Source organism: Ambystoma mexicanum, chromosome 1p (assembly GCF_040938575.1).
Source record: "Ambystoma mexicanum isolate Mex_15411 chromosome 1p, UKY_AmexF1_1, whole genome shotgun sequence".
Classification (NCBI taxonomy): Eukaryota; Metazoa; Chordata; class Amphibia; order Caudata; family Ambystomatidae; genus Ambystoma; species Ambystoma mexicanum.
In genome coordinates this window covers 123,874,588-124,284,904 of record NC_090921.1, presented here as the reverse complement: position 1 = coordinate 124,284,904, position 410,317 = coordinate 123,874,588, and the positions used below count along the sequence as shown (strand labels likewise).

Sequence of the window (410,317 nt, the reverse complement as noted above, 5' to 3'; positions counted from 1 at the left end):
CTGGCATTAATGGTGGCTTTGTTACATCGTGATGACAGTGGTGGTTGTTGCTGTTGTTACAGTGTTTGCTGTGCCATGTCTGGTGACGGTTGCTGTGGCATTTGGCACTCCTCATCAGGCCCGTTTCTTGGCCCAGGCGAGGCAGGCGACTGCCCTCGGCGCAATCTGCTTGGGGCTGCAATCGCAACCCTGGTACAGTTCGAATTGCCCGGTGGGCTCATTTACCTTGGGGTTGGCGTCATTGCATTGGGCTGTGAGCGATTACTGAGTAGCTGCAGCAGGTGACGCTGCCTCTGATGTGCTCACGTCAGCAGTAGAAGCTGGCGCTGCCTCTGATGTGCTCACGTCAGCAGTAGAAGCTGACGCTGCCTCTGATGTGCTCACGTCAGCAGTAGAAGCTGGCACTGCCTCTGATTTGCTCATGTTACGTACGTGCCACAGGCCACCATTTTCTCAGGTTTCGCGCTACTGCTTGGGGGCACAAAAGGGAGCAAGATGTTGGTGTTGGCTTTTGGATGCCGAGACTCCTCCAGCAGCAGCAGCAAAGCCATGACCGCTTTTAGAAGCCAGCCCAGCCAGCCGTGAGCCGTCCAGCAGAAGGAACAAAGGACTGAAGAAGGCACCTGCTGCATATAACTGGTCAACTTTGAAAAAGGTCTGTCAAACGTGATGGGAATGCAAAATTGAGATCTGGAGACCTGTGCAGTGTCAATTTGTTGAGATACACACAGCACACAGGAGCATTGAAGAAAAAGTCAATGACCCAACATTGTTGTCAGAAGCAAAGTTCTTTTCTTTACACTTGGAAGATTTCAGTTTTATTTGTAATTTGTTGTGTGGGTTGACTTTCTATTACAGGTGAACATTGTAAGCAAATCCATGCAGTCTAAAGAAATTGATTTGCCGGCCTGCAATGACCTACATGAGAACAGCATTACATTTGTCAAAAGTTGTGGGAGTGTTGGTTTTGAGTCTACCGTAATGACAGCAAAAGAATGTTGACCCACCTTTTAAGGCAGCTAAATGGCATAGGGAAAAAAAGAATGTTTGCGCATGAGACTCAAGTTGAGACTCCTGAAACTGAAGATCTTTTTAAAGTAACTATATTTTATCCCCTGATTGACACCATAACTACTTCGCTTGAAGGTCTCATAGGATGAGAACATGGGGGGAAATTTGGGAATTGAAAATGTGATGTACTCTTTCTGCATGACAATATGGAACAGGTACTGCAAACTGCCATGTTTAAACAACTGTTTCTTGCTTGTGCAAGGCAGGGATTTAGACTGTACTGCACATTTCTTTGTAATGAAGGCTGTTCGCATAGCGGGTAGCTATGCTCGCCTTCACAATTGTCGCTTCTGACGCGTTTCCTTTTTGGCATATGAAAGCGCATTTTAGGCTCCAGCTATTTTAGAACATTAGCAGATGGAAGTCATCATATTAAAATCATTTTAGCCTGTCTCAAGGCGTGTGTGAAGCTTTGAGGAGTATATTCACCTTCACTAATTGGATTACGTTATGCTTCCCGCCCTGATAACACTAACTTACATGAAAGAGCGCAACTGGTATTGTTTCAGTTCGATACCTTGCCATGCCTGGACCACCCCTTTCAGTGAAATGCATGTGTTGTGTATACAAGAACGGTGCTGGGAGGGGGTTGATATTTGTGCCGAAGTCTCATTCTGTCATTGGTTTTGTTCCTGTTATTGCTTTTTAACTAATAAATAGTTCACCAATAGTGATTTGTCATTTTTTCCACTGCAGTGCTATTTTAACCAATTATATACTTTGACTGACCACTTGGTTTCCATTTAATCAATTACAAAACTCAAGGTTGATGGCTTAATCATAACCTCTGCCCATCCCCCAGACCATTGTTTTTCAGCCTGTCATACCATTACAGAAGGGAAAAGACCATATGCAAAACAGGCTTTGCCCCCACTCCAATGGACTGCTAGGTCACCTGCCTTCTGGACGAGCCCAAAAACAGCCCTAGAATACTTTCAGCCTCATTGGGCATCGTTAATAAGGTATTGCTTGGGTTTCTAAGCCCAGCAGGCTCGAGACCGATTTCGGGGATACCTGTCCCACTCTGGCAGTAATTTGCATATCTGATGGTGGATAACTGGAATGTTTTTACTTAAGTCTCTGGCATTGCTTTGGGCAATATATTAGCTGGCCGCTAGGTTTCACTGCTGACCATGACTTACTTTGACTGTTGTAGAGGAGGAGCCAAGTACCTCTACTGGAAGTCCCGCCCCTTTTTTGCGTATATGTTGGCAGCTGGAAATTGCGACATGCGCAAAGCCAAAATTTTATACCGATACAGCAAAAAATCCTTGAAACAAGGTATCCATTGAGAAAACCCTACATAATGTATCCGCAGAGAAATTACAATCTCCTGAAGGAGGTCCTGGAAGAACTGTGAAGAGAGTGAAAGAGAAGTCTGGTGACGTCATATGAAGCAGAAATGACGTATACAGAAGAGATGCTGAAGAAGAAAGTATATAGACCTTATAGAATCTGATGGCAAAGTAGAGCATCAAGCAACATTTTGGGAGCATAATGAAGATTGGACGTGCAGAGAAGTACTGAAGAAAATGCAAAGCCGTCTCATAAATGTACAGATGCAGTAACTCAAGTAGACAAAGTAATCATAAGGCTGGCTATACGTAGTGAATGGACTTCAGGCGGTGCCGCCAATATAGATATGTGTGTATAGAATCTGGATGTTCCACAACGCATTTTAGCAAACTTGGACCCCGTGAATGGAAGTGCTGGAAGTGTGGTGCAATAGGATAAAACAGCTGACGACGAAGGAAGATTCGAGAAAGCTTGCCTTGCCCAGTCTCTATAGATGAAGCTGCCAAGAACCTGGTTATCTTCTCGAGGAGACACAATGAACGTGAGAAGCGAGCCGAGCTCCTGTTTGAGGTGTAATGGTAAAACACAAGACGTGCCAGGTTTTCTTCATTCAATAGTATTAAATGCAACGAAGGAGCTCAAAACATGGTCTCCAGTCACATGGTCAGATGAAAATAAACTTTGGGGCGAGCTACACTGAAACCAGAAGATAAGGCCATGCTCTCACTCCCTTTTATTCTCAGGCACAGTGAGCCTTTGCAAGGCCGAGTTCAAAGACATTTATCGAATGGCAGACAGTAGGAGTGATGATGGATGTTGGGCTAATTGGGTGGAGAGGCATGACCAGGCCAACCCCACAGCACCTGGGGTACCAGCTTGGGTGCTGCTAGTAAGTGGAATATTCCAGAAGGGTAAAAGCGTGCTAACCAATCATAGAGGGCCACGTAGCAAAGAGCCCTGTAGTTTGTGAAGCCAATAGAAAGTTGTGTATTAGTCTAACACGGAAGATGACTTGCACTAGGGGTGGGTATAGCTGACCCCCTACCTGACCCTAGAGATCCAATCACGATCCGTTACTCATAGAAAGTATACTTAGATGTCCTCCTTAAGCCTATCACAAACCCCGTGGGTTTTCTTATTTTGCCACGTAGTATGACGTCAGTGATGACAAATGTTTAGTATAAAGTTGTGTTTTATTTATGTGATGCATTCAAACTCTTGAGAGAATACTTGTGCAGCGTCCGTTGATGTCCGTTGTACTCCCTGTTTCAACAAACTGCAATTAAAACAATCGTGTTTTTGCCCTCTTCCTGAATCTGTCTGATTATTGATGTATGAGTAAGAGCTGCATCCCATCCATCTAAGATACAGTTACCTCGGCTTAAAGGGCCTACGGGTTCACTGTCTTTGGAGCTGGTGCAATACTCTTACTGCCCACAATGTGCAACTATTGGCAATCATGTTCGAATCCCTCAGAGTGCTAAAACACGTGTAAAAATTAATGGCTTAATACCTTTGCGCTTGTTTTAGTACTCAAGGCACTTTTCAACTTTCTGGGAGGCAGTGCTGTGACACGGAATGATACTCGTATTCCTGTTACTCCCTCTGCCCCGCTTGCCAAGATCAAAGATATTCCTGCAAGCATGTGACTTACACGCAGGCCTAAATCGAGCAGATTCCTATGAAATCAGCCAGCTGTTAGCGCCTGCTACAAGCTGGGGAATTACATGAGAAGCCACCTCAAATGCACCATTGCAAACATTATGTACTTCAACCTGGGTGAGCCCACGTGTATGTGCACTCGTAGTGCACGTAACGAAGATGTCACTAGGGAACGGCAGTGAATGCAAGTGCACGCTCTAGTGTTCTCTTTCCAGCAGTGCCAGTGCAATAGTCTCATACCTGTCAACTCACCCGCTTTTGGCAGGATCGTCACTTCCCTCCCACACTAATCCCCTTGCCGGCCAATAGGTGTCAACCGGGAGGATAGCTCAGCGGCAACGTGCTCCCCTTGGAATCAAGAGGACATGGAGCAACATGGGTTCGTACCCCGGGTCCACACTAGAAACCTCTGGTTATAAGACAGTTATAAATAACCTATCATATCATATCAATGGACACCCGCAAAGCGAATATCTTCTCGTTTCACCCGCCTTTTCATTTCTAAAGACAGCCAGGTATGTCATATAATTACCCGTTATGGAGACATACCGGGCAATTACATGTCCACATACCGCTAATCCACAGAGGAAACCTAGGTAGGTGGGGTCCCAACACAGGATGGGCATGGAGGGATCAGAATCCTCTAACCTAAACCTCGTCAACCCCAGGGTGGGGGAATACCCCAGCATACCACTAGAGTAACACAGAGGTATACTGCCACTCCTCAACAGGCCTGCCAACTAGGCGGACAAACTACAATACCAAACACACAGGATAATCATAGATGTTGAGCACAGAAACGCAAAGACAAAGAGGTAAGGAAAACCCGCTAACCCAATTCTCAACTTTCCACATACACTTCTCATACAGAAACTCACACAACCACCTCTCGGCACAGCAATCTGCATGCACTTCACCACATTGCAACAACAGACTAATAACACATAACCCGGCACAACTGCACATGGGAATTTCCTCTGACCCGAAAACAGCACTGGAGCTCAGCGAACGGTTCAAACCGAACTGAAGCTGCCAACAGGACATCACAACTCTCACATTCCTATTTCCACTACACCCTACTAACCCGCCCACCCCCCTTTCTTCACACTCTGCTTTCCAGAACCGCCAGAGCGCCTGGTGCCCACTTGGTGGTGACGGTGCACGGTACAAATACCTCTAACATTAACATTAACTCACTACATCTGATTTCAACTCCCATAGGCCAATGCACTCCATTGCAGCCAATGACAACTCGCCAACCGTTGTCAATGTAACTGTGCACTGCCTTCACATCATCCACCAGATGTCGCCACAGTCAATGATTTACATTGAAAATTAGTAGTTGTCTCTATAGCTGCATTCGTATTTTGACAGATCAATTAGTGTAACTGCAGTCACTGGGCATACTTTGATTGGCCACCAGCTGCCACTACAGACACTGGCTATACCTTCTCAAAATGTCGCCAGCTACCTGACACCTTCAAATCCTCCGGACGCACCATTGCAAAGCCACAATCCACCACTACCATGCCCCCTCCTGAAACAGCCGTGCCGCAGGGAGGCAGCGGGCCTCATTGTATCTCTCGCACTTTGAACTCTCTCTCAGCACGCGACACGGTAATATTTACTTGGCCGACTGCCCCACGTGGCCTCTGTAGACACAGGCTGAAAACCAAAGGATGTCGGGAATTAGCGTGTGGGGCATTCCACAATCCTACCTCCTCTTGTGAGTAAACACAGACATTGCCGTTTCAACCTGGAACCAGGAGCACCAGGGACACAGAGAGGGGTGGATTAGCCACGGTGAAGTTTTCTTGCCAAAAACATGCAACCAATGTCCCCTTCCCCAACAGAACCAAGCATACACAGGGCATTGCCACGTCACGTCACTTCTTTTGCTTCGTTCATCTTGTGCGACTGAATCGCCCTCAGAAAGTCAAGCAGGCGACCACACACTCCAGCTCCTAATCTTGCAGCATTTGACCACACACTACAGCTCCTAATCATGCAGCATTTGACCACCCACTCCAGCCTCTAATCATGCGGCATTTGACCACACACAATCCAGCTCCTAATCATGCATTTGACCACACACTCCAGCTCCTAATCATGCAGCATTTGACCACACACAATCCAGCTCCTAATCATGCATTTGACCACACACTCCAGCTCCTAATCATGCAGCATTTGACCACACACACTCCAGCTCCTAATCATGCAGCATTTGAGTTGGACGTTGCATGCCTTATAATTTGGTGGTAAAAACAGTTTACATTTTAAATCTCTCCTATTTCTGCTGCTACCGCAAAATGTTCAGCGACAGCCTTAGAGGCACCTCATTTACCCTTTGGAGGGGAAGGGGTGTGCCCAACAGTTTGCAGAACACTTTCCCAGCACTTTACACTACACCCATAAACTCCACAAAGATGGCTGCCTCGTACCTACTCATTAACATATTCACACAAATCCGAACCGCAGCTAATCTCTCCTCTTTAGCCCTATCACACTCTCCGACATCCAAAGCTTACCAGACTCAGAGTGCTGTAGTCTACCGGATCTTGGCTTCTTCCCTAGAGATAACGTTTCTCCGCCAAACCCATAGAAAGCAGATTGACACACAGGAATGGGGTACTTCCGGCCTGCACCCATCAACACCATAGGCTTCACATCTGCCTTTCCGCCAAATAATCCGAAGACTCCTCCTTTTTACTCACAGAGCCACGCGCAGCGAGGCCACCAATAGTGGCGAAAGGGCGCTATACAAGACCACGTACATTACATTGTGTTAAACTCCACCAGATATGCCGCCTTATACAGCATGAAATAATTTATACCAGGGGTACTGCCAGCCATGGGCTTGGGATGGCGTATGCCCTCACAAAACTTTGACAAACGTATTGTAAAGTAGCCCCAGGCCGAGCTATCATAAGATGTCCCAAGACTCTCCGTCCGGCAGCGTCCACTCGTGCTGGGAACAGTAACTGTCTTCCACACACCGTCTTTATTTTGCAAGGGACGAGGTATCCCGTCCTTGGGATTACCTTCCTGTTGCCAAGGACGAGATACCTCGTCCCTGGCACTTAAGGGGTTAATGAAGGAGAAAACGTTAGAAGGCATTGAATGGCGAAATACCAAAATCACCAAAAAAGACCTTGGCACTGGGGTGTGAGGAGGGAAACCCATGGCAGTTAAAAGGTTAAGCAGTGACTTTTAAATACAAGGCTGCCACAGCAGACACTTCAATCAGTGATGCACAAAACTTGGAAGCGACTCTACGTCCTGACCAATTGCCACTTCTATTGCGCTGGGTACCTGGTCATTCAAGCGCCACGGCTCAAACTCTCTAATTGGCTCCAACCAGTATAGTTAGGGTTGTGGACAGTTGTGAATGGATTGGATATTTAAAATACACTTAACCTAATTAAATCTGATAACCAATACATTCGGGGGGTTAGCGGTTACTGCGATTACTGAACATTGGGAAATAATTGAAAACCACCAGAAAATTATTGGAATCAGCTGGAAAACGAAAACTGGAAATTTGACACGTGACATTGTTTTTTTCCGTGCCTAATGCCACCCTGCCTACTCATTTGGTGGTGACCAGAATGCCATGAGGATCTGCCTTGAGGATCTGCCGTGTGGATGGGAATGAAGCTAACTGAATAAATTCAACTGATTTTTATGTATTATTATTATTATTCTTGTTCCGTGAGGAGCAGAGAGGGGGAGTCAGACTCTGGATGCCCCCTGAGCAGTCGAGCGTTCCCTGCTCTCTTGGCAATTGTAGCCAGCTTTATTGAACTCTTTTCTGGACAACTGTGTACATTAATTTTAATCCTGATACCTCTTATTGTGATATTTTTCTATTAGGTCTCAGAGGATTTTATGAAGCCCCAAGCAGGCCTTTTTTTTTACTAAACTGCATTTATTATTTTTAAATTTCACTTTTTTAACTGTGGAAGTGTTGTATTCTGTACTAGGTGTATTTTGCCCCACCTGTTTTGCATACTGATTTTTGCACTTCCGTGTTTGCACTTGCGTGTTTGCACGTGCATCTTTGCACCCTGCATTTTGCAGCAGCAGCAGCAGCATTATTTTGTTTCTGCTACATTATATTTTGGATCTCTTCATAGACTGCTAGACCTGTGTATATTTGTATATCTTGTGTATTTAGTGACAGTTCCCCACCCCCTGCTATTGTGGGAGGAACTGGCTTCGTGGTAGCGTGAGTCTGAGGCTCAGGTTCAGTATCGGCGTAGTTAATAAGGTGGCAAAACGTAAGCCAATCTCTAACATTTTGCCCAGAATTGAACGTAAAAGGATTTATTAGCTCTTTGAGCCAATTAATGAAGTCAATGTTTTGATAACAGAAATTGAAGGCTTTTTGTCTGACATTGACCTGGCCAAAACTTGACAAGTCTAACTGTACCGTCATGGACGCTGGTGTAAGTGCAATAGATGGAGCGGAGACAGAGGAGACGGGTACAGTGCCCTCTAGTAACCCCAGTGGTTAGCATGCTATAAGCTCCAGGAGGCCGGGTGACAAGGACCCGTTAGATCAGTTTTTGGTGGCAAACCCTTTTGGTCAAGACGAGGTGAAAAATGATTGTATCCCGGTTCATAGCTTGAAATCTATTGGGTCCCCCTCAGCTCAATATGGTTAACGTCTATGGTGAACATGCTAGGGCCCGGGAAAACGCAACCCATCTGCCACCATCGGCCAATTTGGTAGATCTAACCTCCTGTATTACTGAGGGGGAATCACTAGCGGGCACGGCTGCCGATCGAGTAAGCTTGACAAAGTCGAAAGTTATCGATGGTCAACATGGATTAGCTTTTATTACATCGGACATTCCCCTGCAAAACAGGTGTTTGCCATTACTGGCTGAGGATCCAGGAGAGTGAGAACTCTGTTGTATTGTTCCCTCTGGATTATGTGAGGGGTGCAAGATGTATTGGGGAGACTCCTCATGGGAGGTCCAACCCCCCACAGAAAAGCCCCAAGTGACCAGTGCAGGATTTCAAACCATGGGGCAAGCATTGAGGAACAGCTGAATTTGACTCCTGGTTTGAGGGAACGCCCTCCTGGCTGTGGATGTGAATGTCCTATTGGAATTGATCTGAAGGGTCTGATGTGTGAAGTAGAGAAGCTTAGGGAACTGGTAATTCACCTGACTAATATAACCATCACTCAGGGGAACAACTATCCAGGTTGCACAGTGCATGTGTTCCCTTACCTACCCTCCCAATTATATATCAGCTTGGTCGGGCGTGCCATGCATCCAGTAGGGGTTGTGAAAGCTCCCTTGGCTTGTCATCAATCCAAGGTAACTGGCACTTTTGGGGAAGGAGTGCAGAGTGAGGTTGGGCCCAGGGAAGGGAGGAATGTAGCTGATTGGGTTAAACCCATAACTGTTATCATCCATAGGAATGAGTTCAATCACGCCCCTATACGCATTGGCAATGGTAGATGAAATCAACCCGCACATGCAAATCAATTCATCCCCTCAGGGTCTAATCTAGGGGGACTAGACAGGGGAATCTCTATTTATATGCGTAACATCCCAAAATTAAGATCTGGGACATATGAAACCAGGGAGACGCTAACCAATAAGAGCATTCACTGGGTGTGCCACGTTAGAGGGTCCGCCTCCGTGATATCTGTGATATCATTATGTGTAAAAGAAGGTCCATTCCTAATGGTCTGAATGATCACGTCCAGTTGACATTTAAAAACAGGCGATTGGTAGGGGGCATTTTGCCCATTGAAGCAAGATCTCATCCTTCCCTCTGCCTCCTTTCTACGATTTCTTTGTCATCCTCTCCCAATAGCGAAAGTTGTTCTGGACACCTGAATCTGAGTGTGACCCCCTGTCTGTGGGTGTTGAGATCGAGAAGGTTGATTCTTCCCCTAGTTCCCTGATCCTGGTTAAACCTAAGGTAGCGAAGGTTCTGTCATGGAATGTCGCTGGGGTTGACAGGCATATGAAGGATCCGGACTGGTTGGATTTTATCTCCACCAGCACGATTGCCTGTATTCAGGAAACTTGGGCCCTATCAATTGAGGTCCCAGGATTTAAGGAATTCAATACCTTGACAAAAAAGGGCACTAGCGGAAGACCATAGGGTGCGGGGAGTGGTTATTAACTCTAATTGCTAAAGATTCTGGCTGGATTACTGAGTTAAGTGACCATTGTAGTTCAGATCTGCAATTGGTTATTGGTAAAAACAGGGACGGGCACACTTTGCTCCTGTTCAACCTGTACAATAGGCTGTATGGCCCTCACCCTCTAGGAACCCTGATTCTTTTGCGGGATTTCATCTCTAGCCATGTACTTTCAATTAATGGCCCGTTGCACGTTATTGTTGGGGCGAATTTAACCTGCAGTTTGAACCCTTAAAGGAACTGAAGGGTTTATGGGATGAATTTGACCAGGCATGGGATATCCCTAGTCTCCGCAGATCACCCAATAAGGGCACATAAACATACCATAGATTCTGCACGCCTCCTGTCTGGGCTTAATCTCAGGGCCTGTAATGGGAGATGTGGCTGGGTTCGCCCATTGTTTGGGCCCTATAAGCCCCCAAGGATTGATTTTGTCCTCTTGGTGGTTGGCGTTTGGGAATTGGTTGAGGAGTTTTCCATTACTGAACAAAGGGACAGTGACCATACACCACCACTCAGGGAATTGAGATTAAGCGATGGGAATTGCAATAGAATGGTACCTAGTGTTCCGTTGACAATCACTGGGAATGCTAGACATACCGTTAAATGGAATAACATTGAGGAAGCTGGAATGAAGCCCACTGTTTATCTTGGAGCACTGTCTGGTATTGAGAACATCTGTGGAGGGGATTGAGTAATGGCGAGGTATGACCGTATGCTTGCTAGCATTGGCCCTATATTTACCAAACCGGCAAAACAATTAAGGCAAACAATGGCAGCCAGGAATCCCTGTTTTGATGAGGAGTGCCGAGTGGCTAAAAGGGAAGTACTAGCTTGTCTCCAGGCGGCGGGTACTGCGAACAAAGAGAAAATACGTCACTGTAGGTTAAAGTATAAGAGTATCACCCGTGCCAAAAGGGAGGAAAACCAGAAGCTCGAGTGGGAAAAACTCCTTGAGGCGGCCTTGCGGAAAGGCGTTAAGTCTTTTTGGGCTTTGGTTGCAGGTAGAAAAAGGACTAACGACAATGGGAGTCATTGTCTTAACCCCCTGAGGACTGGGTTGATCATTTTCACGGGATATATGAGGATTTGGAGGGAGGAGAATGTGCACATATTAATGGTTCTGTGTTGGTTGAATGCATCAGCCCTCCAATGATTATTACACTCCTGGAAATTAGAGGAGCAATTTTGCACTCTAAATCCCAGAAAGCACCTGGTCCAGATAGGATTCCTGCTGACCTGTTAAAGGATGAGCTAGACGTGTGGTCACCTGTTTTCCAATCTGTTGTTCAACTTAACAAAGTCCCCGACTCCTGGAGGATTGCTGAAATAGACCCGGTATATAAGAAAGGGGCAGCGAGAAACTGGGTAATTACAGGCCTATCTTCCTGCTCGATGCTACCAGATTCTTTTTTGCCAAAGTGGTTGTTAAGCAGTTGCAGGACTGCGTGAAGTCGGGGAATCTCATTTCTCATCTCCGGGCGGGGTTTCAAAATGGGATCAGTATCATAGACCAATGCTTTTGTTTGTCCCTGATTTTATACAAATAGATATAGCTTCATTACGACCCAGGCGGTAAGGGGTTAACTGCGCTGTAAAAGGTGTCGGCGCCGTTAAACCCTTACCGCCTAAATACGAGGTCCCTTTGCGGGTCCCGACCTTAACGGCTGGTTTTACCAGCCGTTAAGGAAGGAACTTGCAAAGGGACTTTCGAGGTAATTACGTTACCGCAATTTGCGGTAACGTAATTACCGCCTTCCCCATTCCCATTGAGGCCTATGGGGGCAAAAATGGGAATGGGGAAGGGCCAATGGTGAATGGGGAATTACCCCCCGCCAACCTTGGAAAGGGGTGGTAATTCCGCCATTCACCAATGCGGAGTTGGTAAAATACCGGCGTCAACCATGGCGCTAATAGCGCCATGGTTAACGTCAGGGTCGTAATGAGGCCCATAGTGTTGAAAGTGTAATAATAATAATAATAATAATGTAGTAATGTGTACGCAGTCTTTGTTGACCGTCAGACCGCTTTTGATTCTGTATCCAAAGATCAATTGCAGCGGGTCTTATCTGAGCGGAGTGGGGGTGGTTCCAGCAAAATTGGTTAGACTAATGAGAGAACAGTACTCAAGCAATTCTGCGGTTGTAAGATGGAAACATGGAGGTGAAACCACGAGCAGAATTCTGGGTGGACAGTGCCGCGAGACATGGCTGTGTCCTTGCTCCGCTCCTGTTCTGCTTGCATATCAATGAGATAATCATAGAGTTGCTGATGAGATGTCAAGTGGATAGGTTTGATCCCCCGAAGATGGGCTGCGATGTGTATCAGGCTTTATTTTTCACCGATGATGCTGTTCTGTTAGCCACATCTCCCATGGGGATCCGGCTCTCCCTGGAGTGTTTAATTTATCAGTGTACGGGACTAGGGTTGACTTTAAATAAGAGCCAAGCAAAGGTGATGGTTTTCAGGCCAAGGTGATCCAGGGATTGTGCAATCTCTTTGAAGGTTGATGGCTCATACCTTGAACAGGTTTGTTATTACAATTATCTCGGCGTTAGATTTACTGACACCGCGACATGGCTTGCCCAGTTAGGTAAAGCACAGGTTATCCTGGGGAAAAACAGTGGTGGGTTAAGGACGTTTTTCCTGGACCATGATGAAAGGGCAGTGTCTGCTGAGATCAGCATCTATCGAATGCAGTCGGTTTCTGCAGCTCTCTATGGGGCTGAACTATGAAGGGGGTGTAAAGACTGGAGGGGGTGTCTGTACTTCGGGCTGTCTGAGTCATTGTGTCAACCACCAGATACTAGACACCCACAACACAGAATGCGTATTCGTCACACACTCCATTCACCCAGGTTCCACCCACATGGTGTACCCACAACATACAGTCACTGGGAAGGCTCCAGCCAGTCTGGCCTGGACTTCACAACAACACCATATATGGAACTTCCACCCAACAGCCGGTCAGGGGGAAGGGACAGAGTCAGGGCTTCCCAGGACCTTGGGAAAACAAGGTAACAGGCAATAGAAAGCAAGAGGCCACAGGGGCCACCTTGTTTCCTATCAGGAATCAACTGATTCCAATGGCAGGGCCTGGGTACCCCAAAATGGAGGATACTCAGAGCACCTGTCAAATTCAGCATGGAGCTGCCACCGGCCCATACCCTGCTCTGTGGGCCACACAGAGGTGCCCAGAAACATACACTAGGGGCACAGGGTTGTACCCCCATCCATGGGTGCCATAAGGGTATCCCATGGGTCTGTACACCAAACCAAAAGAGAGAGCTGCACCGCCAGGAGTCCCACATGAACTCCTGCGCAGAAAACACGACAGAACACACGATAAAAAGGATTAAAGGACAAGGATACGGAGGCCCTGTCCCTCCAATGCATTTCCTGCATCACAGGGGGCACGCTAGTTGTTAGAAATTGGGGGCCACAGGGACTATGTTTATAGAAATGCTCTTGAGACTCCCACAAGGCTTCCCTAATGCCCGTTTGTTGATGAAATGAGGCCTCGAGACAATAGTCTCATGAGTACGCTGGAAACCGGCATTTTACTGGATCTGGTTACGGGTAGTGCCGGAGCTTGTAAAGTTTTGTTGGGCCTTCCTAAATGTATTAAATGGTCCTGGAGGCCCTTCATTCCCCTGCGTACATCATGTAAAGGGGCAGTTAGAAGCTCTTTCTGTTGGTAGAAAGTTGCAGAGCCCTGTGGATCTACCACCCGCACTAAGGAGAAGGTGAAATCCACAGTTAAACAATTTTAGTATGAGTCACTTAGTAACTGTACAAGTTTGACAAATGGGCCTGATTTTTTGCATATGACAGTGGCACAAGGTACAGGAGAGTTCTTGGACTTGATCTTGCCACCATATGCACGTACTCCTTTAATGAAGGTTCAGAACAGGCACCCTTAGAACAGCAAATTTACCTGTGGCTGGAAACCAGGGAACTCGGAACTATGGGCCTCATTACGAGTCCGGTGGTAGCCATGCCTGTAAAACCTGCCGCCGGACTCATGAGTTTGTCCGGCGCCTGGCTTGCCGGTAACAGCTGGGGATTCTAACCCCACCGGTCCGGGAAGTCAGGCGCCAGTAAAATGGTATTCCCCATTCCAATTCGAGTCCCATGGGACTCAATGGGAATAGGGAACACAGAGGCACTGGCACCCTAAATAACGGTACCAGTGCTACCATGAAAGACTGCGAGCAGCTGCCGCTCCACCCGCCAGGTCAGACCTGGTAGGCAGGACGGCAGCCGCACGCATACTAGTAGTGTGCAAGGTTTGGTAAGACGGGTGCTGGTAGCCTTACCGGCAACGTTGTTAAGGAACCGGCATGCTCGTAATGAGGCCCTATGTCTGCTCCGTGGTGCACGAAGTGAGAGTGTGGCTATTTTTTTGTTTTTTTGTGAAGCATATAAAGCTCTGAGGAGAGTGTATCTAGTGCCAGGTGTATCTAAAGGAGGCGCCACCCACGTCATGGATGCCATAGTGCTATGTAAATCAACTGCACTGGTTAATGATGTATATTTAGTGGCAAAATTCATCCATCGAGCCTGGTAACGTAGGAATTTTTTAACTAAACTATTGTACACTGCCTGATCTGTTTTGGTGTTTTCTTTTCTTTTAGTCCCTATTTTTAAAGATTTTATGGGTTGGGTTTTCATCATATAAATTGGAAGTTGTGTACTGTGTTCTGTTTATCTTGTGCTAATTGTGTAATGCCAAATAAAGCAAGTGACTCACTTTACAGTACTCTCAAATTGTCCCATATCGAATGTGAAATAATCTACCAGTGCTTATGATATGATATTTTATTTATATCGCGCTCATACACCGGTGTTTCAGAGCGCGACCAGGCAAAGGGAGGGGAACAGGGGAGAGAACAAAAACAACGATCTTACTAGGCCCAGTGACATTGAGAACGGACAAGGGCATGGGGAAGGGAAAAGGGGGAAAAGTGCATGGGAGGGGGGAGAAATTGGAAAGTGCAGAGCATAAGAGAGGACAAGATAAATAATAAGTAAATAAATAAATAAATACGGTGATCCAAACAGTGGTAGTGCAGCCTGTGAGGGCCAAGTGCAAGGTTAGTCAGATAGGGAGTATCTGCAGACAAAGAGTGGGGGGCGGGCGGGTATTTGAAGTCCTGCATTTACAATGAGAACAAACTACAAGCACTATACCAAAATGCAGAATGACGTGTTTGAAAAAAGCTAGGACTGCGGAGTATCTCGTGTAATATTTTCTGCAAGGCGATTTGTCACCATCCGCTTTCCTTCAGTGATGTTAAGTGAGAAAGGTGGCCAGGAGTTTGTTGGTATTTGTAGTGTTTGTGGACTTTTGAATTTGTATACTCAGAAGTTATGTTATGCTGCTTCACATGCAGATTACTGTTGTGCATCAAAAGAAGGATATATTAAGGTGTGTCGCCAGCATGTATGGCGTTTCCCTTACATGCTGGTACATGGCAACGCGGAACGTTACAGGTAGTGTGAAATATAAGGGGCATTTTGCAATCACTTGGAAAATCCTTTTAAATTGTACTATAAACACCCAAAATCTGCAGGCGTACACAATCCTGCCTGAACAGAGTGGGCCTCATTACGACCCAGGCGGTAAGTTACCGCCTGGGCCGTGACTTTACCACCATGGCGTAAACTACGTTTACGCCATGGTGGTTGGCGGACTTACCGCCCCATTCCGAGGTCGGCGGGGCGGTAAGTCCCCAATCCCCATTTACCCTTCCCCATTCCCATTTTTGCCCCATAGGGCATAATGGGAGTGGGGAAGGCGTTAATTACGCCACCGTAAATTACGGTGGCGTAATTAACATCAAGTTCCCTTACCGCCATGGTTTTTTACACCCGCTAGAAGCAGGTGTAAAATCCGCCATGGCGGAAAGGGAACTCGTGATTGGCGGTAAGGGGTCGGCGCAGCTAACGCTGGCGCTAACCCCTTACCGCCAGGGTCGTAATGAGGCCCAGTCTGTCTAATCTTTGCACACACCATCATTTTATCTCCTCACTTCTTCAGAAACTGCCCTTTATCCTGTTCAATTTTCTAGGTGCGTTTTTATTGCAGCTGGGTGTAGTGCCCCACTCCTCTTCTCCTGGCATGAACGTCGAAAATACCACAGTAATGAAAAGCCATTTTGTATAAAATGGACAATGCAGCCACATTCGAGTGAATGGAAAGTATCAGGGAAGACATGAAGCCTGTAAATGGAGCAGGTTTGCTGAATTAGCTAAAACCACAGATCCAAGCAACACAGAAGATAACTGCACAACCCCTGCCAAGGTTACAGTTGGTAGGGGATGCTTGGGCGGGCACCGAGGAGCACGGAAGGTGATAATTACCTGGGGCAAAGCATATTTCTCTCGTTGAATACCAGGTGCTCCTTAGTTAAGGCACGATATTGTAGAAAAGTAGCTCGAACAAGTCTCTAGAGGGCAAAAAGAGTAGACACCCGTAGTCAAATACCCTAAAAGCCCAGTAAAAGATGTGCAGAATAATACAAAACGTGGTCTCGTTACACGTGACCTAGGGTTGGAAACAGTGCCTATTCATTAAAGCTAGTCACAGATATGCACCTGCAAGCAACTTCTTAAAAGTTCTTAGAACAACGACGCAAGACAACGTTAAGTTCAAAGGTAGAAGCCTTGGCTTGTGGCCTAGAGAATCAGAAATGGAAAGTTATAATTGGGAAACAGCCTCTCGATGTCACTCCGCCTACCAGTATAGTTACTCATGTGTTGATGACCTGCCAAGTAATCGAGGTTGGCGAAGTCAATGCCAACCAATCTCCATCCTCAATAAACGCTATTTTATAATTGGTGTACCTGCCAATCCAGTGGTAGGGAAATGACGTGTAGTCAAGGATAACAATTAAGAGGTGGTTCTAGGTGGAGCCATCAGATATGGCATAGCCAATAAGGGTATTAACCCCTATACATTGTATTCCCCTAACCAATCCCCTACACTCATAGGTTTTTGTAACTACGTTTGTCATACCATGCTAATGATGATGTGTTTGCCACTGATGACCTGTTGCCTGCATTGAAGAATTCGAGAGCTCCGGGAATCCATTGCATATTGCTGTCCCTGTTTTACGAGTTGATAATAAAACAGGTCTTTGTCATTTACCTTGACTCTTCCGTTTTTGGGCTCGGGATTTCCCGGCCTATCTTGTCTGTTGAGGGCCTGGACTGCCATCCCTCCCATAACAATTCCATTAATTTGCATGCAGCAAGGGGGCCCATTGGGATCTGAATCGAGCACTGGAAGGCCCAGCCAGCCCCTTCATAAGCCCCCACCACTGTGGCTCGGGAGCTTGCTGGAGCTGAGGCAGCCGAGCACCATTTGATTCTGCAAGCCTGTACAAATCAACTCTGGTGTCAGGGAATAGAACGCTTTAGATATTGCCCATCACCTGAGCTCAGCCTCTGCATCAGCTCCGTGTAACTGTTAGCAGCCAGCATGGAGTGGTGCAAGACCAACCACAAACCAGAAACGTCCAAGTGCAGTGCTTTGTAGCAGCCCCAGGTTTACACATGAAACACTTTTAATCACATGTTTTAGTGGCCCATCCTCTCCGTCATTCTCATGTCAATGTGGGCTGCCGATATCAAAGACCAGGAAAGGCCTTCACCCTAAATCCACAGAACATCAACAAGACCGGCCAACAATGAACACCAGGAAACCATCCTACAGTCTCTACCCTAAGCTCAAAGATAGCCACCTGCCCTTGATATGATATGATATGATCGATATGATATGATTGTTTATTTATATAGCGCATATACACAATGTGTTTCAAAGCGCTTCAAGGCAAGGGAGGGAACAAGGGAAAATACAACCACATTCTTACAGGCCATGAACAGTAAGGATGTGAAATTAACTATTCGACTCGGCCTGACGACATTTCAGATAGTGCAAGAGCTAAGACATAGATAAGGAAGGGAGGGGGAGAGTGGGAAGGAAATGGAAACAGACAGGCGACTACCGTACTAGGCCTGACGACATTTCTGGTAGAGCCAGAGAAAAACAAAAGGTGAAGGAGAGGGGTGCAGAAAGGGGGAGGAGGAACAAAACAAGCGACTATCATACTAGGCCTGATGACATTTCAGATAGTGCTGGAGGGATGGTGGGGAGGAAAAAAACAGTAATGGGAGGATGGAGGAAACAGACGAGGTTCCTATCATATTAGGTCCAGGGACAATTCTGATAGAGTAAGTGTATAGAAGAAAGTAAGGGGAGGAGATAGGAAAAGGGAGAAGGGAAAGGAGGAGAGAAAAGAGAGTAAGCAGTCAAAAAGAGTGGAGAAGCAAGAGTGGAGAGTGAATACAATTGCAGAAGTCAGTAGTAACACATAATGTTGCAAGCCAGGATACAAGATGAAGATGGGAACAGCATGATTCAGGGCCACCATGAGTACAAGATGCAAAGGAAGTCCAGCATGGGAGTTGAGAAAGAGTGACACACCGTGAATGAATGAAGTCCATAAAAGTCAAATCCAGCATTGGCCACAAGACAGTGATGGTGAAGGAAGGCACCGGGTGGGCGGGGCTTGCTAAGTGGTGAAAAAGAGCAACAGGCAGGAAGGTAACAGGTGGGCGGGGCTTAGGCCAGGTGACCTAAATCCACTTGCACCTGCTCCCCATCTGCAAAGGAAAAGAAGCTGGAGGGCTCCTTAAGTAGGGAAACAGAGAGGCAAGCAGGAAGGTGCCAGGTGGGCGTGGCTTGCTAAGTGGTGAAAAAGAGCGGGAAGCAGGAAGGCACCAGGTGGGCGGGGCTTGCTAAGTGGTGAAAAAGAGCGGCAAGCAGGAAGGCACCAGTGGGTGGGGCTTGCTAAGTGGTAAAAAAGAGTGGCAGGCAGGAAGTCACCAGGTGGGTGGGGTTTAGGCCAGGTGACCTAGATCCACTTGCACCTGCTCCCCATCTTCCATTGGTCATGCCTTACGAGACTGCCACTGGTGTGCTCCAACCAATCACACACTCGCATACCAAGGTCAGGTCAATCAAACTCCCTTTCCTCTAAAAATTCTGACGTTCTGATCAGCTATCCGCAGATGTCTCCTGTCATCGGCACTCCACCCCCACCCGAAACACCAATTTACCTTTACCAAAAGATCCTCTTGAAAAGCATATCTGCTGCGACCTGCATCCGAACACGACCTATACGACACAGTGACGTACAACGAATCCTACTAAATGGAAGATCTGTGTTTGAAGTCCAATTCAATGTCTTTTATCTTCTAGATGCAACAACCAGACATCCCATGGTCCCACATGGCCAGTTCCATGCAACATGAACAGGAAGCGGTGAGCACCCTTCCTGCTTCCTTGTTTCTGCAGATGTGTTCAGGAGCCAGAGCATGACCTGAAAAACGCCCCAAGAGCTATGTATGTGCAGGGAGGCACAGGCGCAACCCCTTGTATTTTCAGTGCTGAAGTAACCCATCAGACATCCCGAATGGGCCATGCAAGACTGGGGAAACAAAAGGTCCCATGTTTGCATGGCCCATTGGGCATGTGCGCAGGGGGGCGAACAAGAAGCCAGCCCAGGATCGCTCGATAAGTTGCTTGCTGTAGCTGAGCGAATGCTCAGTGTTTTTACTGGGCTAGCTTGGCGTGCACTTATCCAAAATGGGTGGGTCGATGACCAAACCCCCACTATGGATGAGCTGCCCTTGGCAATAACACCTAAATACTTTGTAAAATGACATGCAGAGGTGTTAGGGAGAATTCTCATAAATGTGCTAATTCCCTTCACCTTAGAGACCCCCAGCAACTTTGCTGGATTTTGTGGACTTGATTTTTTTACCTGGAAAGAGTGTGAGCCTTTTTTTCCTACACTTTCATGTATTTTGATGTGTGTTTTACTCTTCTGTTCTTTGATTATGGAGTTTTAGATAACTCCATAGGCATCATCTTTTAGTAGTAGACCATGCTACCAGGTTTCCTGAAGCTATACCTATGAGGACTGATACATCTGAGGCTGTGGCTAAGGCCCTACTTGGTATTTTTACCAGGGTAGGTTTTCCTAAGGAAGTCATCTCTGACAGGGGGTCCCCAGTTATGTCCCACTACATGCAGGCCATGTGGAAAAACTGTTGAGTGACTTACAAGTTCTCAACTGCCTACCATTCCCAGACGAATGGGTTGGTAGAGAGGTTTAACCGTACTATGAAGAGCATGATAGGTGCTTTTGAAGAACCCCTTAGATGAGAGTGGGACCTTCTACTGCCATGCCTTCTCTTTGCTTATAGAAAAGTCCCACAGGAGGGAGTTGGATTTAGTCCCTATGAGCTTCTCTATGGTTATCCAGTTAGAGGTCCATTGGCCCTAATTAATGAGGGGTTGGAGAGTGCTCCTTCTCCCAAGCCAGTGAGAGTCACTGCTTTGTCTCTGGAGGAGAATGACACACATGATGACAGAAGCATCTGATAACTTAAAAGCAGGTCAGGCTCTGGTGAAGCATTGGCATGACCAGAAGCCAACATGGTTGAGTTTACTCAAGAACAGCAAGTTTTAGTTATGGTACCTACAAGGCAGAGGGCCTTACAGGAGAAATGGATTGGACCCTTCAAGGTTGTGGGAAAACTTAGAGAGGTCAATTATCTGGTGGACTTGGGCAATCCTGAGGAGGCCCACAGGGTCTTTCACACCAACCGTCTAAACGCCTATGTCTCAAGACCAGTAGTGGGAGCTTTGCTTCTAGCTTCAGCTCAAGAGGAGGAAGAGAGTGAACCTCAAACTGATCTCCTCAGGGGACAACCTTTAGATGAGAAAATAGGAGTTAATCTCTCTTCTAATCTGACACTGGAACAACATGAGGAGTGCAAGTTTCTCTTAAATCAGTTTGCCTCCCTGTATTCACTATCACCAGGCTTGACCCCTTGGGGCCTGCATGATACTCTCACTGGTGACTGCTTACCTGTTAAAAGCAGAGGTTACAGGATGTCAGATCATGTAAGAACCCACATAAAGGAAGAGGTCAACAAGATGCTTGATCTCGGGGTAACAGAACTCTCTACCAGTCCATGGTCTAGTCCAGTTGTACTAATGCCAAAAGCAGGATCCAAGGAGTTGAGATTCTGTGTGGACTATAGACCTCTAAATGCAGTCACTAAGGCTGATGCCCATCCTTTACATAGGACAGATGAGCTGGTGGACAAACTTGGTTCAGCCAAGTACCTCAGTACATTTGACCTAAAGTCAGGCTATTGGCAAATAGCTCTGACAGACCATGCCAAGGAGAAAACTGCATTTTCGACCCAGCTGGCCTCTACCAGCTTAAGGTAATGACTTTTGGATTGAAGAATGCAACTGCAACATTCCAAAGGATGGTTAATCAAGTCCTGAATGGGATGGAGGACTTCTGCATGGCATACTTGGATGACATTGCAGTGTTCAGCCCTAATTGGAAAGAACATGTTGACCACTTAGGATATGTTTTGCAGGCTCCTGAGCAGGCCCACCTGACCATAAAGGCAAGTAAATGTCTAATTGGTCAGAGCAAAGTGGTCTACCTTGGACATGAGGTAGGAGGAGGTGAAATAAGGCCACTGCCTAGCAAAGTACAAGAATGGGCCACCACTACTACTCAAACCCAAGTGAGAGCCTTCTTAGGTCTCACTGGCTATTATAGGAACTTCATAGAGAATTTTGGGTCTATAGCTTCTCCCTTGAATGTGGTCTCCTCACCCAAATTTCCTAAAAAGGTCAGGTGGAATGAGGAGTGTACCAAGGCATTTGAAGGACTTTAGAAAGCCCTTTGTCAAACTCCAGTCTTAAGAGTTCCTGACTATAGCCAAACCTTCATTGTGCAAACAGATGCTTCCAATACAGGTATAGGTGCAGTTCAGAGTCAGCTGGATGAGAAAGGTAGGGAGTACCCCATATGCTTCATCAGCAGAAAGCTGAAGGAACCAGAAACAAGGTGGGCAACCATTGAAAGAGAATGTTTTGTTATTGTGTGGTCACTGAAGAAGTTTAGACCATACATGTATGGATCTACTTTTGTGATTCAGACTGACCACCAACCCTTGAGATGGTTAATGCAGGTGAAGGGGGAACATCCTAAATTGTTAAGATGGTCAATCAGCTTACAGTGGTTTGATTTTACCATTGCATACAGGGCAGGATTGAAGAATGCAACTGCAACATTCCAAAGGATGGTTAATCACCAAAATGCTGATGGTCTCTCCAGAATGTTTGACCGACTGGAGTAAGGAGATTCATCCAAGGGTGAATTAAATCCTCCTGTCCCTTAATCTGTGTGGGACGAGTGTTAGGGAGAATTCTCATAAATGTGCTAATTCCCTTCACCTTAGAGACCCCCAGCAACTTAGCTGGATTTTGAGGACTTTATCTGGAAAGAGTGTGAGCCTTTTTTCTCACTCTTTCATGTATTTTGATGTGTGTTTTAATCTTGTATTATTTGATTATGGAGTTTTAGATAACTCCATAGGTATCATCTTTTCATGTGTGCTACATAGCCCCTTCAGTGCAGTGACACAGGGATGTCTTTTAGACTTCCAAACGGTTTAAATACCTTCTCTGGGATAAACTACTGTTTCCCAGAGAATGTAAGGTTAAATTGACTTTACTAGTCTTTTTAAATTCCTATACCCAGCACACACTATCTTCCTATAGAGTGCAGGAGGGGTTACCTAGTATCCCCAGTGTCTAGAAACTCATGTAGCAGTCAAATGCTACCCTTTTCTATCGAAATAGCTGCTGGCAGTGGTTTTACAACAAACTACCATGATTTTTCCGGACCACAAACACCGGTAGCTAAAAATCACAGGAGCCATGTTTTTCAAGAAGGCGCCTTAAGCCCCTTTGTTTAAACAAGGCCCGCTCTTCTTTTTTCGCCATTTCTTTCTGGAAAGGTCCTTCTAGAGTTTGTCTCTGCGCGCCAAACCCGGTTTGGTCTCTTTGTTTTTACGCCTTTGCAGGCTTTAGGACTGAAGACTGCCTCTGGCGCCTGAGTGTCTGGGGTGGGCAGGAAGTGAGGGAGGTGCCCAAAACTCTCTGTGCTTAGTCTCCTAGGAGACCCAAATGCAGTCTGGCGTGATTGGCTGGCTGACTGTCCGGCAAGGACAGCCACCTGCTGGGGGAGAGACAGCTAGGCTGGAATGAAAGGGAGAACATTTTTAAAAGGCGAGTCTCTTGGACTGAAAGGCAGAGTCGGCCACTGGAACAAAAGAACCGAAGACGAGCTGGAAGAGGACGGCTGATGCAACTCCTGGATCGTTGGTTTGCTGCAGGTCCGAATTGCCAAGTTCCTCTCAACAGAGAAGCCCCTTCAATGATGACTTCTTCCTTTGAGTTGGTGGGACCAATCAATGCAGTAGCCACCTGGATACCATTCTTGGAGCTGGATAGGTTTAACCAGGGGGAAGGACACCAGCTTGTGTGCTTGACTACAACTTCTCGAACCAAAGATCTTCCATTTGCCAGCTTGTTTGACAGTCCCCGTGCAGTGTAGGAGTCCCCCCGACATCCTCCCCATTGTCCCCACGACTGGGGTTCAGGAACGGTGAGATCTGCAGGAACTGCTAGGAACCAACGTCTTCAGCTGCATCTTTTCTTCATATTAAGGTACTGTGCCAACCCGATTGAGAGAACTTACCTCTCGCAGTGAAAGTTTGTGAAACTTTCCCAACTTACAGGCCTAAAAATTCCTGTGACCCAACAAATGATTCTTTTTCATACAAACTACTTCTGAGAACTTTTGCAAAGACTTTACCGTTTACTACAAGAACTGCTCTTTCCTATCCAAGACACTAGCCCATTGACTTTGGCCTAGGCCTATTGAACTGAATCGAGTCCTCTAGTGAACTAAACCTAGTTGCACTGCCTAAGAAAGTATTTGTGATCTATTTTATAAACTTGTGCCTTTGTACTCCTATTTAAAGTGACTGAAATGCCATTTTGCTCCTATTTCGGGGGAGCCTACTTTACTCAGAAGCCTATTGGTTTGGTATTGAAGTGTGTTTGTGTATGATATTAAGTTGTCTCCTTCTAGTGAATGTTTTCTAAATGACTGTGAAATAAACTATAATGAGTGTTTTACCAAGAAACCTTGAGTGTAAGTGTCTACTTGAACCACTATGATTGTAAGACCTCTGTGTAACATCCTTGTACTGCTCACATTCCCTCTTGAGATAAGCCTGGCTGCTCAGCTCGCTACCAAAAACTGTGTAGTACAGACTTATACCAAAGGTTGGTTTTGCTTACACTATAGTGCTACTTGTATGTGGTGGTCCCAGAGGGTACTGCATGCAACTCTGCCTAACAAGAGGCTTCCAAAATGACTTCTGCCTGCCAACTTTCTACAAAGCCTCAGCTAGCACCGTGCTTAACCTCTTTAAAATGGGAGGAGACACAACCAGAGAGGACATGAGGTTCTTGTCATGATGCCATCATCACTCCTTTGCTTAAAAAACCTCACATGACTCCAAAGAATTGGGAAACCCCAGACCAATATCCAGCCTCCCATAATTACCACAGGCCAGAAGGGTATTTCCATCCTCCAACAGGCTGCCTGCCACAGGAAACATGTAATCTATCCTAAATGGAAACAAACTTCTGTATCCCACGCAAGCAGGGTGGCTGAAGTACCGACTCGGACTGCGGATCCAGGTCTGGGTGGGCAGGTCTGCTGAAATGACATAGACAGAACGCTTGCAGTCAAGACACTAGCCCATTGACTTTGGCCTTGGCCTATTGAACTGAATCGAGTGAGTCCTCTAGTGAACTAAACCTATTTGTACTGCCTAGGAAAGTATTTGTGATCTATTTTGTTAAGTTGTGCCTTTGTACTCCTATTTAAAGTGACTGAAATGCCATTTTGCTCCTATTTCAGGGGAGCCTACTTTACTCAGAAACCTATTGGTTTGGTATTGAAGTGTGTTTGTGTATGATATTAAGTTGTCTCCTTCTAGTGAATGTTTTCTAAATGACTGTGAAATAAACTATAATGAGTGTTTTACCAAGAAACCTTGAGTGTAAGTGTCTACTTGAACCACTATGATTGTAAGACCTCTGTGTAACATCCTTGTACTGCTCACATTCCCTCTTGAGATAAGCCTGGCTGCTCAGCTCGCTCCAAAAAACTGTGTAGTACAGACTTCTACCAAAGGTTGGTTTTGCTTACACCTATAGTCCTACTTGTATGTGGTGGTCCCAGAGGGTACTGCATGCAATTCTGCCTAACAAGAGGCTCCCAAAATGACTTCTGCCTGCCAACTTTCTACAAAGCCTCAGCTAGCACCGTGCTTAACCACTTTAAAATGGGAGGAGACACTACCAGAGAGGACATGAGGTTCTTGTCATGATGCCATCATCACTCCTTTGCTTATAAAAACCTCACATGACTCCAAAGAATTGGGAAACCCCAGACCAATATCCGGCCTCCCATAATTACCACAGGTCAGAAGGGTATTTCCATCCTCCAACAGGCTGCCTGCCACAGGAAACATGTAATCTATCCTAAATGGAAACAAACTCCTCTATCCCACGCAAGCAGGGTGGCTGAAGTACCGACTCGAGCTGCGGATCCAGGGCTGGGTGGGCAGGTTTGCTGAAATGACATAGACAGCACGCATGCAGTCAAATGAACCAATCCCTGAAACGCACACAAAATCACATTCACTTGGGAAGAGGGAGTCGAGGTCAGTGTCCGGGTGCGGAGCAAGCGCCTTGTATAGAGGTTAGGGGTGTTCAGAGGAATCTGGCAGACTGGGAATGCAGAGGTCTGGTAAAAAGCCTGTGGGAGGAGAGAGGAGCAGAGAGGAGGAGTCAGATTTGGCCAAGGCTTGAGAGGAGCCGAGGAAAGCTTGGAAGTCAGGAGGACACAGTGGTCTGGAAGAGAGGGAAGGAGGTAATAGAGAGCAGAAGGAGGAGGTTGGAAACAACAGAGGATGGTGGATGTGGCAACGGAGTGGTGGGGAGGTGGAGACACATCAGGAGGAGGTGGAGAAGCATCAGGAGGAAGTGGACAAGCATCAGGGGGAGGTGGACAAGCATCAGGGGGAGGTGGACAAGCATCAGGAGGAGGTGGACAAGCATAAGGAGAAAGTGGACAAGCATCATGAGAAAATGGACAAGCATCATGAGAAAATGGACAAGCATCAGGAGGAAGTGGACAAGCATCAGGAGGAAGTGGACAAGCATCATGAGAAAATGGACAAGCATCAGGAGGAAGTGGACAAGCATCAGGAGGAAGTGGACAAGCATCAGGAGAAAGTGGACAAGCATCATGAGAAAATGGACAAGCATCATGAGAAAATGGACAAGCATCAGGAGGAAGTGGACAAGCATCAGGTGGAAGTGGACAAGCATCAGGAGGAAGTGGACAAGCATCAGGAGGAAGTGTACAAGCATCAGGAGGAAATGGACAAGCATCAGGAGGAAGTGGACAAGCATCAGGAGGAAGTGGTGAGAAACCAGGAGGAGGGAATAGAGAACAGGGCGAGGCGGTGAAAGCATAGTCAGAGGTAGGGAGCCAAAAGGAGAAGGTGGTAAACCAACAGAAAGAGTGATTGAGTTAACTAGAGAAGCTGGTGAATGATCAGGATGAGGAAGTGAACCAATTTCAGGAGGCAGAGTGAGAACAGGAGGTAGTGGTATTTCATCAAGAGGACGTGGTGACAGAACAAGAAGTGATGGAGCCGGTGGTGGTAAAGGAACAGGAGGAGCCGTAGAGAGCAGAGGAGGCGGCAAGAGAACAAGAGGAGAAAGTGAAAAAATGAGAGGTGGTGATACAACAAGATAACGCCGTAATAGGACAGGGAGAGATGGTGGCACAGCCAGATTAGGCAGTGAGAAAACAGGAGGAAGAAGAGAAAGAAGCAGTGGAGGCAGCGTGAGCCCAAGAATGGGTGATGAGAGAACAAGAGTGGCAAGTGATAGACCAAAGGGTGATCAAAATAATGAGCTAGCTGGCAATGAGAGTGTCGGTCCTGCGAAGACTGAGACATGGTGGCAGAGTCTTGTCAATCACCGGCTTGACTAATGTGGGGTTGGGTGGAGGTGCAAGCACATGGCCAAGTGACTAGGGGACACCATGAGCTCAGAGTAGAGGATGGTGTAGTCCTGGAGGTACAAGTGAATAGAGGAGGGTTCCCTACGAGCAAGATTGTTACAGAGATACAAGTATCCAGAAGGGGGATGCGGGTGTTCCCCATATCACGGCTAGAATAATTCCTCGCCACCTCAGTCAAGCAGCTAGCAACAAGCAGGATATCTTGGGGAGTAAGCTTAATGACCTCTAGCCTCATCCCCATCATTGCCCAGATCCTCGACGTGGACAGCAACTGACTCCTGGAATCGAACGCTCTCCACACGATGATGTGATATGGCATTTGTAACTCGCCTATACAAAAGTGTTTCAAGACGTGACGAGGCAAGGGAGGGGGAAAGACGGAGACAACGATCTTATCGTGGAAGTGCAGGGGCTGGGGGGAGTCAAAAGTGCAGGGTATTACAGGGAGGGGCAGTGCAGTACATAGGATAACAGTAAAATAAATAAATAAAGACAATAAATAAAAAGTGCGCCCAGCTGGTGGCAGGTGCAAGGTGGTGGCAAGTGCAAGGGTAAGTGCAGACATCAGGTGTCAAGTGCTGGTAGAGGGCTGCAGTGATACAGAAAACAGATGAAAGAAAAGAATACATTAACTTTCGGATCTTTGGGAAAAGAACACCCCAAGCAGTGAACGACTAAAACCCCACAAGGATTGGCAGGGGAGGAGGTCCTGACTCTTGAAGCCATGTCATTCTGGAATCATCCTTTGACTTGTATTGGATGGATCTGGAAAGAAGATCTTTCTTTCTTGTGACTTGCTGAGACGAGACGGCAACGAGAAGCTATCCTGAATATGTCTCACCCTCAAATTTCTCAGCGCATTTAAAATGTCGTCCATCTAAATTTAAGGAATCCCCAGATAAAATAACCCAAAGAGACCATAAGAATTGTGTCTGGCTCATGTTTGAGCCATGTCCTATTCATAATACCAGACAAACTCCATTGGAGCCAGCCATTTATGACTGTCCCAAACTATGTGAAACTCAGTCCGAATAAAGTCAAAATCTCATTATCATCAGCCCTGGCTCATTTCTCCGCTCACAAACCAATCATGCTCCCGCGCACTGTTGCACCCGATCACGAAATGGATTGTTTCAAGAGCTCCCCATCATTCAATATATGATTTGGAAAATATGCTTTCATCAGTGTGCGGCCCGCCACTAAACACATACCAAGACTTACTTTTCATCCAGTCTGGTGATGATTGACTTTGCAGGAATTTCTGTGATGTGGATACTTTAAAAACAAGACATTGGGCTCTGACCCACCAATCTTCTTCTCAACAGCCCTCTCAGTTAGGCTACAGGACAGCTAGCAAATGACAACAGATGATGGTACAGGCTTTCAAGCAGAAACATACCTAGGCGGTCAGATAGCACAGCGAGTAGAGTGCTCATTTTCATCTTCGGGCAGAACCTGCCGACGCCGGATCGCAACCCAGCAGGGCCAAACGCAGCCGTCATCCTTCCGAGGTCGATAAATGAGCACCACCCACTGTGGGTAATATTAAGCAGCGCTCAGATGCCTCAGGGTTCATAGTGCTCTATAAATCCTAAGGTGACCCTGTATCATGTTTGACACGTGTTAGCAAGAGCTGCTTCTGAAAGACTAGAGATAGTTGAAGGTACCACATGATATGAGGCAGAAGCGGGGGCGCTTAGCATAGATCATAGTTTCTAGATTGTACAGGATGAAACAGAGGGCCAGTTTATTTAAATAAACACATTGTTTAATTAAAGTGCATTGACAGATTTTTCAATTTACAAGCAATTATGCAGTAATTACAATCTTACGCAACCCTTGCGTCACATATAAAGCAACTATAAGTTAATGGAGTTTAAGACAATTTGCTGTGCCGCTAATCGCGCTCAGCCTGTTGAATTGTGCAGTTCTGTTAGCACTTATTACCAATCATTCACTAATCGCCGTAGAGCAGGTCAGATTCCTTTCATTTAACTGACGGCCGACACGTGTTTCGACCTAGAGGTCGTCCTGAGGAACACTTCTGGAATCCCCCCGGGGAACAGACGATAGCATTGGAACTTACGGGAGGAGCGCGCCTTTATTTATATGTGACTGACTTCGCAGATTGAGATACCAAAGCAGCAGAGCCTTGAGGACAACCTAGGTGATTAGTGAATGATTTATGAACAATGCTAACAGAACTGCACAATTCAACAGGCTGAGCGCGATTAGCGGCACACTAAATTGTCGTCTTAAACTTCAGATTGGGGTAGTTGAGGGTATACCATTCTGTGACCACAACGCAGCTAGCCTTCTGGATCAGATTTTGGGGTGGATCGCACTAACCTTCAAGTCCCTAAACCCTCACCATCAGTTTGAATAAGTTAATGGAGTTTTGTCGATTGGCTTACATGTGTTCCGCGGAGCACAGCATTTATTCACTTACACGTGCCCTAATGGCCTGTAGAAAAACCGGTAGATTATTGAAAAAGGCCATTGCAGGACTGGGAAGGGGCCAGGTAAGTCAGGCCCACTTGTGTAGGTCATAAAGTGCTTTGATTAGAGTTTGTGAAGGTTGCGCTGTGTCCTTATGTCTCCTAAAGTATGTTCGGGTTCTTGTTCTTTCTCTGAAAGGCTCAGGCAGCAGTGATATTCCTCAGTTTAAACAGATCAGGCCTGAGACAGCAGAGCTATCCTCAGGTGACGCAGACCATAGAGTCTCTAGCAGCAGAGACAGCCCACAGGTTACACGGATCTTAAAGGCGTAGGCACTGAAAAGTACAACCATCCCTGGAGGTGCAGATCCTCTGGGCCTGGGCATTGCACAGCAGAGCTATTCCTTTGGTTGCACGCTGGAGAGCTACCAGTCTTAAACAGAGCGCTGTATGTGAAGTGCTTTGAATAGTGTGTGGAGGTCTGCTATCATGATGATCGGTTACCCGTGTTGAGAGTCCCATGTACTGTGCTTGTGTGCTCAGTGACAAATATTGAATGGTCGTACTTCTTTGCAGCAGCGGTTGAGTCGTAACCCTTTGCAGCATATGTTGAGTCGTAGTTCTTTGCAGCAGGGGTTGAGTCGTAGTTCTTTGCAGCTCTGGTTGAGTCATAGCTCATTGAAGCACAGGTTGAGTCAGATCTTTATAGCACAGGCTGAGTTATAGCTCTTTATAGCACAGGTTGAGTTATAGCTCGTTGAACCACAGGTTGAGTCGTAGCTCTTTGCAGCTCAGATTGAGTCCTAGCTCTTTATAGCACAGGTTGATTCATAGCTCGTGGAAGCAGAGGTTAAGTCGTAGCTCTTTGCAGCAAAGGTTGAGTCGTAGCTCTTTGCAGCATAAGTTAAGTCATAGCTCTTTGCAGCAGAGGATGAGTCGTAGATCTTTGCAGCAGAGGTTAAGTCATAGCTCTTTGCAGCTCAGATTGAGTCGTAGCTCTTTGTAGCAAAGGTTGAGTCGTAGCTCTTTGCTGCAGAGGTGGAGTCGTACCTCTTTGCAGCAGAGGTGGAGTTGTTGCTCTTTGCTTGTGTTGGAGTGCTCTGCAGCAGAGCTTGAGTCCAAGTCCACAGAAGTGAGGGTTGAGCTGGACTGCTCAGCAGCAGGGGTTGGGTCAGAGTGCCCTGAAGCAGAGGGTGAGACAAAGTGCTCAGCACCATATGTTGACTATTGCTTCTGAGTCAGGTTGCTTAGAAGAGCAGAGATTGAGTAGTGCTCAGCAGCAAATGTTGAGTCTAGGTGCTCAGCAGCAGAGGAAATGCAGTATTCTGGAGCAGAGATTGAGCATGAGGGCCTTGTGGCAGAAGCTCAGCTGGAATGCACAGCAGCAGAAGTTGAGCGAGAGTGTTTTGCAAAAGGCGAGTCGGAGTGCTTTGCAGCAGAGGCTCTGCCAGAATTCTCTGGCACAGTTTAAGTCAGAGTGCTCTGTGGCAGAGGTGAGGTTGCGCTCTCGAGCGGGTGTTGATTCAGACTGCTCAGAAGCAGAGAATGAGTAGTGCTCAGCAGCATTCGTGAAATCAAAGTGCTCAGCAGCAGAGATTTAGCTGTGTCCCGGAGCAGAGATTGAGTTGGAGTGCTCTGCAGCAGAGATTGAGCTGCAGTGCCAGCAGCAGAGTGTTAAGTATGGGTGCTCTGTGGCAGAGGCTGAGTGGGTCTGTACAACAGCAGAGGGTAAGTCTGAGTGCACTGAGGCAAAAGTTGAGTCAGAGTGCTTTGCAGCAGGTGCTCAGTCAGAGTTCTCTGGTGCAGGGGCTCAGTTGGAGGCTCTCTAGCAGAGGTGGGGGCGTGCTCTGGAGCAGGTGTTGAGTCATATTGCACCGAAGGAGCGGTTGAGTGGTGGCCAGCAGCAAATTGTGAGTCTGCGTGTTCAGCAGCAGGGGTCCAGCTGCCTTCTGGAGCAGAGATTGAGTGTGAATGCTCTGTGGACGAGGTTGGAGTGGGAGTACTCCATGGCAGAGTTTGAGTTGGACTGCTCTGTGGCAGAGGCTGAGTTAATATTCACAGAATTCTCTAGAGCAGTGCTCACTGGCAGGGACTGGATAGTGCTCTGGAGCAGAGGTAGTGTACAAGTGCTTAGTATCAGGACAGGTTTCTGGGATGAGGTCCTTCTTTCCTCCTTTCAGACTCATGCACAGATGTGGCGCGGCTGCTCTCAAAACCGAGTAAGTTTCACAGATGTGCGGCTCTCAGTCTCAGAAATGCCTGGAAGAAAGAGAGAGAGGACTGTAAGCTTCATAGAACTGATAATTCGAACAGAACCAACCGGTTAGGGATGGAAAATGGCTACAGCCATAGAGATAGAGAAGAGACCATAAGGCTAATGGTGGAAAGTGATCATTAAGATAGAGGTGGGACGTATTCACAGTGTTTGGGGTAATAAGACAACCCAGGTTCAGAGATAATCAGAGAGAAACTACCTGGCTAAGGAACATTGAGTCTAGCCAATGCGTGGAGGTGGCCAAGGATGGTCCCTTTTATTAAGAGGAATTCATGATGCGCACACTATATTGATGATGGGGGTGGCAGCAAAACTAGGGCAAAGTTGCTAATCCATATGTATCAAGTGGAGTCAATTATGGATTGGATATGGTACTTTTAGTGTTACAATCATTTGGAGTTTATACATATTAGCTCTTTGCACACATAGAAAGATACAATATTAAAACTGCAAATGCAACACAAACACAAAGCTACACAATGGGGTGCTTCTTTCCACGGTTAGCTGTTACACATGCATCCTAAATAGAAGCGACATTCTTGAGGCAAAGGAGAATGAGTTACCTAGTAGGAAGGTCGTACAACAGGGTCAAGTTTACAGTCCTTGCAAGGGAACAGATGTTATCTTGTCCTTTGTTTTTAAATCTATAGAGGGGGCTAGTCATTTGTTTACTGATAATAAACATGAGGCCCGAGGCCAGGGTATTTTTTTCGTGGGCATAAGAGGCTGTATGTAGCTGCATAACTTAGAAGGTCTTTTAGATGCGACAGGTGTCTGTGGAATTGAGATCGCAATCTATGGTTCAAGGAAAATCCTGTTTATGCAGACCTTCCTCTATTTGCTAAAATATGTCAGCGAGACCATGTGCAATCATACTTAAAGTTAAAGGTCTTAGGCCAGTTATTGCTAGCAATGAATTAGGTTTTCTATACCAATGTTTAACCATGTACTGACATCAGGACCTACGCCAACAAATCCCATGAAGAGGTGTGTTTTGAATATGATCTGCAGATAATAATGAAGACAAGCCTGACCAATGAAAATGGAAGAATTGGGGAAAGATGGGATTTCTTTGAAGAGGGTTTGTCCAATACTATTTGGGGGGCTGGATGGTAATAAAGTACCTGGGAATGTTTTGAAATTGTTCAAAGTGTATTTAAACTGCCAACTAATGTTGAATTGTTGAGACTTAGGTTAGTTGTAGTACAAAACATCTGGAGAGCCAAAGGACCACCTCGGCGTGTTGAATCATGCTAACTGTGTTTACCACACAGACCAGCCATTGTGCAGTCAATGATTTTATTCGGTTTTGCTTTGCTCTACGCCACTTTCCATTGAATTCCTCTCCCTGTCTCTATATTCATTTCTTGCTTATATCCTGGGGTTTTAGATCCATTTCAAAATCCCATGTTAATGTGCCTGAAAAACAGCCTGAAGAAGCACCATTGTTATGGGTAATTATAAAGACTGAAACATGGACAGCCTATTTACTCATCCTAAGAAAGATGACAGTATGGGCAGGAGGAATTTAGAGAGAATCCTAACATGTGAATGACAGAAGGCTCAGCTAATGGGAAGTACACCCCTGAACTGTTCTCTCTTACAGCCAATGTACCATGGGGATTGTAGTCCATGTTTGTAACGGTGGAAACCCACAACACATGCTGTTGTGGGATGACACAACCATAAGTGAATGAGAAGCGGGGCCCACTTTTTTCAATATGTTGGGACAAGCATGGACTAGCTAGAGACGGGTATTGGAGGAGACATAACAATGATCAAGATATATCAGAAAAAATGCTGACATTGGTAAAACAAAATAGGGTGCGTCCCTCAAACATTGTGACAAATGGTAACTCTAATTCTTGTCCATCTTATTGCTGCTTGGAAAGTGTTTTAATTAAAACCTCAGAAAGTTTCATTACTTACTGTCTTCCTGGTCCGAGCTGTGCAGCATCTCTTTGTCCACACTCCAAATTTTCTTGCTGTTGAAGAAAAAAGTGGTGAAAATAATCCTTTGCAGCACTCAGAGCAAAATAAAAAAAGACATAACACCAGAAGGCTAGACACTATGGGCGGTACAGAAGGAGGAACATTGCGGCCAAAGAATGCGGGCGGAAGCAGAATATTACAGATAGGAGAACAACGTTTTCTTTATTTTTCAAGCGGAACGGCCACTCACAACCTCTGCTTAAACGATAACAAAACTGAGCACCTGGTTGTTGGCTCCCCCCATCGGCCCAAAAACCTTGACAGTTTGCACACCACCTTCTGCATTGATGGTTCCATCATGCCAGTTCTGAAACAGGTCAAAACGCTGGGTGTCCATCTTGAAGCTCAGCTAAACATGAGCAGGCACATAAATGCCTTAGCGTCTGCCACTGCCTAGACGTCCAGATACATTTTTCTGAGCAGGCAATTCCTTCCACCGAGCAACCTCATCACGCTTGCGCTTATCCTTACGAAACTGGACTACTGCTCAACGTTTTATGTGTGAGCACCTCGGGTCCATATATGGCCAAAGTAGAACTTTTGCAGAACAAAGCCATGCAAGCCGCTTTGGGCTGACAATGATCTGACCACATTTCTGCTACCAGAAGGGAGACCCACTGGTTAACCCATTAAACCTCGTATTGACTTTAAAACTCTATTGCCCACCGTTGCATATACAATGATGCTCCCCTGTACCTCAACAGCAGCGTTACCCAGAAACATCCAGTGCGCCCATTAAGCTCCAGCATCTCACTGCTCACTAACACGCTTTAAGAAAAAAGGAGCAGGAGGCGTCAGCTTTTGTGTGACCGGACCCACTCTCTGGAAGTCTCTCCCCGCCGTCATCCGAAATGAACAATCATACTCTGCCTTCAAAAGGCTTGTAAAAACGTGGCTTTTTGACAAATACGCCTACAACTCTGTATCTAATGTATCTTTTAAACGCTGTTAATTGTACCAAACGCTGTGATACCCTAGGGTCTGGGCGTCACATAAATGCTTATGTGTATCACTTCTTATGAAGCAGGGACGTGCTTGCAGGTCACATATAAATCCGCTGAGGGTATCCAGGCTAGAGAAAAATTGTGGTAGACTAGTAATGATTCCACCCCAGGATGGCGCTCTCCCCAGTCTGATAGGTTTGGGACTGAATATCAGGCCTTTTGAAAAGTCTTGGATAAGGGACTCTAAGCAGCCAAACGATTTATCGAAGGAACAGCGTGCCCCTACGTAATGTTAGACCAGAAACGACCCGATATTATGTATAGTATGTTGGCCAGAAACCAACAGCATCATGTGACAAACATCGCAATCCCAGAATCATCAATGTAACCAGAGGGCGTCCATTTTCTGAAATGTCAGCCATTTGCTTTTTTCTTTTCTGTCAAAACGCTTTGCAAAATGTTTTCTATGCTTCAAACTCACACACGGTGCAAGGCCACGGCCTGAATGCTGAAAGACTAGCACAGACAGGAATGTAGAACGATACAGAAATACATTGTTTTGCTCCCTCATGAAGTCCTTGAAGGCGAGCAGAAGCCGCATCCAGTCAGCAGACCAGGTGCCGGCCCGTCTTGCAAACGCTGTAGTAAAAGGCAGTTAAAGCATGAATTATATTTTTTTAGCGGTACTCCTTCGCGGAGACTGGTATTTTCTGCTTCAGAACTGTCTGACCCTTAGTTCAAGAATCGAAACACATAGATAATGTGCTAAGGAATGTTTCTCTCCTACGAACATGATTTCCTTGCCGAACTAAAAGCTCTATGTTCCCCATAACAGAAAGCGGTCTCTGCTACTATTGCTAGAATAACTATATTTAGACTGAATAGAGATTTGTCATAACGTGTCATAATTTTCATGATTGTCAAACACTGAGCCCTAGCCTGAACGATACATTTATGGGCGGATTGAATTGCCTTCAAAAGATTGCATGTCATGTATATATATTGTTGCCTGAGTGTTGCTCGCTCTCTTGTGTCTCACAAGGTCTGGGAACACACGTTGGGAGACGTAGGGACCCAGTCGGCCGACTGAGAATACTTTGAAATAAACCAGACTTGTTTGGAAATCGAACCATGTGTCTGTCGTGCCATTAGAGTATATGGTTATTGTGCCTTAGTTTCCATATGTGGTCTTTGTGGCCAGCAGTAATTCCCCTACGTAATCAGTAGGCACACGCAAATCCCATCAATTGTTAAGGCCCATATGTGGACTTTGAAGTCTCAGCCACACACATTTCTGCCAGAGTAAATTTTCCCGACAGGTGTATCGCCACCTTGGCACTGGTGGAATGTGGCATAGAATGGCTGGCAAAGGCCAATCTGACTTATGGTAACACAACCTCAGCGAGGATCCACACACTGGACAGACCCTTGCTTTGATGTGACTCGTCATTTGATATCTGCTCCATACATCTCAGCAAGGCTCCACACACAGGGCGGAGCCTTGCTTTGATGTGATTCGTCATTTGATATCTGCTCCATACATCTCAGCAAGGCTCCACACAAAGGGCGGAGTCTTGCCTTGATGTGGCTCGTCATTTGATATCTGCTCCATACATCTCAGCAAGGCTCCACACACCCAACTGAGCCTTGCCTTGATGTGACTCGTTATTTGATATCTGCTCCATACATCTCAGCAAGGCTCCACACACCCAACTGAGCCTTGCCTTGATGTGACCCGTCCTTTGATATCTGCTCCATACATCTCAGCAAGGCCCCACACACCGGACGGAGTCTTGCCTTGATTTCTCATTCTACAAAAAAAACCTCAATTGCATGCAGTGTGAAGGGGCGTTGACAAACATAAATGCAGTTATGATATGATGTTTTATTTGTATCGCGCCCATACACCAGTGATTCAGAGCGCGGCGAGGCAAGGGAGGGGAAACAAGAGAGGACAAAACCGTGATCTTACTAGGCCCAGAGGCATTGAGAACGTGTAAGTGCAGGGGAGAATCTGTGAACTTGAATGTATGTAAGAGCTTAGCCGAGGAACCCATGCACTTAATATACCAAATGCGAGATGGTTTACAAACTAGTGAATGTCTGCATTTCAGACGGTAAGAAACTGTACTATCCTGCGTGCTGAGCTACACTCGTGGGTTGCCCAATGGAACGCAGGACCCAGGGATCTGTGCATTCTGGGAGTGACCTTCAGGGCGGGGCTTATACTGGATGCACGTACATGCCTTGCTCTCCTGCCTACCACCTATAGCTGTAAACCCTAACATAATCAAGAACACTCCTTTTGTACTCACCTAGTCCTTTGTGGTCCCTGCTTCCTTCCTGCCTCACGGAAACCCATATATCCCACTCACTATAGAGGGGATTACATAGACAAGGGTTCCACTAAAGATTAGCAGTCGTTTTTGTCATCCACTATTCCCTTCTCTTCATTGTGGTGGCCAATTATGGTCTATGTAATCATTTGTGTTCTTATATAGCGCTGCATGCCAGATTCCTCCTGCTTCTAAGCCAGTGGTCGAAGTCAGCGGGAGCGGTCGAGAGCGGTGCTCCTCTACTTTTTAAAATTACGTTTTACAGCTCTGATACTTTTATTTTTAAAAAGAAACTGTTCCGGAATGGTTTTGTTTTAAAATAAAAGTGTAGGAAGACGTTGCAGCTTGCACTTTCAGTGCACTGCACTGAACGTTCCCTTAAACAGCAGGTGCAAGTGTTTGGGGGTTTGGATTGTGCGTGGGAGGAGGTGTGGTGACGGGGTTTGTGGGGAGTGGGTGCAGGCCAGCAGGGAACATAGATCCACTGCTTCTTTTCGTACACTTCGACCACTGTTCTAAGCACTTTAAAACAGGTGTTATTATTAGCCAATTTATCGACCTGGGAAGAATGAAAAGCCACGCTGTGAGATTCGAACTTGCCAAATGCAGACTGGTGCCTCTGTCAGAGACCAGCGCGTAACTCGAAAAGCTATTCACCCAGACATAATAAATCCTTTACCTATCTGTTACTTTCTGAAATGCTATCTATTTACAGGATATTTTGATTTATAAACATTAATAAGATAAAAGCAGACAGGCTAACACCACACAGGAATATTTTTTTAAAAAACTTTCAAGGATATGACTAGTTTTTTCATATTAGTACCCGGTGAGGGGGTGGTGCGGCCTCCCAGCCAATGGGGACGCTCAGAACGCAGGCATTACTAGATGGTAATCCTGCCCTCTGAGCTTCCTAAGGGGAGCGGCTGCCACCTCCCCATGCTGTGGAATGAGCTAAGTGGCTCCGCCTCCCCCACCCCTTTAACTAATTTTTCACTCCCTCACCCCGTCCCACTTACCTTAATCCATTCCTGATGTGGTGCGAACGTGCAGGGTACACTTTTGTCCCAGGCACGTCCCCTCCCGATCGGCTGCACACTGCCATGGAAAGGCAGAAGGGACTACATGTATTCCCTTTTCTCTTTTCCATGGCGCCCATTTTTTTCGTTTACCTTTTTCTATGTATTTTTTAATGGCCACAATAGAACGCGAGAAGGGACTATTTGCAGTCCCTTCTCTCATTCAATGGTGGCCATTTTTTGTGTTTACTTTTTTTTTACTAATTCCAATGGCCGCCATGGAAAGGGAGAACAGACTACGTTCTCCCTTCCTTAGCAGCCATATTTCTTACTTTTTACAGGCTGAGGTACTAATAGCAATACACCCCAAGCAGGGGCGCATTACCCCTTCAAGTAATGCCCCGGGGCTTTTGTTAAGGCCATTGCTTCGCTCGGGCCTGTAACTATGGGCCCCCGGGCATTACCTGAAGTGCTCTGAGCTTATTGCTTAAGTAAACCAGACTTCAGTCTGTGTAATTGGTTCGGTGTGACGAGGCAAAACATGGGCGGGCAGTCTCCAGACATTTTTTTCAGAGGGCAAACGCTGCCCCTCTGTGTGTTTTTGATCAATTTTATAGCTAGTCAGCAATGCTATAGGAACATCCGTTCTCTTGGTTTGTTAAAGGCAACTGCTTATTTGTCTTGTGCGATTTCTTCCTTTGAGAATGACAAATTGAAATAAATGTGCATATTTCACATTAGACCTGTTCACTTCCTGTGACTTCACTTCCCATCGCGTATGTCAGAGGCCCACGCTTATTTTTAGGACTTGAACATCACGTGCCCCGCTTGACCTGGAAAGGTATGAAGGCTTTTGGGAGGAGAGAGGCGGATGCAGAAAACTGTGTCTCTGGAGAATCGTAGCTTGGAGCAAGGCACCTGTGTGAGCTTCCACAACGTGAGGAGGGCGTTTTATGCGCAAGCGTCTCCAGAAGTGAAGACATGTACCTCTCCTGTCAAACACATATTCTTCCACATGGTACAAAATGGATGCCAGTCAGTAACACAGATGGACGTCCAGCCGTGTCTCACACAGACTGCCTGTGACGCGCATGTCCGGCCAATCACAAAACATTTTTACAGCCGCAAAGGTATTCGCATCCAGAAAAATGATCAAACTGCGGCTGACATAAATTTTGCCCGCTTCTTAAACAATCGGGGCATTTGGGAGTTCGTTTTTGGGAATCTGGGATGTGAAACCCTTAGGACATGCGCTGGGTGTTGTGCTTAGTCTGGAGCATGAGCTCTCCAATAGTAATTAAACAATTAATGGTTGAGTCTGTGCAATCTATAGTTATTGATTTAGCCGACACGTGTTTCGACCCTCTTGCATAATTTTCAAGGCAATTTGTATTTGGAAGGTTGCTCAGTGAGCAGATTACGTAGGTGTGCGTAACTTGAGGTCACGTTCCTTAGGAGTAGACATCCGGAGCCACCAGTGGTGGCTGGAGGGATGTTCTGGAAGGACAGTCCAACGGATGTGCGTGGAGCTGGAGATAACCCGAAAAGCCGGGTTAGACTCAGTCGGCTATGCGGCTTGCAATGTCATTGCGAGTTAGTACATAGAACTATGCATGTGAAGAGATCAGCGCACACAGATGGTTGCTGCATATGCAAAATGGGTGTGTCTGGAGGAGTGGCAATGGGCAGGCCATGCAAATGAGGGACACACCTGCAAATACAGGTGGTGAATCCTTGCTCACCAAATAATAGCAAGGCACTTGCTCCTGTACTAATCTGCCCCTGTCCCAACCTGCTGTGTTCTTCGCCTTCCCATGATAAGTTGAACTTCAATAGCATTCAGGCCTGGTGATTTGCTGTTTATTTTAACAAAAGTTCCATTTGCTCATGGCGCAAACTGAGCCCGGTATGTATGGTATGACAAATGTCATATCATATCATATGAGAATCTTTGTGAATCACCATGCATGTGCAATTTGCGTGTGATCTGCAAAATGCACCTACGGCACTTTGCATATCAGGCCCATGGACTGCAGCTTGTCGCACACATACAGGCCCCCAAGCAGCGACACACACAGACTCATGTTTTCTACACACTGCCCTCTTCCTTTCCCACAATCAGAGCCCTTCCTGTGTCACACATACCCAGGCCCGTGTTCCCCTTCATTACATGTACGGAGATAGTACCTGACTCGCCGCCTGTACACGCAGACCCCAATGATAGCGATGAGAATGACCGCGATTGGTACCAGCACGCCAATCAGGATGACCATCAGGTTATCTGCAAGGAGAACACATGAGATTCTGAGTTCCACACACCTGTAATGACTTCTGGTACTTGTATTCACATTCCAGACCCAAATGTACTCCAGGGCACGCAGACCTCAACAGATTTCACTCCTAATGCCGTCTGTGGATTCCAGCACTGGGTGGATTCGGTTTACGGTCATTGCATCGAATTCCTTGCATCGACATGCACTTGCATCAATTTATTCCATCTACAAAATATGCAACACCCCCCCACCAAACGTTTTTTACCCTTTAAAATGCACCTGAAGAAAAATTAACCCTTTACCCACAAAAAATATGCATTCGATGGGCATTTTTTAGATGGAAACATTTCGATGGAATGGCATTGGATGCAATGACCAGATACTGGCGGATTCCTTAGTGAGGTTGGTGGTTCCATCTGTCATTAATCAGGGAGTGTGGATTCTACATTTTCCCACACCTGGTCTATAATCCACAAAAGGCAGGGGAAGTTGGAGTAGCCAAAATAAAAAAGTATCTCCATAAGTGGAAAAACAACTATGCTGGTTGGGGCTGATGGGAGTTGTAGTCATTAACACCTGGAGAGCGAAAGGTTGCAGATGCAGACCACTGATCTGGGGATTGGAATTACTACAGCCTGGTGCACATTGTTGCCACAACTCTTTGAATGCCACTCTGATTAGTGTCTCCAAAGATCTGTGGAAGAAAGACTGGGGCAGTCCATTAAAAAAGGCCTCTACACTAGTGATCCCAATGTCTACATTCTTTAGTGGGCTGAAGCACTGCAGAGAACACACACAACCTCCCTTCCAAGGGTTGTAAAGGATTACGAACGAGAAAAAAGATTGTGATTTCAATCTTGCGCTGGTAGATACATTTGTGAATACAGAACAAAATGACACAGTAGACTTTTTCTTGAAGACTTTTGGTCAAGCAGTTGTTGTACAAGTAAATAAATTCAAACACGTGCACATATATTATCTTGGATAGTCCTTGCTGCTGCACAAGTACTTCATACTCCTGTTGTACACATATGATCGGTTTTCCTTGACACAAGTTTCGGTGGATTACCGGCTTCATCAGGGTGAAATTGCATTGTTTATGGGTTCAATTTACGTTGGGCCACATAGGGTCGAATGATCATACCGCAAAGCAAGGATTAGGGGATAAAAAGCTTCAACATCTAAATTCCATCAAAAAAAGATTGTTGTGTTATTTTGTACTACATTCACAAATGGGGCAACCAGCTCATAATGTAAAATACATTTCTCTAAACCCTCTAGAACAGGTGGCCGCCTGACGCGATATGAAAAAAAGCATTGGACTACAACTCTCCTCAACCCTCGCCGGCATAGTCAATGTTGAGGCACCATTCAGTCCCTTGCGGTCTTGCATAGGCTGTAGGCCATTTCATTTTTGTTAGTGCATTATGGGGATTGCGGTCCTGTGTCTGTTTCAGGTTTTATATATTTGGGGCATGCAGCTCTGGGCTTAATGCCTAACTTCTCCATTCTGGGTCAGTACCTCATGTCTATGCTCATCTCATGAAGCAGTCTAGGAAATGTAGTCCTATGATTATGTCTCATCCCTCAACGTACAGCTAAGGATCATAGACTGTGCTCAACCAACATACTAAGGCATTGTGGGACTTGTAGGTCGATGATTTTGAATATTTTGTGACATCTTTGGAACAGCTTTAGTTCAACATTTATCCTTTATGGATCGGCATATTTGTACTTTTGGAAGTACATGCTGGATGGAAACCATGTGCCATATGGTGTTCCGTGCACCAACTCTGCCTCTGAATGGCACGCAGATAGCCCTGATCACAGAAGCAAAGCGTGAATGGCTTATGCCTTCCATTTTATTTATTTATTTATTTTGGCATTTGTAAAGCGCGCCTAACCCTAGGGCATCTGGGCGCTTTGGTTTTACGATCCATATTTTAGAAAATGACCCTGTGTGTCTTAATGGCTCTCTCAACCATTTTGATGAACTTCGACCCAGTTTCTGATTTAAAACACCCAGGAAAACCACAACCACAGCAGAGGAAAAGGCTTACCTGTGGGTGCAGGAGGGGGGACATGAGAGGGCCCCGGTGATGGCTCTGGTGAAGGGTCAACAACATCATTCTCACACGTGGCTCCAGTGAATCCTTGGTCACATGTACAGGAAAAGGCTCCTGACGGAGTTTCCAGGCACGTCCCTCCATTCAAGCAGGGGTTGGTCAAGCAGGGGGAAGCTGTAGAAAAGCAGAAACATACCAATAACAGTTGTGAGGGGAATAGGCTGTGGGGCGGCCATGACAGAAGGCCAAGCAGTACAGTGGAAAACAATGACAGAAGGCCAAGTGACAAAGAGGAACCAATAACATCCGGCCGTGGAGGCAGAGGGAAACCAATGACAGAAGGCCAAGTGACAAAGGAGAACCAATAACATCCTGCCGTGGAGGCAGAGGGAAACCAATGACGGAAGGCCAAGTGACAAAGGAGAACCAATAACATCCTGCCGTGGAGGCAGAGGGAAACCAGTGACAGAAGGCCAAGTGACAAAGGGGAAGCAATAACATCCTGCCGTGGAGGCAGAGGGAAACCAATGACAGAAGGCCAAGTGACAAAGGAGGACCAGTAACATCAGCCCGTGGAGCCAGAGCAAAACCAGTGACAGAAGGCCAAGTGACAAAGGGGAACCAGTAACATCTGCCCGTGGAGGCAGAGGGAAACCAATGACAGAAGGCCAAGTGAGAAAGGAGGACCAGTAACATCAGCCCGTGGAGCCAGAGCAAAACCAGTGACAGAAGGCCAAGTGACAAAGGAAAACCAGTAACATCCGCCCGTGGAGGCAGAGGGAAACCAATGACAGAAGGCCAAGTGACAAAGGAGAACCAATAACATCCTGCCGTGGAGGCAGAGGGAAACCAATGACAGAAGGCCAAGTGACAAAGGAGGACCAGTAACATCCTGCCGTGGAGGCAGAGGGAAACCAATGACAGAAGGCCAAGTGACAAAGGGGAAGCAATAACATCCTGCCGTGGAGGCAGAAGGAAACCAATGACAGATGGCCAAGTGTCAAAGGAGAACCAGTAACATAGCCCGTGGAGCCAGAGCAAAACCAGTGACAGAAGGTCAAGAGACAAAGGGGAACCAGTAACACCCGGCCGTGGAGGCAGAGGGAAACCAGTGACTGAAAGCCAAGTGACAAAGGGGAAGCAATAACATCCTGCCGTGGAGGCAGAGGGAAACCAATGACAGAAGGCCAAGTGACAAAGGGGAAGCAATAACATCCTGCCGTGGAGGCAGAGGGAAACCAATGACAGAAGGCCAAGTGACAAAGGAGAACCAGTAACAACAGCCCGTGGAGCCAGAGCAAAACCAGTGACAGAAGGCCAAGTGACAAAGGGGAACCAGTAACATCCGCCCGTGGAGGCAGAGGGAAACCAATGACAGAAGGCCAAGTGACAAAGGAGGACCAGTAACATCCTGCCGTGGAGGCAGAGGGAAACCAATGACAGAAGGCCAAGTGACAAAGGGGAAGCAATAACATCCTGCCGTGAAGGCAGAGGGAAACCAATGACAGAAGGCCAAGTGACAAAGGAGAACCAGTAACATCAGCCCGTGGAGCCAGAGCAAAACCAGTGACAGAAGGCCAAGTGACAAAGGGGAACCAGTAACATCCGCCCGTGGAGGCAGAGGGAAACCAATGACAGAAGGCCAAGTGACAAAGGAGGACCAGTAACATCAGCCCGTGGAGCCAGAGCAAAACCAGTGACAGAAGGCCAAGTGACAAAGGGGAACCAGTAACATCTGCCCGTGGAGGCAGAGGGAAACCAATGACAGAAGGCCAAGTGACAAAGGGGAACCAATAACATCCGCCCGTGGAGGAAGAGGGAAACCAGTGACAGAAGGCTATGGAGGAGAAGGGGAACGTATCATGCCAAAGGAGGGAGAAGGAAACCAAGAACAGAAGGCCAAGTGACAAAGGAGGAACAGTAACATCCGCCCGTTGAGGCAGAGGGAAACCAGCGGCAGAAGGCCAAGTGACAAAGGGGAACCAATAACTTCCGGCCGTGGAGGCAGAGGGAAACCAGTGACTGAAGGCCAACTGACAAAGGGGGACCAGTAACATCTGGCCGTGAGGCAGAGGGAAACCAGTGACAGAAGGCTAAGGAGGAGAAGGGGAACAATACTATAAGGCCAAGGGGCAGAGGGACACCAACCACAGAAGGTCAAAGAGGAATAGGGGCACCAATAGCAAAAGGCCCTGGAGGAAGAAAGTGAGTGAGACTATCACAGAAGGTCAAGGCGGCAGAGGGAATCCAATAACATGCCAGAGGAGATGGCGGGAAACCAAAATTAAGTGTCCAAGGAGGTGGTGGGCGCAATACCAGAAGGCCACGGAGGCAAAGGAGATAAAGGAAAACCAATAACCGGAGATCATGGAGGAAAACTATAGAGAAAAGCTAATGACAGAAAGCCAACTGGGCTGAGTAGAACCAATCGCATATCTGAGAGGAAGGAAACCGAAACAACCCAATAACAGGCACCCTAGACGGACAGACCGAATGAACACAGTACCACCTGTCTGACGAGAAGGCCCAGTTTTGAATGGATTTTGGTCCAGGAAAGCCTTGTTAACAGCATGATTTGGTTTAAGGTTGGGTGGCATCTCTCTCCAATGGCTTTCTTGCTCACTGGTCAATGGGATAGCAGGATTTCCATTGGGGAGAAGGGTCAAGGGTGAGCGAGGTTGGGTTACACTTACTTCTATAGCAGCCAAGGACGAGGTTGTAGACGGTGCAGACCTCATTCGTCGCGCACGTGTTTGGGGCACAGGACACCACCCCGGTGTTGGTGCAAGTGCAGCGACTTGTACAGCCTGTGTCATAGAAGGTTTCATTTATCTGAGGAGAGACAAACAAAGTGGGTAATACAGGTAAAGGTGTCCTAGCAAGGGAGCTGGCAGAAGTGGGGCATGTGAAGAGGGACACAATGCGGGAAGAGAAGGTGGGGGGCAAAGAGACTGAATAAAACGCAAATTATAATTTATAATGGAAGGGCCTCCCCATGATCCTTGCCTACTCCTGGCACCAAATGCTGCTCTGCCTCAGAGCAAAAGTTTGAGTCCTGAGGATGGTGTAAATTCATTAGTTCAAAAAACACTGCCATGTGTTTCTCATTTTACACACAGCCTCTAGAATCCCTAGGGGGTCGGTGTCTGCCCTCTGAAAAAAGTGGGTGGACATCACCCACCCGCCTGTACCCTTGACTTTAGCCCTGGATAGCGCAGTGTGTTAAGCCCTCCCTTCCTGCCACCTGCAGACATTGGTCCTAATCTATCAAATCGGCCAACTCAGCATTTCATCCTTCAGAGTTTGATACTCTGAGTACCGCTGTGATGGGTAATAGCAGTCCCTATTATTACAGCAGTTAGAAGTAGGAGGAATCTGATGCGAAGCGCAAAGTAGAAATGTGATGTTAATATTCACCTCTGGTACACTAGAGGACCTGCATAACTGACCCCCTCCAGCATTAGCACCCAGAGAATAAGGTGCCATCTTGAGAGGTGGGCAGGCTGAGGGCTGTGCCAAATACCAAGGAGGGTTTCGGACCCGCATCCCTTTTCTGGGCTCTATGCAGTGGCATTCAAACTTGTATACCACGACTCCCCCCCCATTGAGTGAAATATTGGTCCTGGGTCTCCCCAAAAGCTATGGCTGCTTATATTTTCTATTAAATGATTATATTTTCAACTAAAAGCAGCCACTGTAATCCCTTTTTAAAGAGCCCCACGCCCCCCAGGTCACCCTTTGGGCCCCCATAAGGGGGGCAGACCCACAGTTTGAAGACCAGAGTGGTTGCCAAGCAGATGCAGTGCCCTACAGCAGAGGGGTGACTATTATTTATTTATTTTATTTATTACATTTATTATACGCCCAGACCCTGAGGTATCACGGTGTAGTTACAGACATGGGAAAACATACAATCTCAGTAATGAACACATCGTTTAGACAGAGGATACAATCTTAGTAATGAACACATCGTTTAGACAGAGGATACAGGCTACATTGATCACATTATATACATAGAAGAAGACATTAATATACAGTGGATGGGGGAGTAAGCCAAGGATGTGCTAAGCACGGGAGTAACTAAAACTGGTTGAATAGCCATGTTTTGAGTAGTTTTTTGAAGAGTGGGAAAGACGTTTCTTTCTTGATATTTATAGGTAGGGCATTCCAGTGCTTGCTCCCAACATCAATTCTTGAATGTTGCCACGGCACAAGGTGTGCCACGCTGGGAAACATACCGGGTAATACTTGCTATTGAAGAGCGCGCCGCACTGGCTGAAGGGTACGCAGTCCGGGCCGCTCAGCACGTATCCTTTCTCACACTCGCAGCCCTCCACGCACGGATCGCTGCACTCGGACGGGGCGGCCAGGTTGGCACAGGTGGGCGGGCATGCTGACATGCAAGGCTTGTAGGTGCTGTGGGGTGGGCACACCAGACCTAAAGAAAAGCGATAGACACTGTTTACTAAAGGGAAACTTTGTCTCTCAGCAGCAACTCAGGTTTCACACAAGAGTCCCAGCGAAAACAAAAGTACCTTGTGATATGAGGGTTGACACCTTCAGGGCACACTCATAAAGGCTCACATATTTCAGGAAATGCTTTTTTTTGTAACCTTTTGGGACCTGTAGTCCTAGCCATATAATGAAATAGGAAAAGCAGAACTACAAGAACCAGAATGCAAAGAGAAAAGGGGTCTGTGCAATAATGTCTTGATTGGAATGACACATGTTGGTATACATGCATGGGAGACAAGCAGATAGATGTACACTGAAAGGTAACAGGTGGAAAACAATCTGAAAATCATAACCTGAAAGGGGCAGAAACATAAGACACACACACACACACACACACACACGCACACACACACACACGCACACACACGACAAAAACAAGTACAGCCACAGATTGAGAAAATACAAGGACGCATAGCATAGAACAAGTACACTAACACTGTATTCACTGATCAACACAGGCATATGCATATACTGAGAGAGTGGCACAGGTAGAAATGGGATATGGAAAATATAAACACAAGTAGAGACATATACAATCACACAGTCCAGCACAGACTGCACAGACATTAATTTACTACTGGGCTCTTCTTAATCTGAAGATGTGTTGGGACTAGTGAGGGCCCATTTCAAAATGATGTTTGGGGCCCCCTGCCTACAGCTGGGATAACCAACTGTGGGGCGCATTGATTGTAGCGATAAAGGAATGCAGCGGGTGGTTAATAGCTGCAGATTGTCACAGGACATGCAGGCAGCAGGGAGCTGAAACACTGAACATCCTCTGAAAAGCTATTCATCTTTTTGCCAGAAAGATGCTAATGTATTCAACCCGGATTACAATGGCAATGAGGTGATGAGAGCACTGCTGGATACTGCAAGAAAGATTAGCAGTGTGTAATAAAAGTATCACCACCTTTGAAAAACATTGGGTCATAATGCTTTGTTTTGCTTTAATTAATCATGGCGTAATCCCGGGCCTGTAAAATGGCGGGAACAGCAAACGCTATGAGGAAAAGGGCCCAGAAATGATGGCGGCTTATTCCCTTACACTGATGTACAAAGCCTAAAACTAGAGGCCACGCTGTGATGCTCCAGCACAAATGAGATTCACAGAGTTGTGTGGGTGTCGAGCCCCTCAGGGATATTGCTGCCATCTCCGACGACCCCTGAAGCATGAGCAATGTTTCTCACCACAGCCAGTGTCACCCCTCCAGGCCCTGAGGGGCACGGCCTCCTCCTGGCAGGCCTCCACGTACGCCTCGTAGCTTTGGCACTTCAGCTCCGTGTCATTGAACAGGGCGCACAGGTCATACACGCAGTTCCTGGGAAGAGGGGAACGGAAAAAGGAGTTAACCCATGTCTCAGACCTTAAATCCCACTTACCGCGTGCACCTGCATCTGCACGCCACTTCACACTGCGGAACCACACAGTTCAGGAGCATGACGCCATTCTCTCGGGCTTCCATGTGATAATGTCACCTGGGAAAAGTCAGCACACCGAAAATCCTTCCCCCATATATTCTAGGACAGCCAGGTATAATTTGCTATATATACCCCAGTCGTATAATATTTGGGGAAAGTGCTGATTTTCTTTAAAGTGTATTTTTAGGGAAAGGGCGCCAGCTGGCGGCCATTTCCCAGGCGACTTTATCACTAGGTACACAGGCTAGTTTATCACTAGGTACGCCTCTGGGGTAGAGCCAACTTCCTCGGGGTTGACATGTTTCTGCAGAACCAGACTTCTTCTGGTCGTTCTCCTTCTGTGCACCTTCCTGAACTCGCTGGTATATGCAGTGTGCAAGGAAGAAGCTGGCAGAAGGCGACAGGGGTGACGCGCACAACATTTGTGGTCCATTAGCTTTTACTAGAGGTGTGTTCAGTCTCAAACCTACTGTCACCTTCCTGCCATGTGATGTTATATGGGAAGGGGCTTCCCAGGTGGTGTTCTCTGGGCCTAGTGATGCCCCCTTACGGGTCCAGGCTTACCTGATGCTCTCCTTACCTGGGATATGTAACCTCCACCGGCAACCAACGCTAGGGCCTGCTCCATGCAATGCAATGCTGTAGATGAGTGGTACTGACGTTCACTTGACTCTGCCCCAGCCCTCCCAGTCCTTCAAAGGCACAAGCCTGCCTGCAGATCTCCCACTTCCCCCATCCTGTGCACCACCCACACACACACATACACACACGCACTTGCAGGCTTCACAGATACTCACTCCTGGAAGATGCTGGGCGACACCTTGGCATGGCATTCCCGGAAGGGCCCCTGGGGGTCTGAGATGGCCCCACAGAGGTGTGTCCCGTTCATAGCCTTCAGCTGCTCCTCTGTGCACTCACCGGTCTCGAAGCCGGATTCGGGGTCGATCACCTCCCGTCTAAAGCGAAGAAAGCAGGATTTGCATTCATTGTATTGCCCTTTAGTGGATGTAATATGTTACAGTAAGACAGCTCAGTGTGTTCAGCGTTCACTGCAGAGAGCTGAGTGATATGCATGTCAGAGGCTTGAATCTCTGCAAGGTCGACTGAATCTTTCATCCTTCCAAGGTCGATAAAATGAGTACCAATTTCGATTGGTTAATAATAATTGTTTTTATTTTTAAAACATCGTTAAATAAAAGCACTGCATTCTTTACAGCGGATTATACTTTATATGACCCTGTATGCCCCCAAAACAGGTTTGTGCATCTGGAAAAACAAAGGAAAATCCCCACCAAGGGGTCAAGGCAGTTCCTGCATTTTTCACTGGTCAGCAAAAAGCAAAAACAATTCACCATTCCGTGCCTTTGGAATAAATAGTTACATTCTGTTAACAGGTTCGAAAATAGTCAACACGAAGTGCTGTGAAACTAATTTAACAGAATAGGGAGGAGTAGAATAGGAATGAAGGGAGGATAGCTCTGTGGCAATGCGCAGGTGTTGGAAGCAAGGCCACGCTGTTAAACACAGGTTTGATTAAAAACACAGGATTATGAAAAACTTGTGCGATATGAATAACTTGCGCGATCTGAATGTACAAGGCCTATTAGGGTCATTCAACCTCACCCCTCCTTTGTTTTGTTGCGCCTTGAGACGTACACGTGTACAGGTGCATAATAAATTACCATGGCAAGCAGCGCTCACAATTAAAAGTAAACGCTGTCCAGCATATGAGCATCTCAGGCAGCGTTTACTCACTTTGCACGGCAGCGTAAACACGCTGTCTTTTGCCCTGCACTTTTGCACTTCGCCGCCATACAACTTACCAAAATTTGGTTGTGGGGAGCTGCCTACGTGTATGTCAACACATAACAGCCTACGCTGCCAAATTACACATTTGAAGATATGAGCTCCTTGGAATTCTCTGGCTGGGCTGAAGCTGGATTGCACGGACGTGGACTTACTTTAGAGTGGTGTGCATGTGTACTTTCTATCATCTCTATCCAGTTTACAATCCTAGGTGGGTTTCGAGATGTGCAAAAAGTGGGCCTTGTAATGTTATGTAATAGGGATTTAAACTGCACCCATTAACACCGTAAGCGTCTGAGGCGCTGCAGATTGCCCGAGTGGATGCAGTGCTTTGTGCCCGCACCCGGGTTGCCGGACACTGGGCTGTGGTGGGAATCCAGGGTAACGCTTTATGCTGTCTAGGTATGCCAAGGTGTGTCCAGAGATGCGGGGCCTGATAAGAAGGGGGTGCCTGTTCGCTGTGATTGTGTCAGAGGGTGGGAACGGCGGCTGGTGAAGAGCCTTGTTGTCTGAGGCCTTCAGTCTGTCCATTTGGTAAAACAGGGGACAGAAACGTAGCACCGGTGCAAGTGGAAAGTTGCACGGTATTAGCACCAGGGCAAAGTTTGCCCTATTTCTAATAACAACGGGACATATTAGAAAACCATTGCACCACGACAAGTGCATTTTGACATGGTATAAGAAACCGGGCAAAAAAGACACATTTTCGATGCATTTTTGCACCAGGCCAAGTTTCCTCTGGTGCAAAAAGGCAGTGAAAATGTATCTTTTTTGCACTAGGGTAATTTTTGCTCTGTTCCTTATACCATGCCAAACTGCACATGTCATGCTGCAATGGTTTTCTAATATGTCCCAGTATTTTTAGAAATAGGGCAAACTTTGCCGTAGTGCAAATACAGTGCAATTTTGCACCTGTACCGGTGCAAAGCTTCTGTAAATCGGGGCCCATATATATTGTCTAGGGCGCATTGTGCTTAAGCACTGGACCATAGAGCGGCACGTGATGGGGTGTTTAGGTGGCCCGCCCCTCGCTCTCAAAGATTCCCATGCCAAGTATGGGTAGCATACCCACTCCTGATATGATAGGATAGTATATAATATGATGGTTTATTTATATTGCATTCTGGTACTTGAAGTCCTGGTTTAAATGCAAATGCAAAACTATGACCAAGCACTGGATTCACTACTCACAACTCGCGGGACAGGATGGGATCCCTGCTACGAGTGAAGTCTTTTGCAATAGCTGTGTTTTGCGAAGCTCGGTACCTGGACCCCTGTGACTAGGAAGTGTAATGTTTTGGGGATCTGAGGCGTGTATGTTCATGGGATTCACCTATTCCGGCCTCTATAAGGAAGAATGGTGTCACCTAGGCATGACAGGCTCCAGGCATGACAGGTCGCTCTGGTACACCTCAGGCGAATTCATCAGATGTCTACATGCCCCGCTGTGCTGTTGGTGGTGTTGTAGCTGAAAGGACGCTACCTTCGGAATGCCTAGTCTAGGGTGGGTACTTATGAGCGGGTGTACCAGAGCCTGAATTAATAATGGCCTCCCTGTTTCGGGTGGGTGGGACAGAAGACAATGACAGGCCTACTCCATGTTCAGAGATACTACTGTTCCGTGCCCTGGAAGGCGAAACACGAGACGGGAAAGGTAAACAGGCGCGCGCTTCACAAGTTATGAATGAGCTTTCAGAAGTAGACCCCCTACTGCAGAGGGCTGGGCGAGAAGACAAAGCTTTTCACAAGTGTGATGGGATAAGCACACTTCCCCCTCTGTGACTGCCTGGGCTCGTGGTACCTCCATTTGTATGGGGGGCCGTTTGGGAGCTAATTCAAGATTCATAAATGTATATACTGAACAATGAAATGTATGCATAACATACTGAGATGTATATCTCGTATACTGAGATACGGGCATTAGATACTGAAACATACACACTGTACACTGAGATACATACATTGCATTATATATTGAAATAGACACACTGTACGATGAGATACATTAATCGTATACTCAGACACTGTCGACCACCCCATCCTGTTATCCCGTCTTGCCCAGATGGGCATTTCTGGCCAAGTACTCGCATGGTTCACATCGTTCCTGTCGAATCGTACTCAGACCCTCTCTATACCAGAATTTTTGTCCACCCCCTGCCCTCTAAGCTGTGGAGAGCCGCAGGGTTCATCCTTGTCCCTGATCCTTTTTAACATGTATATCTTGGCACTTGTCTGTCTCATCCACTCCTTCGGCGTCAGGTGTTATTCGTATGCCGACGACACTCAGATCCTGATACGTTTAGATCTGGAACGGGCTGAGAGGCTTTGTGCCTGAGAAGATGCCTGTCAGCCGTCGGTAAGTGGATGAACAACAACTGGCTCAAGTTGAACAGAGACAAGACAGAGTTGTTGGTGGTAGGGTGCCCCCGTGATCCTTCACTTTGGGTGTCTTCTTTCTGGCCTGTCTTCTTTGGTAATCTTCCCATTCCTACTGGGAAGGTGAAAAACGTACGTATAACTATATCGGCATCGCTCTCTATGGAGAGTCAGATCACTTCTGTATGCCAAGCAGCCCACTTTCAGTTCAGAATGCTGAAGAAAGTACTCCCGCTGATCCCTGAGCCGCTTCGCCCTCTGGTGGTTGCAGCCCTTATACTATCACGCCTAGACTACTGTAACTCTCTCTATCTGGCTCAGGGGCTGATACAGAGATTACATCGACTACAAAATCTGGCGGCAAGGATGGCCACAGGCACCCTGTATGGAGCTCATATCTCTCCCATTCTAGGCCCCCTCTACTGGCTACCTGTGAGACAACGTATCAGGTTTAAAGCCATGTGTATTGTTCACCGGTTTGTGCACAATTTGGGAGTAGAGTTCTTGCAAGCTAAATTTACACGCTATGTCCCGACTCGCAAGCTCTGCTCTGCCACAGCGGACCTACTTGTTGTACCAGTCTACCGTCGAGTACGCATAGGAGGCAGGGCCTTTTCGTGGCTGCAGCAATTGCATGGAATGAACTTCCATTGTATATAAAAGAACTGCCCAATCATCTTGCCTTCAGGAAGGCAACAAAAACTCATCTCTTTAAATAGGACACTCCTACTTCTATTTCTCTCCTCCTGTCATCTCATTGTATGGTCTCCCTCTCAACGCCAAGATGCCCTTGGGCGAACGTTTGTGCTCTAGAAATCTTATTAACATAACATAACTCAGAGGTATATACTGTATAGTGAAACTCATATATGATATATTGAAGTATGTATGCATATGCAATGTACACAGAGGTACTTACATTGTGTACTGAGGTGTATATATGGTAGTTTGAGATGAATACATTATATGTTGAAATATATGCACTGTATACTGAGATGCATACATTATATACCAAGATATATACACTGTATCCTGAGATGCACACAGTGTATATTGAACATATACACTGTACAATGAGATTTATTAATTGTACAGTGAGATGCGTATACTGTATATTGTGCTACCTATTGAAATGCATATGCAGTATATTGAGATTCATCCATTTTATATTGAACTGCAAAATAGTGCAGATTGAAATGCATACATTGCAAAGCAACCAATGTATAATATATAGTGAGATGTGCACGCTACATTCTAATGACTCATATACACAACGTGCTGAAATATATATATACTAAATGTTGAACGATTTACATGAAATATTGAGAATCTTGATACATGTAGTGAGAAGCTTGCATATAGCATGGTGAAACTGCTTACACATGAACTCTTTTACACACCCACACCCCCCACACACACACACACACACACCCACACACCCACACCTACACACACCCACACCCACACACACACACACACACACACACACACACACACACACACACACACACCTGAAAATGTCACATGGTTTACAGTCCTGCCCACTGGAGGGGGTGGCTTGTTCTTCTCTTGCTAGTTTCACTTTCCACAGGATGTTCAGGGGAGTTGCCAGGACTTCAGACACTGGAGACATTTGCAAATCTATGCCCTGCCTGAAAGTTTGACTCTTAGTGGTGAGTGCCTGTGTATAATTTCTGTCGGTCTTGGGGATAGGAGAAACGGTTGCCAGCACAGCAGAATGTTACTGTAAATATTCAGAATATTCAGCAGTGCACACAAGGCTTAGGGTATATTGATCTGTAGGATCAGCGTGCCGGTTTATTTGTCATTAGAATCCAGCGTGGCACAAAAAATAAAGTCACTATTGGTCCATTTCCGAGCCTTACCTGCTGGTAATCCCGCTCATGTCGCATCCCTCACGCCAGTCCATGCCTTTCTTCCATGTTTCTTCAGGCTGCCATGGAAAGGGAGATGGGAGGAAACGTAGTCCCTTCTCCCTTTCCATGATGGCCATTTTTATTGTTTACCTTTTTTTTTACATGTGAGTCAATGGCCGCCATGGAAGGGGAGAAGGGACTATGTGTAGTCCCTCCTTCCATGGTGGCCATTTTCTTTGTTTACTATGGCTGCCACTGAAAGGGAAAATAGACTATGTTTTTATGTCCGTGGTGCACATTTATTTAAAAACATTTTCCTTTTTTTCCCTTTCCGACTGCAAAATGCAACACATCTCACAGCTGGAAAAAAACCTCCATTAATACCCCGGTCTAAAGGGGTACTAATGGAAATAAAGCCCTCGACTGCGGGCCATTATGCTCGGGCCTGTAACTATTGACCCCAGGGGTATTACGTAATGCGGTAATAGCCCACAGTCTCTGGGCTTATTACCTAATTATTACTGTTGTTTCTCAGCAGACAATGGGCCTTACAAGGCACATATTTAAACCATGGAAATAATAATATTGCAGTCCATTCACAACATTTATATTTTTTAATTAAAATGGTCCTGGGTGATAGTAAATAAAAGAAGACAAGGCACACATTTGCCATATATGATGTTTTTTGGGTGCAAGATTTCTTTTTTGTATACATGCATAGCTTTATTCAAAAGAAAGCTAATGTAACATTTTAAATAAAAAAATGTAATATTACCAAGTATGAATAATTCTTATGCATTTAACACCATTTAACACCAGAAGCAGCTGGTTTGATCCTGCAGGATTTAAATTCAGCATACCCTGTTTTAAACATGTTGCTATACATCTGAGTATATATGTGAGTCATTTGCATAATAGACTTCTCCTTATTTCTGTCTCGAAATCCCTGAAACACTCTAGATCATATTTATACATCTGCACATATGATCCCAAAACATACATGTTATGCTTTTGTTGGAGACTATTGCACACACATGAGTGACCATCAGAAGGTTTAGCTATGCTCCTGCGAACCTGAGATTCGACTCTAGTCTCTGTGGTTTACGCCCGAGCAAGCGCTTGCAGCTTCCACGAAGGCCCTGGGAGTTTGGTGGCATGCCGTCTGGGGGCCCTGGTGTTAAGCTGTGCGTCTCTAGGGCGCTGCGTACCTGGGGTTTCGGTTCCTGGTCTCACTGGTGACGCCAGACTGGTAGTCTCCAAACCGAATGTAGATATTGCAACGCTAGGAAGCGACCCCGACCCAACCCTAATGGAACAGGGATGGATTGGAATCACCTCCCAACGCCACTGGCTCACCTCCCTGTGGATTACAGTGACGTCGGGACAGTGCAAGCACTGACAGGGAGGTGACTAGGTTGAGCTGGTGCGGTCCGGTAGAAAGCCACAACTGGAGGACGAGAGGTCTTCAGCACGATCCACCAAGGCAGTTGATAATCCGGAGGGCTGGCACCCAGAGCCACAGTGACAAAAGGTTCAAGGCAAACAAGGAGGTCAGGAAGAGAGAATGGACCCAGGAACAGGGAGACCCAAAGAGAGGGAGAAGGCCAAGATGGAATCCCCCCCAACCTCCTAAGAGCCACGGAGCCAAGGGAGCTAATCCCAAAGGAATTGGACCCAGGGAAGGGAAAGGAACTGGCGGGTAGCAGAAGTGAGGCAGCCCGAAGCCGGGAAAAGGAAACAGGAACCAAGGAGCAGGGAACTGAATGCGGGCACCAAGCAACGGTAAGTGGGGACAAACCGCGTTAAGACGCGAACAGTAGAGGGCTGGACGCTATTTACAGCGTCCAGCACGAAAGCGAGGCGTGGACCGCTGGCGGGACAGCGCATGCGCGATGGCCGAGCGGGCACCGGAACGAGGCTTGGAACACAAGCTTGCCTGCCCGTTCCTGGTTACCCGCGGGGCCTGCGTACGCAAGCGAGCGCCAACCCGCTGCCCACAGCCACGCTTCCCAAGCTGGTAACAGGGGTAGAACCGCCACGTCCGGGAACGGATGCGGCGAGAAGGCCAGGTAAGTGTCCTAACACCTGGCTTGCTGAAGTCAATAGGCATGAACGTGTCCATTTCAGTGTTTGCAAAACAACCAGCTAAGAGCACACGTTAACCCCTTATTTTCCACAACCAAAGGAAGCTTACAGTAAGGGATAGTGGTTATTGCACCCTGCACGCCAATTTCAGAGCACTCTTCCAATTTGGTTCAGAAGGATAACGTGCTTAGTCGTCTCTGAGTGGATTTGAACAATGTTAGCTATCATATATGTATGTATTTGTAATTATTAAACAAGAAGGCATCAGGGAGTGCTTTGATAAGAAATGCTTTTCATAGGGACAGAAACATGGCATCTTAATTTCGTTTTGGAAAGGCTAAAGAAGTCTCTTTTGGGCCTTGAGTTAATGTGACCTGATAACGCTTGCATCCGAAACAGACTCGTTGGTTTCCAATGCCTATGCCAGAAGAGAGACTAAGATGCAGGGATGAACCACTGCTCTCTTTTGTTCAAAGGAGGTTCCTATATTACCTTACATGAGTCTTTTCCTTTGTCGGTTTTAACACTTGCCTTAGAAAAATTGCATTGGTGATGTAACGCCAATAAAAACAGCATAGGATACTTGCACTAATGTAGTGAGGAGTAGGTGACTCAGTGTGATTCAAGGATCACACTATCCAAGATTCCCTAACGGGTATTGAGCAGGCTCTGTAGCTTCCCAGTCATCTCAGAGATCTAGCACACAGTTCATGGCTTGATTTTGCCCTCAGCGCTTAATCCCCCGCCCCTTGCATTTGGTAATGGTATCCGGTTCAGGTGTTACCCTCTCTTCCCAGGTTGCCGCCCTGCATTCCTGACCATATTATTCACACACAGACACATATAAGGAAGCATTTCTTCCTCCTTGCGTGGGGAGTTTTTCAGACTGCGCTGTTGCAACCCAACAGCCAGTGGCGTACATTTGGGCTCTCTATGAGCCATGCTGAGGGACTCCCCTAAGCCACTTAACCAGGCAGGGGTCGCGCCACACTCTGGATCCGCCCAGACCACCACGCATGCTCAATGCCCATGATGTTCATGTTGCTGCAGGGGCATGCCGCACACTGCACTCGGCGAAAGATGTTAGTATGTTTTTAATCAAAGCTTACATCTTTCACCTAGCATAAAAACAAGGGGGTGGTGCCTGTCCCCTGGAACCAATATGTCATTTTTTTATTGGATTGGTGCAAATATCTGCCACAAATATACCAGAGGAACTGAGCAGACAGAATGTATTTGCTTATGTGGCATGCCAGGTGCCGGGTGGCCCAGGGGACATGCATGGCATATTCTACTGGGCATCTTTTATAGCCCATGTCTGCTTGCCCCATGAGCCACCTACCACTTCACACGCACACATAATTACATTAACGTCAAGAAGTTATCCCTGCTTGATACTTTTCAATCAGGATTCCACCCGCTTCATGGCACACAGTCTGCTCTGGCGGTCTTGTGGGATGAGACACTTAAAATTGCGTAAGAAGGGGAACTTACACGGTTGGTCATGCTTTACCTCTCTGTGGTGTTTGACACAGCCGACCCTAACATCCTGCTGTCCAGCCTGTCCACGGTAGCCGGAGTCGCCACACATGCATTGTCCTGGTTTAAATCTTTTTTAGCTAACCGTCCTTAATGTGTAAGAATGGCAGGGTACACTTCGAACATGATTCTCCTGAAATGTGAGGTCCCCCAGGGATTGCCACTGTCACTCCTTCTGTTCAATACATATTCAGAACCAGCGATGGGTATTTTTAGGAAATATGATCTGGGTTATCATTCTTTTGCAGATGATCCCCAGATCTATATGAGAGCGAGCAAGACTTCAGAATCACTGCTTAAAATGGTGCAGTGCATTGCAACGGGGCAGTGGATAACCGCTAATGGACTCCAACTGAACCCAAATAAAAATGAGTTGATCTTATCGGCCAAAATATCGGATGGAGGATCGGTCTTTTGTCCCCGCCACCACATATTTAAGGACTACCTATGTCCTTTGGTGCTAAGGTAAAAAACCTGGGATGCTTGTGGCAGTCTTTTCTTGGCAGTGACAGACAGACAGAAGTAAAGACACAATCTATATTTTTCGCCCTCTGTGTGTTACGTCAAGCCCCCTGTTTATCCATCAGAAAGACCACACAGTTGTGGCAGGAAAGGTAAATTCCAAAGTGGACTATAGAGGTGGTCTTTGTATGGGGATACCTGACAAACAAAACATTTGACTTTAAAGAGCACAAAATGCGGTGGTTCGTCTGATGTTCAGAGTAACCACATTGACGCATAACTCACCACTGCACCGATCTTTACACTGGCTTCCAGTCAAAAAAAGAATGGAGTTCAAAACGTTACGTTTAAGTACCTGAATAATTTAGCCCCTATCTATGTATCCAGAAAGTTGGTTGCTTATAAGCCCACATGCCATTTACAACCCCTGGGTAAGCAACTATTGCGGATTCCACCCTCCAGATTTCTCGATAGGTGTTTCTCTATGTATGGCCTTAAATTGTGGAACCTGTTGCCACTACTTATTCGAAGCATCACGCCTTTTACCTTGTTCCAAAAAGATTCAAAGGCCCATCTGTTTAATGAATCGCTGATGTTTGGTCCGCTGGCAATGGACACTAAAATGGCTGCTGTTTGACACTCATTTGTTTACATCTTTGCTCAGATGCAGTTTATCCTGTTGGAAGCACTACACGGTATATACCTCTGAGTATACAATGAATGTATCGCAGCATAATGTATCTATTTCAATATAGAATGCATGTTTCTCAATATAAAGTATATACCCCTCACTATACAATGTATGTACCTCAGTGTACACTGCATATGCATAAATGCTTCAATATATCATATATGAATTTCACTGCACAGTATATACCTCTGAGTATACAATGAATGTATCTCAGTATACAGCGTGTCTATTTCAATATATAATGCATATATCTCAATATACTGTATATACACATCTCAGTGTACAATGTATGTATCTCAGCTTGCAGTGTGTATATTTTAGTATCTAATGTACGCATCTCAATATATGATATATAGCTCAGTATTTAATGTATGCATTTCAGTGTTCAGTATACACATTTAAGAATCTTGAATTATGTGCCAAATGACCCCCATACATTTATAATCAGTTTAGACAAAGCAATATTTGGGAACATTCTGAAAATATGGAGTGGAATTTGCTCTTCAAAACTAAACGCCGGGAGCCCTGGCTTATGGCAAATGGATAGAGGGCCAGTCACCTCTAGGATGCCCTCAGTGGATTGGGCCAGGAGCTCGAGAAATGGATGCCCTCAGGGGATTGGGCCAGGATCTCGAGCTGTGGATGCTCTCAGGAGATTGGCCCAGGGCCTCGGGCAATGGCCCAGGACATCTAGGAATGGACGGCCTCTATGAATTGGGACAAGGCTTCGGAGCTAGTTGATTCCTGTCCTGAGTAGGGCAGAGGCTTGTTTCTCGCTCCCTCTCACCTGTGGATGCGGTGCTCCTCTGTCTCCATCCTCATCTCTGGTGACCGGCTCTTATCCTTCACCCTCCAGCTGTTCCCGAAGGCACTAAGACTGGTTACTACCGTCCCATCCGGCTGCATGTAGTCGTTGTTGTTATTCCCATCATAGTTGCCACATAGGCCTCGCACTTGCGTGCGGTACATGCTTGGGAGGACGATCTCTGGCAGGTAAGAAGAAAAGAGACAGGAGACAAGACTTCAATATGCAGGCAGAAAACTGGGGCTTTTAGTCTGGCTGCAGACCTGTACAACAAAACAAATAAACGAAAGAAAAAAAGGAGGAAAAGAGTGTGAGAGGAGGGTGAAGAGAGGGAATGAAATAAGGGAAGGAAGAGAGGAAAGAAATAAGAAAGGCCCGGAAACATGAAAGAAAGGTTTATGGTCATTGTATTTGTATTTGTATTTATTGATTTATAAAGCGCCTTACTCCAAAGCGCTGTACAAAGGACAACAAGATACATAAAACATGAACGATAAACTGTTGAAGCATAACAATATGAATCCATCAAACAACAAAACAATGGAAAGAGCAATTAACTGAAAGGGGGATGGGGGAAAGGGAGAAGGGACAGGTTGGGGGTGGAGTAAAGGAGGAGGAGGGCAAGAGGGGGAAAGGGAGGGAGGAAAAGAGGGGTAGAGGAGGGTAGGGTGAGAGTCAGGGAAAGAGAGAAGAAGGGGGAAGTAGAAGAGGGTAGGGGATTCAAGGAGGAGGATGGAGAAGAAGAGATTTCAGGGAAGTGCGGAAGACGATTGAATGCCTTACCATAGAAATAAATGCATCGAAAAAAAGCATCAAATGCAATGACTAGATACCAAAAGAATATGAAAGAAGCAAAAGTATATGCCCAAGAGCTAGAGATGTACGAAAGCAGGCTCTGGAGGGAAGCGTTCAGAGGGGACTGGAGAGGCTTTGGTAAGAGTGCTGGTAGCGTGAGAGAGCCAGCGGGTAAGGCTTTGCTGAGAGGGAGAGGACATTGCAGAGAGACAGGTAAGACTGCTGGACTGTTGATAGCCTGAGAGGAAGACTTAGGGGCTGGGCTGAGGCTGGCAGGAGAGAGTATTGGAGCGAATATTATTGAATGCCGTGGAGGCAAGTGTGCAACAGTGGATGGCAGAGGGCTGAGGGGTGAGTGTTGGATAAGCGTGCCGGCCAGCCAGACTCGGGTGAGAATGGCAGAAATCAATGGGTAAGACCACATATCCCATACCTGCATAATCTTTCCCATCAAACCCGATGGAGAGCCCAAAGCTGGTCTCCAAGTAAATCTTCTTGGCTCTCTGGTACAGGCGCAAGCCTTCTTTGGGTTCGAAGGGTGGTGTGACCCGCTGACCGTTCACCTGTTTACGAGGCATCGAAGAGAGACAAGAACATGTTTACCTTATGAAGGGGGCGCAGGCCATTGACTGACCTTTTAACACAGGCACATTCTCTTAGCAGCAGGGAAATAGTCACTTTCCCACTCTGCAGTGTGTTGGACAATACACTTAAATTATAGAGACCGATAATTATTGGTGGCAGGAGCCAGCGCCTCAGTATTGCATCCGCATAATTGCCGATTTTATCAAAACTTTGTCAGGTTTTAATTTAAAAGACCAAAAAACACATATGTTATCAGTCACAATCATGTATGTTTGCTACAACATGTTCAGTCCATATAATATCCCATTATTTCAACTGCTGTAATAATACAAAAATAAACAAAGTAAGAATTCAAAAATAAACAAATAATAATAATACAAAAATAGACAAAGTCAGGGTAATAAAATGTTATTATATGCATTGAAATTTTAATCAGTAAATTAGGATTAGTGCAAAGTATTGTATCAATATATGCAATACTAACAGAACTACCTGGCGTTGCGCGGTCAGTATCTGACATGTATGTAGGGGGTCTGCTATAGCCTTGTGTATGATTTATTGTGTCATAACTTCCTATTTTTACAAAATGCAAGCCCTGTGCAGGGCGCATGGGTGGGGTTGGTCAGATTTCACTATCGCCAGTACACCCCAGACTGGTGTGCTGACCGTGTGTCCTAACTTCCTATTATTGTAAAAGTCGCAATATCGCCAATCCCCCGAATTTGCCTATAACGATAACACAGTTCTGGACCCCGCCCTGTGCAGGGCGAATGCGTGGGGTTGGTCAGATTTCACTATCGCCAGTACACCCCAGACTGGTGTGCTGACCGTGTGTCCTAACTTCCTATTATTGTAAAAGTCGCAATATCGCCAGTCCCCTGAAATTGCCTATAACGATAACACAGTGCTGGACCCCGCCCTGTGCAGGGCGAATGCGTGGGGTTGGTCAGATTTCACTATCGTCAGTAGACCCCAGACTGGTATGCCGACCGTGTGTCCTAACTTCCTATTATTAGAAAAGTCAGAATATCGCCAGTCCCCTGAAATTGCCTATAACGATAACACAGTGCTGGACCCGGCCCTGTGCAGGGTGAATGGGTGGGTTTGGTCAGATTTCACTATCATCCGTACACCCCAGACTGGTATGCCGACCGTGTGTCCTAACTTCCTATTATTGTAAAAGTTGCAGTATCGCCAATCCCCTGAAATTGCCTATAACGATAACACAGCGCTGGACCCCGCCCTGTGCAGGGTGAATGGGTGGGGCTGGTCAGATTTCACTATCGCCAGTACACCCCACACTGGTATGCCAACATTGGGCCAACATTTCAGCCCACCAACTGTTATGGTGCTAGAGCCAACCCCCGAACATACAAACAAACATTCACAAACTTTCAGTCGTCACCAAAAGTTAAGTTGAGTTGATTTATTTTTTATTTTCCCTTAAAGAAAAATAAATCCTGCCATCAAACGTCAAGTTCATGCAATCTTACATTTCACATTTAATAACTTTTCGCCACGTCTTCCTGTTGATATGTCATAAAGTCCTATTTAAAAACAAAACAATTTTCTTTAAATCTATTCTACTTTCCTCTTCGACTAAATCTATCACTGTAGATAATTGCCAATGTTAATGATTTATCATTTATCATAGTGTGACTTTATTAAATATTATAGTTGCTACAATGAAAACATTGGTGATATATGTCTTCTTGAAATGATTAGCATCCATCCTAGTGCAGTTCTTGGGTGACACTGGGGGTATTTACACCAATGATAGTGTATTTCTTGGAAGACATTTGGAGATAAAAATCCGTAAAAATGTAGTTCTTGGATGGCATTGGTAAATAGGAAATATCCCATGCAAAGTCAATCTGCTGACATAATAACGTCTCAAGTACAGGTTTATCAATCCTTTAATATAAGTTCCTTTACGTGGCCATCGGTGCGATCGTTGGTGTAGACCCATGCTGATTGATCTGCAATCTTGATTGTGTGCCTCATCATGCCCGACATTTTCCTTGCCTTGTGAGATAACAACAACGTGTATACTGCAGCCTTTGTGTGCAGATTCCCGATGACAAATTAAAATTCTGAGAGGCTGTTTTCTCTTGTGTGAAACATCACATAGCTTTGCTGTGTTTGGTTCTCATATGGCAAACCCAAAGTCGTGTATGGAGATAGATGTAAACTGATTGTTGGGAAGTCGCTTTCCTTGTCCTAAGAAACGCTTATACATGCACATGTTTGATGGATGAGTTATAGGTTCCACTGACTACAAAGCAGGCGGCGAGTGACGCCCCGAGCGTTTTAGCCATGGGTCATGACTTCTACTGGTCCTGAGGAAGGCGGGACTGCCTACTCCGCCGAAACGTAGATTACTTGTACTCTTTGTTTTCTATAAGTGCAAGTACGACACCCCCTAGATCCTCTCTGGTGTCACAGATAGACCCCGAGTTAGTCAGCAAATTAGTTATGCCCCCTGTTGAACTGAGAATTTAAAAATTCAGCCACACATGGTTTCAACTCGTTTGAGGGGCTGAATTATGATTTTCAAAATGCACATCGTGCTCATCTGTCCGATGTTTGTAATTTCTTCAAAACGAATTTGAACAATTGTATTTTGATTTAAAAATCTGTGTACATCAATGTATATATGTGTTTTCTTTTTTTATTTGTATATTTTGTGCTGGTTTTGAAATTAATTTTTCTTTATTAAATTGTGCTTGGTTATTTATAGACCTTGCTGATGAGTAATAACAAAATAATAATTAAAAAGATATTTTTGTAAAAATCTAAAACAAAACTGTGAAATGGTGGTTTTGAAAGATAATCTTTATGAAGACTTAGGTGGACATGTTAATCACACAAATATACCTAGGAGCTGCTTCAGATGTTTAAAGTTATATTTTTGATATAGAGGAGACTACTATAAATTGAATTTATATGTATGTCTAGTGAACCTGTCAGGACATTTTTCTGTTTTTCTGTTTCTTTGATATCCCAGTCCTAGACAGAGTAGGGTAATACCCTCGAGTATATTTTCATCATGCCCGATTAGCATGGCTCAGGGGTTATTGATACACACGAGGCCCTTCTCTTTCCCACGCCCCTGTCTCCTGTGTGAATTTATCCGTTTCACCAGACTTTGCTCCCATGGACCCTTTTATCATTTAGCATCTGAATTAGTGTGAATCCCTCATGTGTCCTCTTAATTTGCACTCTTGCTTTTGCATTACTGAGTTTGAACTCCAATCGCTGTTCTTGGCCCTCTTACTTCTCCTACCTGTGAGGCTAAAAACATTGGGGTCATCTTCGACTCCACTCTCTCCTTCTCTCCTCACATCTCTGACGTCTATAAGAAGTCACACTACCAGCTGCACCTTCTCAGAGGTATTCTTCCTTTCCTCTCCTTCCCCCAGAAGCTCACTGTCTCTAGACCTCTGGTTCTCTCTAGGGTGGATTACTGCAACAGCCTCTTTCTAAATCTGTCTGCTTCTACTCTCCGCCCTCTACAACTCATCCAGAAAAGGACCGCAAGACTTGTCCTTGGCCTGAAGCCCAGGGATCACATCTCTCCAGGACTGTAATCTCTGCACTGGCTCCCAGTGGCTGCAAAGATTAATTTAAAAAACCCTCTGCATTGTCTACAAGGCCTCTGGGGCCTGGATCCTCAATACCTTCAACTCTCTCTTCCTAAATATCTTCCTTCTCGGGCTCTTCGATCATCCACCTCCAACTCCCTCAGGGTCAGTCGCTTATCCAAGCAACGAGTTGGTGGTAGATCTCTCTCTTCGGCTTGGACTTCCCTCTAGAACAGCCTCTCTGCCTCCCTGAAACTGGAGGAGAACCATCTTCCGTTCTGGAATCACCTCAAGACCTTCCTCTTTGCTTCTGCTTTCTCTCCCCCTCTCCCCTGCTGAACTCCTTACTGAAACTGCATTGGTCTGATCTCGGGCCCAGGTCCCCTCCCCCACCAGCTGCAAACCTGCACTGCCTCCCGAGCAACCCCTGCACTTGGGGACTGTTTCTGTACCCCTACAGCCCCCACCAGTTCTTGACACTTGTCTGCACTTACCCTTGCACTTGCCACTAGCTGGCCGCACTTTACTTATTGTTTTATTTATTTATTCTTACTGTTGATCCTATGTATTGCACTGCCCCCTCCCCTCTTGCCCCCCCATACTTACACTCTCCCTCTCCTCTGCACTGGCGCGATCTCAATGCCACCTGGCCTAGTATGATCATTGTCTCTATCTTCCCTCTGTTCCCCCTCCCTTGGCTCGTCGCGCCTTGAAACACTTGTGTATAGGCACGTTATAAATGCCATATCATATCAGTATGCTAACCCTAGGTTTACCCTTCGGACTCTATCTTATCCTCACTCATTCTGTCTGTACTCCCAATCTTAGTCCCTTATCTTTCCTCTCTTTTGTAACGGTTTTCTCTCCAGTAGTATGTATACTCTCTCTTTTGAGAATTCTACCTCTCCCTTTCTTAGAAAAACCTTTTGACCCATCCCTTTCGACCCAAAGCTGTTGACCCATCCTGCAACCTTTGCCCAATCCATTTAATCTCTAAACTTCCTGAGCCCGCGGCCTGTAAACCCCCTTTTAAGTCTGGTTTCCTTCAGGATGCCAACGCTGTTGCTTCTTCTCGTCATACTAAACCACCTTCCCGCCTGATTACTCTTGAGCCTCTGTGTTTGTTAGCGCTCGTCCTTTATTATTTACCTCTCTGTGCTCTTCGCATCTCAATTCTCTCTCTTGGGAGTATAGCTCAAGGACAACGCACTCGTCTTGGAAGTTAGATGACGTGGAGCAACACAGGTTCGATCCCCGGGTCCGCGCTTAGAAACCTCTGGGTATTAAATGCCTTATAAATAACCAATGTACAACCTTATCGGCTTCCTGCCTATCATTCTGGCCAGTCCTACCCAGTCGCCTGGGCAGAGAACACCTCTAACTTACAGTGCGCCGCTGGACTCTTTCCAGGGCCCACCTCTTTTCTCCCTTAATCCCAGTTAGTTCCTTACTATCATTTCATCCTTTGGCATGAATTGATGTTTCTATGTTGTTGATTTTCCCCTCTTTTCTGTCTTTCTCTTCTTTCACTAACCAGTTAACTCCTCCATCTCTAATTGTCTTCATGCAATCAAAAAACTGAAAGCTTTCACGCTCCCTTTTTCTTAACACATCCAGGACTGACATTCGATTCTTCCCTGCGCCTTCTCCTTATTAAACCCCCTGCCTCTTGGCTATCCTTTCCCCTACCTGGCGGGGCCCTACATGTTCCTTAAAGTATTGTGGAGCTTGACAAAGACTTAAAGTTTAAACTATACATGTGCTCTGTAATATGCCATCACAGAGGGCTAAAAATAGATGGTGCAGCCTGGTGACATTTTGGAGTTTTTGTTAAAGGGAGAACACCTCATGTGCGGTTCTTCATGAAACACCTCTTTAAAAATGTCTTTACTGACTTTAAAAACATACTGCATTGAAACAACCCGACTATTCTTGGAGTTAGCTCGTGCTTTTTGTAATGTACGTTAAGCACACACAGGTGTATGGGTCTTTGTAGCTCATGTGGGGAAGGGGCAGATGAAGGCCACCTATTTTGTATATAGCCGAACAAGCCGACACACACACACACACACACACACACACACACACACACACACACACACACACACACACACACACACACACACACACACACACACACACACACACACACACACACACACACACACACACACACACACACACACACACACACACACACACACACACACACACACACACACACACACACACACACACACACACACACACACACACACACACACACACACACACACACACACACACACACACACACACACACACACACACACACACACACACACACACACACACACACACACACACACACACACACACACTCTCTCTCTCTCTCTCTCTCTCTCTCTCTCTCTCTCTCTCTCTCTCTCTCTCTCTCTCTCTCTCTAACCAACACCCCCTACCACTTTTGAGGATTTGGTTTACATACGATGACCAAAGGCTACAACTCAGTAACCCAGAGTGTTTATTGTCATTATAAATCACAGTCCCTGCCCCTAATTGAGGTGGGAAGAAACTGAGTGTATCGCATAAGGGTGAATGAAAGAAAAACAGTGAGTACACTGCTCTATGGCCTGAGACCCTCAGCCCTAGGGCTGTCCCTCACTGATGTCTGTGTGTGTATGTTTGTGTGTGTTTGAAGGGGGGTTTGGTATTGTCACCCTGGCTCCTCAAGGCTAGGACTCTAACCCTGTGTTTCCACTGGGTCTCCTGACTCCTTGACCTTCCCTCACTGACATTATTGGAAAGTATAGTGATGGAACTTCAACCTGGACGCTCAGGGTTTCTTTCAATGACCTCATCCTCTTACGTTTGGGGGCGACGGAGGGGGCTCAGGTGGACTCCAGAAGTCTCTGACTGCCAGCACCGCGTCCTAGGTGCATGTCGGCCTTTTGATTTCACTCCTCCAAAACCCATTGCTCTTGTGTATTGGGCAGTGAACTCCAAAAACAATGACTGCACCCCTACCAGTCACATGACATTTCATAACCCGCACCCTAATGCGTTGAACCTGTGACCACCACTGGGGTCAGGAGGGAAACACTCACCACCAGCTTCCGGTCTTGACGCAATTCTACGTTGAAACCGAGCACCTCGACGTGGAGATCACGCAGCAAGGAGACCCGGCTGTTCAGCAAGGGGTACTTGTTCCTGCCTTCGATGTTCAGTGGCGACAGCGTGCCGGGCTGCTCGACGGTCTTCACCAGGGTGTAGGTATACTTGCCCTGGTAGTGGTGGACGAAGTTGTCGAAGGTGCGGTAATGGGGGTCTCCAGAAATGATGCACTTGTCGAATCCTGCGGAAGAGGCGACAGGAGAGCGTCACTTACATTTTGGTGGAAGCCATAAACTTGGTTGCCTAAATATGGAAAAGTCATTCCACTTTTTGATCAAGTAAAGAAAGATGTTGAAGGTTGTAACGGGTACATGTGGAAATTTTCAGTGCCTCATTCAGAGGTACAAAGAAGTGAGGGGTCACATAAAGAGACTAGAACTGTAATCCAGCCTACCGAGGACTTTCAGACGGGGTTGGTAGCCATGTCAAATTTATCTGCATTCAAATTCCTTCTTCTTGTATTTAAATGCAGGCATCAGGATAGCCCTTTGGGCCTGGCTCACTCTGTCTCCCAACACTCGTCCCCTCACACACTGCATTGGCAAGCTCTCTTCAGCCTAACCATCTCCCGCCATCCATTGCTGACTCCTGGTTTTGGCCATTGACCCCCTCCCCCTGGCTTCTCATCACTGGACCTCCCTGGGACCCGAAGTTAATCACATTCCAACAGTGGTTGGCTTCAAGATTGACTTTAAGCCCCCCCCCATTCATCACAGGTGGGAACCCCAGGGTTTTAGCGTGCTATCATTCCAACCCTCCAATCATACCAACCACCTTCTCCCCTGGATTGCATCTCTGTAAACATTCATATTTCCGAAGAGGGGTTTAATGTTTTCCCTGTGCTTTCCCCACTTACTGTCCTGCTCCAGCCTCAGATCTATGAAATACTAGATCAGGGCTTTGCAAACCCAGGTGTTTGGTACTAGAATTCCCATCATACCGAGCCGGCATAGTCAATGCTGAGGGATCATAGGAGTTGTAGTCAAAACCTCTAGCGAGCCGAAGGTTGTAGAACCCTGTACTAGATCATGACTTCATGAAGGTTTGTCAAGCACCGAGCAATGGGACTCTTCCAGTCTTCAATATGCCCTTCGCCCAGTGCTTATAAGTAAGACATTATCACATATAGGACAGGGTGCCCCCATGCTTAAGGCGTGTCGTATCTAGCTTGGAAGGTGTCCCCCACCTTTGGGAGCCCTGCAGACCACATAACAAGGTGCCAGCAACAGCTGTGTGACTTACTGATTTCACCTACATGTACTTGCATAACATGCCCCATCCACGCATACTCACGCTCTGGTTTACACATGCGGATCCCGTAGGGGTTCACGGAACATCCAGAGTAAGGTGGGCACTGGAACGGGTTGCAGTAGCGCCCATCTGCCCGGCAGGTACAGCTCGCAGTGCAGTTCACAGTCAGCCAGCTCTCGCCCACCTGTAAAGCCAGCGAGGATAAGGTTACATGTAGAGTCCGCTACACTGGCTTCGATGCTTGTCCAGTGGAACCCATTAGAAGACACATTAGCACAACATGTATTGTTTTGACTTCGTTCATTGAACAGATCATTCAGAAATTACCTTTAGCAAAGCAGTGACACAGCTGGCACAGTAACGTTTATTTTATTATTTTCAATTAGTTTCAGATAACATATTTATTTGTTTATTTATATAACGCACCTAACCCAAAGGTATCTGGGTGCAAATGTTGTTTTTGATGTTGAACATTTCAATAATGCACTTTATGGGTCACCATCTCTAGGCATTGCTTTGCCCATGACTCTTTCTGGGTTCCGGCTTTCAAATTCAACCTTTAAACCCTGGTCCCAAATAGGGGTGATTTTGGGTGTTTTGTCAAGCATCTATGATTTCCTTCTAACTTTAAGTCCCAGGGCATTTGCTTTCAAAACCTGGGTCCTTATGTGCTCAATTGGCACAATTCCTAAAAATCTGCTGAAACCCTGGGACATTAAGATGATACAGTAGGAATAAGCCGTTCCCTGTAGTGGTATCTCTCCCCTTCCCTCCATACTCATGGGACAACCGAGCCTTTAGCCTCGGGCAATCCCAGGAGCAAGGGGCAAAAGGGCCAGGATGCAGTTTACCTGTATAGTAGAGAAACCACACCAAGAGTAAAAGCCTGCTGGGGCCGCCGTGTTCCATCTTCCAAATCATGTACTCGGGAGGATAGCTCAGCAGCTACGTGCTCGCCTTGGAAGCAAGACGACACTGAGCAACACAGGTTCGATCCCCGGGTCCGTGCTTAGAAACCTCTGGGTATTAAGTGTGTTATAAATAACCTATCATATCATACAGTTTTTGAGTTGAATGTCTCTGAACTGTGAGTTCTTAAAGAAGAGGTCATGAGAAAAGCAAGCTGAGCAGGGGCAAGAAGAGGAGGCCTCAACTGTGCAGATCTAAAGGTTCACCCTGTCCTCAGGTAGTGATTCATCCATCGACACAGAGATAACAAATTGCCACTTGGGCATAAAACGTATTTCCTAATGTTGCGATCTTTAAAGATTCAATATGCTTCAGGTTCCCCTTTGCAGATTCTGGTAAATGGTTTGGAAACTCTGTGAATAGTAAAACTTTAAGCGGGACGAGAGGTATCAAAGGAAGGCAAGCAAAATCCCTGTTGCATGTGCAGCGGGTTAAACACTCACATGGAAGGCTTCATGCCACTCTTTCAGATACCCTCTAATTGCACTAAAAAAACCGATTCCTCTGATAATGCTAGCAAATTGATTGCCAAATTGTCACAACAGGGATATCCCCTATATCTTCTTAAAAAAACAATCATAAGAGTGTGGTTTACGGACAAAGGGCCTCAACAGGAGTAGAGCGGTAGCCCTTATATGCAGTTGTAACGCATTACATGGAACGTGAGTGCACGGGACGGGAGTGTCCATGAAGTATGGACACACTGTTGCTTTCTAATTTATGCATTGACTTTTGATGCCAGAGTCATAGATTTCTTGCACCCTTAACACATCCTAAATTGTTCCTAACCTAGGATTTAGCTTCATAGACTGTGAAAGTATTAATTTGAAAAACCTTACATTTGGTGTGCTTAACCACTACTCTATCTTGTCTAGGCCGTGACAGTGAGTAATGAAAGGTGATACGATTGAAGCACATCATTGGGCTTAATGCAATCCGGCTCGTCTGGGGTATCACACCTAATCCAAAAGGTCTCTCAGAATTAGCTCATTGGAATAGCTAAGGGATTTGGAGCCAAGAAAAAGCTCATAGATTTACAAGAGCCAATGCGGCATGGAGGACGATAGCAAAGAACTAGCCGGTGGGAGCCGTTGGGTGAGATTGAAAGAGCACAAGCAAACACTTGAGATATCTCATCCCAGTTCAGAGAATGAAAATTGAATAATGCCAAAGATGACTTGGCAATAATGGCCATCACTCACTTTCTGGTGTTCCGGGTTAAGCCGTTTAATTTGAAAGTCGGAGTGATAGCTTAGATTGAACTCAGAGAAGATATTTAACAGTGACCGAATGTAGATATTGAACAACAGGGTGAAAAGATAGGACCCTTGGGGAACCCCACAAGGAACAGAGTCAGAGAGATAAGTTCGAATTTTACTTGTGGGGTGCAATCGGTTATAGAAAAGAGGCCAACCATTTCAGAGATTGCCGGGAACAAGCAGGTGGAAACGTGCAGCAGAAGCGGTAGTGAACCAGGTTTCGGTTATAAAAATCAGATCTAAGTTTGCAGACAGAATCAGATCTTGAAGTGCCGTTGCATTTTCTACTGCTGGTCTAGCGTTAATCAATGCGGCACGAAGAGGAAGATTAAGATCATGTGAGAGAATAGCGTGTGAGGGGTGTGGGGTTTCGTTTGTCCAGGGTCTCTAATTTTGTAAAGCGGCCAAAGATTAAAACCACATCTGTTATTTAGAGCTGGAAGAGTTTCCCTGGTGTACTGAGACGTGGCTTCTAACTAAGGTAGATCGGCGCGTAAAGGCACAGCGCGACTCAAGAACAAGGTCGGGATATATGTCTTGTTTTGTTCTCTCTGAACCTTGCCAGAGGATCATGGTCAATCACTTGTTACCAGAGAAAGATTCAGCGCATGGTGGACTTGCTACAAAGGAAGGCATGAACATAAAAGACAATCCTGGCATGGCACCAATGCCCATCAGGTACCAAGGTCAGGATCCTGGGCCCCTGCTGCCCATCCTTACATTGTGATAGTTGTTGGGACCATCCAGGCAGCCGCAGTCCTTCATTTCCACACATTGGTCGTCGCTCAGCACAAAGCCACGGTTGCACTCGCAGCCCTCCACGCAGGAGTTTGGCCGATCGCAGCTGGCAGAGGCATACAGGTTGGTGCACGTGGCCGGGCAAGGAGGTGCGCAGTCTGAGTAGTGGCTGTTGGGCGGGCATGGCAGGGCTGCGGGGAAGAAGAGGCGGAGCAGTGAAGGCCTTGGCAAGGAGAAGCCCTTCGTAAATATCAGTCCCAAACCAGGAAAAAGGAGGTACACATGTCCCACAAATAAATGCATTCCTGTTCCGGGGACCCTTAAAATCTCTCCTCCACTTCCAATTAGGTTTGTAGAACTATGTCTAAAACTAAAACTGGATTGCCTATCCCCACCTAGCAGGATGCTAGCCCCAGGGTAGGCTTTTAAATGTTTCGTATTTGGATGCAGCCTGTAGTTCATGCTCCCCATTGCATGACATTACATATTTCGGTATCTAGTCAATTCATCTAAAACCATTCCATCCAATACCATTCCACTGAAATGTTTCCTTCTAAAACATTTCCATCTAATGCATAAAAAAGTGTTAATTTTTGTTCAGGTGTATTTTAAAGGGTAACAAATGGGTGTTTGGGGGGCTAACCCCCCATCCCAAAAAAGAAAAGAAAATGCATTAGATTGACATTTTTTAGATGGAAAAATGTCGATGGAATGGCATTAGATGCAATGTTTTTAAATGAAATTACCATAAACCCATATTTCACTGGTACGGCCCAACCCCACTACTTCGCCAGGTATCTCCTAGACCCATCTGACCCACAACAAGAATCACCACTTACCCACATTGGCATTGGTTGTAACTCTACCTGGGCACAAGCTGCTACCAATGGTGCTTGTCATTCTCACAACTTGCTGCCGCCCCTACCCCCCCATCCCACATCTGGGACAATGTAACATCAGACACGGTGCAACAAACCCCCCTGAATGTTCCTGCAACAACCATGATTTACAGTGGTGCTCAGAGCTGCTGCATCAGTCCTAGAAATCAAGGGAGATTTGTACCACTTCTCTCCATGCTGCTGCATCAGGCCTCATCTACAGGGAGCCTGCAACTGCCGCATCAGTCATGGAAATCAATGGACATTTCCTACACTTCTCTCCATGCTGCTGCACCAGCTCTCACCCACAGGGAGCCAGCAGCTGCTGCATCAGTTACGGAAATCAAGGGAGATTTCTAACGCTTCTCTCTATGCTGCTGCATCAGGCCTCATCTACAGGGAGCCTGCAACTGCCGCATCAGTCATGGAAATCAATGGAGATTTGTATCGCTTCTCTCCACGCTGCTGCTCCAGGCTTCCCCTACAGGGATCCTGGAGCTGCTGCATCAGCCATGGAAATCAAGGGAGATTTGTAACACTGCTCTCCATGCTGCTGCATCAGCCCTCACCTACAGGGAGCCAGAAGCTGCTGCATCAATCATGGAAATCAAGGGAGATTTCCTACACTTCTCTCCATGCTGCTGCAACAGCTCTCACCCACAGGGAGCCAGCAGCTGCTGCATCAGTCACGGAAATCAAGGGAGATTTCTAACGCTTCTCTCCATGCTGCTGCATCAGGCCTCATCTACAGGGAGCCTGCAACTGCTGCATCAGTCATGGAAATCAATGGAGATTTGTATCACTTCTCTCCACGCTGCTGCACCAGGCTTCCCCTACAGGGATCCTGGAGCTGCTGCATCAGCCATGGAAATCAAGGGAGATTTGTAACAATGCTCTCCATGCTGCTGCATCAGCCCTCACCTACAGGGAGCCAGAAGCTGCTGCATCAATCATGGAAATCAATAGAGATTTGTATCACTTCTCTCCACGCTGCTGTGCCAGGCTTCCCCTACAGGGATCCAGGAGCTGCTGCATCAGCCATGGAAATCAAGGGAGATTTGTAACACTGATCTCCATGCTGCTGCATCAGCCCTCACCTACAGAGAGCCAGCAGCTGCTGCATCAGTAATGAAAATTAAGGGAGATTTGTAACACTGCTCTCCATGCTGCTGCACCAGCTCTCACCCACAGGGAGCCAGCAGCTGCTGCATCAGCTATGGAAATCAAGGGAGATTGGTAACACATCTCTCCATGCATGCTGCTGCATCAGCCCTCACCTACAGGGAGGCAGCAGCTGCTGCATCAGTCATGGAAATCAATGGAGATTTGTATTACTTCTCTCCACGCTGCTGCGCCAGGCTTCCCCTACAGGGATCCTGGAGCTGCTGCATCAGCCATGGAAACCAAGGGAGATTTGTAACACTGCTCTCCATGCTGCTGCATCAGCGCTCAACTACAGGGAGCCAGAAGCTGCTGCATCAATCATGGAAATCAAGGGAGATTTCCTACACTTCTCTCCATGCTGCTGCCCCAGCTCTCACCCACAGGGAGCCAGCAGCTGCTGCATCAGTCACGGAAATCAAGGGAGATTTCTAACGCTTCTCTCCATGCTGCTGCATCAGGCCTCATCTACAGGGAGCCTGCAACTGCCGCATCAGTCATGGAAATCAATGGAGATTTGTATCACTTCTCTCCACGCTGCTGCGCCAGGCTTCCCCTACAGGGATCCAGGAGCTGCTGCATCAGCCATGGAAATCAAGGGAGATTTGTAACACTGCTCTCCATGCTGCTGCATCAGCCCTCACCTACAGAGAGCCAGCAGCTGCTGCATCAGTAATGAAAATTAAGGGAGATTTGTAACACTGCTCTCCATGCTGCTGCATCAGCCCTCACCTACAGGGAGCCATAAGCTGCTGCATCAATCATGGAAATCAAGGGAGATTTGAGAATACTTCTCTCCATGCTGCTGCACCAGCTCTCACCCACAGGTAGCCAGCAGCTGCTGCATCAGCTATGGAAATCAAGGGAGATTGGTAAAACATCTCTCCATGCATGCTGCTGAATCCGCCCTCGCCTACAGGGAGGCAGCAGCTGCTGCATCAGTAATGGAAATCAAGAGAAATTGGTAACACATCTCTCCATGCTACTGCATCAGCCCTCACCTACAGGGAGCCATAAGCTGCTGCATCAATCATGGAAATCAAGGGAGATTTGAGAATACTTCTCTCCATGCTGCTGCACCAGCTCTCACCCACAGGGAGCCAGCAGCTGCTGCATCAGCTATGGAAATCAAGGGAGATTGGTAACACATCTCTCCATGCTGCTGCTGCATCAGCCCTCACCTACAGGGAGCCGGCAGCTGCTGCGTGATCAATGGTAAAAAAAGCTAGATATGTAACCATCCTCTACAATGCCAGCAGTTTAGAGTAAAGGGTCAATTAAGAGTGCAGTGTACACTCAATAAATTAGTAAACATAAACAATGATGTGTCTAACCCCTACACTGAAGGTACTGATTCAAGAATAGTACGGGCGGTTCTTTCCTTTTCACTTCATGCCTCCTCTGTGACTATTGGGCTTAGCTTTCTAACATTTCAGTGCTTCCTAAGGACCGCTAGGGCTGAGGCAGGCAAACTCACACTATACCGAGTTAACTGGCTCTAGGGAAACTTGTCTGTGAAGACGCTTCATTCGTTTCCTGTGCGCTAGGCTACGTCTACTGACCCCTTTCCAATGCCAATGTGGGTGCTGTTAAAAACCCTACCTTCTACACTCCCTGAACAATAGGGACTGTATACACAACCCTGCCTTCTGCCCTGTTACTAAATGGACCGGGACCAGGCAGATTTGGGAACCTAGTCATGCCACTTACGGCAGAAAGTGCTGTTTCTCCACTGGATCTCCACCCCTTGGCTCCGGCAGGCCTCCACGTAGGACTGGACGTTGTCACAGAGGGTGGATATCATGCCCTGGTACTCGCACATGTCATAGACGCAGTTCTGTATGAAGGAACCTGGGTCTATCGTCTTGTGGCACGGCTGGTAGTTGGCTGATAGCATCTCACTGCACAGACCCTTCATGCGCGCCATCTCCTCCTCTGTGCAGGATGGCCCCAGATCCTCTCTTGTGTCAGGCTGGCAGCTGATGGGCAATAAGCAAGCAGAAGAGAGTTATGCTGGAGGCATATAAACCATATAGTGTAATCAGGATTATACAATTACTGCGCCCGTTTACTGCGAACCCTGAAAGTGAAAAGGGATCAAACTAAAGAAAAGTCAGCATTTTCAGGAGTCGCCATAAACAGGGCACAGTAATCACATAGAGCTGTGTAATCTAGTCATATATGTCTTCTCATTCTACCCCTTAGCTTTGAAAACCCCTTACATGTGGTTTCTTAAACATCTGCATGCCTTAATCCTTCAAAGTGTCATCCATTTTAAGAGTATTTCCTCAGATGTTGAGCAAGCTGAACAATAGTGCGTACAACGACATTGCCAGTTTGCCCGAAACAGTCTGCAAATACTTCTCTGATCAGCATTGACTCAAACCATACTTATTAGCATACAAGTTACTAACCTGTAACAGTAGTTTTTCAGCTTGTGATCTGCTATACCTGCTGTTTGAAAGCGATACGATCCCTGCTATGTCACAGTTTTATAATCTTTCTTCAAACTGCTGTTTGACAAGGGACGCCATTTTGAATGGCCCAGGTGTGCATGAAACAGAACACCCATTACGCCTGCTACTCTTCCTTCTTTGTATCTCTGCTTGGATCTTCTCTCTTGAGTTATCGATCGTTGGAGGTAATGATAAAAGGGCCCCGTTTATACCCACCGGGTTCCATTTACTTTGTAGACTGTGATCTGACAGCAAGATGAAGGAAGACGGGAAGCTGAATCAATGGGCGATTCACAAAGCTGCCTCTAAAGGCTGTTCATGCATTCTGTGCTTGTGCATGCCTGCCAACTGCATACGCATGCTGATTCATGAAGAATCGCAAGCAAACAGTGAGCTGTTTGCATCTGTCACAACATATGGCTACCATAGTGCTGACAGCCGAATGTGTTTGGAAAATAGTGAGGGAAGAGAAATGCTTCTTTTTTTTTAAGTTTGAAGAAAAGGGAAACTAGTCCCTCTGGATTTGCCTTACTTATGAAACGTTGGAATGAGAGCAAGTTGAGACCTGAATCATCACGCTCGATATGTAGCTTTGTCCCCCATTTGCATGGCCTGTTCAATGTCATTTATTCTGTTCCTCCCAAATTGTGGAAACAAGGGGTAACTGGAGGTCCATGCACTGCCTGGACAATTAATTGCACATTCATGCTAATACACACACTAATGCACACAAATCCACGCACACAAATACACACACACACCGTATACCCTTTTGTGAGCACTTGCAAACTGCCCCTTATTGTGAGTGCAAATGCATTTACACTAGCAAAAAACAAGTGATTCACGGAACATGCCCCCATCTCCATACCTAACCCAACAAAAGACTTAAAAACATGCCTTACCCAGGGTCACTGTCTCCATCTGCCTTCCAGCTGTTGCCAAACTGGGTGACGTTAGTGGCTTGCTGTCCGCTGGGCATCATCAGCTCATCTGAACTGTTGGCGTTATAGTTTCCGCACATTCCACAGACCTGGTAGTCAGAAGGAATGACCCAAAAGGCAGGTTAGAGGTGGCTCAGGGGGGAGCTGAAAGGAATGGTGCAAGATTTGAAGGATCTGTCTCATAAGGAGACGTGAAGGAGCTCAACTCTCAATAACATAGAGGGGAGGAAAGAGACTTAAATCCCTGAGGGCTACAGACACCATACAGGATAGCCCATATTCCAGAGGCTCTCCATCACGTGGTCATGAGATAAGACTTGTCAGAGGAAGCTCAGGAGTAACGCAATGAAGTTGATCTTCACAGAAAGCCTGGCATATGTATCAAGCCCACTAAATCCTCAATATGGACCTTCGTCCCTTTGCCTAATAATTATTGTTATTAGAATTCAATGGCTGCTTTGCTGTGGTCATCAGGTGGAGATGAAAATCTAGAAGACACCTTATGAAATCTTGCATCAAACCCATGGTTGCATTCTTGCACAGTCCTAGTGGGAAAAATCAGAAGGTTCCTCCTGGATCAGACTGACCTTCACTCACTGCCCTGGCGAAGCTGATCTCTCAATAGATGTTCCTGCCATGCCTTGTGCATCAACAGCTCAGATCCTACAAGTGGCCATTCGTGTCTAGGTCCTTATATTCAACCAACTGCTGGGCACAGCAGCTTCTCGACCAATGCCCTTCTAAGGTCCTGGTAGCTTCTCGTGGAACCTTCATTAACTGGAAGGAATACTTTGGTGTACTGTGTTAAACTATTTATCGCTAGCTCAGGAGTGTCTCTATGCCACTATGCTCCTATTGCAAGTAATAGGCTGAGATTTCAGGTGCAGTCTACAAAAATGCCCCCTGGTACATATTGTGGCAGAATGGTAAATAGAGCATCCTACAGCCAATCACATATCAGGTAGAGGAACCAATTGGAGGTCTGCACAAATTTGAAATCCCCACTGTTGGGCACCTATGTTTATCTCCACAAAGTGGTTATGTTATGTTAATTTATACCACGCACTGCCCATTTGCATGGTCTCCAGGCGCTCGGTTCAGAGTACATTTGTCTGGCAGCAACCCCCATGTAATTCTGCTTCAACCACATTCTCCAGCAATACTGCATTCATGCATGTGTGCGGCAGTGAGAACCACTATCCAACCAAATTAAGAGTTGCCCTAAATTAAGGCAGCTTTCACAGGAGATGGGGCTGGGCTGAACCCCCTTGCCTTGCTTTGTGATCTCATTTCTGCCCAGTTCTTCAGCCGAGTGCCCAGCAGACATAACATTACTGAGCAGGAGGTTGGGCTGCTCAGTCAAACAAAGAAATGTTGGACCATATATTTGGAGCAATTTATTTTCAGTTATCAAATATAGTTTCAAAATGTCTCAAAATGTCTCACATGTCTCACATGAGCTCAACCTTGTCCCCAGTATGTTACTTCTACATGCATTCTAACGTTTCCAGATGCACTCCATTTTTATTGACATCATAAAAAGGGACAGAGTGGTTCTTTCCAGTGGCAGGATTCTTTACACACGCTTCTCGTCCATCTCATTACATTGTACCTTTCTGGTCCAGGCCTTCTTTCCTCCCTCTTTGCGTCCACCTATTAGCACCTAGCCTTTATGTCGTGGGGATCCTTACCAGCGGCACTCATTTACACCTCATGACTCTCTTGACCGGGAGTCCCATGCCTTTCCCATTTCCACCCACCTCCTTGCACATGGGTCACCTTACCAGCGAGGTCACTTTTCCTGCCCATCCATCTCCATGCTCAGGACTGTCTTTACCCAGGGGTCTCATACCTGCCACTGCTGAGCTACCTCTTTCGGGCCATTAACTCTTGATCAAGTGGTCCCTCCCTTCCCATTCCTGCCCGCATCTGGCCCTTCGCCCTCTTGAAGATTGATTACACTACCTTCCCATAATAGGATCCAGGGATCTGAATCTCAAGATGGTGATTTCCATCAAACTTGACCACCAGTCCGAAGTTTGTTTCCACCACTGTGTAGATTCCGCTGGCAGCAATGGAGACCCCCGGGATCTGGTCATTGGCTGGGATCCTCACTCTTTCATCGTTAATCTGGGTAGAGGCAGAGAAAACGTGTTTATAGGTGCAGCCCCGTTGGAAGCCAAGACAAGAAGGTGAAAAAACTAAGGAGAGCGGGGACAGTTGGGAAAGGGGAGGAGTAGATGAACGTGTCCTACAGAGAGGAGTCAAAAATGGTTAGAGAAGATGAACCTTATAATGGCTGAGGACAGAGAGGCAGACAGAGAACACGCAAGGGGAGCAGGAACTGGTCAGGTGAGGATGGGAGAGAGGGGACAGAACTATTGGTGAAGAGAGAGTGGGCAGATAGGAAAGGATAGTCTCGGGAGGATAACTCAGGGCCAACGTGCTTGTCTTCGAAACAAGACGACACAGAGCAACACAGGTTCAATCCCCAGGTCCGCGCTTAGAAACCTCTGGGTATTAAGCGCGTTATAAATAACCTATCATATCATATCAAAGAGCCAGGATGGCTGAGATGAGAGCCGGCAGATAGGGAAATACATGGACAGCAGTGGAGGAGGAGAGAAAAAAGAGGCAGAGAGGGGAAATGCAGGGCGAGCAGGACATTCTAAGTGGGGAAAGAGAAAAGACAGAAGCGAAAGAAGAGAGATGTTGAAGACAACAGGAAATACATGAACTACTAAAATCAAAGCAGCACAGACTGTATCAGAACAAAGAGCCCCAGAGAAAGAGATCTCCAGTTGACCAATATAAGGTGTGGTGTGAGTAGCTCTAGTTCTAGTTTCCCATTGTATGTTGGGACTTTCAATTCAGTTCAAGTACCAGAATGCAAAACGTGTGAGATTCAAAACTAGAAATAGATGGGCTAGCAGCACCGAACAAAGTATATGTTGGGAGAGAGAAGTAAATCCTGCACACACTGCTCCGAAAGCTTGATCCCAGCACTCACCAGCACCCTCTTACTCTTCATCAGTGTAATCCGGCTGCCGTAGACATCGATGTGGGCCAAGCGTAGGTAGGAGAGCAGGGGCTCGCCGCGCTCCTCGTTCTTGGCCACGATAGTGAATGGGGTCACCTGGTCAGGCTTGCAGACCTCCACAAGGGTGTAGGTGCAGGTGCCCATGAACGTGTGCATGAAGCTGTCGAAGGTGAAGTAGTGCGGGTCACCGGCCACATGGCACGCTGCCACACCTGTGCAGAAACACACAACGAGAGGGCGTGAGGTCAACACGCAACATTCAGTGCAGAAATAAGAGCGGAGAAGACAGAGAAGCAATAATCAGAGGAGATGCCTTCTGAATATTGAAATGCCCGTCTGCTCATCTACATTTGCAGACTCAACTGTTTTCCATACAGTTGGATTACATGTTCCAAAACTAATTTGAAATCATAGTTACCCATTCAGAATTCCAGATCTAAATTTCAAATTTTGAGCTTCAATTCAGTTTCATATATCAGGTAAGTAGCTCTGCACATACAATAGAGAAGGCCATATGCAGGTGCAATTCAATTTGGAATTGAATAGTTCAAGCTCCAATTCTGTATATCAATCAGTAATGTTCAGATGCAGCTAGTATCTTCCATGGCAGGGGGCCACTTCGCAGTGTTGCCCATTAGCTTTGGAGCCTCAAAGTTATCAGCCATCACTCAGCGGAAAAGTGGCTGGAAGCAAGATATGGCTGTCATTTTCCTGGGATGCATTAATCTCATTCTTCCTATTAAAACTCGTCCTAAATTTACTGCCCTCTCTAATTTCCTTAGCCCTCACCTTTAATATTCGAACATGCGCCTTCGTGGGAAAAGCTACTGGGTCGGAAAAGTGCCTGTGCATTAATTTTCATTAAAAAGGATTTCACATATAAAAGCCACCAAGTTAAGAATTTCCCTAATAGAAAATTGGGTTAAAAGCGCTTTGGGATTGGACCAGATTCGAAGCCGGTGTAGAAGGGGTGCCAAACGCCATTCATCCGCAGTAAAAACTAGCCCCCTACTCTTCATGAACTGCAAAATTTGCAGCAGCATTTGGTAGAGCTAATAGGGACCTGAGTAATTTATTTTCGGCACCTGCAAACCTGAAACATTTTCAAAGCCCCACAATGCCGAAACATAATTTGTTGCCACTAGACACTAAGGGACTGATTCATGGAAGTTTTGCGCTGAAAAACAGGGATTTGGGCACCATTCTGGCTGCAAATCCCCATTTGTTAAACAGGGATTTGCGGGCAGAATGGCGCACAAATCTCAGTTTTTCAGCGCAAATAATTCCATGAATCAGCCCCTAGGTGCTATAAACGCTAACAATCAAATCTAGCGGTTTACCCATACACATACCCATGAAGCAGAAGATGCCACCCAGCCTTTGACTGAATCGAGTTTTCTGACTCATGGTATGGGCGGTGCCCGACAAAGACTTTGAAAACAGCACTCCCAAATAATGAAAGTCTGTCACCCTTGGTATTACCACCGCTGGCATAGCATATTTCCCATCTTCACTCCTTATTCACATGCCATGACTGCAGAATTAACTATGACACGCATTTTGTGTATGGTATAATTAACTGTGGAACTGTTGAAGTGCCCGTGGAGTGCGAGCAATCAAAACAGTATCGTCCACATATGCCAGGACTGGGATTCCGTGATTACCAATACTTGGGTGGTCAGCCTTTGTATCCAACAAAGCCTTCTCCAAACCATTAATATAAAGTGTAAACAGCACAGGTGCCAATACACAACCTTGGCGTACACCCCTAGTGCTGGGTACATTGGCCTTGCTCACTAAATTGGATGCATGCTCTGTTATTACTATGGATTGCCTCCAACAAGGCAATTAGACCCCCCCCAGACAATTCAAGGACCTGAGTACCCCCCACAACCTTGGCCTTAAGACCTTGTCAAAGGCTGTACTCAGGTCCATGCAGGCCACGTATATGGGTTCTGCATAAACAAATTCCCAGTATGGAAGTGGCATTTTGTATTCTACTTTAGTATCTTTCATTTTAATTCATTCTTTCAACTTTCAATCTGTAGTTTGTAACACATTCAGTATACATTGTTTTACATGACTTGCATCAGAAAAACTTGTTTAAGCATCACACTTTTATATTTATATTCCAATCCCCCTATATCAACTTAGAATGTATTCCACCAATTGATCATTTTGTATTCCATTTAGGGTTTTCTGATATCAATTCAAAATTGATAGACCAATTTACAATTCTTTCTGTCAATTCATATTTTGAAATTTCCATTCTGACATGTACAATTCATCTAGAATGCTTAATTCCCAATTGGAATGTAATAATTTGATTAGTGCTAGATACCCAAGCATTTCATCTTTACCTCAACACCATCACACCTTCCCAATTTGTTAGTTCTGTGCCTTACTATGGTAAATTAGAGTGACTTTAGGAAACGCCAGGGTCTTCTTAGGTGGCACCCGTTTAACCTAATCTTCCTTATTACAGTTTGGAAGTGGCCCCTTTTCTTCACCTCCTTACCCATTCCTTTTTTCCACATGCCCTTCCCTTCTCCCTCTGGAAGAATGAGCGGCGTATGGAAGTACCATATAAGTAAAATTAACAGATGCATAAAGATGTTTTTCTCGGCTTGGTTACATTTCCAATTGATGTTGCTAATGGTGAGAGGCTTTTTTAACAAATTAAAACTGATATAAAACATACGCACGCGCTCCAGCGGCTGAAGAGAGGTTACTGGATTATTACGCACTTTCCGTAGAGAACGAAACGATTGGAAAGACCGGTTTTAGTAGTCTACTAGTAATATGCCTGAATGACAACAGGCCACATTCCATTTTGGAGATGGGAGTCTCGTCCTGTTTTTTCTTTGGTCTCTAGGGTCATTGTAACGTTGCCATTGTGGGAAGAATGACAGTAAAGGTGCTGGTAATTCCGGCACTGCCACTTTGCCGGTGGTGGCACTGATTTACCACCAGAACTGAGCTGTAGTTAAATCAGGTGCCCATCGGCAAAAAAAAAATTATGCAATTGGTAAGTGTGGCAAGCCCCTCCATGGAGACTGGGAATTACCGGGATATCCGACACCAGTAACGGTAGGGCAGTTTCCCAGTATCCCACCGGAATTAATGGCGGCATATCGAAAAACTTGTAATGAGGCCCCTACGACTTGAAACCCTGTATTTTCCCATTATAAATCCAGTCCTAGAAGTTGCAAAATAAAAAAAAATAAAAAAGGAATGGACTTTCATGCCCCAAATGGAAGGGGGCACCTATGATTTAACATTGTTATCTACTTGTTGGTTTTAAGTGCACATTAATAAAATTGTATTTATAGTGCAATGAGTTAATGTTGTCGCACCAGCGTTGCAGTGCAGGATTTGCTGTATGGGGCGAGACGTCGAGAGGGGGCGCATGCCATTGTTTCATACCGAGCGCCATATTGTCTAGAATCTCCCCTGCCGTTGGGCGCTCAGATCGCTCAAGATGGCAGGAGCAGATGATGAGCGATACCTGCCTGGCCTCGGGTTTAGCCCGGAGACTCTGGGTTTTTACTCTCTTCTCCGGATCCCCAGGGAAGAGCATGGAGTCGGCAGGTTTTCTGGCTGTTCAGGACACCACTATGAGCTGCATCACAGCGACATTGCCATCGCTGCGCTTACAGTAAACATGAACATACAACGCAGTCTAGGGCTGTGGCCAGACCGCCTCCAGCAGTGCCCGTGCGAAGGCGGGAACAGTCCGGGTCTGGGGATTCTTCTCTATACAGCCCCATTTAGAGCTCTTTGTTACCGGTTGATGCGCTTTGCCTTAACATGCACGCGCCGTCTCCACCAGAAGGACGTGGCATTGTCAGTATAATCTTCTTATCAGTGTAAATTAGCAACCACAAACTCTTGTTTAGCAACTGGCCCATGAAAAATAACTATTAAAATAAATCCCCCACAGGTTGGTGAAATCGGAATGTCTAGTCCCACCACCCCGGCTGGGTGGTGGGACTAGACATACCAGACCTGTGCGGATTCACTGCCCCTTGTCACTTCTGTATATTTGCTGGGTTTGCTACGCTCCTAATTATCACTAGGGCAAAACACGTTTGCACCAAGGCAAATACTGCCTCAGTGCTAACGTGGTGTGGTGTTAGCACTAGGTCAAACTTTCCCCGGGCGAAGAAATGTATTGAGAGCGTCTGTTTTCCTGCATTAGGCTGCCTGAGCTCCAGCACTATGCAAAAATGCATGCTTCTGCAACCTTTCTCGTGGTATTTTGCGTTGACCGTTACACCAGCGGCGGCCCAGACATTTTTCATAGGGGTGGTCTGATGAGGTTCTTGGGATGGCACATTCATTGACTCTAAGAGGCAAGTGGGGGATGGGGGAGGGCAGTGTTTTTAGAAGGGTGGCCGTGGTTCCCCTTCGCGGCGCCTCTGCGTTACACAACTGTCTCTGAAAAGCCAGTGGTCTCATTGTCAAGTTATTTAATTTATATTAACAATGAAGGTCTGCAAGAGTGCTTGGGCATGTCAGCCGAGTGCGGAAAATTGTGTATTTATTTATTTATTTACAGCACACATAACCCATAGGTATCTAGGTGCTAGTTTCATTGCAGGTTGTTTATAACGCGCTCTTTTGTTTTTTTTTTCTTTCTTCAAGCGCGGGTCTGGGATTTGAACCCGTTTGCTCAGCGTGGTTGTGCTTCCAAGACCCACGCGTTGCCACAGAGCTATCCTCCTGGTATAAAGTTACATTCCCTTTTCAAAGACAAAGCAAAGCATTGTGGAATCAGGCGAGGAAGAAAACAAAAGAGGACCCATTAACCAGGTTTTCCTGTTTCTATTGCAACTGTTAGCTTGGGGAAAAACTGCCCTGTTTCCTTCTTTATGTTTCTTGGTAGTAGTGTTTTTTTAATCAATATGTGGGCGGTGGGCGGAGCTTTGTTGAGTCGTGGGCGTGGCACGGGTGACGCCATTCTCCGGATTTTTGTTTATCTAATGCAGGCAGCTATGTGATCAACCCACCTGTGGTGAGGCATCCCAAGAGTCCATCCTGCAGGCCGCACTTCTCCACGGGGCTGCACTGCCACGCCTGGCACGTGATGTTGCTGGAGGTGGAGCAGGTGCAGCGCTCGGTGCAGTTGCTGTTTGTGAACCAGCTCTCGCCGGTCTGGGGACGAGAAATACAGAGAGAGACGATGAGAACTGGACTGACTCCCTCCCGCTTACAACCTGAAGGAAGCCTGCGGCACAGCGGCGTGTGTGTCAACATGCCCTGTCGCGTTCAGGTAGGGTGACCAGATTTTGAAGACAAAAAAAACAGGACAGCCGACAACATAAAAGAATGACTCGCCCCCCAAAGAGGACCCCCCCCATTCCTACAGTATATGCATACAAATTGTGCGGCTTTGAGTGTTGCAAAAAGCACACAAATACCAAATATGATACTGATTGAATTATGTATTTTAATGTTATATTTGTACAATGAACTTGATGGTTATTGGTATTTAGTGTCAAAATGTTGAGCATCTCAACTATAACACACACAGAAAAAAGTAAATATTAATAAAAAAGGTGATTTTGCTCTGTTTGGCATCACATATCTTGCTATGCACTTTCCTCTCAGCCTGTGTCTGTGGTGCAAGCAGTTAATGCCTTGTACCTGGAACGTTGGGGGTTCGAACCCATCCTACGATGACAACATTCTTAACATCTAATACTGTTTATATAGTTGGTAATTGTTTGTGATAAAAAAAAAAACTAAAAAAAACGGGACTGTCACTCTCCCCTTCCCCAAAAGCGGGACAGGGTTTTTAAAACATAAAAACTCTTGGGACGGGGGACAGAGGTCCCAATCTCGGGACAGTCCCGGCAAAACTGGGACACCTGGTCACCTACATTCAGGGATGTTAGTTCAGTTCTGGTTTTCTCTTTGCATCTTGGGGCCTACAGTCCTGAATGTTCGCATTATAAATCTGGAACTACAGGTTCCTGAACGAAGAACAAAACTCCCACAAAACCGGTATTGCTAAGCATTCATAAGGACGCAATTTCACATGGACATCATTACAGTGCAGATACTGGTGCTATGGGAGCAGCAGCAGCCTTGGAAGGGAGTACACATAGCCTTTGCCACTGTTCTAAAAGCCAGGAGAAGGAGCTGTGCTGGCGAGCATCACGGCGGAGTTTGCTGGATTGTTTAGTAAAAATAACGGTATCCAGTAAGTATACCTAATAAAGAATGCATTTATAACGAATAAAAAAGAATGATCAAAACACCGAATTAAAAAAATATATATATGTGGGGGTGGGGTAAGGGGTTAAAACATGGGGAAATAGGGGGTTTGGAGGGGACCCCATGGCCCCATAAAAATAATTCGATATTTTTTCATTATTTTGGGTTCGTTAAAATGTAATTCTTTATTTTTTGAGTTCGTTAAAATCAAATTGCACCGAAAAAACGCTGCTCAGTAACTATTACCTTTGCCGCAAGTATTTCTGCCAATCAGCTCTCTCCAGAGTTTCCCCATGTCAGTAGTTGCAGTTATGGGATACCGCAGCTGGAAATTCAGCAATACCACTGCCAACAGCGATAACCCCGGAGGTAGAATTTTATATTCGTTACCTGTACAGGGGTGGACTGGGAACCAAAAGAGGCCCTGGAAATAATGTTCAAAGTGGCCCCAAATTACACATTTTCAGCAAGCCCAACCCCTTTCCTATGTGAAAATGTGGAAATAGCACACAAAAGAGGCCCAGGGTGCAGAGGCCTACCAGGAAATCTCTAGAATTCTTTATAGGTGAGTCCAGGCCTGTTCCTGTACATTTCCACGTTCAATGTGATGGTGGAAATTGATAATGTACATTCGTCGTTCCCACCCCTACTCTACATTTATTTTAATTTAAAAAGTGGCTATAATGACCCTTTTGTGCATTACATGCGTATGGTGGTGAAGGGGGCATCTGAGATGTCCCTCCCTGCCCTCTTACAGTTTTGAAGTGAAACGCCTTCTGTACAGTTACAAATGTTGTCAATACCTCAGAGGCCCTTTTTACCTCCACCGTTGCGATGGAGCTAAAAAATAGATGGATTTTCGGCTGAAATCTCCTGGCGGACTGCACCGCTGGCCAGATTCCTTTCCAATATCACTGGAGGTAATGATGTCACACCTTGACCACAGCCGATGGTGATTGCACTGGTACATTGGAATAACAGAACGGCATCAGTGCTTAATTTGTAAGAAAAGAAGTGCCAATGCCCAAGCATTTTCTATGCGGGCGGGCAGTTCCCTACCATTGCTGCCACAACCCATAGCTGATCCCCGCAGCGTCGGCACATTTGGCGTTGAACTATAGCTTGCACCTGCTTATTGGGGTTCATGGATGTTCTGGCTATCCTTACTTCATAATCAATATGAGTCTGAGACAATAAGTGCCAGGGCTGAGCCCTGGCAAACACCCCCACAAATTAAGCACTGAGCGGCATGCCAGAAGGAGCGGCAGTGAATGGGCCCTGGAACAACCTAACAGTGACACAAACCGGTTCGGATTCACGATATACCTTTCTGAACGGGACAATCTCCCAAGGTGCTCCAGGCAGTAGCAGAGGGGCTCTCACGTTGCTCTGTGTCAACAGAGCATTTAAATGTGAGCCATTAGGCACTGATGGGAGTGAGGGAGGACTATTAGTTGTGACTTGTGTTCCTTTAGAAATGTGCATGGGAGGGAGTGATCAGCAGTGAGAAGGAAAGGGTGCATAATGCTAGACTTTTTGAAATAATGACTATGGTTTTACCCAAGGGGATGTGTTAGGCTCACATTAATCTGCATGATGCTTTTGTAAATTTGCATGCAGGATGGGGAGAATAAAACTAAAGCCATACTCTTACTGCTCAACATATTTCTATGATGATGTATATAGTGTAAAGTTAATTATGAAAGGATAGTTTATTATGTCTCGGGAGGATAGCTCAGGTGCAACGTGCTCGCCTTGAAAACAAGACGACACAGCGCAACAAAACAAAAAACCTATGGGTATTAAGCACGTTATAAATTATGTAATGTGCTTTGCTTCCAAGCATTGCTACAAATAAAGTATTATTTAAGCACATGAAATGCAAAGGGAAACCTTAATAAATATCTATATCAACTGAAGATGTGCTCAGTTGCTCAAATTGTCAATTTCCAGCTTTCACCATTTAACCAACGTGTGTGATCCTGGGCAGATTATTTAATCACACTTGTCTTATCTGCACCTCTGTAAGTGATTGACTTCAGAGCTTATGTTAATATATCATACTGTCATTTAAAAGAAAAGCCTGACTATAGAGTTGCTCCATATATAACAATAGTGCAATTTAGCTATTTTGCACCACCACGTTATTTGCCACTTGGCTTACTTATGGCAACTTATTCTAAAGTCACTTTCATGGTGCCTCCAAGTATCAAAGACTGATGCGATCTCCTTTTCTGTGAAGTCACTTCCGTTGGTGAAATCCATATGCAAATTAGGAGGCTTGCATGTATTTTGCCCCAGAGCGCCTGGACAGAGCTCTAATTGCTGAGTTCCCGGCATCTGTAATTATTTGCAGTTTTATTTTTTTTGTTATGTGTTAAAATGCTCTCTGACACTAATGTTGCCAAAAAGGTAGATCGGGGTAGGGGTGGACAATTTTTGGGTGCAAATGAGACCATATGGAATTGCGTGCACTGCATTTGGGGGGCAAGTAGCAGGACTTTTTTTGTGGCTCGCACCCCCCCCCCTAGGCTGCAGTGAGGGCCTCGTCACCATCTGGGGTAGTGTGGGTTTCACATGTTGTGCACCAGGGGGCTACCCATCGGTAGGAGGCAGAGGGGCGACAGCCGGCAGGACCAATGGCAAACTGAAGGTTTCACAGGAGGAGGTGACTGGAGATTGCAGTCAGCAGACTAGGTTCTGGTTAGGGAAGATTGTAACATATGTTCCAGGATAAGGGCTGTGCCATTGATCCAGGCCCTGGTGCTGCTGTCCCCCAGGCAGGGCAGGATCCCCCAACATACAGATACAGAATCGCAGGATCGTGGGGCTCACAAGCCACTGCAGTAAGCCACACAAGGGGGAAGACTACTTCTAGGCTATCCAAGGTAGCGGCCCATGTTGGCCTTTGGTGCTACGCAGTGTTGGTTGGGGTCAGGGGGTAATGACCTGACAGACTGACTGGTAGGAGCACACATGTGGAAATGTATGTTCTAATTAGAAGGTGTGGGCCCTACAGCTTCATGACTCCTCAACCCATGTGTGTGAATTTCTAGTCAGGGAGTAAGGGTTTTATAACTCCCATACTTCGAAAAAGTCTGGTTTACTTTGGTCAAGAATTGTGAGTTCATCCATTCTGCACCATGCAGTGGCTATTACAAGCAATTCTATCTGGGAGTAAAATAATAAGGGGTTGCGTGGGATCCCAAGAAGTGCTTGGCATCCCAGGAAGAGCTTGGCATCCCAGCAAGTACTTGGCATTCCAGGAAGTCATAGGCATCCCAGGAAGTGCTTGGGATCCCAGGAAGTGCTTGGGATCCCAGGAAGTACTTGGCATCCCAGGAAGTACTTGGCATTCCAGGAAGTGCTTGGGATCCCAGGAAGTGCTTGGCATCCCAGGAAGTACTTGGCATCCCAGGAAGTGCTTGGGATCCCAGGAAGTGCTTGGCATCCCAGGAAGTGCTTGGGATCCCAGAAAGTGCTTGGCATCCCAGGAAGTGCTTGGGATCCTAGGAAGTGCTTGGCATCCCAGAAAGTGCTTGGGATCCCAGAAAGTGCTTGACATCCCAGGAAGGGCGTAACCAGTTTTCTCTTATTCGCTTATGCACCCATGTCAGCGGCATGGCTTTAGGCACTGTACTCTCTTGAGAACAAGATGAGCTCTTGTTCATGTATTAATCCATTGCAGTGTTTTTAGCACATTAATACGGTGGTATGTATTGATATGCAGAATAGTGTGAGTATATGGCTCTGAGTTTCTGTCATCACGTAGTGTTACCATGTGATTTTACAGCTGTGAGGGGCAGTGGCGGTCACATTAGGGTCTCCTTTGTGGGGCTGCCACGGTACCTCCACCCCTCCTTAGGTAGGTGGGGGCACTCTCTAATATGACTCTCAGGCGGGTTGCTTATTCATGAGCATGCCACTATAGAATATCAGGTGACTTATGCCACATCATCTCCTGTTGCCCATGGGTAGCGCCAAATCCCTCATCTCCCGGGACAGGTTTAATGGAGAGTTCATTGTATGAAGGGGTTTCTCCAGCATGGAAATTGATGTTGGTCTAAAGGCCAGGACTGAAAAAAGGAACCTTTATGTTTTGGGGTAATTTGGAAGTCATGGGGCTTGCCCCGTCCGTCTTCCCTCCCTGCCCTGGCACCCTGTGGTCAATGGATTGGGTAAGAGTGTTAAAGAAGGGAATACCACCTGTTTTTTGGCTTGCAGAACATACCTGAGGCCTTTCCAGACATTCCAGGAGTAAAGATTTACAGTGTAATATACCCATCATTCCTAGAGACAGACTCCTTCCATTTGCCAACACAACTTCCACAAACCAAGTGACAACCAGGCCAATTCACATTGAATACCCACCATGTGGTAGTTCTTGTCTTCATCTGTGCAGCCACACTGGCCAAAGGGGACACACTTGTCGCCGCTGAGGACCAGGCCCTCGTCGCAGAAGCAGCCCTCGACGCAGGGAAGGCTGCAGGAGTTGGGTGCAGTCCGGTCAGTGCAGGTGGCGGGGCAGGCCGTGCCACAGGAGGAGTACATGCTTCCCAGAGGACAGTTCAGGGCTGCAGAGAGGGGGAAAAAAGGAAACACGCGTATAAGACAGGCAGAATGACCTGGAGTAGTTCTCTTCAGGTTGAAATAAACCGTAACACAACCAATTGGATTTCCAGCAACATCAGTTCTCTGGATATACGTATCTTTCATAGATTTGTCTGTTTAAAGAATCTGCCGCTAGCATCTGGTTGATCCCAGAATTCTAACAGCAGCAAAGATGTGTGAAAGGTTAGGAGGGAACAAACGGATGACAATGTCAAACTAATTAGATTAATGGTAAGGTACGTAACCTGAGTGGCAAGGTGCACCAGATTGCACCAATAACCAGAAGAGCATTGGAAGAAGAGACTTGGGACATGCAATGGTCTCTTCCCTGTCTGCTCCAGGAGACACGCAAAACCGCAGTCAAACGAGAGGTAGTACTGGGCTAGGACGGGGAGAAGACCCCCAGATAAGGAGAGATTCATCAACTGTTAGTGTTGAGGTGGTTGGAGAGGGAACGCCCAAGGTTGGCTAAGGTGAATGCCCGGAGCGAGATAGGCATTATAAGGCCTCTTGGCGAAGAGCAGAACCCAAACCACAGACAATACAAGAGGAGCAGATCCAGTCTCCAGAGGGAGCCGTCAGGGGAGTGGTCATCTAGGCTGAACATGCAAGAAAAATATCCATGAGGTGACTGAGACAGTTTTCTGGAGATGCAGAAAGTCCAGAAGACCCATCCATGCATTGGCTTAGTGGAGATGAACTGAACCGTGGAGTTATCTCCAAAGCTAGAGTTGGGGCCGATGAGACCGGCGGCTTGCATGCAGCAGTTATTCCCAACAGAAGATGTGCAAGAGAGGGCTTGCAAACCTTAGCTATGCGGAAGGTCTCTATGGAAGCCAGAAACAAGTATCAGCCCCCAAACCAGAGGAGTGACAGATGTGACACTGGGGAATAGCCCACATGGCAAGGCAATCTATCCAGCCCGTGCAAAAGCGAGAGTGCCACCTGGTAAAACCAGAGGTGGGGGACCAGAGAGAGGCAATCCAGAAGGTAATCAGGAAAGAGAATCCCACTCCTGAAACCCTTGGAGAGCCAAGTGCGAACATTTTGAGCTGCTGTTCTTTGGTGGAAAGGAAGAGCCCAGTGGGAGAAGACCACGGAGAAAGACGCTGCAGCCTAGGATATAGAGGCAAACTAAGTATCAGCCAATGAGAAGAATGAGCGTTGATGCCCTATTACATGCCAGAAAGAAAGCATCCTTGGAAGAAGAATACAAGTTCAGGGATATCAGCCGGTAGAGCCCACAGATTAACTTTGAAACCCTGTACATTGGTGAGGAGATGGAGTGTAGGGGGAGAGAATCCCAGACTAAAACCAAAGAGTGCAACAAAGAGTTAAGTTAGATGGAGAGCCGTAAAGCATTATTAAGAATTGATGTAAATGAGTTTTCCTGGTAGTATTTCTGCTGCACTCATGAAGTGTTTGCTTTTGCATTAGGTAATTATATGTCCTGATGAAGACGAGGCCTTGATTAATTGGATGTATGTCGAAACCAGTTGAGAAGGAAGGACTAAACGGAGGGACAAATTACTTACCTCTCTGTAATGTTCTTTCCGATGGATGTTCCTCCCACAGATTCCTCATCTTTGATAATGCTATCCCAGTGCAGCTGTTCTTTGGAAAAGGTTCTGCTGCCCCAATACTGTCCTCATGGCCATGGACCTGCCCACACAGTCATCGGTGCCTAGACGGACTATAAAAACTGTCGGGAAGCCTCCCTGCCATCAGCCACCATGGCCTGGAAACCATCCCACATCTCTCCCTCAAGGATGTGTTCAGCCACATCTGCCACCGCAGACCACAGTCCGAAAAAAGAACTGAGCAAGGGTGTGAGTTTCGTTCACCGCACACAAGGCTATGTTGCCTTATGCGTACATTTTCTTGATCGAAGCGTCAAGTCTCTTGCTCTCCCTGTCTGGAAGGAGGGAATGGAAAGTGAATATTTTTAATTTTGCCGTGGCCGCCTGAACCACAAGGAAGTCACTCCCTTGTCTATTTAGTTGGAGGCCGTGAGGGTGATGAAGTAGGCAGTCCGGGTGCAGGACCCAATTAAGTGGGGCAGGCATGGGCACATGAGGGGGCTGGTAGGTCAGACACAGGGGGTAGGTGGAGTTGCAAGAGTGGGGCAAGGGCAACAAGGAGTAGGGCTACAAGGGATGCTGTAGGAGAAAGGGCAAAAACAACATAGCCGGCCTGGGCGGAGAGGCATCAGAGGCTGGGGAGAATCCGTCTCTGTCTCCGTTCCTTGCACTTGATTGGCTGATGACTTTCTAATGGGTACTAATTAACCAGTATTCATCATTATTAATATACCTTTATTACATGATCATGTAATACAATGTTTAACAGGCAATAAAGTACCCCCCTTACCAACCCAATATAAACAATAAGTGACAAGTGAAACATTACTTCCAGTGTTTTGCTTGTGCAAACGCCTAGTTATGTTTAAAAACAACAACAAACCTCCTGCAAAGAGTAATTATACCTGACACAGACTATGGAGAGAAGAAAAGGTTGCGCAACTATGAGCCGTTGCAACTCTACCATCAATGTACATTCTTATTCAGGCAGGCATCAAATCCGGGGGATAGTTAAGAAAAAAGGAAAGCATGCCACGTTGAGTGGGGCGGGGGCCCCCACCACGCTTACTCCTGATTCTACGAATATTTTCCGCAGTAGACCCCTTGCACAGCTCCTTAACCCACAGGATAAAGGCAGGAGCAGAGGAGACCTTCCGTCATTGCACTCAGAGGTAAAAGTAGTGGAAGTAGGAAGGAAGGGAGCGACGCGCAACACAATTTTTGCAGTCATGCTGTTTGACAGCCAATTGGGTTGAAACGGATTTCAGTTTAGATGTAACTGTTATCCGATGACGGAGAGGTGGAGAAGAGTGCTTTAACTTCACAAAGAACAGTTCCGGAATGGTGAACATGGTTTCCAAAAGTAGTGGAGCTGTTAACAGTAAAAAATCAAAGTAGTGGAATGCGGCTCCCGACCGTTCCTGCTCACTTCGACCGCTGGCTGCACAGTGAGTCATCTCAATAGGACCATATCCAAAGTTAAAAATGTTGTTGATTTGCTCCTTTTACGAGTTAGTATCCTCCCCTGCCAGCACAATTTGGGGGACGGCTCTATAGCCCAACCGTCACCTCAGCAAGATATTGCAGCACCCTGAACCATAAGTTACATATAGAGGGACAATCCCGAATCATGACTATGAAATCAACGTTAGGGTGAGTACACCTGTGGCATGTCGCTGCTCTGCCCGGCGTGAACGCATGTATGGCCGTAGGAGGTAAACACATTCTATGTAGAAGCTTGAAATGTGTGAGTCTGAAATGAGCATTCATAGACACCTGTGAGAAACCTGAAGGTGTCTCACCCGCTAGTCCCCAGGGATCTGCCATCCAGGTGGCCAGGACACAGCCCTTGCTATTGGATCCAGTTCCAGGGGGTGGACCAGTGAGGGAGGATCACCTGGATGTGGGGTCTTCTGGGAGTGGGAGTGGGGCACCGACGGGTGAAACGCAGTGTTAGGGAAAATTCTCTGTTAAGGCTAATTTCCCAAACCTAGTGAGTCCCCCAGCAGCTTTGCTGGATTTTTGGGGTTTATTTTTTTCTCCTGCTAAGAGTGAGACTCTTTTTCTCCCACTCTTAGGCATGATTTGAGATATCCTTTGACTTTGTAATGTGTTTTATGGGCTATGGGGTCTTTTACTCCATAGGGATTCATGTGTTTTTGGTATGTGTGTTACACAGCACCCTCAGTGCAGTAACAACGGGGTGTCATAGTGACCCCCAAACATAGACGCCATACCCTGGGACTGACTACTGTCTCCCAGGGCATGTAAAGTCACCATTGGCTTTACTAGTCTCAAATTGTGAACAGAACCAGTACAAACCATCATATTGTGGAAGTACTGGTAGGGGTAATTCGATTGCCACTGGGTCTGTTTTCCAAGGGGGCACTGTCCAGTCCCCCCTTGTCGAGTTTCTGGCTGGTGGCAGTGGATACCACGCAAAATATTCCACCGGAATATTTCCTATGGGATTTTCCCATTCATTTTAAACGCACCACTTTTTGGTGCAACGTTAAAGATACTGCCGGGTTATTTATTTAATATTTATTCTCCGGTTGGGTCTTTTTGCCAGGACTCGGTTTTAAAATGGCGTTTGTGTTCGACCTCTGAAACTCTAACCCAAGTCGAGCCCTTTGTTCCACTTTTTGGCGGGCTTCTCCACAGAAGCCCTCCAAATGTTGCCATTCTGTCTGGGGTCAACAGGATGTGTGGGAGGGGGATTAGGCACCCTGGACTGAGTTGCCTTGGCAACTCAAGTCGGACTCTTGTGTGATTGGCCCAGTAGTGAGCCGCCCGGCTCACCACTTAGCATGTTTGAGTGACAGCTAGTCTGATGAATGGGGTTTTGCTGCATAAAAGCAGGGCTTTGGGGAATGGAACTTCAGAAGTCTCCACAGGACCTAAAGAATCCAAAGAATCCAAAGAGCTGAGCCATCTACAACGCCGACACCACCGGTGGAGCCCTGCTGTACGAACTCACCACTTCCCCGACGACAGAGGAGATCTTCTTCCAGGAGAGTCTTCTTCCCTTTGAGCTGGTGGGACCAACCAGTTCACCTTTTTCACCTTCCTGGATCGTCTCGTGGTCGACTCGCCCGTGCCAAGCACTCCGGCGGCCGGATAGCCACGCTTCACTACTACCGCAAATAAAAGGGTAGTACCTTTTAACCGGGAAACTCCGCGGCTGGTTTCTTCCCTGGCAGTGCAACGACCTCCAGCTTTCCTCCACGTCGAGATCATCTCTTCCTCTGGACGAAGCTCCAACTTGCACCCGCTGCCAGGAACAACTGCCCCCGCTGGAGGTTTCTCACCATTTCAGGTACTGTGTCCGCCTGGTCTCCCTTGCAACAGATTGTCCAAGGTGTCCCGTAAATCCTTGGCTCTCTATCCTGGGGTGACCTCGGACCTGCTAACTTTACCTTTCTGAACTGATCCAACCTCTTTTGACTTTTCTGCAAAGACTTTGAGTGCATTTCCACTGTGTGATCTTGGGCACATTCCGCCTTGCTCTCTCCAAGATTGGGCCTGGTCTATGAACTTTTTGGTATACAGTAGACCCTGCCTTTCTTGACTTGCTGTGGTTTCTTAAAAAAGTTGGTACTGTGTTATTCTCCTATTCTGCCTTTTCTCTCCCTTTTTAAACAAATTATTGGAGTGCCATCTACAGTTATGCGCTCACCTCTGTTTTGCTAAATAAGTGGTGTCTTAACCTAGACTTGGCGAATAATTAACTAGGGAGGTGTATATACTTATAGTGACTGTGTTTGAACTTGCTTGACATATTAGTGCCAGTGTATTTTTACAAGTGTGTTTTTAAATACATAATTATATACTTTTATACCAAAGCTCTGGTCAGTGTTTGCTTGTGCTACTGTGTTTTTTAGCCCTATTGTGTATACTCTATATACTGCCTAACTCTTCTTGAGAGAGGTCTGACTGCCCAGCCACAGCTACCAGGTAAATCTGGGTGGTGCAGACGGCTACCAATTGGGTTTACTGCTTACTCCTGTGGTCTTAAACTTTTTTCAGTGGTCCCTAAGGGAACTGCACAGGTTTCTGCCTAACACGCAGTATCTCCCGTCCTTCAATAACTCTTCCCCATCCTACCATGTAGGACATTTGAAAACATTACCCCTGCCCCCTTTCCTAACACAAACACTTTTGCACAATGTACTAACACCAGAGTCGTTTACCTGACATGTCCCACTACAACGGTCAGGCAAAGTCAGGCAATTCATGAGAATCACAAACACCTGAAGGCCCGCTCCCTTCCCCACAGGGATAAAAGGTGGAGCAAGAGAGCACAGTACGAGCAAGGCAGGCCGCACGCTGAGACAGCTATCCAGACCCGGTAGTTCAAGAGGAGGAGAAAGATGGCAAACATCAAGAGGCTGACGAGGAGAGACACGACCTTGCCCTTTTCGACAAAACCTGGAAAACCCCCGGTTGAAAGAAACGTGGGACTGAGAAAAGTAGCCCAACCGTGCTGCAGCAGATGTCAACGGTACACGGAGCATACCGGAGTGAGGGAGACTCCTGCTTCAGTGGTACGGGCATTGACTCTAGTAAAGAGGAACGCCAATCGATTCATCACAGCCTGTAAGTCGAGGGTAGAGCCGATAAGAACCGGGCTGTGGTGAATGAAAGACGCAAAGTGGCAAAGTGAGAGAAGTTTAAAAGAACTGGTAACATTGTGAAGGGGAGATCAGCTGCAAAAGAGGACCGGTACCACTTGGGTCGAAAGCCTTTGACCTAAGAACTATAAAGAAAGCAAGCAAAGTGAATCCCGCCAACAATGAAAGTGAAGTTGGCACGAGTGAACCTGCAAGAGTGATGCTAATGAGAAGGGGACAAGTCTAAAGTACCAAGGAACAGTGTGTTGACAAGAGTTAACCCGGCCGAGGGATGTCCACTGGAGCTGTTTAAAATGACATTAATTTGTCAACGAAGGAAAAGCCATAGTGAACCCAGTAGAGGGAGGCTGAAAGCAGAGAGGGAGTCGGCACCCAGAAGAGGGGGACCCAGGGGTGAAGCCATCACCTGAGAAATACGTAAAATAGAACTTTGTGTTTGTTAATTCGCTTTTGTAGGCCCTCAGGACCAGGAATCCACAACTAGCAAAGGCCTTGATCTTGTAGGGAACTTACCTTACTTTGCTCTGCATACTAATGTTGTAACTTTTTACTGTAATGTGTAACTAAGAAACCTACTGTTGGGCCACTCTCAATGTAACCCTGTACCAAGCCTACTTACAATCACCTGTAACAGCACCACGATGACTCTGTGCTGTAGCGCACTTCACAAATACAAATAAATAAATAAATATTGAAAGGAACCGTTTTAGGATCCAAGTCCAGAAGATCCATGGGGTGAAAAGCAATCGCCCAACACCACGAGGAACAGGGGTCAATGCCCGGAAGAGTGGGACCCTGGGGTGAAGAGCCCTCACTCTAAGTAAGACCAGGAAACAAACTTTTATTTTTATTTGAAGGAACTTTTGTTTAGTTATTGGAACACTTCAGGCCCTCGAAGGCAAGAGACTTTCAAGGGAAACGAGACTTGGCCATCGAGGCAACTGATAAAATGGAACAGAACAGTCGGCTCGTGCTGAGGAAGCTCGAGTGTGTGCTCTGCTCCATGATCCCACCTTACCTCGTGCCCAAAACGTGGGGAAGGGAGACCCAGGCTACCACATCCTGACATATTATTTGTGAACACTTCTCTCTTTTCTTGAAAACTATCCCACACCCTTTTGTATTAGGTGTAAGGTTTGGCAATAGGTTTCTTAGTATAGCCCTATTTTTTATTTGACACAACGCCACTAGGACTGCCTTATTTTTCATTTGAAGGTGGATGCGTTGCTCCCATCTTAGATTTAGGTTTAAGTTAAGGCGTTTTTCCAACCTGCATATAGTTTAACAAACACCCTTGGATTGTGAGCACTTGTGTTCTGTCTTAACTGTTGCCACCATGAGTTCCTTACACACCTCTGAACCGTGTCGACAGATGCCAGCACATTTAGCATCAGTCAGGTCCTTACCCAAGACCCTATTCCATTTGCCCCAACTTTTCAAGTGTTTCTCCCAGGAAATTGGAGTGAAGGCCCGGTACAGTGCCCTGATCCACGTTACCCCTTCGACTAACTTTCTATTGGCTACGATCTCCTCATGCTTGGTGGCATTGCTGGGTATATGGGCCTGGCTTTACAAACTACAGCCAGTGTTGAGGTGCATTCTAAAATTGCCCCGCTATGATTGTATCGCTAAATTCTCAGACAGCCAACAACTTCCTATCTACCTATAGAGAGCCAATGCCTTGTAACCCCAGTATGACCCAGGAGAGGCTTCCTGTTTCCGGCTACGAGCCTTTACATCTACAATGGCTCCACAGTGGGATATCTGGTGAAAACATAAAGATGTAACAGGCCTGGGAGCAAGAGTTGCCCGAAGTCCATGCAAGGTCTCTATGCATCCAGGCAACATCTCTGGTAGTCCGCAATGACGTCATTAGTGTAGATGGTTGCCTGATATTGCAAGTATTTCTTCCATATAATTTGTTGAACTTCATCCCACCGGGGAATCACATGTTAAAGCCGAGCCGAACGATCAAAGTTAAAACGGACAGGCACCCTAATGCCGCTGAGCTCATAAGGAAGCTTTAGTATAGAGAGCAATACGCCGGGGGTGCCAGCCCTCCTGAAAAACCAGAGTAATAGTCCATCTAACGCCTTAATGAAAGTCATAAGGATAATGGTCAGAGTAACTGGGAACAAGCACAGGAGAACGAACCATCTATGCCATTGACATCTTTCCCATTAGAGGCAGGGGAGTTCAGGACCAGAAATTGACCACTCTGGACTGCTTAGCAAAGAAGGTATGAACTTCCTCGTGGTAGCCCTAACCAAAGCCATTATTAATCAATACATGCAAAGACTTGAAGGAATGTGTTCGTTATCCAACTAATCCCATAGTGGCACACCCTGCCAATGGCTAGACTACAGATTCTGCAAGTACATTTTAGAGCAGGTAATCACACCAAACTCTCTGACTGTTCCAGTATTCATTTTTATGACTTTGAAATAATCGTCAAAAGCCCTGAGCAGTTACCTGGTCGTGTGGTAGTAATTGTGGGCTCCAGTTTCCCGTACCTCGTTGCCGTACACTGGAACACCCTCCCTAGCTCCCTGCGCTCTGAACCCTCACTGACCGCCTTTCGGAAAACCCTGAAAACGACCCTGTTCATCTAACAATTACATGGCCTAGCCCTCATAATTGTATTGTATGATGTATTATGTGATATATCTGATCACAGGTCACTGCCTTACTGTAACCCAAGGCACAACCTGCTCACATTGTAACTAAGTCTTCCTTGCAAGTAACAGTGCCACAATGCCCCTGGGCTGCCTGCGCGCTATATAAATTTAATAAATAAATAAATAAATTGTGATGTGACAAGCTACAACGATTCTAAGAATTGCATCAGAATTGCGTCATTTGAGAGTGTAGCCACAGGGTTGTCCAACTCCAGACCTCGAGGACTGGGATCCAGACGGGTTTTCAGGATATCCCTTATTAATATTCATGATGAAAACTGTGCATACATTTAGAATCATTGTATGCAAATGTGTCTCATGAATATTAATGAGGGGTATCCTGACAACCCGTCAGGATCTCAGTCCTCGAGGCCTGGAGTTGGACAACCCTGTAACGCAACTAGCCAAAGTCTGTACTATGTGCTGTCATCAGCTTCATCTACAATGGTATTAGTTATGCCACTTACCAGGGGAATTGTGCGGCTTGTGTTGTGCTTATTTGGGAACATTAGGAACCCTGAGGTCACTAGCTACTCATTGTGCATACTGTGATGTATCTGCTGACACAGAGTGATAAATTCAAGGCTGAAATCTGGGATTACCATGAATTGACTGAAATATATACCTACTGAGAAATTACTGAATGTATTTTGGTCTAATTGTTTTTTAATAATGTGGGTGAAGACACCCTACCCCCCCCACTCCCACCTACCTTCACCTATACCCTTATCCCACCCCACATCTTTATATTATTTAAAATGTACAAAAATACTAATAAATTCGGCCATTTTTCATTAGGTATTTTTGGATTCGATTATTTCTGCGGATAACAAAATCAGCTTTAGGCCAAACAAAAAAGGCAGATGTGGTACTTACGGCAGAAGGAGCTGTTTCGCCAGGCAATGTTCGTCACCCCTTTTCGGGCACAGAGATCAGCATAGGACTGCAGGGAGTAGCAGAGGGCCACTGTATCGCCATTAGTGCCGCAAAGGTCGTAAACACAGTTGGTAAAATAGTCCCCTGGTGGTAGCTTCTCATGGCACGCCTTAAAGGGACCTACAATACAAAGAGATCAGAAGGTTAGAGACGGAGGGAAGATGTAGACAGTAGCAGAGAGGACCATTGAGAAGAGTGACTGAGTCACCCCACCAGCAGTGGTCATATTTAAAAAGTGGCCAACTATCCTAAAACACAAAAATCAAACAAACACATGAACTACACTGATTTATGGAACACAGGCCACAATGTTTGCAAGGTCCTTTCCTTTGTATAGGTCTCCTCTGTACGTGGGCCACTCAGATGCATGGGTCTCTTGAGTGTGTGGGGCTCTCCGGCCAATTGATCATACCTGGTGATTAGTCCTCTCCTCTCTGGTCAATTGACCATACCTGGTGAATAGTCCTCTCCTCTCTAGACGATTGATCATACCTGGTGATTAGTCCCCTCCTCTCTGGTCAATTGACCATACCTGGTGAATAGTCCTCCCCTGTCTGGACGATTGATCATACCTGGTGATTAGTCCTCTCCTCTCTGGTCAATTGACCATACCTGGTGAATAGTCCTCTCCTCTTTGGACAATTTACCATACCTGGTGAATAGTCCTCTCCTCTTTGGACAATTGACCATACCTGGTGAATAGTCCTCTCCTCTCTGGACAATTGACCATACCTGATGATTAGTCCTCTCCTCTCTGGTCAATTGACCATACCTGGTGAATAGTCCGCCCCTGTCTGGACGATTGATCATACCTGGTGATTAGTCCTCTCCTCTCTGGTCAATTGACCATACCTGATGATTAGTCCTCTCCTCTTTGGACAATTGACCATACCTGGTGAATAGTCCTCTCCTCTTTGGACAATTGACCATACCTGGTGAATAGTCCTCTCCTCTCTGGACAATGGACCAGACCTGGTGAATAGTCCTCTCCTCTCTGGTCAATTGACCATACCTGGTAATTGGTCCTCTCCTCTCTGGTCAATTGACCATATCTGCTGGATGGTCCTCTCCTCTCTGCTCAATTGACCATAACTGGTGATTGGTCCTCTCCTCTCTGGTCAATTGACCATACCTGATGATTAGTCCTCTCCTCTCTGGTCAATTGACCATACCTGGTGAACAGTCCTCTCCTCTCTGGTCAATTGACCATACCTGGTGAATAGTCCTCTCCTCTTTGGACAATTGACCATACCTGGTGAATAGTCCTCTCCTCTCTGGACAATGGACCAGACCTGGTGAATAGTCCTCTCCTCTCTGGTCAATTGACCATACCTGGTAATTGGTCCTCTCCTCTCTGGTCAATTGACCATATCTGCTGGATGGTCCTCTCCTCTCTGCTCAATTGACCATAACTGGTGATTGGTCCTCTCCTCTCTGGTTAATTGACCATACCTGGTGAAAAGTCTACTCCTCTCTGGTAATTTGACCATATCTGGTGACTAGTTCTCTCCTCTCTGGTGAATAGTCCTCTCCTTTCTGTTAAACTGACCATACCTGCTGAATAGTCCACTCTTCTCTGTTAAACTGATCATACCTGCTGAGTAGTTGTCTCCTCTCTGGCCAATCACCATGCCTGGAGAATAGTCCTCTCCAGTTTATGGAGCTCTTAGATGCACTTGCCACTCTTCTACATGGGTCAGAGTTTGTGGATGGGCAAACGTCCATATGTGTGTCAATGTCAGGGCTCTCCAGAACATAGGCAACTCTGTAATATGGGCCTCATACGTGTCTGGGTCTCTCCAGCATGTAGGCCATTGTAATATGGGCTGGACCAGTGCATGGGCCTCTCTGGTGCATAGCACAGTGTCTAATATGGTCCACACCAAAGCAGGTGACGCTGCAGTGCATGGAGCACTCAATGAAATGAGCTACTCCAACACATGAGCAACTCTAACGATGGGCAGTCAAGCGCAAGGGGTGTTGCTGTAACACAGGACACTGGACATGATCATTGACCTGTCACCTCTTGCACCATGCCGCGTGTGATTTGTTATTAAAACATGTATTTATGTGATAGGAACATACAAGCAGTAAAGGGTCATAGAGACAAATTATTATTGTATCCCTGCAGAGGGCGGTGCCTTTCAGTACACACCTCTCATCACTGGGGTGTACCCATATGCGCTACGTTGACCGATGGGCACAACCCTACTCTAGACCCATGCATTTCCACTGGGCCGTTGGGGGTCTTTACTTCTGTAAGTATGAGACGTCTTCCTTCATTGTTTCCATTCCTCCTTTCACTTTTTTTGTGAATCTGATGTTTTTAATTGAGCTGTAAAAATGTCCATCTACACAGAAGCAAGTAATCCCGTCAGTATCGCGTCAATATCAAGACATGTCCCGATATCCACATTTTAAAGGGCACTTAAAGTGACCCGATCATTGCCATCTTATTTTGAAAGGTTATGTGTCTTATTTTAAAGTCCTACTCAGCCTGATCTATTCCACTCGTTAGCACCTCAAAGCAGCATTATGACAGCGACCAGAGCTATGTAATGAGTTCCTTTCACTCACTCGCTCACTCACTCACTCACTCACTTGCTTGCTATTCCCCTGCTGGGCTTGGAGCACTCCCTTCCAGTGGCAGGCTCCCAGAACAGATATTGTCGCCTTGCAATCTTACCTTCCACTTTGTAAAGACCAGACTTCCTGCTTTACTGCCCATCAGCTGACACCCTGTCATCATTTCTCTACCTTGTCTCCTCCTAGTTTCTGAGGATAGAGTGCAAGGTGCGCACCGGCCTATCTTTTTCCGTTGCTCCTTACTGTCTTATGCTCCTCTTAGACGGCGAGGAGCAGAGCTTGACCTGAGTTCCCTTTTTGAGGCTGTTACCTGATGCCTTCAATCTGTGGCCTCTCTGTATTTTCAGGGGTTCAGGGAGATCTTCTGGTTGAAGTTCCACTGGAACATTGGAATCATGGCGATTCCTCCAGAAAAGCTCTGCGGTCGGAACCCTCAATGTTGTCTCTCCCTGATCATGCTTTCCTTCAGTTTATTCCATGTGCTCTAAGGTGCCTCTGTCAGAAGTGTAGTTTGGTGGGGGTGCTGTCAGGTGGCAGCATTTGGCAGATGCGGCAGTCCATCTTTGCAATATTTACCGCCCTTGGCCATTAAAGATCCTTGAATGACGGACGGCTTTGTGCAATTGCACACACTGCAGAAAGTGCAGAAGATGCAGAATCTTTCTGGTGACCCCCAGTGGCAGGCACCAGTCTTAACCCTGCATGCAGTTTAGTGTGTGCAATGACTGCTTATCCATCAGCGCGACTCCTATGTAGTCAACTTCATCTAACCACTGTTGGCAACACCTCAGAAGGCGGGCCAAACGTACAAGAGGTTTAGCTGCAAGCTGTTTACCCCACCCAAGATCCCCGCCATACCATACCCCCCCTGGCGCGGATATCTGTTTTTAAGGTTAGTGATCAGTGACGTTCTGATCAGCAATTTCTTCTGAGCCAAAATGACTGTCCTCCTGAAGAGTTCAGGTCTGTAGCATGCAATTAAAACCTTACCTTGTGGATCTTTAATGAGTCCGCAACTGGTTGATTTATCAGCCTCAGTTAGGATCTGGGGGTCACATGACTCGTTGAGTCCTCCACTGTGTGTGCACCTTAAATGAGAACATAGCATAGAGGGCAGTGAGAAGCGGATATTGCAGCGTGGTGGATAATCGTGATCTTAAAGTGCAACATGGAGGACAGCGGGGGCTAGAGAATGCGACCAAGTGGAAGATGGTGACCCTAGGATGCTATGTGGTGGCCAATGCATCCCTGAGGATGAAATATGGAGGACAACGAAGGACCGCAAACACCTCATGGTGGCCAATGGTGATGTGAAAAGGCATCGTGGTGGCCAATAGTGATGTGAAAATGCATCATGGTGGCCAATAGTGATGTGAAAAGGCATCATTGTGGTCAATAGTGATGTGAAAATGCATCATAGTGGCCAACAGTGATATGAAAATGCATCATGATGGACAATAGTGATGTGAAATGCATCATGGTGGTCAATAGTGATGTGAAAAGGCATCATGGTGGTCAATAGTGATGTGAAAACGTATCGTGGTGGCCAATAGTGATGTGAAAATGCATCATGGTGGTCAATAGTGATGTGAAAAGGCATCATGGTGGCCAACAGTGATGTGAAAAGGCATCATGGTGGCCAATAGTGATGTGAAAAGGCATCATGGAGGCCAATGACACCCTAAGAAGGTAACATGGAGAACAATTGTGACGTGATAATGCAAGGTGCTGAAAATATTGCTGGGAGCACAATCATGATGAAAACGATGCCCCTCGGGATAAAACAGAGGACAATGTTTAAAGGACCTGAGAATCCGAAAAATGGAATACAACAGTGACTTATGAATGCCACATGGTGGGACATGGTGAAATGAGAATGCAACATAGTGAATAAAGGTTGCATGAATGTAGCATGGAAGCCAATGTGGACCTGAGAATGTAACCTTGTGGAAATGTCCCGGAGGACAATACACACATAGCATGGTGGACAGCAGTGATCCCAGAATACAACATGGAGTAACATGGTGACCTGGGAATACTGCACGATAGACAGTGGTGACCTGCATGCAAGATGACCCGGCAATATTACACAGTGGACACTGGTGCCCTGATGAGCAAGGTGGTCTGAGAATGCAACATAGGTGACATTGGACGTTAGCAAAGGAAATGAATAGCACAGGCTAAAGCTGAGCAGAGCTGCAGGGAAATTGGGAGAGGGGATTTACTGCCAGGCTAGTAAACCTGGCTAGAGCCATTTATTAGTTTGGGCTATTAGGTGACCAAACTATTGCATTGGGGTACAGATAGGGAGGAATGCCATATGAGGAGGGACGGTATCAGGTAATATTATCCCCATATATATGGTCGCCGTACATAATTTCGCCGGGAAAAGGTTGTGGCGATATTATATGGGTGACCATATATATGGGGATAGGGGCAGCCAAAAAAAATAAAAAAAGAAGGGTTTGGGGGTTGCAGGGGTGTCCCCCTGCATGTTCCATGCAATAATGTCCCCACAAAAAACTGGCATTTTTCGGCGATATTTCTGCATGGCGATATTTTTGTGGGGACATTATTACATGGAACCGGAGGGACACAGATTCTGTAGGTGTTGTCTGGTTATGTGCCCACCAATTGCCTGCCCATGGCCATGCTAATCCTTATGGCCATTCCCACCCAGTCCTGCCTCCGCCCGCCCAAAACACCTCCTTCTGGGAGCTCTTTGAGCTCCCTTTAATGAAGCCTTACCATCAGGCTTTGCATTCAAAGTGTTGGCCGGTGTTTTTTGCAAGCAGTCATCTGAGAGTTAATGACTTCATTGGAGTTGTAAATCTGCTACTGGTGTCCTAAACATTTCTTACCAGGCCTGTCTTGGGCCTGTCTTTGGCCTGTCTTCAGCCAGTCGATGTATAAACACTCTGTGTGTCCTTCACGGAAGTCTTGTTGAAAACAAGCATTGGCAAAGCCACTGAAGTCCTGTTTAAAACAAGCATTGGCAAAGCCAACATTTTTGGCTTGTGCATATATGTTTTAAGCTTTTGCCAGGCACTGCTATTAGATGCCCAGGTACTCGCACCATTTTGCACCTGCTACCGACAATGGGCAGTTAGTTAATACCCCCACGGCTGTGGCAACTAAGTGTCTTTGCCATGCCTCACAAAGGGCCAAACTGTTGGCATCGGCAATGCTTGTTTGTCATGTGACTGGTTCTGCCATGCCATTGCCTGTGTTTTGGAAGCATTATTTACTGGCAAATCTATGACAGACAATTTGTAGCACAGATGTGTTAGGATGGAGACCGCTTTACCCCATGTTACATACACATGCGCACAAACACACACTCTGTGCTGTTGCATGTCTATCTCGCTATACTCTTTCTCATTGTTTGGCAATTGATGCCACCAACATTGGGAATTTACGATGCTTGGGCAAGATCCATGAAAGTCAATATTGGGAATGGCTGATTATGCTGCACTTGGCATACTGGGGTTGTTATCTGTGGTTGCTAGTCATTGCCTGATGTTTTCTGTGGCTTGTGTGTGGCAGAACACGTACCCAGGGGTTTCGTCAACCACCCAGCTCCGTCCCAGTTCGGTCACGTTCCCTGCCACACTGCCATCAGGCTTCAGGTTGTCGTCTGTGCTGTTCCCATTGTAGTTACCTGAATGTAGATGGGTGGAAGAAAATTAGTACTTTGCATCAGGGAAGAGGGGATACACAGGAAAGCTGAGAAGTAGTACGCACCCCCAAAAACTCCTACAGACCTCCAATTACCAAGAAACCATGTGACTAATAGGTAACACACATCCACCATATTTTGTGATTGCCCTCCTCCCGCAAATCATAAGGAAGAGTTCATAAGAGCCACATCACAAAAATACCTCATTCTCCCTTCTTACTTTGATCTAATCACACATCACTTGAGTCCAATGATTTCTAACACCCCTCAAGAAGCCACATCGCCGACATCCTATCTTACATTCCAGTGCTCCTGGTGATATTTATCAATCAATCAATCAATTCGTTTTTAATTGGAGAAAAGAAAACATCTCCATAAAACTACATGTACATACACTTCATAAATCTTACAACAGAAACAATACATAATAGCCAAACATGAGAAATGTCCAAGTTTATAGAATCTTAATAATAATATAAAAACATACACACTTAAATAATTTTTTTGTGGGAGTTGTATGTCAATATAAAAAATATTTTAAAATTTCTGAAGATTGATGTAATAACACACATGCCTAAATATTCTTGGAAGATATAATCTGTAATGCTTTAAGAAATAATCCTACATAAACACTCCATTTCCATAGAAATATGTAGGATCTTAAGCATTTTGCGTTTTAAAATTTGCCCCAAAATGATGACAAATTAATTAGACAACATTATCACAAATTTAAAAACATTCCCAAATCATCCAGGCTCTACCTATATATGAAGAGAGTGCCCAGGCTATTTGGGGACACCACATTTAACAGATAATAAAAAGCGGGCGATATTGCACAAATCTCTTATTTTCAAAAGCCGGAAACAATAATCTTGTTCTTAAATGTGTGTGTGCTGGGCAGAAAAATAGAAAATGTGCCAAATCCCCTGCTTCTGCGTACCACATGTGGCAATGAGCCTCCACACCCCGTGATATTTTGTATTAAAAAGATATAAACATAAAACTATAGTTTATAATCAACCACCACTTTTGATAAAGGGGAAGTTTAAATGAAGTGTCTGAGCCCTCAACAAAAGACTACCATTGAGCCATAACTGCTTGTAAAACTAAGAGTGTATCAGAAAAGCACCCAAAACTGAAAGGAAATAGCAAATGAAAAGTAAATGCCAAGTCCTGTCACGCCAATCCCACATCTGACACCAATCTGCATCCATCCTCTTCAAAAGGTATTTCTGGAATGATCCAGGAACAATGGACGTAAAGTGGAGGGACTTACCCCCGAGTCCACAGACCAGGCCGGCATAGGATGATGGCACTGAAGCATCCGCATGGTGGTTGCCGTCATAACGCACCCAGAGGCCGAAGTCTGTCTCAAGCAGGACGTAGGTTCCACTTAGGCGGATGGTTAATTGTTCTCCAACTAGAACTGGCAAGTTCACTCTTCTGTCATTAAGCTGTTGAGAAGAAGAATCAGTCTGGTTAACAAAAGTAGTTTAAGAGGGATGGTCTAATGGTTAAAGCATGGGATGTGAAATCTGGAGTTCCTTTTCTCTGAGAATGACATTTTATTTCCATCTAAACGGTACCTCTGTGCTACCATTAACTATGAAGATTAGGTTTGGAGAGTATTCCATTGAGTCAATAAACAAGGGCCCACCTAGTGGAGTGATTGCACAGAGTTGTGTTCAAAGACATTAACAAGATGATAAAACAAATTGCCTGGAATGAAAGCTACATTGTCACAACGTTGGCGAACAAACCAGGTACACACAGGCTGATATTGAACAGAGACAGGTATTACAAGAGGGAAGATCACAAAATGTATAGCCTCATGTAGTGACTAGCCAGTACATGGACTGAAGGTGGGATAGTATTTGGGAAATTGTTTTTAAAGTGATGTTTCCCCAAAGTCAAGATGCCAACCAGTCTTGCTAAACCATTACAATATAGCAAGTGTGTAGCACATGAAGTGCAACTGTTACACATAGACATTGGAATATCATTGTGCAACCTTGTCTAGTGTAAGCAATGTTTCCATCATAAAGGCTTTCTGGAGTTCACTTCTCCACAGGGATTAATTTCGGTCACCCATCCATTGATCACAGGGTGTATCTCAAAACAAAAGCCTAAAAAAGTGGGTTGTCTTGTTAACGCTTGAAAATGTGGTATACTCAGGGGAAGTTAAAGAAAATAAACACTCTGGTGCCTTCATGACTTCTGCCAACACAAGCAACTTACCGTAGGTCAGGGTTGCCCAACTCTGGGCCTCAACGGCCGGAATCTTGCCTCAAGGTCCGAAGATATAAGCTCAAGAAGGGGGCAACGGCTTTCCCGTTATGCCGGCACAGCTTTGGAACTCCCTGCCTACATCCTTCAAATCTGATCCCTCTTCATCAGCTCCAGAAAAAAAAAAAAAGCTGGCTCTTTTCTCAGGATCTTTAATCGGTCTTTAGGAATTTTCATGCTCCCAGATACATCATCATGCCTGTCTGTAAATGTCTGTAAATAATTTTGCTATCACTTTGAATTGTTAAGTAACCGTACATACATTATCTTATGTGATTGTCTTAACTATATTTTGAACTATGTATGACTTTGTAATCTGATTTTGTAATCTCACTTTGTAATCTGATTTTGCAATCTGTAACTAAATAAACAAACAATATTAATAAGGGGTGTCCTGAAATCCTGGCATGGATCTGGCCTTCGAGGCCTGGAGTTGGACAATCATGTGGCGTAGGCCTATTATGCAGAGTCCTAAGAAGAATCTGTGAAGAATGCAAGAAGGGAGGTGTACCCTAGTCACTGAGGGAACCGCATTGCAGAGGGACTGAGGGACTAGAATGCTGTGGCTTATATTTAAAATGAAAAATGAGCAAAGGAACAGCTATAGAGACAAGGAAGCCAATATGAGCAAGGCATCCACAAGTTATTTAACTATTCTCAAAGCATTAAAGCATCTGTGAAAAAGTAATAAACGACCAAAATAGGGGGCAAATGGGTTTCAGAACTCCTGGTCTCCAGGGAGGCAGTGGCCATCTTCTAGACATTGACAAATTCATGTCTTCTGTGGAGCCCGGCAAGCATGCCTCATTCGGCAGAGCAGGAGCGCTTCCTTGACAACGTCAAAACCTCCACATCCCATATCACTCCCCCCTCACAGCAGGAGGACGGCGACACCCATTTTATGTATCAAAGGAACTGGCAGCCATCTTGCCCATCCAGAGGTGAACAGATGTCCAAGTTTCTGTTAGCCTTGTTTCCAGGCCTTTGTGTGTATGTGACTTGGGTGCCGGTGGTGCTCTAGCCGTTCTGGTGCTGCAGGGCCTCTTGGAGTCATGTGATATAATGGGAAACTGAGGTGATTTTTCACAGGTTGTATTGTAGGGGCTAGAATGGTCATGTCTTCTGTTCAAGACGAATAAGCAAGTCTGTAGGTCACCCTAGGTTTCGATGCTCTCCCTGCCCCTTTCTACCAGAAGACTCTACCCAACATCTAAAGTGCCACGGCCTGAACTAACACACCTATGCCACTGTCACGTACCGTAAAAGGGGACCTCACATAGCTCCCTTTCAGACGTTTCTAAATGACTAACTTGACGTTGAGACTTTAACTGATGGATGGCGTTCAGCCGGCGTTCACTGGATGGGAACATAATAGAGATGCGCCAATCGACACCCAATTATTCCCTTCTAATCTTTGAGGCTCTGACCCCCAGCGTCAAGACTTTGGCTAGCAGACTAATTTGGACATCATTTATCTGCACTCACATCACCTGCGAAATTCCTGATCCCCCAACATATCCTCCCCAAAGAAATCCTTCACAACATAATCCTTATAGACCAACAATGTGTGATCAATGTCAAGGTGCAACCACTGAAATATCTATTGCTGAGGATGCCCTACTGTTGCATAAAGCGGTCACTGATTAACAGATCGATAATAAATGAGGGCCTTATTAGGCGATAACATACCTCTGGCCAAATACCTCTTCTGGTGCATTCAGGGCCATGCATTCAGGCAAGGGGGGTATGCTGTCAGCCAATGATCTCAACCTATGCCCAGTCCATCAATATTTGTACACCAGGCTACTCCATTAGGCTATCACCAATGGAATCTCATTGTTGGATGTACTATGTGTCATTGAAAATCCAGACATTCTAGAATTATGGCTAAGAGATTTCAATAGGATATTAGTCATTCTAGGATTTTTTAAACGTTCATAGATGTCTTGTATCGTAGGCGTCATAGACGTCTTGTATCGTAGGCGTCATAGACGTCTTGTATCGAAGATGTCATAGACGTCTTGTATCATAGGCGTCATAGACGTCTTGTATCGAAGGTGGCATAGACGTCTTGTATCGAAGGCGTGATAGACGTCTTGTATCGAAGATGCCATAGACATCTTGTATTGTAGGCGTCATAGACGTCTTGTATCGAAGGCGGCATAGACGTCTTGTATCGAAGGCGTGATAGACGTCTTGTATCGAAGATGTCATAGACGTCTTGTATCGTAGGCGTCATAGACGTCTTTTATCGTAGGCGTTCTTGAAGAATTCCAAAGATGTCCTGTCTCTCAGACATTCTACAGTTCTTGCACTATTCCACAGATGTTGAGCCTGTTGTGAAGTCACGTGGGTTCAGATGTAACTATGCTTACTTATCAATGGCGGAGGACAACCTCATATGCTCACCTATGCAGACCCCACAGGCCCCTCCCCACATTCCCTCCTATTGACTGAGGGATGTTGCCCGAGCCTTGCTCTCAGGAATATAATTCATCGAATTAATAAAGTAAGTGCAGCGCTCATTAAACCAGCGCAAACCAATTCCCGAGCCTTGGTACAAGGAGAAGCATTGCAAGTCTCTCTATTAGTGATCAACGGGGAACCCCGGCTTAATGCGGGGGTGTCGATACGCACATGAGGAGCAACGAAGGGGGCGATTACGCACATGCAGAGTCCATTAGAGCGGTTTTCCAAAAGATCAACATTCGAAACAGAACTTTGCATTTGTAGAGCGCTCTTCTTCTGTGCTACTAGAGGCAGCGGTCAGGGCTATAGCAGGCATGGATGCATTCTGAATGAGATTTAGTTTTCAATTGCTCCTCATAGGTACCAGCATATTTAATGATCTGATGATCACCCAGACACAATCAATAATATGAAATTCAGAAAATCACTTTGCCTGCTGTGTCACAGCTTGCTTTGCATTCTGCAGGAAAGTGTCTAAGATGGATGCCACAAGAAACAATGCCACATTTACTGAGGACCAAGCTCTGTTGCAACCTGGTAATGGCCTGAGGACGGGGGAATTCTTGCTAGATTATTCCACCTAATCAGGGGAGTATGTTCTGTTTAAAACAAGCCAAAGAAAAGAAGCTTTTAAAGATCGACAGCATATGATGCTTCAGGACCTGGTGCTTGAATGAGAGAGGTGGCAGAGGCAGGAAGAAGCAATGTGAGGTTGGATACTTACAATCACTCTGCGGCTCTTCATGAGGGTGACCCGGTGTCCATACACCTGCACATGGACCGCTTTGACGTAGGACACAAACTTGTTGTTTCCGCGGTGCTCGTTGGCGGTATCGACACTGAAGAAGGGCAGCCCGTCGGAGGAGATGCACACCTTGGTCAAGGTGTATGTACAGGTGCCCATGAAATGGAAATTGGCCCCGTCAAAGGTTGTGTAGTGAGGGTCGCCGGAGGCCGAACAGCTCTCTCGATCTGAGGGGGATATGAAGATAGAAGACAGACACATAAAGCTTGGCCTGGCTCATGCCATTGGGGAAAAAAGACTCCTTTATGGTGGACGTAATGAGTACATGAATACACTAATTAACAACAACATGCAGATAACTTTTTTCACACTTAAGTAGTGAGCGGCCTGCAGACAATCCCTGTTAAGGATCCAGTGTTAAACGAGACGTCCTCAAAAGAGGAGTCACATGATACATTAGCGCAGCCTGGGTTCTGACTTCCTGTCAAATATTGCCTGAAGAAGGCAACTATGTCACGAAACAATACATCATGAACCTAATAAAAGTATGTTTCATTCAGTATTGCCTACTGCTTGTTTTCTAAAGAATGACAACTAGCCAACAATGTTGATATGGCCGTGCCAACTACAAATATACAGGGTATCAGGTAATATTATCCCCACCAAAAATATTGCCGTACATATGGTTGTCGGGCACGGCCATAGGCAATATTTTTAGTGGGGATAACATTTGGGGTTATTGGGAGCGGTGGACACGGGGGTGTCCCCCGCTCCCTTTAAAATAATATGGGAGTTGCGGGGGTGTCCCCCGCAGGTTCCATGCCTTACAATCGCCGGAAAAATACGGCGATATTTTTGTATGGCGATATTTTTGCGGGGATATTAACACATGAAACCATATAGAGGTGGTGATTTGGCATAGGTGAGCTCACGGCACCATGAAAGCGACTGATTTATAGATGGTAAATCTATTTACAGCGCCGGCTCAAGGTGCACCCAGATGGTGTGGCTGCACAAGGCCCCCCCTTACCCCCAGCGCAGCTAATAAAGGGCACCTTGCCTCCAGCTCAGCGTCATGTGTACACTTCAGTATTGGTCTGGCCCAGAACCTATTAAAGAATCACACTGCGCCGGAACAGCAGCGGGCTCAGTTCTGTTGTACGGATGATACCTGTTCTTGATAGGCCTTTGAGGCACATATTTGGGAGGTAAGTGGGGTTGTGTGGGGCGTTTATTTGTGCATATGGTCAGATTGCACAGCGATTTGAGTGCTTGTTCTGACATCTGTGCGTAGCTTGCTGATGCAGGTTCAAATCCCAGCAGGGCCAACTCAGCCTTTCATCCATCCGAGGTCGATGAATTGAGTACCATAGCGCAGTGGGATGATAATAATAACAACTGTTATTTCTGCGCTCAGATACCGGCAGGTTTGTAATGCTAGATATTATTATTAAATGTCCCATCGCAGTTCTAAGTGTCTACATTCATAACAATGGGCTGCTGAAGAGTGAGATAGGTTTAACAAAGGTAATCATCAGATGCTTTGTTTAGGTGCCTAGTCGGAGAGGCAAAAAGTCTGACCCCCATTTTTCCACAGATATATATGTGGGGGGTAAAGTTAATAAAAATGTATAGGGGTAAGGTATGGGGTTTATGGGGGGTCTCCCCCCACAATTATATTTGCGGGAAAATGAAGAAAGAAAAAAAAGAAGGTTGGACTTTTGAATTTGGTCATTTCACGCAGATCCAGTCGGAGAGGAGTCTCGGGCAGGGTTCCGCGAGCCCCCGACGGGTGCAACCCGGCGGTGATTGGGCACATGCGTGAGGACAAGCAGAATAAAGACCTATCCGAGGACCAGAATAGGGTGAAAGCAAACATTCCCAGTCATTCTGCGTGTTAAGACTGCCATGCCTGTGATCATATGATCATATGAGGAAGATTACAGGCTCTAGGATTTAGTTAATTTTCTTTTCCTTTGAAAATATTGTCCCACACAAATGGCGACATTGTTGCGGGGACATTATCACATGGAACCCTAGAATCTGGGTGTCATCAGCACAGGCGTAACATCTGAAGCCGCGAGAGCGGATGAGAGCAACCAGCGGCTGAACATAGATGTTAAGCAGCATTGAGAACAAGACGGAGCCTTGAGGAACTCCACAAGCCAGTGAGTAAGAGTTAGAGAGAAAAGGTGGTCGAGAGAGTAATTGGGCCCGATCGGACAGAAAGGAGGAAAAACAGTCCCGGACGGTTCCTTAGAGGCCAGCTGCCGCCAGGTGAGCAAGAAGGATGGCGTGGTCGACCGTGTTGAATGCCACCGATAGGCCAAGCAGTATCAGGGCTCCTACCCCATCTGGATTGACCAGCTTGGTAAGGTCATCAAGGACCGACACCAGGACACTTTCTGTACCTCGCCACGGCCGGAAGCCTGACTGGAAAGGATCGAGGCCAGAAGATTGTTCAAGAAAAGATGAGAGCAGGAGATAACTGCAGGTAGAATCTCCTGAAGCACCACCACCGGAATGGGGTCCGAAGGGGTGGCGGCTTTTAGGTGGCCAATCGCCCTAGCCAGCTCCATGGTGGAGAATTCCGGGAAGCAGGAACAGGAGTGCTGGGCCTGGATTTATTAAAAGGAAACCTTTCACATTGCTTCATTTTACAACATAAAAATATGGGCGCCCTGAGACCTCTCGGTTAGAGGCGCGTTAGAAAAATTAAAATAAATAAATAAAATTTAAAAAACAAGTTCTCAAAAATAAAAAAGAAATATCCGCATTCATACATACATTCTGCGATTCATTATTCAGATTTAAATCTTGCCATAACCTACGTAATTTCTTCCAATCCCCTGTGTGTCTCTACCAAAGGCCATATAAGGCAATTATAAGTGAGACACTATGACCCCACATCAATCGTGCCCAGAAGGACTCACCCATATCACTTGAATGAGTGAGTGCTACTGAGCTAAACTATTTAGTGTCAGGCGCCATATTGTCTAAAATCTCTCCTGGTGGGGCAGACTGGCAGTGCCCCCAACCTCCCGTAACGGCGCTCACCTAAGGGATGGCAGCCATACACCCCGTCCTTCAGGCCGCATTTCTCTTGATCCCGGCAGGTGTGGTTCACGCATCGGATGATGCCCAGGCCCTGGCAGGTGCACTTCTCCCCGCACCCGGTCTCGTACCACACATCCCCCACCTAATGGATTAAGCACAAGAAAGGCATAACTCACACAGACAACATCAATGCAGCAATGGAGCAGCACAGTGGACCCACCGCAGGCAGTGGGAATGATGGTGGGGATTGTGCGGCGCAGCTAAGCACATGCTGGTCATGCGCACCGGTGAAACACAGGTGCACCTGTAGCCTCTCCGTTATGGATCTGCCACGATTCTTCTAACGTCTTCCACGATGGCTTGTGAGGTAGTGAGGTGGTACACTGTGAAGTAGGTGCGGGGCACTAGAATTGTTACATCACTGCGCTTGATCTTAGGCCTCGATGAAACGCCCTGCGACTGGCGATGGGGGTGCAATAAGAAAGTGCCCTTCTTCCTCCACAGGGCATGCGGCTGAGACTTGTACACCTGAGCGCCGGGGTGCAGATTTATGCAGTATGTAGATATTGACGAAATGAAAGGATTCAAACTAACTTATTGGTGCTATATTTATTGCAAGACGTCAGCCTGAACTTCTCGCAATAAATATAGAAATATAGAAATCCTTGAATTGCATCAATAGATACATAGTATCGTAGACTCTCCTTCTATGATGTATGCATTTACCATACTCTGACCATCCAGTCCTAACATTGTACCTTTAGCGCTGCGATACCTCTGGGTCAGGGCGCTACCAACAAATACAATAAATAAATAAAATAGTGATGTGGTGAACTTACTGTAGATCAATAACAAGGATGTGACGGCGCTAGGACTGAAAAGGGCAATCCTTGCCAGTGTGTGTAAGGACAGCATGTTTGGTCCTCTGAGGGCATACCCACTAACAGCGCATTGAGGCTATAATAATGGTAAAAGGCGCTGTATAAAAGACAAGTACAATACAATACAATATGGTTTGGCCACCAGGGGATGGCCATCTTTCTCGGCTCACCCAATCACCTCCTCTCCTGGCATGTCCAAGCCTCGCCCCCTCGTTTCTTGCACCTCACCTTCTCTTCCCCTACCTCCTGGAATGCGTACTCATTTCCCTGCAGGATGTCTTCTGTACCCACCCTCCTGGTGGCATTCCAAGTCGCTTACCCTCCCTCCTTGCATACCCTCACTGCCTGTCCGATATTCTCCTTCAATCGTTGCATGCCCAACCTGCCTGGCACCCACGCTATCATTCTGCCCAACCCTCCAGGCCCAACGCTCTGCATTCCCAGCCAGGCATGCCACAACACACAACAAGCACTAGAGCATCCCAGTGTGGCGCCTCTGGCGCTGGCGGCAGGGTCCACTTCTGACAGTTCATGGCGAGCTGGCGCCCTGACATGACTGCCAGTTCCCTCCAGCTGTCAGCTCCCAGGACCTGATTCTGAGCTGCATGCAAAGTTAGAAAAGTGTCCTACCCTAGACGAATGTCACTTTTCTAGATAGCACCCCATTCATTTTAAATCAAAAAGTGACGGTTTATATTCTAATCCGCCACTTTCAGCCAACGTGTGAGTGCCGTGCTTTACTGCGTGGCAACTTCCTTTCCAACTGCCTTATATGCATGTAAGTGGCTGCATTTACTCCCCTTTAGCGCTGCTATAAAGGTTTCCTAAAGGCCGGCACATGGGAGGTGTCGCTAGGGCAAAAAAAGAGCGGGTCTCATCCCGAATCGGATATTATCTGTTAAGAGACAGAGCTTTACTGTTTGTATGGCTTGAGAATACATTCAGAAATTGGCCAGCAGATGGCGACATAAGCCGTGTGAAGCAGATGCCTTTCCGCGCTCCGTGCTAATACACTCACATGCGATGAATGAATTCTCCTGCACCAACCAGGCACAGTACAATATAGGGAACGCCCAGTGAATCATTCATGTACTGGATGGTATTGTGGCACCCTGTCCTAACAACCACGTGTCCTTTTTATGCGGGCGCCACATTAATACTTGACCGAATCGTTGCACAGTGGGCGATAGTCTTGCTAATGTAGAAAGGTGCCTTGGAAGTCTGCATTTGGGCTAGAGGCGCTTTGCTCGCGGTATCGCTGCGGCGCCTCTTCTGCACGCATTTTACATGTGTGTTTCATGCCTGCTACGCATCATCCCTCCTCCGCTCCTCCCATCACCCACAGAGGGAAGGTGGTGGGATTTGGGGGCTGGGCGGGGGGGGGGGAGGGGCATGTCGTGTTTCTACGCGGGATCTAGGGCACGACCTCAGAATCGGAAAACGTGATCAATCCCGGGCCGAGAGCCGAGGATCACCTCCCGCCAAATCTTTTCACCTTCATTCTGAGGGTCAGGGGGATAACGGAGGGGAGTCCTGGCAGCTGCTGCCCAGGAAATTCCTGGAAGCAGGAGCAGCGCTGCAGGTGTCCCGAGCGCGGAGCACATCACCTGGTGCCATTAAAGGTGCATTCTTCGATAATGAACACATGTGACAAACTACTCAAGAAACATGGTTATACCGAAGTTTGAGCTACACTAACAATTATGTTTAAAATGTCTGTTTCTTTTTCATTTAATACTATACTGCCATCTTGTGGCCTCAGTGAGAAATAGTTTTGGGGAGAATATAGCTCACTTCTTTGTTGATTAGCAGGCAACGGAGGTTGCTATATTCCATAACGACACTTCTAGGGTGTCTTACTTTAGGACTTATTTTTAAGGTGCAGATGTGGGACTAGACGAGCAGAATGAACATGGCCAGATTAGGGGCAGGCTAAATTTAGAGGTATGTGTCAGGACCAGTTTTTCATTCAGGGAAATCAAACAAGAAGCAAAGAACAACCCACACTTGAAGAATTCATCTGTGCCTTAAGTGTGACTAGCGACTATCTAGTTACAGCAGATAGTACCAACTTTGCTCATGAAATGCAGGGGGCAGCCGAAACACGTGTCTGGGGATGCTGTTGGTACTCTTGTTCATTAGAGAATTGCCTAGCATTTCGGTGCTGGACTGCCCCAGGGCAGGACAAAGACTGATATGTTTGGGATATTTCTTCTCTGTGAAAGATAGTGAGCTAAAGACTCTGGGTAAGTCTCTCGCAACCAGGACTAATGTCTGGCAGAGGTACTCCCAGGACCCCCTTGTTAATTTGCATATTCAAGTAACTTTGGGTCTCACTCTAAGTTACTAGGGGAATCCAGACGTGGACCCCTTGCTCACTATTCTTAGAGAGGCACATCTCTTCCCTACTGATGAGGTCCAACCAGACCGAAACACGTGTCTGGGGATGCTGTTGGTACTCTTGTTCAGAGGAGAATTGCCTAGCATTTCAGTGCTGGACTGCCCCAGGGCAGGACAAAGACTAATATGTTTGGGATATTTCTTCTCAGTGAAAGATAGTGAGCTAAAGTATCTGGGTAAGGCTCTGGAAACCAGGACACCCTGGTACAGGTACAGCATGTGCAAGGCATACATGGGTACAAGTATAGCATAAGCAGGACCAATGCAAGCTTCCCTCACACCCTGGTACACACCCTGGTACAGGTAAAGCATGTGCAAGGCCTACATGGGTCTATGCATAGCACACGCAGGACCAATGCAAGCTTCCCTCACACCCTGGTACAGATACAGCATGTGCAAGGCCTACATGGGTCCATGTATAGCACACACAGGACCAATGCAAGCTTCCCTCACACCCTGGTACAGGTAAAGCATGTGCAAGGCATACATGGGTACATATATAGCACAAGCAGGACCAATACAAGCTTCCCTCACACCCTGGTACAGGTACAGCATGTGCAAGGCATACATGGGTACAGGTATAGCACACACAGGACCAATGCAAGCTTCCCTCACACCCTGGTACAGGTAAAGCATGTGCAAGGCATACATGGGTATATGTATAGCACAAGCAGGACCAATGCAAACTTCCCTCACACTCTGGTACACACCCTGGTACAGGTAAAGCATGTGCAAGGCATACATGGGTACATGTAAACCACAAGCAGGACCAATGCAAGCTTCCCTCACACACTGGTACAGGTACAGCATGTGCAAGGAATGCATGGGTACAGGTATAGCACACACATGACCAATGCAAGCTTCCCTCACACCCTGGTACAGGTACAGCATGTGCAAGGCATACATGGGTACAGGTATAGCACACACAGGACCAATGCAAGCTTCCCTCTCACCCTGGTACAGGTACAGCATATGCAAGGCATACATGGGTACAGGCATAGCACACACAGGACCAATGCAAGCTTCCCTCACACCCTGGTATAGGTGCAGCATGGGCAAGGCATACATGGGTACAAGTATAGCATAAGCAGGGCCAATGCAAGCTTCCCTCACACCCTGGTACACACCCTGGTACAGGTACAGAACGTGCAAGGCATACATGGGTACAGGTATAGCACACGCAGGACCAATGCAAGCTTCCCTCACACCCTGGTACAGGTACAGCATGTGCAAGGCATACATGGGTACAGGCATAGCACACACAGGACCAATGCACGCTTCCCTCACACCCTGGTACAGGTAAAGCATGGGCAAGGCATACATGGGTCCATGTATAGCATAAGCAGGGCCATTGCAAGCTTTCCTCACACCCTGGTATAGGTGCAGCACGGGCAAGGCATACATGGGTACAAGTATAGCATAAGCAGGGCCAATGCAAGCTTCCCTCACACCCTGGTACACACCCTGGTACAGGTACAACATGTGCAAGGCATACATGGGTACAAGTATAGCATAAGCAGGGCCAATGCAAGCTTCCCTCACACCCTGGTACAGGTACAGCATGTGCAAGGCATACATGGGTACAGGTATAGCACACACAGGACCAATGCACGCTTCCCTCACACCCTGGTACAGGTACAGCATGTGCAAGGCATACAAGGGTACAAGTATAGCATAAGCAGGGCCAATGCAAGCTTCCCTCACACCCTGGTACAGGTACAGCATGTGCAAGGCATACATGGGTACAGGTATAGCACACACAGGACCAATGCACGCTTCCCACACACCCTGATACACACCCTGGTACAGGTACAGCATGTGCAAGGCATACATGGGTACAGGTATAGCACACACAGGACCAATGCAAGCTTCCCTCACACCCTGATACACACCCTGGTACAGGTACAGCATGTGCAAGGCATACATGGGTCTATGCATAGCACACGCAGGATCAATGCACGCTTCCCTCACACCCTGGTACACACCCTGGTACAGGTACAGCATGTGCAAGGCATACATGGGTCTATGCATAGCACACGCAGGACCAATGCAAGCTTCCCTCACACCCTGGTACAGGTACAGCATGTGCAAGGCATACATGGGTACAGGTATAGCACACACAGGACCAATGCACGCTTCCCTCACACCCTGGTACAGGTACAGCATGTGCAAGGCATACATGGGTCCATGTATAGCATAAGCAGGGCCAATGCAAGCTCCCCTCACACCCTGGTACACACCCTGGTACAGGTACAGCATGTGCAAAGCATACATGGGGACAAGTATAGCATAAGCAGGGCCAATGCAAGCTTCCCTCACACCCTGGTACACACCCCTGTACAGGTACAGCATGTGCAAGGCATACATGGGTACAAGTATAGCATAAGCAGGGCCAATGCAAGCTTCCCTCACACCCTGGTACAGGTACAGCATGTGCAAGGCATACATTGGTCCATGTATAGCATAAGCAGGGCCAATGCAAGCTTCCCTCACACCCTGGTACACACCCTGGTGCAGGTACAGCATGTGCAAAGCATACATGGGGACAAGTATAGCATAAGCAGGGCCAATGCAAGCTTCCCTCACACCCTGGTACACACCCTTGTACAGGTACAGCATGTGCAAGGCATACATGGGTACAAGTATAGCATAAGCAGGGCCAATGCAAGCTTCCCTCACACCCTGGTACAGGTACAGCATGTGCAAGGCCTACATGGGTCTATGCATAGCACACACAGGGCCAATGCACGCTTCCCTCACACCCTGGTACACACCCTGGTACAGGTACAGAACGTGCAAGGCATACATGGGTACAAGTATAACACAAGCAGGACCAATGCAAGCTTCCCTCACACCCTGGTACAGGTACAGCATGTGCAAGGAATGCATGGGTACAGGTATAGCACACACAGGACCAATGCAAGCTTCCCTCACACCCTGGTACAGGTACAGCATGTGCAAGGCATACATGGTTCCATGCATATCACAAGCAGGACCATTGCATGCTTCCCTCAAACCCTGGTACACACCCTGGTACAGGTACAGCATGTGCAAGGCATACATGGGTCTATGCATAGCACACACAGGGCCAATGCACGCATCCCTCACACCCTGGTACACACCCTGGTACAGGTACAGCATGTGCAAGGCATACATGGGTCTATGCATAGCACACGCAGGGCCAATGCACGCATCCCTCACACCCTGGTACACACCCTGGTACAGGTACAGCATGTGCAAGGCATACATGGGTCTATGCATAGCACACGCAGGGCCAATGCACGCATCCCTCACACCCTGGTACACACCCTGGTACAGGTACAGCATGTGCAAGGCATACATGGGTCTATGCATAGCACACGCAGGACCAATGCACGCTTCCCTCACACCCTGGTACACACCCTGGTACAGGTACAGCATGTGCAAGGCATACATGGTTCCATGCATATCACAAGCAGGACCAATGCATGCTTCCCTCAAACCCTGGTACACACCCTGGTACAGGTACAGCATGTGCAAGGCATACATGGGTCTATGCATAGCACACGCAGGACCAATGCACGCTTTCCTCACACCCTGGTACACACTCTGGTACTGATACAGCATGGGCAAGGTTCCCTTATAAATGGTTACAGGTACAGCTTTGTCATGCCATTGCAAACACGCTTATAAATTAGTGCATGTACACCCTGGCGAGCACAAGGCCAAGCTCCCCTCAGAGACACAACCTGCAGAATAAGTAGAGGATCATTTCCAAACAGTTGTGCGCCATGCTTCAAGCAGCCAGACACACACCATGCACACACAGCTCTCTGCTTTCAGGTGTCGCTGTCCCCTCCAACCCCCCCCCCCCCCCACTCAGCAGCTCTTCCCAGAAGCTGGCGGGGGAGAGAGGAGTTGTACAAACATGCCAGCTTTCTGCACTCTGCCTCAGCAATATCTTCCTGCCAGAAGTGGAAAGGTGAGGTGAGGAAAATGGGGTGGTGTGTGTAGACGTTGGTAGAGACAGATAGACACACACACACACACACACACACGCACACACACAAACACGTCTTACTAACCTGCTCACTTGATAGCAGCAGCTGTGGCCATTGTGAAACGCATGAAGCTGGCAATGCCCAGTATGCCCCTTATGCCAAGTCCTGGCTGTCCTAGTAGAGGGTGGGCTGGGGTGGAATTCCTGAGATCGTAATACAGCGTGACGTGGCAGGAGCATATGTGGCCTTTTGGAGTACGTGGCTGGAGCATAAGTGGCCTTTTGGTGTACTTGGCTGGAGCATAAGTGGCCTTTTGGAGTAAGTGGCTGGAGCATAAGTGGCCTTTTGGAGTACATGGCTGGAGCATAAGTGGCCTTTTGGTGTACTTGGCTGGAGCATAAGTGGCCTTTTGGAGTAAGTGGCTGGAGCATAAGTGGCCTTTTGGAGTACATGGCTGGAGCATAAGTGGCCTTTTGGAGTACGTAGCTGGAGCATAAATGGCCTTTTGGAGTACGTGGCTGGAGCATAAGTGGCCTTTTGGAGTAATTGGCTGGAGCATAAGTGGCCTTTTGGAGTACGTGGTTGGAGCATAAGTGGCCTTTTGGAGTAGATAGCTGGAGCATAAGTGGCCTTTTGGAGTACGTGGTTGGAGCATAAGTGGCCTTTTGGAGTAGATAGCTGGAGCATAAGTGGCCTTATGGAGTACCTGGCTGGAGGATAAGTGGCCTTTTGGAGTACCTGGCTGGAGCATAAGTGGCCTTTTGGAGTACCTGGCTGGAGCATACGTGGCATTTTGGAGTACGTGGCTGGAGCATAAGTGCCCTTTTGGAGTACGTGGCTGGAGCATAAGTGGCCTTTTGGAGTACGTGGCTGGAGCATAAGTGGCCTTTTGGAGTACTTGGCTGGAGCATAAGTGGCCTTTTGGAGTACTTGGCTGGAGCATAAGTGGCCTTTTGGAGTTTGTGGCTGGAACATAAGTGGCCTTTTGGAGTAGATGGCTGGAGCATAAATGGCCTTTTGGAGTACGTGGCTGGAGCATAAGTGGCCTTTTGGAGTATGTGGCTGGAGCATAAGTGGCCTTTTGGAGTACCTGGCTGGAGGATAAGTGGCCTTTTGGAGTACCTTGCTGGAGCATAAGTGGCCTTTTGGAGTACGTGGTTTGAGCATAAGTGGCCTTTTGGAGTACCTGGCTGGAGCATACGTGGCATTTTGGAGTACGTGCTTCGAGCATAAGTGCCCTTTTGGAGTACCTGGCTGGAGCATAAGTGGCCTTTTAGAGTGCAAGTGCACTTCAGGAAAAACGCCATCATTGTCCTCTGTATTCGTTGCCAGCCCTGTTTTTAAGGGACCCCATTTTCGTTGGTTAATCTTTTTCTAGCATGAACTGACCAGTACTCTGCACTGACCCTCAAAAATGTTTCAGTGGTGCAATGCTTTCCGCTATGAGCTCAATGTGACATCAGTCAACCCACATTCATCTTTGAAGGGTTGAGCACTTTGCATTTACAGCCAAGAGGCATTTTTTCTCAGACAGCATGTTTATCTCGCTTTTCTAACCTGCCTGATATAACCATACACTGGCATACACAGGCAAGCCTTGGCCACTGTGGTTCAGTATTGCTTGGGGGCATACACTGGCATACACAGGCAAGCCTTGGCCACTGTGGTTCAGTATTGCTTGGGGGCATACACTGGCATACACAGGCAAGCCTTGGCCACTGTGGTTCAGTATTGCTTGGGGCATACACTGGCATACACAGGCAAGCCTTGGCCACTGTGGTTCAGTGTTGCTTGGGGGCATACACTGGCATACACAGGCAAGCCTTGGCCACTGTGGTTCAGTATTGCTTGGGGGCATACACTGGCATACACAGGCAAGCCTTGGCCACTGTGGTTCAGTATTGCTTGGGGGCATACACTGGCATACACAGGCAAGCCTTGGCCACTGTGGTTCAGTATTGCTTGGGGGCATACACTGGCATACACAGGCAAGCCTTGGCCACTGTGGTTCAGTATTGCTTGGGGGCATACACTGGCATACACAGGCAAGCCTTGGCCACTGTGGTTCAGTATTGCTTGGGGGCATACACTGGCATACACAGGCAAGCCTTGGCCACTGTGGTTCAGTATTGCTTGGGGGCATACCCGATACAATTGCAAGCACTGGGCACTGCTTGTTTACTAACTTTCCAATTAATGTGTGATAATGCTTGCAGCTATGAATTCCCCAACATACAAAGTAAGGCAACTTGCAAGTAGTGCGTATGCCCAGAATGAGGTGCATTTATTTAGGCCGTAGTTTTAATGTTGCAGGGAGGGGCGGATAGCTCAGGGGCAACGCGCTCGCCTTGGAAGCAAGACGACACAGAGCAACACAGGTTCGATCCCGGGTCCGCGCTTAGAAACCTCTGGGTATTAAGCGCATTATAAATAACCAATTACAATGGATAAATATACCAGAGCTCTACAGCAAATGAAATCAATCAGGGGGGAGACTCTCCCGAAGAAAAAAAAAAGAAACTATTCCCCCCCCCCCCGGATAAACCCTGGGGTGCAAATGGCTTTCACCTCTGTAGTGGAGGGTGGACATAACGGCCCACCTCTCTGAGGCGACATGGCCTTTAACGGCCCATAGCCATCTCTGAGGCCATCGCTTCGCTCGGGCCTACATGGACTCAGTATGGCGGGCCTTTAAAGGCCATGTCCGTCCTCCACTGACGGGGGAAAGCCATATTCAAATCGGTTACATGTCTTTATATCGAAAGTCATTTATAACGAATACCTATATATCGAATCTTTCATCCTGAAAACATTCAGAGTGAATGCATTTTTTGGGGGGTTTCCCTCCCCCATACCTAGTTTCTCAACGCTAAAAACCCATCCCGACCTTTTCCCCAAAAAATGTAACCCTCTACCCCACCCTTAATACATTCACTACAAAGGTTTTCAAGATAAAAGATTCGACGTATGGGCATTCAATATATAGGCTTCAATATAAACACTGTATACCATTCAAATCCTTGTTGCTGAACTTGCATGAGACGTCTACTCCCACCCGATCTCCCTCCTGCTCCTGCCCGTGGTGTGCCCGGCTTCGGCTGGCTATTGCTCGGCCTCTAGAAGCTTCCGGTGGGCTGTACCATTACTATGATCTGCCCGGGGTGAGTGACTCGATTCTGACCACCTGTGAAGTGCAGCCCTGGAACAGATGGCAGTAGGAAATAGTACTTCTTCCTCTGCCAGGTTAGTAACTCCCAGACGTCTGAGAGCTGTGGTTCGCTGGAAGGCGTCATGCAGCCACCTTAGCTCGGATTGGTTAACTTCCCTTTTATGATTCATGCAAAGAGGGGGGAACCCCAGCTGTGTGGTGCCCCGTGCTTTGCAGTAGCCTACGCCATCACCTCGTTTTCCTAGTGCTTGTACAGGTATGATATGATATGATGGTCTATTTATATAGCACCTATACACAATGTGTTTTAAAGCGCTGCAAGGCAAGGGAAGGAACAAGGGAAAATACAATGACATTCTTACAGGCCATGAAAAGTAAGGATGTGAAATTAACTATTGTACTCGGCCTGACGACATTCCAGATAGTGCAAGAGCTAAGACATAGATAAGGAAGGGAGGGGGAGAGTGGGAAGGAAATGGAAAGAGACAGGCGACTACTGTACTAGGCCTGACGACATTTCTGGTAGAGCCGGAGAAAAACAAAAGGTGAGGGAGAGGGGTGCAGAAAGGAAGGGGAGGAACAAAACAAGCGACTACCGTACTAGGCCTGACGACATTTCTGGTAGAACCGGAGGAAAACAAAAGGTGAGGGAGAGGGGTGCTGAAAGGGAGGGGGGGAACAAAACAAGCGACTATCGTACTAAGCCTGATGACATTTCAGATAGTATTGCATATGTCTCAGGGCACGGCTTATGCCCCAAATAAATTGCCCCAATAAAAGGAACCATTAAGTCTTACCTTGTGTCTGCTCTACCCTTGTGGTTCCCGTCTTCAGCCGGACACCCTTCCCTCTCCCCAACAAAAATCCTGAATGGCTAAGGTTTAAGGGTTTATGTAATTTCAACAGTTACTTACCATGTGGTAATCACCCACTGAGTCCACACAGCCGCACTGGGTGCTTGGCACGCATGATCCGCCACTCAAGACGAAGCCAGGGAGGCACTCGCAACCCTCCACGCAGCGGCTGGGGCAAGTGACGGGCGCAAATAGGTCGTTGCAGGTGGGAGGGCAGGAGCTGGCACAGAGGCTGTAGTTGCTGTTCGCAGGGCAGTCCAATGCTGGGGGAGGAAGGGGAAACGAGAGAAGAGTACAATATATTTATTTATTTTGCATTTTTAAAGCGCTCACAAAGCCCGCAGGCATCGAGGTGCTGTTACAGGAATAGCTTTCTTTTGCGTAATTTTTTTTTGTTGTCTTAGTTGCATATTTATAACGCGCTTAAAAACCCAGAGGTTTCTAAGCGCGGACCCGGGGATCGAACCTGTGTTGCTTCGTATCGTCTTGCTTCCAAGGCGCGCACGTTGCAGTTAAGCTATCCTCCCGGGACTAGGAACTGTGTTTCATGTAGAGGAAGCCATGGAGCAATTCGGAGTAAGCTGGAGAACGGATGGATGGGAGAGAGGAACAGTGGACGGAAGGTACTGGCGTCTGCAACCTTTGGCTCTCCAGATGTTCTGGACTACAACTCCCATTAGGGATCATGGGAGTCATAGTACAGAACGTAAGAAGACCCAGTGGTTGCTAATCCTTGGCTACAGGAACAGTGGATATGTAGGAAAGATATAGGAAGGGTGTTTGTGGTGCTGTTGAGAAGGGGAATCGTATAAATGGGGCGAATGGGTGAGCGGTAAACTGAAAAAGTAACACTTTGGGCTAGTTCTGACCAGGATTTAGCATATGGCAATCTGGCATCTTTGGCTCCAATCAACCTGGCTCCCTGTAGTCACTAAGGCCTGCAGGCCTTCCAGGACTCAATGGTTTCAGTGGCTTCATCCAAGGCAGGTAGTCATTGGGATCGCTCGCTCGATGAATCCAATGATTGAAATTGAATTTACTATGCGACCCTCCCCTAGTTCTCCGATGTGTATATAGGCACACATTTTTGACGTACACAAATATAGGCCATGAAGTGTGTGGTGACCAGGATCTGGTCCTCTCCTGCGTTGACTACTGCACCAGTTTGCACTTCAGTCAACCAAAAGGCTTGACACACGGAGAGCAAATGATCCAAAACAAGACTGCCAGGCTCATCCCGGGCTTCAAACCCATAGACCATATTCCACCACCTCCCGTTCCTCGCATTGGATGGCTGCGGAGAGGCGAATTTCCTTTAAAACCTTGTGCATCCTTCATTGTGCATACAGGGGAAGATGCCCAGGCGGCATCTTACAAAGAATCCCCACGTCACGCACTCCTACGGCCCTACATCTTCTGACGCTAACTGGCTCACGCTAAGAAGAAGCATTATTGCGGCTGGCTGCTGAAATTGCAGAAACCTCCTTCTGGACCGACCTTCTCATCACTCCAGAAACGGCTGAAGACATTCCATGGCAAGCTTGCCTTTGACTCTTGATGTACATGAACACGTGGTCATGTTAACTGTTCTGGATCATGTGTATTGCTGTACCTCTTGCACTTAGCTGCACTTACTGTTGTTGCGATGCACTTCCCTCCGTGGCACTAACTGTTCCTGAACGTTCCAAGGCATTGAAGGACCAGGCTAATTTATCCCATCACTTTGCCCTATACTCTTTTTCCTCTTTCCTCTTAGTGTTTTCGTGGCTTGTTCCTTACAAATCGGCAAAGAAATAAACTGATAAATGAATAGTACAAGGGTTGTCAGCCAGGAACTTGATCCTGGTGTACAGAATCTGCATCATTGTGAGAAACGGCCCAGGAATCAGAGTCGGCGTTGGCTTATGCACCAGGAATAAGAACAACCGAGGGAACATCAGCTATGAATCAGAGCTGGCATGTAGACAATTAACTTTTCATCAGTGCGAGACACAGGGTAGGAATCAGACACCTGTGAAGATATGTTCACGACTCTTTATCAGTGTGAGAAATGGTCCATGAATCAGAGACACACAGGTGTATGCCTACGTGCCAGAAATCAGAGCCAGTGAGAGCGACATCGGCTTGGAATCAGAGTTTGCATGTAGAGTATGAATGTTGCATGTACAGAATTAACTTTCCATCAGTGGGAGACACAGGGTAGAAATCAGAGACGCTTCTGAAGATATGTCGAGGAATCAGAACTACTGTGAGGGATATCAGGGAGTCCATCACTCTGTATCAGTGTGAGAAATGTTCCAAGAAATCAGAGTCGGCGTAGGTATATGTGCCTGGAATAAGAACACGTGAGAGCACATCAGCTAGGAATCAGAGCTAGAATGTAGAGAATGAACTTTCCATCAGTGGGCGACACAGGCTGGGAATCAGAGACACTTGTGAAGAAATGTCAGGACTACAGTGAGGGATATTGACTAGGAATCAGAGCCAGGTGTGGAGTATACACCGTGCATCAGTGTTTGGAATGGCTTAGGAATTAGAGGCAAGTGTGAGGACAGCGCCCAGGCATTGGAGACATTGAGCAGGGATATCAGTGTAGATGGCTTCTGTGGGCAGTGGGTTCACAAGATTTGATCTTAGACTTTGAATGGGGCACTTACGGCAGAAGGTGGGGGTTCTCCAGCTGTGGACGACAACCCCGGCGGACAGGCAGGCGTCGGTGTAGGCCTGCAGCTGATCACACAGCACCTGCTGCAACCCATCGAAGCGGCACATATCGTAGATGCAGTTGTTGAAGTAGGGCATTGGGCTCACAATCTTGATGCAGTCTCTGTGGGGTAGGAGGGGGAGGGCAAAAAGTCCAGGGTTACTGATAGAAACAACACCCCATTGTCGAAGAAGATAAACAGGAAAAGGAAGTAATAGAACAAGAAGTAGAAGTACAAAAAGAAGAACAAGAAAAAGAAGTAGAAGAACAAGAAGAAGTACACAAAGAAAAACAAGAAAAAGAAGTTATGGAGGAACAAGAACAAACAGCATGAGAACCCTAACATGGACCCAGAAAGGGCCTTGAGCACTTCTTGTGTGTGGAGCTAGGAAGTGCATGGAGGTTGCAGACAGCATGAGCACCTCTGTGTATGGGTGTGGAGTTATAGACAGGGTGAGCACCCCCTGTGGGTGGAGCTAGGAAGTGCATGGGGGTTGCAGACAGCATGAGCACCTCTGTGTATGGGTGTGGAGTTATAGACAGGGTGAGCACCCCCTGTGGGTGGAGCTAGGAAGTGCATGGGGGTTGCAGACAGCATGAGCACCTCTGTGTATGGGTGTGGAGTTATAGACAGGGTGAGCACCCCCTGTGGGTCTAGGATCTGTGCCTTACACTGGGTGTGTGATCACAGGGCATGGCCAAATTAGACTGCACACGGGCCTGCGATGGCTCTAGCTAGGATCTGTGCCTTACACTGGGTGTATGGTCACAGGGCATGGCCATATTAGACTGCACACAGGCCTGCGATGGCTCTAGCTAGGATCGGTGCCTTACACTGGGTGTGTGATCACAGGGCATGGCCATACTAGACTGCGCACGGGTCTGCGATGGCTCTAGCTAGGATCTCTGCCTTACACTGGGTGTATGGTCACAGGGCATGGCCAAATTAGACTGCACACGGGCCTGCGATGGCTCTAGCTAGGATCTGTGCCTTACACTGGGTGTGTGATCACAGGGCATGGCCATATTAGACTGCACACGGGCCTGCGATGGCTCTAGCTAGGATCTGTGCCTTACACTGGGTGTGTGATCACAGGGCATGGCCATACTAGACTGCGCACAGGTCTGCGATGGCTCTAGCTAGGATCTGTGCCTTACACTGGGTGTATGGTCACAGGGCATGGCCAAATTAGACTGCACACAGGCCTGCGATGGCTCTAGCTAGGATCTCTGCCTTACACTGGGTTTATGATCACAGGGCATGGCCAAATTAGACTGCACACAGGCCTGTGACGGCTCTAACTAGGATCTGTGCCTTACATTGGGTGTATGATCACAGGACATGGCCTTGTTCGACTGCACACAGGCCTGTGATGGCTCTAGCTAGGATCTGTGCCTTATACTGGGTATATGCTCACAGGGCATGGCCTTATTAGACTTTCTCACAGGCCTGTGATGGCTCTTGCTAGGCTCTGTGCCTTACACTGGGTGTATGATCACAGGACATGGCCTTGTTAGACTTCACACAGGCCTGTGATGGCTCTAGCTAGGATCTGTGCCTTACACTGGGTATATGCTCACAGGGCATGTCCTTGTTAGGCGGCACGCACCCCTGCAATGGTTCTAGCTAGGATCGCTGGCTTACACTGTGTGTATGATCAGAGGGCATGGCCTTGGTAGGCTGCACGCAGGCCTGTGATGGCTCTAGCTAGGGTCTGTGCCTTACACTGGGTATATGCTCACAGGGCATGTCCTTGTTAGGCGGCACGCACCCCTGCAATAGCTCTAGCTAGGATCGCTGGCTTACACTGTGTGTATGATCAGAGGGCATGGCCTTGGTAGGCTGCATGCAGGCCTGTGATGGCTCTAGCTAGGGTCTGTGCCTTACACTGGGTGTATGATCACATGGCATGGCCATATTAGACTGCACAAAGGCCTATGATGGCTCTAGCTAGGATCTGTGCTTTACACTGGGTATATGCGCACAGGGTATGGCCATGTTAGGCTGCACGCAGGCCTGTGATGGCTGCAACCAGGCTACACGGAGGTCCATTTATTTATATATGTGCTTCTTGGGGATGAGGACTCGTCTTCCGTTCCAATGGATAGAATGGGGGGTAAAGGACCGGCAGCCCGAGTTATCGACCCAAGTCGTTACCCTCAATTACCCCATGTTCCAGCCCCTGGAAAGGGGGATTAACGCCATTAGCCCCCCAGGTACCAAAGCTGTAACCCGAGGAGCTAAAAAAAAGTATTTTCCTTCATTCAATGGGACACTGCGCGTGTCCCCTTGAATGAAGGAAAATACTTTACTAAGATGGCCGCCATGCTTATAGAAGGCGGTGCAGCTCTTCTATGACCAGGGCGGCCGGAAAAGGGAAGATGCTGCTACAGCGGCGGCAAGTGTGGAGGGGGGTGGGAATTTTTATTCATAAATAACGTTTTGTGAGAGCGAGTGGAAAGATGGGTGCTGGCGGCGGGGTAGCAGCCTGCAGAGTCTGTGGAATGTGGGCTGAGATTATAGGTTTCAGCCCGTGATCCACAAAACCTGATTGAATGCGCCCCAGGTGCTAATGGAGATATGAGGCTGCTTCTAGACCTATGATCGCTGTTGCTTGGATTGAGGCCTCACATAATGGCAATATCTGTGCCCTTTCCTCTTATGCACATCCTCCATGTGTGTCGTTCCCCTGCTGCACTGTCACTCTTTATCTCTCTGCTCTCTCTCTATTTTATATTCTCTCCTTTGCCCCATAACCACTTTTTCGATTATTGAAAGTACATGTTATGTTAACCAAACTTAGAGAACGCACATCTTGGCGCTAGATAGCAAGGTAGGACGTTCTGACAAACGGCTAAAATGTATTTAAATAGAATCGATTCAGTAGCCGTCGGAACAGGAAGTGATCAGGGCGCATGTGCAGAGTATTGGCATTGCATGGCAGGCTGCAAAAAGTGATAGCCTTTGCCACAAGGGGCCCTAAGACATTTGCACATCTGCCATGGAACCACAGTTGACTCACTTGCACCTTATAACGTGACATCAATGGATGCTTTGTGTGTGTATGTGTGTGTGTGTGTTTGTATATGTGTGTGCGCGCGTGTGTGCGCACATGGTTGTGTGCACGCAATTGTGTGTGTGTCTGTGAACTTCCTAAGGCCAGTGGGTGAATGCCATTCCTAGTTTTGAGTGGTAGTGCATTTTTGGAGAATTTCCATGTTTTTTCACTGTCATAAGTAACTCATACTCAAGGGATTTACTGCATGTGACCATAGGAAGAACTACCCTAGGCAGATAGCGCATGTTATACACTGCATGCAATATGTTCCATGTCTCTAAATTAGTGTTTAACATACATAATATCATGCACTCTTAATATATTGCACTCTTCTCAGAATGAAGGCCTTTAGTTAGTTTCAACAATGCCATTAACTCGTTCCGTCTTTTCCTATACCCCGCTCACTCCCCCTCTCTGCCTTTGCTAACCCTACACAGCTCTAAAACAAAACATTGGGTGCTGGTAAGCTTAGCAACCTACTCTACACCCAGTCCGATAGTTGAAGGTGCACACACTCCCCCAATACATGACACATCATCTGGGCTAGAAGTAGCAAGGCGACGGATACCTGAAGACCCCCATGGGGTCCGATATGATGCCGCAGTTCTTTGAGTTGCTAACTTTATCCAGAAGATCCTTCTCACAAACTGGGTTGGGATCAATACCCATCTTGCACCTGAGAAGAAAAAAGCACATACAATGAGAGAGAAGTATGGAGGGGATGAGGAAGAGTGAGGGGAGAGTGGCTCGAGACAGGAAGGAATTTAGGACGAGTGGGTACGGAGGGAGGCCGCGGAGGAGGGAAGGTTTGGAGGGAGGTAGAGAGAAGAAAAATAGAGGAGGAGGTGGTAAATAATGAAAGAAGACAAGAAAGAGTGTTGAATGGAGAGAGGGCACTGGGAAGGGAAGGAAAAAGGGGAGAAGGGAGAAGAGGATGGCGAGTAATAGAGGATGACAAAGGAGAGGGACAAAGAGAAAAGGAAGAATGAAGAGGAAAGTAACAAATACAAGGTGCCAAAGGGAGTAAATGTGAAAGCAAAAGCAATGGGGAATGAAGAGAAGGTGGAAGAATGAAGAGTACAAAGAGGACAGAGGGCGAAAGAGGAAGGGGTGAAAACATCGAAGGGACTAAAGGAGAGATGTCAGACTGGAAGTAGCGAAAAGAAAGGTAGGAATTGAATATGAAAACAGAAGACTGATGAGGAAGAATAATGGAGAGGGGGGAGGGTGCAGTATACAGAATGAAAGTTACAGGCTGGCACAGAACTTCTTTTAAAATAAAAGAAATACTTATTTTATTTGGGTAATAGGGTTTGTGCTTCGACCAGAAGAGCCTTACAAAGGGCAAACAGGAAGCAGTGGCTGTACCATTTCTGGGTGCCCTAACAGAGTTATGATGAAAATGTGAGTCGTGATAGGCTGCTTGCTGGTTAGAGGAAGTAAGGTAATGGACATAAAAAGGGGACAAATAACAGAATGGCATGCATAAATAAGCTATGCATGTAAGCATTATGTCAGCAATTGAATTATTACATATTTACATTTGTACTGCAGGATTGTTGGCGCAGGTGCACCGGGGAAGACCAGGGCGATGGGGAGCAGAGGACCCATCCTCACTGGCTAGCAGGTGGACCTTCAGCTTCTTCTTAAGTGCCTCGACTGATGGGACCCCCCTTGATGTCAGACTGGAGAGCATGTCAGTGATGGGGGGGCTGTAAATCAAAGTAGCCAAACCCAATGGCAGCTCAGATGGGACGGGGACCGATGGGTTTTTAGGGGTCAGAGAGCAGAGCACCCAAGCCGGATAGTAGAGAGAAAGGGACTCCGCTAGGTTGGGGAGGGGGGGCGGCAGGGGGAGGGCTGGGCCATGGGCAGAGTTTAAAATAAGGAGCAGACCTTGAAAAGGAAGCAATTCTGCATAGAGAGACACCTTACGTGGCGACCGTATAGCGAGGTAGGAGCAGATCTAAATAGGTTGTACTGAGGATGCAGGTGTTAAGGTTAAATATTTTGTTGAGAAGAGAGAGTGAACAATTAGAGAGGGAGCACCATGAGAAGGCTAGAGTGGTATTCAAGTTACTCAGAACCATGGTTGCGATAGGAGGCTTGCCAGGGTGACAGGCAAGGTGTACACAGATTTTCTTGCGTATAGCCACAGTGCTGTGGGAAAGTGGCGTAGCTTGAGTTTGACGTCGACAAGGATCCCAAGCTGTGGGCGATGGCATGAGTAGGAAAGGAGATAGGGGATGGGAGGGTGTGCTTGGCATTGAAGGATAGAGTAAAGGTGATTTCAGCCTTGGGCGAGTTTAGCCAAGCAACTCAGTGCCATCCAGTGCGGGGGTCGGGGAAGTTGGTCACGTGCTCGGCGATGTCATGGGGGAAGTGTGAGCAAGTAGAAGAAGAACCAAGTATCAGCAAAGTGGTTGTATGAGAAGCCGAAGGCGGAGATGAATTTGCCTGAGGTAGAGGTGGAAAGAGTAAAGGAGGAGTGGGCCTGGAACTGATCCTTGGAAGATGTCCTTTGCGTGGGGGCCGGTGAGGAGGCATTCGAGTTCCAGAAGATGCAGAAGGAGCAGTCGGGGAGATAACTGACCACTCATTTCAGCACAATGCCCTTGACTGCAAGAGAGGAAAGAATTTGAAGGTGGGAGGAATGATCCACAGTGTTGGTGGCAGCAGAGATATTGGGTCGAACGAAGATAGATGAGAAGATACGAGGTAAGCAGTGGGCAGGAGAACTGAGACATGTTTGAGCATCGTCTCAGTGGAGTTTCTCTCGCACAACCCAGATGTGAGGTGATCCCACGGAGCATTTTACAATGGGTAGAAGACATTGTGGTTGAAAGGACCACGCAGAAGGATGCTAGGGTGGTGAAGCAGAAAAGAGACCTATCTGCAGAAAGAGGAATTGTTTTGGTCATCAGTGGGTTTCTTCAACATGGGAATGGCCATGATCCACTTGTATCAGGCTGGGAAGATTCCAGCTAACAGAGAGAGCAGTTGAAAATGAAGAAGCAGTGAGAGCAGGTAACTGATGCAATTCTTTGACTGTTTTGGGTGAAATCGCAACAATAAGAGCAGAGGGTATGTTGGCTGGGTGGAGGATTGGTGTCAGCGCAGCAGGGTAGGTAGTGGACCAGTGTGGTAGTATATAGAAGGTGAGTTAGAGGGTGGTGGAGAGAAGCAATGAGACCAAAGAGTGGTCAAAGTGTCCCGCATTTTTGTGAATTTAAAGGATAAGTAGGAGGCAAACTCATCAGCGGGAAGAAGCAGGGTATGGAGAGAAGTGTGGGAAGGCATACGTGGCCTGGAGGGTCGTGAACAGCTTGCAAGGATGCAAGCAGAGTGGAGATAAGAGCAGACTATAATAAGAAGTTGGTGGAGTCTAGAGCAGGGCAAGAAGACAATATGGTATGAAGGTAAGCAGTGGCGTGAGCTATCCAGCAGCAGCATAAGTGTGCACGCATGGATGTCCTCAGATGTTGGATGACTGGTGAGAGACATGTTCTGGGCGAGAGAGAGTGAAACAGTGAGCCTGGGAATGAAGCCCAAAGGAGATAAGCAGAGCTTTTTGAGCACTGCAAAGGTAAGTTCGATAGAGTGAGCAAGTGGTGGAAGAGAGCGCTTGCGGGGAGGTTCTGGCTTGCTCAAGATAGGTGGCGATGGAGTCAGGCTTGAATTTCTTTTAAGAGAAAGTTTAAAGGAGAAGAGCAACAGTTATCGCGCTAAACTGCAAGTGGACATGTGGTCTATGTGTTTGTCTGTATGAAGAGAAAAGATTGGATCACTTGTTTTTTTGTTTTAAAAATGTGTTTATTAGAACATATTTGCAGTAAAGAGTCATGAAGAGAGTTTTAAGTAAATAGTACTTGATATCTAGGTCCATTTACGTGATAGATGAAATACAAGAAAGAACGATTGGACGGGAAAGAGAGTTAAGCGATTGAGTGAGTGGGCAGAGGTTAGGGTGTCAACGGAGAGAGTTTAAGAGGAAAGGAGGATAGGATGATGCGATCTAGTGGGTTTCCATCGTTGTGGGGAGCTAGGTTGTGTAGATCGACCAGAGAGGCCAAAGAGAGTGCAATACAGCTGTAGTCAATGGGTCTTGGTTATGTTAGTGAGGTTGAGATCACCAGTGATGAGGGGGGGGAACACCAGCTGGGAGAGGTTCAAACAGTTGTTTGAAATTGAGGATAAAAGGTTTGCGGGTGCCAGTTGGGAAGTAGTGGAGCGGCTTAATGACAATGATGTGAGGGAGCAGTTCAATGGAGATGTGTTCAAATGAATGGTGAGCAATGTCAGGGTGAGAAGAGGGAAAACGCGTGTTCCCTGACTGATCATACGACCAACAGCACAACCTTACTTGGCTAGTCAAGGGGTGTGGTATTTGGGAGAGGGTATAAGCGTCAGCTTGGAGGGCAGCCAGCGTGGCAGTGTTAAGCAGAAGAATCCATGTTTCAGTGACAGCCATCACAGAGGTAGTCAGCAATGAGTGGGGTAGATGAGGTTGTGTAGGGTGTAAGTAAGAGGAAGGGCCATATGCATGGTGGATGGGGGCGCAAAGAGAGGGACGGAGAGAGAAGCGAGGTCGGGGGTTATGTGAAGGCCCTAGGGGAGAAGAAAAGAGAGAACACCTAGGAGAATGAGTGATATATATTTTGGAGCATTGCATTTAGATCGGAATGCAAAAAGTAATTGAAAAGGAGTTGAGGGAGTGTGATCAGACTTGAAAGGTTGGTTGGTTGGTGTTGACTTGGCCAGCGGCTGGGAAAGCATCAGGAGCATTTAAGCTCTGTCACAAGCAAACCAAACACAGTTATCTGGGTCACTAATGACCAAAGTACGATTAGTAAGGTCACTGGCAACGACAGGTATTGGGGTGACTAGCGGGTAAACAACAAGTTGCAAGGTCACTAGCAATCAAAAGAGTGAGTGGGGTCATTAGCGGTCAAAAAACCATGGGCTGGGTCACTACTGACCGAAATGCAGTTAGAATGGAAGAGAGTCGGCGCATGCATGCGTGTAGGAGGTAAGGCAGATAAGCAAGGGAGAGAAAGATCAAACGTAGATGTATAAGTGTTAGAAACAGAGAGGAGAAACACTGGGGGTTGGGGGGGTAGACTCTAGACTTCTGAGACTAACACCCAACAGAAATGGGTCCACTGCTACTCACTTGTCATCCTCGTCGTCGGTGGTCTGCCAGCTGTTGCCAAGCTCCTCCGCGTTGTCTGTGGGTTTGCCATTGGGCATTAGATTGTCATTTCCTTCAATCCCATCATAGTTTCCGCAGAGCCCACAGAGCTGGCCATAGTAGGAGCTGCAGAGATAGAGAAGAGGTCACTCACTGTACTGATGTTGCAGAAAGTCCCGCAAGGGCTCTGCCCTACTTTGCCCCAAACCGGTGCCTCCTCCACCCTCTCCAATAGCCCAAACTGAGGGCTTAGACTGTTTCCCTCACAGAACCCTCACAGGGCCTTCTCAGATAATTCCTCAACCAGGGCTTTGTCTGTCTTACTCACGAAATCCCTTATTTAGGGTCTCATGTGTCCCCCTTCAGATAATCTCCCACCCAGAACCTGGTCATCCTCCACTGATAATCCCCCAACCAGGGCCCAGGATGTCCTCCTCAGATAATCTCCCACCCAGAACCTGGTCATCCTCCTCTGATAATCCCCCAACCAGGGCCCAGTATGTCCTCCTCAGATAATCCCATACCCAGGACCTGGTCATCCTCCACTGATAATCCCCCAACCAAGGCCCAGGGTGTCCTCCTCAGGTTAATCTTCCACCCAGGACCTGTCTTCCTCCACTGATAATCCCCAACCAGGGCTCAGTATGTTCTCCTCAGATAATCCCCACCCAGGACATGGTCATCCTCCACTGATAATCCCCCAACCAGGTCCCAGGATGTCCTCCTCAGATAATCTCCCACCCAGGACTTGGTCATCCTCCTCTGATAATCCCCAAACCAGGCCCCTGTATGTCCTCCTCAAATAATCTCCCACCCAGGACTTGGTCATCCTCCACTGATAATCCTCCAACCAGACCCCAGTATGTCCTCCTCAAATAATCTCCCATCCAGGACATGGTTATCCTCCTCTGATAACCACCCAAATTAGCGTCTGGTCTGTCATCCTCAGCTGGCACTTTCTTGTGAGCAGGCAACAGCCTGTGGTGTAGGGGATCCTACTATTAAAGGGAGGCAACAGGTGGCAATCTCATGACCCACCTCACCATATTTCATAGAAGGCCCCTATCTCTTTGTGTAATTCCAGCAACAGGTCTGTTAACCGAAACCCCTTCCTGCACTCTCCTCCTCTGATACTTCTGAGGGATAGGCTGTCTTTCTCAGGGCTCCGGGCCTAGACTCTCACCTCAGATAACACTACAGGCCATCTCCATGGACAACCTTCAGAATGCCGGGCCTCGTTGATCATCCTCATACAATGTCCAAGCAACCAGGCTAACTTTGCCACGCAATGATAACTTTCTGAGGGCTTGATGGCTAGCCGGTCCTCGTCAGATAATCACAGAAGGGCTTCTGGAACGATCTATCCTTACATATTACTTGTGGGCTAAGGCCCAGACTGTCCTCTAATAACCCATTCAAATATATTTTGGCAGCTAATCCTTTGAGGATACTCTGTTTTCCTCAGGTCCCAAGCCCTTTGAGGACTTGGGTCCACCTCCTATGACTCTTCTGAGACACTAGGTCTAGTCTATCCTCTGCCACTCTAAGCCCCCCGTGGCAAGATAGCTGGAGCTCCAGAGACCTGGGAGCCTGCATACGTCACACATTCATCAAGCCCCCTCCACTAACGGAAAAGGGAAACAATATGAACCTGAGGGCCCCAGAATCACTACGTCATCTATTGGATCTCATCCGGCGCCACACAGTGGCCACTAAGTGGCATTGCTGGCAATCCTATACTCTGTCTAACAACAGTAAACATATAAGTGCATTCCGATTGTGACAATCCATTAAACAGCTCCTTTCAGATAGCTGCGGAGAGCGAACCTAGCTCCTACACCGGGAAGGGACAGCCGCCTCAAAAAAGCTGGTCTCCAGTGACGGAAGCCAGATCCATGAAGAAGATTACAGAGAACACTTTTGCGGGTATCGCTTATAGAGTGGGCAAAATATAACAAAGTGTTCAAGGGATTCCCACTCGCCATAAGAGAAGAACCCATCCGCATTAAGCTCCCCTGATCGCTTGCAAGTTACTGACTTTAAATGGAAGCCATTTAACGGGGTCCTGGGTAGCAAGAGCCGGTGTATAGTATTAGGAACCTTAACCAAATAGTCAGCTGTGTCCCTTACCGGAGAGAGTGGGAGGTAGCGCCTAACAGCGGCCTTGCACAGATTTGCATCCTCTCTCATGGAGGCTCACCCTGTCCCAAAAGTCTCCTTTATCAGCCGAATAGGAAACCTAGCTATTGTCTATGGATTCCCAAAACAGTCACAAGAGACTCAAGGTACATGTTATGTAGGCAAGTCACTCAACCTCAACAAGGTATCACTGCCACAACACCGCAATCTGCCAACACACGTGATGCCACCATGCATGGGAGCCTAACCCCTTTACTATCACCCGGCTTCTGGGGTGCTCCTGCCAGCATAAAACCCCAGGAAGACATCCTCATGGAAGAATGCCAAACCCATGTCTTTCATGGACGTCAGCTTAGGTTGTGAACATTAAGGTGGGCCTTGCTATGTGCAAACAGTGCAACCTATTTTCTGTATAGGGAAACATCCACATTTGGGCAATGCTGATCTGGATACCTGTGTGATGAGGCCTGCGAACAGAAACCCTTCTAGGTTGCAATGCGCACCAATACATCCACGCTACCAGAGCTCATGAAGCCTTACACATTTGTGCACAGAAACGTAGCGTAGTGTGGTCCCACAAATTCGGAGGATGTAGGGCAAAGTAAAGCATATACAAGGAAAGGCATTAAGAGATATCATGGGACTAAAGGTGGCCCTTACTTGGGCACGATGATCTCCAAGTAGTGGTTTCCATCCCAGCGCACAGTCAGTCCGAAGGTGGTCTGCACCACGACGTACTGGCCACTCTGGGCAATGGTCGTGGTGCGGCTGGGGCTGTTCGGGAGAGTCACCCTCTTGTCGTTGATCTAGAAGAAAACAGTGAGTGCAAAGCTGGTAAAAGTGAGCAGGTGTGACCTGTGGACCAACAGCGACACGTAACAACGACCATGTCCTTCAACCAGTTACAGTGGTAGATTGGGATTCTAGGCAAGGTCCTTTTTCTTCTGCCATGTGCTTCCTCTGATTGGCTGGGGACGAGGTAGTTGCCTATCAGACAGCACCAGAGCTCATGGCTTTAGAATATTATTTAGGTTGTGCACAATATTTCCCTGGATGTTACCTCCATTATGCAGGACATTTCTCAGATTGTGCCAGCACACTACTTGGGACAATTCTCACAAGAATACCATGTTTTCATTTAACACTTTGTGCCAGAGTCCACCTGCCTCTAAATGATGCAATAATACACAATATTAGCACACGGATGCCATCATTGACCGCCTCTCTGCCAATTAGAATGCTCGGAATGCAGTCAATAACTATTGATATTGGTGGCATTGCAAACGTTCTGCCTTGAGAAGCAGACAGGAGACAGCAGTGCCCTTTCCTCGCAGGATGTCTTTGGGGGATGTTATTTTCACTTCACCTTCCACGTGACAGACACCATCAAATATAGCACAAAAAACACTAACACTTGGAAAAATGCTTGCACTTTCGAAAAGAGCAACCATTTGCATTCTCATTACAGCTCATACATGCTCAGGTTGAAAGAGTTCCTGCTCAACTCAGCATACAACTAAAATGCTTGCCCTATAAGGAAAATGTCGTTATTTAAATACTACAATATAAGACCATATTCACTTTACTAAAATGGTTTGTCCAATTACTTTACTCACTAATAAAGTAACAACTCCAAAACCTATGTTGCTATTACCACTCTGTGTTGCAAGTCTTACTGACCTCTGATGGGATAATTATTGCTTGGAATAATGACCATTCCCCAACGTATAGCTTTTGTTGAAGGCAGCTCCTAAACCCGCATTAATGAACCCAAAAAGGCTATATCATTGGACAAGTTGGATTTTACTCAGTTTGGGCGGCATCAAAGGTTTGAGGGACTGTGACAGCCCCTGCAGGTTTTAGAGCAATGACTGTAGGTTGCACACAGACATCTGGGGCATGTTCTTAACTAGCTGAGCTATCTCACTGCCAGAAGGATGCTATTGCAGACACTACTCGGGAGGATATCTCAGGGACAACGCGCTCGCCATGGAAGTAAGACGACGTGAGGCATCACAGGCTCGATCCCTGGGTCTGCGCTTAGAAACCTCTGGGTATTAAGCGCGTCATAAATAACCAATTACAATTGCAATTCCATTCCTTAGGATTCTACTGGAGATGACACTCAAGCCATTCTCAGAGTGCTATTGGATGTTATGGATGCTACTCAGGAGACTGCAGGATAATACTTACAACCTATTAAGGATGTTTCCCAAGACATTACCCAGGACATGCTACTCAGAATGTTATACTGGATGTTACTTAGGCTAATAGCTAGAACATTACTCTGTACACAAATCAGACAGTAATTGGTTATTTATGTCGCGCTTCATACCCAGAAGTTTCAAAGCACGAACCCGGGGATCGGTTGAACATGTGTTGCTCCGTGTCGTCTTAATTCGAAGGCGAGCCCGTTGCCCCTGAGCTATCCTCCCGAGAGTGACTTCAAATGTTCCTAAGGATATGACTCAGGAGTTAGCCTAGGACCCTAGTTACACACAAGCCAAGACTCAGGAGTTTACATGAGACATTAGCGAGGGAATTATTTATAACTGTAATCATGAGGTCAATGAGGACATTACGCAGGACTCAGGACATAGCTTGGGTTGAGAAAGATGCTGGTGAAATTACATGGGCGTTTATGAGGATGTCACTCAAATACATCACTTGTGATGATACTCAGCGCCTTAATTAGGATGTTGCACAAGATGCTACTGGCAAATGTAAGTTGAGGTTGTACATATTCCGTCATTCAATATGTTTCACAGATCACAATTTAAGACTTTACTCAGGAAGTTACTCTGAACATTAATCTGGATGTACACAGGACCTTTCTTAGTCCATTACATATTTCTCTTCTGGATATTACGTTGGATGCAGGACAGGTTGTTAACAAGGATGTCAATCAGTAAATTACCCATAATCCACCATTCCTAATTTGAGCTCATATCAAAATGTGTGGTGAGGACTGGCAAGTTTTTGGCATATGTACAAGCCTGCCCGGCATACCCCTGCCAAGCTCTAAAGTCCCCCCACTTACAAGTGTCCTGCGGCTCTTCATAAGAGTGATGGTAACACGGTTATCCACAGTGATGTACACCTTACGCAGGTAGGAACCATCCACCTGCCCCCGCTCCTCATTTTTCCCCTCCACGCTGAACCATGGTCCTGGAAAAGGAGCACAATACAAAACATAAAATACTGTGCGGCGATCAGAAAAGAGATGCCTAGTGATACCCAATGATACCCAGGCCTCTCCAGAGGAATATCCTCATGGGATGCGATGGAAATTGCCATTCAATCTTTAGCGTCTCCCAGAATATCCTCACACTGCATGCATTTCATATCCCATTCACTCTCTAAAAAAGTACTGGATGGTTCCCCGACCCTAGAGTACACACCTGTATAGTTCCTGCAGGCTCTGGCCAGTGTGTAGGTACATGTACCCATGAAACTCAGCAGCCGCCCATCGAAACTCATGTAATGAGGGTCACCAGCAACGTAACAGGAGGCTTCAGCTATGAGAGACAAAGTAAAAGGGAGAGGCATGAGAAGAAAAAAGAGAGAATGAATAGAAAGAGAGAAAGAAAGCAGGAGGTAAAAGGTTAAACAAGAGAAGAGAATACAATAAAAAAGGCATGAGAGTCAAAGACAAACAAGAACACAAAGAAGGAATAAGAGAAAGAAGGACAAAGAAAAGACGAACATTAGGAAAGAATTACATCATGAGTGGAAGAGAATTGGGATAAAAAACGAAGAAGAAAGAAATATTCTTTGGAAGAGACCAATTATGTAAAAATATAGAACAGAAGACCCATTAATAATGGAGCACAAAGAAAGTACTTAGGAAATACATTAGGGAAAAGGGTTAATAAAAAAGTAAATAAAAGACAAGACAGAAGATGATGAACACATCAACAAAGACAAAACAGAAAGAAAATGGTCAGATGTTAAGGAATTAAAACTTAACATAACAGGGAATAGGAACACTCAGACACCTTACACTCAGACACCTTAATGGAAGATGGCACAGGCATTTCAGGGAGGGAGTGGACGGGGGCAATATGGGTAAATCAGGCCACATGAAATAAGAATTAACCAAAATGGGCAAAGGGACAAGGTGGTGAAGAAAAAAGGAATTCAACAATAGTTCGACACAGTAGACCAGCAGGCATTCACGGATACCCTACATTGGCGCATAGGGACATGCAACCTTTTCCTGCGCAGGTTCAAGTCCTACCTCACCAACCACCAGCAGTTTGTTCAGATGGACTCCTCTAGATCACCAATGCTACCCATCACCTGCGGAGTCCCACAGGGTTCCATCCTCTCCCCAGTGATCTTCAATCTATACATGGAACCGCTTGGAGCCCTCCCAGCCACAGACAACGTCCACATCCAACAATACACCAACAACACAAAGCTATCAGTCAAGATTGACTCCATCAAGGACATTCACAGGCTCAAAACCTGCCTCTCGCTGGTCCAGTCTTGGATGTCCAGTGCATACTTGAAGCTCAACCCCTCCAAGACCAAATTCCTACTCTTCACCAAAAACATAGCACGCCCAGACATACAGACCTGGCTATCAACCATGAACCCTGAGGGATTAACACCAGAGCTCCCCTCCTCCGCCAAGTCCCTCGGGTTTCACATCGACAGACAGCTCTACTTCAAGACACACCTAGCTAAGAAAACTCAGGTATCCGCTCTCCCTTCTACAGACAGCCAAGCCTGTTACCGTTCAAGCACTTTCGTCGTCCTCCCTTGTACCCATAAGAAGTGTCCTGCATGCGGCTGTACGCCTCATGAAGGGTCTATGCACATAGGACCACATCACCCCGGCCCTCATCAACCTTCACTGGCTCCCATTGCACATACAAATCACCTGCAAGTATTGCTGCATCATCTATAAGGCACTCACCATCAAGTCACCCAGCTACCTTATGGCGAAACTCCGCATCTACGGCAGACAGCACACCACCAGAAGCCAGGACACGTGCAGACCCAAAATACGCTGCTGCAAAAAGGAAAGGGCCAGAAAACAGGGCTTCTCTGCCTACGTCCCAAGGCTATGGAACCTCCTCCCCATCAGCATCAGTCTCGCCCCCACACTCCTACAATTCAGAAAAGAACTCAAGACCCACTGCTTCAAGGAGTCTTTCCTCCTCAACACCAAGGCCATCACATCACCCTCCGCGCCACCTGACTCGCTAGACGCCGTACGCCCCGCTCCTCTCCGCCACCCTGTACAACTGTACCCTCCTCTGTGCCCATCTGTATCCTACCCCCGCTGTATATCTGTTCTGTTGTTATCTCTGAAAAGCACTCTGTTATGCATCTGTACTGTTGTACACCTCCATAAAGCACTCCGTTGTGTATCTGTATTGTTGTATACCTCTGTAAAGTGCTCCGTTGCTTCTCAAAGCTAGGTCAACGCCCAATAAATATAATAATAATAATAACAGTGCCTCAGAGGCAGACAGCATGGAGGGTGGGGGACAATAAGGAAGTCAGGAAGCAAAGGGCCCAGGGAGAAGGCAAAGGGAAGTGAGGAAGAGAACGGATGAACTCCAGCAAAATGCATAGGCATAAACCGCAACCAAAAAAGACCAGCAACGGCAGAGAGGGCCCAGTGCAGAGGGCTGAGGAGACCCGGAAGAGGCGCAGATACTGGCCTCTGAGAGTCAGGCCCTCTCCTTCCTCTGTTAGGCTAGGCGCTCCCCGGTGAGTTACCTGTCGGGTGGCAGGCGTGGACTCCGTTCAGGATGCCGCAGAATTCCTTGTCCGAGCACTGCCAGGCCTGGCAGGAAGTCTTGTTCTCGCCTTCACAGCTGCACCTCTGTGAGCAATCAGCCTCATACCACTGCTCGCCGGGCTGGGAATAAGAGGGCAGAGGTCACATGACTGGTAATGGTACACTCCAATGGTGGAGCTTCCCGCACATATGGTTCAATGCAAAGCCAAAATCAAGCCATTTCATGAGAGCTACGCTGACTCTCTCCATCCAATTAGCAATTAAAACTTTCATAAAGATTGTTTAGAGATTTCAGAATGTATTGGAAGTTAAAATGTACATTAAACATTTAGATTTAATTATAGGTATGTATCCACCCCCCAGGCTTTACAGCTGTGCACCTTTAAATAACCAGATCATTTATGTTACAAATGTGACTATATGCTATTGTGCAGGCAACAATAATCCACAGGAACCTTCTTGCGCTTGACAGTAATTAGATAAATCCCGGGTAGCAAAGATTTAAGCAAAAAATGTTTTAGAATGCGATACAAATATATAACAGGTGGAATGGATAATTGTTTCGGAAATGTTGCTTAGGTTTCCTGTAATAATTCCCAACTATTCAACCTTCTAGATTTTTATGTCACCAGAAGCCAAGGGCATTATTTAAGCAATATGACCCAAGCGGCGGGGGCATTACTGACTCAGGTAATGCCCCGGGGCCCATAGTTATAGTCCCGATCGAAGCGAGGGCCTTAACGAAGGCCCCGGGGCATTACCTGAGTCGGTTATGCCCCCGCCGCTCTGGTCATATTGCTATTAGTACCCTGCCCCACATTATGTGCGTGACCGGGACACTAAAAGAAACAACCCAGAAAATGGCCGCCATGCAAAGGGAAGTGTTCCCAGAGCGTCCGCTCCCAAAAAAGAAAAAGAAGCAGAAGGTAAGTGAGATTGGGAGGGAGGGGAAGAAAAAAAAATAATAAACGTACCTGCGTCCCCGGCGGGGAACGATGGAAGCTTCCAGCCGCGTGGAGGCGTGGAGCGGGGATGGCCCGCTGCTGGAGGCTGCTATCGTCCCCCACCGGGGACGGAGGAGCAAGCAGGTAAGTGGGGTAGAGAGGGCAGGGAGGAGGGAGGGAAAGGAAGAAAAAAAAAAAAAGCTTACCGGAGTCTCCGGCGGGGGACGAAGGCAATCTCTCAGCTGTCTGGAGGCTTGGAGCGGGGATGGCCCCGCTTCGAGCCTCCTCATTGGCCGAGGGGCTGCCACGCCTCCCGCCGAGGACAAGGCAGCTGGAATCCCGGCCGAGAATCAAAGGATTCTCGGCTGGGTAAGGAACCGGCGAGAGCCAATCAGAATGCGTGTTGCATTCTGCTTGACTCTCGCCGGGTACTAATGGACCAAATTCCACAATTACAGATTATGATGTGGGACTGCTTAAACTCATTTGCTGTGCTAATATTTTTGGGGCTTATACTTTGTAACTATTCACTTAAAAACAATTATGTTTCACTGCTCTTATTTTGCAGGATCTATGTGATCGCTGCGCGGAATTAAATTATGACGACCAAAAATGTCGGAGCCGAAAATGGCAGATGGCTCATCGCAGTGATCACCTAGATCCCTTTTACCCGCATTCCGCTTACCCGCTAACCCCTTTATCCCTACTTACTTTTCTGCAGCAAAAATCTTTCTGATGCCGCGACTCCCCGTGATGTCAGTTCACCCAAAGTGGGTCAGAACTGGCGCTGCAGGGTGCTTTTTTGTTTTTAGGGAACTTTATTGTCCCCCCGCCATTCATGTAATATAAATGGGGGACACCTCCGCAACCACCAAATTCAGCATTTTTCCCCCAAGATTTTCTCGGAATACAGAGGTGCACTTTTTGGGCTATTTCACGTTATACACGTTTACATGCATGTGGAAACTGTAAAGAGGAGTATTCCTGTCCACCAGTATGATCAATTAATTGATTTCATAAGTATTGTCATCAATTAGGTGTCAGACATTGATTGACCCTAATCCAAATCTTACGAGTAAAGAGAGGGCCTGTGGGACATAGGCACCAGGCACCGCATGAGGATGTTTTTATGTAATTAATTACTGCCAACTGACAAAAACATTTGACCCGCAGCTTATTATTCATGACACAAATAATATATTAGTCCATTTAAGTAAGGCATTTTCAGCTTAAAAAAGAGACTCATAACAGAACTGCAGGAGAAACATTAACGATCAGGTATGAATGGTGTTAAATCACAAGTCCTGGGGAAGCACAATGTGCGAAACAAGTGTGCTCCTTAATGCAGACTAAAATATATTGACTCTCTTGATGTCCCAAATGAGTGTTCATTAGGGTGACCAGGTTTTCAACAAAAAAAAAACCGGACGGGCTATGGAAATATAAGTAGGACTAAAGAAAATACACATTCGACTTTAGTCCTACTTCTGTTTTGTTGGCCCGTTGCAGGGGTCATTGGAAGAGAGCGCCGGGGAGGGGAAGGGGGAGGAAATGGTGGTGTGAAAAGCATTTCACGCCCCCATTCTCACTGGAAAAGTTGTGCCGGGACCCGATTTCGGGATTTCGAAAAAAACGGCAAAAAAGGTCCGTAATCAAAACCCCGGACGGGGTTTATAAACTAAAAAAACTCCCGGGACCCCGGAACATCTGGTGATTTTCCCGGACTGTCCCGGGAAAACCCGGACGTCTGGTCACCTTAGTGTTCATGCTTCTCACATAAGACAGACACATAGAAGCCTCCAGCCACCTGGCCCTTAAGGTCCTTAAGGTCCAGCTGCCGACCAAGCACTGGGCCCAGAGACTGTGCCAGTCCTTGCCTTCCCATCCAGTTATCCTACCCTTCCTTTTTATAAGAAAGAAGGAAAGGAAGAAAGAAGGAAAGATGGAAAGCACGAAAGCAAGAAAGAAAGCAAGAAAGAATCAAACTAAGTAACAAAGAAAGAAAGAAAGATGGAGACAAATTGAGGGGGAATAAAATGGAGAGAAAAACTAAAAAATCAAAGAAGGGCAAAATTCAGACAGAAAGAAAGGCAAGGCTGACACCAACTCAGGCCCCTTGGTCACGTACACATTATAAAATGACCCTGTTTGGACACTAATAAACCCTTCCCACCATCTTAAATGAACACTGCTGTAAACATGTGCAAATCTAGTGTATCTGTAGTGTAAGCACTACTTAAAACTATGATTGATCAAAAACGTATAAGTGATCTGGAATAGTGCTAATCCATAGGACAATGATGTGCCAGATCTCCTTGGTACCATGGTGGGTCAGGGGATCAGGTGTAAGGAATTTTACCTCTTCTGTTTTGCTTTTACTCTTGCTTTCCCCCTTGACCGTCGCATCCCCTCTCTCTCTCCCCTCATTGTCACCCTCATTCTCTCCTTCTCTGGTATTTTACACAATGCTGTATTAATATGGGTGGAGGAAGGATGTTGGCGATCAGAACCCCCGAAATAGGCGAGTTTCACTATTTCCATTTAAACTTCTAAAGGACTTGGTTGTTCCTGAGTATCTCAAAAACAGCCAAATGCAACTTCACCAAATTTGCCACTCTGTCAGAACATACTTAAATCTCTATGCTAGCTTTTTTAAGCAAGCATTGGCAGTGCCAACAGTTTGGGCTTCTGGGTAGGCATGGGAAAGGCACTTGCCAGGCACTGTTGATGGTAACAGCTGCAAAATGGTGCAAGTACCCAGGGGTTTAACAGCAATAGTTTTGGCTTATAGGTGGCGCTAATGTGCCACATAATAGCCCAAAAATAAAAACGTGAAGCACTATTCACCAGTTTTACAAACAGTAGAGATAAATCACATACTTAGATCTGGCTATCGCTATCCAGTTATTTGTTATTAATATTATTATCATTATTATAATTATCATTATTAATATGGCATTTATTGAGCACGGACCTAGCTTCGAGAAGCAACGGAGCACTTTTTAGAGGTAACAACAGAACAGATATACAGCGGGGGTAGGATACAGAAGGGCACAGAGGAGGGGTGCAGAAGTACATGGTGGCAGCGAGGAGAGGGGTGGACGGCGTCTAACGAGTCGGGGGATATGGAGGGGCAGGCGACGTGATGGCCTAGGTGTTGAGGAGGAAAGACTCCGTGAAGAGGTGGGTCTTGAGTTCTTTTCTGAACTGTAGGAGCGTGGGAGCTAGTCTGATGCTGAAGGGGAGGAGGTTTCCTCGTCTTGGGGCATAGGCAGAGAAGGCTTGTTTTCTGGTCCTTTTTTCTTTCAGCTGCGAATTTCAAGTCTGCACGTGTCCTGGCTTCTAGTGGTGCACGGTCCGCCGGAGATGCTTAGATTCTCTGTGAGGTAGCTGGGTGACTTGAGGGCGACTGCCTTATAGATGAAGCAGAAAACCTTGAAGGTGATATGTGCGTGTAGTGGGAGCCAGTGAAGGTTGATGAAGGCTGGGGTGATGTGGTCATATCTCCGTAAACCCTTGATGAGGTGTGCGGCCATGTGTAGGACACCTCTGAGGGGCACAACGGAGGACGACGGGAGGCCTTCAAGGAGGTCATTGCTCCCATCCGTGTGAGATGGGACCAGTGCTTGAACAGTGGATCTAAAGCGGCCAACAGGGAGAAAGGGTTTGACTTTCTGCAGAAGGGAGAGCTGATACTAAGCTGTCTGAGTTTTCTTAGCTATGTGTGTCTTGAAGGAGAGATATTTGTCGGTGTGGCACCCGAGAGACTTGGCGCAAGCGGTGAGCTCGGGTGTGTAGCCCTCATCGTTCAGGGTTGATAGCCAGGTCTGTGTGTCTGGGTGCTCGCTGTTGTTGGTGAGGAGAAGGAATCCAGTATTGGAGGGGTCGAGCTTCAAGTATGCATTGGACATTCAAGACTGGATCGGCGATATGAGCCTTTGGATGTCCTTGATAGAGTCGATCTTGATGTTTAGCTGTTTGTTGTCCGTGTAGTGGTGGATGTGGATGTTGTACATGGCAAGGAGTGCTCCCAGCGTTTCCATGTATAGATTTAATATTACTGAGGTGAGGGTCAAACCCTGTGGGACTCCACAGGTGACTGGTAGCATTGGCGATCTAGAGGAGTCAATCTGGACAAACTGCTGTTGTTGCGACTGTAAGCACAAGAGGTCCCAACATTCTACATCTCCAATCCTGTATCCTCTAACCTTCTTATCAAACAATTACCCCATTTTCAAAAATATGTCTTTTTCCTGCTCTCAATTTCTTGCCAAATTGTGTTAAAATTGGTTAAGTGGGTGCACAGGTTGCGGATGGTGATGAAAACGGATAGAGGACAAAAATATAACATTACAAAACAATGTCAAGTTACTGATCATACTTAAATAGAGGGTCGTCAAGGTTTCAGAAGCCTCCAATAACTTGACCCTCACTGACTGCAACATACTATGACTATACACTGGGTCTCGAGCGAGAGGGCTATGCAAGACGTGTTGCACAGGCATCTTGAACTGTGGCTCTCAAGACTTTTCAACATTTGTTATAAATACCATAACGAGTGGCTAGGACATATAGCTCTTCAATTCCACGGAGGGGTACTGATGATATGTTAAGGAAAAGAAACACGATGGGCCACATGTAGGGTGGATTGCAACTATCACCAGCACTCAAAATTGCATTATTGGACCACAATACACCAAGAATGGAAAGAAAACTTTCATGTATATTACTTTCATGTATATTATTTGAAACATCAAATGGAAAATATGTATATGAAAACTGTACAAAAATATAGGAATGGTTCAAGGCACAGAACGGTAAGTGGATCTCATGCTGAATTAATGGAGTAATGGCGGGTCTGCATCAGATATGAATTTACCTGGTAATAATGCCCTTGGTAGTTGCACCCACACTGGTCGCTTGGCACGCACAGTCCTCCACTGAGCACAAATCCTGCTTTGCAGTGGCAGCCTTCCAAACATGGCTGGTCGCATGGCAAAGCCTTGAGTTTGGAGCAGCTGGACGGGCAGGCTGGGCCGCAGGGGTGATACTGGCTGTTGGGTGGGCAGCGGGTGGCTGTGGAAATGAGAAGATGTAACAGGTAAACTCTGTGTCGATCTATAAATATCAAACTGGTCAAAAGGATGGCTAGTTTGAGGGACAATTAGAATGAAATTAGGCTAGGACTCCACCTCAAAGTCTTGATTGTATGGGCCATGAGCAACAAAGCTAGAGTTCGTCAAGAAGAGATGAAGTATTCACTAAAAGCTGAGCATTATGCTCTCCCAGTGGGAGAATTAGAACAACTTATTACAGTTAGAGAAAGGAGGCCAATTACATACACAAAAGGAAGAGATTGACAACTAGTGGAGAAGAGCTTCCAATTATAAAGAGGAAAGAGCAATGAAAGGCAAAGCTAGAACGAAAGACCAAGATACAGCAGAAGAGCCACCATGGATAGAACTAGGAGACCCGTCATAGACAGCTAGAATCAGTCGCTAAAGGCTAAACTAGACGTTGCCATGGCTAGAACTAAGAAACCTAAAGACAGAGCTAGGACTAGCAATTAACTGCCAAGCTAGAAGACTCACCTTGGATAGAAATAGGTGACCTATCTAATACATGGATACAATTGACAACTAAAGACCAAGCTGGAAGAGTCGACAACGATAGGCCGAGGTGACGTATCAAAATAACCGCTACAATCAGTAATTAAAGGCCAAACTAGAAAAGCTGCCATAAAAGGAACAAGGAGTGTCATCATATGCATAACTAGGATCAGCAACAGCCATATGCTAAACTAGGTGACCTATTAAAGACACTGTTTAAATTTACAATAAAAGACCAAGCTAGAAAAGTCACCATAGATAGGTCTACATGACCAAACAAAGACACAGATAGATTCGACAACTAAAGTCTGAGCCGGAAGAGTGTCCACGGGTAGAGCAGAAAATCAATCAAAGACACAGCTAGAATTGGCAACTAAAGCCCAACCTGTAAGAGTTGCCATGGATAGAGCTAAGTGATCAACCGACGACACAGTGCTAGAATTGGCAACTAAAGAGTAAGCTAGAAGAGTTGACATGGATAGAGCTAAGTGACCTATTAAAGACACAGCTGGAATCGGCAACTAAAGCCTGAGTTGGAAGAGTGCCCATGAATAGAGCTAGAAAAGCAATCAAAGACACAGATTGAATGGGCAACTAAAGCCCAACCTGGAGGAGTTGCCATGGATAGATCTAGGTGATCAATTAAAGACACAGTGCTTGAATTGGCAACTAAAGAGTAAGGTAGAAGAGCTGCCATGGATAGAGCTAGGTGATCAATCAAGGACACAGCTAGAATCAACAAATAGAGAGCAACCTAGAAGAGTTGGATAGATCTAGGTGTAAATAAAAGATGAAACTAGAATCAGCATCTAAAGCCCAAGCTGGAAAGGTTGCCATGGATAGAGCTAGGTGATCTATCAAACACTCAGATAGAATCAGCATCTAAAGAGCAAGCTAGAAGAGTTACCATGGCTAGAACTAGGTGACCTATCAAAGACACAGCTAGAATTGGCAACTAAAGAGCAAGCTAGAAAGGTTACCATGACTAGAACTAGGTGACCTATCAAAGACACAGCTAGAATTGGCAACCAAAGAGCAAGCTAGATGAGATACCACAGATAGAGCTAGGTGAGCTACTCAAGGACACAGCTAGAATTGGCAACTAAACAGTACGCTAGAAGGATACCATGGATAGAGCTAGGTGATCTATCAAAGACACAGTTAGAATAAACAAAGAAAGAGGAAGCTAGAAGAGTGCCATGGATAGAACTATGTGACATATCAAAGACACAACTAGAATTGGCAAAAGCCCAAGCTGGAAGAGTTGCCATGGATAGAACAAAGTGTTCTATCAAACAGACATCTAGAATTATCATCTAGAGAGGCAGCTAGAAGAGATGCCATGGCTATGGCTAGGACTAGGTGACCTATCAAAGACACAGATAGAATCGGAAAATCAAGAGTACGCTTATTGAGTCCTCGTGTTTAGAAATAGGTGGCCTATCAAAGAGCTAGAGTCAGCAATGAAATACCAATCTAAACGTGTCACAAGGGAAAGTCCTAGAGGACATATGAAAGGCACAGCTACAGTCTGCATTTAAATAGCAAGTTAGAAGCGTTACCATGGAATGAGCTAGGGCAACTATCAATGACACAGCTAGAATCAGCAACTATAAAACAAGCTAGAAGACTCTCCTGCTCATCCTGCTCAACCGTCTCCGTGATAACCTGGGTATCACTGGTCAGGCTCTGGCGTGGCTGACCTCTTTCCTCTCCAATCGATCCTCCCAGGTCCAACTGGGGTCTTTCCTCTCTGACATCTTTTTCTCTACCTGTGGTGTCCCCCAGGGATCTAACCTCTCTCCCTGGCTGTTCAACCAGTATCTGGCATTTCTCGCCCACCGCATCGCTGCTCTCTGCCCCAACTTTCAGTGCTATGCGGATGATACCCAGCTCATTTTCAGGCTACCCTCGACCTCCTCTTCTCCTTCCCTCATCTCTGACTGTCTTGCTGCTATCCAGGAATGGTGTGCCGCCAACGACCTCTGCCTTAATGCCAGTAAGACTGAGATTCTACTCATCGGCACACCCACTCCCTCCTTCCCTGCAGCTCTCTGGCCAGCCTCTCTTGGCCCTCTTCCTGCTCCTACCTGCAAAGCAAAAAACCTTGGGGTCATCTTCGACTCCACACTCTCCTTCTCTCCTCACATATCCGACGTCTCTAAGAAGTCACACTACCAGCTGCACCTCCTCCGAGGTATCCTTCCTTTCCTCTCCTTCCCCCAGAAGCTCACTGTCTCTAGAGCCCTGGTTCTCTCGAAGCTGGACTACTGTAACAGCCTCTATCTAAATCTGCCCGCCTCTACTCACCGCCCTTTGCAACTCATCCAGAACAGGACTGCGAGACTTGTCCTTGGCCTCAAGCCCAGGGACCGTATCTCTCCAGGACTGAAATCACTGCACTGGCTCCCAATGACTGCGAGGATCAAGTTCAAAACCCTCTGCATTGTCCACAAAGCCGTCTGGGGCCTTGGGCCAAAATACCTTCAACTCTCTCTTCCTAAATATCTTCCTTCTCGAGCTCTTCGCTCATCCGCCTCCAACTCCCTCAGGGTCAGCCGCTTCTCCAAACAACAAGTTGGGGGCGGATCTCTCTCCGCTGCAGGGGCCTCCCTCTGGAACAGCCTTCCTGCCTCCCTGAAAATTGAGGAGAACCATCTCCGGTTCCGGAAGCACCTCAAAACCTTCCTCTTTGCCTCCGCTTTCTCTCCCCCTCTCCCCTGCTAATACTACTGAAACTGCACTGAATCTGCAACTGGGCCACTCACCGTTCTCGGTCCTTGGCCCAGCCACTCTCCCCTGCACTGCCACCATGGCAACCCCTGCTCTACGGGACTGTGTCTGTATCCCTACAGCACCCCTTCCCAGCACTTGTCTGCACTTACTTTGCACTTGCCACCAGCTGGCCCTTGTTATTTATCCTGTTTGCTGTATGCTATTAACCCTGTACTGCACTTTCCCCTCTCCCTTTCCCCCTTTCACTTTTCCCTTTCCCTCTACCCTTTGCACTTGTGCGATCTGAATGACACCTGGCCTAGTAGGATCGTTGTCTGTCTCCCCGATCAAAATCCTAGCTAGAGCCGCCCACAAAAGGCTAGGCTAGAATAGTCATCATGGATGGAACTAAAGAAAAACATCAAAAGACAACCGTGAGAGCTCACTAAAACCAATCTAGATAAGCCACCGGAGATAGAGCTAGAACATCTATCAAAGAAAACCCAATATAAGCCATCAAAAACAAGGCTAAGAGACCTCAACAAAGACTAAGCTAGATGAAATGCCTAGGACAGACCTAGGACATAAATATAGATGGGAGCTAGTCAACCCGAGGAAGACACTGATCATCTCTGTGCAGATCTAGAGACAGAGTTAGGTGATGCAAGGCCAAGCTAGAGAAGCAATCCAGCATTGAGCTAACAGTTCCATGACAGATGATAGGGATACTCGTCAAGCTAGACAGGCGGATAGTTGCAAGTAAGCGTTGTAAATAACCTATCATATCATATCATATCAAGGTCAGAACAAGGGGAGCAATTGAAGAGACAGGTCAGCTTGCCAAAGACCAGACTTGACTAGCCACCCAATACTGAGCTAGGAGACTAACCAAGGCCTGAACATGAAGTGCTAGTATAAACGAAACCCAAGCAGATGGCGTGTTATAAAGAAACGTGCAGCATAATGCTTTGGTGATGCAACTTACGGCAAAATGTGTCATTCCTCCACGGTCCCAGGGTGATGTTTCTCTGCTGACACAAGTTCACATACGACTCAAGGGCTTTACACAGCTCCTGCTTGTTACCATCCAGCTCACACATGTCATACACACAGTCCTTGAAGAAAGTCTGCAATGATATACATCACAAGGTTAAATAAATTGTTCTTCCAGCCAATAAGAACGCCACACACCCCTAGTAAAAATAATCAAATGTCAACCTTTGTTTTCCTACCACTAGCCCACCTATAACCCCACTATTTTACTTGCTGAAGCACAGAGGACCCTGAAAACAGCAAAAGCTGTGCTTTAACAACCAGAAACATAAGATAATGGATGTGGGTAACATGCAAGCATGTGTGCATTGCCCCAGGTTCTCAAAGTTGCAATCCTTGAGAATGTGGGGGGACCAAAGGGGGAGGTATTACAGTTTCTGTAATTTAGAGTCTATGGGTCTCATTATGAGTGTGCCGGTGCAGTAATAACGTGCTGTTATTACCGGATACCGGCATGTTACTGCACCGACATACTCCAAATTTGCAGGTAGGGTGGTGGATATACCTCCAGCACTGAGCTGGCAGTATATCCACCTCCCTACCCTACCGGCAAAAAGCTGCCGGTATTCCGGCCCGATAATACTGATACCGATAATAACCGTAATTCCTGTAACACTTGAAATGGGTATTTACCAGCGTTTTGCCACTTGGAATGTTTCAGTAATTCCGGCAGACCAGATGGCAGTAACGGTATTACAGTTTGCCGGTATCGGCACATGCTTTTGGTACGGGCTTGCAGTGGGACGCAGTGCAGTTTGGTGAGGGTCGGGGTGATGTGGTCGAATATGCAGAGTCCTTTAATGAGTCTTGCTGTCATTTATCCCTTTGCCCCCTTTTCAAGCCAGTTCTACAGCACTATTTTCGATGAAAGCTCACAGGCACGCCTTTTGCAATGCTGAGAGGGTTGCCTTGCGACGGCAGAGGAAAGGAAAACTATTCGATGGCATTTGGGGTGGACTTCTTGATCCAGATTTGGAGTAGTTTGCTGTTTGGGGGAACGCTGGTGTGAACTGGAAGATAAGTTATTTCTTGATGATTATAGGGGGGCAGGGAGGGTGGGGGAATGTGTTTTTTTTGTTTTTTTGTTTTCCCAGTTTATCAATTTTCTCCTATTCAATTTTCTATTGCTATGTTTGATTATTGACATTGTTTATGTGGTATGTTGATGTAGTTGTTTATGCTTAGACCAAAAAATATCAATAAAAAAATAAAAATAAACTACACAGGTTAGGAACAGGTCATAGGGCTTCATCACATGTTTGCCGGTATCCCACCCTCCCCTGTTAGCTCCCGGCTCCTTATTTCTCTGTTTCCCTCGCTGTGTTCTTCCCCCTACGATTGTAAAGCGCTCAGTCATCGAATTTTTAAAAAAATATTTTTGGGGGTGGGTATCCCCTGAAACACCTCCCATTCCCTTTAATGTTTTATCTATTCCCAAACACCATATATATAATTTTCTAACCACCCACAAAGAATTTGATGGTTTTTGTCATTAAAAAATTTGCTGTAAAAAACCTGGCGTGAAAACATCCCGCGATGAAAGGACATTGTACCCCGATAAGGGCATCACATATCTGCCAGCCTGCCCTGGTACCAGGGCAGGAGAAACAAATAGGGATGCTGTCCGTTGTGCAAGTGTGTGTTGTAGGTTGGTCAAGGGTCGGGAGGGGATTCATAGACTTATTTCAATCAAGTAAACCTGAATTACCTGAGGGAAGTACACATAGGTAGCCAGGAATTCTTGGGGTTTAAGCCCAGCAGGGTTGTCCAAAATCAAGGCCGCCTCGAAGTTCGGGATCCTGATGGGTTTTCAGGATATCCCTCATTAATATTCATGAGGGAAAATATGCACATATTTAGAATCATTGTATGCAGATTTTTCTCATGGATATTAATGAGGGGTATCCTGAAAACCTGACATGGATCTGGCACTTAAGTCCTGGAGTTGGATAACTGAGTGTCATGGAAGATTAGGTTGCAAACCTCCCATGGTACTTCACTGCCTGTACTGGTTAATTTAACTCTATCTGGTTCTTAAGGGCAGGACCTCAATATACCCAGGACTTAAGATGGAAATGTATCACCAGCGTGTACTTCACTCACTGATCAACTGCTATGTATTTACATTAGAGTGGTGAAATGCATGCCAACTGTCCACCAACAGAGATCCACTTGTTATACAATCACATAATAAGAAAGAATTGCATGGTGCCCTTTGCCCCAGTGCGCTCACTGGGCAACTGAGAAGAGCGCGCGCCCCTTCCTCGATCTCAAACGTTCCTCTGAAGGGTACCTCTATGTGCAGGTGGTCTGTGTGCTGCAGAGCAGAACAATGCAACACTCACGTTAGGGCTGATCTTCTCATGACAGGCCGCAAACGGTCCTTGAGGGTCCACCAGGATCCAGCAGTACTCGGGCCCCTTGAAGGTTTCCTGCTCTGCTTCTGTGCATGCCGGGACCACGATGGATCCGGTTGACGTACAACTGAAGGACCGGAAGTGACGAAAGGAGACAGAAACACGCACACACCTTAGACTGGAGCCTACACATTCTGCAAGGGACCTCATATGGAAGAGAAATAAAATGCACTCACTTCTTGTGGACGTTCCAGCTGTTTCCAAAGTCATTGACGCCCTCGACCAATTGCACATCAGGGGTCTTGAAGTCATTCCCTGGGGTGCCATCGTAGTCTCCACACAAACCACACAGCTGTGCCTTGTAGCTATTGAGATAAAAGCCATGATGGTTACAGCTTCCTTTACCTCTCTCTATTTTCATTGTCACATCGTGTGCTCAGGTATTGCTCCTTAACACCTGGGTCCACACACCCTGCACTCCCCACCCTACCTGAGACTCAGTGATCTGCCCTGCACTGTCTTCCTCATGTTGCCAATTGCCCACCCTCCCCTGTTAGCTCCCCGCTCCCCTTTTCTCTACTTCCCTTACGCTGTTCTTGATTGTAAAGTGCTCTGTTGCTTCCCGGAGCTAGGTCTGAGCTCAATAAATACCTTAATAATAATAATAATGATACTCTCAGATAAGATTTGCAAGTGGGAGTATTTTGCTCCCTATTTTTTAAAGTTGGGAGTAAAATGATTTTTTAAGGAGCACAAACCTAAGTCCAATTTCCAATGGGAGTATTTTATAAGCGGGTAGAAATATGTTTAAACTGGAAAACTGATATTATTTTGTAAAAATCATTTCTTTGCAACTGGTTATTTATGCACACAGGTTATCCTCTTCCAATCAGGCAGGAATAGTAGTTTATTCCTTTGGTTCTACATTCACTACTGGTCCAAACCTATCCATGGAGCTTTGTGGGTGAAAGCAATATTTTGTTGAGAGTATTTGTACTCCCTATTTTGATATTTTGGGAGTATTTGCTTATTTTTAGAGAGTAAACACCCCTTATCTGTAGGGCTGTCCCTAATAATTGCTTATACACAAGATATTGGTACTCACTCGCTGGTCACCTTCACATCTGCGTAATGATTGCCGTCATACCGAACCACCAGGCCAAATTCTGTCTGCGCCACCACGTACTTCCCAGATGGTGAGACAGACAATCCAGGTACTGGCTGGATGGGGATGTTCACTGTTGTTCCATTCACCTAAAGAAAAGGCAACTGAGTTCCATGGTCCAATTCAATGCATCATAGGGTCTGATCAGTAAATTTGAGGATGGCAAAACAATGCGTGCTAGATCATTTTGCAGAGAAGCATCCTACCTGGACAATATTGTTCTTCAGAAGAGCCACGACCACCCCGTATACTTCTACGTAGACGGCCTTGACGTAAGTCACTGTAAGTTGGCCCCAACGGTACTCGTTGGCAGCATACACAGCAAATGGGGTGTGGCTGGAGTTACAGGGCTTGGCCAGGACATAGGTGCAGTTGCCATGGAAATCGTACTTCCTCTTATCGAAGGTGGTGTAATGGGGGTCCCCAGAGACAACGCAACTGGAAGAATCTGCAGATCAACGAGCAGGTCATTGGTATTGTTCAGCGGACAAAGCCCAAGACAGACATAAAATATTGTAAAGCCTTCCAGACCAAGTAGCACTTACCTTTGGGGAAACAACCTTGCACGCCTGTATGGTTGGAGCAGTACTCATCAGGGGCGCAGCTGTTATCCCTGCACTGGACGGTGTAGTTGGGAAGACACTGGCACAACTCCTTACAGTCTTCAGAGAAGATGATCTCACCGGGCTAGAAAGTCAGGAGAAAGTGGAACAAATACTGGAGAATGAGCCAAGATGTTAGCCAATAAGCAAGCTGACAATCATGACGGGCAATCCACTAGCGACAGCCGTAACAAGGGCTTATCACTTACTAACGCATGTCCAAATCCATTAGTTTTCAACCAATCGAAAGAGAGAATCTCAAATGGAGGCTTGGTTCCACCCATCCCCCTATTGACACCACTGACAAATGGAATGTAAATGGAAGCAGTCCTCTTTCTCGCTTGCTGATGAGGAACCTGGTTGGGCACAGAAGGCCTGGCCATCTACCGAAGATTTCGGATTCCTGGGATTTTGTATTTTGGATACACGTTTGTAGTGATAGGACTTTGTTTCTTAGATACCATTTTGGTATTTCTGAGCAGCACATTTCCCACCAGGGAGGATTTGTTATACTTTCTATTTTGGGACTCTCCAGTTAAGTAATTTCTAAGTTTTAGGAGATATTTTGGGGCTTTCAATGACATCTTCAACATATTGGATTTGAGAGTTGTTCTTTACATGCCCTTGGTTGGCTGGAGACTGGAAACAAAACAGTACACCCCTATAGTTTGGCCCTACTAATCTCAGTGTAGAAATGGTTACCTTTACACACCATGCAATGCTATCTGAAAGGACATTTAAGTGAATCATTACAGATGGCAAAACATCTGTATTTGGGAAAATCCAGCAAAGTGGGGTAACTTGAAGCATATTAAAGAGCAGCGATGTATAGAGTAGCAGGCTCAATACATTCTTTAGAGAATTTTAAGTTCAATTTGAAGCAAGCAGAAAGAGATAAAACAGGTCTAAGAAACCCAGAGAATGACAGCAGCAGGTAATGATGGTGCTTAAGGGAGCAATGAGTGTACACGCATTAAGACAGGGCTGATGTCTGCCTCCCAGGCGTGGAAGCCTCTTGATTGGAGGAACTAACTGATTGGAAATTGGGCAGGATTGAGACCAGAATGACCTTTGGTCTTATGGCTGAGTGTTAATGAAGCACACCTGGAGAATGTAGGCCACGTGATCTTTCATCATATAGGAGACCCTCGTTTAAGATACATCCTGCAAAGGGTGCTGTATTGGGCTCTGCTTCCAGTTTCTAAACAGGGTATAATGGGGACGTTGCCTTATCCTGCAGAAGGCAGGAAAAATGATAGATCGTTCGCATCAGTGTTACTGGCAGTTGGAAGGAATTTGGGACTATAAAGTTCACTTCTGGCATTTACATGAAATCAAATAACTACTGTTACAAAAAAAGGTTCTACGTGAAAATATCCCATGCAAAAGCTTGCCCATCCATATCACCACAATACTATTGCCAGTAATGATGACATCACAGTAGAAATATCCCTCGGGTGAAATATTACCTTTGTACAAACATCAGTGAGAATTAATAATAATCTCAAAGCAATTATTGTAGGTTTGCTGATGAGAGCACTCCAGATAAGTGTACCCCTGTTCAGAGCAAAGGGGGTTTGGGGGTGCATTCTAGGGATTTCACGAAGACTTCTGAGCTCGGCATGATCGCTTGTAGACTGACAGCGATCAGCCGATCAGTTACGGGACAGGCACGCCTGGCACGTGACTGACCCACTTTGGCTTTTTTTGCCCTTTACAGGTAGGAGTCTCTCTGAAAAATATCCTGATGTCCCTCAGAGGCAACCTCTATTCTTCCACCCTTTTTAGGCTCCTGCTCGACAGAGAGCACTGGCAGACTTACCTGGTACTGCTCCCCTCTGAAGAGGCAGCTACACTCCTTCGCTTTCACACACTGGCCCCCATGGAGCACGAAGCCGGCATCACATTGGCAGCCTTCCAGGCATGGTCGGTCGCAGGACCCAGGCCGCGCGTCAATGCAGGTCGCGGGACAGGCGGAGCCACAGGGGTGGTAGTGGCTATTAGGGGGGCATGCAACAGCTAGACAGGGCAGAAAAAAAGGGAATTACACAACTAAGAAAAAAAAACGATCCTTTTAAAATGGCTGTTCTGAGTATCAGTAATAGAAAGCAAAGTTGAAGTGGAGGAACAACCCAAACATATTTCAAACAAATGTCGTCTAAATGGATACCATTTATATTGCTGAAGAACCCCCAGGTGTGTGTGCATTTTAGGACACTAATATAGTTAAACATGTTGGAAAATAAATAGGATCTGGAAAACACTAGAGGAGCCATAGTCTATGCATGGAAAAGGTTCTGGGACAGGCCTTTGTATGGATTTTCTGACTCTCCAGGTGGCTTGACTACTTCTAAGATCTCAGGCGTGCAGGAGATGATGGGGGAATCAGAAGGAGGACGGAGCCAGGTGGGAGCAAGAGGGTCAGCCGCGCCCCTCCACACCCCAACTGCCCCTTGGTGCCTAGTGCGCCCTCCAGCCTCCCGCTCACACTTGAATCCCTGGCCCTACCTGCAGAGTAGAGCAAAGCCATTTCTTTATATTTTGGATAACCGTGAGGACAGCTTCTTAAGGACACTGGCTCCAGTCTACCGCCCTCCACAAGGGGTCTGTTAGGATTGGCTGGGCTTTTCGGAGGAGAAACATCTGCAGCTGATGTGAATCGGTAAAGGATAGTCATCGATCCACTAGCTCTACCATAATTTCTTAACAGATTATTTTTTTGTTGCAAAGGCACACCCACAAATGCAGAAAAGAGAAAAAGCATGTATACACCTATATCAGTTTAAAAAAAATACACTAATTGTGTGTGGTGGGACAGTAATAAGAGTGTAGGGGGAAGAAAGTAAAGACCAAGGGTATAAACACCAACCTATACACATCCAGGGTAGGATAATGCGTAATACAAAAAAAGTACTATCCCCACCATTTCCCCTAATCATAGCCATAAAGATCATTAAAAAAGTACCAAATACACTTGAAAATGCTAATCTTATATTGTATTTTCAACTATACCCTCTTCAGATAGTAAAGGGAGTTCATATCATTTGACCATAATTCTGACCTAAAGCCTTCGTGTGCTAACAGTTTGCTCCAATGAGCTACTTCCCCCGTAGCAGCGCTCTCGGCACCCAAGAATTTACAGACTCGGCTGTAACATTTCTTGGACAAAGTATCATTAAAAATTAATACTTTCCCAAAAACGTTATTTGTAGATAGTAAATCGGAAACCGTTTGAATTCCACTAAAAATGCAGTTTGAACATGTTTTTACAGTAGGGAAATGGGCAAATAAATGTGACATCTATATCCCAAACCCCACGCTTGCTTCAGCTAGTGTATCCGGGTGTATTAGGTGATGTTTGCGAGTTTTACTGACTACAATTGTAATTATCCAAGTGTTTTCTTGTTGTGTGCACCTTCCAATGGCACCATGGTCATCGAGATGGCACTGGATCTCCTATCATGGTCATAGAGATGGGACTGGATTTCCTATCTTTTCCTCAGACAGTGGCTCTCACCAGTCCACTATGCAGGACTTCCTGCTGGTGAGGCCTGCCAATATCTCACTACTGGTGGACATTTACCAGAGTAAACGGTATTCATTTAAGGAGCACCACATTGTCATAACTCGATTTATATGGACTGAAACTGGAAAGAGGATTATATGCAATGGGGGTCATTTTGTACTGAGCGGAGCGCTATGCCCTACAAAAGAGTAGGAAAGGCACCAAGCAGAGTTTGCATCTCTGCTTTGTTTCCCTCCTCCGTCTTTGAAGGTCACCAAGTTTAACGCCTGTATTAGATTTTCATGCAGGCATAAAACAATGTATTTCATTAGTAAACGCGGTCGGCAAAGCGTAACTTGCGGGCGGCATTTACTTTTTTGGAAAATGGAGCGTTAAAGTGAAGTGTAAAATCAATAGTTTTGCCTTGTTATACGCTTCAGTATTACAGCCCAACTTCCAAATGCTTAAAATGTCATGCCGTGAACCCATAGCACGCAAGTGCTAATGTCCGCAGCCCCCTGCATGCAATTTGCAGTTTCCAGAAAATGGCCCTTAATATGTCTGGTTGCATGTGCTTTTATCAAGGATACAATCCGATTTTGTTGAATTATTTATTTCTTTTATTCAATTTGGCCAAAAATGAATGTGGGGGGAGACCGCCCGCAGTCCTCCTACTTCCCCCACCTTAATTATTACCTTTACCCACTGCCCACATATATTTGCGGCCACATTCGTAAAATAAAATTAGACAAATTCGAATTCGACGAATTTCGAATTCGACGACTTCTCCTGCAATTAAATCTCCCTATCCCATATGTTGAAAGTTAATTCGGGAGACACGCCGATTTATTTTTCACTCCTGCCTATCTTCAATTGCTTCCAAGTGGGGAAGGGGCACAAAGCGCGGTTAATATCGCTGCCATGCTTTCCGTTCTGTAAGTGCACTCCCTTTTACGCCTGTTATAAGATTTTGACCAGACACATAACGAATGGATTCCGTGCATTAGTACCTGCTAAATACAGGCAGATTCAATAGGATGCAATCACCAAAAGGATCCTTTGCAGGCGGCGTTTTGTTTTTTGTAAAACGGAGTGTAAAAATGAAGAGGAGAGCCGATCTCGCTGTGTTCTACTTTTCACCATTCGATTCCGCTTTGCTAAGGTTTAGAATTGCATGCAGGCGAGCCAACAGCACGGAAGTGCTACGGTTGGCAGTCTCCTGCATGCAATTTGCATTTTTTAAATAAAATGACATCCAATATCATAAAAAGGAGATCTAATTAACCCTAAGCTGCTCTTAAAGGGAAATGTTATGTTATGTTATTAAATTCTTGTAGGGCGCAACACGCCCGAAGGCCTCAGTGCGCTGCAAGAAAGCAGGCTCTTCCTCTTCATGGGATTCTGCATACTTTCCCATTAGAATTCCATAAACATAGTGCCCGGCATAAACATTGGAGGAATTTTACATATTTTCAGACACGGAATCCACAATTCTGCACTTTTTCTTCTAAGAATAGATTGTATTTGACATTTTGTTTTGAAAATCTCTGGATTCTGCAATTTTCCAGCACACAAAAAATAGCTGGAACTCTTCCTGTGAAAAGTCTGCCTGGAGCTGGAGAACGCAATTGGACCATATAAGGGTCTCGTCCCAGTGATGTCATAAGCGACTCAACGAGTGGGTTCAGATGGTGAGGCGTCTAGTTAGGAAATGTCACTATCGTTTGACTTTACAAGCTCGAGAATGACCAGGGGATACAAGCAAAAATGCAACTTACGGCAGAATGTCTCGTTCCTCCAGGGCCGCAGGGTTACGTTCCTGTCCTGGCACTCGTTGGCGTAGGACTCCAGGGCGTCGCAAAGCGATGGTCGGTTTGGGCCCAGTTCACATAAATCGTACACGCAGTCTTTGAAAAAAGTCTATTGGGTGAAGAAGGAGATATGGGTATTACAACGTTTGCCTGTGGATAATTGTAGTTGTCTTGGGTTCTTTTCTCTATGCCGTTCCTTCTTACGTAGAATGTGAGCAGGTGAAGGCGGGAATGAGAGGGAGCCTGACCTCTTAATGCTTGCTTACTGGGGATCATCTGGCTCCGCTTCCGATGTGCACTACCATCACACCTCTCATTTAGATGTCCTTCCCACCATCACACGTCTTTCTATGTGTCCATCTAAGCATCTATTCAACACACATACCTTCACTCTTTGTGCCCATCTAAGCAGCCGTTCAATCATCACATAGCTTGTCCTTGTGTCATTTAACTATCTGTTTAACTATCAGAATTTCCATTCACGTGAACCCCATTTGTTCAATCATCTAATTGTTCAGATTTGTATACATCCAACAGAAAAATCTCATGTATTTTTGCTCATCCAACCAATTATCCGACTTACCATGTATATGTGTATCCAACCTGTTTGTTCCATCATCACGCCATCAAACCATCCATCTACGTGTCCCTTCCATTATTTATACAAACATGACACCTTACAGCCAGCCATCTATTTAACCAATCGAAACTCCATCTACGTGCCAAATCAATGAGGTATTCACCCATCAGATCAACCAGCTGTGGGTCTGTCCAACCATCAACTCTTTGGCCTATGTGCTCATTCAATAACCTTTTCAAATACCCTCCTGCAACCTGTGTTCATCCATTCATTTATACTACCACTTAACCAACCATCAAATAGTCCATTTATGTGTATACCCATTTACCTATCAAATGGTATATGGGGATTTTGGTGAAAGACATTTGAGAGTGGTATATATATATATACACACACAACACCAAGAAAGTTATGGTGGGTTTGGAAAAAAAACTTTCATCTGAAAGAAGGAAAATCCATTTGAGCAAGTCACACACTCCACAGTGCCCTTAGCAACCATCGCTGGAAGTTCACCTGAAGTTCTGAGCCACAACAGCAAGGCATTGTGGGTATGCAAATTAGCCCAAATGCAAACCTTTTCTCCAAGAAATTGTCTTTGTCTAAGAGGGCAGTGCTACTGTATACATAGCTTAATCAACCCAAGATTGAGATTTTGCGAGGCTGTCAGGGTAACTACATACCTGGTTTCACCCTTATTAGGGATCATCAGTGCAGTATAGTCCTGACAGCCTTGTGGTTGGAGCATTGGGCCCTGTTTTCAAAACACCAAAACAGTTATGGTGGGTTTAAAAAGGCTTGAAGAAACCCTTTCACCTTAAATGTGAAAGTAGGATAATACATTTGAGCTAAGTCGCACATGCCACAGGGCCACCTAGAAGCCACCGCTGAAAGTTCACCTCCAGTTCTGAGCCACAACAGAAAGGCATTGTGGGTATGCAAATTATCCTAAATGCAAACCCTTTTCTCCAGGAACATGTCTTTAACTAGACAGCAGTGCTACTTTACACATAGCTTAACCAACCCAAGACAGGCAGTTTAGAAGGCTGCAGACTACATACCTGGTTTCACCCTTATTAGGGATCATCAGTGCAGTATAGTCCTGACAGCCTTGTGGTTGGAACATTTGGCCATGTTTTCACAACACACAGAAAGTTATGGTGGGTTTAAAAAGGACTGAAAAAAGCCTTTTCACCTGAAATGTGAAAGTAGGAAATTCCATTTCAGCAGAGTCGCAGACTCCGCAGCGCCCCTAATAGCCATAGCTGGACATTTCAGGTGAAAGGTTTTTTTTCAAAACTTTTTAAACCCACCAAAGCTTTCATTTACATACCTATTAAATTACCTACGCTAGTCATCAGGTTCTCCAGCTGTAAGTCTTAGAAATCTTCCATTCAACCATGAAATCATCCAGCTCCGTGCCCACCAAAGCATCTATTTGACCATGAAAACATCCAAGCAATGAGGTTTCTGGTCGAGCTTTCTAATTAATCATCTACTCATCCACCTTACTACTAGGATCTGATCATCAAACCATCCAACTGCATTTCCTTCTAACCATTCATACAACTCTTAAAACCTCTATCCAGGTGCCCTTTCAACCGTCCAATTGGCCACCGGTCATCATTGATCCATTCATGCATCAATAAGCCCATCTTTCCGCCATCAAACTGCATCGTACCATACCTGGGAATAGCTCATATATGAACCTCACTATGTGGCTAAGTGTAGAAAGGTTTGTACAGAGACTCACGTTCGGGTTGATCTTGTTGTGACACGGAGCAAAAGGCCCATGAGGGTTCACCAAGATCCCACAGTAGAGAGGTCCCTCGTAGGATTCTCGCTTTTCCTCCGTGCAATTTGGGGTCACGATGGAGCTGGTGGCATTGCAACTGGACAACAAAAACACAGAAGACACAGAGAAAGTGAGGGACGGAGAAAGATAAAAGAGGTAGTGACTTGGTTGATAAAGTTATGGTTGTCACATCAGAAGGTTTCATGCATTAATCAGGCAGACACTCACCTGGGCTGAACATTCCAACTGTTGCCAAAGTCATTGACGTCCGTCACCAGATGTTCATCTGGGTTCTTGAAGTCATTAGCAGGCGCCCCGTCGTAATCTCCACACAGGCCACACAACGTGTTCTTATAGCTGTAAAAGAAAAGTTCTGGTCACTACAGCATATTGTACCATTGCTTGGGATCTGGGTTCTCCCGGAGTGATATCTCTAATTCTTCTGGTACTCACTCGCTTGTTACTTTCACATCTGCATAATGGTTTCCATCGTAGCGTACGACTAGACCGAAATCCGTCTGCACCAGCACATACTTCCCAGACGAGGAGATGGACAGCCCACGCACAGGGTTCAATGGGATGTCCACTGTAGCACCATTCACCTGAAAAGTAGTGCAGTGTGAATATGGCATACTGCCTACTCTAGCTGAGGATTCCAGGGAGAAAACAATAAGACTTATTTATGGCTGTTCCATGGTCTTACATTGCCTGTTCTTTTCCAATGAGTTTTTTTTCGGACAGTTTTTTGCTAAAAAACTCATCGAAACAAATGTATTTGATTTTTCGGGGGTCCCTCCTAGGCCCCCCTCTCTCCTATTATGTACTACCGATTCCCCACCCCTGCCCCTTACATCCCCTTGCCCTCCCCTCCCACTATTTTTCTAAGTGTTTTTCAGCAGAAAACTGTCATTAAATATGAATTTTAAAATAACGGGTGATATAACAACGGCATACCAATTGTGGCATCTTGACAGATGAATGCTTTACCTGCACAATCTTATTCTTTAGAAGAGCAACCACTACCCCGTACACCTCCACGTAGACGGCCTTGATGTACGCCACAGTGAATGTGTTCCAGCGGTACTCGTTGGAGGCGTACACCACAAATGGAGTCTGGCTGGAGTTGCAGGGCTTGGCCAGGACGTAGGTGCAGTTGCCGTGGAAGTCATACTTCCTCTTGTCGAAGGTAGTGTAATGTGGGTCACCAGACACAACGCAAGTGGAAGAGTCTGAAAGACAAAGAATGGGTCATTGGTAGCAGAATACCAATATGAAAATAGCAGAGCGTCTTTGGACTGTTCACCACTTACCTTTAGGGAAGCACCCCTGCACCCCAGTGTGGTTGGAGCAGTACTCGTCTGGGGCGCAGCTGATATCCATGCACTTGGTGTTGTTGTTGGCGAGACATTGACACACCTCCTTACAGGTGTTAGAGAAGATGACCTCATTAGGCTACAAATAAGACAATAGAATATAATTGGAACAATGGGACGAGCAGGTACAGCGCAGAGTACATTAGTATGACTAGGCTAACTTGGAAGTATGCCACCACGTATCACAGAAGGTATGCTGCATTTTGCCAGCACCACATCTGAAAGAGAGTAATTGACCATGATTGGTCTCGGGAGGATAGCTCAGGGGCAACGTGTTCACCTTGGAAGCAAGACGACACGGAGCAACACAAGTTCGATCCCTAGGTCTGCGCTTAGAAATCTCTGGGAATTAAGCGCATTTTCAATAACATATCATATCATATCATGACTAAATTGCCACAGATCTTGGGGTTCCAAGCCCTGGTCTCTGAGATCTGAAACTCTGCAGAATAATCCTAGATAGTCTTTTATTTAATGGGGTTGACCTTACCCATTCCTATAACTTTACTTAAAATGTACAAAGGCGGGCATGGCTGTTGAGTTAGTAAAACTCTGGTTTATGACAGCATGTGCCACATTTACACTATCAATTTTAGGAATTAGAGGAGTTCAATCCAAGAGCTCTTCTTCATGGGGAGTCCTTCCAGCTTGCTTCTGTAGTACAGAGACAAGCACCCAAGATACAGAAAAAGACTGGCCTCTTCTACACCTACGTTGCAAGATTTAGTAGAAGGAATGTGCTTCGAATAGTCTAGCCGGGCTGAGCCAAGCATTTCTCTCCTCAGAGGAGTAGCGTTCCCATAAAAAGTCCACTTACCTGGAAGTACACATGGAAGTACGCATGGGAGATGTTAGAATGACCTAGAGTGCTGTAAACCTCAGCACTATGTCGTCCTGTCAGAAATATGCTACTGTTTGAATCCTATTTTGAAGCCACAAAGAAGCATGTTATGAATTACCTGGCCCGAGTAATTAGTAGGATAAATTTTCAAGATCCTTACAGCATGGCAATTTGGTGATCGAACAATAAGGTCATATAATATGAAATTGTCATATAGCACCTTATGCCTGAATCCTACTGCTTCTAATAGCTGTAATAATAGCTGTTAAACACTGCTCATACTATCTTTCTTTCTCTTCTACCTCTGTCTTCATTTCAACTCTCTTGCCATCCCTGTCTACCCTCTACTCGCTTACCTACTCATCAAATCTCCAATCCAAACTTTCATCACTCTTCCCCTTATCGGTCTACCCCCAGCACATCTTCACAGACTCAACATCACTATGCTTCTACATCTCACTCCCTTTAAATTGCTTTTTGGAATGAATGTGCATTCTCTCTGTAACAAGACTTCCTTTACCTCAGACTTCCTTCTTTCCCATTCTCCCTCTATTGACCCCATTACCTTTACAGTAACCTTCATTTCTCCCACAGACTCTGCAATCGTTGCTGCCCTTCACAACCCTGCCTACCTTCACCCACTGTCCACGCCCCGCTGGCATGGGTGGAGGTGTAGGACTGTTCCCTTCTGTGAAACATCCGACCTCTCCTACTCCCCAATGTCCCGAATACACTATCGCCACAATCTCTCACCCCACATGGCTTTCATACTGTATCTCTCTATTGGCCACTTGGTCATGCGGGTCAATTTACTAACCACCTTACCCGATTAATAGACTCCCTTTCTTGCCCATCATCACCTCATCGTCACGGGTGACTTTGTTCTCACCTCTCTCTCCACTCCTCTATCAGACTTTTTTTTTGCTCTCTTCTCCTTGACCACTCGCTCTCTTCTGTCCACTCTCTGGCCACCCATTCAAATGGTAACTTCCTTGACCTTATTATCATCTCCTCTTAACTCTCCGCCTCTAATATCTCCACCACTCCATCTCTCTCCGATCATTCCATCATCTTTGCCATAATCTACACTCCCACTTCCACATCTCTCACTCCTTCTACCACTTCCATTAACAAGTACACATTTCCCTCCTCGAAGTTCCTTGTCTACCTCCCTGACCTATACCACTCTCTCTCTTCCAGTACAACATTCCCCATTCCATCCACTGATGTAGCCTTCAATAACTTTAACGCTGATCGTAATGCTCCCGTCTTCTCTTACTTCCCCCTTACCACATTCACTCCTTAACCCTCCCCTCCATGGCCTTGGATTAGACCTTCCATCCCCAAACTCAAATAACAATGAGGAAAAACATTTGCACTCGGCAAAGATCTAAACACTCCCTGTATTTTCAACTGACTTGACTGCTCTTCAAAACCACACCTCTGCTTTCCACTCTGCCAAACATGACTTCTATCTCCCTCTCATTTCAACTCAATCCTCTCAATCTAGGAGCCTCGAAAAAGCTCTCAAATGATTTCTCGCACCGCCTAAACCCTCCTCATCTCCTCTACTCTTTCTGATAACGATCTTGCTCTCTACTTTGCTTCTAAAATCTCCAACATTAAAAATATGTTCATAGATGGCCTTCTATCCCCTCACCTTGTTCACCTTTCTCTAACACGTCTAATTTCCTCTCCTATGATAATGTCTTCCTTTGCCCCGACTAACCCAGATGAGATTCTTGCTAACCCTTCACGTTCCCCCATCCACCCTCTATGCCCGCACATAGTGAGACCCATAGCTCCCAGTGTTGCTCCTTATCTTAAATTCCTCTTCAACTCCTTTCTAGACAGTGCCCCTTTTCAATCCTCCAACAAGTTGGCTACTGTCAGCCCTATCCTTAAGAAACCTGGTCAAGATCCTAGCTGTCCTGCCGACTTTCTTCCTGTCTCCCTTCTACCTCACTATTCCAAAATCCTAGAGCATGCAGTTTTCAATCAACTCCCTGAGTTCCTTGACACACACAACCTCCACGAACCTCTTAAATCTGGCTTCTGACCTCTGCAGTCTACTGAGTCCGCTCTCGTCAAAGTCAGCAAATACATCTCTTCCGCTCGTCATGCTAACCGTTCATCTATTCTTATTCTTCTCAAGCTATCTGCTGTCTTTGATACCATCAACCATTCTGACCTTTTTTTCAACACTATCTCTCCTAGGTATCAGAGACAAGATCCTTGCTCCGTCCGTTTGTTTCATATCTCGCCCCAGACACTCCCCGATGTCCTGGAAGAGCCTTAACTCCCCGCGCACCTCCTTACAATTGGTGTTCTCCAAAGGTCGGTCCTGGGTCCACTTCTCTTCACTCTCTATGCCTCTTCTCTTGGTACATTGATCTCCTACAGCATCTCCTATCAACTCTTTGCCGATGACACACACATTCTTTTCTTCTTTCCCCCAGTATCTGATGAGTTATGGTAAACAATGTCTAACTGTCTCTCCGCCATCAAACACTGGATGGCATCTCACACACTCATGCTCAACTCCACTAAAACTGAAGTTCTCTACTTCCCATCCAAACAAGCTATCTCTTCCTCTCCCCTCTTGTTTCCTTTCTCCTGACCATCTTTCCTACTCTGCTTCTGCTCGCAACCTTGGTGTCGTCTTCGATCCATCTCACAACTTCTTGCTCTTTATCTCCAAATATGCCACCGCGGCCAGACTTAATCTCCTCAACATTAGAAAAATAAGACATCTTTTTACCTTTAACACAGCGAAGCACATCATCTCCTCTTTAGTTCTCTCTCAGTCTGACTACTGTGCCAGTCTCCACTGTGGCCTTCCCATCTATGCTTTTTCACCTCTCGACAAAGTCCTAAACTTTGCTATCCGTTGCTGCTGTATTCAACCTTCCCTGCTTCACCTCCACCTCCCCAGCCCTGTGGTAATCTGTGAGACAGAGATCAAAGTATAAACTAATTTTCATCATCTACAAAATTATACATGGACTTGCCCCCCCCATCTCACTCCCTATTCTCCCCCTTGTACTCTGCGATCATCCTGGGTGCACCTCCATGCCAGCTCTCATGCCCTTTGCTCTCCCTCTCGTTTCCGCTCTCTTTCTCTCCCATTCCCTTATTCTGGAATGCTCTTCCTCTCCCTCTCTGTACTATTTGACTCTACCTCTATTTAAATCCAACCTCTGAGCTCTCCTCCTTTCTGAAGAACCACTTGCGTAGCATTCTAAGCCACAACATCTCCCTGTTTTCCTCTCCTCTTACCTCTCTATAACAACCCACAGCACTTATCCCACACCGCATCAACCCAAACCTCTGCTATCCAGTTCCTATATCATGCTCTACTGTCCTCGTCCCTGGTTCATGTTTCTATCTCCCCTGCATCATCTGGTCTTATATCCACATCCTATCACACCTTGTTAAGGAAACTGGTCCTCCGCTCTGTAAATAAATGTTAAAAATGTTGTAAGCATTTTTGTGCCAGAAATGCATTGCTTTCCCTGTAATTTCCATAAATAAATCAAATAAATTATTACCCTATGTTTTGGTACTCAAGTTATTCACGAGGAACAATAAGGGGCTGAAATGTGCCTCCTAGGATACGAACGTGTGAACTGTATCCTATCTAACCGAAATCCATATGAAATGTGCAGATCGCAGGCAAACTCCAAAAATAACCATGCTGTGTACTTGATATCCACCAACAGTAGTATCAACATGAAAAGCAATGCCGAGACGGCCCATCAGAGACTTGACCAAGCACATGAAAGCTGGAATCAGAATAGTTAATTAACACATTTGACAATAATTGGCACAAGCCATCATACCCTTCAGAATCTCGCTTATCACAAGAGGAGTGGTCCGAAAGACAAACAGAACCTGGGTAGAATTAACTTAAGTAAAAAAATAAAACTAGACCATCAGTACAGCCTTGAACCCCAGTAGCTGTAGTTGTGTATTGGACACTAAGGGTTGATAGAGACTGACATGTCCACCACGCTGCGAAGCTCTTACAGTACCTGGTAATATTGCCCGTTGAAGGTGCATCCACAGTCCTTCTTCAGTACACATTGCTCTCCGCTCTGCACAAAGCCGGCATCACATTGGCAGCCCTCAACGCACGGCCGGCCGCAAGGCCCGGGGCGGGGGTCCAAGCAAGAGGCTGGACAGGCCGCGCCACACGGTTCATAGTGACTATTAGGAGGGCAAGAGATAGCTGTGGGAAGAAGAGAACACAGGGCACATGTCAAGGAAAGCACTGAGGCTCCAAGAAGGGTTCAGGCAAGGCATAATGGGTGAAGGTGGCTTACGGCAGAAGGTGTCATTCCTCCAGGGCCGCAGGGTGACGTTCCTCTCCTGGCACTCATTCACATAGGACTCCAGCGCCTCGCACAGCGGTCTCTGGCCTGGGCCCAGCTCACACAGGTCGTATACGCAGTCTCTGAAGAAGTTCTACCGGGAGCAGAAAGATTCTTCACTCAACACATTGACCTCATGCTGGGCCTATGCTGTGGAATGTACTAGGGTGTGGAACACCTGCAGGCCCATTTTGATGTCAGTGGAAGTTGGGCTGGAATATAATAGACTTGCGGAGATGAGCACTCCGCCGCTAAATGATGTAATGTGACCTTCTTACATATTCTGCACAGACTTTGGAGGTGGCGAGAACTTTATGCTCCACCTCCAAAGTCTGTGCAGACGCTCCGTGCGGAAAATGTGGCAGCAGCTCAACCCGCATGGAATGTTCATGCGGGGCAGAGATACCTGAATCCTTATGGAATCTTGTTTGCACCTCTGAAATCCAGGCAGAATCCATAGGGATTCCTATTAATGCCAGCCCCTGCATGTGCAGATACATGCCGCCTGGCTTCAGCGATTGTGTGCAGAAATGGCCGCAAAAAGGTGTGGGAACCATGGAGATCCCAGATTCCCCTGTCTCCTTTTTCAGGCCCCGCACACAGTCACAATCAGGGTCCTAATGTGCTTCTGGCTCCCTTGTAGGATTTATTTTTTACCCATTCGGGTGCTGAGATGACCAGAGTGGTGGCCACCGCACTCTACAATTAGAAAATACAAATCACACTGGTTCTCAATTTCAGACTTTGTTTTTATCCCAGAAACCCCCTTTCTAGAGAAAGCAAGTGGAAGACCCTGGCCTGGTCCCTCTAGACTGCATCGTTCTTATGAAGTAATCATGGAGCCTGGACCTTTCCGGACGTTCCAAGTAAATGAACTGAGGTCGAAATTGGATTTCCTTTTCAGGTTTTAAAACAAATATCTTGGAAATCCAACATGTACATGGGTCTCCAGTTTCACCAGGAATCCCAGGCTGGATGAGTCTAACGGAACGGATGGGGTAGTGGGGTTTCATTCATTACATCATAAAGTAGCAAAGTGTTGATTGTGCCAGATGGGGATGGCGGAGAGCCGGCTTCAGGCTCGGATTCCGCTAGGCAGAGCTTTCCCGGTTTGAAAACCTGGTCTGCGTACCTGCTTTTTTCTTAGCTTGGGCTAGCGGCGGAGCATCTTCTACCTTACATTTAAAAAAGAAATCATGTTATAAGGACAGATTTACCAGTTTACAAGTTCTCCCCTCCCATGCCTTGTAGGAGTAGGTCACCCAATCCTGGTTTTATTCTTTGCATTTTGGCTTTTGCAGTTGAGCTTTATATAAAGCAAGGAAGCAGAACCTACTCAAGCGCTCAAGTTCTCCCATGCCTTATACGAGTAGGTCACCGAGTCCTGGTTTTATTCTTTGCATTTTGGCTCTTGCAGTTTAGCTTTATATAAAGTAAGCTAGCAGGACCTACCCAAGCGCTCAAGATGTCCCATGCCATGTATGAGTAAGTCATCCAGTCCTGGTTTTATTCTTTGCATTTTGGCTCTTGTAGTTTAGCTCTATATAAAGCAAGGAAGCGGAACCTACTCAGCTCACAAGATCTCCGATGCCATGTATGAGTAGGTCATCCAGTCCTGGTTTTATTCTCTGCATTTTAGCACTTGTAGTTTAGCTCTATATAAAGTAAGGAATTGGAACCTACTCAAGTTCTCAGGATGTCCCATTCCATGTATGAGTAGGTCATCCAGCCCTGGTTTTATTCTTTGCATTTTGGCTCTTGTGCTTTAGCTTTATATAAAGCAAGATAGCGGAACCTACTCAAGCTCTCAGGATGTCCCATGCCATGTATAAGTAGGTCATCCAGCCCTGGTTTTATTCTTTGCATTTTGGCTCTTGTAGATCTGTTTTCTATAACGCATGACAACACAACCGATTCGTGCATGATATGAAGCGTTTTGATAGCCCTGTTTAAAGCGGTTTTATTAAAGGTATGAGATATCTCTATATGTTTGGCTTATATGTGCATCCAAGCAGTATTCTTTCGCCGGCCCATTCAATTCAAAAGCACAATTTACCAATGCAGGCTCCTAAACTGCTTTATTCAGAAAGGAACCTGGAAGTGTGTTTCTGATTTTCCCTTTGCCAGTCCATTTGCCTTTTTTTCTGCCAAAACTGGGAGCACTTGCAAAACTACATTTTTTGTTTTGGCCCAGTGGCTGGAGCTGTTACTAATTGCCAACTACAGTTATGGGCATTTTAGAGGCTGGACTAAGCAACGCCTGCCAAACATTATGTGCTGAGTTTAGGCCTCATCACGGCTGTAGCCCTTAAATGTGGTGGTAATGGTATTACAGCCGCATTTAAGGGCTGGCCCTATCACGAGTTGGGCGCTAAATCTACTGTTTTACCTCCAGCTTTTTTCTGGAGGTGAAAATCCCTGTTTTCGGCTGTATTACAGCCGGCTGTATTAGCCCGCATAATTAGCGCCGAAAATTCCCCATTGGATCCAATGGACCCAATCAGGAATGGGGATTTACCGTTAAGGCCCAACTCGTGATCCGGTGGTAATACCACCGGACTGGTCGGTGTTAGGGCTATTACAGTCGGCTGTATTAAAGCCGGGAATACAGCCCAACTCGTGATGAGGCCGTATCCTTCCACATCACAGGAAGCAAGCATGGAATGGTATCGAGCGCATGCTCTGGATGATTGCTGCTTAGACCGTGGGCGAGCAAGATGCACCCCACAGTAAGAAAGAGTGGTCTTGTGTTTTTCCAGTAACAACCCCAGCTTCACAATACCCAGCTAATGAAGTGAGTGCTTGAGCACTTGGTAGCGCCGCCTGTCAAAGAAAGGGTTAACTCTGCAGTTCTATGTTCTTACATCGCCAGCTTTTCTTTTGCTGAATCAAATGTTATTTTATATTAGGAGGGTTTACCCCGCATTTCCCTCCTTCCATTTTATCTAGTCCCTATTCCCAACACCCCCAAACTCCTTATATCCCCTCCCTTTCATATTTTTTATTGAAGAGCTTTTTCGTCCAAAAATGTTGGCAAAAACACTCGGCGAAACAAAAGCCTGGCAATGCACCAACGTCGTACCAACTCTGCATGTTATGGTAGCAAGTAGCAATGATGTGTGCAACCTTGCTTTCATAACATGTAGGTACCAGAACAAATGATGGTTCTGCATTGCTTATGATGGTAAGGGCTGTTGCAATCTGGTGATTCTTCAAGCTAGACATTCCCAGGGTCCTCAAGGATTCAAATCCCATCCCAAAGGTACTCACGTTTGGACTGATCTTGTCATGGCACGGGGCTAAGGGGCCCTCAGGGTCCAGCAGGATCCCACAATAAGCTGGTCCCTCATAGGACTCGCGCTCTTCGTCTGTGCATTTTGGTACCACGATGGAGCCTGTTGAGTTACAACTGAAAGGCAAGATGGAGGATGGAGACAGAACAAGACAAAGAGTGAGGCACGATTTGGGAGATAGATTTTTTGAACCACTGCTAATGTCCTTTTGTCCCCTACTAAGTTCTCCCTCAGCCTCTCACACACCCTTTGCCCGAATTACCAACTAAGTTGGTGGGGAAAGACGTGAAGCGCACATCTGTGCTCATGGGAAGATTGATCTTTCACCGTTGTACAGCAATCTTCTCTACCACTTGACTTCCTAAAGGTGATCTGATATCACTGAATAGAGTAGAAATTGGTCAGTCGTCTCTTTGGATGATGTGGTGTCCTCTTACTGGTCACAACTGGGAAGGTTCTTCTCTACTGGTGAGGGACAGAGGGATTGTCTTCTCCGGGCAATCTGAGACCCTCTAACTAGCGATGATGGGAATGGTTGTCTTTGGTGGGTCATGTGCTCCCCTTTACTAGATGAGGCCTACACTGGTTATATTCTCCAAGTAATAAGGTCATTGCCTTCTCCAGTCTTCCAGCTGATTTTAGTAATCAATGGCTGGAGTGGTTGCCTTCTTTTCCCTCTCACTAGCAAGGGCTGGATTCATTGAATGAGCACTTAGTGCTAGTGTGCTTCTAAATGAAGCACTCATGTTGAGTTCTTGCCCAGAATAGAGCCCAAGCACACACACCCTGACACATATCCAGCCCAGCTGGCCCTCCTCTTCTACATCGAACTTCCATGAAGATACAGCACAAGCAATAAAATCAGGAAGTCCCTTACCTGGGCTGGACGTTCCAACTGTTCCCAAAATCATTGACATCTGTCACCAGGTCTCCAGCCTGGGTTTTGAAGTCGTTACCGGGAACACCATTGTAGTCGCCGCACAACCCGCAGAGTTCACTCTGGTAGCTGCAAGGAATAATATCAGGCATGTCACTGGTCTGGACAGAGCCTGACCTCCTAGCCTGGGAATGCTCACTGTGGTTACTATGTCAGTGCTCTTGGCCTCACTACAAGTGTCTGTATTGGCAAACATTGGGTGTTTGAAAAGGTGTACTGACTTCCTTCATGTAACCGGAGACACCATTGCTGTGGTCATGGGCCTTTCTTTTATAAAATATTGCAACCTGCAATTAATTCAAATGAAGTGAACTAAGACTACAATTCCCAGAACTGCAGTGGTAAGACAATGTTTTCCTTGAGTAAATTCAAATGCAACAGTGTTGTGATCCGTAAGCACTATTTCCAACATTACTGATTTTATAATGACTTAAAATAGATTGGCACACCATGCAAAACAATCATTGCCTCCTGCTGGCCGAACAAAAAAAGTATTCCTATTTATAATTGTTGGCACCCTGTGCCGATGCAGAGGGGAGGAATGACACAGAGCCGTGGCCTGCTTGAAATGTCTTTATTATGAAACTGAAACTGTATCTGTAACTCTCGCTCCACTTTCCGTTCCGGCTCCTACCTTTTCCCCCAGCACGGTGCCTCCTTGAAAGGCGGCCGTGCTGCAACAGTTCTGTATTTACAACACCTCCCCCACACATACCTTCCTATGTCCATCTCACTATTCCTCGATGAGTCTATTCGGCCGCCTGTGGGCTATCACCTCTGCCCCCCTTCTCCTTCCGGGTGGCCTCTCTCCTTCAGCAGCTCCCCTCCTACCTCTCTGTCCGCTGCCCCCTCACGGTTCTGTGTCAGGGTGGCTTCCTATTCTGATGCTCCTTCCCCACTGGGTACGAGGTGTTCGAAGAAAGACGCATCGGGGGGAGGGGGACGGGTGGTATCTCTTTCCTCTCATTCTGGGTTGTGACCATTGTCCCTTTTATTTTGTCACCGTCAAAGGCGTTGTTTCATATCTGGACTTGGTCTTTTATCGTATCCTCTGCTTTACTAGGACCTCGTCCCCATCATTGAAGGCCCTCGCTCCTATCTTCCAGTCAGTCCATTGTCCCGTCAGTTTGTTCCATCTTGCGTCTCTCCCCCGTATCTCTGCTTCAGTCACTACCATCTTCCCTCCTTCTGTCCACTTCGCAGTTTGGGGCAGCCTTGTCCTTGCACAGTAGGCTATCATGACGTTTCCAGGGGGTACTCCGGTGGCGATGTGTGGTGTATTTGTGTAATGTCACAGTATCCTGCACAGTGCCTGCTGCACTGGCATCCTCTCTATCATGGCCTTCTGGATTGTTCTTTTTATAGATACCATGAACCCCTCAGCCATTCCACTGGACTGGGGCCACAACGGTGTGACCCTTGGTTGTATTAACCCAAGATGTTTTGCAAACGTGTGGAAGTCGTGATTATTGAAAGGCGGCCCGTTGTCGGTTTTCACTGTGTTGTGGGACGCTCCATTCACTGAAAACTTTGTCAATCACCCCACCAACGTGGGTGAACGCGGTGGAGGTCGTCTTCTTTACAAAGGGGGACCTTGAGAACTCATCCATGATGATCAATAGATATTCTCCTGTTTCAATGGGCCCATAGAAGTCCATTGCAACCCAGTGCCACACAGGGATTTTGGTTCCTTGCAGCAGGATAGGTGGGTTGCTTTGGGATTTGCGCTGGCACGGTAAGCACTTCTTGACTGCCTCCTCTATCATGTCGTCCATGAACAGAAACCATACTGTCTGTCTCAGCAGCTTTTTGGTAGCCTCTACCCACCCCTGTGTCCTTTGTGTGTTGTCAACAATAGGCACCTCCTGAGGGCTGCTGGTATCACTAAGCAGTATTCTATGAGCTGTATCCATTGCTCCGCCATGGCCAGCTCCGTGCAGACCTTGGATAAACATTCCATCTCTTTCCTGTCTGCACCCTTGTGCAGCTGTAGTCGCCTCTTGTAGTCTCTCCACTTTTTGGAGCTGGTCAGTTCATTTGCCATGATGGGTCCTCCTGTGATGCTTTTGCTAACTTTTCCATCCTCAGTGCCAGTGACAGGGCGTGTGCGGTGATGTAACAGAGGTCTCTGTCTCAGTTCAGGGTGGCACGAGATGTAGTCAGCTGGGTTGTTGTCTCCTTCCGGTCTGTGGAAGATGCCATATTCTTGGAGACGTATATGCCCCATCCCTCGATCCTCAGCGGCATCTTTGCCTATGGGTTGCTGAACAGTGACATGAGGCTCTGGTGGTCTGTTACAAGTGTAAATCTCTTGCCAATGATAAAGTGGTGATAGTACTCACACGCCCGAACCACAGCAAACTCTCTTTCTCGGCTTCACTGTAGGCGCATTCTGTCTGGGACAGTGCTTAGCTGGCGTAAGCCACGATGTAGCTTGCCAGGGTGTCAGGGGTTTCACGTTGAGCAAATATAGCTCCCGCCCCACGTGGCTGGCATCAACGTCGATCTCGATGTGCCAAGCCGGATTGAAATAGGCCAGACCGTGGTATTTGAGAGTTTGCCTTGATGGTGTCAAACGCCGTCTGGCATCCTTGCGACCACTGGAATGGCTTGTCCTTTTTACAGTAGCCTTCATAGTGGCACTGTCGTGATGGCATATCGTGGGAGGTATCTGGCACAGTACCTCGCCATGCCCAGGAATGATCGAACTTCCGCCAGCTGAGTAGGTGCCGGGAGCTTGTAATTTGTCTGTATCTTCTCGGGGTCAGGTTGCATCCCTTGAATTAAAAAAATGTGTCCGTAAAATCACAGTTTGTCCTTATTGATATTGCACTTCTCGTAGTTCAGCGGGAGGCCTGCCTTGTGCAGAATGTCACACACTGCGAGGAGGGCCTGATCATGTTCCTCCTGGGTGGTCCCATAGAGCAGGATATCGTCGAAGTAATTAAACGCTGACTTGGCTGGGAGTATCAGTTGACGGATGGCCTTTTGAAAAATCTCTGTGGCTGAGGATATCCCAAAGTTGAGGCGTTTGTAGCGAAACAGCCCCCATGAGTGGAGAACATCATGATACCCCTGGTTGAGGTCCAGTTTGGAGAACTTGGTGGCGCTGTTCAGCTGGACGATCATGTCTTCAATCTTGAGCCCTGGGTGTATCTCGCTCTCTATCTCTGTGTTCGCCAACCTCATGTTGATAAAGCGTCACATTTTGTCACCCTCTTTTGGCACTGCCACTAGGGGTGAGATCCATGCTTTTTCCATTATGTCATTGACCATCAGTTGCTGTCATTTTCTGGATTCCCCATGTTTCCCCAAGTGGAATCCTACCCTCCTGGGCTGTTGCAGAACAGGTTGTATGCTTGTATCAATGAGCAGTCGCACCATAGTGTCCTTCATTTTTCAATAGCCCTCGGAATATGTCGGGAATTGCTTTCCTAATCGCTGGACTACTTTTTTCTCAGATAATGGACATCTATCAGGCCCAGCTCCTTCGCCCTCCTATAGCTGAGTAGACATTTCCTGCTGATGGGGCTTCTGAGCACATGCATGGACGTGTCAGATGTTCTCCCGTTGTGCGATAATGTTCTCTGGAACGGAAACAGTGTGTTAGCTCCCCATTGGAAAATGCCTACCTTTCATTGTGTCAGTTCTCTCCTTTCCCTCGTCTGAAGGAATTCCTGGTCCCCCGTAATATTTACAGTGGCACCTGTATCTATTAAAAAGAAGTGTGTTGCCTCTCCCAGTCGGACCATCACTTTCGGGGCTTCCACTCCATCTTCCTCCCCGTGCATCAGGTTGACAAATTTGTTGGTGTATTCAGAGTATAGCTCCTGCATGTAGTCATCAAATTCGTTGTATGTGTCCCTATGGTAGTCATACTGTCAGGAAAATAGCCAGCTTGAGATGGCTGCTCCTCACATGGAGTGTCGCCGTAGTCCAGGCCTAAGTCTGTGGCTCTTATTGACCTCCTAGGCATCGGAGGGTAGATCGGAGGTGGCCTCCACAGTGCTTGCGTGTATTGTGTGGCTGCGGGCCACAACCTCATGGGCGGTTGTTGCCTCCCAGTCTGGAACGGTCTTCCTTCTCGGAAGACAGTGTGAAAATGGCCTTCCCTGGCACACTTCGAGCAACTTTGGCTGACAGCTGGGCACATGCCCGTGTGGGGAATGCCTAGCCACTTCAGAAATATGTCCTCTGCGGGCCAGGGCTCATTCTCTCTTGCATGTATCTGTCCCTCGGTGGAACCCTAGCCATGACAGGCCTGTGGGCGGGTACCTTGGTCGCTGTGAAGGCGCTACAGTCCGATCCTTCTCACCCTTCTTCTTTGGCGTCTCATCACGGTTGCTTGAATCTCGACACGTTTGTGTATTCTTGCCATCTCAATGACTTCATCGATTGTTAGGGGTTTCTTCAGGAGCTGTTTCCGAAGTGCAGATGATACGCAGCCCTCGATGACGCGCAGCCAGATGGCCTCATCATCTGAGAACTGGGAGAATTGACAGTGTACCAGCTTCTGCCAGAGACGTGCAATGAGCTCTTCTACAGGTTCTATAGAGGAGTGTGAGTTTTGATTGAAGGCGTACCTCTCGTAGTCCCAGCTGGGCTGTATCACCACCTTAATGCTTTGGGCTAACACAAGGTCGTCATAGTTGGTTCTCTCCGCTGACAGGATTGTCTTGATGATTCCTTTTATCTCCTTCCCAGCCAAATTCATGAAAATGTCCTTGAGGACAGGTGGCTTTTCCTCACCTGTCGGGCCTGATAATGTCATCAAATTCTTCGACCCATTCGATCCACCTTGGGCCATTGTCCTGTTATGGGAGTGGTCTAAATGGCTCGGCTTCCTCAGGTAGGATGCTTTTGCACTGGCCAAAGAGGCCGCCATCAGTGCGACACCTTGATCCTCCATGGGTTTCCCGGGTGGGCGGCAGCAGTGGATCTTCGTATGCACAGATTCGATGGACCTGGCCAGGGGCAGGGATTAGCAGAGTTGGCCCCCGCACCCTTATGGTAGTGAACTCTTCAATCCGGGGCACCAGGGAGGCCTCCCTGAAGGCAGCACATATGCGTAGCTGGGTTTCATTTGCCACTGACTTATGGGTCAGCCCAGTCACTGCTCCTGGATCAAGGTGTGAGCGCCTGACAAACACGTGCTGTCTACACCACGTAATTATGCATGCCATGGTAATTCTTCCCCTTGTTTCTGCCATCTCTATCTATTTTTCTTTGCAGCCCGAACCCTCTGCAATCCAGGAAGGCACTTTTCCTTGGCTGCAGCTGGGATTAGGGCTGCGTTGGATGGATGCAGCAGGATCCTTCTGGCAGGAAGCCGCCACACCAGATGCTCACAGCGGACAACCCGCTCGGCGGGACAGAAGGCTGCCACAGCAGCGGGATCTCTCAGCGCAGATGCGCTACGGATATGTCTCCAGACGCTTTAGTTCAGGACGCCACACAGAAAGCTGTGGCGAAGGCAGCCCGTTGCAATCGCAGCAGCAGCGCCAGGACAGTCCGTCGCCTAGTCACCAGTTGTTGGCACCATAGGCCAAGGCAGAGCATAGGAATGATAAAGAGCCGTGACCGGCTTGGAACTTCTTTCGTAGAAAACTGAAACTGAAACTGTAACTCCTGCTCCACCTCCCCCGGCACGGTGCTCCCTTGAAAGGCAGCCGTGCTGCAACAGTTCTGCCCTCACAACAAAAGTGATGCAATATGAATACGACCAGGGATCCTTCTTCTGACATGTCAGCCCCAATCCAACAAATCATACACTTTCAGAGGTAACATTGTGTGAAATTATTAGAATGTGTAATAAGGAAGCAGAGTGAAGCTGAGAAACAAAACCTTCAGAGGGGAGTTTTGGGGTGGATGGTATATGTAAATGAGCTCTCAATCCTGTGTTTGTCCATATTCCAAAGTTTTAGCAGGTTTCATTGATTCCCCATGTTCTCTGAATCCCGATGCACAGATGGGGAGAACCAACCCGAGTGCAAAGCGCACCCTAGACATGTAATTGCCTGGTGACCCTACAGGGGTCTTTTGGGGTTCGCCCTCTGATTGCACAATCCGTAGCTGCCCATTGGATGCATATCATGTGTGAAGCTCTATTTTAATGCTGGGTTTGCAGTCAACCTCAGTGTGCATGCTGGGGCTTGCAGGATCATATACATTTTTTTACAAAACAAAGCCTTACCTCCCAGAATGCAAAATGCTGTTGACTGAAAACAACGAATTGGCTGATGGTGTCACACAGGAATTTGCTGGTGTTTCTGTTCAAGGAATCGGATTAACAGTTGCAACTTAAATCGGTACCAATAATAAAGTTGGTATTCCCTTAAGAGACTTGTTAGAGAGTGAGTCTAGAGCTTGGTTGGCACATAAGGGCCTACTAATTGACAGTGCATATATAATAGGGATGCTTGATTTCCAGAAGGTAGATTATAAGATTACAAGTGCCATTACCACCTTTTTCTGTGGGGTTGAAACACGCAGAGGACTCTTGCACATATTATTACAGTTTCGTTCATGGTACATGCCAGGTTTCTTAATGGGAATGGTCCCTTATCAAAAGACTGGTTGTCTATCCTCCTCAAGCCAATGGCAAGCTAGAGAGTGTTCATCAATTCATAAATCTACAGATGAGTTTAGTGGCTTGATTTGATTGTGAGAAGCCAAACGGGACTAGAAATTGGTTCATAAAACTATAAAGAGTATATAGCAATGTTATGTTATGTTATGTTTTGTTAATTACTTCCGTGCACAGGTTCTCAATGGGGATCTTGATGAGATGCAAGGACCCTTATTCCAATTCAATTCGGACTGTATATTATACAGAATGAAAAGTTGAAGAACCACATGCAAAAATACTAAATACTACAAAAAGCACATTTCTGTGAAAGTGAGTAGGGCATTTCATCACGTCATTCAGGTAATTGACAAAATGGGTTCGTTCGAGTTCAATCAATCATTTCCGGTGAAAGACGTGAAAGGTCGCATCATTCAATGCATTGGCTCGTGATCACTGGAGTGGCGGTATTTCAGAAAGGTGAAAGAGGTAACTTGGAAGAGAAAAGACAAGATTGTGGAAGAGCTGTCATGAATGGAGTGACATCAAAGGGATGTTGTTAGATCCCAGGAGCAAGACGAGTAGCAATCCAAGCGAGCTGAGCTCCGACAACCCAGGTGCAGATAATGATGCAGGACCCGGGGATCGAACCTGTGGTGCTCTGTGTCCGCCTTGCATCCACGGCGAGTATGATACCCCTGAGCTATCCTCCCGAGATAATGATACAGCAAGGATAAATGGAGCATGTCCGAAGAAATACAAGAATAGTGCATGTTGCTGTATTTCTATAGTCACAGGAAGGGAGACGCCAATGGTAGAAATATATAATATTTGATGTTTTCGTTTCTTTTTATGTTCATGTTTGCCATTGTGTTTATAGTTTTCTTTGTATTTTTCATGTGGGTGTGACATTGTATCGAATCGCTTTTCCCATGGTGGGGAAATATCAGAAGGTGGCATGATCTGGGAGAAAGAGGGCACAGCAGTTGGCAGTGACGAGTATTGTGAGCAGTGCATGATAAAGATTCATCATCTCCGCTCAGTATCAGGTTGTTTCAGAAACCTATTGACTGGGGAAATCTCCTCAAAAAGGCCATCTGAAACCAAACACTAAAATATGTCCTTCTGGTTACAAAGAAACCAAGTCTGTGAGCATTGGCTGCCAAATCAGACCTTAGAATGGGATCTACTGCAACCAGATCTTAAAACAAGCACTGCAGTATCTGGCCTCAGAATGAGACCAACTAAAAACTTGGTCCTAAAAAGAACCATCAATACAATCTAGCTATGAAACATCCCTCTGTAAAAATGTTTACTGAGTACTTTAACTCTACTTGTAGATTAATTTTATCCTTAAGTTCCAGGAGAACTTGGGCAACCCTTTGTGTCCCGTTATGATTTCAATGATACCGATTAATTCCGTACGAAAGAGTCTGCCCCCACAAATACAGGTAGGTGTCAGGTGTAGGTGAGGGGTCTGAATGTTGTGGCTTTACAGGTGTTAAGTAATACAACTTCCATGATCCCTCCCCATGGATGGACTTTGCTGTCTAATGCTGATGGGTGTTGTAGTCTAAAACATCTGGAGAGCCAAAGGTTGCTGAACTGAGGTGTAGCGTGTGCCTCAATGATAAAAGACACGTGCCTCAGATATGACTGGCTAAAAGTCCTGCATGTCTATATATAAAGGACAGCCATCTTTGTTTAGACTAGAGAAGTATTATATTTACAAATGTTATAATTACAAATGAGTCAGCCATTTTCAGTTCAATATTGGTCTGGTAAGCCAACTACCTAAGGTAAACCCTTCTGCCGGGTCATTAACAATCAGAAAAGGCCCTAAAAACTATGTGTGAGTGAGAGCATGTGTAGTACTTGTTTCACAGGGTTTAGTTCTCGCACTGGGAGACGTTACTCAGATTGTGGAAATCTATATTGAATGACTGACAGGGAACACCATGGATGTGGAAAATACATATCAAAGGAGTATTATTTTTGCACTCACTCGCTGGTCACTTTAACATCTGCGTAGTGGTTGCCATCATAGCGTGCAACAAGGCCAAAATCTGTCTTCACCACCATGTACTTTCCAGAGGACGACACAGAGAGGCCAGGAGCAGGGTTGATGGGGATGTTCACCGTGACTCTGTCCACCTGAAAAAGTAAACCAAACATGTATGCAGCTTCACTGTCTTGGGAAATATAGGCATTCCCCCGACCGTAATGTCATATAAGCAACAAAGTTCATGAAAGATCCAATGCTGGAGAACATCGCTTGTAGTAGCAGAACCTTTCCCAGAGGTTTCTGTGTATTTTACCTGGACAACCTTATCTTTCAGCAGAGCCACCACTACCCCGTAGACCTCCACATAGACAGCCTTGATGTACGCCACAGTGAGCGCGTTCCAGCGGTACTCGTTGGAGGCATACACTGCAAACGCTGTCCGGCTCGAGTTGCAAGGCTTGGCCAGGATGTAGGTGCAGTTGCCATGGAAATCATACTTCCTTTTGTCGAATGTGCTGTAATGGGGGTCACCAGAGATGACGCAGGTGGATGAATCTGTGAATCAAGAAGCAGGTTATTGGTGTCAATCAACAGAAGACGCCACAGAAGGATATCAAGGAAGCTAAGGGTCGATGGCCAATGTGTCTCTTACCTTTGGGGAAACACCCCTGTACCCCAGTGTGATTGGAGCAGTACTCATCTGGGGCACAACTGTTAGGACTGCACTTGATGGTGTAGTTTGCAAGGCACTGGCAGGTCTGTTGACAGTCTTCAGAGAAGATGACCTCACCGGGCTGGGAAGGAATAAACACAGAGATGAATCAGCAGTGGCGGTCAAGGCAGCCAGGCCATTCATGAGAGATGTGCTCTGGTTCACTCTGGAAATGACAAGTCCATTGCAAACAGGGATACATGTTGGAGGCCCTTTGTTCATGGATGTGTTGCACAATAACATACATGGAAGATGTCAGTGGACCCAACCACGCTCACTGTTCAATGACTGTTGTTTCTCTTTCAAAGGTATATCACAAGTTATGCCGCAGTCTATGCAATTTCACATGAGACTACAGCAAATAATATTGCGTGGTTTAAAGGCATTTTCTGCTTGGGGAAAGTCAAGGTCTTCTGATGCTTCCCAAGATGAGGCTAGTGTGTGCAGTCATTTTAAGAACCTCTCATGAGTTCACTGGTTTTATAAATTTTCAATTGTATTTTAGAAACTATGGTCAATAGTTGGCTTTGATCAGTGATGCTAGACAATATAGTATGCCACTCCGTGTATACATATGATGTCAGGATGCAGGAATTGCACTGTCGGAAGTGTGAAACGAAGATGACGCTGACGTACCTTATACTGTTCCCCCTTGTAGGTGCATCGGCAATCCTTCTCCTTTACACACTGATCCCCGTTGTGTACAAATCCGGTGTTGCAGTGGCACCCTTCAACACAGGGATGGTCACAGGACCCAGGCCGGGGATCCTGACACGTGGCCGGACAGGCGGAGCCACATGGCTCATAATGGCTATTGGGAGGACACACAATCGCTGGGAAGAAAAGAAGAGTATACATGATGCGATTAAATGTTTACCTTTGCATGCCATGACGTTTGTCTCGAGGAGTTAGAACACATCGTAACATTGATTTTGGTCAATTTTTCTAAAAACCAAAAAAATCAGCTCCAGCCAAGATTGTCTCTAGCACCAAGTTGAGAAAACGCCTCCCACTTGGTGCAATGCCGCAAAGCCTCCTTTTAGGGAGTCTCGGGGGAAATCCCAGAGCGGCCAGAAATCGAGTTTTAAAAGGCAGAAGAGAGTAAGGTGGCTTACGGCAGAAGGTCTCGTTTCTCCAAGGTCCCAGGGTGACGTTCCTGTCCTGGCACTCGTTCACGTAGGACTCCAGCGCCTCGCACAGTGGCTTGTGGCCTCCCTCTAGCTCACACATGTCGTACACGCAGTCTTGGAAGTAGGCCTATGAATTAGAAGAACAGAGCGACTCTCACTTCTTTGATCTGTATATTGCTGTTGATAACCATTGTGTTCTGTTCCCCACATATTTACATGCCAGATGGGACTCATGGAAGGTTTGTAGCTTTTCAAGTGGGGTGGGTACGCTAACTAATCTTGAACCTTTGGCCTGCAAGCACTGGAAGAACCACCTTCTGTTTTAACCCTCCATATCAAAATATTGAGTACCTTTAAATTGTGTATTAATAGCATCTATTGTTACATTGCTTGGAAGCTGGCGGAATCTGACACAAGGTGCTACATAACAACGTGATGTATTATTATTTTTGACTATCTTTATGACAGGTGCTAGAAGAAACACTGTCTGTGGGACATTTCTCATTGGCAAAGTGAGTAACCTCTACTAGCGAAAGTACATGGGTTGGACCTCTTGGAAGATTTCACCACAGGATGGAGTTAGCTCTGGTGTGATAGTCTCAGTCTAGGCCAAAGGTATTGATGAAGTCAACCTTGAACATTAAATAATTATTTGCACAATAGCTCAGTAACATGGAGCCAATGTTCATGTTTGGGTCTATTTCACCTAAAACATTTGACCTAATCACATTTGATCGAATTTATTTGACCTTTTGTTTCAGTCTAAAATGTGGGTGGGGGAGATCCCCCGCAATCTGCCTCCCCACCTCCCCTCAACCTAATCTATACCCTTACCCACACCCATGTATATATTTAATTAAATTTGACCGAAAAAAAGGTCAAAACATTTCAATCAAATGTTTTAGGTCAAATGTTTTAGGTCAATTATGCTAATACCATGTTTATGAATTTGCTTCACCTAACAGTGACTCGCTCTAGACTTCTAACCTTGAGCCTCAGTGTGCATTCACCTACTTTGTCTAGCTGTCCGTCCTTCAATTTATCTATCTATATTTCTGCATCCCTTCTACCTATGTCTATGCCCTCACCCTATCTGCTGAACCCCTCCGCCAAGCCAGTCTGCCTTTCAATGCTTCTGTAGCCTTCCATCGACTGGTGCTTCCCACAGTCTGCTTCACCATCAACCCATCGCTTTGCACAACTGCCTGACCATTAATCGCAACTGCAGCCTGCAAAACCTGCAATCTATGCATCTGCACTCATATACCTGACCATCTGTGCAACAATGCATTCATGCATCTGCTGCTTCATTCATCCATATGCGTACCCTGGCATGTGGAGATCAATTTGTCTATCCAGCCACATGCATATGTCCACACTCATAAATCGGTTTATGCAAGTCTCAATCACCATGCATTTTCATCTTCTTCCGTTCATGTACCTACCCATGTTCCTTTAAATCCCCTTTCTGACCTTCTGTACACCTGTGCTTCCACCCATGTGATCTTCTACAAACACCTTCTGTACGCCTTTGCCTCCACCCATGTGATCTTCCACTAAGACCTTCTGTACGCCTGTGCCTCCACCCATGTGATCTTCCACAAAGACGTTCTCTACGCCTATGCCTCCACTCACGTGCTCTTCCACTAAGACCTTCTGTACGCCTTTGCCTCCACCCATGTGATCTTCCACTAAGAACTTCTGTACGCCTTTGCCTCCACCCATGTGATCTTCCACTAAGACCTTCTGTACGCCTGTGCCTCCATCCATGTGATCGTCCACAAAGATGTTCTGTACGCCTATGCCTCCACCCACGTGCTCTTCCACTAAGACCTTCTGTACGCCTGTGCCTCCACCCATGTGATCTTCCACAAAGACGTTCTGTACGCCTATGCCTCCACTCACGTGCTCTTCCACTAAGACCTTCTGTACGCCTGTGCCTCCACCCATGTGATCTTCCACTAAGACCTTCTGTACGCCTGTGCCTCCATCCATGTGATCTTCCACAAAGATGTTTTGTACGCCTATGCTTCCACCCATGTGCTCTTCCACTAAGATCTTCTGTACGCCTTTGCCTCCACCCATGTGATCTTTCACAAAGATGTTCTGTACGCCTATGCCTCCACCCACGTGCTCTTCCACTAAGACCTTCTGTACGCCTTTGCCTCCACCCATGGGATCTTCCACTAAGACCTTCTGTACGCCTGTGCCTCCACCCATGTGATCTTCCACAAAGATGTTCTGTACGCCTATGCCTCCACTCACGTGCTCTTCCACTAAGACCTTCTGTACGCCTGTGCCTCCACCCACGTGCTCTTCCACTAAGACCTCCTGTACGCCTTTGCCTCCACCCATGGGATCTTCCACTAAGACCTTCTGTACGCCTGTGCCTCCACCCATGTGATCTTCCACAAAGATCTTTTGTAAGCATATGTCTCCACCCATTTGCTATTCCACTAAGACCTTCTGTATGTATACCTGTGCGTCCACCCACTTAACCTTCAATACCTCAGATGACGTTCCCTCACAGCCTTTACCTATGCACCCATATGTCTAACCAGCCACATACTCAAGAGCCCTTCAATCAATTTGTTTGTCCGGCTTTCAGTCCATCCAAGCATGTGGCACTCCCTCCAATTATCTATGTGCTAGTTGGCAAGCTAATAGTCATCCACGAGCCACCCATTGCTCATTCAATGCATCCTTCCATTCACCCGCTCGCACCATGCTCACTATATGTTTCTTTTCCCCATCTAACTAGACACCTCTTCATCTGTTTACTCATCTACAGATTGTATCCAGCCATTGACCCCAAACGACTGAAGAGAGAACCCACATGATTTCAATTAACCGTTCATCTCTTATATGCTATGAGTGGCCATCCCTTTTATCATGCGCGATTGTGTGCAAATGTTGGCATGTCATTGCTCAGCCGTAGGCATTTCTACAATGACTTACAATCATGGGCACCTTGATGGTGGTGCCAATTGAACTCAGGCCATCCAAGAACGTATCCACTTGCCACCGCCATTTCAATTCTGAACTACGTTTCCAGCCACTTTTGACTGGTTGGTGTTCAACGTTACTTCATACTATCGGTCCACTCACGCATTCAACAGAAATGCTTGCATCACACTTCTACTCCATCCTCTTTTTGTAAGGATCTGTGGTCAGGCTAATCGTTCACGATGAATATTTCCAATTGGGAAAGTCTGTAAGGAAACACTGTGAAGGGACAAAGGAACACATACGTTTGGGTTAATCTTGGTATGACAGGGTGCAAAGGGTCCGTGAGGATTCAGCAGGATTCCACAGTACTTGGGTCCCTCGTATGACTCACGCTCCTCATCTGTGCATTCAGGGACCACGATGGAGCCAGTTCCATTGCAACTGCAGAAGAAACATAACATCAAGGGTCATCAAGAGAAAGACAAGAAGGGGTGTGGGACCGGGTGTGGCACAGTTCCCACACCCCAAATATATATTTGTCTAGACCCCTCTAAAAATTTGATGAGTTTTTTTCATTAAAAAATCGCAGTAAAAACCCCAGCGAAAAAACATCCTGCGATGAAAGGAAGTCGTTCCGTTAAAATACCCACACTAATAACATGTATTTTTCCATTGGCAAGAAAAGAGTGCCTGTCTTCATCCTTTTTGTCAATGGCATACATGTGACTGAGGTGCGCTCTAGTGGTTAATGAATGTGAACCCAAAATGCCATAGTAGATCCCAGCATGACAACCGCATGGATCTAGGTGGATTACTAGATCTCTCTTTTGCATGTTTTTCTTATATCTCCAAAGTTGGGTCGAGAACATTTAGACACTTGGTAACCCTACATAAGAGCCTTGACATGTGCATGTAGGAGCATAATCCAAAAACCTGGAGTAGCTTGAACTGTAGCCTTACACATTCCAAATGTCTCTTTCAAAACCACTCTATCAAGGTGTCAAAAGCCCCTGAACGGAAGCAACCGAATCCATACGAGAGGCAAATCCACATGCCATGACGATTGAGCCATTGCCTTCTCCGATGAGACTTCCAAGGAAAGACATGACATGCGATAGAGAATTCTGCAAAGCTAGGCTGAGGCTACAAAAGACAATCCATACAGAGCACAGAACAGAGCCCAGATGTCAATGGTATTCGTACACGAAGGCCCTTCTGCCAGCCTTGACTGGGCCACCAGAAAGTGAAACATTTTTCAACACATGGACAAGACTAGAGCACTTGTTCCCTGCAGACGATTGTAAAGTTTCGGGAAGATCACTTACTTGGGGTCCACATTCCAGCTGTTTCCAAAGTCATTGACCCCCGTCGCCAGATCCCTATCTGGGGTCTTGAAGTCGTTACCAGGGATTCCGTCATAGTCCCCACACAAGCCACAGAGCTCACCCTGATACCTGCAAATAAAAGTGACAGGTGAGTCCATCTCCCCCTAAAGAACTTTCAACTCGACATGTTGCAGTTTATTGGACATTAACCCCTGTTACTCACTCGCTGGTCACTTTCACATCTGCATAGTGGTTCCCATCATACCGCACGACCAGGCCGAAATCTGTGCGCACCACCATGTATTTTCCAGAGAAGGCGATGGAGACTCCGGCTACCGGGCTGATGGGGAGGCTGACGTTCACCCCGTTCACCTGAAATGAACCCAACGTTTGATCAGTTTCTTTCTCTCAATAGGAAAAGTTCACAAATTAAATCAAGAAGGATTTGCAACAGTTGCATTTGGAGAAAGCTGTACACTGGCCCACTGTTCATCCTCCTGGGAAAGACAACATTGGTTCTGTGCAATTTGATTCCCATAAATTACAAAGTGGTAAGTATAATTAATCATTTTTTTCTTTTAATGTGGGATCTCCATATTTCCCTTCTTACCCCCTTTCAAAGCCACTACCCCACCCTATCCCAACCCTCCATACCCTCGACCCCTCTAAACATATCTATTCTACCCCCTACGATTAAACCTACCAGGAAGTAACTTACCACTTTGTAATTTATGGAGCCGGTACCACGGAACACAGGCAAAAGCAATGGAGAAAGAAGCAACTGTTTCTATGATATGTTCTTATCATGCTCTTGCACCCCCCTCTCCCACATCCGCTCCCCTCTTGCTGCTGGAATGTGCATACATCAGATACGCCTCCCTCTTTTTCTCGGGGAAGAAGGGATAAAGACCTGTTGCCTGCTTCCACCTTTCCAGAGAGAGATTAGTAAAGGGACAGGCCGCAGATCCTAAGTCATGTTTATCGCCTTGTCGGTGGAGACATCATGCGGCGGAGACACACCACAATCGTGTTGCTGTTAATGATCAGCGCTGAGCCCAGTACTGACGATGAAATGCTTCTACCATTGGATGACCAGAGATTCAGGGTTTTCAAAGAAAAGGAGCCACATATTTAAAGACTGGGGTACACTTTGTTGATAGGTATGGCTTGCGCCCCTTTTGACTGGTATCTTGAATGGGAATCGTGTTCCTGCTAATATTTGAATGGAAAATGATACAGGACATAAATTAGCGTGAATCTAGGGATAAGCGTTACACAACAATGCCAGGGATTGGCAACTATAATAGTCTGCTCCACGTCGCCCACAGTGTTATGTTATCCTTATATGGCACTCAGGCCTTTGTCTTAGTTAGCCATTTCCAGGAATCCCGATTCTGGGTGTTTTTTACATTGCTGTCGTGTTTTGATATTTAGGCTTTTTTCACTCTTTCTAGGAAACTTGCATCTAGATGTTTTTGCATTTGCTGTTGTGTTTTGAAATGGTGGCTTTTTTCACTCTTTCTAGGAAACTCGCATCTAGATGTTTCTGCATTTGCTGTTGTGTTTTGAAATGGTGGCTTTTTTGCCTCTTTCTAGGAAACTCGCATTTAGGTGTTTTTTGCATTTGCTGTTGTGTTTTAAAAGAGGGAAACTCGCATCTAGGTGTTTCTGCATTTGCTGTTGTGTTTTGAAATGGTGGCTTTTTTGCCTCTTCCTTGGAAACTCGCATTTAGGTGTATTTTGCATTTGCTGTTGTATTTTGAAAGAGGGAAACTCGCATCTAGGTGTTTCTGTTTGCTGTTGTGTTTTGAAATGTACACTTTATTCCCTATTTCTTGGAAACTCGCATCGAGGTGGTCTTTCATTTGCTGTTGTGTTTAGAAATGTAGGCTTTTTTCTCTCTTTCTAGGAAACGCGCCTCTATGTGTTCTGCATTGCTGTTATCTTTGAAGTGTAGGCGTTCCTCCCTCTATCCTGAATCTAGACACCATCCCCACCTTCTACCATCGTGCTCCCAGCTCAAGGTGCCCCACCACCTAAAGCTGGCAAGGGATCAAGTCTCTTGGCCTTTTCGTCTATCTGGCCCTGCCACTGAACTCTCTTCACTGGCCTGGACTTCCTCTCTCATGCACCTGATCTGCCAGCACCTGACTTGCTGCAAGGCTGCCTGGTGTTTTCGTCATGCATGGTGCAGTTTCTCCCTCCCTCTCTTTCTCCCGCTTTCATCTCTCTGCTCTCTCCCTCTGTGGTGCTTTTCATCTCCCTTATCTACTCTAACTGCTAGTCTATTACCTATCCTATATCTCTTTCAAAGTCTGGAAGGAAAAAGTTCAAGAAAGATCTCCAGGCCTGCCCATCGCTGAGACTTATGTCACTTATGTCAACACTTCTTGACTGTCACCGAAACGCTCTTTCTCATTCCATCTCCAGACCTTTGGACTCCCCATATGGTCTCAGTGCGCACCCCTTTCTCTCCTCCATCCATTAATGGTGGAACCTGTTGGGATGTACTCTTGGCATATTTCCCATCATCTAAGGGCATCATTAATGTCTACCAGAATGGCACTGTCATGTTTTAGGGCTCTCAGCCCAACCTTCTCCTTCTTGATAGGCGTCTTTTGTCTCTCCTCAACTTCCTCTCTTCTTCTGCAACTACTCCTTCTGCCACCCCTCCGACCTCTTCGCCACCACCGACGGGCATACCACATTCCTGTACCCGTCATCAGAAGACTTTCAAAGGTGGCAACCAGCTCCACTTAGCTACCCTTAACTCTCGATCTGCTGTTAAACACTCATCTCTTATCTGCCACCTCCTTGAAGACTTAGACCTTGATGTCCTCACTCTCACCGAGACGTGGTTCACGGTCAGCTCTGTCACTACTTTTGACACACTCCTCCCGGATGGCTACAAGATCCTCTCTAAGCCCAGGCCTAACCGGTCTGGGGGTGGAGTGGCCCTGATCTTCCCTGAATGGGTCCCTGCTACTATCATACCCACTCAGTCCTACTCTTCCTTTGAATGCCTCATCTGCAGGGGTCTCTCCAATCCTCTCGCTGACTCTTGCCACCATCTACAGGACCGCTGGTTTGGTTTCCCTCTTCCTGTCAGAGTGGTCGACCTCACCTCTTCTCTTCTGGCCTCCACCTCCAAGCTTCTCTTCCTCAGAGTCGTCAATATTCAACTTGACTCCCCGTGATGTGGCCTCTGGACTCTTCTGCAGCCTCTGTGACTCTCTTTCCCTCACCATTCTTCCCTCAGGTGCAGTGCACTCAACGGGACACACCTAAGATGCTCTCATCCCGGCAGACATCCACATCTCCAACCCTCTCACTACTCCTCTCTCCTGGTCTGATCATGCTCTCATGTCCTCTCACTTGGGTCTCTTGGTTCCCCCGGCTAAGCCTCCGCCCGCACTGCCAGTCTCCTTCTCCGTCATTTTACTGATGAAGCCACTGTCAGTTGCTGCTTTTGCCACGACTTTCATTCCCTCCCACTCGGGTCACTGACTCTCACACCGACACAGCCCTTGCTAACCTTCACCTCTCCATCTCCAACGAGGATCCGCATGAAGGCTGCCTCCCAGCGCAACACCTGGCATGACTCCGACCTAGCCTCTCTGAAACGCAAGTGTAGAGTTGCTGAGCGAAAGTGGCAAACTATGAGCACATCCTCTGACAGACTGGTCTGCCGCCTGCTCCAAAGGCAATACAGACTCTCCATCCGCTCAATGAAGGTCTATAACCGAGCCTTCATCTCTGGGGCCACTAAAAACACAGCTGAACGTTTCAAAATCTGCAAGGAACTTGCCAATCCTACTGCAGTCTCCACTTCTCCTCTGCCTTCACTGACCCTCTGCAATGCACTGGCCTCTCAATTCATAATGAAAACTCATGACATCCTGTCCTCACTCTCCTCTACACCACTCCCTTCTCCCTCTACCACTCTCAGCCCCCCTAGCCCCATCCCTCCTACCCTCCTACCTTCCTCCTACTCTGCTCTATTTCGAGGTATATAGGCATGTCCCCTCTATGGATGTCTCTTCCAATCACGTGGTTGCCTGCTCCTCAAGAACTATCAAGGACAACATTGCCTCCCTTGCTCCAGCCGTGGCTGATTTCTGCAATCACTCCTTTGCCATCCACTGGCTCCTTCCTCCCACTCCTCAAGCACTCCTGTGTGCCCCCCCTCTCTTCAAAAAGCCTTCTGCCGAACCCTCCTGCCTGGCTAGGTACCGCCCGACCTCCTTCCGGGGTGAACTCTTGGAGAAGTTGGTCATCTCCTAATTGCTCCGCCACACTGAATTTGTTGGTTGTCTCCATGACCACCAGTCTGTTTTCAGAGCAGCCAGAGGAACGGAAACTGCACTCCTGAACACCTGTGAAGACTTGCTGTCAAATCTCGATTCCAACTCTCCTTCCGTTGTCATCCTTCTTGACCTCTCCTCTGCCTTTGATATGGTCAATCATGCCACCCTAATAAACCGGCTCTGTGATACCCTTGGCATCACGGACTTGGCGCTGGGCTTGTTGACCTCTTTCCTCTCTGACTGGCCATTCCAGGTTCAATTGGTACTTTTCTCTCCCCCATCACACAGTCCACCTGCGGCGTCCCTCAGGGCTCTATCCTCTCATTGTGGCACTTCTACATCTACCTTGCCCCTGTAGCCCATTTGATCACCTGCCTTCTCGCCTCACTTCCAGTGTTAAATGGACGACACGCAGCTCTCCTTCAAGCTTCCCTCCACGGCCTTCTCTTCTTCCTCTCTCATTCCCGACTGTCTGACTGCTATTCGGACATGGTGTGCTGCTAATAGTCTCTGACTTAATTAATGTATTTATATAGCGCTGAAAGCCCATAGGCATCAGGGTGCTTAAAGCCAGTAAGACTGAGAGCTTTCTCATTGGAACCCCAGCGTCCTCCTTCCCTCCTACTCTCTGGCTGACCTCCATGGGCCTCCTCCCATCCCCTCTTGTCAGGCTAAAACATCATGGTGTCATCTTCGACTCCGCTCCTTCTCTCCTCACATCACGTACCTTGACAAGAAGGCCCACTTCCAGCTGCACCTCCTCAGAGGTATTCTGCCTTTCCTCACCTTCCCCAAGAATCTCAATGTCTCCAGGACTCTCGTCCTCTCTAGGCTGGGCTACAGCAACAGCCTCGTCCTCACCCTGCCTAAATCCTCCCTTCACCCCCTTCAACTAATACAGAATAGGACTGTGAGACTTATCTTTGGCCTCAAGCGCAGGAACCGCAACTCTCCAGCCCTAAAATCTCTCCACTGGCTCCCGGTTGCTGCGAGGTTCAAGTTCAAGACCCTCTGCATCATCCACAAGGCCTTCTGGGGCCTGGGACCCCACTAGATTCAACTCTTTCTCTCTAAATACCTCCCTGCTAGAGCCCGTTGGTCTTCTAGCTCCAACTCTCTGCAGATCAAATGCTTTCCCAAGAAAAGAGTGGGGGGGTAGATCTCTCTCTTCCACAGGTGTCTCCCTCTGGAATGGCCTCTCTGTCCCTCTCAGACTCGAGCCAGATCTCCTTAAGTTATGGAAGCTTCACAAGACCCTCCTTTATTCGTATTCCTTCCCTCTTGTCCTCCCCTGCTAAGGACCCTCGCTTCCTCCTTTTGAATGGCTGCCTGGCTCCATCTGATTCTTACAGGGCAACAGGCCCTCCCCAGCCTGTCTTCCGCAGCACTTGGTCTCCCCTAACCAAAGACCCCCTCCCCACCCTAACCTGAACTTGCCCTACCAGGTTCCCTCCTCTAACCTGGCTGGGCCTGCATCCCTATTGAGCCCACCAGCCCCCTCCACGCACTTAGCATGTGGACCTTCTTTCCCCTGCACTCTCTGCATTCCCCTTGCACTTGTCCACCAGGCCTCCCCATAGCACTCGCCTAACCCATGGGCCCTCTTCTCCCCCCCCCCCCCCAGCAATTGCATGCTCGCCACGCTGACCTGCAATTGCCTTTCCTGCGTTAGCATTAGCGCATTCCGGTCTGACCAGCAATTTCCCCTCATTCCCACTCCCCTGCACTTCTTGTTACTGTACTTGCACGATTCTGAATGACACAAGGCCTAGTAGGACCGTGTTTGTCTTTCTACATCCCTGTTCCCCCACCCCCTTTGTCTTGTTGCACCTTGAAACACCATTTGTTGTATAGGTGTATTATAAATACCCAATAAATAATAAAAAAATAATAATAATATGGCCGCAATTGGAAGGGCAGGCTAGTAAGGGTACACTTTGGAGGAGAGGGAGGGAGGGGATACAGAAGGCTCCCAGCTGTGATACAGGTTAGGGAGTCAGAGGTGGACCCAGGCTTGCTTCATTTTTTGGTAGATACGCAGCTGCTTCCTCTGCCCCCGCACCCATTAAAGCCATATTTCTGTATCCTTTAAACAACCTGACTTTCCTAACTGCACTGTTGACATCAGGGTCTACAGCAGCAATTTCCTCCCTTTCCTCCGTCGGTCAAGCAGAAACAAAGTTTCACTTACGACCTCCTGGGCCCTACTTGGTGTGGATCAGGCAGGTCTTAAAACTAAAATAGAACAATTTGCTTGTAGTGAAAATATAAGGAATTGGTTGCTATTTTGTATTAGTTGTATTAGTGTAAAATAGGTGTCAACAGATTGCCAGTACAGTTCTCAGAAACTATCATTTGCTAAGAGAAGGCCATCTGCGCCGAAGTTGATGGTTCACTAGAAACAGCAGGCAACCTGGCAGATCTTTGCTTTACCTGGATGATCTTATCCTTCAGCAGAGCCACCACCACACCATACACATCTACGTAGACAGCCTTGATGTACGCCACAGTGAATGTGTTCCAGCGATACTCGTTGGAGGCATACACTGCAAAGGGAGTGCGGCTGGAGTTGCAGGGCTTGGCCAGGACGTATGTGCAGTTGCCATGGAAGTTGTACTTCCTCTTGTCGAAGGTGTTGTAATGGGGATCGCCAGAGACGACACAAGTGGAAGAATCTGTAGATTAGAGAATCAAGTCATTGCCAACACTGAGCGGAAGAAACACGGAAATGTCAACACAAAAGCCGAAGGTCTTAGCCTAAAGTGGCAGTTACCTTTAGGGAAGCACCCCTGCACATCGGTTTGGTTAGCGCAGTACTCATCCGGGGCACAGCTGATATCAGTGCACTTGGTGTTGTTGTTGGCAAGACATTGGCACACCTCCTTACAGGCATCAGAGAAGATGACCTCTCCGGGCTGGGAATTAGAAGAAACACAAAGGAATCAGAACAGGAGAAAATATTATCTCTGAATGGAGCAAGGTCAAGAACTCTCCAATTCTTAGGTGTGATCAAGCATCTTCATATTGTGGAGCTATTTTAACATCTTTACCAACTCTCAGCGACAAAGTAAATGGCCTCAGAGTCCAGTAGAGGAAAGTGCCCACCTGTAACCTAGAACCTGAGATTTTAGCGAGTGGTTGCCTTGGTGCTGTACGACCAAAACGCAAAAGTATCTCTGGTTTTGGGTCAGCTCATAGTAAACTGTGTGACTGGTCCTTCCGTAAGAAAGGCAAGTAAAAGAACAAAGTGACATAAGATGTAGAACTGGGAACCGCGCACGGGGAAACAAAGCTTCAATGGAAATAATGTTCTGCCATATGCAATGTAGGCCTTCATCTCAGGGCACCCATCCTAACTTCCCCACGCCAAGGAACGGTAGAATCTGGAAGAATATCTTCAGTAGGTTTGTAGAGTACCCTCCAAAAATGTATGATTTTCAAGCATTTAGATGTCCTCTGGCAGAAGGATCTCAAATCCCATGTTATTGACCTGTTGTTGCAGGTGATTATTATATCACATTAGTAAATGATTACTGAGAATTGAAGACATGCCGACCTTTAACATATGCATGCCGTGTGATGAAATGACCGCATCGTGTGCATGTGGATCCCCACTAGATTGGATGGGCACGGCATTGCCTTCTCAATGTCTTAATATTTATGAATATGTCTGTTTCTCACTAAAGAAGGCATCGTGCCTGCAGCAGAGCGTTGACCACTAGGCACCCAAAAGGTTTTATATCCCGGGCATGCACTTGATCGGTGATATATATGTGCTTTTTACATATTTCACTTTTAGGCTCGATTTGTGCTTCCGTTTTGATAAACTGTGTCCCTATGGTTGCCTCAAGCCCAGAGAGGACTCCTTGGAGAAGCTGCTTGTGCTGGGGATGTAACCTGTGTTAGAAATAAGGCAGTTAAATGAGTCCCTTGTTTTCCCACTAAGAGAAACCCAACAAACCTGGTGATAATGTCCATTGTAGGTGCAGCCACACTCCTTCTTGCTCACACACTGGGCTCCGCTCTGCACAAAGCCGGCATCACACTGGCAGCCCTCCACACAGGGGCGGTCACAGGATCCGGGCTGCAGATTCAAGCAGGAAGCTGGACACGCAGAGGCACACGGCTGATAGTGACTGTTTGGAGGGCACGTTAAGGCTGGAAAAGAAGAACACATAATGGTGGAAATAAGACAAATGTTGAGATGAGATTATTGCTGGAGTCTAGAGCTGAAGTATAGTCTTCCATCACCCCCAGCTAAGAGATTGAGACATAACTAAATCTATTGAAACAAGACCATTCATTCATCTCTGTATCTACATAATGTAATGTTGGCATGAAATCCCCTGCTTCCTGGCTTACTCCTTTCTTTCCTTCTCTGCTACTTGAGGTGAGTTGATAAAAGATAACATTAGAACTGGCACATCAATTAAAGATAGTATTCACATTTCTGGGTTTCAGGTGGTCTGGTATTTCTAATTTGTTATGGTCTTTGAAAGAAACTGAAATCAGGGTCTATAGGTACTGTGGCCAAGTTGGGGTACCTAACTTAGAGACGCTTTGTTGGATTCACTGTCTCTTTCATCAGGTCTTCTGAGAGTTGGGCTTCATTTCTACCGCCGCCACAGTCCTTCATTTCCATAGATCCAGATGGTTAGGGAATGGAAACTTCACTTAGAACAATGCAGGATTTGTGAACGCAGACTTTGCTTGACACAATGCAATCGCTATTTACCACCTGTCCTTCAGAGGTGCTATACCTTGGACTTCACCACTGCGATGCAAAAGTCCTTCCTTTTCTTTATTTCAGGAAATACAATGCTTCCCTCAGAGATTCTATGAATGCAGACTTCAACTTTCATCTTGCTAAAACTATTCACTCTCTCTTTTCAGACATCCTAAACCCTCCTTAATCGTACGTATTGGGATCGCTGCACCGCGGGATCTCGCTTAGCTCTCTGGCTCTTCCTCTTTTAGCCACACACACACTGTTCCTCCTTATTCAGAGGCATCAGTGTTGGCCCTTAGCCTCTGCTCCTTACACAATCTTCTCTTTTCCTCATGGACTGCTGCACTGTACTCATCACTTGGATCGACTCCTCCATCCTGCCATCAAATTCTCCTTCTTCGGCCTTGATTCAGCCTTTCAGTGCTACTAGGTAGCCCTGGCTCCGGCCCAGGCTGCTTTCTTTCACTTGGTTTTTAGTCCCAGTTGGGGTTATTTCTTTGCATCCTTGCTACCGGTAACGTCCTTAGTTTGCTCTCTCACTGGGGTGCCAAACTCTTACTCAGAGTTAAGTTACTGTGAGCCTCGCTCTCACATGGGTATCGCCGTATGGTGGGTGCGCTTGAGCCCTTAAGTCTATTATTGAGGCTGGCTGCGTTGCCTTAACCGGGCGGTAGAACCACAACCACCCCAATGTTGCAGTGTTGAAAGTTGGTGTAAAGCAATTTGCGGCCTGCCAATAAGATCTAATACAGATGTATTAATGGTAGGCATTAGTAATCATTAAAGTGATTTGACAAAGTCCATTTAGTGATCATTAAATTAACATGATATGACAAAGTCCATTCTAAGTTATGCTGATTGATTTATTCTTGTATTCAACCGACAAGTGTCATATCATGATAATGATCACTAAATGGACATTGTCAAATCACTTTAATGATTACTAATGCCTACCATTAATACATCTGTATTAGATCTTATTGGCAGGGCACGGATTTCTTCACGTCAACTTTCAGCACTCATTCTCACACGGTTCAGCAGCTTGAGGCTCACTCTGGTCTTTATCCCTTTCTTTTAATGAGCACTTCCAATGTGGCTTCCCGTTTTATTTCATCCCATTGTGGTGCTGTAGATCTGATCTCATAAGTAGCTAGCTGGAAAAAGGGCTCCATTTCTTGTGGTCATTTCAAAGGTGAACAGGGCTCTTTGTCTCATACTCTGCCATACTCTCTAACTACCAATCAGCTAGAATCAATGAAGTCTTGTCGGCGCGTTATAAATGACTTATCATATCATATCAAGTTGAAAGCAGGTACTACATAATGACCGTCTCTCATTTGAAGAAACCATGCCCCACTTTCTCATTCCTCAACCTGACAGAGTGAGTTTACACCCATGGGAAAGACCTCCAGAGACACTATGAAACCAGAAAAAGTGGTCAAAGAATTGCTATCTCTTACGGCAGCGAGTCTTGTTTCTCCAGGGTCCAAGGGTGATGTTCCTCTCCTGGCACTCATTGGCATAAGACTCCAAAGCCTCACAAAAAGGTTTCTGGGCTCCATCCAGCTCACACAGGTCATACACGCAGTCTTTGAAGAAAGCCTGGCAGAAGCAGAATTAGACTCTGTTACACATGTGCCCATCTAAATACTACGCTCTGAGCAGATCCCTGGGCCCTATGAGAGAGAAATCAACATTTTGGATGGAACCAAGATATCTATATTAGGGTGGGATCATGTTGCGAAATGTAAGCACCTACGTTCTCATTCAGTCAGTGCAATATCTTAATTTATGGGGTTTAACCTCTTTTGGTCTCAGACACTCCTTCCATCAACTTACCCCTCCCCCCTTTTAATCAGTCACACAACATTTTGCCCATCCATCCAATCATTCAACTTTACATTAGATATCTACATGTGTTTTTCTCACTCAAAGTTTGATCAGCTGATGTTTCCACTCACACACGTCCAAAATCATCCATTAACCTCACACCAACAATTTCCTCCGATCCTGCATTCCATCCTCTTCTACTGTAGAGTTGTTTTCTTAATCAATCTCAAATCAGTCTATCTACCCACTCACTCGATGGGCTAATGAGACCATCCATCCAATCACCACTTTACCCTCCCATCAAACTGCTGTTGGCCTAGTTATCTTCCACCCAAACATTCAAACACCTATCTGCCCACTACACCTTGCAGCCACCAAGCAATCATCACCGTCTGATGGCCAATCTCCCATGCTACATTAAGCCACTCAATCACTTCACACCCACCACCAACTCAGTAATATGTCCACCAACCCACTTTCTCACTCTCCCGCATTTGTGCAATTATCATTTCAATTTACCTAAAGCTGTTCATTGTCCTCTTTGTATACATAGGTATATTTGGAAACATATTCCTTATTCATTAAAAAGCATCATCAGTACATCTGATCCATCAATATTTTCATTCAGCCTTCGTATAAATAGTTGTCCCTGTTTACTGCTTTCCTTATATGTGGGCTTCTTTGCCGATTTTCTCACAACGGGACTCATTACAAGTTTGGCAGTATCCTAGTGGTAAGTCTGACATGATACCAACAAGCTGTATTATTGTTACCAGCACTCGGTCTGGTGGAATGTCCACCAGATTATGAGTGTATGAGTGCAGGATGATGGTGTAACTCCCCATTGCATGGAGTCCCATAGGAATCCAGTTTGCCAGTATCACAGCTGCTGGTATTACCACGCCTGTAATACCAGTGAGTTTTTGGGTGGTAAGATGGTGGAATGAAATCCAGCTTTTAGCTGGAGGTCACCCCGCCACCTCACCTGCAACCTTGTAGTTGGCCGGTGCGGAAACGTGCCGATATATGTTAATAGTGGCATGTTCATTTGGCATTAGCCAACTTATAATGAGCCCATGTCCCAACCACTGCATTCCCCAATGGGCTGGAAGATTCCTAAATGAATCCGCGCGACAAGAGACACTCACATTTGGGCTGATTTTGTTATGGCATGGAGCAAAGGGGCCATGAGGATCCACAAGGATCCCGCAGTAGGTGGGTCCTTCGTAGGATTCTCGTTCTTCCTCTGTGCATTCAGGAACCACGATGGAGCCGGTTGAGTTACACCTGAAAAAAAAAAAATAACATAACGTAAGATAGGACAAGACATGCAGGTGGTGATACAGAGTAAGTTGACGCAAAGAACGGGCACATCTCATAGCAAACAGCAACCATCTAGATATCATGGAGAATTCTCACCTGGGATCGACGTTCCAGCTGTTTCCAAAGTCATTGACTGCTGTCACCAGCTGCAAATCCGGGGTCTTGAAGTCGTTGCCCGGTACTCCATCATAGTCCCCACATAAACCGCACAGCTCGCCTTTGTAGCTGCAAAATGACATATCAGCTTGGTTTAGCTTTCTCTGCCACTATTATTTCCAGCTAATGCCCAGTACTTGGGTAACATGCTTTAATACTCACTCGCTGGTTACTTTAACATCGGCATAGTGGTTTCCATCATATCGCACGAATAGGCCAAAATCAGTTTGCACCACCATGTACTTCCCGGAGGATGAGATAGACAGTCCAGGAGCTGGATTGAAGGGGATGATCACTGTTTTTCCATTCACCTAAAGGTAAGACGGGGACACTCAGTATCTTTCCACTGACCAGTGTTAATAGACCCCCAAGTAATGTCTGAGACACAAAAGAGCAACGCATGGCTGTCAAACCCACCTGGACAATATTTCCCTTCAGAAGAGCAACCACCACCCCATACACCTCCACGTAGACGGCCTTGATGTACGCGACGGTGAGTGTGTTCCAGCGGTACTCGTTGGAGGCATACACTGCAAAGGAAGTCTGGGTGGAGTTGCATGGTTTGGCCAAGACATAGGTGCAGTTTCCATGGAAGTCATATTTCTTTTTGTCAAAGGTGCTGTAATGGGGGTCCCCAGAGACAATGCAAGTGGAAGAGTCTGGAAATCAAAGAGTAGATATTCAGTATCGCTCAGCAGACGACGTGCAAGAATGGCATCAAGTATGAGAAAGCCTACCTTTGGGGAAACATCCCTGCACCCCAGTGTGGTTGGAGCAGTACTCGTCTGGGGCGCAGCTGATATCTGTGCACTTGGTGTTGTTGTTGGCAAGACACTGACACACCTCCTTACAGGCATCAGAGAAGATGACCTCACCAGGCTAGGGATCAGAAGAGACAAAGCAAAGTCAGAACAAAAATACAAAAAGACCCCAACTGGAAAAAAGATGCCAAAAAGTAGAAATAGAAACTGAGCTGAGGGCACAGTAAACATCGAAGAAACACACTGGGCACAAAATCAACCTAGAGACACCAACCCAGAGATACTGTTTGGAAGAAACTTGAATACAGAGTAAGAAAGCAATGCAATTCAAACACGGTCATCAAACGCTTACAGTCTCACTCCATAGAGATGAAATGGTGGGGAGTGCAGCGTAATCTTTGTTCAAAATGGCCCAAAAAACAGCCTCCAGTTAGATGGGATGCAAAGTTATTTTTAAAATGCAATAGCTATATGTTATTAGATGGTGATTGGTTAATTTCTGGTTTCCTGTGGTTGTTTAGAGGATGTTGTTCATTATGAGAGACCTACAACGGGTGAGCACGTTCCCTGGATTCAGGTTTCAGTTGCTCGTTGTGGGATGCATCCATGAGTAATGCATGTGGCCTTTCTTATATAGCTTTCTATGCTTCAATTATTTGTCTAAAGCTTATGCCAACTGTGGTGAATCCCAGGGTACAGTCACTGCTTTCATGGGGGAAGCCTTTTCCCATGAGGCCAGGGAGGTGAGGCCACTACCCGATAGTGCCACTTGGGGTGGTACTCAGCAAGTGGATCAATTGGGATGGAAACCCTTTGTGGGACCAGTGACGATAGCCTTGGAGAATGCAGTATTCGCCACCTTCACCTCGGTCCCCTCTACCATTTTACCCAACTCATATCAATATTGTCCCCCAGACTTATATGTGTCTCTGTAGAGGATTGCATTCTCACAGATCATACTGGGATGAGGAAGAGGAAGGCTTACCCACATGGTGTGCATACCATAACTGACACAAAGAAGATCAGGCAAGGAGGCAAACGCCCACCATGGAACCAACATACACAGTACAGTCTGCTAAGATCCACTCCGGTCATAAAAAGCAAGGACGGGCTGTGTAAATTGTCAAGCCAGCCCTGGAGGAGCGAGGAACCAGACTCTGGCTATGTGGCAAGAGACCTCAGGGAAAGATAACTAGACTCTGCCGAGAAGGGACGAGTTTATCCAGAGGTTTTGTGGATCAGGAACCTGACGGGGAGAAAGGAAACGCGACTGTCGAAGCCAAAGCAAGAGAAAGATACACAGCCAAGGACACGACAGAGAGAGCATGTTGCAGCGGAGCCACTTCGAGTAGGACGCAGAACGCCAAAGCAGTTGAGAAGACCCGCTCCACTCCCAGGACAGACCAGAGACTGCAACAGCATTCCCCCAAGGTAGGAAAAAGGTCGGGCCAGCTGGTGGAACAGAGAGGGCACTGACTAAGATTACAAAGCACATACAAACCAAAAGCCTGATGGGAAGTAAGGAATAATTGCAGAAGCTGGAATGAACTTTACAAAGTATCCTACTGAAGATTACCTGGCAGGAGAGTATACCAGGTCTGTTCAAACAGGGGTAGAGAACCCACAAACAATATCTTGAGGCACAGAAAGGGATAACAAACAAACTGTGGAAGCAAGAACAAATGTTACAAAATATGCTATGTAGAACAGTACCTGGTAGGAGTCCACCAGCTCAGTTCAGCTGGACATTGAATACAGCAAGGTGGGAGAACCCACAAACACAGAGAAACAGGCTCTGGGACCCATATGAGGTCAGGTGACCTCCAGAGAGGCAAAACACACAGGTTGAGGACCCATACTGGATCAAGGGAATCCACAGTCAAGGGGCTGGCACCCAGAGAATGTTAGGGAGAACCTGTTATGTTATGTTAAGTGAACTTGGTAAAGCGCACGTACACCCAAAGGCATCTTGGCGCTGGCTACTGAGGAGGAATCAGAAACAATACGGTGATAACACCAAGGAGAAAAACGGCTTAGAACAGAGTAGTTTTAAGCATCCGGTGAAAAGTGAAGTGGTCTTCAGTTGCGCGGAGGGCCATAGGCAACTCATTCCAGGCTCTAGCAGCCGCCACCAAGAAGGCACGGCCTCCCATATAAGACAGACGATAACGGGGGCCACTGAGAAGAACCTGAGAGAAGACAATTCACATATTTGTCACAACGGTATTTGTTTGATTCTGTGGGCCTCATCACGAGTTGGGCAGTATCCCGGCGCTATTAGCACTGGATCAAGGGTTGGGCGGTAATGGGTATTCCCCATTGGATCCATTGGACTAATTGGGGCATTTTCAGCACAATTAGCGTGCGTAAATAGCGCCACAGTAATTGCGCCCTGAAAATGGGCGTCAAGTTGGCGCATTTACCCCCAGCGTGTAGCTGGGGGTAAATGCTGCTAGACTCGTGATTGAGCGTACCCTTAAATGCGGCAGTTATAGCGTTACTGCCGCCTTTAAGGGCTACCGCCCAACTCGTGATGAGGCCCTGTATCTCATAATACAATGATAATGTCTATGATGCACGTTGCAGTAACTCTTCTGTACTATTGTTTGTTTTGGGTCCTTTGGGCCTGTCTTTGACTTCTACTCAATGTATAGCTACTTGCCTGATGATGGATGAATAGTCCGAAATGCATTGGCAACCTGCCATTTTTTGCACAGGTCGCTCACAGTGGTTGTGTTAACTTAACACAGTTTGGTCTTTTGTGAACAAAAGTCTGGATGTAATGTTTTCAGGTTACCACTAACCGGCTAACATTGAAGAAACAGTACAAACAAATGTCTTTCTAGCTGGTTAGTGGGTCCAAGGTGGTGCAACCCTCACCGTCGGTTATTTATCCACGTGCTACTTTATTGCCATTATTTCCAATGCCCCGTGGGGAGACATTCTTGAGAGGGGATGCACCCCAAACTTAATCAACAACAGTGTCCTCTTGCAATTAAATTTGGTGTATAAAATTCAAATTAAGCGATGCCCTCTCACCCAGGTCAGTTTGTGCAGCAGAGCTTTGACCACTAGGCACCCAAAAGGATGCACTCTGCACAAGGTGCACACTATCTCCTGCACATGCACTCGATAGGCATAACCTTGTGCTTTATGCATGTTGTACCTTTAGGCTTGATTTGAGTACTATAAGGTGGGTGCACTCTTCATGAGCCGTCACCTCATGGTTATCTCAGTAACTAAACATCCCTATTTTTGCCCACAAACATGACTATATGCCAGCTCTTTGAAACAGCTGCTGGTGTTGGGGGTATAACGTGTGTTAGAAATGGGGCAGCCAAAGGATTGGCTTGGTTCCCTCCTAGAGAAACCCAACATACCTGGTAATAATGTCCATTGTAGGTGCAGCCACAGTCCTTCTTGCTCACGCATTGGGTTCCGCTCTGCACGAAGCCGGCATCACATTGGCAGCCCTCCACGCAGGGGCGGTCACAGGATCCGGGCTGCAGATTCAAGCAGGAAGCTGGACACGCAGAGGCACAAGGCTCATAGTGACTATTTGGAGGACAGGCTAAAGCTGGAAAAGAAAAAAACAAAATTGTGGGAATAGGAAAAATGTTGAGATGAGATGGTTGCTGTAGTGGTGCGGGTCCAGAGCTGAAGAATGGGCTTCCATCATCCCCAGCTAAGGATGGGCACTTATAGGTCCAAGACAATCCCATCTATCTTCAGATCTTTGTAAATCAGTGTTCACTTGAAATAATCTCCTGCCCTTCTCTATCACTTGTGGTGATTTGTTAAAAGATGACACTAGAGCTGGCATATTATTTAAATAGTTTGGATTTCTGGTAGTCATGTGGTCTGGTACTTTCATGTTGATATTGTCTCGACAAGAAACTGAAACCAATGACCATAAGCATTGTGGCCAAGTTGGGGAAGCCAACTAATCGACACGTTGTTGAATTCACTTTCTCTTTCGTCAGGTGTTCTGGGAATTGGGGCTTCAGTTCTGACACCGTAACAGTCCTTCACATCCATCGATTCAGAGGTTTATGGCATGGTGACTTCATGTCCACACAATGCAGCATCCTTCCTTCTTTCGGGATTCTCAACCTCTCCTTCAGAGAAATTGGGAACATAGACTTTGCATCTCACAATGCAACTGTTTTTTTTACTACCTTTCCTTTAGAGGCTCTAGGAACTTGGACTTCAGTTACCATAATGCAGGGTAAATAACGTTTCACTCAGAGATACTGGGAATGTGGACATCAACTCCCATATTTCTACAGGTTTCCGGTCTAATTTTTGGTCTCCTTATTTCTCCTTGATCGAACTCTTGAGATCGCTGCACCACGGCATCGAGATTAGCTCTCTGGCTCTTCCTCTTTCAGCCGCACACACAGTTCCACCTTCTCCAGTGCGTTGGGGCATCGCTGTAGGCCCTTTGCCTCTGCCCCTCACACACAGATTCCGCTCTCCCTCCATACACCTCTCCTATCTGTGCCCTGATTCTGCATATCTACAGGACTTGGGGTCCCTAACTCTGTTCGGCGGGTGGATTCCTTCACTTGGCTCTGCATCTTGGTGTCATTGGGGTCCTCCTCAGTCTTCAACATGGCCGTGGGTGCCCTCTTGCTAACTGGGGTTTCCAAACTCTTTCTCTTAGCATCAGCCAAACCCTTGCATGGTTCATCAGCTTCAGTCTCCCGCTCATCTCCATTCCTTTGTATTGATGAGCTCCTCAATTCTGGCTGACTGAAGTTTTAATTACCATTATGGTGCCGCAGATCTGGTCATGTGAGTAGCCAGGTGCAAACAAAGCTCTATTTCCTACCGTTAAAGGTTCATGGACACCTTGACCCATACGCTACCATTCTCCCTCCCTACCAGCCAGCTAGAATCAATGATGTCTAAAGCAGCTTCTGCATAATGACCGTAATAGAAATGTAACCTCTGAATCTATCATTTGAAGAAACCATGCCCCACTTTCTCATTTCCCAACCCGATACAGAAAGTGTACACCACGAGAAAGAGTTTCAGACTCACTATGATACCAGAAAAAGAGGTAGAATTGTTGTCTCTTACGGCAGTGAGTCTTGTTCCTCCAGGCTCCAAGGGTGATGTTCCTCTCCTGGCACTCGTTGGCATAAGACTCCAAAGCCTCGCAAAATGGTTTCTGGGCTCCATCCAGCTCACACAGGTCATACACGCAGTCCTTGAAGAAAGCCTGGCAGAAGCAGAATGAGACATCATTACACATGTGCCCATCTCCATCCTCCACTATGAGGAGATCGCTAGGCCCTATGACAGAGAAATCAATGTTTTGGCGGTCACCCAGATACAAGCGACCACAGTACACAAATGCATTTCCAACGAGGCCCCCTCCTACCTGAATCATTGTGTAACTCAAAAAATCCATCCACATCACTAAGACCCGGATCCAGCACACCTGAATGTACCCAGGTTCAAGTGTAAAAGAGCAGGAGGTTCCAGCTTTCCCATAGTAGCCCCTAAGCTGTGGAACACCCTCCCAATCCACATTAGAAATTAACATTCGCACCAACGCTTCAAGAGGCTGATCAAGACCTGGCTATTTGATCAATACAACTAGGACACTACGAGCATGACTAGACCACTCCTACCTTCTCTATGTTTACCACTCTATGCATGAATATGTGATTATATCTGATTGAAAATGTATTTCTATGCTGAAACATAACCTGTAACCAACTAAGCTTTGTGATACCTCCGGGTTTGGGCGTATAACAAATGCCATAAATAAATAAATAAATGATGTTCTTTCGGTTGGGTTAGCCGTACAAGGTTTAGGCATCTAACTTCTCGTTCAGTCTTGGCTTCAATCTCCTTAGTTCTAAAACAATCATCCCATCAACCCATGCATTCCTCCTTTAATGTCGCACTCAACCTTTTATCCAACTCCAACCATAACCCATCCACACACCCATTCAATTTTCCATTAGATCTCTATGTGTGCAATCATCTATCGGAGCACACACACACCCACACACACACAGACACACACACACACCCCTTCCACACACACACACAACCCTTCCATCAACCTCACCATGAACACTTTCCTACAATGCTTCAATCTATCTTGTTCTACTGTACAGTTGTCTTCTTAATCAACCACAAATCAGTCCATCGACCACCCATTCCAGAGGCTAAGTAGATCACCCACCAAACTACCATTTTAAGCTCCCATGAAACTGATATATTTGTCTAGTCATCTTCCATACTCCTATTCAGCCGTCCATCTACCAATTCATCCACTGATCAGCTCATTAAGCCTCACATCCACCAAGAGATCAGCTTCGTATGACAACTGGTCAATGTTCCATACAACATCAAGCAGCTCAGTCGCCCGTACACCCAACGCCAACTCAGTCAAGCATCCACCGACCCACTTTCTCAACCCATACTCACCCTGCATATGTGCAATTAACATTCCGATTTTATTACATGGGCTTAAGCCCCGAGCAAATAAATAAATAAATACAAATAAATGGGCATATTTGGAAACATACTCTTTGTCCATCAAAATCCATCATCAGTAAATCTGATCCATCGATCAATTTTATCAATTTTTCCATTCGGCTAGTGTATAAAAGGTTTTGGTGTTGCAGTGTTCCTAATATATGCCCCCCTTTGTCCGTTTCCTCACAATGCTCCACCCATTGCATTCCCCCCTTAAACTGAGCATGGGGATTCCTAAATGAGTCCGCGTGACACTCACATTTGGGTTGATTTTGTTGTGACACGGGGCAAAGGGCCCATGAGGGTCCACGAGGATCCCGCAGTAGCTGGGTCCTTCGTAGGATTCGCGTTCCTCCTGCGTGCATTCAGGGACAACGATGGAGCCGGTTGAGTTACACCTGAATGGGAAAACAGCAAGAGATAGGCCAAGCCATGTAGGTGGCGGCACAGTTGAGCCATGGATAGCCAGCAGCAACCATCCAGATATCAGAAAGAATTCTCACCTGGGATCGACGTTCCAGCTGTTTCCAAAGTCATTGACTGCTGTCACCAGCTGCGAATCTGGGGTCTTGAAGTCGTTGCCCGGCACTCCATCATAGTCTCCACATAAACCGCACAGCTCGCCTTTGTAGCTGCAAAATGATATATCAGCTTGGTTTAGCTTTCTCTGCCACTATTATTTCCAGTCAATGCCGAGTACTTGGGTAACATGCTTTAATACTCACTCGCTGGTTACTTTAACATCGGCATAGTGGTTTCCATCATATCGCACGACTAGGCCAAAATCAGTTTGCACTACCATGTACTTCCCGGAGGATGAGATAGACAGTCCGGGAGCTGGATTGAAGGGAATGGTCACTGTTTTTCCATTCACCTGGAGGTATGACAGGGAAATTCAGTACGTTCCACTGAGCAGTGTTAATGGATGCCCAAGTAATGTCTGAGACACAAAAGAGCAACGCATGGCTGTCAAACCCACCTGGACAATATTTCCCTTCAGAAGAGCTACCACCGTCCCGTACACCTCCACGTAGACCGCCTTGATGTACGCGACGGTGAGCGTGTTCCAGCGGTACTCGTTGGAGGCATACACTGCAAAGGACGTCTGGGTGGAGTTGCATGGTTTGGCCAAGACATAGGTGCAGTTGCCATGGAAGTCATATTTCCTTTTGTCAAAGGTGCTGTAATGGGGGTCCCCGGAGACAACGCAAGTGGAAGAGTCTGAAAATCAAAGAGTAGATATTCAGTATCGCTCAGCGGACGACGTACAAAAATGGCATAAAGTATGAGAAAGCCTACCTTTGGGGAAACATCCCTGCACCCCAGTGTGGTTGGAGCAGTACTCATCTGGGGCGCAGCTGATATCTGTGCACTTTGTGTTGTTGTTGGCAAGACACTGGCACACCTCCTTACAGGCATCAGAGAAGATGACCTCACCAGGCTAGGGATCAGAAGAGACACAGCAAAATCAGAACAAAAATACAAAAAGACCCCAACTAGAAAAAGGATGCCAAAACACAAGTAGGAATAGAAACTGAGCAGAGGGCACAGTAAAGATCGAAGGAACACATGTTCTGCTACTGGGCACAGAATCAACCTGGAGACATCAACCCAGAGAGAAATTGCTTTGACCAAACTTGAATACAGAGTATGAAAGCAATACAACTGAAACACGATCATCAACTGCTTACACTCTCACCCCGTAGAGATTAACTGGTTGGGAGTGCAGCATTCTGAGTGTGATCTCCCATCATGACTAGTCTAAGGTGATCCAGTCCACGCTGTGGCTTTTCACAGATTCCCAGAGCTGCGATATATTCAGTGTTGCAAATTTCCAATTGTTCCATTCTGAGGGGGGTCCCTGTCTGGACTACATCTAGCAAAGGATATCCAGATATATTTCCGTACCGTGTCATGAGATGTAGAAAGGTTGCGCTGCACTACTGAAGCGACGGTCAGCAGGCAGATGCTCAACCATCACCACCTTAGAGCTTTTAGCTTTGGCGATTTAATTTAAAGGTACAGCCAGTCTAAATAGTGTAGCAAACATAAAGACATACCAAGATAATGTAAAGATTAAGGAAAGAATGTACATAAAATGGGATTCTGTTTGGTTCAGAATTTCAGCTTGGATTAGTTTTTGGTGTTGTGTGCTGGTGTTGGGGATTTCTACTGCAGTTGGAATGAGGAGTTCAGATAGTCGTCCAGTAAAGAAGAGCTAAAGGTACAACTAGTCAAATTATTGTAGCAAAAATAAAGACATACAAAGAAAATGTAAGGTTAGGTAGAAGATCTACATAAAATGGCTTCATTTTAATTCAGAAATTCACAAGTGGGGTTAGTTTTTGGTGTTGTGTTCTGGTATTGGGGATTTCTATTGCAGTTGGATTGAGGGGTTCAAATGATCTTCCCCAGAGAACAACTTCTGTGAAACACAAATTCCAATTTTGCATGGTGGTTTAGTATTCTAGTATTATTGCTAATTTACAAATATTGTTTTTGTGTTTCCTGTTTAGACCAGATTGTGTTTTCAAAATAGTTGTTATCTTTATTTTTCCAAATGATGTAATTATTTTCTAGCTATGGCTACTGGATTTTCCAGAGGCTCTGGGTTGTTACCCCAAATGGTGAGTTTACTTATTCCAAGGGTTCTAGCAAAGATCTTTGATCCATGAAGTCAGACGTCTGCAATCCGTGACTCTCTGGATGTTTTGGACTACAACTACCATGATCCTTCAGCATTGACTACACTGGCTATGGCTGATGGCAGTTGTGGTCTAAAACATCTGGAGAGGCAAAGGTTGAAGACCCCTGAATTAAAGGAATCCCGCATTTTATTGAGTTGAGGGTGATCCAAACCAGCTGCATTGAGTCATTCTCACCATGGAGGACTGGCATCGGACAGTGATCTGCTCAACCAATGTGGGCTTCATTGAGTCAAGAAAGGGATTCAACACTATAAAAAACTGGGAACGCATTGGTTGTGAGACTCTGCATTTCTAAGCCTTCCAGCAGATCACTTGGTGACCCGTTCCTGGTGATCTCTCCTGGTAGATTAGGAGCAGGATGCTGTGCCCTTCTCCAGCCTCTGCATGGTTCTCCCCATTCACGCAGAGCCATTCTGGGGGATCATGAAGTAGAATAGACTGAGTGAAAGCAGTGGTCGAAGTGAGCGGGAACGTTCGGGAGCGCTGTTCCACTACATTTATTTTCTTACTGTTAACAGCTCCACTACTTTTTACAACCATTTCCACCATTCAGAACTGTTTTGTGAAGTTAAAGCTCACTTGTACACTTTACCACCCGAAAGCAGTTACAGCTAAACTGAAATCCATTTCAACTCAATTGGCTGTCAAGCAGCATGACTGCAACCCTTGAGAAATGTGTTGCACGTCGCTCCCTTCCTTCCTACCCTGTCCCCCACCGGAGTCACAGTTCCACTACTTTTCTGGTTCACTTCTATCACTAAGTGAAAGAGATTGGAAGTGAGAGAGCAGGAGCGTAATAAAGCAAGAAAGAGAGTGATATAGAGGGCGTTAGAGAGTGGAAAAGGGAGAGTGTATGTGTGTGTGTGTGTAAGCGAGAGAGAGAAAGAGAGAGGCAGAGAGAGGCAGAGAGAGGGGAAGGGAGAGAGAGAGACAGGGAGAGAGACAGAGAAGGAGAGAGAGAGAGAGAAAAAAAGAAAGAGAGAGAGAGAGAGAGAGAGAGAGAGAAAGAGAGAGAGAGAGAGAGAGACAGACAGAGACAGAGAGAGAGAGAGCACTGCATCTTTAAGAAGAGTGTTTTCTGTTTTCCTTCCCACAGGCTAGCCACCCTTAAACTTCCCCCGCTCTTCTAGAATGCTTGCTATTCCTTACAGGAAGCCTGGTGATGAGATCAAGCACAGGGAATTGATCTGCTCCCAGGAGAGAGCCCCCTCTCTGGTCCAATCAACCCCTCCCTAGACCGGCCTGCAGCCTCCACCCTATGGTGGAGTGTGGGGGAAAGGGCTGGGCAAGGGAAAGGGGAAGGAATTGCAGGGTGTACAAGGAGAAGAAGAAGGGTCTGGGGGAGGTGGGGTGTGAGGGAATTAGGTGAGGCAGAAGAGATGGGTGGTACAAGGCCACCCGTTAATGGTGATTGAGCTTCATGGCGTCACTCTCTAAAGAAAGCAAACGCTGCATTCCTTAGTGTGGGTGACGTCTCCACACTCTGGATCTGATCCTGGCCACTAATAATGGCTCTTCTGTCAACTGCCCCAACCCCAGGGGTGACGAAGGTAACATCTCCTGGTGCTCATAGTGGCGACACTTCCTGATATTATTGTCGCAACTACACCCTTGCACCGCTCTTGATCAGGAATGGTGCTTGCACTCGAGGCACAAGCACTCGAGGCACAAGCAGTCCAACTTCAGCCTTGCACTGCTCCTGATCAGGAATGGTGCTTGCACTCGAGGCACAAGCAGTCCAACTTCACCATTGCACCGCTCCTGATCAGGAATGGTGCTTCCACCCCAGGCACAAGCAGGGCAACTTCACCCTTGCACCGCTCCTGACCAGGAATGGTGCTTGCACCCCAGGCACAAGCAGTCCAACTTCACCCTTGCACCGCTCCTGACCAGGAATGGTGCTTCCACCCCAGGCACAAGCAGTCCAACTTCAGCCTTGCACCGCTCCTGACCAGGAATGGTGCTTGCACCCCAGGCACAAGCAGTCCAACTTCACCCTTGCACCGCTCCTGACCAGGAATGGTGCTTGCACCCCAGGCACAAGCAGTCCAACTTCACCCTTGCACCGCTCCTGACCAGGAATGGTGCTTCCACCCCAGGCACAAGCAGTCCAACTTCAGCTTTGCACCGCTCCTGACCAGGAATGGTGCTTGCACCCCAGGCACAAGCAGTCCAACTTCACCCTTGCACCGCTCCTGACCAGGAATGGTGCTTCCACCCCAGGCACAAGCAGTCCAACTTCAGCCTTGCACCGCTCCTGACCAGGAATGGTGCTTGCACCCCAGGCACAAGCAGTCCAACTTCACCCTTGCACCGCTCCTGATCAGAAATGGAGCTTCCACCCCAGGCACAAGCAGTCCAACTTCAGCCTTGCACCGCTCCTGATCAGGAATGGTGGTTGCACCCCAGGCACAAGCAGTCCAACTTCACCCTTGCACCGCTCCTGATCCGGAATGGTGGTTGCACCCCAGGCACAAGCAGTCCAACTTCAGCCTTGCACCGCTCCTGATCAGGAATGGAGCTTCCACCCCAGGCACAAGCAGTCCAACTTCAGCCTTGCACCGCTCCTGATCAGGAATGGTGCTTGCCCTCCAGGCACAAGCAGTCCAACTTCAGCCTTGCACCGCTCCTGATCAGGAATGGTGCTTGCCCTCCAGGCACAAGCAGTCCAACTTCAGCCTTGCACCGCTCCTGATCAGGAATGGTGCTTGCCCTCCAGGCACAAGCAGTCCAACTTCAGCCTTGCACCGCTCCTGACCAGGAATGGTGCTTGCCCTCCAGGCACAAGCAGTCCAACTTCAGCCTTGCACCGCTCCTGATCAGGAATGGTGCTTGCACCCCAGGCACAAGCAGTCCAACTTCACCCTTGCACCGCTCCTGATCCGGAATGGTGCTTCCACCCCAGGCACAAGCAGTCCAACTTCAGCCTTGCACCGCTCCTGATCAGGAATGGGTCTTTTGGTGCCAGATGCAAAAAGGTGCAGCTCTTTCCAAAAGAAACCAAATCATTTGGGACATTAAATGTATGAAAAAGGTAACAGGCCAAAGAGAAAGGTGGTAAGAGGGATTGTGGAAGTCGGTAACCACCAGATATGGACCAACACTCTTTCGCTCTGGCAAAATCTTGTTTATAAATGCGCAAACAATTTTGTGATTAAAACAAGGCCAGTTGAAGAGCTTTTTAATAAAAAGACTGAACACAAAGGACAACGAGCGTTATGATGGCGACAATATAAGGGAAATTGTGAAGACTCCTGCATTAAATCCACATAAAATGGGCAAAAATATATTTTAATGGTAGCAACTCCACCCGGGAGGCGGTCACAGAGGAGAGATTAGACTGGGCCCGCGCGCCTGAACACATCACACCACACCATTTTAATGGAGGACGTGTTTTGACCAGAAGCCCCTCAGTGAGATGATTTCATCCATAGTATCAACGAGTCTGACAGGGGGACCAGCATGATTGGCCAGGGAATGAACCAACCGCAGCAGGGCAAGAAGAAAAGGGCACCTATCGAGTAGATCTATTGGTTGCCATTTAAGGGTTGGTAGGCCTGCATGCGGTGGGGATTGTGTGTATGAAAGAGAATGCACAGTTGTGCGTAAGACTGCTGGGTTCTACAAAATGTGAACGAGCACAAGGGTAGACCCAGGATGGTTGAGTTGGAACCATGAAGAATCTCGAGATACTGGTGACCCACTGCTATAGCTGAGATGTGCTATCTTCCGCCACAGTAACTGGGGGCATTCTATTTTACCACTACATATAAATACAGTGCTATCCAGGCAGTGTGTCTCCGGGCAGTGCTATCTGGACACTGAATATAGGAGATCTTTTATATTTCAATAACGGCTTAGAACTTGGTGTATCCTGGATCAATACCTTAGCACATATTGCATACTGGCGTTATAAGTAGGAATAGTGATATTTAGAAGGGACAGTATTATACCACATCTCTGTTTGGGCGTACATACAAATTGTATCTTGCCACAATATCTGAAGACATTTTGTATTCTGGCAAAGTAGAGGGCAACAAATTAGATTCTGTCACTACATGTGGGTTCAGAAATATCCAGGCACCGCATCAGGCGAAAGGGTTATCCTGGCACGGTGCCTGGGGCATTCTATTTCCTGCCATAATTTCTGAAGGCATTTATATATGTATATGCTAGCATGGAGCCTGGTTTCAGTGATATCCAGCCACTGTATCTTGGGGCCGAGTTAACCTGGCACTGCATGTAGGGTATGGACACACTACCTGAGAACATGTTATATAATGCAATGCCACAGCATCAGAGGGCATTATATATTCTAGTCGTGTTTCTAGTCACAGTGGTGCCCCTGTACGATATTTGGCCACAGTGTTAACCCAGTACTGTATGTGGGTGTATATTCTGGTACAATATCTGGATATAATATTCTTCAGGCACTGAACCCAGTGCATAGCCTTACCCGATATGTGGGCACGATATTATCCTGAAACTTATTTTATATTAATTGGTTATTTATAACACGCTTAATACCCCGAGGATTCTAAGCGCGTACCCGGAGATCGAACTTGTGTTGCTCCGCATCATCTTGCTTCTAAGGCGAGTGCGTTGCCCCTGAGCTATCCTCCCGAGACGGTGCAATAGATCAAGAAAGATTAAGAGTGAGGCCAGATTTATTTCTAGAACATTTAACATTAATCATATTGCATCAGTGGGATTTTGGGTAATACCTTGTATCGACTTCAGAAGGCATGTGGAGCTGTTTTAGTGGGATTGTGTGAGGCAATGTGTTTAATATTTCTTTTTAGTTAATTGTTTGCTTTACCAATGAGAAATCCTGTAATGGCATTTTCTCAGAGGTTATTGTACGGTCAAATGCCATTTGGCATCACTTCCTGTGATGTCATCGGATTCATCATTTTTTGCATTTTAAAAACTTGCAAACAAGCCTTCTCTGCCTACGCCGCAAGACTATGGAACCTCTGCCTGGTCGACACTAGACTAGACTGGACCCCCACACTCCTACAATTTAGAAAAGAACTCAAGACCCACCCCTTCAAGGAGTCTCTCCCCCTCAACACCTAGGACATCACATCACCCCTTGCGCCACCTGACTGGCTAGACGATGCGCACCTCTCTCCTCCCCGCCACCCGGTACAGCTGTACCCCTCCTCTCTATCCCTCCCCGCTCTATATCTGTACTGTTCTATACCACTGTAAAGTGCTCCGTTGTATATCTGTTCTGTTGTATACCTCTGTAAAGCTCTCCGTTGGGTATCTGTATTGTTGTATACCTCTGTAAAGCGCTCTGTTGCTTCTCGAAGCTAGGTCTGTGCTCAATAAATACGATAATATTACTAAACCTTGAGATCATGACTTGTACACTTAACACACATAATATTCAGTGACAGTGTGCATTGCAGGGTTTGTTTATAAGTTAAGCTGCTATTTGTTTTCACTATTTATAATTAGCTAGAGCCTCTTCCTGTGGAAAGGCACAATGTAAAACAATGGAAGGGCTGCCTGCAGTGGTATCAATACATTGTAAAGTCTCCTATGTGTCGCAATGTGATGAAGCTCAGATACCTGGTATTGCTGCCCATGGTAGGTGCAGCCACACTCCTTCTTGCTGATGCACTGCGTCCCACTCTGCACAAAGCCGGCATCGCACTGGCAGCCTTCCACACACGGGCGGTCACAAATCCCGGGTCGAGGATCCAGGCAGGTAGCCGGGCAGGCGGTGGCACACGGCGAGTAGTGGCTGTTCGGTGGGCAGGGAATGGCTGGAGGGACAGGAGGAGAAGGAGAGACGAGACATGCTACGTCAAATGCTTTTTATTGTGAGATGTTCCTGGGCCCAATTCATTTTCAGATCAATCGTCTGGGGGTCAATTTGGTAAAAGTGGGGGTACACGTTTAATGAGCCCTTTCACTGATCAACTGGATTTTCATTCATTTGGCAGGTGGATTCCTGTGGCCCACGCAAGAGATGTGCACCTTGCAATCATATTATTGTGGCAAACATTTACACTTTTCAAAACACATACTGAAAAAGTCAGGTGTAGAGAGAGGTGATTTTGCTTCTATTTTCCACTTTACTGCTACGTGTTAGAACAAGTTGCAATGTGCACAGGGGCGAGGAGGGAGGTTTGACCTTTTGCTCGGGAGTACAAACAGAAGTGGTCGCCTCAAGGCAATTTGTAATTTAAAGGAAATTACCCCCTATGACTAATGGGTTTAAAAAGTCTTACATTCTGACATTGGTATCAACACAGTCTCAACAAAAGTTACACATGCCACATTAGATCATGAAAATAGCCTCGAGAGCCACACATGAGAACACTGATCTGTCCTAGTTTAAAATCACTAAGGAAGAATTGGCCCCACACTGCATAAGAAAACTTATATTATAATGCTAACACCTGGGCGTGTCAACTTAATGAAAAGTCAAATCTAGTTGGGTTTTCACAATCAACATCACTCTGAATGTCCCATTGCACTATGGCCACCTTGACTGTTCATATGAAGTGAGCAGAACGACCTGCTGGGCCTCTGCCGAATAAGCTGCTTGACATCAGGGATACAGCGAGCAGAAAGAAGGTGACTTACGGCAGAAGGTGTCGTTCCTCCAGGGCCGCAGGGTGACGTTCCTCTCCTGGCACTCGTTCACGTAGGACTCCAGCGCCTCGCACAGCACCTGCTGGTTCCCGTTCAGCTCGCACAGGTCGTACACGCAGTCTTTGAAGAAGGTCTACCAGGAGCAGAAAGAGTTTTATTGACACAGGAGGTCGTAACCTTTGACTCAACATAACATCCGGCATGCACCTCATCTCACCACCACTTGGAGAGCATCAATCTCCTTAGACCCATTGTCAGATTGCCCCCAGTTGGGATCATCCTCCAAAGCCATGTGACTTCACCCTCCTTGGATCCTCAAAAGGCAAAAATATATTTTTGTGGCGATATTGAGCCATGGACCCTGCGGGGGACAACATCGCAACCCCTGCATTATTTTTAAATGTGCGGGGGCAACACCCCCGCAACCCCCGCTTCCACAAATTATCCCCCCCAAAAATATCATCTATGGAGAGACAGACAACCACATGTATGGTGATATTTTTGGTGGGGATAATATGTATGGATACCGTTGAGGGTGTCCCAAGTCTGCTTAACCAAATCTATACAGATTCTTGCCAAAGAAGCAGTAGCCACAGGGACTAACTTATCCAGACAGGACTATCGTAAAAATTATAAATTAGACTGCCTTCCTGAAATGATGTGGGTCCCAGCCTTCTTAGGTTGATTTGCTAGGTTTATTGCCAGCTTTATAGGTTACATATAGGTTACATTTAGGACATAAGGTAAAACACTGGCAACCCATCACCCAGGCCTCTGGCTGACCAACTGACCAGGTTAGAACATTCAACCACGCATTCCAACACTCAGGCATAAACACTCCACATGACATTACAACATTCCTTCTGCAAGCCAAGCCATACACAACATTTCCCAAATCATTTCTGTCCCTCTTACAGAACGATAACAACATAGCAGCTATGATCACTCCAGTGTGGGAATGACACAACTTCTCTCTCGTACGCTTGCTGCTTGGAAAATCTCGAACTGTCTCATCGAAGAAACAACACTACCAGCACACAATGAACCTTTGCTCTGCTCCAGCTGGACTAATTTCATCATCTCAGTTTTCTGGAGTGTATGCAGTTACAGGCTACACAGGTAGGATGCAGTGAAGACGGTGGAGAAGTACTTTATTAATGTTACAGGGTATCAGGTTAGAAGGAAAGAGTGAGAGCAGGTAATGACATCCTTCTAGCTGTGACTCCCATCCTGAATGCCTAACTGACATTCCCGGAACACTGAGGGATCCCAGGTTTCCTCCGCTGCTGCACATTCCATAGCTTGCATTGCTATATGCAATGCAAGCACCATACTACATTTCTCAGCCCAATGGGCAGAGTATGCATCAGAATGCACTCCAGAAGTAGATCAAACACCACGTCAATTGGGAAAAGCCCTCATCGGGCTTCAAACCGCAACGGCTTAATTGGAGTTTCCAGTTTAGGGGCCAGATCTGCAACTCTGGGGTCCAGGTCCAAGCTTGCCAACACGAGTTCAAAGCCTGGCCGTCAGCACTCTGTGGTGGGCGCCCTCTCGTACCGCAATGCCTCACTGGTTCAGAGCCCCCTGGTGCTGAAGGGGCTACACAGGCAAATGCTTTCAGTAGATAGGGAGAAGGAGAAAGAGAAACCGAGAGAGACAGCAAGAGATAGAGAGAATGCGTTTGTAGGTAGGGTCTCTCCGCAGGCATTGTTGAAGGAGCTGCCAGCTGCTCAGCCCTTTATTCCCCTAGGCAGCCATGGCTTCTGGTGGGACACAGATATCAGGGATCCAAGAAGGTCAACATCTTACAGGTGTGACAACCTGAGACACTCTCCTAGCTCAAGGCGGCCAGGTGTCCCTAATCCTGAGGATGATCCTGGCTGCATGGGTGACTGCTCTGTAGAGGCTGCATTGGGGAAAGGGCAGTGGAGGTGCGTGGGGATGGGGCTGGCAGGGACCTGTAGGAGATGCTGATTGCAGACCTCGGCCCATTTAGCTCCAATATTAGGCCTCAGCTGGGTGTGGATGGGACAGCAAATGGAGAGTTACTGAGCCTGCCACTTGGAACTGGCTTGACAATACATCTAATGACCGATAGGATGGGCACACGACATTGAAGAAACATAAACATATATACATACACAGACATCCCAAGGGGCCCACACTTAAAGTCTGGTCAATATTGGACACTGACCTTGAAATGACTATTTCTCTGCTGTGACCCTGAGAGATGACCCTGCCGCCCAAAGCCTTCCAATGGAAAGTCAAGGATGTACCAGTATTTTATTGCCAGAGGACCCTCATTCAAACTTTGAAAGGTTGTGAGGTGTGCATATAGCGAGTGCCGCCTCTGTCTCCTTTCCCCCAGGCACCATGCTCCTGTCTCCTACAGCGACTTCAAGTTGGCTGAACACGGCATTAAGGGCTATACAAGAAACCTACAAACATCCATTCTAACCCTGGGTCTCTCAGTGCGGCACTAGTATCTCCTTCAATACTGCCAAAAAATTCCTACGTCACTTCCAGGTGTTAACATTAACCCCCTCTAAAGACAATTCCCCTTGTAGAGAGCTTAGCACTGACAGTTAAACTGCTTAAGTGCTCGCAATTTGTGGAGAAAGGGAAGCGGAGGCACTCATGCACCTATTGGACCGGCACTCCCTCTGCCCAGGAGTCTGAGGGACTCTGTTGACGGCCTGCTTTCCGCAACCAATGATATGCTCAGGATCTCTGCACGTGCAGGAGAGCAGAAAAGAAAGCCATTTGCCATTGAGTCTCTCCTCCATGCAGGCTCTGCACAGAAGAGAGATGGTTCCAGGACTTGTGGAAACCCTCTGGAGCGAGCCCTCAGGAGGGGTTGCGCATGCCTGCAGATAATCACTGTTGCACATCCACTGCGGGTAGATCCCAGAGGAGAATTCTGCACAAAAGAGATGAACGAGAGTGTTCCTCCACTGTGGATCGTCCGACTGCATCATGATGTGGCTGTAACAGCCTCATTCTTGCGGATGAGGACACAGAGTAAATATGCATGTACGGAACCGATGCGGGTCCACAATTTCTGACCCCCAGTCGCCATAGGAATCCTACACCTGAGCTTGTGAATGGAGATTACCAGCGACCATCTAAGATATGCGATCATTCCAATGGTGTGGGAGGATTTCGTTTCTATGGGTTGCCACCTTTGCAGATCTCCCCATATTTACTGCAAGTTGCAGGGAAAAAGCATAGACACCCAGGCGGATCCTACGTTTCTTCATCTTTCGCTTCACGGATGCAGCAAATTCCTGATCCGTCTCTGTTGTGTGCTGCGACATATTGGAATCACTGGTGGGGAGCAGGATTGTGCAGATGCCCCATAGGTGGTGTTAACATGAGTCTTTGGTCTCGCCATTCATCTTAGACATGGGCTGCGTTCCTCTGGCACTCCCATACAGTGCATTGATCCATTTCATGCCCACATCCCTCTTCTCAAGTCACTGTACATTTCAGGAGTCTTTGTGCAGGGCTATCCAACTCCAGGCCTCAAGGGCCGGATCCATGTCGGATTTTTATGATACCCCTCATTGATATTCATGAGATATATTAGCATACAATGGTTCTAATTTATGCAAATTTCGTCTCATGAATATTAATGAGAGATATCATGAAAACACGCCAGGATTCTGGCCTTCGGGTTCTAGATTTGGACAACCATGCGCGCTATATATTGCTGATAACTTACATTGGGGTTGATCTTGTCATGGCAGGGAGCAAACGGGCCCTCGGGGTCCACCAGCAATCCACAGTAAGCTGGCCCCTTATACTGCTCTTCTTCCTGGACGGTGCATTCCGGGACCACCGTTGAGTTTGTTTTATTGCAACTGCAATGAGATGATGGACAAACACAAGGGTAGACATGAGCAGAGAGGTGTGATGCAAGGGGCACATTTAAAAAGAAAAGCAGGGTGCGTAGTATCAGAAAGATGGCTCACTTGGGATGCACGTTCCAGCTGTTCCCAAAGTCATTGACCGTGTTCACCAGCTCCCCTCCAGGGGTCTTGAAGTCATTCCCAGGGGCTCCGTCATAGTCGCCACACAAACCACAAAGCTCGCCCTCGTAGCTGTGAACAGAAGAGCTGGTTTAGTTTAGGGCCAATCTCCAGCATACATGCCATCGAGGTGGCCTCAGGGCACTGCGTCGCAACGTCCATAACTTAGTCTGCCTATTTTGCTCAAAGGATCTATACACATTCTAACTTAGTGGACCTAGTTTGCCAATTGAATAGAGACATTTTGGGTAGCTCGGTATGCGCGTGGCGGCGGAGATTTGCACACGTGGTTTTTAAAACTTCAACTGTTGACATGAATTCAAATATTTTTGCATCTGAAAACCATCTGTGCATGTGTGATGTGTGTTTTTGAGGTAACACTTTTGAGGATACGCCTTCCTAGAATATTTGGGAAAAGTGGTGCGGATGAACGCCATCAGCGTTCTTCTCACTTCTTGCCGGCAAGGCTGGGTTACTGGCACTGCGCTGGTGTGAGGCACCCTTAGTGCATTTCAGTTAGTTCCAGAACTACACCGCAGTGCCTCATCACCACCACACTCTAATTGTGGATTGTGAACACTATGTGCACCCAGACACCACTGTCCTCAGAGGAACGCGCTGGCCAAATGCATGACTACTTCTATGTAAATTAAATTGGTCAAGCCTTGTTTGAACGGATTCATGCAAGGGTGGATCAGATACCCTTATTGGAAATACTCTGTGTTATCTAGGGAAAATAGTTATTTTGGTAAAAATGTCAGACCATGTTATGGAAAAACAATCTAGACTAATCTGCAAAAACAGTTTTGGTTTGTTCCCCATTTGACAGGTTAGTGGACCTCTTAAGATTGCACCAGTTCCTGATACTCACTCGCTGGTCACTTTAACATCTGCGTAGTGGTTCCCGTCATATCGCGCGACCAGGCCAAAATCTGTCTGCGCCACCATGTACTTCCCAGAGGAGAAGACTGACAGTCCCGCAGCTGGGTTGATGGGGATGTTCACATTAACTCCATTCACCTGAAAGTAATTAAGGCCGAGTAGCAGTTTCATCTTCTGTCCGGTTATAGCGCATGCAGGTACAGGTGAGTATGAAAGCAGCAATGGGAACAGATAGGGAACTTACCTGGACGATCTTATCCTTTAGCAAGGCTACCACCACTCCATAGACCTCCACGTAGACCGCCTTGATGTACGCCACAGTCAACGTGTTCCAACGGTACTCGTTGGAAGCATACACCGCAAAGGGAGGTCGGCTGGAGTTGCAGGGCTTGGCCAGGACATAGGTGCAATTGCCATGGAAGTCATACCTCCTTTTATCAAAAGTGCTGTAATGAGGGTCACCAGAGACAACGCAAGTGGATGAATCTGAAATGGTAGTGAAATCGTAAGACTCTGAAATTAGCTTACAATGTGTGCCTCGTACCCAAATGATGCCACTGCACCCCCCTTTAACCGCAAGAAGGCATCCAATGAAATACAGAAAACATGCAGTTGGCTAGTTTATCTTTAAAATGCTCCCAAGCCCCCTCTAAAGCCCTTGAACACAGTCTGCAGACTGTTAGAACAGTCTTAATAACTTGCATCTGAATCCTTCACCAACCCTGCCAAATCTTAGAGCAGCCCCCAGAGGTTATCGCTATATCTGCCTCCAGAACTGCCATCTCTTAGAACAGCCCCCAGAGGTTATCTCTATATCTGCCTGCAGAACTGCCATCTCTTAGAACAGCCCCCAGAGGTTATCTCTTCAGCAGCTCTAGAACTGCTCAAACCTATAACAGTCCCCAGAACCAATATCTGGATCTAACTTCAGAACTGCTAACAGGTAGACCAATCTCCATAGTCTCCCCCCGTGTTCGACCACGAAAACCATTTATATTTAGAGACAATCTGTGTAGCTTACTCCTAGCTCCTGCATCACATCATTTAACACTGAGACTAGCACCCACAGCTCATCTCTAGCTCCATCTCTGGAACTGATAACACTCAGAACAGCTCCTATTGTTTACACTGAGACCCTTCTTCAGACCCACAATCTCTCAGAATGGCTCTGTAGTTTACCTTTAAATCCTTTTTCAGACCAGCTAATAATTAAGAGCAGGTTCCCTGCATCTCCATTGTCAGCCCAGCTCATGCTTATAGCAGTCCCCACAGGTTACCTGTAGATCCATTGTCAGGCGAGCTAATGTCAATAGCCGTCCCCACAGGTTACCTGTAGATCCATTGTCAGGCCAGCTAATGCTTATAGCAGTCCCGAGAGGTTACCTACAGATCCATAGTCAGAGCACCTAGTGTTGTGGACAGCCCTGAAGTTTTCCCTCAAATCCTTCCACAGGCCAGCTAATAGTTATAGCAGTCCCCATAGGACACCTACAGATCCATCGTCAGACAAGCTAATGTTGAGGACAGACCTGGATGCTTCCTTTAAATCTTTCCCCAGGCCACCTAATGCTTATAGCAGTCCTCATAGGTTACCTGTAGACCCATCATCAGAGCAGCTAGTGTTTAGGACAGCCCGGATGTCTTACTTTAAATCCTTACCCAGGCCAGCTAATGCTTATAGCAGTCTCCACAGGTTACATATAGACCCATCGTTAGACCAGCTAATGCTCGTAGCAGTCCCGAAGTCTTCCTATAAATCCTTCCCCAGGCCTGTAAATGTTTATAGTAGTCCCTACGGGTTACCTGAAGATCAATCGTCACACCAGCTAGTGTTTAGGACAGACCTGAAGGCTTCCTTTAAATCTTTACCCAGGCAAGCTAATGCTTATAGCAGTCTCCATAGGTTACCTGCAGATTCATCATCAAAACAGCTAGTGTTAAGGACAGCCATGAAGCCTTCCTTTAAATCCTTCCCCAGGCCAGCTAATGCTTATAGCAGTCCCCATAGGTTAACTGTAGACCCATAGTCAGACCTGCTAGTGTTCAGGACAGCCCTGAAGGCTTCCTTTAAATCATTCCACAGGCCAGCTAATGCTTATGGCAGTCCCCACGGGTTACCTGTAGACCCATCTTCAACCGAGCTAATGCTTATAGCAGTCCCCATAGGTTACCTGCAGATTCATCGTCAGACCAGCTAGTGTTTAGGACAGCCCTGGAGGCTTCCTTTAAATACTTCCCCATGCCAGCTATTGCTTATAGCAGTCTCCATAGATCACCTGTAGATTCATTGTGAGACCAGCTAGTGTTTAGGACAGCCCTGAAGGCTTCCTTTAAATCCTTCCCAGTGCCAGCTAATACTTATAGCAGTCTCCATCGGTTACCTGCAGATACACTGTTAGACCAGCTAGTGTTGAGGACAGCCCTGAATGCTTCCTTTAAATCCTTCACCAGGCCAGCTAATGCTTATAGCAGTCTCCACAGGTTTCCTGTAGAACCGTCATCAGACAGGCTAATTCTTATAGCAGTCCCCATTGATTACCTGCAGATCCATCGTCAGACCAGCTAGTGTTTAGGACAACCGGAAGGCTTCCTTTAAATCCTTCCCCAGGTCAACTAATGCTTATAGCAGTACCCACGGGTTACCTGTAGACCCATCGCCAGAACTAATGGTTATAGCAGTCCCCATGGGTTACCTACATATCCATCGTCAGGCCAGCTAGTGTTTAGGACAGCCCTGAAGGATTCCTTGAAATCCTTCCCAGGGCCAGCTAACGCTTAGGACAGCCCTGGTGGCTTTCTTTAAATCCTTCCCCATGCCTGCTATTGCTTATAGCAGTCCCCATAGGTTACCTGCATAGCCATCGTCAGACCAGCTAGGGTTTAGGACAACCCGAAGGCTTCCTTTAAATCCTTCCCCATGCCTGCTATTGCTTATAGCAGTCCCCATAGATTACCTGCAGATCCATCATCAGACCAGCTAGTGTTTAGGACAACCGGAAGGCTTCCTTTAAATCCTTCCCCAGGTCAGCTAATGCTTATAGCAGTGCCCACCGGTTACCTGGAGACCCATCGTCAGAGCTAATGGTTATGGCAGTCCCCATAGGTTACCTGCATATCCATCGTCAGACCAGCTAGGGGTTAGGAGAGCCCTGAAAGATCCCTTAAGATCCTTCCCCAGGCCAGCTAATGCTTAAAGCAGTCCCCATAGGTTACCTGCATATCTATCGTCAGACCAGCTACTGTTGAGGACAGCCCTGAAGTATTCCTCCAAATCTTTCCCCAGGCCAGCTAATGATCATAGCAGTCCCCATATGTTACCTGTAGACCAATCACCAGACCAGCAAGTGTTTAGGACAGCCCAGAAGTCTTCCTTTAAATCCTTCCCCAGGCCAGCTAATGCTTATAGCAGTCACCACAGGTTACTTGCAGATCCATCGTCAGAACAGCTAGTATTTAGGACAGCCCTGAAGGCTTCCTTTAAATCCTTTCCCAGGCCAGTTAATGCTTATAGCAGTCTCCATAGGTTACCTGCAGATTCATCGTCAGACGAGCTAGCGTTTAGGACAGCCCTGAAGGCTTCCTTTAGGTCATTCTCTAGACCAGCTTATGCTTATAACAGTTGCCACAGGTTACCTGTAGATCCATTGTCAGCCCAGCTAACGCTTAGGACAGCCATGAAGGCTTCCTTTAGATCCTTCTCCAGACCAGCTAACGCTTACGACAGTCCTGGTGGCTTTCTGTTAGATCTTCCCACACCTGCCACATCCTACGACAGCCTCTATCCCCTACCTTTGGCTTCTTGTTCTCCATTTGGGTTAATATTTAGAACTACTTCTGTAGATTAACTCTGGCTCATTCCACAGCCCCCTCTGCTTAGCTGTCCTTGTTCTCAGTATCAGCTGAGTCTCGGAACAGCTTTGGCCACTTACCTTTAGATCTGTGTCCTCAAGAACTACTTATTCTTAAAGCAGCTTCCGTGGTTAACATTTACATTCTCCTTCAGCAGGCAAGCTTATCCCCAGAAAAACTTTAAATAGCATCTTATTTTAACAGGGATACTGATATTCCTGAAGCCCATCTGTATGTTTAGGAATCTCCTTGCAGACAACGGCTTAGAAAGAGGGTAATACCATCAGCCAGTCCTATTGTTTAGACCTATTGTCCAATCCTTTCCCTCCTTGATAGCCTCTATTGTAAATATTCCTTCTGCACACTACCCTACTGACTGGACCCGCAATGGCAAAGCCCCACACAGGAACAAGGAAGATACACAGCCAGTGTGGGGCGTTAAACCTCCATCTTCCATAAAACCCATTCTTGGAGAAGCCTCCCCAAATCACGGCACGCACCAGGCCTGCTGACTGGGAGTCCACTGTTTCAACAGCCCATTGTGATTCTACAAAACACCCTTTGAATGAATCCAGTTCTCCTGCAATGCAGAATCCAGGACTTAGTGGCCCCCACGCTTGCGACTGACACTGCCTGCACCCTCTGGGCCTCCCAGTGGCACCAGTCTGCCGGGAGCTCTGCCCAGTTTGCTACACGTCCAGCCTCCGGTGAGCTTTCAAGGCTTGGCAAACTAGACATCTTGAACACCAATGATAACCTTGCCCACATCCTGCTGCTTGAAATGCCCAGTATGTGTCTTAGGTCTAAAGAGCGCCGTACCTTTGGGATAGCAGCTGGGGACCCCGTTCACGTCCTTGCAGTACTCTGTTGGGGAGCAGCTGTTGTTTCTGCACTGTAGAGTGTAGTTGCCCAAGCAGGTGCAGACCTCAGAGCAACCTGGCCCCCAGATCACTTGACCTGGCTAAAAACATGAGAAGACACCGGGAGACTCAGACACAAGCTGAATACATGGAAATACGATGGCTCCCACCACAGCCGGTTATACTAAACAAGCAGGTGCTTAGGATCCTGGGGACACACCGCTCTCAGTATAAAAGCCGCCCCACACACAGTCGACGCCACTCACCTCATAGTAGCTGCTGTTATAGAAGCAGCCACATTTGGCCTCAGGCACACATTTCTCCCCCTCCAGCAGAAAGCCTGTATCACAGACACAGCCGGGCTTGCACGGCAATGTGCAATTGATCTGCGGTGCGTCACAGCGAGGGGGGCACGCTGGTGCGCAGGCGTTGTAGTGGGAGTTCGGTGGGCACACTATGGAGGGAGGAAATTAAGAAAAGGACAGTGAGAATAAGGCAGGCAAAAGGCCATCAATACAAGGTCCTGGAGCAGAACACTTAGTTTAGACAAGCCTTTGAAAGAACAGTGGGGTGGCAGATATCTCCAGGTCTGTATGTATGCATGTATGTATAGTATGTATGTATGCATGCATGTATGTATAGTATGTATAAAGCACACACCTCGCTGGGAAGCAACAGAGCGCTGTACATAGGGGACTGACCCCGGGGGGGGTTGTAAGTAAGGGCGCGAGGGTAGCAGAGGACCTGGGATGGGTAGAAGGAGCAAGGGACAGGTGGAGCTCTGGAGCAGAGGGGGAAATAGGGTTGAGTTACTACCTTAGCACTGAATGTATTCGTTTACATAAAGACCTGCGTTCCGGTGAAAACACAAGGCCGCCTGGGCCTCATAGATCTTTCTAAAATAAATACTCGCATGACCATGCGGGGGCCACAGAAAAGAACCAAAGCCCAGTCTTGAAGACAGATGGAGAGTGGGAATTTCAGAAACCGAAAGGAATTCCACATGGCCGACCAGTACCTGTGAAATAGTGCAACTGGCGAGAAAAGCAGCTTGCTGCAGTTTTACTGCCACAAGGTTAATGGGTTATATTATCAAGTACATAGGGGGTGGGGTGTGGGAGGGTAAAAGTGTAGAGGTGCCAGGGGCAGTAGTGGAGGCAGCTTTTGTTGGCGGGGGGGTGGGCTAATGGGGCACCAGTGGGAGGCTGGGAAGAACACTTGGCATAAGGGGGGAACAAAGGGGAAGCAGCCACCCGCCTAACCCCCATCTCCCCCCACCCGGCTCCTGCACTGGACAAGGGGTAGTCTGGGGTAGGAAAAAGAAGTGCCGTGGGGAGAACACCCCAATATAGTGCGGGTGGAAAAGGGTATTATGATCTTGACTTGGATTTGTGAAAATGTAGGTTAGGATAATAAGGTTCAAGCTAGCCTCCTACAACCAGAGAAAACCCCTCAGAGCAGAGCTTGTAGCCTTTCTCCTTTCACTCACAGGCCTGAACCTCAAAGAGGATGATTATAGCATTAAGTACCTGCCTGGTGGGCAGGGTTTGGTGGTAGAGGCCCGCTAAACCAAACCTTTTCAAGGGCTTTGGGCTGTTACTGCCAAAGCTTTCACACTCACCAAACAAATATGTAACACTATTAGCGTTCTGGGCAGGCGTCCAAACTGCTAAGAGGGTTTGTCTTCAAAGAAAAGCGGCTCTGTGCTTATTGCACAAGTCCCATCTTCTTGCAATAAAACTACAAACTAAGATGGCCGCTCAGTGAATGTAAAACAATAATTGTCCATTTTCTATTTTTATTGCAGGTCATCCAGCGGTAAGGATGAGGAGCTGAACAGGAATCCTGGTAAGTGGGTTCATAGGGATGAGTTGTGGTATGGCAGGGCAGTTTTAAGAGGAGGGTTGGGGAAACCCTAATGAACAAGTGGGAAAGAGCACATGTTGACAGCCCCAAAACATGGCGACGCTGAAGGGAGGAATGTTATGCAGCCTTTTAGCAGTGATTCACATCAGTTTGTCAGCTCTCCTGATTGGATGACACACATCCCTGTGTGCTAACAACTAATGAGTTTCTCTAAAATACTTTATGCAAATACAACCCACCTGGAGTGCACAGAACGTTCAGAACCCGCACATTTGGATGAGAGCAGTGAGGTGACCTGCTTAGAAGCAGCACAATAAACTGTGCAGATAGGGCGACAGCAGAGATCAGAAGGCATCCCTGCAGAGAGCCTCCAAAGCTGAAGAGGGGTGTCATATCTAGAGCCAGGGGGCATGTGGTTGCTTTAATAACTGTTAATAAGATACAATAGGCTGGGCACACCTGATTCTAAATCAGATTGCAAACTGTCCCTTACATGTGTTCCCCTTACATGTATCATAGGAAGGTTACCCAGGAATGTGTGAAAGGAAACCAATCGCATCAGTTAGTTGCATACAAGGTTGGGTCCAAGAAGTGCCACAGAGATGATCGACCGGTCAAGGGAAGAGTACAGTGATGCCAAAGAAAGGCCTCCCATGTATACGGATTGTGTATAGTCCATGATTAACAAGCAAGCAGGAAAGCTTTTTAGGAGGATACACTAGGATATGCTTAAACCCCACTGGTATTTGCTGGCAGGTTGCTGGTCTTGGTCTCAGACCAGCCAACATGGGTGATTCTGAGCTATGTAGTGTGTTCTGGAAGCTGCAAGGATGTCAGCTCAACCCCTTGACTTAACTGACAGTATGGCGCAGAGATACGGAAGCGCGCTCGGACAGTACACGATACATGTATCAAAATGAATGCGATGCACACATTTAGACTTCCCACACAGCTCTGGGATGCATCTTCCCTTGCATATTACCTGGGCTGGATGATGGCGTTGCCGTAGGGCTGCTTGGAGTTCTAGTTGTAGTGGATGCAGTAGGAGTGGTAGTTGTGGTCCTAGGAATTGTAGTTTTTGTGGTTCCTGAAGCTGTGGTTGTTGTGCTTCCAGAGCTTGTGGCAGACATGGTTGTGCTTGCTGTGGACCTTTGCGTTGTGTTATTTGTGGTCACAGGATGTGTGGTTGTTGTGAGAGATGTGGTTGTGATTGAAGCGGTCCCAAAGGTAGTAGTTGTTGTGGGTGATGTGGTTGTGATTGATGTGCTTCCAGGAGTTGTGACTGTTGTCGTCCCAGTAGTTGTGGTTGTTGTTGTCCCAGTGGTTGTAGTGGTTGTTGTGCCAGGAGATGTGGTTACTGTGGTCACAGGAGTTGTGGTGTTTGTGGTCCCAGCAGTAGTAGTTGTTGTGGGTGATGTGATTGTGACTGTTGTGCTTCCAGGAGTTGTGACTGTTGTCGTCCCAGTAGTTGTGGGTGTTGTTGTCCCAGTGGTTGTAGTGGTTGTTGTGCCAGGAGATGTGGTTACTGTGGTCACAGGAGATGTGGTGTTTATGGTCCCAGCAGTAGTAGTTGTTGTTGCCCCAGAAGTTGTGGTTGTTGTAGAAGATTTTGTTGTGGTGCTCCCTGAAGCTGTGGTTGTGGTTACCGGGGTTGCCATTGTTGTAGTCCCATTAGTTATGTTTGTTGTTGTTCTAGTGCTTGTGGTAATTGTGGGTGATGTGGTAGTGACTGTTGTACTTCCAGGGGTTTTGGTTGTTGTCCTAGTTGTTGTATTAGTTGTTGTGGCAGGAGATGTGGTTGCTGTGGTCCCAGGGGTAGTACTTATTGCTGTCCCTGCGATTTTGGTTGTTGTTGGGGGTATGGTTGACCTTGTTGTGGTCCTTGGAGTTGTGCTTGTTGTGGATAACGTAGTTGTTGCGGTTATAGGAGAGGTCACTTTTGAGGTCCCAGAAGTTGTGTTTGTTGTGATTACAGGATTTGCGGTTTTTGGAGTAGTGACCGTTGTGGTCACAGGTATTTTATTGGTTGTGGTCTGAGGTGTTGTGATCGTTGTGGGTAATGTGGTTGTTGTTGTGGATCCGGGAGGTTTTGTTGATGAGGTCCCTGCAGCTGTGCTCGTTGTTGTTGATGTCGTTGTAGGAGACCTGGTTGTGGTTGGATGAGTTGCAGTGGACCCAGCTGTTGTGGTTGTTGTGATTACAGGAGTTGTGATTTTTGGAGTTGCGACTGTTGTGGTCACAGGTATTTTATTTGTTGTGGTCTGAGGAGTTGTGATCGTTGTGGGTAATGCGGTGGTGGTTGTTGTTGTGGATCCGGGAGGTTTTGTTGTTGTGGTCCCTGCAGCTGTGCTCGTTGTGGTTGATGTTGTTGTAGGAGACCTGGTTGTGGTTGGATGAGTTGCAGTGGACCCAGCTGTTGTGGTTGTTGTGATTACAGGAGTTGTGATTTTTGGAGTTGTGACTGTTGTGGTCACCGGTATTTTATTTGTTGTGGTCTGAGGAGTTGTGATCGTTGTGGGTAATGTGGTGGAGGTTGTTGTGGATCCGGGAGGTTTTGTTGTTGTGGTCCCTGCAGCTGTGCTCGTTGTGGTTGATGTTGTTGTAGGAGACCTGGTTGTGGTTGGATGAGTTGCAGTGGACCCAGCTGTTGTGGTTGTTGTGATTACAGGAGTTGTGGTTTTTGGAGTTGTGACTGTTGTGGTCACCGGTATTTTATTTGTTGTGGTCTGAGGAGTTGTGATCGTTGTGGGTAATGTGGTGGTGGTTGTTGTGGATCCAGGAGGTTTTGTTGTTGTGGTCCCTGCAGCTGTGCTCGTTGTGGTTGATGTTGTTGTAGGAGACCTGGTTGTGGTTGGATGAGTTGCAGTGGACCCAGCTGTTGTGGTTGTTGTGCTTTGCGCTGCAGTTGGTGTGGGACCATGGGTTACGGTTGTGGTGCCCGGTGCAGTTGATGGCAAGACTCCTGAGAGACAAATAGAGCAGATTCATTATTAATGAGCACTGAGTGGCAAATCCCAGGAGAGCATGTTCACAAATAGCCTTCATCTACTCAATCAGACTTTGTTTGTATAAAAAAAGTCAAGTTTAATTGAAAAAAGGTGTTGCTCTCTCTATATTGAGCCCAAACATATGCAAAAACTGGGCTCATTTAGATATTTTAAAACATCAGAATATTTTGAAAATATAATGATCATCTATGAACTAAATCTCACAGTGATCTTGTCAGCTGGCCGGTTAACATACCACTTGCACATTGCAAAGTAGGACACACTATCTCCACCTGTGTTACGTTAAATAGACAGCGGCACAATTTGCGGCCTCCGTGCCGTATTCTGTAAGAGGATTCCACAGTGGGACCGCAGGCTGCACCCTGTTGAAGGCACCCAACTACACCTGGGATGAAATTACCTCATAGTGGTAACTTCCAGTAACTTCCAGTATGAGCATCCGTCACACAGCGGGTACCAGCAATGTTGACTATGTAATCATAAAATAATTAACTGATAAACCCATGGAAAAAAGGTTTCTTAGCAATCACATAAAATCATGTATGCCCTGTGTTGGCAGGACTGTCCTTGATCTTCCCTAAGTCTGATGGGTTCATAGAGTGTGGTGATGGCCACCAACGACAACATCTCAGATGCTTCCAGAGCATTTAGTAGCCTAGGGCACACAGCTTATCACTGCATCCTGGAGGACCAATAGAGACCAGCTCCAGACAGGAGACAAGAGACATCATCTCAGGGATACAGATCATGTCCCCTCGTTCCTTTACTTTCCCACGAGTGGGCGGCAGATGATCACCGGGTACAAAATCATCCCCTACCTCCCCTGTGTGTTGCTCACCTCACATTGACCTCCCACACAGTCTATTGGAAACAGGCTGAAGAGGGGGCTCTGTTCTCACTATGGATGGGTATGTATTACTATACTTTGATAGGGAACCCCCAATTCAGACCCCACACTTTCTCACGTCACCTAACATGGACCAGTCAATAGTTCCTCATCCATTTGTTAAGCAGGCACAGCTCCAGGCGCTCGAGATTCCCAGTTATTTCCCGCCCTCTCCCCTTTTTGTGCGCCTCACATTCACCTTTACATTGTAAACTCTTGGTGCTGCCATTTCCGTCAGGCCGCTTCGCACCCCCTGATTTTGCTCCTGGTTTATTGGGTGGGACATTTAAAAGCTTTCTGGTGATAAAAAACAAAGGGGGGTCTGGGAATCTCTCTACCAGCACGAACACAGCCCAATGACCTGTTCTTGGGTGAATAACCCCTGGGAGAGACTCGACCAAGTCTTTAGCTCACTGTCCCTTTCACAGAGAAGAAATTTTCCTGCATATCAGCCTTTGTCCTGCCCAGGGGCAGTCCAGCGCCGAAATGCTAGGCAATTCTCCTCTGAACAAGAGTACCATCAGTAACCCTATACACGTGTTTCAGCCTTGTTGGGCATCATCAGTGAGGTGGAACTGGTGCCTCTCTAAGAACAGTGAGCAAGGGGTCCACGTCTGGATCGCCCTGTTAACTTAGGGTGAAACCCAAAGTTAATTTGTGCAAAACAAAGGGGGGTCTGGGAATCTCTCTACCAGCACGAACACAGCCCAATGACCTGTTCTTGGGTGAATAACCCCTGGGAGAGACTCGACCAAGTCTTTAGCTCACTGTCCCTTTCACAGAGAAGAAATTTCCCTGCATATCAGCCTTTGTCCTGCCTAGGGGCAGTCCAGCGCCGAAATGCTAGGCAATTCTCCTCTGAACAAGAGTACCATCAGTAACCCTATACACGTGTTTCAGCCTTGTTGGGCATCATCATTGAGGTGAGATGCAAAACAAAGGGGGGTCTGGGAATCTCTCTACCAGCACGAACACAGCCCAATGACCTGTTCTTGGGTGAATAACCCCTGGGAGAGACTCGACCAAGTCTTTAGCTCACTGTCCCTTTCACAGAGAAGAAATTTCCCTGCATATCAGCCTTTGTCCTGCCCAGGAATGTGATAAAGTCACTAAACTTCAAGGGCACTCACATGCTAATTGTAGTACCACAAAATGACTGTACCTGAAACTGTCCTCAGTGAAAATTGCTCGTTGCCACAGGTGGGTATAAGGGGCGGAGGCCTATTCTTTCCGGTCCATATTCGCTGAATCCTAATCAATGAATGCCCACTGACACCTACTACCACAAGGCTATCCCCTCCTCTTCATGTGTTTGTTGGTTCCTTTCTAGCCTCCTCTTCATCCCATTGTACCTTTCTATGTGTTTGTTCCTTTCCAGCCTCCTCTTCACCCCATTGTACCTTTCCATGTGTTTGTTGGTTCCCTTCTAGCCTCCTCTTCATCCCATTGTACCTTTCCATTTGTTTGTTGGTTCCTTTCTAGCCTCCTCTTCACCCCACTGTACCTTTCCATTTGTGTGTGGGTTCCTTTCTAGCCTCCTCTTCATCCCATTGTACCTTTACATTTGTTTATTCCTTTCCAGCCTCCTCTTCACCCCATTTTACCTTTCCATTTGTTTGTTGGTTCTTTTCTAGCCTCCTCTTCATCCCATTGTACCATTCCATGTGTTTGTTGGTTTCTTTCTAGCCTCCTCTTCATCCCATTGTACCTTTCCATGTGTGTGTTCCTTTCCAGCCTCCTCTTCATCCCATTGTACCATTCCATGTGTTTGTTGGTTTCTTTCTAGCCTCCTCTTCATCCCATTGCACCTTTCCATGTGTGTGTTCCTTTCCAGCCTCCTCTTCACCCCATTGTACCTTTCCATGTGTTTGTTGGTTCCTTTCTAGCCTCCACTGCATCCCATTGTACCTTTCCATGTGTTTGTTCCTTTCCAGCCTCCTCTTCACCCCATTGTACCTTTCCATGTGTTTGTTGGTTCTTTTCTAGCCTCCTCTTCATCTCATTGTACCTTTCCATTTGTTTGTTGGTTCCTTTCTAGCCCCCTCTTCACCCCACTGTACCTTTCCATTTGTTTGTGGGTTCCTTTCTAGCCTCCTCATCACCCCATTGTACCTTTCCATGTGATTGTTCCTTTCCAGCCTCCTCCTCACCCCATTGTACCTTTTCATTTGTTTGTTCCTTTCCAGCTTCCTCTTCACCCCATTTTACTTTTCCATTTGTTTGTTGGTTCCTTTCTAGCCTCCTCTTCATCTCATTGTACCTTTCCATTTGTTTGTTGGTTCCTTTCTAGCCCCCTCTTCACCCCACTGTACCTTTCCATTTGTTTGTGGGTTCCTTTCTAGCCTCCTCTTCACCCCATTGTACCTTTCCATGTGATTGTTCCTTTCCAGCCTCCTCCTCACCCCATTGTACCTTTTCATTTGTTTGTTCCTTTCCAGCTTCCTCTTCACCCCATTGTACCTTTCCATGTGTTTGTTGGATCCTTTCTAGCCTCCTCTTCATCCCATTGTACCTTTCCATGTGGGTGTTCCTTTCCAGCCTTCTCTTCAATCCATTGTACCTTTCCATGTGTTTGTTGGTTCCTTTCTAGCATCCTCTTCATCCCATTGTACCTTTCCATGTGTGTGTTCCTTTCCAGCCTCCTCTTCACCCCATTGTACCTTTCCATGTGTTTGCTGGTTCCTTTCAAGCCTCCTCTTCACCCCATTGTAACTTCCCATGTGTTTGTGGGTTCCTTTCTAGCCTCCTCTTCATCCCATTGTACCTTTCCATTTGTGTGTTCCTTTCCAGCCTCCTCTTCACCCTATTGTACCTTTCCATGTGTTTGTTGGTTCCTTTCTAGCCTCTTCATCCCATTGTACCTTTCCATTTGTTTGTTCCTTTCCAGCCTCCTTTTCACCCCATTGTACCATTCCATGTGTTTGTTGGTTCCTTTCTAGCCTCCTCTTCATCTCATTGTACCTTTCCATTTGTTTACTCCGTTCTAGCCTCCTCTTCATCCCATTGTACCTTTCCATTTGTTTGCTCCTGTCTAGCCTCCTCTTCATCCCATTGTACCTTTCCATGTGTTTGATGGTTCCTTTCTAGCCTCCTCTTCATCCCATTGTACCTTTCCATTTGTTTGTTCCTTTCTTGCCTCCTCTTCATCCCATTGTACCTTTCCATGTGTTTGCTGGTTGCTTTCTAGCCTCCTCTTCATCCCATTGTACCTTTCCATTTGTTTGTTGGTTCCTTTTTAGCCTCCTCCTCATCCCTACCGACCTTTCCATTTGTTTGTTCCTTTCTAGCCTCCTCTTCATCCCATTGTACATTTACATTTGTTTGTTGGTTCCTTTCTAGCCTCCTCTTCCTCCCATTCTACCTTTCCATTTGTTTGTTGGTTCCTTTCTAGCCTCCTCTTCATCCCGCCTCGATTTCATTTAGTTTCGTTTAGCTAAATGAAACAGCGGAAATTTTGTATGGCAATTCCTGAATTTATGTTAGTTAGTTTAGGTTGTCCAACTCCAGGCCTCGAGGGCCGGATACATGTCGAGTTTTCAGGATACCCCTCATTAATATTCATGTGATACATTTGCATACAATGATTCTAAATGTATGCAGATTTTTCCTCAGGAATATTAATGAGGGATATCTTTTGTCATTATTTCAGCTATCGGCTTGTTTATTTCAAACACTTACTGCTTAATGCTAGATTCTGCTTCATACATTTCCAACACCCTATGGCGGGTCCACGTTTACCTCCTCTCCAATGTTAGATTTACCTCCTCTCCATTGTTAGATTCTTTCTACAATTGCCAGAGCCCTTTTGGGATGTTGTCCACTTCCAGGAAGGCATTCCTGGAACTGACATGGGAGAATACCAAATGTGGACATCCGACTAGAGGAAAACACGCTTCCCTGCATGATCTACATGTACTTCCTAAAATCACTCACAACCCAACCTGTGGGGTACCTCAAGGGTCCATCCTGTCACCACTATTCTTCTTCGGAAAGACCAGAAGAACTTTCGAAAATGCCTACAAATCAGGCACTTCACCAGACCACAATTACCAAAATAGCACTGAAATGCAGGCTTCAAAGGGAGGTTATACCTCAGACTCCCCGAAACGGATTAAGACTCTAAGGCTTCCTCTTGAGAAGTGACGCCCCCAGATATTTTTCATAGGGGTGGCCTGATGAGGTCACTTACGGCAGGCGGGCGGTTTGTGTGCCAGTGCTTTTATAAGGGTGGCCGTGGCCTCCCTTGGCCACCCCTTGGTGGCGCCTCTGCTCTTGAGGTCTTATAATGATGCAGACACGAGGGATCATGAGAGTTGACTCGGTCAGGCCGGTCTTGCTCATGCATCCTCCATAATAGACATCAACATCACCCTCCAGCGCAAGACCATCCTGGCCAGAGACAATTGCAAATGGCCCTGCCGCATTGTATGACCTCCACATTGGACACAGTATTTTACGTCCTTGCTTCCATGAAAATGTTAATGTTATGCCTTGCAAATTGTCTGGAAATGTATTATTATTATTATTATTATTATTTATCTATTTCTAATGCGCCAAAGCCCATGGGCATCAGGGCACGGAGAACAGCTTTCAAAGCAAGCAACAAGACAGATATGCAGGAAAGCCCAGGAGATGTGAGTTAACGAAAAAGAGAATAGTTTTCATGGCTTTTTTGAAAGTCAGTAGATTTCTTTCATATCGTAAAATATCAGAAGGTTGTTCCAAGCCAAAGTGGCTTTGACGGAGTAAGAACTTTCTTTCCCCTTCACACGGCAGATTCTAGGCCGGTGCAGTCACATGGTGTGTTTAGATATGGGTCAGTCTTGCCCATTCACCAAAGACATGGGACACAAATATCTCACGACTATGCATCAGAAATGTAGGTCCTCTTTTCTAACACAGTGTCATTGTAATGCTCACCGTTTGACCAAACCATATCCAGTTGTTATCACCCATCGGCCACGGATATGGCACAGCAAGACTGCTCTAGGAGCACTTAGTAGGTGGGGCAAGGAAAATGGAGCATGCCCGACCTTTCAAGCCCAAACAATCATCAAACCAAGGAGTCCAAGGTCCCTGAGTGGGACGGGTATGCCCAGACGTGGGTCTCGTGCCTGCTGGGCCTAGAGACCCAAGCTACTCCTCACTGATGAGGCCCAACAAGGCTGAGACATGTTTGGGGATGCTTGTGGTCTCGTGCAGAAGGGATGTGACCGAGCAGTTCGGGCTGGACTGCCCCTTTTGGGGTGGGACCAAGCCTGATTTGCATATGGTCTTTCCCCTTCTATAATGGCTTGGCAGGTGGAAAACGATGGCCTGGGGGGTTGCCCAGAGCAATGCCTGTGGTTAAGATTCATTCTAAACCTTCCAGCCATCACCTCTTTTGTTTTGCTATAATCATATGACGACCACCACCACCATCATCATCAACAAACTTTGATTCGGCATGAATAACCTTTAAGTACAAATAAAAATACACAATAACAATTTCATACTAAGACACAAGTTAAAAGGTTTTCCATGTCTAAACCCAATAGAAAAAAAAAGACAGATAAAAACTATCTGCATTGAACAATCTAACTTGCACGCATAAAACGTACTACTAAAAAGGATAAAACAGCATTACAATTTATTCGGAAACACATAGATTAATAATGGCAGTAAAAAAAGAAACAAAGAATTAAAATGCTCACAAATCAATCCAAGAGGAGAGGGTATCTGGCAACCTCTCAGCGGTATACATAGTGGTATCCAGTCAGTATGTCGAATGCATTTTTCCGAAATGTATTCTTTTTTTATTTAATACGTTTTTGGGGGGTTTTGTGTTTGTGAGTAAAAAAAAGTGTTAAAAAAAACGGGTTTGGGGGTTAACCTCCCCATTAAAAAAAAAGAAACATTTGCATTTTTTTTAGACGAAATGTTTTCGACATATATGCATTCGAAAAAATGTCATTTGAAATACTCACTATAAACCATAAATAGTATACATAGGGTCTCCAGGACCTACAAGGTGATCATAGTATCACCTTTTCATCATTTATCACAATATTTTGGGAAGGAGTATTTTTCTGAGATCTCAGTCTTAGTAGCCATGCTCGTAGTGGCAAAAACAACGTCAAACTGCACAGATTCTCTTAAGAATGTCACTGCCTCGTCTACACGTCGAATGCCAGCTTTACTCAGGATAGGCTTCAAAATAAAAGCGTCTCAAATTCAGAGTCACAGGGCAGATTAACAAGTAATGCCCACACATAGGGCATGCCCCAGAATGGGCAACAGACCATGGGCCTCATTACAAGGTTGGCGGTAACCAGCCTGTGCTACCGGCGGGTTGCCAGTGACCTTGTAACACCGTTCCGCCACCTGTGATCCCGGTGCCACCGAGCCATTACAAGTCCCGGCAGCCCGGTAAGTCAGCCGGCGGAAAGTGTAAGCCCCCATTCCTGTGGAGTCTGCACGGGAATGGGAACATGGAAGTACTGGCACCGTTGCGAACGATGCATGCAGGGAGCGGTGCTCCCGGCAGGTCAGACCTACAGGCAGTCTCGTAGTCTGGTGGTCCAGAAATGGTGCCGATACGTTGCGACCAGCACCCTTATTTCTAGACCGCCAGACTTGTAACGAGACCCATGCTTGGTGAAAGATGCAATTTGCAATATCCCCAACCCGCGACGTATGTACAGTGCTCGTTTGAATGCCAGGGTTATGTTGTCAAGGTGGACATTAATCCCCACCGACGTCCAGAGGGTTAGATATTCTGCCCCTTATTTTAGAGACATAGCTTTCAGCTCAAACTGTTTCTTTGCTGCCATATTTGCATCCCTTTTCAGAGTCCTGGAGCCTGCTTTTTCCACTGGGTGTGTCCATAAATCACTCTCTCCTAGTCGAAAAACAACCTTTTTACATGTATAACCCACTTGGAGCTTTTGCTCCCATCCAAAGACTTTAGATGGGTTGAAGCATCTCAATGTTTTTCTAAGGCATCCATTTTCCAGAGTCTTACCCACTACAAGTCAGGCTTTAAAGGTACTTGATCACTAATTGGGATAGCGTCCAGTTCTAAATAAACCAATGCAGTTGGAGCGCTATTGGGAAGGAGAACCTGTGTTTTCAAAAATGGGTGCTCAAGTGCATTTGTGGGCGATTGAGTTGACATTGGGCTTGCAGGATAGCTCAGGGGCAACGCGCTCGCTTTGGGAACAAGATGGTGCACCGCAACACAGGTTTGATCCCCTGGTCCACGCTTAGAAACCTCTGGCTATTAAGCGGGTTATAAATAACCAATCATGAATTATATAAATTACTTTGGACCCCCGCAGGCTCACTTTTGGGGTGAAAGTGCTCGGTTGCTATTGGTGGGTATGGCTGGAACCCAGAACATGAGTGATGATTGCCACAAAGGCCTTTTTGCTGCTGGCAGAACTCAGATTGTGTGCAATGTACACCGGGCTCAGTTTGTCCACCCACTATGACAACTTAAATTAATGTCTTTCTCTCCGTGTTGGAGTGGTTGGTGCCTTTATGGAGCGTTAGCTGGGCACTCTTAAGCGCAGTGGATAACACTGTGCCCACGTGTACATCTTAGCAGAACTCTAGGCTCTGATCAAAGAACAGCCAATAAAGTTTTGTAAAGTATTACGATCCCACCTCCCCCCTCCAAAAGAGGCCAGACTCTAGTTAATAAAACCATTGATGGCAATGGTGAGAAACAGAGAGGGTGGGTTTTCTTTGTCCCATGCTGTTCCTGGAATGTTTTGTTATGTTAACGTAACTTCTAAAGTTCGCACAAAGGCATCCTGGCACTACTTATGGAGGGAGAGGAAAGAGACCGTCTAGAGGAGATGAGTTTTCAGTAATTGACGAAAGAGGAGATAGGAGGAAATAACACGCCTTGAGCATGGAAGAGAGTTCAATAAAGTGGAGTCCTTACCTTGACAAGGGCAGACGGTGACGCTGTCCACTGCTATGTCCGTCTTGGCGGTCTCCCCGAAGACTCCTTCTATGATGAACTGTGAAAAAAGAAAGACAGTGGTTGAGCGTTCAGGTGGGACTGGTCACAAGGCATCTAAGTTGGCTACCATGCAAACTCATCATTCACACTGTGCAGAGATGGACACCAAGACATCTGCATCTCCTTCACCATGTGATCAGTGCCCAGAAGGCAGATCAACCAAGTCCATATAACTGCTGGACCCATTCCTGGGAACTCCATCGTGTATGAGCTTAGTGGTCGAATGGCCGAATAATGACCCTGTGTGAAAACCTATTGTATTTCGAGGTGTGCAATCTTTGACTAGATGGCCTTGCATTTAATGAAGTTGGCATTGTATAGTATACATTTAACTGTATAAACATTGTTTTACCAATAGCCTGCCAAAATATTGAATAGCACTCCAATTTATCTTTAACTAGCGGGGAGTATACTTCCCGTCGTCCAGGGTTGTCCAACTTCAGGCCTCGAGGGCTGGATCCATGTTGGGTTTTCAGTGCCCCTCCTGAATATTCATGAGATAAATTTGACTTCAATGATTCGAACGGTATGGACATTTTTCCTCATGAATATTAATGAGGGATCCACTAAAAACCCGTCAGGATCCGAGCCATCCAGGCGCAGAGTTGGACAATCCAACGCATTCCCCTGGCTGACCTTTTGAGATCATGCCTCCAGCTTCGGATCATTGCATGCCCACAGCTATCCTGCTCTGATTTGGGCGCACACTCCCTAATGCCCCGTTCTCTGTTTCTCAGTTCACCCGGTGAATCGTGATATGGAGATTCTCCACCCCTTCCCCCAACGCTGTGCCAAAACAAACAGAAGGGAGACATGGGCACGTAGCAATGAAGGCTCTGAGGTGTGAATGGGCGATACAATGACACTAGTATGGGGTATGGCAGCAAGAGGACTGAGAGCGTGGCAGAGGGCGATGAAACACCAATACTCCTATTGCTACTATCTAGTCCCCTACCAATGACCTTTTCTGTACTCGCTAATACTATGTTTATATATATTGTACGGTACACATATCTAGTACTGTATTGATACTTACCACTGTTTTTATCTAATCATATACCTAGTACTGCGTTGATTACCAACACTGTACTGTTAACTAATACTACTATCTAGTCCCGTATAAAAACCAGTCCTGCACTTGCTGATGCCAAACTCTCTATTTTAATAGGTTTAGTACATTATATATCAAGTACTGCTCAGATACGTAGCATGGTTTATAGTCATTCCATCGACAGCCAACGCATCTAATGCCATACCATCTAAATAAAAAGCATCTCATGCATTTTATTTTTTTTTAATGGGGTGTCCCCCAACCCCCTTTTTTAACCTTTAAACCCCGTTTGTATTCAACTAAACCCTTTACCATCTAAAAAAATGCATTTGATGATTTTTTTTATGCTTTTTTTAAGATCGTTTGGCTGTCGATGCTTTGATTGTTGATGCAATGACCGGATACCACGTAGCACGGTTTGTCTTATAGAACATTGTATGGATGACGGATACACTGCATGGTTCTCTACTCAGTACACTTTTCCATCTAGTAGTACTGTTCCTACTCCTTCTGCCTTGCATGCCTACTAGTACTATGCATTATAAATGTCATATCATATCATATGTATCTAGATCTGTGCCACCCCAGAAGAGTTCTCTACCACGCGTGGTACTGGCAGATTGCAGTGCTGTAGCTGTAGGCCCTAGCTTACCTGGACCTCAGAGGTGCCAGTGTATACCGCCACAGCTGGTATCCACTTTTGTCCTTGGTTCCCCATCACAGTGAATAGAAGGTTTCCAAGTGTTCCGCCTAAAGGAGCAAGAAAAACAAAAGAAGGACTGCCATTATTAACAGTGTGTCCTGGAAAAATTGAACCAGGCTGCGCTGTGCGGGAGGAGGGGGTCCAGTGAGGAATGATAGTAGCCTCAGTAGGAAATGATCTTCAGGAAGCAGGCTGCGCAAGCCATCTCTAGGCCGCATCCATGCAAACTGTACCCCCCACCCCCCTGCAGAATCCTGATCATACAGAGAATGAAAGGGTAAGCACTTAGAGGAATCAAATCCCCCAAGCAGGTTATCCTGGTGCCAGCCCAACTGGCTGGGGAAGGAAGTGGGATAATGCAAGCACCTGGAATTGGACAGGGCAGGAGCAAGGAAATAAAGAAGGAAGAGTGTTGGGTTCCTGGCACAGAGTTAGGCTGGAGGAAGGGCGGTCACTTCACAGCAATTATACATATCAAACATTCAGCAAGAAGGAGGAATGGAAGCTGGAAGGATGAAGCTGCACTGTGACTTGGAGGTCTTAAGATACTGGGCTTGCTCACCCCATAGGACACAGGGATACTTTCAGAAGGTGGGACTTGTGTTATCCTGGGATTGGGGGGCAGAGAGTTGGATGTGATAAGTGATTCTCCTTTATATTATTTCCTAAGATTCTAGTGCAAAACTGTGGAAGATAGTGGTGAGCTGGGAAGAAGGTCAAGGGGAATTTCAGAGTGGTATCATCAAAATGGTCTCTTACGCGCAACGTACAACAAACACAACACCATAAATTAAAGCTGGATCACAGATGATTTGTATAAAGGTGGGTTCAGGGTGGACAAGATTGGTGACAAAGGGTCGGCCATCGCTTACAATCTACGCTACTGACATATCAGCGGGGAAAACTGTGTCTCTGGCAACCCTGATCCCGGAACTGGAAACGAGACACTGCATGACTTGTCAAACACCGGTGACCACGAGGCAGGTCTTGTCCGTGGCTCCTGCTCTTAAGAACGCTTGCTGGTTCAGTGGAAAGGTAAGGGGTTCTCAACGTGGCTCACATGTGTGTGAAAGTGGCATGTGTGACATGTACAGGTATCTAGGAAGTGGGAATGTTAGGTTTGAGCTTCCTGGAGATTTGCCATCGTCTAAGGAACATCATACACATGGGAGAGAGTGTTCTAGGCTACGTGAGGGGAGGCTGACTCTTTGTAGTGCTTTGATAATATAAAAGGCAAGGGTCCCTACTCATGGACAACTGAGGCTAAACTGAGCACACAACACGTTGTTCCCGATGGTAGTTATTTACAGGCTTATTTAGAAACCCTCTTGGAAAGACACACACATGAATTGAGGCAATCAATTCTACATATGGTTCCATTCTAAGTGAAACTTAATCTCATCTATTTGCTGTTTTATTATTCAATAGCACATTTCTCAATGTTATACATTTTGTTCAGTAGGACGTGTATGAAATGTATATTTTGTATTGTTACAAAATAGACTGAACACTGAGCTAACAAAGTCCAAAAAGACATCGAACATATATGCAGACAGGAAAAGTTAGCAATGGGCAAATCCCCACTACAAATACATGAAGAATGAAAAAGGTGCATCATTTTGATTGTCCACAATCTGTGCTGAATATGTACACTTGAAGACCAGCAGAACCTGGCCAACAAAAAATCTGCCCACATCACATCAATGTATAATTATAGATGTGCCATCAACACATGTAAGCCCTTAATGTATGGAGTCCCTGCCGAGTACCTGCATGTAGGGTTGATATGTGGGGTCCATGCAGACTACTCACATGTAGGCCTCAGCCAATTCACTTACATGTCCTTCCTACTGCGTTTCTATGTAAGCATGTACACAATTACCATCAGGAACAACCTTTGTATGCTCTTTGTAGTGCCTTGGCAAGATCTTCTCTCACCCTGTTGCCTAAAGCATGGCCCCTCAAGACCCAGATACATTGGACACTGTCTGTATGGTGGCGACCATACAGTTGTCTGGATGCTGTCCGAAAGGGAGGGCCCTATGGACAGCTCGTGCGCTGTCCCTTCTTTTGGGGGCATCACTTTGGACCCTTAGACTAAGGTTCTGCGGAATCACTGCAAAGTCCTAAAACCGCAGCATTGCAACACATCTGACTTTTCCGTTGACTTTCTCACCGTGTACACCAGTTTAGGTTCTGGATAGCAAGCTCAGACAGTCGTGCTACAATACCTAACACATCTTACCGTAGATGTACCCTTTGTTTTGCCCTTGTTTTAAGAACCATGGCTGCTTTTCTATTTTGATGTCTTATTATCCACTGGCGGATCCAGGCAGATCATCTACTGATCTAAACCCTCTCTCTCTCAATCGCTCTCTTTCTCCCGCACTTGCACACTCTCTTTCTCTCATTGCACTCTCATTCTCTCTGTCCCGCTCTATCCCCCTGTCTCTTTCGAGTCGGTGAGACTTGCGTTTATAGGCGTCCTTTTGCTTGGAGCCATCAGTGTCAATGCTCACAGCTGAACGCTTGAGGATTAAAACAGATTTGTTAGGGGAGATGTTTGAAAAAGCAGCCTTTAAAAAATACAAAAAGGAAATGATTTAATTGTGCTAATATTGCAAACTTGCTCTTTTTGAACAGTCTCTATATTTGTTTTTCCCATGATTTCAATTTCAGAACTCCAAGGGCCTACCAGCAGAGAGGGTTTGGACCTTGGAGGAGGAGAGGACCGTAAAGGTCCATTGGAAGTTCAGTGCTAATAAGTCAACACCTCCTGATCTCAATATTTCGGGGGTGGGAATTGGGGGTTACAAAGTGGCTGCACAAGCCAGAGGGGAACAAGACTGCCTATACATCATCTGGGTGAAATACTAAAGGAAGGTGTCAGAATTCAACCTTGCCAGGACAGCTGCCTCAATCATCTGTGAGAGAATTGCCTGACACTACCTGGGTTGGAAAGGACTACAAATTGCTGCAGGATTAAATTTGCCTGGGAAGACAGCAATTGGGAAATACTGGAGCTGTTTGGGCCCTATGATTAAAGAACCAAATGAGGGATGGATGCTTGTGGCTATCTTTGACTGAAGTGCCTGACCATATCCCTGTGCTTGACCAAAAGATGAGCCCTACTGACTTTCCTGAGCACCCGAAATAGAGATTTCCAACGTAAGTAGCTTAATCCAAACAAAACCAAATGTGTGGGGGATCTGCTTGCCTTAAGGTTTTTCCCTTGATAGTGGGTGGGGCAACCTGAGTAGACCCGTAGCATTTTTTACTGAAAAGTAATTTCATTGACTAGTGGTAATTCAAGTGAAAGTCATTTAAAGTAATTGGGTACATATATTTTGTCTGTCAACCCCAGACTTCCCTAAGGAAAAGGGGTGCCCCTGTCCAAAAACGAAATTCCTAACTATCACCCCTCCCCAGATCTGGCCTTTAGGCAGAAGGGTGCTGAATGTAACTGAAGCTGGGGTTTTGGGGCCAGGTAGGGAGGTGCTGTGTTAAATGAAACCAAGTGTAATTCCTGACTGAAAAATGCACATTCTTTCCTACGACGGAGAAAAGTGACCCTGATAGCAGAAAGAGTTTGTATTGCTCTGGGGTGAAGAAGGTAGAGGGTTCTATCAACCCAACGTATTCTCAAACGTCTGTGTTATTTTAAAACTGCCAGCATTATTAAGTGCGCCGGAAAACTAAATATACAAAGCGCTGCGTGCCTGAATTTTGCTTTTGAACACGGACACTGTTGCAGTTGTTTTAAACCTAAACCTTATCAAGGAATGCTGAGGCTCATGAACTAGAAATGTTCCCAGGTATTATTTAATTTTGACATAAAAGGGGTCTGTGGGACAAGAGGGTGGAACTGTTATTTAGCCTGTGTTTCAAGAACGAAAGTAAAATTCAACAGTAACATACCCTAAAGTACATTTTTGTATTGAAACTTTGTTTTGTGCCACAGAGAAGGTGGCGTGTATGATAATTTGGTGAAATATTTATTGAACCTATCATTTAATATATATCCCCTCTATACCCCGGCCTGGGTCTTGGCACATTGTTGGCACATGGGGAGGGATCTATGTGGCTCTATAAGTGGCTCTATAAGAGTCATAGACAGGGCTAGGTGAACAAAAACAACCAATGTGTTCTGTCTCCTCTTAATTGGGGCAGCGAGGAACTCCCCATATTAAGGGTGGTCTCCAAATATATTGTTACAAGTTACAGAACCTAAACAAAGCTATACGGACCATTGCTGACAAACTTGTTAGAAAAATCCATTCAGGATGGAGACTTACTCTCAACTAGGCAACAGTGTTTCACCCAAGCTTTACTCGGCTCACCTAATGGTAGCATAGCCGAGCAATCAAGGGCGAGTGATGCACTATAATATCTAGATCGTCCTCCTGCATATGTTATGAAAATAAGAGTTTATCTTCTGTGAATGTATTTGTTGTGCAGGTAAAAGTAAGTAAATTATGAATAGCAAGCATCTTTTGCTGTTAGGAGTTTGTGCCCTCATCAGCTAGGTTCACCAGCACTTTTGAATGGCTCGTGAATACAGCCAAAACCTCTGCTTAACACCTTGAGAGCTACCTGGAAATCCGAATCAGCTCCACAGGTATTCAGCATCTTATATTAATCATGGGTAGAAGCAGACTGACACCTGGTTGATGGGACGGGATATGGTCCTGATGCAGCACTACCACCCCAATTCAAATTAGGCCCAATGTTAAGCATAGGGTTCATAGCCCATACACCATGTACATCCTGTACACACATATCCATGCTTTGGGTTATCCTGCCTTGACTTTATCTCCACTTGATTTGTGTCAGACGGCCTTGCGTGATTCAATTCAGGTTTTCCAGTTTTTTGATGGGTCCAAAAAGGCTATAGGGCCTCATCACGAGTTGGGCGCTATGACCCCTACCTCCAAACCCCCTGGCGCTATTAGCACTGGATCACGGGTTTTGGCGGAACGGTAAGTCCCCATTCCCCATTGGGCCCATTCGGGAATTTCCCATTCCCCATTGGGGAATGCTCGTCACTATTACCGCTGGCGGTAATAGTGCCAAAAATCAGCAAAATCGCAGTGGATCTACCCCCAGCTCAGAGCTGGGGGTGAATCCGCCAAGCCTGTGATTTGGCGGACCCTTTAATGAGGCTGTAATAACATTACCCCCACATTTAATGGTTACCGCCAAACTCGTGATGAGGTAGATAGACAGTGTGCAATTCAAAAATGGTGTCAATAGTGGTACATGTGGGTGGATTTAGCCCTTCCACTAAACTTAGCATGTATATATGCACGTCCTAATAAAGTGTCCTTAGGATTTATAAATACACCCCAAATTAGTGTGGGGCATCTGTGTATTCACCCAGCCTCTGGGGCAGGTAGTCAAAACGAAAGATTAACTATTGCAGCATCAAATCCGAGTCTGAGGACACTGAGGGAGCTGTTGAAACACTGGCGTGGTGTGTACCTTGGTTATCCTTATGGTTCTGTGGGTCCAACTATAGCAGGGGCTGGGGTCGGGCAGCTATTCTAAGTTTAGCATATTTCTTTTTATGTTTTATTGTGATATGTTTCTGGTGCTATGCTGGATTCTCTTCCCAGGAGGAGAGATTAGAACTGTGCTGAGGAAATCTAGCAGAATGGTACACAGAGCACACCAGAAACCTTAGGACTAGAGTACAGAAGCCTTCAATCTGTGTAGTCTAGAAGGGATGAGGAAGAGGGAGGTGGAGAATGTATATTTCTCATGGCTGCAAATATAGCACAGAAGTTGAAATATTTCAGCGATGTGTTTCTGGAACAAGGGTAATGAGAAAAGATATCCTAAATAAAACATTGCCCACCAATTGGATTGTCTGCCCCATGCTGCATGTCTTAGTAGCTTTCTTTTCTGGCAGGAATCGCCACCCTGTGCCTAAGCTGTGATCGTACACCATGTGAAGTATGACTAATTTCACCCACTGCGAGCAGTGCAGTTCCTCACTGCAGGTATCTGCGGCTCAAGCAAGGACTCACCTGTAACACGAGCATATACGTTGATCTTCACTGACGTTGAGGTTCCGTACAAGTAATAGTGAAAGCGGAGCTCCAGGCATCCAGGCGATCGGTACAAGGGGCTGACGAGGTTCGCACTGGCACCAAAGTCCTTATCGAAGGAATCCAACAGCATGTACCAACCCACTGTATGGGGACAAGGAACAACAATTACCTCCATTTTCCCCAGTATTGACAAACTCATTCCATGTTATCCCTCTGTTGGCAGGCTCAAAGCACATCTCATTCATGTTACAGCGTCCAAGCAGCCATGGAGGTCAGGGGAGAAGGGAAGACGAAGGCGACAAGACACGTGGAGTATGAGGAGAGAGAGCGTGTGTAAGGGAAAGAGTGGGAGCCCAGTGGTGGAGGAAATAGAAAGGGGGGGCGGGTTAAGTAGGGAGGGTGTATAAAGAGAGATAATGAATAAAAGAGGTTAGGAGGGAGTGGAAAGAAATCTGAGATGGTGGTTGAATATTGAAGAAGACAACTGGTAGAAGAGGGCTTCAGATAAACAATGTAAAGGGGAAGAGATATAGTGACAGGCAGGGCACTGAGTGAAAGTAATTAAGCTTTCGTAGTGGGAGAGGCAAGGGAATCAGAACAGGCGAGAGAGAGAGAGAGAGAGAGAGAGAGAAAAAGAGAGAGAGAGAGAGAGAGAGAAAGAGAAGAGAGAGCGCAGGAATGAGGATAGGGTTAGACAGAGAGGGGGCACACATAAAACACCCAAATGACTAGGTCACATGTTGTGATTTCTGAGTCTACAATGTCATCAAATGGTGTGGAGCCTGCACTGAACTGCGTTGAACAGAAAGCTTTGGTGAATCCCTTGATGTAAGGTCATGCACCTGTACATCCCAATGGCCACTATGAGGAATTCTGGGAAGTTCAATCTATGTTGGAAGATGGATCTCTGTACAACAACACCAACAGTCCTTTGAAACAAGAACCAACTTTCAAGCCCCTCTCTCTTGCTCTCCACTGCTCAAATATTTTTCAGGGAAATAGGTGGGAGCCATGAATCCATCAGTTCACCCAATGCATGCACAGGCCATGATGGGGGGAGACTACTGGGTGTGGTGTCCTCCCAGAAGGAGAGGGCCATTTGCACTCTACTCACGGCCAGGTTTGGAGAAGTCATCATCTGGTCCGGTTCCAGGAGTGTCGGTCTGGCCGGAGTACTGGATCCAGGCGAGATCAGCTTTTGGGATTTCCCAGCCACACAGGTCACCATTGGTGTCGAAATCACAGATGCCGAGACACTCTGCCGCTGGAAGGTGGAAAGATCAGTCAAAGGACTGATTGTATAAAGGCATAGCATAGGTGCGCCAAGAGCAGCATGTGGCAGAACATCAATACTGGGTTATTTTATTGCCAGGCAGTGTCATATGCCCAAGTTGCACATAGGTGTAATGGCTGGGCTCTGCGACTCACTAAACAATAACATCAAGTCAGGTTTTCAGGAGGTCCAATCAGATGATTTATGCAACACATCTCCTCCTTGTCATGACATGAATTCAAATTATTTGTCTGATGACTTAAAATTCAAATATTCTACAAACTCGTAAAGCTGTAGGTAGAATGGCATAAAAGCATAACACACCTCCTGAAATACAAAACAATATTTAAGTTCTTGATTTACGGTGTTCAAATCTTGGGTAGAGAAGATGTGAACGTTGAGTAATCTAAACCAAGTATAAAATGGCTATGGTCTCTTTCAGGAAACAGAGGAAATGCTACCCCTCGCTCCTGCTTTCCCTACCCACCCCAGATCCTCTTATACCCCTGCATTACTTGTAACCCCCCCTGGGAGCAAACCTTTTGTGAAGCGTGCCCAGCTAGGTTGACGCTTTATAAATCCCATACATATATACGTGCATAAAGAAATCACCGGGAAAAATTACAAAGATAATGTTATCCCATTTATAAAAGATAAACGAGAATCCAGAGAACTTTTAACGAATGCCAGTAGGAAGCATGCTATCATTTGTACTATAGATTATTTACAGTTGTATCTAACTCTGAGCCATAAGAAGCAGGATAGATAGATGTTTGATTACAAGGGCTAGTTTCAATTGTCTTCCATTAAAATCAAACGTTGCAAAATGGCAGGGTCATCCAGCGAGGATGTGGAGGATTTGTTGCATTTTGTTATGTTTTGCCCTGCATATACACAAATCAGAAAGTACACAATATTACCTGTATTAAGACAGAGCCAATTGGCACAATGCCACCCTGCACTGTACTATCTCCTCTCGGCCAACATGACGTGCGTTGCATGGGCATTTTGTCATATGTTAGACAAGCTTTTAAACTGAGGAAAGAATTTGTGGGCAGCATGTCTACGTTCTCGCTGATTATTTAAAGTTTGAATTGCGTATTCTTCCTGCTGAACTTTTCTCCTTTTTTGCTGCATCCTTGTTGATGGATGTTTATTATATTTGTTGGTTTTATATGGATATTTTATGAAATTGTGTATGTTGTTTGATGGATTTTCTCTCAGAATAAACATATTTATGATGATAACATACACGCGTACATACCATCTTTGCTAGACTAGGTCCAAGTACAGAAGGGCCAAATACTGCGAGACAGGCAAAAATGCTTGAATGCCAATTTAATGTTAATTTAAGGCTTAATTAACCCAGTGGTAGAATTACTGCTGATGGTAAAGTAGGACCACCACCAATCGCCATCCCAGAAAAAGATGACCTCTAAAAATGGAGGTATGCAACAGCAATTATAATGTAGACGCTGGTCTTAAACACTGGGCATCATTAGGAGTTTGGCGGTAGCCGTGCCTGTATCACAGGCAAGGCTACCGCCAAACTCGCCTCTGGGACCGGCACCCGCGAATGGGCAATTACCGAGCCATTACGAGTCTTGCGGGCCGATAATTGCCCATTTGCGGGTGCCGGTAATGCTGCACTCCCCATCCCCATTCTGCCCCATAGGGCTGAATGGGGATGGGAGTATGGATGCACCGGCACCGTTAACAACGGTGCCGGTGCATCCGCGAGTTGTGCACGTGGGTGCCGCACAGCCCGCCAGGTCAGGCACCCGCGAGCAAAACTCGTAGTTTGGCGGTCCGGGAACTACGGTAACGGTAGCCTCACCGGTACCATAGTTCCCGGACCACCAGGGTCGTAATGAGGCCCACTGTCTTATCAGTTAGCAGCTGAAGCAGCACACATTGATTCCATGTGTTGTCCCACAAGACACAGGTGATCACAGGAAAGTGTTGATTTGCTGCGTGGACCCTAGCCTAGTCCCAGAAATGAAGAGTTGTATTTGCAAGTGATATTTTACCACTGAATTGCCATGGGCAGTACATTCCTATCTGCTATGGAGTGGCATGGAAGGTGGAGTAGTATTTCTTTCAATGCTGACAGTATTTGCAGAAGAAAGTGCGAAATGTCTGAAAATTCTTAAATGGCATTCCATGTATAGCGAGTTATGAGTCATTGCCGCAATTCTGCTCATATGAAATGTAATATATTTCATGTCAATTAAACAATCTTCAGAAAATCCTTGGGAGAAGTCTGTTCAATGACCTGTTTTATGAAGTATAGGTATATTTAGAAGGATTTAATTAACTTTTACAATTGCTTTCTTACATGGGATTCTCCCTTAGTGTGGCTCCTGATTTTAGCCATGGTTGCTTCTATAAATACTGTGGGGTAATGGGGGCCAGTAACCAAGGTATTTGGACTTTTAGGGGAAATAAATGAGTAGACCCCTATACTTGTAATGAAGACGAGCATATGAGTTATCAGCATCCTGTGACTAAAGCACATGAGAGTGTACTGAAACTCAGATAGCCATTGGCTTCTTAGGCGATACCTACTGAGGTCTACCATGTGGAGCTCAGTAAGGCTTCTGAGTACTTCCTTGCTGCTCCTCATTAATGGACGCCCGCTGCAGTCCCTACTTCTCAGGATCTGGCTTCATACAGCATTTCCAAAAGACAGTAGTCCTGCCTCTGGTCTGATCTTCGGTTTAATGTTTCGTGGGTTTCAAAGAGGATCTGAACTGGTCTAACACCTGCAAGCTCACATAGCCTCCACCTGGAAATGTCTGTTTTACAGCTAAAGGTTTCCTGCGGGGCCAATTCGGTCCGTCATGCTGCATGTCCTGAAGAGACCACATACAGAACTGATCCATGGAGTCTTTTTGAGGGTGCCCTAGAAGACCAGCATAGCTCCATCAGTGAGATACCAGCAGTGAAGTTAATAACCCCATCTAGATTTGGGGTTCACCCGACTGTCAGAGAGGTCATGTCATTTTGAACCAGAGGACCAACCCGAATCCTGAACTAACATGAAGGTCCATTGCTTGCGCACTTCCGCAAATGCCTGACCTAAGCATGGCAGCGTTGTTGTACCTCAAGGTGCTGTGGGCATCTGAAGTAGAAAGGTCTGGCCTGCCGGTGATTGGTGGTGTCGCTCAGTGGGGTATCCAGAAACACAGTGCAGAGCACATTGGAAGCTAAAGACCCAGCAATCCTCCTACCATGTTTTCTGTGTTATCTACTGCACCAATCTGAAAGTGTTCATTCCTACAGTATCAACAGCACTACATGGCAAGGCGTCCCTTAAACAACCCAAACCAGAGGTTGACGCTCACAGTTCGATTTGTGACTCCATTCTACTCAACCATGGCAATCCACCATTTTGAGGGTTACCTTGTCTTCACTCGCAAGTGGAGGAGACATGTAGACCCCTATATCTGTAGATTCCCCCATTGTAAAACCAAGAACATATTAATGTTTCTTCAATAAGGTATCTTTATGTTGTTTTGCAGGGTATCTGAGCAGAGTTTCTTTCGGCCTAGCAGGATGTGTATGTGGTCCAAGATGTGGATTTGGTGGCAGGTGCCACTAAACCAGCGTTGGCTGAACGCTTCATTTAAAAGGCAATTTTGGTCCGGGAATCAGAATATATATATATATGTTGTTCTTTTCCCATTTAACTGCATCCATCTTCCTCATGTCACAACGTATTCCCATCTTCATGGGTGTTATCCTTTTCACAGGTACCTACAGTTTACTGAATTCATAGTGCTTTTCCCAATGTATAAAGATCTGGCTTCCCACCATTTTGTTTGTAGCTGTTCTGAACTGTACAAAATGTATCCTAGTTCTTTCCAGAGACGTATTGTGTCCAGCCCATGCCAGCACCCAGAAACGTCTGACAATTGATCACTTTCAGATGTTATTGTCAGGATCCAGCTGGTTTCCCTCTGAAACGGATCTTGGGCTTGGAACCCAGCAGAGGTTGTTTTTTCTACTGTCTTCTCAAGGTCTATCCAAGAGCCAAGAGGACCAAGTCCTCAGAAGAGGCGGGGGCCTCGCGCTGCCAAAGACTGAGAGGCTGCTTAGTGCAGAAGTGCTGCTCGAGGGAGAGCACCACTCCAGCTAGAGGGGCATCCACAGCAGCAACTGATGGACAATACGGATATTTCTGAAGAATTGGTGACAGCGGGAGGCTGGGATCTAGGACAGACCATTAGGGCAGCAACTGAGGTTTAGAAAATTGATGTAAGCGAAAGGCCATGACAATGAGCATTTGGCAATCCAGCTAAAACCAAGCCAACAGCCCAACTCCGGGTGATTACGACATGACACGAGATCCAATCCATGGAAAGATGGAATGCAACCTGCCAGGGGTATACAAACTATTTGCTAAATTTAAATCCCCAGAACCTTCAGCACTAAGTGCTTTTTTTGTGGCAGCACCACAAAGTCTCCTTCCTGGCGAGTTATATCAAGAAATAAGAAACTGACTTTGGCCATGTTTTTATGGTCATATGTCTGCACTACATATCCCTGTGATCAATGTTTCAGTTACTACCCACTTCTTCTGTGCTAAGAGTGATGTTGGGGTCCCCAGGACATCCCCCTGTCCACCCATTTGCGGCCTCCTGCTTACCTTATTTTCTTCGCTCTTTGGCATTCCCGGTGCTCTAGGAGCCACTTCCACCCGCTGTGCTTGCATTCTGCACTATTCTGTCCCGGTTGTGTTGTTGGCCGTACGACAACTGCACTCGTGGTGGGGGAGTTTGTTCATGGTGGAAACCCCGATAACTACCTGCTGTGTCTTCCCTACCCTCTTCTGATGCTTTTTTCAACTCCACGCCCCTTCTATGGTGCAGACCACTCCCATTGAGTGCAATAGTGCTACAGAATCCCTTACAACAGAATGTTGGCCATAGTAACGGGCCGCAGGGAGTCGACCATTTTAAACTGCTATATGCTCCTTTTCTCTGTAACACTGACTATCCCACCTTCTTCACCATTACAGCATTGTTTGCCTGGCAGGGACCACACCATCTGGCAGGCGCATGCAAGTGTACTATTCACACTCTGCTTCCCTTACGCTTCTGTACTGTATATATGTCAAAAATCTTTTGTGTGATAAATGTGGTTTAGTGTTGACTTTGCTGCCATCAGATAGTGTACCAAAGCTCCCCGTTGAGCTCCCAGCCTCTTCTGAACTATTGTGGACCCCAGTTACTGCCAGTGGACGGCCTGAGTGACTTTCTGCACCAAGGACATCTGGCCTTCAGATCCCACCTCAGGACCCGGAGTTGAGGGCAATCTATCGAGGATCAAAACATCCCACCAGTGAGAGACTTCTCAAAAGTGCTGTGCAACCATCTTGGGTGGAGTGCTTCAATGTACCCAAAACGTGCAGAACTCTAAATTATGTGAGAGATGTGGAAACCAACACGGCGTGGCAGATCTTGTGAGAATCTATGAACGTCTCCAAAGTGAATTGGAAAATGTTCTAAGCATCTCCAATGGAAGGCAGCTTTTCCAGGGAACCAGAACTCTTCGCAGGCTCCCATACCTTACGCTTTCATCACTGCTGACAGCCTAAGTTATGGAACGCGTGTGCTGACATGAGGAGGGAAGGTCGCTCCTATGATTTCCATTCCTACAACACCAGTTAAAGGGTAGCAGGTGTGATACCTTGTACTTCCACATCACTCCGGTCCTTAAAAGTCCATGTTTGCTGAAAATAGGTAGGTACAATGACCAGCAAAGCCCAGTACTGACTAAATAAAGGAACCAATTGACTATAACCCCAGATGCAACCCATAAAGACTACTACCAGGTTTCAAAAACTGCCGGGAGAGGAGAATCAGGGCGTTGACATTCAAGAGAACCCTTAAAGGTGAAGCATGGCCTCACCTGAGAGGACCCTGGGAGTCACTCACATTGTCCACTTATTGGACAGGATGTTTGTGGTATTTGTCAGCCTTTGGGGCTCTCTGGTGGCCCAGCTCAGATCCTTAGGTGCACTGATGCACACTCTGCCTACTACCGCTGCCTGAACTCTGTTGTTTGTACCCGTACTCGAAGGCTCACAGAGGATGTCATGCTAATGTGATGTCATGTAAAAGCCACTTATACTAGGCCAATTACCACCGATGTGGTCTCCCGATGCTGACCTATGTCCGGGGTACAAATTGTACCCATGCCTGGGGAAAGCAGACTCTGTGAAGGTGGAAAGGGAAATGGTGAAGGGGGGTGGGGAGGGAGAAGGGAGGGAGTTGAAGGGAAGGAGAAGTAGCAAGTAGTTCTAGAGGGAGGTAATTTTGGTAATTCAGGAAGATGGGGGAATTCTTGTGTCTGATTGGATGGTTAAGTTCTCGGGTTTGGGGATTCGGGTGAGAGATGTTGCTGAAGAAATAGGGAGACAAACAGTGCATCACTAGTTAGTCTGTGTTTTAGGCAGGTCTGTGTACTTCTTTAAGGGGCAAGTGCTAGTTGTATGATGGGTCTGGAAGATGTGCTCAAGCAGACCCTTAAGGTATGAAGCTGTTTAAGATGTGCAATTGGATACACGAGGCTAAATTCAACAGCCAGGCTGTTAAAGCCTGGTACTGCAATGGCCTATGCTGTGAACCACAGCTTAGCCAAGGGTTGACTGCATCCACAGGGGAATTTGGGGAGGGAGAGAAGGGAGACAGAAAGGTCTTGACCACTGGAGCCACACCTTCTTGGTAGCCTATGGGGGTACGACCTGAGAAATGGAAGGCTAGAAAAGTAATTCCTTAATTAAAGGTGAGGAGTCCATGGCCCCATGACCGTCAACTAACATTTGATGGCATGACCAGGTAATGCTGCACAAAACAAACTCACATGTTAAGGATCTGTGCTAATTTCACCATGAATAGCCTCTTCTCCCACCGCAACCAGGATACCACAAGGACACCGCGCTGGTCTTGGAAGCAAGACCACGCAGAGCAACAGAGGTTTGAATCTTGGATCCGTGCTTAGAAACCGAACTCAGGTATTAGGCACGTTATAAACAAACAATAAAAAAAAATAAACCAAATTCATGAAACACACTGCTATGACTTTATGTAAGCTAGACCTATATACATTATACCATAATACCTGTGCGCTTTTTCATCTTTGTTAAGGGTGCCTATGGACCAAGTGATGTATCTGCCACAATAAAAAATACATTCGGCCACATTACGAGGTTGGCGGAAACCCTCTGGTGCAAGTGGCCGCCAATTCTGTAACACTGAATATGCCGCCTTATATCCGGGATATCACAAGTGGAGCCGGAATGTTAAACACTAATTCCCATAGAGTCCCATGGGACTATACCCTTAAAAGTCCAAACACAGTGAGTTGGTCCGGGGTGGCCATGACAAGAACGGCATTGTGTCAAAACACTGTACCATCATTGCTCCAGGCGGAAGCCAGGAATTCGCAGGGTGCTGTCATTGTCTAAGGGGACTGGTACTGGTGGATTAAACAAATCATCCTGCCTTATACCTGCACCTATGTGCCCAGCACATGCATTCACTCACATGGAATCAACCATCTGATTAACCTTACTTGGGCACGCTCCTTTCCGGATGGAGATATTGTCGAGTGAAATGTTCATGTGCGGTAGGTCCCCTCGGATTGCTTCAAAGATGACCTATTTGGGTAAAAGAAGGAGACATTGGTCATTCTTCACAGGATATTCCCAGCCGGATGACGGGGAATAATTCAAGCATGTGAATCTATGAACGGTCCAATGTCGGAGCACAGATAGATCCATTTGCCATGGGGATCAGAGACTAGTCCACCAATAGTACTTTTGCTCCACACGGGCTCCGTTCTGAAAAAGTCACTACAGCGAACATACACATAAACTCCCTGCTGATAGAACTCAAAATGGCTGACAATGACCTCCTGGGGAATGTAATGAGGAAATAACACAAGTAGGATGTTGTCCTCCCATGATTTCTGGATTAAGATCTTTACAGATCCTGCATGTCTCCCCACCCCAGACCGCCACGTTTCCTGAATTTCCACCCCCCACCTCTAGTTGTGTGCCAAATCCCTCTTTGTGTATGCCCGCACCCCCTCTCCCTCAGAGTATGTGGGTATGACAGAGTATCCATTTTATACTTTTATAATGCAATTCTGCCAAAGCTCTGCTATCACAATGGGTATGGTACAAAAATAGTGAAATGTCAATGCGTGTGAGAGCACGCATGCAGTCAGAGCATTCAAATGAGCTTACGAAGTGATTTTGAACCCCTTGGGGGTCATTACGACCCTGGCGTTAACCATGGCGCTATTAGCGCCATGGTTGACGCCGTTATTTTACCAACTCCGCCATGGTGAATGGGGGAATTACAGCCCCATTCCAAGGTTGGCGGGGCAGTAATTCCCCATTCACCATTGGCCCTTCCCCATTCCCATGTTTGCCCCATAGGGCTCAATGGGAATGGGGAAGGCGGTAATTACGGTACCGCAAATTGCGGTACCGTAATTACCTCGAAAGTCCCTTTGCGGGTTCCTTCTTTAACGGCTGGTAAAACCAGCCGTTAAGGTCGAGACCCGCAAAGGGACCTCGTAATTAGGCGGTAAGGGTTTAACGGCACCGACACCTTTTACGGTGCCGTTAAACCCTTACCGCCTGGGTCGTGATGTGGCCCAAGTTGCAAGGACGAGTATGCTTGTCCTTTTTGCATGAACTTACATAATAGCCTGCCACTTATTTTATAAGGAACCATCAAAGGTTATTCAGGGAGGGAACAATATACAGAGAGATAGAGTTCCAGAGAAAGGAAAACGGAGAGCAAAGCAGTGCAACTAGGAGGTGGAACAAATCAGACAAGGAGAAACTAAAAGAAGCTGGGAGGCGGGTAGAGGGCAAGACGAAAGAGGATGAGGCGGTACATAGTGATGAATGGCATAACAGAGTAGAATGAGTACATTTAAACAGAATTGAACTGCAAGGATACAGGAAACGGAAGCCAGCAAAGAGAAACAAGCAACGCAAGGGAAGGTAAGACATGTGCAGAGGTGGGACGTTGAAATAAGAGATGAAGGTCTACATTAAGGACAGACTGGAGAGGATACAAGACGCAGGTTCGAAGATGGGCCAGCAAAGTGGAACAGTGGTCAAGACTGAGAATAAGAGTGCTGGTAACTGAGAAGGCGACCAATGGACACAACTCAGAACGACCGGAAATAACACCTACATTCTAGGAAGATGAGGATAGAGGAAGGGAAGGGGAGAAATGCGTAATCGAGAATGACAGGCATGAGAAGAGGAAGGTGAGTAGGAGAGAATGGGCCTCATCACAAGGTTGGCGGTATCCCGGTGCTAATTGAGCCGGGATACCGCCAACGCAATTAGCGTTACCGCTACTTGGTCCGGTGCAATTTGCAAACGGGTGTTAAATGGAGATTTTTACCTCCAGCAACAAGCTTAACCCCCAACTCCTGATTGGGCCAACCCTTAAATGCGGTGGTAATAGCATTACCGCCGCATTTAAGGGTTAAGTTAAGGCCCAATGTCAGTCAGTAAGGGTTATCCAACTCCAGGCCTGGATCCATGCCAGGTTTTCAGGATACCCCTCATTAATATCCATGAGATTAATTAGCATACAATGATTCTAAATGTATGCACATTTTTCCTTATTAATATTAATGAGGTATATCATGAAAACCCCTCAGGATTCTAGCCATCGAGACTCAGAGTTGGCCAACCCTGAATTATCTAAGTGAAGGGAGTAAAGGGATATAGAGCGAACGTCTCCAGTCTCTGGTCTCTGCTACTGGGTAATGAAACAATGCCCTGTGTAGATGGTGGCACACTTGCTTTAGGTATCTAGTATTAAACAACCACACCCTAACTCCCTTGACAATGAGGCACACAGAACATTATAACATGACTACATTTCTGGTTCTCTATTCTCACAACTGAAGTATCAAATGGGAATGCCCCCAGACCATGCAGGCATCACTTTGCACATTTTAGCAGGCTTGTGAGGACTTTGGTGGCAACATGTGGAACTGCAACCGAAATTGCAGCACCAGGAGCATGTATACTTAAGTATATAAATATAAATTGTGATTTAGTAAAATATTTTAAAGGCATGATATCAGTAAAGGGAGACATTTGTTGCATCTTTTTTCCAGTCATCAGTGTGTGATGTGGCTACAGGTACACAAAACAGCACAATTTATACAGCTACTTTGGAATGGAGGGTTAGGTAGGTTGCATCAAATGGGGGATGGGGGCGGGGCGTGGAGGGTGTGGGGTAGTCCTTCTTTTGTGTTGTTGGCCGTCACAGTTTTTTGTCTTGGAAATCTGGTCACACTATGCTTTGCCCACAAATCTTCGCAGAGCAAAGTGAACAAAGTGAGCTATCTGCTCCCTTAATGATGGATGGGAAAAAAGACTTTTAATTATCACAGATGTCCCATCAGGTATGCTGTCCACCAATGGGAACATGGCGCCTCCATGGCAAGATTCTTTGATCCAAAATACTGCCACTCCATCATCATTATGGTGGGCTAGGAAATTATACATACGACAACAGGTGCAACCAGGCAACTGCAATGACAGTCACTGAAGGGGATTCCTCGTTTAAGCTTTTAACTATTTATTAAATCAGTTATTTTATGCTTTATCCCAATTGGATTATTGTTAAAATATCAACATTGTTCTTTTACTTTAAAACATTTAAGATTATTTTGATCCCTATTTACCCATTCTATCTCTGTACTTTTTGGTATAATTAGTAAATATTCTGCATTTTCATAAAAACATCTGTGTGGACCATGGTCCTTTAACTCTTCACATACAGTATAGTTTTTGAGTATTGTAATTTTTGATTAAGGGCGTTTTCATATAGGATTTAAGTCTTGAACATGGGCCGTGCAATTTGCTGGTGAGACCCAAGAGTCGTTCAAGGGGATTCGACACACTGACACCCTCTGGGCACCACTAACTTGTGGTTGTACTTGTGTTTGGGGTTTACATGGCGCAAGTCCACCTGGAGTGCGGCGCCGCGGTGTTCAAGAATTGAGGAGCATTGGAGGGGTCCTGATTACCACCAGGATGGCGTTTCAGTATGACGGGGTAAAGCATGAGAAAAGAATGTTTCCTGGGCTTTTCCCTGCAGGCTAGTTGAGTTTCCAGCCTTGCAATGGTCTAGCTCCTGGAGGAGCGTGCATGCACTGTCCAAGGTATTATGTTTGTCTGGAAAGTTAGGAGGTTGCCTTTTAGGAGTTACAGATAACTTTCAGAATGATTAGGATGGTGGTGATGTGGTCGAGATCCCTTTGTAAGAACGTGAAGGCATTTACTTCCAAAGAGACACCATTTTGTAAGCACATGTGTATGTTTTCTCTTAAACCATTCTCCCGTGTTTCCCTCCCTGCATTGCAATATTCTAACTCGCTCTATAAAGCCAGGCTCTAGTTGCATGTTAGACTATAGCATTAGTGACGCGTTCCACGGGCTATACTGGGGGTAAATGGCCCGGCAGCCCAAGTTAAAGGGCCGAGCGAAGCAAGGGCATTTAACGACGGCACCGGGACGTTTACCCCTGGTATAGCCCATGGAATGCGTTACTAACGCTTACCAAAGAGGTAAGCTGGGGTGTTAAAAAAATATAAAATGTTGTTCTATGAACGATATGCTGCGCGCGTCCTGTTCTTTGAATGAAAATCCTGTGCAAAGATAGCTGCAATGGTTGTGGAAGGGGGAGCTCCGTACGGAGCCCCTCTTCCATTTCTATGGCGGTTGAAAAAGTGAAATAAATGGAAGCTGTTGCGGCAACAGCAGGTGCTGCTGCTGCAACAATCAGGTAAGTCGGGGAGGGGGGTTGAAAAATATTTTTTCTTAAAGGGAACGGAGGGTGGGGACCAGATGGATGGCGGGGCAGGGGAGGCACTCTGCGGGTTCTGTGGAATGCAGGCTGAGATCAGCGATTCAGCCCACAATCCAAGGAAGCTGATCAATAAAAGTCCCATTGTTTAGTGATATTGACTAAAAGTGTGCCTCTCACTCATCCAATCTTGTGCGATCAATGCCCAACTGCGGTTTATATAACGACAGAAGAAAAATTAATACTTATCTACAAAGATTATGACTCTTGTGTGTATGCGCATACAGGGATTACTACAAGGCAAAATAATAATAATTTGGCATTTATATAGCGCTACGAACCCTCAGGTATCTGAGCGCTGCTTATTATTACCATTACGGTGTGTGGTGCTCATTTATCGACCTTGGAAGGATGAAAGAATGAGTTTGGCCCTGTCGGGATTCGAACCTGCGTCAGCAGGCTCTCCACGGATGTAAAGCGAGCGCTCTACACGCTGTGCCACTTGACCAGCGTAAAAACTATATGAGATGATCCTGGAAGTATTTATGTCCCAGATCTCAACCAGCACAAAAGCTCTTAGCTTTGATACTGTCCAACAAATATCACATCTCGTAGAGTGCCCAGATGGCATGATATCAGATCTCTCTGCTCCTCAGACCCATAGGTACCAGAATCTGAGTTTAGATTCTGACGTCTAGATGGTAGGAAAGGCGACCATGCCGGCATCCCAGACACCATCTTCATGCACCTGCTCACCCAGTAAGAGGACTGCGAACATTTGAGAGCATAACTCCTGCCCTGATCAGCTTAGGCGAGCTGCTGCTGTAAGATCCATCATCTTGAAGACCAGCTGCATGCGCGAAAATGCAGTGGCTGCCATTTCTGCAATGTACGTAGGAGAGAAACCGACCACCTACGGCTGCCAATACAGCACTAGAAGTCAAAGCATAGACCGAACTGATCTCCAGGAGAATAATTAGTCCCAAGTCCCGTGACTGTGAATAACATTGCACCACTCATCACACCTGTAATTACCAAAGGACTGGAGCTGCTCAAAACACAACGCATCAGGGAGTAACCACATCCTAGACTTCAGCCCAGATTTTCCCAGTATATTGGCCTAGCTTCAAAGACCTGCTGCTGTCCCATCAACTTTCCTCACATACATGTACACAATCTAATTTTCCCCACAAATCTATGTTCCCCCTCCGCCCTTCTTACACAGTACCACATTTCTCTTGTAGCTAAGTTGGCACGATATAAATACTAGCAAAAATGACCCGTTCTCCCAACGGGTTCTGTTGACATACATGACAACACTCTCATCAATTGTTGAAAATCAATAATCCTGTAGGTTGCTGTTCGGATTCGCTTATCGCTTGATTTGCTTTGCACCCTGACGTAAACTGCAGTGAAAATGGGCACGTGTGGCTGGCTGGCATCCCCCAGAGCAGATGTTGGGGGGAGGCGAGAGTTGGTGTGCTGCTGCATACTAGGACCGTCTGTGCTCTCTCCCCATCTGTCACCTCACCCTGGCATGGTGCAGTTTGTTGCGGTGCATTGCGCTGAAAATATATCGCAATCGGTGCATCCGAGGGCCTTGAAACATGGTCGAGTTTTATTCCTCATGTCGAGACCGGTCCTTCTACAGCCACGCTGATGTTTTACCGATTTCAGGATACCGTCTCATGTGTGAAGGTGCTGTCCAAATGTCATGTAGCCAGTAATGTCCGGTGGGTCCAAACAGGGAACTATGCACATTTTGGTGCAGATTGGTGAAACGGTGTGGCATTGTATAAGGAACAACGCTTCACCAAGCCACAAACCGACAAACAAATGTTGACTTTTGCTGAAAATCCGGGGAAAGGATGGGGTGTCCACATGTCATGTAGCCAGTGATGTACGGAATATCCTAACAGGTAACTATGCAAAATATGGTGCAGATTGGTGAAACGGTGTGGAATTGAAGTGTATAAGGAACAATGCTTCGCCAAGCCACAAAACCACAAATGTTCACTTTTATAAATAAATATATATACCCCCAATCCAATGGAATGTTCCTTTCTCGGGGGTCTCCCAGTCTATTTATACTCCCCAATTCCCCAACAGAATAGAATGTTCCTTCCTTGGAGGTCAGCCTTCTTTGCAAGTGTGGAGTTGAAGCTCTACGTTCACTTAGACATTACCTGCATTGGCTGTTGGGTTCCATTTTCTATGGTGACCAATCCCTTGAGCCAGGTGGGACTCTGAATGCCGCTCGCTCTCCAGATGATCTGTTCTTCTGATGCGCTCTTCTTCAGGACCCTCAGCTCAGGGTTTGAAAACCCATACATGTAGTAGTTAAACTCGACGCAGACCTCAGTATTGGCACAGATTTTACGGCTTTCCAGCTTGGCAGAGCCCCCTTTACCAAAGGCATTGGCATTCTGGTAAATGTAGTACCCCTCTGTGGAGAAAAAGAGAGGGCAAGTCAGTGAAGGAACAATGTGCAGCAGCATGCTGGGTAAGCAGAGGTCATTCCTATTTCACAGCAAGACCCAGATTCATCACTGGGGTGGCCAAATTTTGCAAGCTACCTACAAATAAATGGGTTCAGTTCCAGGCATATTGCAGGCATATTGCAGGCATATTGTTTGACTGCAGGAACAAACTGTGTCGGTTTTACACTAAAACCTGCTTAAAAACCGGGAGAGAATCACGTGATGGGTTGGAAGAAATCATCGGCTTCGTCTTACTTATGCACCTGTTATGCTCAGAAAAACAACATTTCCCAACTCACTGTCACAGCTACACTACAGACTCTCATTAAGGTTGTTCATCATCACACATCATCACACAGTGAACTTACAAAGAAAGGACCCGCTTGGCAGGGGGTCTTGGAAGGTATTGCACATTTACTCACTTTGCACATGCACTTTTGTACTCTGACATGCAAATTATGAAAATTTAGCGGCAGGGAGCCGCCTGCGTGTATGTCAACATGTAAATGCACTCCACCACCAAATTACTCATTTTATTCAAATGAGCTCCATTTAGGGGCTCATTTTGGAGTTTGCCATATTTTAGCGGCAAGGAGATGTTATGTTTACACTTAAGCATACACAGGTCCCTGCCGCCAAAGTTTCCTCATTTGCATGGCGGACTACAAAATGGGAGGGCAAAAAGGTTGTGTGCATGCTTGTAGCTCAGTGGCTTGGAAACAAGACAATGCAGCGCAACAGAGGTTTGAATCCTGATCCCGTGCTTAGAAGCCACTCGCTGGTATTAAAAGAACAATTATATTATACTGCCATTTTGCACTCTGCCGTGTAAACTGAGAAAACGCTGCCTGCTATGTAAGCATAGCAGGCAGCGTTTACATTGGATTCCCATGGTATGATGGAGAGGAAGGGAGCAGCGGAAACGTATGTTACACTCCACCCCTCCTTCCCACCCTACAAATGAATGAAAATGTTGTGTAATGTAAACAAAATGCGTAAATGCTTTACACAAGGCTTTTATGCATTTTGTGTATGTTACACATAAGCCAACATGAGCTCCTTGCTGTTTTAAGTGACACTCTCTATCATGTTTTCAGGGCATAAGTCTCGGGAGGATAGCTCAGGGGCAACGTGCTTGCCTTGGAAGCAAGACGACATGGAGCACCACAGGTTAGAAACCTCTGGGTATTAAACGCGTTATGAAAACCTATCATGTCATAAGAAGTCTAGTTGTTGCATTATAACTAGATTTAATTGCCAAGTACCCTAGACACAGTTACTCTGACAGTCCTGGCCCTCCGCCTCCTTGCCTAACCGCCCTAAACTTTGACTTTGGGCCTCATTACACGGACGGCGGTAAGGGTTAACGGTCACCGTTAATGGCAACGGTGAGCGTTAACCCTTACCGCCGTACTACGAGGTCCCTTTGCGGGTTGGAGGATTTAACGCCTGCTTCTTGCAGGCGTTAAAATCCAACCCGCTAAGGGACCTCGGAGCTAATTACGGCACCGCAAAATTGCGGTGGCGTAATTAGCGCCTTCCCCACTCCCATAGAGCCCTATGGGGCAGAAATGGGAATGGGGAAGGGCAATGGCGGAAAGGGGATTTACCGCCCCTCCAACCTTGGAATGGGGCAGTAAATCCCCTTTCCGCCAAGGCGGTGCCGGTATTTTACCGGCATGAGCCATGGCGCTAATAGCGCCATGGCTCACCGCCTACCGTGTAATGAGGCCCTTTGTCCTTTTACTGAGATGGGGCATTAGGGTGATGTCATGGCACCACAACTATTTATTTAGTTCATGCATTTATTTATATACAGGAGGAACAATGTTCTTTTCATCACAAAAGAAAGTACAATAGATAAGAGATCAGATTTGACGGGTTGCAGTGAGCTTCATACAATGGGGTGAGCTCATGGGACATTCTGACGAGGTTGTGGACGGGAGGATATGTAACAGTCATTGGGAGCAATACATAAGTGGCCATACGCAGAATAAGGACAACCAACACTGTACATTTTTAAGTGAAGGTAGGCGGTACGGCCAGCTGTGTTCGGGATGTGACCATGATGGGTGAAGTGCTACAATGGCGGCAGAGGAGGTGAGAAAGAGGTAGGTTAGAGGTGGGGGAAAATAATTAGCTAGCAGGTGGATGAGAGGTAGGTTAAGAGGGTAACTCAGACGCGAGGAGGTAGGCTTTTAGTCTGGTGTTGAACAAATCCGTGAGGACTTTTTCTCGATGTACCAGGAAGAGAATTGCATGCAAGTGGAGCAAGAAGAGAGAAAGAGTGGAAGCGAGAGGAAGCACGTGGAGGACGAGTATCCACAAGGGTAGCCAAGGAGGCAGATATTATGTGTGAGGCGCCCACTTGCCCTGTCACTTGGGAATGTGGCCCTGCACTGCACCCAATTATCAGAAACGCATCTGTTTAGCTATATCTTGCAGAATGGATCTAGAATTTCCTTGATTGTGTTTTCTTCAGTCTTACTTGCATCGGGGTAGTCCCCCGGGGCGGTCCCTGATCCTGGCGGGTGTATCACATTGGATCTGCTCCAGTCTCCGTTATCATTTTTGGACTGAATCAAGTCACAAAATGGCTTCTCGTTGCTGTTGAAATCACAATCGAGAAAGATGTCTGCACGAAAAATGGAAAAAATTAAAAACAATTATGAAGTATATTTTATATGACATTTGTGGTAACAAAATCAGTATGTTCTTATATATTACGATTGAACCTCTTGCAAATTGAAATATAAAATGTGCAGTGAGTATATAGTGACAGCATATTAAAATGCACACTATAGACTGGAATGCAGGTAGTTTAGTCAACATCTATAGGATACACTGAAATAAGCCCATGATACACTGATATGCAAATAGCCTACCCATCCCAGCAACAAAAGGTGCCATAAGTATGCCAGCATATGAACAGGAGGGCATTGATCATTTAGGTTTCAATTCCCTTTTCTAGCTTCGTCTTTTGCTATCAGAGTTTACCACCTATTCCCACTTGTGAAAGAGGGATAATATTCCATGAAAAACTGAACACAGAGGCAATAGACTTTGGTAGTAAAAGGGGGCGGGGCATAAGGAAATGGAAATACAGGAGGATGGATCTTGCCAGTGAAGAAGCATCAGACTCACCCCAACACTACTACAATTCAGAAAAGAACTCGAACCGACCTCTTCAAGGAGTCTCTCCTCCTCGCCACCTAGGCCATCACATCGCACCTCCCACCACCCGACTTACTAGATGCCGCCCGTCCCTCTCCTCCTCGCCACCCAGTACGGCTGTACCCCTCCTCGGTGCCCCTCTGTGTCCTACGCCCCTCTGTATATCTGTTTTGTTGTTACCTCTGAAAAGCGCTCCGTTATGCATCTGTACTGTTGCATACATCAGTAAAGCGCTTCGTTATGCATCTGGCCTGCCCCCCGCAACTGTTCGTTACCCCCCACAACTTAATTAGTACCTTTACCCACCCCCCACATATATTTGTGGCCAAATTCAGCCGAAAAGAAATCGATGGATTTGGCTTCGACCAAATCTCCTGCGATGAAACCTGCCTATCCCAATCTTCACTACAATCAGTATGTGTGCCCCGAAGGTGCTATAATCTGATGTCTCTTAGGAACATCTTCGGGGGGAGGGGGATTTGTCATCGGACGCTTTTAATAACTTTATAAGTGCCTCTTCCCATTGGAGAAGCACATCCTGCTTGGTGTTTGTGTATCTATGCGAGTATTCGCTCAGGACAGTCAACTCTGCTCTAGCCCGTCGCTGCAGGTCTATGAGCCATGAGTTCTTGTCAGCACAGATAATGTGAATGTAATAATAATAATAATTATAATAATAATTTCGCATTTATAAAGCGCTACGAACCCTCAGGCATCTGAGCGCTGCTTATTATTACCCACGGTGTGTGGTGCTCATTTATCGACCTCGGAATGATGAAAGGCTGAGTTTGGCCCGGCCGGGATTCGAAACTGCGTAAAAAAGGGACATGATGTACAATCGACATGATGTATAAAGCTCAGAATTAGTCTTTAGAATTAATCAATAGGTAACATAGCCACTACTAAATGCCAAATAATTGATGCAGAATTTTCTGTATTATTTGCCAAGAGCATGCCGCATATTTCCGGTCACCCGTTCAGAAGATATTGGGAATGTGTGTTTCGTTGACCCTGGGTCCCTGGCTGTATGTGAGCACAAGGGCAGCCCTTGTGCAGCATCTCTCCTGCTCCTATTGCGGACCTGGCTACATCGGACAATATATGAACGATGGCCATAGAAGGAGGCAAGGTGGGAACATTGAAAAAAGTCCCAGGCATTCCCCCCAAAAAGAAGAAAGCTTGACCATCCTCCAAGCGGCTATCAGTGTCACCATTTCCTTACCTTCACACGGGGACACCTGGATGCTGTCGACCGCAATGTCTGACTTCCCCGCATCACCAAAGACACCTTCTATGATGAACTGCAAACAGAGATGGACATGATTGAAGGCATCTGCAACTCAGCTCACATTCCCTTCCAATAACACTGCACTGCTTTACTCCCCTGGTAAGACGTCAAATCAACATGGACAAAAGAATCCTTACCTTTCTAGGAAATGACCAAACCTAAACTAAGTATGGGTTAGTCCCACTCTGCACCCAACGCAATGTTACTGCAATGATTTTGCTAACTTTTTAACTTCTAAAATATCTCTACTTCATAACTTTTTAACTTCTAAAATATCTCTACTTCATTCTTATATTCCTTCCTCTTTTCTCGCTCCTTCTGCACCTTTGACATATCCTAATCCCTCTTCTGTTGCACGTCTGCCCTCTCTCTAATTCGATATTTCCTCCACCGTAGCTGGCGTTCATCCTACTTCTTCTCCAGATGGTTCTCTCCCCTCTTCTCTTATTCTCCCAGTTTACTCTGAAATTCTGCCCTATCACACTGCTCTTTGCAATACTTCGCTCTTCTCCTCCACTGCTCCTTCCTGTTACAAATCTGCTCAATCCTTCCTATTCTTAAAAACCTATGTTATGCCTTCTAATTTCTGCCCTATATCACTTCTCCCCTTTCTCTCTAAGCTCCTAGAACGCATTGTCTACACTCAAGTTTCTGCTTTTATCAAACTACATTCTCTTCTACCTTCCTTTCAGTCTGGCTTTACGCCACGCCACTCTACAGTAACCGCTCTTTTATCTGTCTTTTATCTATCACTAACAAACTCCATTCCTTTCGTCATTCGAAACTTTCTTCACTCCTTGTTCTGCTTGATCTTTCGGCCACATATGGCACAGTCGATCACACTATCTGCCTCTCTTCTCCACCTCTCTTCTCTTGGCAAACTGGGTTTCCGTGATTCTGTCCTTAACTGGCTCTGTTGCTAACTTTCACGGCACTCCTCTGTTTACTGGGCTGGTCACTCGACCCTGTCTTCCCTCTCTTAAATGGTGTTCCTCAAGACTCGGTTCTTGGATGACTTCTTTTTTCTCTTTACACCTCTTCTCTTGGTTCCATTATTTCATCCTTTGGCTTTTCTTATCACCTCTATATGGAAGACTTGTAAATGTTTCTATCTTTCCCCTCCCATACCAATTTTATGAACTCTTCCTTGTCCACTTGCCTTCTTGAAATTCAATCCTGGATGACTGCTCACTACCTTCACCTTAATCCCTCCAAAACTGAGGTTCTTTTCTTGGTATTACCCAAATTGATCGAATGCCAAACTGACCTACTCAGAATTGAGTGAATTTATTTGGTCGAGTTTGTTAGGTGTTTTTGTTAATTTTTATTAAATATAGATGTGGGGTGGGGTAAGGGAATCGGTTAAGGTAGGGGGAAGAAGGGAGGAGCGGGGCTCTCCCCCCGCATTTAAAAAAACAAATCTAACGAAAGGAATTAGGTCAATTCTCTGGTAGGTCAATTTCTTTCAATCGATTCACAGTAATCACTTTTCTTCCTTGCTTTTACTGTTCCTCCCCCCACCCCCTCTCTTTCTTTCCCCTACTGTTCAATCTCCATTGAGTGGAGTAACATTCCACAAAAGAGGGGAGACAAACACCCATGCCCCCCCAAAAATACACCCATGTCTCTTTTCCTCCCTATGCCCGCAATCTTGGAGTCATCCTTCATTCCTTACTATCCTTTTCACTCATATCTCTTCTCTCTTTCGTTCTTGTCGCTATCAACTATTTAACATTGATAAAGCTCAATGGATTCTTACCTTTCCCATTACTAAACTCTGTATGTCCTCGTTAGCTTTCTCTCGTCAGTTCTACTGATCCTCTCTCCTCCTTGGACTCCCTACATCTCGCCTTGCTTCCTCCACACTGCACTCTCTGCACTGGCTTTCTTTTGAAAATTGCCTGCTTTTCAACTTGCTGTGTATTGTTTTTAAATGTCTCTATGGTCTTGCTCCTCCATATCCTACTTCATTAATCTCTTTTCAGTCACCAGCCTGCCCACTGTGTTCCCGATCCGTCTTTATCTTAGTTGTTCCCTGTGCTCCATGTGTCTCATCCAGTGTGACTGATTTGCTCATCTGACCCCTAAGAATTGGAACTCTCTTCCTCTCTCCTTGCATTCCACGTCCTTCTTTCCCCTCTTTAAATATCACCAATAAACCCACCTTCTATCTCATTGATCAATTGGTTTTTATGGTTTATCTGCTCATGTGTCGGTACCATTGATTACTATGTTCAACGCTTAGGCGTCAATCACTATAAAATTCAATACAAATAAAAAAATACAAACACTGTTGTTTGATTGACACAGAGGCAGTTTTAGGACAGGATGAGATGAAGTGGATGAGCTTTTGAATTTTGTACCTGAAGATATAGGTTCTAGTGTGAAGGAGCAGCTGAAAGTCCTTATCCACTTTCAATAGCAGGCTTAAGCAAAACCACCTGCTTGCTAGCGAATTTGCCCAAAAGGTGCATATCTTTTTCTTGGCTAAGAAGAGCCATATCTAAGGTCATTCCTCAACAAGAGGTGTTGTTTTGGTGATCCCTACTGTACATTAGTAGGTTTTTGACTAGATACAGGCAAGAGCCAGGGGGCTAGGGCCTGGCAATTGATGGCCGCTCTTCTAGTATATGGGCAAGGAAGATGGGCCTTAAATTAACCTATTCTGGCAGACTTTACTGCAGGGTCAAAACACAGGACACCTACACTTAGTTACATGTTGATTGAGCAGAAGGACGTCTTCTTAGAAGGCACTGTGTGATATATCTTACTACCCAAAGCATCTTGAAGAAGTAAAACAGTCTGGGAACTCTTGTGCAGCTTGCACCGTACTAGGGTGTTACATAACAGAACACAAGAGGTGGACGTCCACATCCTTGGGGCATTTTTGGTGCTGATGACAGATTGCAATTGTTAGTCAGCCCTTTGGTACAGAGAAATGCACCCAAAACCTAAATCTGAGCAATAAACCTAACCCCAACCCTAATCATACATCTGTCCATAATCATTAACAAACCCCAATTATAATCTCAAGATCAACTTTATGCATGCGCCTATGCCTAATCTGAACCCTAACCATAAACTCAGACATAACCAAACAACAAATCCTCACCCGAACTCTAAACTCAATGCTAAAGTTAAAGCTAACCCAAACCTCATCTTTATCCTGGATCCCAACCCTAAATCCACTCGTACATTTAATCCTAATCCTAACCTCTACCTTAATACAATTTCACCTTTAATCATAAACCTACATCTAAACGTAACCCGAATCATAACTTCAACCCCAACTCTAACCATAAACAAAGCCATAAACAAAAAAGAAATTGTAACCAAAATCATAAACTCTAACCCTAAGGAGGAAGCCAAACCCCAACTTCAAGATTACTAACTAGAATACAATTGTATCTCTAACCTAAATCTAAACCCTAACTACAACCCAAACTGGACTCTAATCATTAGCTCAACCTCAACTGTAACACCAACCCCAGCACAATCCCTGCCCCAACTCTTATCCCACCCCTAATGAATAAGTTACTTACCTGTAACTCCTGTTCTCAAGCATTGGTATCTTTTACATTTACATGCTGTGAATATTCTCTGTCGTTAGGCTGGGAATCCCTTGTAGCATAGAGCAGTTCAAACTTAAACTAAATTTCAATCACGTTGTGCTCTAGTATAGTCACCTTTGGGTCATGCTGCCCACAGCCAATTGGAAAGTTCCCTTAGGAGGCCTGGTGACCATCTTCAGATTTTGGCATAGTGCACTTGAGTGGTGTATAAATAGATGCCACCACGCTGTCTGCGCCAGTTTACATATGTAGTTTTATTCACTGGTCTAGATTGTTAATTCGGAAATACTCGATCATAACAGTTGTCCAGTACATTGACACGTGTTTCGGCCTGTGGCCTTCTTCAGAACTGGACTAGTGTTTACAAATTAAATGTTGGTACAATTTAGGTGTTAGGGGAACCACCTTCAATCAATAGCACAAAATTCAATGTTCAGGTGTGAGTCACCATGCCTGGTCCATAGAGTTCCGTTCTCCTCGCCGGTGTTTAGTGAAATGACCGAGTGGCAGTATGAGCCAAGAAGTGCCAAGCGGGGTAGGCGGGAGGGCCACATGTGAATCTATGAAAGATACCAATGCTGGAGAACAGGAGTTACAGGTAAGTAATGTATAACTTCTCCAGCACTGGATCTTTCATGAATTCACATGTTGTGAATAGATTACAAAGCAGTACCATATGACCATAACGGGTAGAGACAAGCTCCTTGTAAGAAACACTTACTATTGGAGACCTACTAACCTCACACAAGCAGGTCACGAAGAACAGACGGGCCAACACTGGAGTCTGCCCCAGAATCCCTGTCGACACAGTAGAATCTGGTAAATGTGTGCACTGACCGCCACGGGGCTGCCCTGCAAATGTCCAGCAGGGGGATCCCAGAAAGAAATGCCATTGTTACTGCCACTGCTCTGGCAGAGTGTGCTCTGGGACTTTCAGGGAGGGGATTGCCAGCGTGTTGGTGGCAGAAAGAGATGCACGCTGATATCCACCTGGAAATGGAAGGCTTGGTAAGCGCCTTCCTGCTCCAGAGGGACCAAATGTCACGAAGAGCTGCTAGATTTGATAGAAAGACTTTGTGTTTGCAACCTAATACTTGAGAGCGTGCACACTATCTTGAGAGTATCATGAACACTCAGCTGGCAAAGTTGGAGAACCGAAGAAAAACTGGAAGCACCACAGACTCAATGAGGTGGAAACAGATGGCACCTTAGGCACAAATATAGGGTTAGTGCACATGATAAGCACGGTGCATCAGTGGAAAGGGCTTGTATCTTGCTGACTCATCATGGCAACCAGAAATGTGTTTATCCAAGAAAGATACTGAAGAGCTGCTCTGTGCATCAGCTCAAAGAGCGGTTTCATGAGTCTGGACAGGACTATGTTGAGTTCCCAGGCCGCAGCTAGTCACCCGACAAACGAAAAGGAATGAAATTGGCCTTTTTGGAAGTCCTTTAATAGTCTGTGCGACTAACATGAAGGAGCGCCATTAGCACGATTGTACATAGAGATGGCGGCCAAGTGTGCTTTGATCGAGGAGTGCGCAAAACCGACGTGTGCCAAAGACCGTAAGTATGGTAGCATGTCCTCTGGCTGGATGATCTGGGGTTGTAACTTGCGGGCTTTGCACCGAATTTGGAGCCTCTTCAATTTGCTCCTGTAACAGGCGAGTGTGGAGGGAGCACAGGCCCGAGCTAGGATCTCGTTGCAGTCTCGAGGAAGCGGGGTGGAACCAAATTCTAGGAACACAGGAGCCAGGCCATCAGATGGAGGGAGGCCAGGTAGTGATGAAGCACTTCCTCCTTGTTCCTGGATAGCAAATCATGATTGATTGGGGTCGCTGATGAGAGAGCGAGAAGGTCTGAGTACCAAAACTATTGTGGCCATGCAGGGGCTACTAATATTAGTTTGCACCGATACAGTCTGAAGATGCTTATCACTCGTGCCACTATAGGGATCGGTGGGAATGCATACAGAAACTTCCCCTCCCATGGGAATGCATAGGCATCTCTAGGCTCTGGTGATGGGGAAACCTGCTGGCAAAGGACTTACATCTTTTGTTGCTGAAGGTTGCAAATAGGTCTATATCCAGGGTGCCCCATCTTTAAAGTTGTTTGTTCTGTCATTCCCACTCGTGGCATGAGCGGAGCACTCTGCTGAGTGAGTCCGCTGTGGTATTTGGACCCCTGCAAGGTGAAAAGGAAACAGGACCATCTGGTGTAGTAGCACCCAGTGTCAGAGGGATTGCGCCTCTGATGACAGGAGTGGCGTCCTTGTACCTCCTTGTTCGCATTGTCAGTGAGCATCTGCACAACCTTTCCACAGAGTCGCGGCAGGAAGGATTTGAGTGCCCAGAAAACAGCCCACAGTTCCAGGAGATTGATGTGAAGAAGCTTTTCTTCCTCTGTCCAGGGACTCCTGGCATGAAGGTGTCTGAAGTGGTCTCCCCTGCCCTCTAGAGAGGCATCCCTGGTACCAGTGATTTGGTGATTGGGCTGCCTGGCGGCTGCACTCTGGACCAGGTGGGCTTTGCTGGACCACTAGTGAAGACTGTTACTGAACTGCTGTATGCGTGGAATGTGGTGCTCCCAGGATCCTGAGACTTGTACCCATCAAGCGTCTAGGAACGCTACCTGTAGAGGGCACATGTGCAGTGGTTGAGCATGAGGATGCACGAGGACATCATGCCTAGTAGGGACTTGTAACTGCAGACTGACACAGCCGCTGAAGTGGCAAGTTGGTTCACCTTGCGGAGGAGGATGGGCACCCCTTCCTGCGTCGAAGTTGCTGAGCAGGGTAGTGTGTCGAGGTTTGTAGCCAAGTATAATGCCTGCCGCACGGTAATGAGGCATGACATTGGAAAGTTGATTGAGAAGCTGAGGGACTGCAAACCGCGGATGGTTGAAGACTTGCTATGTGCAGCCATGGTGTACAATCGCACACTTACCAACCAGTCTTCTCGATATGGGTAGACAAGAATGCCCAGTCAGCATAGATGTGCTACCACTGGAGCGTGGCATTTGGTAAACTCTCATGGGGCTGACCGTAGGCTGAAAAGAAAGAACTTTGAATTCATAATGGACCTCAGCCACTACAAACCGCAGGTAGTGGTGGTGTGAGTGGTGACTAGGGATGTGAAAGTACGTGTCCTCTAGGTCAAGGTACGCCAGGAACTCTCCCTGCTGCAGTTGAGATAGGACCTGCTGCAGCGTAACCATACAAAATGTCTGTGCTTTTAACAACTTGTTTAGTACCCTTAGGTCTAAAATGGGCCTCCAACCCCAACTTTCTTCTTAACGGGAAGTATCTGGAGCAGACTCCTGATCCTTGCTGTGTGACTGGGACTTTCTCCACTGCTCCTTTGGACAGCAATGCCTGTACCTTCTGCTGGATCTGATGAAGAAGCTTCTCTGAGCGGAGGAATGTCTAGTGGTGGTTTCACAAACTCCAGTGTATCCCCCTGCTGGATGAGGGAGAGCACCCATTCGTCAGAGGTGATGCTTCTCCACTCCTGGACATATTCTGCTAGCTGGCCTCCCACTGGGGTGCTGAAGTGGGAGGAAGGGACCCTGGGATGGGTCAGGGCTGGGTTTGCGAGGTGTTGCCTCAGCATCGAGAACCTCTGTAGGACTGGGTTTTTCCCAATCAAAAAAGGACGGGCGCATCTGTTGTAGTATGCCCAGAGAGCGGGCAGTGTCTGTGTCTGTTTTTATAGACGGCTGGGTCTCATCCACCATTATGGCAAAGAGTTCTACGCTATCAAATGGCATGTCCACCACCTTGGATTGCATCTCTGAATGGATGTTTGTTGCTTTCAACCATCCCTGTCTTCTCAACACAGCCCTGTTCCCAAGCTGGCAAAATCCAGTATCAGAGATGTCTACGAACACTGCGATGGCATGGTCCAAAGTGGCCTCACCCTCAGAAGAGGTCCCAACTTGAACCACAACTCATGGTCATATCTGGCGAGTATGGCCATGGCGTTTGCTGCCTTAATGGTATTTAAGCGTTTTCGAAGCATAATGAAGATGGGTTGGTGAATCGTTTGCGGGCTGCTAGACACCACTGAATCAGGTGTGGGTTGCACGCGCAGACAGATAGGCGCAGAGTCCCGGATCTTTTATTTTTTGTCGAACCCAACTTTCTTGGCTGGCGCCGTGGAAGGATGGGTCATGATTATGAGGCCTTCCACCCACGTCTAGGAGTGGTATCGACAATACAGACTTCCTGTGTTGTTCCCTCCTTTTCTTAAGGAGACTGTCCTTCCTCTGTTCCTCTGGCGAGACACCAGAAATCGTTGCTGCTCTGCCCACTAGGGCATGGAAACAACCGATTTCATCGGGAGGTGAGTCTGTGGCGTGGATCTCCTCTGGTTTACCAGCTGCTGGGATGTCATCATACTCATCTGTGTCGGTAGTATGGACGGATGTTTGACCGTCTTGCATGTCACGATCAGTGTCGGTATCAGTTAATTGCAAATGCTTTAGCAGTTGCTGGTGCTCCCTAGCTGGGCAAGGAGATCCAGAAACACCACTAGCTAGGCATCTTGGCTCTAGAGGCGACAATGGTTCCGACAGTGGTGGTGGTGGGGGTGGTGCCGGCAACCTTTGGTGCAGGGTGGACACTAGAGTGGTTAATATATTAAGAATGTCCAGAGAGAGATCTCTGTTTGCTGGTGTCTGTGGAGGTGATACCCTGATAGGTGGTAGAGGCTCCTCTCTTGGCATTGGCATCCCCTGTGGCTTTGGTGTGTGTTTGACCTTTGGTGGAGGCACATCAGGAGGATGAGGAGGGCAGGAAGGCGAGAATTTCCCTTCGTTTTCATCCTCTGAGGACATACTTAATAGTACTGGGTTCAATTGAGTCCCCAAAGCCGGAGACTGCAGCTTTGCAGCTCCAACTATCGCCAGGGGGTCAGGTGGTTGTGGAAGAGCTGCCAGCGCAGAGGGTTGTACACCCTGTGGATCATGGGAAGCGCTCACTGTAGGTGAAGACACCAATGAAGGAGTTTTTTCAGCTGTCGACGGTTTTGCCTTCGTCGACGGGGGGAGGGTCCTACACAATGAAGTCTTAGTCATAGAGGAGGTCGGCTAGGACGCCGACGAGATTGTTTTGGCAGGAGCCTTTGACAAGGGTTTTGTGGTCATCAACAATGTTGCCAACAAGGTCTTTGTGGAGGTCAACCAGGTAAGGAACTTCAGCACTGCGGGCATCGTCAATGAAGGCATGGACGGTGTGCCCGTAGTTGAGTAGTCTTACCTTTGTCTGTGTAGGACATCAATGAAGTTTCACTGTTTTTGCACATTGATGGTCCCGATGATTTGTAAGAAGATTTTGATGGTGCCCTTGGGCTGTGTCTAGAAGGTTCTTTATGTGCCTTTTTACAGCTCCTTACGGCTGACTCATCATGCGATCTTGACCTCTTACTAGAAGTGGGTCGCTGGATAGGTCTACACTGCCTGAGTGAGGCATGACTCCATACTGAGGCAGTGTCAGAGGCCCCCCCAGCATCGTCGATCCAAGAGACCAACCTGCAGTGACCATCACTCAGAGTTTTTATTAGAAAAGGATTGACAGATGTTACAATCCTTGATGACATGGTGTGGGTGAAGGCAGTATAGGCACTCATTGTGAAGGTCATCCATGAACACGTTTTTGAGGCCACATTGTGCGCAGGCCTTGAAGAGGCTCTTCCTCTTAATTTCAGCCGTTGTAGTAGGACCATAACAACAAGTCATGCTGGAGAACGGGAACTCGTAGGTGGCAAAGCCCCCGGTTGATCGCTACCGTTCATGCAGAGACGAGGATGTTGACAATCTCATCGAAGTAAGTTAAATTGAGCAGGACCTTTATGGAGCTTGCTAGCACATGATGGGGCAGACCTGGAACAGATCTAGCGTATTAAGTGGGGAGGGTGGTGGCTGAATAGAGCTTGACACCCCATAAAAGGGCAGGATTGGAATAAACCCAGCATAGAATGAAGTTGGAAAGTGCTTCGACTTTGCAAGGCTATGGAGTGGTAGCCTGTAAGGGGACAGAAGAGCACAGAATGACAGCCAATGGAAATAGATTGGACGTACAGTACCTGGACATCAGAGACCCCCGTGTACGTCACTTCTGCTCTCTTCCATTCTTGCCCTTGGTTCCCAGACAAACTGAACAAAGCGGCCCCCATAGCACCACCTGCTGGACCCAATAAGAGAGACACAAAAGAAACAGGACAAAATGAGTTCAGAGACCTTTGTTGCATAAACCTCATTCATTATAATCTCTTCTTTACAAAAAGTAAATATGGTAATAGCCAGAAGGTGGTCGTACCTTGCTGGTAATGGCTGTCTTGCCTGGGGTCAAAGGCCAGAGAGACATGAGGGCCTCCACCAGGGGATTAGGACTATTACATACCTAAGGACTATTAAATACCAGGTAAACGTGTCCCTTTGGTCATTAACGCTATTAACACCCAACCTAAAAATGTAGAGTGCTAATGGCCTCTTTTTAGGGTAATTGCCTTTGGACAGGAAGCCCAATATGGAAACATTATCTAAAAAAACATTAAATCCTATACGTGCCCTTTCACTAAAAATTATACAGTTCATTGCCATGGGAAGGGGAGAAATACAATACCGTCGCCGCCTCTGTGATTACAAATTGTAATTGGTTATTTCTAACCCGCTTAATACCTAGAGGTTTCTATGCATGGACCCGGGGATCGAACCTATGTTGCTCCGCCTCGCGTTGCTTCCCAGACGAGCACATTGCCCCTGGGCTATCCTCCCGAGATTGGTCAGGGTCCACTTGAATAATGACAACAATAGTCAGCTGGAGTGAGATATTTCCAGACTAACAGGAGGTCGATTCCATCTGCACCCAGATCTGCAATGCTGCAGATAGAAACGCCCTCACCCCCTCCTGGACATCAGGGCTACCTAGCAACATAGCCTTGTGTACTGTCTGAAACCCTTCCGCTCTCATTCAAGGCCATAACTTGCTGTTTCTTGGCTTCTCGTGTAGTGGACATATTAATAAGAAACACAGTAGATGTTCTACCATTGTTTCTATGACAACCTCATAGAGTAATGTTGCTCATTTCATTTTTTAGTGATTATATAACAGTAATATATCACATCTAGCCAATGCAGAAAATTGCCTTTCTTGCGACTATGAAACTATCCGGCTATAAGGTTGGCTAAGGCTTCACCAGAGCAGAGAGTCTAATTAGGAAAAGTGATCAAGTGTCGAGGTTTTTCTGCCTGCTTCATTTTCAAGTCTCTCAACAAATTTCCCTTGAGCCAGTACGACATGTATTTGGCAGCAACAGAAACAACATACCTTACACATGTCGTTCCGCCTGCAGGTGTTAGGCGTTGAAAGACGGCTGGGAATATTTTAAGTGATCCCTTTATCTACCAAATTTCCCTTATTGCAGAAAAGCCTTTTCACTGCATATCTCGCTGATCGATGATATGCCCGATCTACGATTGATATCTAACCAAACAGGCGGGTGAACCCCAGAACCCATCGACACCTGGGGGAAGGTACTTCATAACAACAATAGGACTGGTGTTGCATGGGAAGAATAAGAACACAATTGATCAAAGCACGCTAAAATGGCCGACAAAGGAAATAACTCCGACCGAGAGTGACCCAGAACAAAAACAAAAGGATAAGAAAAAAATGATTTTAATAATAATATAATTATGAACATCAACAAATGAGGTATTCAAACCATCAACATGTAGAAAAATACAAATTCTAAAAAACAGCTTGATCCATAAAAGATTGATGCGCACGCCATATGGCCACTGCATGCGGCATTTGGAAAGCTCTTCGGGAAGATGGAGATTCTCGGGGTCAGAGGGATCCCGGCCTTGCTTCACAGCCAATGGCTCTCGCGATGCAGAGATTTGTAGGTCTATGTTTATTAATGGCAAGAGTGAGATTGCAAGTCCCAGCATAAATAAACCTGATGGCTAATACGCCAGAACTAAGCAAAGGTCTTCCTGGAGGTCTGGAGCCAGTTGCCAACTATGGGGTACTACTGAGATTTACTACTTAGCAGTGGCATACATTTCACTGCTCAGAAAAGAGCCAGTCTGCCTGACACTCTCTCTAATGCTTACCTTGAGGACACTTACCTGGTTTAGCGGCATAGACATTGAGGGCCATGGATGCTGACGCGCCATACATATAATAGTAGAAGTCTAGTTGCAGGCAGCCGTAGGATTTTTCAGCGGGGCTTGCCAGTGTCGCCTTGGTGCCTGGGACAGCGATCTCAGAATCCATCAGCATGTACCAACCAACTGCAAGAGGAGTACAGAACAGCCCATAGGTGCAGGGTAGATAAAAGATCACCAATCTGACAGCCACAGAAGGATTGAATCACAAGGATGACAAATGTATCAACCAATTAGAGGCTTGTGTGTGAGAAATCTGAGAGTAGAATATGCCTTTTCAGCTAAAACTCCACAGGCCACAACACCATCCAGTAGCCATTCCTAGAAGTTCAACTGCAGTTCAACTCATGAAGCAATGCATTGTGTGAGCAAATTAGCCCAAAACATGTGTTTCGATCTAGAACCTTTTCTTTATTGATAACTGACAATACACACCCTATAATGCTCGAGTAGGAAGAAATGGAATTGTTGTGTTCTTTCAATCTTCCCACTTTTATTTGAGAGCTTCAAGCACTGCTTCTCTGTCCTGAAGAAGGCCTTTTTTAAATGGTGATTGTTATGAATACCCACCTCACTCCACTGATGACCGCAAACACGAAAGAAATGTGTCAGCGGCTGCCTAATGCTCTTTTTCATAGAAGAATTCCCTGGCATTTTGCTGCCTCACTGCCTTGTGGATGAGACTGGCCTAATATGCAATTGGATATTTTCTCCTCTCATTTGGTCCAGAGAGCTAAGACATGAACTAATTTATTTTGATTTAAAAAAGCGCTTATGCCAAAGAGGTAATAAAAAAAGCAGTAACCAAAATACATGAACAAGAACAAGGGCAAATAGCATGGTGTTCGATTCTTAGCGATGGGTGTGACAACATGAGAAGAGCTTTGAGCAATGCTCGTAAAGAGACAAGAGTGCAGGAAGCCTGTACAGATTAGGGAGAGTGTTCCCCCCAATGCGTTGGGGGTATGAAGGGAGAACATTTGACAAGATTGTAGGCCCTTCTGCGTTGATACCTTCTCACAGAACAGGCCTTGTTTGTTGTCAGTAAGCAGAATCTCATACCTCTAAACAACTGTTGTGAGGTAATAAATGCCGAAACACTGTCGACACTTCCAATTGCCTTAGCCAAATGATGGAAGAGAATGGCAAAATGTACGGTCTTCATTTATGAGTACCAGTATAGTCTACAAAGTGGCTGGTTTTCTTTGCTGCTCAAACACAAGGTTATATGTTGAACTGCTTACCTGTCCTCACCTTGAACCACATTGTCTTATTTGGTTGTATTTTTAACCAGGCTATATTAAATGGATTATCCCCTGATGTTTTTTTACTTTTGTTAATATTTCATCTATAACACTCTAGTAAATATATGCTCATGTTTGTGCTTTTGAAACCTACAAAGGCTACATGGTTTATCTTAACACCATTCCCTGCTTACTGGGCTTCACCAGGACACAGTGTCACATGGGCAATCATTTCTAAAGTTCCCATTACCTATGGTTCTCTTTCATTAGATTAGTGATTGAATTATCGAAGCCCAGGCTTGCCCAGTCCCAAAGGCGAGAGCTTACCCCATGAGCTATCCACGGAATAGTGGGGGTGATACATTAAATGTAATCAGAATGACCGGGCTGCAATTGCCTTAAAGAAGACAGCTGTGGTTCCGGGAGGGGGACAACATGTGGTTCCGGGAGGGGGGCAAAAGGGCTTTGGAGGGTGGTGGAGGGAGAGGGGGAAGGGGGAAAGGTAGTGGGTGAGGTTCCGCAGGTGGTCCCCTGGATAATCAAAATGGAGAGCTGGGGGAGGGCTCCATGAGGAGGCATACACGGGTTCTGTGGTTGTCCCCTGGACAGTGAGTGGTGGGGATAGAGGGTGAGGGGCGGTGGGGCAGAGACATCCATTTGGAAACTCCAGTTGCACGAAGAACAGAGCGCAATTGACATTTTTCAATGGATTAATTTCAGACTCTATGATTTATTGCAAATCACCGGGAATCCCCATGGGTGCTATGTATCTCACTCCCATTTTTCATAGGTGATGTACTTATAGAATGATGGTGATTATCTCGCCATTATTTATTTACTGATCAGAAGAGTGATTCATTTGCAGACCCCAGGGAGATTAATTTAGAATATGCAGACTGGGAGGGGGGATGCTGTTGCGCGCAACGAAAATGGCCCTCTAGGACAAGAGCTCCATCCCGGCTAACATCCGAGCCAATAATATCCTGATCCGGAGCACCTCACGAACCGAAAAAATAAGTGGAGAGTTCAGGTAACGAACCTCGCTACCGGCAGAAGAAATCCTGGACGGAAAGGCTGAGGTGGATAGAAGATACAGTGAAATGAACTTCCAGCGGTAGAGGGAAGTGACGCGAGCCGCTTCCCAGAACCGCGAGAAACCAGGAAATAGCCGCGGACACTCTTGCTGGCTGACCATAGAGATCTGGCGGCCCAGCACAGTGAAGCACCGAAGCCTGGATACCTCTCTGTGAGCGAGGCGAAGACCGACTCAGCAATATTAAATACTGCAACACTCCTGCTACGAACACAAAGGAGGTTAGGAGCAGACGAGAGAAGAGGAGCGACAGCGGAAACGCCCAACACAGATTCATATGGCACCCGATCTGCCTGGACCGAGGTGAATAAAGAAAGGCCCTGAGCTGTGTCGGCGTCACCCGCTCCCGGAGTCTGGAGACCTGCAGCGGGAATCGCAGTGCGGCCACATCGAGGTAAGGGCGCTGGGCTAGCACACAGCATTGGGACGGCTGCCCGCCTCTAATTGGGATCTGGTGGAGTGGCGGAAACCGCGAGGGCCTTCGTGCACCCCCCTGCTCGGTTGGCAGCGGCGGGCGCGGACACCGCACCTCAAAGCAGACTAACAAGGCGGCCGGACATGCTGAATGTACTTGAAAACTGCGAGATACATCCCCGAACAATGTCAGACCATTCCCCAGTATCCCTGGACCTAATATTTAGGAATGTCCCAAAACCACAAAAGAAATGGAGAATGCCCGCAAACATACTTAAAGATCCCAATGTGACAGAATCACTACACATAAAAATGGAAGACTTCTTTAATAATAATGTGGGGACAGTGGACAGATACTCAACACTCTGGGAGACTTTTAAGGCCTGGGTGAGGGGGACACTGATCTCCAAGACTACGGGACTGCTGAGATCAGTGAGGTGTGAAATAACTGAGACGAAGACACAACTCTGACAGTTGGAAAACTCCTAAAGTGAAACCCGAAATACAGACACACTAGCAGAAATAAATCAACTCCTAAAGGAATTTGACAAGCTGGCCACGAGGGAAGTACATTACATAGCAGCCCCAACCAGAGCACGCCGATATGGGGAAGGGAACAAGGCGGGAAGGGACCTGGCCAACATCATTAGAGCAGATCGCCAACACACTCCAATCACAAGCATTCAAGACAGGGAGGGAGGGGTTGTGACGGGTGGTCGAGCCATAAACCACTGTCACTCATAAATGTAGACCCCAAAGTGTTCACCAAGGTCTTGGCGAACAGGCTGTAACTGAGCATGCCGACTCTGATCCATCCAGATCAGAACGGATTCATCCCCACAAGATCCACCACATTGAATTTACGCAGACTGTTCGCAATAATGGCGCAGATAGATCCGGAAGCGCAGGCTGTGGCGATATCCCTCGATGCCGAGAAGGCATTCGACTCGGTGTCCTGGATATATCTCCTTGAAGTGCTCGGTAGGTTTGGAATGGGCCCTAATTTCATCAGATATGTTAAATTATTGTACACAAAAACTGGGGCAAGAGTTCTCACAAACAATACGATTTATGACCTATTCACACTGGGCAGGGGTACCAGGCAGGGGTGCCTATTCTCACCAATACTATTCACATTAACTATCGAACCCATGGCCATAATGGTCAGACTGAAACATGGTGATAGGGGAATACAAATGTCAGGCCCGCCCCAGTCGATCTCGTTATACGCGAACAATACGTTATTGTATGTCCGGGACCGTGACACCAACCTGGTACCCTAATGCAAGACATATACAAATTTGCCGACTACTCGGGTTACAAAATAAATAACGCAAAATCTGAACTACTCCCGCTGAAACCTCACACCATATGCCCGGTGACAACGGAGAATCTTAAATGGGCAACCGGTCACATACGTACTTAGGTATAATGATATCCCGTGACAAACAAACACTGTACACAGAGAATTATGAACAAATAATACAAGTACTCAAAGTAAAATTTCAAACATGGGCTAAGATGCCTATATCCTTACATGGCCGGGTTGCTATCCTTAAAATGGTGGTTCTCCCCAAGTTACTTTATTTGTTTGTTAATATACAAATCTGGCCAGGTAGAACCTTCTTTGAAAAAATAAGAGCAATGACAGTGTCCGTTGTAAGGGATGGGAAGAGCCCTAGAATGAAATGGGAAAAGCTTACTGAATCTTATTGTACTGGGGAACTAGCAGCACCAGATTTCGAATTATACTATCTGGCGGCGCAAGGGCAATTTGCGAAACACTGGTATGACCTTGAAGACCGCTCACCCCATATATGGCTCGAGAAATTTGCTGCACATCCCATAGACCTCCGTCCCATTATATTTTATCCTCAATACAAAGATACATGCCCTTATGACCCAGTGGGGACCACGATACGCGCATTGACAGTATTGTACAAAAAACTGAAAATAGAAACCCCATATGAACCGGATGTCCCACTGTGGAAATACCCCGGTATACCGCCTACACTCGACAAAACCATACAAAGACACTGGGACCAGAACAAAGATATTCGAATGCGAGACATGTTCCCGAACGGGAAATTCATAGCAAGGGAGGAATTTGGTGAGGAAGTAGGACGGGGACCACTTAAAATGCTTGAATATCATAGGATGAAATCTGCATTTAGCGCACGCTGGCCACTTTTTCCAGACAAACCACCCTCACACCCATGTATACAGGCTGCCACATCAGGTACAGGGTTGGGAGTCTCCAAATTATATTCATTAGTACAAACACACATCCCTACAACAAATAATATCAAAGCTAAATGGGAGGAAGACCTAAATGTAGCATTCCGGATAAAAAATGGACCAAATACTGTATGCTCACAATATCGGTGTCAATGAACCCAGGTCTTCGACTAGTTCAGTTCAAGATCCTAAATAGGCTACACTACACCCCCGCTAAGATGGCTAAATTCTCGGCGGCCCATTCGGGGGAATGCCCTAAATGTAAAACAGTTCTGGCAGGATCATAACACTTGTACTGGGAATGCCACCTAATTGTTGCATTCTGGAAGGAGGTAGCGGAAATACTGGAAGAGATTACACAGATCCCAGCAACCATGGGCCTCATTACACGGTAGGAGGTAACCATGGCGCAATTAGCACCATGGCTACCCCCTACCGGGTCCGGGTAGGCGGTATGGGGACTTACCGGGTCATTCAGACCCTTGAGGACCCGGTAAATCCCCATGCCAATTGCCATTCCCCATTCCCATTCGAGCCCCCATAGGGCTCAATGGGAATGGGGAAAGAGCTAATAACGGTACCTCTATTAGCGGTACCGTTATTTGCTCTGAAGTACCTCAGCGGGTCCCTTCCTTAACATGTGGTCTGACCACACGTTAAGGACGGGACCCGCTGAGGGACCTCGTAGTAGGGCGGTAGGGGATTACCGGCACTGGTGCCCTTACCGGTGCCGGTAATCCCCTACCGCCTACCATGCAATGAGGCCCCATGTCTCCGTAAAAAATACCTATTCGGAGACATAGGCAAACAAGCTGAAAAGACCAGGAGATTGTTCAATGTTTCCTGTGCTGTAGCCAAAAGATGCATATTGAAATGCTGGACAAACACTTTTCCACCCAAAATTTGAACATTTTCTCCGTGATTTAACCTACATAAACGAATGCGAGGAACAATACACATTGACTGAGACACCGAGTAGCCGCCCAAAGGAAAAATGGGCCCCGTTCAGGATGTACCTATGCGAAATGGCCTCAGATGAGGAAACCCCTACGTGATTGAAATGAAATTGATGAAATATGTATCTGATAATACGTGTATTATTTGTATTGTTGTATGCAATGTGCAATACGTTGAATCTGTATTGACCTTCAATAAAAAAGAGTTAAAAAAAAAAAAGAATATGCAGACTGGATGCAAACAACACCCTCCGCATCCATGCCGAGCGGGCCAATGAACATGATTCCAGGGTCTATCTCTGGTGATTTCTTTGGCTTAGTTGGAGCACCCTTTACACCATGCGCCTCACTCTTTAGGCTACGCGCCCAACATTCAGGCCACGCCCCTTTGTTAGAAACCATCCTCAATTTGGCATCCCATTTAAAGCACTGGTGACGTTGGAGGTAGGCGCTTGCCGGCGTGGCGAGGATTGGTCATGGCAGATGGGAGAGACCTGATAAATGGAGCAACGTTTCAAGCTCATTGTTGGCCCCCTTTTCGGTTCAGAGAGGACATATGTATATAATGGAGGCATCAGGGTGTACCTCTTATTGTGTAAAGCTTCATAGGGTTCTGTGTCATTTCAACGAAATAAATTACTCTGTGGTAATCACTTCACTTTTTTACATATATTTCTTTTTTTAATGTCTGTTCCCTCCCAAGCCACCCTTCCTCCTTCACTACCACTCCTACCCCAACCCCTCACCACGTTTACACCATACCCACAAATATATGTATATTTTCGAAGTAATTAATAGTAATGTCCATGCAACAAATGAGCACAAAGTTATTTACTCCGTGAATACAATGGGAGACGCTGTATAGGCCTTTTTATATTAAGAGAAAGGAGCTTGAGTCTAATCCTGTCCCTCCATGCGCAGGGGAGGGAATACAACCTACTCCAAACTCCTCCCTCTTATCTTCTTTCGACGGGTACCCTGCAGGGAAAAAGATCATTTTTCCTCTTATGGGTGCCTGCAGGGGACACACAACACCCCCTCGAGATGTTGTATATGGTGTACTGTAAGCAGCCCCGTCTTTTGGCCCGGGCGGAACGGGCAACCGCCCGGGGCGCAGAGTTAAATAGCTCAGGAGGTGGGCGCAGTAAGGGGCTTCCGAGCTCACCGGACAACAGATTAAGCAGCCTCTGTGCTGGTGAGTGCTCCTCTGCCATGTGCGGCTGGCCACATGCGTTCGGAATATGCAAACAAAGGAATGCATAATCCAAACGCAGCGTGTGGGATGCTCTGGAGTCACACACCCTGTGCCCCTCATTCTTTGTGCTGACAGCCTTTCAAGTGGGGCAATTTATAAGTGATGACTTACTTAACACGCCATTGTTTTTACACAGTATCTACTTAACATTTCAATGTTAAGAACTGAACATGGGGCATTTTTATTCATCAGGCCAGCACAAGTATCACTTCGCTGATCAAACCGATGCAAAAGAGAATTAACGTGCCACACAGAACAGTTTTAAACTATTTTCTTCATTTTCATGTCTCTTTATTTGACACACCAAAACGTTTTCTTTTTTTGTATATTACTTTTCAGTTACATATGGCGGATCCCTGGGAAGGTTAACTGTCTTGCTTAAGTATTCTAGTGGCTGCTCTGGGACATGGACCAAATGCATCAGCTTAGCATCACAGGTCTTTTAATTTTCTAAACAAGCCAATCACTGCCTAGCATGCACACCAAATGGCACCTCAATGTGACTTGGCACATGGATTAAGAACGCAGGGTTCATTGTGTGTCACCATGCAGACAGTAGTCCATGGCAAATCAATGCAGTGATGTGTGCAGCAATGATTTGTGCGCTGCCCAAGTCACCACCCTGTTGTTTAATGGGGTATATGTGTTGCTCCCTTATGTAACAGCACATATGCCTATTGTTGTCTGATGTGCCCAATGTCCATAAAATAGCACACTGGAATGTTTTGTCTATGTGGCTCTGACGAGCATGCCATACTGTGCCCACACTTAAACACAAAAAGCAACCAAAGAAGTTGCCTCAAATTGTACACTCTCTAGGCCAAACACGCTTTCTACACTGCCACACCATGATTTTCACTAGCTGCAGGCCAGCACTAATAAGAGATTCTAGTGCCAGCTCTGTTAGAGCATGGGCCTGGTCTTCTTTACCAAAATAACCCCTGAGGCATGCGTACGGGTGAGGAGGTAGTGGCTGGGGAACTGTGGACTCTTTACGATGCATCAGAAGCCGGTTTTGTTTAAAACGCCTCATCAGCTTATTACTAGTCAGGCTAAAGTTTCTAAGAGGCACAAACCTTTCTGTGTAGCCTTTCTGTGCATTGTTTATTGGGTCTCTCTTCTAGGGTATCCTGTTCTGTCTATAGATAACATTCCCAAAAGATGTTTCTGTATAGGGGGTTGGGCATGCCCACACTGAGACCCAGTCCTTCCTCATCTAAAATTCTACAGATAGAAGAAGCAAAAGAGTCCTTGTACTCATTGGAGCGGCTGATGTTTAATACTTGCATCCAAAAACGTAAGCTGTCCAAATGAGCATGTATAGTTCATGGCTACAAACATTTTAATGTTAGGTTGAGTGTTGTGAACAGTGATGTGAGCACCAAGCCATGCATCCGTTATGAATTTAGAGATTCACACATACAATCCTTTTATCACAGACTTGTTTAACAAATGTAGAGATCTCTGATCACTGTTATAGTCCTGAAATGCGCTGTGATTTAATGCAAAGCATACAGGAATCCTCATGGGTGCTATTTGTCCCCTTTCCCACTCTCAGGGAGGTATTTTGAAAGAGTACAATAGGAGTGTACCAGACTGTCCATCTTGGAATGATAACCTTTTATCAGAAAATAATGTATATGGTTTGTCTAGGATTGCCCCTTGCGAAATACAAGTGAGGTCGTTTGAACAGAACACCTGCAACACAGGGACAGTGGGCCCTCAGTCTCCGGTAGGCTGGTCACACTGTAGTGTGCCAGTACGGACAGTTTGAAACTGCATTCAGGCCAGGCCTTCCCTAAGAGCAGGTGAGAGAAGAGCGATTTAGCTGGGCAGCAACAGCTGTGTTTTCACGTTTGAATTCTTCTGTAAAGTACTTGAACTACAATGTAATGAAACCAGTTTCATTTATATAGCAATTATTTATTCATATTGAGGAGGGGTTTTGTCATATGGCAGAGGTGTAGTATGGGAGTGACGTGAGCCAATGGAGGTGAGGGGGTGCATTCTGATGTTTCGCCATGGGCACCAAGTTGGCTAGAAACTGCCCTGACTGTAAGCAGGAAGCTGCACCTAAATACTGTATCCGCCATGCGCCTCGGCTGAACCGTATTTCTCTGGCCTTCCGGTTCTGGACTCTTCCCGCCAAATCATAGGATGTGTTCAGTTCACTTGAGGAACTCGCAGCCTAGTAGCGAATGCATGATACACACACACACACACACACACACACACACACACAGCAGGTACTCACAGCCAGGCCTTGAGAAGTCATTATCGGGTCCGGTTCCAGGTGAGGGGGAGTTCCCGTTCCATTGCTCCCAGGAATTTCCGTCCGCGTTCAATGTCGAGGTCCAGCCGCAGTAGTCCCCGAATGTGTCGAAGTCACAGCGCTCCACACAAGCTGCAAGGTAGAGAGGCCAGTGGTGAGCTTCTCTAGAGGGCCAGCAGGGGGCGCTCATGAACATAGCCAAGCCGGGGCCTAAATGTGGCGCACGCCAGCCCTCAAACTACAACTGTCCGACCGTCAACATTGTGAAGGACTCACTTCAACTGCATGCGATTACCCACCCTCTTTAATTAATAACATCACAATCATGATTCCCATCAAAAGGATCACGTTTTCAATAATAATCTTTTAATGATTAATTCATGAATTATTTATATTATCACTCGTGTGAAAGCCTGTGTACACAGGCCAATGTGCGTGAGGAGCGAAATGTTTATTTATTCAATAGTTTTTTATAACGCGCCTATACAGTGAAACTAGAGCATCTCCTTCTCAGAACACTTACACATGCAAGGGACCAGGGCGTCTCATTCTCAGAGCAGTGTCACACTTATTAAGCCAGGCGTCTCCTTTTCAGAGCAGTGTCACTCTAAGGAAACCAGGGCGTCTCCTTCTCGGTACACTTACACACGCAAGGGACCAGGGCGTCTCATTCTCAGAGCAGTGTCACACTTATGAAGCCAGACGTCTCCTCCTCAGAGCAGTGTCACTCTTAGGAAACCAGGGCGTCTCCTTCTCGGTACACTTACACACGCAAGGGACCAGGGCGTCTCATTCTCAGAGCAGTGTCACACTTATGAAGCCAGGCGTCTCCTTCTCAGAGCAGTGTCACTCTTAGGAAACCAGGGCGTCTCCTTCTCGGTACACTTACACACGCAAGGGACCAGAGCGTCTCATTCTCAGAGCAGTGTCACACTTATGAAGCCAGGCGTCTCCTTCTCAGAGCAGTGTCACTCTTAGGAACCCAGGGCGTCTCCTTCTCAGTACACTTACACACGCAAGGGACCAGGACGTCTCATTCTCTTCCTTCTCAGAACACTTACACACGCAAGGGACTAGGGCATCTCATTCTCAGAGCAGTGTCACACTTAGGAAACCAGGGCGTCTCCTTCTCAGAGCAGTGTCACTCTTAGGAAACCAGGGCGCCTCCTTCTCAGAACACTTACACACGCAAGGGACCAGGACGTCTCATTCTCAGAGCAGTGTCACTCTTAGGAAGCCAGGGCGTCTCCTTCTCAGAACACTTACACACGCAAGAGACCCGGGCGTCTCATTCTCAGAGCAGTGTCACACTTAGGAAACCAGGGCGTCTCCTTCTCAGAACACTTACACACGCAAGGGACCAGGACGTTTCATTCTCAGAGCAGTTTCACTCTTAGGAAGCCAGGGCGTCTTCTTCTCAGTACACTTACACACGCAAGGGACCAGGGCGTCTCATTCTTAGAGCAGTGTCATACTTAGGGAACCAGGGCATCTCCTTCTCAGAACACTTACACGGAAGGGACCAGGGCATCTCCTTCTCAGAACACTTACACGCAAGGGACCCGGGCGTCTCATTCTCAGAGCAGTGTCACACTTAGGCAACCAGGGCATCTCATTTTCATAACACTTACACACGCAAGGGACCCGGGCGTCTCATTCTCAGAGCAGTGCAGGGTCGGATTGGCCCCTCGGCCTTTCGAAATCGTCCCTGGGGAGTGGGGGCCGGTTTCTGGCCATTCCTGGGCCGGTTTGGAAGAAAAACAATTTGAAAAAGAAAATATTTTTTTTTCAAATTGTTTCCCTTTTTTTTCAAAAAGCCTTTCTTCCGTTTTAGGTCGATAAATGAATACCAACACGGGTTGGGTGATATTGTATGCATATTTGTTCTATAAAAAAGAGCTTAAGCGTAAGTGCTATATAATACCATATTATCATGTGGCCTTGGACGTCTGCTTGGAGTCACAGTAGTGTAGTGTACTTAGGACCAATGCTATTTGATGCCACTTCCTGCTTTGTCAATGGGTGAAAGGCTGTGTTTCATTGCTGGGATGTCACTTTGGGGTGGGGTCACCAGAGGTCAAGGGTCGTGAGGCGAGGGGTGGGCCACTTTTTTTTGGGTGACCGAGCCTATTTCTTGTCCCAGTCCGACCCTGGAGCAGTGTCACACTTAGGAAACGAGGGCGTCTCCTTCTCAGAACACTTACACACGCAAGAGACCCGGGCGTCCCTTTCTCAGAGCAGTGTCACACTTAGGAAACCAGGGCGTCTCCTTCTCAGAACACTTACACACGCAAGGGACCAGGACGTCTCATTCTCAGAGCAGTGTCACACTTAGGAAACCAGGGCGTCTCCTTCTCAGAACACTTACACACGCAAGGGACCAGGACGTCTCATTCTCAGAGCAGTGTCACTCTTAGGAAGCCAGGGCGTCTCCTTCTCAGTACACTTACACACGCAAGGGACCAGGGCGTCACATTCTCAGAGAGTGTCACACTTAGGAAACCAGGGCGTCTCCTTCTCAGTACACTTACACACGCAAGGGACCAGGGCGTCTCATTCTCAGAGCAGTGTCACTCTTAGGGAGCCAGGGCGTCTCCTTCTCAGAACACTTACACACGCAAGGGACCAGGGCGTCTCATTCTCAGAGCAGTGTCACTCTTAGGGAGCCAGGGCGTCTCCTTCTCAGAACACTTACACACGCAAGGGACCAGGGCGTCCCATTCTCAGAGCAGTGTCACACTTAGGAAACCAGGGCGTCTCCTTCTCAGAACACTTACACACGCAAGGGACCAGGCCGTCTCATTCTCAGAACAGTGTCATACTTAGGAAACCAGGGCGTCTCCTTCTCAGAACACTTACACACGCAGGGACCAGGGCGTCTCATTCTCAGAGCAGTGTCAATTTTAGGAAGCCAGGGCGTCTCCTTCTCAGTACACTTACACACGCAAGGGACCAAGGCGTCCCATTCTCAGAGCAGTGTCACACTTAGGAAACCAGGGCATCTCCTTCTCAGTACACTTACACACGCAAGGGACCAGGGCGTTACGTTCTCATAGCACAGAAAGGGAATCAGGTATTTCTTTCTCGGAACAGCTGTACTCATGTGGAACCAATGCATCACATTTTAGCAACAGCTGCACACAAAGGTACCCGGATATCTGATTCACTGAGAAGGTGATCACACAGATAAGTAGTGCTTCTCATTATCGCCTGCACACAGCAGGCTTTGGGGAGTCTCATTCACAGTGCCACTGTACACACGCGGTTTCAGGCTATCTCCTTGCCGGAACAGTTGCACACACAGACACCAGGAGCAAAAGTGTCTCATTAACAAACCAGATGCACACACAGGCACAAGAGGACACACAATGTCCGATTATAAGTGTCTCATTATCGAAAAAGCTTGAGACACAGGGAACCAGAGTGTCTCATTTTAGCTGCACACATAGACACCGGGAGCAAGAGTGTCTCATTATCAAACGGATACACACACAGATACAGGGTACCAGAATGTCTCATTATAGAAACAGCTGCACACAGGGAACCAGAGTCTGCGCACAAAAACACAGATGCAGAGCAACCGACTGCAGGAACACCTGCACACATGGTCACAGGGAGCCAGGCCATCTGATCCCTGGAACACCCGAACACACAGACACAGGGAGCTAGGGCAGCTTATTCCAGGAAAGCCACGCACACACATACATTGGGAGCTAGGAAAACCAATTCCAGGGAAACCTGCACAAACAAACACAGGGAGCCAAAGCAACTCATTCCAGGACCAGCTGCCCACACAGAGACAGGGAGCCAGGACAACTGATTCCAGGAAATACTGCACACACAGACACAGAGAGCTAGGGCAATTCATTCCTGTAACAATTCCAGGAACACCTGTACACACAGACAGAGGGCACCAAAGTAACAGCGGGAGCCAAAGCAACTCATTCCAGGAACCCCATCACACAGACACATGGAGCTATGGCAGCTCATTCCAAGTACACCTGCAAAGAGGCACAGGGAGCCAGGACAACAGATTCCAAGCCAGGACAAAGTATTCCAGGAACACCTGCACACAGACACCGGGAGCCAGGACAACTGATTCCAAGCCAGGACAAAGTATTCCAGGAACACCTGCACACAGACACCAGGAGCCAGGACAACTGATTCCAAGCCAGGACAAAGTATTCCAGGAACACCTGCACACAGACACCGGGAGCCAGGACAACTGATTCCAGGAACACCTGCACAAAGAGACACAACTCATTCCAGGAGCACCTGCACACACAGACACAGAGAGCTAGAGCAACTAATTCCAGGAACACCTGTACAGACAGACACAGGGTGCCAAAGCAACTCATTCCAGGAACACAAGCACACACAGACGCAGGGAGCTAAAACAGCTCATTCCAGGCACACCTGCACACAGGCACCGGGAGCCAAAGCAGCTCATTCCAGGAACCCCTTCACACAGACAGATGGTGCTATGGCAGCTCATTCCAGGTACACCTGCACAGAGGCACAGGGAGCCAGGACAACAGATTCCAAGCCAGGACAAAGGATCCCAGGAACACCTGCACACAGAGACACAACTCATTCCAGGAGCACCTGCGCACACAGACACAGGAGATAGGGCAACTCATTCCAGGGACACCTTCACACACTGAAACAGAGAGCTAGGGCAACTCATTCCAGGAACAATTCCAGGAACACCTGTACACACAAACACAGGGCGCCAAAGTAACACCGGGAGCCAAAGCAACTCATTCCAGAAACCCCATCACACAGACACATGGAGCTATGGCAGCTCATTCCAGGAACACCTGCACAGAGGCACAGGGAGCCAGGACAACAGATTCCAAGCCAGGACAAAGGATCCCAGGAACACCTGCACACAGAGACACAGCTCATTCCAGGAGCACCTGCACACACAGACACAGGGAGCCAAAGCAACACATTCCAGAAACACATTCACACACAGACACAGGGAGCTAGGGCAGCTCATTCCAGGAACACCTGCACACACAGACACGGGGCGCCAAATCAACGCATTCCAGGAACACCTGCACACACAGACACCGGGAGCCAAAGCAACTCATTCCAGGAACCCCATCACACAGACACATGGAGCTATGGCAGCTCATTCCAGGTACACCTGCACACAGACACCGGGAGCCAGGACAACAGATTCCAAGTCAGGACAAAGGATTCCAGGAACACCTGCACACAGACACCGGGAGCCAGGACAACAGATTCCAAGTCAGGACAAAGGATTCCAGGAACACCTGCACACAGACACCGGGAGCCAGGACAACAGATTCCAAGTCAGGACAAAGGATTCCAGGAACACCTGCACACAGAGACACAACTCATTCCAAGAGCACCTTCACACACAGACACATGGAGCTGGGCAGGTCACCCCGGGAACACCTGCACACAGACACAGGGAGCCAGGACAACTGATTCCAAGCCAGGACAACTGATTCCAGGAACACCTGCACACAGAGACACAACTCAATCCAGCAGCACCTGCCCACACAGACACAGGAGATAGGGCAACTCATTCCAGAAACACCTGCCCACACAGACACAGGGACATAGGGCGACTCATTCCAGGAGCACCTGCACACACAGACACAGGGATATAGGGCGACTCATTCCAGGAGCACCTGCACACACAGACACAGGGAGATAGGGCGACTCATTCCAGGAGCACCTGCACACACAGACACAGGGAGATAGGGCGACTCATTCCAGGAGCACCTGCACACACAGACACAGGGATATAGGGCGACTCATTCCAGGAGCACCTGCACACACAGACACAGGGAGATAGGGCGACTCATTCCAGGAGCACCTGCACACACAGACACAGGGATATAGGGCGACTCATTCCAGGAGCACCTGCACACACAGACACAGGGATATAGGGCGACTCATTCCAGGAGCACCTGCACACACAGACACAGGGAGATAGGGCGACTCATTCCAGGAGCACCTGCACACACAGACACAGGGAGATAGGGCGACTCATTCCAGGAGCACCTGCACACACAGACACAGGGAGATAGGGCGACTCATTCCAGGAGCACCTGCACACACAGACACAGGGCTATAGGGCGACTCATTCCAGGAGCACCTGCCCACACAGACACAGGGATATAGGGCGACTCATTCCAGGAGCACCTGCACACACAGACACAGGGATATAGGGCGACTCATTCCAGGAGCACCTGCACACACAGACACAGGGAGATAGGGCGACTCATTCCAGGAGCACCTGCACACACAGACACAGGGAGATAGGGCGACTCATTCCAGGAGCACCTGCACACACAGACACAGGGAGATAGGGCGACTCATTCCAGGAGCACCTGCACACACAGACACAGGGCTATAGGGCGACTCATTCCAGGAGCACCTGCACACACAGACACAGGGCTATAGGGCGACTCATTCCAGGAGCACCTGCACACACAGACACAGGGATATAGGGTGACTCATTCCAGGAACACCTGCACACACAGACACAGGGAGATAGGGCGACTCATTCCAGGAGCACCTGCACACAAAGAGGTAGGGGGCCAAAGCAACTGATTCTGGGAACAACGGCATGCATGCGTGTGGCCTGCATGCATGTCTCGCACTCAGCCTCGGCATGCCTCCTTACGTTCACATGCTCCTTGGGTGATGGCGATGTTGTCCAGCGCGGTGTCAAAGTAGGCCGTGTCTCCTCGGACAGCTTGGAAGACGATCTGCAACAACCAAACCATATGGTTATGAAGAAACGGCCGCAGGCTGCAGGTCAAGCGCCATGTGTGCACCAATCGCCCCAGCAATGAGGACCTCTAACCAGGCCCTCTGCCTGCACCCAACACATCAGTTACACATGCATGAGAACTGGGAGACGACCCAGCCCTTGATCAACATTAGAGTCGTATTATTCTGCCTGCCCAAAGGTGATGGGGATAGCTGGCAGGCAAATGTGTGGACATTCTCTAGGTGTTGTGTTAAGCGCTGCAGCAGGATGCCCGTGGGGCCACGTGGGCTTATGGCATGCTCTTTTAACACAATCTGATTTGATGTCTGGGGCCGACTCCTCTCCTGAATCCTTGTCTCACCCCCTATCACCCTCAAAGTGCAGGGCACAGCCCCTTGCAGTACCCATCAACTCGCCCTCATTCTCTGGGTGCTGCCTGCTTCTGGAGCCCCTTCACGCTCTCTGTGAGCCACGTGCCTAAATGAACTTCTATGTAGACAGCCTCCCATAGATGGGTCCCCTGCATTGACTTCAAACCAATCTCCAAGTGGCTGGCTCAAGCGTTCAGCGCCCACACCTGACATGGGGGCAAGCATGCGCTTTGCCAGCTTGAATCCCAGCCTGCTGCAAGGCGCCTTTCAATCATCCCAGGTCGATACATTGAGGGCCATTAAGTTCGGCGATAGTAATGTGAGCGCTGTTAGCACATGCGTACGATTGTAAGTCTCCCCTCACCCGCACAGCATGATGGGAGCACAGCCTATACACTCTGGAGGTCGACCTCCTTCCAATGATTCCGATTTCACTTTCTTCTTCAGTTGCACAACCTCCGCAGGGGTCATGATCGCTCGGGGTAATGACCCTTCACCAACCAATAGCCCTCGGCTTTACCTCTGGGGCGGGGCATTATCATGTGATGATGGCCCTCTCCCTCAGTCCATAAGGCTTCACTATTACAGTTTATGTTATTTGGCATTCATATAGTGCTCTATTTATCATTGCTGTGACCTCAAAGCGCATAGACGTATGTGGAATCCAGCATGAAGCGCTGTAGAAACAATCCGAAAGGATTATGAATTTAATCTCCAGCTTCAATATTTGACAAAACCCTCCTTAGAGAGCCAGCAGGAAGGAACTTGAAGTAGACCAGTCACCTGCTAGTTTTTACGTTTGGCCAAAAGACGGGGCTATGCTGGGGTCCCCAACCGCAATCAGAGCCCCCCCCTACACTTTTAACATGCTTCCTCTGTCACTGTTTTGAATACGTGAATCCCTCAACGACTACCAACTACCAATAACTGCCAAGAAAACCTTTGTTTTATTAAAATTCATCTTCATCCATTCTAAGAGAAGACACTTTCAAAGGGTTTAAATGTTAGCAGCAACGTGGGGAACATAAGTTTCAGTTTTTAGATGATGGGCTGAGAGTGGAAGCGTAAACCCTCTGCTGTTTAAATGGGGAAAGCTGTGCCAGGCGTTTGACAATCAGGGCGAGGCAGTTACCCTCAGAACTTCAGTGAACCTTTTGGGAGAGGACGTTAATAATTCAAAGCCTAATTCGGAAGTCACTTCATATTGTTGGACGCGAAAATACTTCCATGATCAAAATGTTAGGAGTAAACCACGTTCGTAACAAAACAAGCATTGGCAATGCCAACAGTTTGGGCTTTTGTGTAGCCATGGGAAAGGCGCTTGCCAGGCACAGCCGTAGTGGTATTAGCTGACCATTGATGGCAACAGGTGTAAAATGGTGCAGGTACCTGGGCATCTAGTAGCAGTGCCTGGTAAATGCCTAATACTTCTACACAAGCCAAAACGGTGGCTTTGCCAATGCTTGTTTTTAACAGGACTTCAGCGAAGGAGCTCATAGTGCTTGTAAATCTTTTGGCTGAAGGCAGACCTGGGTAAGACATTTGTATTACACAAGTAGTGTGTTTACACCTTCAATTAAGTCATTGGGCCTCATTAGAAGTTTGGTGGTAGCCTTGCCGGTAAAACGTTGATAACGGTTCCAGTGCGTCTGACATGCTGTGCTTGCGGGTGCCTTTCTGCCCGCCAGGTCCGACCGGAGAGGAGGGGCAGGAACTGGGTGGGAAAGGCCATAGGGATTAGCATGGCAGTGGGCAGACAATGGATGGGCACATTTTCCCCAAACAACACCTTCAAGCTGTGTCTCCCTCCTCATATGCCATCTCTCCCTATCTGTACTTGAACGCAAATAGTTCCGGCTCACAGGTGGCGCTAAAGGCCACCTAATAGCACAAAGTAAAAAAAATGAAGCAATTGTTAGCTGAAAAGAGACAGGTTGGAGTCTCCCGCCTTCTTTTCGGCAAGTCCTGGTACAAAATGGAAGAAAAAGTAGACAAAGGATTTATAAATTCCAATCTGGCCACAGCAAGTGATGGGGTGACACCAAGAGATGTTTAGGGAAAAGGGAAAATAAAATCGGCTTTAAGAATATTTATGAAACCCCACGGCTGGAAGTACGATTTTTAAACTGTCTGGCTTCCCGCTACCTAGTTTTTCAAAGTTCTTTTGAGCCTTTCCTGAATTTAAAACACCCGGGAGAGCCTTAACTGAAGCACTGTGACTGAAGTAAGCACTAAAGCCATATTTATGGGCTGGGAAACTCTGACGTGCAGGGTTCAATCATGTGTCCGCAGTACGTGACCTGTCTTACAAGGATAGCCAATTTTGATGTCTTTTTGTCTTTTTAAGGTATGTTTTATTTAACTGTGACTACTGGTTAGATATACTGAACACACAAAGATCGTTCCCCCTTTAATAGAAGGTTTATTTTGTAATAGATTGAAAAGGTGTCTGCTTGAATGCTTATCTGACTTAAAGCACTGTGTACGCTTTCCCGCACACGCTCTCCCTTTACCAGAAGAAAACGTACATCTGTACTTTCTCAGCACATACTGTTGCTGGACGAAATATCGCCAGATAACTGCACGATGCTGGAGGTAAATCCTACACTTTAATGCCAAAAATCAGAGTGTTTCCTGCAGCGGAATATCTGCGGTAAATATGTGAGAGTCCTATGGCTCCAAAAATAGGGACAACACGTACCATACCACCGCTTAGAATCCAGTGGTAAGTCCATGGGACCGAGGGGCAGTAACAGTAACCAACTTTGGTGGTAAATTCGCTGATTTACCACCAAACTACAGCCAGACTTGTGATGAGGCCCATAGTGTTTCAGCCACGTTGGCCACCACCTGGGTTTGACTCTGCCCCGACGCTATCTCTCACTCCCTGGGAAAAAAATGGTGCTGGATCAAGAATTAAATTGCCACCCCTGCAGCTGAGTTGATGGAAGGCCACAGCAGAGCTCCTCAAGCTTGCCCATGCCATGCGATTTTATTCTTTGCATGGCATGGGCAAGCTTCTTTGCATTTTGGAACTTGTAGTTTTGCTTCTCGTATTTTACATTCAGGACTATACACCTCCGAATTCAAAGAGAAAAGTAGGACCAGATGAACTCCGCATGCCTGGCACGGGGGAATCTGATATTGCCTCTCGGGTAAGATGAAGTCCCAATAAGGCCGTAACATGTCCGGGCATGCTTGTGCTCTCATGCAGAAGAAATGTGGTCAAGCAGTTTGGCTGGGACGGCCCCTTTTTTTGGTGGGACCAAGCCTGATTTGCATATGGTCTTTCCCCTTTTGTAATGGCTTGGCAGGCGAAGAACGATTGTCTGGAAGGTTGCCCAGAGCAATTTCCAGAGGTTTAAGATTAAGTCTAATCCTTCCCATCATCACCTCTTTTTTTTGCTATATTCAGACAAGGAAGGCATTCCTTCTCCGTCCTGGCACCCAGGCTGTAGAATACACACCCTGAGGACCTCAGGAACCCAAAAGACTACAGTGACATTAAAAAAAAACAGAAACCCCCATCTATTCCTATTATCTTCTCTTTGCACTGCCTGGGCTATACACAACTACGAACCTGGTGGCGAAAGTATGCGCTCAGAGAGACTCTAACAACAAAAGGGTTAGTAAAGAGGACCTGTAAACAGAAACTGTAGGTCAGCCTAACAAACAGAATAATGCATGGCTATGGCGAGTATAGTCGTGGTCCTCCTCGGACCAGAAGCGTAGACAGGGTAGGGCCTGAGCGGCACGTACAGATGTTAATGTCACTGCGGTGGACCCAACTACATTAGCTTCAGGCCTCACTTGTTAGACAATCCTGGCTACGCCTCTGCCTCGGATCAGCAAATACTCCCCATTCATCACTAACCGACTGTACGGACATTTGTATATCCTGTCATTGCGCAACCGAATATGGCGGCATGTATCTGACATGCTACAGTGAAGCGCGTCATTACGCTGTGGGAGTTGCATACGACTCACCTGAATGGGGCTCAGAGGGCTGGGGGGTATGGTCACTGATCCCCTTATCCAGGAGGTGCTCTGAGGGCCTTGCACACTCCATATCTTCACTTGGCCGGTGGAGTTCTTCACCAGAACGTTTAGTTGACTAGGTAGGACTTGGTCCAAACCGTACATGTGATAGTAGAACTGGACGCAGATGTCGGACGGTGCCACAAAGGTGGGACTCTCCAGCTTAATCGACTGTCCATTCTTGAAGCCACCCGACTCGAGGTGGAGGTAATATCCCTCTGCAATAGAAACAAGAGTTAGGGTGCGAAGGTTTATGCACAGCGCACCCAGAGATCACCCGTTGAGCCATGTCATGTGGGTGATGAGCTACAGACCGGGACATGTTAGCGTACATCACTTTTCATTCTGCTCATTGGAGTTTCCACTTTTTCCGATTATACCCTCTTCCCCTCACACATTCTACTGGCAAACTAGAAATCTCCAATAAACATTTATTTATGTCACAAGAATCATTCCAACTCTCTGAGATGGTGCAAGGGTTTTTGCTGAAGTTTTAATTGGCCCTAGGGACGTCCATCTCTCTCTCTCTCTCTCTCTCTCCCTCTCTCTCGTCTTTTAATGAACCTCTTGCTTAGCCCAGGGATCCTTAAATCCCGGGTTAGTGCTAATGACTGATGACCACTACTGTCTAAAATCTGGTATATGCTGGAGATGAAAAGCAGAAAGCTGGACTCCCTCGGGGACTTCCTAACTTCCCCTACTCTATCCAGGTGTTAGTGATTTACTGGGCTAAGGGATTCTGCCTTACAAACACTCTGTGGGATTCAGGCTTCTTCTAGCACACTCACTCTTGCATCTCCCTGCTCTAAAATCTGGCGTACGCTAGAGATGAAAAGCTAAAAGCTGGATGTCTCAACTCCCTCAGGGACTTCCTAACTGCCCCTACTCTATCCAGGTGTTAGTGATTTACTGGGCTAAGGGATTCTGCCTTACAAACACTCTGTGGGATTCAGGCTTCTTCTAACACACTCAATCTTGCATCTCCCTGCTCTACTCTTTCCTCTTGACTGCTCGTCTCACTCTGACCACTCTGCTGTCCCTTCAATGTTTTCACTCCTCCTATGTATTGTATCCACCCTTTGCTTGTGGTGCCACTTTCCAGAAATGCTTGGGGTTCATTGGTAGATTCTATTGAGCCACTTGGCAGCAATGCTCGAGCGGCATTGGTCGCTTCGGTGGAGCCACTTGGCAGCAATGCTCGAGCGGCATTGGTAGCTTCTATGGAGCCACTTGGCAGCAATTGGGTTGCATTGGTAGCTTCGGTGGAGTCACCTGGCAGCAATGCTCGAGCGGCATTGGTAGCTTCGGTGGAGCCACTTGGCAGCAATGCTTGGGTTGCATTGGTAGCTTCGGTAGAGTCATCTGGCAGCAATGCTCGAGCGGCATTGGTAGCTTCTATGGAGCCACTTGGCAGCAATGCTTTAGTTGCATTGGTAGCTTCTATGGAGCCACTTGGCAGAAATGCTCGAGCAGCATTGGTAGCTTCGGTGGAGCCACTTGGCAGCAATGCTTGGGTTGCATTGGTAACTTCGGTGGAGTCACCTAGCAGCAATGCTCGAGCGGCATTGGTAGCTTCGGTGGAGCCACTTGGCAGCAATGCTTGAATTGCATTTGTAGCTTCGGCGGAGTCACCTGGTAGCAATGCTCGAGCGGCATTGGTAGCTTCGGTGGAGCCACTTGGCAGCAATGCTCGAGCGGCATTGGTAGCTTCTATGGAGCTACTTGGCAGCAATGCTTGGGTTGCATTGGTAGCTTCGGTGGAGTCACCTGGCAGCAATGCTCGAGCGGCATTGGTAGCTTCGGTGGAGCCACTTGGCAGCAATGCTTGGGTTGCATTGGTAGCTTTGGTGGAGTCACCTGGCAGCAATGCTCGAGCGGCATTGGTAGCTTCTATGGAGCCACTTGGCAGCAATGCTTTAGTTGCATTGGTAGCTTCTATGGAGCCACTTGGCAGCAATGCTCGAGCGGCATTGGTAGCTTCGGTGGAGCCACTTGGCAGTAATGCTTGGGTTGCATTTGTAGCTTCGGTGTAGTCACCTGGTAGCAATGCTCGAGCGGCATTGGTAGCTTCGGTGGAGCCACTTGGCAGCAATGCTTGGGTTGCATTGGTAGCTTCAGTAGAGCCACTTGGCAGCAATGCTTGAGTGGCATTGGTAGCTTCTATGGAGCCACTTGGCAGCAATGCTTTAGTTGCATTGGTAGCTTCGGTGGAGCCACTTGGCAGCAATGCTCGAGCGGCATTGGTAGCTTCGGTGGAGCCACTTGGCAGCAATGCTTGGGTTGCATTTGTAGCTTCGGTGGAGTCACCTGGTAGCAATGCTCGAGCGGCATTGGTAGCTTCTATGGAGCCACTTGGCAGCAATGCTTGGGTTGCATTGGTAGCTTCGGTGGAGTCACCTGGCAGCAATGCTCGAGCGGCATTGGTAGCTTCGGTGGAGCCACTTGGCAGCAATGCTTGGGTTGCATTGGTAGCTTTGGTGGAGTCACCTGGCAGCAATGCTCGAGCGGCATTGGTAGCTTCTATGGAGCCACCTGGCAGCAATGCTTTAGTTGCATTGGTAGCTTCGGTGGAGTCACCTAGCACCAATGCTTGAGCGGCATTGGTCGCTTCGGTGGAGCCACTTGGCAGCAATGCTTGAATTGCATTTGTAGCTTCGGTGGAGTCACCTGGTAGCAATGCTCGAGCGGCATTGGTAGCTTCGGTGGAGCCACTTGGCAGCAATGCTTGGGTTGCATTGGTAGCTTCAGTAGAGCCACTTGGCAGCAATGCTTGAGTGGCATTGGTAGCTTCTATGGAGCCACTTGGCAGCAATGCTCGAGGGGCATTCGTAGCTTCGGTGGAGCCACTTGGCAGCAATGCTTGGGTTGCATTGGGAGCTTCAGTAGAGCCACTTGGCAGCAATGCTTGAGTTTCACTGGTAGCTTCTGTGGACTTACCGGACAGCAATGCTTGAGTTTCATTGCTAGCTTTTGGCCACAATGCTTTGGTTACATTAATAGCCTCTGTGGAGCCACTTGGCAGCAACGCTTGAGTTGCAATGGTAGCATCTATGGAGCTACTTGGTCGGAATGCTTGAGTTGCATTGATAGCTGCTGGGAGACACTTTGCAACAACACTTGAGTTAAATTGGTAGTTTACGTGGAGCCACTTGGCAGCAATGCTTTAGTTGCATTGGTAGATTATATGGAGCACCTTGGCAGCAATGCTTGAGTTGCACTGTTAGCAGCTGAGGAGCCACTTGGCAGCAATGCTTGAGTTGCATTGTAAGGAGCCGAGGAGCCACTTGGAAGGAATGCTTGAGTTGCATTGATGGCGGCTGAGGATCCACTTGGCAGGAATGCTTGAGTTGCATTGATAGCAGTGAGGAGCCACTTTGCAGCAATGCTTTAGTTGCATTGCTAGATTCTATGGAGCCACTTGGCAGCAATGCTTGAGTTGCAATGGTAGCTTCTGTGGAGGCTCTTGGCAGCAATGATCGATGGCAATGGTAGCTTCAGTGTAGCCACTTGGTAGGAATGCTCTAGTTGCATTGATACCAGCTGAGAAGCCACTTGGCAGCAATGCTTAAGTTGCACTGTTAGCAGCTGAGGAGCCACTTGGCAGCAATGCTTGAGTTGCATTGATAGCGGTTGAGGAGCCACTTGGTAGCAATGATTGAGTTGCATTGATAGCGGGCGAGGAGCCACTTGGCAGCAATGATTGAGTTGCATTGTTAGCAGCTGAGGAGCCACTTGGCAGCAATGCTTTGGTTGCATTGATAGCGACTGAGGAACCATTCAACAGCAATGCTTGATTTGCATTGATAGCAGCTAAGAAGCCACTTGGCAGCGATGCTTTAGTTGCATTGATAGCAGCAGAGGAGCCACTTGGTAGCAATGCTTCAGTTGCATTGTAAGCAGCCGAGGAGCCACTTGGTAGGAATGCTTGAGTTGCATTGATAGCGGCTGAGAAGCCACTTGGCAGCAATGCTTGAGTTGCATTGTAAGCAGCCGAGGAGCCACTTGGCAGAAATGCTTAAGTTGCACTGTTAGCAGCTGAGGAGCCACTTGGCAGGAATGCTTCAGTTGCATTGATAGTGGCTGAGGAGCCACTTGGCAGCAATGCTTGAGTTGCATTGATAGCGGCTGAGAAGCCCCTTGGCAGAAATGCTTAAGTTGCACTGTTAGCAGCTGAGGAGCCACTTGGTAGGAATGCTTGAGTTGTATTAATAGCGGCTGAGGAGCCACTTGGCAGCAATGCTTGAGCTGCTTTGATAGCGGCTAAGGAGCCACTTGGCAGCAATGCTTAAGGTGCATTGATAACAGCTGAGGAGCCACTTGGCAGCAATGCCTGAGTTGCAATGATAGCGGCTGAGCAGCCACTTGGCAGCAATGATTGATGGCAATGGTAGCTTCTGTGTAGCCACTTGGTAGGAATGCTCTAGTTGCATTGATACTGGCTAAGAAGCCACTTGGCAGCAATGCTTGAGTTGCATTGATAGCGGCTGAGAAGCCACTTGGCAACAATGCTTAAGTTGCACTGTTAGCAGCTGAGGAGCCACTTGGCAGCAATGCTTGAGTTGCATTGATAGCGGTTGAGGAGCCACTTGGCAGCAATGATTGAGTTGCATTGATAGCGGCCGAGGAGCCACTTGGCAGCAATGATTGAGTTGCATTGTTAGCAGCTGAGGAGCCACTTGGCAGCAATGCTTTGGTTGCATTGATAGCGACTGAGGAGCCATTCAACAGCAATGCTTGATTTGCATTGATAGCAGCTAAGAAGCCACTTGGCAGCGATGCTTTAGTTGCATTGATAGCAGCAGAGGAGCCACTTGGTAGCAATGCTTCAGTTGCATTGTAGGCAGCCGAGGAGCCACTTGGTAGGAATGCTTGAGTTGCATTGATAGCGGCTGAGAAGCCACTTGGCAGCAATGATTGAGTTGCATTGATAGCGGCCGAGGAGCCACTTGGCAGCAATGATTGAGTTGCATTGTTAGCAGCTGAGGAGCCACTTGGCAGCAATGCTTTGGTTGCATTGATAGCGGCTGAGGAGCCATTCAACAGCAATGCTTGATTTGCATTGATAGCAGCTAAGAAGCCACTTCGCAGCGATGCTTTAGTTGCATTGATAGCGGCCGAGGAGCCACTTGGTAGCAATGCTTCAGTTGCATTGTAAGCAGCTGAGGAGCCACTTGGTAGGAATGCTTGAGTTACATTGATAGCGGCTGAAGAGCCACTTGGCAGCAATGCTTGAGCTGCATTGATAGCGGCTGAGAAACCACTTGGCAGGAATGCTTTGGTTGCATTAATAGCAGCTAAGAAGCCACTTGGCAGCAATGCTTGAGTTGCAATGGTAGCTTCTGTGTAGCCACTTGGTAGGAATGCTCTAGTTGCATTGATACTGGCTGAGAAGCCACTTGGCAGCAATGCTTGAGTTACATTGATAACGGCTGAGGAGCCACTTGGCAGCAATGCTTGAGCTGCATTGATAGTGGCTGAGAAGCCATTTGGCAGGAATGCTTCAGTTGCAATGATAGCGGCAGAGGAGCCGCTTGGCAGCAATGCTTTAGTTGCATTGATAGCAGCTGAGAAGCCACTTGGCAGGAATGCTTCAGTTGCATTGATAGAGGCTGAGGAGCCACTTGGCAGCAATGCTTGAGTTGCAATGGTAGCTTCTGTGTAGCCACTTGGTAGGAATGCTCTAGTTGCATTGATACTGGCTGAGAAGCCACTTGGCAGCAATGCTTGAGTTACATTGATAACGGCTGAGGAGCCACTTGGCAGCAATGCTTGAGCTGCATTGATAGTGGCTGAGAAGCCACTTGGCAGGAATGCTTCAGTTGCAATGATAGCGGCAGAGGTGCCGCTTGGCAGCAATGCTTTAGTTGCATTGATAGCAGCTGAGGAGCCATTCAACAGCAATGCTTGAGCTGCATTGATAGCAGCTGAGAAGCCACTTGGCAGGAATGCTTCAGTTGCATTGATAGAGGCTGAGGAGCCACTTGGCAGCAATGCTTGAGTTGCATTGATATTGGCTGAGAAGCCCCTTGGCAGCAATGCTTAAGTTGCACTGTAGCAGCTGAGGAGCCACTTGGTAGGAATACTTGAGTGGCATTGATAGTGGCTGAGGAGCCACTTGGCAGCAATGCTTGAGCTGCATTTATAGCAGCTGAGAAGCCACTTGGCAGGAATGCTTCAGTTGCATTGATAGTGGCTGAGGAGCCACTTGGCAGCAATGCTTGAGTTGCATTGATAGCGGCTGAGAAGCCCCTTGGCAGAAATGCTTAAGTTGCACTGTTAGCAGCTGAGGAGCCACTTGGTAGGAATGCTTGAGTTGCATTGATAGCGGCTGAGGAGCCACTTGGCAGCAATGCTTGAGCTGCTTTGATAGCGGCTGAGGAGCCACTTGGCAGCAATGCTTGAGTTGCATTGACAGCAGCTGAGGAGCCACTTGGCAGCAATGCTTTAGTTGCATTGGTATATTCTATGGAGCCACTTGGCAGCAATGCTTAAGTTGCAATAGTAGCTTCTGTGTAGCCACTTGGTAGGAATGCTCTAGTTGCATTGATACCGGCTAAGAAGCCACGTGGCAGCAATGCTTGAGTTGCACTGTTAGCAGCTGAGGAGCCACTTGGCAGCAATGCTTGAGTTGCATTGATAGCGGCTGAGGAGCCACTTGGCAGCAATGATTGAATTGCATTGATAGCGGCTGTGGAGCCACTTGGCAGCAATGATTGAGTTGCATTGTTAGCAGCTGAGGAGCCACTTGTCAGCAAGTAGCTCCTCAGCTTTGGTTGCATTAACAGCGGCTGAGGAGCCATTCAACAGCAATGCTTGATTTGCATTGATAGCAGCTAAGAATCCACTTGGCAGCGATGCTTTAGTTGCATTGATAGCGGCTGAGGAGCCACTTGGCAGCAATGCTTGAGTTGCATTGTAAGCAGCCGAGGAGCGACTTGATAGGAATGCTTGAGTTGCATTGATAGCGGCTGAGGAGCCACTTGGCCGCAATGCTTGAGTTGCATTAATAGCAGCTAAGAAGACACTTGGCAGCAATGCTTTAGTTGCATTGGTAGATTCTATCGAGCCAATTGGCAGCAATGCTTGAGTTGCAATGGTAGCTTCTGTGTAGCCACTTGGTAGGAATGCTCTAGTTGCATTGATACCGGCTGAGGAGCCACTTGGCAGCAATGCTTGAGTTACATTGATAGCAGCTGAGGAGCCACTTGGCAGCAATGCTTGAGCTGCATTGATCGTGGCTGAGAAGCCACTTGGCAGCAATGCTTGAGCTGCATTGATAGCGGCTGAGAAGCCACTTGGCAGCAATGCTTGAGCTGCATTGATAGTGGCTGAGGAGATACTTGGCAGCAATGCTTCAGTTGCAATGATAGCAGCTGAGCAGCCACTTGGCAGCAATGCTGGAGCTGCATTGATAGCGGCTGAGAAGCCACTTGGCAGGAATGCTTCAGTTGCAATGATAGCGGCTTAGGAGCCACTTGGTGCTTTAGTTGCATTGATAGGAGCTGAGGAGCCATTCAACAGCAATGCTTGAGCTGCATGGATATCGGCTGAGAAGCCACTTGGTAGGAATGCTTCAGTTGCATTGATAGCGGCTGAGGAGCCACTTGGCAGCAATGCTTGAGTTGCACTGTAGCAGCTGAGAAGCCACTTGGCAGCAATGCTTAAGTTGCACTGTTAGCAGCTGAGGAGCCAATTGGTAGGAATGCTTGAGTTGCATTGATAGCGGCTGAGAAGCCACTTGGCAGCAATGCTTGAGCAGCATTGATAGCGGCTGAGAAGCCACTTGGCAGCAATGCTTGAGCTGCATTGATAGTGGCTGAGGAGCCACTTGGCAGCAATGCTTCAGTTGCAATGATAGCGGCTGAGCAGCCGCTTGGCAGCAATGCTTGAGCTGCATTGATAGCGGCTGAGAAGCCACTTGGCAGCAATGCTTGAGCTGCATTGATAGCGACTGAGGAGCCACTTGGCAGCAATGCTTGAGCTGCAATGATAGCAGCTGAGCGGCCACTTGGCAGAAATGCTTGAGCTGCATTGATAGCGGCTGAGAAGCCACTTGGCAGCAATACTTGAGCTGTATTAATAGCGGCTGAGAAGCCACTTGGCAGCAATGCTTGAGCTGCATTGATAGCGGCTGAGAAGCCACTTGGCAGCAATGCTTGAGTTTCATTGATAGCGGCAGAGGAGCCACTTGGCAGCAATGCTTGAGCTGCATTGATAGCGGCTGAGGAGCCACTTGACAGCAATGCTTGAGCTGCATCGATAGCGGCTGAGGAGCCACTTGCCAGGAATGCTTCAGTTGCATTGATAGCAGCTGAGGAGCCACTTGGCAGTAATGCTTGAGCTGCATTGATAGCGGCTGAGCAGCCACTTGGCAGCAATGCTTGAGCTGCATTGATAGCGGCTGAGGAGCCACTTGCCAGGAATGCTTCAGTTGCATTGATAGCGGCTGAGGAGCCACTTGGCAGCAATGCTTGAGCTGCATTGATAGCGGCTGAGGAGCCACTTGGCAGCAATGCTTGAGCTGCATTGATAGCGGCTGAACAGACACTTGCCAGGAATGCTTCAGTTGCATTGATAGCGGCTGAGGAGCCACTTGGCAGCAATGCTTGAGCTGCATTGATAGCGGCTGAGCAGCCACTTGGCAGCAATGCTTGAGCTGCATTGATAGCGGCTGAGGAGCCACTTGGCAGCAATGCTTGAGCTGCATTGATAGCGGCTGAGCAGCCACTTGGCAGCAATGCTTGAGCTGCATTGATAGCGGCTGAGGAGCCACTTGCCAGGAATGCTTCAGTTGCATTGATAGCGGCTGAGGAGCCACTTGGCAGCAATGCTTGAGCTGCATTGATAGCGGCTGAGGAGCCACTTGGCAGCAATGCTTGAGCTGCATTGATAGCGGCTGAACAGACACTTGCCAGGAATGCTTCAGTTGCATTGATAGCGGCTGAGGAGCCACTTGGCAGCAATGCTTGAGCTGCATTGATAGCGGCTGAGCAGCCACTTGGCAGCAATGCTTGAGCTGCATTGATAGCGGCTGAGGAGCCACTTGGCAGCAATGCTTGAGCTGCATTGATAGCGGCTGAATAGCCACTTGGCAGCAATGCTTGAGCTGCATTGATAGCGGCTGAGGAGCCACTTGCCAGGAATGCTTCAGTTGCATTGATAGCGGCTGAGGAGCCACTTGGCAGCAATGCTTGAGCTGCATTAATAGCGGCTGAGGAGCCACTTGGCAGCAATGCTTGAGCTGCATTGATAGCGGCTGAACAGACACTTGCCAGGAATGCTTCAGTTGCATTGATAGCGGCTGAGGAGCCACTTGGCAGCAATGCTTGAGCTGCATTGATAGCGGCTGAGCAGCCACTTGGCAGCAATGCTTGAGCTGCATTGATAGCAGCTGAGGAGCCACTTGGCAGCAATGCTTGAGCTGCATTGATAGCGGCTGAACAGCCACTTGGCAGCAATGCTTGAGCTGCATTGATAGCGGCTGAGGAGCCACTTGCCAGGAATGCTTCAGTTGCATTGATAGCGGCTGAGGAGCCACTTGGCAGCAATGCTTGAGCTGCATTGATAGCGGCTGAGGAGCCACTTGCCAGGAATGCTTCAGTTGCATTGATAGCGGCTGAGGAGCCACTTGGCAGCAATGCTTGAGCTGCATTGATAGCGGCTGAACAGACACTTGCCAGGAATGCTTCAGTTGCATTGATAGCGGCTGAGGAGCCACTTGGCAGCAATGCTTGAGCTGCATTGATAGCGGCTGAGCAGCCACTTGGCAGCAATGCTTGAGCTGCATTGATAGCGGCTGAGGAGCCACTTGGCAGCAATGCTTGAGCTGCATTGATAGCGGCTGAGCAGCCACTTGGCAGCAATGCTTGAGCTGCATTGATAGCGGCTGAGGAGCCACTTGCCAGGAATGCTTCAGTTGCATTGATAGCGGCTGAGGAGCCACTTGGCAGCAATGCTTGAGCTGCATTGATAGCGGCTGAGGAGCCACTTGGCAGCAATGCTTGAGCTGCATTGATAGCGGCTGAACAGACACTTGCCAGGAATGCTTCAGTTGCATTGATAGCGGCTGAGGAGCCACTTGGCAGCAATGCTTGAGCAGCATTGATAGCGGCTGAGCAGCCACTTGGCAGCAATGCTTGAGCTGCATTGATAGCGGCTGAGGAGCCACTTGGCAGCAATGCTTGAGCTGCATTGATAGCGGCTGAATAGCCACTTGGCAGCAATGCTTGAGCTGCATTGATAGCGGCTGAGGAGCCACTTGCCAGGAATGCTTCAGTTGCATTGATAGCGGCTGAGGAGCCACTTGGCAGCAATGCTTGAGCTGCATTAATAGCGGCTGAGGAGCCACTTGGCAGCAATGCTTGAGCTGCATTGATAGCGGCTGAACAGACACTTGCCAGGAATGCTTCAGTTGCATTGATAGCGGCTGAGGAGCCACTTGGCAGCAATGCTTGAGCTGCATTGATAGCGGCTGAGCAGCCACTTGGCAGCAATGCTTGAGCTGCATTGATAGCAGCTGAGGAGCCACTTGGCAGCAATGCTTGAGCTGCATTGATAGCGGCTGAACAGCCACTTGGCAGCAATGCTTGAGCTGCATTGATAGCGGCTGAGGAGCCACTTGCCAGGAATGCTTCAGTTGCATTGATAGCGGCTGAGGAGCCACTTGGCAGCAATGCTTGAGCTGCATTGATAGCGGCTGAGGAGCCACTTGCCAGGAATGCTTCAGTTGCATTGATAGCGGCTGAGGAGCCACTTGGCAGCAATGCTTGAGTTGCATTGATAGCGGCTGAGGAGCCACTTGGTAGAAGTGCTTCAGTTGCAATGATACCTTCTGGGGAGCCACTTGACAGCAATGCTTGAGTTGCACATGCAGATTCTGTGGAGACACTTGGTGTCTATGCTTGAGGTGCGTTGGTAGCTTCTGCATGAGGAGATGACATGCCTGGACACTTCTTCTGCTATCTTGGTCCCAGCTTAGTAATAATAGTTTGATGTCACTAGATTAGTAATCTAGGGCCTACATGAAAGGAGAGCCAGAATGCTAAACAGCCGCAAGAATTAAGAGGAGGCGCAGAGTGGCAAAACAAAGTAGACATTTAAAGAACAAAAGAATGGAAGACAACAGACGAGAAAAGAGAAAGGGAGGTGACGACAGATATAAGGGAGGATAGAATGCGGAGAATGTAAAGAGAGGATAAAAGAAAAAAAGAGGAAAGACAGATGAAGAACGAAAAAAATGACACTAAAAGGTTCATTGTAAATGAAGTGTGAAAGAAAGCAAAAGATGGAAAGAGAAGGAAAGAGAAAATGAAGGATGTGAATATAAAATGAACTCTAGAAAGAAGAGATTAAGATGGAAAGGAGAAGAACCAAGTGTAAGGAAGGGGGAAATGAAAGGAAGCAATGGGAGGAGGAATAGATGATAAGGACAACATATAGATTATGAAAGGGTGAAACACATTGGAAAGAGACAAGTGGAAAGAGATTCACTGAATGATTTAATTTATATAGGAAAGGATACAAGTATACAATAAAGAACAGAGAGGGAATGGTGTGGCTTCTGGCTCAGTATGTCAGAAGCAGGGCTAGTGAAGGACAGTGCTGAAGTGGCTCTGTCAGAAGCGGGGCTAGTGAAGGACAGTGCTAGAGTGGCTCTGTCAGAAGCAGGGCTAGTGAAGGACAGTGCTGGAGTGGCTCTGTCAGAAGCAGGGCTAGTGAAGGACAGTGCTGGAGTGGCTCTAACAGAAGCAGGGCCAGGGAAGGACAGTGCTGGAGTGGCTCTATCAGAAGCAGGGAAGCAGAGCTATTGAAGGACAGTGCTGCAGTGACTCTGTCAGATGCAGGACTAGTGAGGGACAGTGCGGGAGTGGCTCTGTCAGAAGCAGAGCTAGTGAGAGACAGTGCTGGAGGGGCCCTATCAGAAGCGGGGCTAGTGAATGACAGTGCTGGGATGGCTCTGCCAGAAGCAGGGCTAGTGAAGGATAGTGCTGGAGTGGCTCTGTCAGAAGCAGGGCTAGTGAGAGACAGTGCTGGAGTGGCCCTATCAGAAGCGGGGCTAGTGAATGACAGTGCTGGGATGGCTCTGCCAGAAGCAGGGCTAGTGAAGGATAGTGCTGGAGTAGCTCTGTCAGAGGCAGGGCTAGTGAGGGAGAGTGCTGGAGTGGCTCTGTCAGAAGCAGGGCTAGGGAAGGACAGTGCTGGAATGGCTCTGTCAGAAGCGGGGCTAGTGAAGGACAGTACTGGAGTGGCTCTCTCAGAAGCAGGTCTAGTGATGGACAGTGCTGGAGTGGCTCTGTCAGAAGCAGGGCTAGTGAGACACAGTGCTGGAGTGGCCCTATCAGAAGCGGGGCTAGTGAATGACAGTGCTGGGGTGGCTCTGTCAGAAGCAGGGCTAGTGAAGGACAGTGCTGGAGTGGCTCTGTCAGAAGCAGGGCTAGTGAAGGACAGTGCTGGAGTGGCTCTGTCAGAAGCAGGGCTAGTGAAAGAAACTGCTGGGGTGGCTCTATCAGAAGCAGGGCTAGTGAAGGACAGTGCTGGAGTGGCCATATCAGAGGCAGTGCTTTTGAGGGACACTGCTGGAATGGCCATGTCAGAGGCAATGCTTGTGAGGGACAGTGCTGGAATGGCTCTGTCAGAGGCAAAGTTAGTGAACGACAGACTGGAAGGGATCTGTCAAAGGCAGAGCTACTGAGTGACAGTGCAGAAGTAGCTCTGTCAGAGGTAGTGCTAGTGAGTGACGGTGCTGGAATGGCTATGTGAGGGGCAGTGCTTGTGAGGGACGGTGCTGGAATGGCCATGTCAGAGGCAGTGCTTGTGAGGGACGGTGCTGGAATGGCCATGTCAGAGGCAATGTTAGTGTACAACAGACTGGAAGGGCTCTGTCAAAGGCAGAGCTACAAAGTGACAGTGCAGAAGTAGCTCTGTCAGAGGCAGTGCTTGTGAGGGACGGTGCTGGAATGGCTATCTCAGAGGCAGTGCTAGTGAGGGACGGTGCTGGAATGTCCATGTTAGAGGCAGTGCTTGTGAGGGACGGTGCTGAAATGGCCATGTAAGAGGCAGTGCTTGTGAGGGGCAGTGCTGGAATGGCCATGTCAGAGACAGTGCTTGTGAGGGATGGTGCTGGAATGGCCCTTTCAGAGGCAGTGCTAGTGAGGGACGGTGCTGAAATGGCCATGTAAGAGGCAGTGCTTGTGAGGGACGGTGCTGGAATGGCTATGTCACAGGCAGTGCTTGTGAGGGACAGTGCTGGAATGGCCATGTCAGAGGCAGTGCTTGTGAGGGACGGTGCTGGAATGGCCATGTCAGAGGGAGTGCTTGTGAGGGACGGTGCTGGAATGGTCATGTCAGTGACAGTGCTTGTGAGGGACGGTGCTGGAATGGTCATGTCAGTGACAGTGCTTGTGAGGGACGGTGCTGGAATGGCCATGTCAGAGGCAGTGCTTGTGAGGGACGGTGCTGGAATGGCCATGTCAAAGGCAATGTTAAGTGCAGGAGTAGCTCTGTGTCTCACTTCCATCGGGGTAGTCTCCTGGGGGTCCGGTGTTTTCTGTCGGAGTTGGCAGGTTGGTTCGGATCCAGTCGCCATCATCGTCCACTGATTGTGTCCAGTCACAGAAGGGTCGCTTATTGTCATTAAAATCACACTCTGTTATGGTAGCTGGAAAGTGGAAAAATAACGTACGAGTAAGTGAGTGAATAGCTTTTAATTAAAAACAACTTTAAAAACCCCTCTGAGATGAACCATAGCTCCCCATACATAGAGACAAGTTTATTATTATTGAAAGGGGTTGCCTTTGGTCTGGGGACAGTGTGATGCTATAACCAATGAGTGGTAAGATTGGCCCGAAGAAGTCTTAACAGCATGCTGGCCGACACATGCTAAACTCTCTGAAACTCCGAAACCAGGCTCATATAATATGGAATCCCAGGACTGGCATTTCATGCAGACATTCCGTAGAGAATGAGAGCAAGGACTAAAGTATGTCCATCAATCTGTGGTCAAAGTTTGGGGGATTTTGCTTGGGTCACAAAGATACTGGTGGGCCTAAAGTCCCAGGCCACTATGAGGGCTACCGCGAGTGTCCCAGGTCCCTCGATAACCCCACTTAGTTTTATTATAATTGCCTCATATGACTTAAATATACAGGTCTTTACACAAAAAATAATACATTCCATTTTTTAGATTACTTTTCACACAAAACAAACAAGCATAAAAACATAATAGTGATTCCAACTTAAATAGATGCTCATATTAAGACAAATTCATTTTCCTTAACAATTCATACAAACCCAACAGTGTTTATCTAGAACAAAAATCAGAACAAACCCCACTTTTTAATCTTGGTCAGTTTTTACTGACCCACTCTGCGTTAAACATACAGTATTAAGCCAGTGAGTGTGATCTATTCCCAATTGAGTGTAACACACAAATGAGTGTGTATGTTTCTGATCTTCATGGCCGAAAGCTTGACGAATCCGTTTTAGCCGGTGAAGAATGGCATGGCTGGAAAGGTTTGTGGTGGGGGATCTTTTGGGATCCATGAGGATACAGCAGCCCCCATCTGAGGGGTGGGAAGCAACACCATTGGTGGGAAAAACAGACCTCTCCAAACCCCCCTAAGCAGGGGCTCCCACTGACAGAAACTCACTAGTTAACAGTGGTAATATCACAGGAAGGATTCTGTGAAGAATTCATGGGCTTGGGACCACTGGATCCTACACCGGTCCAGGGTCCTCGAGAGGCCATTTTGAATGTCCATCATGCAAGGCATCACAAATAGAACGGGAACGGCGATGGCAGGTGTGGTAGATCATGCAAGGGAATTATAAGTTAGGAATGAGTATTTATGTTTTGTTATGATAATTTATACCATGCACCGCTCGCTGCCACTTGCATGGTCTCCAGGTGCTCACGTGACTCTGTAAGAAAGTGTGTGGGGTTGGTTAGTGAGGGAAGAGGGATAGGATTGACGTCGTGATCTTCTGTCGATGCGTGCAGAACCAGGAGGTACTGCCGCGTGTGTGTGTCTGCTTTCTAGGTGTGCTCTGTTGTGTGCACTGGGCCTTCTGTGTCCGGAGGGGTAGCGTCCAGTGTCTGGGTTGTTTTTTGTTTGCATTTGTGTGGTCTTGTGGCGTGGTTAACGGTGGGTGTGTGGTTTTTGTATTTTGTGTATAGTTGTGCTGGCCCTTGGCCGTGTGTAGTACATGGGAGGTATGCAAGAGGGGGAAAGGGGAAGGAGTGGTTAGTTGGTTCCTGTTTGGCTGTGGCTGTGTGGTAGTTTTGTTGTTGGTTTTTCAATCCGTATTGTCCCATGCTTGCTTTGGGTCCAGGGTATGGTTTGTGGATGTGCACGTTTTAATGCTTGTCTCTGTGAGTTGAATAGCCAGGCTTTCATTCATTTTATGAAAGTTAAGCGATCCTCTTTCCTTCGGCAGAGAGTTCCATTGATTGGCTATCACATAGGAGAATGTGGCTCCACCGCATTTCCTTTTCTCGTAGCACTTCTTTTCTATTCAGACGCCTTTGCTCGATCTCCGGTTTCAGGCTGGTTGGTAGCGGTTGATTTTAGTTTGGAGGAATTCGGCTCCTGGTCCGTGCAGTGATTTGTGGACAACACAAAGGCAGAAATGCCCTGTTCTTATAAACTAATGTCTAATATAATGGAGAAGTGCTTTCAATTATGGCAGGTGAAGGAACTGAGACCCACTGAGATGAAGAGATTTTCTAGGATCTGACTCATGTGCAGCCAGGGTTAGTACCCGGGTCACCGCTGCTTCCACAGTGAAAAGCATAGCTGCCAAGCTAATGCCACTTTCTTAGCCAATGGCACATGGCGTTAATTTCCTCCTGTATAAGCATGGCTCTAACCAAGGGTGCTGCTGGATGGAAAGTCTGGCCTGGCTGGAGGTGCTGCCCCTGAAATGGGGCCCGCGGCCACTTGGCTACTTTGCCGCTATATCACAACTCTCCAACCATCACCAGGTAAAGATTCATGAAATGTAAATGTCTAGGAAAGATGTCTATTTAATTACTGGTATTTCTCTCTTTTCTGTTTTGTTTGATATGGTTTTTGCAAGTTCTAATAGTGAACTTAACACTTTAAAATCAATGCAAAAAATGGGTAGGAATTTTGCAGCTCACCAAAAAACACTGTCCACGTCCAGTTGTTTGTTCTCTATAATTTAGGGTTTCCCTTTTTTATTTCATACATGCAAAAAGAACACAAGATACAGCCTCATTACAAGGCTGCCGGTCCAGTTACAACAGTACCGGTAAGGTTGACGGTACGGTTATATCCGGACCGGCAAATGCCGAGTTGTGCTCGGGGGTGCCGTTCATTCCACCAGGGCTGGCCTGGCGGAATGAAAGGCACCCCCGAGCAGCAAGCCTGTAGCACCGGCACGGTAATGAACCGTGCCGGTGCTACAGGCATCCCCATTCCCATTCAGCCCTGTGGGGCTCAAGTGGGAATGGGGATCTACCGGCACCCGCGAAATGGCAATTGCCAACCCGACGGGGCTGGAATACCCTGGTAATTGCCCATTCGTGGGTGCCAGATATTCTTGCCGGTTTGGCGGTAGCCTTGCCGGTTTTACCATCAAGGCTACCTCAAACCTCATAATGAGGTCCTCCAAAACAACACGTGTAAGGTCATTCAACAGTGTGAAACAACAAAGGCACCACACATCGGAAACATATTCCCAAAATATTGGTCTCTCAGTGAATACAAACAGTCCAAGCATCAAAACAAGAAAGAGAAGGGAGAAAAAAACACACCAAGTACAGCGCATGGGAAGGTGGAAATCTATGAAAGCACAGGAGACACAAGGGCTTGTGCACCAAATAGCGTACATGGGGTGGTGCCCTCAGCTCATGTGTAAATCGCCATTCATATCCAGGAATGGAACCCCAGATATCATCAAACAAGCCACCATTATGCGTATAAAAGGCTTTATTTGGGGGTCACCAGGGGTTGCGCCTGCTCTCATTTGACCTGTCATTTGACATTGATGCCAAATGACATCACTTCCTGTGATGTCATCAGAGGTCACGTGTGGTGTGATGTCACTTCTGCTACCCCAGGCACTTTGGTGAAATGACGTCACTAGCAGTTCATCGACCCAGTCATCAACACAATAGCAATGTAGGGATAACCAGCCGCGCAGGATCATCTTCCTCGCCAGTGGAGGGAGGGCTGAGAGGGCTACGACCCCAGATGTTTTGGTTGTAGGATTGAAGCTCAGGGGCTACAACCAAAAGGCTACAGCTACTCCCCCCCCCGAGTCCTGACAGTCCCGACATTAGCGTAGCCCCAGATCTTTTCCAGACCTAGCAACGCCCCGGATGTCATGCTATGTTACTGCGCCAAATAGCCACGCAGCACTGACACATGTCGGAGGCGTGTTATACCCCTGTCTGGGGAAACCAGGGAGACCGTACTCTCCTGGGAAGGAGAGCAAGCGCTAGAGTGAGGAAAACAGGAGAGGTGTGTATGCAGACAGGTTTGGAGTGGCCTATAAGCAACAGGGCAATGCCCGAACCAAAAACCACACATGCTACTGTGGGCCCGTTATTTTGGTCAAAGTGGGCTACTTCCCCATGCGGCTATTAGTTCTGACCGTTGGTGCTGAATATTCTTTAACATGCATCACTTGCATCACGTTTTATCAAAACACCTCCCCCTGGGTACTCTTCAGACAGTCTGTCTTACCATTTGCTATTGTGGGCCACTTTTTCATTGGTGCCCGAGACAATTTTATGCCCCAGTCCGAACCTGTTTGCAGAGACCTTTGGTACGGCTAAAGAAACCGGGCCTCATTACGAGTTCGGCGGTGTCCCCAGAGGACTTCACAGGAATGGGGACACGGAAGCACCAGCACCGTTGCTACCGCTGCCGGTGCTTCCGTGAAAACCATGCTTGCAGGGGTCGGAGCCCACGGCAGGTCAGACCTGCCAGGAGCAAAGGACCTTGCAGGCATACTTGTAGTCTGGCGGTCTGAATAGGGTCCCGCTATGCTACTACCGGCACCCTTATTTCCAGACGGCCAGGCTTGTAATGAGGCAAGTTGTCTTGTTAGGGCCAGCTCCCCGACCGTCTTCATCGCACACCAAGCAGCCAGTCGACTGGTTCCATTCAGCTATTGGGACCAATTTTTTCCTGATAGAGCCCACCGAAACAGGCAGATCTAAGACTGCTGTAACTACCGAGGCATACTATAAAAACTTTCAAAACAAGGGTGCGAGACAGATTGATGTATGCACCAGGTATTTTTTTGTCTGGGTAATTTCAAAGAACACAAGTTGTCGATAAATGTACATATGTGTTATTTTATTTGCACATTCAAAACACCTATTTGTTTTATTTATGTTATATTTTATATTTTGGATTCTTTTCAAAATGCTCACGTTCAAGTTGTATTGTTTGTGTTTAAAACACTTAGTTTTTACTTGTATCACAAAAAAGAAAAAACATTTTTTTGTATATATATATATATATATATACGTAAGTGTTTGCTTCAATACAGCTCACTCATATCCACAGCCCCTTGTGTGTATGTGGGTTTTCTTCCTGGACACTTTCTATGGGTCATTTACTTTGGGGTACACTCCATTAGTAAAGTTGGTGAAGGTTAACTGATATAACAAATATGTCTTGCTTTACTCAATGACCGTATCAGGATGAGCCCTCACCAGTAGCAGTACTATTTTTTCTGTACTAGCTTACTTCTTGCCCGAGTCTGCTACTTCTCACCACGGGCATACCGAGGATTTGGGTGCAGACTGGTTCCATTGTAACTGGGGGAATTTCCTGGTTCAAGGCACCCTCCGGAGGCCATTCCCAACGTGTTCCTCTCCTGAGTCTATGCTGCAGTATATGTGTCTTTATCATGTGTAATTGTGTATGTATTTCTTTGCCTTTGCAGGAGGTGCCCTTAAACATGGCGCTGGTTCCCTCAATCCGAAAATGGCACCCAAAAGAACAGGACACATGGGGGAAAAGTAGACATGATGTGGAATTTATCATCAACACATAGGGCCTCATTACACGGTAGGCGGTGAACCATGGAGCAATTAGCGCCATGGTTCATGCCGGTAAAATACCGGCACCGCCTTGGTGGAAAGGGGAATTACCGCCCCATTCCAAGGTTGGATGGGCGGTAATTCCCCCTTCCACCATTGCCCTTCCCCATTCCCATTTTTGCCCCATAGGGCATAATGGGAATGGGGAAGGCGCTAATTACGGCACCGCAAATTGCGGTACCGTAATTAGCTCCCTGGGTACCTTTGCGGGTTGGTTTTTAACGCCTGCAAAAAGCAGGCGTTAAAATCCCCAACCCGCAAAGGGACCTCGTACATGGGCCTCATTCCGGGTTTGGAGCTAACCATGGAGTATTTAGCTCCATGGTTGCCTCCGAAACCGTCCCAAATCCGGCATGGTGAATGGAGTAATTACCGGTCCATTCCAGGGTTGGAGGGACCGGTAATTCCCCATTCACCTTTTGCCCTTCCCCATTTCTGCCCCATAGGGCTCAATGGGAATGGGGAAGGAGGTAATTACGTAATTACGGTACCGTAATTACCTCCGAGGTACCTTTGCGGGTCCCGTACTTAACTCCTGCTAAAAGCAGGAGGTAAGGAAGGACCCGCAAAGGGAACTCGGAATACGGAGGTAAGGGTTTACCGGCATCGGCACACTTACCGGTGCCGGTAATCCCTTACCTCCAACCTCGTAATAGATGAGGCCCATATATGTAATAGTTTCAATTAAAAAATGGATTCTTTGAATCTTTACTACAGCATTCAACTCCCAGTGCTTACACCACACTCACGTGCACACCACACTCACGTGCACACACACACCCGTGTCCCTTTGACTTACAGATTGCGAAAGGCGTGTTCTTTGCAGACAGGCCTGAACCTCCTCCTGGGGCGTTTCCTTCCCTGCGAATGAGAAAAGGAGTGGATTTAGCGCCAAGAAGCACTGGCAGCGGAGCGCAGTGAAAACCCCCAAAACACAACCTTTACCCCAAGAACAGTCAGGATTATTTGTTAGGGCTTTGCAGATTGTTCTGCCATGAGCTTGCAATCCGATGCTGAAGGTTGCGTGGGGAGCCACCTGGAGAGCTTCTACGTTGAAATAGGTTACCAGTCATTTGGTCGAAAACCAAATGATCGAATGACCATTTGATTGAAGTAAAATGGTCGAAAAAAAAGGTTGAATTTTTTTATTTATTTTTTTTATTTTATGGGGAGTTCCCCCAACCCCCATTTTTCTTTATTAAAAATATTTTTTGACCAACCAAAACTAAAAATATATATAAATAAATAAATAAAAAAATTCAACCTTTTTTTTTTCGACCATTTTACTTCGATCAAATGGTCATTCGATCTTTTATTTTTGACCATTTGACCGGACACCGTTGAAATAGCGAAAATAAAACAACGAGGACCAAAATAACGCATTTGAATTCGTCGGATTTCGGTTTTTGCAATTTCTTTCAGTTTTTTATGCAGCGGAGACCGTCTGCGTCCCACTCCCCCACAGATCCCCTCAACCATTTCCATTCTCCAACCCAACCTCCAACCCCCATCTGTGTATTGTCAAAATTGAACAAATTAAAAAATTGAAAAAAATGTGAACACATATGGAATGTTACATTTTTAAAATTGAAAAATTCCACCCAAAAAATGTATTCACTATTTTCGTCCTCGCTGTTTTTGTATTCGTTTTTTGGGGGGATTTTAGATCTATCACCCCGAGACTGGAGGGCAGACTCCACGTGGGCACAAGTACAGAGATAGCAAAGTGACCCCCCAGCCTCAGTAGCCCCTGGGGCTGGGGATAGGCTCAAATTGTTCACTGCTATGGACATAGCACAGCAAACCCTAAAACTGAGGCGCGTACCCCGAGACTGGGGGAAGATTGAAAGTGTTCACAGCCATGGAGATAGCACAGTGAGTCCCTGAGACTGAGGAAGAGCTCTAAAACTGGTGCAGACTCGAAGTGTTCGCAGCTGCGGAGAAAGCCATGGCGGCACCTAGGTCGTAGACTATTATTTCGGGGGGTGGGGTGGGGGGCTAACCCTGCAAATGTTGAGAAAGGCGCTTACATCAGGGACTATGGGGGAAGGACACACATACTTGTGTGGGGCAGCTAACTGCTTTGCACATTCCAATGGCACTATTCTAGTGCAGCTTCAATGCTACAAGCAGTTAACTCTCCTACACATCTGAAAACACACACTTAAGAACTGCTGTGAGAATGAGGGGTCCCCACTCCCCTGACATACAAGTACTAACCCCATCATGACTTCAATTGCCTTCAAATGTAGGCCTAAGACTGCAGGTGCTAACATTGAAACCGTCACATTAGTAATTGCCGGGCCTTTGTTAACTGTTCAGCCGCAGCACTGTTTATTGGTTCTGTCCGGTCACAGTTCTGTAGCTCTGTAGGTAAGCCACTTGAAGGGGTGTGGTGGGGGGGGGGGGGGGGGTGGGCGGAGGGAGATAGCTCAGCAAATCCCAAGTCCGAGGAGCGAACCCAGAGACTGGGGCAGACTCAGGTTCACAGGTTTGGAGATGGCTCAGCAAACCCAAGGCTGATTACAGACCCTGAACATTCACCGGCATTAAAATAGCACTTCAAAACCTGACCCCTGAACGTTAGCACGTGCAAATTGGGGGCCAGACCTCACAGGGTCCTAGGGATTGAGAAACCCCCGAGATTCTGGGCCAGACCATCAGACTTCACATGCGTAGAGGTGCATAACACACCCGAGAGTTCACAGGTGTAAAGGTGCATAACACACACACTGAAACTGCCCCTTGCACCCCGAGAGTTCACAGGTGTAAAGGTGCATAACACAAACACTGAAATTGCCCCTTGCACCCCGAGCGTTCACAGGTGTAAAGGTGCATAACACACACACTGAAACTGCCCCTTGCACCCCGAGAGTTCACAGGTGTAAAGGTGCATAACACACACACTGAAACTGCCCCTTGCACCCCGAGAGTTCACAGGTGTAAAGGTGCATAACACACACTGAAACTGCCCCTTGCACCCCGAGAGTTCACAGGTGTAAAGGTCCATAACACACACTGCAACTGCCCCTTGCACCCTGAGAGTTCTCAGGTGTAAAGGTGCATTACACACACACTAAAACTGCTCCTTGCACCCCGAGAGTTCACAGGTGTAAAGGCACAAAGGTCCACAACACACACTGAAACTGCCCCTTGCACCCCGAGAGTTCAGTGGTGCAAAGGTGCATAACACACACTAAAACTGCCTCTTGCACCCCGAGAGTTCACAGGTGTAAAGGTGCATAACACACACTGAAACTGCCCCTTGCACCCCGAGAGTTCACAGGTGCAAAGGTGCATAACACACACTAAAACTGTCTCTTGCACCCCGAGAGTTCACAGGTGTAAAGGTGCATAACACACACTGAAACTGCCCTTTGCACCCCGAGAGTTCACAGGTGTAAAGGTGCATAACACACATTGAAACTACCCCTTGCACCCCGAGAGTTGACAGTTGTAAAGGTGCATAACACACACTGAAACTGCCCCTTGCACCCCGAGAGTTCGCAAGTGTAAAGGTGCATAACACACACTCAAACTGCCCCATGCACCCCGAGAGTTCACCGATGTAAAGGTGCATAACACACACTCAAACTGCCCCTTGCACCCCGAGAGTTCACAGGTGTAAGGTGATAGCAGGGATTGTGGGACCAAGTGCAACAAAGTAATTGTGGGCCCCTTAATTTGCATATGATATCACAGGAAGTGACATCACAGGAAGTGACATTGCTCCAACCTGAACTTGAAAGGATGAAACTTCAAGGGATTGGAACCCATGGCCATCAGTTTAAACCTAGATCTCAGGAGTAGGCACATTAACCCAATGGCTATCATTGCTGCATGCATATTGCAACTTTAGGAGGGGAGCTCAAGTCTGAGAGGGGCAGGGAGGCCATTCCAGAGGGAGGCACTTGCCAAAGAGAGAGATCTACCCCCCACTCTCTGCTTAGAGAAACGTCCCATCTGCAGAGAGTTGGAGCTAGTGGACCGAAGGGCTGTAGTAGGGAGGTATTTAGAGAGAGTTGGATGCAGTGGGGCTGCAGGCCCCAGAAAGCCTTGTGGATGATGCAGAGGGTCTTGAATTTGATCCTTGCAGCCACCAGGAGCCAATGGAGAGATTTAAGGGCTAGAGAGATTCGGTCCCTGGGCTTGAGGCCAAGGATAATTCTTGCAGTGATGGATTAGTTGAAGGGGCAAAGAGAGTAAAGTGGTAGCTTGAGGAAGAGGCTGTTGCAGTAGTCCAGCCTGGAGACATTGAGTTTCTGGGGAGGGAAGGTAAAGAAGGGTAGAATGCCTCTGAGGAGGTGAAGTTGAAAGTGGGCCTTCATGGAAAGATCCGAGATGTGCAGCGAGAAGGAGAGAGAGGAGTTGAAAATGACACCAAGGTTTTAAGCGTCACGAGATGGTGAGGGGAAGGGGACCCAAGGAGGGCTGCCAGAGAGAGGGCGGTAGGTACCCTGTTCCAATGAGAAAGAGCTCAGTCTTACTGGCATTAAGGCAGTGATTATTACCCACGCACCGTGCCTGAATAGCAGTCAGACAGTCAGGAATGAGAGAGGAAGAAGAGGGCAGGAAAGGGATGCTTGAAGGAGAGCTGCGTTTCATCAGCATAACACTGGAAATGAGGCGAGAAGGAGGAGATCAAGTGGGTCAGAGGGGCAAAGTAGATGTTGAAGAACCGAGGCGATAGGGTAGAACCCTGAGGGACGCCGCAGGTGGAGAGTGTGATGGAGGAGAGGGACGGGCCCAATTGCACCTGGGAAGGCCGATTAGATAGGAAGGAGGGTAACCAATCAAGTGTGGTATCACATAGACGCTTTATGTGGGTGGAATGATTGACTGTGACAAAGGCAGCATCAAGGGGGATGAGAACAGAAGGAGAATTGAAGTCAAGGTTTGGAAGCAGGTCTTCACGGGTGATCAGGAGTGCATTTTCCGTGCCTCTGGATGCTCTGAAGCCAGACTCGTGGTCATGGAGACAGCCAACAGATTCAGTGTGGTTGGGTAAGTTGGGAGGTGACCATATACTCAACGCTCATGAGACTGAAGGTCCCGCCCTCAACTGAAGTGCATTACATTTTCACAGTGTAAACATACATGAGACTGAAAGTCCTGATGTGCGTGCACATTGTGAAAGAAACCAGGCTTGTTCGGCACTTGACTGGATCCCGCACAAGGCCCCCAATGAATGTTTGTGGGAGCGAGAGTCAAAACAAGCAGCAAATGGCGCAGTTTAAAGGACATCAGGCCACTGACATTGCCTGTAAATATGAAAGGATTTAAGGACAATACGCACATTTGTTGTGGCACTTGTCGGCGTGGTAACGCTGTGGCTGGGATGGGGTGTGTGGTTAGTTTTGAGAGCTTCTCGTTCGTTGCGCATGTCCAGTGGCATTGCACCATAATCCCATTTGAACTGGAGTGGCATTATGTCTTTAATGCAAGTGAAAGTAAGAGGGAGACCCCGAGTAATTGACAATGAATTTTGTGCCCTAAATATGCGCCATGGCACGGTGTAAAACTGGGACGGTGCCAGGGCCTTTCAACCTTTTCAGTTAACATGGATGCAGAGTGACAGCCCCATGTCACCAGTCTTATCACAAAGCAAAATATTTCTTTAATTCAATACATTAAGAGGGTAATTCATAGAATCCAGCGCACAAGTAGCGCACGCGGCTGGCGCACAGCGTGCGCCTGCGATAGTCTGCGCCAGGCACGTGCGCTAAAACTGATTTCCGCGCACAGCGTATTCATGGATTTCATGCTCCCAAACCAGCCGTGGCGCAGAGAATCGCAGCGAGCCTGCAGCAGCGCCAGTAACGCCCCCAAGAACGCCCTCGCGCAAGGAAAAGCCATCAAAATCGCCAAATCATCGCTAAGGGCTGCGCTAACCCTGGACCACTTCACAGGGCAGGCAAACAAGGAAAGCAAAGCGGGCAATCTTCAAATCAGGAGTACGCGGGAAGTTCTACACGCGACTAGGCAGGGAACGTGAATTACAGGGGTACGCGGGAATTATCACACGCGAACAGTCAGGGAACGCGTATTACAGGGGTACGCGTGAAGTAGAACACGCGATAGGCCAGGGAACGTGTATGACAGGGGTACGCGTGAAGTAGAACACGCGATAGGGCAGGGAACGTGTATTACAGGGGTACGCGGGAATTATCACACGCGAACAGCCAGGGTGCGTGTATTACAGGGGTAGCGGGAAGTTCAACACGCGATTGGCCAGGGTACGTGTATTACAGGGGTACGCGTGAAGTAGAACACGCGATAGGCCAGGGAACGTGTATTACAGGGGTACGCGGGAATTATCACACGCGAACAGCCAGGGTGCGTGTATTACAGGGGTAGCGGGAAGTTCAACACGCGATTGGCCAGGGAACGTGTATTACAGGGGTACGCGTGAAGTAGAACACGCGATAGGCCAGGGAACGTGTATCACAGGGGTACGCGGGAATTATCACACGCGAACAGCCAGGGTGCGTGTATTACAGGGGTAGCGGGAAGTTCAACACGCGATTGGCCAGGGTACGTGTATTACAGGGGTGCGTGGGAATTATCACACGCGAATAGGCTGGGTGGGCCCTCACAGGTGTACCCTGTACACCCTCCACGGCCCCTGCAGGCAGCCCACAAAACAGGGGACTACCCTGCACACCTGATCATGTCCCCCTGCACCCCCATCCACCAGGGGCACCCTCCACCAGGCCCCCACCCATGTCTCCCACCACCCCCACACCCCAGCAGTGCAGGGGCACCTGCCATCAGGCCCCCACCCATGTCTCCCACCACCCCCACCCCCCATCCACCAGGGGAACCCTCCACTAGGCCATCACCCATGTCTCCCACCACCCACCAGCACTGTGGGGCACATGGCCAGCAGGCAGTCAGGCAGCAGCAGATGGCAGGTGGGAGCGTGCTCAGGGCTCTGGGGGACTGTAATTTGGCCTCCTGGCCAGGAGCGTGGTCTTTCGTGTTTGAACGCGTGGACAGCCTGATAGGGAGTGATTTTGCACGTGAAAACCCCACACTCAGCGAATCGCGGGAAAACCCGTCACCAGCATATGTGCGTCTATAGTTACCTGCACGTGCAGTGTCAAAGCGTGTGATTGGTGAAAATGGATCTACACGCAGGAGTGACAAAGCGTGTGATTGGTGAAAATGGATCTACACGCAGGAGTGACAAAGCGTGTGATTGGTGAAAAAGGATCCACACGCAGAAGTGACAAAGCGTGTGATTGGTGAACATGGGCCAAGCACGTACACGCCGTAAGTGACGCTGTACGTGTGGGCCTGTATATAAGGTAGTGTAGAACACCATTTCCTTGTACGTGCTTTTCGTGGAGAGCGAGTGGGTGAATTCTGTACTTCTTGTCGTTTCACACGCGATTTACTTCACGGCGTTTCCAGTTCGTACTCCCTGTTACCTCTGACAGCTTTTTCTCTTTTTCCTCTTGTACTGGTTTACCTGGGCCTGTTCCCTCAAACAGTGTCCCCTTCTACTGTTGTCCTGTCTCCTCAGACAGCGTACACATCTTCTTTTGGCGGGGGTGTTGCCAACCAAACGCGCTCATTTTTCACGCTCTTTTACCTGGCAGACGGTGAGTCACGCACGTATCTAACTTCTGTGCTTGCCCCGTGTGTAGCCTACCCCTTCAGAGGTCATTCTAGGCTGCGTGTGACACGCATACGTTCATTGTGTTACTGGATGCCACAGCGTAGTGCAGGGTTTTCCATCAGCACACGTGGTCTAGGAGGGGTATTGTGCACGTTCCTTAACTTTTCTGGGGTGCCTGTGCGTTGCGTGACCCGTCATCTTTCCCCAGGGGTGTCATATAGCCTTGCCACTGCACTAGGGTACGAATACCATCTGGTACCCAACCCCTTTGACACCCAATTGCCCAGGACAATTGTGCACACCGACTCCCATACGCACAATAACATCAGTGCCATGGTTGGGAGGCGTGCAAGCCGTAAGGGTGGCAAAGGTGGCCGAGCCACACGTGGTGGCCGTGGAGGATCCACTAGGGGACGTGGTTGTGACTTGCAGGGTGCCCCTGCCCCCCCCAGTCTGGAGGACCAGTCAGGGACACCCATGCCCCCCCCCCCAGTTGAGGGTCATGTGGCTGATACCAACCCTGATCAGCCCTTGTCGGACCAGCCCATTGTGGCAGCAGACCTGTCCGAGGGTGATCCCATCGCTGACATCCAGGTCAGCAGGTCCACTGCACGTGCACCGGTGCACATTGGTGTCATCAGGGCACGCGCATCTATGCCAGATAGGTCATCTGCTGGCCCCCGTAGCCAGGGTGTGGCTCCATCCACCCCACCTCTCATACACCCTGCCAAGACTGTGTCGGTCCTAGTTCATGCACCTCAGATCAGGCCTGACCCCATCCCACTACCCCCAATGCCTGCACCTACTCCCATGCTGAGTGTGCAATCCCACACACCCAGTACTGAGTCCACCACGGCTCCTGCCCCTAGTGTCCACAGCGGCGTAGGACACTCTGGATCCCCACCCCCTTCCAAGCGCAAGAGGAAGAGTGCACGTCCGGCACAGGCTGATTCCCCAGGCACGGCTGCACAGTCCGGCCCATCAAGGAAGCCAAGCTTCACAGACGCCGAACTGAATGCACTTGTTCAGTATGTGTCAGATCATGATAGGGAAATGGTCATCGTTGCAGGGTCCAAGACCACACATGCCAGACGCCAGGCACACTGGCAGACCATTGCTGACAGAATAAGTGCCCTTGGAGTAGTGAGGCGCACAGCTAGTGATTGCCAGAAGCGCTGGAATGACCTTAAGCGCAGGGCAAAGGATAAGCTGGCCTCAAGTCATGCCGCAACCTTGGTGACTGGAGGTGGGTCCCCAGCACAGGAAATAGAACTCACACCACACGAGTCCGTAGCTGGATCCTACGTCACCGAGGGACAACTCCAAGGTGTGGGAGATCTCCCTGATTACGAGGCATCATCCGGTGAGTGCACATGCATGTGTGTATTATCCATGTGCATGGTGTGTGTGTGAAGCATTCATGTTGGGTGCCTGTCAAGGGGGTGTGTGGCAGAGTTGATAGTGGCACCCATGTGCCTCATCCAGTATGTTCAGTGCAACACCATCTGCCCACAGCACTATCCCAACTGGCAACAGTGCACATATGGCCCTACACCATGGAAGTTGCCCTTGAATTGTCATTTTGTCACTACATTGTTGCTCATACTCCCCTGTCTATTCATCTGATGTCTTACATACCATTCCTATACTTTCCCCCAGCCAATCAAGTTTCATCTTCACATGCCTGACATGCAATGATACCACATGCTAATGCGTCCTCTGTATATAAATGCCAACCAACATGCTGTCATACTGTGGATGTTGCCTTGACATCCACCTCCTACCTGTGTGCTTTGGTACCGTCTGGTTTCGAGCCCCATTCCCTCACACTCCATGCTGCTCTTCATGGTCTATCTTCCCTGACTTCTACAGTTCAGACCATCGTGCCCTACTCACGACACCTGCTTGCTAACAGTCAAATGAGGGCACCCTGCCCTCCAATGCGACCCACCCTATTGCTGACAAGTGCATCTGAGCCTACTCAAAGCCAACTCTCACTGACATCTGCTCATACATGCCTTTGCCTGTCCCATAGACCCTTCACATGGTCCCTGTCCTCTCTCCTTGCTCCTCTTCCACCATCAATGGTGGGACCCGTTGGGGTGTACTCCTGGCCTCCTTCCAATCCTCAGAGGCCACAATTGATGTGCATGGTAATGGGAGCATCTCAGTCCAAGGCCCTTAGGCCAACCTCATTCTCCTTGAGAAATGCTAGCCACATCTCATCAACTTCCTTTCCTCTCCTGCTGTCCCCCCTCCTCTCTCCTCATCAATCCTGCACTGCCTCCCTGCACCCTCCCATGATCCTTCTCCGCCTCCCACTCCAACTCCTACACATGCTGCACCTCTGATCTCTAGCACTCCCCGTAAGTCCTCCAAGGCTGTCAACCTCCTCCACAATTACACTCCTTTCACTGCGGCTGCATCAGGCATTCCTCCGATATCTGTCACTTACATGAGGTTATGCACCTTGACATCCTTGGTCTCATGGAAACATGTCTGACGGCCAGCTCTGTCTGCATCCTTCACACACTCCTACCTGATGTTCAGGAGACCCTCTCCTTGGCCCGCCACTACTGTGCAGGGGGGGTGTGCCCTTGGCTTCCCTGAGGGTATTCCTGCCACTGTCACTCCTACTTAAACCTACTCCACTCTGGAATGGCTTGTGTGACGTCTCTCTCTACCACACCTTGACATTCACAAACTGTGCGTACTGTGTCTGGGAAAACTGGTCAAATGTACTACTTCCTTTCTGAGTGTCCTCACCTCTCCTCCTCACTCATGTCCCCAGACACAGAAATCCTCTTCCTTGTTGCTGTACGCATCCACCTGCATGCTTGTTGACCCCCCCACGTGACCTTTCTGTGACCTCAGCAACTCCCTCTCACCCTCTAGACTCCCGTCTGTCCCTACTCATTCTGCAGGGCACACTCTTGATGCTCTGATCTCATCTGACTTTCCCCTCTCCGTCCATCTCTGCACTCCTCTCTCCTGGAGTGATCACATTCTCCTCTCCTCCCAGCTCACCCTCACCACCCCACAGGCAAAGCCACCCTCACCACTGTCACACACCTTCTTGGTATTCCAACCCATGAAGTGTGTGTCAGTCGAGGCTCATGCTGCCAAAATCTCCCCCCCATCCAGCTCCCCCTTAGGCTCACTCCCATCCTGACAGGGCCCACTCCATGCTCCACTCTATGTCAGGTACACTGGATGTCTTTGCCACGGTCATGACCACCTGTCTGAAGCCCCATGCCAATGCAGAGTCCTGGCATGACTCGGATCTTGTGAACCCAGACCACAGGTGCCGGGTGGCAGAGAGGGAATGTCCTGCATCATGCTCATCCTCTGGCAAACTGGCCTGCCACATGCTCCAAAGGCAATAGCGCCTCACCCTTTTCACCAAGATGAGATCCCCAATCCAAGGGCACATATCTGCGGCATGTGACAACTCTGCAGGACACATAGAAATCTGCAAGGACCTTGCCGAGCCAGATGCAGTGTGTACCTCCCCTGTCCCCTCCGAGCCCACAGCACTGCATGATTGTCTCTGTACCCCTATAGGCCACCCCCCCAGCACTTGTCTGCGCCTAACACCATCTGCCCTTGACGTTAAGTCCTACTTACCTTGTACAGCACTTCCAGCCGCCACTTCCCCTTGCACTTCATTGTGCCACCCACCCCTGCACTTGCGTGACATGAATGACACCAGCACCAGTAGGATTGTTGACTGGCATCCCCTACTGCCCCACCACCCCTCAGTGCTCCGCTGTACCTTCATACATTTCTGGACCTGTGCTTCACGAATGCTATATGATTCCTTTACAGGTGATGGGGAGGTGGAATCTCATTGTTTACTGCATTTTGTTGATGTAGACAAGGCACTGTGCATCGTGGCCAATTTGGACTAGCAGATCCATGTACAACATGTTAACTTATTGATGTGATGATGCAATGTCAGGACCAGAGTGGTAGAAATCCAAAAAAGTTGCCCTCCTCTCCCTCTTCACTTGGTGGCTATGTCACATGCCATGTGTGTGATGGCATGTGCCTTTGACATGGCAATCACCGGCCAATGTGTGATGGCAGTGCTAGGCAGCATGGTGAGCAGGCGTTGCTCTCCAATCTGTACATTGTATGCCCTGAGCCTCCCCTACAGACCCAGTGATGGTGAATGCATAGGAGGTCTCCCAGTCATGTGGGACATGTGTCGTAGAACTACTGCCTCTGTTGTTCATCAGCCCTTGTTGCATGCCATGGTGCTAATGCCAGTTTCCATTTTTCTCTTTCATGTCTTTGCAGGGGACGAAGCACTTGTTGATGCTGGGGATGTGGTGGTTGAGCCGTCCCAGGAGGGCAACCCGGGCCGACCTTCCACAAGTGAGGGACGTGGTGTGTTTGTGGGTGAAAACCCACAAGTGCTGCAGGTCGTGCTGTCGAGGGGTGTCTCTGGGGGTTCCTCCCCCGAGCAGTATTCAGGTGTAGACTCGGAGGATGACACCTATGTGCAGTCGCAGGTGAGTGTTCTTGGGAGAGAATCTCCTCTGTCCGACCCACCTGCAGCCGGGCCATTGCCCTCAATGGGGATGTCAGTGTCGGCAGCTCAGCCTCCGGTGGTTACGGATGCAGGGCCACACCACACAATCTCTGATCCTGTTCCTGGGGCTGCAGATCAGAGAGGGAATGCAGTCCTGCAGCCTGAGGCCTTGCCGGCACAGCAAGGCGCAGTCCGCCTTGCCCCAGGCAGGTGTGGTGCCCGTCAACGTGGTGGCCGTATGCCACCTGGCAATACCGCTTGGGAGCAATCCATCTACGGTATGGCCAACCAACAGGCAGCATCATCCGAGATGATTGCACAGGCCATGGATAGGGTGGCCACTTCCATTGTCCCCCCAGAAAGGCTGATGGAGCGACTGGAGCAGGCTACAGAGTCCATCTGCCAGGCACACAGGGAGGATATGTTGGCGTCCAACAAGGACAGGCGGGCGGCACTGGCGACTCTGCGGGAATCACTTTCCATGGAGTCCCAGCGCCACAGGGAAGGCCTGAGGGAAGAATTCCATCACCTCAGGTCGACCCTGTTAGAGCTTGAGGCTTCATCCCATAGAAGGACAGAGGAGCAGCTGGAGCGTCTGACACGGACGCTCTCGGCCGAGATGCAGGCAACTCGTGCGGAGGTCAGGTCATCCCGGAAGTTACTGCATGGGGACCTCCGCATGATTATAACCCAGAACCAGAACTACCAGACCCGCCTGCTTGCAGCCATGGAGGAGCAAACTCGTGCTTTGCGTGGGCTGCCTCCCATTGTCACACCATCTTCTGAGGCAGCTCCCCCACCTCCTGAGTCAGCTGCAGGGTCTGGCCAGAGCGATAGCGACTCATCTCCCACAACAGAGTAGCCGTGTGGGCCACGAGCCTATGGGGTGTTTTAGTTTCCCATGATCCACACAGGTGGATTGTGGCGTGCATCCTGTCCTCGGACCTCATAGGTGGCCCCCCCCCCCGCCGGCCCTTTCATGGCCATTTTTTCTCAATTTTCTTTTTTCTTTTCCAAGAGTGTTGCCTTGTGTGGGTACCTGGGCATACACTGTATTGTGGCTGGGCACATGCAGGCTTGTCCTGAGTTTGGTTTCGATGCTTGGGTAGCAGACATCCACACCCCTCCTGCTTCCGTTTCCATGGGCTTGCAAAGGGTGTGCCCAAGTGACAGCAAATTACACGGTGACATTGGACTCCCATGAGCTGTTGGCCAGTCCATAGTCAATACTGTGTAGACATTCATAGTGTACATTGTTGTTGCACCTAACTATGCATGATGGTTTGATATGTGCCTCTACTTACATATGTTGCTCATGTTTTGCAGGTATTTCACACAGTTCTTCACACGGGCATACTCTCTGGAGTCAGACTACATGTCGGTAGATGTGCACTGACACTTTTGCGTGGCGCCATCACTGTACATCTGGACGGTGAGGACATACCAGCAGAATCAGGTAATGAGACTACCATTGATTACATGCATTGTGTCTTGTTTGGGTGGGCTTCAGGGTGGGTTGGTGTGTAATTTGATTGAAATTACTCTTACATAGGTGTGTAGTAGTGGCTCCAGCGCGGTTAGCTGTTCAAGTGCGGCTATGTTCCATTTGGGGCACTGCTATTTGTGACACCGGTGTCATGTTGTGATGGCCAGTTTGTTTGCTCTCACATACCATGACATGGTGTCCTCAGTGGCGGGACTGTGAAGGGAATGGGTGACATGGCAATGTTGTCATGTAGTGAATCGCCTGTGGCAATGCATATTTGATTGATGGAGTTGTGTCTTTTCGTTGTGATGCATTGCTGGTGTATGTGTAGGTAGGGGTGCACACATAGTGACACTTCCATGTTAACAATCTCAGGCTGATGTGTATCTGACAGTTTATTGTCAAGTAATTTTGTGACATTGTCAGGTAGTGTCATCATTGATTGTCAGATGGTATGTGCCAGAGCAGTGTGCACTAGCCAGCACTGTGATTCCTAGGTGAAGAAGTTGGCCACCAGTTGCGTACGGGCTGCCACCCCCCGTGCCCTTTCCCCTCCCATGCGCAGCGGGCGTGCATGTGGTTGTGGATGTGGGGGCACCACCATGTCCACGGGCAGGCCCCGGCGTGTTGCAACGTTGTGCAGGACACATGCTGCCACTATGATCCTGCACACTATTCGGGGAGCATATAACAGCTGCCCGCCAGAACGGTCAAGGGAGCGAAAGCGTGACTTCAGCACTCCGAATGTGCGCTCCACTATGCCCGTGTTGCAATGTGGGCTGTGTTGTACCTTACCTCGGGTGGCGTGGTGGGGTTCCGGATTGGGGTCATCATGTGGGGGCTGATAGGGTAGGCACTGTCCCCTGCGGAGGTGGTGATGGGTATCATTAGTGGTGTTGTGTCATGACCCAGTATCTGACATGCATGCATGTGCAGTGGCATTCATGCTCACCAAGCAGCCATGTATCTCCATGCTGGCCAGCCTCTAGGTCCCGGCATAGTGTAGACATTCTGTAGATGAAGCTGTCGTGGGTGGACCCGGGATAGTTGGCATATACTGATGTGATGATTCCCTTGGCATTGCATACAACTTGCACGTTGATGGAATGCCAGTGCTTGCGGTTTCTATAGATGTGCTCTGTTGCCCTGGGTGGACGTAGAGCCACATGTGTGCAGTCAATTGCACCAAGCACTTTGGGGAATTGAGCCACACCATAGAATTCCTGGATGCACGTCCGCCTTTCTGCATGAGTCCTGGGGAGATATATGTGCCTGCGGACTGATGGCCGTGCAGTGATGATGTTCAAGACCTGGTGTAGGCAGCGTGACTGCGTGGCCTGTGACACACCACCCACTATGGCACTTGTCCGCTGAAAGGATCCAGTGGCCAAGAAGTGCAGTACATTCAGGACCTTCTGCAGGGGGCTGAGTGCTTGGGAGCACAGGGTGGGTGATGTGAGGTCATCCTCCCACTCACTGACCAGGTCCAGTATGATGTGTGCTGGAAACCTGTACCTCCCATACACCTGGTCATCAGGCATCCCGAATAGGCTGGTTCTGGGTGTGAATATTCTGGCCCTGACTCTCCTCCTCCTCCTCCTTTGGTAGCCCACTGCCACTGCTGCTAGGAACGGTATGTTCATCCTGGCATCTGGCTTGTTTATTGATAAGTGCGCAAATTAATGCCTTGCGCGTGTTCTAGGCGAGCGTGTGACCCTCGCACCCCTGGAATCTAGTTCCCACTCCAATAGCGTGTGGAAATTCCCACGCAGCAGGCATACAGGTGCGCTGACGTACTTGCGTGTGTAAGTGCCCGCGCACCCCTGAAATACACGTACATAGGCCAATGGCGTGTACGCGCACTTTTGGCCAATTACACGCGATGTAATACACGTACATTGGCCAATGGCGTGTACGCGCACTTTTGGCCAATTACACGCGATGTAATACACGTACATTGGCCAATCGCGTGTACGCGCACTTTTGGCCAATTACACGCGATGACACTCTGACGTGCAGTATTTCCACGTGTGCTCCGTCATCACGTGCTGAGTGGGGAACGCCCGTGCGGATCACGTCAGATGCGCTTAGGCGGTGAGGGACTCTGGTCCAATAGAATCGCGTACGCGTGCTGACGCACTTACGCGCTAAGGCCCTTTCCTCGGATTTCACGCTGACGTGCAGGAATTTCACGTGCCAAATCACTCCGTATCAAGCTGGCCACCCGAAAACACACGGAACACCACGCTCCTGCCCAGAAGGCCGAGTTACTGCCCCCCCAGTGCCCTGAGCAGCCTCCCACGTGCTATCTGCTGCTGCCTGCCTGCCTGCCTGCCTGCTGCCACCGTGCCCTGCCATTTGGTGCCTGCACATCAGCCATCTGCAGGGGTCCAGTTGCTGTGTCCACCCCTGCTGGAACTGAAGACTCCCAACTGGGATTACATCGCTCCACAGCCCAGCCCCAGGACCCAGTTGCCCACCCACACCTGCCTCTGGGGTTGCCATGTCGGGCACTTCGACATCTGGCACCAGTGGCAACCCCAGGCCAGAGGGGCAGAGGGGCACCAGCTTCACTGCCACCGAAGTTGGTGTCCTGGTGGAGCATGTCCTGGGGCAGTATGATGCCCTCTTTGGATCGTCCCGCGCCAGCAAGGAAGGACGGGAGAGGATCTGGGCCGACTGTGTGGTTGCCATCAACGCGGAGGGGGTGGCAACCCGCAACGTCCAGAAGATCAAGAAGCGCTGGGAGGACTTGAGGTCCAGGACCCTTGTGAAGGCCCGGCGCCTCGTGGAGGGGGCCGGGGCCGCATGAGTTCCATCCAGAAGAGGGTCCTGGAACGCGTACGCCCAGCGCTCCACGCCCAGGTCCTTGAGAGGGAGGCCCGTCTGGAGTTGAGCGGTAAGTGTGCAAGCATTACTGTGTGAGACAGGGCATGTTGCGGTGTGCTGGTTCTATGATACTTGCCTGTATGTGTGCCATGGGCCATGTATGCATGTATGTGTGCAGGGACATCATGGTAATGCATGTGCGACCAGTGATGTGTGACCCACATGGTTGTTGCATGTGTTGAAATGTGGCATGGGGAGCCCTATGCAGATTTAGGACATGAGAGCATGCCAGTCTCTGTACCTGGACATGGATGGGGGTGAAGGATGGGTGCTGATGCCAGGTACATATATGGTAGCCATGTCTGTGTGCCTGACCTGCGTGTCTGTGACTTGTGCATGCCATGGATGCATGACACATGTGTGTGACAATGCACAGATTCTGTGACGCACCCAACTAACCCTTGTTTCGCCTGTGTTCGTTGTGTTTGGGGCCAGATGGATGTGACTGAGGTGAAGTGTGTGCATGTGATATGCATGAGCCATGATGCATGTGAGTTACATATCATTGAATGTTTCAAGAGTCAATTGGACATGCATGGAAATGTGCATGGCATGCACCATGCCTGTTACTGTGTGTGTTTTGCCTGGACTGACCCATGTGTTGTGGAGGGACATGATGGAAGTGTACTTTGACAGGGGTGCTCATCTGCTATTGCTTCCTGTCTAGGGGACCATTTTACAGTAGCCTGATGCTTGTGTCCTTTGTCTCCCTCTACGCAGCGGCTAGTGAAGAAGAGGGCGGAGACGGCGCTGTGGAGCAAGGCGGCGGGGATGCCCCCACGGCTGCAGCGGAAGGGGTGGGTGAGCCCCCACAGGGGCCTGCTTCGGCGGGAGACGGTGAGGAGCCATCCAGGTTGGTGGTTTGCACAGAGGAGGAGGAGGCCGACACTGGTGCACACATGGGGCCTGGTGGGAGCATCCCTGCTGGTGCAAGTGGTGCAGTCCAGGGCCAGGGGCAGGAGGCAGCACAGGTCACCGTGGAGGTGCCTGTGCATGTCGCTGTCCCTGACCCTGTGAGTGCACCACCATGCACCAGCAGGGATGCCCCGTCCCAGGCCCGTCCGTAGGTAGTGGGGATGTCCATGTCAACTGACTCCCCTCCACCTGCGGCCGTGGGAACCCCTGGCCGCGTGGAGCAGGTCCTGATTGGGGTCGCGATGCGCACGGCTGTGATTCGTGATGACGTGCGTGCTTCCCGGGAGGAGCACGCACGTCATCACGAAGTGCACCGTGCCGACGTGGCCCAATTGGGATCGGCCATGTTCGGGGGGTTCCTGCATGTGTTGGCCAATCTGACGGCCCTCTCCTCCTCTGTGCAGGCTATCCACCGGTCGTTCTCCTTGCCGTCTTCCGGCCCAGATGCCACCATGGCCCCCTGTGGACCTGCCCCGACCAATGCAGCCAGCTCGGTGGGGATCCCATCCCTGCCACAGTTGGGAGTCGGAGGTCCAGCAGGGGTGGACGACACAGCAAGTGGACCCCAGCAGATGGAAGATGTGCCGGCATCATCGGGCAGGGCACGTGCACGACGGCGTCGGTGGTTACCATCAGCCTGGATGCCGTCGTGCTGGCAGAGGCAGTGGCGTCGGAGGCAGCAGCGGGCTCGACGTGGGAGGCATCATGGCTCAGGGCCATCAAGATCAGAGGGGCAGGCATCGGCCGGAGGGCAGGGCAACCCTGGCATGGCGGTGTGTTCCGTGTGGGAGGAGTTTGGCCAGCGGATAGGTGCGGAGCGGCAGCGGGCGGAAGAGGAGCGGCTCGCCATGGCCAGGGCGGAGATCTCCATGCGTCGGGCATTGAGGCGGGCTGAGTGCCTCGAGGAGGCTCGCAGGGATTTTGGTGAGCACATGGGGTTGTCCCTGCGAGACCTCGGGGCCAGGACAGAGTCCCGCCTCCAGGACATTGACATGGAGTTCGAGGATGCCCTGGCCAGCATCACCAAGTGAGCCGCAGGACTAGCCCGCTGCCTTTGTATATAGTTTTTTAGTTAGTTAGTGCTAGGTTTCCTTTATTTATTTTTATTATTTTGGACCGCTCGGACAATGGCCACTTTTTTGTACATATTTATTTTATTAGTTAGTATTAGGTTTCATTTGTGCTGTTGGGCTCATGGACCCTGGAACATTCCTGTATATATTGTTATATTTTGGGAGATACATTTTTTAATTTTTTTATTGTTTACACCATGACGTAATGGTTTTTCTTTGATTTCCTACTACATGGTTTTGCTTTGGACAAATTATATTGATTTTTTAATCCTTTGTTTTTTGGTTTATCATTTTTGTTCTCGGACATGGACCTTTTATTTACTTTGCCACATAGTTGTATGTTTTATTGGTTTACTTGATTTGTGTTTTTAATACATTTTTATATTATCTTACACTTGTGTTATTTTCTCTTTGGTTTCTTACATGTCATGATATGGGTTTTGACATTCACTTGCACCCATTGTGTATGTGTGTGTGACGGACATGTGTTCTTTTGCATACTTGCCTTTGGGGTTGTGTCATGTGATTGCATTCACTATGTGGGTGCATGCAATCCTTGCCTGGGTGTTTGTGCTGGGTATGCTGGCCATTACTGCCATGATTGTGTATCGTCAGGACCTGGGGCCAGGGGGACATGGGTGGGGGCCTGCTGGCAGGTTCCCCACAGTGCTGGGGGTGGGGGTGGTGGGAGACATGGGTTGGACATGGGTGGGGGCCTGCTGGCAGGTTCCCCACAGTGCTGGGGGTGGGGGTGGTGGGAGACATGGGTGGGGGCCTGGTGGAGGGTGCCCCTGGGGGGTGGGGGGTGGGGGTGGTGGGAGACATGGGTGGGGGCCTGGTGGAGGGTGTCCCTGGTGGATGGGGGGTGGGGGTGGTGGGAGACATGGGTTGGACATGGGTGGGGGCCTGCTGGCAGGTTCCCCACAGTGCTGGGGGTGGTGGGAGACATGGGTGGGGGCCTGGTGGAGGGTGTCCCTGGTGGATGGGGGGTGGGGGTGGTGGGAGACATGGGTGGGGGCCTGGTGGAGGGTGCCCCTGGGGGGTGGGGGGTGGGGGTGGTGGGAGACATGGGTGGGGGCCTGGTGGAGGGTGTCCCTGGTGGATGGGGGGTGGGGGTGGTGGGAGACATGGGTGGGGGCCTGGTGGAGGGTGTCCCTGGTGGATGGGGGGTGGGGGTGGTGGGAGACATGGGTTGGACATGGGTGGGGGCCTGCTGGCAGGTTCCCCACAGTGCTGGGGGTGGTGGGAGACATGGGTGGGGGCCTGGTGGAGGGTGTCCCTGGTGGATGGGGGGTGGGGGTGGTGGGAGACATGGGTGGGGGCCTGGTGGAGGGTGCCCCTGGGGGGTGGGGGGTGGGGGTGGTGGGAGACATGGGTGGGGGCCTGGTGGAGGGTGTCCCTGGTGGATGGGGGGTGGGGGTGGTGGGAGACATGAGCAGGTGTGCAGGGTAGTTCCCTGTGGTGTGTGCTGCCTGCAGGGGCCGTGGAGGGTGTACAGGTAATGCCTGGGAGCACACAGCCAATTCGCGTGTGGAACTTCCCGCGCACCCCTGAAATCCACGTACCCGGCCATATCGCGTGTGGAACTTCCCGCGCACCCCTGCAATTCACGTACCCGGCCATATCGCGTGTGGAACTTCCCGCGCACCCCTGAAATCCACGTACCCGGCCATATCGCGTGTGGAACTTCCCGCGCACCCCTGCAATCCACGTACCCGGCCATATCGCGTGTGGAACTTCCCGCGCACCCCTGAAATCCACGTACCCGGCCATATCGCGTGTGGAACTTCCCGCGCACCCCTGAAATCCACGTACCCGGCCATATCGCGTGTGGAACTTCCCGCGCACCCCTGAAATCCACGTACCCTGCCATATCGCGTGTGGAACTTCCCGCGCACCCCTGCAATCCACGTACCTGGCCATATCGCGTGTGGAACTTCCCGCGCACCCCTGAAATCCACGTACCCGGCCATATCGCGTGTGGAACTTCCCGCGCACCCCTGAAATCCACGTACCCGGCCATATCGCGTGTGGGACTTCCCGCGCACCCCTGCAATCCACGTACCCTGCCATATCGCGTGTGGAACTTCCCGCGCACCCCTGAAATCCACGTACCCGGCCATATCGCGTGTGGAACTTCCCGCGCACCCCTGAAATCCACGTACCCGGCCATATCGCGTGTGGGACTTCCCGCGCACCCCTGCAATCCACGTACCCTGCCATATCGCGTGTGGAACTTCCCGCGCACCCCTGAAATCCACGTACCCGGCCATATCGCGTGTGGAACTTCCCGCGCACCCCTGAAATCCACGTACCCGGCCATATCGCGTGTGGAACTTCCCGCGCACCCCTGAAATCCACGTACCCGGCCATATCGCGTGTGGGACTTCCCGCGCACCCCTGCAATCCACGTACCCTGCCATATCGCGTGTGGAACTTCCCGCGCACCCCTGAAATCCACGTACCCGGCCATATCGCGTGTGGAACTTCCCGCGCACCCCTGAAATCCACGTACCCGGCCATATCGCGTGTGGAACTTCCCGCGCACCCCTGCAATCCACGTACCCTGACTAATCGCGTGTGGAACTTCCCGCGCACCCCTGCAATCCACGTACCCGGCCATATCGCGTGTGCAACTTCCCGCGCACCCCTGCAATCCACGTACCCTGACTAATCGCGTGTGGAACTTCCCGCGCACCCCTGAAATCCACGTACCCGGCCATATCGCGTGTGCAACTTCCCGCGCACCCCTGCAATCCACGTACCCTGACTAATCGCGTGTGGAACTTCCCGCGCACCCCTGTAATCCACGTACCCGGCCATATCGCGTGTGCAACTTCCCGCGCACCCCGGTATGCACGCACACGTTTATTTTTTCTCTCAGCGCGTGTCTGTGTTTGTGGGTACCCCTTTGTACGTCATTTGTCCTGGAGGGCCACAGTATTGGACATTGATCATGTCTGTATATAGGTGCTATTTGTTGGCGCACCTTTTAGCGCACATTTCTTGCAGGCGCAGAGACGCTACCGCCTGCTTTCTTGTGGCGGTCGTGTTTGTGCCTGTTTGTGCCTGTGCGCTGCTTTGAGCGTGCGCTTTTTTGCCCTATTCTATTCCATGAATACGTGTTGTATGCGAGCGTGTGGGCGTTCCGCGCACTTGCCTCCTATACTTTCCCCGTGCCGCCCACATTCTTCCCCATTCCGAGTGTTGTGCCCCATTTTATTCCCCATTCCGAGTGTCCCGCCCTGTGTTCCGCCTACTTTAGAGCTGTGCGCTGCGCTCGGAGTGATAGCGCAGTGGCCGTGGCGCACGACGTTGGTTGACCTGTGCGCCGGCCTGCGCCGCGCGCTTTTTCAGCGCACGTCCTCTGCTTTTCTTGCGCACGGACTTCCATGAATCGACGTGCGCTGGTTTCCCTGCGCTTTTCGCTAATTTTCGGCGCAGCGCACGTATTGGCCCCTCTGCGCCGGGATTTTCGGCGCACATTTATTCCATGAATCGGCCTGTAAATCTGCAGTTTGCGGCACGCACATTACAGGCTTCTTTTGTTGGTGCCCTTATGCCATCACCTCACTGGACTCTCGCGGCATCGAGCAACGTTGTTATCACTTCATTGCCTTTTTACTCTGGTTTCCATTACATTAGCATCTTGTTGAAAAAGAGTTAAACGTGTACATTTAGAGCCATATTCTCAAAACGTTTTTGGGCGCAAGTGATGAAATGCGCTAGCGCATTTCATCTCATGCACCAATAACAAACGAAGCAGGTCCGTTTTCACAGGGCATCGGAATGGGCGCATCTTAGACCACCTCTATTATACTTTCATCTCCATCCCCAAACAGGGAGAGAATAGCTTTTTTTCTTTTCAAGCATTTCGCAGTAGCAGGCCCTTTAACAGCCAATCTCTGGGAAATACGCAAGCCAGCTTTGACCCTTGGTTCTCTCCCACCTGGATGGAGGCAATACACTTTTGGAACACCTTCGGGCAACTACCCTGGCACTCCTGAAATGTGTCCTGCATGCTGCAGCAAGACTCATTTAAGGACTCTGTAAATTCGACCACCTCACCCTGGCCCTCTTCGAACTACACTGGCTCCCACTGCAAGCCTGTATCATCTTCAAATCCTGTTGCATCATCTACAAGGCTGTCATCCTGAAGTCCCCAGGCTGCATCACAGAGAAACTCAGCATCTCCGGAGGCGACAGGACTTCTCTGTCTATGCTTCAAGACTCTGGAACCTCCTCTGCATCAACATCAGACTTGCCCCATCACCTCTACAGTTCAGGGAGGAGCTCAAGACCTTCTTCTTCCACAAACCCTCCACTCCACACCTTACCTGAGACTCTGTGATCTGCTCCCCACTGTCTTCCCCCCATGTTGCCATGTGCCCACACTCCCTGTTAGCTCCCTTTTCTCTGCTTCACTCACAGTGTTCTTCCCCCTGTGATGGGAAACCGCTCTGTTGCTTCCAGAAGCTATGCTCAATAAATAGCCTAATAATAATAATAATAATAATAATATTTTGAGAATAAGGTGGCCTGCGTATTTCTGAAAGCAGTCCCAATGAAGCAAGTGAATTCTGTGCACTTCTTACATTTGCACTATTGTATGAGAATCTGGCCTTTAGTGTTCATCACCCCGCTGGTGCTTGTTCTGTGAGTGATAAGCTGCAGCTATTAAACCCCTCCTTGTATTCCTTTGTCTGTTTAACACAGGTTTGAATCGCAGTCGCTCACTTAGTGACTGGTATCTAGTTTTTAGCGCATTGTAAAAAATTCATTCATTTTGCATCACCCTGGTGCATCAAACTGGTTTTACCATCTATTTGGGACATTGCAGGACTCAGTCTAACATCACAATCTAGCATAGAATGCATACAAACTGGACAAATAATGTGTTGCATGAATATAAACCAATGTGGCCAAGTGTGATGTTTCCACGGTTAAGAAACTGTCCCCAGTGGTTACTGGGATGTCTGCAGTGCAAGGTATAGTAACAACCCTCACCACAAAATCACTCTATCCCCCACCCTAACCGACAACACGATTTGACAAACAACTCCAGCACCCGAAGCAAAAGACTATGTGCCTCATCACGGGTTGGTGGTGGTAATAGCGTTACTGCTGCATTACCGCAAATTGCACTGCGGTAATGTCCAATCGGTTCCAATGGACCCAATGGGAATGGGGAATTCCCGCTCCACCCGCCCCGCAACCCGGGATACGGTGCTAATTGCGCCAGACCGAGTTGCGCTAACGCTATTAGCGGTGGGCAATATCCTGGCGCATTTACCGCCGGGATACCGCCGAACCCCTGATGAGCCCCAATAACACAATAGAATGTACACCAACCACGGGCCCATGTGTCTATGCAAAACTTCCTTAAGCACTGCACTAACCAACCACAGGTGCCACAACACAACTACTCTCCACACTCTTCTTAAACACCAGACACCAGACAGATGTTAAAAGCTTCCAGAAAATGAAACCAGCCGGCTGAGGAGTGCAGCCAAGAGGAGTCGTCTCCTGTCCCCTTTTACCATGCCACTCTCCCTTGCGCACTAGCATATCGTCCAGTTTGGTGGCTAAATTCCGCTGCACACATGGCGGCATTCCAATATCTGAACTAAACGCTCATCTGGTCCGCATTCATTCATTCTATGGTTTTATCCTTTCACCTGGAAGGTTAGTGACTTTTTCTGGAAAATAAGCTGCCTGTTGCTCTCTCCTAATGCCTCGGAAGAGGGTACAGATTTCACAGGTAATTGCAGCAGTGCGGGGGCTTTCGGCACAGATTTTCGGGGGGCAGCGGGGAAGGAGGAGAGATAAAGACCACTTACCCCAATGGTTTTGTGTGCCTGCCACAACACGACACACGAACATGCTCTGCCCTCTCTCCATATCAGAGTGGGACTGGGGCAGGATATAGGCCCGGGCAGTAGTGAAAAATAGCCCCCGGGCACGAATCACTATTGGTTGCTGTTCCCAAAAACGCTTTGAGTGCTCCCTGCGGCAGAATGTCGGTAAAATGTGTGGCAAATAGTGCATTTTAATGCACACTGGGTGAATAACGTTGCCCCCAAACCACCATGTACACAATGCACTAAGTCACCAACTGGCCCACAAGAGCCAGGTACTAGGTGGGCCTTCATGCTTTGCCCAGCCTGCCCCCAATGACCCACCACAAAGCTCAAAGTAACCCTGATCTTGTCCTGTGGCAGCTTCGGCTATTTCAGGACTGAACTACATACAGCTCTTCTTCTGTTTCAGCATCTCTAACACTGCTCTGCCAAGGCACCTCAATCCAGGCCTGCTGCACCTTCTTCTGTTTCAGCATCTCTAACACTGCTCTGCCAAGGCACCTCAATCCAGGCCTGCTGCATCTTCTTCTGTTTCAGCATCTCTAACACTGCTCTGCCAATGCGCCTCAATCCAGGCCCGCCGCACCTTCTTCTGTTTCAGCATCTCTAACACTGCTCTGCCAATGCGCCTCAATCCAGGCCCTCTGCACCTTCTTCTGTTTCAGCATCTCTAACACTGCTCTGCCAAGGCGCCTCAATCCAGGCCCGCTGGATCTTCTTCTGTTTCAGCATCTCTAACACTGCTCTGCCAATGCGCCTCAATTCAGGCCCGCTGCACCTTCTTCTGTTTCAGCATCTCTAACACTGCTCTGCCAATACGCCTCAATCCAGGCCCGCTGCACCTTCTTCTGTTTCAGCATCTCTAACACTGCTCTGCCAATGCACCTCAATCCAGGCCCGCTGCACCTTCTTCTGTTTCAGCATCTCTAACACTGCTCTGCCAAGGCACCTCAATCCAGGCCCGCTGCATCTTCTTCTGTTTCAGCATCTCTAACACTGCTCTGCCAAGACACCTCAATCCAGGCCCGCTGCATCTTCTTCTGTTTCAGCATCTCTAACAGTGCTCTGCCAATGCACCTCAATCCAGGCCTGCTGCATCTTCTTCTGTTTCAGCATCTCTAACACTGCTCTGCCAATGCACCTCCTTCCACACCGACAGCAGCTCGTGTGCTCTGTATATCTAGTTTCTATATAGCGCTACAAGCCTGCTGGAATCTGAGCGCGAGATAACAGTTGATATTACTATCCCACAGCGTGGTACTCAATTTCTCGACCTCGGAAGGATGAAAGGTTGAGTTGGCCCTGCCGGGATTCGAATTGGCATAAGCAGGCTGCACACAGATGTCAGAAACGGGTGCTCTGCTCATTGTGCAATCTGACGGGCTATTGAATCAAAGACAGCAGTGAGTACCAGGAGGCAGAGAGGAGGCAAGACGAGGAAGGGAGGGGATTGGACGAGCCACTCCTAAGAGGAATCCATGAAGCACGTGACACAGAGCCATCCTGGTCAGAGTCCCCTCTGCCACGCTAGTGATGCCCCTTCCTATCTTTACAACTTGCATGGTTCCCATGATTATCAGGGAATGCGAGGCCTGCCAGGGTCATGGCTCACCTGGAACTGTAACCAGAAAAAGCAAAGTCCCCTGTGTTGTGAAACAGCTGGAAAGGGTGTGATAGGCTGGCCATATATCACAATTCTGCCAAGTTGCCTGTATCTCTTGGGACTTCACGCTGAATCGATTCCGCAGGGGCACCCCGAAGGCTCGAAGACCCACTGCTCCCCGGGAAAGATAAGGTGGGGATCCAGAGTTTTTATACTGGGGGGTAATTTAAGGACTCATCGGGTTGGGCATATTTGTATTTTTTTTGTTTAAATTTTTGTTTAAAGTGCAGACCTAGCTCGAGAGCAACGGAGCGCTGTACAGAGTGTGTGTAGCTACCATTTGGTGGCTGCCATCTTTTAACAGTAGGGCAGTACTGTGAGGTCTCTGCGGCGGTAAGTGCTTCCATTGGAATTAGGCCTTGGTCGGGTGTTGTTGAAAGAGCATATAAGCAAAGATAATGCATCGAGCCCAAGGTCATGAAGGCAGTCTTGGCCACTGGGACCAGCTGGGTGACCCAGAGTACTGATGGCTTCGTGGTGGCTTGGTGCACTGTATTCATCATGCTGCTCGGCAGTGCATTAGGTGGGATGTGGAATGGAAGAGGGGGATAAAAATGGTGTGTGTCCAGGAAGGGCATAGCCTAACGGGCAGCCTTCCGCTTAGTAAATGGCCATCTCCTCCTCTACATTGCTTTCTTAATTGCGGCACCGACCCCCGCCTGAAATACCATTTGCAGCGAGCATCACCCTCTCACTCGGGATGCGAGGCTGATGATCGCTGCATCTCTTTAGTTACAGGGATGCCTGGCAGGGTTCCGTGCTGCAATTAAGGAAGGACAGGAATGGCGGGAACAAGCCAAGGTCTTTTTTTCTGCAGCTTGAAGCTCACGCGTCAGGCATTTGACAAATGCCTTGGCTTCAAGTGGCCTGTTCGGCTGGGGCTGCCAAGTGACTTTAGGGAGCCCGGTCAACACCCCGGCTCGGACAACCTTTTGGGAAACTGCCCAGGCTCTGCCCCGACAAGCCCTGGCCCTCTTAAAGCCCTGGTGTTTTAGGGTGGTCGGCCCAGCATTGTGGTGCAGTTATTTGATGACATCCCACAGTCAGTGCTGACTGATGATTAGAGCCGCCTACCACTTAACCTCCCTTTGCGCCCTGAAGCACATCGAGTAGGCGCATGTACAGATCAAATAAATATATGAATAATCTGTTGAGTCCTGTGCTGATGAGTTAATTGAACCAACAGTTTGGACTATCAGAAATGTTTCCTGTGAAAGTGAACCCACTGAGGTCTATGGAAGGTATAGTGCTGCTTCAGGGGGCGGGGGGGTGTTTCCAAGACCTCTGACACACTCTAAATGAGGGCGAGATGGGAAGTACACACAAGGTTAGAATACGGAAGGTAATTCAGACATCACCCATTCTAGGATGGATGTCACACTGACCTCTTCAGGCGACAGAATGAAGAATTGTCCTGATCCAAGATAGCCGTTACAGGCTGTCGTCTTCCTGCTGTCACATGGCATGGAAGTTAATAAAACAGGAGCTAGGAAGCAGGTCTGTCAAAACTATCTTCACCTCTATGTTGCTGTCTCGTTTCCCCACATGGTTACTTGTTTGCTGGTCTCCAAAGATCAGCTTCGATCCTGTCCTTGGTCCTGGGGTAAAAGATCCCTTCAATGAAGATGTGAACATATCTTTAAACCAGGATAGTGAAGCGGGTCACTAGTGAAAGTGAAGGTGTCAGCAATTAAAGTGAAGGGACCACGACCAGGACTGGAACCGAGGCTCAGGGAGGTGACATGGTCAGCACAGGATCACTCAGTGCACTGAAGAGGGAAGCTGGGATTAGAATGCAAGTCACCCACATTCACAGTTGTTACTTCAGCCATTAGAGCACATCCCCTACACAAATGGTATTGTAATTTCTTGGGGCCTCATTACAAGTGAGGCAGTATTTTGTTAGTAAATGCTGAACTACCACCAAACGGATTGACCGTTACCGCCACTTCATCAGACAGGATTACCACTGGAGTACAAGTGGTGGTAGGTGGTGTTAGTCCCAAGAGTCCATATGACTCCATGTGAATTTCAGCGTAATTAGCACCAGTGGTAATTCCCCCAATTCTGTCAATTTTGTGGCAGAAAGTTGGAGGATGTACCTCCAGCCTAATCCTCAACTCCAAGGCCAAGCTTGGCATATGGGAGCAGTAAGAGTAGCAGTAATTCCATTACTGTCACTTTTTTACTGCTCCACCATACTCGTAATGAGGGCTGTGGTTTTGTATAATACATCGCAAGCAGGCAGAGTGCACGGTTAGCATAGTGAGTATAATTTTGTTGCATGTAAACAATTGTCCCGCATACCATGCCCAATGGCTCAATCTCAGGAGATACACATCCACAGGCTCAACTCCTGCCTCTCATTGATCCAGTCATGGATGTCCCGTGCTTACCTGAAGATCAAACCTGCCAAGATTAAATTCCTACCGCTGACCAACAACACTGAACACACAGACATCCACATGTGACTCTCTGCCATTCACCTCCAGGGGTTCACACCCCAGCAGGCCACCAGCGCCAGGTCCCGTGGGTTCTACATCGGCAGGTACCTCGACTTCAAACAGCACATAGCAAGGAAGACACAAAGGGCTTGGTACCAACTTTCTCTCCTGCGAAAAAAATCAAGGCCTTCATCTCATGAAAACAACTCCAGATCTGCTGTCCAAGCCTTGGCCCTCTTCCACCTGGATGGTGGCAATGCCCTTTTGGAAGGCCTTCCGGTAACTACCCTGGCTCCCCTGAGACCTGCACGACTCAACAAAGGACTCTGCAAATCACCACATCACCCGACCCTCATTGAACTGCACTGGCTCCCGCTGCAAGTCCATATCATCTTAATATCCTGCTGCATCATCTGCAAGGCTGTCATCCTGAAGTCCCTAAGATACCTCACTGAGAAACCCGTCATCTCTGGAGGCCTGCAATCCACCAGAAGCAAGGAAATGTGCAGACTTGAATTGCGACAATGCAGGAAGGAAAGAACCAAACGACAGGCCATTTCGGTCTACTCCCCAACACTGTGGAACCTCCTCCCCGTTAACATCTGACTCGCACCCTCACTTCTACAGTCCAGGAAAATGCGGAAGACCCTCAGCTTCAAGGAATATCTCCTCCCTAACACCCAGGTCCATCCACTTTCCACTCCCCAACCTACCTGAGACTGGGTGATCTGATCACCACAGATTCCTCTCCTGGTTACTTGTAGATCCATTGCTGACTATTGCCCTCCCTTCCATGTTGTGAGACCCCCACTCTCTTGTTTCTCTGCTCCCTATCCGTATTCTTCCCTCTATGATTGTAAAGCGCTCTGCTGCTTCTTGAAGGTAGGTCAGCGCTCAACAAATATCTTAATAAAAAATAATGATCATATCAGTATTACCTGTATTTGGAGAGACCTCTTACACCACTGGTCTGCCCTCTTGGTGATAAGGGGGCGTAAAAAAAATCATCTTCCTGCAAAGGCTCGGAGAACATGAATAGTCTGTTTATTGTAGGTTTATAGACCTGGACCGGCCAAACTTTAGTGATAAATCAAAAATGCTCTATACGCTGCCAGTGTGTATGGTCCCTCCTTTTTTTAAAGTTAAATAATTTCTGTAGAAAGTTTTAATGAAGACAATGGTAATTGAAGGGATACATGCTGTAACAGCAAAAGAGGATATCCTGGAGTTAATTACATTGATGAAAATACAATTATGTGACATAAAATGCATTAAACTAAGATAGTATTATTAGCCAAATCATGCGAAAAAAGGAGATTATCCACTAGGCAAGCTAGGACTAAAGGGGAAGACTAACGAGACGAACATTGAAATGAATAAGGGAAGAAGGAGGAAAGGGGGAAGCATTTTCTGAAGAGGATGAACATTTCATGATAAATAAGTGTTAAATACATTCCATAAGCTATAAAATGTATGCAGCATCCTAGATGATGACGCATGCATTTTTTCGATTCTGTGGCAAGAACAAATGGAATTCCACCATAAATTATACGATAAGCTCTGTGCATTTTTCCAGTTGGAAGCAATGAGATGACAGGCACTATAAACAAAGATATTGAACAACCCAGGTGAAACAATAGATGACATACAAGGATTGACTAACACACCAATCATAACATTTCATAAAGTTAAGGGTTCCAGAAAAGAAAAAAATATTTTGTAAGCATTCCTATATTTGTCGCCAAAAGGAAAAACAAATTTGCAATTAAAAATTGAATGAATAAAGTCAGCAGCAGGAGTTTGACAAGACCAACATAAACTGTGGTTCGAGCAGGTGATTTTAGCAACCGTTAGATATGCTCCAGAATCCTTGGGCTGGCTAAGGATGGGATATAATCTAGAGGTTTTAGTGGAGCGGGAGCATAAAAGTGATTTAATATATTTTGAGGGGACATTTTGGGAGTAATAGGGAATAGCCTTGGTAACCAATTTTGTAAGTATTGAATATGTTTAGAAATCAGAATCATTAAGGTTGAATCGAGTACATAGTTCAGGAAAAGGTATAGGTATATTATTGATGAATAAAAGTGCGACAAGGAAGATACCAGCAGAGTACCATCTTTGTACCACATTATGCTTGGGTCTAAATGGGAAACATTTATTCAACCATAAAAAGGTGTTACCAGCATCTTGGGTAATGGGAAAACATGAGAATAAATGACTCCATGCATTTTTGAAAGAATATAGGAGTGTTTTATTTTCTAATACCATGGCATGAGGATGTTTTGAGAAAGTGTGAGAAGAAAAATGGGGTTATGAATTGTTATTCCACTATGACCCAGGAAGGGGCACTAATCAATTGGGGTTCATATGATAGGAATAGAATAATTGTTCTGAAACTTAGAAAATCTGAGAATTTGACTCCACCGGAGTTCTTACAAGTTTTGGGTTTATTCAAAGCAATTTGGGGGGCTTTATTTTTCCAAGGAAAGTTAGAAATAAGTGTATCTATTTTTTGGAAGAAGGTGCGTGGCAACACACTGGGCTCACAGACAGATAGTAAAGATTCATCCCATTTTGATGGAATCTAATCGACCCCACCAGGAGGGAAATAGAGGAGACCAGTGATTAATAGAAGAATTACCTTTATCAATAATAGCATTTTGATTTACAATTAAGGTAGATGGGATATCTTTAGCAATACGAATACCCAAATATGTAATGGACGAGGAGCACCACTTCATACCATAGAGAGAAGTATTGGATAAAATGTAAGAATTAGTCAAAGGAAGGATTTCTGATTGATCAACGTTTAACTTGTAGCCAGAGACTTTAGAAAATGGATCAATGGTAGACATTAGAGCAGGAATAGAGGTAGATGGGTCCGAAAAATAAAGAAGGATATCACCAGCATAAGCGGAACGTTTGGAACATGAGTCTCTAATGACAATGCCTTTGCTATCGTCATTAACTCAGATGCTTCGGAGAAGGGGTTCCAGAGTCAAAATAAAAAAAAGTGGGGACAATAGACATCCTTGTCTGGTTCCACGTGATATAGGAATTTATTTAGAGAAGGCATTATTGATGAAAATACTAGTGGAGGGTGTAGAATACAACAGCGAGATACATTTAGAAAAAGGTAGGGCTGAACCATGCCATAATAAAGATTCACACAAGAAGGCCCACAAATCTCTGCCATAAGCTTTTTTTTTGCATCGAATGCCAGAAAAATGAGGGGATCTGGAGAATTTTGTGCATTTGAGAGGACATTAAAGAGGAGTCTAGTATTCTTGGAAGCATACATTTCCTTGATGTACCCAGTTTGATTAGTATTAATGAATGTATGCATTACACTATCTAATATGAGCGATTACTTTAGCTAATTTATTTTATCAGAATTAATTAGAGACATGGGATGATCATTTTTAACATAAGAAGGGTCTTTGTAGGGTTTAGGAAACCAAATTAAAAGGGCTTCACCAAAAGAGCCCGAATTATTTCCTAAGGCAAGGAAGTGATTAAAAAGCTAGAGGAGTTTAGGGGAGAGTAAGGCAGAAAAAGAACAATACAAATCTGTTGGAGGTTCATCAGGTCCCAGGGCTTTATACAATTTGAGATTCAGGATAGCTTTTGAATTTCCTGTAAAGAAATAGGGGCACTCTAAATAGGAGAGATCTATTGGGTGGTCAGTCATTTTCTTGTTAGAGTACAGGAAGTTTAGGATATCATCATTAGCCATTTAGAGTTGAGAATTAAATTCCTAGAAAGCATTATTAATTTGCTCTGAATTTGTGACTCTAATACCTTGTTGGTTAACAATAGATGTGATAATAGTGTTTTCTTTCCTCCTCTTAAAATAAGCAGCTAATAATTTACCAGATTTATTGGATCCTATATAAAGCTCTGCTTTAGATCTAAGCAAGGATGAACAGGCTTTATTTGTATTGTATTTATTAAATTCTATGCTCTTTGAAAGGAGGGATTTAAAAATAGCATCTGTGGGCCGATTAAAGTAAGACAATTCTAACGATGTAATCAAATGGAGAAGATCTTGTGAAGGCTTTTTAATTGCAGCAAATTGTATAATGAAACCTCATAAAGTGGCCTTAAAAGCATCCCAATAATTCTGTATAGAGGTATCTAGGGGGGGTGTTAAAGGCGAAAAACTCTGTAATTAAGTTGTCTATTTGCTGAATGAAATCAGGATCATTCATCAAGAAGGAGTTGAACCTCCACCAGGAAACAGGAGTAAACTGGAGTTCCCATTCAAGGACAGTAAGGATTGGAGCATGGTCAGAAATAAGGATATGGTCAATTTCTGAATGAAGAGAACTAGAAGCAAGTGATGTATTAATGAAAATATGGCCCAGTCTAGAAAAGGATTTATGGGGGTAAGAAAAAGGAAATGTATTTGGCATCTCGGAGACAAAAACAACTAGCATCAACAATTATAAGATTTTCTATCAAATTAATATCTACATTTAGTGTCAGATGTGTGATCAAGAGTAAAGTTGCAAATTTAGTTACAATCACCACACATAAGTCCATTGCAATCTTTATTGAAAAGGATTTGTTTTAAATGACTCCAGAAAATGGTTCTAGGGCATTAGGGCCATAAATATTAAGAATTGTAACCTCCTTTCTTAACTCCATCCGTGCTTCAACCACCCAAACATTGCCAACGTATTCAGTCTCCTCAATTTCACTTAATTACTTTAATTTTTAAAGGAAAAACAAGGGACACCTTATCCAGTAGCTTTTGAATTGTCTCAACACCTAATATCATTTTGGGACATAGAGCCATCCTCCGATCTTATCAATCTTTTCTCCGATAACAGGCTGAGAAATAAATGTGTAGGTTTCCATGGAGAGGACACGCCTGAGGTTTTGCGACAGTACAGGATAGTGATAGGTGGACCCTACTATTGTGTGAACAAGCAAGGCCACAACTATTTCAACTATTTACCCGACTATTGGGTGGAATAAGTGGTGTCTGAAATGGTGACTACATGATAAACGTCCGGCCAGCGATTGTGGCAAGGATCTGGCTCTTCAGACCTATTAGACAGTTTGGACCTGACAAGGTTTAAGGTTTGAACCAGAATGAAGAAGACAATACGATGGTATAAACCGTGTAAGAAGACAAGAAAACTGTTAAGAAAATCTAGTGGATAGCAATAAATTAAAGATTTAATTAAACACACCTTTGATATGATTGGAGAGACTGGGGAATTCATGCTCGGGAATGTCTAGTCACTTATACCTGCATCAGAAGATTATTCTTATTATTATTTTTGTTTATTGTGGTATGGTTTCTACAACTAAACCTATCACAATTTATAAAACTAAATGACCATAAAAATTGAAAAAGAAAAAGATTACAATCCTATCACAATACACAAACTGTAAAATATCAATCTTTGATCTCCAAATACATCAAAACAATACATATAAAATCTAAGTTCATATAGATATTTGCCTTGAATTTCAGAAATGGATTTCCCATGGCCATATGGTCTTTCCCCTTTCTATAATGCTTTGGCAGGTGAAGAATGATGGTCTGGAAGGTTATCCAGAGCGATGCCAGAGGCTAAGATTAATTCTGAACCTTCCAGCCATCACCTCCTTTGTTTTGCTTTAGCCACCTCGAGTGGGAGAGGTATGGCCAGACATGGGTCCCATACCTGCGGGGCCTAGAGACCCAAGCTACTCCTCACTCATAAGGCCAAACAAGGCTAAAACATGTCTGAGGATGCTTGTGGTCTTGTGCAGAGGGATGTGACCTAGCAGTTCGGGCTGCACTGCCCCTTTTGGGCAGCCTGATCAAGCCTGATTTGCATATGGTCTTTCTCCTTACTCTAAAGGCTCGGCTGGCGAAGAACGATGGTCTGGAATGTTGCCCAGAGTGATGCCAGAGATTAAGATTAATTCTAACCTTCCAAGCAAGCCAAAACAGGCCCAAACCACTAGCCGTGGCTGAGAGACCTACTGTATGTCCAGGAGAATGAGGGACAATATGTGAGAAGTGTGCCGGAAGTGTCTAGACCTAAGGACATATGGGCCCCGTTGCGGTCATACCTTAACTGTACCCAAGGCAGCGACGAGGAGACCACAGAATGAAAACTCCAATAGAATGCTATATGCTTTAGACTAAACAATACAAATGTAAATGCAATTTTGTTGTTATACCGTGATGTCCACTCCGGTGATGTAGTAATGTATATATGCTAAATGCCTGGTTTTAAAAAAGAATTCTAACCTTCCAGCCACCACCTCTTTTGTTTTGCTCTCCTTCGACTACAGATGAAATAACGCATTGGTTGATTGTCACAGCGGCCAATCACCACAAGGCCTGAACTTCCACCTTGACACTGTCCAGTAGGCAGCTAAGTTCTTTAAAGTGGTGCAGTGGAAAAAACCTAAAAAAATATGTGTAGGTTCATTAAATGTACCCACATCTTACTCGAGTAACAATCTTCCACTAAACCCTAACAGAGACCTTCAAACAACTACCAAGGCCCTACCTCTGTAACAATGAATTTGACCATAAAGCTCTCGCAGAGACATGGGCCTCATTACAAGTTTGGTGGTAGCCTTACCGGTAAAACCGGCAGGCTGCCGCCAAACTTGCAAATTCTTCCGGCCCTTGGCAATGGGAAAATACAGGGCCATTACAACCCTGGCGGAACCCTGGATTTCCCCATTGCCAGGGGCCGGAAACTAATACTCCCTATTCCCTTTTGAGCCCCCTAGGGCTCAATGGGAATGGGGAGGCCGGATGCACCGGCATCATTCAGAATGGTGCCGGTGCATCCGACATTCTCTGCTTGTGGATGCCGGACCGCCCGCCAGGTCCGGCCTGGCGGGCCAAAAGGCACCCGTGAGCAGAACCCGTAGTTTGCCGGTCCGGTAACTACGATACCGGCAAGCTTACAGGTACCGTAGTTACCGGACCGGCAAACTTGTAATGGGGCCCATTTAATCTATCTGCACCCTATTCAAGAAACAAACTCTTCCAGTGCACCTCTTGCAGAAACCCTAAACCTTTGTGCACCCCTTTCAAAGGCCTTGATTCTACCCAAGCCTTACCTGAATAACAAACTCTTCAAATGTGCCCTCAGAAACCACAAAACAACCAGTTGTTCCTTAAACCTGTTCCAGAGGCAGTGGGCCTCATTCCGAGATTGGAGGTAGTCATGGCGCTATTTGCACAATGACGGCCTCCAATAACGGTACCGGCACCGGTCTCGTTCAATGGGGACCTCATAGTAGGGCGGTAAGGGATTACAGGCACCAGTCTCCTTACCGGTGCCCGTTATCCCTTACCGCCCCACTCAGAATGAGGCCTATTGACTCTACAACACCCTACCTATGAAACTAACTCTTCTGGGGCACCTCTTGCAAAGACATTGAACCGACCCACAACCTGATTAAGAAATTCTTTCATGGGTTCTGAATCTACCCTTGCCCTACCCAAGTAACACAGTCTTCCAGTGTACCCTCCAAGAACTTTAAACATACTCCCCTGGCTCTGCCGAGGAACAACCTGTTCCTTAAAGTTCTAGCAGAGGCCTTGAATCTATCCATACCCTACCCGTGCAACAAACCTGTAGAGACACGGCACCTACCAACACCTTCTGTAACCAACTCTTTTGATTAACCCATCCCCTTTGCACAGACCCTAAGGTCTTAATAGCTCCAAGACAGAGCTTATGACATTTGGCACTACAAAAGTCTTAAATAACCTAGGCCCAGACTACTCCTCATTCTGTATAAAAGACTCTTCCATCACTGTGACAAGCAAAGTCAAAACCCTCGGCATCTACTTACAGTCATCACTAGGAGCCGAGGCTCAAACCTCCTACCTAAAACGAAACAGTCAATATTATCAGAGGCTTCTTTGTCGTATCAAACCCTTACTAAATATCAAAAATAGGATCACAATTGCCAGGGCCACTATTCTGTCACGCTTAGATTATGGCAACGCTTTGATGCTTGGCGCCAACAGCAACTGCATAAAGCAATGCCAAATCATTCAGAATAACGCAGTTCTGTCCATCACAGGAAAGTTCAAGCATCAGCATAATACTAAGGACAGAAACGACCTCCACTGGCTAGAAGTAAGGGAACGTATTATCTTTAAATCGTTGACACTGGTTCATCGTTGCCTATACGGAATGGCCCTGAAATACCTGAAGAAGGAATTCAGCTGGTATGAGCCAAGCCAGACCTTAAGATCCGTAAAACAAGGCTTAAATCTAGCTACCCTAGTAAATCCACAGGCCTAGGTCGAGCATTTCCTAGCAAGGCCATTTTCCACTGGAATGAGTTGCCCTGCAATCTCAGACTTGAAAACAATACTCAATCATTCAAGAAACAGTTAAAGACCACACTCTTCAAATAATTTACATTTCCTCTACGCTGGTTCTCATGTAGAACCTACTTTCCTCCTCTCTTTATTTTCTCCTCGTAAAGTCCTGTGAACTTCCCGTCTCCGTGTCTCTGTCGCGCCCTGATGCTTGCGAGCTTCGGCGCGTTACAAATACATAAATAAATAAACAAATAAATACCCCACCCCCCTACCTAAGTAACAAACTGTTGCAGCATACTAATGGCAAAGCCAACATGCCCACACTACCTGTGTAATAATGTAACGTTCCCCCCTTGCTAGACCTTCAAACAAACACAAAGGCCCTACTTGAATAGCAAGCAATTCAACCATTAAGCGTCTCACAGAGAGTTTTAATCCACGCACATCCTGCCTCTGAAACAAACTCTACCAGGGCACCTCTTTCAGAGACCTTGACCCTACCCACACCCTGAATAACAAGCTCTTCAGATGCACCTCGCAGAGGGCCTGAATATACCCACACTCTACCCGAGTAACAAACTCTTCCAGTCCACTACTTACCAAGACCATGAATCTGCAGCTGGTCAGCTGGTGAAAGTGAACCTAGGTCATGTGACCTCTGCCCCACCCACCTGTCAATCACTGCTTCTTGTTTTACTGCTCTTTTTCCCCCCACTTAAGCAGCCTTCCAGACTCTTTTATATTGAAGTTGGTCAGCGGGGGCAAATGGATCTAGGTCATGTGACCTCTGCCCCTCCCACCTGCTTAGCCCAGCCCCTTCCTTTCCTTTCTTAACTGTTAAATCTAAGTGCGCCTCCCGCCCAGGCATCTGAAGTGAAAGGAAGTCAAAGGAAAGGGTCCCTCCTTTTTGGTCCGGGTAGGGCTTGGAAAGGGCCGAAGGCCAGTTACTCCACCCATCATACACCAGGTAGACATCAGCATGCTTCTCTTCTCACCACAAGTCATACGCATCCTCTCCAGGGATTGCAAATCCAAATGCCCAAAGCAGCCATGAACAGCGACCCTGAAGATCCTCCTCAATATCTTCAGTACACCCCTGCACCAGGCGCCTTCTAGTCGCATCCGCACTGATATGATTGTTAACCGTTCAGTGGTCGCCCAAACCGCCGACATCACCGGCCTCATAACCCACAACAAACTTGATGCCCTTTTCATTAACAAAATGTGGTTTTCACCCACCTTCCCCTACATCTTCGACTTCTTCCTACCCGATGACTACAGCATTTATCATACTAACTGCACAGCAAAAACTAGAGGTGGGAGTCATCCATAGGATTGACTGGCCCTGCACGGTAATCCCTACCCCCGCACACAAAATCTTTAAAATGCTCCCATGTTGGTTCACCATCTTAAACAACGGCTCATTTACATCCACCTAATTTACAGAACTTCTATGGGAAATGGTGTCTTAATCGAACATCTCTCCAACCGTCTCACCTCAGCAACAGTCTTGTATTCAAATAAGATCCTCCTCTGAGATTTAAAGTGCCTGCGTCCCAACCATCAAAGCACCTACGCGACTCTATGCTCCCGGACTGACAACATGGGCCTGGAACAGATCATATTCTCCCCCACCCATGTCAAAGGCCACATGCTGAACCTCGTGTTCAACTCTTGTTCTTGAACCCCAGCCCTCTCGTCAGCCACAGACCATGCTACAGTCCCCCTTCTCATATCGGACACAAAGCTTCCTGACAAAGGACAGGCTAAACACGCAGTGAGTGAGCACTGCCTCTTCAGAAATGTCCTACTAGACACAATAGAGGCACCCTTCACAACATGCTCCACCACAGGGAATGCCTCAGCCCTTCTGGATACATTTGAACAAAGTACTAATGGATGCCCACATACCTCTAAAGTCTAGTCGCGTCAAAGTCAAACCGCTCTGACCTTGGTGCACACCGCCAACAAATGCTTGATCGGATTCAATGAAATGTGGCGCATATGAACCACGACCAAGAGGATCTCTCATCCTTCAAATCCCTGCACGCTCACCGCAGAAAGATGACCCCTGGGTTAACAGAAGCAAAGCCTGATTGAATGTAGTCAAGCACTGTGCCAAGACGACACCTGTCCCCGTGGTGCCGGCTTCACAAAAGAAATACCTCAGAATGAATACATTCGTCATTAACAAAATTGATAAGATCTGAGGTCTCATTTATGTCTCAAAGCGAGACGTAGCCCTGCTCTCCATCCCCCACATCCTTTCCCTCCTGACCAAAATCCCCATCCTCTCTCCTAAGGATCTCTCAGACACACTTGCTTTGCTTAAACCTACCACTTACATGGACGACTTCCTCCCAGCCTCCCTCATTAACGTATTCACCGGCCCAGTGGCCAACACACTCCATGGGATTGTGAACGCCTCCCTCAGGCAAGGTTCATTCCGAGACACATTGGCGACCGATCTCATGTAACCCGTTCTCAAAAAAGCTTTCCTTGACCCACAGGACCTTGCCAACTACAGAGCCGTCACGAGCTCCAGTTAATCAGGAAGCTTGTCGAGAAAGTAGTTGCCAAAATAGATCTACTTGGCCTCCTCTGTGATTACCAGTTTGGCTTCCGCCAAGTGCAGCACTGAGACTGCAAATATCCAAGTGATGGACTATAGGCTATGGAACACCAACACAGGGGATGTGTGCCTCTTCGTCCCCTTAGACCTCTTTGTTGCCTATGGCACAGTTGACTACCTAACACTAGCAATAAAATAGAATTTACCCACACTCTACTTGAGTAACACATTATTCCAGTCACTCCCTTGCACAGACAATGCAAATTCCCACATTCTACCTGAGTAACAAACGCGTCAAGTGTACCCTCAGAGATCTTCGAATGACCACCTCTGGCCCTACTGGGTACCAGCCTGGTCCTCAAAGCCCTCACAGAAGCCTTGAACCTACCAGAATCCTACTGGCGCAACACATGTTTCCAGTGGGCCCCTTGCAGAGGCCCTGAACCTACCAGCAGCCTGGTACCTCTTTTAGTTCATCCTTTACCCAGGCCCAAAACCTACCCACTCCGTACCTAATTAACAAACTCTCCTCTTCCAGTGCGACTGTCAGAAACCTCTTCAGCCAACCCATATCCTTCCCATGTTATATGAAGCAGGTCAAATCGGCCCCGGCCTTTTGGTGCCCGACGGTTGCCCCGTGGCGCATTTGGTGCAGGTCCCCTATCACATGCCCGGTTGGCCGCGGCCAGCAGGGCGCGCCAAAGTGGGACCTGCCAACGGCGCCTTATCTTAAATCGACTGTCATGCAAAACACTAACAAGTGCAGGGTTTAGGATGCTGCTATATTCAAGGAATGCAAGGCCCGCTCAGCAAGTGCGACATCCAGATCGAGGCATTTCTAGTATTTTGGATGTCAGTGTACTCAAGAAGCGGTGCTGTGCGTTGTTAGGCCCCTCTTCACCCTACTGGCCGTGGGCAACAGTAAACTCCGAAGGAAGGAGGACCTACATCCAAGGCGCTGCGTCAAAAGCCTGCACCACCCAAACAGCTGCGCCAAAGCATGCTATATACTCTACCAGTAGTCAAACAACTACCCCACCGGAAAAACATCCAATGCACCCCTTGTTAAGCTCCTGACTCTGCCCACACCCTACCCGAGTAACAAACTCCTGCAGTCAGGGCTGGAAATGGAAATGATTAACTGTGGGATCCCACCAGCGACGGCGGGACGGGGATGGAAGGTTGGTGGACGAAGGAGATTTTTCTAAGCTCCCCTTCCCCAACAAACATTTCCATTTTAGGAGGTTAATTTATTATTAACACCTGAAAAATAACCGGTGAGAAGGAGTGTTTCCTATGATTCTGTAAGCAAGGTATAAAAGGTGCACACCTTTTAAACCAACAGACTTGCTTAAATATTTTCTGCTGAGTGCAATCCTAACAGACATATTCACATTCATCCTGACCAGGCGTTCGTAAGTCTCTCGACCTGCGTCCTGTGGACATGTGCTCAAACTCAGCTTTTACAACCAAAGCAACTGAAAAGCATTAAAATCTTTGAAGGGAGTACATGTTTTCCTGGATCCAAAATCCGCAACTCAAAAGCATTAAAATCCATGAAGGGAGTAAATGTTTTCCTGGATCTGAAATCCGCAACCCAAAGCATTGAATTCCTTGAAGGGAGTAAATGTTTTCCTGGATCCGAAATCCGCAAATCAAAAGCATTTAAACCCTTGAAGGGAGTCAATGTTTTCCTGGATCCAAAATCCTGGAAGACATATTTTGTCAGTTGTTGGATCCGGGAAGATTTGACCCAATGACCAGTGCCGCTTCCAGTACATTCCACACAGTGGCCTATAAACATCCACCCAAAACCTAAAAGAGTAACAGAGCCTTCTAGCACACTACTGCAAAGTCACTCAACCCATACTACCAATACAACGGTGTAACGCTCCCCTCATCTATGCGGCCTGGCGCGCGGCTCTACCACCCCACCTGAGAAACACACTCTCCCTTAGACATTTCATCCACGCACATCATAAGCACAAACCCCTTGTATTTAATCCACCAGCCTCCCCAAATTCATGGACTTCGGCGACAAGATGTCCTCACAAAGTACCCCTTCTGGAAGGCCTTTCCTTATATCACCAGAGCTCTCAAGTTTCCCGTGGCCATTCGCGAGAAGGCCATGCAGTCCTTTTTTTCAATTACGTTTCTGGCACTTGCAGTTTTTTCTTTACCATTTAAAATGTAGGAAAACTAGTCCCAGAATTCCAAGCAAAACCAGGACTGGGTGGCGGCCTCACACATGGCCATGGGAAACTTGAGAGCTCTGTTTATCTCATAATCTCTTCAAAGGTCAGCGAACGCTCATGCATAACACCATGAACTAAGACACAATTATGTTTTTTTAGCGAATGGGCAACAAATCAAATCACATGTAATTTAATTATATTGTTATTGCATCGATAAAGCAAGATGGCCCTAGGCCACTCAATGATGACAGGTGACATAATTTACATGGACATAACACGCAGCCCGTTTTCTGGGGCGTGCAGAGCGGGCAGCTGTCCAGGGAGCAGAGCTAACGCAGCTCAAGGGGGCGCGGGGCACTCAGGAAGGGGTCCACCCAGACAGTTGCCTCTGAGCACCCTGCTAAAAGGTTAAGCATTCCTTTGTTCCGAATAAAGGAATGCATATTTCGAAAGTAGCCTCTGGGGTGCTCTGGAGACACACATTCTCTGCACCCCCTCTCCAGCTTTGTGTTGTCAGAGCCTTTAAAATGGGGCAATTTATGAGTAATGGTTCATTTAACAAGCCATTGTTTTTACGCCACAGTGATAAGAAATACACATGGGGCATTTTTATTCTGAAGGCCAGCACAAAGCATCAGCAATCTGACCAAATCTAAACATTCTTCCAAGAGAATTAACGTGCCACACAAAAAGGTTTAAACTATGTTCTTTATTTTCATGTCTTTATTTGACATCTCAAAACGTTTTTATTTTTGTATATTAATTTTTAGTTACATGCCTGAGAAAGTTACCTGTCATTTTCTTGCCTAAGTGGTGTAGTGGTTGCTTTGGGACATGGACTAAATGCACCTGCGCCTAGAAACATTTGTGTACAGGTGCTTTATAAGTGCCCCATCACATCATATCCCTTCAGCATCAACAGTCTTTTCATTTTCTTAACATGCCAACCACGGCCAGATGGCTCCTCAATGTGGCTTGGTACCTTGATTAGGAAAGCAGGGTTCATTGTGTCAACGTGCAGACAGTAGTCTGTGGCAAATGAATGCGGTGATGTGTGTGCAGCAATGATGTGTGCGCTGCCCAAGTCACCACCCTGTTTGTTAAGACGTCTATGTGCTGCTCCTCTATGTAACAGTACATATATGACTGGTTTTGTCTGATGTGTCCCATGTCCATACAATAGCACACTGGAATTGTGTGTGTATGCAGCTCTAGTAAGTGTGCCACACTGTCCCCACACTTAACCACATAAAGCAATCAAAGACGTTGCCTCAAATTGTGCATCTACTAGGCCAAACGCCCTTTCTACACCGCCACACCATGATTTTCACTAGCTGCAGGACAGCACTAATAAAAGATGCTAACGCCAGTTCTGTTTGGTAAAGCATGGGGCTGCTCTTTTTTTCCCGGAAATAACCTCTGAAGCCTGCGCAGTGGTGAGGAGGTAGTGGCTGAGGAACTGTGGACCCTATACCACGTATCAGAAGCTTATTACTGGTCAGGCTGACGTTTGTAAGAGGTACAATCCTTTCTGTACAGTTTTCCCTCTTTATTGTAGGGTATCCGTTGCGGTCTATAGATATCATTCCCTAAAGATGTTTCTGTATGGGGGACTGGGCATGCCCAGACTGACACCAAGACCCTCCTCATCTAAAATTATCCAGAGACAAGAAACAAAAGAGCCCTTATAGCCCATTTGAGTGGCTGATGTTGCAGCTATTTTATCCTCTTGTCCAAAAACTTAAGATGTCCGAAGGAGTATGTATGGTTCATGGTTACAAGCATCTCAGTGTTAGGGTGAGTGTTGAGAAAAGTGATGTGAGCACCAAGCCATTTGTGGTTATGTATTTACTGATTTGCACATACAACCCTTTCATCACAGACTTGTTGATCAAAAATAGAGATCTCTGATCATATTTATATTCTCGAAACGCTCTGTGATTTAATGCAAAGCAGACAGGAACACTCATTGGTGCTATTTGTCACCTTTCCCTCTCAGAGGGGTATTTTGAAAGAGTACATTAGGAGTGTACCAGACTGTCCACCTTGGAATTATAACCTTCTATCAGAAAATAATTCATATGGTTAGTTTAGTGTTACCCCTTTGCGAAATACAAGTGAGGTGGTTCGAACAGAACGCCTGCAACACAGGGCCAGTGCCCCATGGGCTCTCAGATGCCAGCAGGCTGATCAAACCACAGAGTGCCAGTACGGGCAGTTTGAAACTGCATTCAGGCAAAAAGATTTACTTGAGCAGGAACAGCTGTGTTTTCGCCGGTGGGCACCCTTCCCTGACTAGCCTACTAGTCTGGTCCACTCCTGCAACCACACTAGTTGACCCCACCCCTGTTTTTCCCCAGGCACTTGCCTTCCTTGGCTCCCATTAGCACTTGCCGAGTCCCTGGGGCCCACACCCTCACCCCCTTCTCTCTCTCCCCCCCTCCCTATCCCATGCCTTCTCCTTGATCAGCCCCTTCCCCTGCACTTCTAGTTACTGCACCTCCACGATCCGAATGTCACAAAAAATGCTGGTGTGGGTCCGTTTTTGTGTTCAAATTGGGCCACCTTTTTGGCCAATGTGGGCCAGTTTGATGAGTTCCTTCACTATGCGGCGAGTAGTTTTGACCAGTGTTGCTGAATAAATATTCTTTAAAATGCACAATTTGCATCACGTTAGAAACAAACTCCCCCTTGGGTACTATACAAACGGTGTCACAAAAGGAATGAATAGCCATTTGCAACTGTGGGCCACTTTTTCATTGGTGCCCGAGACAATTTTGTGGCCCAGTCCGACCCACTGCCCGCCACCCCAGACATCCCGCCCCAACACTCTTTTGTCTTGCGCCGCCTGTAGACACTTTTTGCTATATAGGCACCATACAAATGTTCAATAAATAAAATTAAATAAATACATTTCTTCTGTAAAGTACTTGAAATGCAATGTAATGAAACCAGCTTCATTTGTTAGCAACAATGGCTTGAAATTGAGGAGGGTTTTGTTGCGTGACACAGAGGTCTAGCTTGGCGGTGTATACATCTGGCTGTGTTCGACCACCACTCGGCATGGCGGTAGTGAGATCTCGTCTGGCTTTTCCGGTACCTTTTCCCAGGCATAAAGATTGTCTAATCAAGTGCAAACACCGCGCATGCGCAATGACAGCAGCGCCATTGCCAAAAGAGCTGCGCTCTCTTTGCGCGGCACCAGTGCTGCAATTTCAGAAGAGCACCCGGGTGACCCTCTAGTCTGGTTATACAAGTGAGCAAAGTAACACGCCTAGGTAACGTTATCATGTAGCGCACAGAAGGAAACGGAGGCCCTTCAAAGCACTGCGCCACACGAAGGAGCTATATTCAGCCCGTATTGGTCAGAGAATGATCCATTTATTTATTTAACTCATAGAAACTCTTTTTTTCCTCAAAAGTGTAAGGCGCTATGTCATATGATGCTTGCAAAAGGCACAGTAAACATCCAATTACAGAGTTACATTCAGTTTTAAAACCGTGCAAAAAATCTCTAAACCAATCCATGTTTTTAATCTGGAACAGAAAAATGACAAGCAAGCACGTGTTTCGGGCCCTGCTGCTTCATCAGAGAGCCAGCTGGCGGGACCCATGCCATCTAAGGGTTATACTAGGAGAAACATAGCGTTCTCATATAAGGTGTGGGGGGGGTGTAGGATCTCTGTAGTATGAGAAACACTGAGTTTCCGAGAAATATACCCCACTGCAAAGACACACCCAGTGCCCAGTCTCACGCGCCTCCTAGAAACGAAGCAGGCGTCCTTATATGAGCGTGTATGGAAGGTTGTGAAATCCAGTGAAGCAGACTACATGCATGGAGTTATTCCTGAACCAGACCCACTTACTCAAGGTATTGGCCTGGTCTCCGGTGCACAGTAACAACGTAGAGCTAGTCTGCGATGGCAATATGCCCCTTCCATGCCCCTTCACCCTCAGACCCCCACCTGACATACAGGCAAAATTCATCCAAGGCACCTTTCACCCAGCGACCGGGCTCTGGTCTGCCCAATACCTGAGCTGTGCAGACTGCACTTTTGGACAATAATATAGCGCTGCAAAGCCATTTTAAGGTCGGCTAGGCACTATACAAAACACAGTGGACATTGACATCAGTACATAATGCTCTAATGAGAAAACAGAAGCGAGATAAAGAGATGGGGGAGTGTGCGTGTGTGTGTGTTATTTTTTTCCATTGTTTAACCTGTGCCCTTCACCACCGATGCCTGGCCTTGTCTGAAGGGTGGCATATTGTGACCCTGCAATGGTGTCGCCAGACCTTAATCTGCAAACGGAAGGGGGCGGGTGCGGGGGGGGGGGGGGTTGGGGAGAATGTGCTAGGAAAGAGAAAATGGACAATAGAAAGAGTAAAAACAGAGAGGAAAACCATTGGGATGCGTGGGAAGGGATATGGTTGTGGAAGGAAGAATGTGTGTTTCTCAAATGTGATCAGTTGTTGGTAAGCAGGAGTGTAGGACTCGGGAGAGTACAGCTCGGATTAGAGCAGAGTTCTGTTGCGATGGCAATATCTAGAACCAACCAAGACTGTGTCTATAAAATACATATACGAGAGGGCGTGATAGAAAGTGACAATGGGGGATAGATTGGTATACAGGAAGGGGCGGGTCTGTGCAGAGACAGCCATAGACACACAGAGGGAGAACGTGCACAACTACACGAGATAGAGTGAGGGACAGAGGACACAGGCAGATATATAGACATAGAGAAAGACAACCTCAAAGACAGACACCGAGACAGAAAGATGATGCATAGACAGAGAGAGAGAGAGAGACAGACAGGCACCCACAGAGACAGTCCGACTAGTACAGACACAGCGAAAGACTGCAGAATACACAGAGACGTGCATGGAGTGACAGGCACCCACAGACCAACAGACAGACACCGAGACAGAAAGATGATGCATAGACAGAGCGACACATAGACAGACAGACACCCACAGAGACAGTCCAGCTGGTACAGACACACCGAAAGACTGCAGAATACACAGAGAGGTGTATAGAGTGACACGCACCCACAGAGACAGACAGACGGACACCAACAGAGACAGCCAGACCGACAGACAGAGAGACAGAAAGATGATGCATAGACAGACAGACACCCACAGAGACGGACAGACAGAGAGGCATACAGACAGACACAGACAGGCAGGCCAATAGTCAGGCTCAGAGACAGAAAGGTGATGGATAGACAGAGAGACACATAGACAGACAGACACCCACAGAGACAGACAGACCAACAGGCAGGCACAGAGACAGAAAGGTGATGCATAGACCGAGAGACACATAAACAGACAGACACCCACAGAGACAGTCAGACCGACAGACAGAGAGACAGAAAGATGATGCATAGACAGACAGACACCCACAGAGACGGACAGAAAGAGAGGCAGACAGACAGACACAGACAGGCAGGCCAATAGGCAGGCACAGAGACAGAAAGGTGATGCATAGACAGAGAGACGCTTAGACAGATAGACAGACAGACACCCACCCACAGAGACAGACCAATAGACAGGCACAGAGACAGAAAGGTGATGCATAGACAGAGAGACACATAGACACACACACACACACACACAGATATGCCTACGCGGTCACACTGATGGATAAGGGACACAGACACGCACACTATGGACACACACAGCTACATTGACAGATGGAATGTATCGATGTATCCATTGATCCACACATTGATGGAGAGATTGGGAAAGAGCAGGAAACAGACCCAAAGATGGGTGAAGTAAGCCACTGCAGGGTGAGAAGAAAGAAAAAGAGGTAGGGGGAGGGGGCCGTGCAGGGCACTGCAGCGAATGATGACAGACCAGCGTGCACGGACAGCAAGCCACAGGCCGCACCATCAGGCACCTTCCAAGCTCCCCCGCCCATCGTGGGACCCCAGGCTCACCTGTGCGCGAGCTGAGCCCGCCCAGCGGGTGCCCATGCCAGCAGGCACAGCAGGCCCCATTCCCAAGGTGCCATGTGTAGGGAAGCAAGCCCTGGAGTGATACGCCAGAAGACAGGGCCCGGGTAGCCGCGGGGCCTTATATATCCCTCCAATGGGCGAGCAAAGTCCGGCCATGCATGGAGCCGCGGGGCTGAGTGCAAGGCCCATCCCTGGACCTGCCCCGCTATTCGCCGCCGTGAGTCACACCTTGGACATGGACTGGCACCCATCCTCTGCGGATTCACCTGCGGCGGGGGCGGCGCCCCGGGGGCAGCCAAAGGGCAGAGTCGAGGCACGGCCCGCGCCAGGCACGCGCCCCCTCCTCCCCTGCGAATACTTCTGCTTTTCTGGAATCCGGCACTGGTGGTGGGAAGTGCTGGGGTGGCAGCGCCAAGGAAGCGGGTGCTTGCACAGCAAACGGCTGCATCCACTTCCTGAAGTGGGGGGCCTTGTTACTGGGTCTGCAGCGGGGTGCCCCCATAGGAGGGTCTCCGGAGCCTAACCAGACCACCAGCTAGGCTCCTGTCAGCTGCCGACAATTAAAACGGCCCACCCGTTATATTGGTATAATTTCCCAACGAAACCCTAACCTCGGCCTAATCTTCTGGCTTCTATCCCAGTCGCTCTCACTAGTATTTCCACACAGGGTACAGCTGTATGCAGCGGTTTCTTTCATCATCTTGGTTATGGGAAGGTCTACCCGCTAACAACCCTAAAAGGCTGAGACGTTCTAGAGTGGCTGCCAATCAAAGTCCAAGTGCCCGAAATCCCTACCCTGGCTGCCAATCAAAGTCCAAGTGCCTGAAATCCCTACAGTGGCTGCCAATCAAAGTCCAAGTGCCTGAAATCCCTACAGTGGCTGCCAATCAAAGTCCAAGTGCCCGAAATCCCTAGCCTGGTTGCCAATCAAAGGCCGAGAGCCCGAAATGCCTACACTGGCTGCCAATCAAAGGCTGACAGCCTGATATCCTTACACTGGCTACCAATCAATGCTGGATGGCCTGAAATCCCTATACTGGCTGCCAATCAAAGGCAGATAGTCTGAAATACCTACAATGGCTGCCAGTCAAGGCCAGACAGCCTGAAATCCCTAAACTGGCTACCACTCAAAGGCAGAGAGCCTGACATCCATACACTGGCGGCCAGTGGAAGGGGGAGATCCTGAAATCCCTACACTGGCTGCCAGTCAAAGGCTGAGACCCTGAAATCCCTAAACTGGCTGCCAGTCAAAGGGAGAGAGCCTGAAATCCGTATACTGGCTGCCAAACAAAGGCTGAGAGCCTGAAATACCTATACTGGCTGCCAGTCAAGGGCAGACAGCCCGAAATCCCTAAACTGTCTGAAAAGAAGCCAAATAATGAGAGCTTGAAACAAGTACCCTGATGGCTAGCCAAAGGATGAAACCCTAAAACTCTGGCCCTGCTGACCAATCAAAGACAGAGAGCCTGAAATCCCTATACTAGCTGCAGGTTAAAGGCAGAGAGCTTGACATCCCTACACTGGCTGCCAGTGAAAGGGAGAGATCCTGAAATCCCCATAGTAGCTGCCAGTCAAATTGAGAGAGCCCGACATCCCTACACTGGCTGCCAGTTAAAGGCAGAGAGCCTGAAATCCCTAAACTGGCTGCCAGTCAAAGGGAGAGAGCCTGGCATCCCTACACCGGCTGCCAATCAAAGGGCGAAAGCCTGAAATCCCTACACTGGCTGCCAGTCAAAGGGAGAGAGCCTGAAATCCCTATACTGGCTGCCAGTGAAAGGGAGAGATCCTGAAATCCCTACACTGGCTGCCATTCAGAGTGAGAGAGCATAACATCCCTACACTGGCTCCCAATCAAAGGGAGAGAGTCTGAAATCCCTACACTGGCTGCCAGTCAAAGAGCAAATGTCTGAAATCCCTAAACTGGCTGCAAAGAATGCCAACCAAATGATGAGAGCTTGAAACAAGTACACTGACGGCTAGCCAAAGGCTGAGACCCTAAAATCCCTGCACCGGCTGCCAGTCAAAGGCAGACAACCTGAAATCCATTCACTAGTAGCCAGTCGCATGCAAAGAGCCTGAAATCTCTGCACTAGTTACAAGATAAACAAGGAGTCAGAAATCCACAGACTGACTTTCAGTCAAAGACTACCAGTCAAAGGCTGAGAGAGCAAAACAAATACACTGGCTGCTAGCAAGAGACTGAGAGCCTGAAATCCCAGCGGCCCTGATGAAGGCAGAGGTTATGGGAATCCTGACACCTCAAGCTGAAACTCGAGTTGGGCTGCAAAAGTAGATGTTCTAATCTTGCACATTTGTACTCAATGAATGGGTGGGCCCAACGGGTGAAGGTTTTCCACCACAGGCTTGTGAAATCTTTGTTTTTTTCATGTGGCTTCTAGACAAAACCAGATAGGAGTAGACACTGTCCCTAACATTTATTGTACTTGGTTGCGTGTTTACATTTCGTTCTTTTTATGTATTGTATGCTGTTGTTTAGGTATGATGGGAAACGTCCAAAAAGGGCACAAAAAAAAGCCTGAATCGGAGATTTGGCCGAATTTTGGCAGTTCGAAAATTCTGAACAGCCGACAAGTTTGATCACATCCCCCATTCAGTGGTAAGGGCTGCGGGGCTTCCCACACCCCCTTGTTCACTATATTGTGAGCGGGGGTTGGAAGATGTCCCCCGCAGCCGATCCCAAAAAGTAAAAAATAAAAGGAAAGGACCCTGCAGCGCCGGTTCTCAATCATGGAAGGCAAAGGGAACAGGCCTCGCAGGGACACAGCGAGTCGGCGGCACACAGCGAAGTGTGCCACCACAAGGTAAGTAGGAGGGTGCGGCAGTGGGGGTGGGGATGGTTGGTGGCGGGGGCCAAGTCGGAAATGTTCAGGGGAGAAAAGACGAAAGGTTATTTTCAGAAAAATATTCTTTTTTGGTCTTTTCTCCCCCGAAAATTTCCGTCACAGGCTTCTAACCCCGATCTTGATTGATGCATGTGTAATGTATGGGTAGGGTTGTGCATGGTGTATTTTGTATACATTTTATTGGATGTTTTGACAGGTTTTTTACCCAGTTTCATGTATTTTGCCGTTTGCATTATTTAATTCACTGATCTCATGTTATAAATTATTTTGTAATAAGCATTTCCTCTACATTGCCGTTGGCTTTTTAATTGCTTAGATTGGTATGCATAGACCCTTTTGAGAACGCCTTAAATCCCTACACTGGTTACAAGATAAAGACAAGTAGACTGAATTCCATACACTGACTTCCAGTCAAAGAAGGCAAGCCAAAAGCTGAGAACTTGAAACAACTGCACTGGTGGGTAGCAATAGTCTAACAGTCCCTGCACTGGCTGCTAGTCAAAGCCAAAACGCTTGAAATCCCAACACCAACTGACAGTCAAATGCAGTAAGCCTGAAATCCCTGAACTGGTTCCCAGTCTAAGGCAGAGACTGACATCCCTACACTTGCTACAATCCATGCAGTGGCTGCCAATCCAAGACTGACGGCCTGAAACGTCCCCACTGGCTTGCAGTCAAAGCCAAAGAGCCTGAAATCCCAATACTGGCGAACAGTCAAAGGGAGACAGCATGGAAACTCTGCACTGATTACAAAATCAAGGAAAGTAGCATGAAATCCGGACACTGACTTCAAGTCACGGACAGAGAGCCTGAAATTCCTGCACTGGCTGACCGTCAGGGGCAAAGAGCCTGAAATCCCCTTGCTGGTTCCCACTCTAAGGCAGAGTCTGACCGCCCTACACTAGTTACAAGATAAAGACATGGAGCATAAAATCCATAGACTGACATCTAATCAAAGAATGCTAGCCAAAAGCTGAGAGCTTGAAACAACTACACTGGTGGCTAGCAAGAGGCTGATAGTCCCTGCACTTGCTCCCAATCAAAGGTTGTCTGAAATCTCTCCACTGGCTGCCAGCCAAAAAGCCTGAAATCCCTGCACTGGCTGACAGTCATGGACAGAGAGCTTGAAATTCCTGCACTGGCTGACAGTCATGGGCCGAGAGCCTGAAATCCCTGCGCTGGTTTCCACTCTAAGGCAGAGCCTGACCTCCCTACACTAGTTACAAGATAAAGGCATGGAGCTTGAAAGCCATACACTGACTTTCAGTCAAAGAAGGATAGCCAAAAGCTGAGAGCTTGAAACAACTACTCCAGTGGCTAGAGGCTGACAGTCCCTGCACTGGCTCCCAATCAAAGGCTGTCTGAAAACTCTCCACTGGCTGCCAGCCAAAGAGCCCGAACTCCCTGCACAGGCTGACAGTCACGGGCAGAGAGCCTGAAATCCCTGCACTAGTTTCCACTCTAAGGCAGAGCCTGACCTCCCTACACTAGTTACAAGATAAAGGCATGGAGCCTGAAAGCCATAGACTGACTTCCAGTCAAAGAAGGCTCGCCAAAAGCTGAGAGCTTGAAACAACTACACTTGTGGCTACCAAGAGGCTGACCGTCCCTGCAATCAAAGGCTGTCTGAAATCTCTCCACTGGCTGCCAGCCAAAGACCCTGAAGTCCCTGCACTGACCAACAGTCATGGGCAGAGAGCCTGAAATCCCTGCGCTGGTTTCCACTCTAAGGCAGAGCCTGACCTCCCTACACTAGTTACAAGATAAAGGCATGGAGCTTGAAAGCCATACACTGACTTTCAGTCAAAGAAGGATAGCCAAAAGCTGAGAGCTTGAAACAACTACTCCAGTGGCTACAGGCTGACAGTCCCTGCACTGGCTCCCAATCAAAGGCTGTCTGAAAACTCTCCACTGGCTGCCAGCCAAAGAGCCCGAACTCCCTGCACAGGCTGACAGTCACGGGCAGAGAGCCTGAAATCCCTGCACTGGTTTCCACTCTAAGGCAGAGCCTGACCTCCCTACACTAGTTACAAGATAAAGGCATGGAGCCTGAAAGCCATAGACTGACTTCCAGTCAAAGAAGGCTAGCCAAAAGCTGAGAGCTTGAAACAACTACACTTGTGGCTACCAAGAGGCTGACCGTCCCTGCAATCAAAGGCTGTCTGAAATCACTCCACTGGCTGCCAGCCAAAGACCCTGAAGTCCCTGCACTGGCCAACAGTCATGGGCAGAGAGCCTGAAATACATGCACCGGTTTCCACTCTAAGGCAGAGCCTGACCTCCCTACAATGTTTACAAAATAAAGGCATGGAGCCTGAAATCCATACACTGACTTCCAGTCAAAGAACGTCTTCCAATGGCCGAGAGCTTGAACCTGAAATTCCTTTTGAACCTGGCGGTCCTTTAAGACGAGGTAACAGTATCTGAGATGGATGGGATGCAGATCTTACTCATACATCAAGAATCAGACCGACTCAGGAGGTTTGGAAAAATCACAACTGTTTTAATTACCCTTTGTTAAAACAGGGAGTACAACAATCATCAACGGACGCCGCACAGCGTTCTCTCTCAAGAGTTCTCAAACATTTCATAAAAAAGCACAACTTTATACTAAAGATTCGTCATGAGTGACATCATACTACGTGGCAAAATAAGAAAACCTACAGGGGTTTGTGATAGGCTTAAGGAGAACATCTAAATATACTTTCTATAAGGGCAGGGATCATGATTGGATCTCTAAAGTCAGGTGGACAACTAAGCCCACCCGAAGTGTAAATCATCTTCCGCGTCAGACTAATACACAACGTTTTATTGGCTTCCCAAACTATATGGCTCATTGCTACATGGCCCTCTACAATTGGTTGGCACGCTAGTAACCTTCTGGAATACTCAACTTGCTAGCAGCACACAAGCTGGTACCCCAGGTGCACGAGAGTTGGCCTGGTCATGCCTCCCCACCCAATTAGCCCAACATCAATCATCATGCCTGCTGTCTGCCAGTCAATTAGTCTTTGAACTCGGCCTTCCAAAGGCTCACTGTGCCTGACAATAAAAGGTAGTGAAGGCATGGCCTTATCTGCTGGCCTCAGTGTTGCTTGCCCCAACGTTTATTTTCATCTGAAAATGTGACTAGAGACCAGGTTTTGGGCTTCTTTGTTGCATTTAATACTATTAAATGAAGAAAACCTGGCACTTCTAGTGTTTTTCCATTACACCTCAAACAGGAGCTCGGCTCGCTTCTCACGTTTGTTGTATCTTCTCGAGTAGATAAGCAGGCTTTTGGCAGCCCAGACTCTTGACGCTGGGCCAGGCAAGCCTTCTCAAATCTTTGTTCGCCGTCAGCTGTTCTATTCTGCTGCACCACGCTTTCAGCCCTTACATTCACAGGGTCCAAGTTTGCTAAAATGCGTTGTGGAACATCCAGATTCTATACACATATATATATATATATTGGCGACACCACCTGCAGTCTATTCACTACGTATAGCCAGCCTTGTGGTTACTTCGTTTACTTGCGTTACTACATCTGTTTCTTAATTCGCTATTTTGCAATCAGATTATATAAGGTCTATTTATTTTCTTCATTAACACCTCTTCTGGGTGCGTTATTTTTGCTTCATGTGATATCACCACTCTTCTTTTTCATTCATCTTCACACTTCTTCCGGGACTTCCTTCAGAAGACCATCATTTCTTCAGAGATAATTCATATGGGGTTTTCTCAATGGATACCATGTTTCGAGGACTCTTTGCGGTATAGGTACCATTACTGGTTTTGCGCATGTCGCAATTTCCGGCTACCAACATGTAGGCAGAATGGAGGCGGGACTTCCGGTAGAGGTACTTGGCTCCTCCTCTACACTTTGCCAATGAAAGGCAGAGAGCCGGAATCCCCTACAGAGGATGTCACACAAAAGCAGAGAGCCTGAAGTCTCCACATTGACTGCAAGTCAATACAGGGAGCATGAAATCCCCACATTGACTTCCAGCCAGAGGCTGAGGGAGTGAATTTCCTCCATCTGGGTGCCAGTCAATGCAAAAAGAGCGTGAATTCCATGCACCAGCCACAGACCTGTTAGGTAAGGATTGGTGCAGTCACACTGTGTGAGACTACACAACACTTCTCTGCTTCGTATTAGGTAACCCACCTTTTGGCATTGGTCTGTACCACACAAGTTAATAGTGTGGCTGAGCAGCCAGGCCTTTCCCAAGAGTGGTAAATGTGAGCTGTAGAGCTGTACAAATGAAATCCGTAAAAACAAGTAGCCAAGTAACACTTACACTCAAGGCTTCAATCTATATAAATAAAAATGTAAATGTTCGTTTGTACAAAATCTTAAATCTCCGAAAGTTTGGAGATTTTGACACAACGTTGCATTCGGATAGGCGCCTGTTTTTATATACCTACTGTACATAGATGTCATACCTGCGACAGGTAAAAACATGTTTTTTGGGGAAAACAGCGCCATCTGTTGGACGTAAAAGCAACACACGCTATACTAAATATTTTGCGATTCCATTTCAATGTTTCTGATTTAGAATGGCTCAAATACGTGCCGAGGAAGCAGCAGAGTGACGTGCAGCCAGACTTGAGGATGCACGGTTGCGAGCACGCCGATCCCGCTCATCTCATTTAAGAATGTATTAATTTGGCTGATGGGTTCAGCAACGGCCAAGAGCTATAATGCTCATGACAGAGGGCTGAGGAACACTAACTGAGCTAAGTATCATGCCATGCTGTGTGTATCCTCCAGCAGGCAAGGTAGCACAATGCAAACTCTGACCCATGAAGAGATATAAGCGGGGGCACAAAACCCGGACTACAAGCAAGGAGGGAATAGAACTGCAGTCTCTGCCTCCGCCACTGGCACCACTGAGAGGGGGAAGACTATATACCTGACTCCTGGATTATGGGGAGGAGGGGGAGGGGAGTTGATTTGCGCTTTCTATTTTCTTTCTGTTCCATTTAATCAGACGGAGCCACGCCACGCCGGGGACAGCTAGTTATAAATAATTATTTATTTAATTAACGTCAATTTTTTAAATAAGCATTCTTTAAAATGGCAATTTGTTGTAAGAATGTAAATATACTTTAAAATCTATGATTTAAACTCAACTTTATTTGTTGGCGCAGAGTCCTGTATTTTCATTCATTAAATACTTTAAAATTACTTTCCAGAATCAAAACACGTTAGTGGATGATCTCTGGATTTCCTTCTTACACAATTCCTACTGAAGAGGGAAAATCAGAATGTCCCTTCCCTCCTGACGGGGCCCCCAACCGGAAGAAGCACTCCCGACAGAATAACTATCAACTATCCGAGATTGCACCCGGTCCCACCGCTCCCAGCATAAGCTCACATCACGAAGGACATCCAGCTATCATCCATACAATCCCGCTTTGGCACGAGCCCTAGCCAACACAAGCAACGACAACCAAGACCAAGCTGGAGATGACTATATGGACCAAATCGATTGACGTCCCCGCGAGCCATGCTGCAGGTCGTTAAAGACTTCATGATGACATAGCTGCATTAGACAGGAAGCACACGTGCTGTCGGCACAATCGGGACACTCACACACCAATCCACACAAAGAACATACACGTACAGTTCTATGAGCTAGATGATAGCGACACACACACAATGGGCCTCATTACGACCCTGGCGGTCCGGAAATAACGGTGGCGGTAAACCCGCCGCCACCGTTGTTTCCGGACCGCCTGATCCCGACCCCTGCAGGCGGGAGGTGATGTTCCCGCCAGGTCTGACCTGGCGGGTTTAACACCTCCCTCATGCAGGCGGACGAGGAAACACCGGCAGCATTACAAGATGCTGCTGGTGTTTCCATGATCCCGATTCCCATTGAGTCCCATAGGACTCAATGGGAATGGGGATTTACACCATTCCGCCTCCGTGATTCCCGGAAAACCGGGGTTGTAATGTCCCGGTAATTCCGGGAATCACGGAGGCGGAATGGTAATACGAGTCCGGCGGTAACCAGGCGGTTTTACCGCCATGGTTACCGCCGGACTCGTAATGAGGCCCAATGTCTGGACGTTTGTTATTTTCCGTATGATATGATATGATATGATATGGCATTTGTAACGTGCCTATACACAAGTGTGTCTCGCTACCGCACCACAGAAACGCAAGACGCCAGAAGAGCTTGTGTATATGCTTGCAGATGCTACCCGCTATTAACCCTATGGATGGACAGGAGTACTCAAGGGACCTGACCACTCACGACATGCTTTTAATCTATGAACAATTATATTGAAAGTATAACCAGAGTTGAAGTAGGCCTCAGACAAATCCAGCTCACTCGAATCCTCTCACATAGATCCCAAAGCTGTAAGCTGCTGAGCGAGCAGAATAGCCATGGCAGGGACTGCCACCGCCAAGGCCACGATGTTGCAAGTGGAAATCAACTTGAAAAGATAAGCCAATGCAATTCCCAACTGAGAAGAACACGGCTAAAGGCAATGAGGTAAGTATGCCAAACCTTAACAGTTCCTCTGGTTTCAAGAAGAGTGGTACAGTTGGATTCTGTCTTACTGCAGCGGTGCAGACCCTTGTTCCTGAGCCTCAGTCGTGGGGACAAGAGGGAGGACGTCTGGAGGGCTCCTGCGGTGGAACTTGGGAGGTCGTCGGCAGCTACGGGCTCTTTTTGGTTCAGCAGCACTTCCGGATATCAGTGCTTAGCAAACAGCACCGATCTCAGACACCGGTTGGACTCTCTTTGTTGCACAATCCCCCTACCCACATGCCAAGGTCCAGAGACTGTGATGGAAGCAGGTGGGGTAGCCCAGTGACTATACTGGGAGTAGAGTGTGGTCACAGCAAACAATAGTACATAGCCATTTGGACTTACTGCTCATTTGGCATTTTTGGGGTGGCCCGGACTGCCCACATTTTGCTCATGGGGGGCCCAGGCCTAAAGAGTTTGAAGACCACTGACAGAGAGTATGTATTTGCCATTCTTTAAATGGAACTGCCAGAGTACAAAGTGTTATTATTTATATGTATATATATATATTACTGAAGCTTATTTTATATAAAGAAGCTGTGTTATCACCTAATATAGTGTGTGGACATTCCTTTGTGGGGCTTGGGGACTCTCTGTACTTAAGAACCTGCCTGCATCACCTCTTGAGTGCTTATGTCTTGGTTGCTTGTCCATTCTTCCATGTAGGGAACCTTAGCTGAGGTGCTCTGTGCCTTTGTCCCAGCCATATAGAGGACCGAAGTGCAGCTGCTCCCCTCCACTCTTTACATGCGCACACCCTGAATGCCTAGACATACTGCCAGTCAAATCCACTGCACTGTCTGGTAGCCAACAGCTGAGAATCGGAAACCCCTGCCTGGCTGCCAGACAAGGATTAAAACATGCATTCCCCAAACCAACTACCAGGCAACAAAGCATCATTGGCTCACATTGGCTGGCAGCCACATGCCGATAACCTTAAATCCCTTCACTGTCTACCAGTCGATGGTAGAGAGGCTGAAATCACGCCTCTGGTTGCAAGATAAATGCAAATGGGTTGAAAGCCTTACACCGACCTCCAGCCAGAACATTCCAGTCAAAAGCTGAGAGCCTGAAACATCCACAATGACTTCCAGATAAAGGCTGGGAGTCTACAATGCCTCCACTGGCTGCCCCGTCAAAGTCAAAGAGCCCGGCAGCCCTACAAAAGCTGTCAGTTAAAGGCAAAGTGCTTGGATTTCTTGCACAGACTTCCATTCAAAGGCAGCCAGACAAATGCTGAGAGCTTTAAACCCTTACACGGACTGCTGTCCAAAGCCTGAAAGGCTGAAATTCATTGAATGGTTGCCAATGAAAGGCAGAAAGCCACATATCCCTACTCTGGCTGCCAGTCAAAGGCTGAGTGCCAGAAAATACTGCACTGGCTGCCCATCATAGCTGAAGAGCCTGCAATCGCTACACTTGCTGTCAGTTAAACACAGGAACACCATGTTCCTGACAATGACATCCAGCACTGCCTGCCAGATGCTGAGATCCTAAAATCCCTTTACTTGCTGCAAATCAAAGGAAGGAAGCCTGAAACCCCGAAAGTGGTTGCCAGTGAAAGGCAGTGAGCGTGAAATCCTTAGACTGGCTGCACGTCAAAGACAGGGAGTTTGAAATCCATACACTCACTGCCAGCCTAAGACTGACAGCCAAAGGATGAGATCGGCAACCTCCTACACTCATAATCAAAGGCTCAGACAAAATGCAAATCAATGGCAGAGAGCCTGAATGCAGTGCACTGACTGCCAGGCAAAGGCTCAGAGTTTGAAATCCCAACACTAGCCGCAGCCAAATTCTGAGAGCCTGACAGTCAAGGGCAGAAAGATCTGGACAGGTTGCCAGCCAAAGGTGGAGAGCCTGAAATCATTACACAGATCGTCCTTCAGAGGTAGAAAGCCTCATTTCCCCACGTTGGCATGTAGCAAAAGGCTGAAGGCCTGAAGGCAATACATTACTAGCAGTGAAGAACGTCAAAAGCACAATATCCCTACGCTGACTTCCAGTCAAAAAGTGAGGGATGGAAATTCCTATGCTGACTGCCAGTCAAATGCTCAGAGCTTGAACCCCCTACAGTATCTGCTAGACAGAGGCTGGGTGTCTGAATATTTTACACTAAAAGCCAAAAGGTGGAGAGCCTGAAATCCATACACTTCCTGCAGGTCATAAGCAGGGAGTCTGAAACCCCTACACTGACTTCCAGTCAAAGGAGGAGCGACCGAAACCCTTACACCGGCTGCAAGCCAAAGCCTGGGAGATTTAAATCCCTGCATTGGCTTCCAATCAAAGGAGAGGAGGCGTAATTCTCTGAGAGCCTGGAGTTACTAAACTGGCTACCAAGCAAAGGTAGGGATTTGAAATCCCAAAACTGGCTGCCTGTCAAAGGCAGAGAGCCTGAATCCCGAAACCAGCTACAACGTAATGGCAGAGAGCATAACCTCCCTGCACTGACTTACTTCCAACCAAAGTCTGAAAGCTTGAAACCCCTACACTGGCTGTTACTAAGGCCGAGAGCCTGAAATCATGTCAATGGCTTCCAGTTAAAGACTGAGCACCAGAAATCCTCATACTGGCTGCCAGACAAAGCCAAAGACTGTGATATCCATACACTAGCTCTCAGATAAGTGAAGGAATCCTGGATTTCTACACAAACCTCCATCTTAAGACTGCCATCCAAAGGCTCAGCGCTTGAAACCTCTACACTGTCTGCTAGCCAAAGGCTGAAGCCTGAAACCCCTGCTCTGGCTGCCAGTCAAAGGCAGAGAGCCTGAATCCCGAAACCAGCTACAACGTAATGGCAGAGAGCCTAAACTCCCTGCACTGACTTACTTCCAACCAACGTCTGAAAGCATGCAAACCCTACACTGGCTGCTAACCAAGGCTGAGAGCCTGCAATCATGTCAATGGATTCCAGTTAAAGACTGAGCACCAGAAATCCTCATACTGGCTGCCACACAAAGCCAAAGACTGTGATAGCCCTACACTAGCTTTCAGATAAGTGAAGGAATCCTGCATTCCTACACAAACCTCCAGCCAAAGACTGCCATCCAAAGGCTCCGAGCTTGCAACCACTACGCTGTCTGCTAGGCAAAGGCAGAGACCCTGAAACCCCTACACTTGCTGAAAGCTAAGGGAAGGGAGCATGACATTTCTACATTGACGTCCAGTGAAAGGCTACCAGCCAAAGGCTGAGAGCTTATCCCCCCACTAATGCTAAGAGCTTGAAAGCCCTCCACTTGTTGCTAGCCAAAGGCTTAGCATCTGAATTCCCTACACTGAAAGCCCAAGGTGGAGAACCTGAAATGCCTAGACAGGCTTGCAGCCAATGCCTAGGAGCCTCAATAACCTACACTGGATGCCTGTCAAGGATTAAAAGATGCAATCCCTAAACGGACTGGCAGTCAAAGGCAGAGAACATGATTCCCCAACTTGGTTGGCAGCTAAAGGCCGACAGCCTTAAATCCTTTGACTGGCTGCCAGTCAAAGAGTTAGAACTTGAAATACTTACACTGGCTGCCAGTCACAAAATGATAGTCTGAATCCCCAACAATGGCTTACAGACAAAAGCTGAGAGCCTTTGACCCCTACACTGGCTACAAGTAAAGTAACGACAGTGATAAATCCATGCAATGACTATCCACAAAAGAACTAGACCCTACAATTCTCCGTCACGCAAAGAGGTTCTTAAATCCCCCAATGCCTGGCACTCAAAGGACAACTGACACACATCTTTGCACTGACAGGCAGTCAAGTGTGGACACCTGACTTCACTACAATAGTTGTCAATCATATTGCGAGTGAGAAATCCCTGCACTAGAAGAGATGGAGTGAAGAAAATTGCTATATCAGCTACAAGTCAAAAGTGTAGTGCCTGCCATTCACACACTTGGTGCCAACCACAAAGAGCCTAAGATACATAGGCATCCAATCAAAAACCATAAAATACACGGGACGTCAATCACATTATGCTTAAACTCCCTTTGCTGACTGCCACATAAATACCAAGTACCAAGAATCCCTACAGAAGCTGCCAGTCAAAAATCAATGCATGTAATCCACACACTGTTTTCAAGGTAAGCACTGACAGATTAAAATCCCTATAAACAAGAATGACAGTCAAAGGTCAAGAATCTCAACATCCGTTTTGGATTCCAAGATGGCGGCCGGCAGGATACGGATGTGTGTGGTGGTGCTCTGTCCTCACTGGGCAACAAACGAGCAAATACATTAAAGAAAACGCTGACTCGAGAGCCCGAGAACCCTGTGATAACCCAATATAGCCCCCGGGACCATGAAATACTAGGTGGGAGAGAAGGAGAGTGTGGGCAGCCCGCATCAGGGAACGTGTTCGGCAGAGGTCAGGCTGCATCCGCGCCAATCTGACACAGAGAGGATGGTTGCTCTCAGCAAGGTGCCCCCGCATCATAAATTCAGAGGGGCATGAGTTGAGCCCCCAGCAATGCGCGGACCCCAGAGCTAATCCGGCAGAAGCAGACCAACCCACTTCAACGGACCTAGGAGACGCATAAAACGAAGGACCTTGGCCGGATTTTCGGCACAGAGGAGGCGAGTGAAATGCAGCCCATAGCAGCCTACATCACGGCGGCCAGCTGGGCAAGGGATAATCACAGGACCCATACAGAGGGGCTGAGCACCCCACGTGACTGTTGTGTACAGCCCAGCGTGGTGACCCAGGAGCAGTGACGAGCACCACAGGCACATGTGAAGGCCCGGGTCCTCCACTAGCAGAAGGCCTCAGACAGAACCTGGAAGGGAGGTGGCGAGGACCCTGAATTACAGTTGGCTGGGAGCCCACACCTCCCGCCACGTCAGTGGAGCGAAGGCAGCAGTTGAGCGAGGCCCCAGAAGGTGCCCCTAGGAAAGTGGAAGGGAGGTTCCTGGGGCAGTAAAGGAGGCCGGTGAGCACCCTCCACCCCCTCGGGATTATACAGCAGCCTCCGACAACACGAGATACCGGCACCCCAGAAAAAGGCCAAACAAAAAGGGGGGTGGGCCACAAAGGGGCTGTGAGAGACGGCAAAACCCAAAAACCTGAATTAGTGCATAGCGAACACAGGAATTTCAGGAAAGGTGCCTCATGGCAAAAGGCAAGGGGAAGCCCTTGATGGCAAGGCCGAAACCCCCCGAAAAGCACTTGGAAGGCAGCATCTCAAGGTATTGGGGACAGGAGGCGCAACAACGCGGTAGTGAGCGGAGTGCCACGAAGAAGAAGATAAGGGCAGTCAGGTAATGCTCGACATGGCCGTCCGCAAAGAAGACCTACAGCAATGCTTTAAAGATTTCCAAGATAACATTGCGGAAACCTTCTAGGCCCAGTTTGCTATGTTGAAAACAGAACTGAAACAATGCATACAAGAACTGAAGGTGGATATAACCAAGCTAGAGAAAAGGACAGACATTACGGAAAAGGCCCTCAGGCAGATGGCGGACAACACAAAGAAAAATGACGAAATCCTGGAGCAACTCTGCCGACTATCCCAAAATCTTGAATTGCAGTGTGAGGATCTGGAGAATCGCTCCATGAGATCGAACATATGCATCAAGAATCTGGCGGAGACTGTTGAGGATATAGACCTAAAGAGCACGGTACAATAAAGGTTCTCTGATCTACTGGAAGAGGAGTAGGGGGGGCCCATACGATTGGATAGAATCCACCATGTGGGGGCACGGAGGACTAAACCAGGGTCCAGACCAAGATATGTCCTGGCGGCAGTAACCTCCTATGCCCAAAAGGAGAGGATATTGAAGGCAGTGCACACTTGAAGTCCCATGATGATCAATGGAATGGACATACAACTGTACCAAGACATGGCCCAAAGCACCCTGCAAAAACGAAGAGCAATAGGCCCAGTCGTGAGGATCCTCGGCCAAAAAAACGTTAAATACAAATGGACATTTCCTTTCGGTTTGTTATTTGCTTGGGAAGGCCTCTAGCAAAGGGTTACTTTGTGAGGGCACATATTCTGCAGCTGTAAGAGGAGCACAGGGAGAGCCAACAACTGAAACCGAATAGCTCTCAGTCCAGAAGAAAACCCTGGGAATGGAAGAAAGTGTTGAGGCAAGGACGGGGAAAGGAAGCTTCACGATCCATCTCAGAGGGACCAACCCACTAAATCAAAACTGGCAAACCACGTGGTTGCGCCATTCGGCGAGACGAGCACAGGGCCCAGAGGTCTCCATTTCAGGTTGCAGCTCGGATAGAGCAAGTGTGTTGTTTAATGTAGCAGCAATGGTGAGGGTTACCAAGCCGCTGGTAGTCAATTGGAATCCAGGAGTAGGGGTTTTAGTACACCCCACAAAGTTGAGTTCTGGGAGTGTAGGAGTGCCAAACCTGTAGATCATGGTCCAGGTTTCACAAGGAACTTCATTTCTCCCCAGGGAGTTGGGGGGGGTGGGAGTTGTTGTTGGGGAAATAGGGGATGGGGCAAGGGAGGTTGGTGGGGGGAGTGGGCATGGGAACGCCAGACGGGAGAGTTTAAGGAGGCTTGGGGACCATGGGGGACAAGCAGGGGAGGGCAGGGTCCAACTTGGTAATGATCTTCATTGTTATTATGTGTAATGTACGTGGCATGGATAGAAAAAAGAAAACATTTGAGGCGTTCTTGCGAAAAGAGAAGCCAGATGTGGTGATGTACCAGGAAACACATTAGAAAACTAGATAAAATGGGGCACAAGATCTGGGGATGCTCCCAAGTCCATCAAGCCAATGCCCTGGATAAAAAAATGGGAGTGATAATAGCGGTCAAGGATACATCAAGGTCCAGATTCTGGATACACAGGCGGACCCAGCAGGGAGACACATATTCCTTCAAGTGCACACTGATCGCCAATCATATACGCTGGCTACTGTCTATGCTCCCAATACGGACCAAGATGGCTTCCTGTGGAGACTATTGGCGAAATTAGAAGGGATCGCAAAGGGGGAGATAATAATTGCAGGCGATTTCAATATAGCCTGGCTCCATCAGGAAGACAGGAGTAGGGGGCCATCTCAAAGCATACAGTTCCGTCGAAAGGTACTACAGAAGAGGATAGAGGTGCTGGCCCTGCATGATGTTTGCAGGGGTGGTAGAGGGAGAGCAAAGGGGTACACCTATTATTCCCACATCCACTTCTCTCTTTCAAGAATCACTACACATGAGTCTCTATCACATTGATGGGGAGGGTAAAAGATGTGAAGCTGGGTACCATTTCTTTGTCAGACCATGCCCCAATTACGGTGAAGATAGACGTAACAAGGAGGTCAGGGGGCCTATGGAGATGGGGATTCCGGTCAGACCTTCTACCGGACCACATTCTCACTGAGTCGATTAGGGGCAGGATTGACACATATTTGAGGAAAACGCAGATCCAGGGATGGCACCGGAATGGGTGTGGGAAGCGTTTAAATCAGTGGTGAGGGGAGAGTTACTAGTAATGAAAGCCACAAGGGAGAAACAAAGGGGGCAGATGGAAACGGACTTGGAGAACCAATTAACTGAGATTATACAGAACATAGCGACACACCCGACCAGAGTGCTGCAAAGAGCCCTTAAACCTACTCAAGATAAGCTAGAACTACATCGTACAAAATGTGCAGAGAAATCCCTACTTTACACAAAACAATGGTACTATATAGGGGCAAATAAGGCAGATTGTATACTAGCGAGACAACTTAAAAGTAAAACATCAGCCCACACAGTCCTAAAGATCACAACTCGAGAAGGCGTATTTATCACGGAAAATGATGCAATTCTCGAAGTGTTTGCAGAATATTATTCTGCATTATACTCCTCGGAAATGCAGTCCCACTCCCCTGAATTACTAGCTTAGAAAGGGAAGATATGGAAATAGAGATCCAAGTAGGTGAAGTGGGGAATGCTATTAAAAAACTCTTCCCCCTAAACAAAGTCCCCGGGCCCAGATGGCTATCCTGCTTGTTTCTATAAAAAATGTTAGGCAAACCTAGTCCAGTGGCTCACTAAATTATATAATTCATTCCAGTTTAAGGGGAAGATTACACCGACGATGGATGATGCAAAAGTAGTGGTTTTTCCAAAGCCGAACAAGGATTCGACACTCACCTGGTACTATAGGCCCATTGCACTAATAAACCTCGACACAAAGATCTACACTAAAATCTTAGCTAAAAGGCTGTCTGCTCTGTTACCAAGGCTCATTGGGCCAAATCAATGCAGGTTCATTCCGGGGAGACAGAGACATGACAATATATGCAGGGTCTGCCATCTGATTGAGAAGACCTCAATAACGCAGAAACCGGCATTACTGGTCTCGTTGGATGCAGGGAAAGCATTTGGCCGTGCAGGATGGTCTTTTCTCTTCTGCACTTTACAGTGCATGGTCGTTTGGATCTGGATTTCTCCAAATGGTCTGGGCAAGTTATCAATCCACATCAAATCATTCAGCGTGAACCCGGCAGAGGGATGTCAACAGAAAGGGGTGACACCTGAAGATTTGTTTAAAAAGACATTAAGATTTGTAGACCAAGAAAAAGCCTTAGTGAATTAGGCGGAGGGAGGCTGACGTACGAGAGGGGTCTGAGCCCGGAAGAGGAGGAACCCCGGGGTGAGGAACTATCACCCGAATAAGGAGAAAAACTGATTGAATGTTTGTTTCAGTACCTTGAATCACACAGGCCCTCGAAAGCAAGAGAACATAGCTATCCGAGGTCCTGATATCATAAAGGAACTTTCTAGGGATCTGTGCCTGGAAGAGAGGGGTCCAGCGGTGAACACGTCACCCAAAGTTCATTGAGAAAAGGATCTGTTTATTTGAATAGGGTGAATAAGATTTGTGAGGGGTCTGCGCCCAGAAGAGGGCGAACCAGGGGTGAAGCCATCACCCAAAGTATACGTGAAGCAGAACTTTGTGTTTGTTTGTTGGATACATCAGGCCTCGAAGCAAGAGACTTTTTATTGAAAAGAGACTTGGCCATCGAAGAACCTGATAACTGATACAGAACTGTTGGCTCGTGCAGGGAAAGCTCGAGCGTGTGTTGTGCTCAAGTGATCCACTTTGTTCCATGCTCAAAATGTGGGGAAGGGAGACCACTGGTAATCACATCCTGACTTATTATTTGTAAACACTTCTTTCTTTATTGAAACTCTATCTCACACTCTTTCTGTAATTAGTTGTAAGGAATTGGCAATAGGTTTTTGACTCAATGCCACAAGGACTGCATAATTTTCATTTGATGGTCGACGCTTGCTCCCATCTTAGATTTAGGTTTAGGTTAGGCATTTTTCCACCCTGCATTTATAGTTCAATACACACCTTTGAACTGTGATCACTTGTGTCATTCTTTAATGTTGCCACCATGAGTTCCTTACAGCACCCATCAGTGAGAGAGGAAATGGCTACATCTTCTGCTAGCCACTCCGACTCCCAAATTACTACTTGGGCTGCCAGTCAAAGAACAGCTCTCCTTTGAACCCCTTACCTGGTCAAAAAATGAGGTCATAATGGTTGAGAGTGGAATCAGGGACCTGGTCGGACCAGGAGATGGTAGTAATGGGATGGGAAGGGGAGGCGGGAGGGCGGGGAACCCTGAGATGGAGATGTTACAATACCCTTCTCAGGGCCACAGTTCTCAAGCAATATCTACAAAAGGAGATCGAGGACTTCTTTGAGACAAACGCCATGGGGGAGGTGCAGTGTAAAATGGTATGGGAGGAGGCCAAGGCCACATTCAGGGTCCTCATTATGCAGGAAAGTACCCAGAAGAACAGAGAGAGAGAGAGAGAGAGAGAGAGAGAGAGAGAGAGAGAGAGAGAGACAGAGGGCTGAGAGAGTGGAGGTTGAGGAGGGACCTTGGAGTGATGAGGGCAGAACACATGCGGCCGGTGGGGGACCGGGAGGGGTTGCCGGCAAAGATTTGCGATACGATAGGCGAAAAGGGTTGCATACACTCCTGATTGGGGACGTTTTGAAAAAACTGTGCTACACCAAGCAGCGGTATTACAAAAGGGGCAATCAAGTAGGGTAGTATGACCGATGGAGAAAGGCCGCCCTAGAGGCGGAAATTAGGATCCTCGAAGGAGGAACGGAGGCCATAACCAACTTAAAATCGGGGAAGGCACCAGGGAAAGATGGCTACACCTCAGCCTTCTATAAACAATACCAGGAACTGCTAGTGAATCCCATGTTAGACTCTTCAACTCAATCCAAACTGCAGCGGATATCCCCCCTCCTTCCTGGAAGCACGTATTGCGGTTCCACCCAAGATAAAGACCCAACATATTGTGGTTCATACCGCCCCATTTACCTACTGAATACCGATGCCAAGATATTCACCAGGATACTGGTGTCACGGTTCGAGGTATTCATGCCACGGTTGGTGCATGTCACACTCACCTGTGTCTCTGCAGGAGCGATGGACGAGCCTCCCTTGACCCCGAGTCTTCCCCTGTTTCCCCCAAAGGAATACCTGTCAAATACAAGGTGTACACTCAGACCTGAATTCACCCGATTCCCCTGGGCCCTTCCCTTCTCTTTACTGTGTGCTGTGATGTCCACCTGTGGGCTAACCTTGATCTTTAGTAGGGAGTGCACTCCATCCTGCATTTGCAGGGGCACGATTCACTCATGTGATTGGTGCCAATGTCTGTAGGCTGAGTTCAGATGGCAAACACTGTTTTATGCCTTCACAGCGAGGCCGAGAGTTCAAGGCGCCAGTTTCTTCACTGGCTAGAAAGAACTTTGCACAAGTGAACGTTGCGTGGAGAATGTTGAGTGTCCAAAATTGTCTGTATTGTCCTTGTTTGCCGGTATTTTTGTGGGTGAGTAGCACTGCGCGTAGAAGCTAGCTGCTTGTGGGTTTACGCAGCGCCTTCAATTCGAGTGTGCCTGGTAATGTCTCTCCCTTTTCCTTGCAGGAGGAATTATGTGGTATTAGCGCCTCGAGTCTGGGTTCAGCGCTACTGGAGACCTGGGGTTAGGTAAGTTTGCACGAAGGCTTTTGGTAAGTATGCACCGCGTAGAGAGAGAGAGCGCAGTGAAATAAGTGTCTGCGTTATTGGAGCGAGCGCAATGAATAATTTCTCTTCTTTCTTAGAGGGGTTTGTGCGCTCGTGCTACTAACTTGGATTCCAGCGTTGCGGGAAGATTCGGTGAGTATGCTCAGCGTTACTGATATGCGCGTGTTAAAGCTGTTCTTCTTTGTTCTTACAGGTGCTGGTGTAGAAGTCCCCTCTTGACTGGAGATAGCTGCGGCGTGGAGTAAGAACCAGGTAAGCTGAAGCTGAATGATCCAGAGCGGGTAAGCAGAAGTAGGATGATCTGGAGCAGGTAAGCAGAAGTAGGATGATCCCGAGCAGGTAAGCAGAAGCAGGATGATCCAGAGCAGGTAAGCAGAAGCAGGATGATCCGGAGCAGGTAAGCAGAAACAGGATGATCCGGAGCAGGTAAGCAGATGCTGGCTGATCCAGAGCACGGCAAGTGTGTTGCTGATACAGCTCACAGTAAGCAACCCGAAGCACTGGAATAATCTTGGGTGTGGCTTATATAGCCAGCCACACCCAAACACTAGAGAGCTCATGAGTTATCATGCACTTCCTGTTTGGCAACAGGAAGTGGGAACCAGTAAGTTACTACAAACACTAGGAAGGAATGAAAGGAGGGATTTGTTATGGGTTCTTTGTGTGCCTATGCCAGGCCTGCCAAGCCTCCACCCAGCTTGCCCCAACTACCTGCCTGACACCCATGACAGTCTTCTCCCTCAAGACCCCTCCCAATGGTGTGTATGAGGGCTTTAGTTTCTCAGGATGGTCCCGATGGAATTTCGGCACCAATCGGGGGGCATGCACGTGCGTGCTGGGTTCCCATGATCTTTCCTGGGGTCCGTACCCCTTCCAGTCAATCAAATAATACATATTGGAATCTAATATGTTCTTTACTTCATATTCTAGTGCTTCTTCACCCACTTGTATGGGTGCGGGAGGGGTGCGAGTTCGGGTTCCTGGGTGTGCTGGTTTTAATAGTGACACGTGAAATACAGGATGTATACGCATATCTTGAAGTAACGCCAGTTTCATGGCTGTTGGATTAATTACTTTTTCTATTGTACACGGGCCGATGTATCTAGGCTAACATTTCTTGGGACCCTTTAAAGCAATGTGTCTAGTTGCCAGCCAGACCGAGTCTCCCACTTGATAATCTGGGGCTTTTCGTCGATGGCGATCAGTGTTTCTTTTCTGTATTTCTTTGGCTTGCTCTAGGTTCCTGCTGGCTTCTCTGGCTGCTTTCATGATGCTGGCATGTAGATTCTTTATTGCGGGCATTTCAATCTTTCCTGGCAGATCATAGACCGATGTTCTGGGGTTTCGACCATATATAGTAAAGAAGGGTGTTGCTTGGGTTGATGAATGTGTTGAGTTGTTATAGGCATACTCTGCCATCCATAGAATTTCTGTCCAGCTTTGGCTTGTTTGGTGTAATAGATAGCGCAAATACTGTTCCATGGTCTGGTTCGTGCGGTCGGTTTGGCCGTCCGTTTGAGGGTGGTGGCTAGAAGACAGACGGACTTCTACTCTTGCCAGAGCACAACATTTTTTTCCAAAAACGAGATACAAATTAGCTGCCTCTGTCAGAAACCATTATGGTAGGGAATCCATGTAACTTGATGATTCGGTCTAGAAAAACCTGCGCCAGGGTCTGAGCTGAGGGAATACCCTTTAGAGCTATGAAATGGGCCACTACTACGAGGATGGTATTATAACCTGTGTTAGGAGGCAGATCAGTAACAAAGTCCATTGATACTGTGTGCCAGGGCGCTGGCGGAATGATGATTGGCTGAAGGAGGCCGGCTAGTTTTTGCTTGGAATTTTTGTATTGTGCACATACCTCACAGGTGCCTATGTAGGTGGTAATATCTTCTCGCCAAGTTGGCCACCAATAATATTTGCTTACTTTCTTCATGGTTTTGGCTATACCCAGATGGGCTTCTAACAGAGAGTCGTGGTAGTCTGATATGATGGCTTGTTGCAGATCCTTAGTTGGAACGTAGAGGCATTTTTGGTAGTATGGTAGTTTTTCTTGAATGGTGAAATGATCTCCCTTCGTGTCCCAAGCCAGTAGGTCTTCTTCAGATATATTTTCTTTTAGTGTTTCCTGCAGAGTATTTAACTGAGATGGGCCGATGCAGAGGCTGAGAATTTTATGGCTGGGTATGATCTCCACCGGGTTAGGGGCATTGTAGACTTCCTCTCCTGTGCCAATGTGGGATAACGCATCCGCTTTCCCGTTCTTAACTCCGGGGCGGTAGGTGATTACAAAGTCATTGTCAGGCTGAGAGGTCCTGTATCCGCGGAAGCTGCTGAACCCCCGACAATCCCCCTGAGATGTATTTCCCAGAACTAGTTTTCAATACAGCTCTGTAAACTACACCCCAAAGGGAAAGGGGGAATGGGACAACAAAACAACACCAGGCAGACTGCGTCAAGGCTAATCAGTGCTGAACCTGCAGAGGATAAAGAATAACATATACACTTCCTTAATTCACTTACTTAACCTTATGAATGGGAAGTCATTAATCCTTAACTAATAATTGAGAATCCTACATGGTTCTTCTCTTGAAATTTCTTAGAGAAGCGGATAAGAAGCTGAAAATCTCTCTTACTTGCGATACTTGAAATTCCCAGCAACTTCTTACATTAGGCAAAACTGGAAGTCTTAGTTCTTTGTTTGTCTTTTTTCCAACATGCACTGGTAGTTCAATTAGATTGTCTTTAAAATGTTCTTTCTTGTCTTTTCAAAACTTTTCAAACTATTTATAATTATCTTGAGTCTTTGAATCCTTGAAGAAAGAGGAAACACGTGCTAACTGCACACGCAGGTTATTTCCATTAAAATTATCGATGAACTTCACATAGAAATCTTCCTGGTTGAAGAACACGCGCAAACGGATGAAGACGCGCGATCAAAATAAACCACACGCGCAAAAAATCCACACGCGCAATAGTCCACACGCGCAATAATGTTCTCCTGCGAGACACGCGAAATAATAACACCCGCGCTATTGAGTTCAAACGCAACGAAGTGATTCTCACGCGCAAAATCACTCGCGATGGAAAAAACACACGCGCACTCTAATGGCACGCGACGAACAGATTCTCGCGCTTTGTATCCCCGCGCTAAAAATCACACGCGCTTTATATTTCACACGCGCTTTGTATTTCACATGCGCTTTGTACACTCGCGCTAAAAATCACACGCGCTTTGTATTTCACACGCGCTTTGTATTTCACACGCGCTTTGTACACTCGCGCTAAAAATCACACGCGCTTTGTATTTCACACGCAGCGTATAGCTTTTCGCGCAAAGGATCACCCGCGCAATAAAACACACGCGCGTTTAAAATGGCACGAGACCAACCTCTACTCGCGCTCGGAATACACATGCTAGAAAGCACGCGCTCACTTGAATACGCACGCGACAGTCAAAATCTCGCGTTAAGGAACACCGCACTGGAAACACAAGCGCACTCCGATAGTTCAATAGTTTTAGTAGAAACACTACTTTTAACGAATTTTCAAGGAGACTGTTATTAAGATGAACAGATTTACAGTAGAAATAAAGTCACTTATCTCCTGAGCGAATTCACAAAGATTTCCTGCTTTTCCTATCTTCAAAACGAATTCCTGCCAGCTGAAGACTTCTCCTGAACCCCCAAGAAAGTAGCCGCTCAACTGCTGAGATCTGAAGGATAAAATCCACCAGGCCTAATACTAAAGCAGGAGCAGCCACTGAACACGTCCTCTCAGATGGGGTTTTGATGATGAAAGGCACAGAGTGACAGTTTAGAATGTTCATTGTTGTTCAGCATTGTCTTCCAGCCAATCAGAGCTGTCACTGTGAGGCTCCATCTTGCCTTGGGTCAGAACCAGGATTCTGAATCAACAAGTTAAGGCCTAACCAACTATAATGGAAAACTTCCCACCCACACAAAGCTAATCTGAAAAGGATAATAATAAAAAGGAAACTTGAATAAGAGAAGGAAACCTGACAGTACCCCCTCCTAATGCCCAGTCTCTGGGCCTATCTTGTGTGGGTTTTTAGCATGAAACTTAGCCACTAAACGGGGGGCATGTACATCAACTGAATCTTCCCAAGATCGTTCCTCCGGTCCATATCCCTCCCAATCAATCAAATACTGAAACCTTCCCCTCACTTTCCTAGAATCCAAAATTTGTTTAACCACAAATTCCTCAGATGAATCCTCCAAAATCACAGGGGAAGGTGGTGTTCTGAATCTAGTTCCTGAACAAACTGGTTTTAAAAGACTAACATGAAAAGTAGGATGTACCTTCAACTGCTTGGGTAATTTCAATCGTACTGCCACAGGGTTGATGATTTTCTCTACCTCAAAAGGGCCCACAAATCTTGGACTGAACTTATTCTTCCCTTTAATTTTCAGGTATCGGGTAGAAAGCCAAACTAAGTCTCCCACCTTATATTCAGGTCCAGTTTTTCTTCTCAAATCGGCATACCTCTTATATTTCAACTTATTTTCTCCCAGAACCTTTTTTGCTCTATCCAAGTTATTTTTCATTATCAACAAACGATCTTCCACTCTAGGATTCCCTGAATCTTCCTCCAACACCTCAAAACTCAGAAAACGAGGATGAAACCCACGACCCAACAAGAAAGGGGACATAGAAGTAGCATCTTTTCCACAATTGTTGTAAGAGAATTCTGCCAACCACACCAAATCCACCCATTCCTCTCTAGCTTGTAAATAACACCTTAAAAACTTCTCCAATTCTTGATTTACTCTCTCCACTTGTCCATTACTTTCCGGATGATACCCAGAAGTCAAACTAACTTCCACTCCAAGTTTCTTACATAAGGCCCTCCAGAATTTTGAAATAAATTGAGATCCCCTGTCAGAGATAACTTGACTTGGGAGTCCATGTAGTCTAACTACACCTTGCAAAAAACTATGAGCCAGTTTTTCCGCGGTAACCTCTCCCTCTATTGGTAAAAAATGTGCTTCTTTAGTAAGAAGATCGACCACAACAAGAATGGTAGTACAACCCTTATCTTGAGGGAGATCAACTATGAAATCCATAGAAATTGTGTGCCAAGGACGAGGAGGAACAGGTAATGGCTCCAATAAACCATGCGGCTTCCCAACTTGACTTTTCTCTTGTGCACAGACTACACAAGTTTTAACAAAATTCAAGGTGTCTTGGCGAATTTTTTGCCACCAAAAATTCCTTCGAACCAGTTCCAGAGTTTTTCTGAACCCAGGATGTCCTGCTAAAATGGATTCATGACAATTTCTCAAAACCTTTTCTCTCAACTCATCAGTAGGTACATAAAGCTTGTTATCAAAAAAAGGAAGATTGTCTTTCAACTTTCTAGCTGGATCCAGTCTCACCCACTCCTCCATCTTCTGCAAGGACATATTTTGACGAACTTCATTCAAAAAATCAATTTCTTTAATGGCTCCAGCTAACAAAAAACGTTCTGGAGCAATTATAGGTTCTGGTTCTATAATCTCTTTGTCTTCACTTCCAGGAAATTGGCGAGATAACGCATCAGCTTTTTTGTTTTGACTTCCGGGTTTAAAAGTCACAATGAAATCATAATCTGCAAAGAACAAAGACCAACGAAGTTGGCGTGGAGACAAAGTTCTGGCAGATTTTAAAAACAATAAATTTCGATGATCAGTAAGGACTGTTACTGTATGTCTTGCTCCTTTAAGAAAATGTCTCCATTCTTCAAAAGCGGACTTTATTGCTAACAGTTCCCGATCAGCAATTGTGTAGTTCACTTCAGCAGCAGAAAACTTTGTAGAAAAGAATGCAACTGGATGTATTTGACCAGTAGTTTCATTCCTTTGAGAAAGCACCGCCCCCAACGCTAAATTTGAAGCGTCCGCCTCCAAAAAAAAAGGTTTAGAAAGATCTGGATGAATTAGAATTGGACTAGAAGTAAATCTTTGTTTTAACTCTTGAAAAGCCTTTTCTGCTTCAAGGTCCCAGTCAAATTTCACTCCTTTTTTCAACAGCCTCGTTATAGGAGCAACCAGCCGAGAAAAACCTTCTATAAATCTCCTATAAAAATTGGCAAATCCTAAGAAACTTTGTATTTCCTTAACCTTAGTAGGAGGGGGCCATTCAAGAACGGCTTTCACTTTTTTAGGATTCATTTCTAAACCCTTAGGTGAAATTATAAAACCTAAAAACTCCACAGAATCGGTATGGAATTGACTTTTTTCCAATTTGGCAAACAAATGATTTTCTCGCAACTTTTGTAACACCAAGCGCACATGTTTCTGATGTTGATCTAGGTCAGAAGAGAAAATCAAAATATCATCGATATAAACGACAACAAAAATATCCAAGTATTCTCTAAAAACCTCATCAATGAAAAATTGGAAAGCCGCTGGAGCATTACATAGACCGAATGGCATAACTTGATATTCAAACAGCCCAAATCTGGTCTTAAACGCTGTCTTCCATTCGTCCCCTTCCTGCACACGTACAAGATGGTAAGCTCCTCTCAGATCTAATTTTGAGAAAATATTTGCTCCTTGTATTTGATTAAGCATTTCTGAGATGAGAGGAAGAGGATACCGGTTCTTAATATTGACTTTGTTAACTGCTCGATAATCTATGCAAGTTCTAAGCGAGCCATCCGGTTTTGGTACAAAAAATAAAGGAGAGGCCGCAGGTGACTTAGAATGACGAATAAATCCTTTGGCCAAATTTTCTGACAAATATTCTTTTAAATAATCATTCTCTTTCTCAGTAAGAGCATATACCCTACTACTAGGCAAAATTGTTCCTGGCTCCAGTTCAATTTTACAATCAAAGGATCTATGGGGTGGTAATTCTCCTGCCACTTTCTCATCAAATACGTCCCAGAAATCTTTGTAACACTGGGGAAGTTGACCCACTACAGCTCCCACATCATGACCTCCAATTCCAGTCTCAGCCAGAAAACTAGACACGGAATTACTTTGTTTTACCTCTTCCTCTAAGAGACTTCCTGAAAAGCAATTCTCTTTACAAAAATCGGATTGCATGTCAATTGTTCTAGCACTCCAATCAATTAGGGGATTATGGAGAGTAAGCCAAGGCATGCCCAAGATAATCTTCAACAAAGGGGCATCAATTAACTCAAACGAAATTATCTCTTTGTGACCTCCTGATAACTCCAAATTTAAAGAACCAGTTCTATGAGTAATAGGACCAGAAGATAAACATGTACCATCAACAGCCCTAGCCTGCTCTACAACCTCCTTCAGAATAATTGGAATTCCCAACGATTTGGCCAGACCCCAATCCATGAAATTCCCAGTCGCACCCGAGTCAATCATTACAGGACCATTTCCCTTACACTCCAAATCAAAAAATAAGGATACATTTATGGTTATATGAGGAACCGCTGTCTGCACCGTATTAGCGATCTGTTGTACCTTGACTGCTGAGGAAGAAGTCTTCTTGGGAGTGTAAGGACAGTTTCCTAAAAAGTGCCCACCTCTTCCACAGTATAAACACAGATTATTATCTCTCCTCCTAGTCTTTTCCTCCACTGTTAACGGGCCTCTGATTCTTGGAGATGAATTATTCCCTTTGGGTTTACTCTCTATTTTAGGTCTATCTACTCTAAGTATAGACTTTACATCACTCTGACCATGACGTCTCTCTGCCTTCCTTTCACTCAAACGGAAGTCCAATTGAATAACCAAATCAATCAGACCTTCACAAGTAGGAGGGCGTTCTACTACTCCAGACAAAGCATTCTTTAACTCATCTCTAAGGCCCCGATAAAACAACGAGGCCTGTTTAACCTCGGGCCACTTGCTTTCTAACACAAGGGACTTAAATTGTGTTATATAAGCAATCAAGTCTCTATTACCTTGTTTTAATTCTAAAAGTTCACCATCTACTTCCAGAGATAACTGTCTTCTATCAAACATTTTTCGGAATATCTCTAAAAAACTGGTATAATTTTCTAAAACCGCACTCTTTTGACTCACCAACAACCCAGCCCAAGCAGATGCCTCCCCAGAAAGATATGACAACATAAATGTTATCTTAGAAGCATCCAATGGAAATAATTCTGGTCTACTCATAAAATGTAATTCACATTGTGTTAAGAACACCCTAAATCTCTTGGAATCCCCATGATAACGTTCTGGGGGCGCCAAAGGAACTGGCATAATTATACTCCTTACCCCTTCTGCCACTGAAGGCGCCCGTTGTATGTGTGGTAACTGATCTTCTCTTTCTAACTCAGGTGGAGAACCTGCGCCCCCTGAAACCTCATCCTCTCTCCTTTCTCCCCTTTGTTGAATTTGTGTAACTTTAACACTTAAGTCATCTACCTTTTGACTAAGTAAGGCATTTTCTTCCCAAGAAATTTTCAACTCCTCCCGTAACTCCCTAATCAAAGATCCTAACATCTCCATGGATTCGTCGGGGTTCATGACAGCTCGGGCGGACTAAATTATTGGCCTTTCATTCTGTCAGGCTGAGAGGTCCTGTATCCGTGGAAGCTGCTGAACCCCCGACAATCCCCCTGAGATGTATTTCCCAGAACTAGTTTTCAATACAGCTCTGTAAACTACACCCCAAAGGGAAAGGGGGAATGGGACAACAAAACAACACCAGGCAGACTGCGTCAAGGCTAATCAGTGCTGAACCTGCAGAGGATAAAGAATAACATATACACTTCCTTAATTCACTTACTTAACCTTATGAATGGGAAGTCATTAATCCTTAACTAATAATTGAGAATCCTACCTGGTTCTTCTCTTGAAATTTCTTAGAGAAGCGGATAAGAAGCTGAAAATCTCTCTTACTTGCGATACTTGAAATTCCCAGCAACTTCTTACATTAGGCAAAACTGGAAGTCTTAGTTCTTTGTTTGTCTTTTTTCCAACATGCACTGGTAGTTCAATTAGATTGTCTTTAAAATGTTCTTTCTTGTCTTTTCAAAACTTTTCAAACTATTTATAATTATCTTGAGTCTTTGAATCCTTGAAGAAAGAGGAAACACGTGCTAACTGCACACGCAGGTTATTTCCATTAAAATTATCGATGAACTTCACATAGAAATCTTCCTGGTTGAAGAACACGCGCAAACGGATGAAGACGCGCGATCAAAATAATCCACACGCGCAAAAAATCCACACGCGCAATAATTTACACGCGCAATAGTCCACACGCGCAATAATGTTCTCCTGCGAGACACGCGAAATAATAGCACCCGCGCTATTGAGTTCAAACGCAACGAAGTGATTCTCACGCGCAAAATCACTCGCGATGGAAAAAATACACGCGCACTCTAATGGCACGCGACGAACAGATTCTCGCGCTTTGTATCCCCGCGCTAAAAATCACACACGCTTTATATTTCACACGCGCTTTGTATTTCACACGCGCTTTGTACACTCGCGCTAAAAATCACACGCGCTTTGTATTTCACACGCGCTTTGTATTTCACACGCGCTTTGTACACTCGCGCTAAAAATCACACGCGCTTTGTATTTCACACGCAGCGTATAGCTTTTCGCGCAAAGGATCACCCGCGCAATAAAACACACGCGCGTTTAAAATGGCACGAGACCAACCTCTACTCGCGCTCGGAATACACACGCTAGAAAGCACGCGCTCACTTGAATACGCACGCGACAGTCAAAATCTCGCGTTAAGGAACACCGCACTGGAAACACAAGCGCACTCCGATAGTTCAATAGTTTTAGTAGAAACACTACTTTTAACGAATTTTCAAGGAGACTGTTATTAAGATGAACAGATTTACAGTAGAAATAAAGTCACTTATCTCCTGAGCGAATTCACAAAGATTTCCTGCTTTTCCTATCTTCAAAACGAATTCCTGCCAGCTGAAGACTTCTCCTGAACCCCCAAGAAAGTAGCCGCTCAACTGCTGAGATCTGAAGGATAAAATCCACCAGGCCTAATACTAAAGCAGGAGCAGCCACTGAACACGTCCTCTCAGGTGGGGTTTTGATGATGAAAGGCACAGAGTGACAGTTTAGAATGTTCATTGTTGTTCAGCATTGTCTTCCAGCCAATCAGAGCTGTCACTGTGAGGCTCCATCTTGCCTTGGGTCAGAACCAGGATTCTGAATCAACAAGTTAAGGCCTAACCAACTATAATGGAAAACTTCCCACCCACACAAAGCTAATCTGAAAAGGATAATAATAAAAAGGAAACTTGAATAAGAGAAGGAAACCTGACAGTCATATTCCATTAAGGATAGGGCCCAACGGACCTGCCTAGAAGACTGAGCTTTTGCTGAGCGTAACTATTGCAAGTTCCGATGATCTGTTATTATTGTGATGGTGTGTTTTGCTCCTAGTAAGTAATGTCACCATTCACACAGTGCGCTTTTGATTGCTAGGCGTTTTTTCTCCGAAATTGCATAGTTTAATTCTGCTGGGGAACATTTCCTTGACGAAAAGGCAATGGGGTGAAGGCATATGGTTTCAGGATTTTGTTGAGACAATACGGCCCCCATGGCGATGCTTAAAGCGTCTGATTCCACGATGTACGGTAAATCGGGCTGTGGGTGTTGCAGAATTGTGGCTGAGATACATTTTTCCTTGAGAGCTCGGAAAGCTTCTTCCGCCGCTGGTGTCCATTCAAACTTTCGGTGTTTGCGCAGCAAGGACATTACTGGATGTACAATATGTGGGAATCCTGGCATGAAGCGTCGATAAAAGTTTGCAAACCCTAGGAAACTCTGTACTCCCTTTAAAGACGTGGGTGAGGACCAAGTAAGGATTGCCTCCACTTTTCTAGTGTCCTTCTTGATCCCCTGCGGTGTCAGTACATATCCCAGAAACTCCACCTCGGTGACGTGGAAGGAGCATTTTTCTAGTTTTGCGTACAGTTGGTTTTCACGCAGTTTGCGGAGTACAGCTCGCACGTGGGTTACGTGCTCTTGGGGAGTGGTGGAGTAGATCAGAATGTCATCGATGTAGACGACTGCGCAGACATCGAGGCGTTCCCGTAACACATAATTCATAAAATGCTGGAACGCAGCCGGGGCATTGCAAAGCCCAAAGGGCATGACCTGGTATTCATACAAGCCATAGCAGGTACGGAACGCAGTCTTCCACTCGTCCCCTTTCTTCATGCGTACCAGGTGATAAGCGCCGCGTTAAGTCTAGCTTGGTGAAAATCTTCGATTGTCTCACCTGGTCTATAAGTACTGGTATCAGAGGTAACAGGTACTTATTTTTTATGGTGACTTGATTTAGGGCCCGGTAATCAATACACGTTCTTAAATCCCTCTTTTTCTTCGGTATGAAGACGAGTTGGGAGGCAGCTGGTGACTTAGATGGTCTAATGAAGCCATTGGTCCAAGAAGGTCCGTAGATGAGTGTTTTCTTCCTCGGTTAATGCATAAATGCGGCCGCACGGTACTTGTGCCCCTGGTTGCAGGTCGATCTGGCAGTCGTAAACACGATGTGGTGGTAGTGTATTAGCTTGCTCTTTCACGAACACATCCTGGAACTCCTGGTATTCCTCTGGTAAAGTGCCAGCCAAGCCTAAACCTGCTATCTTTTCCTGTGAAGCTAACAATGGGCTTCCTTTGATCCCTTTGATGTTGTAACAAGAGGCGCTTTCTGTGGAAAAGAGTAAGGTTCGAGCTTGCCAATCTATCCTTGGGTTGTGCATCTCTAGCCACGGTATCCCAAGAATCAGCTGGAATTGGGGTGCAACGATAAGGTCGAATCTAATACTTTCTCTCTGGCCATCTTGGCAGATGGTGGAAGTACACTGTGTTACTGGTCCCGAAAGGAGTTGTGTGCCATCCACAGCTGTCACGCTTTCTGTAGTGTCCTTACGGTGGAATGCTAATCCCAAGGTCTTTGCAGTGTTTATGTCCAGGTAGTTCCCAATAGCCCCACTGTCTATGAAAGTCTTGAGGGCATGCATTCAGGTGGGCTGTGAAGGGTCTACCAAAACCACAGGAATACTGAAATGGGAGATCTGAGTGCTCCGTTCCATGCTCGACAGACCGTCGAGCATGGAACGGCCTCTACATCTGCCGGGTGTTGGAGTTTTCCACTACCGCACCTGTGTCTTCTCCTATGTTATCTAGTAGCCCCATTGTCTTCCGTGGGGGTTTAATTGTGCAGTTCCGGTAGGAAGTGAACAGATTGGCTGCAATATAAGCAAAGTTTTTCCTGACGCGTCTGTTCTCTCTCCGCCTGGGTGAGTGGTCCCCTGAGAACACCAAATTGCATTGGCTCTGAGTGTATTTCTGAGGCCTGTGGATGGGACGCTTCCTTTGGTCGGACATACACTGGTCTGTGCTCTGATCTGGTTCGGTCGGCCTTGCAATCCTGTAACTGGTGGTCTAGTTGCATAGTTAGTTCGCTGTATTCACTGCAATCTTCGGGAGGATTAACTACTTGCGCCAAGACATCTTTTAATTCTCCTCTCAGTCCTCGAAAAAATAACATTACTCATTTCGCCTCTGGCCAACCTGATTCAGCTATTAAGCGATTGAATGTGGCGACATATGAGATTAGATCCTGACCACCCTGTCGCAGAGAGAGTAGCTCATCATCCAGGGCCTGACCTCGAGTCCGATGGGCAAATAGTTTTTCCAGTTCACGCTGAAAACCTGGGTAATTTCTCAGTAAAGGGTCACCCCTAAGCACTAACGGGACAGACCAGTCCGCCGTGTGCCCTCCTAAATAGGAGAGGACAAAAGCTACTTTAGCTTGGTCGTTCAGAAAGGTGTCTGGTTTGCACATGAAATGTAGCCGGAATTGATTCATGAACGCTCCAAATTTCTTGGGATCCCCAGAGAAGTTTTCCAGGGGTGCTAAAGGGATGTTGCCTGGAAGCAATACCTGAACGGGTGTGGCTACAGGTGCCACGGTAGGCTGCGCCTGTGTAACTCCACCTGGTAGGGGTGCTAGACCAGCTTGGGCCTGTAAGAGCTGTCTTGCCAAATCGTCTGTTTTCTCCCTGTTGACTACCAGTCCGCACCTTAAGGCATTTGTCTCTGAGTGGGCTGCATGCACCTCGGCCCGTAGTTCATCTAACAATAGGGAAAGATAGTCTACCTCAGAGGTTTCCATCGCTCGGGCAGAGGTATTGAGATGACTTTGTGTTCTGTCACACTCACCTATGTCTCTGCAGGAGCGATGGACGAGCCTCCCTTGACCCTGAGTCTTCACTTCCCCTGTTTCACCCGGAGGAATACCTGTCAAATACAAGGTGTACACTCAGGCCTGAATTCACCCGATTCCCCTGAGCCCTTCCCTTCTCTTTACTGGTACTGTGATGTCCCCCTATGGGCTTACATTGATCTTTAGTAGGATGTGCACTCCATCCTGCATTTTCAGGGGCGCAATGCACTCATGTGATTGGTGCCAATGTCTGTAGGCTGAGTTCAGATGCCAAATGCTGTTTTATGCCTTCACAGCGAGGCCGAGAGTTCAAGGCGCCAGTTTCTTCACTGACTAGAAAGTCATTCGCACAAGTGAACGTTGCGTGGAGAATGCTGAGTGTCCAAAATTGTCCGTATTGTCTTTGTTTGCCGGTATTTTTGTGGGTGAGTAGCGCTGCGTGTGAAGCTGGCTGCTGGTAGGTTTGCTCAGCGCCTTCAATTCGAGCGCGCCTGGTAATGTCTCTCCCTTTCCCTTGCAGGAGAAATTATGTGGTATTAGCGCCTCGAGTCCGGGTTCAGCGCTACTGGAGACTTGGTGGTTAGGTACATTTGCACTGAGGCTTTTGGTAAGTATGCACCGCGTAGAGAGAGAGAGCGCAGTGAAATAAGTGTCCGCGTTATTTGAGCGAGCGCAATGAATAATGTCTCTTCTTTCTTACAGGGGTTTGTGCGCTCGTGCAACTAACCTGGATTCCAGCGTCGCATGAAGATTCGGTGAGTAAGTGCAGCGTTACTGATATGCGCATGTTAAAGCTGTTCTTCTTTGTTCTTACAGGTGCCGGTGTAGAAGTCCCCTCTTGACTGGAGATAGCTGCGGCGTGGAGTAAGAACCAGGTAAGCTGAAGCTGAATGATCCAGAGTGGGTAAGCAGGAGTAGGATGATCCAGAGCAGGTAAGCAGAAGTAGGATGATCCGGAGCAGGTAAGCAGAAGCAGGATGATCCGGAGCAGGTGAGCAGATGCTGGCTGATCCAGAGCACGGCAAGTGTGTTGCTGTTACAGCTCACAGTAAGCAACACGAAGCACTGGAAGAATCTTGGGTGTGGCTTATATAGTCAGCCACACCCAAACACTAGAGAGCTCATGAGTTATCATGCACTTCCTGTTTGGCAACAGGAAGTGGTAACCAGGAAGTTACTACAAACACTAGGAAGGAATGAAAGGAGGGATTTGTTATAGATTCTTCGTGTGCCTATGCCAGGCCTGCCAAGCCTCCACCCAGCTTGCCCCAACTACCTGCCTGATACCCATGACAGTGCATGCTGACCAGTCAGGGTTTATTCGAAATAGGCACGGCATGGATAACATGCGTAAAACTCTACACATACTCCAGGCCCCAGGCCCCAGAGGTGCGGAGAGAGTGTGCAGTGCTCCTCTCACTGGATGCTGAAAAAGCTATTGACTGGGTGAACTGGGCATTCATGAGGAGGTACTGGGGAAGATTGGTATGGGACAAAGTGGATGGGGTGGTTTGACGCCCTGTATTTGGCACCGCAGGCAAGAGTGGTGGTCAATGGGGGTTTCAAGGGCGATACACTTGAGCCGCGGCACCAGACATGGTTATCCCCCTTCACCCCTGCTATACGCACTAGTGATGGAACCTGAACAATAGAGGTAAGGAATAACTCAGAAGTAAGGGGAGTCTGCCTAAGGGGAATAGAATACAAGGTGAGCATCTTTGTGGATGATGCGCTCATTTTTGTTACAAAACCAGAGGCATCGGTCCCTGTGCTTCACCAGGGTTTCCGAATGTATGGGAGCTATCAGGATACAAGGTTAACCTTCGAAAAATCGATAGTGTTCTGGGTTGGGAATGTACAGGGTATGAGGGGGCCCTCCTAAAAGACATGGGGTTTAGACTGCAAAAGGAAGGATTCAGGTACCTGGGGGTGGAAGTCACAAGGGAAATGAAGGACCTCCCGCTTTAAGATAAGATACAGCTCGATCTGCAGCGGTGGGGATGGCTCACTCTCTCATGGGCGGCCCGTATTACTTGTATTAAGATGACAGTTCTCCCCAAGTTCCAATTCTTATTCAAAATGCTCCCAATAGTGGTCCCACCCCCTTCCTAGCTACGATCCAGAGGGCACTGACATGTTTCCTATGGGCGGGTGTAAGAACGAGGGTGGCATATAGAACACTGGTCAGTCCAGAGACGAGGGGGAAGTGGGTCCTCCAGATCTGGCAGCATATTACAAAGCAGCACAATTGTGGATCATGGTTGACCGGCATCAGGTAATATTATCCCCACCAATAATATCGCCATGCGGGACATGGGGTAAGGCCATAGGCGATATTAGTGGGGATAATTTATGGGGTTATCGGGATAGGGGGTTGTGAGGGTGACCCCAACTCCATTGAACAAAAGTTCCATGGCTTAATATCGCAGCACAAATATGGCAATATTTTTGTATTGTGATATGTTTGCGGGGATATTAACACATGGAACCGGTTGACCATACAGATACGAACACAAAGAAGCAGTGGGTCCACATGGACAATCAGGTCCTGCCGCCGGTCACGTTGGGAGAATGGTTTTAAGTTCCGCAGAGAGACATACCCCAAGGAGTGCTGACACACCCGGTTCTGGCTGTATTTTGGTCAGTGTGGAGGGAGCGGGGAAGCACTTGATGGCTCGCCTCATGGCCATCACCAATCAGTTGTATATGGGTGCCGCCCCTGCGCGATGTGATTGCTGAACCAGAGCGCTACCGGACGTGGTACAAGGCAGGCTTATCAAGGGAAGGTCAGCTATGGGAGGGCAGTGAGTTTCTGACTCTGGCCAGCCTAGAGGACTACCTAGGTTTAGGGAAGCTTTCGGTCTTCTGCTATTTACATCTCAAAGGGGCAATGGCCAGTTCCAGGTTGGGAGAGAACGTCCATTCGAAAAGGATCCTGTTGCAGGGCAGTAGGAACAAGGGACACAAATCGAACCTATATACAGAATTGAAGCGTGGGGACCTCTGTGAATGCCTGCCAGTCAGGAATAAATGGGCTGGGGACTTGGCAATAGACATTTCTGACCAGACATGGGTGACCATCTGGAGGGGGGTCAGGATATCCACAAGGGCCTGGCAATATGGAATGCAGGCCTACAAGACAATCCATCGCTGGCAGTACATGGGGACAGACTCAAGATGCTGGCGATGTCAACAGGTGCATGCCAACTATTTTCATACGTGGTGGGGGTCTACCTACATGCAGAGGTACTGGCAAGAGGTGTAGTCGTGGCTCAAAGGCCTGGACGGGATACAAAGGGACCTATCGCCAAGCCTGCTGCTGTTC

The 410,317-nt window shown here is 47.2% G+C and overlaps 1 protein-coding gene across 1 annotated transcript; it reads right to left on the bottom strand.

Annotated features, from left to right (window-relative positions):
- Positions 1-29,205: 29,205 nt before the first annotated feature.
- On the bottom strand, positions 29,206-373,508 carry LOC138457973 (IgGFc-binding protein-like). The gene is made up of 100 exons (XM_069607205.1): positions 373,432-373,508; positions 326,718-326,779; positions 320,348-320,494; positions 306,787-307,055; positions 302,339-302,423; positions 295,654-295,803; positions 286,161-286,325; positions 284,111-284,211; positions 274,390-274,468; positions 272,482-272,628; positions 269,700-269,959; positions 263,231-263,315; positions 255,491-255,640; positions 254,353-254,517; positions 248,273-248,370; positions 246,489-246,567; positions 235,647-237,626; positions 233,065-233,252; positions 232,758-232,899; positions 228,334-228,575; positions 228,079-228,227; positions 227,151-227,279; positions 226,901-227,039; positions 223,165-223,306; positions 222,142-222,338; positions 215,153-215,294; positions 214,833-215,074; positions 214,579-214,727; positions 214,357-214,485; positions 214,113-214,251; positions 212,438-212,579; positions 210,733-210,929; positions 207,329-207,470; positions 207,009-207,250; positions 206,754-206,902; positions 206,532-206,660; positions 206,261-206,399; positions 204,743-204,884; positions 202,515-202,711; positions 201,327-201,468; positions 200,987-201,228; positions 194,470-194,618; positions 194,247-194,375; positions 193,224-193,362; positions 189,958-190,099; positions 189,479-189,675; positions 188,783-188,924; positions 188,444-188,685; positions 188,131-188,279; positions 179,501-179,629; positions 178,601-178,739; positions 175,283-175,424; positions 174,992-175,188; positions 170,054-170,195; positions 169,731-169,972; positions 169,197-169,345; positions 168,972-169,100; positions 168,702-168,840; positions 166,339-166,480; positions 162,878-163,074; positions 160,999-161,140; positions 160,660-160,901; positions 160,394-160,542; positions 159,525-159,653; positions 159,277-159,415; positions 156,864-157,005; positions 152,434-152,630; positions 146,589-146,730; positions 144,254-144,370; positions 143,893-144,020; positions 141,513-141,658; positions 138,696-138,839; positions 134,091-134,198; positions 130,417-130,586; positions 127,820-128,022; positions 116,476-116,617; positions 113,398-113,645; positions 109,195-109,372; positions 107,795-107,900; positions 105,230-105,327; positions 101,594-101,773; positions 91,586-91,788; positions 86,005-86,149; positions 80,963-81,204; positions 79,918-80,082; positions 77,914-78,041; positions 76,266-76,534; positions 72,499-72,707; positions 69,593-69,734; positions 68,233-68,480; positions 61,411-61,540; positions 60,165-60,363; positions 49,339-49,497; positions 48,311-48,441; positions 46,846-47,045; positions 45,301-45,439; positions 42,602-42,781; positions 40,456-40,549; positions 33,907-33,962; positions 29,206-31,961 (listed from the first exon to the last, which is right to left on the bottom strand). The coding sequence occupies exons 1-100, from the start codon at positions 373,503-373,505 to the stop codon at positions 31,912-31,914; spliced, it is 17,463 nt and encodes a 5,820-aa protein (XP_069463306.1). The 5' UTR covers positions 373,506-373,508; the 3' UTR covers positions 29,206-31,911.
- Positions 373,509-410,317: the final 36,809 nt, after the last annotated feature.

Coding starts and splice junctions, on each gene's coding strand:
- LOC138457973 (XM_069607205.1), bottom strand. CDS start 373,505: ATGGCACCTTGGGAATGGGGCCTGCTGTGCCTGCTGGCATGGGCACCC. Junction 128,023..130,416: donor GAGAACCCCCACCTTCTGCC/GTAAGTGCCCCA, acceptor TTCCTCCCCCAG/CATTGGACTGCCCTGCGAAC. Junction 31,962..33,906: donor CAGCTCGGACCAGGAAGACA/GTAAGTAATGAA, acceptor TCTTTCTTCCAG/GCATTTCTGAGACTGAGAGC.